This window comes from Syngnathoides biaculeatus, chromosome 13, assembly GCF_019802595.1.
Source record: "Syngnathoides biaculeatus isolate LvHL_M chromosome 13, ASM1980259v1, whole genome shotgun sequence".
Classification (NCBI taxonomy): Eukaryota; Metazoa; Chordata; class Actinopteri; order Syngnathiformes; family Syngnathidae; genus Syngnathoides; species Syngnathoides biaculeatus.
Genome location: NC_084652.1, coordinates 11,081,490 through 11,644,902, shown reverse-complemented (window position 1 = coordinate 11,644,902; position 563,413 = coordinate 11,081,490). Strand labels below are relative to the sequence as shown.

Below are 563,413 nucleotides of genomic sequence, written 5' to 3'. Positions count from 1 at the left end.
CATTTTTCAAGATGTGCACTTTTTCTTTCTGTGAGGATAATGTTAATCTGGAATACAGTCTACACCAGTGTTTCTGAACCTTTATCCAGCCAAGGAATTTTGCATCTTAACTTTTTTCCTGTCTGGCAACAGGGTTAGACACAGGTTAACCGTGCGTTTTGCCATCTACAGGAGTGGAAAAGTATTTAATTGTTCTGCCCGTCACTGTATGCCATGAGCATAGAGAGATGAACAAAGAAACGTTATTCGCAGGAAATAATTTCTAATCAAATTTAGTAAAATCGGATAACCTCCCACAGCACATCTGATGATCTGTCATGGCACACTAAGGCAGTGGTAGGTAATCAGTAGTTAGGGAGAAATGTGATTTTCTATCAAGAATCAGGACATTTCTCAGTGATCCCCAAAATTCGAGTGTACCTTTCATTTGGGATTTAGTTCTCTACAATTTCACCTCTTTGCAAAGTTAAGTACAGAAGGATATTTAATAATAGAGAGGGTTGGCAAAGGTTAGTACTGGAGTATGTTTAGTTAATTTTTATCTTCAATAAGTCAGGCACAGGTCAGTAGGGTCACTGAAAACCTGAGCTATTAACTCATTTTTAAAATTGTTACACGTCTATGACAGTCCCAAAGTCCGTGCATCAGAGTTAGTCTTCCGTCAAGGACGTCAGGTTTTCCTGTTGTCTGCAAACCAGCCGCAGCTCATGAAACATTTAACAATGCCCCCGCTGTGAAGTGCTGTGATAGCGGCTTTGTGATGTTTGCAGAGGCTTTGCTAGTAGCACGTTGCCAAATACTCAAAGCCAACAAGGTCAAACAATGTCTACTTGAGTAAACCACCTGACTTGGTATTGAGGAAAGGTTTCGAGCACAACATGAAGAAAAGAAACAACAAAGCCATCATTAATGGCACAACGTTGACATAACCAAGAACTGGAGGTACCTCTAAATTTGATGGGAAAAAAACTAAAAGTTCAGGGAACCTGCCAAGCTCCCAACCCCCGTGAATGAATGCCAGTCTGACGTAGAGACGTAGTCTCTCTGGTGTGTCCCGGCTTGTCCCAAGGGCCTCCTCAGTGAGTGATATAACCTTCAGGCTTCTGATAGCATAAAAAATGTCATCAGGTGTCTGCTAAAAGGCAAAACAAATGTCAGGGAAAGCCTGCTAGAACATCTGGACTTTATTTCGGGTTAATCAGAGGCAGTTTAAATGGTAGCAGGTGTTGCCATTTAATGTATTTGAATGTGATTACTAATTCTGAGCGCATCCTCATTTGTGAACGTCATTAGTCTATTTTTACTTGCCCTTTAAAGAGGGGACTAAAATGGTAATTGCACATAAGTAAATAAGTGGCCAACATTTTATCTTTTTTTCCTAGGAGGAAAACCTCCATCTTGAGTTGCTGCTGCTTGGTGTTCATAAAATCTCTACAAATGATTGTCATCATTCAACTTTATAGAAAGCATACATGTTTCTGCGCAGGAAGTTACTGTTGGAAATTGCAAAAATCAGTCCAAAAATGGTCTTTGATCCCTTGTTTCTGAATCGTTAGTTGTTACTCTTTATCACAAAATCGTGAACTTGATATAATTTGCGTGGTGCTGTGAAAGACTGATTCAAGTCCGGCCTCTCCTGTGTAGAATTTACATGTTCTTCCCACGCCAGCCAACCGGTGCTCTAAGATGTGAATGCAAAACTGTCAAAGAAAAGCCTACTAGAACATCAGAATTTTATTTGGAGCCATAAATCAGAGGCACTTTCAATGGTGTGTCACTTGTTTGAAGGTTATGTTTATTGTGAGCACAACCACATCCAAACCTCTAAGAGGGTTTGCAAACTTCAATCCATCCATTTCCTTAGCCGCTTATCCTCACGAGGGTCGTGGGGAGTGTTGGACCCCATCCCAGCTATCAACGGGCACGAGGCGGGGTACACCCTGAACTGGTTGCCAGCCAATCGCAGGGCACATCGAGACAAACATCCACACTCACAATCACACCTTGAGGCAATTTAGTGTCCAATTAATATTGCAGTACAGTAGTGCAGTACAGGTTAAAGGTCACCGTAAAGGTGGAAAATGTTTTGAAATGATTTATCTTGGTTTCATATTGTCGCACCACAAAAACTTGGTGTTTAAACTGCTACGTGCAGACTTTTCATGTCCGATGTATCTGTCAATAGTGAGCCATGTTTTACGAGGGATCGGACTTAGAGTTGTTTACACGGACGCCGTGATGACACCATTACAATTTGGTCGGGTAATTATTGTATAGCCGTAGTGCACACAATGGAGGAGCAAGCAGTGTGGTGTGTGTTTCTAGGTGATATTAAAGGTGATATTTACATGTCAGCCCCTATCTGTGTGGAGCTATAGACAATTAGCCACATTCAGACTTAAAAGGTTGCAAAAGGGCAATAATACCTCGGTACGGTTTTCTGCACACCCCAGCATTTCTTTTGTTTTTTTACCTTGCTTATTCATCATATGCTGAAATCAATTTTTCATCACAACACTATTTTGTCCTTTTATTTAATGTCACGATACAAATACATACTGTTTGTTTTCACAGAACAAAATCACAGCGTGATGCACGCACACAAACACAAACCATTTCTTGCCTGCAGTCGTGTGTGAATGAGGGAAATGAAAAGTCGGAGGTCAGAGTATAAGTCACGCATGTAAGAGCACCGTAAAATGCAGTTTCAGTCAGGAATGCTTGAGTAGGTATTTGATATAGAAAAAAATAAAATGAGGGGTTGGGGATGGACAACATTAAGCCACCTTAGTTCATTTTGCTTGATCATTGGGTGAGAAGAAAAGTGCTTACATTTTTCAAGATTATACCTGCACCTATAATTGTATTTTTTAAAATTATTTTCTGCATTACAGACAGAAATGGGTGTGCCAAAGATGAGATCCTTTTTGAGAGTTTTGAGAATTTTATGCAGAAAACAGCTATTTGTAACATTAAGGAATAGAATGAACCCTAGCCTGTATTCACATAATCATAAATTCACGTAGAAATTTTCCTTGATGAACCTATAGTCTCCTATTCACAGAAAAAAACATCTACTCTGACCGAAGCGATGTCTAATGTAAACATGCGACTTTGGCGCCATCTTATGTCATCTTGGTGGTAAGGAACCTCTGAAGTAAGGGGAGGATTTTCATTTTGTCAGGCCACAATATTTCTAATAGGATAAGTACTTTGTTGCTGTCTTGTGGTATTTATAGGCAATTACCTTTATGTGTGGGTCAATCGCTCACAGATTTTTACTGTTGGCATCACTTATGTAATGCCACAAGATCGCGTGAAACCTTGCTTGAAAGGTTCAAGCTGTTTAATGGCACTCCCAGTTGAAGTTTACTGTCAAACTAAAAATTAAAAAATGGCACAGTGTATTTAAAACAAACAGCTTTAAGTTTGCTTAGCTGAATGCCAACAATGCAAAATGCCTCAGACTAACTACTGAATAACATCTGGCACGGTGTTACAACTGATATTTGAACATAGAAGTTGGAGCAACATACATAGATGGATAATAACTATACTCACAGGCATGTATTCTATGCCTTCTGAGAAGAATGACGATTACTTCATCTTACTGAGGCACGGTGTACTCTCATTGTACGGTATTTTATCAGTACAGTATCTGTATTATACTGCCCCAAGGTGCACAAATGTGTCAAAAACTGTTGTTAATTATGTACAGTTTATTTAATTATGCCACTGTGTTTTTACTGAGATTGGCTGGCGACCAGTAAAGGGTATATCCTGCCTCCAGCCCAAAGTCAGTTTGGATAGACGCCAGGAGACCCTTGTGAGGATAAGCGGTTCAAGGAATGGATTGTTTTTTAATAACGTATTATTGTATAGGGGGTTATTTTTATTTTACTTTTTTGTGGGAGGCTAAAACAGATTTGCGGGAGTGTCATTCATTTCAATGGGGAAAGATGATTTAAGACATGAATAGCAAGCAAGTTGACGGTGCAAATTAAAGTCGTATTTCAAAGAATCACTCCATGTCGACGCAATACATCCTGAATCAGTGACTAAAATCTTTGTTTGCCGGAGGGAAATTATATTAACATTTCATATTTGTGGTTTACAACTTTAGAAGATTAATATGGGAAATTATTAAAAGTAAATACCATTCAACGAGTGGACTACCACTATTTGCAGCAGGGCTCAATCCCTATCGCTTGCAGAAAGCAGAGGTTTACTGTAGTCTCTTTAAAATAAAGCCATTTAATTACATATTGTCTTTGTTTAATACGACCAAGCTGGTGGGAGCTCCCTCCACTCTCCTCCCCCTCAGAGCATGGGTGAAAAAGTTTTGCATTGGGACGGACACCCGGCGCAGAAGCTCCTTGAGTCCAGTGCGATATTCCTGGCGGATGAGGCAGTAAAGGACTGGGTTGAGGCAGCTGTTCGCCTGGGCCAGGCACACAGTCAGCGGGAAGGCATAAGCCTGCGTGTTGTAGAAGGCCATGCTGAAGGGCACCAGGTCAAACTTGATCAACACGCCCCACAGGGTCAAAGCCTGGTTGGGCAGCCAGCAGATGAAGAAAGACAGAACTACGATAGTGATGGAGCGGGTGATTTTGGAGCGGCGCCGGTGGCGACCTCGCTCGCATTCGGACCTCTCCGTGACGCTACCGCCTATCACGCTGCCCACCACGCGCTGGCTCAGGACGAATCTCAGGAGGAGGAGGTAGCACACTGTAATGATTATCAAAGGAAAGACAAATCCTAAAAGCACTTTTTGCATTTGATAGAGGCCGAGGAGTACTTGAGGATCCAAGTGACCGGAATCTGATTCGGAGAACCTCACAAGGCAGAGCTCGTCGTCGGCAGACACCTGTGAACGCAAAACGTTGTAGGTGATCGAAATCTGAAATAATAGAAATACCGGTTTCCACCAAAAACTACATTTTCATCTATATCTGCAGTGTCTCGCATTTCCAACATCAAAACATTTGAGGACCCTGAGTAAAGGATTTTTTTTTTTTTTTTTTTTTTTTTTAAGTCATTCCTAACCATTGTCCCACACCTTTGGTTGCAAATGTTTAAATTTTCAGTTGGAAACTTTCATCCATTCACTTTCTTCCCCTTATCCGGGGTCGTGTTGCGAGGTCAGCAGCCTGAGAAGAGAAGCCCAGAATTGCTTCTCCAAAGCCGCTCCGTCCAGCTCTTCCAAGGGGGATACAAATGTGTTCCCAGGCCATCTGAAGGACATAGTCCCCTTTAGCATGTCCCGGGTCTTCCCCGGGGCCGCCTCCAGTCGGACGTGCCAGATAACACCTCACCAGGGAGGCATCCTGGGGGCATCCTACTCAGTAGCCCAGGCCACCTCATGTGGCTCCTCTTGATGCAGAAGAGCAGCGGCTTGACTCTGAGCTGCAACCCTAAGTCAAGAGCTTTCCCTTTCAGCTCTCTTCTTTTACCACGACAGACCGATGCGGCTTACGCATCCCTGCAGATGCCACTTGATGTCTTGCTCTATTTTCCCTCGCTCTTGAGCAAGACCCAAACATGCTTGAACTCTTACACGTGGAGCAGGATTTCACTCCCGATCGTAAGACGGCACTCCACTTTTTTCCAACTAAACTCCATCGCCTCAGATTTGGAGTTGCTGATTCTCAGGTACAATTAACCTGTGTATCCACCTATTGCCATTCACACAACACAATTGTGTTCAATTTAACAGTAAATTTATTTTCACATCATTTTTACATATGTAATTTAGTAGATCTCAGATTTTATAGTTTTTACTTCATCAGTAATTCTACTTTTGCGAGTCTTTACTCCACAAGTATCTATACTCGTACTTAAAGGGGAATTCCACTGGTTTGCATTAGCAATGTATCCAGTAGGTCATGTAATATGTACTCTATTTAGTTAAATCCTCTCTCATTTAATAGTGTTTTGAGAAGATTTTTATCGACAATTACGAATTTTCAGGGGCGCTGCCATTTTCGCAAGTCACATGACCTACGTGCGCGGTTGTGACGTGTTACGTGCCGCAAGAAATGCTCGATTACATGGGACACCATTATGCCCAGCGCTGATTTCTCGGATTTATCCTCATCTGATGAAGAAAACGGAGGAATACTTCCATACACAACCGTGAGCGGCTCCACCGCTCGGTTGATCGGGAAGACGGAGGAATACCTCCCTACACATCCGTGAGCAGCACCGAGCCCTCTGAGCGAGCTTCGGGGCTCGCTCGCCGTGGAGACGTGAGCTCGCTTCCCGAGCCCCGGAGCTCCCTCGCCAGGGAGCAAGGTCATGGCTCCCCCAAGCCCCGGAGCTGTGCCGCTCACGGCTGTGCATGGAAGTATTCCTCCGTCTTCCCGATCAACCAATACTGGTATTTCTTCATTAGATGAGGATAACTCCGAGAAGTCAGCACTGGGCATAATGGTGTCTCATGTAATCGAGCCTTTGTTTCAGCATGTAACACGTCACATCCGCGCACAGAGGCCATGTGACTCGCGAAAATAGCAGCGCCCCTGAAAATTCACAATTGTCGATAAAAATCTTCTCAAAAACTATTAAATGAGAGAGGATTTAACATCACATTGTTAAAATAGAGTATATATTACGTGACCTATTGGATACATTGTTAATGCAAACCAGTGAAATTCCACTTTAAGTACACAACGTGACTACATTGGAGGTCAACAAACCTGAACAGTGGTGGAGTAGATGGAATGAGGCAGCGTGGCCACCAGCGAAATCACCCAAATAGCCAAACTTGCCCATTTCGCCCGAACAGCTGCCATCTTCGGAGAGGCAATCTTCAATGAGGTGACCAGGGAGTGGTAGCGGGTCACACTCATGGCGGTGAGGAAGAACACGCTGGCGTACATATTCATGGTGGTGACCGAGCTCACAATCTTACACATGACCCTGCCAAAAGGCCAGCGGAAGTCCAACACGGTGTCCACAGCCCAGAAGGGCAAAGTGAGGACAAACTGGAGGTCAGTGAGCGCCAAGCTCATCACGAAACAGTCGATGGAGGAGTAGTGGTGACCTCGGCGACGGAAGTGAAGCAAGAAGATTGCCAGAAGGTTGCCCACGAGTCCCAAGACACACACCAACAAGTAGATCAGAGCGATGAAGACTCGCACCTAAAGTACAAACCAAAACGTTTATGTAAAAAAAACAAAAACAACAATCATGTATTTATAATGATCAAACTGTCATGTAGCAAACATTTATTTTTATCGTGGCACCTTCAAATACAGCACAAGTTTAATTCATTTAGAAATGAAAGAATTAGACAGATTTGTGCAGATTGGCCAGTTGGTTACTTCAGTGTGAGCGTCTGAGGTGAGCTGTGGCCTGGAGGTCCCAGAATCAAGATGGCAGACACCACTGAAAATGGCTGAGAACAACCAAGCAAATATCCAGTGTGGCGTCCAGCTCGAGACTGATAAACAGGTGATGGTCGTTTACAATAACAGTGACATATACTGAATTTATAATTCCATGCGTACTTGTGGTGAAAAAGTAAGAGCTCGGATGCAGTCAGTGAATGGAGCAATTGTTGCCTATTTCCTCGTCTTTGTGGCTGTGCTTTTTTTTTTTTTTTTTTTTAAAAAAAAACTGCAGCATGTGTGTAAATACATACAGTAATAGTATATTATATGATGAGCCACAAAACCAGAGTTGCTGTTTTTCCATTCCATAATCCATCATATGTTTACACATATCTCTCAAATCAAATGATACTAATCTTGCTATGTTTTGTCAGGTCACAATCTGTAACTGGTTTTGATCTGGATCCAAACCAGATGGAGCATTTTGGCAATGATAGCAATAAGCCGATTTAGCTCCAAATGTTACATTTTTTTCGGTTTAATTTAAAGAACTTACCACTGTGTTGGCAGTCTCCCCATGCAGATCCACAGAGGGTTCCTGGGAGAGGATCTGGAGCCAGCAGTTGAGGGACAGGTTTAAGGCAGCCAGATTGGACCCTGCTCCGCTGGGGTTGACCAGTTTGGAGAGTTCACGCTCATCTTCCTCTCCCCCACAAGCGCTCAACGCACCAATAGGTGCTGATGCGGCGGCGCTGCTGTTGCTTTGCATGACTTGATCGGTGAGAGACTTTTAACGCCACTTGGCACCCACCATCTCCTCTTGAGCAAGCTTAATTTCCAAAGTGTGTTCCAGTGGGAAAGAAAAGGTCTCCATAGTCCTTGGCATATGTGTAGCGAGTCATTTCTGACTTATTTCATCAATGAGGGCAAATATGTAGCTACTCGGTGACAGCCTAAATCGGAGCATTCACAACTGTTCCAGTCACCTCCTCTCTTGTCAAGTGATGCTCACACCTTTCAAGCCTTTTATAATCACTCACTTTCCGCTTTCGGTCATGAGGGGGCGCCAAGGCACATTTCACATGAGAAACGTTCACCGCCTTGCCACCAAACAAAAATAAAGTACCGGCAGATACACGCAGGTCAATTATGTACCTTCTGGCATACAATGGAAGAACATAAGATTATTATTGCTTTAACAGTACTCATAGTCACAATGAGTAATATTTGTGCAATACTAATTAGCTGAGAGTGCAATCAAGAGTATATATCACACGGTCCCCAGGTGACCATGGTGGGCACACTAGGAAGGGCAGCACAATGACCATTTAATTGATGCAGAGTGACAAAAACTTGAATTATTTTAATTCTATTTCATATAGTCACATTGCAAAAACCTTCGATTAATTGAAACCATATTGTCAATAGGTGTGTGTGTGTGTGTGTGTGTGTGTGTGTGTGTGTGTCTGTCTGTCTGTCTGTCTGTGTGTGTGTGTGTGTGTGTCTGTGTCTGTGTCTGTATATGCGGTGAGATTGACTGGCGAATAGTCCCGGGTGAGCAATGCCTCCTACCACACGTCAGCTGCGATAGGCTCCAGGTCACCCTTTCAGCTAATGAGGACAAGTGGTATAGAGCTCGTGCACCAACATCACTGAAATCACGGGACTGTCCATATTGCCGGTCAAACAAAGCATTCTCCAATGCGAAGTCCGTTGAGAGGAAACAGAAATACTGTCATGATCCTGCCTTCCAGCCCTGGCTGGGCGTGGCCAGCACCCCGGCGCTGATTAGGAGGCGCACATTTCCACCTCATCCTGACTGATTTACCCCGGTATTTATAGGACCCAGGGGACGACTGGTCTTCGCCAGATCGTTGCCTCGCATGCCTCGTTTCCGCACTTCCGTACTCCTGACGACAACCTCCCATGTACCGACCAACGCCTGTATCCCGACCTACCCTGTAAGCCTGCTGTTACTGATCCTGCTGCTTGTTTGGACTGACTCCCTGGTATTGTCATGGTCCTGCCGGTCAAGCACTGGCTGTGCGGGTTCCCGGCCGCGCTGATTAAGAGGCGCACACCTGCGCCTCATGCTGGCTGATTGGCCCCGGTGTATATAGGACCCCGGGGACGACTGGTCCTTCGCCAGATCGTTGCAACTCATGCCCCGTTCCTGCACTCCCGTATCTCTGATTGTGAACCCGTGTGTGTCGACCTCCGCCTGTTCTTAAACCGACCCCGTAAGCCTGACTCCTTTGACACTTCTGCATTCTTTGATCGATCTCCCGTGTACTGACTCCTGCCTGCCCGCGGACCTGCTATCTACGCCCAACGTCCTGACTACCACTGCTGCACCTGACTGTCTGCCTGATCCCCGACCTTGGAACAATAAACATTTTTCCCGAATTATCTCTGCATCTCCCGAGTCCTGCATTTGGGTCCTCCCTCCATCTCGATGGATCGTGACAGGTAACTGACTCTTGAACGAATAAAGGCTTATTCCTCACTGCTTACCTGTCACCTGAGTCGTGCATCTGGATCTGCCCTCGAGTCTCGTTCTTGACAAATGCATCTTATAGCACGACGCCCGGAGTTTTGCCCGATACGGTTAAACATTTAGAAGGTGATAAATGAGGGACACTTGGCGTAGAGGACCCATATTTAATGCCAAAGTTGATTTTTTATTTTTTTTTCTCCCCCTGCCGATAAGAAAGTGAACTGTTAACCCGCTTGTCTTGGACAACAGGATCTACACATATAGCTGGTGAGTAAGTCGTTGATCTATACAGAAGATTTTGAAAGCGTATAAAAGTCTGGACGCATACAAATAGTTCGTTGCTGGATCTTTTCTCAAAATCAAGAATAAATCCAACATAGTGATGGAGCCACTCAGATTTTTTCAATACACAAATAATGTTTAAGTAAATGACCCCTGGTTTTACACAAATTCGCATTCATTAACTATGATTGGAGGGGGAAGACAGCGATTCAGCTCCTCTGTACACAAAAGCTTGTTGTGGCCACACATTAAACTTTGGTAAAGCTCTCCATGACAGATTTTTTTTTTTTTTTTTAAATATGCATTGTTTTCAAATGAGTCCAATGCGTAATTAAAGAAGAAAATAAACCACTGGGATAGGCTTCAAGCATCTCTGCAACAGACAGTTTATTTTCTTTTTTTAAATATGCATTGTTCTCCAATGAGTCCAATGCATATTTAAAAAAAAAAAAAAAACGTCTGTCAGGGAGAGGCCTACCGACGTTTAACCGCAACACGCTTCCATGTACAGTGGCAACTACTTCCTGTCCTTTTTATTTATCTATTTTTTTTACGCATTGTTCTCAAATGAGTCCACTTAGCATTATAAATACTTATTGGGAATTTGAGATTGAGAAGAATAATTCCTACCTGAGGTGAAGTGATCGCTACACAGTTGTGTGTATTTGGTTCGGCACCAACAATCACGTTTAATTGCCGAAATCCATCAGTATTTTCTTGTCTATTCAGCCGATATTCCATAGAATGATCTCTTTGCATATCTGTCTCATCTGTTGTAATAACCAACAGCACAATATGTCTCGGGCATTGTGTATATTCTGCTCCGGTTCAATGTGTCCCACATTGTCGAGCAGCTCCTTTTACCGGCAATATGGCGCCGTGAAAATTGTGACGTCATGTGCACGAGCTCTATAGAAAATTAATGAATGAAGGAGCACTGCATTGTATCAACAGTATTCACAGTTCCTTGATGATTTGCATCAACTAAACTAATCCAATCTAAAATGTTTGCCTTTGAAAACATGATCATGCTGTGTTTTGATTGACACTGTCGAGTTAGTTTGCAGGGGCTACATCGGGTCACCAAAGTATTCAAAACGAGGCTGTGCAATTCTCCACAAACACACAACCATAATGGAACATTATTATCTTTGTAAAGGCTGAGTTGTTTTTATTCTGCTTTTGCACTTAGTCTGACCAAAATTATGCAGGTTAGCTAATGTTGTTTTGAATGTTATTTATTTATTTATATCTATATTTACTTATTTGTTTTTGCATTATATTTAAAAGGAGGATAGCAACATCACATGCTTTCTGCTTCTTGTAAGCCACCAGTTCTCAAGCTTAGTGTGTGACATACAGTCTAAAAAAATACTTAGCACTCCATGTATCAGCGTCATGACAAGCGTTAAAATACGTTTGTGTAGTAGGCTTTATCCCTAAAAAGTAAATGGAGTATTACTGAAAGCTTCCGTAGTATTATGCTCTTTAAATGTTTATACTGCACTTAAATATGGAGGAAAAAATGATTTAAACAATGATCTTAATTGTAAGTTAAAAATTGTACCTAAATAGATGTTTGAAAAAAAAGAATTCTAAAATATTAAATGTAACTGGATGTTGAATACAACTAAAATGTACCTAAAAATATATTGCATTATACACATTTTTGACATTTACAGTGATTCGACGAATCACGAGAAAAAGCTCACGTGCAATTCTATATACATGTTCCACACTTTAAGAATGATTGCTTTAAGCGAAATAAGTGGTCATTTTTTTTCCTCATAAGATTGCATTCTTTATTCACCCATGGTGGCATTATGTCCAAACATCATTTACGTATAATTATGCACATGATGTAAAAGCAGATTTTGCAGGGTGGTATTTTAGAACGGCATTCTTCGTACGACAAGGTTTTGTAACGCCTGTGCGAAATGACGCACATCAGACGATATTTAAAAAAAAAAAAAAGAGAGAGCAAGGGAGAGAGACGTGGATGTTGACCATTTGCATTTCTTGCAAGGCAATGTTATGTTTTTAATTCCCAGAGTCGATGCACCGCCATGTCCGAGGGAAGAGCTTGCATGGACACAGGTGTCAATTTCCTCCTGAACTTGTTCATGTTGCTTTGATGTAAAGCTTTTTTTTTTTCAATTTGTTTTCCTTGGAATAAGCACTGACCCCAATGGAAAGGCATTTAGATACTGTGAAGCTGCTCATTTGTATTATTCAGAAGCATTCCAAAGCATTTCAGTATAATATTGACCTAATTTTCTGTCTTGCACTACTGATTTGAGAATGCATTCCCCTAATGTCACCCCCTTTCTCTATAAATAAGCCAAAATATGAACGAAAATAACACAGAAGTTAGTAGGCTGTTTTGGTTTCTGTCTGTGAATGGCTGCACACATATTACTTTCATTATGACGGAAAATGGCTGAAATTGCTTCTTACCTCACTCACGCGCTAATTACATTGCTCAGCACCGACGACATTTGGTGAGTTTTAATCCAATGCCGTGAAAGATGCTTTTTATTCATACTGTGAATGACCTTCACATGTATTAAACTTAGTAGAAGGTGGGGGGAAAAAATAATGCGTTGTTGACTCAAGCGTACTTTTATATTATGGGTTTCAATCAATTTAAATTGAATGCAAAAATTTAAAAAAAGAAACTTGAAATGCAGGTTTTAATACTAGTGTCTGCGCTCTCACGGTTCAAATTATTGTGCCTTGGTGTTGAAGGGAAAAGTAATGGTGAATGGGTTATTTTAAAAGAAGAGCTACCGAAGAATGATTTGGAGATGGAAAAGAATATCAGGTTGAGTAATTAGTCTGAAACTTAAAATTGAAGGTGTTATTTAATAATGTTTATTAGCGGCTCTGCTCCACAGGTCTGATGCGACCTAGAGGTGAAAGACAAATTTTGGATGGAGCTAGACAAAGTACTTCTGAGCATCTCAGCCAAAGAAAGAGAGAGAGTCATGATTGGCACAGATTGGACATGTTGGTGAAGGAAACGGGGTGATGAAGAAGTGACGGGTAAGTATGACATCCAGGAAAGTAACCGAGAATGTCAAATGGTGGTAGACTTTGGAAAAATAGATGAAAATGCCTGGAGTAAAAACTTTCTTCCAAAAGAAGCAGGAACATAGGGGGGCCAATTGCATCAGTTGACACAGGAATTTGACTTGGCATCCAGCACTTAACACAAAACTAGACAGAAAAACGTGTATAGCCATACTAAGACATGCTATTTTATAACTCCGTATAAAAAGGAGGGTAATAAAAGTTAAATGTCCAGTTAAATTCCAGTTAAGACTCCTCCAGGAAGAAGAGAAGCAGCCTTTGGGAAAAAGCTATTCTGATGCCGTGTGCTGCCTGGCCTGATGACATGGTAACGTCTACCCGAGGGGATCAGCTGAAAGATGTTGCTTACAGAATGAGATTTTACTGATCCTCGTCCTGACCCTCCCCTCATACAGGTTGTCATGCTGCCCCTGCCTCTCTGCTCTCTCCACTGCACTTTGCAGCCAGTTCTTTGCAAGGGCGGATTGTGATCCAAGCCCCACCGTGACGGATGAAAAAAAGAAGGCTTTCCAGAGTTTTCGTAGCTGTCTCAAGAAAAACAATCCCTTGTGCGCCCTCTTGATTATAAATAAGGGTCCTGTTAATTTGAATGACGCCACACCCCTGGCAGCAAAGTTTTTGAGGGTTAAGCATCGTAGAGGCGAGGGGGATCGCCACAGGTCTATCGGCATTTCCGGTACCTTTTTGGGGTTCCAGATTATATTTGACACACCTCACAACCAGATGAGATGAGATTAGGCTAAATAAAAGAGAATATATGTGCATAAATGAGGGGGGAGGAAGGGGAAGAGTGAGACTAGAGGGAGACTATATAGCAACGGAGAAGGACTTTAAATACTTTGGGTCAACAGTCTAAAGCTAAAATGTCCCTTATTTGGCCCGCCACATCCTTTTATGTGGCCCGTGAAACCAAGTCATGTGCATCAACTCCTGTGCTTCTTGGTAAAATCTATAACACAAATGTAATTGTCATACGCAACACGTAATGTTAAAATATTGTAAGCATTTTTGGTTACTAGTCTCCTTTTTTTTTTTTTTTTTTTACAGTAACTAAACAACCTAGTATCCTTGATTTTTTTTATTTCAGAGTTGGTTATTCATTTACAGTATTTGTAGTGTATATGCAATAATATGAGGCAATTAAGCTTTTATATGGTTTCACAGTCGTAATGGGCCTCTGAGAGAAATCGTAACTTCAACGTGGACCCCGACAAAATTGAGTTTGGCTCCGGTGGACTCGAGAACAATGGTGAGTGTTGATCCGAGCAGGTTTGAACTGGTGAAAGGAGTCTGAATGGAAAAGCATTGCACTGTTAATGCTAAAACTATTAATAATTTTACACAGCCTTACAATAATATTAAATCTTTTTAAATATTTTTTTTAGGAATAAACCTACATCTGCTTTTTGATTAATACTATTTTAAAGGTGGAAGGACGGCCCTGTAATCCTGGGTTCAAATCCGGCCTCCTTGTGTGGTGCTCGCTTGTCGTCCCTGTGCCTGTTTTTTCTCTGGTTACTCCACTTTTTACCCACTTTCCCAAAACACCCATGGCAGGTTAGTTAAAGACTCTAAATTGTACGTAGGCATGAATGTGTGTGTGAACGATTGTCTACAAGGGGCCTTCGATTGGCTGGCAACCAGTCCAGGTTGTAGCCCACACCTCCCCTGAAATCATCTTAGATAGGTGTCAACTCACCTGCAACCTTGGTGAGTATAAGCACCTCAGACGATGCCTGGATGGTTGTTTTAAAGGTCTACACTTACGCTACTGCATGTTAATCTTAATCATAATGGTAGGACTTGGAGAGCTGGGTATTTTGGGAGGTGGTACTTGGTATACAAAACTTTGAGAATCTCTGCTGCAGTACATACAGTTATGGAGAAATGAAAAGACTGTAAAATGATTATTTCTTTTATGCTTTAGAAAATGAATGTTTTTGCTTTATTCTATGAACTACTGCTTTCATACATCCATTTTCCATACAGCTTATCATCATGAGGGTCGCAGGCGTGCTGGAGCCACGCCCATCTGAAAAAAAAAATGTGAAAAAAGGTGCTGCAGTTTTTTTTAAATATTCATAATCTTCCTAGGAGTGCCTCTTTTAAACCATTCCAAAAGCCTTGTAAATAACTCATCTGGATGTTCACCAACAATCTACATTTAATGTAGATGAGAAAATGATCTAAAATGGGTCATAGTGCACAAAACGGGCAGTCCTGTATCATCACAACAATACATAGCAACTGTTCCCAAGCAGCACAAGAGTAACACCTGACCTCTATCAACTTGAACATGTTATTTGCATGTTACGACAACCACTTGATGAGTCCTCTTTCCTGCCCATCGAGAAATTTAATCAGACTCATTTGGATGCTACGCCTGAACGCCTTTGCTGTGTATTTCTTCCCGAGGGTCGGCAGACAGCAGTTGTCGTTGCTCGGCCTGTGATCACGGCGCTGGGATCCTGGCAGCTCCGGCGTCGGGCAGCCTTTTCAAAAGCTCCTCTGCTACACCTCTGAGGGCCACCATGCCCCTGGAGGACGACAAGGGAGGACGCGTCGAAGCAACCTCTTTCACTTCGGTGACCGACTGCAGAGAGCGTGACGGCACTGAGGGACATAAACACAGGGGAGGTACGTGATGTTTTTTTCAGTGTTTGGAGATTGGAGAAGGGAACATCCGGGCCAGTTTTTTTCTGGCCCAAGCAAGAGGTGAAATGACATCCATTTACAAACTAAATTCTAACATTTGTTCCATGAAATTCTTTTTATTCCCAATGGTCTGTTCTAGTCATTGTATAGTGTTCTGCCTGGCTTCACTGCTTCCAATACATATTGTTTGGATTTTTTTGTCCAATACCTAGATGAGAAAGACACAGCGACACTTACAGGCTGAAAGAAAAGCTGGAAAAAGTGGCTAAAATTAGCATAATCATAAGTAGCAAATAATAAAACAAATAAAAGAATGACTCGAGAAATAATTGACACAAAACATGCACTTTAAACGCTATCTACACCCTCCCATCATGTTTTGCAGTGCTCCTAGCATGCTTTGTGGCACCAAAGACCTTCTTAGTGCTGCAAAGCATGCTGGGAGGATGTAAATTGTAGTTAAGAGGTGGATCAAGTCCACACTGAAGGTCCAGGTACCAAATATACGACCCTGCCTCATACATACACACACCTGATGTCTCAGTGTACGCTCCTTGGCTTGCTTGACTGTAGGGATCCGGCGTCATATTTGAGGAAATAATGAGAGAGAAGGAAAGGAGCAAAACCTGCAGACAAGAGGAGAGAGAGGAATGGCAGTTACAAAGTTATGTACAGCATACACAACCTTTTACCCAACATGCGGCCCAAGGTGCTTCACAAATATCTCATGTGATCAAGATCTAAAAGATAAACACAACGGCGCACCATGGGCAATGCTCGTTCAATCATGTGCCTTGGCATTGGCACTCAGCGCGTCTATTATTTAAATATTGCCGAGAGAGCGATGAAGACAAATTAATGTAGAGTGCGGTTTAACTCACCAGGAGGCAGGTCCCTCTTTGTGTGTTTTTGTTGGAGCTGTTTGGGAGGAGCGCTTGGAGCTGGCTCAGCTGCTCCAGCAAAGCGCTGTTGTGCAAAGACACACAAGACTGTGACATTTACCAAGCTGGACGACAAGCGGCCAAAGAAAAGATATCTTTCTTTCTTCGTGAAGAGTGAAAATAATTTTTCTTGTCCACGTTTTTTTTTTTTTTTTTTTTTTTATGTCAGACAAACTTGGTATTTCAACCCTACGTGCAGACATTTTATATCCACTGTATATGTTGATTATGGTCAAATGTCATGTCCAAGAGTTCATCTCATAAACATTGAACTTCATCCTCTTACTTGTTTGTCTCCTCCAGTCTGTGGATCTTCCTCTGCAGCTGGAGGTTGTGAGCACTGCATGCAGACATCCTAGGGAAGGAGAAGGGAAACGCAGATAATAATGAGGGAAAAAGGTATCGAAAATCTCAAGATAGGAGAGTGCATTGTCTTCCCCTTTTTTCCTCCCTTGCCAATATGCTTGAGTGTTATCTCTCTGTCTTCCAATGACTCCAGTCCTCGGGCCCTTCTTTCTTTCTGCTTCTGCCTCTATTGTTTCTCTTCATCACTATGAGTCACCCACCATTATGGCCCTCTGACTGAGCTGACTCATGGCTAATAACAGCACCCTGGCAATAGTCTTTGCCCGTGGGTCTATAAATTACCAAAACCACCCCAAAAAAAAATTCAGACATTGCAATAGGGAAAGTGTGAAGTCTTATCTGCCATCATGTTTTCATTCAAATATAAAATTAAGATCTTCAAATGGATGACGTGACATTTTTGTTAATGTGTTATCATACCATATCCAATTTTGACATTTTCACTAGGGGCGGTCCTCACTTTTGTTGCCAGCCACATTGACTGATTAGTTGATAGCTGGGCTATCCTTGTGAGGATAAGTTGCTCATAAAATGGATGGATGGATGTTTCGCATTGTAGCAGAGTGTCATTTCCCAAGAAAATATATAATAAAATGTACATAAAACAGGAAGCGTATACTCACTTTTGTGAGACAGTATAAATACACTGCAATACAGAGTATTCCATTAGTGATTGTACCAAAACAAAGGACAACATCCAGCTGGGCTCTCTTTGTCTGTGACCAATTACCGTATTGCTGTGCATCTACCGATAAATGAACTAAGCTAGTTAATGGCGAAACTGCGTAGGAGGCCAGGAATGGAGTGAGTGATTGGCAGCAGCAGCCATTTCAAACAATGGAACATGATGGTGATGATGATGATGATGTTGAAGGCCCAGGCCTGTCAACGCGTGGGAGGATGGTAGCAACCATCGGGCTTTAGCGTGTGCCAAAGGTTAGCTGTATAGATAGAGGACATTTACAGTACTTCGTGCATGCCCGCGTGGTGTGACATGATGCATTTACACATCTGACATGCATTGACACTTCATTGTCCATTTTCCCAAGTGGAGGGCGGGGGGTTACCAAGCATGAGGGGAGAGCATACATGATAAAGTACTGTTTACTGCTCTCTCTCTCTCTCTCTCTTTCTCTCTCTCCCTCTCTTTCCCTCTCTCTCTCTTTCTCCACATAATGCATTTTTCCTCATTTAATTTATTACCTTAATATTAAACCAAGCGACTTAATTATTGAACAAGGTGTTTTTTTAAATTGAGGGAATTGCTTCTTTTGTGACTGAAATAATTGTTTGTTTTTCTCAGTGTTCCATTCACATTAATTCTACCACATTCACTTTCAGTTAGCTGACGTGCTTGAATCCAATATTGTGGGGTTCTTCTTCAGGTCAAAGTGCATTTTTCTCTGCTTTGTTCTCTGATTTGGGATGGCTTCTGTTTACACTTTTGAAATTCTTTTCATATGCACAATTTTTGACTCTCATTTGGTATTAACAAATGTGTTTATGATAAATCATCATTTATATGTATGAAAGGGTTTGGGTATGCCAGACTGCTTTGGGTGTGACTTTTGTGAGTTTTTTTTTTTGTTGTTGCTTGAGAGGATTTTTGTTGCATGTGAGTTTTTGTGAGAGTGAGTTTTTTATGAGTCTATTTCTTGTGAGACATTGGAGACGATTTTATTGCTGTGAGGGTTATTTTTTTGTATGTACAGTTTTTTTTTTTTTTTTTTTTTTTTTTCCGGAGAGGATTTTTGTTGCATGTGAGTTTTTTCTGTGTGTGTGTGTGTGTGTGTGTGTGTGTGTGTGTGTGTGTGTGTGTGTGTGTGTGTGTGTGTGTGTGTGTGTGTAAATGTCCTATGTATTTTGGTCTGTATAAGAGATTTCTTTATGTGTGAGAGTGTTTTGGTTATATGTGATTTTTGTGAGGGACATACTGGTACCTTTCTTCCAGACTATCCACATATTCCCTCTTTTTTTTCCGGCTCTCTTGAGCTGAGCGCTTGTTGCGTATCTTCCGACGGATCTTCTTCAAAACACGCTCCTCACACTTGTGATGAAACACAGAAAAAAACTCGTTTTAGCTAACAGCAGAGGATACTTATGTGGCGTGCCTCGTTCACCTTAGACAGAGGCAGTTCGCTGGGCAAGTTTATGCCTTCTTTTGCCAGAAGTTTCTTCTCATCCTCATTAAGAACAAGCTCTTGTAGAGGATGCTGTGGAATTATCTGTAATACAGTATTGAGATAGACAAAATGCATATTAAATGTAATGTGTTAAGAGGGTGGCTCACCTTAAGACTGCACAAGATTTAACCACCCTTCCTCATTTTATATCCAGTATAGGTGCACACACCCTTAAGTGGCACTCAATGAAAGGAATATACAGTGGTACTGCTACTTACCAACGTCTCTAGTAATGAAAAATTTACGAAACACTTCTTCGGTGAAATATTGTCTGTAGTTGTGAAGAGAAATTCATTCGTGAACATCCTGCATCTTCCTCGCATCCCCTTGGCTAGGAGTGAAGGCAATCCTTACCCATGATGCTTTTCGTTTCCCTTGGACACTCGCCTGTCACCGAATCACACTAGTGCTGTCGCACGGTGTCACACAAGTACGTTTTTGTGAGTTTTTCATTGGTGTTTTTTATTGATATTTCTTCACCATGGGCCCCAAGAAGCTTTTGTGGGATTAAGTTGTGCGCATGCATATAATCGTACTTATGTTTTCTCTCAGCTATCAAACATTTGCCTCTTCCTCCGTTCCCCACAATACCTTTTGCTTCTCAGTCACCCTTCTCTTTGAATAGTTGCCCAGCCCCAAAGTGAACTGAACATCATTTTTATTATTCTTTACAAAATGTACTTTGAATGCTTATTTTTGGCGGGGGGCTTGGAACGGAGTAGGCTATTTACATGTAAAAAGCACTTCTACTTACAAAAAATTTCCGTTACGAAACGACTTCCGCGAGAAATTAATTTCATATGTAGAGGTACCATTTTGATAGGATTTCAGGCCTAGAAAATTACTGGAATAAAATTCAATATTTTTCCCCCTTTTATGTTATTGTTGTGATTATTTTACTACTGTATAATCATTCGGTTTTTCTATAGGGTCACATACATTCACCTGGCTTTCGTGCAGGCTGCGTGTGGGTTCAGTTCACACTGGATGGTTGATTTGAATACAAGTTATTTTTTGGAGATACAAACTGTAGTTCAGTGATTTCGTAGGGTTTTTTTTTGGTTTGATAGTGACAGTTAAGAGTGAACAATTCTCCAACAAAGAGACTTCATACTGTGTACTGTTTACTGTCAAACTAACAAACAATACAAAACACCATTCATGAGATATCAAATATCATTAGTTTTGCAGTGTTTATAACTGATAACTAAACACAAATTGTGGTGCAACACGTATAGAAAGACAATATAGTGATATTATTATTGATTTTCCTTTTTCTTTGCAAGTATTATTGCGTCAAATGTGAAACTCTTCTTTGCGTGGCTGAGCTGCGCACACTAGAAAGAGCAGCACAGTGTCCATTAATTGAACCAAAAATTGTACCAATAAAAGTTTGATTGTTTCCATTCTATTGGACTGTTGTAACTGTATGTAAATACACAATTGTAGTGTTTTTTGTTTTTTTTTGTTCTTAAAAACCATTACTTTCTGTGTGCATTAGATACAGATGTGCAGAATGACAACAAATACACTTGAAATGTTTCTTGTCTTACTTTCTTTCCCAGATTGGATAAGAGCAGGTCCTTCACTGTAAGCGCCTGACTGGAAGACGTTGTGGAACTTTGATTTGATGTGAGGTAGTACGCCATTCCCAGCTTCTCTTGGAGGCCATCAGACTCCCAGCCTTTAAATACCCAAGAAGTTAAGTCACCATTCATAAGATTTTTTTATTTAAAAAATCAAGTGTCATTCCCAAGAATCAAAAGAAATTCAAATAATATACCTGAGCTTCAGAAATTTACTCTAAACACATTACTCTATAGCAAACGTCATGACAAGTTACCACAAAATTGTAACCCAGCTTGTAACATAAATACCAAGCAAATTGTAGTTTCTGTCAAATAGTTTGGTGACAGCAAATTGTAGTTTCTGTCAAATAGTTTGGTGACAGCAAATTGTAATCTTTCTTTCTTTTACATGGCGTCATCGCTTTTAAATTGAAAATGAAATCTTACCCAGATCAATGGAAACATCAGACGTCATTTGATTTTCATGTTTCCAGGGTGGAAGCTGCACGGATGTGAGGTGAGGCAGTCCCGCGTCCAAGGCTGGAAATGAAGCATATGAAGCCACTTGGAGGCCGCCGGCCAAGTCGGGTGTGTCGCTATCTGGGGTGAGCGGGGACCACAGGGGAGATGCCGGAGCTGAGGAAGACTCACTCCCGGCTAGCAGAGAGTCCAAAAAGTCCTTTGGACCTTTTTCGTCTGGGCTCAGCGCCTGCGGAAAAGGGTATGTGCAGTATATATAAAGATAAAAGTGGTGCCTTGACATACAAGTTCAATACATTCCGTCACTACATCTCAAATCCTTCCATCCATTGTTTGAGCCACTTATCCTCACGAGGATCATGGGAGTGCTGGAGCCAATCCCAGCTGTCATCTGGCAGAAGGCTGGGTACCGCACTGAACTGTTGCCAGCCAATCGCAGGGCGCTCATCTCAAATCATCTCTCCTCATTAAAATTAATGAAAAAATCATGAATTTTTACCAACCTCCCAAAATATTCCAAAACACACTGTGGTATTCTACACACAAAAAAGAGTAAAGAGTAGATAATTAATGAAACGCTTTCTGCATCATGATTTCATGCTGCAGTGCCCATGAATGATGTGCTCCTTCTGGTGTGCATGTAGTATTATACATAGCCACAAAACAAGTACTAGACAGTAAGTCTAGAACTATGCCTTCTATTTTTTTGTAATCCCCTTTATTTTAGCCTTACCAGCCCCCTACAAATAAGAGGACTTAACATCCAGTTCATGAACTCGTGATAGAGCCACATGAGAACAAGTACATGAAGCGGTGCCTTGATTATACTCCTGCGAGAGTGCTCATGTTCGGGGCCACGCTGCAAAACGACCAGTGTACCTACGTCATACATGGTGATGGGCCACGGTGGGTTGCCATGGCAGCTGCTGGTTTCATCTTTGGTCCTGAAGAGCAGGTCAATGAGATCCATAACTTTCAGGCTTTCACCTGAAAAGAGGAACATTAGAGCCACCATCTTTCCAAGTACACTGTAATTACGTTTTGGACGAAACAATTGGTAATGAATGGTTTGGCCACTGGACAAAGACACTCCAGGTTTTTTGTTTTTTTTTTTTAAATTCACTCCTCTAGACCAGGGTTCTCAAACTGGGGTTCGCACACTCTCAGGTGTCCCCAAGCTGTAGTTTGGGGGTCTGCAAAATAATTTTGAATCAAGTATTTTGTTGTATCATTTAAAATCATGCATAATTACATTCGGTGATCGAAGCGGCAATAAAAGAAACATAATAAACCAATTACTCCTCCCTTCATTAGCTTTGGGACTATAAAAACTCCGATATGAATGTGACGGATCACCGCATAAATTTTACAACCCTGCGTGAATGAAGTCAGGTTTCTTTTTTTTTTTTTTGTAGAGCAAAAGGCAGTTCTATTATTACAAAATAAAGTTCTATTTTTTGGGGGAACAAAATGCATTTATTTATATAATTATGGGATTTTTTTCTTTAAGGATCTTGACATATTTTCCAGAATAAACAGTTTAATATTAGGAGAATAAATTATAATTTTTGAAAGTCGCTTAAATAAAACTTGAATAAAAATGTGATTTTCTTCCCTCATCAAATTTTGACTTTATCATTAGATTTTGGAAAAATACAACTATATCAGACATTATAAGATTATGAATTTTTACCTTAAAATTATACTTATATTATATTATATAATATTACCGCAAAATATCTCTGTTTTTTAACGATATAACTTGTTTCCATATTTTAATCTTTTATGCTCATTGCCTTACAACTTTTTTTTCCCTCAAAATACAGATTTATTATCATAATATTGTGACTTTTTTTCTCAGAAATAGCATACTCTTTAATTCCTATGCCATTTAGGGCTACTTTGCATGTAGTGGTTTATGAAGAGGTTTCTTGTCACCCCCGTAAAGGGTCTGTGGACTCGAACGGTTTGAGAACTCACTGGCCTGGACTTGCTTAATGCAAACTCCTGTTATGAGTACTTTTAATCAGTATATTTAATATTTGATGCTTAAGATCCCAGCATTTGTTACAAATGTGTTTGAATGGGAAGGAGGTTGCTAAAAGGCACTGCGAATACATGAAGAGAATAGCATATCATATGTGGATAAATAATTTTTTCAAGCAATTCAGCTACTGCAATGATTAAAGGTAAGAAATGTAAATTATTTTCAAGTAAGAAAGTAATAAGTAGTACAAAAAAACAAACAAACGGTGGAATGGTGGATCAGCTGTCCACACAATTCTGAGGTGCTGGGTTCGATCCCACACCCAGCTGTGTGGAGTTTGCATTTTCTCCCCCGTGCTTGCGTGGGTTTTCTCTGGGCACTCCGGTTTCCTCTCACATCCCAAAAGCATGCACCATCAATTGGATACTCTAAATTGCCCCTAGGTGTGATTGTGAGTGTAGCTGTTTGTCTCGATGTGCCCTGCGATTGGCTGGCTAACAGTTCAGGGTATACCCTGCCTCCTGCCCGTTGACACCTGGGAAAGGCTCCAGCACTCCCCGCAACCCTTGTGATTATAAGTGGCAAAGAAAATGGATGGATGGATGGATGGATCAATACAAACTAGAAAAAATTCCATTAAATAGTCAAAATGTTGAAATACTGTTTCGTATGTACTTACTGCTCTCCGCCAAAAACAGCCAAAAACAGCCAAAAACGTCTTCGTCTTCCCCTTGGGCTAAAAGCAAGAGAATGCGACCTCGTCCAGGGCCGGTGTTTTTAATCCGACAACTTGATGAAATGTCAGTGAAAGCGCGTAGCAGCAATCAAAACACTCAACCCGATCAATACTGTGTCTTGAGCATATGAGGCGAACTTCTAAGTATGATTCAGAGGACAAAGTTGAAGTTCCATATCACTCATTCCCCAAGCCAGCTGATCAGCGTCCAATCCAATGATTAGAGGACAGCTCAGTGAGCCAATCGCAACGAATCGGACAAAAAGATCAGTCAAGGCAGGTGTTAAGTTCTGCATGTGGTTTCACATTCATTCGGGGTTTTTTTTTTGGCCTATGTGTACTGTTTATCTCAATCAGTGATTGTTCAAACTTTGTACACCAAATACCACCTAAAAGAATTTGTAGTTCTCAAAGTACTACCATAATGATAATGTCAGTGTACGACAGTATTAGGCCCAAGTGTTTATCCCAAAATGGCACAGAGGTTTTATTCCTATAAAGTATATTTAATGTTTTATTTTGTATCATTATGCACAGTTGTTGTGATTCAATATAGGAAAATAAGAAACTCCTGATTTCATTGGAATAATAAAAAAAAAGATTACATACAAAAGTCAAATTAAATTTAACTGTATTCAACAAATGTACGGTACTGGATATGATAATAACTATAATAATAACAATAAATGATCTTAAACCAAGGCGGAACGGTGAATCATCTGGTAAAGTGTTGGCCTCAACGTTCTGAGGTCCCAGGTTCAATCCCAGACCCGCATGTGTGGAGTTTGCATGTTCTCCCCCATGCCTGTTTGGGTTTTCTCCGGGCTCTCCGGTTTCCTCCCACATTCCAAAAACATGCAACATTAATTGGACACTCTAAAATTGCCCCTAGGTGTGATTGTGAGTGCGGCTCTTTGTCTTGATGTGCCCTGCGATTCGCTGGCAGCCAGTTCAGGATGTACCCCGCCTTCTGCCTGTAAACAGCTGGGATAGGCTCCAGCACTCCCCGCGACCCTTGTGAGGTTAAGCGGCTAGGAAAATGGATGGATGGATATTAAACCCCAATAACAGTATTCAGTGTTTGGACATTTGATTCAGTAAAAAAAAAAAAAATTGTTTGTAGTACTGGCCACTTTTGATTGATGCCGTCAGAGCGATAGATTATTGTTTCGTTTCTTTTGGGGGTGGCAGTATGTGTAACTACATCATCAGTCTTAGTAGTGTACTGCAGTTAATTATTCATCTGAAGCGACAACGTAGCCTACAGGGCACAAATAGGGTTTTGCAGAGCTTGTTTCTATCGGAGAGAGTTAAGTCGTCTCACAGTCTGTGTGGTCTACGACTGTTGGCCACGTTCTGTTAAGATTACACCCAAATTATACCCATGTACAGTACTCCCATTTACAGTGAATGTTAGATTTTCTACTCAGCCCATCAGTTTTGTTTTCCATGTTTATGCCTGCGTATCCTCTCTCAGTCAGAGTGAACACACCGTGTGTCATCTTTCCTTATCTTTACTGCCATAATAAAGGCCATCTGTCTCGGGTTTGTATTAAGGATAAACCCAATTAAGGGTGGAATTACATAAGATGTTCAGGAACATATTCACTTGCAAAGATGTATAATCTTCTTTTGAGCGTGACAAACAGGAGGGTCGAGGCGTTTCTAAGCATTAATTATCATCTGCAGCGCATTTCACTTGAAGAGCATTAGTTGAATGCATCATATTTTTTTACCACATTGTTACCTTTGACGCAGTGTTCATTCGATCTATCAAAGAAATTATTAGGCTCTTGTGTTGGGAATGGATTACCGTAATTCCCGGCCTACAGAGTGCACCTGGTTATAAGTCTCACCTAGTATATTTGTAAAGAAAATACCATTTGGTACATACATACGCCACAGCTGTGTAAAAGCCACAAGTGCCCACATTGAAACCCACATTGAAACGCGAGATATTTACACAGAAAGACGGTACACAGAGAGTTTCACGCCAACGCTAGCGCCACCACGTTAACAGGGCCGGTTAAAAAAAAAAAAAAGCATACAAGTAAAAATCACTGAAACACGGCAGTAACAGGGCCAGACCGGTAAAAGTCACTTCTTCGGCACATATATTGCACCGGTCTCACTCTTACCTTTTCCGGTCGAGGGCCCCCTTGTGGCCGTCAGAAAAAAATGTACAAATTAGCCGCACTACCGCATAAACCGCAGGGTTGAAAGTGTGTGAAAAAAGTCTCGGCTTATTGGCCGGAAATTACGGTATTTTGGAAATGTAGATGGTTACCCTGTTGAAAATAGTAAGTAATAGTAATGTAAATATTTCAATTACTTTCTCAGATGTGCTAACCAGCCATCCGCAGTGACGCTCCCTTGGAGATTATTATTTTAAAATTAATCACATATTTGTTCTTTGGACAAATGATAAACTACATTAAAAAAACATGACAAGTGTAAATACATAATATATAATGTGTTTGCTGCAATATAAAAAAATCATTTGGAAAACAACAGTACCATACAATGTTGACCTAATGACAAATGTCTGTGCACAATTGAGACAATATCTCTTAATATGCCAATCCAGATAAATGTATGATCCATAAAGAGAGTTCTATTGTCATCAAGTTAAAACTGTTCAAACGTTATTTTCTGTTTTTAAAAAGTTTACACCTTTAGAAATGTCAAAAAAATATAGTTGAGGTGGTGCTTCAGTGTCACATTTGGAAAAATGTCATGTTTTGAGCCCTTGACACGATGTTACATGATCACAAGCGTCGGCTGTAGGAAATCATGCAAAAAAAGTTCTGTGCTTTTGCATTTTTCAAATTTAACTAAAATTGTAACTGTGGAAATTTTCAAAGTTTAGTTTGTTTAGTTTCAAATTTACATAATTTCTCCCACTAATGGCATAAATTATGCAATTATGATTACTGGCATAATGTTTTGATTCAAATATGAAATGGCAAAATTGTATTTTGCTATATTATCACTTAACAGTTATTCTCACTTTTTTTCCCTTTCATACGAAGTACTACTTCCAAAAAAAAAAAAGAAAGAAAAATCTGGCTTCATGTACATACCATAACAACCAAAATTCAAATTCAGTTAACATAGTAAGCTCAAGTGCCCATTAACTATGAGGTATAGTTTTTATTCATTATTAAAGATTATATTTATTATTTTTTACAAGATTATAACCCACACCCATGAGTTTGAACACTAAGACATATTGAATAGTTTTTTTTCAACATTAATATTTTCTGCTGTGTAAAATTACATTGCTAGAAAGAATTGACCCAAAGTCTTTGATTTATGACATTTCACAGCTCATGTGAGTCCAAATGGAAAGTATACACACTATTTTTTATTGAGAACTCATGGTGAAAAATAAAATAATGTGAAAATAACAACAACAACAACATGGAGTTCATAAACTAAAACTCATTACATAAAACTGCCCACTCTATGAGCTGTATTTGATATCATTCCGTCTACCGGGCACTCGTAAATATTTTGGCTTGGATTGAAAATCCATTTATTTGCATCCATTTATTATCAATGCAGTAATAATCATAATAAGTAAGCATGGCTGTGCTATCTTTATTGCGTCGCTATCTGTGGTGCAGTGTCTCAAAGTACACGCAGATATGACCTGACCAGGACATGTCAAGACCATCTCTCAATAGCAAGAATAACACAGATAACTGATGTTGTGCTGTACACGCAATCTGCGTGCGTGTATTTTACATCTCCCTTTAAAGGTTAAAGTTGAACATAGAACACACACATACAGCATTTGCTGGACAAGGAGGTGTAAAACAAGAAAGTATCTTTATACATATACAAACATCATCACCGCATAAGTGGTTATCACCAATGGCCATAAAATGCATGTTGTCTGCTTCTATCAATGAGTAATAAGCGATGTGAGCCAAATCATCGCTTTCTGTCCCGACACCGTGGTGGAAATGTACAGTGATGAGGGGAGTTGAAACTAAAGCATAACTTGATGAGGGTATTATTTGGACGCTTTCGAATCAATTCAAAAAATCACTTCTCTCATCCAGGGCGGCACGGTGGATCAGCTGGTAAAGCGTTGGCCTCAGAGTTCTGAGGTCCCGGGTTCAATCCCGGACCCTCCTGTGTGGAGTTTGCATGTTCTACCCATGCCAGCGTGGATTTTCTCCGGACACTCCGGTTTCCTCCCATATCCCAAAAACATTGGACGCTCTAAATTGCCCGTAGGTGTGATTGTGAGTGCGGCTGTTTGTCTCCATGTGACCTCCGATTGGCTGGTGTACCCATGCCTCCTGCCCGTTGACAGCTGGGATAGGCTCCAGCTCTCCCCGTGACCCCCGTGAGGATAAGCGGCGGAGAAAATGAATGAATGGATGGATGGAGTTAAAAGGTCAAGGAATGATTAAATGTTTGCCAAATACACAAAAAGAACATCAGGTGAAGTTGCTGCCACCTACCATCACAGTCTCCTAAATGCCAAGTGGTGTTTCCATATTCGATATCCTGTTGAAAAGGGAGCCTGCAATCAGACAAATCACACGTTAGCATCCATGGATGGACTTCTCTCATCCAAGCAGCAGTGAGTTTAATCTAAATTGCCTATTCGATGATGATAATTAGACAAATAATACTCCAGAAGACTCATTATAGTAAGAAGTGTCACATAATTTACTTCTTGCAGTGAGCTTGGCAATGAATGCAGTATTACAAATCTTAATGCTTATTAATGTGTTTGGCGGCCTTCACTTTTCTTGCCGGTTTAAACTGTCATGGTCATAGTACTCGTATTTCTTTTTTCACGATCATTGCAGTGTGCCTTCCCAAATTGCTTGAATGCCATTTATTGTTATCATAGGAAACTGTTCAATGAAATTGGATTTTGGAAACTAATTGGTATTTCTTTTTACACGATGCCAGTGAAGTCACGATATACACTTCCTTTTCCCTCGCGTGTAGATGTGTGCTGCTGCGGCATTTGCTAACCTGAGCAAGGTCACGCACATCGTGCAAGTGATTCTTTTGAAAGGTCACTCAGGGGTCAGGCAAACATTGCTCTCCAAATAAAAATAATCACACAGGGCCTATCAGTACTAGGGGTTAGTTTGTCTGATTGATAGTTATGAGATTCGGGGTTTGAATCTCTGAAGAGCATTGACTGTTGGGAATAGATGTGTGGTGGGCTGGCAAGATGTTAAATTCAGCAACGACATCAACATTTTTCCACCTTGTGATCGGTTGGTCAGAGCAAAAGTTGTTTATTTCATTCACAATTCAAGTTTAAACACAAAACGAAAGGAATTACACTTAAACTCTCATAATTATGAACATCCACTAGCTTAATGCTAACAACAATGTAAGATACCATAAACGGGCTAATGAAACTAGCATCCGTTTGGCTCGATTTATATAACCCTTCATGCAATGGCTATTTGAACAAAAATGGCGCATTAGCATGTAGACTGACAACAACAATAAAACTCACAGACATGTATTCTTTATCCTGTGCAGAAAAGACAACTAATATGACTGTGGCTGAGCTGTGAAACTTATACTGTATAATACTCCCCCCTCGTGGGTATACCAGAGGGAACAAAGTTTCAATGAGCATTGAACCATGCAATCATCATGTACAAACTATTGAATTATTTTTCATTAATTAATTTAATTAATTGCATTTCCATTTATTTCAATGATGTTTTGACATTTAAAAATAAAAATATTTGAGGGGTATGCACCTTTTGTGACTACAGTAAACTTTCATGTCTTTGAGTTCAGTGTTGGCTCGATGTTTAGATTCAGCGCACATAACTTTGCACATGGTGCCAAATAATAATCATCATAAATGTTGCCTGTGGAGGAGCACAGCAGCGCCCTCTGCTGCTCGAGCGCCTCACCGCAGCTTGGCTGAACTGCGGCGTCCCTGCACGCACTTTCCCAACGCGGCATTCCGCAGCAATATCGCGACGAAGACGTACAAATTGCCAAAATGGTGAGTCCGTGTCGAGCCGCGGTGACTTGAACGCACTGGTGAATCTGTCGTGGCTAATGACTGCTTCGATGAAAAAATATATAAGCATTACGTATTTGCTGTATGGACGCAACAAGCGTCTATAGAGCCCGTTAAGCGTGTGTATTTACGGATGTCCGTCTGTGTAAGTGCGTGTGTGGGTGCATACATTCCTTTGCGTGATGCGATGTGCGCCCGTGTGTCCGATCCAGTGATTAAAAAAAAACAGACAAACATAAAAAGCGTACTAGGCTGTATCCCCGGCCTACTTTCCAGACTGACGTCCATAGCGAAGCATTATTATTATGCTCTACAGCTTAGCGTCATATGCAATAAACACGTTATTACTAAACTGAATCCTCCGATCGCACCGTGCATCAATAACAAAATGTAATTCAAATTAGACGGTTGCGTAAATGCAGGAAGTAGGTAATGCTGACACTCAAGTGCAAGTGCTGCGCATTTAGTTTTCCCCCGGTGAATGAGATTTTATTCACAGCTAGCATCTTTCAGTACTGTGGACTTGCATCTCGGGAATCCTGCCCTCCTTTGTCAATGAGTTTTTACTGACGCTATTCTTTTAATCTTGTGTTTCGAATCGTCCTCGTGAGTGTCAAACTCATGCCTGGGGTGCCAGATATGAGCCCCGCCACCTCATTGTAAGCGGCCCCCAAAGCCATATTTTGTTCATTTTTTCCATGTTTTTTACTAAAGGGCTAACCTATACATGCAATACTGAAAAAGGTAATGTAGTACGGTCTCGTCAAAATGTACTCACAAATGTATGTAGGTTACCTGTACTTGTGCAATCCAGTGGAGGAGCATGAAGAATTTCTCCTGTCAGAGTAATTTTAAATGTGCTTTTCACTGTTAAAGGGGAAATCCACTGGTTTGCATTAACAATGTATCCACTAGGTCATGTAATATGTACTCTATTTTGACAACGTGATGTTAAATCAATCCTCTCTCATTTAATAGTGTTTTGAGAAGATTTTCATTGACAAATGTGAATTTTCAGGGTATTCCTCCGTCTTCCCGATCAATCGATACTGCTATTTCTTCATCAGATGAGGATAAATCCGAAAAATCAACGCTGGGCATAAATGGTGTCCCATGTAATCGGGCCTTTGTTGCGGGACGTACCGCGTCACATCCGCGCACGTAGGTCATGTGAGTCGCGAAAATGGCAGCGCCCCTGAAAATTTGTAATTGTCGATAAAAATCTTCTCAAAACACTCTTAGATGAGAGGGGATTTAATACGACATTTGTCCCCTTTAAACAAGCTTACAATTATATAGGATGAGTGTAATATACTTTGTTTATAAATGTATTTTTGAGACTTGCCACAACAGTATGTCAGTAACATCTACAATGCCCACAACAAGAGTAAGTAAACATTCAAAGAGGTTTCTGTATACTGGGGGGGGGGGGGGTAGAGATTAGTGCTGACCTTAGACATCTGACTTTCATAACCTATGTTTTTCTCTATTTTGTTGTTCTGTTTATGTATAATGGATAAAATTGGATACATTTAAGGCTTGGTGTCGTCAGATTTGTTGCAAATATTTTTCAAATAATTTCCAAGTCTGGTCAGACAGCAGCACTCTGCAGTCACCAAATGAAGGTGCAATATTTGTCGTAGTTGTCGTTGCCAGCCTGATAGATTCAGTTTCCAAATTACTTTCTTTTTATAACTCGGCTTGCAACAGCAGCAGAACTAGTGGACGTGAATTAAGAGATCCGAAAAGGAAATGCCCTTCCATTTGAACCATATGTAAGCATGTGTCGCTATCCTACCAGGTCAACTTCACCGTGGACCAGATCCGAGCCATCATGGACAAGAAGTCCAACATCAGGAACATGTCCGTGATCGCCCACGTGGACCACGGCAAGTCCACGCTGACCGACTCACTGGTGTCCAAGGCCGGCATCATCGCGTCGTCCCGGGCCGGAGAGACTCGTTTCACGGACACGCGCAAAGACGAGCAAGAGCGTTGCATCACCATCAAATCGACGTACGTGCCTCAAGTTCCTGAAGCACATGCGACACTATTCCACTATTCCCCCCGCTAAATCATGGTACACCTACCACAGCTAAGTTACAACACAGATTTTTTTAATATATGGGTCATATCTATAAATCCCCACTATGTGGCTGAAAGCGGCTTATGATATGAAAAATTTAACTGGGGCACCCCGGAGATGGTGGGGTTCTGGAGCCTATCCCAGCTAACTTCAGGGGAGAGGGGGACTACAGACTAAACTGGTCAACAGTCAGTCACAGGCCACATGTGGACTCAGACAACGTTTGCACTCACATTCACGCCATCACTGAGTGGGAACTGAACCCACAGCCTGCAGAAAATTCAGACAATCTACCACTACAAAATCACTGACTTCTTAAAATGTATCAAAAAAAAAAATGTTATCAATTACTCAGATCTGAAAAAGTGTTTCATGATACAGTCTATTATTTGTGGGGTATTTTTGTTTTGACAAGAGAGCAAAAACTCGAGATGCGGGCGATGTTTGGTGATGGTAAAAACTCACTTCACACCTAGTCGTAGTTTTAACAGATGCCTGTCAACAATTATTCTGAAAAGAGGTTGACAGATTTTTACTGCTCCTCCCAGAGTAAGTTTTGGACTAACAGACAAACTCTCAAACTAATGATAAAACAAATACAATTACATATGCTCTATATTTTAAAGGACCACAAAGATTCACCTTAGAATTTAAAAAACAAATAAACAATGCAAAGCAATTTACAGGGGCGAATAAATAGCATCAGTGTTGCAGTTATAATGGTTAACCCTTTAAGAAATATTTGAAAACAAACATGGAGCAACACATCTAGATGAATAATATAACAATACGCACGGGGCTATATTCTTTATCCTCTGTGAAGAACCATTGACATTACTGTGGCTTACTGAGTATTTGTTAACCATCTCCATGCATACTACACTGCCTCAAGTGGCCAAGGTGTGCACATCAGAAGGAGCAGCCAATGTCCATTGAATCGAAGCCAAAAAAAAAAAAGTAGTGAAAACTTTTAAAGAATTAAAAAGAATTAAAAGTTTTCACCACTTTGTAATGGATTCTGTCATTTCCTTATTTTTAAATTAAGCTTTTCTCTTAATGCAACACTGTATACGTTTTCTGTCCTTGCAGGGCCATCTCCATGTACTATGAGCTCGCCGAGAAAGACTTGGCCTTCATTAAGCAGTGCAAAGATGGAAATGGCTTCCTCATCAACCTCATCGATTCACCAGGTCATGTTGACTTCTCCTCTGAGGTCACGGCGGCGCTCAGGGTGACCGACGGAGCCCTCGTGGTGGTGGACTGTGTCTCCGGTAGTCTCCTTCATACAACCTCCTCCACACGTGGATCTTCTCCACTTGGGCTCACGTCTCGGTTTCTTCTCTCAGGGGTGTGCGTGCAGACTGAGACTGTACTGCGGCAGGCCATCGCTGAGCGCATCAAGCCGGTTCTGATGATGAACAAGATGGACCGGGCCTTGCTAGAGCTACAGCTGGAGACGGAGGACCTCTTCAGGACCTTCCAGCGCATCATAGAGAACGTCAATGTCATAATTTCCACCTACGGAGAGGATGAGGGCGGACCCATGGGGAACATCCTGGTAGGGAACCTAAGCAACTCTTACACATAAAAAAAAAAAAAAATAAAGAATTATTTAAAAACAATAAACCTTTGTGTTCTCAGATTGACCCTGTTATCGGCACAGTAGGCTTCGGCTCCGGTCTGCATGGCTGGGCTTTCACACTGAAGCAGTTTGCTGAGATGTACGTAGCCAAATTTGTTGCAAAGGGCTCAGAAGCTCAGATGAGTCCAGCAGAAAGGTGTAAGAAAGTCGAAGACATGATGAAGAAACTGTGGGGAGAGAGGTACAACATCTTCGATAAAACAATTTGAATATGTGACAGGAAGCACGGTGGCCTAGTGCTTAACACCACTGATTATGTGTAATAATTCACGGGCCACTTGCAGATATGTTGATCCAAGTACCGGCAAGTTCACCAAGACTGCCACAGGTCCTGATGGGCAGAAATATCCTCGCTCTTTTTGCCAGTTTATTTTGGACCCCATCTTCAAGGTAAACAGCTGCCATTTGAAATCCTTCTCAAGAGGCTCATTCGCTGGATGAAATGAAGACTTGACGCTCAAACCGCATATGCAATTGCCTCCATCAGGTGTTTGACGCCATCATGAATTTTAAGAAGGACGAGACGGCCAAACTCATTGAGAAGCTGGATATCAAGCTGGACTCTGAGGACAAAGAAAAGGATGGGAAAGCGCTGCTGAAGGCGGTGATGCGTCGCTGGCTGCCAGCTGGGGAGGCCCTGCTCCAAATGATCACCATCCACCTGCCCTCCCCAGTCACCGCTCAGAAATACCGCTGTGAGCTGCTCTACGAGGGCCCGGGTGATGATGAAGCCGCCATGGGTAAGTGGGAGTGCTCGCCTCGGTTGTCAAGGTACATGGCGGTTTGAAAAAACTGAGTAGTGGGTGAGCCCTGCAACTTTTCCCTCTGTGAGAACATTTCAAAGTGTGGCTTCCAAAAATTCAAGTTCAAGTAGTGCGGTCCTAACCCTAACCATAACCCTTGAATTGGTTACCGCAGACAACTAGCTTACTAGCATGGCTAACCAGTTTATTTCCGCTCTGCTTTACTTCACACAGCAGAGAAGGGAAGAAAAGTTGATAACTCATTTTCTGAGAATTTAGTACTTTTGTCTCCCATATTTTGATTTCATTTAGAAAATGTCAATTGTGGCGGCATAGTGGATCAGCTGGATAGCGTTGACCTCACAATTCTGAAGTCCCGGGTTCGATCCCGGACCCGCCTGTGTGGAGTTTGCATGTTCTCCCCGTGCCTGCGTGGGTTTCCTCACACATCCCAAAAACATGCAACATGAATCGGACACTCTAAATTGCCCCGAGGTGTGATTGTGAGTGCGGCTGTTTGTGTCTCCGTGCCCTGTGATTGGCTGCCAACCAATTCACGGTGTAGCCCGCCTACTGCCCGTTGACAGCTGGCATAGGGTCCAGCACTCCCTGCGACCCTTGTGAGGATATGCGACTAAAAAAATGGATGGATGGATGGAAAATGTCAATTCTTTATTTACGTTTTTATTTTATTATTTACTTATTGTGGCGGACTTTCAATGGAAATAAAGTTGCTATTCAACCAAACATTTCAAAATAATACAACTTGGAGTTGTCATTACAATATCGTGAAATCAAAATATGTTTGGTCTCGGTTATCCTGTCAGAATCTAGAACAAGATCTTAGTTAGTAGGTATGCTCTGTAGTGTAAGTGTAAGTTGAAATACTTGAAAAAAAAAAAGGGATAATTCAACTCTAAAACTAAAAAAATAAATAAATACGGACTGAATACTGATGTGACGTCCAGACACCTTTAAATCGTAACTAAATAATTTGTACTTTGTTACTTCTTAATACTAATCTCTTCTGACAGTTTTATCGTTTTATCACAGGCATTAAGAACTGCGATCCCAAAGCTCCTCTGATGATGTACATTTCCAAGATGGTCCCGACCAGTGACAAAGGTCGCTTTTACGCATTTGGCCGCGTCTTTTCTGGATGTGTGTCCACGGGCCAGAAGGTGCGCATCATGGGGCCAAACTTCACTCCTGGCAAGAAAGAAGACCTCTATATCAAACCCATCCAAAGGTAAGCGGGCTTATTTCAGACATTGGTTACAAAATGGTGACACATTTTCTTGACGTGACCGTAACGTTGTTATCCAGGACGATCCTGATGATGGGCAGATATGTGGAGCCTATCGAAGATGTTCCATGTGGCAACATTGTCGGTCTTGTTGGAGTCGACCAGTTCCTGGTGAAGACGGGGACCATCACCACTTTTGAACAAGTACTATTTGCTTCAATCCGGTTTTCCAATTTTTTTAGGGGGGGGGGGGGGGGGGGGGCGATGTAATTGGAAACCAAAAGTAATTTTATTGATTTGGTTGGGAGCGTCGTCCATGGTGGATGACTTAGCACAACTGCCTCACAACTGCAAGGTTGTGGGTACAAATCCAGGATCTTCCCTTGCTTGCATGGGTTCTCGATCGGCACTCTGGTATCCAGACATGCATTGTCGGATAATTGAAGACTCTACATTGTCCATTCGTGTGATTGTGAGTGTAAATACTTGTTTGCCTATACTGTGTGTTCCCGGCAACTGGCTTGCGACAGGTTTAGGGTGTATCCCACCTTTCCAGAACACCCACAACCCTAGTGAGCATAAGCAGTACAGAGAATGGATGGGATTAATCAATTCTTTTTTTTTATGTATGTGGGTGGGGCTCTGGAAATCTCTGGGCTCAACAACAGGCCTTTGTTTGCTTTATGGTAAGTCCACCTTTGTGAGGCAAAGTACTGTCTGCCTCTGCGATTTTATGCCATCAGCAAAACAAAATATGCAACACAAAAGTATTAACTACATTAGCCTGACTATGAAATATTACAGTCCATGTATTTGAAAAGACAATTCTGCATTTTTTTACTCTGATGTGACAATTTTAGATACAAAAAAAAGATCAATATAAAGCATGGACCAGAGAACTAAAATTTAAAACAATTTTATTTTATTATTATACGCGTATTTTCTCCTCTTCACGCACGTCCCAAGTCTACAGGTATTTCACCCGTTAATTATTGTGAGGTCAGTGACTGTGTGCTTCTATAGGCCCACAACATGAGGGTGATGAAGTTCAGCGTCAGTCCTGTTGTCAGAGTTGCCGTGGAGGCCAAGAACCCGGCCGACTTGCCCAAGCTGGTGGAGGGCCTGAAGCGCCTGGCCAAGTCCGACCCCATGGTGCAGTGCATCATCGAAGAGTCCGGGGAGCACATCATCGCGGGAGCGGGCGAGCTCCATCTGGAGATATGCCTGAAGGACTTGGAGGAGGACCACGCCTGCATTCCACTGAAAGTAAGGAATCAGATGAGATCGTGGTAGGATAGTCCAATGCCCAGCATTTGACGGTGAAAGGTTTTTATCCACGTGATACTTTGTTCCCCTCTTATTGCAGAAATCAGACCCAGTTGTGTCTTATAGAGAGACGGTGACCGAGGAATCTGACCAGATGTGTCTGTCCAAGTCTCCCAACAAGCACAATCGTCTCTTCATGAAGTCTCGTCCCTTCCCAGACGGCTTGGCCGAAGACATCGAGAAGGGGGACGTCACGGCTCGTCAGGAGCTCAAAGCTCGTGCGCGTTACTTGGCCGACAAGTACGAGTGGGAGGTGACCGAAGCCAGGAAGATCTGGTGCTTTGGTCCCGATGGAACCGGGCCCAACTTGCTCATAGACGTGACAAAGGGGGTCCAGTACCTCAACGAGATTAAGGACAGCGTTGTGGCCGGTTTCCAGTGGGCCACTAAAGAGGTGTCCGTCACTCAATTTAAAACCATTCAATCAATTAATCCGTGTATTTCAAAGTTTTCCACTATGTCGCAGTTCACAGTTTGCACCCCTGCTGAATCGTAAATTTCCTAGAGATCGTGTTTTCTTTTATGCGTTTTAAAAATACAGCCTCATCCTGCACTTGCGATCTGCTACTAGCGGAGTCACCGACTCCAGGGATGCCAAATTTCCATTTTTGCTGTGGGGCAAATTGTTAGTAAGGTTTCCCTCAGAGAACTGATCTGTGAAACCATAAACCATAATTTCCGGCCTATAAGCCGCGACTTTTTTTGCACCCTCTCAACCCATGCGGTTAATTTGTGCATTGTTTTCTTACGGCCGCAAGGGGGCACTCTAGCGGAAAAGGTAAGACTGAGACCGGTGGAATATATGTGCCGAGGAAGTGACTTTTACCGGTCCGGCCCTGTTAGCGCTGCGCTAGCGTGTTACTGCCGTGTCTCAGTGATTTTTACCAGTATGGTTTTTTTTAACCGGCCGTGTTAGCGTGGCGCTAGCGTTAGCGTTAAACTCTCTGTGTACCGTTTTTCTTTGTAAATATCTCGTGTTTCAATGTGGACACTTGCGGCTTTTACACAGCTACGGCGTACGTTTGTACCAAATGGTATTTCCTTTACAAATGTAGTGGGTGAGGCTTATAACCATAGGCCGGGAATTACAGTAAATTTTTGATCACCTTGTCGTAATATTCAGTGGGTGCTGGTCACGGATCATATTATAATTAATGTATTACAATATGAATCTTTGTGGTTCGGCCCAGTCCCTAGTCCTCCAGGTCTACTGTATATATATTTATCCTTTGTGAACAACAACTAGTATTACAGTAGCTTCTCCATGTATATCTGTATTAAGCTCAGGTGCCATAGTGGATGTCTAGTTAGCGCTTCTACCTCACAGTTCTGAGGAACGGGGTTCAAATCCGGCCCCACCTGTGCAGAGTTTGCATGTTCAATTCACGACTGCCCTTTCTCCAGGGTGCACTGTGCGAGGAGAACATGCGCGCCGTCCGTTTTGACATTCACGACGTGACGCTGCACGCCGACGCCATCCACCGGGGCGGAGGACAGATCATTCCCACGGCTCGCAGGGTCCTGTACGCCTGCCAGCTCACCGCTCAGCCTCGGCTCATGGAACCAGTGTACCTGGTGGAGATTCAGGTGGGAATGCGTTCTGGAGGGTTTCCTTCACAAATATTCAGCTGTCTGATGGGGAACTTGTATTTTGCAGAATTTGGGCTTAATTCATAAGGTAAAACTCTGGGGTGCAGGGAGCTACAAAATTAGAGAAGAAATGAAGACTTAAATTTACGTAATTTCATTGAACAAACATTACAGATAAGGTTGTAAATGTCACTGTTTGATGCTGTAATTTTTCAATTCAGTGCCCTGAAGCTGTGGTCGGGGGGATCTACGGTGTTCTGAATAGGAAACGAGGTCATGTCTTTGAGGAATCTCAAGTGATGGGAACTCCCATGTTTGTGGTGAAAGCCTACCTGCCTGTCAATGAATCCTTCGGTAAGTCTTTTAGTTGAAATTTGGAAATCACCACTGGATGGATTTGTAGCCATTTCTCGGTGGGTCTGTCACATATAACAAGATAAATGAATTTTTGTAGTGTGTATGAGAGCGTTGCAGTCGTGTTGAGGGGTAACAGCCCATCTTTATTAAATCAGGAGTAGCATTTCTATTTTTGGTAGCTAAAACGTGAATTGTCCTTTCCTTCAAGGGTTCACCGCTGACCTGCGTAGTAACACTGGGGGCCAGGCCTTTCCACAATGTGTGTTTGACCACTGGCAAATTCTCCAGGGTGACCCGAGAGACCCCACCAGCAAACCCGCAGAAGTCGTTGCTGAAATTAGGAAGCGGAAAGGTCTCAAGGAGGGCATCCCCCCACTGGACAATTACCTGGACAAATTGTAACAAGTGAACCCTGAATTTACATTAATGTCCAAATCTTATCACTAAATCTTAACCTTGTGGGCACTTTAATAATCTTTGCACTGGCTTATAAGTTTGCACAACGGGTTCAAGTGAAAGTCTCCGCTTTAAAAAAATATAAGAAGGTTATGTGAGTGTCGTAGGCTAATTGGGGGAATCATGCTCACCTTTTAATTTCACAACAGTACACCAAGTGCCTAGGCCAAAGGTTCTGGGGAAAATTGGGAGTAAAGCTGTTGGGTGATCAATTCCTTAATTTCTTTTTTTTTTTAAACATCCCCGTCACTCCATTTCAGCTGACACAACAGCACCTCTATAAGTAGCGGCGATCCTGCTGCAATAATGCACTAAGCAAGCGAGAACGTTTCAGGATTGGTCGACATTAAACTTCAATGATCATAATGAATTAAACATTTTGACTGCAGATGAAGTGGCTTTTCCTTTTTTTTTTTCATTATTTCTTCAATCGTTGGGTAAAGCACGACTGTCAAGTTCCGTCATTCTCTACTGATGTACACTTTATTTCCTCTTATTCACATTAGATATATTAATGGCCTGATTGTAAAAATCCACACTGTAATTGCCAAATATTCTTCAAATCAATCAATTATAGAATTGACAGCATTTATAGAGAGAAAACCTGAAATACTTTGTGAAAATAGGCGGCAAAACCTTAACGTGATAACTTTTGCACAAATAACTTTAATGAGCTGATATCAAAGCAGGGCTCTAGTACACACTGAACATCACAGAAGCAGTTTGTGTCATTGACAAATTATCATGTCCGATATATTGCTTCTTTAAAGTATTTCGGCAATTATTATTTTATTAACGTGATCCAAAGATCGATTTCTGAAAGCCTTTGGTTTCCCCAAAGGCGGCACCTTCTGTTCAACTTTGCACCGAAGTCTACTGAATATAGGATCGGGACAAAAAAAATGCAAATCAATCTTTTTAACTGATATTATTATACAGAGCAACTTTGTGGGAGCTGAGGTTTGTACAACAATTAAACAAACACTGACCTGGGTGCACATATTTACATCAAAGTTAAAAGGAAAAAAATATATACACATATCAAGAAGAGTTAATGTGCATCTGTTAAACAACCCAAAATGCAAAGGCCAAAAAAAGGTCTTTTAGAAATAGGCATCTAACAAGCAAAGACACAAGTACTGAAGTGACTAAAACTTGCTTATTGTGTGGTACTGTTATAGTTCAGAATATGCCAAGTATCCATAAAGCCTTTAAAATGTGAAGATGGATGCGACAGGTACCTGCTGCCGTGTACGCAAGTTGTGAAATGCTGGTTGAACTAACTTGGCTAACATTCAGTGTCAAGCTGTTTTGTGTTGGCAACCCACAGCAAGGATAATCTACGCCTTCTCGTTATTTTGTTTCGTTTTGGAGTCGTCGACTGTCATCGTTTTCAGACACACCGAACGAGCGGATCTCTAAGGACAAACTGCACAAATTAATGGGACGTTTTGCCTCGTGGCTATTTGTCTTCCAATGTGGCCATCGGCAGCGCACCAAATGGAGGGGACAGCATTATGACACGTGAGCCCCGAGACATAGACCCCCCCACCCCACCCACCCACCTATCCCCATGGCGCTGTTTCCGGGCTGTCGCATTTGATGGAGCATCACCACAAAACTGGAAGGTGACCGACTATGTGTAGAAGATGACCTCGGGAATCTGTCCGTCCTCTACTGAAGTACCGTTGTTGTTCCCCGCCGCGTAGCAGAAGGTGAAGCACGTCTTGGTGCCAGTAGTTGATGACTCATGTGTTATCTTTCGCATTCCCTTCGTCCCGTAATGAGAGTCCGGGCCCTGTGGGAGAAACGCAGAGAGGAGGGGTGACTAACCATTGCCGGAACAGATACTATATAGCAATAGAGTTGATTATACATTCTGCTGATCAATTTTCAGACTTGCAATTGAATGTAAGCAGAAGTGACACCACACTTTTTGACTTACACCCACCTCATGTTATCAAATGAACACTTTTTTTTTGTTTCTTTTAGGCCACTCAACGTCATTTTAAGGAAACATCGGGCTGTTCTTTCACGTGTTCCAGATATTAAGCTAAATAATGCTTCATCAGCAAGGTGTTTACTGTTACCAGTGTAGACAAGAGTTCCATAACTGAAATTTTCAACCCTAATCAATATGCAACAGGTTATCGTTCCACGTGTCCCTGCGGATAATGAGCTCGATAACACTTCAAGTATTTAGTGGGACCAGCAGAGACAATAATAACCCCATAACTGAAATCCTAAACCCCAATATTGCCATGTTTTTCAAAATATGCTTTTGGTATAGTCACAGACTACAAATCTATTTTTTTTGCAGCTCTCATAGTATTAAAAATTTAAGGGTCAATACTTGAAATGTTTCAGTAACGCAAAGAAACTCCATGCCCTAAACTAAACGTGTCAAACTCATGGCTCGGGGGCAAGATTCAGCCCACCACATAACTTTATGTGACCCGCGAAGGCAAATCATGTGTCAACTTCCATGATTTTTGTTAAAATATGTACCAAAATTTCAAACTTCTACATCTTAAATGATAACATTGAGAGATTGCAAGCATTTTGTGTTACCAAACATCGACAGTGGTTAAAGAACCCATTTGTGATTCCAAAACTAGTCCATAAATTTCATGTGTAAATATGAGTCATCCATCCATTTTCTTTGCCGCTTATCCTCACGATGGTCGCAGGGAGTGCTGGAGCCTATCCCAGCTGTCAACCGGCAGGAGGCGGGGTACACCCTGAACTGGTTGCCAGCCAATTCCAGAGCACATCAAGACAAACAGCCACACTCACAATCACACCGAGGGGCAATTTAGAGTGTCCAAATTGCATGTTTTTGGGATGTGGGAGGAAACCGGATTGCCCGGAGAAAATCCACGCAGGCACGGGGAGAACATGCAAACTCTTGTAGTGGAAATCTAGCCCACAACAAAAATCCCTGTTCAAACCTTGAGCGTAGCACAGGCAGTGTAGTTCACATTGGGCAGTATCTCCACTGGTTCTTTGAACATGACTCGGAAGGTGTTGGCCGACCCGTCGCAGCTGAAACCAGTTTCATTCTGTCCCAGTACGGTGTTACTGTCTGTATGAATAATCTGCACATACAGAAGGGAGATGCCGACGCGTCAATGTCAAAATGGCTGAACATGGCAAAACCTCTGGCCCGTACCTGAATGTTGACTTGGTAGTCCGTCGGTCCGTGTATTGAGCCGTACAGGCCGAATCCCACCACAAATATCCTTCGGTTTACTGAGAATCTATAAACATTTAAAAGATGTACAGCTGTACCTTGACTTACAAGTTTAATTTGCTCCGTCACCAAGCTCATTACTCAAATGACAGTGTTCCCCGCATATTCAAAAATTGCATATTTTTGCAATCCCCGATTCGGTGCATCTGAGGTGCCGCACAAAAACAAAAATGGAGACCATTTCAATAGCTGGTGCCTCACCGTATGCGGTCACTTGTCCCGCTGTAGCCCCAGCGACTCTCCACCTGTCCAAACCGCGTGATGCTGCACTCCTTCCCTCGGAGGCAGCAGCGAGGCCGATCGATGAAGTCTACGCGGGGCTTAGGGTTCACTGTGAAGTGGAGGAAAAGACTCACCACTTCCCTGTCAGTCAGTATACTGGACTGGGCCGGACCTGATGATGACGAAAACAGAAGAATCTATGGATTCTTTTAAGAATTCAAGGCAGGTTTGCTGCATTTCTGCTGACCTGCAGCAAATTCTTCAATAGTCATGAGAGGGAAGCGGATGAGCGTGAGGGCTTTGCCCAGCACTTTGCGCTTGTTCTCCGGGGTGGGCTGCAGCTGCTGCCTGTGGGCCTCCGCCTCCGCCCAACGCACTGCCGCGCCAAACAATCGCACCTCGCGCACGCCTAAAGTGTCCCTCTCCAACACAGCGACCAGCGTATCTAAAAGCGGAGCCAGAGTGACGTAAAGAATCATCAGATGCGACGCGGTTTTAGCTTTGAGTGAGCGGGACCGCATACCGAGGTCAATGTCGGTGAAGCCCTCGGCGGCGAGAGCATCTCCGGTGTTCTTATCGATATTTTCCAGACACAGGCTGGCAAGTTGAGGCTCGTCAAATAAACGTGCCTGAAACCAAAATAGTCCAAAGATAAGGTCCACCTGCACACCTTTTTTCTATTGCCGGTCACAACTATGGAATGAAACTACGTGAGCAGTTGTGTGTGTATTTTTACATCAACTTGTCTAACCTGCGTGAGCAGCATGAAAGCATTGTCCGCTCTCAGGTTCTTCTTGAGGAACTCCACACAGTGGGCCTCCAGGGCTGGCACAGCGTACTTTTTGGCAGTATAGAGCGTGGTCATCACGGTCTCGGGCCCGATCTGAACTTCGTCCGAGTACAGAAACCTGCACACGGTCAAAGTGTACCCGTGAGTAGTCTCAACCAACAGATTTTATAGGCGCTAAACCTAACACAGAGATGTACAATAAAATATGAAATACATAATAATCATCCACTTACCTTTCATGGGTGATGTAAAAACTCAATTCCAATTAAATATGGATTTATTCATCCGCTCAAACATAAATAAATAAAAGTGCTTTGATGGAATAGTTATTTCCTTTGCTAAATTCAAATGATCTGTCAAGCTCACTTTACAAGTATTTTCTGCACCAGTGCTGGAAACAATTTTTTCTCTCTTTTTTTTTTTTTTTTTGCTTAATAATGTTATCCTGAATACATTTAAGTAAATATCATAATAAACGATATTAGCAAACTGTTGTGGCTTGTCAGCGCCAAAATGGCTTTTCATCACTGAACTTCTCAACTCAAACTTTAATATTTGTTTCTTAAAATTGTATTACTTTATTCCCAACTGTATATTCTCTCTATTCGTAGGATGCCTCACGGATGCCCATCTTACTGTATGCATGTGTTGAGATTTTTTTTGCAGCCAATTAAGATTAGATGTCAATATAATCTGCTTCGTGCCTTCAAAATCAGTCACGCTGGCCAATGTAACTTCAAATATATTAACAATGTGACTGGTTTTAATAATTAACTCTGAGCCCAGGCCATTAAGAGTGGGCCGGTGCATTGGCTTTTGTGAAGTCAGTAAACATTCCAGGTGAAACATCAAAAGGGACATTTAGTCTTGAATTTTGGGTTAAGTGAGTTAGTCTGTGTGGAGCGCTTAGGCAGGACTTATAGCCGATAGCAGCTCTTGTAACTATGTGCATTCTTTTACCAATCATGAGAAAAAGTAAAGCATACTTAAGTCCATGAGAAACAGTCATCCTTGACCACATATGACGGTAATACAGTATTGATTGCGCCCCACGTGAACAAGGAAACTGGAGAAAGAACATCAGAATCAAGAAGTAGGATAAGATGGTACCTTGACAGGTTGAAGAGTTGACAGAATAGTAAAATATTGTAGTAAAAAGGAGCAAGCAGACAGCAACCATTGCAGCAAAACTACTATGCAAGTCTATTTGCAGCGGTCTTATTTGTGTTTGTAAAAATGACGCCAGGTTGTAGGCTGCCACCCTGGTGGTACAAGCACCTCCCCCTGCCCTAAACATTAAGACGTGCACACCATCGTCGGTGTCACTGGTCGCTCTTACTTCAGCAGCGCTAAAAAAGCGGCTGGTTCCACGTCAGGGAGCTCGATTTCCGTTGATGTCGTCGCCATTCCCCCGTTGAACATGGCATCAAACACGGCGCTTCCAACGGCCAGGACAAACCTAAACAATGCGAGTAATAAGCAGCCAATTCGGTTAGAACGTGCCACCGTGAATGTTTAGACAGTGAAAAATCATTTGACCTGTGCGCGGGTATCCTCTGAACGCCCATTCCTTTGCCCACCAAGAAGTGGACGTCGCTGAGTACTTCGTTGTTGAACAGAAAAGCAAACCTCTCCTTCACGGTGCTCTTTGTCGCTTGCCAGTTGTACACCGGCTCTCGGTATACCAGCACGGACGCGGCAGCCGGAGTGGCGGCGGGCGCCGCCGCCGGGGTAGCGTTCGACGCCGCGATTGTCGCCATGTTGGACGCCGGGGCTGCCATGGCCCCATCGGCGGCCGCACCCGGCGCAGTCGGAGGGTGAAGGGAGCCCTGGGGGGTCGGTGGCGCTCCGGAGGTCACAACTTCGTTGCCGTCTACACCGCCAGGCCCCAGCTGCGGGTTGGAACGCCGAGCGGCACTTTGAGCCCCGCCTGCCGAAGTCAGCGCTCCGCCATTGGAAGCCGGCATAGAGAAAACGCTGTTGCTCGGTTGGCTGTTTCCCAGAGGACCCGGGCCGGCGAAGTTGAGGCACGGAGGCCTGCCACTGTTCTCTCCGGTAGCCATCTTACATGTAGCATAGGCGTAAACAACACGCTTCTTCCCCTCCTTAATTTGTAGTAGTATTAACTTCATAAGGGTACGACAGCGCCCCCTACCACTCGCGTTCCAACTTCAACGGGTCCACACTTCTTTTCTTTTTTTTTCATTTTGTGACTATTTTTTAAAGGGACGGCCTGAAATCAAAACAAAATATCTTTCTTCTAATTTTAAATGGAGCGTTGGTGCAGCACTGAACCCTTCGGGCCAATTTTTGGGGAAATTAGTTAATTTTTTTGAAGCATCAGTAACAGTGACCTCTCCTGGTGAAAAGCAAGGCTGCGGTTGATTTAGAACCTGAATTAGACTGAATGGTAAATTTTATTTACAAATGAAAATTGATTTACGTGATTCTTCTATTATTGATTAGAGAGTGCTGAGAGAAAATATCCTAGTTTGGTTGTGTCCGTGTGATTATGGCAGATGTTCCTTATGTGGGATGATGAACAATGATTTTATGGAGGTATGTTATTTATTTCTATACTTCTCGGATATAGTCACTTCCGTTTTAGAGGAGAATTTCTCTAAAATTTGGAAAAAAATATATAACAATAGATATATATGAGTAATAAAAGCAGTGGTTGTTTTGAATTGGAGTTCAGGGTTTGAAGCACAATGGTAGGTAGGAAATCATACGGAGAGAGAAAAAAAAGAACAGCAACGATTACAGGGCAATCGTTGGTGATGTCAGTTTTGAACTGAGTTAAAGTTGACTTTTGTTTTAAACACTGCAAACTCCTTTAATCTGTAATATTCGCAAATGTGGCAATTCTCATATGAGGACATTTTATGTACTTGCAGCATTTAGTATTCGTTCAAATTTGGCAGACTTGTTATCAATACTCTGTCTCTTTTCTATTTTCACTTAAAAGGGAAATAAAATAGAAATAAAACCAGCACATTTTTCTCAACACTTTGGTCTACGCTGCTATTGCATTTAAGTGTTGCCCTTGATAGCGCTGGTGCTCGGAGAAGTGTATTTTTATTCTTATTGTTTTTATAATGTGATTGCTTGACTGCTTGCGATCGTGCCCCTCTTCCTGCCACTCGTGCCAGTGACGTCACAGCGGTGAGAGGAGCCGTCCTGCCGCCGAAACAAGATGGCTGTGCGGGCGGGAGGAGCAATGCAGGGGAGCTACCAAAGTGGATGCAGGGTCTCACCCCTGTGCCGAGCAGCACACGACAGCCGCGCGTAGCGAGCGAGGAGCTCATTCGAGAAACCACGTCGTTGTTTCCCTCCCCGTCTCCAAATCTGGCTTTTAAGTGGTGAGACGGAGTGAGACTACAAATCTCTGTTCGGTTCGGGCAGGTAGCGGCGGTTCAACGGAGGACAGCCGGGAATCCTCACGCCACGCAACGGAGATGTCCCTACTATGCGTGGGAGGTAAGGGTCAAATGTTCTCAATTTTTAACCTTTTTTTTTTTTTTGGTTTTTCTTTATTATTGTTTTTTTTTTTGTACTGCACCAAGCCGTTTCATGACTATCCTGCTGATTTGATAAAAGAGCACCGTTGTCACTCAGGTTTTCTTTGACCCACGGTTGATGGTTGTCGTGGGGGCAAGGTGACAGTCTGAACCGGTCGTCGAAGTACTAAAAGGTCCAGTTCGCCGAGCGAACGTGTTTTAGAACCTTCGTGCTAGTAATGTTACTGATGCGGTTGTTTACAGAGAGTGTGTGTGCGCCTTCCACTCTGCTCATTCATGCGTGGGCAGGCGGGTGAGCCGGACGTGGAAAAGCCCCCCTCCCCTTCCTTGCCGTTGCCGCGTTGCTACTGCCGCCTCCCTCCTTGTGTCGCTCGATTGTAGTCGTGAGGGAATACTCGCCTGATGCGCGTCACTTCTCAACGTTTCCCCCTCCTGAGGCGATGCGTCATCTCATCCCACCACCCCAAAAAAAAAAAAAACCAAACACCTGATGCTGGTGTGTCTCACACAGCCGTGATTAAGCCCTTGTTGCAATGGGCTGTTCAAAGAAAAAGGGTGGGTAGCATCCATCTGCTTTATGCCCCCCCCCCCCACACGCACTCTCATTTGTAACACCACTCCCCGTTGAAGTTTGCTTGCAAACTAAACATAAAATTAAGAGGAATGTACTGTGGATCAGCTGGGAAAGCGTTGGCCTCACAGTTCTGAGGACCCCGGTTCGACCCCAGCCCCGCATGTGTGGCGTTTCCATGTTCTCCCGGTGTCTGCGTGGGTTTTCTCCGTGCACTCCAGTTTCCTCCCACGTCCCAAAAACATGCAACACTAATTGGACACTCTAAATTGCCCCTAGGTGCGATTGTGAGTGTGGATGTTTATCTCTATGTGGCCTGCGATTGGCTGGCAACCAATTCATTTTGTACCCCGCTTCCTGCCCGTTCACAGCTGGGATAGGCTCCTGCACTCCCCGCGTATCCTAGTGAGGATAAGTGGCAAAGAAAATGGATGGATGGATTGATGGAATGCAAATGCAAGAAGTTTGAAAATAGAATGATGGGTTCTGGTGAAATATTTTTTTAAGGAAAAAAATGTCAGTTTTCGGAAACATTTGCTTTTTTTTATCACCTATAGAAATGTAGTTTCGAAAACGGTTTAATTTGATTTATATTGTCGACAACGAGTATTTTCATCGAGCCTTTGGTTTTGTGTGCCAACCTCTCACTCCGATTGTCTGACAAGTTTCATTTAAAAGTATCCAAAAATAAGATGACGGTCCAGAATTGCTAGCATTCAACGTGTCAAAATTTGTGTGGCATTTCATACAGCGTCACTGTATCTAAAAACTAAAATAGCACAAATGTAACATTTTCCTTCAGAAGGTCAGTGGGATACGTTGTGTACTTTTGAAATCAATTTTTGTCAACCTGTATGTTAGGACTTTGGAGCTATTTGAAATATTTCACTTTCATGTTCTTTTTCTTTTTTACTAGATTTTGAACATTTGTAGACTAACTATATCTCAACACTTCCTGGCATATATTCTTTATCGTTAGCAGAAAAAAAATCTATTATTGCACTGGACTGCGTGACAGAGAGTAGTTGTGATTTTTAAAAATTTCTTTAAATGAGATAACAGTATTATACTGGCCTGGATGGGCACAGCAAAAGGAGCAGCACAATTACTGTAATTGAATTGAACCATTAAATTATGAGGTACAAACTGTTTCTTTACCTCACTATTTGATCTAAATACTGTACATGAGGAGCCATCTTAAAAAGTGTCCTAACTTACGACTTGTTGGCTATTTGACTATGAACGGTTGTCTTTCTCCATATATGCCACGTGATTGACTGTCGAACAGTCCAATGTGTGGTCTGCCGTTCAGCCGATGCCAGCTAGAATAGGCCGGATGGAAAATAGATGAATAGACGGATTGATGAATCACCAGAAATGTTTCCTATTCATTGTCAGCCGACATGCACGTCTCCCCACTCTAAATGTGAGTAATGACTGTCGTGTGTCAGAGCTCACGGCCCGTGTCGTAAATGTAATGGTGGGCAAGGGGAGGCAAAGGGGCTTCAAAGTCACCTCTTATGCGTCATTGTTGATGCCAGCCCACCTCATCTCATTCTACCAGGACCGCCCACTGACTGTGCCTGCACTGAGTCAGTCACGGGTGTCGTTAAAGCCCTCCGACTTATCCATTCATAAAGGCCGGCTGCGGCTCCTGTCAGAGCTGGAGACTACGAGACTTGGCAGAGAGCCTCGCTTCTGTTCCTCTTATATCATTCATGCTTACCTGACTGGAGCTATTTCTGGCCTCCACAGTACTTGCACTTCTTCAAGAGGCCACGTTTCTTTGCCGTATCTGTCGACAAATCAGAAAGCAGTCGGAGAGATGGATTATGGTTGAAAACACCCACTTGTTTTTAGGCCTCTCCTTATTTTGTAAAGCGCTTCTGATTGAGGCTCTAATCAGTCACTAGTTCTCAGGCATGACTATCACATGTGCCAATAAATCCATCACTAATCTACATTAACTCAATATATTTTTACGTTTTATTGAGTTTGTTCTCTGATCCGAAACCTGCGACTCCCTATTTTACATTCCTCACCAGTCCATAGTTTGTGTCTGTCGACTTGGCACCCTGCTCAATTCTCAGATGTCAAAGTTTGCTGCGTCAGGTATTGAATGAGTGAAAGCCCTGCAAATAAAAATGGGGCCCCATGCAAATACATGCTTGGGGCCTCCATTTCTTAAGGGTCCACTGTCATGAAATGTGTGATTTGTAGTATGTTATTAATGATAAAACGGCAGCCGGTATGGATCCATCCAGATTTTGACCATGAATTTGACATATATGGCTTTTTGTAACTCCCACCATGAAAATCCTCTCGAGGGATTTGTTTTTGAGAAGAAGCGGGAAGTGACGTACAGGGCAGTAGCGCACTCAAGCGGTCTAGTCTGTTTATACTAGATTTACCTGCTGGAAGGTAGCTCGTTGTTCCTTCGTGTTAGCCAAAATGCCGGCTCGTTGTATTGCTGGATATTGCTCGAACACTCAGGAGAATGGATTCGCTCTTCATACTTTTCCAAAAGACCCGGTTCGTCGTGAAAAATAGATTGCACAGGTGCAAAGGATGAGAGCTTAGTGGGTTCCAAATGGCCAGTAGGTGTGTCTTCAGCTACAAAAAAAAAACAAACCAAAAAAAACAAACAAACAAACAATAGTTGGGGGGGGGGTCATAATCTCTAACTAAGTGGTGGGACAGAGCCCGAACCGGCCTCGTGGATCGCCACCGGCCTTGTCGACAAGGTTGAGCCAGCCTTGTGGATTGCCGCCAGCCTTGTCAACACTGCTTCGGTCGGGGTGGCTCGTCGCGGCACCGGGCCGTGGTGGCTCATCTCCGCCGCGGAGGTGGCTCGGACGGGGAGGCGGTTTGGCCGCGCCGCGTCGTCCTCCCTCGCGAGCGGAATTTTTTTCATCACCACCGCGGAGGGGGATCAAGTGTGGAGGCAGTTAGGCCATGCCGTTGTCGTTGCTTGCGGCCGCTGGCGCCGTTGTTCATCGCCCATGCAGAGGTGGATCAAGCGGGGACGTCGTTTGGCCGTGATCTGCATATTGTCTAAATATCACTCAAAACAATAGGGTAATATTGCCCCTTCACTCGGTTGTGAGATATTCTCTTCTTCGAAAAGAGCTTCCATGTCAGAAGCGGCGTATTCGTCTCCCATAGTAGGTGGCACAGCGTGTTTTCAATGGCGAATGTCCCAGCGTGATGTCACTGACAGAGGATGCAGCCAATATGGCGACCACTTGAATGTGGAATGAGACTTCCGCAACGTTGCGCATGGATGACCCGCTCTCCGCTCATATTTATTTTTTCATTGAATTGAAAAATGTTATATGTATTTTTCATTACAATATCTATTTTAGAATGTTTATAGGCATGACACTTGGGCTTTAAAGAAGATTTTCTAAGATGATGTAAAAAAATGAGACGCCCATAAAATACAATGTGCATTATGCTGCCATCCCCACGCCTCAATGTTAGAATGGTGTTCGTTGGTGATGAGTTGTCGTCATTTGAGCAGGGGTGTGTGGACTTTTTATATCTGCTACGTGGTCACAGCTTTGACTGTGGTTTCAGTGCAGTCCTTTGTATGAGTTGGCTGTTGTGTTCTCTGCTTGCACACGTGTGACAAAATACTGCAGATGGGATCTTGAAGACATTTCATGTGACAAACCAACCCTGTCAGAGATTTGTCATCGTGAGCAGTAGCTGAGTTTTAGCCTTTCACGTTTGAAAATCCAATTTCAGTTTGTATTGACCGTCCTCTTTATGCAGTGATATATTTTTACTTTACTTTCTGATAACCAACAGAGTAGAACTTGAAAGTCAAAAGCAATCCATGTTGTGATGTTTGTTGACTTCCGAGTTGTTCTCATTTCAAAACAGTATGGAATATAATGTAATGTGAATACCACTTCAGGGTGTGCCTCCCCCTCCACAGTTAGCCAGGATAGGTTCAAAGTCACAGTGATGAGGAAAAGTGGTATAAAAAATGGATGGATGAACCTCTCAAGAAAAATGTTTTAAATCCAACATTTAACATATGTGCCGTACCAATGTAATGAGAATCTAACTACTATATAGTAGTGGTGAACAGAAATGTGTTTGCATTAAGATAATGTCATGCAGTGGCGTCTTTTCATGAAATTAAAGCCCAAGTGTCATCCCTATAAGGAGGTTACTTTCGGCTTGTCCCTTTCGGGGTCGCCACAGCATGTCATCTCAGATGAACGCACATATATGTTTGGCACAATTTTTACGCTGGATGCCCTTCCTGACGCAACCCTTCTCAGGGAGTGGAGGCCTCAGTGGGATACAAACCCACAACCCCTGGTTTACCAAACCAGTGCTCTAACCACTGAGCTACTGGGCCTCAAGTGGCATCCCTATAAACATTCTAAAATAGATATTGTAATGAAAAATACATATAACATTATTCACTTCAATGTCTATACGAAAAAAATAAATGTGAGCGGAGAGCGCGTCATCTATGTGCAAAGTTGCAGAAGTGTCATTCTACGATATCCAAGTGATCGCCATATTGGCTGCGTCCTCCATCTGTGACGTCACCTGGACATTCGCCAATGAAATCACGCGGTGCACCCTAACTATGGGAGACAAACAGGCCCCTTCTGACACGGAAGCTCTTTTCGAAAAGGAGAAGACCACACAACCGAGTGATGTTACCGGGGCAATATTACACTGTTTCGAGGCCTCGGGTCAATATTACACTATTGTTTCGAGCCATATTCAGATGATATGCGATCACGGCCAAACCGCATCCCTGTCCGATCCAGTTCCGCGGCGGAAATAAGCCATCGCGGCTCATCGCAGCCGGCCGGGGTGGCTTATGACGGAACCAAGCCGTGCTGCTTTAGGGGGTTGATCACAGAAGCCGCAGTACTGAGCAATACAGTCGAGCCGGGGCGCTTTGTCCGCGCACGCGGCTGAGTGAGGCATTCTCGGCTGGGTTCTTCAGAGCCGCCCCTGTCCGCAAAGCCCGACACGCAGCCTTTGCAGAAGCCGTGACCGTCAAACGCAGGGCCTCAGCCGGTGTGGCTGATTTTTGGCGCCGTGGTGGCATATAATGGAGCCGAGCCGTGCTGCTTTTAGGGGTATGTACAAAGCCGCCGCAGTACTTGATGAACAGCCCTTTAATAAAACTGTCAGGAGGGAGCCTAAGAAGACTTACAATTTATATGTTAGGCATGTATGGGTGTGCAAGTGTTTACATGTATTTAAATAGTGCTTAGAAAATTTATTACAACACCATTCATAAACATGAGAAACCTACAAATATTTTTAGCTTAATAGCATAATTATCATTTTAACTTTCCCAAATCAAACTTAAATAAGTAAATTTAAAAAAATAAATAAAGCTTACTTTCACAAAATAGTTTTTTTTTCTTCTTCTTGTTTTCTCAAAATGTTGTACTGCGCTCAGCTGCGATGCCATTTGGCTAACAATATACAGTTTGAGCGCTTGTGATTTTACCATGTGGAACAAGAATGAGGAATGAGAAAAAAAATACTAGTACTAGTACTAAAAAAATTGCCCAAAAAGCAGGATTTTTTTTTTTTTTTTGGTGTGTGACAGCAATATGCTTCCGTAGGAATCTGAGAATTAGCCTTTTTTTTTGGGACCCAAATTTGCACCCACTCACTGGGTTTCTTTGAGAAATCACAAATGATTCATGCATGTTTTTAAAAAAAAAAGAAGAGGAGGAATGCTATAGCTATAATCCACATCTTCAAAAAATTATGTGCTTCACTATTCAATTTTTTAAATAAAATAGTACATTTGAAAATTAATTAATAATAATACTTAAATTGTCTTTTGTTTAAAAAAATGTAATTTCAGCTAAAGAGCTGTTACATGTTGGTATACTAACCTTTACAGAAACAAAAAAAAATTATGTCATCTTACTGACGTCACAGCATTGCACACAACACAAAAAGAACCTTGCTGACTCAGGACGATTTTACATAAACATTTAATTTTTGGGGGGCTGTGGTTGCTATGGTGACAGGTAGTGATATGGCAGGGCTCCATGAGAGAAGGTAATATTGTTGTTCACAGCACGTATCCCTAGAAGTAAAGGTTTTAGTTCATCACACTCGCCTTGAATGTCGTCTGTACGCGTGCATTTACGTGCATGATGATGAAAGTGGTGCGGAAAGCTTGCAGCACGAGTGCGGTGGAAAGCAGCATAAAAATAGTGGAGCATTAAAAATGTATGCATGTGCTTGGTACAAAGCTGGCAAAACGGAGCTGCAGCCAGGGCCGCTACTAGAAAAGTAAAAGTCTCCCAACATGTTTGACGAATATATGTTTCATCATAATATTTGATGGTACATATCCCGCCGCCTCTGTGTGTTTGGTAAAACACTGCTACATGGCTTCCTTTCAATACACAATGCTGGAGGTAATCTACTACAAACTGCATGGTATTTTTTCTTTTCCCGTGTCACATTGACAAGGTGCAAATGGTTTCTGACTTTTTTTTTTTTTCCCCCACTTCACTACCAATGTGTGGATGACTATTCACACACACACGGCACACGCACACTCATGCACACACTTGAACTCTATCTGCCTAGTTGTAGTTTTGTTTTTGGCTTCCCCAAAACAGTTTAGCCAAAGAAATACCAAACTGTCCTAAATAAGAACTTGGAGTAGTTGGTAACGCTCTTGCATCCTGTGTTTTTTATGTAAATTCCATAACATTAGCAATGTGACAAGTACTGTTTGGACTGGCTACCTCAACCTGAGTACAAGTCAGCGAGTCATTTCAAAATCAAATGATGTTTTCTGGAGAAACTAAGTTTCTTGTGTGGGGAATTATAAAATCATATCACCGATAGAAATTTTGGATAGTATTTGCCTTCAAATCAGAGTAGAATTATATTACTGTTACTCAAGGAACCCCTTTCTTTGATTGGTTGACGTGTTTTAGTAAAAAAGGTCCAACATAAGCTTGTATGGGCTCCAAACTCCAAGTTGACACATCAAAATTACCGTGGCATTTCAATCGCCGTCACTTGTCTTAAAACATCCGCTTGAATGAAATGTTATTCATGAGTGTGGGCAGTAGAATAAGTTGTGTACTTTAGTAATCACTACATTTTCCTGAATGTATTGCTGAAGAATTTGAGAGGTGCTTGAAGTGCTCATTCCTCATTTTTGTCTTTTTCCTCATTTTTATTTAGAAAATCCCACAAAGGTGACCACTTGCAGTGAAGAAAATAAGTATTTTAACACCCTGCTATATTGCACACAAATAAATAGTTTAAAAAAATCATATATTGTGATTTCTGGTTGATTATCTTTCTCACAGTGGACATGCACCTACGATGAAAATTTCAGACCCCTCCATGATTTCTAAGTGGGAGAACTCGTAATATAGCAGGGTGTTCAAATACTTGTTTTCTTCACTGTATGTTGCTAATAAGAGAAGTTGCATGTTTTTTTCCCAAATGAAAACATATGGCATTGCTTTTTATGATCGTGTCCCTCTGTGTGTTTCCACAGTGAAGAAAGCCAAGCTGGATGGACCCCAAGGTAAGTCATCAGGTCGAGCACCTGCAGAGGGATTGGCTGCTGCGCAATATGGCAGAACTGCTACAATCTGCTGTGTGTCTATTCGGTCATAATGTTACAATGTTTTCTTTCTGACAGAGAAGTTCAACACCTATGTGACTCTTAAGGTACAAAATGTGAAGAGCACAACCATCGCTGTCAGGGGCAACCTGCCCAGCTGGGAGCAAGACTTCATGTTGTGAGTTCGTTTTCACTTCAAGACTTCCTGTTTTCTCATTTTTTTTCAGCTAATGTCAGTCTCCTTCAGTTGTTTTTTTTTCCCTCTCTGACTTCCATCTTTCCTTTTCTCATCCTTTTAACTCCTCCATCCCAGGTGTCATTCATTTGTGGGTGGAAGATAAATCTTTTCCCCTCCACATACTTCACCGCCTTATTGTTTCCCTTGCCACTTTCCTTCCCTCATCTTTGTTCTCAATCTTGCCTCTCACCCAATACTTCTTCCCTTTCCCAAAGTTACTTCTTCTAGACACAGCTTCTTGATCTTCATCTGCTCTGCAACCTCATCCTCATCCCGCTCCCCGTCCTCCAGGTTCTTTCCGCACATTTTTGACATCCTTTTAAATTAAATTTGTGGTTGTACCTCAACAACAATCAGAATAATTTAAATCAGTAAAATATTGCAAAACGTGGTTCAGTGTAGCGTTGACATCACAGCACATGTGTGATGGATGGTGAGAACCATTTACTGTAATACGTGGGCTGCAGCAAACGGCCTGCCCGCCGAGTCCTGTGCATTAGTATTACTGGCTGCTCGGAGGCGTTGAGCTTTGTGCTTGGCTTTGTATCATCAAAGTTCTTTTATGTAATGTTTGGATAGCAGAGATGCACTCGACTGTCCTTCAAACTGACTTGAAGTGACCCCCTCCCCTCGATGGACACTGGCCCTATGTCTTAATTAAAGTGCCACCTATCTTCCTCCAAGCGTGAGATAGCATCGCCTTCTCCACTGACTACATCGTGGTCCTTCCTGCCTTCATTTATCACCTTCTTTTTCGTCTCTCCCGCCACTTATGAATGCCATATTTCACAATTAGATTTAGGTTTGCACCCACTTCGCCATTTTTTTTGTTTCTCTGAATCAAGGTACCATCATTTGAAGTAATTGCCCTCATCACTCCCTGCTTCTCTCCCACTGCAGTGAAATCAACCGCTTAGACCTTGGCCTAACTGTAGAAGTGTGGAACAAAGGGTTAATCTGGGATACTATGGTCGGCACCGTGTGGATTCCCCTTCACAGCATCAGGCAGTCAAATGAGGTTGGCCGCCAACTACCTCACTCCAACAATATTGTTGATGATCACTGTTTACCTTATTGTGTATGCTTTGCTTTGGTTGTTTTTTTTGGTATTCATTATTCAGCGCCTTCTCTTTCTCCACAAAGGAGGGCCCAGGTGAGTGGCTCACATTGGACTCTCAGGTCATCATGACTGACAACGAGATCTGCGGCACCAAAGATCCCACCCTCCACCTGGTCCTGCTCGACACGCGGTTTGAGCTTCCACTTGGTAAGTGCATTACGTCTACCATTGTATGCACTGTAATTGGCCTGGAGGAACTTCCATTAGATGCGAGATGTGGGGACTATATGACTGCAACTGTAGTGACTCAGATCATAGCTGAACATATAAATAACGATACTGTGAATCACAAAGTGTTATCATGCTTGCAACGAGTTATCATCATGACCTACTTTTCACTGTCAGATGCGAGACTGTGTCGATCAGTGTCAGGGGGCATATGTGTCCCTTCCCTCCCGTCGAGCACACTGTGTTCCTTTTAGCATTGATTAGGTGTTATTTTCCTACTGTTTCCCCTTCCTCCAGTCGATATTGAACATCTGATTCCTTCTTTTACAGAGATGCCCAGTTTATAGGTTCTACTGGGCTTGTAAAATTCCATCGTTCCTTTATTCTGTTGAAGCAAATGGCTTGTTGCAGCTTGACCACATAAGACAAAAAAAAAAAAGACCAACGCTGCTATTTTTAGGTTTGATGAGGTAGTGGAAGCTCCAACTCACTTTTCTCACCTGAATGTGTTTTTGTCTTTTAGACATCCCAGAGGAGGAGGCCAGGTACTGGGCTAAAAAACTTGAGCAACTTAATGCAATGAGGGACCAAGATGTAAGAATTTACCTAGTTTACCATACCAACAATCTCACACGTTTGTGTTCCGAAAGCATGGCAACATGATTAGTCGGGGCTATAATTGTTTTACTTATCATTTGTCTCAGTACTCATTCCAAGAAGAACAGGAACGACCACTCCAGGTTCCAAGCACACAGTGCTGTAAGTGACTGTTCATTATTTGTGCCATTTCTCACTGTTAAACAAGAGAATTATGGGCTTGGCTGCAGATGTGATTAGATTGCTTTGGTGGACATTATGTACAACCGCACGTGGGTTGTTGTGTGGTGAAGTGCAAACAGTCAGCATCACCGCAGCGTAAGGGATCAATAGCAAGATCAGGTGTCCGGAGGCAAGGTCCTGCTCTACTTCCACCGTCGTCTCAGTCTGTTTAATCTGCTGAGCCGACAGTCTGCAGCTGGCGGGAATATTTCCAGTGCCATTGCTCATTCTTTGCCAGAGAAAGCAAGGATGGCTGCTTTTGTCGGGATAACTTTGGAATTTCTAAATGGCTCCAACAGTGTTCTCTTTCATTACAGGTAATTGGAGTTTATGGGGAGACCAACAGAGTGAGTGTGCATGCATTATATGGAGCACTCTTTTACACACACAGACGCCACATGTAGTACTCACATCTTCAATCAAACAATGAGTGAAATGTGCTTAAATTCAAGTTTTCAGAATAGGGACATTGCGGAAACTCAGCTTGAGTTTGACTTGACATATCTATAAATGTATTAGACTGTAAAGAAACAAAAAGACAAGCTGGCCCTTTCTTCATACCCTTGTTGTTTTCATAAAGCGCTTCCTCAACACTTTCTTACAAAATGAACACATCTGAACCAAAAATGTCAAACACTTGAAATTCCAGACACACAGACAAAAATCTTATACGCAGTAGCAAGGTTTGTTTTCCAAGAGAAACCCAACAGAAGAGGTGAGATGAAAAATGGAAACATGCAACATGGACATTGCAAAATTTAATCCGTCTTCATCTTCCGTTCCGCTTATCCTCACTAGGGTTGTGGGCATGCAGAACCTTATCCCATCTATTTTGGGGCAAGAGGCCTGGTACATGCTGGACTGGTCGCCAGCCAATCACAGGGCACATAATCAAACAACCATTTGCACTCACCTTCGCACCTACGGACAATTTACAGTCCTCAATATACCTACCCTGAATGCTTATGAGATCTGGGAGGAAACAGGAGTACCCGGAAAAAACCCACGCAGGCATGGGGACAAGTTGCAAATTCCACTTATTTGAGGCTGGGTTTTGAACCCCAGACCTCAAAACTGTGAGGCAGACGTGATAACCATTTCCAAATTTCTCTCTTAAAATATTGTCACAAACAGTCTTGCAATTTGCTATTGTGCCTCCTATTGGATGCGTCTCCAACATCGCTTCTGGTCCCCAGTTTGTCAGTCGCCATGAAAAGGAATAAGAAAGGAGATTCACATTTGATAAGATGAGGAGAGAGCTAGAGAGAGAGACATGAGTGATAGTTGAAGGGAGCCTGAACAAAAGCGCTTCTTGTCTTAAAATAGTTTTGTGCCCAGACAGCGAAAGATGTTCTGCTTTTGCCTTCTTCAGTATTCGAGAGGCTGATTTACAATGATGAATTATTATTAGATACAGTACTCACTTTTGACCAGATCAGCACTATTCAAGTCCCTCATCACTTCCTTAATGATTCTCATGCTTCAATGTGAGCAGGAATTGATTATGCTCAGTTGCAAAGCAAAACGAAAGTGTTCATTTTCATCCCGAGGCAAGGTTGCCTAAATCTGAATCAATTTCTGCACTCTTTTTGTATGGATATACTTTTCGTCAATTAATTGTCCTTTTTTTTTTACCTGTCCCACATTTTCCAGTTATAATTCTTCCATCATGTCATTTTCTGTGCCTGTAGACGATGACCAAGACAGTGCTGTGGATGACAGGGACAGCGACTATCGCAGCGAAACCAGTAACAGCATCCCGCCTCCATACTACAGCACATCTCAGCCCAATGCCTCTGTCCACCAGTACCCAATCAGCCACCAGCACCATAACTCCAAAGGTGTCTCGTACCCTCACTCGACCAACAGTCATGATGTTGACTACCATCATCGGCGGACTGTTAGGTGTGTACCTTTCCTCATTGGGTTGAGTCAAGTTGTTTTGATCTAGCCCCTAATCACAAAATAGGGCTGTAAAACCAACATCTTAGAAAAATTAATGACATCCCATGGTTTATTCCTGTATCCAAACAAAGAAAGATTCTGAGAAAGCTCATTTGATGGTGAGGGGGGAGTAAGAGACCTTGAGAAAGGTCACAGATGGAGGAATCCTCTTCAGGATAACAACGTTGCAAAGGATGCCAAGTGGGTGACATTAATCGCAGGATATGATGTTATAGAGTGTTAGTTTAAACAGTATGAGAGTCCGTGTGGGGAAATGAAGCGCTACAGGTAGACCTTATCAGGTCTTGTCCTGATGCAGAATCGTCCACATCCACAGTCTCACTTCAAACTGATGTTTATTTACATTTCACAGAACATAAAGTTTATATTCCGACAATATCAGCTTGATTCAAATTCCCATTAAACTTGCAATGAAAAGATGCATTTTCGCAAAACCCAACAAATATGGCTCTATTATGATTATCATTTTGACAGTTGCATAGTTCAACTAATTGCCGCTGTCGTAGACATCGCGATGAACACATCAAATCAAATTGTTATGCTCCTGAATGAGTTCTGCTACTGAAAATAGTCAATGAATTTCTGCCATCCGCTATGTGCCTTTGAGAGCCTTCAGTGGGTCAAGCAGACTAAATGTGATTTGTCTTTCATTATTGTTTAGGCCCCTGTTACATTTCTCACAGCTTATTGACATATCTTGCTCAGACTGGGAGTGAAACTGTGCAGCCCTACGCCTCTCTCTTTATGAATAATTCAAAATGCAATCTAGTGGTCAATATTGCACAAAGATTAGCTGCTCGCGTGAGTGTATTGGACAGGGCAACCCTGGCACATTGTTTTTCATTCCTCCTCCGCTACTTGGTCTCATTGTTCACTCTTCCCTTCCTGTCTTTCCTCTTTCATTTTCTTTCTCACCCCACTCGAACTCCTTTATTCACTTTTTATTCTCCCCATTCTTCCTCATGAAAATAATCTCTTGTTTTTGTTGTGTTTCTAGAAACAAGATGTTCTTATGTTTGTCATCTCTCTTGAGGCCCATCAGCTCACTGTTCCGGTCTATTTCCTGCCTACAGTGTATATAGTGAATTCTCTCCTCACTCTTTTTTTCCCTTTTTTTTTTTTTTAGTCCCACAGGAAGCTATGCATCATCTGCAGAATTGAGTCGATGCAGCAGTCAGCTGAGTGAGGAGGACTATGGTGGTGAATATGGAGAGAGGGACCCTTACGACGAGAATGACTCTTACCATTCCTGCCACTCCTCAGTCAGCTACAGTAAAGGTTCCCCAGACTGGGACCCTGATGAGACCCAAGGGGCGTACAGTGACGAGGGTGGCTACAGCAAAGATGGAGGTGAGGAGGCAGCTCTGTATGAAGAAGAAGATGGTGGATTGTATGAGGTAGAAGAGGAGGGCCTATATGAGGATGAGGACCTCATATATGATGATGAAGATTTGTACAATTTAGATGGAAACCTCAGTGAAGATTTGGAACCTCCATTCACGCCCACCCCAACGTCAACTGCCCCACAAGCTCTGGACGTACCAAGTGCTAGACCTCCGCTGGAGAAACAACCCTCAGTACATGAAAAACAGCCCCCTACACAACCTACAAATCAGATAACCAGCAAGGGTCCGCCTGCTTGTGTTGCCCCAGCAGCACAGCCTCCAACTCAACAGACTTCTCAAACATCTAAACAGCCACTCACTCAAACACAAGCACAGACGGCTTCATCTGCCACTTCCTTCTTCTCAATGGCCAAGCCTCTAACAGCCAGAGTCACAGGCCTAGCCTCCACCTTCCTGTCTTCTGTCCCCACTGCCCAACCTGCCCAGTCTTATCCACCACCACCACCAGGCACATCCGAACATCAATCTGCAGCAGCAAACAATCTCCCACCATCCTCCCCAGCCACCTCAGCTGCAACTCAGCCCCCCTCCACGGCGACAGGCCCTTTGTCTGAGCAGATTCCAAATTCAGCTCAGCCTGCATCTCTACTTAATGGTTCTGCCACTCAACAATTGGCTCCAACTGTGGACGAAGATTCACAAGTGGAAGGAGAGTCTTTGTTGGAGGAGGAAAACATACCAGAAGAGGCAAGATTGTCCCCTACACAACCAGAGGAGAATCTCGGCACGGAGAAAAAGGAGTACATTGAAAAAAGCAGACCACCCAGCCCTGAGGAAAAAGAGATGCCACCGGAGAGGTAGGAGAGGCACCCAATATCACATGTACAGAACAGGGTGTCCCAAAAGTCACAATGCACTTCTTTTTTTCTAGTTTTTATCAACGTATCCATTGAAATTAGAGCAGCACTGTAAACTTGCTGGCTGGCACGACGTTTTTCTTTTGCTGAATGCAGCTCACCATCCATTTAATAAGCTTTATACCCATCACACTGCTCCAGTGCATAGTACAATTTATGCTATCCAAGGCAATTTCTCGAAACAGGACCTTATTGATGAACTTAAATTGACATCAAGCCAATTTCAGTGGGCAAGCAATGGGCAAGGGTATGATTCAGTATGCCTACAAAAAGTGCAAAGGCTAAGCTCTCAAATTCTTACATCCGAATGATGCATGAAAGGAAATTTTGCCCTTTGGAACACCTTGTATACTCTATTTCACTATCTTCATCACCAGTGGAAACAACCGCAGAATTATTTACATTACATTATTACATCCAAAATGTCTATTTCAGTCCTCCAGTTATAGAGGAGCTCAAAGAGCCAGTGGATCCAGCAGTCCGAGCCAAAGAGAACTGGCTAAGACTCTACAACAAGGTCTTAGACCAGCTCCGGGAGGTAAGTTTGCAACTCTACAGGGGTGCTCGGTCCAGTCCCTGTGCTATGGTTTGATTTACCTCCGTCTGCAGAGAGCCACAAGTTCAATTAAAAAAATATGAGTTCCAGAGACTCTAAAGATGTCTACTGAGTCTTTGAAATATGCATGTTAAGTATATTATTTATTTATGTGCAAAAAAAGACGGTACATAAAGTCCTGAGGTTCTATTTTGATAGTTTGCCGCTAGAAGTTTGAAAGCATGCATCATGTCTCATATTCTATAAATTAAACATTTTGTTTTTCTCAAAATAAAAATTGGTGACTTGGAAGACTGTAAACCTTTACTTGTTGATAAAACGCTATATCATTGCCTCTCGTAGCTCCCAAGTCTTGCTGCTAAATATTTAGTTTGCCTTATCAGTTTGCACTTGCATTATTCACATATTTTTTGCTATTCATTACTTTTTGTATTGAGTTGTCCACAGAATTAATCACTTGCTTCAATGTTTATGTTGATGTGTTTATGTCATGTGTTTTTCTACACTTGGCCTCCCTTTCTCTGTCTTTTCTTTTTTTTTTGTGTCAGCCCACTTTGTTTTTGTTCCAGTTTCATGTCATTGCCATAGCAAGTTTCGCATGCACCTTTCTCAGCCATCATCGGAGCATGTTCACAGGTAGGTGCAAGCTGATGGTGGCTTGAAAGAATTAAGCCAACTCTGGTTAGATCTAGTAGTTGCAAAAGTCAATTCTTAGGAAGGTCCACGTATTTTCTCTTATGTATTTTGAAAACTCTTGTATTTAGTTGGAAATTAAAAATCACTCACTGAATCACATTTTGTTTTTGTTTTTTTTACAAAATAAGCAAAATTTGTAGGTGCGCTCAATCAATGGATTTTTTTTCAGGCTCGTGTAAATCCTATCTATTGATGTTTTTGTTGATGTAATTCAAAGCATATTAGTAAGGGATATATTCAATTGTCTTTTTTTTCCCTCCCAAAAAATTCTCTTGCTTAAAATTCTTTTTTATTTTTTCAGGCACGAGGAGAAACCTCCAGTTCACTGTGGTTTGGTAAAGGAGGGTGAGTGTCTGATGTATGCTGCAAAACAACACAACATTCCAAACTTTAAGATGAAAACAATCAGTTTATTGGTGTAAATTTTAGTTAAGCTCAAGAGCCACTTGAATAATTGCACACCATCAAGGATATACCGTTATGTTTCGGCAGTATTGAAATACACTTGTAGAAGACCAGGAATCCTGTGTTTTGCCCAAGCCTTATTTCTTTTGGAGTTTTTAGCAAAAATAAGAAATAAGTTGAAGTGAGCTGTTTTGCCAGCGTTTTCCCTAAAGAGCAACGCAGTCAGTTCAATTAATGCGTGTGGCAAGTCAGTGTTGGATAACTTAAACTTTACATTAATATTTATAATTAAAATTAACCTGGTAAGCATCAGCAGAAAAAAAAAATATATGTCTGAATTAAGTCAATTGGTGGAGTGGAGCAAGAATGCACTATATTTAAATTAAATTTTTACAGGGACCTCAGGGGTTGTCTCCACTCTTGTGTTGCAGTTGTGACAAATGTGATGATGGGTCTTCCCTTTTGTACGCAGGATGGGAGGAGCACTCTATAGTATTGACAGCATGCCAGACCTTCGGAAGCGAAAAGCCATTCCTCTTGTCAGGGATCTGGTAAGGTATTTTCACTCACAGATACAGCACATACATTAGTTTGGAGAAATATTTGACTCTGAATCCAAAGTCATTCCCGTACAACTAAACTCAAGATGATTTCTTTCCATGATGACTTTTCTGTGATAGTTCCAACTAAATGAGCACACCTGACTCTTACTTAATTTAAGTCCACCGGTTCTTACATAGTAGAAATTAACATCCAAAACACTACTTGTAGTGCCAGGAATCACAAAATCCATGTTTTTCTGACTTCACACGTTAATCAGTTTTTCTTTTTTTTTTTTTCTTTTAAATTGCCGCTTCGTTACATCAGGCTATGGTAAGAAACCTTCCATCCGTTAAGACTTTCTGAACACTCTGGTAACCCTGAAATAAACCCCTTTTGATATTTTTTCTCAAGTCACTAGTGCAGAATTCTCGGAAGGCCGGAATCACCTCCGCGATGGCTTCCACCACTCTTGGCAATGAAGATTTGGTGGGTTTCTGTGCTCATTTACCTCTTTATCAACTGACATTTGTTTCATTCTTAAAATTTCCCATCCATGTCTTTTGCAGAAAAGTCACGTTTATAAGAAAACCTTGCAGGCTCTGATCTACCCCATCTCCTCTACTACACCGCACAATTTTGAAGTGTGGACAGCCACGACCCCCACCTACTGCTACGAATGTGAAGGCTTGTTGTGGGGCATCGCCCGACAAGGAATGCGCTGCTCCGAGTGTGGTGTCAAATGTCACGACAAGTGCCAAGATTTGCTGAATGCCGACTGTCTGCAGAGTAAGTTGGTAGTTCGCGCCTCATGAGCAAAAAACGCACGCTCTCAAAACCACAAGATTCTGTATTACTTCACTGCCTCTATAGGGGCTGCAGAGAAAAGTTCCAAGCACGGAGCGGAGGACCGAACCCAGAACATCATCATGGTCCTGAAGGACCGCATGAAGATCAGAGAGAGGAACAAACCAGAGATTTTTGAGCAAATCCAGGAAGTGTTTGCCCTTGACAAATCAACACACGCTACCCAAATGAAGCAGATCAAGCAAAGTGTGCTCGACGGGACATCTAAATGGTCAGCAAAGATCAGCATCACTGGTGAGATGAAATACAAATCACAATATTGGTTTCCATTTTAAATACATTTCATCTGTAAGCGTCTGTGTTATCTCTTGCACTCTTTTCCACAGTGGTATGTGCCCAGGGACTCCAGGCTAAAGACAAGACTGGTTCCAGTGATCCATACGTGACTGTCCAGGTGGGAAAGACCAAAAAAAGAACCAAGACCATCTATGGCAACCTCAACCCAGTATGGGAAGAGAACTTCCACTTGTGAGTCACATTACGGCCATTTTCAATGCTGCCATATTCATATTTCTGGTCAATCAGTCGTGTTTTCTTCAGATAAATGTTTTTAGCATCAACATGCTTATTCCTGCAGCGCTTTACAAATATGTTTTATGTTCGCTGACGATATCTTTGGCTCGTCCAGCGAGTGCCACAACTCTTCCGATCGCATCAAGGTTCGAGTGTGGGATGAGGATGATGACATCAAGTCTCGTGTGAAGCAGAGGTTCAAACGTGAGAGCGACGACTTCCTCGGTCAAACCATCATCGAAGTCCGCACGCTGAGTGGCGAAATGGACGTGTGGTATAACCTCGGTGAGTTTCCATGCCGAAATAAAGGGCAGTCAGAGGACGGTAATGTTGTTATGCATGAAACGTAGATAAGAAGCATGATCCAGATAAGTGAACGCTTGATGGGTTGCTGACAGAAGAGTCAACTAACGAAGTTTGTGCTCTGTATCCAACTTGCATCTGACAGACAAGAGGACAGATAAATCTGCTGTGTCAGGAGCCATCCGAATGCACATAAGTGTGGAGATTAAAGGAGAGGAAACTGTGGCTCCTTATCATGTCCAATACACATGTCTTCATGAGGTCAGGCATAATTTGTATTTGGACATTATCATAAATATGACATCAATGTGGTATTTATGTACATACTATCTAATCCACCCCACTGGATACGTAGAGTAGCTATCTTGCCCAGCCACACTGAGAAGATGTGTTTAACTGCATTAAGCAAATGGCAAAACAGCACACTAAATGCTCTTCTAACCGCTGAATACTACAGTAAAACTGCACATTTCAGAGTGGCAATTTATTGTGGACAGCGTGAGGCAGATCTGTGAAATAATCCTGCTGTCTAAACGGCATTTTTATATGCCACACCTGTGAAGCGAATAGATTATTTTGGCAAAGGATAAGTGCTCCCTAACATAGATATAGACAGATTTATGAACAATAATCTCTGTCTCTCTCTTTCTTGCCCTCTTTCTCTCGCTCTCTCACTCATTGTCTTGGAAATTCACTTTAGAATGCTAAGTAAGCATTTTTTGTATTCCAAATATTATCCTGTATCATTTTATATCCTGAAATGTTGTTGTCGTTTTGTTCTCTGAGAAATCGCACTGACACATTGCTTTTGGTTGTGTGGGTTCTAATTTTAGCACCCCCGTGAGTTAAAAATGGTTCATTGCCTGATAAAGGACTAATCACAGTAATTGTCAGTCACTTTCACTTTCTGAGATCCTGAGTTATGAGTACATTTATTTTTAGAGAAATTAAAGGCAAAGGCAGAAATATTCTGTACTGTATTAAAATCTTAATTGCATCCAGTTTTGTATTGTATTGTATTGAGCTGAACTCAAGCTGTATCACACTGATAGTAGGAATAGAGAAATTCTAAAGGGAGGTTTGTTGGACTGCCTGACCCCCATCCAAGGTATCTGAACACCCCTTTATTGTATCTGCGTTTAGCATCTGTTCCAGTACACCACTGAGGAACAGAATGGTGGCATAGTCAAGATCCCTGATGCCAAAGGAGATGATGCCTGGAAGGTGTATTTTGAGGAGACTGCTCAGGAGATAGTGGACGAGTTTGCTATGCGTTATGGCGTGGAGTCCATCTACCAGGCGATGACGTCAGTGCCACACGTCATCCGACCTGATCAAGTCAAAATAATAATTTGATGCGGAAAGCTGCATCATTCAGTTGCTAAATGGTTGTTTTTGCCCCTTTAAAAAAACAGCCACTTCGCCTGCTTGTCATCGAAATATATGTGCCCCGGAGTGCCCGCTGTTATGAGCACCTTGCTTGCCAACATCAACGCTTACTACGCTCATACCACCCAGTCGTCCAACAATGTTTCCGCCTCAGACAGATTTGCTGCTTCCAACTTTGGTGTAAGTGTATATGTTGTCTCTGTTTGAAAGCTTTCCAAACTACAATTCCCAGTTGTTGGGATGATCTAATAAACAAATATAAAAACTACTGCGTGACTGCAAAAACAAATAAAATGTGGCCCAGCCCACTTCAGCAAACACTCACTTTGCTGAGCTTGTTCTGATAGGAATCGACAACGTTAAATGACTTTAATGCCACTGACAGCTGTGGTGTATTTCTTTGCTGTTTTGTCATTCACATTTTTTTAGAAGGAGAGGTTTGTCAAGTTACTTGATCAGCTGCACAACTCCCTGAGGATTGACCTCTCCATGTACCGGGTACTGAATTCTGTCTACTTTTTTATTTGTGCCGTGTTGGAAAATGTAATTCTTCAGTACAGATATTCACTGGACAATACTTTATAGAATGCAAATGTAAATTTCTTACCTTATTCTACTCTAACCTTAAAAATAATTGTGATTGATCCTGTGTAATAATATTAAATATTTTAATCATAAAATGTCTTGTGAGTTTATATGAGTTGTAGTTGTTGAATTGAACAATTGGAATACTTTTCTGTGACATTCTAAAGTACTGATCCTGTATTTCCCTGCGCAGTGATGGAAGTCTTGAAGTGTTTTTTTTTAGACACAAGAAAGCCAATAACAAGTGAAATATCTCTTCCCATTTGTTTGCAAATATTCCTTCAGAACAATTTTCCTGCCAGTAGTCCGGAAAGACTCCAAGATCTCAAGTCTACTGTGGACCTGCTGACCAGCATCACATTCTTCAGGATGAAGGTACGAATGAATGCAATGTGAAGGAAAAAGTAAAAATTTCTTTGGTATTTACTTGATGCAAGCCCCAAAGAATCAACAAGACATGCATGCAAATTTCAAGGCATTTCTGTCAAGAAGCCTGAGGGTGATCCTGAGAATCCGCTTCCATTATCATATCCAAACGGAAGCTGTTAGTGAGAGAACCAAACACATTGAAGAAATTAGGTAACATTAGGTAAAAATGTTTGGATGTTTCATTGTGGGTACTGTATTCCACCAAAGCTCTCACGCTGGCTGTGACTATGTGTGTGTCTGACTGAATTTTTCAATTTTTTCGGTTTGTGTTTTTAGGTCCAGGAACTTCAAAGCCCCCCCAGAGCGAGCCAGGTTGTGAAGGACTGCGTCAAAGCCTGCCTCAATTCCACCTACGAGTACATTTTCAACAACTGTCACGACCTCTACAATAGAGAATATCAGACGGATCCTGTAAGTTTGTGCACATGAAAGTAGAGCATGTCTTTCATCTTTTAATATGTTAAAACTATGTTTGAGAGGAAAATAAATGCCCTGCTGTTTTCTAAAGCAAAGATGTGACATTTCCTGTCCCCAGTCAAAGGCGCTTCCTCCAGATGAGCAGGGACCCAGTGTCAAGAACCTGGACTTCTGGTCCAAACTCATCACCCTCATTGTGTCCATTATAGAGGAGGATAAAAACTCCTACACTCCTTGCCTTAATCAGTGAGTCTCTTTTGCATGTGTTGACATTTTCCTCGTGGCTCAGAAAATAGTGTCCATTTAAAACATTCTCACGGTATACAATATACAGCAATAGTTTTCAACCTTTTTACACCAAATACCACCTCGCAAAGTAGACATTGAACATTTAAACTGCAGTTACATTTCTGAAACTAATAACTGTTTAATTATGTAAATAATGATTTGGTTCAGTTTTTAAATAAAACAGTACTTTACATAAAAGTTAAATACAACTGAAATATACTCAACAGGTGTTTTGTTCTGGTTTAGATACAAAATGTAATACATTGCAACATTGTGCACAATCTTTGGGCACCGAAGGCTATACCGATAGTGAGGGCATAAAAACAAAATGTCCGATACATCGGCCGATTACTGAAATAAACAACTTAAACAGGATACATACTTTGCAAGGACAGGTGTGTACTTCCTAATTACTTCCTAATTGAGCCTACCGATTTATCGGTTTCGCTCTAGATATTATTCTGTATGAATTGATGGATTTAGTGTGAGCAGCGTGTTTCTTCTTCTAGGTTTCCACAGGAACTCAATGTGGGCAAGATCAGTGCTGAGGTCATGTGGAACATGTTTGCACAAGACATGAAATACGCCATGGAAGGTTAGCAGGGATGGAAGGGACATTTTTGTGCCTGGAAAAAAATGTCAAGCTTTTTCCCCTTCAATATTTTTGTCTTTGTATTTAGAACACGAAAAGCACCGTCTGTGTAAGAGTGCAGATTATATGAACTTACACTTCAAGGTGAAGTGGCTTTACAACGAGTACTGCAAGGAACTACCCACATTTCAGAAACATGTACCAGAATATCCAGCGTAAGTATTTTTACACAGGCACCTATTTTTAGCATGAAACAAAGAATCATCTTTTTTCCCTTTCTGTTCTACTTCCACTTCAGATGGTTTGAGCCATTCGTCATCATGTGGCTAGATGAAAATGAGGAAGTATCCAGAGATTTTCTCCACGGAGCTCTGGAGAGGGACAAAAAAGACGGCGTAAGCATCGCCCACCCCCCAAAAAAAGAAAAAAATAATATTATACAAAGACTGCACACCTCATGAACAAAAAAAAAAAGTCAGAAAAATTTGTAGAATCCAACAGCAGGCTATAGATGTTTGCAAAAAAATTGGACATTTTTTAATAGTCAGCGATAAAATGATAAAGTTAAGTATTCATGCATGTCTCAAGGAAATTGTAAGTATTTTACACCTGACTCAGCACATTGGAGGCTTGAGTTGAAGACCCCGCGGCGATCAATAATGATTCGGCACGCCGTACCTGATGCAAATAGGGAAAAGAAAAGGCACATGTTGATGCACACACACAAACAGGGGGGAAAAAAAACCCACAGATCAGCTCCATTTCACACTACAGATCATACGGCAAAAAAAAGCCGATACAAAGCAGCTGAAGATTGTTCTATCTCATATGTCAGGAATCCTTTGGGTCTAATTATTGTCACCTGAGGCAGTTTCTGCTTTAGCGTGTCAGCGAAAATGCAATCCGTGGCCCCGTCACAGACCGTACCTTAGCAGTGAGCAATTCGAGGCTATGACGGGACTGTTATATGAGGGCCCTGCCCCCCCACCATGACCTTCTGATAATCTCTTAGATCGAGGCCACGTGCAGCAAAGGGGAGAAGGAAGGATGAGAGAGAGAGAAAAGCTCACTGAAGGGTCGCTTTAATTGGGTCATGTTAAGTGCTCATGCTTTCCTCTTGTTGTGCAGTTCCAGGTGACTTCAGAGCACGCTTTGTTCTCCTGCTCTGTAGTAGATGTGTTCTCTCAGCTCAATCAGAGCTTCGAAATCATCCGCAAACTGGAGTGTCCCGACCCTCAGATTGTTGGCAACTACATGAAGAGATTCGCCAAGGTGACCTTCGCCTTTCAGCACTATCCTGTCACCAGACATTCTGCGTCACATGACCTTTTTCTACCAATTGATTGTATTTCTCTTTCTTAGACCATTGGCAATGTCCTGCTGTCTTACGCTGACATCATAGCGAAGGAATTTCCAAATCATGTGAAGAAGGAGAAGGTGGTAAGTGTCAAAACGGACACTCACTTGGGTCGACACATCTATACAACTGTACCGCTCTGCAATGATGGTGATAGCTTGCGGTCGCTTCATGGCCAATCACGTGATTTGGCAACACAAAAACATCACCGAATTCAACAGATGGTGGAGTCACGGAGCAAACTACCGGCAGTGCCTCAGGCGTGTGCAATATGCAAGTCTATCCTCAAATGTACTGTAATCAAAGGACAAGTGCTACGCAAGCTCTTCTGAAAAAACACCCGATCACGCTAGCTGACGAGCAGCTTTAAATCTTTACGCCAGCCCTCAACAAATTCATCAAACTCCCTTCTGTAGCCATGAAACACAGGCAATATAATGTAGTGTCTGGTTACACAATGAAATGGAGACAAGCTGTAGTCGATCAATAACCTCTTTATTGTAAAAATCAACAGATAAGGTTGCCATAGATAGCATCCAACTTACCTTTCTCTCAACCATCAGCATTCATCCCGCAGACAGAGCCTCGCAATTGTTTTCCTTCTACTTGCCCCACACCCAAACTCACTCATCCAATCTCAAGTAGCAAACACCTTCATGGTTGCATACACTGTAGGAACTTGTAAAACCTTTGCAACAATCCACATTACACAACAGCATGTTTGCTATGATACATTACTGCAAAATATTCTCCTGCAATTTTTAAAATATATTGTATTCAGTAGCAACCCTGTAGTTGTGAGCGAGCGAGTGATTGACATGGCCACTTTTGCGGTGCTTCAAAGTGAATTAAAATAGTGTAATTAGCTGAATGTTGTATAATCTGAGGCAAAGCGGGTGGCACTCCCAGAGCGACCAGAGCCTCAGCAGGAGATTAGTTAGTGGAAAACTCTGCAGCTTTTCCTGCCTCACCAACTGTTCCCGCAAGAACTACTGTAGACTGATTACAGCCAAATGCTGGCAGCGGGTAGATGAAAAGAAGTGTGAAACTGAAAACGTGCGTGGAATGATTTATTCTCCGTTTTTCATCCGCAGCCATGTATCATCATCAACAACATCCAGCAGCTTCGAGTTCAGCTAGAGAAGATGTTTGAGGCGATGGGAGGCAAAGATGTGAGAAGCAGCCTGATTCACATTTCTATTTTGATAATAGTACAGGTATAGCGTCTATTTATTCATTGTGTTCATATTTTTCTAGCTTAATGTGGAGGCAAGTGACTTCCTGAAAGAACTGCAAAACAAACTGAACAGCGTCATGGATGACCTCAGTCGCATCTTTGCTGTCAGGTTGGTGTGGCTCATCGATCTTAGTACTGCACTTATTGATTTTCAGGTGTCTGTACTTGACTGGAGTATTTGTTTTCCTGATACATTTTTGCTTTTATTCCTTACATTTGAAAACAGATCCTTATGTCTATTCACAGAATTTTCAAAAATAAGGTTGTTTGCATTTTTCAACCTTGGGAGATGATGTAACAATGAAAGATAAAGACTTACCCTAATTTCTCGTGTATAATACACATTTTTCCAATTAATAATCGAGGGTGCATATTATACATCGGTGTAAGAAAAATAACTCATTGTTAGTCATGAGCTGAATGCAGCCCTATGGGGGCACAAACCAGTGCAATCTGTAGGCCGGTCCCAAGCCCGGATAAATGCAGAGGGTTGCGTCAGGAAGGGCATCCGGCGTAAAAACTGTGCCAAACAAATATGAGCGTTCATCTAAAGAATCCCATACCGGATCGGTCGTGGCCCGGGTTAACAACGCCCGCCCCCGGCACTGCTAACCTGCAGGGCGTCGGTGGAAATTCAGCTACTGTGGGTCGAAGACAAAGAAGAGGAGGAAACCGGATCCAGCGTCAGAAGTAAAAGAGGAATGCACAGAGCCTACAACTGAGTGTAGGGACTTTGAATGTTGGGACTATGACAGGAAAAGCTCAGGAGTTGGTTGACATGATGATTAGGAGAAAGGTTGATATTCTGTGCATCCAAGAGAGCAGGTGGAAAGGTAGTAAGGCTAGAAGTTTGGGAGCAGGGTTTAAATTATTCTACCACGGAGTAGATGGGAAGAGAAATGGAGTAGGGGCTATTTTAAAGGAAGAGCTGGCTAAGAATGTCTTGGAGGTGAAAAGAGTATCAGATCGAGTGATGAGACTAAAATTTGAAATTGAGGGTGTTATGTATAATGTGGTTAGCGGCTATGCACCACAGGTAGGATGTGACCTAGAGTTGAAAGAGAAATTCTGGAAGGAACTAGATGAAGTAGTTCTGAGCATCCCAGACAGCGAGAGAGTTGTGATTGGTGCAGATTGTAATGGACATATTGGTAAAGGAAACAGGGGCGATGAAGAAGTGATGGGTAAGTACGGCATCCAGGAAAGGAACTTTGAAGGGCAGATGGTGGTGGACTTTGCAAAAAGGATGGAGATGGCTGTAGTGAACACTTATTTCCAGAAGAGGGAGGAACATATAGTGACCTACAAGAGCGGAGGTAGAACCACGCAGGTAGATTATATTTTGTGCAGACGATGTAATCTGAAGGAGGTTACTGACTGTAAAGTAGTGGTAGGGGAGAGTGTAGCTCGACAGCATAGGATGGTAGTATGTAGGATGATTCTGGTGGTGGGTAGGAAGATTAAGAAGACAAAGGTAGAGCAGAGAACCATGTGGTGGAAGCTGAGAAAGGAAGAATGTTGTGCGGCCTTCCGGAAAGAGGTGAGACAGGCTCTCGATGGACAACCGAAGCTCCCGGAAGACTGGACGACGACAGCCAAGGTGATCAGAGAGACAGGCAGGAGAGTACTTGGTGTGTCATCTGGTAGGAAAGGGGAGAAGGAGACTTGGTGGTGGAACCCCAAAATACAGGGAGTCATACAAGGAAAGAGATTAGCGAAGAAGAAGTGGGATACTGAGAGGACTGAGGAGAGGCGAAAGGAGTACATCGAGATGCGACGTAGGGCAAAGGTAGAGGTGGCAAAGGCTAAACAAGAGGCAGATGAAGACATGTACACCAGGTTGGACACGAAAGAAGGAGAAAAGGATCTCTACAGGTTGGCCAGACAGAGGGATAGAGATGGGAAGGATGTGCAGCAGGTCAGGGTGATTAAGGATAGAGATGGAAATGTGTTGACTGGTGTCGGTAGTGTACTAAATAGATGGAAAGAATACTTTGAGAAGTTGATGAATGAAGAAAATGAGAGAGAAGGAAGAGTTGAAGAGGCAAGAGTGAAGGACCAGGAAGTGGAAATGATTACTAAGGGGGAAGTCAGAAAGGCATTACAAAGGATGAAAAATGGGAAGGCAGTTGGTCCTGATGACATACCGGTAGAGGTATGGAAGCAATTTGGAGAGATGGCTGTGGAGTTTTTCACCAACTTATTCAACAGAATACTAGCGGGCGAAAAGATGCCTGAAGAATGGAGGAAAAGTGTTCCCATTTTTAAGAACAAAGGGGATGTTCAGAGCTGTGGGAACTATAGAGCAATAAAGTTGATGAGCCACACAATGAAGTTATGGGAAAGAGTAGTGGAGGGTAGACTCAGGACAGAAGTAAGTATCTGCGAGCAACAGTATGGTTTCATGCCTAGAAAGAGTACCACAGATGCATTATTTGCCTTGAGGATGCTCGTGGAAAAGTACAGAGAAGGTCAGAAGGAGCTACATTGTGTCTTTGTGGATCTAGAGAAAGCCTATGACAGAGTACCAAGAGAGGAACTGTGGTACTGCATGCGTAAGTCTGGTGTGGCAGAGAAGTATGTTAAAATAGTACAGGACATGTAGGATGGCAGCAGAACAATGGTGAGGTGTGCCTTAGGTGTGACAGAGGAATTTAAGGTGGAGGTGGGACTGCATCAGGGATTCTGTTCCTTCCTGTTTGCAGTGGTAATGGATAGGCTGACAGATGAGGTTAGACTGGATTCCCCTTGGACCATGATGTTCGCAGATGATATTGTGATCTGCAGTGAAAGCAGGGAGCAGGCGGAGGAACAGTTAGAAAGATGGAGGCATGCACTGGAAAGGAGAGGAATGAGGATTACCCAAAGTAAAACAGAATATATGTGCGCGAATGAGAGGGGCGGAGGAGGAAGAGTCAAGCTCCAGGGAGAAGTGATAGCGAAGGTAGATGACTTCAAATACTTGGGGTCAATAATACAGAGCAATGGTGAGTGTGGAAAGGAAGTGAAGAAAAGGGTCCAAGCGTTGAGGAACAGTTGGCGGGAGGTATCTGGTGTTCTATGTGGAAAAAATAGTATCCGCCAGGATGAAGGGCAAAGTTTATAAAACAGTGGTGAGGTGAGTGGTCCATGATGTACGGATTAGAGACAGTGGCACTGAAGAAACAACAGGAATCTGAACTGGAGGTGGCAGAAATGAAGATGTTGAGGTTCTCGCTCGGAGTGACCAGGTTGGATAGGATTAGAAATGAGCTCATTCGAGGGACAGCCAAAGCTGGATGTTTTGGAGACAAGATTCGAGAGAGCAGACTTCGATGGTTTGGACATGTTCAGAGGCGAGAGAGTGAGTATATTGGTAGAAGGATGCTGAGGATGGAGCTCCCAGGCAAAAGAGCGAGAGGAAGACCAAAGAGAAGGTTTATGGATGTGGTGAGGGAAGACATGAGGGCAGTTGGGGTTAGAGAGGAAGATGCAGGAGATAGGCTAAGATGGCAAAAGATGACACGCTGTGGCGACCCCTAACGGGACAAGCCGAAAGGAAAAGAAGAAGAAGAAGTTAGTCATGAGCTGGCAAAAATCAACGCAACAATCTTCCCTGCTACGACCTCTTAATGATACTACATTGTATAGACATACTTATACCGAGGGCTGTTTGATGTAACATGCAACCGAATTTAGCCTCTTAGTGAACTAGACAGCAGAAACACTCACCTGAAAATTTGTGATATAATTTTTTACACGCGTGTAATTAGAATTCATAAAAGTAACTGCTTCCATTGATAGAGGCATCAGTATTATTAGTGCATGCGCAAAGAATAAAGGAAGCATTTTCTGATTTTGTTTCCTGCCAGCGCAAAGGCAAGCAATTTCTGCATTATTTCAAAGGACTTTAAAAGCTCTCCTAAAATACAAATTACTATTTGGACAATATTTAAATTTTAGAGCACAGATACTAACAATTCTGGGATGCTTCTTGTACAAAGAAAGGAAAATTCTGCCGAGCGTGCCATTTTGTGGGTGCGTATTATACTTGAAGGGTAGTATACACAAGTACATTTCTAGGTCAGAACGTCTACGTTTACCAGTATTTTATACACAATGTGAGTGTGAGCACTTTTGCCACCACTCTTGATTCTCAACAGCCGCAGGTAGCTTGGCCCTAATAGTTGGTATCAATGTGTTCTTTGCTCGCTGCAGTTTCCAGCCCCAAATTGAGGACAACGTCAGACAGATGGGGGACATCTTGGCACAGGTCAAAGGTCAGACTGTGCCAGCCAATGGCAGTGTAGTTCAGGAAGCAGACAATGTTCTGCAACCCATCATGGACTTTCTGGACAGCAAGTGAGTCAGACTGGTTGTCAAACCTTAAAATGTTTTGTTAGTGTATATTCATGGCGTTGCGATCCTAACAGGAAGTTCTTTTCCGCTTTAGCCTTTCGCTGTTTGCCAAAATCTGCGAGAAGACCGTTTTGAAGAGAGTGCTGAAGGAGCTGTGGAAACTAGTGATGAACACAATGGAGAAAACCATTGTGCTTCCAACACTTACTGACCAGACGGTGTGTGTGTGTGTGTGTGATCGTCACCTCTTTTACTTCTCAACAGCGGAACTTCCAAAGTTAAACACAAACTACTCTCTGACCAAATGGAACCAAGCGGTTGTCATTTGAAAATATTTGCAGAACATTTTCTCCATTAGCCACAAATAGAGAGGGAACAGAAAGTTTTCAGTGTTGATGTCAAGGGCCGTTTTTCTAGAAATTGCTCGGAATCATCTTGAAACTTTATCCACCATTGTAATTCTCCATACAACACAGTTGAAGAAGGGAAGTACAAATAAACTGTGTAAATATTGTGGTTGCAAAAGTGTGCACACCCTATGACAACTGTGATGTGGCTGTGGTCAGAATTACCAAATTAAATTCAAGCTCATTTCAAATGAGAGACAGCACACACCTGACACAATTGAGTGCATCTGATTAATTTCAGATGTTCGACATTGTTTAGCTTTTTTTTAAGGTATTACGGTAAAATTGACAGGTATTTGTAACTGGTCATAATTCCCTCTACCTTGTCTAAGGCCCCACTTCCAGATGAAGAAAAACAGCCGCAAAATGTGCTCCACTGTTTTTTGGGCATGAGCAGTGTTGTGTTTACCTTTGGAATTATGGTCTAGGTTTCATCAGCCCCAAACACATTCCAAGTTACCCTTAAGCAGGATAGTTGAACCCCACCACCCCCAATTTTCTCTTGGCACTGGAAAGCAATCATTACTCTGTATGTACAGTGCGTGCTGTCTGAAAATAAACTTCCTTCTTGCATCCTTTATACGTTCCATATTTTTAAGCATAAAGTCACTTCTCGTTTGTCTGCCTTTTCATCCCAGGGCACTCAGATAATCTTCAATGCAGCGAAGGAATTGGGCCAACTGTCAAAGCTGAAGGTAATAAAGTTACAGTGCATCCAAACAAAGCGGCCGACAGTTGAAGCGCCGTAACGCTCGTCTTCTTGCAGGAGCACATGGGCCGAGAAGAGGCCAAAGCGCTAACTCCAAAGCAGTGTGCAGTCATCGAGCTGGCCTTAGACACCATTAAGGTGTAGTACTTTGTACGACTAACTAATAATTCCAAGACACAAAGTCTAAAAACGATTGTTCTTTCTTTTTCACAGCAATACTTCCATGCCGGTGGGGTGGGCCTGAAGAAAACCTTCTTGGAGAAGAGTCCAGACCTTGCATCCCTGCGTTACGCCTTGTCACTGTATACGCAGGCCACGGATAAACTGATCAGGAAGTTTGTCCTTTCCCAGCATGCTCAGGGTACAACACACAAAGTCAGAAACTGCACTCATACATCAATGACATAACGATAGATTCAAAGGGCACCGCTGATCGAGTTCATTCAATTAATTAGGGAATAATATGGGATTAAAAAAAGAATAACTCCCATTCTGTATTTGAGGTAATGTTAGTGAGTTATTAGCACTGTGTATCGATTGGAAAATATTTAGCAAAAGAGCAACTGAATGGGGAAACAACACTTTACACAGAAATTTGACATGCCACTGTCATATTATCTTGTCCCGCGAACAAACTTTTGTCTGAAGTTCAACTGTGTCCCCTCAGTTCACGGAGGCAAAGGGATCCGCTACACGGCAAATGAAGACACGCCGCCAGAGAAACGTATGCGCCACTGCCCGATTGGCTGAAATGTGATGTCATTGTGAACTGTCCACACTTTGTATAAAGTGGAAAGAGTCTCAAAAGGGTATCTGGCTGTCTTTGCAGCATCGGGGGTGGATGCAGTCGGAGAAGTGGTCATGCACGTGGACATTCTACCTCAGCCGAACGGCGAGCACAAGATCAGCATCAAAGGTAGACGGCAGCTTGTCGCGTTTTTAGATGAAAATTGTCGCAAATCGTTGCACTTTTGTGGGCCGGCTGTAATTGACGTTCTCGCTCCAGTGGTAGTTGCCAACGACCTGAAATGGAGGGCGCAAGGTTTCCGCCCTTTCGTGGAGGTCTACATCATTGGCCCTCACCTCAGTGACAAGAAAAGAAAGTTTGCCACCAAATCCAAGAACAACAGCTGGTCCCCGAAATTCAATGAGAGCTTCCAGTAGTGAGTATCGTCCTTCTTCTTCTTTCCCTTTTGGCTTGTCCTTTTAGGGGTCGCCACAGCGGGTCATCATTTTCCATATAAGCTAATCTCGTGCATCCTCCTCTGTCCCCATGTCCTCCCTCACCACATCCTTCAACCTTTTCTTTGGTCTTCCTCTTGCTCGTTTGCCTCGCAGCTCCATCTTCAGCACCCTTCTACCAACATACTCACACTCTCGCCTCTGAACATGTCCAAACCAACAAAGTCTGCTCTTTCCAACCTTGTCTCCAAAACATCCAACTTTGGTTGACCCCAAGTATTTGAAGTCATCCACCCTCGCTATCTCTTCTCCCTGGAGCTTCACTCCTCCTCCTCCAACCCTCACATTATGCTCATATACACAGGCACATATAGTGAGTATGGTCCTGATGGCTTAAAAAAAAAAAATGTTGGGATTGCCTTTTTCTTTTCTTTGGATTGAGTATTCCCAAAGCTCTCCTGTCGATCTCATCTATCCTCTGTTATTCGCTGAAAAAGTCAGCTTTGCTGTTTTTGTGCTTGTCCAAACCCCGGTTTTTTATGCTTTGGCGCCATCATATGGCATCTCTGTGTTAAGGAACTGTTGCGGAGGAGAAAGATTCATGTAGATATTTTCTGTTAAGTAATGCTTTGCTACCCTCTTCTGGCATCTATTGGGAATTAGTTTTTTTTTTGGGGGGGGGTATATTGATTTTACAATTCAATAATTCCTTTAATTCAAATTCCTTTAGATTTTGTTCTTACAACAGAGAAAAATCATCTGGTTGACGATTTGTTCTAATTCTAATTGATATTTTGCTTCTTGTTTCTAGCTCGCTGGGCACCGAGGTGGGTCCAGAGAGTTACGAGCTGCACGTGTGCGTGAAGGACTACTGCTTCGCCCGCGAGGACCGCACGGTGGGCATGGCCGTGCTGCAGGTGAAGGACATCGCCAACAAGGGCGGCGTCACCTGCTGGCTCCCGCTGGGGCGCCGGGTCCACATGGATGAGACGGGCCTGACGGTGCTGCGCATCCTGTCGCAGCGCAACAACGACGACGTGGCCAAAGAGTTCGTCAAGCTCAAGTCGGACCAGCGCTCGGCCGAGGAGGGCCGGAGCTGAGGGGACGCGGGCGCGGGGGGGGGTCCACCACGTGCGGTACACAAGCACACGCATCCCCAAACGCTCGGCTGTAAATACCTTCGCCTGCATTTCGGCAACATTGAGGGCAGAATATCTTTCTACAAGTTTATTTCTTTTGGACATATTTTGACTCTTAGCTTCAGGTTAGCTACACATTAAGCTAGCATCTCACCTTTTCTACAGCCCACACGTAGATGTGAAAAGTTGGAGGATGACCACTTTTGCACTTTTTGCCTCCCTGTATGGATATTCAGGAGAGTGTCGCTCCGCTGAGTTCGTCTGTGTGTATCTGCGTTCTTCCTCCGCATCCGCTCGTTTCGTGTCAAGTGGATCTCCGGCACAGATCTGAGATCAGCGCCGTGTCATATCAGGGGTGTCCAAACAATAAACATAAATATGAAAATGTAAAGCATTTATTCCGCATCCTCTCCTTCCAGCTTACGTTCAACATACTAGTTCTGTCTTTGTCCTCAACAGTAATACAATTCGGAACACGAGTAGAATGATTGGGATGTATAAATAAAATGACAAGTAATTTTTTTCGCACTTCTACCTTCCACTAGTATACTTCAAGTACATGTTGCTAGTGAGGCACAAGTAGTAGTGGCGTTTTTGGTACTACTAGCTGTTTCCATGAGGATCTCTATACTAGTAGGCCCAAAATGTCACTGCAAGTGGGGGAAGAAATGTTAGTAGTAAGACCAAAAAAAATGACCACATATTAGTAACATAATGCTGTCATATTAGACACTAATAGTGTTTTATATTATTGGAGCAAGGCACATCATTTATTTTAGATGAGAAGGCTCTCCTATGTATAAAAATGCCAAAATGTGGACACACAGTTTACTAATGTATCTTCTGCCATCTCATCAGCGATCTTCGGGCAGGAGGCGTGGTACACCCCAAAGTGGTTGCCAGCAAATCACAGGACACATAGAGTAGAAGCAAACAAGCATTCGCACTCACAATCACACCAACGGGCAATTTAGAGTTTCCAATGAATGTGATCATGAATAATGTTTCATTTTGTTGGAAGACTATGCGAAATATGGCCCACAAGCCATACTTTGGACACCCCTGCTATGATTTGAAGAGAACACCACTGTCCTGAGATCAGCGTCCACTAAGTCCACCTTCACCTGTCGCGTGTTGTCGTTAATGAACGCCTCGCATGTTGAACCCCTCCTACCGAAACTGTGATTATCCTGCTGTAATCATGGCAACCCCTCACCTCCAATATTTCACCCCCCCCCCCCTTCCTTTGAGATTTGACTCCATCTCCATGTTGCAGCCAGTCATGTGTTGTAAAACACAACATGGAGCACAGCACAGCACTGTACCGTTGTACCTTGACTTACGAGTTATTCACTTTCCTAGTTTTTCGAGATCCAAGCAGTTGCTTGGCTGAATTTTTTTCATTTTATGTGCGCTTTGTTGGCGACAACGAATACAACAATATCCGCCCACCATCAGTCTATGTGGTTTTCTCAAAGTGAGTCTTGTTTTGTGCTCACATTTTTTCTTCACGTATTTTTGAGAGCTGAGAGGAAGAAGCAAGTAAAGTTCAATTGAATTCAATTGTGAAATGATGGAAAAAACATTAATAGGATGTATTTGTGGTACTTTTATTGACATAATTGCCTTGTTGCTTAAGTCAGTTTTTGTTTTCAGAAAACAGGAATAAAAACAAATTCAAGGAACAAAAAAAGTTACCTCGATCCAACCTTTGGCCTGGGTGAGAAGAATCCACACAGACGTAAGAAGAAAACTGCAAAATTAGGATTTTTTTTTTTTTTTTTTTTTTTTTAGCTGATGTTGTGACAGCAAATTAAAAACGATTTGACCAATTTGTGGTTAAATTCAGACTGAAGAAGATTAAACTCGGTGAATGAAGGTGAAACCAAAGGAAAAACGTGTAGCGATTAAGGGGAGAAAAATGTTGATTTATTTAAAATGTATTTTATCATGTTATTACTATATTTTTTCAAGGGTACACTACAATGTTTTTTTTCTTATTTGTGTACAAAGTACTTTTGGGAGGGGGGTTGGAACGGATTAATGGCATTTCCATCCATTTCAATGGGGATGAATAGTTTGAGACAAGAATGTTTTGCGTTTCAAGCGTGATCACGGGCTAAATTCAACACGTAAGTCAAGGTAACGCGGTACTTCCAAAAGGGCTACAAGACCTCCCTCCCCACCCCTCCCCACCTCGCACCCTGCCGTAAAAACGTGCCCGCTGTGCAGTCGAGTTTATATGTGCACAAAAAGTAAAAGGTTCTGCGAGCGTGAGCAATAGGAACGAGCCGTTAACCAATCAGTCCGCACCAGAACCGAATCATCGCCATCTTATTTTTGCTTCTGTGTAAACGTGTTGAAGGAGGAATGTGTTTGTGTCCTTCATCGACTATTTGCCTTGAGGAGGACCCAATTTGCACAAACCTGAGCACTCATTTGATTTTTTTTTTTTTTATTGAAAGAATTAAAGCCATTGGAGTCGCCGCCAAGCATTTATGATTCAATCTTTTATGTTGACTGCAAAAAAAAGAAGGGAAAGGGTGGTCTGACGTCCGCCCCCGTCGTCCCCATCGTCCTTTGTGTTGTCCGACGATGTCATTGATTGTGACCAAACACTGCTGGCCCATCACACGTTTCGACTCGATACGATAATAATGAGTGTTATTCATCTCCAAGAGATTCATCTTTTTGATGTTTTCTGGATACAGGGTTTCCCTAACTTTTTCTTTTGTCTGTTTTTGAAGATAAAGATTAAAACTAGAACAGCAATAAATTGCAACTAAAACTATTTTGCAGTAAAGTGAACTTATAATTTATAAAAACAAAGTAAGTTAAATCAATGCCTGAAAAATGTGACAAAAATATTTAAAAAAGGAAATTGTTTGAATAGGGATGTCTTAAAACAATGTAAAGATGTACAAAAGCTTTGGTTTAAAAAAAAAAAAAAAAGGAAAATAAGCTACCTTAGTCCAAACATTTAAAGTCCCCATAAAGTGAAATCTCATTGAAAAGTGTTTTGAATTACAGTAAGGCCTCGGTTCTCGAACTTCCCGTTTTCAAACAAATCGGAATTTTTTTTTTTTTGCTTCTGTTTTCGAACGAAAATTGGTACTCGAACGCCCCCAGGAAAACCCGAAAATAACATATTGCGCACGGCCAGACCAGCTGACCCACGACGTGCTTTTGTTGTGAATACCCACACCCCCAAAAAATCGCGGAAATAACATAATGCAGCCAGTGCAAGCAGATGGCCCGCCCACAACGCGTTGTGACACTGTCAATTCGAACGCCCCGAAAAAGGAAAAGAAAAACGGCAATGACATAACGCGCGTAGCGCAACCAGCGCACTTTTGTTATTCTGTATAACGCAGCCTCAGACGTGTCCAGGTAGTGACTGTTGTTTTTCTTCTTTTTTTCTTCTGACCGAGGACCGTATTAACCCCCAATCATGGCTCCAAAGAAATCAAATTGCTCGTGTAAAGTTATTCTGCACTTTTGTTCATAAAAAGAGTTTACAAGGCTGGGGGCCGAGTCGCAACAGATACGGCAATGCACTCCCAGCCGAGCGTACTCTACTATTAAAGCATACATTTTAAGAAAAAAATGAACATATTTCTTAAATTATTTTATTATATAAAGTATTTAAACTATACATGCATTTCTGCTTTGCAGTTTATTATCAGGAAAAGCTAAAAAAAAATGCTTTAAAAAGGCCAGTTTTTTAGGCATGGAACGCATGAATTTATTTTTCATTCATTGTAATGGGAGACATTGATCCGGTTTTCGAACAAATCACTTCTCAAACCGTTTTCTGGAACGGATTGTGGTCAAAAACCGAGGCATCACTGTACTTTAAAAAAATAGTATTGAAAATGAGACTTCAAAATCGGGAAAAATCAAGCCATGGTCATGGCTCTGGAACTCCACGGGTGTGTCCGCTGATTCCGTTGGACCCATGCCCAACTGTCAATCAGATACCGCTCCAACAACCTGGAAAAGTGGGTGATACGTTCTCGTATCTTCCTCATGCCTTACGCATCCCTGCATGTTTGAGGTGTGAAAACTTGAAAACAAATTTGATGAAAAACAGTTTAATACCATATCACCACATTTGCACATGTTCACGATTTATCGTCAAACGTACAATGTGGCAAGAAACAAATCTCCAAATTCACGTTACAGTATAGTACGTATTGCTACCCCTCCCATGAATATAAATGTGTGTATATATTTCCTGTACGTAAACCAACGATAAAGAACACAATAAACTGATGAAAAGGCCTTTTCCTTCTGGATAAGCAATAAAACAAAATATAAAAATGGCCTATGGACCCATTTTGGGCCCCAACCCTAAGTTTGGGAAACCCTGATCGCGAACTCATAATCAGTGTCCAGGTTCAATTTTGCATACACAAACATATGCAATGACGTATATAAACAATTCAAAATATCACTTCAAGTTGCAATCTGTACAGAACCCCCCCAAAAAAAACCAACATGGCGTCACGCGTAAGCCACCCAAAATCTCTGCTCAAGCACAAAGGGCCACGTCACATGACACACACACACACACACACACACGCATGCGTGCACGCAGACATGACAGCCGCCCCCGTGAATAGAAAACACAAATGCATGACGGGAATTGAATGTGCCACGTTTTGGGATCGTTTTCCAGTCCATTCGTCCATCAAAAAGTCTTATTTGCCGTGTGACGACCAATCAATTACCCGCGTGTTTGGTTGTCATCCAGGCTTGTGAATATGCCCTCTGTAACCAATACGAATGTAGTGTGAACACAGAATTCGCATGAGAGGATTATTTTCTACCGAGGATGTTTCTAATTGCTTTCCTATCATAATCGATTGTTCCGGAACGGGAATGGAGCCTGACTGATCTGCTTCCTATTAAAAAGGACATTTGTGTCACGATCGGACTCTCTTGGTGTTCTCTTTTGTTTTTCTCGCATCGTTAAAAGCAGGCAACACGCTTAAAAAAAATAATAATAATCTTAAGCAAACCAGTCTGCAAGATACTACGGAAAAAAAACGTACTTGTTTTTCTCATTGTAATGAGGAACTTACTTATTACAATGAGAAAAACAAGTACGTTTTTTTTTTTTTTTCAATACATTTTTTTCCCCCCAATGTTCCTTTCGTGGCTCCGTAAGATACGATGGACATATTGGGGGGACTAGTTTCTCATTACAATGAGAAACCAGTTGTTTTTTTTTTTTTTCAATATCCCTTTAGGGGCTCCGTAGCAAGAAGGGGGTAAAAAAAAAAAAAAAAATGCGCAGGTTTTTCCAAACCAGCAGTAGAACTTGAGTAAAATTCACACGGTGGTCCCAATTTGTGACATTTTCAATGTTTATTTTTTTTAGCATTTAAATGTTTACAATGTATTTATCTCCCTGTTTACGTCTTCCGCAGAGGTTGAAAACCTAATGTGTATTTCGACAAAGGAGGGTAAAGTACGGGTGTCTATTTTTAAAAGTATCGAGTAAAGGTAAAAAGTTGTCATAAAACTAAGTAAAGATACATGAGAAAAACAAGTCCAGAAATGAAATACTACAACTTCCAAGTAAACATAAGTGAAACATCCATTCGTAGTAATTGTAACGTTCTGCAGCGGCATGACCACAAGTGACCAGTTCGGACCCGACATCCAAGGACCGTTGCTAAACAAAGTCTTGTCAAGAGAATTGGTCCAACATTCCTGCGTCTAATGTGTGGGGTTGTACCTGCCGAAGGAGGGTCAGCCAGTTATGTAATAAAAACCGGGGGGAGGGGTCACTTACTGTACTTACAAGTGAGCTAAGGGCAATCCGTTTCTACACTGACACCACACCCTCCAGAACCAGGCCTCAGTTCTCATGTAAATATCCCAGAAAGTGAGGTTCTGAGAGACACTTTGGAAAACAAGCCCCGAAGCATCTGCATGTGAATGTTACCGTAATTTCCGGCCTTTCAGCCGCGACGTTTTTCCCACACTTTCAATCCTGCGGTGATGCAACTAATTTTTGCATTTTTTTTTCCAACGGCCACAAGGGAGCGCTCGGGCAGAAAAGGTAACTGGTGGAATGTATGTGCTGAGGAAGTGACTTTTACCAGTCAGCGCTGCGCTAGCGTGTTACTGCTGTGTCTCAGTGATTTTTACGAGTTTTTTGTTTTTGTTTTAACCGGCCCTGTTCGCGCGGTGCTAGCGTTAGCGCGGCACCAGTGTTAGTGCTAGTGTAAAACTGTGTACCGTCTTTCCTTGTAAATATCTCGTGTCTTGATTTGGGCACTTGTGGCTTTTTACACAGCTGTGGTGTATGTGTGTACCAAATTTCCTTTACAACTGTACTGGGTGAGGCTTATAACTGATGGATGTGACATAGAAGTCACTGATGGTGTAGTGGTACACACACCTGCCTTTGGTGCGGGATGGATTCCCGCTCAGTGATGGTGTCGATATCTGCCCTGCGACTGACTGGCGACCAGTTCAGGGTGTAGTCCACCTTTTACCCGAAGCTAGGTGGGATAGGCTCCGGCCGGCTCTTCCGTGACCCTCGTGAGGATAAGCGGCTTGGCTAATGGACGGATTTGACACGTGTGGATAAACAAAAATCTAAATAATTTCTGGGGTGATTCATGGAAAGCCTGAAAATTTTACCATTTCCATGTAAATCACCAAGATGTAATTGTCGCAGACACACTTTAAATCTCTTCAAAATGACAAACGATGAGTTAGTATTTTTTTCTCCCTGTGACCTTTGTGAGGATAAGCGGCGAACACAATGGATGGATAAAATTCATTCCAGCTCACACGTTTATATCAGATACTTTGGTGAATGTGGTAGCGCTATCTAGTGGACTATGACCCCATTGCATCCAAAAGGAAATGGGGGGGGGGCACATGTGTGACTATATATAAAGTAATAAATGATCTAGTATCAAAGCTTTTCAATTCTACTCTTTCAGTTCAAGCCAACTGATGACTAAAACACTACTAACCTCACTCAAGCCACGATTAAAGAAACATCAGTACACTAACTTTTCAAAAACGAGTGTAATCACACCACCACAAATATTGAAATATTGGTTTAAATGTATTTCTGCTGAAGGTACACATCCATCAGCACTTCCACACACAGAAAAAAAAATCCACAAACGCAAAAAAAAGACGACACAAGTTGTCATTTTACAGTAAAAAAATGAAACCAAAAACCAAAGACTTTATTAAAGAAGCATAAAAAATAAAACTCTTGATACATTCCTCATAACCGTCAAACCAGGTCAAATCATATCACGATACAATTTTTCCCGGCTCGCGGTTAAAAGGTCCATAAACTTTCAAATAAAATATATTTCAATTTTAAAATTTTCTTCAATAATTTTCTCATTTTGTTATAAATTGCCTATATGTAGTACACAGAAAAGAATGAAAATTAAAAAATGAAAATAAAAATAAATCTTAATAAACGGTCACATTATTGTCTGGGATATTTAAGTAAGCAAATCAATTGTAAAAATAAAATGTGTAAAAAGTTTTTTTTTAAATCTTAAAAATGAGCTAATGACATGCAGATGGTTAACTTACAAGTAACGATACAGGTTCTCGTTTTCAAAGAAGCCATTTTGCTCACAAAAACGAGACGCCGGTGATTGTTCCAATATTTACACACACAGGTACTTCTGCTGACATGGTTTTACATTTTGGTTCAGCGTACAAAAGAGAATTCAAGCAAAACAAAACAAAAAAATAGGCGAGTTGAGGGGGCAGGCGGGAGCTTGCGCGGAGTCCCCCCTGGCTCCGCGCCCTGCCCCCTTTGTTGGCGAGGCTTCTCTTTACATCCCACCCTTTAACCAGAAAAAAAAAGGTCAGAGGTCAGGCTAGCATGCCTCAGGAAACCCTGTTTTCAAACCTTGAAGTGAGAAAATGGGGGAAGGGGAACACATTGGGTCTAAAAAAATAAAAATCAGCAGTCAATCTGAAAAAACTTGTACCTTTTTTTTTTTTTTCTCCCCCCAAACAATGAAAGTACTGTACATTAAGCCTCACATTCTCTCATTGGCCACCTGGACTCAACAACATTAACAACAACACGTTTAAATTTCCTGCTTTAAAGAAGGGCCGTCAGGGTCCCGAACGCGCTTCCTTCTCGCAGCCCCGCTTCGTTAAATCCCACCTGACAAAATCCAGTCTAAAATCGAGCGAAACATTCTGCTGTTTGCTGGGATTAGAACAGAAATTGCGTGTGGAAGCCCTGGATGATCGCCGCTAGCTGCCGTAAAGGATGGTCCATTCTTCCTACTGGGTGAGCCAGAAAAAATGTAAAAAAAAAAAAAAAAAAAAAAAAAAAAAAACAGGAAGCCCTTAAAGAATCGCTCGTCATCAGAAGTGAGTTCGTCATGGCTTCTTCGCGTCTTGAGCACATTTTGTGGACAAATGTTACGAACGCTTGAAAAAAAGGGAGGCAGTTACTGCAAACTCACGGCGAAGTAAAACGAGAGAAAAATCAAAAAGGACGATGCGCGGGCGTCCATGTTGCGCAATCGCGCAACGGATGCGGAGTGCCGGCGCAGCTTTTGCTGCCAGATTGGGGTGGTGGAAGACCGGAATGAGAATGCTAAGAGCTGTTTGGGTTGTTTTGTTTTGTTCGGGTTTCGATGGGACAGGCAGACGGGGGGGGGGGGGGGGTAATCGTGGTTGAGTTGGGGAGGTTGGGGGGGAACAGTGCACGGAAAATACTTCAATTCACCCTTTGTGTGTGTGTTTTTTTGTATGGAAGGAACTCCGCTTAAACAAGACGTCCCTGTTCATGGGTGACGTCACAAAAGTCTCACAGGAACATGCGCGCACTCACCGTTATACATGAAAACCGTACACACAAGCACGCTTTGACACTCCTCTCGCAGTGATACACAAAACAGACAGCAGTGCACTCTCGCATACTCCTCTCACTCTCACAGGAACACACACAATCACAAAGAATGCTGACATTCATACACAGTAACAGTGACACACACACTCCCATACACTCTTCTCAGAAAACATATACGCGCCAAAACAGCATCTGGAAAAACTCAAGTGCGGTGAATACTATACGTATACACGGTCATACTTCCAACACACTCTCAGGGGCAACAACAAAAGCCTTGAACGGCAACACACCGGCAAACGCACTCGCAGGAAAAGACACACGGGGCACTCGCTCTCGCACAAAGAGTCGGAAAACGCTGAAGGAGCCGATGGAAGCCAAACGAACAGGATGTGGGCGGAGGGGGGGGGGGGGGCGTGTGTGGGTGGGGGAGGGCAGGGATGTGGATCGGCTCCTGCCTTGGAGACTGGGGGGGGGGCGGGGCTGGAGCAGTCACACACACACACATACACACACTCACACACACACACACGTATAGAGATATAAACACAAAGGTGGGATATCGCGGTTTGTGCGGAGGATTGTCAAATGTTTGACGGGCTCCACAAACAAGAGACGATGTGCTCACTTCTACAGACATTTGGCATCGCTTGATGGCTACTTTCGGTCTTTGAGGCCACAACAGAGGAGGAGGAGGAGGAGGCGAAGGCGGTGGGTGACAACACGCCGTGCGCAACCACACAATAGGATTAATATCGCAGGTGTCAAACTCGAGGCCTCGGGGCTGGATCGGGAAAATCCTTTGCGTCCGCTACGTATTTCTTGTCAAACTGAATTTAGCCTTCGCTTTCAAAGAGAAATTGCAATTGTTTTTTTTTTGCAACTAAAACCCCTTTTGAAGAGGGTGACCGCTTCTGATTTCAAAATGTATCCGTCAATTTATTGCATATGAGACAATTACTGTATACGGCTCTTAATAAATAAGAGACCAACTGCAAAATTCAATTTCTCTAATTTTACTACTTATCGACGTTTGAGCAAAATTAGAATTACTCTATATACTACTGACACAACCCCAAATTTTCATATACAAGTAAAAGATGTATTGGAGGAACATGAAAAAAGTTCTAAATACCCCAAAAATGGTAAAGCTTTTTTTTTTGTAGGTCTCTTATCCTCCCCAGAACTATACATTTTCATAACGATAATGGGGCCCGTGACAAAAAAAAACAAAAACATTTGAATAAAGAGTTTGACACCCCGGATTAATGCCGCGAGGAAGGGCGGAGGGACAAAGAGAAAGCGAGAAAGCGGGTGGGGGGGTCACGTAGAGATGCAAGTAGAAAAGTGCAGGCCTCGTCGGACAACTTCATGGAAAAATATCTGCTGAGTACAAAAAGGAGCCAAAAGCAAAGACTGAAGAGATGCGAGGGGTTCAAAATGAAGGCCTGAAGAGAGATAAGACACTAGTTTCCCCACAAAGAGACCGTCTCCAAATAAATCTATAGCGTCATTATTATTATTGTTATTATTCATCAGCAGCATCATTGTCTTTAGAAATGCTGGATTATTATTATTATTATTATGGTCCACTGTGTGTTCAAGGGTATTAGTGTAAATCCTTCCTCCCCCCAAGCTATGCCCGTGCCCGCGCTTCACGCGCCCACCGCCATTAGGAGAAGATGCGGATGCACTGCGTGGTGGGCGTGTGGCACACGGGGCACTCGGGCTCGGCGGACTGGCAGATCTGCCCGGCGCACTCCATGCAAAAGAGGTTGTGGCCGCAGGGCACCAGGGCGGCGGTCACCTCGCTCTCGAAGCACACGAAGCAGTCCCTGCTGGCACCGGGCCCCGCGCCCACCAGGCCCACCGCGCCGGGGCCCGGCCCGCCTTTCAGCCGGCTGAGCATCCCGGAGCTGAGACCCACGCCGCCCTCCGAGTCGGTAGGGGAGCCGCCGGGTAGCGAGGACGCCGAGCAGGAGGAGTAACCGGTGGACGAGCCGCCCGAGCTGGAGCTGGAGCCCCCCGAGAAGGAGCCGGAGCCGGAACCCGAGCCCCCCGCGCTGCCGGACTGCAGCCAGGAGAGCGTGCTCAGGGGGTCGCTCTGGGCGCGACGGGCCAGCGGGTGCTCCAGGGGGCCGGCGCCCGCGTCCTGAGGCAATGTCGGCGACAGCCGCGGCGTAATGGGGCCGCCGCTCAGGCCGCTGCTGTTGCGACGAAGAGGCGGCTGCGGATGCGAGGGGCCGCCCGACTTGTTGCCGCCGTTGACGAAGGGGGCCCAGATGTTGGAAGCGCTGAATTCAAAGCCCAGTTCGTCTGAGGAGGGAAGCGGAGTGGAGTCGCCGCCGAAAGTGAACCCGCCCCCAGCGCTACTTGAACCCGTGCTGAAGGGGCTGGTGGGGCTGGCCCCGTCGTTGCCCTTGCGGCCCCCGCCGTACCCTTCGGAGCTCATCCCACCGTTGTGCGCGTGGTAGGAGACAGAGGAGGACATCTTGCGGGTTACGGACATGGGGATGGCGGCAAGCGGCGGAGAGGGCGGGGGCGGCGGCGGTGCGGAATGGTGGTTGGTGGCCCGGGACCACAGGGACGCCCCCAGGCCGCTGCTGAGGGCGCCCAGGCCCTCCAGGCTGACATCCGTGCCGTTTGTGTGGAAGTCGTTGTCCCCCTGGAGGTCGACGAAGGTTCCGGTTCTCAGCGTGATGTGGGTCTCAATTTCCTCCCTGGCTCGGTCCACGTTCTCGGGCATGCCGGTCACCTCAAACACGGGGTCCTTCTCTCGACTGGGCGTCACGATGTACGTGTGGGTCTGCTGCTGGATGCGCTTGATGGTGGCTCCTTTGGGGCCCACAACTAGACCCACCACTCTGTAGGGCACCCGCACCTGGATCAGAACCAACACAAACATTCCAGAAGTGAGCACGGGCGTGAACTTCATTTATAAAGTATTTGCACACAGAGGACTCACATTGAAATAAATGGAAATGCCAACCATCTGTTCAAACTTCAAAATTCCCATTTTTTTTTTTTTTTTGTATGGTATTGCTTTTAAATCTAGCCATCCATTTTCTTCACCACTTATCCTCACGAGTGTCGCGGGGAGTGCTGGAGCCTATCCCAGCTGTCAATGACAAACAGCCACACTCACATTAGAAATTAGAGTGTTCTATTAATGTGGCATGTTCTTGGGATGTGGGAAGAAATCGGAGTGCCCGGAGGAAACCACGCAGGCACGGGGAGAACATGCAAACTCCACACAGGTGAGGCTGGGATCGAACCCAGGTCCTCAGAACTGTGAGGCCAAGGCTTTACCAGCTTATCCACTGTACCACTCTGTTTCGAAATCGCATTCTCTAATTCTGTACTGTAAAAATCCATTCATCCATTTTCTAAGCCGGTTATTGGGACGTGTGAGTACAGAAGCCTATCCCAGCTCACTTTGGAGGATAAGCGGACTACTCCCTGAACTGGTCGCCAGTCCGTCGCAGGGCTCATATAGACACCATCGGTGAGGGGGAAGTGAACCCATGTTTTCCCCCCAAAAAAACTCAAGGATGTGCACCACGACACCATCAGTGACTCTAAGAGCACACAGTAAAGACATTTGTAATGTAAAGAAATGAATTATTTTAGGCTTTTTTTTTTTTTTTTTTTGCTTTAGTTCAATGGACATTGGTCTGCTCCTTCTGGTGTTTGCATTTTGGCCACCTGGGGGAGTGTAACTAGAGTCTCAGATCCTCTGTAAGCCACTGTGATATTAGTCGTTCTTTGAAATTGATAAAGAATATGTGCGAGTATGATAGTTTCTGTCTCCAGGATTTGCTCCATCGTTAGGGTTTGAATATATTTTGCTTAAAGCGGGGGTGTCAAACTCATTTTTCTTGCGCGCCACATTGTTGTTCCAGTTTCCCTCAGAAGGCTGTTATGACCGTGAAACAAAAATATTTAATCATCTCATCATATTTACATCATAAATTTATGAACAAGTTTTGGAATCAGAAATCAAGGGTTACGTGTTTACCAACTATTCACATTTGGTAACACAAAAATGCTTGCAATATCTCAACTTTATCATTTATGACATGTGACAATTTTAAATTTTGGTACATATTTTTACAAGAACCATGGAAATTGACACTCCAGATTGGGGTTTGCGGGCCACATAAAATCATGTGGCGTGCCACATCTGGCCCCCAGGCCTTGAGTTTGACACCGGTGGCTTAAAGGGTTATAACACCTCAACAATGACTATTCCCATTATGAGTTAGCAATAAGATCGCAGTTATGTGGTTTTAAACACCATAAAGAGCTAATATATCACATTTTTAGGTCCTTGTGAGAGAGGCGCAAGTTGTGCAAAAAAAGTATTGAAGCACGGCAACGTTGAACATGTTCATTCAATATTGTAAAGACGGTCAAATTAAGTTCTCTCATAAAGGGTCAGACTGCCTTTCCAAGTCATCCCCCAAAAAACACAACGTAAACATTTTAGTCTTACTGAAATGCCCTCCCTAAACAAAATGTATTAATACCTTTTTTTTTTTTAAAATGTCAGCTAAAGAGGCAGCTCTTATATTGAATTACAGAAAAAAATACATTTTAGGGACAACACACGACCAAGTTCTGTCATATTTAGTTGTTTCACTTTTATGTGAAGGACATGAAGCAAAAGGCAGTTAGCTGTACCTGAATGGTTGTTTGTCCAGGGAGGTGCGGTGGTCCAGGAAGCGAGCCCCCTCCTCCTCCGCTCCCCCCTCCTCCCCCGGAGCCTCCCGCTTTGCAACGGGACGCCCGGATCATGGAGAAGTGCTCGGCTGCAGAAACGATCTCCCGCTTGGCCATCTCCACGTCCTCCCTGCGTCCCGTCACGATGAACACGGGCTCCTCGCCACGGACGGGCGTCTTTATGTAAGTGTTGGTCTTGGCCCGCAAGGCTTTGATCTTACAACCTGGATGCCGAAAAAAGAAATGCACACGCTCATCAGTTGTGTGTGTGCAACTGAAACAAAACGAAAGATGGCAAGTTTTTTTTGTACGCTGGCTACACGTCTGCAGATGCTTAAGTGGCCACTAGGGGTAGTGCAAGATGAAATTGTTATTATTATCATTATCATAATGCAGCGGACTTAATGAGTTTAATACATTCCATGACCAAGCTTGTAACTCAATGTAATCACATAAAATCAATTTTCACCATTGAAATGAAATTGTTTTAACCCATTCAACCCCTCAAAACCACAGCTATTTTTTTAACTCATTCAATACCAGCCATTTTAAGACGACGAATAAAATATTGTGATCTGCGGCTATAGTGACTTGACACCCACTAAACGAAAGATTAGACCTACTCTCTAACAGAAAATTATTTTTTTTGTGAAAAGATGCATCCAAAATACACTTTGTCATTAATTTTTTTAATTTTGTGAGAGGTAAACTTTACCACAAATAACAATAAAGGCAGTTTTGACATCAAAATACTTTATTTACAAATAAAACACAAACGATTTACAATTTCCAACTGAAGTCTGCAATGGGAACTGAACTGTGTGCATGTGTCTACTATGAATATGTATTTATTTTATACGGTATGCAATAGAACAGGTGCCTTTGTGCAAGGCACACAACACACACTACACTAACTTGTGGCCTCAGCCACGCTTCCCTTGCTGCAGCCAGGCGGGTTTCACATATTTCTGTTTGTGTTTAGTTTTCCATCAAGCTGACTTGGTGGGTCACTTTTGATAAGGTGCCCAAATTTGTGGCCATTTCCTCTTCCACATGATGATGAGCCAAACGTGATGCGTCTCCCGCAACCAATCGCATCACCTCTGCTAGTGGGTCAGTCATCTGCAATTTATAGAAATATACGTGATTACCACAAAAAAGTTTGCTATAGTGTTATAGAGTGGAGGTTTGCTCTCACTCATAGAAATTCACATTTTCAATGTATATATGATTATTAGGTAATTGTTCAAGCTATGAGATAGCACTTACTTCCTCATGCGGGATGGTCTGGTTCTCCGGTACTGCCAGTAGAATCAGACAGTATCCAATAAATCAGATGAATCCGGATTGAGCTCCGACTACCTTGTATTATTCTCGTCGTTGTCGGAATGATCAGCAGGCCCGTGTGAAACGGAGAGTGAGCTTCGTGAAGAATGTGGCCGACCGGGAGGAACTCGAACCTTGCTCATTATCGTTTTTTTTTTTTTTTTTGTACTCATCTAATCTTCGTCGATGATGACAATTTCTTCCCAAAACACTCCTCGATTGTCAATTGTCCTTGTTTTTCCATGTTCTTGACTTTCCATTACCTTTGTTTTCAATGCTGCCACCCCCGCCCACCCCAGGTCCTTTTCGGCCCTTCCTTCCTGGGCTCTTAGCAAATGCCCTCCTGCCATCTAATGTCTGTTTTTAATCTGCATTAAAATTACTCTCAAGACAAATCCCTTGGTGATGAGTTACATCAGCAACTTCTGTCTATGGTCCGAGAAAAAAAAAAAAATTACGTGTTTGGGATACTATGAGCTTTTTTTTTTTTTTAAAGTTCGTAGAACTAAACCTTCGGTATTAAATGAGTTAATAAAGAAAAATAGTGTTACATTGGAAACAATCAAATATGAAAAAGTGGATTCATAATGTGCAGTTACTGCAAATACTGTATGTAATATTTCTATGTTAGATGTCTGGCGCAGTAAGTGACATCATGAGCTGGAGTCGGGGTTGCCCCTTATAGTTTGGTGTGTGTTGTCTGCTCCTTGCGAATGCGCTCATTTCATAATTTTGAATTTGACTTTTTGTACCGATTGTGGCTCTCCTTGCTCACATGCAAGCATTGCAGTAGCTTAAGTGTTCCCCTTTTCCACCACTTCATTCCACCAAAGGTGTACCAGAATTCTGGTTTTGACTAAGTTTGGTTCGCAGTACAAAGCTTGAAAAAAAAAATAGAAAATGAGACTGAGAGAGAGAATAAGCAGCCATGCGATGGTTTGCACTGATGTCATATTAATCACTGAAATACCAACCAGTTCACCCTTTTCATTTTTATATCTGGAATGCTCTGGCCAATGTGGGTCACGGAGCATGTGACTCAAAAAAAAACAAAAGGCCCAATGCATTGAAATAATGGAGAGGTCATTCAGCCAGCAACAGTCGAGTGTGTAAAGTGATTCAATGCAAGAGCTGGACCAAGACAATACAGCACCCAGGAAGAAAAAATAATAACCAGTTTTACATTACATCACTGATGTTTTTAGGATTGGTTAAAACTGTACCAGATTACATACAAATGTAAAAAAAAAGTATATATTTTTAAATGGCACTTAATTTTCTAGTACATATGTGGAAACATTTGAGCTTATGAGCCACATAGGATTTTTCACAAAGGTACTATGTAAAATAGTTTAATGAAAAAAAGTAATCATTCACTGTTCAATCATTTTTATATATTCAGTGTTTTAACAAGTAACTAAAAAATTCATCCACCCATTTTCTTTGCCGCATATCCTCACGAGGATCACAGGGAGTGCTGTAGCCTATCCCAGCTATCCACGGGCAGGAGGCAGGGTACACCCTGAACTGGTTACCAGCCAATCGCAGGGCACATTGAGACAAACAGCCACACTCACAATCACACCTCGGGCCAATTTAGAGTGTCCAATTAATGTTGCATGTTTTTGGGACGTGGGAGGAAACCGGAGTACCCGGAGAAAACCCACACAGGCACGGGGAGAACATGCAAACTCCACACAGGTGCATCCGGGATTGAACCCAGGATCTCAGAACTGTGAGGCCAACCCTTTACCAGCTCATCACCATGCCGCTAGTGCCACTACTAGTCGGCAATTACAACTTAATGTCACCTACTGACCTGCACTAGTATCACTACTCGTAAGACTCTCTTTGTATTAAAGCATTGTATTTTCTCAATACATATGACAAAGGGTGTACCTGGAAGGTACATGGACCTTATTAGGTTAGTTTTCAAAACATATTAAAAAAAAATGCTCCAAGTGGTGTTAGTAGTGCAACACAACTAGTTTACTAGTAAGGATCAAGTGTGTCGAAGACAAAAGTGCCACTTAGTGAAAAAAAACAATACAACTAAGACAGTCATTCTACCAGTGTGCCCTTGCCACAACAAAGAGTGTACTAGTACATAGACCGGAAGCTGGGCATCAGATGAACGCTGCAAGAGCTTTCCCTATTTAGACACCGCAGTCAGATACATAATGTTCTTTTCGGATTTAACATTTTACAGGGACATTCCGAACGCAAAAAAAATTGCGGCTGTTGCAGCCTCGGGTGCGCTGTGCCTTTAAATGATGACGCTCCATCCGGGCGGCCAATAGGAGGCGCGGAGTGTGATGTCATTGTGGGAAGCCGAAAGCATGGCTTTTTCAAACAAAGAGAACAATGCTGGAAACGCCGCCGCGGCTGCGACGTGCTAGGCGGCGGCGGAAAAAAAAAAGCGCCAGCCGCTATCGAGTAGGCGCGACGGGAACAAAGGAGGCGAGAAATCGCGCGAGGAAGCGGGGGAGACGTGGCGAGCCGGGCGGCGTCGGTGTGACGGACGGACGGGCGGCGCGAGCCGGAGCTTTTGGGTGCAGGGCGTAACACCGCCCAGTGCCGTGTTTGCGAGACCGTCTGGCCCGTTTCTGACCCCCAAAAAGCGCACAATCAGACAATAACACGGCGTGTAGGCATACATTGAAGTAGCGGCTTCCACTCGCTTCTCACTCGGGTCGCTTTCTCGGTTCAAGATGCATTCAAAGGGCGTTTAGCGCCATTCCCTTTGTTTGGTGCAGGCTGCAAGACATGTCCAGACTGCTTTGTCTGACCCCGTCTCACCCCTCCCCCTACCGCGCTACCTGTCAAACTATTGTCCCCCCCCCCCAAAAAAAAAAAAAAAACCCAATGTGAAAAGCAAACACTTGATGTAGCAACTTCGACATTTTAAAAGCTGGAACGACGGCTTTGTTACGTTTATGTGTTTACATGCAGAGCAAAGCGGAACCGGGAGGCAAAAGTTGTCAGCTACCGAGCACCCAAACAAAGAACCGCCGGGTCCCCCCCCCCCCCCTCACGACAAAAACAACCCCGCAAAAAGGCTCACCTTGCCTCCCCACGATCTCCGCCACATGCTCCGAGCTGGGCACGGGAACGCACTCGGTCATGTTGACGCTTCTCTTTCGGTTGCACAGGACGGAGGAGCTTTGTTCCCCGTGGAGCATCGGGTGCGAACCGCCGCCGGCCATGTGGTAGCCGACCGAACCGTAGTACTCCGGGGAAGGGGAGCAGGAGGTCGGCGAGTCCCGGGACACTTGGAGGTCCGCGTAGCCCTCCGAGCCGGGCGCCTGGGTCCCGTCCAGGGTGTCGACCAGCCCGCCTCCGCCTCCACAGTCCACCTTCTCCAGAGCCATGAGTGACAGCTGGTCCAGGGCGAAGCGGAGCACCTCTTGGTGGCCCTCGTCCCGGGACTCCTGGTCCGTTTCTCGGGGCAGAGCGACCCCATTGTGCTGGCTGCTGATCACCACGTCGTGGTCCATTATGTCCGGGTGGAATAAAGGGCTAGGCATAGTCTCTCCGTGGCTATCACATCAGATCACGGATGCCTGCTTGTCGTTAGTGAGCTGGGAAATAAGAACAAATAAAATGAATTCAACGAAAGCTCGGGGAAAAATAGAGATGTTTCGAGGTGGGTGTCAGCTTTTAGGGCGCCTTGCTTTGTCTTGTTGTGACTGACAACTCCAAGCATCCAGCTTTGTCGGGATAAAGGAAGCGTGCTTCCCTTGAAACAACAACAAAATGCGTGTACTCCGCTACCCACGCAAACACAACAAGACGATACGTGTCGCGGCTTACTTTAATATCACAACAAAAACACGAAAAGGCCGACGAAAAGTGTCAGAAGTGCTGTTGTTAGCTCCGGCTAGCCACAGTTAGCAGGGTAGCTCGTCCACACTCAGTCACGTTGCCGACCCCTTTGTTTGGGAGCTAAGCTAGCTCCACTGTGGAACTCCTCAAAAAAAAAAAAAAAAAAACAGACACACACGCGGATGGTCACACTTTGATTCCTAAATGCACGCACGGTGCCCGAACTTACTTTCTCCTCACTTTGTCGACTCGCTCTCCCCACGTTTCGCGGCCACCTCGTTCCTTCAAGAACAAATGAGAAAGTAAGCCGGGAAGAAGAAGAAGAGGAGGAAGGAGGAGGGAGGAGCAGCCTTCTTTCGAGAGCTAACGCGTTAGCCGCCTAGCACGCTACAACTGGGGGTGAGGGGCGTTCAAAGATGCGAGTTGCCCCCTAAAAATATAAACACAAAACGGCAAAGGATGCCCCTTGCTGTGTCTGTGTGAGTATTCCTGAGAGTGTCTTCATGGTCCGGGAAACTCCGGTCCCCGAAACCGTGTTGACTCTTTGGGAGGGGGGAGGGGAAAAAAAAAAAAAAACAAAGTGGGATTGGGAAGCTCCGTGACCCCGTTCGCTCTCTCCGACGCAGCCCGCTCTTGTGGCTCTCTCCGCCGCCTTTGTCTCGCCAAGCGCACGCCGCTCGCTCGCTCGCTCCGACGGCACTGACGTCAGCCGCGACATAACAATGGGTTCAAAGGCCACATGCGGCGATGGTGGAGAGGAGCGTCCACGCAAAGCCACGGCTGCTGTCATTGCCATTGTGTCAGTCGCTTGGAGCGCCGTCCCTTGATTTTTGTTTTCGTTCATAAACAAGCGTATTTTTGTTGTGTTATGTTTTGATCATTCAAAGGCACGCCTGAAAAATATTTACCTACCGAGTATTTATTCGACATCCTTGAAATCCAGCGATGAGTTCACTAGTTTGGTCTTTTGTCCTCACAGATACTAGTAGTTGTTTTACATCACTGATGTTTTTTTAATTATTGGTTCAACCTGTACCAAATTACATTCAAATGTAAAAAAAAAAAAATGTATATATTTTTAAATGGCATCGAATTTTTTAGTGCATAAGTGGAAAAACTTGGGCTGATGAGCCAAATCGGATTTTTCAAAAAGGTAGTATGTAAAATAGTTTAATAAGAAAAAAAAAGTAATCACTCACTGTTCAATCATATTTATGTTATAGTGTAGCATAATAGTATTATATATAGTTTTATATATTAGGGAACACTATTATCGTAAAATTTCTAGCAATTTTTTGCCACTACTTAGGTTACTAGTATGCAATTAAATCGTAGTCGTGCTGCACTACAATTACATAGCCCACTAAAAGGCCGTAGCAGTTGTCGCAATAATACCACTGAGACAGTCATTCTTGAATTGGACTTGTTTTACTACAGACAACAAAGAGTGTACTAGTACCTAGACCGAAAGCTGGTTATTAAATAAATGCTCAAACGAGTGTTGCTTGTAATGCACTGTAGTTTCCTAATTATGTTTAATTGTTGACTCATCGACCAAAATATCACATAAAGATGGTTTTCTTTCATGGAAATTTGTTAAATACCCTTGATGTGCATGTACCGGGATGATCTTTGTCCTAGTCACGCAAGACACTAGTAGTAGCAAAGGGTGTACTAGTCGAATGACCATCTTACCGTTTTTTTTTTTCATGTGGGTTAAGTGCAGCAGTCTTTTACTAATTACATACGAGTAGGCCAATAGCAGTACCAGGTGCACATAGTTGTTAACTAGTGTAGTTTTAGTAACATGTAGCCTTCCTACTAGTACGCCCATTATCTGATTGGTGAGGACAGAGAGCACAGAAGATTGATAATCCGAATATCAGGATATTGAATAATGCTCAATAGGCTTTCCATGTTGCTTTTTTCATTGCACTTGATCCAACAACCATAAATACAATGTGTGTTGCAGTGTATTAAATCTATTATGAATTATGAATAAAGGGGAACAAATGTTTTTAGAAGACTAGGGAGACAGAAAGGTCCGTTAATCCACCATGTTGCCTTTGCACAGTTACACCTACAGTAAATGGGACTTGAATGCTGCTGTGAGATAAAAAGATAGCCAGATTGCACAGATCAATATGAATCCATCCATCCAATGTCTATAATGCATTATCCTCATTAGGGTTAGAAGTGGCGCCTACTTCGAGTGAGAGGCAGCGTACATCCTGGACTGGTCGCTAGCCAATCACATAGCAAATATTGATAACCATTCTCACTCTTGTACACACACACACACACACACCTATGGACAATTTTGTCAACCTAAAGTGCGTTTCGGGAAAGTGGGAGGAATACCTTCACGAGGCCCACACAAGCACAGGGAAAACATGTAAACTCCAGGGAGGAAAACCAGAACTCTAAATCAATCAAATGTGTTCAGTGTAAAAAAAAAAAAGATCCATTTATTAAACAATATATTGAATCATGTACAGTAGTTAAGTATCAGTGTTTCTTTCAATATAGCTTGCCATTATAAAACATGACCTACAGTTATTGTAAACAAAGAATATTTTAAAACCGAACTATATTATCTTTCTGAGCATAATGTAAAATTTTAGAGTACAGCATGCGTGCAGAAAATTCTGCATTTTTTTTTCTCAGCTTCCGACCATAAACGTCACTCAGTGTGAGATTGGGGGAATAAAAATGTGTTCTTCACAAACAGACCGGCATTTACAATTCTCATACATCCCGGTTTGAGCCAGTTTAGCAGCTCTTAACGCAACCTCGGATGAATCGTGTGCAGCACCCAACATCTGCTAAACATTGATGGAGATAAAAGCTGAAACGTAGAGCACCTTTCTCAGTTTTTACAAAACAAACAAACAAAAAAAAAACAGTTTTAGTTTGAATATTTAGCTCTGCTTAAAGTTTCATTTTAGTTGAACAAGTAACAAACACAAAATCCCCAGGATAGCTGATGACTTCAGTTCAAGTTGTGGTAAACGACGTAAGGAAAAAAAAAAAAAAAAAAAAAAAAAAAAAAAATCAGTCAGCACTGCTGGAATCATCACAGCCATTTTGTGTACCTTGGCTATAACTCCTCCTTTTCCACCCGCTCAGCCCCCTTCTCCTTCACCTCCTCCCCCTCCTCCTCCTCCTTTTCTTCATCATCTTCCACCGTGCTGAGCGCCGCATCCACAGCGGCGTCCTCGACATGAGCCAACATATCCGCCATGAGAGCTTCCTCGAGCCGCCTCCTCACGCTCTGTACGAGGTCCTCCTGCTTCCTGAAGGACATGACGGGGAACTCAATTACGATTTAAAATGAGGATCACATGTCAAATATGGAACTTAATGTGTTCATGTTGAATGGAAATTTCCAAAAATTGCCTTTTATGAGTACAAATATATTTATTTAGGAATATAGTGGAACCTCATGTTGAAAAATGTTATAACATTCCCAATTACACACATTTTTTTTGGGGGGGAAAATGTTTTATATTTGCTTATAACTGCTGTGTTTTGTTTTTACACATTTATTATTTTTTTATTAGGGAAAAAAATATAAGTCTGGAACCAATACTTCCAAAAATTGTTGTATATAAAAAAAAAAAAATAAAAAAAATCTGGCAACACAGCGGGCCTAGTGGTTCACACGTCTGCCTCAAAGTTCTGAGGTTTAGAGCTCGGCTCCGGCCATCTTGTGCGCAGTTTGCATTTTCTCCCTTGGCTTGCGTGCGTTTTCCAGCCACCAAAAACCACCACTATTTTTTCTTTTTGTTCCGTACTTTAAACGCATAAAAGCGGGACTGTAATGTATAAAATCATAAGGCCTGAGAATGCAAAGAAATAAACAGTTTTATAAACCATAATGACAGCACATTGGGACAAGCTGTAAGTCACAAGAACAACAGTAGTTTAACGTGTGTGCCTTTAAAGGGGCATGGAATAATGAGCCCAGTCAATAAAAATGGCCGGTTAGACCAGCCGCACACAGTCTAACGTGACTATACTGCATGTACGGCGTTCTGCAACTACTGTACTTTTCACGGATGGACAACCCTTGGCCACTAGTTTTACCGTGATATTAAAAGGTGTGCCAATCAAAATTGCAATGTCTAATCACATGAATGTTCATAACAACAACATGAGTTTTGGGGGTACAAAGCGAGATCTGGCCAGTCGGTGACAAGCTGTGCAAATAAAGCATATGCTGTATGCATATATGGCGTTTTACAATCATAAAAGATGTTGTAAATTTTATACGGTATTTGTATAAAAGACTGTCTTATTAATCATTTCAAACCGCTGCTATTTTGCACAATTGCAAAAAAAAAAAACAAAACGGTACCAGTATTACCACATTACTAGTAACCTTTTACAGCTCAGTGACAGTTTTTATGACTCAACTGTCAGTCTGTTGTCGCACTCGAGCAGCTCCAACTACCAGAGCCACATTCCTTGTGTGTTTTTGACATACTTGGCAAATAAAGACGAATGTGATTCTGAAGTGCACTAATAGTTCAAATTTTGGATAAAAACGTAACGCAAAAGAAAATGAGGGGGCTGTGTGAAAGTTTGGTGCCGTGTTCACCGTTTAACAACTGTGCTCAAGAAATGGACCAACAATTCTTCTTTCCCTATTTCTTATTAACAGCCCAAGAAGTATTTTTATGGGTCACAAGGTCACCTGATATCTTCATCTGTCACCACAAACGCCTTGCAAAGAGGCTGCGTCGTGTTCAGCCACACCCCCGGGTTTTTCTCCACGGCCGCCGTGAGTTGGCCAGTGACAGGGGCGGGGCTTGTGTGGAGGGCACTGGCGATGGCCGACAGCAGCGTTTTGTCAGAACTCGCAGGCCCCACACCTGAGGACGAGGAAAAAAAGACAGACACGCAGCTTGTTAGAAAAGTGTCACACATTGTACGAGTTTGCCCCCAAAATGTGGTTACCTTGTAGGCCTTTGGGAAGATCCATGGTTTTCACCAGCTCCTCTGCAATGTCAAAGGCACTTAACCCACTCAGCTTCCTCTCCCAGAACAACTGTGAGTCAAACCACAAACTTGTTACATATGACGAAATAATAGCGCATTATCATTCACTTTTGAGTTTATTGCAGAGGATATGTTCCAAACCCATCCACGATGTGGGAAAATCGGTGTTATAGCGAGAATATATATTGTTATAAAATATTACCCCAAAGCACGTTTTAAACACTTTTTAACATACTTAAAACCTTTCATGAGACTTAAAATTAATCCTTTGGGCCTACTCTCAAGAAATTGGAAATGTTTAACGTCCCAACGAGGAAAAGAAGCGAAGACTCTCACTCCAAATAAGATGGAAAATAGTTTGTAAACCCCCCAGTTAAACTCCACAATAAAACAACAGACATAATCATGGTATAGTTACACACCGTAACTAATATATATATATTATCAAGCAAAAGCTTATTAGCTTAATGTTAACGTATAATGTGAAATGCCATAGACAGGCTAATTTATATGAGCCTATAGTAGCTCGGGGGGTTTACTAACTTTTGTGAAGAGCTATAGCTTGGGTTCAAATTAATGCTACCATTTAATACAGGTTTCTGACATCGGCACAAACTTTATGCATTAAAAATTAAATGCAGTACTATCACAAAAAGGATAAATGGAGGCCCCATAGCTCAGTGGGTAGAGCGTTGGTTTGGTAAACCAGGGGTCGGGAGTTCATATCCCACTGGGTATACCGAGAGGGGTTGGGTCAGGAAGGGAATCCAGGATTTAAAAAAAAAAAAAAACAAAAAAAAAAAACTGTCCCAAGCAAATATGAGCACCAGCCGAAAGAAACTTGCTTACAAAACACGTAAATAACAATATGCCATACTCTATTTCTTACACCATTCCTAGGAAATCACAATGTCCCATCGCTGCTGAGGTTATTTGAGAACAGGCCAGTGGGCTACGCGTGTGGTCCTTAGTGGCTACCTGATACTCACAGGGAAAGAACCCTGTTGGTCACCACAGCTGTAGATGTTACGGTAATGCTAAACCATCACTAAAGCACCACTTCAACACACACACAGAGCAGAAATGTATACAGGCATAACACCATAAACATTGCTATATTGCATTAAAAGAAGTATCCAATTAGCAACCTAAGATAGCGCCAATGAATCACGGCTAGATTGTAGCATCACTTTCTCCCCACAATGAAATTAGGGATCAAAATGAGAGATGTTGCTGTCCTCTGCCTCTCACCTGTTTTGGTTGTTCCACAGCTCTCTGAGGGTCTGTTTTCACCTTGTTGCTAGGGTGATTTGTTACTTTGGTCACGGGCTGCTTGAAGATGGAGGCCGTCTGTCGAACTGGCAATGTTGTGTTCAAGTCTGGTTTGGTCTTTTGAAAGAACACAACAGCATTATAGAGAGTTAAATGCAGACACGGACAGGGAACATGAAAAAAAAAAAAAAGAGTTCAGATTTGCAGTTTTTTTTATTGTTAGGACTGTGACTGATGACGACAAATGTTTATGAATGGAGCACCCTTACGACCACTTATGACCGTGTCGTAACTCGCTAAATACATTGTCGCCACAAAGATTATCTAAAGAATAGAAACCGTTTTTACAAAAGGCAGTTACTGTATTTGTAAGTTGGATGTTAAACGGCTAACTAGAAAAGCCAGACAACGCTACACTCTCATTCTGACATCTAAGTCCATACACACACAAAGTATCAAATACATCAGAATGTGGGGACCCCCAAGTGGGAAAATATAATAAGAGCACCTCACATGAACATTGTATTTAATAATGCAAAATATTTTTTGTCCGATTACTCAATGGCATAATTGGTAGAATACCATCCATCCATCCATTATCCAAGCCGCTTATCCCCACAAGGGTCGTCACGGGAGAGTTGGAGCCAATCCCAGCTAGCTTCGGGGGAAAGGCGGACTACACCCCGAACTGGACGGCAGTCAGTCGTATGACCTATATCAACACCATCACTGAGCGGGACTCAATCCCACGCTGCCCGCACCATAGTCAAGCGTGTGTACCACAACACCTTAGTGACTCATATCATATTGATGATATGATTTAAAAAATATTCGATAGCTGCACCCACAGTTGTTGAGGAAGTTTGATGCGCCACCTAGTGGCGAAGAGGCTGTCTCATATGTCAGATAAAGCAAACTAGCGACCGCTTATACTGGTCAAAGCCACGAGTCAAGGTCCGCGTTATTTTAATTACTACGAATTGAAAAAACGGAATAATTTAGTCGCGTTTTGACAAGTACAAAGTAACTTCAAGTAGGTGTCACTAAAACTGTGCACTGCATTGATGCATTAATAAACAAATCCATGAATGGGAACAATACATTAAAAAAAAAATCTGGACAGTGTTACCATGGTAATTGAGTGTTAACTGCAGTGCAGGGAAAAATCAATAATAAAATCATGTTACCGCTCAGCACTTGCCAACATGAGCGCAGTTGGCCAGCAGAAGTGTCAAAACAGCCTCATTAAATTCTTCCCTGTGATAAAACAATAACTGACTGTCGTGGCTAGAGTACATTATATGTAAAATACTAGATAGATAGATAGATAGATACCTTTCATAGGGACCGTAAAGTGTTTTTTTTTTTTTTTTTTACCGGACAGCACACTTGTGAGTGCTTTTTTTTTTTTGGGGGGGGGGACGGGACGACTGTGTTGCGTTCATACTTTCTCTTTTTTTGACACGGAAAGAGGCTCGTTTCTCTTTCGTTGACATGAAAAGAGACTTAAAAGTGCGTAAGCCGTTAGAGGTGGTTTTCTGTGGTTAGTTTGTTGTCGTCACAATAACCACACAACTTGAAGCGTGGCAGACGTCATCAATTCTGCAGTGTCGGTGTGCAAACGAGCTTGACACGTGTGACGATCTGGAAGGTTTATTCTAATTTGTGTTGTAACGGGGCAGTCCAGTTAAGCAGTTTACTCAATCTAAGAGTGGCAAATGAACATCTGGGAAAATATTAGCCTACAGGAGTAAATGGGTCTAAAAATTAATCTGTTGATTCCTAAACTGTGCTTTAGCAGGTAATGACAATTCTGTCCAATCATGAAGTAACCGTCAAAACAACATCTGTGTTGTTCTGTTTATTGTCACCCTGATTTGATGGTTGACATCATGGTACTTGTGCCCACTCCGCTGGACTTTAGTCAGAACTAAATGTGCAGGACGAGACTGGCTGGGGTCTTCGGTGTGAAAGTTGCCTGCCGGACCTCGCACCGTCTGTGGCTTGCCGAGGACGCGTCTGACCGGTACACTGGAGAGGAAACGGACACAAACAAAAGTGAGTACAGAGACAACGACACAAGGCTGTACGGCTTAACCATCGGAGATGATCGTCCCCAGTTTTGATTGGCACCACCAGGGAAGTCTTAATGTAACAGCATGTTAATTATTGTGGTAGTAGTTTTCAGGGGAAGAACAATTGGAGAAACAAGATATAAACAGAAGAGAAAATGGACAGATGGAAGCTATTCCCCATCCCCGGGGTTATTTAAGGTGAACTGTTCAATGCTGTCGGCTTGACTGGTGCGTGGCAAATGCATTGTGTCTCGAGCCAGCCCAAAAACCACAAGCTTCTGGCGTTGAAGAATTCTCCTTCTATTTTAAGATTTTAGTGATTACTTTTAAGCCTGTATGGGCCTGGCTCCGAGTTACCTAAGCAAACTGCTCACCGCTTATGAGCTGCCTCAGATCCGTGGGTGAGGGCCTTGTGGTTGTTCCAAAGTTGAGGTTTAAAAATGAAAGATTCTCCCTCCCGTTCTCCATCAGGACACCAAAACTTTGTTACCGCCTGCCTGAGGAGATAGAGCTCGTGCACCTAAAGTATGTCACTGAAGTCACGTGACTGGCCATATTGACGGTGTAGCAAAGCATTCTTCTACGCTAAATCGGTTGGAGACGGCACAAAAATATGTCTTATAACACGACGCCCAGAGTTTTGTCCGATAACGTTAAACATTTAGAAGGTGATAATAAATGAAGGTACGTGGAAAAATAAGAGACACTTGGCATAGAGGACCCATATTTAATGCCAAAGTCGATGTTTTCGCCGATGAGAAATTGGACTGCTAACCCGCTTCCGCTTGTCTTGGACAACTGGATCTACACATGGATCTGGTGATTAAGTCGTCGAGATTTACACGGAAGAGGCTGAAGCGCAGAAAAGTCTGGACGCATACAAATACTTCGTTGCTGGATCTGTTCTCATTCAATAACAAATCCCAAACAGTGATGGAGCCACTAATTTTTTTCAATACAAATACCAATATTTAAATAAAGGAACCCTGGTTTTACACAAACTCGCATTCATTAACTATGATTGGGAAAAAAAAAGACGCCGGGTTGACGGCTCGTGAACACAGAAATGTGTTGCGGCCACAGGTTAAACTTCGGTAAACCTCTCCGTGACAGACGTTTTTTTTTTAATTATGTATTTTTCTCAAATGAGTCCAATGCGTATTTGAAAAAAGAAGAACCACTCGGATAGGCTTCAGCCCCCGTACACGGCAGCGTATTGCGGCCACACGTTAACGTACGTAAACATCACTGTGACCGACGGTTTATTTTCTTTTTTTTTAAATACACATTGGACTCATTTGAGAACAATGCATATTAAAAAAAAGTGTCAGGGAGAGGTTTACCGAAGTTTAATATGTGACCGCAAAACCGTTCCACATATGTTGGAGACGACGGCGTGTCTTTTTTATTTTTTTCAACACATTGTTCTCAAATGAGACAACTTGGCATTATAAGAACTTCTTGGAAATTTGAGGTTGAGAATAATTCCTACCTGAAATAAAGTGATCGCTACACAGTCGTGTGTATTTGGTTGGGCACCATCCATCACGTTTAATTGCCAAAATCCATGGACCTTTACTCCTCTTTTCAGCTGGTATTCCATAGAATGATCTATTTGAATATCTTTCTGGCCTGTTGTAACAACCAACAGCACAACAAGTCTCGGTCATTGTGAATATTCTGCTCCGGTTCATTGTCCCCCACACTGTCGAGCAGCTCTCTTTGACCAGCAATATGGCGCCGTGAAAATGGTGACGTCAAGTGCACAAGCTCTATAAACTATGCAAAATCTATAACATTTGTTAAATAACTACTTTTACAGATTGGCTTTTATGTGATGTTGATGATGGAGAATGTAATCACTGCTATAAATTCCGTTGGAAACACGAAAAGAGCAGGTGGTTCGACGTCAAAAACATATCACGACCCACGTAAATCTGTCAATATATTTTTGGGGAAGCGGTACCCGCCGGGAAGCCACTCTGTGCGCTGACTGAACAGATCTGCACGTTCTTTGAAAATGTCCTCCCCGTGGAGCGGACAGCTCTTCAAATCCTCCAATACAGCAAAGATAAGCCGTGGCGCATGCATTTTAAGTTTTCACTTCTGGTTGTCCTGTCACAACTGCACTGAAAAAAATAAATAAATAAATTTACAGTTACATGGTTAAAATATGCTACACTGATGTCATTTTCCTTATTTTCCTCCAAATTAATGAATATATTTAAGTTTAACATTTAACCTCATGTGCAGCTAATGTACTGTACATGTTCAAATTATTTATTTTAATTTAATTAATGTAATTGGTCAAAGGGCATTTTTTTCAGTGCGCCTTTTATAACTTAATAATTTAAATTGTCTACAAAATTACCCAGATAAATCAAATTAGTAGAGGAGAGGGAAGATGTGCGGTTTGAAAATGCTGGTCACTGTGATCTTACTGCATTCTTTTTGTATTTTCACAAGGTTTTGTGCGTACGCATGCACGTAAATCCGAGTTCCTATACGAAAATCCAACTTGATGACCCCGATAAGTTTACGTGGGAATGTTACAACACACATTTGACGCACGGTTAAAACATGGCACTCACTTCCTGTTGTTGGGTATTTGCATTGGTCAATCGCTTTTATATGACAGATGGTGTGTGTGTGTGTATATACACTTGTGATTGTGTCATTTTATTTTATGCTGAGAGGTCACCATTATTTCAGAAGTGGTGTTGTGCGTCCTAAGTAAGCCAACTTTTATAAACATTTTGTCACATTGAACTGCTCCTCCATTATATTTGTGTGTTTTGAGCACAATGAGGAAAAATGCAAATGAATAAAATCAACCTATTTCACTTATTTTGAATTTAAATTGAATTGCTTGCTTTTATCCATAAACAAATAATGACATTGAAATTCACGTCAAATCAGCCCATTTACATTGCATCCAGCCACTACCGTGATTCTTAGATAGGTGATATATGCAAAGAACAAATGCTTTTATATTGTATTATGAAAGTTAGAAACAACTAACCCAGGGGATTTATGCATGCTTTTCTTATGATAAAGCACTTAGTAAACATGTTTTTCTTAAAAAACGGTACAACATTAATTTACACTGTAAATGACAGTGTGTGAGTACTTTCACCACCTGATGAGTAAAGTCACAGCCAAATATCAGGTAGGCAGTATCATTATGTGTCAGCTCTTTCACACATAAAAAAAATACCATCTATATGTAGGCTTTGCCATGACAGTTGCGTGGAGATGTCAATCCAACACACGATCACGCCCACACCACCGTTCATCAAGTGAAAGCGTCGCAATGGCTGCTCGTGTTGATCATCTTGACTGAAAAAAAAACGTTTCTGGGACGACAAAACCGCTAACCTGTCACAATTTACTTTCGAAAAAAACGCGTACCTATGCACATATCATCAGTGGAGTTTTTGGAGCGTGCAAATCGCAAGAATCTCACAGTAATTAAGACTATAAAAAAAAAAAAAAACAAACACGTGGCTCGAAAATGGGACGAGCCAGCTTCGCGCCGTGATCCAAATGTCTAAGCGTATTTGTACCTGAAGGCCGAAAAAGACATTCTCAACTTTGGGTTTTGTTCCAAGCAGCCCCCCCTTCCACTCCCCCACACACACACACCAGTCAAGCGTGTGTAAACAATGAAACTTAGCTAGCTAATCAAGCTAGCGGCGATGGCACGTCGCCCAGAGTACCGTGACACTAAAAAAATGTGCCAAGTAATGTTAATAAAGCGACCATCTGTTAAGAAACAGGATTTAGTTGGACCGAAAAGAGGAATCTGGAGGAATAGCACACTTGAAAGGACGCATGGACGCAGACGAGAGCGCATTTCCTGTCGAACAAACTTTCATTGTAAAAAGTCCCTCCGGTGAAGAAACGGCCAATTCCTACCTTTTCCGTTCCATACTCTCAAACGTCCCCGTTCCGCGTGGAGTGGAAGCCGGCTCTTAAAAAAAAAAAATAATAATAAAAAAAGTGGCAAATGTTAAGTAAATTCTACACTCTCGCTGTCATGAATTTGCGCCGCGAGATTTGTTGATCGATCACCATTCCAGTCAAGGACCTTTACCAGCAAAGATCACTCCGCCCAGCAAGTCACCTCCCTCGATTGTACTCTAATTCATCCGCGGGACTCGCTTGAACTAGTGCGGAAGTGACCGTGGTGATTATGGGGAAAAAAGTGGGTTCGCAAACTGGGGAATTCCTGGAGGTCCACGAACCGGATCTTGGGTATCTGCATACAGACATGTTTTTTTTATGCATAAGTGGGTTCTCACACTTTGACACCAAGTGCCACTTACAAACTACAGAACTTTGTTTTCAAAATACAGTACGACCCCTTTTCCAAAATTTATCATGTTTAAATCTAACCAAATACTTGTTAGAAACAAAACACTTCTGTTTAATGCAAATGGTTTGCACTTTAAAGTTAAATACAACTGAAAAGTACTGAACTTTGACCCCATTGTAACATGCAGTTGGCACCTTTAATTCTTTTACATACTCCTCGTGAGCTTGCATACATTACAGTATTCATACCACATTTTGAGAATCATTGTGTAAAATATACTGTACATTAGTGACATGTCACATGAAGGTGATATCCTGGATTCCTGAATGAAGTTTTTTTTTTTAGGGTTAGGGTATTATTACAGGAACTGATTTTTTTTCCAAGAACAAAATCCATATTTTTCTCAGAATCGGACTAGAGAGGAAAATATTACTCACTGGGGGAAAATACATGTAAAATTGCAATTTTACATCCTCTCCTTATTCTTGTAAAGATTACCACTTATATTTCTCAAAAGAATATAACTATTCTCATGATACCTTTTTTTCCAAAAAGAAAAAAAAAAAAAAAGGTAACACTATGAAAGGGTAACTTTAATTGCGATGACATTTAGGGGTCCCCGTGGTTTGGCATAAAGATTATGCGGGGATCCTTTCGAACCTCTGGTGTCATGGGTAAGTTAAAAACTGTCAAAGAAACAAATGTTAAATGTTATAAAGGTATTTTTATAGTCTAAACATTACAATTACCATGCAGCACAGAGATTTAAGGTGAAAAAAAACCGCACTGCCATCTCATCACTTATACTGAGAATCAATGTGAAATCGACACAGAATAGTAAGTGAATCATTTCAAGTGCACAAATGATATCCAACATCCTTTTTATTTGCTCCTCTTTCTTCAAAAACACTTTGGCTTGAGGGGCACCTCAACATATGCGGACATCAAAATAAATAGCTGTAGTGAAACAGAGTAAGGGGAGGGGAAAAAAAAGTTCATATTCTTCCCACTGATGTTTTCCAAGTTGAAGTGGAACTGCTGGACCCAAGTGCATTACTACAGACGACGATGATGGTGGTGGTGGCGGTCGTTTTTAGAGCAGCAGGATGAAGAGTGCAGGCTGTGATGGCAGGCCGTTTAATGCAATGCAATGCAAAATCGTAGCTACAGCAGTCCTTGTTTAAGATTTGCGGAAAATCCATCCAGAAACTGTCCACAAAAAAAAAAAAAAATAATAATAATAATATCTCAACATGGATGTCACAATCAATAAATCTTAAAACATTTCCCTTTGCCTGGTGTCTTCAGTGATATTGGTGAATCCACTACAATGTCTTAAGTAAGTTCAGACAAAAGTACTTTATTTTAATCAATGTTCAGTTCACTAACAAACACTCAAGAGGAACCAGGCTGTGGTAAACACTAAGGCATAAGGATAATAGCACTAAGTGGTAAAAACCACTGCCCCGAGTTTATCACATGGCAAGGAGGTAAAAGCTTAGAAAAGAATTGCGATCTAACCCTCAGCCTCTTGACCTATCGCGGCCGAGCTAAGCATCATTGGTGAGGTCATAAAACTCACTTTCCCTTTGATAATAACAACCCGTCAGGTAAGATGCTTGTGTTTCACCATCATGTCTCAGGACTTACCTTGAAAACAAAAATCATCGTGTACTGTAACGGACAAAAAGATGAAAAGCCAGTGTGACAGCACGAGAAGAAATCGTTGACGAGAAGGAAAGTAACATTAGTTTGGCAGCGGATATGGGTACGTTAGCTACTGTCACTCTACTCAACCCTGACTGCTCCCTTGAAGGTGTATAGTCATTAAAATACTACAATAATAATATTAATAATAATAACATGCATGGTCGGGTAATTGAAAACTCTAAAAAGCCTGTAAGTGTGACTGTGAGTGCAAATAGTTTGTTTTTATGTGCTCAGCAATTGACTGGCGACCAGTTCAGGATGTAACCTAACCTTTTGCCCAGACTCCAGCTTGCCCAAAACCCCCAGTACGGAAAATGGATGGCATGGACAATAATCACAATAGCAATATTAATAAACGAGAAATGGGGTAGGGGACACCCAGAAATGGTCATCAGCCAATTGCAGGAGACATATAAACAAATACTCACGCACACAGTCACAGATACAGGCAATTTTTAGAGTCTGCAATCAACGTACAATGCATCTTTTTGGATATGAAACCATAGTGCATCCCTTTTCTTCGCCGCTTATCCTCACGAGGGTCGCGGGGGAGTGCTGGAGCTTATCGCAGCTGTCAACGGGCAGGAGGCGGGGTACACCCTGAACTGGTTGCCAGCCAATCGCAGGGCACATAGAGGCAAACAGCCACACTCACGATCACACCTAAAGGCAATTTCAGTGTGTCCAATTAATGTTGCATGTTTTTGGAATGTAGGAGGAAACCGGAGTGCCGAGAGAAAACCCACGCAGGCACGGGGAGAACAGCCAAACTCCACACAGGCGGGTCCAAGAGGGAACCCGGGACCTCAGAACTGTGAGGTGGATGTGCTAACCGGTTGTTCACCATTCCTGACATACATATTTTAAACGAAATTATACAGTAATTAAAATTAGACACCGCTGGTGTGGGGATGAAAACTCTGTTACGCTTTTCACAAATTGATACAAGTGAGTAATGATACTTTTACAACTGACTGACCAATTTCAAATGTTGGAAATGGCTTGCTCTCTTTGACAATGCAATGCTAATGGCTCAAAAAACATATTTTTGTTGTTTGCTGAAAATGAATTGAATGCAAATGCCATTCATCTGTTTCTGTAACCATAACGTTTCTTTAATGAGGAAAATGCTTAAGGTGAAAATGTCGCCATTCAAAACACGGCAAAAAGAAGTCTTACCTCCTGCTCGCTTGTACTGCCCACACTACACTTACTACAATAAAAAAAAAATTAAAATAAAATAACTATGTTTCATATTTTATTTTTACTTATACAACTTGATCTGATGTTTTTCGAACTATATGGTGCAACAGATCCTGGCATAATCCCCTGATGTAAACAAACTACCAAAAAAGAAAAAAAGAAAATTATCTCCAAAACTACACCCCACCCACTTTTAATACAAAATCTAGGTATGGATAGGTTTCAAATTATGCCATCTTGTGTGTCACAGAGGTCAGAGAACACAGGTGATCGGTGAAGTGTGAAGTTTTTTCCCATCGTTAATTTATCCGATTAGTCTAAGGACTGTGGTGACGTCGTTGGAAAGCTATCCGTTGAAGGTTTTCAGTGCTCACCTCCTCTTCTTTTCCTTCCAGCTCGTCCCCTGATTGCCACTATTCGTCCTTTTTGAACTTGCCGTTGATGTAGGGAACGTAGTCCAAAACGACTCGCCAGTCTGTGAAGTGGACCACAGCTACGCCGCCCACTGTGCCCCATACAGCCAGTGTGGGAATCCTTGAAAGGCAACAATGAACACTTTTATATAGCTGTGACAAATATTTAAAAAAAAAAAAAAAAAAATCCAATAATGTGCTCAAGTATCTACTATATATAGACTGAAAGATTGGGCTTTTTCTCATGTAAAATATGTTCAGGCTGAATGAAGAGTGGTTAGTATTGACCTAAATATAAACTATACTGAATATATTTATAAAGTACGGTGCAATCCCTGAATATTTGTTAGCTGTATCAACTTTGTATTTTGTTTGTAATGTATCCCAAAAAAGTAAAAACTAAACTATGCCGCATTCCCCAACCTAAGATTCATCACTCACCGGATTGATTAACCATAACAATAGCACATGACAGTAACAAATATACATATTCAGAATATAAAATAAGCCTCAAAATAATTTGCTTCCCTGACATTTCTAGACATCAATGACCTCAGATTTAGGCTAACTGCTAACGGCAGGCTAGTGATTCAACGAGCTTCCGTCATCTTAACGCTGACATTTCTTTTTTTCCCAATCAAAACTCAAATTAAAATACAGAACCTTACCACGACTTAGCCATGGAGACATATCTCTGACCAACTACTTTACTCAACATCGTTGGGTGACCTCTTGTGTTCTCGCACACGGAGGCACAGTTAGCGCGGAGCAAGTTCCGTTTAAGGTGAGTGAGTCTCTGCGCATGCGTTGTGACCTTGGGATTCAAATTTTAAAAAGTTATTCCTGCCCTCTAGCGGACAAACGCAATATGGTGGAGAAGGGTCTGTCAATATGGAAGTAGATCCACATTTCAACGGCCTGTAGTCACTGATCTAAAAAAAAAAAATAATAATAATAATTTAAAAAAAAAAAAGACTGGATAGCGCATACACATCGAGCGGTATGTCGATTGGTTGAAGCCAGTTGGCCCCCATCTTGGTACTCCCAAAAGGAGTTCAGGACATGGTTTACAGATCGGATCACGGCGGGGTTTTTCCTCAAAGTTTGGCAATTAAAACTGGTCATGTGAGTTTGACATTTCTTTAAGTTCTGTTAACACGAAAAATTCTCATTTCGACATTGTAAGCCCAAAAACTCTAAATGCAAAGGAAAGACATCTAACACTGTGACTACCAAGAAACCTTCCATATTACCATGGGCCCGATTTCCGTTACATGTTAACTTTTCCCAAAATACGCGATGAAGCACTATCATCATAACATAGCAAAAAACTAAGCTCTTTTTGTCATAAAAACATTACATTTTAAGTCAATCAGTTTGATATATTTTTGGAAATAAGGACTTGCAATGGGGAAATAAATGTTAAACGCATTATTTGTTGTCTCTGCGACGTCCAACTTCAGACAGAAAATTTAAACTTGAAAATCAAATTCATTTTGCAGAGTTCTTTATTCTGAAAGTCATCAAAAATTTTCACAGAAAATGTGTTTTCTTGCTTATCCACTGATGAAGTTTGGGAAAATATTTACCTCGCTTTTTGGCGAAAAACCGTCGGCAAATAACGGTGAAGCACAGAGTGAACAACAACAACCGTAAACAAAACTTTGTTCAAGTGAATTAAGATCCTCAGAAAATGCAAAAAGCATTTACACACAAACTTTAACAATGTCAAAGTAAATCTTTCTAACTTACCTGTGGAAAGTTTTCTCACTGCCACGAAACTGGCGGTTAATGCACAGGATGGCATGGTTGTTTTGGGAGAAGCAAGATGGCGGATGGTGACTTCAGTTTTGGTGGCCAATGCATGTCTTTTTTTTGTAGTAGAAGAAGGGTAACGTTGGAGAGCTATTTTTTTTTTTTTTTTTTTAGGATGGGACATTTTCAACATCTGAATGTGTACATAAGAATTTACTCAAAGGTGTTCTTATGGGATTATGCATACTCACATATCATAATAACTCACTTTAAATTGTACAGTGTATAATCAGGCGCATCCAATAAGTTTAGTGTTGATGGGAAATGTCTACTAGAACAGTTTAACTTTCTTTGGGGTGAACCACATGCACGAATTCGATTCCCAGCGAACGTGCTAGAATGTGATTGGTTAGTTCAGCGCACAGCCACGTTATCTCGGTTGCTCATACTATCCATTTATTTTCCAAGCTGCTTATCCTTACAAGGGTCGCAGGAGTGCTGGAGCCAATCCCAGCTAACTTTGGGCGAAAGGCAGACAACACCCTGAACCGGTCGCCAGACAAGTGCATGCGCACACACACACACAATGTAAGGCGTTTTCTTGGTCAGTCTTAGGAGTCAATGAGTGACAGTGCGGTCTGGTATTAAAAATGGCACATTTATTACTACATTACTGTTATATACACAACAGTTCTCAATATCTACTTTATATATAAAAATAGGAAACTGGAGGCACTTTGAGGACAAAGCCTACATAGATATTGCCCTCAAGTATTTCTGAAGACAAGGAGCTGTAGCAAGTCATTTGTTGTGGATGACAGTTTTCTAGCAAAGAATATCATGTTTTTCATACTTGAACGTGGTAGAAAAATCCTTTACATAAAGACAAGTCTATTTTTGTGCATTATCAGAACAATTCTTTTTTTTTTTCTGAATGAAAATAAAGTTACAGGCTATTCCATCAGTGAGTAATTTGCAAATGAGACGTAAAGGCAAAGCAAAATGTTGTTTTCCAGCTGATGTATCATACAGCTGTAGATACGTATCAATGTACATGACAGTCCAGGACATAGTCATATTCAAATATAAATCAGTAAACAAAAGGTTTAAGTAGGATTCAGTGTCAGAGTTACCACATCAATAAATTCTTGTTGATGGTCTTGGACTCGTCAATCTAAGCAAGGTTTCAGTCATATGCAAGTAACAGAAGTCATCAGGCACTGGTGAGTCCCAGTCATCAAAATGCCCAAAGTCAGGAAAATGACTAAGGCCGAGCTTGATGCATTCGTTTTGATGAATTGCATTACAATGAAGCTGAAGAACAAATCAAAATATATATTGTGGCTCCAACTTAATCAAATTACATCCTTAATATGAAGACAGAACGAGTTATTGTGACACTTTAAAATGAACTGGTGCAAACAAAAATAATCCAAGTAAAAATGTCAGGTTTGCGCACAACCGAAAGGAAAAAAATATATAATCATCACAACATGTGACAATACGGCCAGAATTTGTCATTTCTAACATTTCCAAGCACCTGGCACAACACAAAACAAAACACCTCACTTTGTTCCCGGAATCTAAAACGTCCATTTAAAAAAATACAGAAAAAACAAGAGCATTCCAAATGGGAAAACAAAAAAAACAAACAAACAAAGCCTTAACATCTTACAAACAACAAAACACTGACCTGTTCTACAAAAGGAAGATCATTACACAGGTTTTGAAGTTGTTCAAAATGCAAAAAAAAAATACAATAAAAAAAAAAAAGCTCAATACAGAGCAACAAAGTCAAACAATCGAGTAAATAGTCAAGAGGGTAATATTACAACTCAACATATCTTTCAATACTCGCTTTCTTCCCACTACACAACCTTTTTTAGGAGATGAGCTTGTCAATGGAAGCAGTCAACGAACTGGAAATAAGGTGTGCTCTGATTGGTCCAATCACAGAGTACAGCTAGAGACTTCCAAAACTGGCATTCAAATGGTCCCTAAGTAACCACTTATCATCTGCTCTACATGTGCTATATTAAAAAAAAAGAATACAGTAGTGATTTGTGATACGAGTTGAATTTGTTCAGTGGCCAAGCTTGTGACTCAAAACACTAATATTTCAAATCAGCTTTCCCCATTGAAATGAATGGAAATCCCATTAAGGCATTCCAGCCAACCCACAAAAAAATGTAATGTTTTTTTAATAAGGAAAATAGCCATCCATGTGTTATAGAAACAATAACATTAAATAGAATTTAAAGAATTATAGTTTGTACATCATAATTTAATGCTTCACTCTAATTCATGGGGGGGGGGGGGGTGAGTATTATACAGTCATTCCAACAAACGGAGTCAGCACTATTCTCAATGACTCGATAAACTTCAATAATATTGTTTTTTTTCCCCAAAGGATAAAGAATATATGTGTTGTGATACTGTCTACATAAGCCACTCCACTGTGTGTTTGAATATGTGGTGTCCCAGTGTCCCGAGCTTTTGGACAATAGGAAAATGATATATAGAGATGTTTCTGCAGTTCTTTCAACTGCTCCCCACTCAGAATGAAATAGACCTCAAGATCGTGATCGACGCATTAGGCACCCCTGATCTATGCTAATCGATAGCAAGTCAAGGGTGTTTTCTAATTTATGTTAATATTAAACTCGCAGAGACGATCTTAAGGGAAAGTAATTTGCTGATTTTAAATTGTTTACTATCTGCAAAACTGCTCCTTATGGTTTTAATTCCATCATAAAGCGAACATAACTTTGTACTCCGAATGCTAAACAAAAAAAAAGGGTCCGCATGACAGCTAATATCGCTTAAATTAATCAAAAGGAGGTCACTCGTATCCAAAGGGACTGCTGTATTTTTGTTTGCAAAAAAAAAAACTAAAGACTACCCGTCTGATTCAAGTGCAATGACTTTTAAAAAGAACAGTAACAAATGAAAAGACGTTGCAGGTTCATTCTGCTCAAATAATAAAAAGTGTCCTCTTGTGACTGGACCAAGCAGGATGCCCGCTCACACCATATTTGAACATACAAGCGACAAGCGTGTAGGCAACGCAATGACATCTAGATGCTGTATTTCTATGGAAGCCCCGCATATGGACTCAATTATGTCTGTAGTCTTTCCCAAGTGGTGGCACACCCTCTGGCAGTCTTTCAATTCCACTTGCATGACAGTGACAGGTAGGATCCACAGTTTAAGAGGTGAAAAATATCACATGCCATATTTGCCGTATTACCGCACCGGTCAGGGAAAGAAATGTAGAAAAAAAGAAGACAAGAACCAAGCCCTGACTATTCAGTCAATCTATCGTAAAATGCATCTAAGACCACCTTTATAAGTGGGAATGCCACATATTATAATAATACGAATCCTGGCTTTGCTCACAGGAGAAAAGGACTATTTGATCCGAACAAGTTTGCTCCCAACATGTAAAGGATTTTTTTTTTTTTTAGAATGTCTTGATCATAATAATGTTCCGGCCTCAGTGTCCTTGAGTCAAATCATGTAATTTTGGGTACACGTTTCATTCTATCCAGGTGTGCTTGTTACGTGTGTTTGTCACTGTGGCCCCGTTCTGACAGTGATGAGGCGTGGGCCTTCCAAAAACCAGATGGAGGTGCGTTAAGGCCACGTGTTCAAACATCTGCTTGTTAACAGGAGCTGGAAAAGAAATAGATATTGTGAAATACATTAGGCAAATTTGTACAAGCACAATGTAATAATATTACACTGGTACCTTGACTCATGAGATCAATTTAATTCGGGACTCAATTTACCCATATAAGAAAGCAATCTTCCTCATTGAAATGAATTTAAATGCCATTAACCCATCTTGTAATCACATCTCCTCAACTTCATACTTATAAGTAAAGGCAGAATGTTTATATTTATATTTTAACTCCTTTATATCCAAACAAGCAGTAAAAGGCACCAGGCTACTACCAATTTGGTCACTTAGCAACAAGTAGTAAATATGGACACGCTTGTGCCGTCCTGCGTCCACTCCCGTGATGATTATCATAAAGAGTGTCAAGTGAAAAGGGCTTAAGTCTTTTCCATGCTCCTTTTGAGTGTTTTCCATCCATCCATGTTCTTCGCTGCTTATGCTCACTAGGGTCGCGGGGCGTGCTGGAGTCGTTCCCAGCTGTCAATGGGCACGAGGCGGGGTACACCCTGAACTGGTTGCCAGCCAATCGCTGGGGACATTGAGACAAACAGCCGCACTCCCAATCACACCTAGGGGCAATTTCGAGTGTCCAATTAATGTTGGATGTTTTTGGGATGTGGAAAGAAACCGGAGTGCCCGGAGGAAACCCACGCAGGCACGGGGAGAAGATGCAAACTCCACACAGGCGGGTCTGGGATTGAACCCAGGACCTCAGAACTGTGAGGCCAACGGTTTACCAGGTGCGCCACTGTTCCACCCTTTTGAGAGTTTTTAATTTTGTATTTAACTTTGTTGTGTTCAATAAACAGCTGTAAGCAAATCCACGGCTGTCTCTCAATTTTGTTTCCACTTCAATTGAGCAACGTTATATCTGCAGATTTTAGCTCAAAAATCCCCCACCACGAAATAATTCAACCAAGCGCTGGCTTGTAAAACCCACAAGTTGGGGTACTTGCAAGTCAAGGCACCACTGCAATCAGCAAATTGGGCAACCCGGAGAACAAACCTTGGAATTACATATGGCTTATAGGGTTGTGTCCATCACCTCCGAGACCTCCGCCCATCTGCATCTGGGGGTCCATGCCCGACACTTTCTCCTCCTCTCTTCTCTTGAGGCAGGCGGCCTTTGGGTTGAGATTACGCTCTTTACAAAAGGCAAATAAACATCGATTAGGGCACCCTTGATTAAAAAAAAAAAAAAAAAAAAAAAAGAGTTCTGACTCCTCACAAGTGGAGCTGAAGAGAGGAATGAGAAGGTGATACGCAACAGGAAAACAAGGAGACAGGAAAACAATAAGTAGGATGAGAAGAAAGCAGATATCTATCCTTCCTCATATATTCTCCCTTTCTCCTCCTTACTGGTCCAGTTAATAGAGGCGTGAAAAGAGAAAGTGGTGTTACACAGAGGCTGAGCATAACCTTTAAGAGGAAATGTTCCCAGGCTCTCATAATATGCTCAGCTGTCTGTCTGGAAAAGACCGGTCACATCAGACTGGACTGGCTGACCTACCTCGCACCTGCTTCTCCAGGCCCAGTATGACTTGGACGGCCTGCTGCAGGATGACAAGCTTGGTCTGGGCCTTGTCGCTCTGCAGGTGAACCTGACACATCCTGCCCAGCTCTCTGAAGGCTTCATTTATGTCGCGCACCCGCACCCGCTCCCTAGCGTTGTTAGCTAGGCGCCGCTCACGCTCCCTCTCCTCCTTCTCTTCGGCCGTCAGGTTCTCATCGGTCACTGTAACAACGCTGCAGCCGAGAGGAAAGCGGTTGATGGGGCTGGTTAACAAACCCGAATCACAACCTCGCTTGACCTACGCTCATGTTTGTATTATTAAAGATGCAGTGACGTGACGTCGCTGGGGGGGCATTCATTGCTTGGTCATTCTAAATGCTCAAAACTCCTGCCTGAAAGGGAGATGAAGAAAAAACCCAGTGGAGTGGGCCGGGCCAGAGAGCAGAAAGTGGATGTGTCTTTCTACATGTGCGTTTTTAAAGGCCATGTCCGACTTGCCATTTAAAAATCCACGAACAAATATAACTGGAAGGGTCACTGAGGTCCAGGATGGAAGTTGAGGGCTATTACAACTTCCCAGCGGAGGGACAGAAGATATGAGGAGGGTGGGAGAAGTAAAGCTCTCTGCCGACTACAGCGCATAAAAGAAAAGAGAGCGGAGGCATGATGATAAATACATCAAAAGTCGATGTATTTATCAGGGAGAGGTGAAGAAGAATAGGTCACGTTGCGATCTGTAAAAATAAGCTGGAGGACTGATATGTGGATGGAGAAAGTGAATTCAAACACAAAAGCAGTATAATAAGCGTGGTTATATTGCAAGGACATGCGGCACACCAAGGTTAAGGGAGGTTAATACGTACATAAAGAACACACAACATGTCCGGCTTATGTGCTTTTTTTTTAATACCTTTAATGATACATTTGTAAATAAGCCAGTATGCCAGTTGTAAAAAGCCAAAGTATCAAATGCGTTAATTAACTAGTAAGGTGAGAGAGGTGCAGAGGCATGGAAGAATGTTCAAAGGATATAATAAACAGGGGGGCAAATGTAAGACAAGGCGACATGTACTACTTCACAACAAACACACATATCCAGTATGTGCTACCACAAGAGAACCAGAACCAGAGAATGGGAGTGGTTTAAAAACATTCACATAGCTTCATTTCCTCATTCTATGTTCTCGCTTTGGAGGTGATTAAGAATGGACTGCAATGTGTACGATGCTTAAATGTTAACTGATGTAATTTATGGGATGAATGAACAGTATTATTGACTGCAACTAAGTGAGTCTAAAAGGAGCATGAAGCCATGTGAGAGTTTAACTTGTCAAGAGGACCTTCCCCTCCTCCTTCTTCCTCCCTCCCTGGACACCCACTGACCTCGGACTTGCTGCTCCAGGTTGAGTATAACGTTAACGGCCTGTTGGAGCACGTTCAATTTAGTCTGCGGTTTCTCATAGTTCAGATGGAGCTGACACATGCGGCCCAGCTCCTTAAAGGCCTCATTGATGTCCCGCACGCGAAGCCGCTCGCGGGCATTGTTTGCCATCCTCCGCACTTTCTCCCGCCCAGCTTTAATCTCCACTGGTAGATCTTCATCTTCGTCCTCATCAATCAGACTTGTCAATGGCAGATGAGGAGGGAAGGAAACAACATTGTGGGCACAGTTCGAGTAGGCATAAACCTTGCTACGCTTAAATTTAGCTTTATGACAATCATAAACATTGCTATAAGAGCTATTACATACGTAAAGTACTAATTCTTGCTTTGAACATACTGTAATGTCCTGTATATTACATGTGATTTGCCAGAATCATACATAACATGTCATACTACAGCAGACTGCAGTTTTTAAGAGTTTACTACAAACGGTGCGCATCCTCTCCACCAAAGCAGTGAGTCCCATTTATTGTGCAGTGAGAAATCGTATGTGTACCGTGGGAAATGATCCATCCGTCCATCCATCCATCCATCCATCTATTCATCCTCCATAACCGCTCATTTTCATGATGGTCCATCACATGCTAGAACCTATCCGAGCTGACTGTACACCCTGAACTAGCTGCCAATGTCACTAAATTTGACCCAAAATGTAATTAATACAAATAATATATCTTTGTTCAACAGTATTTGCCAGCAATGTTTAATGACAGGTGAATGAAAAACTTATCCAATTACAACCACTACTACTATTTATTAGGGATGTACAATTTCAACATTATCAGTTCCAATCACAAATCGATATTGTAGCCAATTAGAAAATTCTTTGTTATTTTCTACAAAACAATTAAATCGCCGCCTGCACTTAAAAAAATGGTACCGTGTTATTTTTTTATGTCAGAATACCTTGGTACGGCACTGGTTTCAGTACTTGGTGCAACACTCCTAGGAACCACACAAATTCCTTGTGGTTCATGAAAGCGACTCGCCTATAATAAATACTGGACTTCAACTATGTCCGTGACCAAGCACTCTAGTGTGGCAAGTTTGGTTGGAATGTGAAACTTTGAAAAATATTCAGTTTTTTTATACATACATTATTTTGGAGGTGGCATGGAGGATTATTGGTGAGCACATCTGTCTCACAGTTCTGACATCCCGGGTTTAAATCTGGCCTCCCTGTGCAGAGTTTGGATGTTCTCCCCATGCCTGCCTTCTCTAGGTACTCTGGTTTCCTCCCACATTCCCAAAACATGAATGGTTAGTCGATTGAGGAATCTAAATTGCCTGTAGGTGTAAATGTGAGTACAAATGGTTGTTTGTCTATATATACTCTGCGATTGGCTGGTAACCAGTTCAGGGTGTAGGATCCAGTACAGCAGCAATCTTGCACTTTACTAGGCCTTCTTGGCCACAAAAAATGCAAAACAGTCTTTCTTTACTGTACAGTAATGCAAGTCTATATGGCTTCTAAATAATAAAATAAATGTAACGGATAATTGGCTATACTGGAGGACCCCCTCCCCCATCTCTATTAGTCCGTTATACAGAGGTTCCACTGTATGCATGCATCCACTTATTTTTTAATTTTTTTTGGGTGGTGTGGAGTGAGATGCTTTCTAATGGAAAATATGTGCTTGGGCTCAATAAAGGTTGGAAAACACTGCTCTGGTTTATCTAAATTCATACAAAGTAGAGCAAAATATGAATCATTATGAATAGAAGTTTGGAAATATTTTCTGACGAAACCACAATAATCTGCTTTAGAACCTGTATTGTCAATAAATGTCATACTATAAAAAAGGCACCTTGTTTGAAGAGCCTTCAGCTCTTTGTTCTCATCCTCTGACTTGTCAGTCATGGAGCAGTTTTCATCCTCCTCCCTAGTCTCTCGTTTGATGTCACTGGAACGATTAAGGCTGCTCACCATACCTACAGTCAAAAAATACAGGAATAAAAGGTATACTTTACTTGATCTCTGTGACAGCACAGCAACCATAAAATGGAGAAAGACTCACTTGTGAAACCTTCAGGCTGTGAGCCCTGCAAGGTAGATGAACTGTGATGCCCAAGTCCTCCATTAGAGGGCAGGCCAGCAGAGTCTTCATGGTGACTGGAGCCCTTTAAGACCCAATAATAAAGGATGTTAATCTGTGTTTCAAGAAGAAATGTTCTTTTGAGGCTCTGTTTATGAATCTCACCATTCCAGGCAGGCGACTGGTGAGTCCAAGCGCTGTGCTGCTAAAAGCTGAAGATAAGCCCAAGCCAGATGCCAGCAGACTCTGCATCTCAGCCAGTCCAGGTCCTCCTTGTCCACTAGCGTGTCGCTGAAGAACATGAATAGCTTCGTCCAGGCGGTCCTCCAGTTTATTAGACTGCAGAGGTAAGGGAGGACAAATGTGAGAGGAGATTATAATGAAGTGCGATGACATCTTCTGTACCCCTTTCCTCACTCGGGTCATGGGCATGCTCACGCTTATTCGAGCTACCTCCGGATGAGTCAGGGTACACCTTGAACTGGTTCCCTGCCAATCGTAAGCCACAAAGAAACTAACAAACATTCATACTCACACTCATACCTACAGACAATTTAGAGTCATCAATTAACCTTACCCTGCAAGTTTTTTGGATATCTTAGGAAACCGGAGTACCCGTAGAAAACCAACGCCGGCACGGTGAGAACATGCAAACTCTACACAGGTGGGGTCGGGATTTTAACCCCAGTCCTCAGAAATGTGAGGCAGATGTGCAAACCAGTCGACAACTGCTGATGGCATAATCCCCATATATCTCTGCAAAAAACCTTATAACGTTAGACTGGAGCATTTTAGCCCCAATACTGGCCTGATTAGCTTTCGCAGACAATTTCCCAGATTGGGGCCGAAATATTTTGTCAGGAAGGACAAAACTTGTTGAAGTGTGATCTAATTCACAAGGAACGATTTGGCGCTACGACTCCAAAATAAAGTCTAGCATGTCTGATTTTTTTACATCTTCTGTGTAGTGTGACATATCAAAGACAATGCACACTTTGACGTCGATTAATAGGATTGCGTATCGTGACCGGTGCACCGCCTCCCGTGCTTGCCATTGACACCATGATTCCATGCCGTTGTCAACATTTTTTCACGAGCACGAATCAATGTTTACCGACACTTTACAGCATATTTTGACAGAACACTGGCATGTTTACCTACAAATATTAGGGCTAGCACTAGCTTCTTAGGCTATGTAATCATCTTGTTGCCTGCTTGTGAGTCGCATCGTATTTAAAGTATGTTAACATACCTCAAGTAATCCTTGAGTGAAAGTTCTTCACATGAGCACCACTGATGAAAACCACACATTTTTCCTCATTTTGTTCTTTTCCCCCACAAATAGAGTACATTGGTGTGGCACATTATTGTTGTCCTTCCCATGGTAACGAGTGTATCCGGTCGCATTGACTGGTGACACTTTTTCTGGTCCCGCATCGCCGACAGTGTTTGATTTGACTAGATAAAAGTCAGTCAGTGTGATGTTGTGTAGTGTTGCCACTGTCTGCCCGGGATACAGCAAGATTTTGTGCAAGTAGTAGACCAAGTTTGTCTTGGGGTCTGATCCAGGCACTAAGCAGTAGGTCACATAAAGATAGAAACACAATCATTTTGAAGGCCTCACCATGCCGTGTATCCCACCATGAAAGTTAGGTGAGGGAGTAGCCTGTCCAGATGACCTTGTCCACTGGGAGATAGCTCCTGTGGAGAAATGAAATTTTTATTGAAGTAAAAATACTCATCAAGCAACTCTGCTATAGATTCTCATTAGATAGCTACTTGTTTTATGAAATGATATGCTCTCAAATTTAGAGAGGAAAATCAAACTTGTTAAATATTTTATTAAGTATTAACATTTTCCTCTTTCATCTTGTGCCACTCACAGTATTTAATTTGTTTGACGTCACTCCTGGACCAAATGTAAATAGGGGAATGACCTCTCACTCTTTTTATTCTTATTGTACTTTCCCTTCCTCTCTCATAAGTTATATTTGGATGGTGAGCTTGCCTAAGAGATCATTTGAAGATTAAGTTCTTATGTTGTGCCGTGTTTGGAAAAATAAGCCCCCGTCTGCGCTATAACTTCCCCCACTTTTAAATTCCCCCAAATTATATTTTGAACAGTTGATTCTACAAACAAGAGTTTACAAATCTTATGATGAATTGCAGCCATTTCTTTAACGCTGTTTATAGTAATTCAGAAAATGTCTCACTGACCTGATGCAGCCTGAGGAGAGCCGGAGGGTGTTGATGGGGATGAAGAGTAGCCATTACTGTTTGGGTCTGAAGGATAAATCTGTACACATATATGTTTTCTTTCAGTATGATGAAATGCAACCAAAGATGACCAATAATGAATTGCAATTTGAGAAAGCTTTAACTTCAACTTGTATCTTTGCACAACTTACAGAAGCAAGTGCTTTTCCAATTTCATCACCAGAACTTCCAGGTACTGTTCCCCGATTGGCTTAAGAGGAGGGCAAAAGTTTTTCCTGATCAATACATTCTCTGAGTGCCAGGTTTCCATCCAATGTAACAGTGTCATAAAGGACACTTTTCACAAAGCTTTAGGTTATTATGAGTTTTATCCATAATAGTATTAGTACCAGAAAGAGGGGATGTGTGATTGGGGATTCCGTAGCTGTTTGAGCCAGAGTGGAAGCCAGCAGGATGGGTCCCGTTCACCTCACTGCCATGCAAGGGGTAGTTTTGTGGTGAGAGGGGCAACGGTTGCCGTTTCTGGGAAGCAAAAGAACCAAAGAATTTCAACAGATCAAGCAGAGAAGTATCTCAAATGCAAAAGAGATATAAAAAAAAATATATATATATATAGAGGAAGAAGTCCAAATAGACTGTGATGGCTCACCAGTCTGTCTTGGGGGTTGATAGCAGTAAAGGGACCATGTTGGCTCAGATGGGTGGAGTTACCCAGCATGGAAGGATAACCAGGTTGAACCATCGACCCAGCAGAACCCCATGAATCGGAAGGCGGGTGGAGGCCTTCTGTCAGGGGGCACAGAGAGACAGAGGAGGGAGAGGGGGTAGGGGAGGCACAAGAGGGGTGAGGGATAACCAGCCACAGGAGATGAAAAGACAATAAAAACCACATATGAGACATGTCACATTAAGGTGATGACTTCATCCAACCGTGATGCACCATGCACATGTCAAAGCACCTTGAGTCACCCACCCCATTAGGATGGGGTCCTCTGTTACTTCTTGAATAGACAGTATGTTTATAGACTATGTAGTTTGGCAAACATTTTGGCCACACACACTTTTTGTTACTTAGACAGTGAACAATTAGAGCTTGCTGTGCCACTCTTGATTGAACTAACCTTGCATGGAGAATGGGGGCGTGTAAATGCCTCCTGCTTTGGAAGCAGAGTATGTAGCATTGTCCCTGTTAAAATCCTCGGCTGAGGCACAAACCTAAAAACAATCAACAAAGTCAGAACAGGGAAATTTTAACACAGCATATCAGGTGATGGTGAAACTCTTCTATAGCACCTGGGGAGGGGTGATTCGGTGCTTTCCTTCTAAATAAGTCCATAGCGCCACAAAGAAATTGTTGATAGCAACAGAAATAATACCTTGACTGTTTGAGTTCAGTACTTGATTACAACGGGTTATACTCTCTGTCTCTCTGCTATCACAGCTTTTATGTATCACATTGTCCAAAAGAAACAGTCTGAGAATGGTTTGGATGTTTAACACACACCACCCACAGAAAAGAAGCTGCGGTTGGAAGTTATACCGAGTCAAAAGAATTAAGTTACTGACAGTGTTCTCAATCAAAATGACTGTTGATGCAAGCCAAACTGAACTCCAACTGGACTGGAGTTTTCTTCTGTAATTTGATTAAGCAGGAAGCAAAAGGAGAGGAAAAGGAGGGTAGTGTAGAAGAGGGAAGGAGAGATGCACTCCTAATTACTGAACCATCTGTCGAATCCTGGATGCCGGCCAACTCCACTGGCAGCTGGGATGGAGGGGTGGGGGAGGGAGAGAGAGAGAAAGGGAAGAGCTGTTGTTCGTGGTGGCAAGTGGAAGGGGCTGCGGGGTTTGAGGCCACGGAGGGGGGTGTGTGTGGGGGGAACAGAGAAGGGGAGGAAATCAGGCGATCACAGAGGGAGACTGGGAGGGAAAAATGAGTTTGAGTTTCCCTTAGAAATGTGTCTGGCGGAGGGGAGGAAATGTGGTCACAAAGTAGAAGGGCCCAAAAGTATGGCACACTATAAATACACTACAAATGAGCGACTGGCTCAATGAGTGGCTTTTCCCCTCTTTTCCTTCTTTAAATGACTGGTGCAGATACGCAGCTGTGCAAGCTGAATATACTGCATTGCTGCATTTGGACAGTTTCGCAAGCCGCAGAGATGCTAAATGGAACATGAAAAGGCACGGATCTGAGAACACGGACTCCCATGGATTGACTGAGATACAATTCTGGATGTTAGTACGTACCGAGGAGGGCAGGCCGCGGGGCACCTTCCGGATCTTTTTTGGCTGGGCTTCTGACGGAAATAAAACAGACAGAGAGGCACATATAGCGTCAAACAATACAAGCTGTCACGTGAACTATGAGAAACAATGACTATAAAGTCACATACACTGTAGATTCTTTTAATTTATCCAGGCCTTATTTTATTTGCAAATCCCTCTGACATTTGACTACCTTTTGAAAAGGAAAAGCATTTTCAATGTTTTTGACTTATTCCCACCCATAAATTGTACACTAAGGCAAGTTTGCTTTGAGATGTTAGATGTTTTCAGTGCATCTAGAGAACCTGTGATATTCTTTGTTTATATATATTTTAGGAATATGAAAATAATGGTAACTTCAACTAATTCGCACCTAATTAAAATAACATTTTCAATATCTGATGTGACTAATCACCCGGAGCACCTGCGGTGTCTTTCTTTACTTGTGAAAACAGAAGTGAGAGGTTACTTGTGCTTTAAAAACATTAAGAGGAGAAGTGATGATACAGAGGCACTTCAAGTGAAATTAGGATACTGAAACTCTTTGTGATGTGATGAAAGTTGTCATCTCCCTGACATGTGACACATTATACTTGAAAAAAGTCTTTTCAAGTCTTACCGATGGGGTCTTGTGCGGGTCGTCTCCGAGGGTTGTTGCCTTCATACGAGGGATAAAACTGGGAGGTGGTCTTCAAACCAGAGGGGGACAGGGCATCAGGACTTGGCATGGCTATCTCACTGGGCAGAAACCCCGGCTACAATGGATGAGATCATGTATAGCAAAAAAAGGTTCATGTAGATTATAAAATGGATGAATTATTTCTTAAAGTGCGACAAGAAAGGTTTCCTCGCACAACTTCCAGCATTTGTCTCTCTAACGGATTTACCTGTGTTGCAAATGGTGAGTATGGGGCTCTCTCAGCCTTCCCTGTTGGAAGAAGAGAAAATGAAATTAGGCCATGGGAGTGAAAAGAAGGCATTAATGTCAACATTAAATCCAAGTCTGGTGACTGCCATGGCTGCCTATGAACGCCTCGCATCTGCTGAATGGATTGTGTATGATGTGTGGTATTTAACACTGCGGAGAGCAAAACAAAAACAAATTGAGCCGTTATAAATGGTTCGGGGGCAACTGTGCCTGTTTCCCCCCCTTCCCTGACAGTTAAACAGTGGAGAGCTATAGGCCAATGTAATCCCAAGGGAGAGCCTTGTTTTTGGATGGGTGCCCTTTATAACCCCAACACCCTATTCGACCCCACAAACACGCCCACATTCATATTGAACACACAGCCTCTCTGATTATCTTGCCGCCTTCATCGATCACCACCTGAGCATGAATATGGTGTTCCCTTAAGTGTTGCATGTGTGTGAATGGCAGACAAACATGGAATGTATCCATAAAGATGTGCATTACAGCGACTGTGTATAATGTGAGGGGAAAATGTCCAGTTATTGTTGTGGGGGGTGAAAACAGCTGCATGCCGGTGCTTCTTTAGCTGTTACATTCAATTCACACTTACCAGCAATCCCTGTACCAAACACTGTCCCAGGTGAAACGCCAGCTTGGTCATTGTAAACAGCTTCTTCTCCGAAACACTATAGGGATGGACAGTGCAAACTTTAGATGCAATATTTTTAAAAATCAACCACAAATGCACAGTCACCGGCTACCACAACAGATTCCACTTGACTTTTCTCACATTCCAATACTCAAGCAGATGCAAATTCAATCTAGGTCTACCTAATGCGAAAGCTGATCAAATAAATTTGAACTAAATCACAATAATGAGCATGGGAACCGAATTATTACTGTGCACTATTACTATCCTATGATATAGCCCATCTATAAGTAGTTGACATAACTTACCATCTGGTGTCCTTCTAGTGCAAATTACTCACAGGAGACTGTTATGTAGTAAATCAGCCAGCATAGTCAAATCATCTCAACACCAAAAAAAAAACTCATCCATATTCTAAATTATATTTACAACACATGGCTACTCAGTCAGTGTTTTTGACATTTGACTATTTTTGACTAAATTATAACTACTTTTTGGGCCAGTCAGATACCTTGACAAAGTATTAAGAAAAAAGAGAGCCTCTAAAATGTTTATTTATTTTTTATCAAAAGAATCCCAACATGATACATAATTTTTCATATTGCTTTTAGTGTAAGTGTGGTTAAAATCAAGTAAACTAATCAATACCAGTGCTCCTAGGCTCTTTTACATGATACCACACAGCCAAAATATTACAATGTGTAGTATAAACCCAAGGTATTGCTATTACATTTGGCAATAGCTTTGTACCTGAAGATGGCATCATTTCGTGACTGTGTAAAAATCACGAAATTTACAAAATCTCATCTTTTTGACACTCAATAGCAATCAGACGAATTTTACATGCTCTCCCCCTACTTCTGATTAGGCTTTCCACGATCATGATTTTTGGGGCTGATCATCGATCACCGATTAAAAAAAAAAGATCACTGATCCCTTTACAAGATGGAGCAATGAGTCTCTTTAAATGACAGTGTTCATTTATGGGATATACACGTGTACCTAATTGCTCAAAAAATATAGATTTACAGCAAACAATGTATTTTGTATGTGTTCATCTATTTATGCCAGTGAGGCATAGTGACAAATTTGATTATTTTATGATTTTCTATTAGATGGCAGTAAGTACACACAGCAATTAATGTATCTACCTTTTGTGACATTTTTGTTTGTTGTTGTGCCATGAGATTTTTCAACTGTAAAGTTTGTGCCTTTGCTCCTTCACTGTTCTGGTCAATCAGTATGTTTATGCACAACCATGAGCTGTAGCACTATCTTGCTAGGCTACGTAACGTTTTGTTGCCTGCTTGCGGGCTGTATCGTATTAAAAGTAAGTATATACCTCAAGCAAGCCTTATATGAACATCCTGTCCTGAGCACTGGTGATCACTAACATACATTTTTTCCCCCCATTTTCTTCTTATAATAAAGTTGCCGCAATCCACGCATGTTGTCGTCGCCATAGTAACAAGTTGTATTAGATTTGACAAGATAAAGCCTAATGATGGTTAAAAAAAAGGGATGCGGCGGTATAAGAATACAAGATTTTGTTGCAGTAGTCTAACATAGTCCAATCGTGAACGAGCATATTTGTCTTGTAGTTTGATCCCGATCCACGTGCTGTCTCTCTGCCATCTCGTCTCCCCCATGCTGCAGTCAATTATTTTAAGTTAAGTTTTTAATAACTTTACTGGCCATCAATTATTTACAGTTCTACGTCAAAAGAATCGAGAAAGTCCAAAAAAACTCACTATTGTATTCAAATATAGTGTGCATGATGGCGACGCAGAGTAAATGACTTTTGCGAATCCGATCAATGACCTAATTGATGTGATTGCCGAATTATGGCAATAGAGCTGATCAACCAATAAGCATGAAATGCTCATGATCGCCCAATACTGATCTCACTGATCAGATCAGTGTAAAATGCACTTCCGATAACCTAATTGTTTCAGAGAAATATTTGATCTATGACAGTATTCATTTTTGACTTGGTGGTATGAATTTTCAGTTAAACATCTTACAAGATGACCTACAGTATCTTCAAGTAAAGCCAAATGCCTTAAAAAAAACAAAAATGTCCAACTGCACTTCTCATATTTTTTTCATATGTGTGATGTGAGTTAATGTTTTTTATTAAACTACTCAGACCTGAACTCGGGCGTAAATTCGTGTTTCTGAACAGTAAAAAAGTTTTATGGAGAAGAACTGCAGTCTCAGCATCAAAACAATTAATGAACATTTCTTCAGGCAAACCTAGAAAGTGCAAATTGGTAATTGATCAGGATCAACCCAGTAAGTAAAGTTTGCTCGTACCCTCCCCTGGCTGAACGATGATGGACTGTTCTGCTCTCCTGATCCCCAAGGACTGGACCCGTTCCTCTCATCAATGCCTGGAATATAGAGCATCAGGTTAAGAACCGACCACTACGTACTGTTACAAGCACAATTATGAAAGGCATCCTGTCTTTGCTACATGCTGCAATACGTCCATTTATAAAGGATGGTGATCTGCTTTTAAAGAGATTACTGAAGCTGCTGAAACCTTTACTGGAAAGATCATTGTTAGAGACAGACAGCGTGGAGACAGTGTGATAACATGCAAAATAGCTGTATGGAGTTTAACAACATCCATCTTTCTATTTCCAAAGCCGCTCATCCTCACAAGGTTTGCAGGAATGCTGAAGCCTATCCCAGCTAACATTGGGCGAAAGGCGGACTACACCCAAACTGGATGCCGGTCAGTCACACGGCACATATCGACAGCATCACTGAGGGGGGAATCGATCCCACGCTGCCTACACCAAAGCCGGGCGTGTATACCACTACACCATCAGTGACCTAGTTCAACAACAAACACCAAATATGAGAGTCCCAGAATGAATTGCTTTTTCTTCACAGACCCGACCCACGTCTTAATGTTTTCCCGACAACAGCCAATAATAGTCTACTGAGGTCGAAATCTTATATATGTGACACATGTTATGTCTGAACAGAACACTCTGGCATTCAAAGATAAATGTGTTTGAAACGACTGATTTCAGAGGTTGGTCCCTGCTCGTCCTATTTGATTCAATCTCTTCTTGAACTACAAGGTAGAATCTCTTGGGGAAAGCGCAACCTTAATTGTGGACTGATTTGCATAATTGTGCATATTAATGAAGCTTAACTCAATGAATATTCATATTTTTGTTTTGTTGTCTAATTAAAAAGCGGAGCGCGATGATGATGGGGGGTGTGGAGGCGGTCTAGAATCATGACAGGATCAGCAGTATAACAGAATGATGGGTCCACAGTGCTGAGGGCTGCTGTGACAACAGTGATCTATACACACACACACACACACACACACACACACACACACACACACACACACACACACACACACACACACACACACACACACACACACACACACACAACACCAGTGTTATAAATGAGGACAGGGAATGTGTCTTTTCTATAGCTGACTGTGATTTAAGATATTACGCGACATTCAAGAAAAAGATTGTAGTTCTGTTGTAACTTGATGATACTAAAGGTTCACTATAATGGAGATAAAAAGCTAGACAAGGTAAACCATCCAGAATTAACAAGTTAAATATAGGGAAATATAGGTAAATATAGGCACAATCTTCATCTAGTATACAAAGGTACTGTCAAGGTTGAAAGAAAACTGAATACAAAATAGAATCATTTTTCTGGACTCAATGAATTGTCATTGTTGTGGTGAGAGTGATGTTTACTTGGAGACATTTTTGTCATGCCGACTGAACTCATTTAGATTGAAACTCTCTGGTCAACTGTTTACATCTGACGAGATCTATCCCGATCAGGTATATATATGTGCACTATATTTAATTGGAAGAGGCACGTGATGTGCGCACTTCGGCGTGAATGTCACATCATTTACCAAGCTGGAGGTCCATCTATTCACCACAGTAGTTGGGATTGTTTTTATATTGAGAAAGAAGGAAGGATTAAAAAAAAAAAGATCTTCGCATATGGGCTCTACAGGGAGAAGCCATAATTATGCCATGCATAAACAATAACATCACCGCACATTTACGCCGAGACGAAGCATCCCCAGGAAGAGCTTTTCCCAGCTTTACTCTGAATAAACGTATATGTGGTGAACATGTACTTCTGATCGATTTAGCAAAAGCCATATTCCACCCCTGTGAAATTAAATGAGATTCCATTCAGATTTGGCCTGTTTATTCTGATTGAGATGTTTAGAGGGAGAACAGAATGCTCCATATAAATGAGGCAAGTCTTACAGCTCGGTATTCTTTATATCAGACCCAGGGGATCTATTTTACAGAGTAAAGAAAAACAGTCTAGTAGAGAAACAATAAATGAAATTACAGTAACAACAGTGGTTTAAAACAAAAAAAAAAAAAAAAAAAGCTGACCTTATTCTTCAATATTTAAGAGGCATTAAAAAAATACTGTTATCATTTACCATGATAGTTTTGGGGAAAATATATTGTCCTATTTTTTTTTTAATGTGACAGGCCTAACCTGAAGTATGATTCGATATTATTGTGATCCTGAATGCTCAATATCAGCCCTTAGTCCAACCCAAACAACAGATCTCCTTATCTCCCAGTACCTCTCGAGAAGATAGTCTGGTCATTACGCCACATAGCTTCGTTGGGTAGAACAACTACGTGACCAGTAATATAAGTGTCCTGTGATTGACGGTCGACGGAACCAGAGTGTACCCCGCATTTCGCCCTAGGAGGGCTGCGATGGGTTCAGATCCTGAACAGGATAGGCCGTAGAAAAAATTTGATGATTGATGCTGATTTAGCAAATTGGTCTCTGCCAATGCATAGGATCTTGTTTGTATTTAAATTACTATTCTTTTACTGTGAGTTTTGCTTGTTCAAAATATAGTGTCATTATTTTTGTGAGGACTAATAAATGGATAATCATCTATTAATTTTTCAGTCAGAAGCTACATTCACATTGCTTGGTCTATATTAGTTATCCCCGATTTCAGTCTCGGTGCCGACAATCTACCTTTGTATAGTAGCAGTTCTCATTAACTGTCCAACTGTTGCGGATATTGTACACACTATGACCAAATGAGTGATTGTTTTTGAGAATCTTTTGTAATTAAGGGTTACGGAATCTACAGATACAGATATGAAGACTAGATACTAGGGTTGGGAACAATAAAATTATTTATTTATGTTTGTAAAGGCGAGAGATACGATTGTATCAGTAGCAGACTACACTATCGATGCAAAAACCAGCAGGAATCCTTAAATACATCGGTTGTAGGGCTGTGGACCGGATATCGTGAGGCGAGGAATCGGTTGCCTGAGAGTTTATGGCTTTCACCTTGTAAAACAAGCGTGAGAGGTCTAGCACTGTGCTCTGCAGGTAATGTTAAGTTTACAACAAAAATCAGCAGTGGTAGATACTAAAGACACTAGTAGTTGAACTAATTTTTTTCTGTAGCGTCAATTTCAGCATCATATAGTAGTTATTACTATTTCAACATTCAGTAGTTAAAAGTGCTTTTGTGGTCAGAGTGATAGCAAAGTAGCATTCCCCCAGGAGTTGTAAACATGGAACGGAACGTCATGTTTATGTAGCTTATCTTAAGTCTACCGTCGACGCCGGGGCCGCCGTCGAAATGTGCGCAACACATTGTAAACATTCAGACCCCAGAATAAGGGCTTAAGTGTAGAGTACACTTTTCACACAGTCTATCTGGAGATCAACCAACTATAAATAGCTAATTAGTAACTCAATTAATAAATGTTTCAGGATGAAAAAATAGAATAGCAAAGAGCTACAAATTAAGAAAGGACTCGCTTGAAAACCATAAGTGAATTGGAAACTGCGTAAGTCAACTACAATGAACGGCTTAAGGTCAAAACGATATTAGTATATGAAATATTTACAATACCAGAAACGTTATTTGCGTTTGCACTATTTTCCATCATACAGTGCTGAGTTTTGAGATTTACACAATGATAGCTCTCAAAATTACAGTGTTTCCTTGTTGTTTGTTTGTTTTCTAAATCAATTTAGCTTCGTTAACAGATTCTAGCTGTTTTTTTCCATTTTAATTTATTTCATTATGTAAAAGAATGCAATATTTGAATAAAAAGAAGCAGACAGAGGAATAAATATACTTTTTTCTCCGGCAGCATGGTGAGCGACTGGTTAGCATATCTGCCTCACATTTCTGAGGGCATGGGTTCAAATCCGACCTCCCCCGTGTGGAATTTGCTTGTTCCCCCCATGACTGCGTGGGTTTTCTCGTGATACTCCGGTTTCTTTCCACATTCCAAAGACATGCATGTTAGGTTCATTGAAAAATATAAATTGCCCGTAGGTGTGAACGTGACTGTCAGTAGTTGTTTGTAAACGTATCCTGCGATTGGCTGGCGACCAGTTCAGGGTGTACTTTGCCTTGGTACCCAGGGTCAGTTGGGATAGGCTTCTGTTTGACTGTGACCCGAGAGAGGATAAGCGGTACGGAAAATGGATAGATTGATGTTCTGGCCCTTCTAACAGGAAATATTTACATTTCACATTTTAATAATATACATTTTCAGCACAATTGTAAGACATTATCAAGTATTGGTACTCGGTATCACTGAGTACTGAAATGCGAATACCAGTACATGGTCTGAAAAAAGTGGTATCTGTGCAAGTGAAAATATACTTTCTAGGGACATAGATGAGTTTTCATTCGGATGCCAAGTGAGAAAATTGCAAGAGGCCGCGACTATCAATTGAACTGCAAAGAAAAATGGACAATGATGAGTAACATAAGGCCTTTTTTTACATCAATGCTGAACTCCTCCAAGCATGCAACACCCCTTCAGGCACGGCTAGTCTATAATTACACAGGAAGAGATATTAAACAGCCAACCAGGCTGACTCATTGGCTTCAGGAGTACAACTCAGCCATACATTGACCAGACTTGCAGACATGTTTTCGTCTTAACAGGAACATTGCCACAGGCACTTGTACTTCAATGTGTCTACACACACCTTCTTCCTTCCCGCTGCAAAGTGAGTCACACAGACACAAACCATGAAGTCATATCCATGTCAAATCTCAAGAGAGTTAAGGCTGTTAATGAAATACTGAACAATGTTCAGTAACGCAGGCCTTGTTGTTTTAACCCATGAGTCACCAGAGAGTTCTCAATCAGCTCCGTGTACTACTCCCCCACATGTATCTACTGTATCTCGTTTGTTTTGTATCGGCAGGAGTTAGACATTTTAAATTCAGTATGTACTCTGAACTGACAATACCCAATCTGTGAAGTATCCGCAGACACACGTTTAAATTTAAACTCATAGAACAATTCACACTTCTGCATTTCGGTCTCATAAAGAGTCTAAAAATATATTCCAATGTTCTCAGTTTCCAGAGAGCAAAAAATGAAAGTGTACTGGAATTACTTTAACTGGGTGGTTACTCAAATAGGACGACAAGGCAAGAAATTCACATCGTGGTTTGGGGTTTCTAACTGAAGTCACAGCCACAAAAGTTGAACCTCCACACACCCTAAACATAAACATGGTGGCCATATGTAAGAAAATGTGAAAGACTTTCCAGTTATACTTCACTCATAGGTCAAACATGACTGTGAAATATTATTCTGAAATGATTTCTGTGTAACTCCATCAGTACTGCATGTTTGTAACGGTACATCAAACATGATTAAGTTGTAAACAGCAGTTTCGGTTTCAGCAATACATGAACAACCACTAGATGCTAAATGCGATGTATTACTCTTGTTGTTAAGAACTTAAAAAGACAAAACTAATAATTCTGTCTGAATAGCTACTGCATGACACCCTTGGTTGTGTCAACATAGGAAAGTCTCATTAGAACAGAACCATTTGTAAAGACCAAAATTGCAGAGTTTGTGCGTTATGATAAACAACTGAATGAAAAACATTTGTTTTGTGAAAACATTGAACACCATTGTAATAAAAGCTAAATAGCTAATATTGTGGAAAACTGACACATTTAGGATGGTGTGCTATTGTCATGTCATGGGAGAAATGGATTGCTAACATGCCTATTTCTTGTACGCTGTGAGCGCGCAAAATGCTAGGGACCATGATGTGAATAGAGTACAACCTCCCACCCTCTAAAACTAGGCAGGCGCTCTATTTCTAAAAGGTAGGCTTTACTGGATCAGGATTTATATCTACAATAAATTTATCTTTGTTCATCTATTTATGCCAATGAAACAGAGTGACAGACAGATAAAAATGAATTGTCTTCTATTAGATGGCAGGAAGTACGTACAGCAATCAAAGTATCCACGTTTTGTGACATTTTTGTTTGTTTGGTGTGCCGTGAGATTTTCCCATTGTTAAATATGTGCCTTGGCTCCATCAAGATTGGAATTTACTGCTCTCGTCAGATCATGTATTCCACTCAGGTGAAACCAATATTACATGAGAGAAATAATGGGTGCCGAGTTACTGTAATTGAATTGCTCCATTGTTATTAAATTATTTCACAAACTTATAGAATGATTTGACAGAATGCCTGTAATTTTGCGTACAAACGTTAGTGCTACCACTAGCTTCCTAGGCTACATAAGGTTTTTGTTGCCTGCTTGAGAGCAGCATTGTATTAAAACTACATGAACATACTGTACCTCAAGAAAGCCTCAAAAGAATGTCCACGACCGAACACCGATGACCACCAGCGCACATTTTCCCCCCTATTTTCTTCTTCTAACACAGTTGACGTGATCCACTCGTGTTGTCGTCCCCACGATAATGACTCTATGTGGTTGCGTTTGACTTGACAAGCTAGAGCCCATTGATCGTAAATGTGGGATGCGGTGGTCTCAGAATACAAGATTTTATTGTAGTAGGCTGACAAAGTCATATTGTGAAAGAGCAAATGTGTCTTGTTGTCTGATCTGGCCATTATGTGTTGCCTGTCCCATAACACTGACGTGTTTTTTTAATAACTTTATTTGTGGTCAGATATTTACAGCCCTATGTCAAAAGACATGTGATAAGGCTAAAAATAAACAAACTTTGGAGTCAAATATACTGTACAGCATAGGTATCAAACTCAAGGCCCGGGGGCCAAATCCAGCCCACCAGATGATTTTATGTGGCCCGAAAAGGCAAATCATACGTGTCAAACTCCATGATTCTTGTTCAAAGCTGGAACCAAAATTTCAAATTGCAATCTCAATAATGATAACAGTGATGTATTGTAAGCATCTTTTGTGTTCCCAAACAACAATAGTTGAAAAACACATTCCCCTTGATTTCTGATCCCAAACCTAGTTCAGAAATTCCATGTGGAGATATGATAAGGCTGTCAAAGATTTTTATGGTTTCACAGTCATAACGGCCCGATGAGGGAAACCGGAACTCCAATGTGGCTCATGACAAAAACGAGTTTGACACCCCTGCTGTACAGGATGAATATGTGGTGTAACTGACATAAAATCTGCAAATTATGAAATTAAAGCCAATCAGCATGAAATGCTTATTATTGGCCAATACCGATCAGGGCGATCAGATCGGTGTAAAGTCTACTAAAACATGTATTCAGAATTATGAATAATAGTAACAATAACAGACTTAAATACAGGAAACTTAGATGATTTTGTTAAAATGTATTTCACTTATGGTAAGTTGAAAACAAATTCACTTAAAAATGAATTACAACTGAACTGTACTTAATTGTACTGTACTGAATTACAGAAGAAAAGTTTTAATGACACACAGTTACACAGTTTAATTCAATGATTTTCTGTGTACGGCTAGCGACAGCCATGCCACACTTAAGAGAATAACTGCCATGGTAAAAGGGAACAATTTGATCGTGTCAAACTGTGTAGCAGTGTCTAAAACAAAAAGTTTATTGACTCGTTATGTTTACAACAGACTAATCTAGTAAAACCGATATCGTTTTTCTTTGTACTGTTAAAATAAAAACTTTTAAGTCCAGACGACAATGTTGTTGTGGCCCTGTAAAACAATGATAAAAACAATGTAATATAAATGCAAGACCTGTAGTAGGCTATGTGATGTCCCTTAAAAATGTTTTTCAGCAGCCAACCATGTTCACAGTTTACCTTAAAAATGCTATTTTAAAATCTTCTAACATTTTGAACCCAAAAATGTGTTCTTTTGTAAACAAATGGCCAAAACATAGAAGAAAACCCCGACAAGTAGGCTGCAAGACAACACAATGCAATGTTTTTCCCAGAATCAGCAGAGGTGATTAAATGGCCAGTTCCCATCAACCCCCACACCTCCTTTGCCGTTGTGTCTTTCTGGATTGAATGGCAACAGCTGACAAGGTGATTGAAAGGACAAATGTACACTTTGGATGAAGAAATGCAGTGAAAATGACACAGGATGTACATCAAGTAAAATAATGTGGCAATCTTGTTGGGCTTCTATCAAATAATATGCAGTGTAGAAAGATCGACGTGACATTGAGAACAAGAAATCTGTTTTGGTCACATGAACTCCACAGCAGCAAGTTTAGATAGTTTGCTATGTTACAAGCCAATAAAGCCATTTCCACCGTAGCAAGCATAAAGTTACGTCAACTCGACTGAGATTTAGGTGCTTTCCATCTCAGTAACAATCGTGAAAAGAAAGCTTTTTTGTTGATGTCAAAAGATTATTCTCCCCAAAAAAAACACAAAAGGAATGTTATCACTAAAACTGATAGGATTGCGCACACTAAAATAAATTAATTCTGGACTTACCTGAGCCCCCAAACTGACTGCTGGCCAGTCTGACTGTTGCCCTATTCTTGCCATTTGAAACTGGAAGTTCGAACATCTGAAATTATAAATATGAACATGTAAACACCATTATAAATACCATAAATATCAAACTTGGATTGTGGAAAGCTTAAAATGAAGCAATGCAAACAGCACTGTTTAACCAAAAAGTCCAATCAAGTAAACTTAGCAATGCTTCAAATTTAAACAACCAAACTGACCAATCCCTGAAGACCTAACCATAGTCCAACATCAAACTATATTTTTATCCTAGTGTTAATATATGTCGCGAGACGTCTCACCGCGCTAAAATCCAGCAAGTCGCTGAGCTCCTTGTCTGTCCCCACTGTCGTCATTCTCGGCTGCTGTTCACTTGCCCTTTCAGTCTGCAAGCCACTGCAGTCAGAGGGGAAAGAAAAGATGAGGCCCAACAATCAAACAATCAGATCATAAATAGGTTTGAAAAATACAACTACACGCTGATTCAGTTTTCTTGTCATGGCTCTTTAAGCAGGCTGAGCTTCACGTTATCTTTCCGATCATGGCACAATCCACTACATGATCAGAAATAATTAATATTCAAAGAACACACTCTTGCCTCCCACTATCACGCGATTAATTGGGGCAAATCTAACAAGAGTGTAGCAGAAACCCATTCAATTTATTATATTTCACAAAACAAGGTAAGCAAAACTCCTTCAAGCATATACCAGACGGTGCAACTTGTCTTTTGCGAAACAAAGGCATTCTCTCGGTTAATCTCTAACCTTGGTCAGTGTATCTTTGCATTTGCAAATGACATTGCATCCTATATATAGGGAACTAAACAGTTACAGCAATATTTATGATCATATCTTGAGCCATCTCCTACAAACCCTTTACTGTGTCACACAACATCAAATCTGAGATTTCATCATCCTGTGTCTGTGATAGCGACAAAGGCTGATAAACAGTCACACTGGCAGGTATGAACTACGATAAGGGTGTTATGAGAATCAGTTGTTTCAATCACAGCAAGAACTTATTTTTCCCCAAACAATGACTAAAACATGGTGGCATACAGATAGGGAATGTTTAGCACACAGGTGTCAAACTCAAGGCCCGAGGGCTAGATCTGGCCAGCCGCATGATTTTATGTGGCCCGCGAAGGCATATCATGTGTCAATTTCCATGATTTGTGTTCAAATCTGTACCAAAATTTCAAATTGTCATATCATAAATGATAACGTTGACATATCGCGAGCATTTGTGTTACTAAACATCATCAATAGTTGAAAAACCCATTACCATGTCTTTTTATGGCTTGCATGTGATCCAGCAAAAACCAGTTGAGGATAAGCGGATCTATACATTTATGGACCTGATAAGCACTGCTAACCTGAGGAACATTACAGGTCTTGGCTTTTTCATATGGTAATTCAAATTTGACATGTTCTTTTCAATTTTCTTTGAAAACATTTCCAACCGTTACTTATTTGTACATTGAATCGATAGAAACACTCTTTGTTGTTTAATTGTCAATAGATTTTAGATATGGACCGGCAATATATAACTAAGTTACACTTGCAAACAGGTACAATAAGAGCTGGAGCAAATGTTGTGCCTTGACAAAGACAATCATGTTCAGTTTTAATTTACAATCTGGTTAGTAATTTAACAATAGGATTATGGGATTAGTTATATCTTGCAGTCTTGTAATAACATTGCATTACTGTAAACTGAGAGCTGTTTCTAATAGATTGGTCGGTTCATCCAAATGCCACAACAACCACAATAATAACCATTTTGCTAAATTTAGATTCACATCTTAAGTCACAGGTGTCAAACTGAAATTCCGGGGGCCGGATCTGGCCCGCCGCATGATTTTATGTGGCCGTGAAGGCACATCTTGCGTATCAACTCCCATGATTTTTGTTCAAATCTGTACCAAATTGTCATATCATAAATGATCATGTTGAGATATTGCAAGCATTTGTCTGTTACCAAACATCATCAATAGTTGAAAAACCCATTACCCTTGATTTCGGATTTCAAAACTAGTTCATAAATTTAATGTGTAAATACGATGAGGCGAAACATTTTCATGGTTTCAAAGTCATAACGGCCCTCTGAGGGAATCTGTAGTTACAGTGTGGCCTGCGAGAAAAATGACAACCCCCTGGTTTAACACATTTTCCTCACAGTTTTGATGACCCTTGTTCAAATCCGGCCTCACTTGTCTGGAGTTTGCATGCTCTCCCCGCGGCGGTGTGGGTTTTCTACAGGTACTCCGGTTTCCTTGCACATTCCGAATAAATCCATGGTAGGTTAACTGATGACTCTCAATCGCTTGTAAGCGAGTATGTGTGTGTGAATGACTGTCTATATGTGCCCTCCGATTGGCTGGCAACGAGTCATCTGAGATGGACGCCAGCATGCTCGCGGCGCTAGTAAGGATAGGCAGTACGGAAAATGGATATATGCATGAGTAGATGATGCTCTGGCTTATGATCACTGTTGACCGAAACTTGTTCAAGAGTATAAGTCAAAGCCTTAGTAATAATAAAAACATTTGAATGTTTTTTATTGGGCAAGAATTTTTATTTACATGCGAGCAGTCACCATACTAAAATCAGGAAATTACACCACTAGTGCATGAATCAGCTTTTAAAATGAAACGATGTAGGCCACGAAGGAAGGATTAGGGCTACACTGAAAAAGTTATTTTGTTTTTTTTGTTTATGTGCCAAAACAAAAGAAGAATAAAAGACAGGATAATTTGGAAAAGAATCACAAAAATCAAATTATACTATTAGACACATATGCTTTGTATAGGATAAGAACTGTTCAAGAGCTTGTCAAGCAGTCAATTTAGTACAGTAGTGCCTTAACTTACAAGTTTCATTCAGCCTGTGACCATGGTCATAGCTCAAAACAGGTATCTCAGATAATCGTCCTCTATTGATATGAATTGATATAGTATTCATTTTAGCGCCTGTGTCCCTTATTCAAATATTTGTATCTTAAAGTGTTATTAACGCCACCACAGACGTGTTATTAGTTAGCCTCTCTATGGAATTTTACAATGTATGTTAGCATTGAGCCCCTGCACATTAAAAGTTAAAAATAATAATAACATACTGAAAAAAAAAATAAAGGACATAATCTTTGACAAAGGATAATGGGGAAAAATCAATTGCATTACCGAATTTCAATCATGTGCAATCAATGTACAGGTTCAATGATATAAATTCAAAGGATAAATTTTTTGAGTGCATAACAGCCATTCTTAACCTATTGTCACAATATAAATTAAAATTTGTGGTATGGGGGTTCTTACATCTTCGAATCCGGGTAACCGTAATCCACAAAGTTTGAACGGAGGAAACTGGACTCTTCTTGTTTGTTGAATTTCTTTCTGTGTTTTGGTGTTTACAGTAAATGCTGAAATGTGATTTAGAGAACTACCAGGATGCTATGTGGCTAACGTTACATATCGTATGACATATTGGACACGCTTACATAGGGATTTTGACATCCATTGCTTAAAATATTTTTTTTTTCTCGTGATAGAAGGAATTTAATATGGAAACATGAGAACTTTCTTTAAAAACTCATAACATGATAACTGTTCTCATAACATTACAACTTTTTATAAAACTATTTTTAGAAGACACGGGCACAGCTAAACCAAAGGCATTTGAAATACAGGACGGCCCCTTTGTCAATGCCGTGTTTATTCTTTAATTTGTAAAAATAGTCCGTTTATTTGATTATATTTAGTTAACAAAAATAAAGACCTATCAATGGTTTCAGATAAATCTGGTGGTAGAGCGAGAGGAAGACCAAAGAAAAGGTTGATGATGTTGTGAGGGAAGACATAAAGACTGTGGGTGTGAGAGCGGAAGATGCATGAGATAAGCTTAGATGGAAAAAGATGACGTGCTGTGGCGACCCCTAACGGGACAAGCCGAAAGGAAAAGAAGAAGATTTCTCTTTATTGTTTTAAATCCTTCTAGTCATGTAAAGCACACTAATATATTTTGTGTATAAAAATGCTTTGCTGTGCTAATTCAGACTTTGAAGGTATGATAATAATTTCAAAGTTTTCTAAAGGAGCAATGCATACAATGGTCATTTTCAAACTCTGTGTACATAACAAATATACATCTTTGGTTGACATCGTCTAGTGTTGGAGCTTCTTCTAGTAGCCATGTCCAATAGATGATGTATGCTCTATATTATACTGTAACGATTGTCAAAGTGTATAATACTGTCTAATTTTATAGTCATACAAAATAAAACCAATGTGGCAACTATCACTAATCTAGATGCATGTATCGATAGCTAGAGTATATTTAGTCTGTGAGGGAAATTAGATGATCAAAGCACCAATAATCACATTAACTGCAAAAGAGAACCAATCAATAAAGTAAAATAAACAAATGTTCCTCCTTTAAGAGGAATTCGTGGACATTTAAGTTGCATCCAAGCAGAAATAAACAAGAGTAAAATTGAAGGTGCTACTTGCTGCTCTGTGGTAATAATTATTGTCCAATTATGTTCCAACTATAAGTATTGGGGATGCAATTCATCCATGTTCAATAAAAGAAGGGATGTGCAAGTACCAATACTAGATATTGGCCAGATACTGCTGTTATTTCAAGGTACCGATACGTTAGGCAAAAAAAAAAAATAATAATCAGAGATTGAGTAAATCGTCCTTGCCAGTATTGACAGTTTGACACATTGGTGAATCATCATGCGCATCAGAGAGAAGGAAATGTTCATCCATCCATCAATCCATCCATCCATCAATTTTTCTGAATCGCTTATCCTGACTCCGACTGCAGGTGTGCTGACGCCAATCTCAGCTGATTTCAGGGAATAGGCGGGGTACATCCTGAATTGGTCGCCAGCCACTCGGAGGGCACAAATAGACAACCATTTGCACACACTTTTGCACCTACTGTACAGACAATTTAGAGTCTGCAGTCAGCCAACCATACATGTTTTGGGATTGTAGGATGAAATTGGAGTAGCTGGAGGAAAACCTACGCAGACACGAGGAGAACATGCAAACTCTACACGAGGGAGGCCGGATTTTAACCCACGTCCTCAGAACTGTGATGCACACTAGTCGTCCGCAGCGCCACTAGAAGGAAGTCTTTGTTCACAATTAATTGTCTTTATGGTATTTTAAATTAAGTGTAGTAAAAAGGACTATTGGTATCAGTAGTAAGTATCCATGAGGACTCAAGTGTAAATATTTGCACTGGTTTGAAAAAAAAAGAGGTATTTGTCATCGCTAACTAAGTTTGTATTTAATAACTTTGATTGTGTGTTAAAAGATTGTATTATTGCATTAAATTAAAGAAAATCCTACGCATTGTTAAATAAGTGTTTTCAACAATATTTGGTCAGTTGTAACAATAGTGTTAAATTTGAGATGAACATATAGCATGTTCAATCAATTTTTTTGGACATTAAAAAACATTTCATCAAAATTACAAGGCGCCATGTCATAATTAAGAATTGGTACTCATTATTAGGGAATACTTACTTATAATCTGTCCGGGGAAAAAAGTGCTATTGTGCATTCCTAGTATATTAACAACTAGTATAAGAGAGAAGTAGAATAATGACAGTAATGTATAATTACTTACAGTTATGACACGCCCAGTATGAAGCATATGAAAAACCTGTTAATGTGCAGAGTATGTATGCTCGGTATTGCACATTTAAGTCATTACTAATCAGTAAGTACATTATGGATTTGTATCAACAGTGTGCAATGAGTACTATCCAATTACGTCAAGTCCAAAGGCAAATTAGAGAATATTTGAGAGTCTTCTGTGGTCTGAGGTCAAAATGGGGGAGTTAGTCCCTCTTAACAAATGGAAGTTGCTTACGCTCGAGAACCCCCACACCAGATTGCCCACCGAAGTTCGCAAGGGACAAGTGTACCCCACCCCCCACAACAACAGACACGAGCAGCTAATGTGTTGACATCATTTGCACGGTATATGTTCCTATACGACGTCTATATCGTGAACATTTCCAAACACCCCACCGAGTAAAGTACTGTAGTCCAAACCTGTTGCCTTCCTGGCCCCGACTGCGCACAGCGAGGGAACTCGACACAAAGAGCCGGTCGGCAAAGTTTCAACACTGTTTCTAAACCTGGCAAATACACGAATTTTAACACACGTCTGGAAAAAGTATTCTACGGCATATAAGAGGTGTATTAATGGAATTTTAAGGTACTATTTTACTGGCGTTACGCGACATACTAGTAAGAGACATCAATGTAAATGGTAAAGGAAGGGGGGGGTGCTAACTCGACATGCTAATACGCTGTAACGTTGAGCCTTCTCAACTCAAACAAAGACTTTTCTTGAAACGTCACACGAACATATTGGTGGTTTAAACGCCAAAAGCACGTAAAACAGACCTTTTGCTTTCCCTGTGGAAAATGCAACTTGGGTTGGGTGGGGAGGGGGGGGGATGCGCTTCAAACTTATCAATTCTTACGACAGCACAGTGACAGCCAAGTCTTGTTGAACCCCCCCCCCCCCCCCCCAGACGTGTTAGGAGAATGTTTAAGCAGACATCTTTACCTTGGCTCAATTTTGCAGCATCCAACAAAGAAAAATAAAGCCCCGGATAAGAGAAAACACAAAGTTATGGACTGGATCCCCCCCACCTCCTCCACCCGCCCCCTCCGTGCTCCTCCGGACTACGGGCTTGAGGAAGATGAGGAAAGCCAAGCTTGAAATAGTCCGCCGCCTCGCTTTGCTGTCCTCGTCACGAAACCGAAAAGGCGTCTCTGACACGAACCATAACTCAAGAATGACTGGCTCGCTCTTAATATCATTGAAATTGCAGCGAGTTCATTTTCCAAGTCGACATTTTAACAGCCTCCACATTGTCGCTTCCAACGATATATCCCTCCGCGGCACGGCCCACAGGAGGACATTGACGCATCCACAAACATCGGCGGTGTCCAATTTCATCCAAAACGAAGAAACCGCACAAAACGAGTTCACTTAGATGCGTATTAACGCTAAAATGATCATAAATTCCGGACACTACGTCTAATTTCTTCTCGGGAGGACGAACGGGAGGTGTGGAACTGGCAAATCGCGGGGATCTATGTCGAGGGGCGGATGAGGCGAAGAGCCCATAGCGTGGACCAGTGCAGAAGATGGAATGATAATATCGGAGAAGGCGACCAATTGGATGCGGCCAAATTTGATTGACAGGCGGGACGCCCAAATATGTTTCAACGTCAACCTCCGGCCAAATGTTTTTTTTTTTTTTTTGCCTGCAGGTTGCCAGCCAGCGCGATCATTTCTCAGCTCTCAAACTGTGCCTGAACGGAAAGTAAGCACTTTGAACATTTAGTCGCTTAGCTTGGCACCCATGTACTAGTACGCTCTTTCTCCGCACTAGTAAGACATTTAATCGAACTAATAGAACGATTGTTTTACCTGAATTGTTATTTTTTTCCCCTACTTCTAGTTGTACTTCTGACCTACTGTAGTCCGCAACTAAATCTTCAACGTAAACTACTGTACTGGGTTGCACTACTAACAACCGTTTGAGCATTTTTCTAATAGGCTATGCACAGTATCATGTAATTGTTCTACGAGTTGACTACCTGTGCGCTACCAGCATGTAATGCTGCACAGATGTCAACTAGTGTGCAGGTTTGCTTCACGGGTGATGTGTAGTCGTCTTAATAGTTGACAATTGCGAGCAAATAGTACAACTAGTGGCATTATACACTTTTAATAGTTAACATGTAATGCCTCTCCAGTAGGACGAGTAGCACACAAATATGTCAATGAGCGCACGGTTTTGACTCTCTAGTAACATGTTGACCTGTTAGACAATGGACCTAAATCACTCGTACAATAATAGCCAATCAGATAGCCGCATTGTTTTAACCCCTGGCTTGACACGCCACCTCTTGCCATATTGTCCCCCAAGCAATGCTGGTTGTCAGTAGCGTGCGCTTGGAAAAATTAACGTTACGAAGAAAATGGTCCTCAGATGCGCTTGGGGAACATGCAATTCTGACGAAAGCTATCCTGCTAGGTTACAAGGGGCCCCGGTTGATTCATTTTCCAAAGCCTAAAAGACATTTGACCAAGTGTCTACGATGGATTAAGGCTCAGGGAAGAGCGCATGTACAACTAAATGGAAAAATTATCAACAAACACACGGCTGTATGTTCAAAGGTAAGTGAGGGAGAAGTATCTTCTCCGAGTTTTATTGAATTTTTATCAGTGCTTTGTACATTGCAGGAGAACAACTTTCACTTTGAGGGGGTACCACTGACCTGCTGAATGAAGTGTGTAATGTTTTATCCCAAAGAGTTGGGCTAGTGATACGTAAATGCACGATGTCATGCAAGAGAAATGTCTATTTGCCTATTTGGATCACATCAGACTTTTACGACAGAGCACTGGTTTCCATTACGAGCCAAGTCAAATGAATACACCCACTCACTTATAAAGACTACAATGATATTACTCGTGATCTTTCCATGTAAAAAGTACTCACCCTGCTTTACGTGCGGGGTACGATTCCACTATTTTATCCTGTTGGATTTTAATATGAAGTCTGTGAGGCGTCAAACTTTTTTGCATCGATTGCCAACGTTTCGCTGTAACTCTGACATTGCGTCCTGGTCCGTCCAAAATCTTAATTCCATGTATATATCCTTGCGTGAAATATTTGAGACCTCTCTGTAGAACTCTCTTGGACGAGTCTGACGCATTTGGCAAAAAACATACCCCAATATTATCTGGAATATGCGATAGATAATCGACTTCAAACGTGTTCTGTTCAATCGCCATTTTGGAAGCTTGTGGGACATGGCTAAAGGGGCAGAGCTTAAGATCGCCATCGGAAAAGTCCATTGTAGCTGACCTCTCGCTTCACTAGATGTACATAGTTTTGCATCACTAGTAAGATATCCTTTTCAATTACAACTGTGTACTATTAGTATTACTCGTGAATAAATTATACTGGTTGAGATCCAACGCTTCAACAGTGGCACGAGTGCTGCACCAATGTCAACTAGTTCAGTTTTGCCTTAGTAATAATGTAATTGTCCTAGTAGTTGATAACTAAGTGCGACTAGTCCTCATGACGTTACAGTCTGACTAGTTAACATCTAGCAGATGTCAACTATTATAGCTTTGCCTCATTAGTAACATGAAGTTGTACAGTGTGTAAAAATGTCACATATTAAAGACTATTACTAGTAATACATGTAATGTAGTCATTACACTGTATTAAGATATGTAACAATGTGATACAAACGTTTTTAAAAAAAGCATGTGGAGTAAAAACAAGTCTGAATTGTAATACTGGTGAAAATGTTTCCATTCCCTATGGGGTGGGAGCAGCAGCCATTCTTTTAAAGTCTTTACAGGCCAATATGGACACCACATGCAGAACCACCCCCCCCAACCCCCCCCCCAACCAATCGGCAAACTACATGATGATAATGAACACCAGAGGTGACAAAAAGTACTAACACTCTGTACCAAAGTAGATGTACAGATACTTGCGCAAAAAGAGATGAAGTTGCATACTCCTATTGTCATTTCTTTTTTCTCGTTTTGTTATTTTAAGCCCAGTTTTTGCAGTGGAGGAACATTGTATGATATTGTACTATACGCCAACATATAGTAATAACCTAATGAAATAATGGAAAGAGTTTGTGCATCATCACGATGTGCGTGGAGCGAGAAGATCGATGTGCACCTCGTGTCACCATTTGTTATGTGACTCGAGAAAAGCGAAAACCTTGACTGGTTTGCGGCGAAGCGACCGCAACATCTGTGCTGGCCTTTTACGAGAAAACTCAGCCATCCACACGCTAACACAACACACACACACATGCTCAGCACTTGTTGCACACCTGTAAGACATTAATTGTGGTTCTACACTGAAGGTTTTTATTTTTTCAAACTGAAAGAATTTCATAAATAAGTACATGAAGCAGCCGTGCACACAAGTGGTCCTCTTAAAGGCACAGTTGGTGCATTTAAATGCATAGAGAGAATAAGGGGAATAGACTCACCCTTAGACATGTTTTCACCAGGGATTTGACACGAGCCGGCTCGACCTCAGTACGACAAAATGTGTCTCATGTCACAGATTCTCAACGCAGCTCCGACAGCGCACTTGGGGGAAACACAGAGAGGGTGCGTTTGCATCTGAGGTGACGCTATCGGCACGCTACACGGACATCAAACGACACTTGGTTTGCTGCCTTTCACAAACTAGGACAAATGATCTGTTGTAGATTGCGGTGGGGGAGACACGCAGGCACATACGTCGCAAAAAAAAAAAAAAAAAAAATCTATATTTAGAGTGGAACTCCATTTTCCTAACACCGCACTCCACCCACGGGTTTCGCATTCACGGACTCATCTTCTTACACAACCACCATAAATTTGGAAATGGGTTACCCCCGTGCAGCTACCCACGCATCAGGTACAGTATGGTAACCAAGGGCATCCTGTTATGACTTGTGGTTTCCTGTTTCCTGTGGAAAAGAAGAAGAAAAAAAATACAGGAGTGCTGTGTTTTACAATTCAATCGTGAAACAATCTTGTCTTTTGCCGTTTTTGATGAGATCTTTGCAAAGACAGAGAGGCAGAGAGAAACTTGCAGTTTTCTTCGCACTGCTCCGAGACTCTTGACGAGCACAGAAGAACAAAATGCACAAACTAAAATGGAGGGGGGGGGGGGGGGGTCAGGGAAGAAAGGCCTATTCACTGTTATCTTGACCTTGGGAGAAAAGGGAGGGTGGTAGAGCCACCGAGACAGGATGAGGCAAATGAAGGGGGGAAATGAAGACGCAAGGTACATTTGAAAAAGTCACACAAGAACAGAGAACTATTGAAGTCGTAAAAAGTACACAGAAACTGTGGAATGATATTATAAAAGAATACAGACAAGATTTGTTTCCATAACAGCTGTCTTAACGCACACACAATTTGCATACACAGTGAGGAAAATAAGTATTTGAACACCCTGCTATAAGCAAAGCAAATTTATGTGCATAGCACATTTGATTCACGAGGTAACTGAATGTGCTTTACATGATGAAAGGCATTTGAAAACAAACCGCTGTCGCTGAGAAAAATGGAGTTTCAGATCCCTCCAAAGATTTTCTATTGGGTTTAGGTCAGGTCTGGCCAGACTCAGCCACGACCCATCTTCAATGCTCTGATTGAGGGAAAGAGGTTGTTCCCCAAAATCTTACAATGCATGGCTGCGGTCATCCACTCCTTAATACAGTGCAGTCTTCCTGTCCCATGTGCAGAAAAACACCCCAAAGCCTGATGGTGGAATTCTGACCCTCAAAGACCTGTTAGTCCGCCTTTAAAAGTCCACCTCCACTCCAAGTATTATCCTGCATCAGATGCACTTGTGTGAGGTCGTTAGGTGCATAAAGACACCTGTCCACCCCATACAATCAATAAGACTCAAACTTGTAACATGGCCAAAACCAAAGAGCTGTCCAAAGACACCAGAGACAAAATTGTACAACTCCACACGGCTGGAAAAGGCTACGGAGAAATTGCCAAGCAGGTTTGTGAAAAAAGGTACACTGTTGGAGCATAGACAGAGGAGTCATGGGAGAAAAGTTTGTGGTCAGATGAGACCAAAATTGAACTTTTGGGTCATAATTCCACTAACCCTGTTTGGAGGAAGACGGATGATGAGTTCCATCCCAAGAACACCATCCCTACTGTGAAGCATGGGGGTGGTAATGTCATGCTTTGGGGGTGTTTTTGTGCATATGGGACAGGACGACTGCACTGTATGAAGGAGAGGATGACCCCAGCCATGTATTGTGAGATTTTGGGGGAACAACCTCTTTCCCTCAGTCAGAGCATTGAAGATGGGTCGTGGTTGGGTCTTTCAACATGAAAATGACATGAAGCACACAGCCAGGAAAACCAAGGAGTGGCTCCCTAAGAAGCATATCGAGGTTCTGGCGTGGCCTAGCAAGTCTCCAGACCGAAACCCAACAGCAAATCTTTGGAGGAAGGTGAAACTCTGTGTTTCTCAGTGACAGCCAAGAATCCTGTCTGATCAAGAGAAGATCTGTGTGGAGGAGCGGGCCAAAATCCCTCCTGCAGTGTGTGCAAACCTGGTGAACAACTACAGGAAACATCTGACCTCTGTAATTGCAAACAAAGGCTACTGTACCAAATATTAACATTGCTTTTCTTAGGTGTTCAAATACTTATTTGCAAGTGTATCACACAAATCAATCGTTAAAAAAAATCATACCTTGTGATTTCTGGATTTTTCTTTTTAGATTATCCCTCTCACAGTGGACATGCACCTACGATGAAAATTTCAGACCCCTCTCTTTATTTCTAAGTGGGAGAGACTTGCAATATAGCAGGGTGTTCAAATACTTATTTTCTTCAGTGTACAAGAGCATTCGTAAAATTATACTACTAATACTCATACTACTACTACAACTACTACCACTGGTACTTGCAACCCTGATATGGGAATGACCAACTCCCGCGTTATCCATTCTGCGCAATGTTTTTATTCCACATTGTCTGATTCTGCACAAAGCCTCCAAATGCCAAGGGATGAACCCAAGAGCAATAACAGCAATGGGCATGTGGTCATGTGTGAATTTGAGGCCCCGTGTTTGTGTGAACAGCATGAAAAAGAAGCTCATGTGAGCTACACAAACCTCCCGCCAGGGTACCTGAGCATCCCTCACCACAGGGGTCAGCAACATCGCTCCTAATGAGCAGCTCCACCTTCCCGTGGCGCCTCGAGTTTTTTTTTATTGTCAATGCGTACTCGCTTAATTGTCTTGGCGCAAAACCATAACAGGCCTCTCTTGTATACGTTTCCAACAAAGAATGTTTTAGGAATCATTTCACGACTTGTGTTGTTTGTTTTGTTGAGACAAAATATTCTGTTGTGGTGAGTGGGGAAAATAACGGGAACTGCATCCTCTTGTTCTTTTTGTTTTTTTTCTTTTTTAGCTTATCATCAGCCTGCCCCCCTCCCTGTCGTTTGCAATTCATTAGCAATCAAAGAGCCACTGACGAGAGCCCAATCTTAATTACCCTCCCATTTGCATATTTGCATATTAATGAATGCAGACGAAGCTGTTTTTCTGCTGCAGTAGTCTACCCCCCCCCTCCCCAACCCCACCTCCCTTTGCGTCAACATTGCTCAGATAGCCGCCACACTGCAACACTGTGCGTCTTTGTTGCGGCTCAAGGCCTCCTTTTTTGTGTGTCTGAGAAATTTCTTGTCATTACTTTGAGTGTGGAGCAAGTGGTTAGACCATTGGCCTCACAGTTCTGAGGTTCGGGGTTCAAATCCCAGCCCTGCCTGTGTGGGGTTTGCATGTTCTACTCATGTTTGGGTGGAACTTTGGCTTCTTCCCTCCCAAAACTTGCATTTTCAGTTCATCAATTCATTATCAGACACAACACTGTTGTTACCATAACAACAAGAGGTTTGCCCTGAGTCTGAAAAAAGCAAACTCTGCTTCATCATCAAATTCTACTATTTATTCGCCAGTTAGAGTGAGGATCTGTTAATGTGGCAAATACCTCACCGCTACCGCATCCATAACTTCACAAAACAATCTCGCCGTTTATCAGAAATTAACATGATGTCCCTTTCGGCCTTGGCATGATATCATGTTTGTGTCACACAAAAACAGTGGATCTTCATCCAGCCTAGCTGCCAAGTCACATTACAAAAATCTCATCGCTCTGCTCCAGACAAAGATGTCACAAAAAAAGTACTGTATATGTACTGGAATAATGTTATTCCTGTCTCAGTTTATTAACACATTTACTTATAGAGTGAAATCTGGGCTTACATTTAGTTGAACACAGTGTTTATTCTGATGTCAATGGCAAAAAAGTGGACGCACAAGTTTGTGGTACCTTCTACCATCCAGTGGACGAGCATTAAATTGTTCTGAGTGATGAACAGAGATAAGCAAAAAGATGAACAAATGTTTAGATACAATATTTGTTGTGAACAAAGAGAAATTGGATACTTTCTTGCGGGACACCTGGTGGTTTTTCACAGCTCATTGGTTGGGAATTACTTTCAAAACATTATTTACGTGTGGTATTGGGTGTATTTTGGTTGTTGTTGTTATTGATTTACTTTGTTGGGGATCAGTGACAATATGGCTAAAGGTCCAGAAGCTATTGGCACAGAATAGCATGTGTTGTCATTTTTATGCTGCACAAGAACTATTGTCAGTGTTCCTCTACTTTGCATCCCTGGAAGAGGAAGAAAAATTAGACTGTTGTGCATTTTGTGTTTTCTAACTATAATGTCAAAGGTTCGCTGTAGGAAACAGGATACCAAATATTTTAGTTTATTTTTGCCTCTTAATAAGCAAGGACTGTCTTACACATTACAACGACGTTCATGTTTTGAATAATAAAATGGAAAGACAAATGTTATGATGCAATCGAAGGCATTTTGTTCAATGTTTAATTACAAAAATATATTTGAGCTTTCTCTTAGGTGGCAGGTAAACCCTTCCTCATAATGATGAAGTGGAAATGATGGCTACACGCTGCCCCCTTCAGTCTGCACATTGGTAATGCAGCTGTAACGCGCAAAATCCACCGAAAAACGACTATTTCCCCGGTGCTTCCACAGTAAAAACCGAAGGCCAAAACGCAGGCATTATAAGCAACAAATAAAATAAAATAAAAACGGAATCCCCACACCATACAAGACTTCCATGCACATTTTTATGTGTTAAAGACAATGGAGTGTGAACAACTTTGGAGCAAAACCATTTTCGAGCGGTAATACCGATAGGAAATTTAATTGTCAGCAGAGGGCGCTGTTTCATCACTCTTACCTGTCTTTTCCTTGCAGGGTTGCAGGCAAGGGCATTTCCTTGGAATCCAACAACTTTGAAAGGAAAACAAAAGGAGAAAATCGTTACAATCATTTGTACATATTTGACAATATTTCAATACATCCCTTGAAACGAAGACTCCAAACTAATTTGGCAAGGCCATTTTACGTCTCAATGTTTCATTGTCTTAGTTACGCAACGTTATATTCGTGTAGTCTACTACATTGCCGGTCAGGAGGAGACATATATTTCTGTTAATCACCGTTCATATATTGTTGTACAACAAAGACAGCAATGTACCTTTGAATAGGTTTGGTTTCACTGATGAGATCGGGAAATTTGCAGTTTCTCGTGTCTGGGAGCAAGATACTAAAAATAGCAGCTACGATGCTGAATGAACCAAAAATGATATAAGGGAGTATGTTGCTGTAAATCCCTGGAAATGAAACAAACAAACAAAAAAGCACACCATTCTTTTACGATGAATAACATATAATTTGAGGATAACCAACATGAAGCCTCATTTTATCTACTCAGTGATTTTTTTTTTAACCGTTCATATTTGGTTGTGTTGTCAAAGCCCTCTTCTCTTTGGTGTGTCGAATTTGGAAGACATTTATTTTTACTCTACGGGACTTGCAGTGTGGTACGTGTCACCAGTCAAACAAAGATTGTCCTGTTAATAACACACCTTCTTCTTAATTGTAGATCATAAAACAAATGTTGCCATTTATTTAAATCTCTTGTTTCTGGGGTGGTTTTGCCCAATTCAGGGACGTATTCAAGTTTTGTATGTACTCTTGTTATTATTTTTGGACAATACAGTACAAGGGAACTGAAAGTGACACTCGCCTATGTAGATGACATAAGGGGAGATGATGGTGCCCAAGCGTCCAGCTGTGGACAAAACTCCCAAGCCTGTGTTCCTGACCACGGTGGGGTACAGCTCGGTGAAAAATACGTAGATAAAACTGTAAGCCACAGACACACCCAGCTTCCCTAAAATAACCAAAACCTGAAATGTGGCATCCATGTCTGTAAAAGAAAAACAGAGGAACAAACAACAGCGGGTTTTCAAACAATATTGTACGGTAGAAAGCATTATCAGCATTAATCTGAAACACAAACCCTCCGGGACAAGTTTAACCACGAGGAGCGTTATTCCAGAGAATACCAGCGTGAAGAACAACAGCGTGGGCCGCGGAACTCTGTTGATCAAGAACCAAGTGGAAACATTTGCCACCGCTTCAGTGGCTGCCGAAACGAGGGAGTTAAGGTAAATGTTTCCTTTCAGGTTACTTGTATTGAGAGAGAGCCCAAAAAACATCATGGTGATCGTCCACCTGCAGAAATACACAGGCAAGACAGGGCGAGGATAGAAGGCACCATTTGACAAATGCGATACTTTACAGAAATATGCCTACGCACTGACTAGCCACAACTTTATAGCCACAGGCTCCCTGTTCATTTTAGCATTCAGTAAAGATTTTAATAGTGCCCTACAGTGCTGGTTCTATCAAACATTGCACCATCACAATCATGTTCACTTAAGACAGGGGTGTCAAACTGATTTTTCTCGCAGGACACATTGTAGTTACAAATTCCCTCAGAGAGCCGTTATGACTTGAAACCATGAAAATCATTCGCCTCATCATATTTACTCATGAAATTTATGAGCTAGTTTTTGGAATCAGAAATCAAGGGTAATGGGTTTTTCAACTATTGATGATGTTTGGTAACAGACTAATGCTTGCGATATCTCAACGTTATCATTTATGATATGACCAATTGGTACAGATTTGAACAAAAATCATGGGAGTTGATACACATGATGTACCTTCGCCGGCCACATAAAATCATGCGGTGGGCCAGATCCGGCCCCCGGGCTTTCAGTTTGACATCTGTGACTTAAGATATGAATCTAAATTTAGCAAAATAGTTATTATTGTGGTTGTTGTGGCATTTGGATGAACCGACCAATCTATTAGAAACAGCTCTCAGTTTACAGTAATGCAATGTTATTACAAGACTGCAAGATATAACTAATCTCATAATCCTATTGTTAAATTACTAACCATATTGTAAATTAAAATTGAACATGATTGTCTTTGTCATGGCACAACATTTGCTCCAGCTCTTATAGTACCTGTTTGCAAGTGTAACTTAGTTATATATTGCCGGTCCATATCTAAAATCTATTGACAATTAAACAACAAAGAGTGCTTCTATCGATTCTTTGTACAAATAAGAAACGGTTGGAAATGTTTTCAAACAAAATTGAAATGGACATGTCAATTTTGAATTACCATATGAAAAAGCCAAGACCTGTAATGTTCCTCAGGTTAGCAGTGCTTATCAGGTCCATAAATGTATAGATCCGCTTATCCTCAACTGGTTTTTGCTGGATCACATGCAAGCCATAAAAAGACACAAAGTAGTCATTTTGCATATGGAGCAATATCTCATGATCAAATTCAAAGGTGCCCATTTCCTGCCTATTTCATACAGAATAAAAAATTGTACACACTACCAATACCAAGCCTTCAGAAGGCTTAAATATGATGCCTGGTGCCGGGATTCTGTTCATTTTGGCAGCTTGCCGCACGATCGCGTCAGCCTCCTTCACTCGCCCTCTCTGTAAAAGCCAGCGAGGTGACTCCGGAATCAGCCTGGAGGTGATTGAAAACATCATTTTGCATAATTAAGTCGCAGAACTGGAATGAATTCATACAGGTTTTTTTTAGTCGCAGCACAAACGGTACTGGTACAGCTCAAAAAATTTGAAAAAGCTATACAAGTCTATTTAGTTCAATATTTATATACATTTACATTCATGAAACATTTGGGAAAATACAGAAAAGATTCCCACCTATAAAAAAAATACTTTCATTGTGTCTTCATTGTTTATTATGTAATATTCTAGTTTCCTGAGATGGTATGTTTAGGGTTTTTCATTTACCTGTAAACCTTAATCATCAAAATTATAAATATAAAACAATTTGGAAATATAGTATTTCACTAAGTGTGTGTACAGTAGATGTAGACGTAAAAGTCTTCTTCGTTTATGTCTATCGCCTCTGTGGCCAAGTCGTGCGTACAGTAGATGTAGACGTAAAAGTCTTCTTCGTTTATGTCTATCGCCTCTGTGGCCAAGTCGCACACAATGCGAGGTGCTGCATTTAATTACTGTAAATATATTGCCCAAAGTGTTTAATTCTTTACACAACATTGAATTACACTCTCACAATTTTTAATTACAATATTAAAACAGTACATAACGCCATGTTTTTTTTCTTTTTCGGGGAGAAGGCTGCAACAGAATAATGGGGTTTCCATTCGTTTCAGTTGGGAAGGATAATTAGGGATACAAATGTTTTGATAAAAAGAGTGAGAAACTATCTCAAGGGATCACCATACAATAATTTAACATCACTATTGTTATTATTATTATTGTTAGTAGTAGTAGTAGTAGGATTGTGCTTGTATTGTGTGCTGATGTTTGGATACTTAATATTGTCCTTCCTACCTCCAAGTAGCGATGTAGAGAAGGCCTGGGACAGCGCTAGCAACCAGCAAAAGCCTCCAGCCTCGAATGAAGTAGGCAAAGAGTGGCAACAGGGCATAGCCGATGCTAAAAGTAAGAGTAAGGCCCAGTGTAGAGAAACGTAATCTGGCAGACTCACACAGCATCTCAGACCCTAACAAAGATAGAAAGATGGAACGTAAGTACCGGACAATTCCTATTATCCACTTCCGTGACCCTTATCATCCATCCATCCATCCATCCATCCATCCATCCATCCATTTTCTTAGCTGCTTATCCTCACGAGGGTCGCCGGTAGTGCTGGAGCCTATCCCCGCATTCAACGGGCAGGAGGCAGGGGACACCCTAAACTGGTTGCCAGCCAATTGCAGGGCACATCGAGACAAACAGCCGCACTCACAATTACACTTAGGGGCAATTTAGAGTGTCCTATTAATGTTGCATATTTTTGGGATGTGGGACAAAACCCAAGTGCCCGGAGAAAACTCACGCAGGCACGGGGAGAAGATGCAAACTCCACACAGGTGAGAACGGTGAGGCCAATGCTTTACAGCTGCTCCACCGTGCCGCTCCCTCATGATACATCATGCTCAAATTTAAATGTAGGTCAGCGCTTCTGATAGAGCAAAGAAGGCTAAAGAACCCCTCGATGACCCAGCACTCAGAGAAACGAACTGGATGTTGTGCACACCACAGATGCCTCGTCTTACCCAGAACCAGTGATGCCATGTAGGTGGAAGAATGGCCCACTCCTCTCAGGCAGTTAAAAGTGCAGAACATGAGCCAGTTGACAGAGGTGGCCTGGATCAAGGCGATGACGGACTGTAAGCCAATGGCGAAAAAAAGCACTCGCTTTCTCCCAAACCTGTTCACAATGTCAACAAACATGATCACAACATAATCAATCAAATCTCATCAAAAGCCTTTATTATCATTATACAGACAACAACACAACAAGCGCTTCTCCACAAGGTGCTTGAACTAATAAAATCAAATCAAATAAAATAAAATAGGAGAGCATCTTAAATATGAGGTAACAAGGCACAGTTATTCCTAAAAGTACTTTAAAATAAATAAATACCGTAATTTCCAGCCTATAAACCGTAGCTTTTTTCACACGCTTTCAACCCTGCGTCTTAAGCGGCAAATTTGTGCATTTTTTTTCTAACGACCCCAAGGGGGCACTCAAGTGGAAAAGGTAAGAGTGAGATCGGTGGAATATATGTGCCGAGGAAGTAACTTTTACCAGTCCGGCCCTGTTAGCGCTTGCATGTTACTGCCATGTCTCAGTGATTTTTACCAGTGTTTTTTTTTTTTTTTTGAGACTTGGCCTGCCGCAGCGGCGCTAATGTTAATGTGATGACGCTACCGTTAGTGCGGCAATGCTAGCATTAGCGTGGCGGCGCTAGAGTTAGCGTTAGACTCTGTCTACCGTCTTTGTAAATATCTCATGTTTCAATGTCAGTTTCAATGTGGCCACTTTCAGGTTTTACACGGCTGCGGCCCATGTATGTCCCAAATGGTATTTCCTTTACAAATGTACTGGGTAGGGCTTATAACCAGGTGTGCTCTGTAGGCCGGGAATTATGGTGCATAAATGAAGTTCAGGGTGTACGCCGCCTCCTGCCCGATGACAGCTGGGATGGGCGGTGGCACTCCCGTGACCCTCGTGAGGATAAGCGGCTAAGAAAATGGATGGATGAATAGAACATTCATACGAACCTCTCCAGCCTCCGCATGCTTCCGGGTCAAGTTTAAATTGATACCATCGTACCGTGACACCCACATCTGAAGGTGCTAAGTATTAGCTTCAGGTTTCAAGCACTTCCCCAATCTGATCCATAACTAACGGACTGAAAGTAAAAACTATTTTCACGAATCATATCACAAAATCTAAGCATTGTACTATTTATTCATTTATGCCTTACAATGGTTAAATGAACTGAAGTACAATTTATTGTAACTAATAAATTGTTGCTGTCCATAAAAAGAGTCCAAACAGTGACATGTCGTGTATACTTTCAATCTATGTATTGTCTATCATCTTACTGTCTTGTCAATTCACTGCACAACTTGAAATGAGGATTGTTTGACCAGCAACCAATTAGCTAAATGGTGACGTTAGCGTAGCTGGATTGCGTCTGCAGTTTCGCAGTGATGGAACAAGAGATACATTTTCTAGTTGGAGTGTCTCTTTTTTTTTTTTTTTCCAGCTGCATGTTGTCATTCTCCTTTTCATCATTTGCTCAAAACCTCAATTCAAATGGGATCATATTATAATCTCCACCCTTCACGTTGCATTTTCAAGAACCGCAAATAGGTTGAGGTGATCGCATTTTAGCACAAATGGGCGAGGTACGTCGGAAAAGTTTCAGGCCTAGTGTTACTAAAGATATTGTGTACGTCAAACCGAAACTAAAAATTTCGCTTCAATGTGAGCCAGATGATCAACCAGCACATCCACAAAGAAATCCTGCAGTGTTTACTTCATTCTCGAAGAGGAGGGCATCTAGGACGTAAATAAGCTTAATGATTTATACCCATTGCAAGATGAACAAAAGTTAGTTCAATTTTAACTTGCGATTTGAGCGACTTGCCGGTCTGAGAGTTGACCACCGAAGAGGGATCCAAGCAGGACTCCGGCAAAGTACGCAGAAGTAGAGAAGGGAACCTTCCATGCATTTTCACACACCAGCTCCCACTGCAAATCACAGGATAACAAGGTGGTAAATGTACCTGTTGACAAATTATTACTAATTTGCTTCGGTTTTTAATCAACAGCTGCCTGCGGTACCTTGCTCTGCTTTTGTTTGCTCATTTCACAGCCAGGTGGGAGCAGACCAGCAATGGTTTTTTTTTAATCTTACTTTTTTATTTTTATTTACTGGAAGTGAACATTCTTCCAGGGTGGCACGGCTGGAAAGTGTTGGCCTCACAGTTCTGAGGACCCGGGTTCAATCCCGGCCTCACCTGTGTGGAGTTTGCATGTTCTCCCCGTGCCTGCGTGGGTTTTCTCCGGCCACTCCTGTTTCCTCCCATATCCCGAAAACATGCAACATTAATTGGACACTCTAAATTCCCCCAAGGTGTGATTGTCAGTACGGCTGTTTGTCTCTACGTGCCCTGTGATTGGCTGACAACCAGTTTGGGGTGTTCCCCGCTTCCTGGCCATTGACAGCTGGGATAGGCTCCAACACTCCCACGACCCTTGTGAGGATAAGCGGCAAAGAAGATGGATGGATCGTTATTCTGCCATAAATTCAACAAAGCTCCCGAATCCCAAGCTAATAGGTCAGCACAAGATGATGGGGTTGTGCTGGTGACTCGCTCGAACTGTGCCCGGGAATCAACCTGGATGGTCACACTTCCCGTGTCTTATAGGTTGATCTTCCTCAGGTGTGGTGGATTCTTAAACATTAAATTAGAAATATACATGGAGACTGAGAGGGGTGATTTTTACAGATTTTACCACCAGCACCACTACTCTGGGTCATACTGACCATTTTAACAAATATGATACACGTCATTTGATTGAAAAAAAAAAAACAACAAGATTTTTTTGGGTTGGGAAGAGGGTGTGTGTAGTTATTAATGAACAGTAACATTTCAGTTTGCTTTGAGATTTGTAAGCAGATATCAGACAGGCACTTAACCACGCCTCCTGAAGTGACGTCACGCCACGTGCGCTGACGTAAGACAAACAGTAAAAAGGGCAAATACAATACAATACATTCTGAACTGAGACAGACTCTATGCTTCTGATTTCATTCAAATCAACGATATATTATAGATTCTAAATACAATATATTCTTAACTGAGAACGACGCCATGCTTCTGATTTCATTCAATCATTCACACGTAGCAATGTTATGCTAGCGGAGAATGTCTCATTCATTTATACGAGACGTGTATTAAAAATCAAATTTAGGGCATATCTTCGTGCAAACACAGCCTGGTTAACTTTCGGGCGCGAGCCAGCAAGAAATCGATATGTTTGTGCAGTCCGATCATCGCTAAATATCGCTCAACAAAGAATAAGTGTGTCAATCGTTCACACGTAGCGGTGTTATGCTAGCGGAGAACGTCTCATTCATTTATACGAGACGTGTATTAAAAATCAAATTTAGGGCATATCTTCGTGCAAACACAGTCTGGTTAAGCTTCGGCCGCGAGCCAGCAAGAAATCAATATGTTTGTGCAGTCCGATCATCGCTAAATATCGCTCAACAAAAAACGAGTGTGTCAATCGTTCACACTCAGCAGTGTTATGCTAGCTAAGAACTTCGAATTCATTTATACGAGGCATGTATTGAAAATCAAATATAGGGCATACCTTCGTGCAAACATGTGTTCCGGTTGATATTAGATGGATTTAGTTGATGATGCGGTCTTCCACAAAGTTTGATCCATCGAAGGCATTTTTCGTACTGGGTCTTTGGTTTTGGAAAGGGTACGAATCGAACTCCACCAACTAGCCTTTCAGGATACCTGTTGTCACTATTACAAAGTCCGTGACTCCACCTCATAACCATAGTTTTTGTTAAATAACCCAAATACGCGATAAAACGCTAACTAAACCTATACTGGACCATGCAATGTTGTCTGAGAAAATGGCGGGAGCAAAAACGGGCTTTGGTTTATGCAGATCTCTGGCCTCTGATTGGTCAGTGACGCGGATTGCGCAATATCCACGGAGGGGTCAATTGAAATACATGAGCAACGCAAAAGAGACACTTTGAACTCTTTGCTAACTTGACGGCCCCGTGCACGCATATATTTAGATGATATATGATGCATTGTAATATATTTGCATGATGCATTGCGCGTCGGCTGTTCACTTACCTCAGACACGATGGTGTACCTCTCGGTGCTGAAGAGCCATCCATCCACGCATCGATCCGTGCCGTTGCTCGGTTCGACTGCCTCGCTCCAGTTGGTGCCCACTTTGTTCCGATGACAGCTGTCGGCTCCAGCCCAGTTGAAAGAATCCACGCCGTGCGGGTCGAGTTGCGAAGAGTTTCCCCAAGTCCTGCAGAAGTGAGCCGGCGTGTCCGCGATGAAGACAGACAGCACTCCCATGTAGCCGCACGGGATTGCCGATAAACTCAACAACGCCATCATTAGAATTTGGAAGCGGCCAAATACTCCCAGAAAGGCTGTGGCGCCGTCGAAATCATGGCACGTTTCATCCGACATTTTCAAACTCGATTTAAAAAAAAAAAAAAAAAGACAAACAGCCAGAAGGAGCTCCAGGCAGTTACAACACTTGCATGAGTTCAACTTACCACCATCCCCGCCCCACCTCCAACCTACATACGACAATACAGACACCAAACACTTATACAGTATATTGACATTTGCGTTCCAGCATGACAACGATAACCCTTTCACAATCATAATACAAATTTGAAATGAGGATAGGTCAAAAACCTCTAGAATTCAACATTGAAAAGCATTTCGGTCGTCTCTGCTGGTTGGGTGATTTATTTGAGAGCTGTCAAAATATACAAGCCGGATGAAGGTTGGAGAAAAAATAGATAGGTACGCTTTTAAAACTAAAGCTCAAATGACATGTCGCCCACAAGGAACCAGAATCAGAATCAGCTTTGTTGTGCAAAGGGAGCAGTTTAAAGTGACTAATCGTGCGATAGTCTACAAAATATATTAAGAATACTTATACTGATTGTTCCAGCAGGATGTGAGTGTGTGTCCCAACAATGGCACAAGACAAAAAATATTAGGCTTGCTGATCAAGAATTTCATGACTTTAATGCCAGAGGGGAAAAACTGTTCGAATGCCTGCTGGTTTTGACTTGCAAAGATCTGTTGCGCTTTCCCAACAGAGGCACCTGGCAGAGTCAAATATTATTTTTGGCAATGAAAAACAAAGCAACTGTGCAATTTTTTGGGGAGCATGTAAGACATCCTCGATAAACTTTTCCAGAAAACCCATTAAGTTTTAACTTAGTGTTTTTGCGTTATACAGTATATATATATATTTTAAAAGTAAAATAGAGTGCTATTTTTGTTATTAAAACCTATTACAGTGTAGTTGTGAGTGTATTTTTGTTGGGTTGGTATGAGTTAATGGCATATCCATGCAATTGAATTGGGAAAGATGATTTCAGTGATTTTGAATTATCCGGCGTGGTCTAACTGAATTCATTAAAATACACTTCAAAACCGCATGAGTCACACTGATAACAATCTAAGTGGACACACAAACAGAAATATTGTACTGTAACTTCCGTCACTAAACTATTGCACAACTACCACAAGATGGTGCTATAAGTATGGTGAAATAGACGACGTGCACATTTTATTTTTTAGAAGGCTGTCAGAGACCCTTTGAGACATTTCACATGGGTTAAAAATCGATGCTAAAGTCTGAAAATACCACAAAAAGCCAAAATTAATCAGTACAGCTGTGGTCAAATATGCCCAAGTCTGATGTTTTATCTACATACACTGTTATGTATTGCAAATATGTACTACTGTATTTCGAAATATGCTGTATTATTTTGAAGCACAGCTTTAATGTTGAAACATGTCCATTCTTAGTTAACTATATAATACTACAAAAGTCTAGTGTAGAAAATCTGTGTGTGTGTGTGTATGTGTGTGTGTGTGTGTGGTGGGGGGATAGAACACCAAATTGGACACTTCTTTTAAAATAAGGAAATCCTTAGTTTCTTAAAATTTTCATCCTACTTCATAAATTCAAAGTGGAAATGTGTTTGCTTGTCAATTTAGAATCAAAATATATATATATTTTTTTACATATGCATAAGACCCTTCGAAGACCAATTCCCAACTAATTTCTATACAAGCATTTTTTGATTGTGTGTAATATTCGAATTTTCTCAAGATCGTGAACTTGAAGTTTTCATTTGTTTTAAGATATAATCCAAATCAAACTTTTCACTCCGTATAATGAAGCATTACAATGTATGACATAAGTTTTGGTGTTTCAACTGAGCTAATGAATTTTTTTTTTTTTTTTTACTACATTCGCATTTATTGAGATGCACCTGAAGGTATCAATTGAGTCCACCCATAGTGGTCTTTATTTCTAATGGCATTCTGTAGAGATGTCTAATTGTAATCCATCCATCCAACACTCCATCCTTGTTAGTCGCTTATCCTCACAAGGGTCGTGGGGAGTGCTGGACCTTATCCCAGCTGTGAATGGGCAGATGGCAGGATACACCCTGAGCTGGTTGCCAGCCAATCACAGGGCACATAGAGACAATCACAGTCCAGTAGAGTCTCCAGTTCATGTTCCATGTTCTTGGGATGTGGGAGGAAACCGGAGTGCCCGGAGGAAATCCACACAGGCACGGGGAGAACATGCAAACTCCAGGCGGGTCCGGGATCGAACCCGGGACCTCAGAACTGTGAGCCCAACGCTTTCCAGCTGCTCCACCGTGCATCCTCCAGTGCATAAATCCGTAGCATATTTGCAGCAAGATGGAGTGGCGTGAAATGAAAAAGTAAAATGAAAAATATAGAAAGAAAATCTAAATATTTATGAATGAATTTGAACTGGGTGGTGTAGCATCATTGCTCCGTACAACATCAATGACCTTTCTTCTCTTGATCCCCAATCCTTGACTGCGTTGTTTAGGTCGATCGGTAACCATGGCAACCCCCTCCGGCCAGCACGTGGCAAAGTCCTCCGACCTCTAACCCTTGGCCCGGGGGTCAGGAAACCGGGTCACAGGGTCAGCACTTGCGTGAAGGCAGTAAAAGCACTTCAGTGATTGGCTATCATTTGCCCTTTCCATACCCTCATCTATGTAATTGGCATAGTGAACAACTGGGCCCTTTGCACATTCTTAGCGCCACCTTAACCTGTTTACACTGGATGGAGTGGAGCACATTGGCTGCCCGAGTGCGGTATTGGGGAGCCCGATTTGTGCCCGAGATCTGCTTTTGTCACCTTCATCGCCGCCGCTCCACCAATCAGGGAGGAGAATCCAACCGCGCAAAATCAACTGATGGAGTGTCATGTTCCTTCTGGATGATTACAGTCATTTAAATGGCAGGGTGACAGTGAGGAAGGCGTCACCCCCCCCCCCCCCCGCGTGAGGGGCACTTGGGCCTCACCCCTAGCGTGCTTTCTCCCCCCCCCCCAATGATCAATGCTTCCTCCGCCAGCGACTTGTCAATATCGCTACATTAATTTGAGGGACTGTGTGGCGGAAAAGACAATAGGTGGGGGCGGGGCTCCGGGAGCAAGCAGGTAAAAGGAGGCGGTGGGTGGTGGTGTTGGTGGGGTGAAGTGGGGGTGGGGGGGTGGATAGTGGCACATGGGAGACAAGGACATGGGAAGGAGAGAGGCAGGATGGCGAGAAATGAGAGGAACATGAGGTAATGGAGGAGAAGCAAACAAAGAGGCCGTCGTTCCAGTCATTTACCTTTTTAACACCGATTTCGCCAGTTCTGATTCCTTCCAGTAGATATTTTGTAGATTTACAACATCGAGGTTAGCCATCAATTCTCCCATCGGGCTGAGATTTGCGACACGAGAAGTTCCACCGTTGGCTCTCCACAGATGGGCCAGTTCAATGAATCTGTGCCATTTGCATCCTCATGAAATAAAACCTGCAAATGCGGGATAAAAGTAACTGAGAAATATATTTTCATTAAGACAAGTGATCCTAGTGCATATTTAAGAAATACAATTTAAATGATTAATTTATGCTACCTTAGACAGTGGAAAAATAGCATCTTTTGCCTGTCCCCATTTCTCAAAATGAGACTTTACCATTAAAACTAATAATTTCTTCTTTTTAAAAAAACACATTTGTATTACTCCTAATCTCAACAGTACTTTACTTTCTTAATAAAGAAGAAAATCAAGAAATGTATACATTTACAAGTCAAGTCCCTGGGATTTCTTCTAACACATTAACGTAAAGCCACAAAAAAATTGGAATATTCCACTAGCCATACGGTCCACAGGAATTTGCATTATTCTGAGAAGTAAAAAGATTCACACATTAATTTTTTTGTTTATTAGCTGATAGTGGTTTTTCCACAGAGGATAAAGAATATATGCCAGTAAATATTCTCTTATTGATTGCATACATGTGTTGCTCCACCTTGTGTGTTCACATATCTTTTGCTTAAAGTGTTGTAAACCTCAGCTATTTTTTTCCCTCCAATATTTGTGAGTACTGGCAAAACTATGTGGCATTTCCACGAGTATTTTGAACAGGAAAAATACTGTACATGTATTATATATGTACCATCAAATCAACATAAGTTTAAGTCAATCAATGAATTCAAAGCTACGTTAATGGAAGAAATATTACAAGGCTCTTGCTACTGTGTACGCCCCACCTAATGTGGCCAAAGACTTCCTGCTGGCGGTAATAAAAATGATAAGGTGTCCAATAACTATTTCCTCTTCTGTCATTCTGGCGTCTTTGCTTTGGGCTCTTGTGATATTTTTTTCCGGGGGTCACATGACCTTTCACCTCCCATTGCACCCCCGCTGAGCCGGCCCCGCGCGGATTACACAGGGGAGCGACTAAAAGTGTCCCCGCGGACATGCGCGCCATTGCCGGCCGGACGGCAACATTTATTCGCCTAGCAAAACAGCATCTGCCTGGTTAAATAAATGAGGCCGTGCGTGTATTTACAATAATGTGTAAAAGATTTAGGACTCAATTATTTTTTAATGAACCTTTTCAGAGCAGTTATTCTGACATTGTAAATAATATATTTCTTTATGTATCGGTTAGGGGTGTGCATTTTTCTTATAATATTTAAATTGCAGGCTGCTCGCCGAAGGCCTTCAGCAGGATAAATGGAAGAAAATGGATGGAATGGCTTCTGCTGTTGCCCCCCCCCCCTTAGAATTTCCACTCTACAAATGATCCATTAAAACTAATCGCTAACTTTACCCCTTCTGTTAATAGATTTGCATTTGCAAAGGTCTTTACAGAGTTGGCAGCGCTCTAACACAAGTTTGTCTCAATAAACTCAAAAATGCATTATTTCACTACTTTAATTTATGAAGTAAAACTCCTAAATTCCCAAATTCAGATGAAAGTGGATTTTTGCGTTAGATTTGGGGGTCGAGGAGCCTCTTGTATAGATTTTGTGCACCAGCTGGACCTAGCACTTACCAAATCTACCAAATGCTGATTAAAAAACCCTGAAGTCGTTGTGTTTGATAGGCCAGCAAGTTCCCCAGGCCTAAACCCCATAGAGAATCCATGGAACATTACCAATAAAGAGGAAGCAGAGAGATGCCAGACCAGACAAAAGCAGTCAAAACACGCAGAGTTTCCATCCCACCGTAGTGATGTCACAGAGTGATTGCCCCCATCCGTGAATGAACAAACTTTTCAGAAGGCCAACATTTTTAAATCAAAAATCATTTTGATATAAGAATCATTTTTCTCCATATCCCTGCGATTGGCTGGCTAACCAGTTCAGTGTGTACCCCGCCTCTTCCCCGATGGTAGGCTCCAGCAATCCCGCGACCCTCGTGAGGATAAGTGGCTCAGAAAATGAATGAATAAATCTTTGTGTCATTATTGATGTCTACTTTGCTTATGCAATTTTATGTCGTAATGATGGCGTTCCTAGAAGAGCTATTGTATTTTTGTGGGGGCAGTACATGGTATAAAAAAAAAAAATCGAGAACCACTGATCTACGGTACATAAAATAACAAATGATACCATATGTTTTACACAATATTGAAGTTATACTTTACACAGTGCTTTAAACTACAAATCTACTCGTAGCATAAGCCTTTTACACACAAGTGTAGGTAGTGCTTGGCTAGCACTTGTGTGCAAAACGCTCACCTTTTGCTCAAAGACTTAATTGCTAAACATTTTAAAAGTCCTCGGGCTCAACTATCGAGTGAGCCTTGCTTGAGTGAATATTTCAGCCTACAGGAACTCTTGGAAGTAATGGTCTGCTAGCTAACTTCAACTGCATTGGACTCAATAGTTCCTACACATTCCAAAGATTTTTTTGGAGGCCAATGTTGCGGGAGTAGGGGGGAAGGGGGGCGGTTGGGGCGGCTGGCTCACACTTTCAAAACTTCGTTAAAACTGAGGAACATCTGGAACATTTATAAATTGCACCGGTGGATACACTTGCGGATACATTGTGTGTATTTCCAGTACGCGCTCCAGATTTCCCAGCCCTCCTGCGATCTAATGGGTTATTTGTCATCCGCAGAGTAAAGGATTTTTAAAAGTCAAGCCAGGCCCCACTCCCTCTCTATCCTTGCTCGCCCCACCACCCCCACACCCCCTCCCGCCCCCTCGTTCCCACTACCCCCCCTGACACTTGCAATGGGAGATCGATGGCTTATTGATCAACTCTCTCTATCGCCAACCCACCAGACTAATCACCTTAACACCAGCGTGGCTCTCTCTCGCTCTCCCTTCCCTGTTGCTCACAAGCACAACTTTTAAAGTAACCGAACGTTGAACGTACATGCCTTCGTCTCCTTCGTGTCGTCAGAATTTGGCAAACTCACTCTAATGTGGCCCCGGTGACTGGTAAAATGAGAAAAGTGTAAACCTGGCAAGCGCCGCTTCATCTATTCCTCATTTCTCTCAACAAAACCTTCTCTGTCTTCATCTTTCTCTGTCTGTCTTTGTTCGAGGCTTAAAATCAATCGAGTGTATGAAAGTGGTATATTTCTCACATTTTCACTTCCATCCATCTATCCGGTGTACATGTGGGTTAGAGTATTAAGTACAGGTACAACACGAAGCCCTGATGATTATTTGAGATTTTTAAAAAAAATGTTAGTGAAGAGTTCATGTGTAAAGAAAATATTCCGATAACGCATAGAGTACTTCCTTGTGAGGTATTAAGAATACTACTTTCTTGACGTATGAGCACATGCTTGTAACTCTTATCACTTTTTCCACATTGAAATGAATGGAAATTCCATTCACCAACTAAAACCACCCATCCATTTTCTTTGTCGCTTATCCCTACATAGGGAGGAGGAGTACACCCTGAACTGGTTGCCAGCCAATCGCAGGGCAAATGGAGACAGACAACAGTCGCACTCACAATTACACTTAGGGGTAATTTGGAGTGTCCAATTAATGTTGCATGTTTTTGGGATCTGGGGGGAAACTGGCGTGCCCGGAGGAAACCCACGCAGGCACGGGAAGAACATGCAAACTCCACACAGGTGGGGTCGGAATCCAACCCGGGTCCTCAGAACCATGAGGCTAACGCTTTACCAGCTGAGCCCCAACTAAAACCCCAGCCCAACAATGTTGAATGTGTTTTTTAATTATCGATCACTGGGGCACAGTATAGTACAGACAGAGAGACACACACCAAAAAGGGTGTAATCCAGCACCAATATTAGCCATTGTTCATGCCTGTTAACGTTGGTATATTGTCTGTCTATATGTGCTGCTTCACCGTTTGCGTGCAAATTGCCATTACTTGAAGGGTGTGAGATTCATTAGCCCATCTATGGCGTCTTGCATTGTTCACATTAAGCAAATAGACATTAATAAGGAAAGGTTCTATGGTTGTTCTTGTTGTTATTTTTTTAAATACACCTCTCATGTTCTTTGTTTTATGTTTTTCATTTGTTAATTCTTCCGCTCTAAACTGCTCGGTCTGTGTTGTTGTTGTTGGATTTGGAGCAGGCCAACGATGTCCAACGCGTCCCTTCAAGCTTTATTGCAGCCTATGTCTCATAATCTGTTGCTTTGGCTCTGTACGGGCAAGATAAGAGTTTTCTCCTCCCAAGGCTTTACCTGCTCCGAGTGCTCAAATGAAAAAAAAAAAAAAACGTAATCCCCAGGAGGAGAATCAAAGCGAACCTTTGGATATGAAATGATTGAAGACGATGTTATGCGGTTGTACGTGCAATGGAAACAAACGGACGTGTGTGTTCATTTGGCATGTTGATTCTAACACAAGATGAAATTGCATTTAAAAAAAACGAAGGCGCTTGAATGAATAACTTTCCAGTTAGTTAAGCGCAGAGGCAATATTGCGTCGCCGTACTTAAACACACGCAGCAATTGATTGACCGTTCGGGCTCAGTACGTCTTTTCATCTGTTACTAAGCAACCGCGCCTGAGAGGCTGCGGATTCAAGCACAAGTTTTATTCCTGCGCAGGTTCGGTTGGTAAACGGACAGGCGATTAATAAAAATGTCATCATAATGTGGCGAAATGTCAAACGAAGCAAGGAGGATCAGAATCTGAGACCGTCACAACACTTTTGACACTTGATATGAGTCTTTTTTGGGGGTGGGGGGGGGGTGAATTCCATGATCAGTCAGTCACTAAATCTGAAAGTAATATTTGACGACTCCGTCACGTCACCTGTTGGGTGAATATCTTCCTTCCGGTATTTCAAAACTGGCGTTTAAGAAATCTGGCAATGCTTTATTTACATTGCCGAGTGAGGTACACATTTTCTCAACCATAGTAGATTTATGTCTAATATCTACATTTTATGTAAACCTGAACTCTGTGGTTCATTTTGGAGAGCACACATATCGATAAAAAGCTAAAAACCAACATTTGCTTCTTAAGGTTATTTTTAAAAAAATATATATATAAAACTTTTGCATTAATTTTTTTTTATCTGATAGATTTTAAAATGCCAATCAGAGTTTGACCCTCAGATTTTGTGAATACCATTAAGAGGCTCTGATTAAAAATAACTCAAAGAAACAACCTCAAACATATTTGGAATAAACAGAGTTTATATCACAAATTCGGTAATATTGCAATACTTTGAGAAATGACGGAAATTTGATTTCTAGATAATTGTTTCTTTCATTTCTATTTTAGTTTCATAACTTCACGGACACGCCGTTGAAAGGTTTAGAAGTCAATTAATCAGTTCAATGACTTTTGCATCTTTTAAAAATTGATCTGATTTACAGCCCAGATTTATTGATCAAATATGGAAGATCTATTTAATCCTTGGCATTTAATACTTACATCTCACCCGTGATTTTGAGACTGAGGTTGTGCATAATGAGGTCAACTCTGCATCTGTTGTCCGCAAAAATAAACACATTTTGCTCCTCGATACTGTTTAATATTTTATATGCGTTTCCAAATTCAATTAAGTTTATTCCAAAATAACACCCCATATACTATGGCATCGAAAAATGAACATTTAGAACTATGTATTTAGGGTATATTTAAAGGAAAAGGACATGGATGTATGATTTTAGAAAAAAGAAAGTGGTTTTAGTCAAATAAGCGAAAGAAAAGAAAAGTGTACATTTTTCTTGGGTCGCTTTGCTGTTGCTTCTTACTTCCCATCAGCCACTTCGACGTAGACAAACAGCAAGCCACGACCATGACCAATTATCATTATCAATTTTTAGTTCGTTAGACATCAAAACACGCTGCGTGACACTTACTTTATCCGGCGTGTTTCTGTCGTCTCGTTGGCAAAGAATCAAGTTGCAGACACACACGCACAAATGGGAAAAGAAAAAGAAAAGAAAGGGGTTAAAACGTTTCTGTATTTAGGAAAGCACGCCGAGTGAGAGTGAAGTGATCGATGATCGATACATCGAACTTTGCGATCAATCCCGCAACTGGGGAACAAACAGCTTAACCACGGAGCTTGATCATATCCGAGAAGAACGCGCTTATTGTTTGTGCTCTCTTTTGCAAGCGTCTCATCACGTCCTAATTAAATTCGCAGCCAGAAATGCAGAAAGAATGTCAAGCTTTGCTCATGAGAGGCCTCATCTGGAGATATTCGAAAAGTATCTGTAATTATTTTTTAAATAACTTGTTAGGCGCTTTATAATTGGCGAGAATTTATGCGTCCTCAATTTGTAATTTCAAATATATTTGGAACTTTAACATTTTAATTGTATTCATAGTAGGCCAGGCTTTTTTTTATTAAAAAAAAATAACCTAAATAACTGTTTTAACAGTGATTCTAACTTGAATTTACCGGCAATATTTTTGCAGGATCGAAAGACATTTTAAACATTTTAGTGATATTTGAGAGAATATTACTCACACACGCTTACACACAGTGTAGTATTTTATTCTCTGTTCGTTTTTTGACGGTCAATGAAGCCTTTAAAAAATTTTATTGAGGCAACTAATCCTATTTTAATAGTTTAACTTGATTGGATGTAAAGACTGGTTTATTCACGTACTAAATTTGTATTTAAAGTGTTAAAATTGCTCCCAAGAAATAATGCACGACAGCCTCCAATTAAGTCGACCTGCGTTAGATCGAAGGAGGCTTTAGTTTATGAAATGGTGGCGTTTTATTTGATCTTTTTTTTTGTGTTACGTTTTTCATTCACGGATGTTCACCGGGAAATTTTGACATTTGGGATTAAAACGGGATGAGAATATTTAACGGAAAATAGTGCGAATTAGGCACCGAAAAATATAATTAATCAAATTGATTACATATTACGGACGTCCATGTCGTGTTTGAACCAATTCTGCAAATCCAACTTCCTCAGGTGAAGTTGGCAAAACCGGAATGATGTGCAGCGTTCCTGCTCGATCCCAACTTTGTGACCTCTACACCACCCCCACCCCTTACAAGCACACCACCTTCGTCATTAATCTCTGTCAGTCAATATTTCGATCAGCTTTATCACAAAGCGTAGAAATGCAAAACCATACAGTCTGTGGGAAAACAGCAAGAAAAAGTTTATCCGCAAAATAATTGTGCGCAAAAAAAAAAAAAAAATCCAGAAAGTAACATCGATTTTGTTTGATTTCTTTTACAATATATTATTAATTTTTGATTGTCCCTGGAAAGCTTCGAGAAAAATACGCGAAGAGCCCAAATTCCGCAGCCTGCGCAATAAATCATGACTGGAGGCCATGTTATCCGAGGACATAATTCAGCCCTTTCTTTTTAACGAATATGACAAATACGACACAAATATCGAACAAATGTTTAGCAGTTTATATTTCTAAAATTTGGAACAATAGTGTAAATGTGTTTTATGCGTTGAATAGACCTTCTGAGATTGACCTTAGAATTGATATAGAGATGACATAGTCAGAGATGTTTCCCACCCCTGCACTAAATGATCCTAAAACCTCTTCACTTGTACGAAATCCGCCGTGACGAATTTTATTTCCACGCAATTTCAGGCAGAGTGGGGGCTCAATGTGCCCGCGTGCCCGCCGATGCGCGTCCACGCCTCTCAACCACTCGCAGATGGGAGCGCTGTTGGATCAGAGATGAGATATAACCGCGCACACCCCCACCGCACGCTTAAAGCCTCACGACGCTGCCAGGACGCGCCACACCTGCGTGCGTGGGAACAGCACAAGTTCTCCACGCCCGAATTGGAGCGATCGAAGGGTTCTAATCGATGGATCGGCGTCCACGTGTTCTGGTAATTTTATCAGTCCGGGACGGCGAGGAGGCTTAGGGAAGAGCGAGAGACTCGGGCGAGGGTGGGGAGGGAGACTCGGAGGGGGAACAGATGGAGCTCACCATGGAAAACCTCCACAGCATCTCCTCGCACTCCCAGGTGGGGAACCTGATGAGCTCGCGGCCGTCGCCTTCCCCCAGCGCCGCTTCCCGGAATCTGGTGTCGCACGCCCCCGGCGCGCGCTCCGCGATGGTCTCCGGCATGACTTCTATCCTGGAGAGCTCCAGCGGAGACTACCGGCCCGATCCATCTTCGTTGTCGGGACACCTGCACCCGTCCATCAGCATGTGCGAGAACGCGATGAGTCTGAGCAACACGTACACGACCCTTGCCCCGCTGCAGCATTTACCTCCCATCTCCACCGTGTCAGAGAAGTTTCACCATCCGCATTCGCACCACCACGCCGCGGCCCACCAGCGCCTCTCCTCCGGGAACGTCAGCGGCAGCTTCACGCTGATGCGGGACGACCACCGCGGGCTGGCCCCCATGGGCAATCTGTACAATCACTATCCCAAAGAAATGTCTGGCATGGGCCACGGCTCGCTGTCCCCGCTGCCCAGCGGCCTGGGCTCTTTGCACAACCCCCAGCAGCCGCTCTCCTCCTACGGCCCGAGCGCGCACCTTTCCGCCGAAGCGAAGATGCTTTCCCCGGTGTCGGGGTTCGAGTCTCACGCCTCCATGCTGTCCAGGAGCGAGCAGGAGCACCTGGCGAGGAGCTTAGGGGGCCACGGGCACGGCATGATCTCCAACCTGAACGGCATGCACCACCACCCGCACGGCCACCTCCATTCGCAGCCCGGCGGCGCGGTGATGCTGGGGGATCGGGAAAGGCACGGCCACGGTAGCGGGCAGGCGGGCGCTGGCTCGGGCATCCAGGCAGAGGAAATCAACACCAAAGAAGTGGCCCAGAGAATAACGGCAGAATTGAAGCGATACTCCATCCCGCAGGCCATATTCGCCCAAAGGATCCTAAGCCGATCCCAGGGGACGCTCTCGGACCTGCTCAGGAACCCGAAACCCTGGAGTAAGCTTAAATCGGGCCGGGAGACGTTCAGGAGAATGTGGAAGTGGCTGCAAGAGCCGGAGTTCCAGCGGATGTCTGCTCTGAGGCTGGCCGGTAAGCGAGCGTCATTTTATCGCTATTACATCACGGAATTGATCCGAACTTGTGAAAGGGCACACTCAACTTGCACGGGCCTCACATTTCAGCACCATGGACAGTTGATGCAGCCAATACAAAGGCCGGTCTTCAGCACTAAAGCCCCCCACAGCAGGGTTTCCCAAACTTTATTAAGTCAAACTACATCTTTTATATCCCTAAAACACGCATGCGACACGCACCACCCGAGAAAATTTTTACAAAAAGTGGATTTAGAAGTTAGGATCTTCTGCTAACTCGTGGTTATGCTTGTCACACTAAGCCGCTAGCATGGATAGGGGAACAAAGATATACATCATTTTTGGTGAATAAAGAATTTTCACACCATGTAAGGGAAATTGTGGCACAATGGCTGGGAATTTCCGACCTATAATTTATGCAACATTGTTCAGCACCAAAACACCATAAATCCACCGTCCACAGTTATTACTATTATTTTCGGAACCATTTCCAGACTGTAAATAATAGATTGCGGGCTTGCCGGCCAACTTTGTGAGGGAGAAAGCGGGGGCTGACCCCAGGCTGCCTGATCAATACACCAGTTCCCACTCTCCCTTTTAAATGTGGCACGCGGATCGATACGTGTATTGGGAGCTGAAAGACGCAGTGACCACAAGTTGCATGCGACTTTCCATTGAGCAGTCCGTTGTCAAGTCTCTAAAATTAGAACACAAGAAAGATGTGAAAAGTGGGCGCTATGAGTGCGTTTAACACTATTTTGAGAATTAAAATGCTTATTGCAGCTTTTAACGAGAATTGATCATATTTGGTGTAAACCATTTCGCTACTAGCTGTCAAAATAGCTTGTGTGATATCTAAAATCACGTAAACATCTGTTGTTTTCTAGTGTGAACGTGTCAATCACAACATAGGGTAAGAAATGTAAAAAATTACAAATAGCCTATCCCACACAATAATAACGCTCACTTTTGATTGGGACTCTAAGTTAGGGATTCATTTGACAATATGCTTATTTTTGAATGCTGATCTGCATCATAATAGAGAGACGTGACTAATATTTTGGTGAGTAACATGAGCGTGAGAAAGTATTTGGATCACTTGTAAGACTGCAAATTATAAGCACATTAAAAAAAGTTAAATGAAAACCTCTGTCAGTGTCAATCAAAACTGTGCATATTTGCAAAATAATGTTTGATATAACTTTGGGTATACTTATTTTTTGCAAGCGGTCATAATGTTGTGGTTGGTTAGTGTTGATCAAGTGATCTGCTGTCCTATAAGAGATCAGGGCTGCTGTGGGAAATTGTCCAATTTCACTCAAATCATTGATTCATGACAAATACATCTTTGTCCGTTTATCAATGCTAGCAACGTGTCGCGGCAGGCGGAAAAATGAAATCCTCTTCAGTTCAATAAATCTGCACTGCTGCCATTCACACAACAGAATGGCTTGTGTTCAACTGAGCAGACTCCAATTGAAATCATCGCGATTTCATTTAGTTGTTAAACATTTTGTGATATTTCAGTTAGGCGGTGCGGTGTAGGATGCTTCTAATGGTTCTAACAGAGGTGGAGAAACACAGCGGCAGACACTGGGGAAGCTTCATTTACACGGAAATCCATCACAAGTTGCATGACAACAACAGTAGACGGATCATTTCCCCCCCAATTTTACACAAAACCCAGCTAACGGGGACAGTGCCGGAATTGTTAAATTGACACAGAACAAAAATGTGACAAAAGTGTGAGGTGCTAAACGTTGCTACGAGTGAGGTTAATATAGAACAGCGAGATGAACAGCAGAATTTCCAGGTATTGGAATGGATGGCTAGATAAATGGGGATTATCAGACGAGGTTCTGAGTGTCATTAATGGGGTAACTCCGTCCTTTTTCTGTTTGCCTGGCTTTGCACATTGGAGATCAATAATTCTGTTTCCCTGTCAGCCCTCCCCCTTTCTATATATTTCCCCTCCATGTGCTGCAGCATGACAGAAACGTCAACGGTTCTGGCTAACCCGCTAACAGGCAGTCAAGGTTTTTTTTTTTTGTAGCTTGAATACAGTAGATCAGACAGAAAATGTGGAAGGTGAAAGATAGCTAAAATAAACAAAGCCTTGCGCTCATTCTAATGGAGCTCCTACTTGCCTATCATCAGATAATCATCTCAATTCATTTCACAGACCAAGACCATGAGTGGGATGCAGCTTCAGAGAGTTTTTAGGTGTTGAAATGATGCGGAATATAAGCCCTGCACATACAGCATGGGGGCTATGAGCTGCCATTGATTGAGTGAAGGCATCCAGGTCCGCGCTTTGTGTGAACAGCCTGATAGAGGCAGGCTAGTGAAAGGATCAATAGCGACCTTAATAATTGATAAGTATGAGGGAGACGGAGGCCTGGGGTGGGGGGTGATGGGGTGAGGGGGGTGGGAAGGCAGAAAGTGGCGGCGAAAGCTGCTTGTAACAGCATCTTGTAGGTAAGCAAAGTCAAATCTGTGGTCAACGTTCCCATCTCACGGCACGCTCGCACAAAAAGGGCGCTGTAAGTGGCTTCGGGAGTACACCCGTCAACATCCTCTGCCGGAAAATGCTAGAAAAAGGCAATGGGTGGGCAAATTGTGCCAAAGAGTAATGTTTGATACTTGATCGCAAATGGGCCTTCCAAAGGGCATTCGTATTCAGAGTGAACTGTGCTTTCTTGTCCATGTCAGCAAATCGTCATACGTATGATGTCATTTGATTTGAAGTCTCGCTTTATGACCTTTGCAATATACAGCACGTCTTTATGGAGGCATGCATGAGTGTGTGTGTCTGCGCCATACATTGTTTAGGCTCATCTGACTCGCTCTGAATCGCTATCGATTTCCTCTCTTCTGCTCTCCTTCCCTCCTTCCCTTGTTTCCTCCTCTTCGTTTCACGTCTGGCTCTGGACCAGCGCATAGCATAATTCCTTTGCCCTGCACCCTTATTTCCTCCCCGCTCTCACTCCTAAAACACACGTGTGGCATAATTATCACCATGTGGGAGTGCAAGGGAGATCTTTGCAAAGTTTTAGATAGCAAAAGACCCCCCTCCCCTGCACCTTCATCAAATATTCACAATTATCTTTCATGACGTACAGAGCATATAATTCCCCCCCCCCCTCCCCCTATTCCTGATTGAATGGCCACCAGGCCACACTGAGATCAATCTCATAATTATGACATAAATTTAATTTGTGTGCAAGATTTAATGAGGTTCGTGAGTTGAAATATATGCAGCAAATGGAAGCACGGCGCTTCAATTTACGTGCTTTAGAGTTGTCCTTTTGATTTACTTCTAATTTGGAAAGCCATAAAATCACACAACACACCAACAGTAAAGTCTGGTTGTAAAACGTCTAATGGCTTTATCTCTTAAAATTGCAGGATTAAAACAGTCTCTGTATGCAGTAATTTTGAAACTACAGCATGTGCTTGAAATTGGAGGTTGAGAAATTATATATTTTAGCTAAACCCTTTTGAATGATTTCATTTAGTTATTTAATATCATACATCCTGCTGTGGAACAGGTGTTAAAAGGTTAAATTAGTTTAAAGCACATTTGTGCAAATAATTTGATTACAAAGGTATAAACCAAAGGTACGAAAACAAATCTAATACAGGTATCACGTTCATTTGTTGTCATATCTTTTTTAACTTCACGTTTTTTTCCGTGGTTATGTTTGCCCTTAAGAAAATCAAACAAAGTTGAAAAGAAAAATAGGAGTCACTCGGGTGAAATTGGGCGTTTTATCTTAATTCGTATTGAAGGAAACGCTAAAGACAAACGGAGAAGGCATAAAAAACAAAAGCCAATAGGACCGTTTACAAGCCATTCAAATGCTTCCCATCGCTTGTCCCGACAAGACAACGCGCGCTTTCAATTGACAACTAAAGGAAATGTTTCAAATAATCCGATCCTGATCAATTGCGGGCGTCCTGCAGCATGCGCGCGCGCGTGCGTACGGGCGCGCAGGCAGGTAGGCAGTCAGGGCCGCTGCATGCGTGCGAGAGGGTTGCTGCACCATTCTGTCCTGGGCAATGAGAGAGCCTATAATCTGATCAATACATTCAATAAGCGTACATCTTGAGAGGTGTGACACACAGTGATTGACAAAACTGTTTCTCGCCTTACAGTAGTCCGTCCAGGACGGGAGAGGGCCCGTCTCGCCGCACACAAAGCCCGATCTCATCCCCCCGTCCAGGGGTCGACTAGCAGCAGCACGGTGCGGTTAGTTCACCGTCTGCACCCCCCACCCCCAACAACCCCACCCGTCCTCATTTCTCTCTCTCTCTCTCTCTCTCTCTCTCTCTCTCTCTCTCTCGCACACACACACGCACACACACACACACACAAATGAGTAATAACATTTTTGCTGCAATTGGCAAATTCGCCTCAATTGATTTTCTTATGATTTGCTGTTCCTTTATACCTCCCATAAATATTAGACTTGATTTATTGATTTTTAAGTGGGCTTCATTTAATAACGTGGAAAGTTTAATATGTACTTGATTGCCTTCAAAAGAAATACCTAAAAACTGGAATTGCACCTTTATGAAGATGATAATCCTCTTTCTATTGTTTAGAATACTTTCAACAAACATAGTTTGCAGCGTTGTTGAATAGTGCAGAGTGAGGGGTGTTTCTAAAAGACCGGTTACCCCAAAATGATCACAAGTCAGTTTTTACAAACTGTTTAATTGATTAAAATTTCTTGCCAAATATTTTTTTAAATGTAAGAAATTTATTCTCTTTATCACTAGTTTGTACCGTACACTGAATATGCCCAATATGGTTTCGTGAAATGTAAATTTGGATCCCAGCGAGGGAACATATTTTATTTTTTTTAAATTATAGGAAACACATTTGTAATTTGTGTCTCAAACTGAAGAAGTTTGGGAAACACTGCCTAATCATTAATATACTTTGATATATTAATGTATTGCAGGGCGGCACGGTGGGACAACTGGTTAGAGTGTCAGACTCACAGTTCTGAGGATTGGGGTTCTAATCCCGTGTCTCCCCTGTGTGGAGTTTGCCTGTCCTCCCCGCACCTGTGTGTGTTTTCTCCGTCTACTCTGGTTTCCTCCTACCTCCCTAAAAACATGAGACTCTAAATTGCCCATAGGTGTGATTATGAGTGCAGCAGTTGTCTATCTCTGTGTGCCCTGCAATTGGCTGGCAACCAGTTCAGGGTGTACCCTGCTTCCTGTCCGTTGACGGCTGGCATAGGCTCCAGCACACCCCGCGGCCCTTATGAGGATAAGCGGCAAAGAAAATGGATGGATGGATGTGCCTAATAAAGTGTCCAGTCCAATCACAATAATGATGCAAGTGTGCAGCTTCCCTGGCTAAACGATAACATGAGTGGCAAACTAAAGGAATTCGACACCTGCCAAACGGCTCTTGACTGCACCTTCCGATCACCATCCTCATTCTCCAACACTATCACGAGTGCACAAACTCTGAAACGATGAAGCGCAGAATAGGAGCTAATGACTTAATCTTTGTCTTAAACCGGCATCTGCGATGAAGTGGCCGTTGTTGACATATGAAATGAGGCGAAAGCCACTCGAGACCTCAGAGTGTGGCCGCTTGTCCCTTCAGAAAGGCCCATTTGATAATGAGGGACCTAAAGATAGCTCTGGCGCTTTTCTTCTTGTCTCGAGAGAGGCCAATTTAATGAGATACTCCCTCTTTTACTTCCCTGTGGTCCCATTCATTGCTGCGGTGCGAAGCGTTCAGGGGCACCGTTTGAAATGGACCTATTGATTATCTGAAATATGTATTGACCACACTCAGACCTTTGCAAAGCAGGATGGCGGCACCATTGTACTCTAAGACAGTGGTCCCCAACCTAAAGCGGCAAACAATAAACGCAATCCATGACTGTATATTTTGTCTGAACTTATCTTATATTATACATTATATACAATGGTGAATAAATAACAGATTTTACCAGTATCTACAATCAGTGGGAGCCCCGATGTTCCCATTTGAAGGTGGACGCAGACAAATAAACCCAAAGCCAGTTGCCACATTAAGCAAAGTGAACTGTGAAGATGAATGACCCGTAGAGATAAAAATGCTTGCTATTTTCATCAGAAACGCTGCTTTTGATTAGTTGAAAGGTCTTTTTTTTTTTTTCAACAAAGTTTGTTTTTAGTCATTTTAGCTCTGTTACTACAGTATTTGGCCATGAAGAAAGAGTGATGTGTGGGAATGACATGGTCAATCTAAAATAGCCTATAGATTTATAGTTGGTATCAAACATTTACACAACCCTGCTGGGAACCAGGCTTTTGTGAAAATAAGAGCAGGACAAATCATTTCTAGACCCACCCAACACCCATTAATGTGACCTATAACCCGTCGAACTCAATAATAATAAAAAAAAAAATCATAATTGGGGATGTGGCTGTGTCCAGAATTAACCAAGAACATTCAAACTCATGTTAAATGGGAGTCAGCACAGTTGATACCATTTCAAGTGCCTCTAAGTAAAGATAAGTGGTTCGAGTAGACTTTTCCACACTAATGGTTGAAAAGTTTTGAAATAGTGATCAAGATAAAGTCTTTGGATGCACAGTGCGTAGAAAAGGTCTACACCACCCTGTTCAAATACCAAGTTTGGGCACAAACGAGACCAAAGTAAATTAATGTAACCTATAATGGGAGACAGCACACTGCTGTCACCATTCAAAATGCCTTTGATGAAACCAAAATTCCCAACGTTTTATTTTCTTTCTAGAATAAGCCCAAAGGTTTTGTGTGAACACTGATTGCGGTTTGGGACTATTCATAAACACCTTCACCTTGACAAAAGCCCCAAGTTGTGAGGTTTTCATTAACATTTACACCTTATTGGCGTAAAACCTTTTGAATGGTTTCTGTTGGTGTCATTAAAACAAAAAAAAACAAAACAAAAAAAATATATATATCTCAGCAAATCGAACAAGGGTGTGTAGACTTTTTATATCCACTGTTTATACGTGATTTTTCTTCTTTTTTTTACTGAATGATCCGACCTGTTTAATAAGTGGTCCGGAACCCCAGCTCCAAGCCACTCCCGATGCATTTGAACGTCGGGGAAACAGAGCAGTGTTGGCATTGCGAAATGGCCGGGAGGCCAACTCGTTGGAAAACAGGCATTACATATTAAATTATCACTATATTAGCACTAGCCTTCAGTCATTACATTAGGGGGTATTGAGTTTATTTCGAGATAGCACTTAGAGAGCCTGGAGGAGATACTGGCTTGGCTGTACCTGAACCAATTGAATAAACGTTCCATGAAATGGTTTCGGATCAATCAATATGGGGGGCTATCAATCTGAGGGCAAATTAAAACAATTGAGGAAAAAAAAAAACGATAACGGGGAGCTGGACAGAGACGTGCACGTACAACGAGTATTTTGCGATGATGCTTGGCTTGCAGTAACAAACACGTTGAGAAATGAGGATCCAAACACACGCATGCTCACGCAGTCACGCATGCATACACATGTGCACGTTCATATTGATCACCCCCCCACCCCCACCCCTCACAGTCAAATCTGTTTACTGTTGTTGTCTAAACCTGCTGTAAAGTCATCAATCATGTGCATGCACCACCTCCACTCTCCGGCCAGCCTCGCTGCCTTTCTTCTTCCAGCTCCTCATCCCTTTTGCCTTTCCTGCATTTTAGCCACACACGCGCACACAACAAAACATTAATGTTATGATGATTATTTTTAAGAGAGACATTTTTGGCTTTTCCGAGACGACCTCTTTGTTCTTCGACTGATAACCAATTTCTTCTCCATTTGTCACAAAGCGCGCTCCCGAGTTATATACCACGGTCACACGCGCGCGCGCCACACACACACACACACACACACACACACACACACACACACACACACACACACACACGCACACACACACACACACACACACATGGATCGATGGCGATCGATCGGGTGGGGAAGGGAGCCCTGATTACTGGACCACGTGTTCGGGAGAAAACCGCGGAAAATCGATCATTGCAGCTTTTTAGGGCAGCAGAACAGAACAGACTCCTTCCAGCGTTCACAGCCAGAACCGAGCCCGTGCACTGACGGTGCATCTACGCACGGCGGCCCGCGTCTTTGTCAGCATTTCACAGCGCAGCGCCTCCAATTCCAGCAACCGCACAAATAGCCGCAATCAAGGCGATTTATTCACGCGTGACCCCACCGCCTCCTCGAGATAGTTTGGGAAGGTAAAAGAAGATAAAGAGCACAATGCCAAAGTATTTCATCTTCACTTCACGATTCAGTTGGATCAAATTGGATTAGCAAGAAACATCCCAATTTTGGGGAAATATTTGGTAAAAGGATTATTTTGAACAGTTCCTGAACGCACCACCTGAAGTAATTTTGAAACTGCAGAATTTTCTGAGGCAAGGAATCATTCTTAATCTGTTTTATTTGTAGAATTTATACTAACAAAGATAACATTTTCTGTATTAGTTCAATTATGACAATATGTTTATTATTTTACATGTTTACATATAAATGATATACCCACTGCTTACACTGTGTGCCACCATGCGTACTGAAAAATTTGTCCTCAGGGAAGTGAGCCAAAACTGCCCACAAAAAAAATATGGTCCCTCTTAGGCCTGCACACTCATTTAAATTTTTGATTAGGAAGTCCCATAATCAATGATTGGTTGGGTTTCAGGTAGATTTCTCCAGGCCCTCTGTCGATGATTGAATTTTGGATAGAAAAAAAAAAATCCTTCAGCACCCCCCACCACCACTGAAATAATGATCTAATCACAATTTATTCACAAATCTCTCTACTTGGAACATTTTTACTCTGAAAAACTGAAGGGTCAACATAGAACCCAAAGGCAGTTCCTTATCTAGTACGCATATGGTAACTACTTTTGTTTCAAAATAGTACAAAATGAGATACTAACCAATCACTTCTGCAGTCTGTGAGCCACTCAAGAATTCCATGTTTGCATCTAGAATCGTGGGTCCTATATGGTGGAATGGACCCCAAAAGAAACCCAATGGTGTACAATGGTGCTATATGAAACCAAGAGTGCAACATAGAACTTATGAAGTATCTTTGCTTTTTAATATCAGCTATTAGTATGCTTTTGAAATAACAAACTTGCCCTTTGTGGGACTGACATAGGTTACCGTATTATTCTTTTGTATGAGCGACAATTGCCTTCTGTCATCTTGTTTCAGTTCACTTTTCCGCCTGTCATTACATTATTTGGCATAGATAGATGATCAAAGAGATATTACTTGTAGTTAATAAATAATTTTGAATTTAATGATGTGGTTGGGAATTTCTGTTCTAGGCTGTACCAAAACTTGCCACTGGCCAAAGTGCCGACCACATCAATTTTGTGGACATGGAATCGTGTGGCTTACAGCTTCCATACTAACTGCGGCAACAATTATATTTCATCTGGGGCAAAGCAAAGGACTCCATTTGAGATGTTGATTTATTCGAGCGGATAACAACAATCGGGATGTATTCAAAACGCAATATGAACATGGTCATTTATGTTAACAAATGTCCCATTGCCATATGACTGTGTTGCCATTTCATGTTTTGTTGTCATTGAGCATTAAAATTTGTGTCCTGGAGTTCATGCGTAAAAACTCAATTTGAGAGGGATTAAAATGAAGCTGTGTTTTTTCTTGTTTTTGGCTCATTTCTTGTCCTCCCTTTGTGTCTCCAGCATGTAAACGCAAGGAGGAAGACCGAGGACGAGAGCGCAACCAGGTGCCAAAGAAGCAGCGGCTGGTCTTCACAGACCTGCAGCGTCGTACCTTGGTAGCCATCTTCCGAGAGAACCGCCGTCCCTCCAAGGAGATGCAGCTCACCATCTCCCAACAGCTAGGCCTGGAGCTCTCCACCGTCTCCAATTTCTTCATGAACTCACGCCGTCGCTGTCCAGATCGGTGGGACGTGGAGGAGCACGGTCATGGGGCGCACGCCCACATCCACGCTGCTCACAGACACGCCAATGCCAACTCCTCGCCGGTCCACCCTGGTACCCCCTCAGTCAGCACTTTCTCCAAGGCTTGAGGGAGAGAGCTTGAACACAATCACGGAGGACGGAGCGGGTATATAGTGAGCTACAGGGTGTGTGGTTCATTTTTTTTTTTTAAAGATCTTATTCATCTGCTCAAACTGCTTATGAGAAGATGAATGAGATATATTTTATTCTGAATGTTACTATCAGGGGTGAACTCTTCATATACCAAAGATATAAGCCCTCAAATAACTGCGCGTGGCTGAAAAAAAAAAACATACACACTGTGGTTGAGTCTTGGATAAAGGGGATTTGAAGTAAAGCCAAGGCCTTGAGAATGAAAGGGTTGATCTGCTTTAGGTTTGGTGCTGGTTTGCTTTTCTTTTTTCCAACAAGAGCCACAAGATGTTCCTCACAATCAGACAGCAGATGTGCCTGCTGGGCCGCAATCCGCAGTAACTCATTTCACTAACACACAAAGGACAGCGTGTGTGCGCCCAGTGGGCCCTTTCACCTGCTCACCCCTCGCCTCCACCATTCTCTGCAACACTGCACGCGTGCAACATCTTTCGTGTGCCCTCTGCCACAGTCGGCCCAGAATAACACTGCCACCTGCTGTCAATTTTAACCACATCTTCTCACGTTTGCGGTCTGTGCAGTCGGAGCCTCTATTTTGCCCCAAAACACAAACCAAAGATGAAACTTTAATGCATTATGCACTAGCGTCACTCAGCAAAAGACACAAACACATGGATGTGAACAACCGTATTTCCTCAAATCGTGGTCAGGGGCATTTATTTACTCAAATGTAGACAGTACAAGAGTCATTGGGGTTAAAATGTTTACTTCATTCGTACAATAAATTAAGATTTCAATCATACTATTTTTTGTACCATTGTTCCAGTGCAAAAAAAGCAAAAATTTGAGTTTATGGTATTTTTTTTTAGTGAAAACAACTTACTGTACTTATTTTAAGAGAGTTTAGACCCCCACCCAAAATCTGCAGCAAGACAAAAAGGCTTGTTTTAAAACAGAGCAGTAAAAAAATTCCCACAGCCCGGGACCAGTCCGCAGCCCGGTCTTCTTTTTTGCCAGGCTTGTCCCGTTTGGGGTCACCACAGCGTGTCATCTTTTTCCATCTTAACCTATCTCGTGCATCCTCTCCTAACACCCATTGTCCTTATGTCCTCCCTCACAATATCCATCCCCCTTTTCTTTGGTCTTCCTCTCGCTCTTTTGCCTGGTAGCTCCATCCTCAGCACCCTTCTACCAACATACTCTCTTGCTTCTGGACATGTCCAAACCATCTAAGTCTGCTCTCTCTAACCCTCGTCTCCAAAACATCCAACTTTGGCTGTCCCTCTAATGAGCTCATTTCTAATCCTATCCAACCTGCTCACTCCGAGCGAGAACCTCAACATCTTCATTTCTGCTACCTCCAGTTCGGCTTCCTGCTGTTTCTTCAGTGCCACTGTCTCTAATCCGTACATCATGGCCGGTCTCACCACTGTTTTATAAACTTTGCCCTTCATCCTAGCGCACACTCTTCTGTCACATAGAACACTTGACACCTTCCGCCAACTGTTCCATCCCGCTTGAACCCATTTTTTCACTTCCTTACCACACTCACCATTGCTCTGTATTGTTGACCCCAAGTATTGGAAGTCGTCCATCCTCGCTATCTTTTCTCCCTGGAGCTTCACTCTTCCTTCTCCACCCCTCTCAATCATGCACATATATTCTGTTTAACTTCGGCTAATCTTCATTCCTCTCCTTTCCAGGGTGTACCTCCATCTTTGTAATTGTTCCTGTTCCCTGCTTTCACTGTAGATCACAATATCATCTGCGAACATCATGGTCCAAGGGGATTCCAGTCTAACCTCATTTGTCAGCCTATCCATTACTACCGCAAACAGGAAGGGGCTCAGCGCGGATCCCTGATGCACCTTAAATTCTTCTGACACACCTACAGCACATCTCACCGCTGTTCTGCTGCCCTTACACATCTCCGCAGCCCAGTGATTGTGGGAAAACTGTCTTAAGTGATTCTCACTGTTGCTTACAACCTGATTTACATAGATACTAATGAAATGAAATTTCAAAATGTAATATAGCAGTGATTTGTATACATGTTAGAGCTGAGGACACGATTGGAGGAAATACGGTAAACACTCTGATCCTTTGATACACACTTAAACGTTCATCTCGGTTCTTAGGCTCTATAGTCCCAAGGCTGTAGCCACCAAAGAGGTTATTTTCAGGTTATGTAAGGAGAACAATCAAAAAAGGGACTCCCTCACGGGTCGTGGTCACCTGCACACGGAGCGAGCTCTGCTCTGTTCTAGTGGCCAAAGACGGAGGTCAAATGTCACAATATAGGATCCTGAGTGCCAATGATGTTTGCCTCTTTATGATAATCAGCGAACAGATGCAGCTCGTTCTTTGCGGTGCGTCCGGCCCGTGTCATCACAACCATCCCACTGCAAGCACTAATGGCCATGTCGCCTAATCCATACCTCAAAAAAAAACAAAAAACAAAAACGCCAATGTGATTTATGAAGTATCTAAATGTAAATAATCTTTTAAATTTTATTGTGTCTTATCTAGTCTGTCTACTTGCTACAGTCCCTGTGGTTGTCTTCCTTTCTCTTTTCCCTCCCTAATACTGATGCGGGTAAAACTAGTACCATAGACACATGGTTTCCTCTTTCATAACTATTGTGCTATGTTGTGCTGATACTTAAATGTACAAAAAGCACCTTGTTGAAAAAATAAATGAAAAAAATTAACGTCATAGACTGATCCTATGCACAGACAAGGAAGGAATACCACATGTGACTGTGCAATTTTGTGAATATAATGTAGATGGACTTTCTGGAAGTGAAGGACCTCTTCATTGATCTCTGGACTTTGACTCCTTTGAATTGGACTGTATTCCTGCATTCCTCTGCTGATTTATTGATTTGTTTGCGGGCGGGGGGGGGGGGGGGGGGGCACAATCAGTAGCATTTTTTGTGTGTGTGTGTGTATTTCTTATCCATGTAAACGGACAAAGCCACTAGTCGTGTCGTATCTTCTAGCGGGAGATAATCATACTAGAGAGGAGACTGGCAGAAAAACGGCGCAGAAGGGGAGGCTCATTATCAGACGGCGATTTCATTCCATTCTCTGCCATTAATTGGGCTCGGGTTGTTACATACAAAAGAGAATTTGAACAGAGCCCCTGTTAGAGGTGTTATTTCAGGACTTTTTTTTTTTTTTTTTTAAATAAAGGTGCTGGTGCAGTTAAGATATTCCAAAAGGAGGTGACAGTTATGTATGAAGCTACCTCACAGAATGGAGTGGACTGGACTGTGATTTTGCCGTTAACACCAAAGATACTTCAAGCCTGCCTTGTTTGCGCTGGACCTAGCATGCACACATACACACACATCTATATCTTAAATTAGGCGCACACCACATACATTTTCAGAGAGCAGTCATGCCGCATGACAAACACACAAATGCGATGCAGGAAGAGTTGAGTGCCTTTTCCTTTCAACCAGGAGTTGGACTGCTTTACACTCATGCACAGGCATGCTAAGGGGGGAAATGATTAGCTGACCAATGGACTAGTTGACTTGACTACACCGCATTGATATTTGAAGCTCAAAGTTGATTAGTCGCTAATAACGTGTTTTTGGCACATCGTCTTCCACCAGCCACTTTAGAGAGGACTTTTGACTTGCCATCTGCTGTCATCACCAGACTCTTGATGCTTTGCAGGGCAGCGAAATGCCTGGCCAACAAGGCGACCCAATCTTCAAATGTCTGCGCAGGTCCAAGAGAAATTTAAATGGCAGTTAGCTTAGCTAGCTTTAGCTATTCAGATCGCATTTAGTCTTAATATATTTCAAGTAGCGAGACCGCAAATCTGACGACTCCAAAAACCAGCGCTCATATTGGTGATGAAAAGGTTTGCTGGTTTTGAAACCACGACTTCCACAAGTATTGTCACGACAGTTATGTCGCTGTACAACACAAGTGTCCTAACATTTGTGGCAGTAAAATACAGTGTAAAGTCTTCAATACTACAAGCATGTGGAAATATCTGACCATAAACAAGGTCAGTAGCATGGTTAATTTGAAAATATGAAAATCCACCATCAAATACAATAAAAGCACAAGTAAAATAGAAACAGTAGACATTATTATTATTTTTTGGCCTGGCTATAATGTCACGTCTTAAGACATGCTATCTACGATATGGAACAGAAGTTGAGATAAGATGGCTCGTCGAAGAGAAACATTTGCACAGGTCCAACTAATTACTACTAATGCATTCAAAATAATGGTGAGGTTTTTTTTTTTTTTTTTTTAAACGATGAAAAAAAAAATCTCTGCTGGTCTGGGGAAACCCGTGTAAACGTGAAACTGGGCTGTGGCGCAAAAAATGGTTGGGGACCGCTGTCCTGCATTGAAATGACATCATCGATTAATCGACTTCGACCTGACTGTAATTACATTATAGCCAGCAACAATACATCTTTATTCGTTCAACCCCGAAGAGACACACACACGTGAAGGTACGGCAATGTACCATGAAAGTATCATGAAGCCACTTTTGTTCTTCATACGCTAATATTTTGCAGAGTGTGTCTTTCACTTTTATGGAGGGATTAGATGAGCTCACGCTTAACACATACACACTAATATTACCAGAGATATTTTTGTGTAATTCGCAATCTGAGTGTAGATGTGTATGACTCTGTCTGTTTACAATTCCCAGTAGTTCCTGCTATGTGAAATATAGCCTTGTAATTACTGATCCAAAGAGGAACGATTAGTCTTTCCTTTGGCTCGGCTTAATCTATCACTCTTCACTGGTCCCTCCATCTAGGGTAGTATCACACTTTGGCAGGAACGTGCAGACAATTCATCTTGATATACCTCAAATCGTTACTGCATCTCCGTGTTTGGCAATGACGGTGATGCTACAGTAGCAGCAAATGATATTTTGTATGACTTTTTCCTGAAGGAGTGAGTAAAGTGTAAAGCATTTCATGCTTTTGACCTTTTAAGTTAATTATTGTGTACATTTGCACGCTGTGCTATTTAAGAAGAAAAAAAGTTAAGACAAAGTCAGGATCATAAAATAAAAGATAAAATTAAGAAAATGATTAACAAAAAAATAGACTTTGTTCTGTTTGGCTCACTTTGTGTTTGAAGTCATCTATATGTGTTAAAGTGATTCCCACATTAAAAAAAACAGACAAAAAAACACACAAAACACATCTGTCACAACGGGTGGGACAAGCAATTCTTTATGCATGGATATTGTATTAATGTATTTTTAAACTGCAGCATTAAATGTACCTCAAATGGCAGCGGATGGGAGGTTTAGGGGAACAGGCAGAGGAAAAAAGACTGGGTTTGGTTTCCAAGTACATTCCTTTATGAGTGTCTTTTTATGTGGTGTTTATGTATTTGTATAAATTGTGTATTTGTATGCACACCAGCGTCAGTCCCGTGTCTTTTCCCAGACTGTTTGTCCGTTGTTAACCTCCCTATGTGTGAAAAAAAAAAAAAAAAACAACACATATTTCAGAATGTTATTTATTCATTTTTTAAATCATGCAGGTAAAAGAGCGGGCTTGTGTTGTGTGAGTTTCTTTTGTTCTGCTGTATTTCAGCTAACCTGTATTTAATCTCCCGGTTCAAGTCGATGGGCCGGTGGTGGTTTGTCCGCTTTAGAAGCCGGCCGAATAGTAAACAAACAGATCGCCGGGCTGCTGCTGAAAGGCGCTTTCTTTCAGTGCATCAAAATGGCGTCAGTTGTTTTCCCTTCAAAGCTATGGAAGCCCCTGCGTCGATGTTCCCTCCCTCTCCCGCAGCCGATCAATCAATCAGAACCAAGTGTCTTTGTGATGGTAGGAGACAATCAATTTCAAATAGAGCAAAGAGACAAAAAAAGATGGAGGGAGAGAGTGATGGAGGAGGAGGGCAGTGACACTGGACAGGAGCGATGCAAAGGCAAAAAAAAGGACAGCTCTCAGAGAGATGTGTGTGTATGTTTGTGTGTGTTCACCTTTGACCTATGGAGAGTGACCTTTTCGGTGGGAGGCACCCAGGACCCTCTCCGGTGTTGTGAAAGGAGCCGGGCTCTGACATGTTAAGCGGACATCTAATCGAAGATGTTGATCAAATGCCTGCACTCGCATGCAAAGATACACACGAGTGAACACACAAATGGCGCTCACCCAAAGACCACTCTTCTTATCTTCATCGCTCCAAGGAAGAAAAAAAAAAGAAAAGTCACATTTGTCTGCCTTCACAAATAATACAACAATGAAAACGTAAGGGCAAATTGTATGTTGAGACTGACAAAGAAAATAAAGATTCAACCGATTAGTAGACCTGCGTGTGTCGTTTGTGGAGATGGGATTCCAAATGAGGTGCTCTGCTCCCATCTGGTGGACAAAAAATATATATACCTCCTACCTACAACGCACTGCAGGGCATCCACTCATTCACCTTTCTGTGCATCTGCTTATGGCACTCTGGTGCTGTAAGCTCAGTGGCCACATTCCTCTGACAACATCGAATTTGAAGCCTTGCAGTGGTAGAGTACTGTTGATTAATGTGTCAGATGTCATCTTGATCTCATGATAAGTTCTGTGACTTCTGTTTATGGGTTGTTTTCACGTGACGTCACCCGTTGGGCTGCCTCGATCGGTGGCCATTTTCGATCCAATGAGCTCCCGTTACTCATACATAGGCAAGATGGACGACATGTTATGTTTCTAACTGCATTTATTGAAGATGTGACCGACAGCACATCAAGCCCAGACTGACTATTAGGTTACCTGGCATACACACGTCACGGGACTCAGGACTGCGTCTTTTACTTGTGTACCAGAAGAAGAAGAACACGCTGACTAGTAACTCTGGAAAAAGCTTCAGCGAATTGGCGAGAGTTGTCAAAAAAAAAGTCAGAAGAAGGCTCTCTGTTGGTTAGCACGTCCTCTCTTGTCCCGAGCACAAACAGTAACCGAGAGTATTCCATAGACTTCCACACTGGGTACATGTTAGATAGAGAAGTTAAATGGCGGCGTGCGGTGGTGTGTGGCTAATTGAGCAAAAAAATGTGACAATGAAAACAACCCATAGTTTCTTCCCTAGAGGGAAATTTCCCTAGCCTGTTGCCAAGTGCTTGATTGGGTGGGGTCGTGTTGGTTTTCCCATACGCACTATAATGTATGATGAATGTGGTTCTTGACCTGCTCAATGTTTAACATGCACTGCGAAAACTTACATCTGGATTAGACTGTACTGCACTTGACAAATAAAATGAGCTTGGCGTCACAATAAAAATATTAAATTAACAAAATAAAACAATTGCAGTATGCTGTCCAATACTCAATGCACTGAGGAACTTATACAAACATAGCCTTAAAAGACAAAACAAATAGTTAAATAGATAATAAAATTTAGAGATGGATTTTTTTCAGGGCCAATAAAGATTATTAGTAGTCAAGGAGGGTGATAACTGACATGAACCAGATATTAATTTGCTACAAAAGCTAGGAAAAATTATGAAAATTTTAAAAGGTTTTTAGTTTTACCCCAAATTTCATTATGACTAAAATGTTAATATTTCACTTAATCATTGATTTTTTTTTTAAATCAGATATTGGATTAAAAAAATGGCACCTGCTCTATCCCTGAATAAAAACAAAGTAAAACCAGACCCCAGAGTATAAAATGATAATGAGACCACAATGTTGAAATGTGAACAGCAAAATGAAGAGGACTGTTTAATAAAATTACTAACTGAACCAAGAATGTACTGGTCCATTCATGTCATGAATTCTGTCTTTCACCTTGTGGTTTAAAAAAAAACAAAAAAAAAAAAAACAAAACATTGAAAATAACATTCAATAGTAGGACTTCCAAACATAAAGGCACATTAAGTTCGCATCTAAAAGTTATTTAGTGCCTTTGTTGGAATTTCACCACATAGAGCGATGTCCATTACATTTTGTACAGTTTACATAAATACAGTTTATGAGGAAGGAACTCACCTGTTGCAACTTTTATTGTCTCCGTGGAACGCTTCGCCATATTTTCCTATCATTTCCCACCTTAAAAATCAACATCTCGGTCAAGAACTCTTCTGAACTCTAGCTCTAACTCTGTGCTCTGGTTACGCTTCTCACATCAAATTTAACTTACATATTACTACTACAGCCTTTTCCGAAACTTCAAATGACGCGAGTTAACTAGTAGCAAACCGGTTATCACGGTCAAAACTAGTGAGCTTAAGTTAGCAAGCTAGCCAAGCCGTTTGCGTGTTCTAGTTTGGCTTCATAGTGTGGCGCTACATTATGCTCTTTGTTCACTTTAATGGTTTATTTGTAAAGTAAAGAGAAACCAACTATAATCGTGTGGAAAACTCTATTTTTGCCGATTATATGGAACTTGGGCTACTGTTGCGGTTGACACGTTTATATGACGTTACCCTCACTCTTCTTTGAGGGATGACCGTTGATTTGTAAAGCAGCACCATCTAGCGTTGAGACTAAGAAGTACAACGCGTGGAAACTAGCGTGTTTGTTCCAAAGTGAGCGTATTTAATTTTACTTTCAGGTACGGAAAATCGTACATACTACATAGTCATACACTGTGAAAAACCTAACCCAGTTTAATACTTTATGATAACTATCTACTGTCTGTTTTAGTCTTACTTTTAATTCCGCATGCTTATACTGTATTGTTGTTTAGATTGTGGATACGGTTGGAACTGATGTAATTCAATGTTTCTACTTGTTTTAAGGTCTAATTTTCTTTCCACTTCAATTGAACTATGAAGTGGAGTACATGAAGAGAAGATTTGATGAGAATTCCTTTAGTAATTGATGTTATTTTGCCCTGTGTTCTAAATTCCTAACGAGGTGATGAGAAGAGTCAAAGACACACATTTGACAATGTCACATCATGCCTTTATGACAAAAATAACATACCCCATACTTTACAAGACAGACAGTATATAAAACATGATGAAATAAAAAAAAAAGTAGTCTTATTTTTATTGGCAATTTTACATTATTGTATTTTCCTTCCCATTGAGACCGAGCAGCCATGGGACGGAGCAAAACATGCGTGATCCCAGGAGAAAAGAAGCACTAATTACAGCAAATTCTATATTTTAGCACAGTATACCCCATTTCACTATAGCTACACTATTTACAGTCAACAGTCATTTTCCTCTGTCAGACATGGCAACAGTCTACAGATTTGATGACAGCATTTATGGCTAATAAATCTACTCTGTACATTCTTCACACCCAAGGATTTACACACTTTAATACAAAGTTTTTTTTTATTTTATTTTATAGCTGGATGCTCAGAGAATCCACATATATGGTTAATAACAGTCTCCTTTGTATGTTTTAATGATCGGCCGTTTTGAGTCAGCATGTTTGTGTTTGTGTGCTGCTAGGTACGTATTTCCGGGAAGTAAGAACAATATTAGTAATAGTGAGGGGAAAAAAATGGAAAGAGCATTCCGAAGAATTCAATGATGTGAAGAGAACCCGGATTAAATGTCATTTTTTTTTTATTTTAGCGTTCCAACAAATGCACAATTCCATCAGTATTGAATGTGTTCAAAAGGGAATATTAAAATGCTCCAGCTTTTTATTAATGCATTTTAAAAGGTAATGTATGAACCGAGGAATGAGCGTCAAGCAGGTCTCTTTACGACTCCCACTCCTTCAGAGAAATTGTTCCGGTGACAAGGTTCAAGTCGGATCCATGAATGTAATGCCATTGATAATCTGGTGCTCAGACAGCATTGATCAGTCCCACCATTCTGCTTGGAATATCAATCACTTATCTACAGTTGTACACCCCTGCTAGAACATAGCCAGCCTACTGTCATCCCGCGCCAATAGTAACATTTAAATAGTCTAACCTCTGCACATAAAAAGTCTACACACCCCTGTTCAAATGCCAGGTTTTTGTGAGCTATACATAGTTTTAAAAAATGAGACCAAGATAAATACTTTCTGAATGTTTCCACACCATGTGACCTATAACCAGTAAAACTCATAATACTGTATACATATATATGCACACGTATTTGTCAACCTGTCCTGGTCAACTGCATGGTCATGCAGAGTGGTGGATTTGTATGGATTTTATTCTAGAACAGCTTGGGTGTATAACAGGGGAGTTTGAAATGTCCCGTTTTTTAAAATGTTTTTGCACGTGTTTTTAATATTGGGATGTATATTGAAAATAGGCATGCTGGGTGACCGATTAGAGTGTCTGCCACACATTTCAAATCCCCGCCCTGCCTGTGTGGAGTTTGTACGTTCTCCCCGTGCCTGCGTGGGTTTTCTCCAGGCACTGCATTTTCCACCCACAACATACATTAATTGGAGACTCTAAATTGCCCGTAGGTGTGATTGTGAGTGCAAATGGTTGTTTGCATTTGTGTGTGCTGCAATTGGCTGGCAACCATGAGCAACACAGACGTGTGGTGTTGTACTTACATAGTAAATCCTATCGTCTGCCTTTGGAAATTCAATAGTTAATAAACAAATGTTAGGTATGTTAATTAACAGGTGTTCAGAATTGTTGTGATCGCACACTAAGGAAGGCTGGGCTTGGCTCCCTCCATCCAAAACCATAAACAAATAAATATATTCTTTACGAAATTTACTTACTCTTTTTGAAATATATATTCTTTTGGGTTGCACAGTTTATTGGTCACATCCATCCATCCATCCGTCCATTTCTTTTGGCGCTTATGCTCACGAGGGTCGTGGAGAGTGTCGAAGCCTATCCCAGCTGTCAACTCGCAGGAGGGGGGGTACAACCTGAACTGGTTGCCAGCCAATCGTAGGACACATCGAGACAAACAGCCGCACTTAGAATTACACCTAGGGGCAATTTAGAGTGTCCAATTAATGTTGCATATTTTTGGGATGTGGGAGGAAACCGGAGAGGAAACCCACGCAGGCACGGGGAGAACATTCAAACTCCACACAAGCGGGTCCAGGATTGAACCCGGGACATCAGAACTGTGTGGCCAACGCTTTTACCAGCTGCTTATTGGTCACAAATGGTGGAAAAGATTTTGAAATTATTCATCCTAGTCTAACCAAAGTCTGCTGCGTAGACGTTTTACATCCACTGTGCATAATCATCCCTATGGCCAGCAACATTGGCACCCGTGGGTGCCCACCAGATGCAGGGAGAAGACTGATGACTGTAAAAAAATGCATGGATTTGAAAACAAGTCGTTTTTCTCTTCACACCAAATGCTGTGGGAAATTATACTGCAGGAAGAGAGGAAAATAGGAAAAAGAACAGTGTCTTTTGATTTAGCGGAGGCTTGTATGAACATCATTTGAGCGCTGACAGGTTGATGATTAGAGCAATCAATATTCGTCTCCTCATAACTATTTGTTACCTAGAAACCAAAAGCTGTTACCTCGCAGGATCTTAGCAGCATCCCACACTCTTGCTGTTACTCTCAGTGACCACTTGGGGTTAGCACAGCACTGTAGTGCCACTGCAGAATGGATTCAGTCATCAGAGCTTGGCCTCACAAATTTGAATATCTGTTAACAATTACAATCGTTTGCATCAGGTGTCTATTCCCACTACGGGTCGTATTTCTGTGTAAACGATGACCTCCGCTCTCTCCCCAGCGCCGAGCTCTTAGAGGTCTGTTTTGGAAATGTGACTAATAGGTTAAGTAATCACCAAATCAGCTTCTCCGTCATCCTATTAATGCTCCCTTCAGCTATGCTCATGCAACTCAAGTCTAATCCTATCAAAATAGCAGCTGTGGGAGCTGGAGTGGGAAATGCAGTCATTTCGAGGCGGGAGATGCTTGGAACGACTGAAGGCCAAAGCCTGACAGACAATGTCCCAAAGGTGGTGGTGGTCAACTCTTGTATTTAGCATTAGAATATTTTAAATGCAGATTCTTTTGATATTTATTGAGTGTTAAAAAACAGAAACATGACAGATACAAGTGCTAAGTTTTCCTGTGTGTGTGTGTCGGGCGTTTGTCTTATTCTGGTCTGCATTTTTGAAGCGTTCCCTACTGGAACATATCCTAATAGCGAGACTGCCGCCGCTGTAAATGGAGCGTCTCGACAACGATAAAGCAACCCCAGGCAAGGGCGAACGGGAGGAGGGAAATGGGGAGGTGGGGGGCGGGGGTATTGCTCAGCCTACTTTCTGAAAAATCACAACGGAGGAGATGAATCGAGCGATGGACTGAGGCGATGACTTTGGCTTGAAAGCTACTCGATGGTTACGGAGGGAATGCTTCAAACGTGTCAATTAAAATGCTTCGCAAAGAGGTGCAGGCAAATGAAGCTGAAGAGTAGGTACAAGTGCTTTCCAACCTTGACTAAAAATGTCAACGTCCAATAAAACATATACATACGCCGTGGGTTCCACAGCCAGAGAAATATCCCAACGCAGAGCTGGGCAGGAAAGCCCCAGTGATGTTACTGTAGGAGAGGGCAAGAATTGTTTTGTTTTTTAGGGAACCTGGGTCACCCCTTCCATTTTTTTAAAACTTCACCCATCTAGCAACACCTTTGATCACATCCCAAAGAGCCACAGTTCCTAACACGACGACACTTGACTCAACAACCACACAGAACACGTGTCTACTACCACACAACCACTGGTCCAGCTTAATACTGTGAACTGGAGAAGAAGGGCGCCGACAAGGAAGGTGCCAAAATGTCCAGGGAGGGTGGGGGGTGTCAAAGAGGAGAGGACAGAGAAGGAAGATAACAATAGAATGCACCCTTAACTACTCTTACATTTTGACTGGTGTGCACACAATAACACCGTCGCTGCTCACTACGGACATTCCTGATGTCTTCTAAACCTACTGTAATTTCCACTGGGGAATACAGATGACTAGAAACACGAGTGGCTTCACCGAGGGAGAGGAAGCTACCATGGTGGGGGAGCTCTGTTCTTAACATCGTGTCTGGTTCCGAAAAGTTAATCTTCTGTCCTTCATTAGTCTTATTCGCAGGACTTTGTTATTAATTGGAGCATAAGTGACAGTGTGAGACAACCTTTAAATAGCCACGAGATATTTATATTATTGTACTGTATATTGTGGAGAAGAGAAAGTGCAATAAAAGGAAATAAAAGTTTATGCTGAAGATTTAGTGTTACGTACAATTTCATGATTTGTGGAGATGTGGGCTTTTATAATTGCAATTTGCTATTTACAAATATTTTCAATTCAGGTCAGTGTTGAATAATAACAAAAGTCTTTGTAAGCACTTCAAGAAGGGGCTCTAATTTATAAAGCGTAGACTTGTGTTGAAAGCCACAAAATGGAGGGATGCATAGTATTTGATTTAATCCTATGCTAAAAGGGGAGTTTGCAATAAAGAAAAATAATTTTGATCATATGAGTTAAAACTGCCAGTGTGACCTAACAGTAGTAGTAGTAAGTAAAAGAGGGGTGAACAAAAATCAGCCATTTCTGGGTCCTTCCTTTCTCTCAAATTTGATTTGCAAGAAACCACTGTGCCTGAGGAAAAACAGCCAATCAGAAACAGAAGGCGTGACTGACAAGGTATCAATCAAATGTGCACTTCTGGGAACATTCATGGCTAGTGCACCCCTGCAGCCTCGCGCTGTCTTGTTCCCTTGGGCTTCTGGAGCTCGCTGAAACCACAAGCCCAAGAATAATACATCCACTTCCGAAAAATAGAAAAATGTCAATTGCGCATTTGCAGGGCATACAACGAGCAAACAGAAACAGAGGGAAGGGACCTCAGGCAGCTCAGAGGATTCAGAAGCGACAACATTTCTGCTCACCAGGTAAGGTGATCACCTCAGATTTTTTTCCGTTGTACATTCCTAAAAATAAAGCTTAAAATTGATAATTGTGTTTTAGTAACATTAAATTACAGTAACACAAGTCATGTTATCATGTTACAAACATAGCAGGTAACATGGGCTTGCTTACAGTGTTGTTAGCTTAGTATTGCAAGCACTGCTATTTTGTTTATGCTAAACATGGATTGTCTGTGACTATTTATTACGATTTATTTCTTCATAATCGCTTGCCAATATGAATGCCCTTGTTTGAGTGGCGTGCTCGTGCACGTTAGCGCCGTGTGAGACTTTGGGGGGGTGTGAGGAAGTAGTTTAGTGAGGCTTCTGTACATTTGCTTGCTAGCGTTTTAAACAACCCAAACCTCTTTAAGGTAGAATGGCTAAACTCAAAGCCATACAGGAGGAGTCATTTACATTTTTATAATATGTCGTCTCTTGTACAATATTCAGTAATAAAAATACTTAAGTGTCATCTAATATGGCTTTTTGAGGCCTGTGATTGATAGCCAAGAGCACAGTTTTTCCTTTGCCTGAAGTTAGCTGCGAGAGGCTCCTGCCCCCGCCACCTAAAACAGAATAACTAGTATAAATAAATGGATGGATTATAAAATTGTTCAGGCCAATTTCATCGTAACTACCTGTTGAGAACAGAACGGACCCACATGGTGCAGCGGGGATATTTTAAAGGGTTCACAGTGAGTGTCACAGATGACGAGAGACGAGGAAATCAAAAACTGGAGGACGAACAACATGGCAGCTCCGTTAAAAAAAGCTGCTTGCAAAACCACAGTACGACTCTCTACTGCACAATGCAGATGTTGTGGGCAGGGTTAACACTACTTCATTTACATTTGTATCCGCAGTCTCCAGCCAGGGACCCCTCCCAAAAGGAGGACCCAGTGGGGGTGTTTGGGGTGGGAAGGGGGGGGGGTAAGTAGGGGGGATGCACTGGGCTAGGGGAGGCATAGGCATTTACACACGGGCCATCACAGAGACAGACAAAGAGCAGTCAGAGTTTTGCGGTGTGGTTGTGTTCCTACTACAGTGGCTATAAAAAGTCTACACACCCCTTTGTCAAATTTCAGGTTTCTCAAAACCTTTTCCACCTTTGATGTGTCCTACAATCTGTACAACCAACACACTGAAATGTTCTAGAAAGGAGAAGACAAAATGCAACAGAGATAATGCGATTGTACAAATGCTCACACCCTCTCATAACCGGAGACATGCCTGTGTTCACGTTCATGTTGAGTGGGTGGTGAGCAGGGCTGTTTTTGCCCCAGAAAGAACTTATGGAATCACGGTCAAAGTTTAACATTTGAAAGCTAATGTGTTCATTTTGTCACGCTTACCCCGAGCCCAAATAAGTGAAAAAAAACGGGAGATAGCTGTCACATGTTATTTAACAGCCATTACTTGCTAGAAATTCCTGCCGCTCTGACAATGCCTACAGCCTTCCTGACCGATTTTCTTCTTACTCCTCCTTTCAAATTTGTTTCTTTCAATTGAGTCGTAGCAGTTATAAGTCACTTTAATGGCATAAAAACTTTTAAGATTGACCTTGGCCTCATTTTTCACATCACAACAACCTGGCATTTTGAACAAAGGTGTTTAGACTTTTTATTCCAGCTGAATGTGGTCTTAATGGATGAATGGAAGAGTTTGTTAATTGTCACACTAATTAAAGTTGGTTTGCTGCATGTGCTTGAAACAATCCCAATTACCACGTGTCAGTTTCTTCACACATTGATAAACGTGCATCAATCAGCATTCACCCGGGTATACCCACTACATCTATGTTTTTTTCCTGAGAGAACTTCTACCATCCATATGCTGAAAGGTGTACATATGACTTGTGTGAGGACGAGTGTGCATGTTTCAACGTGTTGGACTGCTACGTTCCCTCTGTCTGCCTCTGAGTATAGGTGCCAACCATCCAGGCTGCTCCCCCCTGGCAGCGTTTGGAAGGTCAGATGTCCACCAATGCAGCAGAGAGCTGGGACGAAGGCCGGGGGAAAAACGTCACTGCTCGCCTGTCGATTGCAGGTCACGGGTTTAGCTTTTAATGCTGCGGACAGGAGGAAGATGACCTCTTCCGTCCTTTCAACTTGACCCAGAAAACCCCCGTGTGGCAAATAACCCAGTCCCAGTGTTCTCTCTTGCATTGATTGTATTGGTTGCCATGGTGTTCCGTGTTCAGCAGGCTTGACTTTAAACCAAACCGCATCGACGCGGGACACCATGGCAACTCTTGGCCAGTGTGCTCGTCCCAAACTCACACAGCTACTGTCGCGAAACTTTCCAATAATGACCAAATCCCATTTTTTTTTTCAATCTGTTGTTTATATCAGTTCATAGTCTATATACATTAATCATAGATCATAATGTAAAATAGATAAGTCCTAACATTGGAAGTCAGGGTTGACAACATACAAGTACGCCTCAATCTGCAGGCACCCTTTTGTTAAAGGGAAAATATAGTCTATAAATGTCTTTTTTAAATTACCCAACTGCAAAGGCGCAGCAATGAGAAATTTAAATGAACATCGAAGTCACTTTTTCAATTCTCCCATTAGTGAAACCAGAAAAAAAGACTACTCTTCTTCCATAGCCCAGCCAATTTTACAACTCCTGTAATTGATACAAAGCATGAATGATGCACAGCTCTTTCAGTTTAGTATCTTCTTACTGCATGCTTTTAAATGGGATTATTTCTTTACATATCAAATCCAATGGAGTGATGGCTCCTGTTTTAATGTTGTTAGTGTTAAAAGAAGCCATTAACCACAGACTAATAGTTATTCCATTTTGTGCATTTCAATAGCTGTGTGTGTTTGCGCGCGTCAAACACGTTTTAGTAACGTGCTCATGCCTCCCCCGAGGGACCCCTGGCTGCGTTGTTTCATATCATTTTCATGTTAAACTTCCTGGTCCCTCCCGAAGAGCTCCCGGTCGCGGGCTCGGATTTGCGGAAAGAGTACTCCACCGTGAAGTTATTCTTACGTTGGCCGCGTCCCCGACTCCACACGAACAACAGCAAGAAACAGAAAAGGACCACCCCCAGGAAGGTGATGCAACCCATTGCTGTGGAGACCAGGATGGTTGTCAAGTCCAAGGTAAATTTGAGAAACACCCGAGTGCTGTTCAGATTTGTGTCATTGAAGAACTCGCCGCTGTACAGTGAGCGATTGAAGAAAAAGGCTGAGGCAGCATCTTGCGGCTGGCTGCGTACTGTGAGCGTAGCGAAGTAGGTGTCATTGCCCCCAGCGTTACTGGCGATGCAGATATATGTTCCGCTGTCAGTAAGCTGAGCGTAGCGGATCTCCAAGGTGCCACTCGGGAGAACGGTGACGCGGCCCGAGCTTTTGGCAGTGATCCGTCGACGCTGAGGGGAAATCCAGATGATAGCGGGTGCTGGTTCTCCTTCGGCACGGCAGAGGAAATTCACGGGCTGGCCCTCACGAGCTGTCACCTGGAATAAGAGGCGGGAAAGCGGCATATTGACAAGTGTTTAAGAAAGCAATACGCATCAGCGTTCCAAATAAAAACCTGCTACACTTGTGTTTATCCAATTACAGTGTTGAACCGCATATTCGCAATTTGGTACTCGCAGATTATTTTTGTGGGAACCTTGCTACTTACTTGCTGAAAAACTCAAATATTTGCCCAAAGCTCCGTCTAGTATAAAAGTATTGCTTTGTTGCAATCTTATGGTAGCTTGAGGGCAAGGAACAATGTTGACGAGACGGGAGGAGCTTGCAAACTCCACATAGGAAGGACGGAACCAGGATTGGAACCTCTACCCTTAGAACTGAGAGGAAGATGTGCTCTCCCCTCGTCCAGTAGTGTACATTTGTGGCCTGAATTCAGTAGCATGCAGCAGGTTTTTGACTCCTCTATGTGCACCAATTCAACCAAACAAATGAACGCAAACACTATAGATCCTTAATACTTGGTTACCTGCTGAAGCTTGCGGTTGCGAATTTTAGGTTTCTGGCACGTAAAATGATCAAAGAGTGCGGAATCGGTGAAGCTACTCAGGCTGACGCCTTGCACCTCCACAGGCCCTGCACAAATTGGCACTCTGCCGTCAAAGTTGAGGGTCTTGCGCCTTTGCAGGATCCACAACAGACGGCAGTCACACATGAGAGGGTTCCCATCCACTCTGAGTGTCTCCAGACTGTTAACAGAGTGGAAGGAACCCTCCTCCAAAGTCTGCAGGTCGTTTGAGGAGAAGTTGAGGACCCGAAGCTGACGAAGTCCTCCGAGGGCGTGGGGCTCCACCGCCATCAACCCTGTGCTGACCATGATGAGTTCCTTCAACCTCAGCAAGTCTTTGAAGGCCCAAGGCTCCAGTGCTGTGATGGGGTTGTAGGAAAGGTTGAGGTGGGTTAGATGTACCATGTTTTTGAAAGAACCGGAGGGGACAGAGGAGAGGTTGGTGTTTGTAATGGAGAGCCAGTGGAGATCAAGACCCTGGAAACTGAGAGGTGAAATGTACTCCAGGTATGGCCAGTGGTTGATGTCGAGACCTCTCAAGTTTGAGAGCTTTCTGAAATTCTGGTCCTCAAGAGCCATGATGCTGAGGTGATGAAGGCGGAGGGTGACCAGGCTGCGCAGGTAGGACAGGGTCTGGCCTGAGATGGAGGTCAGGTTGCAGCGAGCTATGGTGAGATCTTCCAGTCCCAGCAACCCCGAAAACGCCTGTGAATTTGGTGAACAAAAGATTGAATGATCACTCCAACAGTCACTTAACGATCCTTTGTAAAGAAAAAAAAAAGGGTTTTAATAATTGCGAATGTCAAACATTTTGTTTTTGGAAACGTGAGAGACCACACACGAAAATAAATGGTACTGTATATGTTATTGCTTTCAGAGCAGGGGTGTCCAAAGTTTTTGCTCCAAGGGCCATATAAAGAAAATTCAACATTTTTATTTATTAAAACAATTTATTAAGACCAATTTGTCAAGCAATAATATCTTTATATTATAGTTACTTTGGAAAAACTTCTGTTTCAAAGCTTTCTGTTGAAGTTCATAAGGCAAAGAGTGTGGATTTCAGGATTTTGGGGCCCCGTATCCCACACGAATAGATCAGCCCCTGCTCTGGGCAGTAGACTGATCAAAAAAATCACAACCTATATTGAAAGTTAAACAAAAACCCTGATACGTTGATCATCCATTCATGAAATCACGGGCTTATGCTTGCTCCCTGACTGGTTATCATTTCTTTTCACGCAATAATCAGGGCAGCGGTAGTCAGTGATGTACCTGAACGAGTTTAATGAACGAAACAATGAACTGGAAACTGTTTTTTTGACGCCAGAATGAGCACATTTGAAATTGTGCTCAGGCAGAAATGAACTACTTCATATTTTTGTGGGGTATTTGGAAAATGCTACAGCACCCAATTCATTAATTTTTTGACATTTTTTTTTTTTTGTATCTTCAACAACCTATTATTGTTCTCACACAATGCCAAGTGAGGGAATCGTCATCTGTTTCAATCAATCATGCAATTTGCAATGCTGATGATTACCTTGTGGGAAATATAAACCAGATCATTGTCTCCCACTTCCAGGTGTTTTAGACTCTTCAGGTCCTGGAAGGTGTAGTCCAACAGAATCACAATCTTGTTCTCACTCAGGTCAAGGCTGGTCAGATTGCCAAGTTTGGCAAAGGCCCCCATGGGCACTAACTTCAGTTGGTTGCTCCTTAACTTCAGAACTTTGAGATTGGGCAGACTTGCGAAGGAGTTGGGCTCTAATGTGGCGATGAGGTTTTCACTGAAATCCACCTCCTCCAGCCGGGGGTACGGCGCCAGATCACCGGCTTGCACCCATCGGAGTCGGTTCCTGCTGAGATCCAGGAGTTGTGTCTCGGTGGGGATGCCTTCAGGGATGTTGGTGAGCCGCCGCCGCTGACACGACACCGACCTCAGCTGAGCCGAACACTCGCAGCGTGGCGGACAGGCCTGGCTACTTCCTGGCAGAGTCAAAGTTAAGACGGCAACCAGAGAAGCAACCAGGACCGCCCGCCACATCTTCGGCCATGGCACTAAGGCACGCCCACCAGGGCCAGGTGAGCCAATCATGGCCCTGGTTCTGGGACTCCTCGCCTATTGCAGGCAGGGTCACTTGCACCTGCGAGAGAAGCAGAGGGAAGATAGGAAGCCAGAGTAAAATATGTGAAGAGTGAGTAAAGATACTCTTGAGAGGGTTTGTGAAAAAGAAAGATGATGCCTATCGCCTACTATCTTGAAGCCTCATAAAAATTACATCCACTCGGCAGTAAATTATCCATGCTTCTTGCAGATTAAGTAATATTGTGCCGAAAGCCGGGGAGATTTGCTGCATATCATGACACGGCTTTAAAATACTACTGACAAGCTCCCATCGGGTACGTGGAGCCGTTTAAGATATTTAAGATAATTTGTCATTTCACTAATTCATCTATGGTCTTTGATGGGGAACTGGGACACTGGGAGCCAATGCAAAAAGACTTCTTGGAGCCGCATAATTTATGCATGTACGCATGCATCTCCTCCGCTCTCCTTGTTTCACTGAGACCGTCTGTTCCATTTTGACAAACACAATAAATTTATCATCACCGTGCGTAAACAAAGACGAGAACTGCTGCTGTCATGCGATGCCTAAAAGAAATGTGGTCTGCGTGAGCCGTGAGAAGTACTTTGAGTCACTGACTCAAGTCATATTAGGCTATTGGTCAGGTGTGTGTGATGAGGCATTTGTGCGTAGGATGAGGCCTTTTGCTGGCCATGGATTGGAAATCATTTTATTTATTCTTGCACAGATATGAGATGAATCACTTGTTTGAACGTTCCTTTGGGCAACCTGTCGTCCCTCCCACACACTGTTTTTTATTTTTTTCATTTTTTTACATGGAGACAGTCACTATTGGCCATTAGATCTTGAGTAAGTCAATGTCTTTCCACTTCGGGAAGTTGCTCGATGACAACCTCAAAATTTCATGTTTTCTAAATTTACTTTTACTTAGTGGCACTTGGTATATACGATATATAGTCAGTATAAATTTGGCCTACAGAATAGATTTGGACTCTTCTGAACAATCGCAATAACACTTGTTGTTGACATTATTGTTTCTGCCTTTGTGTGGAAATGGCTTTGTGTACATCTGAACACAGAACTGGAAGCACAAAAATAAAAGGTGCATCCATGTCAAATACCCACGGACTCACCGTGCTTTACTACAGAAGATATGCTAGGCGCTAAGATAACTTACTCTGTGTCAGCACTCGCAAGAAGCTGTGGCTGGCTGGTGCCACTCCTTTAAATCACTAATCCTTGCCTCCATGGAGGCAAATACACTTGACTTCTAACGAGTGTCATTGCGAAAGGACGAGAAGGGGTGAGAAAAGCAAAGCTGACTGCTGGTGTAGAGTACCAAAACACCACAAAAGGATAAGTGCCTAAATATAGATGCTACTGTATACTTTAAACAGAAGTTTGTCTGGAATTACGTTACATTGGAGAGTAATCAACTATGAATAACAAATTACCATTAAATTATTAAGTGCCGAGCAAGAAAAACAACACACAAACGATGTGAAGGGATTCAATTTGCACTGTGATGAGAATTTTTGGCCGTATTACCCAACCGTACCATCATCAGAAATCGGGGGTCCAGTAGTTACAGTGTGTCTCTGAAGTTACAATCTAGACTAATGCTGTCCAAAGTCATTATTTTTTTTTTTTTTGGGTGGAGGAAAGGTAATCAGCCCAGGCATATGTCCGTGTCCATTTTAAGAGCCTCTTATACTTAAAAGGGTTGTGGGAGTGCCAGAACCAATCTTAGCTAATACATGGGCACCCGGAACTGGTCGCCAGTCAGTTGCAGGGCACATATCGACACTCTCACTGAGCGGCAGTTGATCTTACGCTGACAACATGGACATCATACAGATGTTCTTTCCTTTTTGTTAGTAGTGTAATAATTCTAAGGAAATTACAACTGCAAATAGCAAAAACTGCTAATTTTAACTCCACTTTCTTCTTCATGTCAAGACCTGATTCATTAAATAATTCAAGTTATAAACGTATTCATAAATACAGTTTCCTCTTTGTTGCTCATCGTGGGGAGGAGCAAATCTATTCTACAGTGCAGTGGCCTCGAAGTGCAAAACAATATCCAGTAATAATAATTTCTACAGGTGGAACGGCGGAACATACTGATAAGTGGGTTGCACTCACAGTACTGAAGACCAGGGTTCGAGTCCCAGCCCTCTCCATGTGGATTTTGCATGTCCTCCCTGTCCCTGCGTGGGTTTTCTCCGGGCACTCCGGTTTCCTCTCACTCCCCCAAAAATGCATCAATTGGAGACTCTAAATTGCCCCTTGGTGTGATTGTGAGTGCGATTGTTCTGTGTCTCTATGTGCCCTGCGAATGGCTGGCAACCAGTTCAGGCTGTACCCTTCCTCCTGCCCGTTGACAGCTGGGATGGGCTCCACCACTCCTGCAACCCCCGTGAGGATAAGCGGCTAAGCAAATGAATGGATAATTACTACAGAAACAATAGGGGACCTGCAGTTTCCTGCTCCGTACTATAAGCACATTTTGTGTTTCGTGAAATGTTAAGTGTTTCGCAATTTGTTACATTGTTTTGCACCTCAAGGCCACCATACTATAGAGATGCTTGGCCACTGGTACTGCAAACCAAGGAAAAAAGAAACAACCCAACAAAACAAACTATGTCTTGTCCTCTGCAGCCTGCAAAAAGCTGTAATGTAGTTATTTTCATTAAAATAAATGAATCTAATATATATATATATATATATATATATATGAGAAAGAAGAGAGTGCTTCTTAAATGTATGTAAACACTTGTCATAAAAATAAGATCAGCATCATATGGTGGTTTAGTGCAGACTTTCAATTTCTCTCACTGTTTACCATTTTGAAAAGGAATGAGGAATTTCAAAGTGAATTCACCACAATTATGTGCCAGCTCACTGGCCTTCGCTGAAACATAAGATACGGATCAAGAAAATAGTCAAATCGTTTCCCCCATCTTTCTCTTCTTATCTTGACACAAGATACATGTTGCATCTGCATGAATGGCAAAAAAAAAAAAAAAAAAAAAAAAAAACACAAAAATCTTGTTCTTGTGAAGAATGCTTTAAATAATGGAGATGAAATGCAAAGCTCTCAGACTAGCAGTGAATCCCATAGGTCTTGTACATGCCTTAGGATGTAAATGTTCCTCAATTTTATAAAGACCACAGCACACACACATCTCGAAGATCTGGCCCAAATGTGGCCGTTTTCCATTTTTTGCTGGGGGACAAAACAATGGGCGGCTTTGCAGACTCCCGCTCAACTGACCCAGTTCCCAGCGACGACTCAGCCTCACGCTGTCAGGCAGCAACAACTCACCATGACCATAACGACACAACAGCAAACCTCTGCTTTTGCTTGGAACAGAGCCCGCGAGATAGCTCATAAACAAACACACTTTTCTATGGTGATGTACTGAATCCTAAATGGCTGTGCGCAATCTGCATCATTTCTTTGGCAGTGAAATCCTCATTTGCATTAAAACCCCAGCCTCATGGACTATCAAAAGTACTTTGTTCCCTAACATTTATTTAGACTTTACACCTAGCTGATCGGTTTGATCGGTATTACCTGATAACTAGCATTTTATGCTGATAGGGTGATGGGCTTTCATGTCATAATTCTCCGATCTGATCAATGATTTATTGATCGGTTCTGCACAAGACATTTAACTCCACTTTTGTGTCGCGCTGAATGCAAAAGCTAGTTTATTTTAAACCTCGTCACGTGTCTATGTGTTGTCTTTGCGTTACTCCATTATTATTTTGTATGCCTCAATATCCTAAAACACACAGTGAGAGCAGCTGAGAAGATTATCGGTGTCTCTCTCCCCTCCCTTCTGGACATTTATAGCACCCGGCTCACCTGCAAGGCCACCAGGATGGCAGGGGACCCCACTCACTCAGCCCACTGCTTCTTCAAATTGCTGCCATCAGGGAGGAGACTGCAGAGTCTTCGGGCCAAAATCAGCAGGCTCAAAGACTGTTTCTTCCACCAGGCAGTCAGGATGCTCACCTCCCTCTCAGTTTTGCCCTCATTATTATTATCCCACGCTGGCACCCACCACCACTGATTGTAGACCAGAAATGAAGCTCATGCACAAACCGCACTTTAAGCATGTTATTCGCCTTGCCCTTGAGGCACTGTATACATTACCCAACTGATTATTCTGCTCCACTGTTGAGAAATGTTGTTACATACTTGGCCATTAAATCTGATTCTGATTGACTCTCATAATGTCAATACCACAGATCTATGTATGGAATTGCAGTTCTTGATAAATTAGCCACATTGACCATATTGGTTATATTTTCTATAGTATAAGGCACAATGCACATATTTGAGACAGACTAGTGTATTTGTATTTTATTCATTTCTTTTTAAGTATTTATTCTATTGTAGCCCTGCAGGTGTGAGAGGAATGCTATTTCAGGTATGTTGTATGTTACATCTGTATAACACGTCTGACAATAAAGGTACTTGAACTTGTATAAACAGTATAGAGCTTGTGCACGTGACGTCGCCATTTTCACGGTGCCCTATTGCCGGTTAATAAGAGCTGCTCGACAGTGTGTGGGACATTGAACCGGAGCAGAATATACACAATGCCCAAGACTTCTTGGGCTGTTGGTTGTTACAACAGACGAGACAGATATGCAAAGAGATCATTCTATGGAATACCAGCTGAAAAGACCAGAAAATATTAATGGATTTCTGGAATTAAACGTGATGGATGGTGCCCAACCAAATATACACGACTGTGTAGCGATCACTTCATTTCAGATGGGAATTATTCTTCTCAATCTCAAATTCCCAAGAATTATTTATAACGCCAAGTTGGCTCATCTGAGAACAAACTTAAAAAAAAAAAACACAGGGAGTTGTCTCCAACATAAATGGAAACGTGTTGCACCCACACGTTAAACTTTGGTAAGCCTCTCCCTGACAAAGGTTCTTTTTTTTTTTAAATATGTATTGTTCTCAAATGAGTCCAATGCGTATTTTAAAAAAGAAAATAAACCGTCGGTCACAGTGATGTTTACGTACGTTAACGTCTGGCTGCAACATGCTTCCGTGTACGGGGGCTGAAGCCAGCTCGGGGTTTATTTTCTTTTTTCAAATATGCATTGAACTCATTTGAGAACAATTCACATTTAAAAAAAAAAACATCTGTCACAGAGACATTTACTGAAGTTTAACGATTTGTGTACAGAGGAGTCGACTTGCTGTCTTTTTTTTTTCCCAACCATAGTTAATGAATATGTGTGTTTCTTTCAGCTTGTCCCTTTCAGGGTCACCACAGCATATCAACAAAGATGAACGCATATATATGTTTGGCACAATTTTTACGCCGGATGCCCTTCCTGACGCAACCCTTCTCAGGGAGTGGAGGCAGTGGGATACAAACCCACAACCCCTGGTTTACTAAACCAGCGCTCTAACCACTGTGCTACGGGGCCTCTATAGTTAATGAATATGAATTTATGTAAAACCAGGGGTCATTTATTTATTTATTGGCATTTGTATTGAAAAAATCAGAGTGGCTCTATCACTCTGTGGGATTTATTATTGATTGAGAACAGATCCAGCAACAAAGTATTTGTATGCATCCAGACTTTTCTGCGCTTCAGCCTCTTCCGTGTAAAACTCAACGACTTACTCACCAGAACCATGTGTAGATCCGGTTGTCCAAGACAAGCGGAAGCTTGTTAAAAGTCCACTTTCTTATCGGTGAATACATCGACTTCGGCATTAAATATGGGTCCTCTATGCAAAGTGCCTCTCATTTTTGCACATACCTTCATTTATTATCACCTTCTAAATGTTTAATGGTATCGGACAAAACTCTGGGCGTCGTGCTGTAAGACGTATTTTTGTGCCGTCTCCAACCGACTTAGCATTAAAGAATGGTTTGCTTGACCGTCAATATGGCCAGTCACGTGACTTCGGTGACATAGGTGCACGAGCTCTATAGGGTTCATTTGTGCACATGTACTAGGCTTTAAAGCTATGTGATGGATGTCTCCAAAGGCCCCGAAGCATTATCGTAGCGATAAGTAGCAGTCACACCATGAATCGGCGAGGTGACATTGATAAAAACAAGGTCCTTACTGCTGGAGTCAAGGACAGACTGGGATACTGAATACGCACACACACACACATGCACACACATTTTGTCACGCACGATGACCCAGAGTAGTGCACTCATCACCAAGTGAACAAAAGAACAAGTACACACTTTTCCTTCACTTTGAATAGAGAGTCAGACTATTTACATCTTATTTGTTATGTTTTCATCCATAGAGGATGTAAAAAGTAACAAACTCATCTTGACAAAATATGCAAAAGATAAAGATATCACTTGTTAGAAAAATAAACATGAAAGTTTAAGTACAATAACAAAATATTTCAATGTCTTTCTTTCCCACCATTACAGACTGTGAAATAATCATCTTGAAATCAGTGGATTACAATCCCAGAAAGTAAATGTGGCAGATGGTGCTAAGGGCCAGACCACTCTCCAGTGAGCACAAAATAAGGAATAATGGCAATAAAATGAACTAATTTATACCTAGTCATGAACAAATTTCGGATGACAGTATTTTTGCTCAAACCTAAATCAGGCTGTGCAGGAGGAAAAAAAAAATTATGGCAGCAGCCGGAATAGTTATTCAAAATGCTGCGGGGGAATATATAAGACTGCTGTCTGCCTAATCTATTGTGTATGTGTGTGTGTGTGTGTGTGTGTGTGTGTGTGTGTGTGAGAGAGCATAAATAGGTCACCCATGTTCACGAGTATTCTTTATATGTGGCCAGCACAGCGATCCTTAGAGATCATGTACTTCAGCTTTTATGTCCCTCTCACACAAACACTTTTAAAGTTACATCCGATATCGCTCACATTATTCTTTTTGAAGGCGGGCGACCTGGTTGTCGGTTAAAGCCAATTCCAATTAAGTTGGGACGTTGTGTAAAACGTAAATAAAAACAGAATACAACGATTTGCAAATCCTTTTCAACCACTACTTAGTTGGATACACTACGAAGAGTGTTTTACATAATGTTAGATACGTAATGTTCAAACTGCTAAACTTTTTAGATTTTTTTTTTTTTTGCAATAGTCAGTCATTTTGAATTTGATACCTGCAACAGGTTCCAAAAGAGCTGGGACAGGGACACGTTTACCACTGTGTTACATCACCTTTCTTTTTCGCCACACTCAATAAGTGTTTCAGAACAGAGTGCACTAATTGTAGAGGTTTTGCATGTGGTATTCTTTCTTATTCTAGCTTGATGTACAACTTCAGCAGTTCAAATGTCTGGGGTCTCTGTTGTCATATTTTGTACGTCACAATACACCGTACATTTGCAACTAGATATAGGTCATGACTGCTGGGAGGTCGCTCGGTCTGGTACTCGCACTCTTTTATTAAAAGCTATGCTCCTGTAACCCATTCATAATATTGCTTGGTATTGTCTTGCTGTAATATGCAAGGATGTCCCTGAAAAAGACACTGCTTGAATGGCAGCATATGGTGCTCTAAAATCTGAATATGTACTGTATGTAGCTTTCAGCATTAATTGGGCTGTCACAGCTGTGTAATTTATGTGTGCCGCCAGCATGGACGTGCCCTCAAATCATCACAGGCACTGCCTTTTAAACCTTGCACTGATGACAATGCGAATTTTTAATGTACAGCTTTTGCTTTGCATAGTAGAGTTTTAACTTGCATTTGTAGGTGTAGCGACAAAGTGTGTTAGCCAATAATGGTTTTCTGATGTGTTCCTAAGCCCATGTGGATATATCCTTTACAAAGTGAGACCAGTGTTTAATGAAGTGTAGCCTGAGGGATCAAAATTCAGAGGCATTCAATGTTGGTTTCTGTCCTTGAACCTCACGTGGAGGTATTTTGCCCGATTCTTTGAATCTTTTGATGACCACCACAGAGGATTCCATTCCATTCAATTTCCAATACTGCTTATCCTGATTAGGGTCACGGGGCGCAGGAGCTGATCCCAGCTGACTTCAGGTGAAAGGCGGACTACACCCTGAACTGGTTGCCAGTCATTCGCAGGCCACATATCGACACCATCATTGAGTGGGAACTGAACCAACGCTGCCTGCACCAAAATCAGCCGTGTGTACCGCTACACCATTAGTGACATACCGTAGATGATGAAGTCACTAAATTCCTTGCAGTTGTACAATGAGAAATGTTTTTAAACTTCTGGACTAGTTACTCATGCATTTATTCAAAAGGACATGAACCTCGCCGCATCCTTGTGAACAACTGAGCCTTTATGGGATGACACTCCGCTGTTTCCAAGTAATCCGTTTACTCGTTTGTTTATTTATTTATTTTTTTTTATCTCCAACAAAATGCTTTTTTGCAAATCTATTAGCACATTAAGATTTCAATTAATCGTTCTGGCAGATATAGTTAAGTTGCCGTTGTGTGAATTCTCATGGTTGTTTGTACAACTAATGAAAAAAAACATATTTGTGCAATCATCTGCTTTACGATCAAAATGATAAAGATTTTTACCATCAAGCCTCACCTTCAGTGCACGGTGTTGCATCGGCAAACAGCAGCCACGCATGGCCGTAGCCTCTGATAACGTCTCTTTACGGCCAACGAGGCTGTTAAAGTTCCCCACCAGTAAGACAATCAATAAAAAGTGCTACCTGATGTTATACAGCCCACATGTGGCTATTTTGTAACAACAACAGCTGCTAGTTAGAACAGGGTCTACGAGTGTCATGAATACAAATGTAACAAAAATACACTTTGGGCCCAGAAGTATTTGGGCAATGACAGAACTTCAGGATTTTGCGTTTATATTCCACCACAATGGATTTAAAATAAATCTGCCACGGTGGGATTGAAGTGTCCATTTCCTGGTTTAATTTATGAGCCTCATAAAAATATGGCATTTACTATGCCATTTAGCAATTGCAGTCATTGCATAAAAGGCTTAAATTTCAAAACTGGAAATGCCAAGTTGTGATGAATATAAAATTAAGGATGTACTTGAATCGTGTTGACTGGTTGATTTTCTGCAAACCCATCCATCATCCAAGACGATCACACAAACTCTTGTCACAGTTAAAATACTTAAATGAGTATTTCACAAGCTTTATCGAGTCAAGGCCAATATTTTAAACTTCAAAAAGCTCACAGGACACATACTTGAGTTTTGATTTAATGTGTGAGTTTTTTTCTCTGTGATCACTCTTGAATTTCAATACACTTGGTTCTCAAATCATGTTTCCCCATTTAAATTCATGGATATATCATTAATCCATTCCAGCCTCACAATTACCACCTCACCCTTATTTTTTTTTTTTTAAGCATTCTAGATTATGATACTAAAAAGTTTTAAAAACAATTTGAATACAGCTGGGTTAGTTGTACCTTCTCCCATCTAGTGGATGAGCATTTAATAATTTTGTCTATCCCCATACGTCACTGGCATAGACAGATGAACAAAGATAGATTATCTGCTATGAAAGAATCAGTGGTGATTTGACTTGTCTTTTAAGGCCACTTAAAAAAAACAAAAAAACTCCAAAGACACAAATCTCGACTTAAAACAAATCACATAGCTGCAACGTGGCCAATGCCACATTTACTTCATTTGCTTCAGGCATGTGGATACAGCCTTATATAGTTAACTAGTGTAGCCCTGAAGTTGAACACACAGATGCATGTAGGTGTCTAAACTGAAAATATATTCTCCACAGAACAATGCGTCCAATGCCCGTGCCTGAGAAGCTGCATGGATGTTCATGGCAGATGAAGTGGGTTAAGTTGTACAAAAGTCATTCAACACATCATGGTGGATGATTAACGAGCACTAGCCAGTTAATTACCAGCTTACTAGCTGGCTAGTAGAAGCATATGTTCCCAGCCAGCAAGCTTGGATTTACCATTTTACATCACCAAGACCGCTGCAGAAACACCCCAGGCTAAAATAGGGCAAGGGATCTTGGTTAAAGTAAGCCATTTTAAACTAGAAAGAAGCGGTTTAACCAGTTTTTCTGGAGGAAAAAGTTGTGGCCAAAATGCACCAGCCAAAATTGCGTCACCTTTCTGGTTACGGTACAAAATCAGCAACGTCAAAAACCTGTATAAGATGCATGATAGGTTGATTGAAGACTCCAAATTGCCCATAAGTGTGAATGAGAGTGCGAATGCTTGTTTGTTTCTATGCGCCCTGTGATCGGCTGGCGACCAGTTCCTGCCGTACCTCACTTCTCGCCTGAAGATAGCTGGTTTAGGCTCCACCATGCTTGTGACCCTAGTGAGAATAAGCAGTGCAGAAAATGGATGGATGGATTTGTCATTTGTTGGACAGTGGTGTATTATTTACTGAATAGTACAAGGTGTAACAATTTGACTGTGATTTGCTAGTCATTTATTAATGTCAGCGCGAATAGCGAATGGGGATTTCGAGAGCGAGTCTGAGTCCTAATAATTTGTAGTAAATAAATAATATTCAGCCCAATTAAGTGAACATTGATAATTTCCCTGTCACTACATTTGCCACAGCACAGTGGTTGGGAATCAATGCTGTAAAACAACATGCAAGCAAAGTACGCCCAATCGTGGTTGTGATGAGGGTGTATCATAACATCCCATCTATATGTTTCAGTTGCGTCTTTGGCCCGTTTGCGCACTACGTGTGAGACTCACAACGCACGGCTCCATCCTCTGGGGATGGATCATGCCTCTGCTTGATGGCTGCGTGCACACACGTAGGTCGACATCTCATGAACAAGGAAGCTTATGACTCAGGCGAAATCTTGCCGCACTGCACCCCTCCATCACTACCCCCACGACTAGTGAGCCCTCAAATCTATCGCTTATCTGAGGTGAAATGCATCCACAGCTAATCAGAATCAAGGACGGCTTCACTGGTTTTACAAGCATTACGACCCACTTGGAAGTTCTTATAATAAGGTAACGGGTTAAAAAGGATAAACAATATATTACTTTGAGTACCGCTATATTATATGTGTTGCTCCACCATTTGTCTTCAAATATCTGTTGCTTAAAGGATTAGGACACCGCGACACCGACGCAGTCCCATGTTACTATGTGCAGGTAATTGCTTTACAACGCAGTATACCTCCTTCCAGAGCGTTGTAACAAAAGTGCTGCAGAGAAAAAAAAACATCTTGGATGTCTTGGTGTTGCGTTATTGTGCTCCCACTCAGCGCTGGCTTTGCTGGTTTGTTTACTGGCTAGCGTGTCTGTGTGTGTGCGTGCATGTGTAAGTGTGTGGAGGCGAGTGTTTGTATGCGTTTGTTTGTGCATGCTCCCTTTGGAATAGAACCGCCTACTTGTCAAAACTAGGAACATCATCCTTTCTTTGCATGTCATCATTATGTTACTTGCAATAAACACTGATGGGGGAAAAAAAACAAAAATACATTGTGATTTCAAAACCAAATGCGTTAAATGAATCATTTCAGCGACACGCATCAAAAAAATGCAACATGTAGGTCTACACATTCTGATGTCTTGACATCTGAGAGGAGTCAGTCAATCCCACGCAGTGGGAACGGCTTTATTAAAAGAGAAAACAAAACACCGCAGGAGCGAGCGCGTTATTAAAAGTCGTGTTTGTTCTCTTCAAAAGTAGAGAAGCCAATTTGAATATAACTTCCCATCTGTTGCTTTGCCCTGACAATCTAGCGCTTACGGGCCCGAAACACACAATCAACTGACAGACATGGGAATAACATGTGTGTGCTGACAAGCTGCTCTGCTCTTTATGAGAAGACAACAATGGACCTTTGATTAGACAAATGAGGTGCGCACCCCCCAAAAAAACTCACGGGCACACACACACACACACACACACACACACACACACACACACACACACCACACACACACACACACACACAAAACTCTTTTACTCATCGTCTTTCATGTACTGAAAACCCTTTCACATTCACCAAGAAACCTCTCACGCAAACAAATCAGTCATATACAAAAAACTGACACCCACCGAAACATTGTCACTTCCATCAAAAACTCATACTCACAATAAAACCTCTCAGTGATACAAAAAACATTAACGCACACACACAAAAAAAAAACCCCTTCTCGCAATTACCCCAAACGCTCACATACACCAAATATATATATAATGCACCAGGCGGCACGGTGACCTGTGTGGAGTTTCCATGTTCTCCCTGTGTCTGCGTGGGTTTTCTCCAGGCACTCCGGTTTTCTCCCACATCCCAAAAAAATGCGACATTAATTGGACACTCTAAATTGCCCTTAGGTGTGATTGTGAGTGCGGCTGTTTGTCTCTATGTGCCCTGCGATTGGCTTGCAACCAGTTCAGGATGTACCCGCCTCCTACCCATTGACAGCTGGGATAGGTTCCAACACTCCCCGCAACCATTGTGAGGATAAGCGGCGAAAATGGATGGATGGAGATAATGCACCAAATAAAGTGTATCCCACACATCAAAAAACCTCCCACAATCCATCAAAACCATCACATTCACCAAGATCTTCTCTTCTTCTTCTTTTCCTTTCGGTTTGTCCCGTTGCCCTTCCTGACGCAAGCCCTCTGCATTTAGCTGGGGAAAGAAGCTTACAGCACCTGGTATTCCCAGGCGATCTCCCATCCAAGTACTAACCAGAGCCAAACCCGCTTAGCTTCCGAGATCTGACGAGATCGGGCGTTCTCAGGGTAGCGTGGCCGTAAGCCCCAAGATCTTCTCACTCACTCAATAATCCTCTCACCCATTACCAAAAAGAAAAAATTGCACCACATAAAAACACATTTATTTGTACATTTTCCAGCCATCCATTCATTATCTGACCCACTTATCCTCACGAGGGTCGTAGGAGAGCTGGCGGATATCTTTGGGCAGGAGGTGGGATACACCCTAAATTGGTTGCCAGCCAATAACAGGGCACATAAAAACAACTATTCACACTCACAATCACACCTATGGTCAATTTAGATTAACCAATTTTTGCATGTTTTTCGGATGTGGGAGAAAATCGGAGTGCCCGGAGAAAACCCACGCAGCCACGAGGAGAGGACACAAACTCCACACAGGCAAGGCCGGGATTTGAATCCCTCACAACTGTGAGACAGACGCTCTAACCAGCCATGCCACCGTGTTGCCTTGTAAATTGTTTGAAATGAAAAGGTCTTCATCAGTATTGATTTGGTTGTTATATAATTTGAGGTATCCCTGAAGCAAAACATATTAGCATCAAAGTCTCTGTTCTGCTTAACATTTACTTTCATTAAAAAAAAAAAAAAAAACACATTATTGTCAGAAAGCTGTGTTTTGGGTGAAGCCAACTCAAGATATTTGTATGGGGTTTCCTAAAAAAAAAAAAAAAAAAAAAGACATACTGTATTCGCCAGCCAGTGAATTTAGCATATTAGATAGTAGGCCACGGATGTAACCATATGTTCTCTCCTCGGGTGTTAGGGCTTTCGGTTCGCAATAGACCGTCGAAGACTGCAATTCTCAGCTTGAATCCGCACACGCTATCTCTACCAAGTGACATCACACTTTCCCATCCTAATGAAGTCATGTGACCTGAAGGTCCATGTCTCATACCGTTCATAAATCTCCGGGGCAGCGGTCTCTTCGGCTTACTCGGCAGACATTAGTGGCATGCCGTGAGCTAAAAAGGGGAGCAGATTAGTTTACTAAAGTCACCCACACATTATCACTAAAATTAGGTCAGTTTTAATGTCGGGCATGTATTTACTTATGTCACAGACGCCTCACATGAGCTTTGCAAATGGCTTGCCAAGGATGGAGGAGTCAAAAGTCAATCACAGAAAACCCTCAACAATTAGACGAAAATTGGATAACGACAATAAAAATAGATCTGAAACTGATTTAGGAGCTTTGCCGATGCAATTGCAATGTTGCTCACACTGATGCGTTCACTGTGTTGCATAAATTTCGATCTTGGTGTGTGCGCCATACTGTTTTACGAAATGACGAAGGACCCGTTCCATGGTTCACCAGCTGGGCCTCATGCCAACGGGTAGGCACAATTCATACCAGGCATTAAATCTGCGACATGCACAACTGAAGCCAAATTGTTCCCGCGCTCGCACGAAAATCGATTAACAGGACGGGTATATTGTGGAAAACGATTTAGTGTAGTAATTGTTTATCTTGGGGTGACATTAGGACACATTCAAATCATTATCGAACTGTTGCTGGGAGTGAAGAGTTATTAAACAAAGGCAGACGAACTTTATTTATAAAGTCCAATATTTAATCAAAAGTGACCCATCAGAGAAGAGATTTAAAAAATGTTAACTCAAGCAGACAGCAATCATTTTGAGTGACATATAATATGACATGCATTGAATTAGTCTCACCCTTGGGATATCATTGGCCTTATTACTGGTGTGGATTGAGATGGCACGTTAATTATGTAGCTCAAGTGTCTGAAAATCTTGGTCGCTACCAGAGAAAAATAATGACGGGTTCTATTCAACAACTATACTGGGGGTTTGTTAGCAAAAACCCATGGAATTCTCTGCTTTGATGGTTTTTATAGTATACTTTCTTCATGTTGTAACCCAGATAAAAAAAAATTGCTATAGTTAAAAGCTAAAATAAATAGAGTAGCAATTAGGTTATAGGTTTTTTTTTATACAAGGTGGGGGAATATTTGTAAGTGTAATAAGTGTGTGCTGAATTAATTTTCCTTTTGAGGCATTTGTATTTAAACGTGTTTTATTAATTTGTGAAAAGAAATACTTCTGTTTGTCATTTTATTACTGCAACCAGTGTTTAAGAAGGACAGGAAGTGACGTGCTGAGGAGAGAGAGAGAGTAAAAGAAAGCGGGATGGGGTGAGAAGTACTTGTGGTTGTTTGAAGAAAAAAAAAGTTAAGGGCGGACATTTATCAACATTGATCAATGTGTTCGAGAAGGACTGTTGACAGATCAATTGTGATAGTGTGTCGTTTGAGTGGACTACTCAGATCACGCCGTAAAGTGGTGGAGTTACCAGCTAATATAGAGGCTAGGTGGACGCATGGAACTTTGCAAGCTAATGCCAGCTAGCGAGGCCTCTTTTGGACCACGAGGAAGAAGACGAGGACACTAGTGACAAGCCAACGCTATCGAGGCCTGAATTGGCGCACAAGGGAAAAGTGTCGCAACGGATCAGACCGTCAGGACTTGGATGAGGCCGGACAATTGAACAAAACCCTTGACTTTCTTCATTCCTGCTGTTTGAAATACTGCAGGGACACTGCGTCTTGAATTTCTTTTGTTTTGCCGGCTCTGTTCATATTTGTTTGAGCCCTTACATTAGCTTAGGTTAGCTTAGCTTAGCTCATGTGTGCATTGTGTACTGGTTATGTTGACTTTGTTATTTGAATGTTGTTTTGTAAACAAATTTGATTTTCCAACCTTTATTTTGTTATTAAATGTGGCCTCACAGTTATGAGGACCCGGGTTCGATCCCCGCACCGACTGTGTGGAATTTGCGTGTTCTCCCTGTGCCTGCGTGGGTTTTCTCCGGGCAAATTTCCATCCCAAAACAACATGAATTGGACACTCTAAATTGGCCCTAGGTGTGATTGTGAGTGCGGCTGTTTGTCTCTATATGCCCTGCGATTGGCTGGCAACCAGTGCAGGGTGTACCCCGCCCCCTGCCCATTGACAGCTGGGATAAGCTCCAGCACTCCCCGCGACCCTTGTGAGGATAAGCGGCTAAGAAAATGGATGGATGTACACACTTTTAGTTACATAACCAGGTCTATTATTTGACTATCTGCAAGACAGTTGAAAAAAGTGGCGAGTTTATTTGGTAGTTTGGTTATTTAAATTTGGATAACCTTAACTCATAAGGGGAAATATTTTGTCAGAGACCTTTTGAGAGGGAATAAGTGCACAAGTAAAGAGTAAAGTTGTAAAAGAAGTTTAGAATAATTCTCATTGTGTTATTTGATTAGTTCCTTATTTAGATTGAGGAAAGAACTCAGGTTAGCCACCCCTCATCAAAGTATTATATACTTGAGAGGAGCTACAATGTAATGTACATACACGAGGAGAAGGAGAGCCACAGTCATTGATGCATTTTGAAACCACAGTAATTCACCATTTATCGACTTCAGCTATCTAATTGATCTATTCCAACACAATAAGCACTGGAGCAAATGAAAATATCACCAATCAACATGGCAGCCGTAACCCCAACAATAAAAAGGTTCGACTGCGCCAAACATTTCAATATCAGTTCATGTTCTATATTTTTATTTTGATCAGAGCCGTTAAATAGATAAAAAAGAAGCGTTTGGCCTCATTTTGATGTCAGTTGTGGAGCAGGATGATAGATGAGGTGTCTCGCAAAAAAAAAGTGAAAACCCCTGCCATCCTGGTTATGATTACAGATGTTGAAGGAGGTTATGAATCGAGGCCATTTCCTGTCTGGAGGCTAATGAGGGTCCCGATAACAAAACGGAGCGGCCATCCCAGAGGGCGATGATTGGGAAGGGAAATCACGTTCCGACACAGATTGTGATGATAGCCGAGGTGCCCCTGTGAAGATATTCTCCACCCCCAAATAGACGCTTCACCTGAAAGGCAACGGCCCCGTTATGACCTTGTGCAAATGTGTGTATATTTTGACATTCTCCTCTCGAATCGGAACAATAGAATTAAATCGATATTCTTGCTCATTAGACATGTGAAAATAAGAAGTCCGGTAACACCTCGATATGGCACAAGTGATAAAAATGAGCGCGTTTGTGTAACATGAAACATTATGCAAACATCTGCCTGTCAGCTTATGCAAACGAGAGAGTGTGACGAGTCATTAATGATGGACGAAGGTCAGAGCTATTCCGCAGTTTGACAATTTAATGATGCAAATTAAGCCTGACCCTCATTCCGCTGCCATGGGAAGGACCTAAAAATCCTGCTGTTGCTCAATAACCGACAGAAGCTTCCAGCAAGACTCCAACTGAGATTATTTTCCCCCCCGAGATAGATCTTCCATTCACTGCAGCACAAGACGCTACAGATGAAATGGGCAGAATACAAAGAAAGAAGGGACACGTATTTGATTGGATTTGCTTGACTAGTATAGATATTTCAAAGTAGTCATGTGGCAAGTAAACCGTACTGAGCTGTGGGGAGACGGGAGGGGGGGGGGGGAGGCAGTGCGAGAGCTTTCATGGCCTTTGAAGAGCGGAACGGTGCCGGATTCACAAAGCAAGAATTTGTGACGACGGTGTTCATTTGGCTTTGACCCAATTGCATAGAAGAAGAGGGTTGCTGAAAACATTTCCTTTAATATAAACAGAAGACCAGGCTGTGTAGAATCAAACTTCCATGAGAAGAGATTTGAAATGCGCAGGTAGCACCGTGAGCACGAGATACGCATGCATGGGAGAGAGAGATGTCATAAGCAGGGTAATTGCACTTCTTCACGGATAATCGTGACCCTGTTAGCCGGGCTGCTTATTGGCTGCCCCATTCTCTGATTTTACCCACGCGGCCAATGGGAGATGTCGCTAACCGCTTGAGGTATGGGCATGAAGGGCTGGGATGACAAGAAAGGAAAGACAGACACTCAGCGGTAAGGGTTGGGGAAAAAAATAAGAAAAAAAGAAGGATGATGACGTAGGGTGGGGAAGTGGAAGGTGGCGAGGAGAGATGAATCCCTATGTACTGAGGAAACAAAGGTCGCAGCTTTGTTGTTTTGCAACATCATTGGATGTGAAAAGGGTTGGGTGAAAAATTTGGCATTTTATACTCATTACAAGCAGAGATGTTAGTTAAAAAAAGAGGTTAAAAGCTTAAAAAAACTTTTTGTGGACAGTATCTGTCTGTATGTAGACAAAAATGGCGTTAAAAGGTTGAAAGGGGTGGAAAATACAAGGCCTGAGGGTTAACATTTGCGTCGACAATCAAGATGGATCAATCAGCACAAATTTAAAGGGGAATTCTAGTGCTTCGCATGAACAATGTATCCACTAGGTCCTGTAATATGTACTCTATTTTGACAATGTGATGTTAAATCCTCTCTCATTTAATAGTGTTTCGAGAAGATTATTATCGACAATTATGAATTTTCAGAGGCGCTGCCATTTTTGCGAGTCACATGATCTACTTGGGCATATGTGACGTGTAGCGTGCCGTTCCAAACGCTGCATTACATGGGACGCCATTATGCCCGGCGCTGATTTCTTGGAATTATCCTCATCTGATGAAGAAATAGCAGTATCGATTGATCGGGAAGACGGAGGAATACTTCCATACAGATTTGAACCCGTGGCTGTAATGTTGAATATTTGGATGGTTCTTCGGGCGGAATGACCCGGAGTCTGACTACTCAGAGGCCTACGAGCAACATAAGTGCGTAAACAAAGGCCCCCGGGAGCTCTGGGCCAGCAGCCGCGGATGGTTCTTCGGACGGGAATGACGCAGAGTCTGATGAGCGAGCTCTGGCAGCGGGCCGCGAGCCGAGCTTTCATGTGGCGGAGGCCTACAGCCGAGCTTCATGGTGGTGGAGGCCTTTAGCCTAGGTTCGGCGTCCGGGGCTAGCGGGGCTTACACGTCACATCCATGCGTGTATGTCAAGTGACTCGCGAAAATGGCAGCGCCCCTGAAAATTCACAATTGTCGATACAAATTTTCTCAAATCACTATTAAATGAGATAGGATTTAACATCACATTGGCAAAATAGAGTACATACTCCATGACCTATTGGGTACATTGTTCATGTGAAGCACTGGAATTCCTCTTTAAGGACACGTGTTTAGGTATGTTACAATGTTCCCACAACAATTGCCAGCTTTAGACAAAACTGTGTTTAATAAGATGGTCCTTCAAAGGACACCTGCAGGACATCAGCTTTCCTCAACCCACTTCTCACCAAAGATCCCAGAGGAGGACCCACAAACGCTGCACAAACATGCACACACAAACCCAGACAAGCGAGTAGTGCGAGTGCTTTGTAAACACAGCAGAGCGGGATGGTGAAGAGAAACGGATTAATGACAAGGAGGAGAAGGCAGTGGGGGCTCTCAAGGGAGGAAGTTTTGAGAAAGGTCAGGAAATCAGTTGAGTAAATAAAAGATGCTGGAGGACCCGGGAAGTAAATGAAAAAAAAAAGATAAGATGGGTAAAATGGAAAGATTAAGAGGAGGAGGATGGAAGAGAGGGTGGCGAGAGCTCAGGGCAATAAATGGCAGGACTGCTATTGGAAGGACTGAATTTGTGACTGGTGATGTTGTTATCACGGTTATAAAGTACAGCGAAATGTGACTGAAGTAATTAGCTAATCCGTGTCCACAATTTTAAGATATCGGCAGTAACATTAGAGGCTAATTTCACTTCCCTAGGACTGTACTGACTTTTAAAGCTTTGACCAATTCTCAGTTATTATTTCAAGTCAGAATCATTTATGGGGATTTAGTACTGGATCTCAGAGTTTTGCAGTTGTACTTGATGGCGTGTCTGATAATGATGATGATCTATAAATCAGAATGCTGTTAATCTAAATATTGTTTGTACTCTACCATTTGAAAGTTTGGGCTCACTTACAAAAATCAGTTTTTTTCAACATAGACATCAAATAATAAAATACATTCCAGGCATAATGTAGTGCTTTTCTTTTTTCTGTTTTTTAAAGGACATTTCTAAGTGATTCTCAAACATCTAAAAGGTAGTTTATGTATGTACAATTATTCAGGGGGGCGGCACAGTGGATCAGCTGGAAAGTGGTGGCCTCACAGTTCTGAGGTCCCGGGTTCAATCCTGGCCCCACCTGTGTGGAGTTTGCATGATCTCCCCGTGCCTGCGTTGGTTTTCTTTTCTAACTCTCACACATCCCAAAAAACATGTAACATTAATTGGACACTTTAAATTACCCCTAGGTGTGACTGTAAGTGTGGCTGTTTGTCTCTATGCGCAATGCGATTGGCTTGCAACCAATTCAGGGTGTACCCTGCCTCCTGCCCGTTGGCAGCTAGGATAGGCTCCAGCACTCCCGCAACCCTCGTGAGGATAAGCGGCCAAGAAAATGGATGGACGGAATTATTCTGGGACTTAGTAGTACTTTGTCTGTTTTCCCATCCATCTACCGTATTGTCCGCACTATAAGGCGCACCTAAAAGCCTTTAATTTTCTCAAAAGCCGACGGTGTGCCTTATAATCCGGTGTGCCTTATATATGGATCAATATTGAGCCTTTAGCAGTTCCATCTAATGGATGCATAATGTAACCCCAGCCTCTACTGTAGCGTCTATTCTATGCGCCTTATAATGCTGTGCGCCTTATAGTGCAGAAAATACGATATTTTCTGAATTGCTTTTTCTCTCTGGGGTAGCAGGAGTGCTGGCATCTAAATTAGCTGACTTTGGGTAAAAGAGGGGTACATCATAAAATGGTCGCTATAGAAAACCAATGCAGGCATGGAGAGAACATCCAACTCCACACAGGGAGGGTGGATTTGAACGTGTAACCTCCAAACTGTGAGGCAGATGTCCTAACCAGTTGGACACCAGGTCGATTGAACTTTTTTTGTAAATTTAACCCTTTACCCCAGAACTCCTCAGTTCTAGATTGTGAGATTGCTCATTGCAGATGCTTTTCCAGGTCAGGCCTTTCCTACCTTAAATTAAGTCTTAAGTAAAATGCTTTATTGGGTTGAGATCAATTCACTGACATACTGTATCCACTGAAGAATCTTCACAGAAAGGTCTGTTGTTATTTGAAGTTCATTTAAATCAAAAATTGTTTAAATAAAACACCTTGTCATGAACATCGAATAAGTTTTACTCAAATATATATATTTTTTAGAGTAATAACATACTTTTTCCAACACTCTATCTTCAATCCGTCTGAACACCAGAAGGCACAATTTAAAATGAGTACGTCAAGCAGATGGAAGACACAGAAGACATGAGATGAAGAAGAACATATAGTCATAGGGTGGCAGGTTGCCATGTTGTCTTAACTACCAAATTCTGTTTGTACAATTAAATACAAAACCGCTTCTGGGAATAAAATAAAAATGCAAGAGGACAACTGAAGTGATGATTTTCACACCATTGCTTGATTCTCATTAGTTGACACACAATGGCATTGTAAAACTGAACATTCATCCATCCATTTTTTTGATATCTCTGACCCTTTCCGGGTCACGGGGGAGCTGTAGTCTGTACCAGTAGGACTGATCACCAGTCAATTACAGCGTACGTATAGACAACCATTCATACTCTAAATGTTAGAGAAGTCTGCATCCTTTGCAAAATTGTCACCAAAAAAACAATTCCCTCATTGCCAGATTACTAGCAGCTCTCATTGCTCAGTGACTGTTACGACAATGTCGTTAAGTCTCAATTGACTTTATGTCCTTGTTCATCTTCTATATCATTCTAGAGCAGCTCCAACTACCAGAGACAAATTCCTTGTATACTTCTAACATACTTGGTAAATAAAGATGATTCTGATATTGATAGACAATTTAGACTAGTTTTCAATTACGCTCACAAACATGTTTTTGGAATGTACCAATAGAAAAATGACCTAAACTCGGTGAAAACATGCAACCTCCACGCCGAAAGACCAGAGTTAAAATTCCAATCCTGAATTTGAGAGCTGTGAGGCTGACGTGCCCACCACGAGGGTGACGCGCTGCCCCCTAAATGCAAACTGTCAGAGGACAACATTGCTGGAGCCTTGATTACGGTAATGATAACAGACAGTGACATTTATCCTCTGGTGTAGCCTCTGCTCTGTAAGAATCCGAGCTGGTGCAGACAAGAATACTTTGCAGCTGATTTATCAAATGGCTTTACCCTAAAAAAGTGTGCATAAAGGGAGTGAAGGCAGACGAGCTTCCCTGGGAGAATATTTGAACAGCGGGGTCCTCGAGTTCTGGGCGGAATTAGCGGGGTTCTGCTATTGAAGACACAAAGCAACGATGGAAGTTCTCCCCAGGGTACTGCCAATAAAAATTCAAGGGCTCTCGTCCCCTCTCATTTTTGTTCCCGCTAATGCTCATCGCGCTTGCTTTTCGCCTCTTAGCGAGGTCACGGCTGAAAAGTTTCAATGATGCCCCAGGAGGTGGGGAATAATCATCCAAGTGTGCATCTGCGTCTTTTTGTTTGTGTATCTAGCCTTATGATTTCTCTATGTGCATACAGTGCTCTTCGTGGCGTTATGCAAGAGAAAACCATGTATGGGGAAATTGGCCAATGACCGCTTAGTGACCTGACACCCCTCCCCCCACACTGAGTCAGATTCTTTGCTAGTCCATGACTCTCCTGTGCAATTTATTTATACCTCTTACAATCTACTGTACCTCTATTTATGGCATTGCAGGTGCAGTGGACCGCCACAACTAAATTGTAGGGAGGTCAGACTTGAAATGTAAAGAAAAATACACTACTCAAAAGTAGGCAATATTGGGCTTTTAAAAGCAGATGTCTATTGACGTTTTAATTTTGTCATCGTTTTCAGTTAGTGCTTTGTGATTGTTGCTCACTTTCTAGTGCTCCAATAGTTTAAGAAAGTCTTTGGCACAAACCAACGGTGCTCGGGCGGACCCAAATGCAGGACTCCAAGACGAGGACATGAAATTGAATGGGTTTTATTACAAATGAAAGTTGTGCATGACATCACAGTCCAAGAAGGCAGGATCCAAAACACAAGAAACAATGTCCGATAACTATGAGTCAACTAAAGAGCATAACAAAAATGTGACTGGACTATAATGGCAGAGTGCCGGAGTAACCCTGGATGCGGGAAAGCATGCTCAACGAACTGGAAACTGCCAGTGACAAAACTCCAACTTAAGTACACGGTCTAATCACAGTGCCTCATGTGAAGCAGCTGTGACCGGCGACAGGTGTCATAGACGAAACCGCTCAGAGCGGTGGCCAGGCCACGCCCTTCTTGGCCGTGGTCCAGCCTTGCACATGACAGTCTTGTTTATCTGTTCTTATTTAATTGTCCGCTTTGGGGTCCAATATTGACCCTATTCGTACCGTAACATGCACATGGGCATTCAAAAGTTTAGCGACAGTAAAGTTGACCTGTTAAGGTTCTATTGCACACGTCAGACCCACCACCTCGACAACTACTATGGTTACCAGGTCACCGACTGGCAACCATTATCCCTGTACCGTGATGGTGTTTGGGGAGGTGCATTACAATTTGGGAGACTGGTGGTAGTGAGGTGAGACGGGCACCAAGACCCACAATGGTCACCCCCATCCAGGCCAAATCAGCTCTCGAAAACATGTGCGAATGTATGTGGTGCATTAAAATCCGTGGGAGGTACGGAATGGCGGCCCGGCACTGCCCACCTCGCAAAGCCGGGGGGGTTTATGATTTAGTAAAAACGGGAGGAGCGGAAGTGCAGAGAAGTGGGGGGCGACCAGACCGAAGACCGGTACAGATGTGGCAGGAACCGGCCCAGTATCCGCCCCATCATGCCTCGTGCCATGCCAATGGGGTCCCTGAACTGGATGTGGATGTGCCCAATATCTGAAATATGTATGGTGAGAATAATAAAAATGTGTTGTGTGTGTGTGAACTAAGAGGCTAGACTCCTCCAGGACCAGCCTGGCCTGACCGATGGGAAGACAATATAAAAAAAAAAAAGGTGGGGGCGGACCCTTCCTGCCCCACAGCTAAGCTCTCCAGCCTGAAAGATTTTTTGCAAGGATATTAAATTATGGAACTTACTTCATTTTCACTTGTTCCAGGTAGTATTCTCTACCCCCCCCCCCAAAAAAAAAAAAAATCCAAAACAGTAAGACAAGTATTCATAATTAGTTTGATGGTTACAATAAATTGATGAAAATGTTCAAATCTGTCGGCTGCCTGTTCCGTGCTCAAAGCTGTTCAGTAGAAATCGGCAAAACAGCATCTATAATCACCATGACAACCTCTGGGATTTGTACTGGGAGAAGCGCAACCCTTTAAAGAAACAACAAGGAGAGAGCAGACACAAGCACATCGCACATAGATGAAAACATACGTAGATATCCCAAATATAGAGATGGAAAAGAGCAAGAAAAGGAAGGAAACTAGCTTCGTCTTTTCCCGCCTGCTCTTTATGGAGTCCGTCCCAAGGACAAGACAATGAAAAATCTGTTCTATCTTCACGTGATGGCGAGTGAGCCGGTGGCTGGAACTATCCAAAGTAAGAGTACAGAGCGCAAGCGACAATTGAAAATAGCCTGAATGGAGTGTCTCCAAAATAATTCCATTTCCTCCCCCCGATCCTAATTTTCAACCACAGTGGCTGAATTATTCATTGTGGACCAATGACATGCAGGCAAGAGGACAGAGAGTCATTGCTCTATTTTGATTCACATAATAAATTCATGAATCGATGTTGAAATGGAGGAAAGAACGATAGCGGCGGGAGCGGAGGCGAAAGCTCCTCCGGTCAGGTTGGCGGCGCTCATGAAATTTTTCTCACAACATGAAAGCGGATGCGAAAGGTCGGGTTAGCGCGGAGGTGAGCAGACTGTTTGCCAAGGAAACCCAAAGTTCAGTGAGACCAGAGCTTCTGAATAGTTCACAGAAGACTTGAGATGGAATCAATAGCTGAGAAGAAACAAGTCGCAAATGGCTACAGTCCTGTCTAAATAAACAACTGTCACTTTATGTCCTCCATTTTACCTTGCAGGTGAAGTCTGTGAAATTCTCTCCAATTGCTACAGGACAATAAGTCCTTATCCAATTCTAAACTGGAAACAAATGAGAGGTCAAAACGGCGTACATACATGATTCAAAGACGTGTTTTAGAAATGAGGGTGTCAACCAAGACTAGGATTATTTCCGTTGAAAGAGGCAGCTAACCTTTAAGCGCCACACGATCTCAAACAGGTACTGGGTTGCATTTAGCTCGTGACTCAACAATTGGCTTCTTTATTCTATTTGACACATAGAAAGGACAAAGCGACACATATGTGCTCGCCTTCCCAAGGGATCTCCACATGGTTCCAGTTCTGCAGGGAAGGTGACACATACGTGTGCTTGTGTGTGTGTGTTGGGTGGGGGGGGAATCCGATGGTGAACAGTCCCCAGGCTTCGGCAAGACTGTTTGTGTAGCAGCGAGGCAGAAGTAATGTCTGAATCTGCGCTCCCTCAGAGCAAAGTGTGTGTGTGTGTGTGTGTGTATGTTGTGTGTCTGTGCAGAATACGGGCCATTGCTAAAGGACATCACAGAAAATCTGGCCATCCACATTGACCCAAAAATAGGAGCATTCTAAAAGCTTTCTTTTGGGGGGAAAAAAGACTCCAAAAACAATTGTAAAAAAAAAAAAAAAAAAATGTTGTAATTTGACAATGTGATTGGAATCACAACTATTTCTTACGCTTAAAAACCTACCTATGTCAAATTGAAGGCTTTGGGCCATATCTGGATCACCACCAATATTTTTGTGGCCTATTTAGGGTATTTCCCTCCAGAAATCCATTCTTAACACAAACTAAACAATAATAGGCTATAGTAGTGCCTTCAAACATAAATAAATCATCTACAAAATCTCCTAGCAACAACTAATACAACTTACAAGTTATTTACAAAAGTTATGAACATTTTTGCCATGTTTGTTTTGAAGACTATTAAACTGCCCCCTTGGCCAAGTCATGCACACCAGAAGGATGCACAGACTATTTACTATTGTTATTATATTTACTATTGTTACCATGATATTTAATTACGTGAGGAATGTGTTTCTATGAGCACAGTATTATAGAAAGGCATTTTTATTGTTTAAAAGAAAAAACATTAACAAACGTTTTTTTTTGTTTTTTTTTTGGGGGGGAGGCTGGAACATATTACTGGGCTTTCCATTCATTTAATAAGGAAAGATTATTTGAGAAGGCAGCACGGTGGCACAGCTGCAAAGCGTGGGCTTCATAGTTCTGGTTCTATCCTGGACCCACCTGTGTGGAGTTTGCACGTTCTCCCCGTGCTTGCGTGGGTTTTCTCTGAGAATTTTGGTTTCCTCCCACATCCCAAAAACATGCAACATTAATTGGAGACCCTAAATTGCCCCAAGGTGTGATTGTGAGTGTGGCTGGTTGTCCCCATGTGCCCTGTGATTGGCTGGCAACCAGTTCAGGGTGTACCCTGGTTTCTGCCCGTTGATGGCTGGGATTGGCTTCAGCACTCCCCGTGACCCTTGTGAGGATAAGCAGCTAAGAAAATGGATGGATGGATGGATGGATGGATATGACAAAAAAACAACACATTTAAATAAAGTGTAACATTATGTAATTAGTTGGACCCCAAAGCAGAAACTCAAAAAAAAAAATGCAAAGCGAAATATAAAACACTGCTATTGAGGAGGTAATATACAAAGTACAAATGAACAACCCTTATGAGGATAAGCGGTTAAGAAAATGGATGGATGGATTTGAGATACAATTGTTTTGAGTGATGAGTGAAGTTCAACTTGCATCAAACTCACCACTGTATTTATATGTCCTAAAGCAAGGGTGCCCACAATTTTCTGTCTTAATATCTACTTTTCAAGCAGCAATCTACCGATGGGGGTCGTAACGATGATGGCGGGGGCGCATCACAGCATTATAACTGTGTAGAAAGCGAGAGACAGATGGTATAAAGGAAGCTACCTTGCTAGAATCCGCCTTTATGTTGTGGCCGCACCTGAATGAAGCGACAAGATGGATGAAGTCCTTTTTTGTTTTGGCACGCGTTTCCGATCGACGATAACTGCATCAAAGATCGACTGGTAGATCACGATCAACCCGTTGGGCAACCCTACCCTAACTTTTTCTTTCTAATATACCTACAATATATTTGTTTACGCATTGACATGTTGATTTCATCTGTGGGCAGCGGTAAGAACAAAATATCTACTTCACGCATTAAAATCCAATTCGCCAGGTTCGAAGACTCCATCACAGCGTTCAGCTGAGGCCTCTTCTCGGCATGTTTTGTTTTTTGTCTTAGGTCTGAACAAAGCAGAGGGATCAGAGGAGAAATCAATAGCAAAACAGCATCCATTAACGGACTCCATATGGATCCCAAAGCTGTTCATCTACTGAGAATCACACATCAAAGTGCGAAAGAGAAGAGTGAGGGATGTGAGACTGAATGACCCGATGTGAGTAAAAAACACGCTCGTCGGACAGAAACACACACAAACACGTACATGCACACAAAGTGCACACGCGTACACAGCAGTGCACTTGTCCAGAAGTCATACGGTTAATGAATAATGTTCCCATACTGCCCTAAGGTTTGGCTGTACAGATGGCACTCGATAGATTAGCTAACACCCCCCCCACCCCCCCCATATCCCCCATATACAGCACATACTAAAGGCCAAGGAATTGTTCACCTTCACCTTCCTTAAAGCAGATATTTTTGGGATCAACATGCAAATGAACTGTTATAGTCCAATTAGTGTTCTGAATTGTCTTTATAGTGAGGATAAAGATGAACTACTACATTGACCTTGAAGTCCCTGTAACGTGAATTCAGATTTTTTTTTTTTCTAAAGACATCACAGATGTTTGGAAATAAAAATATGTGCAATGACTGAGATTTATGGAGTGCTAAATTGTGGAGTACAGTAGTCAAACAGTTTTTCCCCATTTATGTGTTTCCTGATTTAAATAATAGATTGAACACAATTGATGCAACACAGAGGTGGGTGGAGTACCCAAATATCACTAATTATGATTTTTAATCATCATCAATATTATGTTACTTCAGAATTATATGACTCAATTAAAAGTAAAACGTAGTCCCCAATATAATTGAAAGAGTTAAACTAGTGAGAAAAAGACAAATACTGCGCAACTTGTGAGTAACTTCTGATTTAGTTTTAAATCAGAGAATGAATGCCAAATAAAATTTAAAAATAACTAAATCAAACATGAATGAGCAAATTAAAATATTACTGAACTTATTCTGAAATGGAAATTCTTTATAAAATGAATCCTTGTAGAATAACAAATTAAAGCAAATCCAGCTCCAAGAAATGGCCTTACATGATTTCTACTCGATAGACACCACAATACTGTAGGCTCACTAGGCAGACTACAAAAATAGAAAAAAGGCAGTAGTGGATATAAAAAGTACGCACACCCCTGTTGAAATGCCAGGTTTTTGTGCTTTAAAAGAATTTCGACTTCGATAAATCATTTTAAAACAATTTCCCCCACAATTAATGTGGCGAAGAATGTGTACAACTCAACTGATTGATGTTTGGGTCTTTTTGGAATAGGAGGTGAAAAAAACAATTCACTTGCTGCCTTCTTGGCCACGTCATCAATGCAAAAGAATAGTTCTGTTTTAACTGTTTTCTTACCTGTTAACATTTCAATAAAATGAATACAATTAAATCTGATTGCATGCGGATGCTCTCCCTCTTATAACCGGCATGTGCTTTTGTTCTGGAATGACAGATCACATTCAAACTCGTGGTCAACCGGAGTCCACACACAGCTGCTACCGTTTCAGTTTTGAAGCACCCAAAACCAATAACACATGCACAGAGCCTTACAGATACATTATATGCTTGAGCCACTGGAATGACTGAAGAAGCACACAGAGAGAGAGAGAGAGAGAGAACGAGAGAGATAGAGATGTTTGAGAGAGAGTGAGACAGAGAGAGAGAGAGAGAGAGAGAGAGAGAGAGTTTAATTGTATTTAATTATGTCATTGCTATTTTTTTGGGGGGGGAGGTGGAATATACTAATGGCATTTCCATTTATTTCAGTGGAGAAAGATGATGTGAGGTTGATGTGTTTTGAGTTATGAGCGTGGTCACAGAATAAATTCAACTTGTAGTCCAAAGGATCACTGTACTTATTATTTTTTTTAATACTTCAAATTTGGCAGGGTTGTTAACACTTGTCTGTGGGGAGTCAAATTTTTCTTTTTTTTTTTTGCACTTTAGATCAGTCGTCTCAAACTCAGTTCAACTCGGGGGCCGCTGTAGGCACATTCTAGCTGAGGCTGGACCGCAGCCTCGGCGCACATACACGCAATTTAAATGCGAAATTAAACAAAAAAAAGTCTTTTTAATTTTTTTTTTTTTTTTTAAGCACAAAAGATAAGCAAGGAAGCTGGTGTAAACAAGTTGTGTGCAAAACTACTCATGGAAATCTCCACGGCAACACCACTGTAACTATCACTCAATGAAAAATGTTCCTCTGCTTACATCAAGCCTGGTCGCCATCACGCACCCAACCCCCCCCCCCCCCCCCCGAGAGCCAAAACCCCACCGGGATTGGTCGATTCGTCAGCTCCGCACACAACAGTGTAAAAGTGCCATTCATATAAAATGTCAGGGTCACACTATCATTTAACTTTCATAGTAAGGTGGGGGCCACAAAATATCATGTCGGGGGCCACAAAGGGGCTGCGGGCCGCGAGTTCGAGACCCCTGCTTTAGATGGTCTTGAAGTTGGCTATCAAGGAAGTCGAACACATTCTGACATTGCATTTGTGTCTTACTCTCTGTGCTACATTTTTTTGCAGACCACAGCAGCAAAGTATGTCATGAAAAAATAAAAAATAAACATCCACAAACTCAACACTCCAGAGAAGTGTAGTTGATGAACAAATGCCAAACTTGTGTCAGTGCGAAAATGTTTTGGAGAAAGGCCAAATGCCGTTGCTGTAGTTACATCTCGTTACGTTCACTTTTAATCATCAGAAGCGCACAGAGAGAGGCGCTGCTTCAGTGTCGGCGTCACATCAAAGACTACGCCATTCCCGGTTCCACAATAGCAGCAGGACGAGGCATGTGTTACAGACACTCGGCTCCCAAAACGGCATCCATCTAATTAATAATTCTGTTTCATGTGTGAAAGGCGCGATAATAGAATTTCTGAATGGGTCGCTGATACATTACTTGGGAAATTTGGATTGCATGTCGGAATGAAAAGGGAGGCTTGCAATACATTTCAAGGTCAGCTTGAAGGTCAATAAACTGCCCTGGCGCTCGGTGTCCATGGCGACAGCAAAACTAGACTTGCCACGACTTTATGATAATAATTGTACGACAAAAGCAATAGCAGCTTGTACATTGGTACCTGGGCCTTCGGTGGAGACTTACTAAACTTCTTCTTCTTCTTTTCCTTTCGGCTTGTCCCATTAGGGGTTGTGTCATCTTTTTCCATCTAAGCCCATTTCGTGCATCCTCCTCTCTTACACCCACTGTCCTCCTGTCCTCCCTCACAACATCCATCAACCTTTTCTTTGGGCTTCCTCTCGCTCTTTTGCCTGGCAGCTCCATCCTCATCCCCCTTCTACCAACATACTCACTCTCTTGCCTCTAGACATGTCCAAACCATCAAAGTCTGCTCTCTCTAAACTTGTCTACAAAACATCCAACTTTTGCTGTCCCTCAAATGAGCTCATTTCTAATCCTATCCAACCTGCTCACTTCGAGCGAGAACGTCATCATCTTCATTTCTGCTTCCAGTTGTTTCTTCAGTGCCACCGTCGCTAATCGATACATTATGGCTGACTTCACAACTGTTTTATAAACTTTGCCCTTCATCCTAGACTCTTCTGTCACATAGAACACCAGACACCTTCCGCCAACTGTTCCACCTTGCTTGGACCCGTTTCTTCACGTTTCTGTAGACTTACTAAACTAGGGAAGTCAATTAATGCCACCGGGATTTGAATTTGAAATGTATTGAGATCACATTTTCAATAGCTTATTTCAGTGTAACTTTTCAATGTTAACAATTCAACTGGCTACAATTCTTCTTCTTTTCCTTTCGGCTTGTCCCGTTAGGAGCCGCCACAGCGTGTCATCTTCGATGAATGCACATTTGTTTGGCACAGTTTTACGCCCGATGCCCTTCCTGACGCAACTCCTCTGCATTTAGCCCGGGAGAGAAGCTTACAGCACCTGGTATTCTCAGGCGGTCTCCCATCCAAGGAGTAGACAACGAGACTTAGTCAAATGATGTCACATACTAAGAAAGCGTAACTGGATTGGATGGCTGTTTGGTTCTGACCTGAAGAAACCCTCCCTGGTGGCACAGACGGTGAATTTCGGACAGTGAATTTCAGACAGCGAATTGTAGCTGGTTGAATTGTTAACATTGAAAAGTTAAACTGAAATACAACTATTGAAAATGTGATCACAATACATTTCAAATTCAAATCCAGGTGGCACTAATTTGCTTCCATACTAAACTTACTCCACTTCTTAATACTGTCAATACCGTGGCCCAACTTTAGAAACCATCAATACTATACCACAATGAAATACAACAGGCGACAGGCAAAAATCATGTGGAGTAGCAGAGACTCAGCATTTATGAAAAACATGACCAAAAAAAAAAAAAAAACAAGTTCCATGAATAAAATACCTCATACTCAACCGGAGATGCTGAGTGTTAAATGTTTTTGGATGTGCAGGTTTTTGCTAGTAGAACTTGGCTGCAACAAGTTCTGATTAATCATTTAGAGGACAAAAAAATACCGAAGTTGTAGTGGGCCAGTGAAGGCCCTGAATAATAATAATAATGAGAAGTGTTCATGGTAGCCCCCCTCCCCCTTCCTTCCCCACCTCAGAGCGCCGCACTCCCCAGTTTGAAAACCACTGGGTTAACCTAAACCACAATTTTCTGGTTCAGTATTGAGATTAGCCCCCGCCAGTGTTGACATAATAAATGGAGCGGACAAACCTTTGCACACAGTCTCTCCCTCCGGGCAAGATAGTACATTTAAAAGAAAGCATCAATCTTTATAGAATTTAATTTGAGTGTTTATGCTAATGAATTCAAAGTCCTAGACGGGAGAAACTTTCCTATCAGGCCCACGCAGACGCGAGGGAGGAGAAAAGTGAAGTAGCTAGACTGGCTGAGAACCTGGAGACCCGGGGTCACATCTGAAAAAATGCAAGCGTAAAGGAAATTAAAGTAAGCAAAGTGGAAAGGGCAGAGGCCGCCAAACACCGCAGTGCGGAGCGCAGTCTATTGTGCCAAAGAAAATGAAATCAAGAAAAACATAGAAGGGGTGAGGAGGTAGGTTACACCAACAAAGTGAATGTTTCCTCCTGCTCTGGTCTTATGATGACACTTGAAAGCGAGGATAAACGTATTGTTTATTCATGTGCCCTTTACGTCACATTATGTGACAACATCACAGAATACACACACATAAAAAAATGAGCTAACATTCATGCGGTTACATACATCGAAAGTGGATGGAACACACCGGCATGCCCGAGATGTGCCAAATGACACAGGAAAAAAGATCATACAATCCGATTCAGTTATTGACCTCTGAAGCAAGCACAAGGTCGCGTGCAGCGAATTGCGCTGCGGTTCATTTTGTACGGACGGGAGGCGCGCGGGTGTTGCTACGGTCTTTATCTCGCCACACACGACAATCGCCAGCTCCTCGGCGCGTCCGCCGCTCAAGGTCAAACTCTGTCATACACGCACGGATGCACAGGCACATCCCTGGCTCGAGAGCTCCTTCATCACGTCCTTTCATCCTCTGTCATCTTGCCAATCAAACACTTACTCAAAGACTTACTTACACAGCCCTTCATTTTCCTCAAGTAGATACGCTTCCTTCCGAAAGCCACAGCTTTCTGGACTTCATAACACTGAAGACGACGAATAGAAATGTGTCATCATCCTGGATTGTTTGTCTATGTGCTGTTTGTTTTTTTGTTATTTTTAGAGGCCTGGTTGGATGGCTGGGCAGAACCTCCCATGTACATCGGTTTTCCACGATTATCAAATGAGTTCTTAAGCGACAACCAAACGGGAGATAGACACTGGAATATTTTTCCACTAGTTGACCCTGAAAAATGTACTGTTGTTTATTTGCTTGTTGCTTCGCCATGTTGTCATTCTAGCTTTTTCTTTCCTGATTTGCAACAAAGTACGTGTGTCGTATCTGTTTTTCTGCGCATTATGCTTGCTAAACTGGAGTAGTTTAAATACTACATTACTGTGGTTTTCAGTACTTTGCCTTTCTAAACTTGCGAGGTGAAGATACAGTTCTTACAAATGAACTTTCTTGATTTTTCTAAGGTAGTCAAACTTCTATTGTGGTGCTGTCCATGTACCGTAATTTCCGGCCTATAAACTGCGACTTTTTTCCACACGCATTCAACCCTGTGGTTTATGCGGTGATCCGGCTAATTTGTGCATTTTTTCTAACGGCTGCAAGGGGGCACTCGAGCGGAAAAGGTAAGCGTGAGACCGAATATATGTGCCAAGGGATTGACTTATATCGGTCCGGCCCTGTTAGTGCTGCGCTAGCGTGTTACTGCCGTGTCTCAGTGATTTTTACAAGTATGTTTTTTTTTAAACCGGTAGCGCGACGGCATTCGCGCAAGCGTTAGCGCGATGGCACTACTGTTAAACTCTCTGTGTACTCTTTCTTTGTAAATATCTCGTTCTTCAATGTCGGTTTCAATGTGGGTACTTGCGGCTTTTACACGGCTGCGGCATATGTATGTACCAAATGGTATTTCCTTTACAAATGGGCTCGGTCAGGCTTATAACCAGGTGCGCTCTGTAGCCTGGGAATTACGGTACTTCAGTTGTCTATTCCTAATTACTTTTGTTTACCGTGTTCTTTTTTTACAGATTTTTTTTAATTTAGAATTTCATTGTTACTCACGCTTTTATGGACCCTTGCTTCAGTAAAACACAATACTATTGCTCCAATGTGGTTCTCTCCTTTGGCATCCAATATTTAGCGTGATAAAACTTTGATTATATTTTTATCGGATTGTTGTATAAAAGCAAATTTTAAGAAAAAAAGGAGATTTGCATTTGCAAGTCATCCACAATCTGGACTTGTTTTTTTGCTTTGTGTTACAAACCAAATTTGAATTACAGGCAAACTGAATTTTTATTAAAATAATCTCTTGGATCCAGAAGTGGATCATTCCTTTTAGCTCTATTTACGGTCCCAAATAATTGTTGAATTTCAATTTCAATCAAATAAACTAAAGTTTCCAAGCCTCTACACACTTAGCAACAGTTTTATCAACTTTATTTTTGCATTTTCATAATATATATATTGCCAACAATCTAAATAACAATCTCTGATGAATTACCAATACATCGTTAAAGAAATCTGGACTGATATATCAAAAAACTGTAGCTGTAAACTACAAAAGACAGAGAGACAATCCCTGGCCGAGGAAAACAATAGTCTTGGGTGAGTTTTTTTTTTTTACTATTCTTTGTCCCAAGGAAAATAAAAGCTTCCAGATAAGCCGAGAACACTCAGATGAGAAGATAAAAAACACATAACGCTGTCTTCCTTGGGAATTGGAAGTTGTCCTGCATCACCATAAGGCTTAAAAAACGGCAGGCTCAAGCGAAGCAAAGTGGCTCATCCGTTCCCCAAATCGGAAAAGAACAGCGATCGCCACTCACATGCGGGGGGGGGACATAGTGCCCATGCCAGAAAGCGGCACTTGCTAAAGATGTGCACTCACTTTTAAGGTGAATTGTTGCAGTTTTACAAGAGCCCACTTCCATCTCGGCTCAATGACTTAGGGAGCGCCTCAAAATTGAAATTCTTCCCGATTCTTATACATCACTATTCATCATAAAATCCCACTGGTGGCAGTCGTCGTGCAAAACAAAATACACCATAAATCTTCAAGTCGTGTACTAGACGAGCACCACCACAGGCCTCAGTGACATTTCACGTCGCGTTGTCCAAGGTCAACACAAGCAGACTTTCAAATGTTTATCACGGCCAGCGATGGCTTTAATGTTGCACATCTTCTTTTGATTGGGAAATATTAAAATATGTACAAGGCAGCATCATAGATATTAATCTTATGTTGCTTATCATATCAAAGGCTGTACCAGGGATGATCTGTATTTTGCTTTCTGATTAGCAATGTTATTAATGTGTAACAAGTCATACTATTTTTTTTTTTAAGGGAGACAGCATAAGGTTTTTATTAATAACCTGGTATTCTGTTTTTGGTTTCACTATGTGCCTGCACAACAAAAGGTCACTAATGCCTGTGAAATCCCACGTAAGCGAGACATTCGCAGTGACAAGTAAAAGCTGTTAAAGCTAACCTTTAATATCTTTGTTAAAGCAGAATTTTTTGGTACAGCTATAGGCAGGAGTGTGGGTAAGGTACACATGCGTGAGTTATCCGTAAATTCAAGTCTTAACCTTCAAGTTTCAAGGAAGTCCCAAGTTACTGTGGGGGTCGGGGGAAAAAATGCAGAGCCAAATCAAGTTAAGTCCTTAAATAAATTTAAAACAAGCTGCATACAGCTCATACACTATTGTGCAGTCAAAATACAACTTTTCTTTCAAAAACAAAATATTCAGTCTTTTCAACTCATGAAGTTCTGGTCTAAGTCAAGTGGAACTCAAGTCTTTTATAAACTTTAGCCAAGCAAGTCCAGAGTCCTTAAATTGCCGACTGAAGACCGACTCTCCAGCTCTTGCTCTGTACTATTGGATTTCAGATTGTGCAGATGTACGTAATGAAGTGTCCAGTGAGTGTACATTAAATCCTAGCACGTCGGCCTCCTCCTTATTGACTCGATAATCGGATTTTATTTCATCGCCAACCCTGCTGTTCCATTCTCTCTTCTCTCTTTAGCCCATTATCCTTGAGATAGTAAAAGAACACATCCAGTCTAATCGTGAGTATTTAGTAGATAGACGAGGAGGGTGTGCATGTTTGCAATTAGGGGCATATGCAAGAAAAGATAAGCATAGGAACTAAGTCATAAAGACAAGCTAGCAAGACCGTGTGACAAGCATCTCTTCCTTCCAAAATTCTGCATATACTAGTCAGGCGGGGGGTGGCATACTTATCAACTCTGCTTTTTTGGGGTGGAGGGGGTTGTAGCTGTTGTTTTGACTTCACTGTGAGGGGGGTGGGGTGGCGGGGGACTGGGAATATTGACAACGTTACAAGTGCAAAGAATTTAGTGAGGAAAAAGGAAATAATGAGCGATTAGAAGCACTGCTTGTTCAGCAGCTATTTCATAGTTTCATATACGTTCAGGATTTTGTATGCGATGAAACCTGAAGCAGTTGACGCATACCGGCCGACTCCGGGGTTGCTCTTCACTCGGGTCCAATGTCAGAAAATTAACGCCCATTCTTTGGTCTGGTGATTAAAAAGAGTGCAGCGATACAGTGAAAAGGCAGAGGTGCAAGTAATTGCTTGGCAAGACAGTGAAAGGGGAGATCAGGAATGGAGGAAGAGAAGTGACAGTTTATAATTGGAAGCACAGACGGAAAGAAGAAGATTGGGGGGAAAAAGTATTCTCACCAGGAAAGGACTCACACACGTACAAACCTGTTGTCTTGAGTCACAACGCGACACCACATGTGCCTATGAGGTGCTGTCGCGGACCGCTAAAACGCTCTCATTCGCACGATTGAAACACTCTCCTACACCACTAAAACTTCATCCATCCATCCATCCATTTTCTTAGGCACACAAGATCCTCACAAAGGTTGCGGGCAACGTTCCCTCTAATTTTTGGCGAGTCTGAGCAAACACGCTAAGCCCGTGAGCGCTCCCTTTGACCACTGTGAGCAACATTAGGCGGATGCACTGTGGTCAGATCGGTGTTATCCATTGAAGTTACATGCCTCATTCAAAGATTCTGATTGCAGCATTTACATTACCAGAAAATGTTAAGAACAATTTCATTTGTTTTTGGAAACTTCCAAAGAAAATGTCAACAAACAAAAAAATACATCACTAACTAAACCAAGCCAACTATGAACTGTAAGTTTGAAACGTCGCCTCCAACTTTGTTTCATTTATTTATTTTTAACCCACAATAATATCCCCATTTGTTTTCTTTGTGTAAAACTGAATTATTGGTTGCAGAATGTCTTTAGCAATGCATATTGAAAGCTGAATGATGCTACTAACCAGTTTTAAGGTAATGTTATGAGGTCTCCTATTTTTAAAATACAGAATTAGCTTTTTGTGCACTGCATTGTCTGTGCTGTCATCCTCCATTACAATTTTAACATTACACACCATCTCATCCTGTACTTTCTACTTTGGCTTCAGACCAGACCTTTTTAACTCAAAAAAGAGAAAATCTTATTATTAATTATTCACATAGTCCAACATTCATTAAAGCAACAGCATTTCTTTTTTTTTTTTCACTTTTGCCATTATTGAGAGGAAACATAAGCAGCATGTCTAACTCGTCTTTGCTCTACGTCGCCCTGACTGTGTTTCTCACTAAAGCACCAGTGGTGGGCGGTGTTTGTAGTTATGAGTGTACCCCTTTAAGAGCGGGAGGTGGGCGGTGTCACGTAAACAAGGACGTTCAGTGTTTGGCATAGTGTGGCCGAGCAGCAGCTTGTTAGAGACTGTGTGCTGCCGTGTTTAAAAAAACAAAAAAGTCAGGCTGTGGTTCACTGCGCTGGATCGGTTTTCATGTGAGCTGAGTGTGCGCTACAAGTGTGCAATTGCGCAGGTGCGCAGCTTAGAGGGAACATTGGTCGCAGGGAGGGCTGGAGCCTATCCCAGCTGTCAACGAGGAGGAGGCAGGGCACACACTGAACTGGTTGCCAGCCAATTGCAGGGCACATGGAGACAGAAAAACAGTCGTACTCACAATCACACCTAGGAGCAATTTAGAGGGTCCAATTAATGTTGCATGTTTTTCGGATGCGGAAGGAAACCGGAGTCCCCGGAGAAAACCCACGCAGGCACGAGGAGAACATGCAAACTCCACACAGGCATTTATTGGATTTAAAATGTTCATTCGGATCGCCCGCATTGCAAATATGGAAGCCTTTTCATATACATTACTTGAATGCTCTCTGAAACACGATTGAAATGTTTTTACACATTCTGAAAGTCGCTCATAAAATACACTCAAATACACTTCATTCATGTGTATGACAGTATTTCAGTAATGTATATAAAGGTGTTTACAAGAGCATTTCACTCGTGGGTTTAAAGGGTCATTTTAAATTATATATGCACGTAGCCTTGCATGTCATGTTACCACACATGGCATCCAAATGCATACCACTGCTACGTGAATCTACACATGTCTCGCAGTACACAAGTCCCAACGACGCGCCTTCAACTCCAGTCGCACAAGTTATGCGGTTTGGTAACTACAGTAATGTCAATAGTCATATCGAGATGGCCGCATTAACATATCGTTAAATAAAGCATCAGTGAGGGGAGGTTCATTTACACACAGTAAATCACTAAGGTGTATATATCGTAAGTAATTGCCAAATAGTATTACATGATCATGCTGGAAGTAACTAAGTCACACGGTGTACAAAGTCCAGCACATTCCGCTGACCCTTCGCATGATCTAATTGTGTTAGACAATCTATATTAAGCAAAGGCACAGATTTTAATTGGGGGGTGGGGGAGGACCTCACGGCACACAACCTAAAAAAATGGAAAATGGTACAAAAAGTGGGTACACGGGTTAGACTAATTAGTGTCGGCCATCTAGTGGAAGAGCATTGAATTGTTATGCCTGTCAATATATGTTGCTAGATAGTTGGACGAAGATACAGTTTTAGTAATAAATCATTTTGGGACCAGTGAAGTGAAATGACATCATTTTCCACAGCATACCTGAAATTCTCTCTAGTAGTCTGGTTGGGAATCAATGTTCTAGTAACACAATTAAAAGCAGCAGAAATGTTATAATGTAGCATTATTTTTCAAAATTAAAAGTAAGGAGTCAAAGGTTTAATGCACTGGTGTCAAACACAAGGCCCGGGGGCCAGATCCGGCCCGCCACATGATTTTATGTGGCCCGCAAAAGCCAAATCTAGAGTGTCAATTTCAATTATTCTTGTAAAAATTTGTACAAAAATTTGAAATTGTCATGCATCACAAATGATAAAGTTGATATATTACAAGCATTTTTGGGCTACCAAACATGCATAGTTGAAAAACGTGTTACGCTTGATTTTTTTTTAATTCCAAAAGTAGATCATAAATTGATGATCTAAATACGATGAGCCGATTAAATATTTGTATTGTTTCACAGTCATAACGGCCCTCTGAGACAAAACGGAACCACAATGTGGCCCGCGACAAAAATGAGTTTTACACACCCCTGGTTTAATGTATTTATTTGAATTGTAATTAAATTAGAATGTCACGATTGGCTGGCAAGCAGTTCAGCGTGTATTTCGCCTCGTCCCCGAAGATAGCGAGGACAGGCTCTGGCACTCCTGCAACCCTTGTGAGGATAAGTGGCTCAGATAAATTAGAATGTTACAAATCATTTTCAGATCACACTAATACTAACCAAGCTTTGCTTTGCATGAAAGAAGAAATCTAAGATTTAGACTGCAGCCCATTTGTTTAACTGCTTAGCATGGATGAATTTACCTCCAGCAAGAGTCATTAAAATTACTGCAATTGAGAGCTTCTTCTTGAGTACTGATTATTGCGGCGGGCTACGCGTTTTATACACTCATGTGACATAACAAATTACCTTTAATTGTATGTTGCTATTAATTAATGAATTTCCTCAATCGCAGTACACGTTAATGATTAATAATTATTTATCAAAATAGGAAGCAGATAACTATTAACTTTATTATGACACAAGGGTGCAAATGATCAACTCACAACATTCCTAGGAAATCACAATGTAGCATCACCGGCGAGCTATTTTTAGAATAGGCCTGCAGGCTACTTAATGTAGTCCATGATGGTGACACCTGACCTACAGTATATAAATATAATCTCTCTTCCCCCCCCCCCCCCACCTACACTTCAATGTTTATGGCACACGGGAAAAACTTTGGGCATCCCTGATTTAAGGTAAAGTCCGGAGCTATGTCAGAATAGATAGTTGTCAGCCTTGAAGAAGCGTGCGTGCTCTCTTTCACACACACGCACGCACACACACTTGCGATCCCTGTCAAATTGGGTTTTTGTTACCATCTTCAGCTAAACAAGAGGCTCTAAATATTAGGCTCACTGCCCAGTACGATGCAGTGCAGTTGTGCAACAACAAGAACAGTCAACAATAACCATGTACGTTTTGTGTACGTGTGTGCATGTTCATACCCAGGACTGAACACTGATCCTTGATGCCTCCTCATCTGCCCAGCTGCGCGCGTCTACGAATGTATTTTCTGCCGTCCGTCTCTCTTGGCTACCGAAATGCCGTCGCACGTGCAGAGTTCCTCAGGTCCCCAACCCCTCAGCGTCCCCCCCTTTCACTCTGGGAGTCTGGCATCGGCACCTGCCACTCACACCTCCTCTCTCTCTCTCTCTCTCTCTCTTCCCCCCCGAAACCTCCTTCAATCCTTCCCTCTGGCAGGATCGTCTTCACACACTCACTCTTGCTTGGTTATCTTGTCCGCAGAATGAATCAGTGAGGGAAATGACAGCGTTCACGAGGGTGATGAGGGAGGTGGTTGAGATGTGTCCTCTCCTCGGAGGGTGTCCATAGGTCAAGGTGCCTTCCAGCTCCTCCTTCAGCTCAGGTCTGAGCTTGTCAGAGAGGATGTGGCGGTAGCCTCTACCCGCTTCGGTATGAGTCTCTCTCCCGTTTAGTATGCTTTTCATCGTCCCCCTCCCTTTCTGTCCTCTCTCTCTCTCTCTCTCTCTCTCTCTCTCTCTCTCTTTATCTCAAACCCCACTGCCTGCCTTCATCCTTTCAGTCACTGCCTATCTGCTGCTGCTTCTCTGACTGTTCGGACTCACAAATTACACAGTTGTATGGTTGAGGGAGGCCCTTCAAATAATCGGTCTGGAGGAAAACACAGACTGATTAGAGGGATGGGGGAAGAGAAAAAAGGGAGAGTGATTTTTTTTTCAACTGACTTCATTTCATTTCAGGGTAATATGGATTATCAGTGCATTTTTCATCATGACAATACAGTAGTAGTAACATTTTGGCAGTGGAAAAGGGAAAAGTTCCCTTCGAGTCAAGTTCATAAATGCAAACAATTACATCAACACAAGTGCATGAGAAGATAAGGAAATGCTCAAGTTCCAAAAGAAACCACCTCGTCAGCGAAGTGTGGTGGTGGGGATGTATGACTGCCAATTGAAGTGCTTCCTTTGTACTTATTGATTATGTAAGTGCTTATAAAAGCAGTGGGATGAATAGTGTGTTTCAGCCAATGTTATGTGCTTCGATTCAATCGATTGCTTCAGAACTCGTTGGACGGCGCTTTGCAGTACAGATGGACGATGACCCGAAGCATACTGCGCAAACAACACAAGAAGTTTTTTTTTGAAGCAATGACATGCTATACAATGGACAAGTCAATCACCTGACCTCAATACAATTGAGCATGTATTTCAGGTACTGAAGACAAAATTGAAGGGAAAATGCTCCAAGAACAAGCCAAAAGTCCCAATATTTATGAGCCAGACTGGATGTAGATCAGCCTATGACAGAGTACCAAGAGAGGAACTGTGGTACTGCATGCACAAGTCTGGTGTGGCGGAGAAATATGTGAGAATAGCGGTGAGATGTGCTGTAGGTGTGTCAGAAGAATTTAAGGTGGAGGTGGGACAACATCAGGGATCCGCGCTGAGCCCCTTTTTGTTTACAGTATTAATGGATAGGCTGACAGATGAGGTTAGACTGGAATCCCCTTGGACCATGATGTTTGCAGATGATATTATGATCTGCAGTGAAAGCATGGAGCAGGTGGAGGAACAATAAGAAAGATGGAGGTACGCACTGGAAAGGACAGGAATGAAGATTAGACGTAGTAAAACAGAATATATGTGAGTGAATAAGAGGTGTGGAGGAGGAAGAGTGAAGCTCCAGGGAGAAGAGATAGCGAGGGTGGGCAACTTCAAATACTTGGCGTCAACAATACAGAACAATGGTGAGTGTGGTAAGGAAGTGAAGAAACGGGTACAAGTGGGATGGAACTGCTGGCGGAAGGTGTCTGGTGTTTTACGTGACAGAAGAGTCTCCGCTAGGATGAAGGGGAACGTTTATAAAACAGTGGTGAGGGTGGCCATGATGTACAGATTACAGACGGTGGCTTTGAAGAAACTACAGGAAGCTGAACTGGAGGTGGCAGAAATGAAGATGTTGAGGTTCTCGCTCGGAGTGACCAGGTTGGATAGGATTAGAAATGAGCTCATTAGAGGGACTGCAAAAGTTGGATGTTTTGGAGACAAGGTTCGAGAGAGCAGACTTAGATGGTTTGGACATGTTCAGAGTCGAGAGAGTGAGTATATTGGTAGAAGGGTCCTGAGAATGGAGCTGCCAGGCAAAAGAGTGAGAGGAAGACCAAAGAAAAAGCTTGATGCATGTTGTGAGGGAGGACATGAGGACAGTGGGTGTTAGAGAAGCGGATGCACGAGATAGGCTTAGATGGAAAAAGATGACACGTGTGGTGACCCCTAATGGGACAAGCCGAAAGGACAAGAAGAAGAAGATATCAAATGAAGCTCAATTACAAAAATACATACATGCAGGCATGTGAAGAGAACTGTCAGAGTGATGGACTAGTAGGGTTAGTGCCTTGCTCAAAGACAAGACAACAAGAGCAGAGACAGTACTCAGGAAGCAGCATTTCTCTAACCACTAGTTGCCATTTTACATCTGTTCGCAGCGGGACTTGAACCGTGACCACCTGGTTGCAAAAAACAAGCGCTTGCAGACAAGCTCCCGTCCCCCTTTATGCAGTTTCACTTGGCCTCATTTTCGAATAAGACGTTCAGTGCCACCTCCCCGAGCTTCAAGCACAGTCAAAGTACACGGTGTTCAGAAAGTCACTGCACTTATATTTTTATTAACAGACATGTAACTTTTTTATTCCACACTGAAACATTGTTTCAACAGCAACATCTGTTTATGAAAAATATAAGTGCACACTGACTTTCTGGGCACTCATATATTGTGATAAGTGTGGTTATATGAATATGCCACAATTTATTGCAAGCATTCATGAAGTCCCCACCTCCCTAAAATAATAAATTCATAAGTTTCCCAATATGGTGTTTGAGACTGTGGAAAAAAAAAAACAGCCATGAATAACGAAGAGAGAAGTAGGTGGGGGGAATAGACATCTATATTATTCCTTTTGTTACCTTGTCAGCCTTAATCAGCTCACAGCAGGCACACGCGCATGTGGCCGCAAGAACACCACAAGCCTTTTTTTCTGTCCCTGTGGTCAGTGAAAAGTTAATGGCAGGAAAGGACAAGTCAGTAGTGACCCCGAGGTCACGTCATAGCATGTGTCAGCAAGTCAGGAAGAGCTGGAAAGAGGCCAAGTCCTCCAAGGCTCAAAATCCAAAAACTCAGAAGCAGTTTGACCCTGCCACCTATGCTGCATGTAAAACACGGCAAATCACGTCGGAATGCGTCTTGCATTTATTGCAAAGTCTCCGTGGAGACCATATTCAACAAAGACGTTTCAATTTACAGTGGTGCCTTGAGGTAAAAGTTGAATTCATTCCCTGCTCATGCCAATAACTCAAAGGTCTTTTCTCAAATCATCTCTCCCCATTGGAAATAATGAAAATATCAATTTCATTTCATCCTAAAAAAGTGCGGGTACTAGACTGACCTGGCTGCAGTCAAGACATATTTTTCACTGTCCAGCACTCGTATCTCAAATCTTTGCTCACAACTCAAGATAAAAAAACAAAATGAAAAAAAAACATCTAAAGTACCACAGTATATAAAGTGTATTTTCCCTGACTATCATTTGTCAGTTGTTCTACCGAATTGCTAAAATGTTTTTTAAAAGAAAAAGAGACTCGCGTGTTATTGATCTGGAATCAATTGTCTAATTAAGTAAGAAGTAAATGTCTAAAAAGTTTAGAACAATAGGAATTAAAAGGTGTTTGTTGATCTTGGCCCACTTCTGTGGGATCAATGACTCTCACTAAAGAACTTAGCGACAGAAAAGCACACTGAAACTATTGTAATAAACGGAGAAGAAAAGTGTTTTAGAAGATACAGAAAAAAAGGATAAAAGTTGAACTTGATTAAAACAATTGAGAATTTTTAGTTTTTAATACCTCCTAACAAAACAGTAGTATTTTCCACAGAGCCAACTGTACATCCATTGATTTTTGTTTCCCATTGCAAGTTCACGGAGAGAGCACGCAAACTCCCCACAGGGGTGGACAGATTTGAACCCAGACCCTCAGAACTATGAGGCAGAATGACTAAACAGTTGTCCACCAAGCTGCCATCATAGGAAGCTTACGAGGTTAAAAAAAAAAAAAAAAATAGGTAAGGAGAGAATGAGCAGGTAACATTGAATATTGATTAAATGTGGATGAATGAAGCAAAAGAATGGGTATCGCAAATGTTTTACTTCTTTTGTGGGGTATGGGCAAAGGGGCAGGTGCTTAAGCACCACCCAGTGGCAATATGTGCACATGCTTGCTATACATACAGCGGGAAGTAACAATGATTGGTTGAGACCCGAGGATAGACACAAAGAGGAACAATCAGCACATGGAATATTTACACCAAAATCTAACCAGGAAATAACATACCGTAATTCCCGGCCTACAGAGCGCACCCGGTTATAAGCCTCGCCCTGTACATTTGTAAAGGAAACACCATTTGGTACATACATAGGCCGCAACCGTGTAAAAGCCGCAAGTGCCCACATTGGAACCCACATTGAAACACGAGATATTTACAAAGTAAAACGGTACACAGAGTTTAACGCTAACGTCTCCGTGCTAATGCTAGCGCCTCCACGCTAACGCTAGCGCCACGCTAACAGGGCCTGTTAAAAAAAAAATATTGCTAAAAATCACTGAGAAATGGCAGTAACACGCTAGCGCAGCACTAACAGGGCCGGACCGGTAAAAGTCACTTCCTCGGCAATTATATTCCACCGTTCTCACTCTTACCTTTGCTGCTCGAGTGCCCCCTTGCGGCCGTTTGAAAAAAAATCCACAAATTAGCCGTATCACCACACAACCTGCAGGGTTGAATGCGTGCGAAAAAAGTCGCGGCTTATAGGCCAGAAATTACGGTATATCATGTACCAATTTTTAACATTTTAACCCATTTAAAAAAAAAAAAAGCCAATGTCGCCACACACAGGCATGTGATTTAACTGAATAAAAAAAGACTGAAAAATAGCCGGGGGTCTGTGGGCTCCAACCATGATCAAAGGATGATTAAAGAATGATCAATTTTAACATGGAGGTTTTAGAAATTGTATCATGAACGAAATATATCTAGTACATCTATAGATAAATGCTATTCTATTTTCAAAATGTACACAATATGATCGTTCATTATTTAGGTGCATAACTTTACCCCCAAAAAATTACAAATTCAAATACAAATTCAACTAACTACTAGAAGCGAAACTAAATTTAATTCAGATTTGCGTGATGGCATGCAAGCGTGCTTTCATCACGTATATATTGTATCAATTCAAAAACATTTTAATTCTTGTTTTTGTACATGATTGAAACGCATGAATTTGACAACAATTATTAACAGCTTCTGCATTTGTCTGCATGACTATTATATTCCGCATATACAGTACGATGTGCTATATAATCTACCCAGTGCTGTATATTTGTTCACAGCATGTTTGCCCTTGTGTATTTCAGCTACTGGTATGTAAAGCACTTTGTAAGTCCTCTCTGTGGAAAGTGCTGCATCAATCAAATATCCTTAGTTTGTCAGGGTCATGATATAATTCCCAATGTAAAGACTTTTATACTATTGGCGTCCATGTTGCAGCCAAGTGACTTTGTGAAAGCTCCACCGATGGGAGGGCATTCATCGCGTTGACATTTAGAGCAGAAAAGGATGACATTTGACTTTGCGACTTTATGCGGTGGTATGTGTACTCATGTAAAAATATCAAATGGCTGGGGCATATCACCTGATCTGTCTAAAGTGGAAAATATGTATCATTAAAAATGGCAGGATATTTTTTAAAAAAATAATAAAGATGGTGCCGTTTATTGCATTAACTATAGTGTCAAATTCAAGAAAGCATTTGCAATAGATTGAGAATAGTGTATGTCATTACTTTCCAGGGTTTTATTTATGTCACAGGAATGATTCATGCACGTACTTACTATTCCTTGTCACCTTATACTTAAGCACCACCAGATATGCAAATGAATTCCACCAGGCAGGCAACTGCTCGGGAGTGAAACAGGAAATTTGATTTGAGCGCTCATATCTCACTTGCTCTCAACGGCGGTGTCATACAACTAATCACGGGCCTTGTTCGTTACTGTTGTGTTTGACAACTTCTCCACATTTTCCCGTTCAACAGGCAAACGCTCAGGAGCCAAGCGGACTTACGCAGCGGCCGCTGTCAACGCTCACAAAAATGCCACACCTGTCACTGGATAAAATTGATGAATACGGGTGGGTGCAAAAGCAGTTTCTGTTTTAAATTGTTTTTTTAAAAAATGCTACATGATGTCACAATTTGAATGGCATACTATTAAGGACAATTCATGTGCTGTTATTGATGTCTTATAGACGTTACGGTTAACTCAAGCACTCTTTACTATGATCCATTTCTCTGCATCCTTTTCTATAGAATTTACACATAAGCATCAGTGGGGCAATATCATAGAGACAAAATAAATAATGAAGAACTCCATACAACTTTCATGCCCGACGCACAATGAGCGACGTCACCAAACTGACTGTACTGTTCGACCGTATGTGTGAGATTCTGTTAAATAGTTTTCATACACGGCCAACTGTCGGTACTTAGTTTTTCTGCAATCCAAAATTTCAATCGCAAATTATTTTTTTATATATACAGTAAATAATGTGACTTGACGTGAGGGTGCAACAAAAAAGATGGAGTGGAAATGACAGCGCAGAAATTACACATTTTACTAAGAAGTGGGTAGAGGTCTGGCACTTGTCTTATGTAATGTATAATTATGTATAATTACAAAAACAACAAACAAACAAAATTAATGTGCCCAATAAAGTGCCTGACGGAAAATATACATGCAGAACAAAGCACCCACTAAAGCTGTCACTATCTAATCTTTTTAGAATTGCTATCTCCTATTGATTATTGCTCGAATAGCATGCCCGCGACTCTAGTGAGGATAAGCAGTACAGAAAATGGATGGATGGATAATCGAATAGTAATGACCCCCGGCCCCGGAAAGAAAAAAAAAATCATGTAAGATATTACTATTTATGAATAATTGACTCGTACCTTTAAACTACATATGCTGGTATTGAGTGTATGGTATAAATTCAGTGCACTGAATTTGAGACAAAATGCTTAATGCTAAACAGCTAGTTAGCAATAGCGATTTTCATTTTAGATCAGAAAAAAAACATTAAAAAAACAACAACCACTCAGCTCACTCATAAATCATACCTAGATTACACATCTAACAGTGTCTTGTAAATCACTTACAGATGCTTCTCTGTCATTTTTGACTAAATTTATCAGTCCATTTGTCTTCAATAAATGTCCGTATGAAACAAAGGTTCCACCGCCACAACTATGTTTCCGCACGGAACTTTTATTTTGATTTTTCGGTCCCGCAGAGATTCGAGGCAGAAATTTTGTGTCGACCTATTTTTTAAGTCAACAGCCAAGTTATTGGATTCCACACCCCCTAGCGCTAGCATCCATGAACACAGCAAATGAGCAATAATGGGGAAATACTCACATTGCCTCCATTGTACTTCCTGGGATCTCTTAGTCGGATATCTTCGAAATCGAGACAGTCTGCAATGATAAAATAAATTAAAAAAAATTAAAAACACAGCCACTGCCACATGTAAACACTTTCCCGAGGACCCCTTAGCAACCAAACAAGGTACCAGACATGAATAAACAAAGTTCAGAAACTTCCAAGCACCATTAATACTGTAAAAAAAATAATAATAAAAAAAAAAGACAGGTTAGTGCATACACATCGAGCGGTGTCGATTGGTTGAAGCCATTGGCTGCCATCTTGGTACTCCCAAAATGTGTGGAGGACATGGTCTACAGGTTGATTATGGCGGGGTTTTTCTCACTTTGGCATGTAGAACTAAAGCTGGTCGTGTGAGCTTGACATTTTTTCAGTTCTGGTAATATGAAGGAGTTTTAATTTGACTTGGTAAGCCAAAATAGGCTAAGTGCAAAGGAAAGACATTTAACACCATCACTACCAAGGCCCAAATTCCGTGACATGTTAACTTTTTCCAAAACACGCTGTGAAGCACTATCATCATCACATAGCAAAAAACTAAGCATTTTTGTCATAAAAACATTCAATTTTAAGTCAATCAGTTCGATATATTTTTGAAATAAGGACTCGTAATTGGAAAATATATGCTAAACGCATTGTTCATTTGTTGTCTCTGCGACGTCCTATTTCAGACAGAAAATGTAAACTTGAAAATCAAATTCAATTTGCAGAGTTCTGTATGATGAAATTCATCAAAAATTTCACAGAATTTTTTTTTTTCTTGCTTATCAACTGATTAAGTTTGGAAAAATATTTACATCGCTTTTTCGCGAAAAACCGTCGGCCTACAAAGGTGAAGCAGAGAACAGTGAACAACAACAACCGTGAACAAAACTTTGTTCAACTGAATTAAGCTCATCAGAAAATTAAAAAAAAACTTTACAGACAAACTTTAACAGTGTCAAAGTAAATCTTTCTAACGTACCTGTGGAATGTTTTCTCGCAGCCACGAAACTGGCGATTAACGCACAGGTCACCATGGTTGTTTTGGGAGTAGCAAGATGGCGGATGGCGACTTCAGTTTTGGTGGCCAATGAGCCATCCAGTCTTCTTTTTTTTTTTTTTAGATGAGTGCAGCAATAATAGCGCCTGTTCCAAAGAGTTAATCTTTTTTTCCCCACTGGCTGTACTGCGAAACATAATAAAAATATTGTAGAATCATGTCATATAAGTAGCACCCTTCATGACATCAAAATTATGTTTCTTTTCAATTTCAGCCTAGAAGGTTGACAGAAGTTACTTCTTACGGTTTTAAACTACCATGTATGTTTTTGGAATGTGAACATGAATTTCCAAATAGGTACGCCAGGGCCTGGATTTGAACCCATGACCTCTGAAGTAAGAGGCTTATGTGCTAAACAGTTGTCCATAAATTGGACAGTATTTACAATTTCACACCTGTGGTTGCAAAGCAAGAGGTGCCTAACTGTACAAGTGCCGTCAATAAATTAGTGGCAACTGTTTAGGGGAACGCAAAGATATAATTATTTTCCATGGATGACAACAAATGTACACACAGGTTAGTATTTCTGCCATGTAATGGAAGAACATTTAATTGCTTTGCATGTCACTATAGGTCCTTGGCATAGATAAACAAAGATTTATTAGCTGTAGTACATAGATCATAAATATCAGACCAGTTAAGTGAAATTGTGCAATTAATATCAAGCCCCAGTGTCATAGATCACACAGAGAAAATGCGGCATTGTAGCTCACAGCCAATAGAGGGCCCTTTTTCAAATCTGGTTCATTTCTATCACGGGCGTTATTTGTCAGGGCATTCACATGCAATTTTGCATTGAAATTGCAATTCCGAGATGCCTTGGCTGCAGATAAACTGACTCTACCCGGGCAGTGCAGTTTTTCCGCCACTCTCTCTCTCCGAGATTACCGTGAGCTGTCAAGTAGCACATTTGTTTTCCACGGAACCCACACTCAATGTGTTTTGATGAAAAGAACTTTTTGTCCTCTCCTGTTTGTTCTTTCTCTCGTCCCCCCCATCTTCCGGACTCCTCTACTTGCCGCGCTAGATCACAGACAACACATTCATTAGCTGCGATGGTAGCGAGGACTGAAATAACACTTAGCTGTGATGCTAACTATGATGGCAATTAAGCAATGTTATCTTTTTGTGTGTGTGTGTGTGTGTGTGTGTGTGAGTTTGCGTGTGCAAGGAAGTGACTGCCTTATCATTGGAAACAGACCGGGACGTGAGCAGGGTGGTGAGCAGGAGGGGAATGGACTGGAAGGGTGGCGGCGTAGTGGGGTGGGGGCTGGGATAAGGTTGGAGAAAAGCAACAGTGAAATTGAAGGATAAGGAAAGAAATAGGCAGGCGCAAGAACCCACAGATGGGAAAACGCACGACAGACACGTGGAGGATATCAAAAAGGGATAATGTGCTATAAATGAGGAGGGTGCAGAATAAAAGACACAAAGGAGCCGAGTTGGAGGGGACATGGGAGCAAGTGGGACGTGATGCGGGTGGAAAGTGGAAGCGAAGATGGCGGTGGGAGGAAGGGAATTGCGGTGGTGGCGGGGGGTAAGATTGTATAATTTTTTTTCGGGGGGGGGGGGGGGATTGATGTAGTGTTTTACCATATCTGCCACACAGTTGTGAGGTGCCATCCTGTTTCTTTATGGATTTTTAGCTGCACCTACTATAATGACTTCCCACGTGGGAAAAGGGAGCCGCAGATACCAAATCACTTTCAGCTGGTAATTAAAGCGGGGGACCGATAAACACAGTGAGCTGTCGGCCACAGCTCACGCCCAGACACTCACGCAGACTCACCATCATCACTTGCAAACCCGTCAGACCCCGCCTCTTAAAGGAACCACCTTGTTCAAAGATACAACACCTGTCCTGTATTATTTTCAAAAATGTTCCACACATCCGTTTTCTTCTGGAGCCTATCCCAGGGGTACACCCTGAAGTGGTTGCCAGCCAATAGCAGGGCATATGGAGACAAACAGACGCACTCACAATCACACCCAGTTAAAATTTAGAGTGGCCAATAAATGTTGCATGTTTTTGGGATGTGGTAGGAAACCGGAGTGCCTGGAGCAGGGGTGTCAAACTCATTTTTCTCGCGGGCCACGTTGCAGTTTGGGTTTCCCTCAGAGGGCCATTTTGACTGTGAAACAATAAAAAATGTCTCATCATGTTTACTTAATCAATTTATGAACCAGAGTCCAAATCAGAAATCAAGGGTCACATATATTTCAAATATTCATGTTTGGTAACACAAAAATGCTTGTAATATCTCAACTTGATCATTTATGATTTATGACAATTTGAAATTTTGGTACAGATTTTTTACATGAATCATGGAAATGTAAACTCTGGATTTGGCTTCGCGGGCCACATAAAATCATGCGATGGGCCGGATCCGGCCCCCAAGCCTTGAGTTTGACACCCGTGGCCTAAAGGAAACCCACCCAGGGACGGGGAGAACACGCAAACTCCACACAGGCGGGACCGAGATCGAACTTGGGTCCTCAGAACTGTGAGGCCAACACTTTATCAGCGGATCCACCATGCCGCCCCTGTTTTAAAAAATGTTCTGATATAATTCATTTTTTTCCATATGATTGTTTTTTTTTAATTCAAATATGGTTACAATGTGTTTGGAAAGTGTGTGGGAAAGGTAATACTATTCTAAAATATTACAGTCTTTCTTTTATTAGGGGGTTGAATGAAATAAATGGATGAATAATCATGCAAATGCGTTGCAGGTTGTCGTCCGCCATTGCAGTGTTGATCAATGTTCAGCACCTCTGACATAATTAATATTAAATACTGACAATGACATGATTTCTTGAAATGAAGGATTTGATTCTTTGAGCGGTCAGCAAGGATTCTGGAAGCTGCTCTTTTTATGTACAATTTCTACTTTTGGTTGCATAATGTTCAGGGTGAATGTCTGAACACACTGGATAAATGTGCAGAGTTGAAGCAGCCGTGTTGACAAAATTTGTGCAGCCACGCTGCATACGCGGGGAGCGCGACTCGTGCTTTTCTGGCGTGTCTCAGCTGCATTTCTCAGCTGTGTTTACAAAGTCTCACCCTCACCCGCATTTTTTTTTTTTTTTTTTTGCTGAATGTGAAAAAAAATACACAGTATTGACTTAAAACCAGCGTCTCTCACTTCACTTTTAATGTCTACGTCTCTTGAATTTGAGAAGAAATGTATCAAATAGCATTTTTCCTCCTCCTCTCTCTGAACCAAATCTCAAAAGAATACTTAGCTACTTTATGAATATTTTAGGATAGCTTCCACAGGACAAAACCACAAATTGATACATTTGTGAACAACACACAAACAGGCATTGGTTTGCTGTAACCTCCAATACATCGTCATAATTAATTTGGTCATAAGAGGGCAGCTTTTACGGTTAAGTGAGGACCCCACAAACAAGTTCACGGATGTTAGTGTGCTATTCAGGTTCAGCTATTGCAGAATATGCCAGCAGTCATGAATTATATGTATTTTTTAGTAGCACGTGGGTGTAGTGGTGAGCACATTTGCCTCACAGCACTGAGGTTCAGGGTTTGACACTTCACAGGTGCTTTGGCTTCCTCCCAAATTCCCAAAATACACATCTTGTGTAAAATGAAGACTGACTGTAGGTGGGCAAGTGACTGCAGTGGTTTTTTTTGTTTTTTTGTCTATATGTGCCCGTAACTCAATGGTTAGAGCACTGGTTTGGTAAACAAGGGGTTGTGGGTGGGCCTCCACTCCCTGACAAGGGTTGCGTCAGGAAGGGCGTAAAAATTGTGCCAAACATATATGTGCGTTCATCTGAGATGACACGCTGTGGCGACCCCTAAAGGGACAAGCTGAAAGAAACTTACTTTCATGTGCCCTGTGATTGGCTTGCGAAAAGTCCAGTGTGTACCTTAAATTTTAAAAAATGGATGGATATAAATGCAATATACATTGTGTATAATGTCAAACATCGGTGGCCATGGGTATCTCTTACTGAATTATTTTTATACTGTCCCATTTTCTCAAAATAAACAAAAACAGCTGTTATTTCTCCCTGCAGACAGAGGCGACATCGCCTCTGCGGCAACAGTTTTGCCACACCAGCCGACAGCCTCGGGCTCTTAAGAACTGGATGTGAATGTTCAGACTCGGTTGTGTTTTTTTTTCAGCTGTGTTCTACCAGAGAGAAAAGGACGTTATCATCAATTTGCCCTCCCATTATGCTGCAGCAAAGGAGTGGGTTGAAGGTACTCCAACCACACGTTGCCTCACTCAGATGCGCAGTGGGCAGCCATCACTGCGTGTGTGTGTGCGCGCATTCAGAAATAAATCAGATCCAAAGAACCAGGTGAATAGTGGAGAGATGAAAAAGATGGTCAAACTTTTAGAAGCTTCTCAGGAAAATAGACAAAACTAGCGATTCTCAAAGTATGGTACAAATATCGTGAGTGATGCGCGGGCTCCCTCAAATGGTACGTGAAAGTATCACTCAATTAAATGTTCAAACTGTGCATCATGGGACAGTGGATTTAACTCCTTTGCACACCCACCAAAGTTGCGTGTTTTTTGTGGTTTTCAAACATTTATGTAGGAACATTTTTATTGAACTTATGTGCAGTAAATTTTTGTTGACTCATAATTCATATAGCTATTTTCTTTGTTCTGTACATGTAAGTGGAGTACGAATGTTCAAATTGTGCGTACTGTTTTGTTAATCGTGTCATGCCAATGTAATTTTTAAAATCTCTTTTCAAGCAATCTTTTTTTTTTAAAAAAGAATTCTAACATTATAGAGGCAAGTCCAAATTAAGAGTTGCACATCTTTCGTGTTGTTACTAGACTACTACACTGTAGTATCATGTTGTGCCGCAACATGCTGGGCAGCACTGAAGTCTTCTGGGAGACGTGCACGGTAATTAACAGCTAGAAGAAGAGGCAGAGAAGGTCCTGAACTACATAGTGTCCACTGCGTAGAAAGAATACATTATCTGCTTTGGACTATTGTTGAATGTGTTAAAGTCGACAAAATTTAAAGGCTTATAATTTATATGTCATCTGTGTACAATTCCACTCGCTGATAAATCCTTTATGGTCTAACGGTTTTGCTGAACATTTTGAGATAGACCATGTGTGTCATGTGTCATTATCCAAGGCGCTTATCCTCACAAGGGTTGCGGGAAAGCTGGAGCCTATCCCAACTAGCTTCGGGCGAAAGGCGGACTACAGCCTGAACTGTTCGCCAGTCAGTCGCAGGGCAGATATTGGCAATTTAGAGTCTCCAATTGATGCATTTTTGGGGGTGTGGGAGGCAACCGGAGTGCCTGGAGGAAACGCATGCAAAGCTAAACCCGACCCCAACACCCTGAACTGGTTGGCAGCCAATGTCAGGGCACATCGAGACAAACAGCCACACTCACAACCACACCTCGGGGCAATTTAGAGTGTCCAATTAATGTTGCATGCTTTTGGGATGTGGGAGGAAACCGGCGTGCCCGGAGGAAACCCACGCAGGCACGGGGAGAACATGCAAACTCCACACAGACAGGTCTGGGATTGAACCCGGGACCTCAGAACTGCGAGGCTAACGCTTTATAACCGCCCCACTGTTTCGACGGGTGTAAAACCATTAAATGTCTTTTGATATGGTCTCTTTTATAAATGTTCACCTGTTGCAAGCGGGTATGCGCTCTAAAATGATAAGGATGGACCTGTCTTGTATATAAAAACAAAAAAAGTGAACCCTGCAAGGTGAATGGATGTGTAAATTGGAAGATATGGAGATACGACAGCAAAGAAGCATACAGATCAATACACGCGTGACTGGAGAGCAATAAGGTAGATGGAAAGAGAATTGGGGGCACGTGAGGAAGGGAGAATAGTGGCGAAAAGGTGACAGCCGAAAGGAGGAGGAGCGACAGGAAGGATGAGAGCGGTTGTGATGAACATGCCTGGCCCGTACGTTGAGGTGAGAGAAACCGCTATCTGTCCTCGGGGAGGGGGGGCTCTCTTGGAGGAAGGACGAGGATGTGGAGGCGGTTTGCAACGTTTACTGACACAAGCACTGAGCGTGTGTTCTTTGTCGACAGCGAGCAGCCACCAAATCGCCTTACGTAAGAGTGATCAAAACATGACGGGAGCGTGGCAAGCTTCACTTTGACAGAGAACGGTATCAGGTGTGACAACGCTTACGCATATATTTTTTGTCGTTACTATGGCACCCGAGTTATGACATAGGGAGTCAAATTTTGGCCACAATAGAGATCGAGCGTGCGCACAAGTTGCTCATTTTTGGCCACCAAATACTACATTGAAATTATTATGATATAAAGTGATATTTGTCACATTATAGCATCATACTGAAACTTTTTAAAAACATTTTCTTCTGCGCTATTCCTATTTCATGGCCACACATTAGTAATCCATATGCAGGTTATATCTTCTGTACATTGTGCCCAGAAAAACTTCATAAAAACACAAGTATAGGTACAAGTATAAGTACCAAACTAAAATATATATATTGGTGCCTTGTGATAACCCGCGAGTTTAATTTGTTCCATGACTGCGCTTGGAGTTCAAAGCTCTCTTATGTAATTTACAGAAGCATACATATATCTTTAAATATAATTTTGAAAAAATGTAAGTTTTTGTCACACTGCATCATTTGAATGGCCATTGTAATGGTACATCTGTTGTGACCACCTTGGTCACTATATAATACTTCCATCCATCCATTTTCTTAGCCACTTATCCTCACAAGGGTCGCAGGGTGTGCTGGAACCTATCCCAGCTGTCACTGGGCAGGAGGCGGGGTACACCCTGAACTGGTTTCCAGCCAATTGCAGGGCACATCGAGACAAACGCCCGCACTCACAATTACACCTAGGGGCAATTTAGCGTGTCCAATTAATGTTGCATGTTTTGTGGATGTGGGAGGAAACCAGAGTGGCTAGAAAAAACCTTTGCAGGCACCGGGAGAACATGCAAACTCCACATAGGCGGGGCTGGGATCGAACCCGGGACCTCAGAACTGTGAGGTCAACGCTTTCTCGCTGAGTCACTGTGCCGCCCAATATAATACAGACAGATTGAAATACTGTCCAATGAGACAATCTCAACTCCTCCCATCTTATTGGTACGGCACTAATATTAGTCATTCTTTGCAGTGGATAAAGAATCTATAAGTGAACTATTTTTGTCACACTGCATCACCGAAATTACTGCCATATTGTGCTCCTCTTTCCGGTGTTGCAAGACAGACAAGCAGATGTACTGTTCATAAAAACATCTCAGTTCCTCTGAGCTCAACAGTATAGCACAAATATTAGTCTGGTTGATTAATTATTCCAGAGGTGTGTCCCAGGACTTGTTTCCATACAGTCAACTGGATGATGCGCACGAAAGCCACCACGGAGCAAACAGATTCCTGCGGGGAGCACTGACAGTGGTGGGCACAGTGTATGGAAGATGCAAGTATTTCAGGCCAAAAACAGAAGCATGATAGACAGACGGAGCGGACGATCAGACCATCTGGGTCACCATCCCAAATAAGAAGTCCCTCGTCTCCCAAAAAGTGAGGCACATACCTCCAACGTCTGTCTGGTACCCAGCTTAAGAGAGGATGAAGGGGATAAATGAGGTAGCTCAAGGGAATGTCACCTCACTAGCTATAGCTTAAAAGCTCATTTACATCTGTTTCACAATCACACACGGCTAATCGGGACCTTTGAGGGCCCAAATACCAAACCGCCTAACCAACCCACCCCTGTCTGCTTTTATTCTTTGAGCCAGAGACCAGCGGGCTCCCAGGACGACGAGTTTGGAAATGATTGTTTGTCTGACTCGGAAGCCTTTTGGAGCATAAAAGCGTGGCAGCTGTAAGACAAGCATGAATAGAACGAGCTTTGTGGTTTGATACCCAGATGGAGGCTTTAACACAGAGTGAGAGAATCAAATACATTTTTTCACTTTTATATCACGAGCCCATCCTGCACTGTTGATTTACCGTCGCTTTTGCTTTCAGTCTGAGTACACTCTATGTGTACCACATAATGTGATGTTGCTTCTAGCATATCCGTGACGGAATACCTGTATACACAAAATATACTGTATGTACATAAGCCACTTACATACATAAGCCACATATTCTCATTAGAGGTGGGAAAAAAATTTAAACAAGGTACAGTATGTATTGCACCATATCTTTGTTGCTGTGAATGTAAATGTAGTGACATGCATTATGTAGAGCAGCAAGGAAACTTTAAAACAAGGTTACCGATATTATATATAATTAATCTGAATGTGGCAATAAAAAATAAGTCATAGATAGATGGGTATTGTGTAAATTAACCAAGTACTGCAGAGGAAGGACTCACTTGTGCAGACATTTTGGAAATAAGCAGCAAACAAATGGTTTACTTGGTTCTTTAATTTCTCTCCGGAATTTCAGAGGTACAACTATTTGTGCACAGACAATGAAAAATGTTAACTCAACATAATATGGATATGTCAGGATAATACATGGAGTGGAGGTGGACTCTTAAAGGCAGACTCGCACATCTTTGAGGGTCAGAATTCTAGCTAATAGGCAGGTGTTCAAATACTTCTTTGCAGCTGTATCACACAAATAAATCGTTCAAGAAAATCATACATTGTGATTTCTGGATTTTTCTTTTTAGATTATCTCTCTCACAGTGGACATGCACCTACAATGAAAATTTCAGACCCCTCCATGATTTCTAAGTGGGAGAACTTGCATTATGGCAGGGTGTTCAAATACTTATTTTCTTCACTGTAAATGTTCATCAGATTTTTGAATTATGCCTACTTTTCAATTTTAACACAGACTCCAATAATCTGAAGGCCTGCAGCAAGATAAGAGTGCATGCATTGGTGCTTTCTTTCTTTCACTCACACACACACATTCAAAATGAAATCAGTTAATTGCATTTTGAATTAGGAAAAGAACTTTACTCCAAAATAAAAGCTTTACTATCAAATTCAGAGCTCGCCCGAGGGCCCCACAGAGAGGAGTGCGGCAGTGCGCACTCTGATGTGTGTAAAACTGTCAAGAAGGTAATTTATCTGGCGCCTTCCTCTCATCTACACTCGCTTCTTTATCTCAAAGACACGGTACTTATTCCAGAAACGATGTCATAGTAATTGGATTGTCAATGTGTCAACATCCCCTGCTGGGATCAAATTTGCAGGTTTTTTTTTTTTTTTTGGGGGGGGGGACATTTGAAAATCAACTATTTGGCATGCTGAAAAGTTTATATTACAGTGTCAATATATGGCAGGAAAATTGTTAAATTATCCAGGTATCTTTTGCAGTACCACTGACTACAGAGATACCTAAACAATGTGTGTACCGTCAAAGATCATTGTGGGGTGGGGTGGGGGATGGGCGGGGGGATTGATGCCCACACTGACCCATTTGCCTGCCCGGGCAAAATTTTGTAACGACAAATGACGGCTTGTATCTCAAAGAACTCTTACACTAAGTCGGGTAACTTGCATCTCAAGACACCACTTTACAGTAGAAGCTATGTTTTTACTGCATACCATCCATCCATTTTCTTTGCCGCTTATCCTCACAAGGGTCACGGAGAGTGGTGAAGCCTATCCCAGCTGTCAACGGGCAGGATGCAGGGTACACCCTGAACTGGTTGCCGGCCAATCGCAGGGCACATTGAGTCAAACAGTCGCACTCACAATCACACCTAGGGGCAATTTAGAGTGTCCAATTAATGTTGCATGTTTTGGGGATGTGGGAGGAAACCGGAATGCCTGAAGGAAACCCACACAAGCACGGGGAGAACATGCAAACTCCGCACAGGTGGGTCCGGGATTGAACATCGACAACTTCACATTATAATGAAATAACGATTAAACGTGTTTTTTAGTAGCATGTCTTCGATAGACAATATTCATAAAGCGAACTCTGTTTATTTGTGCAAAAATGCAAATAAACAATGAATGTAAAAGAGCATTGTGCAATGAGCTGACAAATGTGTGTTGAGGGAAGAGCACATCTGTGCCATTTTTGCCCCTACCCCCCCCCCCCCCCCACCTAAATTGTTTATCATTGTGTGATTGCTTTCTATTCAGTTTTCCAATATGAGTCCAGAGCGTGCGCTCCGATTTGCATTGCAGCCCTTCTGTTTCTGGCACTGATTTGTATTTATGGAGATGGTCATCCTGTGAAACAATCGAGTGATTGGTGTACAGTTGCCCCATCTCGCCTTTTTTCAAAGGACATTATCATATTTCATGAAGCCAACCTCATTGGACGGGAAGCAAGGCAATTCTTTTGTACTTGTGAACAGACGGGCATAAGTTATGGAATTTTATGTCCATGTTTATCGCTCTTTTCTTTTGTCCTCCGCCCAATAGACGGGACTTTAGTCTGAAGATCAGTCTTTTGCGTCTCATTTCAAAGCCGTAAATTGAATGTAAAGTAGATATATTTAAAGCAGTTGTAGGAAGTGTACAGAAGTAGATTTCTTAGTGTTTGTACTTCACTTAAGTATTAATTTTTCTGTCGCCATTTTTATTTTACTCTCTACATTTGAAAACATACCTTTGCTTTCTACTCTTTAGTATTCATTTTTTCAACCTTTGCCAATGTTGACAAGAAATCAAATGTAAATAAAAAGAGGTGAAATCAACCATGGTTGAGTTCTTAATTGATCAAAACAAAAGCTAATGGAGCTCAAATAGTATTGTTGTAAGTTGTTATGATTTAGCATTTATTGTTTCTTGGTTCATAACATAGGAAAGTTGATAAAAGTGAGAAACTATTTTGTGTGCAGTTTCTTTTCATTGCTCAAGTTATAAAAAGGTACGTTGTATGTAATTGACAGTAACGAAAAGTATTTTGACTTTTGAGTACACGTGAGTACATTTTTAGTCTTTCCTTTTTGTAAGCAGTTTTATTTTATTGCTCAATTCACAAAAATAGTTATTGTATATAACAATGAAACTTCACATTTACTTTCATGTGTGCTTAAATGTCGATTCATTAAAAAGACTTTAAATTGCCCATAGGTGTGAATGGGATTGTGTATGTTTGTATGTTTCAATGTGACCTGCGATTGGCTTGGACAACATCCCGAGCTGGGATAGGCTCCAGCATACCAGAGACCCTAGTGAGGATAAGCAGAACGGAATATGAATGTGTGTGCTTTTATAGATTTCAATCTGTTCTTTTTTTTTTTAACTTTTACTGAAAGAGTGGTCGCGGCACGGTGGGTCAGCTTGAACGTTTCGATCCTGGCCCCCCCTGTGCGGAGTTTGCATGTTCTCCCAGTGCTGCATGGGTTTTCTGCGGGAACTCCGGTTTCCTCCCACGTCCCAAAAAACATGCAACATTAATCGGACACTCTAAATTGCCCATAGGTGTGATTGTGAGTGCGGCTGTTTGGCTCTACGTGTCCGGCGATTGACTGCCAACCAGTTCAGGGCATACCCCGCCTCCTGCCCGTTGACAGCTGGGATAGGCTCAATCAGTCCCTGTGACCCTTGTGAGGATAAGCAGCTGAGAAAATGGATGGATGGATGGATGGATGGATGGATGAAAGAGTTGAATCAGTAATTTTAAAAATTTCTTCTTTTATTTTACACTAGGTATTGTACTTCTAAGTACAGAGACTGAGTATTTTTCCCACCAGATGTCAGCAGTGTGGTCGATACTGTACTCCGCGATGAGTGCCTGTGCCCGTGTGTGACGAGCTCTCCGTTGATCCACGGAAATGGGATGTGACATACAACGAGCCAGAGGTCACAGCTCCGGCTAATATTGGCTGCTCCACATATTAGGTGTTGTTTTCTCTCCTCACGTGACAAGGCACATCTGAGCCCACCTGCGGCTCGACTCACCTTGCTCCCTGTTATTGTGAAATTTCATTTTTTTTTCATCACACAGCCGAGTTCATTTAGACCAAAGAGTGTGTGCGTGTGTGTGCGCGCCTGAGTTTGTTGTGAGGGCCAGGGGAGAATCTAATTGTAGCTTGAGGGGAGAAAAGTAAAAGAATAACAGACCTTTTGGGTGTGAGTATAGAAGCGTCATTTCTTTTTAACAATCAAAGCCCAAAGTGTGACGCCCTAACTTTAAAGACAAAACAATAACCCCACACACCCCGTGCGAGGCATGGAAGCACTTTCTTCTCAATTTTTCTTTTATTTGTTCGCTCTTATGATTCAATAAAAGAAAATTATTTGCGGGGTTGCAGGGACAAGGCGTTTGTATCGCAATAAGATAGAAGGTCTCTATGGCTCAGCTGAACATGCAATAACGGCGTTATTGTGCAGATTTTGTTTCCTGGAGAGGAGTTGATTGAAATGTCCTAATTAGGGCAATGGGTGGAGCCTATCCCAGTCGACTTTGGGAGAGAGGCAGAGTCATCTGGGTACACCCTGTATTGCCTGCCTGCCATTCAAAGGGTACATATAGATAAACGTCCATTAAAAAAAAAAAATTGAAAAAAACATGAAAACTAATTCAGCATCTACTTCCTTGTTGGACAGCGCCATACTAATTGTGGTACTGTATGTGGTTCTTAATTGCGGCGAGGCACATATTTCAGACGAGAAAATTCTTAAGCCATACCACCAAACAAAAACGGCACAAAAGGTAAGTACAGTGGTGCCTAGACAAATGGGTCACGTAATATATAAGTTTATCAAGGGACGACCCTTCACTCGGACAATTTTTTTGCTTTGACTTGCAAGCAAAAATGTAAGATAAGAGCGCTGTATGGTGGCAATGAACTAAACTGCAAGATTGAAAAGTGGCTTCAAGATGTACCTGTTGTACCTGTTAAAGTAACCATAACTACTACGCATGTACTTTAAATAACCTCGTAATTTTACTGAAGACAATCTGCTTGGCTTAATCCACAGGTGTCAAACTCAAGGCACGGGGACCATATCTGGGGCCCCACGTGATTTTATGTGGCCTGCGAAGGTAAATCATGCTTGTCAACTTTCGTGATTCTTGTTATCAAGACCATCAAAATTTCAAATGATCATCAAGGGACAATGTTGGGGTATTGCAAGCATTTTTGTGTTGGCAAACATGAACAACAGCTGAAAAAAAAAAAAAACATTACCCTTGCGTTGACTCCAAAAATAGTTCATATATTTTGTGTGAAAATATAATGAGACAAACATTTTTATGTTTTCAGAGCCGTAACAGCCCTCTGAGGGAAGCCTTACCTTCAATGTGGCCTGCGACAAAAATGAGTTTAACACCCCTGGAATGTTGACAAAAAAAATGCAACACACCATAGACAGTCTACTAAATACCAATGTGTGCCAGTGTTTAGGAATGGTTATTTGAATACAAACGGTGGAGCAACACACTGGCACAGACAATATAGCAACACTCACGGCCACACTTTCTTTATCCTCTGCAAATAACAAATATGACTGAGCTTAAAGTAGTTGTGACCGTTTCATAAAGTACAATACTGAGTTATTCTGTTTTAGGAATTGCAACAGGTGAATTGTGCCATTTGTCAGTGGAAGTGCATTTAATTGTCAGGCCCAATATATCACTAGCTAGGAACAAAGATACCTGATTTGATGTAAATAATAATTTTCAGGCCAAATCAGGGAAATTGGATCAACTGCCGCAGCAAACACGATTTTCCCAAGCCGCATACTAATGCGGCGAGGAACCGCGATGAGCACGATGCTTCTGCTCTGCTGTGATTGACCCTGAAAAACCTGCTCAACGGCGCTGCGTTAGAAAGTGCCGCTGAAGGAAGTTTTCTCAATTCACTTATTCCTCCCACACGTTCCCCGACTAAGCCAGGATTTCAACGCCTCTACTGTTGCCCCCAATGAACCGTTCCTACTTCACAAAAAAAAAAAAAAAAAAACACCACAGCTGAAAATTGAGCCTTATCCGTCTGGCTGTTATGGGCACATTTTGTCTCTAAAACATTACGAGACATTTGCAGTAATTGAATCAGCTCAGTCAATGGCGATACACTTTCCCGCCTCCTTTCCCCTCTCACGGTGTGACATCTGCGTGAGGGCATGAGACCCCCCCCCCATCCCTCCCCCGGGCACAGCATTCCCAACTCCCCCGAGAGTGTTTCATACGCGCACATTGCATTGCAAATATCCTCCAGTCTGAACGAGGGGAGGTATTAATCCTAAATGGAGGAGGATTGACAAGCGAGTGGGTGAAAGTGAAGGGGAAATGGAGGCTTTGGCAGGAATACAGCATGAAATTGTTTGCATTTGCTGACGTGATGGCCGGCAAATGGAAAGAGAGGAGAATGGGGGGGGGGGGCAGGAGAATGTCAAAGCTCTCAGTGCAGTTAACGCCTGGAAAAACACATCTTGTTTATGTTCACCTACGCATATGCACTCTATGACTTAGACACGAGCACTGATTTCTTGACATCTTGGGCTAAACATGGAGGAACTGAGAGAACCACACAAAACAAAAAGTATGACTAGCACTTGAGTTGCTTCACATAACCAGTCATCATCTGGTGTCACCTCCATTTTCCTCAAATCATAATTGCAGACCACGCCAGAAATAGCTTTCTCTTTATAGTACTTTTGGTAAAGGAGTGTGTTCATTAATTATTATGTATTTTACAACCTGTTTTTGCACTAGAGTGTCCAAGTTAAGAATGTTCTAAAATTCGATTTATGAGGGCTTAACCTGACTGTAACAGTGACTTGATGAATTAGATTCATCCAGGTTATTCCCAAAGAGAGAATCTTTTTTCAATTCTGTAGAAATTGGAGGTGGACGAGCTGCCAAAAGGGGATTGATGTTCAACCCTTGAGGTTTCGGCGTATGGATTGCAGCAGCAGGCTGTGCGTTCACCACTTGGGCCTTTCGTGAATACCACCGCTATAAAACTGCATTTGAAGAAACCATCAATATAATACAAATATGCAATATTACAGCATGCAATCGGGAGACGTCTATCGTCTGGACCAGTTCAGAATCAATATTTACATAACAACGAGACAAGGGCGGCACGGTGGATCACCCGGAAAGAGGACCCAGTTTCAATCCCGGCCCTCCCTGTGTGGAGTTTGGATGTTCTCTCCGTGTCTGCGTGGGTTTTCTCCTGGGACTCCGGTTTCCTCCCACATCCCAAAAACATCAATTGGAGACTCTAAATTGCCCCTAGGTGTGATTGTGAGTGTGACTGTTTGTCTCGATGTGCCCTGCGATTGGCTGGCAACTAGTTCAGGGTGTACCCCGCCTCCTGCCCGTTGACAGTTGGGATAGGCTCCAGCACTCCCTGTGTCTCTTGTGAGGATAATTGGCTAAAAAAATGAATGGATGGATGTGACAAAACACAACACATTTAAATAAATTGTAACTTTATGTAACTAGTTGGACCCCAAAGTAGAAAACACTGCTATTGAGGAGGTAATATACAAAGTACAAATGAAAAGACTAATAACATAAAGTGCTCCTTAACAAGAACAAAAAATAGCAATCCGCAAAGTTAAAAAGAAAAAAGCTCCAAGAAGGACCATCGCAAAGAGGAATACCACGAAAATGCCAAGACATCCAGTGAGAATACAACGACACAAAATCCAACATGGCATCAAGGTCAAGTGCACCACAGCAAACAGCAACGTTCAATCTGGCACCTTCCCGGTGTGGCCGGTGGGCAAGCGATTGGCGCTGATTACCAGTTGGTTTCCTTCTCGCTCAACTCTCTTCTGTGCCACCAGCAGAAACAAAACAAAACAAAAGAAAACAAAACATCAAGAACAACAAAAACAACAGCAACATATGGAAGAACTAACTGAACAAACAAGCCACGAGTCAAAAATGGATCATGATTCAAATACATTCATACAGAGGAGCCTTGAGTTTAAACTGGTGGTAGTTAAACAATCGTGTCTCAAATCATCTTTACCCATTGAAATGAATGGAAACGCCATTCATCCATTCCAGCCCTCCCCAGCAAAATGATTTTTTTTTAATAAGGAAAATCCTACTTATAATATATATATATATATATATATTGTACTTTATAAACACATAGAGTATAGTAATAACATTCTCAAATAGAATATAATATTAATGTTATTGCGGCTTTTTCTGCTGTGTGCCACTTGGCCATCGGGGAAAGTATAATGCAGTCATGGAGACACCATCGAGGAAGAGTTTCACTCAAGTACTGTAAGTAACTGAGTGAGCTGTAATAATACTAGTCGTTTTTTAGAGAGGATAAAAAATATATACTCCTGTTTGTATTGTTATATTGTCTACATGTGTTCATGCCCCATTTGTGTTCAAATCCCTGTTGAACATACACTAGGCAATTAAAATCTAACATCCCTATACCACATATTGGAAGCACTGATGCAAAGAAAACATCCATCCATCCATCCATCCATCCATTTTCTTAGCCGCTTTTCCTCACAAGGGTCACTGGAGTGCCGGAGCAAAGAAAACAAAATAAATAAATAAATGAACGATACAAAATCCATAGAACAGACTGTTAGAAATTTATCATTACAAAGTGGTACCTCTTACTTACGAAATGAATTCGTTCCGGAAGTCGTTTGTAACGTAAATCTTTCGTACGTAGAAGCGCTTTTTGCATATAAATAGCCGAATTTTTCATTACTGGAGATTTTCATAAGTAGAGGTAGCACTGTATTTAAATTGAAGTTCTAAATGTAGGTCAGTGTTTTCATTTGCGCCTCGTTCTTTCTATGACAACAAGCAGCTGTTGAAGTTTTGTCACATTGTCCTGCGTGAGCGCTGAGCTGCACTAATGCGAGTGTGTCCCGCCAGGGTGCAAAAACTGCTACACTCTAAAAGAAGGTGTCATCCTCCTTATAGTGCCCGTGTAGGCAGTGTGTCAGCACAAGGGAGCTTGCAAGTGTGTGCACGGAGTGGAGGAAGAACTATGTGTGCAGTGATGCGGGGTCCATTCTTTGCCCACGCAGGACATCTGATAATAAGCCAATCACAGGTTCTGATGGAGACGGAAGAATGATAAGAGCAGCATCCCGCCCTGCAGGGAACGAGGCTGAGGTAAGGGGCTTGGTAATAGATGGTGTGTGCTGATGCAGGCCGGGTTTCTGGTGCAGGCCACTGAACACCTGAGACTGAGATGGAGGCAGCCTAGCAGGCCCCAGATGAATGATTGTCTCCCGCCTGCCAAAGTGATTGCATGATAGACGTTCACCAATAAATCACATCTTGCAGAAAGTAGCTTTGCCCCCCGGCTCTGTTTACAATCACGGTGGAACGGCAATTATGGTTTGATATATTAAGAAATTAACAAGTGCTTGGTCAAGCCTTGTGCCATTTAAATCATAAAAAAAACATTGATAAAAGAGGCTCATTGCCCTCTAATTGCTGCGCCCCGACTGCACAAGGAAAATAAATGGAAATGTTATTCGGAAATGTTATTTGAGGTTTGGCACGGAGACATGTGCTCGTTGCACGATTGTAGTCGAGACGGACTGACTACGAGGAGGCAGACATTGCTCAGTCTTATCATCAAGTGCAGGTCCGCATACGGGGCAGCAAAATATGTACAACTAGGCAGTTATTGTGTTACAGTAAAACAGTGGCGCGCTGTGCATTTGGTACACGAGCCTTCAATGGGGACTTAATCCACCCCTTAATACGACCACAATCTAAATCCTAGAAATCATTGATTATATATGAAAACTACAAAAAAAAAAAACAGCAAACCATTTTACGTCATAAGATGCTGTATGGAATAAGTTGCCAACAGAGGTGAGGTCAGCCCCAAATGTGAATGTTTTTAAATCCAGGTTGATAACTCTTCTTTTTTCTCATGCTTTTTAGAATATATCCACTTTTTGATCATATTTATATTATCATATTTTAATTGCCTTTTTTAAATATTTTGTTCGTCATTTTTATTGATTTTATCCCATTTTAAATGTTTTATCTCTTTGTTTTCAAATGATTTTAATCATGTAAAGCACATTGAGTTACCTCGTGTATGAAATGCGCTATACAAATAAATTTGCTTCCCTTTGCTTTATGCTGAATATTAAATGTATTTACAAGATGTGGAAATGGCAGCTGATGTTTTCTTCTGGTGAATGACTTTACGCTGGCTGACCAAGGACAAACACACAACAAAGAGAAGTGCGACAAAAGGGAAAGAATAAGCAGCTGGGAATAAATTGATACAATTTTATGGAACAAATAATCAGAATGTAGACATACAATATGTGCGCAGTGTACACGATATATACGATGGACGGTATGAATTTGCCCTACTGCATGGATTTGGAGTCGACCAGCCAATGGCAATAATCATTGAATCTGCTTTTCTGTCAAAATGTGTTAACTTAATTTTTTTATGCCATACCACCCTAAACCTAAATGTAGTTTGTAAACGACGGTAAGTGCTTATAATAGCGCTTAGACCAGCAAAGAAGGTCTTGCTGTCCCCGATGTCACACCACTGCAGTAGGCAAATATTATTTTGTGCTTCACAAATCTTGTCGCGACATCTCTGAATTGAGTAATGGTTTTTGAGTATTTCTATTGTAGCGTTATTTGCCTTGTTTTCCATGAATAATAAAGACGCAACTCAGAGCTCGGAAATTTTTTTTTAGAAAAACATCATAATGCATTGCGTTTCTAGATTATCTATGAAGGCATTACAGAGACACAATCACGCAAAAAGCCCCTGGGGAATAAATCAAGGTGACTGCAGTGAATTGTCCTCGTTCCCGCACCCTTTTGCACATTCAAGAAAATATACTCAGGCGAATAGGAAAGTAATTTTATTCCGACGAATGCCTTTATGTTTCTTGTAGGCACTGGTCCAGTGATTTATGTATAGAATATGTTGTCACAACATGCAAATGGGCTGAGGCATACACAATCTACATAATATGCACTCAGCAAGCAGGCAATAAGAAATCATCATCGGGAGCTGGCGACCGGACAGAAGGCATAACAATCATATATGTGAACCTGCATGACAAATCAGAATGCTTTTTTTTTTTTTTTTGTCCGAGTGCTTGCAGTGCCGAGATAAACAAACACACCATTTGTCGCTCTGTGTGTGTGTTGTGGGGTTGCGGGTGCTCGTGTTCATTCTCGGACAATTTGAGCCTACAAGAGACCGGAAGCAACGCTCACTTTAGGAATAGTATGAATACTGCTAATACCCCGCCATACTGTCTTTTCATCTAACTGTACAGTACTTCTTTTCACTAGCCATAAATACTGTAGATAGGGAGAACAACAGTGAACCTTCACGGTAAAACCATTCAATACATACATCTATTTTATTTGCCTTATCCTCAATGGCCGACTACTATCTACTTTAAGAATGGCCACTTTGAGTCTACTGCATTTTTGCCTCACTTGTAGTATTTCTACACTCACGAAACAGGAGCTATTCCATCCATCCATCCATCCATTTTCTTTGACGCCTATCCTCACAAGGGTAACAGGGAGTGCTGGAGCCTATCCCAGCTGTCAGTGGGCAGGAGGCGGGGGACACCCTGAACTGGTTGCCAACCAATTGCAGGGCACATCGAGACAAACAGACGCACTCACAATCACACCTAGGGGCAATTTAGAGTGTCCAATTACCGTTGATTGTTTTTGGAATGTGGGAGTGCCGCCACAGGAGCTATTATTACTTTTTATTATTGCGATGATAATGTCTGGGAGGTTCGAGTTCAGTTACTTACATAACAAGTACTCGCAAATACTGAGTACCGATACTTGATATTGGCTTTACAATTATGATGAACATGTGTTTTAGTTTAACCAAATAATGGTCAAAAACACAAAGTTTTTCTTGAACATGTCTTAAGTTTCACTCGAACATTTTTTTTTGACCAATATCTCTTAACATCCATCTGTATGTTTTTCTAACAGTCTTGCCCTATTTTACCTGAATATCGCCTGTAATGCAAGGCACTTCAGTTATGTGGTGTCTCAGTCTGAACACTAGGGGGCAGTATGTGAAAAAAAAAATAAAAGCTTAATAAGAATGTAGAGCAGGGGCTGAGAACCTTTTCGATTGAGAGAGCCGTAAATGTCAAGTATTTTAAAATGTAATTTCAAAAGAGCCTTACAATATTTTAAAAACGAAATACAAGTATATGTGCACATTTATCTAAGACCAACACTTTTAGAGTACGATAAGTCTCTGAATTCTTTTGAATAACATGTGACGCTGTTGCTAACCAACGATGACAAAAGAACTTCTTCCCATTCATGCGACTTCTGGTGCTTCATACGTCGTTAGTTTCAGCTTCACGCAGGCGTCGAGACTTCCATCCATTAAGCGGGAACGTAGTTCAATTTGATTTGCCATCATGATGGTACGATGGCGAATAGGTCTTGCCGACAAAGGCGTGTCTTTTATTCGTTTGATCATCTTGTCTTTATGCGAAGTTGTTGAAATGTTTATTGGCAACATCCGAGTACGAATGCTTTGCCGTACCCCTCATCTGTGAATTTAGACACACAGCAGAATCGTCTCTCTCCACAAAGGCTGTCAATTCTTATTAAAACCTTCTGTACTCCTCATATTTTTTTTTTTTTTTTGGAGCGAACCTTTGCCAAATAAAAAGCGTTTCCATAATTAGTTGCTCCAAACGATCAGCGTTTAACCCTTTTGCACCTGCGCGCATTGACTTCCACTGCAAACTACGGCAAGCCCACTAGGACAAACTTTCTCTGCATCATTTGCGTTGCGTGCATGATAGTAATCACCTGCACGGTGTGTTGTAATGAGCGCTGTGCGAGCCATATGGAACCATCAAAAGCGCCAGGTGTGGCTCGCGAGCCAGAGGTTCCCGACCACTGTAGATTGTGGAGTCTGGTGAATGGAAACAAGTAGGAATATGAATGCCATGCCACTTCTGTATGTTAATCACAAAATGCCACTAATTATAAAGTACATCTTACAGAATGGTATATCGGTGAGTACTAGCAGTCTATTTTTAGGAATACGAATAAAATCCAGAAGTACAGTATAAACACTGCTACCCTAATGGTGCATCCCTAATTTTGTCTAAATATCATCTTGTTTAGGTGAATGGATAAAGAATGCATGAATATGAGCAATGTATTTGTAGATCGTGCCATGCATTCTCTACACTACTGCAAACTACCCAAAACCAGCACATGAAGATAAAACATTTGATTTTATACCTCTCTGTCAGTTTCAGTCAAAAGTCAGCATTATCCATCCATCCATTATCCAAGCCCCTTATCCTCACAAGGGATGAGCTTATCCCAGCTGGCTTCGGGCATAAAGTGGACTAGCCCCTGAACTGGTCGGCAGTCAGTCGCAGGGCAGATATCGACACTATCACTGAGCGGGAATCGATCCCATGGGCCCACACCAAAGTCAGGCGTGTGTACCACTACACAATCAGTGACTCCAAGTCAGCATTATTGTATTTATAATCGCAAAAATGGCACAGATCTTCTGTTGATTCGTAATACTGTAAACACAAGCGTGTCTGTTGAATGCACACTGCTCTGTTTGTGTTTTGGAACAATCTCGCCTCACTGTGGGGCTCCGTGAGTCACTGTGTTGAAAACGACACCGATCAAGGACATAAATTAGTTGACTTGAAATAAAAAAAAAGAACCGAGGTGCACACAGTGTGCTCGCTGCCTTTCTTGCCAAGGCACCGTGAAAGATTCCCAGCTTGTTCCTGCTTTGGAATAAGACATGAAAGGGTCGTACGTGAAAGCCGAGAAATTTGTGTTTCTAGAGCAGTGATTTCCAACCTTTATAAAGCCCAGGCACATATTTTACAATTGAAAAATCCCATGGCACACCAACAAAAGTAAATGTCACCAAAAATGGATCGATTTCTTACTGTATGTACTTCCTCCCATCTAATAGAAGAGGATTTTTTTGTTCTGTCATTGTGCCTCACCGGCATACATAGATGAATAAAGATACATTATTTTAGTTTTTGATACTAACAAAGAGTTCAACTTTTTTGTGGTGAGTCTGTGTAACCGACAACTGCAAAAGCTGAATCTTCGCATTTGCAGTACCGCTCCTATCAGTGTCAGCTGAGGGGAATGTGGGAAAGATTACGTGGAGAGTGACGAGAGTGACGCTTCTCATCATGAAGAAAATGCAAGGGTAAGATTTTATATATTAATCCTCAAAAAGGGATTTGAAAGACTTATCTAGCTCAGGAATGTGAGGATTTTCTCAAATTTACACTTGTTAGGCGATGATAAGCATTAACATTCCAAATCTTTGGAGTACGTGGATGTGGAGGGAAAAGTCGATTGAAGAGTGCAGTACGGTGCCAGTAAACTAAACACATCTCACCTCACAGCAAGCAGGAGTTCGGCTAATAGTTGACAATTCTTAAAAAAAAAAAAAAAAAAAAAAATTTTCAAGATTTTTAATGCCACTACCAGGTGACGTTAACTATCCAACTACACATAAAGAGAATTACACATTGGTTATTTTCAACCAACCGCAAGTACGCTAGCCTAATGCTAACGCATATTGGGAAATGCCATGGATAGGTTAACAAATAATATCTACTGTATGTGGTGGTCTCTAAGTATTGCATATTTAAACTCAATCAGTGCATTGACACATGTAGAGGGAAAATATAACAATACTCAAAGGTACATAATATTCGTCAGCTGTGAATCAAATGACTAATATTACAGTGGCTTACTGAGGTAATATGAAACACAGCATGGTGGCCAAGTTGCAATTTTCTACATTTTATGTATGTTATTCCTACCGTACATATCTTCCTAAACTGCAATTTATAGCGTACTATTCTTCAGATTTTTTTTGGGGTGTGTTTTAAATGATGACCGATGCCACGGAACGAATCAAACTTCTATCTCAAGACAACACTGACTGTACTGCAATACTGTAAGTGCTGCATTATGCTTATGAATCCAGATCTTTTCTTTCTTCCTTTTTCGTGTGACGCAGCTCTCGAAGTAGATGCCCGTGTACAATATGCAGCATGCGGGGGCGCAACAAGGTCTAATAAATGATGTGATTGGTTGCAGGGGCCGTTTGGAAATGGGTCTGGCAGAGAGTCAGCGAGGAGGTCTTAAGTGGAGAGAAGAGGAGGAATGGAGCGTGCGTGCGTCTCGTCCTTTGCCGCTTTGATGGATTTTGCAAGCACGTATCCACTCGCCCGAGCTGGAGTGCGCAGCTGTCATGGCTGCCCCGCCAAACAAGGAGACAGACCGAAGGGGGTTCCTTTTGACGGAGGCCAAGACTCGAGTCTCTAGTGCCAGTGCACACAGCTTTGATTATGTAAGTGGGAGATGAAAGAGGAGGTGGAGAAAACAAATGAAAGAAGGCAAACGGAGTGACAAACAGCCCGGTGGGCGGAAAGATGTGGACAGAAAAGGAAGTTGGGGAGAGGAGTCTGACTCATTCCCTCAGTTCTTGCTGCGGGAATTAGTTGAGAGCCGTGTAGGGCAAAGCTTGCAACCCCTGAAAGCAAAATTTTCCTCCTGAGATGTGGAAGACAGAAAAAACATCATTTTCATCGTCAACATTTTTTTATTCCTGTTCATTCTCACTGGCTTAGCTCAATAAACAAAGTTGGATTATTTGTGGTTAAGATCTACAATTTTCCGCAGCACAGAGGTCGGGACCTACTGGGCTAATCAACCTTTGAGTTTCAACCGGTCAAGCAGGGCTGGTTTGGAGCGCAAGATTCCATGCAAGCTGAAGTCTTCCGTGATGCAAGGCACATGTTTCGCCACGTTATATAGCCCAAAAAAAAAAGTATATTAAGTCTGCTGTCTTTCTTTCTTGGTTTATTCGTTTTATTTTGGCTGAAATACTTTACCAAAATTGGAATGTTTCAGTTACTTTAATTACTTACAGGAAGTGGCACAACTGTTTGTAGGCTGTGCGTTTGTTACCTGGGCTTCCAGTGGGAATTTATCACAGTTAAGCCACGTTTTAAAGGCACGACTATCTCTTTATTTGGTTGTTTACAATCTTAAACAAAAATCAATTGCATTAATTTCAGGGTCAATTGTCTCTATCGCTACCACTGGTTAGGTGCAAGTTTGGTTTAATATCTTTTTTTTGTTACAAATGAAGTACTGTAATTCCCGGCCTACAGAGTACATTTGTAAAGGAAATACCATTTGGTACATACATATGCGGCAGTAGTGTAAAAGCTGCAATTGCCCACATTGAAACACGACATATTAACAAAGAAAGACGGTACACAGATAGAGTTTAACGGTAGCGCGGTGGTAACGCTAGCGCGGCGCTGACAGCGATGGTAAAAAAAAAAAAAACTTATCGGTAACTGTGACACGGCAGTAACACAGAAGCAACACGTTAGCACAGTGCTAACGCTGACTAACATGGACGGTAAAAGTCACTTCCTCGGCGCATATATTCTGGTCACACTCTTACCTTACCCTTGTGAGGATAAGCGGCGTAGGTTTTTGCGAGTTGGACCCTATGCGTGTTCACGGATCGAGGAAGAGATGACCAATGATTAGACGAGTTAACAGCTCCGCTCCTTATCTGGTGTCATTCATCTCCATGGCAAGACCGGGGCGAGGAGGATGTCACCAGCTGGTTTTCTGCGTACAAAGATCAAGGACAGCCGCCGCGCTGCAAAACACATTTTTGTCTGATTAGCAAATGGACAAAACCTTATTTGTTGTATTTAAGCAAATAATGAAAGTACAATCAATGTAACATAGTCTTCAGTGGCTAAGAAAATGGATGGATGGATAAAATGTTGTTCCCAACTTTGAGGGTTAGAAGAGTTTTGACGCTTCTATCAGATAATGCATTAAATTCATGTTTAGTTGTGAGGTTCTTGGTTCAAATCTTTTCTCCAGCCAGCCTGCCTGCGTGGAGTTTGTATGTATGAGTGCCCTGGTTTACTCACACATTCCAAAAGCACGTGTTTATAGGTTCATAGAAGTTACAAAATTGGATGAATGTGTGTGTAAGTGTTTTTTTTTTTCCTAATTATCTCCTGCAATGGGCTGGTGACCAATCCAGGGTGTACCCAAACTCTCACACATACCTGAGTCGCCAACCTCACCCCCTCAGCTATGTTGAGGAAGAAAATAAATGAAATGGGATGGATGGATGTTGTAATATTTCATGTGCACAAAAGATACCATTGGTGTGTAGTGTCGATGATCCGAGTCGAATGGTTGACAAAAACAAATATAGATTGCTACACTTTTTCCGTTATTTAGATTCGGCGTAGTGACATTTTCAGCGGATCCATACCGCAGGCACAATCTTCAGCCTGGCATGTTCTCCATCTCTAAGTGCTCCTAGAAAGGCCAAGCTGTGTAAGCTGCAGTCAAATAGCTGTAATTATCCTCCATCAGTCGACAACCAGGGGCTGGCTGAAAGGCATGCTCGCGCAAAAACACAGCACGGAGGTGGGGTGGGGGTGTGTGTGGGGGGGGGGGTTGGGCACGTATCAGTTGGAAATAAAAGAAAAGGACTGCGAGTCTCGAAATCAAGCAGCGTGTCATCATAAATGAGATTTTTAAATGAAGCTGATGCAGATGTGAGGTGGAACTATTTCCTCGCTGCCTCATTAAAGCCTCTTGTCAGGCTCCAATGTGAAGTTCCTCCTATAACTGACAGAATGAATGACTACTTTTAAAGATATGACATTTATTTCCTGCATCCCCCTCCCCTGACCCCCACCCCATCGCCTCACTCAGTACAAATGAAAGCGCTATCTGAAATTGATTAGCAGTTTCGCTAATTCATTACGAGTTCCAGGCACAGAACGAGTAATTGATTTTTAGATAACACGCGTGGCTGGGTGCAGTCAGGCGGTTGGCGAGGGCCGGCGAAGCAAATCATATAAAAACCCTGCTTAAATGTGACCAGACCACCTGTGTTTCTGTCTTTTGGTTGTCTTCCAAATTCTGTCCCATGTAGCCGGCTGTCGCTCTTTTGCACGTGGTTTCGCATTGCAACCCGCGGACGTGGCAGAAGCCGGGATGCGTTAAGCACAGCTGGACAGTCTCAAACCAAGAGATGTAATTACTGCACATTATTGTACAGAGGAGGACAGTACTGTATTATGATTGCAGGGCGAGTTATGGCATCATTACAGTGACCTGGGAGTGGTGAGAGAGGAACTGTGAATTGATTTGCAGTTCACTAATCACAAATTCCACAATTTCCAATGTCGTTCAGACAATTGTTTTTTTGTTTTTGTTGTTGTCGTTGCTTGGACTAGATAGCAAAAATATGAGATAGAAGCTCTGTCTATGATGGCAGCAAACTCATCTCTACTCACCTGGCAACAAGCAGCAGTTTGGAAGAAAACTTAAAAAAAAAAAAAAAAAAAAAAAAAAGAAACTGTTAAAATGCTGTTTAATGCAGCCACCAAATGTGTAAACTAAACACAAGACAAGGGGAGTTACACGTTGTAAGGATTTATCTTTTACAAGAATTTCATTGGTTAAAAAAAAAAAAAAAGGTCGCAGACATGTTTGAATGTTTCGTTTTTGACTCACAAAAACTTTGGTCTTTGGTCTTGTTTTAGTCCCAGTGAGTTCTGCTGGGGCAAGTCTAGATCTCGGAAAGTGTGGTTCTGAGTACAACACTAATACTTCACGGGTAAAAATCTTTTGCTGTGAAGTTCGAACCTGGGTTTCCAAGTACAGCGCCGCACTCTGCTGGTGAGTAAAAAAAAAACAGCAATCCTGATTAACTTGCACAGATTTTTATGTAGTACGGTGAAAAAATGCTCTGCAGGTTCAGGTTTTCAATCCCTGTATGGATTTTGCTTTTTTTTTTTTTTCTTCGTGCTTGTGTCACCAAGTACTCTGGCTTCCTCTCACATTCCAAATACATCTACTTCAGGCAGAGGTAGCCAAAGTACTCAAGTGCTATACACTGTGAAGAAGTTTAAAAAAAAAAAATGGTCATATTGGTAAAAACGCTTAGCGTGACTTGACCGTATAGGATATGAGAAAATTTAAACGTCTTCTTGTGATTAATGAGCATGCGTTACTAATAGGGGAACTCTGGGTACGTAGCAGACGCTTACTGGGAAATCCCCCGGTCTCATAGTTCCCCTTCTTTTACACACAGGGAGCTAACATACGTTATAACCTAACCTTAAAACAAAAGTTGATAAAAAAAAAAAAAAGATATTCACTCGGCAACAAGTTGTCAAATAGCACATGTTCCAGGATCGATTGGGATGTTTCTGAATGGCCAAAAATTTACAAAATACACGCCCATGCGCAATAATCACAAGGACACTTTTCAGCACCGGGAGCGCTCAGATCGTCACACCGGACTTGCAAGAAACCACTACATCAGAGGAAAATCCACCAATCAGAGGCAGAAGGCATGACTGTTGAGGTGTCACTTTTCTGCTCGAGAGTTATGTTCATTACCTCTTCTTGATTTTTGATTTCTTGAACATATAAAAAAAAAAATAATCTTCATACCAATGTAATATACATTAATATTCCACTCACGAAAAAGGCGCATTTTCCCTAAAGCTCAATCAAACCATCAATGAATCAAGATCTGACACACAAATTGATGTTACCTGTCTATAGTTTTATATTGTGTCACTTGTGTAGAAAGTACAGATATGTGCTGTAAATATGAGGAGTAAAAATAAAATGTCATTAGTAAAACTACTCAATCACGTAGTATTTTTTGTTTGTTACTTCGTAGGTTAACTGGAAACACTGAATAGTCCATGAAAGTCGATGTGAGTGTAAATAGTCGTTTGTCAATACGTGCCCTGCATTGGGCTGGCAACCTGGTCCAGGGTCCACTTGCCCAATCAGCAACGATGGGCTCCGGTATCCTCTATGACCCATAACGACGAGCGCTTTGGAAAATGAGTGGATGGCTGTACTGTAGTGTGATTTTCTTGGTGGTCCACGGCCTCCTCTCTCCCGCTCAGCCAGGCCCCAGCGTTGTGATTTGCCGGCCGCGCGGCACACGGTGATGTCAACACGGCGTCTGTCGACGCCTCTCGCTCGACTCGCCGTGCTTTCTATTTTTTGTTTTTTGTGTTCTCCTGCACCTGTTCCTGGCCGTCAGAGCCGTTCACATTGTGCCGCCTCCTCTCCGGAGGAACAACAACCCTGCGACAAAGGTCCCCCAACGCAGCTCTGGGACCCCCGGATGTCGGGTCAGGTAGGTCTTTCCTTCACTGCGGGTCAAAGGTTAGACCTCAACATTCTATGATAGGACCGGTTTGTCTTCTTTTGTGTTACGTGGATCCGTCGTGCGGGGATTTTTCCTCGCATCTATTTATAGTGGTGCTAGGACATTAACTCAGTGTCATGAAATGTCAAAAGGACCTCGCAGCATTTTAATGTAAATGTGAAGGTCGGCGGAGAATTTTATTTTCACGCAAATTGGAAATCTGGACATTGCGATTCTGTGATTTCAATTTAGTAAGACGATGCACTTAGAGCCAAATACAATACAAATACTTGGTTACTACGTAGATTTATCAGGTATCGGACACTACTTAAAGTACAGGGTGTGTTAACATTTGCCGCCAATTGTAAACATTATGGTCAAAATGGAAAAATGTTGACAAAACTGTACAGCTATCAAAAAAAAAAAAAAAATCCACAAGGTATGTTTTCCTAAAGGCTATTTTTATTTTGACATGTTCAATCCCTTTGTGCCATTTTTGTCACAGGAAAGGCATGGAGGAAAGCTATGAGACATTTGAAGAGGAGTTAGGGCCACCAGGAGAAGATCCTCCTCCGCAGAAGCCTGTTCGACAGACCCGGCAACCAGGTGGTGACGCACGCAAACAGCTGCACGCACATGCACAAAATCTGTGATGTCTGCACATGCAGTAAAATATGTCTCCAGTCGTGGCTATAAAGCATTGTATATTATAAAAGCAATTATAAATACCTATACAAGCAACTGAAACACGATCCCTTGTCTAATACGACATGGTGATAATGCGTCCAAGTTGTCCTACAGAGACGCTTCGTGCATGATTCATTCCGCTTCTCCGACAGGAACAATTAGCCTAAATCTCACGGAACGTTTCTCTGAAGGAGCCCGGAAAAGCAGAGAACATGCACTTTTAGTAGCAAGGCTTTTTTTGTGCACTAGATTATGAAATACTATTTTTGCGAGTGTGATCCCTAATGGATCTAACCTTTTAAAAGGCAAGGCAAGGTTTTCTGATGGGAGATCATTTGTGCCTGGAACAGATTAAATGCATTTATATGATTTACTTTGGGGGGAGGGGGGAATGCTTTACATCTTGACGTCGACCAGCATCATAAAATTTTGAAAATGTCACTATAAAAGGATAAATAAATAAAAATATAATCCTCCCAGCATCTCCAAAAATGTGGTACAATGAAGTGTAATTACAATAAAATAATTCCAATGAGCACACATCCATTCATCCATTTTCTTAGCCGCTTATCCTCACAAGGGTTGCAGGAGTGCTGGAGCCCATCCCAGCTGTGAACAGGCAGGAGGCGGGGTACACCCTGAACTGTTTGCCAGCCAATCGCAGGGCACATCGAGACAAACAGCCGCACTCACAATCACACCTAGGGGCAATTTACAGTGTCCAATTAATGTTGCATGTTTTTGGGATGTGGGAGGAAATAGGAGTGCCCGGAGGAAACCCACGCAGGCACGGGAAGAACATGCAAACTCCACACAGGCAGGGACGGGATTGAGCCCGGGTCCTCAGAACTGTGAGGCCAACGCTTTGCTAGCTGATCCACCATGCTGCTCCAATGAGCACCTGATAGTTAGTTAAATAGCTGTTTTGATGCTCGTTATTGCTATTCTTTTCTGATTTTACACATTATGTATACCCAACATCTTAACATTGATAAATGATCAACAAACGTGATGTTTTGTATATCAGTATTTGACAGAATTGCTTTGAATGGACTTACTTTGCCTGCCTGAAATGAATCCTGTTTTGTTTGTGGTTGTAGAAATGTACGTAAGCAGGAAAGTTAGAGAGGTAAGTAGATAACCATTTTGCTATACATACATATGTATGTTTGTCTTTTTTTCCTTATTACACAATATGTATTATATTATAACTGCGGTAGGAAATGTCTGCAGTTCCTCCGCCACCAAAAGTAGAACCAAAGACTTTGCACATGGACCCAAGAGCTCCCAGGAAATGTGAGTCTTTGTGGTATTTCTTCTCGAACTGACATTATTAAAACTAATGTCTCTCTCCCTTTTTCTTTTTTTTTTTTAACTTCAGTTCCTGTCCAAAAAGCCTTGTCCATGCAAAATTTGAGCCAGATTGAGACACCTTGGGAAAACGTCACGCTCAACCGCTGTCTGTTTGTTGCCATTACCATCCTGGTGCTCACCTCGGGGTGCCAGAGACTTCACGGTGAGCGCAGCAGATGGAACTTGAGGACAAGTTTGTGTGCCGGCTGCGACTGAATGCTGTCTTTACAACGCTAACAGAAACGCTGCGTGGTCGAGGGGCAGCAGAGGAAGAGGATGAGGAGGTTGAATTGATCGTGAGACATCCGACCACGTTACGACACAGAGGCAAACCACCGCAGGTAAAATCAAATTACCGGTAGACATTCTATGCTGGCCTACACTCTAGAAGAAGAATTATGCCACATTTATAATACAACCTACCGGTAAATTTGAATATTTGTTCCGTAGAACTGATTTCATTTATTCCCTAAAGTCTGTACCACTCACTTGGTCATGTTTCTCTTGGCTGCACTGCTCCCAGTATGTGATTTAATTTTTTTTTTTTTTTTTTTTTGGTCCAATCAAATTTCAAATTGCCTCCATGTGATGCTGTATCATTATAATCTGCCCAGGCTCTCAAGAATTAATAATACTTGTCCAGGTAACTGAAACTACACAGTGAACAGGGATAGCGAAAATAAGTATAGAAATTCAGACCTCACACTTAAAAGGATTAAAACTGCTTCCACAAGATGCAAAACATAACATGCAGCTCCTCAGTTCACTTCAACATAGACCCTTGGCACCATGATGCCACACGATGGCGGTTGCAAAACAATCACACAAAGATTTACAACTCACTTCAACATTGTTAATTGCTTCCAAAATAGCCCAAGAAAGAGGCAACGCCGTATAAGAAGCTCCTAGATTCACCTAAACATAGTTTATTTGGACCTAAATACTACATGATGGTGGTGAAGTCCTACATGAACCTCAAATCCCTTCCAACATACAGTGGTGCCTCGGTCCTCGACCGCAATCCGTTCCTGAATGCCAGTTGAAAAGAGAAAGGTTTGAAAACCTAAGCGTGTTTCCCCATTACAATTTTTTTCAGGGGTGCTTTTGAAAGCACAATAACAAATCGTTGTGGGTCAGCTGGTCAGGGCGTTCGAATATCAATTTTCGTTCGAAAACCAAAGCAGAAAAAATCTCGAAATTTTCATTTGAAAACCGATTTGCACAAAAACAGAGATGTTCGAAAACCGAGGTACCACTGTACTTGCCATTAAGAAGCCACAACAGCAACAAAGGACTACACAAAGCTCTTCAACTTACTTCAACATAGTTCCTTCCCATCAGGAATACCACATGACTGTGCCAAAACAATACTTTTAAGGGTTTTGTGAATAGATGATCTTTTCACTGGGTCACAAAGGATAGGTTAAAAAAAAAAAAGAATCTGCGACTGGGTGGATTTGCTCATCCCCAACTGCGGATATGTTTTCACTGCACAACAGGACGGTTTCTTTAAGATTTCAAAGTCACATGACTACAAGGTAAACGGTCACCTCAGGCTATTTTGTATCCTCCGGTTGGTATATTAGAGAACAGCCAAGTCCAACCTCCAAAACATGTTTGTGGTGTTCTAAGAATTTACATATCTGGTGAGTTAAAAAAAAAAAAGTTGTCATGTATATATATAGATATATATATTCTGAACACCAGATGTACACAGAAGAGTTGCATGTCCACACTCATATCATAGTGGTGGTTTTAAAAAGTGGTTTAAATCATTTGTGCCATCTAATGTTAAAAGCACCCTTTTTTGTGTTTTTAGCCCGAGACAACACTGTGGGAAGTTTTGTTTTGGTGGCTGCCGGACCTTAACGATGAGGATGATGGAAAAAGGAAAAGAGGAGCACCAAACCAGAGCTTGAGGGGTCTCAGAAACAGGCCAGTGCCAGACAAAAAACTCACGAAGCAGAGAGAAGGGACGCTCCAGACGAGGAGAGCCAAGAAAGCCCGAGAACAGCATGCTAAAGACAAGAAAAAGAAGGAAATACTAAAGACGCCTGACAAAGCAGAGGACGAAAAGCTGGAAAACGAGCCGCTGGTATCAAACATAATGAGAGAGAATAAGGAAACGAAGAAAAAAATTCAAAAAGAACAGTTTTAGCATAACTGAAAATAACTTACAGGTTTGTGTATGACATCGCCACCAACCAATCAACTTGCATCCACATCTGTCAATACAGCTAGAGAAGTAATTTGAATTAAAAAAAAAAAAAAAAGATGTCCTCCTTGAGTTCTTGTTTTTTTGTGAAACATTACATGTCATGCTTAAATAGTACATTATTTTTCCGTTTTGAATTCAGTGGCATTCACCTTTAACACTTAAAACTCCAAAGTGGATGTCAAAGGACATTTTTTAAAGAAATTTAAATACAAATGCGCTCGTGGCAATGACAAATACGGATATGTAACTATTAAGTCACAGATGTTGCCACTTTAAATATTACAACCCATTACTTTATGTATTTCAGAATAGTTATGATAACTGACAAATGAGCTCCATATTTGATTTTTGTTTTTCAACTTTCATGCAAAAACATTCAGACCACGATAATGGCATTCTGCAATCTTCCCAATTCATATTATCACATGTACCGTATTTTGGGAAAATACGACATACATACCAAACTTTTTGTTTTCAAGAATATTTAATTACAAAATCTTAAAAATGAATTTGTTTCAGACATCTCCAATCACACCAGATGGAGACAAAAAAAGAGAAGAAAAATAAAACAGTTTGAAGACAATTACTTGTTACCCATTTAAATAGCCTCAGGGGGCGGTGGCCTCATTGGCATTGGTGGCATGGGCATCTGAGGTGGCATTTGAGGCGTACCGGCGGCGCCAGGGGGAAGGATCAACCCACCCGGAGGTGGGGGCAAGGACTCGTTTTGTGGGCGAGGCGCACTCATGAGAGGTGGAGGACGCTTCATACCAGCCGGAGGAGGTGGACCGGTGGGTGGTATGAGAGCTTTTTCCATTTTGAAGTGGAACTGAAGGAAGAACTGAGGGGAGGAAATACAAAGTTTGGACCACACACGCACGCACCTTTGCACTTATCAAAGACTAACATCATCTAATTGGTACCTGTTTTGTTTCTCGATTCCAGTGTGTCCAGAAGCGGCTCTCTGCTTTGTCAATTTCTCTACTGGGAACCTAAAATTAAAAATTACGTTGGGAGAGAAAATAAAATTGGGACCATAATTTCCGGCCTATAAGCCACGACTTTTTAACACGCTTTCAACCCTGCAGCTCATTCGGTGCTGCGGCTAATTTGTGCATTTTTTCTAACAGCCACAAGGGGGCACTCGAGTGGAAAAGGTAAGAGTGAGACTAGTGGAATATATGTGCTGAGGAAGTGACTTTTACCGATATGATTTTCTTTAACTGGCCCCGTTAGCGTTAGCACCACGCAAGCATGTTGCTGCTGTGCTACTGCTGCGTCTGAGTGATTTAACCGGCCCTGTTAGTGCTGTGCTACCGTGTTGCTACTGTGTAGCTGTCACGGGTGTTTTTTTGTTTTTTTTAAAAACAAGTACTGTCTTTCTTTGTAAATACCTCATATTTCAATGTGGATTTCAATGTGGGCACTTGCGTCTTTTATGCAGGTGCGGCTCATGTACTATGTACCAAATGGTATTTCCTTTACAAATGTACTGGGTGAGGCTTATAATCAGGTGCGCTCTGTAGGCCGGAAATTACGGTAATTAGTTGTCACCTTAAATGCAATTGTCTCATAAGGTTCTGCAGCCAGCAGCAGGTACTGCCAACGGCGGTCAGGGGGCTCGATGCGCTGTTCGTACGCAGACATGAACCGGTGCCTGGGCCCGATGCCTTCGGCCACTTCTGGGTAGTCAATCTGAAGGTCAAAGAAATCAAATTAAATGTTACTTATATATTTCTGTTAGGTTCATTTTCATTTCAATTCAGACCAACCTGGAAAAGTAAAGACTGCTGCCCAGTTTCTGGATCCCTCTGCTTGGTCACTAAGAAAGACATGAAGGACATTCACCACAATCAGAAAAACTCAGAAAAAGGATTCTGCACTGACACACACACACTGCTCACAAACAGTTGGGCATTTGGGCATTAGTCTGAAATGTCACCATAATCCTAAAATACTCTATTACCTTTACAGGTGAACTTCAGTTGAACTCTAAACTTTTGAGGGCGTTTTTGATTTGTCACAAAATTTTACCCAAAAGTCAAATATTCCACACTTCTTGTGAGCAGTGTATAATCACATTGCTGTCCTCTACCTTTATATCCAGGCCGCCCAATTTTCACAAACTTCCTGACCTCGACCTTCACTTTAGCTGGAGCTGGCTGAGCAGGTGCTTCTTTGGCCTCTTTGGCAGCTCGCCGCGCTCTGAAAACAAACAAAGCAAAATGTTTTGACCGGATGACAGCAAAGTGGGAATTGATTGAGTGGATTTTTATTAACCTTATCACAAGACTGCCACCACTGTTCACATATCAAATGACAAGTACTTACAGATTGGTCTGATGTTTCTTTCCTTGTGTATGGGCTAAGTAGCTGCCCTGTAATGAACGAGAGCACATAGTTAATATTGTACTTGAACCTCACGGACTACGCACATAATCTCATTGTAACCTCGTTGTTGTGAAGTGTCAGGCAAAGCTTGCACTCGTACGATCCTAAATGATTCTTCATGAAGTAGGGATCTTTATTGATGTCAATGGTCTCCAGAGCCAGCTGGCGTAACCGCTCTCTTCTGTCCCGATTACTCTCCGAGGAGGACGCCACCCCTCCGCTGCCCGTCTTCCCTCCAGCTCGATGTTGGAAATCCATTTTTGCGAGATGATTGACAGAAACTCGCAGCTGCTTGCAGGCAAACGCCCAGTTGATCCAAAACTGAGAAGCTACTCCTTTTTTCCCCTTTCTTGTATAGGTTACCTAAGTGGGATAATAGGCAGCTCACGTTATAAATGTGAATATAATATGAAATATGAACAACTTAAACAACACACACACTACAAAATATGATCCCAACCAAGTTTACTATCATCTCATCAAATCATTGTTAAAAATATTTTGCTTACCGATGATTTGATTTACGGACAAAACGCACATGCACAGTCTCTCCTAATTTCCACGAACAACCCGGGCTAACAACCCAAACTCCTCCCCAACATACGAAGCTATAATCTCATTCAAGATGCATCATTTCAACAAAATTCCTTGAGACCAACAGTTCATATTCAGACAGGGATTGGACGCCAACTCGTGGCATCCAAGTGTTATAATTAACAGCGAATCGGGGGATAGGTTCTAAAAATGTTTCTATCAGTAATAAACCGCGAATGGACGGGGATTACGAATCACCCCATTTTGAATGGTGCGCCAAATCCTTACAATTCTGAATTCTCACAACGCGGTCATGTTTTTTCCTTTTACATTCTATTACTCATACAAAAACAAATAGGTGACAGGATGACAACAATCCGACCTGCTGTTGTGCGTTATCTTGCCGGTAATTACTGAATGAAATGTGGCAACGCTAATTTACGCTACAGAGTTAGCTACATCGAACCGTAACAAAACTACGTCAGATGGGCACAATTGAATCGAAAGAAAAAGAATAAGTGATATAACTTAAATTATGCAACACTTAAATGTGTGATAAATGTATATTACGTACCGTTCTATTTATTTAAGAAAGTTATCAACAATTCGCTCGCAGAGATCACGCTAACAACGAATGCAGTCACTGCGCATGCCCAGGTCATCTATTCTTCTTTGTCATCATTGTGCACTTGCTTCATTGTGATTCTAGCGCCATCTTTAGGTCGGGAGATGCACAAGGCAAAATTCAATGCGTTTTGACCAAAATGTGATATCAAATTACTTTTAATGTTTAACTTGACTCCATCAACCAGCCATAGAGTAAGTGTTTAATTATGGTGTAAATGTTGACTGGTTTTAAAAACCCACTTAGGAGTTGTGAGCCTGTCATTTCTTATCTCTTAGAATGTGAAAGAGAAAAGATGGTTCATGAAAAATAAAACACAAACAAAAAAAAAGAAAAAAGAAATAACGCCACTGCTCAAATTCTTACTAAAACGAAGAAACTAAAATCTATACTCTGGCTTAAAGTGCGTGGGGGAAAAAACGAAGCCTGGAAAGGTCTTGGTGATACGTATATCCAAGATTTTTCCATATCAGACCTAGACTCCTGATGCATATTCAATGTTTCCAGAAACAGAACTAAACAAAGTAAACAGAAGTCCGGTTTCTTCAACTGTGGAAAAAACTCCATGAACAAACCGACAAGGCATTTAACGCCGACCTTCTTTACTGCTACTTTTTCACAAGTAGGCCAATTTCTCCTTATCACCATCTTGCTTTTGTTCGGTGATAGTTTGTTGTGATAATTTATGTGTTGTCATCTTACTGTTTTGTTATTTTTAATTCATAAAGCATCATTGGTTTATTTGGCTGGGGGTTGAGATGTCACGCTTTGGCGACCCCTAACGGGACAAGCCGAAAGAAACGTACTTATCTTTATTTTGAATACTGTATTTCCGTCTTTTTCGTGGGAATGATTCTTTTCCCAGTGGAAATCACTCTGTTGCTTTCCAAAACACGCAAGAACATGACATGATAGCAAAAACATCAATCTAATTTTGCATGGTGCTCTATAAATAAACTAAGCACTTTTATCTATATTACTTCAATTCTATCTAACCTTATTTAACGATAATACGTTGTGTATTGTATTTAGCGGATGTTTGCTGTGACCGATACTATACTACTACACTACTTTGACCCTTCCCTACTTCCGTACAATGAACCCGGAGAGGAGTGCGTTTTGCTTTGACGGGTAAAACTCGGATACATTTTTTTTTTACGTTTAAAGAAATGACTAGCATCACTCCGTCACAACCAGTAAATCACACCTAACGACAGAGAGACTTGTTCAACAACACCAGTCAATGTTTTTGACGACGCCATTGAATACCGTCGTTGTGGGAAATGACCGGGGCGGTAGTGCATTTCCAGCGGTCGTGTTAAAATTCCAAACTTTTACGGTCAGTGATGCGTTTTAACGAGAAGGAGATGGTGCGCTTGAGCCGACAGCCGTCAGAAATGGTCGCCGAACTGGGCATGCGAGGACCAAAGAAAGGAGATGGTAACCTATTCATCTAGTTGGTCGTTTCCAAGTCCAGCACGGGAAGCAGCGAGTTAGGCTAGCATAGCACAAGCCACAAAACAGCTTCCTGTGTGTGAGTTTCACCTTGGCTCCTTTTTTTCTGTTGCAGTTGTCAAGAGGAGGCTAGTGAAACTCGTTGTTAACTTCCTCTTCTATTTTAAGACTGATGAGGAAGAAGTGAGTATAACTACGGGTACTGCTGTCTGTACTGTTTAGAAACAAGCTTAATAAAATGAAAAATAAAACCTCCTTTTTTGTTATAGCCTATTGGAGCTCTGCTGTTGGAGCAGTGTCGGGTGGAGAAGGAGGACAGCCTAACCTTCTCCATTGGTGAGTGGAAGTAGATATTTTGATGTCTCTGTGTCATAATGCAGTGTTTACCAATATGTATTGTGACAAGGCATATTTTCCATCCTTTCATTTTCTATATTGCTTATCTTTACTCCGGTTGCTGGTGAGCTGTAGCATATATCAGATGGTTTTTATTTTATAGCCTCGGCACAAAAAAAACCACACACACACACACTCATACTAAACAACAATTCAGTCTTAAATGACCATAAAGCCTATTTTTATATATAGAAGGACCAGTAAACTAACGTGAAAGCACAGGGAGAATACACAAACCCCTAATATTAGAATTGGAAGGTTGGTGTGCTAACAGTTTGTCCACTGTGCAGCTGGCATATATTGAACATTAGAAAAATCTCACAAAATACCCTACCCTTATATCGTATTTAAACTCTGAGGTTTGTTTTTTTTTTAAATCAAAGAATTCTTTCAAAGTAGCCTTGCTTTAAGCGGTTTGTCACTCCTAGATGGATCCAATCTAGACTCCTAGATTACTGTAAAACTGACTCAGAAAACAAATGAGAATGAAACATTGACTTTTACAACACCAAAATATTCAACCAAACCATACTGGCGGATCCATCCATCCATTTTCTTTGCCGCTAATCCTCACAAGGGTCACGGGAGTGCTGGAGCCTATCCCAGCTGTCAACGGGCAGGAGGCGGGGTACACCCTGAACCGGTTGCCAGCCAATCGCAGAGCACATAGAGACAAACAGTTGCACTCACAATCACACCTCTGAGTGTCCAATTAATGTTTCATGTTTTTGGGATGTGGGAGGAAACCGAAGTGGCTGTAGAAAACTCACGCAGGCACGGGAAGAACATGCAAACTCCACACAGGTGGGGCCGGGATCAAACCCGGGTCCTCAAAACGGTGAGGCCAATGCTTTACCAGCTGATCCACCGTACCGCCTATACAGGAGGATAAAAAAGTTAAATCTACCATCTGACACTGAGGTAGTGAGAATTTCAGTGTTCTCACTCTCACTATATGTCACAATTTGTTGTAAAATAATATTTTTTAGACCAGTTAAGTGGAATTGTCTCTACCACAGAATGATTGACTCCCTTTGCTGGAAATATGTTTTTGCCTGCAGCCTTTCTGGAAGACGCGGAGAGGAAATACCTTTTTGAGTGTGACACTGAGGAGCAGTGTGGGAAGTGGATGGACTCCATCGTCGGTGCTAGGTAAGAGTGATTCGTTTGGGCATAAAATCAGCAATGTGTCGAAATTAAAGTCCGTCATCTTGAATATTTAAGTCATAGAAAGCTTGTGTGCTCGCTTCAGGGCAAAGATATATTGCAACTGTTTTATGGCACTAATTGTTGGACACTGGAATAAAAAAAAAGAACGTAATTTGAATGGGAAAAAGTTATTTAACTAGAATAAATTTGTATTTATTTTTAAAATTATTTAATGGTGAAACTATTAGCGAATAGTCCTTTCGAGCCTTTCAGTCATTTTCTAGAGCCTGTCAGTCATTCTTTACTTGAGTTCACTGTGGCGATGGTACTCCTCTGTTGTTTGTGTTAAGACGGAACTAGATTGTTAAAGCTCAGATCCTCAACTGCATTTTTTTTTTCTGACAATGCATCTTTTTGTTGTTGTTGGTTTTTTTTTTTTTTTTTGGCTGAAAGTCAACACGCATTTCTCATCTCTTGCAGCTATGAGTTCATGAGGCAGAATCTGATATTCTACAGAACTGAGATCCACAGGCTCACAGGAAAAGTAACTACTTTTTGTGTATAAATACTGTCAACGTGTAGCCGAATTGGACAATCTGGTTTATTTGATTTCATTAAAGATGTTTGTATAGTAGCGGCATGGTGGATCAGCTTGTAAAGCATTAGCCTCACAGTTCTGAGCTCCCGGGTTCAATCCCGGACCCGCCTGTGTGGAGTTTTCATGTTCTTCCCGTACATGCATGTGTTTTCTCCAGGCACTCCGGATTCATCCCACTTCACCCAAAAACATGCAGCATTAATTGGACACTCTAAATTGCCCCTAGGTGTGATTGTGAGTGCGGCTGTTTGTGTCTCGGTGTCCTGTGATTGGCTGCCAACCAATTCTGGGTGTACCCCGCCTACTGCCCGTTGACAGCTGGGATAGGCTCCAGCACACCCCCCGCGACCCTTGTGAGGATAAGCAGCAAAGAAAATGGATGGATGGATGTTCAAATAGCCAATCTCTAGGACCTTGTTCAGTTCAAAGTTGTAAATCTATCCGTTAGAGTGAATGATATCCAGTGGAACCTCGGTTTTCACGTTTTTCAGTTATAGATGATTTTTTTGGGGGGAAAAAATGTTATTGTGGTTTTTGTACATCTGCTTGGTTTATGTACAACCCCCCCCCCCCCCATCCCCAACCTCCCTCATCCTATTTTTCACAAGTTGTGTTTCAACGGTTCGACAGAGTGCCAGAAATATTCCACATTACTCTCTGGCAACATCTGCACAACGCAACCTGTCAAAAGTCAGACCTTCAAAATAAAGCACACGTCATAGTAACACAGTTTCACCATGCATTTTTGCTCCAAGTGTTAACTTACTTATCAAGTAACTTTTAATGAACACAATTAGTGTTGCCCCAACTTGTCCAAGTGTTGCTGAGTGGACCAAAAAGGTTGATTAACTTGAATAGTTAATAAAAGCTCGATTGGTGGAATACACCTCGCCGTCTGTTGAAAGCTTTCCACACCGTCCGTCTTTTGATCGTGAAAGCCAAGCTTCTCTAATCTTCCATGCCAAAACTCAAATGAGCTCATGCCTATTTCTTTGCTGCATCCACAGGATCCATTGGAGCAGTACGGCATATCAGACGAAGCCCGCTTTCAAGTTACTAATGGCCTACAACTTGCACCCGGAGATGCCTCATCAATGTAGACCACCATTGTGTCTGTTGTTATTTTTATTTTAATTTTTCAGTTCATCTTGCCACTCCAACAGCACCATCAGCCTGAACTGCAAAACAAAGGCATTACTGTAAGCACTTAAAAGTGTCTTCACACTTTTTTTTTTCAATTTTTAATTTTTTTCCCACCAGTTGAAAATTGAACATAGGATTTAAACAGTGTTTAAGTCTCGCTTGCTCGGGCCATCAGATCTGAGTTTAGGTTCTCAGTGCCAGTTTCTGTCATCACAAGGTTTTTTCTTTTTCATTTTATCGTTAATATTCCGTGATTTTTAAATAATGTGGATGTTGTGAGTCTCCCGGCAATATTTGACTCCCGAATGCGAGAATCAGTCAGGACAATAGGAACAATGCATGCAGCGCAACATTTTAGATAAATGGCTTGGTTAAACTAAGATTTACCAATGGGATTTAAACTGCTGAGTTGAGCCACAATTTAAACATATATTGTATATATTAGCTAGGGAAAATGTATTTTTTTTTTCTCCTTGAGTTTTTTTTTTTTAATTTTGTCTTTTCTAAACTACTTGGCTTGTTAAGTTACTTTTGCACATTCTACTGTACTTTACTTGGTCTAGAGAGTTTATGTTTCTAGAATGTACTTGAATTAACTTTTAATTTTCTATTGCACTGTTATTCACATTTCTTTGGTTAAGGTGGACCATGGTATGGTTTTTGACTTCCTCTTGGTTTTGTATGTCGCTACAGTGCTGAACCATGTTCCATGTCAACACAATTCTATAGTTTGCAATATGGTCAATATTCCATACACATCTGTTTTATGAGTGTACAGTATGCTTCACATGCTTTCCCAGTGTTGTTTTCTTCATTTTGAGAGAGTATTTGTTCAACTGTATTTTTTTTAAAATAAAAGATTTTTTTTTTTTAATATTTAATGTTCTTAGTAGATAAGTGAATCTAATACTTATAGGTCAGATAAGTGTTAAGCTGTTCACTGCGATTGGCCGGGAGCCAGTTCAGGGTGGACCTCACCTCCTGCCTGTTGACAGCTGGGATAGATGTGCCCCTTGTGAGGATAAGCAGCTAAGAAAATGGATCGGTGGATGGATGGATGTCTTAAGCATTTAGTATGCAAGAAGTGTCATGATTTATTGGAGTTAGTTGTTGGGGATAAGGGCTCTACTGGCCATACTATCAGAAGACATTTATTTCATGAACCAGCAGTCTATTCATTTCACTCAGCTGCACTGCTTTGAGTACGTCTGAGTGTTATATTAGTAATATAGTCATGCATATACATTTTCAATGTGACTATTTTTAGTCAATAAAATTTTGAATTTGCCTCACAGGGCCAGCTGACTATCCCACAGTACGTATCAGCATTAGTCTCTTCTGATTGGTCAGTGACTACGAAAACATATTTAGTAATCATATCAAATGACTACGTTATATTTTATTTAAAATCCTTAAATATATATTCGATATTGATTCTGGACTGCTCCAAGTTATGGATGTTGCATAGTTTTATGCTATAATGCGTTTTTGTATAATATTGATTAATGAACAGTACGATAGTGGCTTGAGTTGGGCACGTCCACATTGAAGTCGAGGCACCAAATGTGCAAAATGGACAAAGTCTGGTTGGCGTTTAGAGTTTAAATCCTTATCGTGATAAATATGAATTACGGTGAAAAGGTAATATACATAAGGAGTAAAGCAAAAGCCTTACATTACCCTTACTTACTTACTTACCCTTACATTTTCTTTTGTGAAAGAAGTCAAAATGGCGCTGATACTATAACGCTGTTATTTCTATTTTAAGGACGCATGTTTTTCGTGACGTTCCAACTCCATTTCCCCCAGCCCCCCCAAAAAAAATGAAAACTTTGAAAATATTTTTTTCTTGCAGGAGTCGCACCAAGAGACACGTTTCCTTAGCAACGGAAAATGCGAAATTCAAAAATCGTGACGTCGCATTTTCCCGTGATCCTCAGCGACATCGGCTCCAGCGCTTAGCGAAACAAGCCCGATCCCTTTCTCTGAAGAAAATTATCCACTACATCAACCAAAATAACTTGCTGCATAAGAGCTTTGTCAACGGTAACAGTGCCGAGCGTGGGGTTGGAGGATTTTTTTTCTCCCCCCCGGGAACGGTGAGTGTACATACGAATGTGTCTTGTAAACAATGTTGCTTGCCCAAGTTCCTCGACAGCTTAGGTCGCCTAGGATGGCTAGCAGTAGCCACCTTTCATTAGCATTACCACTGGAAAGATTGTTTGAACATTCGCATTATGTTGACAGATGAGACGTCTGACATGTACGATTACTTCCGCTTGAATTGGGTGAAAACGAATACTGTACATTTATTTTTTTTCGTTCCCTTATGCATGACTGAAAGCAGAAATTTTGAATTTGATCTTCCTGTGTGTTTCTGAAGCTAATGTGTGTGAAAGATGTCTTTTATTGGGTGTTTATGTGAGTTGTTTCTGGAAAAAAAAAACCAAAAAAAAAAACCAGTTCTTTCCGAATGCGTTATTCGCAACAACACAACGATTGCAGTGTACTCTTGTTTCTTTCCAACACTTTTGAAATAATGGACGTTCTTCCTAAGGGGTGGATAAAAACGTAATCAAAATTAGTGTGACACATAACATTTTGTAAAGAGGTGTCTGAGCATGCTTCTTAACTTAGTACTGACAAGACAATAAAAATACCATTGAAATTATAACCTAGAAATTATTAGCTCACCATAATAATAATGAAATAATGTTTTGCCACTAACATTGTAAACATTTAAATACTAGTTCCGTGCCTAAATATAGGAATATATAAAATTACTTAAATAATTCAAATATATTCACCATGAAAGTAAAAAAAAAAGACTAATAAAATGTTTGAAAATAAATGTTTCTAAATAATGAATTGCAAATGTACTTGGATGCTAAATACAATCAAATTGTACTCAGTAAATCTACTGTAATAGATTAAAAGTTGAAGCCGGTGTATATTTATGCATAATTTGAACATTCAATACAGTGATTCTTGTACTTCTCACTAGGGGGAGCCTGTGTCCCACTGGTGACAATACTCTTACCACAATATGATAACTGGTTTACATTATCCATGAATAGCGACCCAGACACTATTTTCTGTTCTAACTACTATATCAGTAACAAAATCTATTCGATTTGGCGACTCTAATTAACAATGGATCGCAAGTATTGATTATTAACCCAAGGACTGGTGTAGAGATAAAGAACCTGATTTACTATCTAATTCAATGTTTCCTAACCTTTTTTAACTTTGGTACCCATTTTACATCACGAAATTCACGCAGGACACCACAAAACAAAATTGTCTTAAAAAGTATGAGTACTGAAATAATTATGGATGTTAAATTTATTTATTTATTGCATCCCAGTTGAGTCACTTGATTTTGAGTATCAGCGGAGACCGAGGCCAATCTGATACTTTGGCAATGCATTTTTGAGTTTATGTACAATCAAAATAATACAGTTACAAACGTTTGCTTTTTTTTACATTTACTTCTGTATTTTCTGCAGGATTAATATGAAAGGGATGAAAAGTTTAAATGTTTTTTTTAAATCTGACCCATTTATTGAAAAAAATAATTGATAGGTTATTTAGTTATTCAAGTAATCGCTATTTACAGCCCTAATTACTATATACTAGGGGTGTCAAACTCATATTTGTCATGGGCCACATTTTATCTACGGTTTTCCTCAGAGGGCTCTTATGACTGCGAAACCATAAACATTTTTGACTCCCTCATCATATTTTCATCTGAAATTTATGAACCAGTTTTGGAATTAGAACTCAAGAGTAATGGGTTTTTCAACTCTTGTTGTTTTGTAACACAAAAACGCTTGTAATATCTCAATTTTATCATTTATATGATGTGACCATTTGAAATTTTGATAGGGATTTTAACTTAAATCTTGGAAGTTGATACGAATGATTTGCCTTCGAGGGCCACATAAAATCATGCGGCTGGCCGGATCTGGCCCCTGGGCCTTGAGTTTGAGACCGGTGCTACATACGTACTTGACACTGCTCTACTCTGAAAACGAGCATCAAGCACGCTGGTTAAGAATCACTGTTTATTAACTGGAGCTACAAGAGAAACTGAGAGATATGGATTGTATTATGATTGGATTAATCGATAACCTGTTTTCAGGCGTTATGGATCAGGACTATGAGTCCAGGCTTCTTAGGCAAATCAACATCCACAATGCGAATGCCAGCCCAGTGGTAAGTACGACATACACAATATTGACTTGGATGTGACATGTAATGGTTTTACTTGTACATCCTGGTGGTAGCCCCACCCAAAGACTTCTGTAAAGCAGCAAATCACTTTAGCCTGGTGGACAGCGTGCATTACTGCACACAATTGATGGCATCACTAAAGAAGACCATAACGTCTTAAGTGGTTTTCTTTTGTGGCTTTTAATGTCTATTGGTTTTTACGCCTTGGACAAATGCACCATCTGGAAATCCATCTGAAATGGCATTTCTGTGCCTCATAATCAACGTGACAAGCTGAGACTCACCACCTCATCTTTATCCTCTATTCAAAAGATGTGGTGTGCTTAAATGTAAAATGATGTAACGTCACCATCTACAGCAGGGGTGCTCAAAGCGTCGATCGCCATCGACTGGTCGACGGCGTCCCAAAAAAAAAAAAAAAGACGTCAGTCAATGTACCCTCTAAACTGCGCGTCTGCGCAATTGTGCACCGCTGATGCAGTCTCTTTGCAGATATTATGCAAGCAAAAAAACTAAATTAAAAATCCAATGCAAATTGGAAGTACAACATACAGCTGTTCATTTTGTGGCATTTTGCAATGTGATTCAATGAGTGAGGGATGACTGGTTGTTACATCCATTGGCACAATTCACATCCGTACTGTAAAAAATGAACAGAAGAAGCCACTGGTTTCTTTTCGGCAGCCCACGGAACTTTCTCTAACAATGACCGCTGCTCCACCACACTCCCTTTTTCATAGTTTACCCCCCGCTCTTAAAGACGTACACTTATAATTACAAATGTTACAGTACTTACGTAGACCATCAATGTGTTTTTATAATTACAGCGTCCACCGCCGCTGCTTTAGTGAGCAACACAGTCCGGCCATCGTAGAACAAAGACGAGCTAGACATGCTGCTTATGTTTACTTTCGATGTTAATGTAGAAAATTAGAAAAGAAATGCTGTTGTTTTACGATGGAATGACTGTCAGAGTATGTGAATAATCGAACAAAAAGTGGTTAAACTGGACGAGATTTTGTCTTTTCTGAGTGGGAAAGGTCTGGTCTGAAGCCAAAGTAGAAAGTGCAGGATGAGATGGAGTGTCATTTTAAAATTCCACCTTGGCACAGCCTGATCCAGAATGAAAGCACAGACAATACAGTGCACAAAAACCTAATTCTGTATTTTAGATATAGGAGGCAACATAACATTAACCTTAACGGTTTGGGAGCATGTCTCTCGGCTTGCTCGGGATCCCCTCTTAAGAGCTGCAGGAGGTGGCTGGGGAGAGGGAAGTCTGGGCTTCGCTGCTAAAGCTAATACCCAAACACACACACACACACAACCTGACCGCGGATAAGCTGAAGAAAATGGATGGATGTAACTCCAGTCAAATACAACTGAACTGTATTTGGCCACTGATTTCTTTTTTTTCCTCATACCACCAACGAGAACTTGCGTATCACACCATGAGAATCACTGCCTGTGGTCATAATTGGTCTTCTCTCCTGTACAGAAATCTCCTGGCGCCCTTCGCGCTCTTTCACCAGCCAGCTCCCCGCTGTCGTCCCCGAGCAAGCACGGCGATCGCTTCATTCCTTCGCGAGCCGGCGCCAACTGGAGCGTCAACTTCCACCGCATCAATGTGAGTTTGCAGCAACACCTGCAAAGTGGCACCTGTCAGCTCAATCAATCTTTGTTGATTCCCCGAAGTGATGGTTAATGCTCTGCTAAATCAAGTGTGCGGTCTCGGTTGACGGCGCTAACGTGTTATTTGTTGCTGCGGCGTAGGAAATCGAAAAGTCGCACAATCAAAACAGGAAAACGAAAGATGGCACAGCAGACAGCAACAAAGGTAAAGTTTTCTTATTCCTTTTTGGACTGGCAACACAGTTCCAGTATAGCTTATTTATGTTTTAATTTTTTTCTATTTGAGTTTGTATCATGTTTTTGAAATAAAAAGTTAACACATATAAGCATAGTTGAAGGTTTGAACTTAATTTTTTTGGGGCTTATCAAACTCTTAAGTCAAGGTACCGTTGCACTCCCAAAATAAAGACAAAGCTCATTCTACTATCGCTTTATGAGCCTTGAGCTTTTCATAAGCTCACCGTTTGAGTGCAGATAGTCAAATACATAGTGTGTCACTACTAATGCAGTCAGCGCTCGACAGCATTTCTTCTTTTTTTTATTTAGCCTGAAGACCGACTGCTATCTGTGCTCATTTCCACACAGTCAAACGTAATCATTTGACTCCCTCTTGTTTGTCCTGCTTACATAAACCGAGTGCGTTCTCGGTATTCTGCAGAGTTGTGAGAAAAGCGGCAAACCGTGGAGGATTTTGAGGGAATTAATTTCATCGGTCTGATTGCACCTTGTATGCTTACAGCGGACGGTCTCGCTTACTCCGCGCTGCTGAAGAACGAGCTTCTGGGAGCCGGTATCGACAAAGTCCAGGACCCCCAGTCTGAGGATCGCCGTCTTCAGCCATCCACTCCCACCAGAAGGAGCCTTTTTAAAGTGAAATATCTCATCCTGTTAATCAACATTTTCTTTTGAAACACTTCTGAGCAGAACTGCTCCTTGTGTTTTGTAGTATTCTTTGAGTACTAAGAGGTTTCTCGAAGAAGATGGAAACGCAGTCTCTCCTTATTCTTTATCACCCGTCAGTAGCAACAGGTAACTATCTCCGTGACACCCCCCCCCCCCCCCCCCCTCTTTCTCTTGAAGCTTCAGTGGTTTAGGATCACACTCACTTAAGCAATCTGTTGCGCTTTGCAGCCAGAAACTACTCCGGTCACCGCGGAAACCCATGCGCAAGATATCCAAAATACCTTTCAAAGTTCTTGATGCTCCAGAGCTTCAGGATGACTTCTACCTCAACCTGGTGGACTGGTCCTCACTCAATGTGCTCAGTGTGGGACTGGGCACGTGTGTGTACCTGTGGAGTGCCTGCACCAGTCAGGTGTGTGTCATCAGTCTCTGAAAAAGAGATTTTCGCTATGTATATGCACATAGGGTTTATTAAATCTATTAAGAAGCACAACTATATTTTATCCAATAACTCAATTATTCATTGGAATTTTTTGCGTAATACCCAAATGCTAAAATAATCTATAGGTGCACCCCCTTCAGCTAGGGACTAAAAATGTAGATCGCAAAGCACCAATGCAATACAGTTAAACACATTACCGGGGGAAAAAAAGATCTCTATCCAGTACTTAAATCATATACAGAGACCTGAATTATTACTTCTTACCTGCACAATCGGATGAAGCGGCTTAATTAGAAAAAAATCCTAATCACCTATTGTCGCATTAACTCTTGTCCCAAAAAGAGCCCAATGACAAAAAGAGGGAGCATCTTCATTGTCAAAATGGGCCTAAACAGAACTTGCATATGGGGTTCAATGTTTATATGCCTTGTGTTTCTCCTTGTGTCCGTCTTTTTAGGTGACGCGTTTGTGCGACCTTTCTGTAGAAGGAGACTCTGTTACATCGGTGGGCTGGTCAGAAAGGGTTGGTTTTTCCATCAAATCTCTGATAATTCTTCTGGTACAAGCAAGGTGGTGGATATTAGGAATGTTGTCTTTAAACTTCAAGCATAATCAATCAATTGTTAAACAATTCAATCCATTTAGGCAACGTAGAATGTGTATCCCAGATAATTGCATCGAATTGTTCAGCTCTCAGGCGTATTTGGGCTTGTTTCTAATTTTAAGGGCAACCTCGTCGCTGTGGGGACTCATAAAGGGTACGTTCAAATCTGGGATTCCGCCGCGGGGAAGAAGCTCTCTGCACTCGAGGGACACACGGCCAGAGTGGGTGAGTTGAAAGGCCGAGCGAAGGAAGCTGTGGTGATTTCAGGATGGGGAAAAAAATGAACGCAGGGGGTTCTTAGCTTATGATGGTACCAACAGACACTGCCGTGAAATTTCTCAATTTTTTTACTTCAATAAAACGTGAATAGCAGTCAGGGAGATCCCAAGTAAACATAAATGCAATCTTTAACTACATTTTTTCCTTATTCATAGCGACCCGCCCTCTGTGGGGAAAAGTAATTGCCCTCCTTGTTAAATCATGAATTGACTCTGTAGCGTTCAGTTGTATTTCCCATCATTTATTTTTAATGCCAATGTAAGATGAGCATGAAATAAGATTAAAGTTACCTGTAGTTTACTCAACTTTATTTATATACAGTAGCACTGACAACAAGTGTAGCTGGAACAAATTGGATAATCCGACTGTGATGTACCAACTTATTGGCTACGTCACCGCTGTAAGAATAGAACTCGGTCATAAACCAAGGACCCGTCCCCCCCATGTACCTTCGATCATTTCATTGGTTTTCATTGTCTCATCTTCTCTTCGTACCCTCGCTAGGTGCCTTGGCGTGGAACGCTGACCAGCTATCGTCCGGCAGCCGCGATCGGGTTATCCTGCAGCGGGACATCAGAGCCCCGCCTCTCCAGTCGGAACGCCGGCTGCAGGGACACCGACAGGAAGTGTGCGGGCTGAAGTGGAGCACGGACCATCAGCTCTTAGCGTCTGGCGGCAACGATAACAAGGTATACAGGAAATGTATTTGCATAGTTCAAGCTAGGGTGTCAAGTTTCGACGCGGTGCCGGTTCTGATGGTGAAGCCACATAACAATCATTTCACTAAGGGTGTGATGGTTCCCCAAAAATCTGATTAAAATAGAGATAGTCCCACTCACACTGGGTAGAGTAACTTAGAAAAATGTGTATTCAAAATCCAGAAGTACAAAAAGACTTATTTAACGACATGTAAATTGAAACAATTTCAGTCTTTTCTTTTTTAGGAAGTGCAGCAACATTGTTAGCATTTATGCTAACATGTGTTTTAGTGTGTATCTAAGGTACCATATGATAGCGCACACGCGGCAATGAGGAACAATTGCATTTCACATCCATAAGCAGAAAAAGCTTACATTTTCCCACAGGGTCATAACTGATGATGTACACGCTCACGGTGTCACATCAAAACTAAAATTTGCACAACAAACAGAATTGCATAAGTAGTAAATAACAAAATAATGACTCAAAACATGCACTTTAAACGCTATTTACATCCTCTCCAACCTCCTTACTGCCGCAAAGCATGCTGGGAGCGTTTTAATATTAAGTTATGAGCTCGGCCACGAAAAGAATAAACTCATAAGTCGATGTAGCACTATAAATGTATTTATCAAGGCCCTCCTAATGTTGGCAGTTGCTTGTGTGGAACCATTCGAGCGTCCTCCCAATGCAGCAGTACACCGAGCACTTGGCGGCAGTCAAGGCCATCGCCTGGTCCCCCCACCAGCACGGCCTGCTGGCCTCCGGCGGGGGCACCGCCGACCGCTGCATCCGCTTCTGGAACACTCTGACGGGCCAGCCCCTGTACTGCACCGACACGGGCTCCCAGGTGTGCAACCTGGCTTGGTCCAAGCACACCAACGAACTGGTGAGTCTGCAAAAGTACTTACACTCTGTATTTAAGTAGAAATAAAGATACTTGTGTGAAAAAATACATTGGCTATGCGATTGGCTGGTAACCAGTTCAGAGTAAACTGCGCCTCCTGCCCCAAGATAGTTGGGATGGGGTCCAGCACTCCTGCGACCCTTGTGAGGATAAGCAGCTCAGAAAATGGATGGATGGATGGATGTTTTTGAACAACATTTAACTGCATAAGAAATACTAAAATAAAACACTTTCATCACAATTGCAAGATGGGAAAAAAAAACTCCTTTACTCCCAAAAATAGTACAACCTGAATATTACTTGCATGCAAAAGTCAGTTATATACAATACTCAGAAGACGCCAATACAGTATTGGTACTGGTACCAATTGTCCAATAGAGTATGAACTGATACCACATCACCACCTGACATTTGGCTTTGTAAAACTTGTATGTGGAATGTCTAAAATTGAAAAGTCATCACAAGAATAATGTATTACAGTTACCTGGAAAATATACTGAAGTACAGTAACAAAGTGCTTGTACTTTACTTCCCAACACTGCTCGCCCTCAAAACTTGAAACATGATGGTCCTTACTGCATTTGGCTCAAACATGCTCTTTGTTTTGCGTTTCAGGTCAGCACACACGGTTACTCGCAGAACCAGATCCTGGTGTGGAAGTACCCCTCCCTCACTCAGGTGGCCAAACTTACAGGGCACTCCTACAGAGTTCTCTACCTGGTCAGTATTTACAAATGTCTGAAAAACATGAACGCGCCCATAAATGAGTAAGTATAATGCCGACTTGTGTGCAGGCCATGTCCCCCGACGGAGAGGCCATCGTGACGGGGGCCGGAGATGAAACGCTCCGCTTCTGGAATGTCTTTAGCAAGATGAGATCCACTAAGGTACTCATGTTTTTTGTTGTTGCTTATTTTGATTTACATGGGTGTTCAATCTCACTTCATTTGAAGGACCACGTTCATCCCAATTTTATTTCTCCTGGGCCTGAGCAAAGTATTTATGGCCTTATTATCTACACATAATGACAATTCCAATTGTTTCCCTTTGGGTTGGTGCAAATGCCGTAATTCCAGGCCTACAAAGCGCACCTGGTTGTAAGCCTCACCCAGTAGATTTGTAAAGGAAACACCATTTGGTACACACATACGCCACAGCTTTGTAAAAGTCGCAAGTGCCCACATTGAAATACGAGATATTTACAAAGAAAAATGGTACACAGAAAGTTTAACACTAATGCTAGCGCCTCCACGCTGACGCTAATGGTAGCACCACACTAACAGAGCCGGTTAAAAAAAGAAAACATACCGGTAAAAATTGTTGCGACATGGCAGTAACAGGCTGGCGCAGCGCTAACTGGGCCGGACCGGTAAAAGTCCCTTCCTCGGCACATATATTCCACCAGTTTCATTCTTACCTTTTACGCTCGAGTGCCCCCTTGCGGCCGTTAGAAAAAACGCACAAATTAGCCGCATCACCACAAAAACCGCAGGGTTGAAACCATGTGAAAAAAGTCGCGGCTTGTAGGCCGGAAATTGCAGTAATTGCAATTACATTTGAAAAATAATTACATTTATTGGTCATAATTTCATTTGTAATTACATGAGCAAACTGAATTTTACGTGTTATCATTTAGACGTGGGACTTGGAGATCAAAGTGGCTCTACATCCTGCTTATGTTTTATTAAAACTATCATATTAACAGATCTACAAATCATGTTATATTTACATGAATTTCTGAATTTACGTTGAAACCTCCACAGACTCGACACACCGCTCGAACAAAAGTGGCAGCTATGCAGAAAGAGCAATGTTGTTCCCAAGCCCTGTAAATGTATACTTAAAAATACGGACAAGTTGTCAGTACATGACAAAGCAGAGATTCCACCAAATCAAACTCTTTTGAAATCAAGCTGTTGACTGACATTTTGCAATATCCAGTTTCTTAAATTATTTCTATAGTCGGCATTCATTTTACTAAAAATGTATTCTTCACAGGGCAAAGGTGGCATGGCATTTTTATATGAAAAGTAGGCTTACTTTGCTCGAGCTTTGTTCAAGTGCATCAACATCAGATGTCAAATCCTGAGTAGCAAGCCAATTTCAGACTGTCAAAGAAGAGGGAAGTGCTTCACAACAATATGCCTGTGAGAAGCACATGCAGTGATAGTTTGTGGCTTTTTCGCCAGCATACGCGACCACGGTGGACCCTCTGCGCCGTTTGCAGGGGATTTGAACCAAGTTGGCCGCAAAGAGCTAAAATTCGGAAATAATTTGGCAGTCCTTTGCAATCGCCGTGGGGAAAAAGAAATTGGAAAAACAAATCAAACCACGAATAAGTAGGTGCATCGGGTCAGAAAAACAAAATGTGGATGAGGCGGCGTTTGGGGAGTATCTTTTTTTTTTTTTTTTACCCCACAAGAAAATCAGTAATTAGGTAAATCTACAAATGCCAAAAATCGTATATGCTGTGGTTCTCTGCATATTTAAAGAATAAAAAAAATAGACCTGTGATTAGCAAAATGTGGTCCCACTAGGAGTAAGCCGGCTCCCTCTGTCTGGTGGTTTGGAAAGGAAGTACTCAATTCAAGAGTTTATATCCATCCATCCATTTTCTTAGCCACTTATCCTCACAAGGTTCACGGGGAGTGCTGGAGCCTATCCCAGCTATCAACGGGCAGGAGGCGGGCTACAGCCTGAACTGGTTGCCAGCCAATCGCAGTGCCCGAGGCCACCCACGCGGACAACATGCAAACTCCACACAGGCGGGTCCGGAATTGAACCCGGGACCTCAGAACTGAGGGGCCCACGCTTTACCAGCTGATCCACAGTGCCGCATTTAAATGTTTATCCTGCTTTAAAAATATATATTCAGTACAGGGCTTTTATAAAATTGATTTTAAAACAGTTCAGTTTTATTTCACTTTCAAGTAAAGTCCAGCTGAATTGAATCTTTTACAATGTTTATTTTCACAAATACTGTTTGAAAACTTTTGTTTTAAGTAGTGTTTATTTAAATGCGCTTTTTTATATTCCTACATTTAAGTAAACTGTTTTAGTTTTAAACCGTGGATAGTTGTATAATGGTGGCACGGTGGTTCAGCGGGTAAAGTGTTGGCCTCACAGTTCTGAGGTCCCAGGTTCAATCCCGACCCCGCCTGTGTGGAGATTGCATGTTCTCCCAAAACACATGCAACATTAATTGGACACTCTAAATTGTCCCGAGGTGTGATTGTGAGTGCGGCTGTTTATCTTAATGTGCCCTGAAATTGACTGGCAACCAGTTCAGGGTGTCCCCCGCCTCCTGCCCGTTGACAGCTCAGATAGGCTCCAGCACTCCCCGTGACCCTCGTGAGGATAAGCAGCAAAGAAAGTTGATGGATGGATAGCTTTTATAGTTTCTGGGTGTGTTTTTAATTTTGTTCTTGATCTTTTGAGTATATTTTGACCCACCCACCCCTGTCCTCCTTTCAGGAGTCCGTGTCAGTCCTCAACCTGTTCACCAGGATCCGGTAGTGAGCGCACTCAGCACTACTGCGGAGGAGAAATGGGAAAATGTTTTGCATGCATCATGTTCTGACGTTAAGTATTTGACATCAGTTTTCTGCAGACTATTATACAATCCCCGCAGCCTCACGTAGTATTCAATGATCACGGAACACAAGACCCAATTGTGCATAACTGCAAAATATTCAGTTTGTCCTTTTTAATTTTTTTTTTAAATTGTTTAATAATTTATTTTTGGTAATTTTTTTTATGTACCTGTACAGCATTTTTTTAGTATATGATTACTTTTGTGTTTGTCGTATAATTGTGAAATTGCAAATTTTGGTTAAATCTGTGGAATTTGGGTTTGCCTTCAGGGGGTTTGGGTTTGCAAATATAGGAGCGAGTCTTGCATTAATTAATCGTGCCAAAACAAAACGAGTGTGTGTTGTTTGAGAAAGCACAAAAGTGAGAAAGTTAAGCCTCACCATCCACCAGAAAGTTTAAACAGGCTCATTAACAACAACAATTAAAGCCTTACAATGTAAACAATTAGCTCCACGTTAAAAAATACTCTGCTTTGTTCATTTTATGACGTTCGACTTGTGATATTTACGTGCAGGCGCTTGTTTTGCGTTTGTGCTTCCGCGGGACCGCTTCCATATGTATCATCCGCAAACCTCCCCTCCCGCATTTTGACTGGACTGTTTGATTGCCGAGTCAACGAGCGTGCCACATTTACAATAATTGCTATTTATTTGTGTTGTGTTATGAAGTTCTTGTACAGTAACGGCATGCTTGGTTCAGTTAACACGAGTGGAGAAAAGCAGTTTGATGCCACTTGAACGTCAGCGTACTTATTCGCAACTTGACTTACACTTTGAATGTTCAATAACGTCTATTTCTGTACTCAGGTAATGGGCAATTAAAAACGTCATATCTTGTACAATTCTCCCCCTGGTGTTTTATCTTTTTATATTCTGTGGATGAATTCATTTTTGCATTTGGGGTGTGGATTAATTAACAGGTTTTTTTTATTCTTCCTTTGGCGCTCTCTTTTTCTAATAACCTCTGAGGTTTGCACTCTATAGGACGTTCTGGTTGTTGCGGACAAAAAATAATATAAATTGCAGTCGAATTCAGTAATTTCAATGCTGTTGTAACCTTAACCTTAACCTTAAAACTAATTGAAAAACAAACGAAAAAATATTGACCAGAATGTATGTTAATAATGGTATAAAAAGTAGCATGGGCTCTAATTGACCACCAGAGGGCGCCGTCGTGATATCCAATTGAGGGTTGGACTTCTTTTTCCAGCCCCTTTACGATCAACCCTAACCAAGTTACCTACAAGGTGAAACTCGGGTTAAACACTTGCCAGAAGACGTCAGTCCCATATCGTAGATGGTCTTTATCTCAAGCCGTGAGGGTGGCTAGACGTTTATTCTCTATACGGGCCTCATTAGTTCCAGCCATAAAGATGTGAACGGCTACGAAACATCCCAAGGCCTCACTTTGTCCCCCCTGTAGACTGCAAATTGACATTTAATTTTTATAAAGCGTGACTAATGACCAACACCACAACTCTCTCAAAAATCGCCACTTTGAGTCAGGTTTCCCCTTTTTTTCTTTTAGATTCATTTTCAATCTCTTGAGTATTGATAAGTGGCAGCAAGGTGGAGATCAGCTGGAAAGTGTTGGCCTCGCAGCTATGAGGACCCGGGTTCAATCCCGGACCCGCTTGTGTCGAGTTTGTATGTTCTCCCCGTGCCTCCGTGGGTTTTCTCCGGGCACTCTGGTTTCCTCCCACATTCCATAAACATGCAACATTAATTGGACACTCTAAATTGCCCCTAGGTGTGATTGTGAGTGCGGCTGTTTGTCTCGATGTGCCCTGCGATTGGCTGGCAACCAGTTCAGGGTGTACCCTGCCTCCTGCCCGTTGACAGCTGGGATAGGCTCCAGCACTCCCTCGTGAGGATAAGTGGCAAAGAAAATGGATTGATGGATGGAGTATTGATGACTATATATACATATAGACTATATGAATGTATTCATATTTTGCATCTTCAAATGATATGTTCGTATACATGATGTGTACAGTATATGGCCAGCATGGTGGATGTGTGTGAATGGTTGTTCATCCTTCCCTCACACAAATGTCAGTGCACCTCTAACATTTCAGAAAAACAGTATTGTTCCCGATTTTGACATTTTCACAAAGGGGCGTACTCACTTTTGTTAATGTACACTATTATATAAGCAGGAAACTGATGCTTTTATTTTGTAGCCAAGTGCGTTATTTTCAATGTTGTCCCGTTAAGTATCCATCCATTTTCTTATCTGCTTATCCTCACGAGGGTCGCGGGAGTGCTGGAGCCTATCCCACCTGTCAACGGGGCAGGAGGCAGGGTGGTACACATGCACATCGAGACAAACAGCCGCACTCACAATCACACCTCGGGGCAATTTAGAATGTCCAATTATTGTTGCATGTGGGAGGAAACCGGAGTACCCGGAGAAAACCCACGCAGGCACGGGGAGAACATGCAAACTCCACACAAGCGAAGCTGGGATCAAACCCGGGTCCTCAGAACTGTGAGGCCAACGGCTGAGCCACCGTTCCTCCTTCCACTGTATCTCTTTTTTTTTTGGGGGGGGGGGGATACATATCAACAACTGAGATAATGTGTTTGTACTAGTGCGCACACCCTCCCATAACTGGGCCCGTGATCGTGTTCAGTATTAACCAATCACAAATCATAAATTAGAGTCAGCACACAGCTGCCACCAATTAAAGTGCTTCTGATAGTGCCAAATCAAGCTCAGATGTTCTGGTAGGCTTTTTGTAATATTTTTTTTGTGGTAACACCGACTGCTCATTGGAACTCTTCAAGGCCCCAGTAAAATGTTACATTTTCATTCGAAGGCTGAGTAAAGTGTGACAGTGATGACACCCAATTTTCTTTTGCCAAAAATCAATCATGTCGTCGCTATTTAAGATGGTACAGAATTTAAAAATGATAATGAAGGCGCGTTTCTCCATTTCAGGGCCAATTATAACGTCACCTAAGTAAGACGTCTTGCCCATTGTAACGATCAAACAAATGCCCTCTGTCGTCTTTTGCTCTTGGCGGTGGGTTGATGTTCGCATTAAATACAGAAAGCTGTGAGGGTGGGGGTCGGGGTTCGGGGGTTGGAGGGGGGGGGGGGATCACTGCTAAGCATAATCCTACCTCCTGATGTTTCTATCAAGAGGTACAGAGTGTGATGTTCGTTATCCAACTAAAACCCGGCAGCATCCTCCAGGTTCCTCCCTTAAGCCTGACTCTCGAGCCTCATTGTTAACTAGCTCCCAGGGCCGTATCAAAGGAACAAGGGTTTTGTAATAAATAATAGCCACAGCCACCCAGGCCTTTTCTTTTTTCCCCAATGCGCAGAATAGAGCGCAGAGAAGGTCCCTCGTGTGCCTTATTTACAAATACACTCTCACCCCAGAAGCACCTTGTATTCATCCGAAGGGGGTTGGGGCGGGGGTGTTTGCGCCACAGCCTCCACACCATGTGATGAGCCTCCTATCACGCAGCAGATGTCACAGATGATTTAAATGTCTCTCTGTAATCACACAAAGGACAGGAAAAGATTACAGACAAGAAGTCGTTGATATTCATGAGTTGAAATTTTATCACCAGAGGTCTCGAATGCAACACACAAATCACGTCCACTTCATGTTGCCGCACAAAAAATAAAAAAAAGTCTGATTTTTGGGGGTCCTCAAGAGGTATCAAACTCGTTTTTTTCAAGGGCCCCATCTTCATTCTGGTTATGATTTTTAACAGTGGCAGCTTGCTTGCAAGTTTTTTGGAGATGTGAGTTTTGTTTTTTCATTGATTTTTGAACATTTGAGAAACAAGCGCTGCACTGTGGCAGTCAACTCGGCTCACCTCACTTAAAAAAAAAAGCAGCAGTTCATCAGAAAGTGCAAAAAAAAAATCTTCAAAAAGAGGCTTTGATCTGTCAAGTGCGTTTCCCATTTTGAGTGTAAAAAGCAGTTTGTGAATTCAAACCAACTTCAAAACTGTGGCCTTAAGTCCATTGTCTTCATGGTAGCACGGTGGGAAAAGTCATAGTTGGGCTAACTTAATAGGATCTATAGTATGTGGCGATGTTATAATGTATTATGGAACTGATATTTCAACACAAACGGTGAAGAAACACATGCAGACAGACAATATAACAATTCACGCAGGCATATACATTCTTTATTATCTGCAAACAAAAAACTGAAAAAAGAGCAGCACAGTGGTGGAGCTGTAGTGCTTTGGCCTCACAGTTCTGACGACCGGAGTTCAAATCCCGACCCCGCCTGTGGTGATTTTCCATGATCTCCCCATACCTGCCTGGGTTATCTCCAGGCACTCCGTTTTCCACCCATATCCCAAAAACATGCGTTAATTGGAGTCTCTAAATTTCGCCAAGGTGTGATTGTGAGTGCAAATGTTGTCTGTTTCCATGTGCCCTGCGATTGGCTGGCAACCAGTTCAGGGTGTAACCTGCCTCCTGCCCGATGACTGCTGGGACTGGCTTCAGCACTCGCGCAACCCTTGTGAGGGTAAGCGGCTCGGAAAATGGTTGGATGGAACTGCAAAATATACAGTACTGCAGATTACAGTTAGAGTGAAACTCTTCATTTGTCTGGAGGAATTTGTTTATACTGCCGCCCGGTGGCCAAGTCGCAGACACCAGAAAGAGCTAGAATAAATGAATCATAATGCACAAACTGCTTAATGCTTTTCTGAAGTACAATATTATTGAGATTTCTTATTATAAAATTAAAAAAAACGGGAAAAAATGTTTTTGGCGAGGCTGGAACACTGCCAAGAACCTCTGGTACGGGGGCGGACCCAAATGCAGGACTTCGAGGCAGAGGCATAATGTTCAATGTGGTTTATTCCAGAAACTCGGTCATACATGGTGTAGCAGTCCGACAAGGCAGAGGCACAGAAACGCTAGGCTAGGCGGGATCCAAAAGACACACAGCAAGGTCCAACGACTATGGGGCAAACTATCAAACTCAACAGGACAGGATCAAACAAAAGGACAAAGAATCACTGTGACGAGGGTTACTCTAACTTATGCGTAGAAGCGGAGAGTCCCACAGGCAGTGAATGCAACTCACTAACGCAAGGCAACTAACTGTTTAATCACAGTCCGAATGTGAAACAGATGTGACCGGTGACAGGTGTCACCGCCCAGGGCAGTGGCCTGGCCACGCCCCTCTTGGCAGTGGCCAAGCCTTGCTCATGACAAACACATGATTAGCATTTACATTTGCTTCAACTAAATATGATTTCCCATAGCGTGGTCACAGAACAAATTAAACTTCTCAAGGCGCCACTGGGAATGTATGCTAAACTCGTGTTATTACATATAGATTACAGTTCCCCAAGTCATTTTTAATTTACTATCACGATATCATTTTTTGCCCCAAAAAACTTGAACAGAATTTACCCAACAATTTATTGTTATATACTGCAGGAAATCATAACTGCGGCATGCACATTTTTAAGTATATGCTAAAACTATTATTGTATTTATTTACATTTATTATTAAGAAGGAATTTGTTTGGGTGGGGCAATATTTATGTATGTTGAAGTGGGGGGAAAAAAAACAATTTCTGTACAAGTTTGGTCCTGCCAAACTGAAGACAGGACACCCCTTGAGCAAGAAACATGGAGTATTCTATGTATTAGTATATTTTGTGAGGACAGTATGTATTTGAGCATCTTTCATTTGGGTGGAAGTGGAACATATGAAAGTCAAAGATGATTGAAATAGCTTTCTGGAATCACAAAAGGAGGGAAAAAAGATTACGAAGCAGAAGTTGTTGATATTCATGAGTTCAGAAGGGCCTTGAATGCTGAACACAAAGCTTGTCCTTTGCATAGAACCACACAAAATAGATCCGCACTGTTGGGTCGCTTCGGTGTAAAACGTGAATGCTTTTACGCCGCCGCATTAGTTGTGATTTGAGGCTTTTTAAGTACACAAAATCCAAATGTGTAAAATGAGCTTTGAAATAAGATCTTTGCTGGATTGGGATTGGCAGCGGAATCGAGCTGCTTTGCACTTCACACGCAAATACGAAATATTTTATATTGCAAGCTGGAACCTCGGAATTGCGAGGCAGACGTGTTCACCGCTAACCTCTGCGCTGACGACATTGAAATAACAAAATTGTCGGCCTACTTATCCAGACAATCGGTGACCCAATAGAAAAGCCGAAACTTGAGGAAGCCTGATCTATTATTATAATACAGCATTTTATCATACATTATGGTCATTATTTCCTGTACTGCTTAGCTGTGGTTCAGTGCCTCAATTTTAACTTCCATCATCCTTTTTCTATTGTGTTTGTCCTCGTTCGGGTTTCTGATGAGATGCAGCCTTTTCCAGGTGACTTTTGAGTGAGGCGCGCTCTGGATTGGTCACTCGCCAATCATGAGCACATATTGGATAGACAAAGCAAGAAATTTGAGGCATCCCTTCTTCACTTGTGTTACTCGCTAACAAACAAGCTAATAGATGTTACAAAACGTCAGTTGTTCGTTTACATTCAAACTTCCGCTCAACTAAGACATTGGCAATGTGAAGGGGATATTTATTACTATCCATCCATCCATTTTCTTAGTTGCTTATCCTCACAAGGGTCACGGGGAGTGCTGGAGTTTAACCCAGCTGTCAAGGGGCAGGTGGCGGGTTACACCGTGAACTGGTCACCAGCCAATCGCAAGGCACATCGAGACAAACAGCCGCACTCACAATCACACCTAGGGGCAATTTAGAGTGTTCAATTAATGTTGTATGTTTTTTGGGATGTGGGAGGATACCGGAGTGCCCGGAGAAAACCCACGCAGGCATGGGGAGAACATGCAAACTCCACACAGGCGGGTCCAAGATTGAACCCGGGACCTCAGAACTGTGAGGCCAATGCTTTCCAGCTGCTTCACCATGCTGCCTATTCATCACTAATTTTTTATCATTTTTATTTTTATTGTGAACCATTGTACAGGGGGAACAGTCTTCCCTGTTCTTCATGTAACAATACACATCTTAAAATTAATCTTAATGGACAAAATAGACTTTTTCCAATTTACTTAAAAACACCACACAGGAAGGCCAGACCCCAGATTCGAACCCAGAACCTCATAACATGCCTCTTACTGATACTTATAAAACATATATGTATGCTACATGATAAGACACATATTAGTGCTGTATAATGCATCCTGTTTTGCCTCCGTAAAAATTATTAGTCAATCGCGAATGAGCAAGATTTATGTATAAAAGCCTCTTTTTTTTCATTGCCCGTGATCTGGGTAATCATAATGTAATTTGCCTCGGTTCGGGCCGCACCCTCAACAGGTCTTATTTTATAAAAAATAAATAAATAAATAATAAATAAATAAAAATAAATAAAAAATCCCAGTAGTGCAGACGTCAGTCGACGTGACCCCGCCCCCTTTCTTGTCTTCTGGCGGCAGACATATAAAAACACAGCCAACCATCCATCTCGCTGCAGCCTCCCCAGTAACACCACCGTGGTCGCCTCACATGTTGTCCAGCATTTCCTCTCTCCACCCCCCACCCCCCATAAAAGAACGAAAAAAGAAAGAAGAGAAATGAAAAAGGAAGCCAGCAGAAGGAGATCAAATGAAGCCTCAGTCCGCTCATCCAGATGTTACATCATGTCAGAAACGGTGAGTCTTCTCCTTTGCCTCGTTTCTCATGAAAATTGTTGATCTTTTATTGATTTCATTTTATGGCGAAGTATCCTTTCTCAACGTTGCATTGAAGCGTTGAAGCAATCCAATCCTGAAAAGCAGAGCAGCAGATCAAATGTCAAGCGATGGGTGAAATGTTTATCATCACGTCGTCAGCTTGACGAGATCTAACACAAAAAAATTTGAAAAAAAAAAAAAAAAAAGAGAAAAATCCAGGTGAGCGCCGACATATACTATGGCGCGTATCATCGCTGAGAGTTTATTTTAATATTCATTTTTTAATCCCTGTGAGAAAACTTCCGTGCAGCAACAGGTGGCTTCTTTTTTCTTTTTTTTTTTACACGAGAAGGACGCGGAGGGAAAAAGTAGGGCGTCATTCAGCACCGACACAGTGGACAGCTCCCAATCAACGCGGCTTCTTTTCCTTTTCAACCTTTATTTATTTATAATTTTTGATTTTCATGTTTGCATATTGACACGGCCGAGTGGTGCTTGAACAGCACCTGCACGTATATGAATGTTTTTCTTTTTTAGTGACATGTGTGTCCTTCGACACTTGATAATGGAAAGGCTCCCTTATTCCCTGCTCACAGTAAAGTGTGCCCGGGTTCCCATCCCCCCCCCCCACTCTACTCCCCCACCCCCACCCCGCTTCCTCCTCTTCCACCGACTCCCAGTCTTGTTGCATAGCTACCAGGCAGCTCAGAAACATACTGGATATGCAGGGCAATCTGTTTCTCCGCTCGGGAGGGAACATGCTCTATAACCTCCATGTTTGCCACCTGGTTGTAAATGCTTGTTGTTGTTTATTCCTCCTTCTCCTCCTCCACCTCCTCCTCCCTCTCTTTCTTTGGGCCTCCTTCTTCCGAGAGCGACAGAAAGGTTGGCATTAGAACAACAAAGGAAGGATGGAATGTCAGGACGCTTCACAGAGAAATTAGTTTTCAGTCACATGCTTCTGATGTCAGGCTCTGATGCACAATCAATTGTGGAATATTTCACACAGGTACAACACGGTATTTAATACTTGTGCTTTTCCTTTCTCCCCCTTTTATGTCCTGGATACCTCTTTATTTTTAAATTCTGAGTGTTGAAATTATAGAGCATTCACTGGTCAGGCTCCTCCATGCTTGGTGGATTTGGTGTCATTTTGTTGTCTTGTTTAGGTCACTACGCTCTGTTGACTGCCTTTTACTCTGTAAATGTAAATAAAACAATATAGTCAGTATAGTCTTGTTTCTTCAGTTTCTTGTTAATTTTTAATGCCTGGTACAACTACAGCAATTTTTTTTGCGACAAATACAACGATGACAAGGGAAGTAGCTCATGACAGTTTGAGCTGACACTAAGCCCCTCTCTGTTGTTTTCTTGATAATAACCAAAATCATATGTAATGATGCAATATTCTTCATGCAATATACCTTTAGTTTTACCATGCAGTTTTTAAAAGGAATTTAAAAAAAAAGTTGAACAAGGATGTGCCAATTTTTTTCATGACTGTAAATATCATACTTGATTTAAAAAAAGCAATTAAAATCATTTGATTTGATTGTTTTTGTTTTATTTTTTTATGCATTTCCTTGTGTTCAATGTAAAATATAATTCTTAAAATTTTATATATAAGTCATCCATAAACATCCGTATGATTGGCATTTAAAAATATATGAAAACACAAGGGCTTCTGTGGAGAAGCAGGTGATAAGATAAAAAAAATATATATACCCTATAATAATACATTATACAAGTCATGGATAGGTTAAAAAATAATGAATAAATGAGAAATATGTCTCAAAGTTCTGCAAATATGTGCCAAAAAATATTAATATGTGACAGTTTCCGCACAAAAAAATAAACATGTACGACCAGTGTATATATAAATGCATGACTAGGTACTTATTTGAAAAAAGAAGTCACAAAATGGACTCTGCAAAAATGGTTGTTCTCAATTTACTTTGTTTTTTCTCCCTTTAAATGGAAAATGTTGCGATTGTGTACCTTATACGTGCATATAAAACTTATTTATTGACTTCCTTTTCCTTCCAGAGCACAAGCAGAGGAGGAAAAATGAGGACGTGTCGCTGAGTGCTGAGTGGAAGACTAGTGATTTTGTTGCGATGCTCATCAAAAGAACAACAAGTCCCAGTCTGCCTCTCAGCGCAAGCACAAAACTCTTCGGTCTCAACTCACAAGCAGCTCACATTTCACGCCTCATCTCCTATTTATTTATCACGCCCCCCCCCCCTTTTTTTTTTACGCTCCAGTAACACCCCCCACCCCTGTATGGGTCTTAATGGCTGGAGACGATTGACTGCATCATCCAAACTGACAGACATACACACGAAAAAAAAAGATTGATTCTATTTTAAGACACTGCAGTTTGCACCCAAGTCCCAATAATATTTCGCATATGTATTTTTATGACTACTGTATTATCGACCATAATAAAGCCATGTGCAAATCTCTGAAGTGCGTCTCATTCTTAGAAGAACAACCTGACTGATTTTTAAGACCTCGTTGAACTTGTTTGCGCTATAGTTGCTGTCCGATGAAAAGATTTTTGCAATATATATATTTTTGTCTTGTTCATTTTTGAATCCCCAAACATTTAAACAGTAAAACATTCATAAAAACCTAAGTTAAAGCAATAGCTTCCAAAAAAAAAAAAAAGCAATAGGTTGTAGACTTCCCCGGTCTTATTAATACTTTACAAGAATACATGCATCCATTTTCTTTGTCGCTTATCCTCAAGAGGGTCACGGGGAGTGCTGGAGCCTATTCCGGTTGTCAACGGGCAGGAGGCAGGGTACACCCTGAACTGGTTGCCAACCAATCGCAGGGCACTTAGAGATATAAAACAGTCACGGTCACACCTAGGGGCAATTTAGAGTGTCCAATTAACATTGCAAACGCCACACAGGCGGGGCCGGGATTGAACCGGGGTCCTCAGAACTGTGAGGCCAACGCTTAACCAACCGATCCACCGTGCCGCCACTTTACAGTAATATCACAAGTAATCAAGTTGATAAAATAATCATCTCATCTCAATATATTCACAAATATACATAGTGTGAAATGTGCGCCTGTTTAGTTGAACACAAAGCTATTATGTCATATATAATTGGCAACAGATGGATAAACAGGAAAATTGCATCTTCTTCCGTCTCGAAGACAAACAGTTAATCATTTTTCCTGCCACCGTACGTCGCCGCCATTGATAGATGAACAAAGACACGTCATTTGGTGTAAATCGATACAAATTCTCACCGTGACGTGTGGATACAGAGGTAAATTGTTGCTTCTAAAAACATTTAATTGTCGTGCCTGTCACTATATAACACATGGCTGGCATAAATCGATGAACAAAAAAGACACACCTGTAGTAAACGATCATTATCGGCCCAATTAAGAGAATGAACAATTTCCGACCAAATGGACAGAAAGTTCAAAATTGAGCTGCTAAATCAATATAGAAAAGAATGTGTGTGAAACGGGACATTGTGTAAAATCTAAATAAAAACAGAATATGGTGATTTGCAAATCAATCCACCCCTTCCAATTTCCACACTACTTATCCTCATTAGGGTCACAGGTGTGCTGGAGCCTATCTAAGCTCTCTGGGAGAGAGGCAGGGTAGACCCTGAAATGGTCACCAACCAGACCCAGGGCATTTGCACCTCCATGCAATTTAGAGTCTTATTTTTACCTACCATACATGTTTTTTGGGTTTGGGAGAAAACCAAAGTACCTGGAGAAAACCCACACAGGAAACCGATGTCAACAAGTGGCGCCGGGATCGGAAGTAAATAAAAAAGCATCCACGAAAGACTCAATCCTTGACAAGCCAGGATGGAGCGAGGTTCAGTGCCAACATGAAAGGAACTTGCACATCTGTGAAGGCACCATAAATGCTGAAAGGTACACCCAGGTACAGCAGGTGCTGCCATCCAAGCAATGTCTTTTTACAGGACATGCCTGCCTATTTCAGCAAGGCAATGCCAAGCTATATTATGCATGTTACAAGAATGCAGCTTTGTAATAAAAAAAACAACAACATTTTTATTTATCTCTTGACTGGCATGCCTGCGATCCAGACTTATCTCCTATTAATAATGTGTGGCACATTACAAAGTGCAAAATATGGCAACAGAGACCCCAAACTGTTGAGCAACTTAAGTTCTCCATCGAGCAAGAATGGGAAACAATTCGGCTGAGAAAATGTAAAAAAATTGCGTCTTTAGTTCCAAAACGCTGACTTAGTGTCAAAAGAGCTTTAAATGAAAACAAACAAACAAACAAAAAACATTTTACAGTCATTAAATTTATCATTAGACTCTTTGGGGGGGGAAAAGGATCAGTTTAAACATTAAATGTCTTTTTTTTTTAAATTGTGTATTAAAATGAGTAATGGGTCCATTTTTTTTTTTTTTTTTTACATAATGTTGCAACTTCACTGGAGTAGCGTTTGTACATTGGTATTTGAGGCTTCCCAAGTCAGGCTTTTCTGTTGGGTCGAAATAAAGTAGGGCAACCATTTTGTGATGAATATCTTTCTCACACACATTTTTCATAGCGTCTTGTCTTTTGTGTGTTTTAATCATTAGCTTATTTACCCCATAGTATATGTTGATGTTATGGCGCTACATGATATATTTCCCTATGTTTGGGTCCTGGGGATTGTAATATGCTGCCATAATTGCCTGTCTTTCAACACATGTATGAATGATTACAGTATAATATTAATCAAAGTGAGTACTGAGTGCTAATAAAACATTAGCAGCACCTGAACTTTTAAAGCCTGGTAGTGTAAGTTATGTGAACCCGTTGTATCAGAATTAGATAGAATTATAAGGGTGCCTTGAGATAAAAGTTGAATTTGTTCGGTAACCACGCTTGTAAGTCAAAGCACTCATAGCTCAAATCATCTTTTGGCATAAAAATTAAAGGGAATGCTACTAATCTTTTCTAGGATTCCCTCGTTTTTTGGGGGGATAAGGAAAACACTCTGTACACGTTTCACGGTGTAAAAAAAGATGAGCAAATGGAATGTAAATAATTAAATAGTTTGTGCATCATGATTTAGTGCCTCATTCCAATTTGTTGCACTTCTCTTTCTGGTGGGCCTGGCTTGGCCACCGGGCTGTGGCATAATACAGTCATACAGACAAATAAGGAATTTTTTGTGATCTAGTGAGCTTCCATAATATTAGTCAATTTTCACGGACGATAAAGAATATATGAGTATTGTGAGATCGTTGGTCTACATGTGTTGCAGCAGCATTGGGTCATATGTGTCTAGTGGCACCACTGAATTAGCACGTTGTAACATCTATGTATTTGATTTATATATCAATCCATCCATCCATTTTCTTCGCCGCTTAGCCGCACAAGGGTTAGCTAGCTGTCATCGGGCAGGGGGCAGGGTACACCCTGAACTGGTTGCCAGCCAATCGCAGGGTACATCGAGACAAACAGCCACACTCACAATCACACCTCGGGGCAATCTAGAGTGCTGTTGCATGTTTTTGGGATGTGGGAGCAAACCGGAGTGCCCGGAGAAAACCCACGCAGCACGGGGAGAACATGCAAACTTCACACAGGCGGGGCTGGGATCGAACCCGGGACCTCAGAACTGTGAGGCCAACGCTTTCCAGCTGATTCACCGTGCTGCCCTTTGATTTATATATTCAAGATTTATATTTTGGATGTCTTTTGGACACCTCGGACTGGTTTCCAGACAATCACAGGGCACAGACAGACAAACAACCATTCACACCTACGGTCAATTAAGAGCTCTCTATTAATCCAACATGCATGTTTTTGGAATGTTGGATGTCAAAAAACCCCACACAGATTCAAACATAAGTCCTCTTAACTGTGAGGCAAACATAGAAACTGGCAAAAAATAATTAGATATGTCATATAGTAGATAATCTGATACAAGCAATGTATAGTAGCAAATGACTATGGCAAGCTAGGCTGAGGAGCGTACGTTGAAGCTGTCAATAAAAACGTGAAAAAAAATGGCTTTTTATTCAGCTGTTACCAGGATACCCGCATGAGTGACCTGATACCCACCCCCCATTCCCACCACCCCACCCCTTTGGCATACATACATTCTGTTGGAACAGAAAAGTCAAGCCCGGCTCATTAGCAACGTGTTACACCTTTACATGATTTTCAAGAGCTCTACATAAAGTAAAGACCATTTTGATTTGTCCACATAGTATATGAGTGAGATTGCCATAAACGGACAGTATGTATAGATTAAATAAACAAGCGCTGGTGTTTATTTTCAGAAAAACTTGCTACGTTTTAATTAAAAACAAACCATGGCTCCATCTCATTCAAGATTCACCATCTCAGTCTCTGGATTGGGGACATGTTGATTTTTTTTTTTTAAATACATAAAACCAGTGACTGGCTTATGTTGCTAAGCAACACAAAAGAGTCAAGCACATCAGTTCATTGTCCAATAAGAATGACTGGTAAGTTTCAAGGTTTTTTACGGCAATCATCTACTATCAACTGAAAAAAAAAACCCAACATGCATAAAAAGTTCAGTTGTGAGTGTCTGACAAAAACCTTTGAAAAAGAACACATTTAGTGTGTTTTGTAACGAAGCAAAAGGACTTTTACCACACACAAGAGGCCCTCGACTTTAGTATTTCTCTACTACGAGGAAGACATTTCTTACCTAAATAGAAAAAAACAAAAATTTTAAAGTGTTCAAGAGGACAGACAACACTAAACATTTGTCTAAAATATATAAACATCTATAAAGTGGTGCCTTGACAGGATAAACCTGCAATGAGCGCACTCTATGGCGGCAATTTACAGTTTCATTTACAGTACAAACAATGACAACTACACAATGTGTATTTAAAACAAGCACATATATTTGCCTTAAATCCGCGAGCATCCATAATGAGAAAGACCAGAGACGGGCTAGTGAGAGCCTTTTAAGAAAAGGATATTTTCACACAAATGGTGCAGCAAAGCATGTAGAAAGACAATTTTGCAATATTCACAGGCCTGCTCGCTCGGTCCAATTCATACACTCTGGGGTGGATACCGGGCGCTGGCTGATATGAGGGGGTCCTCACCCTCAGCGGTGCAGACACAGTAAGTCCAGGTCACTTCTGAAGGTTACTGTGTATGCGAGACAGAGGCCGAATCGCTTGCATGTGTCCACAGACACTCACCTCTGGAACATATCCGCTAGGTGTCAGGTGCCGTCTCACTTACCCGCTTCGACTTGCGAGCAAAAATATTAATACTAGCTTTTTATCTGGAAAATGCCACTTAAACAAGCATGCATCCGAAACGCGATCACTTGGGGTGTAATGCCACATATACAGTCATCTCCCATAATTGTGAATACGTTACATAACTGTATTTAGCAAATTGTGTAACACAATCAAACCCTATTCACAAGGCTCGTCCATAAGTTTAGCTAAAACATATTTTTGTCTAAAAATATGTGCAATGGCATTTTATGCTCATTTTTTTTTTTTTACGACAAACTTACCTTTTGCCTTTCACACACTAAGACATTTTAGGGAATACGAGCAAATGTTTAACATCAGACTCATTTTTAATTACTTAACAGGATTTGGGCCTGACCAATAGAAGCCCTCCCCTCACTTCAACATAGTTCCTTGGGACCAAGAAGCCACAGGGTGGCACTAAAGCACTACTTTTATATTAGGCAGTATTGATTTGGGTTGGGACAGCACGGTGGATCAGCGGGTAAAGCATTGGGTTCACAGTTCTGTTCGATCCCGGACCCGCCTGTGTGGAGTTTGCATGTTCTCCCCGTAGGTTTCCTCCGGACACTCCGGTTTCTTCCCATATCCCAAAAACATGCAACATTAATTGGACACTCTAAATTGCTGATAGGTGTGACTGTGAGTGCGGCTGTTTGTCCCGATGTGCCCTGCGATTGGCTGGCAACCAGTTCAGGGTGCCCCCCGCCTCCTGCCCGTTGACAGCTGGGATAGGCTCCAGCACTCCCCGTGACCCTTGTGAGGATAAGCGTTAAAGAAAATGGAAGAATGGATAGATGATTGGGGTTGATCCCAATATGTTGGTGCACGCTTAAAAAATGTATTGGATATCTTTTTTGCAGTACAGAATTGCACATTTTGAAACGGACTACAAAGGACCAAACTACACATATATTGCATTTAGCAAACCGAAGTCATATTCAATCATTTTTCAGTATTCCTGTCTTCTGTCCCACTGAGGATTGCAATATTACATCGATACTAAATGGACTGGAGTGACATTTAGCGCAGACAATCACAATCTAGAGAGGATGAAACCGGATTCCATTGTTGATCTTTAAAAGCCTTTTCTTTCTGCTCCTCCGTGCGACTGATATTTGTGTTTTCAGACGGACGCCTGCACGTATATTAGATGGACATAGTGGTAATATCACAGTTGATTCTGGAATGGTAGATTGTCCTCCCAAAACATGGTGGACCAAGTCCCCATCACAGTCTGGATCATTTCGGTTTGAAACCAAGCTCTCCTCCCAAAAACCTGCATGCTAGATGTTAATTGAAGAATCGTTGTCTGTAGGTCCCCTGCGATCGACTGGCAAGCAGTCCAAGATGTACCCAAGCTCTCCCAAACGTGAACATGAAAACTAGTAAAAAGTGGGTAGGTTTCCAATCATAAAAAAAATATACATTAGTAACTTGTGAAAGAATCACATTGAAGGAAAACCGATTTTCAAACATGTTTGATTAGATTCATAAAAACGATTCAATTAAATATGTACAGAACAATATTTCAAGGTACAATTAATATTTTGAGGCCATATTGCACAAATTAGCTTCAGCAAATAGTGTCGGCTTTGAAATGAAAAACATCGGTCGCTAAATTGAACGTAAATATGCGTGGAACACAAACACCGTCGAAGCAACTGAACAAACATTAGTAGATCTGATATATTATTAAAGTAGAAAACTTGCAGTTTACACAATAGAACAAAAATATAATACACCGTTGTTGTTTTCTCCTTTTTTTTTTTTATCTGGAATAAATCTGTGACACAATCAATATCAATACAATTCAACTGAAATAGTTTGAGTTCACTGTGATGGACAAATCGTCACATCACTGAAAAGAGTCGGACTTTTGATGGTCACATTACCCGGTAAAGCACGTAAAGCACAACAGGACAGCCAGATATATTTCGTATGAAGTACGATTACAATGCGTGAAGATGTAAGAGAGCAGATTATTTTAAATTACTGGATGTCTTCACACACAAGAAAAAAATAAAATAAAATAAAATCAAACGAATATAAAGTTGAATTTTGCACGCTATTAGAAGAAGTTAACAGCTCCGTCACCGGCTGGGCTGTACAACTGGTTTATTTACATTGAAGATAACCTAATCATTGCTAAATCATTTTCAAAATTGATAACGCGAATGATGTGAGGCCAGGAAATTAAAGGTTATCGCCCTCGGCAGCGTTTCCTTCCAGCTTGAGGGCGGTTGAGGGCGGGGTGAGTCGCTAACACTTTAAACGGTAACGACCGGCTGAGTCAAAGACGGCTGGGACAGTCAGTACTAGTCCTAGGTGGTTTTAACCAGATCGTAGACGTGGATGTGGACGTCGTCGTCGTATTTGATGTAGTACACCGTGGGCTTGGCGGGGACCTGGTAGATGACCAGGCCCGTCCTCTTCAGGCCGTTATCCGTGACGTACTCCACCTGTTTACCCACGAGGCTCTCCGGCTCCTCCCCCGGCTTCCTGTCGGCCGGAAGCAGGTGTTTGTTCTCTGCGGAGGAAGACGAGATCATGAATGAATCAACTCGAGCATTTAGGAGCGCAAATATCTGCGGCCTGTGGATGGCAGTAATGTCGTGGCGAAATTGGAAAACATATTATAAGAACATCAGGCCCAGGCGGTTCAAAATTTGGTTATTTGAACAACTTGTTCACGCCCAACCACCAGTTCAATTATTAACCCTCCGTTAGCTAACTGACCGTTAAATATGCATTATTCAAAAAAAGGATCGTTCCTTGACAATCCCTCATTCTGTTGACTTCCGGTTTAGCGAAACATTGTGAGCAACTTTCCTGCATGAATAAACAACCATAAACGTATTATTGTTTTGTACATTGTCTGCTTGTCTACAGGAATGATTATGGGGTGTCTACGGTGATAATAATAGATATCATACTGAGATGAAATTCACTGAATGTACTGAGGCGGAACAGTGGAGATCAGCTGGTAAAGCATTGGCCTCGCAGTTCTGAGGATCCGTGTTCAATCCCTCTTATATGGAGTTTGCATGTTCTCCCTGTACCCGTGTGGGTTTTCTATGGGCAGTCCGGTTTCCTCCCACATCCCAAAAACATGCAACATTAATTGGACACTCTAAATTGCCCCTAGGTGTGATTGTGAGTGCGGCTGTTTGTCTCCATCTGCCCTGCGATTGGCTGGCAACCGGTTCAGGGTGTCCCCCGCCTCCTGCTCGTTGTCAGCTGGCATAGGCTCCAGCACTCACCGCGACCCTTGTGAGGATATGAGGCGAAGTAAATGGATGGCTGGATGTATGAGTGTACTGATATTAACATTCCAAAAATGTACAACTCTGTTTCGTACCTAAGATTGAATACAGATAAGGGGAATCACCTACAACTACTTCAGACTTTATGGAATATTCATTGGATTTATGCTTCATATCAAGCAATAGTTATCATAACACGTTTATTTTGATCAGCATTGTTTGAAAAACAAACTCATCTCTTTACTCAGCATTATTCTTTGCTATGACTTCTCCAGATATTTATGTAAAATGCATCATCAATGTTGATCCAGTGAACACAATTTTTTTTTTTTTAAAGAAATTCACAGCTGATATTTTACCAGTGTTATGAATGAAATATGATTGTGTCATTAGTTCTTAGTGAAAAACTGACTTCATTGTGGGACATAAATCACCCATCCATTCATTTTTTTAGCCAATTATCCTCACAAGAGACACAGGGAGTGCTGGAGTCTATCCCAACTGTCAACGGGCAGGAGGCGGGGTACACCCTTAACTGGTCGCCAGCCAATCGCAGGGCACATCGATTCAAACAGCCAGACTCACAATCATATCTAGGGGCAATTTAGAGTGTCCAATTCATGTTGCATGTTTTTGGGATCTGGGATGAAACCGGAGTGCCGAGAGAAAACCCACAAAGGCACGGGGAGAACACGCAAACTCCACACAGGCGGGGCCGGGATCGAACCCGGGACCTCAGAACTGTGAGGCCAACGTTATATCTTTTTTATCTAATTGAATCAAATTTTAGGCTGTTATTCCAGTTAGCGTGAACAAGGAAAAATAGACATTTTATGGGCCCTTCATACAGAAACAATATTTATGTACGCCCAATATTTGTTTGACTTTATTATGCAAGAGCGTCCAAAGAGATCATAGTCATATCTTGTTTATTGAAAAATCTATGAAATCTAAGTTATTTTCCCAACTTTTAATGTCCCATGTCTTGACATGATACACACCAAGTTTTTTTGTGTGAATATTTATCCACGAACACAAATGAGAGTTAACAACACTGTTAAAATGTTAGCGGCAGCCCAGGGGTGTGTTAACTTTAACGTCACCTTACCAGCCTGTTGGAGGACAAGATAGCAGTATCGTTTAAGTCAACTGTCGGTAAAGTCTACTGAAAATTATAACCGAGTTTTTAAGAACCGGGCCCAAATGGTTGCACGTACACAGAGTACGCTACCTGATTCAGGGAGAACACGTAAATCGCCGTCCTTGTAATCGTCCCAAAGCTGGTACATGTAGAGCACGGGGTCCTTCTCATAGGTGATGTAATACCAGTGGGTCATGATGGGGGCCCGGGACAGCACCATGCCCCGCCATTCGTTTTTCTCACCGTCCTCCTTTTCAAACAGATGTTCCACTGCCCGTCCGACCAGTTCCTCCGCCCCGGGGGGCACCTTGATCTTATTATTCACTGCGGAAAAGGACACGACACCTTAATGAGCCTGCTAACCTGGAAACTGTTCAGACGCACGGCTTGGCTGACAAAGCACGAACAAGCATCAGCTCGTTTTACGCCGCAACGCGCACGAGGTAACAAAAACCGAGAGTAGCAGTCAGTGGGAGACAGAATCTTAATCATAGGAGAACAAAAGTGCAAAGGACTTTTTGGGTGATTTTCTCCAGTCTTACAAAAACGAGGCAGGAGATGTCATCAGGTGATCGGTGCTGTAGTGTAATGAATGACATTAAAAATACAAGTCCAGAATCTTTTTTTCCTGTTACCTTGAGGCGCAACATAAAATCTGTCAAAATCAAAAAGCAAAATGTCAATGTGAACTAATACATTTTCATACATGCATTTTTTTTAAATTTCAGTACCAGTACAATGCTTTTGAGAACCCCACTGTAAAATGTCATCTACATCTTTCCACAATAATATAGGTTTTTAATTTAATAACAACAAGCAGAACCCTAAAACACTAATAAAATGTGATACATGACAGGTCATACCATTTCAGACTGTGGGGATGGGGGGGATCTTTCCATTGTGTCTTGAGCTATCAAATGTTATTCTATAAAAAAAAAAGGCTACCAATCATCCCATTGATTAATTATGTCGAAATTGATGTACATGACAAGACAGAGCAGCCTGGCTCCATTCTGATTCCCGATGAAAGTTTACGTTGACCAACATGGCAAAAGGTGTATTTCACCCGTGAAACCAAAAAAAAAAAAAATTCTATTCAGATTCAGCCTGTTTGTGCCGATTGAGGTGTTCATAGTGAGGACATGGAGTCATCGGGTTAAGATGGTCTCAACCTAAGACCTTTTGACTTTACAACGCCTGTCCCCCGTCCGCCATTTTGTCTGGCTAATGCTTGTCCGTGTCCTTTTTCGACATTATTGCCCGAAATAAGAAAGCTGTGTCTTTTAGCAATGCTTCTGCAGCCGTAAGAAACTTCTTTACCATGGAAACGAAGCTCAAGATCATAAAAAGATTGGAGAATGAAGAGACACCATCACCACCAAGGTTTCAATCGGTCGACCGTGGTGACAATTATGAAAAAGAAAGCCCGTATTTTAGCGCTTGTTAAGGGTTCCGTTCCTGTTGGATCCAATGATCACAAAACAAGGTTCTTTGATACTTGTCGAGATGGAGAAGATTGAGGACCAGGTTCCTTCGCAATAGCTAAGAGCAGCATCCCCTTCTTCTTCTCCATCCACCACTCAGCAGTCATGCTAAGTACATTGTCTTGTTTATTTCAATCTATTTGTTTTTTATACAAAGTATTTTGACGTAAATTCTGACTTTTATGGTGGAATCGGACTTAAGTTGAAATTCGAGTTAAGTCGCTACTGTAGCAACGGATCTCAGTCGTAGACCGAGGACTCCCTGCATTTTCATTCCATTTGGGCTTTTAAACCAATTTTAAACGGAACTGAAGGCTCCTTGTAAACCCCCTAGTATAAAACCGTGTATGACAACAGTACATAGTATTTGCCTTTCATTTAGCATATACACGGACTGGGAAGGTAGTCCTACACCCTGTGAGAAAGGGACGCAACAAGTACTAAATCAGGACAAAACAGGGGGGATTTAATCATGACACTCACCGACTTTCTCAGCCAACACTTGCAGGGTGGACACGCGACTATCTTTGAACAGCTCGATGCCGTAGACGCAGTCAAAGCCGTCGTATTTGACCATGTACAGGGAGCTGTTGACGGTCAGCCGCTCCAGAACCGTGCCCTTCCATTTGGTCACGTTGCCCTTCTCCCTCCAGTTGTGCTGGATTCTGCGGCCCAGTAGGTTGTCTGGGTCGGGGCTCAGGGTGGATGCCGAGCTCTCGCTTAACTCTTCGCTGCTGCGCTTCCTGTCGGAACACGATCGGGTCGAATGTTTAGGATTTCGCTTATGTTTGGCATTGTTATTACGACATTCTTTGTTTTGCATCAAAAACACCCCGTCTACTCTGTAGTGCCTGTTTTTATTTGGGTCACGAATAACCTGGTTACACCCATGACTGGTCACCAACTAATCACACAACACTTGTGGATGACAATTACACCCACGGAGAATTTCTGCAATGATTCGTGGATGTGCCAACCACAAATTCAAAAAAATCCCAAGTTACATTAAATAAATAAAAAACCATTGAGGTTTGGTAAAAAGTGTAGCTAACCCAAATTGTGTGTGGACACAAACATTCTGTAGCACATTTGTGTGTTGTGCCTTTAAATGACATGGCCACCATGCACAGCAGCTATCCTTTTTTTTTTTTTTTTTTAGCAGATCTCACATTCCCCAAAAAAATGTACGTCTTAATAGGACAACTATTTGCACTTTTCACCTTTGTGGGAGCCGTACAAACAGCTACAAAAAAACAAAGACACCAAAGTGAAATATGTGACAGGCAGAATGAATGATGTTTACACAGTGTGAAAGAAAACACAATTGAGCATTCTAAGTGACTGTCTGGAAGCATAAATCATGAATTCAAGCAATATTCCCCCCGCCCCACTATACTAGAGTGCCGAAGTTTATAAATCATACTTGTAACTGAAGTCATTGCTCACAAGTCAAGGTGGGAAAAGACGTGGTCCAAACACTGAGATAAAACAATCATCCTGCTTCCATGAAAGACTACAAAAATGAAATATTTACTGCTGAGGCAAACATTAGAAGGAATTGGACAATTTTCCATTAAACAATATCTCTAATCAATCACTGAAGTAGTTATTGACTAATGAATTTATTGTGACACCTCTACTGTAAATTGTTCTTGGGTGAAAATGTGAAGATGAATGCTTTTGTTTGTTTTTCAAAATGAGTGCAGATTAAAACTATAGAATCATTCAGCATCAAAAAGCTTTTTAAAATTGCTGGGTGATATTACCTGCCCCGTTTCTTTGACATGTTTCCATAAAGTCCCACAACCCTGCAAGCCACAAAAGACATTAGTGACATTTGTTAGTGATCATGACACAAAGTGCTGGCAGTTTATACCCCACTAACCTGATGTGACACCTAGGGCTGTACAATGTTGGGGTTTTCACTGCTGTTTTACTGTTGCACATGTAAACATATTTTAATAGGCGAATACTGTAATGTAAACCAGAATGGTAACTGGTCTGCACACATGCAATTTAGCAAGCAGTCCGGATGTAAACATTAACCGGGAAAAGCTAACTGCTAATGCTAACCATCGTAGCTCACTGCTTATTCTCACGGGTTACACAATTTGTACATAATACACAAAGTCTGTCCTGCAAATAAATGTCTAACTTTTCCACGGCTAACGTTAGCCGGCTAAATTAAATGTCGACGTGTCGACAGGAATGAGTAGCATTATGGAAACGAGACAATGTGGAGAAAAACGTCATTGCATATGACGTCTTTAATTATTGAACAGAGTAAGCAATCAGAAAAAAAAAACAATTGGAATGTCGCGCCCACATTTCCACAAGTCAGCGGACTAAACAAAAGGAAAACCAACGCCATGTAAATGGTGATTTTCTTCCCAGACTCCAGCTACAATTTTAAAAAGGGAAAACAAAGGCATGTGGTCAAGAATTCATTCATATGTTGAACCTACTCGACGGGTTTCTCAGGTATGAGATGGTAGAATAAGATGTTTGCCTTACCCGATCAATATTTTCACGTGTTTTTCTTTGAAGAGCAGATTCCACCACCTAATGTAGGCTAAATAAGGAAACTGTTTAAAAAACTACAAGCCCCAGAATGCCCCTACAGGCGCAGACGCAGTGCATTCGGTGATATGACGCAAAATGACGTGCGACAGCATTTCCCTGGTTTTGCTTGGTACGTCTTGTTTCTCAGAAAACGAACTAAATTTTTTCAAGTACAATACCTTGTGCCCCCCCCCCACACACACACACATGAAGTAGCTGGTTCCCGTTCAATTGCCATTATTAATACAATATATCTGCGGTATAGTCATTTTTTTACGTAACTCAAATGGCATTCAACCACACATTTCTCAATATAGTTAGCTGATTATGTAGGCTTGAATGCACTTTCGCTAATGTTTTGTTTTGTCATGGTTTGGATTCCCCCCAAATTTTTTTTTAGCACATTACATAGATTGAATAACATTTCTCCCACTAGATGTCACCCTGAACACATTTCCAGAAGAGAGGAAAGGAAAGAAAACACCCCCCCCCCCAAAAAAAAAAAACCCCGAGTTGATGTATTGAGTGGTGAGGTGAGTAAATGCATCACAGAGCAGCCTTGGGTGCTTATTTAGCAGCAACATTTGTCGGAGAACAAGGTCAATTACTATTTGTTTTTTCCAGTAATTAATCACAAAACATCCAGCAGTAAATAGAAAAGATTCGTTGAATTGTAGGAATCAGTGGTTTCCAAATCTTTTACACCACATACTACCTCATAACAGTTAACCTATTTCAATGCAGTAACATATAAGGGCAGTGTTCATCAACAATAAAACCGATGTGTTAGTCCTAAAAGGTATATTTAATAGGATTGCAATCGACTGTAACATTACAGACAGGTTGAACATCAAAACTGTGCTTAAATCTATGAAAATAAAACCGTCACTAAATAATGACTGAATCAAATGTTGTACCTAAATAAATGGTTTAAAATAATCACTCCTTCAAGATTATAGGCAAATCTACGCTAAGAAAAAAGAGAAATGCAAATGAATTGCACCTAAGTGGTGGTGTTAATGACTCAAAAAAGAGGAAAAAGTGTCCATTAGATGACATTTCCTTGTAGAAGACCGAAGGCCTGTGTTTTGAAACATTTTGATCTGCTATTTTTCAGTTGAATTGCCTACAGATGCAATTGCTGTAAGGTGTGAGTCAGTGTTGTTTGACTGCAAAGCTGAAAGACTTTGTGAGCACGCCAGTGTTCTATCGACACAAAGCTGTCTACTGTCCAAGGTTACCTCCTCTTGTGCTTGTTGTCAGAGCTACAGAAAAGACCTTAACTCCCTTGTCTGTTCTCCACGGGAATGAAGCAGCAAACCCCAACCATCTTTGTCTCCTACCGAGTGGACACATGATCAACAAAAGTGAAACACCCACAGCCACTGAGAGATGCCATTTTTCTCTTGCAGTCAGAGAGTTTTCATTCCAGAATTTTAAAGTCGACCCAAGGTTAGTGTGCCTACATATGTGTCCATTGATTAGGTATCTCTATTATTAGCCACGGGCCCAATGTGAATGGAAGTATGATACTTTCACAGGGATGAGGTGTCATTGCTGCAACACGTACAGTATTTCTAGACGCTAATCCAATTCTAGTTAGTTTTGTGTTAATGTTCATGTGTGGAATATTTGTTTGTGCAACAAATTGTGTCTATGTCTCGTTATAGTATAGTATAGTGCTACATAATAGTAAATAGTATTGTATACTTTTTCTAGACTTCAGCAACATTTGAACACAAATGGTGGCGCAGCACATACAACCAGACAATAAAAACAATATTCACAGGCTCATTATCTTTACCTTCTTTAAACATTAATATTAGTGCAAGTTACTGTGAAGTTGTGACCGTCGTCTCTGTTATTCTGTATGTCTGTATTGTACTGCACCAAGGTGGCCAAAGACCACACACCAGAAGGAGCACGTCACAATTACAGTATAGTATTACATAATAGTATATAGTATAGCCGGTAAAGTGTTGGACTCACAGTTCTGAGGACCCGTGTTTGATCTTCAAACATTTTTCATCCACCCCTCCATTTTCTTTGCCCTCTGACTAAGGCTATCCTCTAATAAGAAATAGCACCGTTCTAAAGGGGCAGTCAGGCATTATAAATATGCTATCTTCAAAATTAAGTCATCAGTGGTTTTTGTGAGGCTAGCATATATGGTTACGCCTTTTAAGAGCCCAATCAAATGTTCCTGTTCTTCTGCATAAATTATTATATTCCTAAATTCATTATCCATATTTATTTATCTATTTATATAATTGTTTGTTTGTTTATTTGTTTACTTTTGAAGACCAGTTTATGCAGCACATTTGTTTTTGTCTGGCTGGACAAGTTCAGAACCATCGTGCTTGTCGCAACAGCCCTCTTACTTCCTGGTTTTAACATTTTATAGCCTAAAAATATTCCACCAGATGATGCTGCTCCGTCAAACCACAGTTAATACTACTAGTGTATTTGCTGAATTCAAGTTACTGCACAATAATGTTGGGTCCGGTATGAGATCTACACACAAGTACCTGTAAGTTTTTAAATATTCTCCAGTAACAAATGTTTAATATGTATAAATAATTGAATAATTTCACCCCCCAAAAATGCTTATTGGACAACTAAAACACTAAACCTCTCTGATATTATTATACACCATGTAAAACCTTACCTGTCATAAAAAGATTAATAACTGCATGTGAGGCCACACATTGAAATACTTTAAGATTCAATATTTTAACCACCAAAACCTTTATTTTGAAAGCATGTGTGGATTTTCTATATAATATTTTCTTTATAATACAGTCATAATATAGTTTCATCATGACTACCTGGCTTTATTGATTGTTTGGATAAATCACAGAGTTCTATTGCCTTAAGTAGGTTACATATAATTTTTGTATTTTAACCCACCATTAGAAGAAAGTCATCAAAGGCCTGATTATGGGATGTTTGTGAAAGATTATCCCGAGTCATTATCCTGTGGAGTGGGGTGTGTTCAGAATGATTTTTCCATATGATCCGCTTGCAAAACCATCTTGGCCGTCAATCATGAATGTTGACTCTGTTCTATCTTTGCTTGTGGTCACGGACATGCAGATTTTTTTTTCTCGCCATGTGTGCAGTCTGTCATATTTAAAAAAAATCAGTTCAGGTGTACAAAATTGCTATTTGTGTACTTTGCTTTAGGAAGTGTCCATTTTCATTTGGGCCACTGTACCAACTGATATGTATGAAGTAATGCGTGAGTCTGATGTTGACTGTGAAGTAGCAGTGCAGAGATTGTGATGAGTTTTTAAAAAAATTGAAATTCAGTATTTGAGCTATCCGATGAGTCCATTCAGCCTTTTTGTCCTCTCAAAATGTTTTTGTCCTCAACTATTATATACTTTGATCTACCTGTGTTTGACATGCAGTTTGTTACCTTGTTACTGATTAACGATTATTCCAAATTGTCCTGTCTCTGGCCAAAATTTGTCTAATGACTATGATTGATTTTTCACCTTCTCCCATATTCGCAATTTTTTGTTTGTCACCCAATGGCATGTAGTTTGTTAGTTTCTTACTTATTTGTATACATATTAAGTTAGTTTAAATATTAGTACACACGGGTAAAACCCAAATCTGAAACTGAGCACATCCATCCATCCATCCATCCATCCATCCATCCATCCATTTTCTTTGCCGCTTATCCTCACAAGGGTCGCGAGGAGTGCTGGAGCCTATCCCAGCTGTCAACGGGCAGGAGGCCGGGTACACCGTGAACTGGTTGCCAGCCAATCGCAGGGCACATTGAGACACACAGCCGCACTCCAAATCACACCTAGGGGCAATTTAGAGTGTCCAATTAATGTTGCATATTTTTGGAATGTGGGAGGAAACCAGAGTGCCCGGAGAAAACCCACGCAGGCACAGGGAGAACATGCAAACTCCACACAGGCGGGACTGGGAACGAACCTGCGTCCTCAGAACTGTGAGGCCAATGCTTTACCAGCATTACCACCATGCTACCGCTTTATTTTCATCACTGTTCAAATATTTCAGGAAGGGAGTATATTTTAGTGCTGTTTGTCTGCCTTGTGTGCTGATGGCAGGGTGCGCCGAGGACACACTTGCGCGTCTTAGTGTGAGGATTTTGGATGAGGAAGAGATGGAAGGAGAAAGAGTGATGGTTTGCAACTTCCAGTGATTCAGCAATTTCAGAGATGAATTTTGTAAATAATCCCCTCTGTCCTCCCTTCTCGCCTCCGCACCCTTCACTCCTTATCCCCGTTGACCTTTTCACACTCTACCACCAACCCTCGCACCCAATAATCATTCAAGTCTCATTACTTAATTGCTTTTGTACACATATATAACATCTCATCATTGTAATGACTCTCATTTTTCTGGCAGACTATTTAGAAACATCACATGCGCATCGATTGAGGTGGGAAATATAATCGGGTCAAATGGAGAAAATAAACTATTCATCACATTGTGCGGGTTTGTGGCGGGATCTTCACTTGAATGCCCATTACTGACTGACTGGCCTCATGTGTTTAGTGCAGAGAGAGACGTCAGATGCACTGTGGTGGACAGAAATAGACTGTAGTGGGATATGTGAGCAGAGGAGAGGGGAGATGGGAGAGGGGAGAGGGGAGAGGGCCTAGCTATCCTGCCATCCGAGATAATGCAGACTCTTCTGCATGGTGAGGTGGGGAATTAGCACCAGGAGAGACAATGGGCTGCATTGCACTAGGTCCTTGCATTGTGTGCATCTATTCTCAGTCACGGGCTAAGTCACTTCTGTAAAATAGATGTCACTAATTTGGACTGTCTTGATGATCATGATGACGGTATTTGTATGAACTTGTGTGCATTCTAGTTTTCTCCAGTAATCTTCCTTCCCTGTTTGCAGCAGTTCCTTACAGATGGTCAAACAGGTTACTGTTTCATGTCGTACTGGGATATTTTTGGTCAATACTGACCCCATTTCTTTTCTCAAAGAAATAATTCTAACTGGTGCCACTTGAAATTGTTTTAGCATTCTCTCTCTTCTCTCTCTCTCTCTCTCTCTATCTCTCTCTCCCTCTCTCTCTCTCTCCATATCTGTCTCTTCTGTCTTAGATACAAAGATACATAATAAAACAGTCTTATTATAAGTGGTGAAGTATTTGCACACATACTATTAAATGTGTTTTTCATTTTCATTCTTTTCAGTGCATCACATTCATTTCTTTCACCCCCCCCCATCCTACCCCAGTCACTGTACTTCATTTTTGCATGTTCCACACTGTGCTCTACTAACTACAGTGTGATTGTAATAAGTGGTAGAATGATACGTACTAAATAATTTTGTACATGGTTTTACTATCCACAACTTATTTGATAAAAATTAGTCATTTTGATCACATGTATTCGACAGTGAAAAAAATAAGTATTTGAACACCCTGCTATATTGCAAATTCTCCCACTTAAAAATAATGGAGGGGTCTGAAATTTTCATCGTAGGTGCATATCAACTATGAGAGAGATAATCTAAAAAGAAAAATCCAGAAATCACAATGTATGATTTTTTTAACGATTTATTTGTGTGATACAGCTGCAAATAAGTATTTGAACACCTGTCTATCAGCGAGAATTCTGACCCTCAAAGACCTATTAGTCTGCCTTTAAAAGTCCACCTCCACTCCATGTACGATCCTGAATCAGATGCTCCTGTGTGAGGTCGTTAGCTGCATAAAGACACCTGTTCACCTCATAAAATCATTAAGACTCAAACTTTTAAAATGGCCAAGACCAAAGAGCTGTCGAGGGACACCACAGACAAGATTGTACAACTCCACACGGCTGGAAAGGGCTATGGAGATATTGCCAAGGAGCTTGGTGAAGAAAGGTCCACTATTGGAACAAACATGACGGTCAATCTCAATCGGAGTGGAGTGCAATGCAAGATATCACCTCGTGGGGTCTCAATGATCCTTAGAAAGGTGAGGAATCAGACAGGACTACACGGCAGGACTTGGTCAATGTCCTGAAAAGAGCTGGGACCACCATTTCCTAGGTGACTGTTGGAAATACACTAGGACGTCATGGTTTAAGATCATGCATGGCACGGAAGGTTCCCCTGCTTAAACCAGCACATATCAAGGTTCTGGCGTGGCCAATTGAAGGCCTTTGGAGGGAGCTGAAACTCTGTGTTTCACAGCGTCAGCCCAGAAACCTGTCTGATCTCGGGAGGATCTGTGTGGGGGAGTGGGCCAATATCCCTCTTGCAGTGTGTGCAAACCTGGTGAACAACTACAGGAAGTGTTTGACCTCTGGAATTGCAAACAAAGGCTACTGGACAAAATATTAACATTGGTTTTCTCAGGTGTTCAAATACTTATTTGCAGCTGTATCACACAAATAAATGGTTAAAAAATCATGGATTGTGATTTCTGGATTTTTTTTTTTTTTTTAGATTATCTTTCTCACAGAGGACATCCACCTACGATGAAAATTTTAGACCCCTCCATGATGTGGGAGAACTTGCAATAAAGCAGGGTGTTCAAAATACTTATTTTCTTCACTGTATTTCCATATCATATTGAACATTTTATCGTACATCCTGTCCTTATGTTGTAACTGCCCCTCTTACAAACCTTATGACCTGCTTTTTTGTCTTTCTTCAATTTATAGCAGTGCCTTAACAGTAGTAAAACAGTACCTTTTTAATCTCGTAGGGATTTGGAGCATTTAATCCTCGATTTACTATCGTGACTTCACCAGATCACTCAAGTAGCCAATAAACACTTCCACCTTTAAGTGTACTACATTATTCATAGGATTAGGAATCAAGAGTAATAGGATATGCCAATATAAACTGCTGATGTGACGCAATTACACAATTCTTCCTCCCTGTAGCCCCGTTTGAGCAATTTTCAGTCAATCCGTCGACACAAGCACAACTTTACATAAGCATTTAAACAATTCAACACCTCCTCTCATGTACAATGGACGTTTTATTTTTATAAACACATGGTAGTCTCTACAACTGAGTCATGCAACTGTTCTAGGCATTAAATAGGGGGGGTGGCGGATGAAGAAAAGTTCACATTGATGGATTTTATCCAGGAGTTCACATTTCTTTAAGTGAAAAAGAAAAACTACAACTGCAGAGAGAGAGAGCGAGAGATGTGGTTATGAGGAATTGTGGGAACTCCTTGTAAAATGATGGATGCTGCGGGTTTTTTCCTCGGATTCCCCAGACAATGAAACTGTCACTACTTTTCTGCACGTCGCACCTAGAAACAGCACAATGACGCATCCCTGTACGTCGTCATCAATCTTCTCCAAGGCCACTTAAACTCACTCCTACAGGTTAGATTTATGTAAAGAGAGCTCATTCCAGTATTACATTAAAGTAGTGAGTTGAGGTCAGTCATTTTTGACCACATAAATGTCAGCAAAGTCTGTAATTTTCAAGAAATGTATTTTATGTTTTTTGGTTCTTTTGCTGCATAACGTTTTTAAGTAACTACACTATATTGCCAAACATATTTGCTCACCTATCCAAATAATTGGAATCAGGTGTTCTAATCACTTCCATGATGACAGATGTATATAATTAAGCACCTTGGGATGCAAACTGTTTTTACAAATATTTGCGAAAGAACGGGTCACTCTCAGGAGGTCAGTGATTTCTAGCGTGGAGCTGTGTGATACGATGCCACCTGTACAACAAGATATTTCCTCGCTCATAAATATTCCACAGTTGACTCTGAGCTGTATTTTAAGAATGTGGAAGCATTTGTTAACGACAACAACTCAGCGACAAAGCACATAAACTGACTGAGTGGGATCAGTGGAGGCTGAGGCCCATTGTGCAAGAGGTCGGCCACCTTCTGCCTGATCACTCACAAGAATCAATCGAATTTCATGTGGCCTTCAGATTACCACGAGAACAGGGCGCAGAGTGCTTCATGGAACGGCGTTCCATGTCCGAGCAGCTGCATCCACGGACATAGATCACCAAGTGCAATACAAAGCATCAGATGCAGTGGTGTAAAGCAAACCATCACTGGACTTGAGAGCAGTGGAGACTGACTGAATCACGCTTCTCCATCTGGCACTCTAATAGATGAGTGTGGGTTTGGCGGTTGCCAGGAAAACAGTACTTGTTTGACTGCACTGTCTCAAGTGTAAAGTTTGGTGCTGTGGGGATTACTGTATGTTGTGAAGTTGTTTTTCAGGAGCTGGGTTTGGCCCCGTGGTTTCACAGAAAGGAACTCTGAATGTTTCAGTATACCGAGAGATTTTGGACAATTCCTTGCTCCCGACTTTATGGGAACAGTTTGGATTTGGCCCCTTGCTCTGCCTACATGACTGTGCACCAGTGCACAAATCAAGGTCCACAAAGACATGGTGTGGATGAACTTGACTGGCTTGCACAGAGTCCTGACTTCAACCCAATACACCACCTTTGGAATGAATTAGAGCGGAGATTGAAAGTCAGGGCTTCTCATCCAGCATCAGTGTGTGACCTCACAAATGGTCAAAAATTCCAGTAGAAACACTCCTATACCTTGTAGATGTCCTTCGCAGAAGAGTTGAAGCTATTATAGCTACAAAGGGTCCACCAAAGTCATATTGAACTCTGTGGATTAGGAATCACTTAAATTCAGATGTGAGTCAAGGCAGGTGAGAGTATATTTTTGGCAGTATGGTGTAACATTTAGATAAATATCATTTAGTTTTCATTTTTAGCCCTCAAAATTACAGCTTTTTGTGCACAGTGTTTGCAGTACATGTATATTATCAGTACAGTGCTACCTTTTTCCCTTGAATTGCGAATCATACAGTATTTCTACAGCCAATCGAGGATTCTTCCACTACTTAAATTTAAATGAAATTCTTCTCCATGGTCAGCAGAGTGCATCTTCCCTTTTGAAAATGACATTTGCGCTTTTATTTGCTCCACGGAAGTGCAGTAAATCATTAAATGCATAAAACAAGAATATTACATGAAAGTGCTCCCCTTGTCCAAAAATTGATAACTGCTGTCGTCTGGTAGAAATGAAAAATACCTAACGTTTGAGTGTTGAGTCTATAGATGTAACCCATTATACTGTGAGTCAGTCCAATAAATTGCTGCAACATTCAGCTTGTCTCATCACCTGTGACCACCATGAGTCACTCACATGATTCAGGTTTGTCATGATTTTTGCACTGGATGTTCTTTTTGTCAGAACCCAACTATTAAAAAAATATGTACCCAATATGGCCAGGAATTGAACTCACACTGTCTGTATGAAACATAGTACCGTAATTTTCGGCCTACAGAGCGCACCTGTTTATAGGCCTCACCCAGTACATTTATAAAGGAAATACCATTTGGTACATACGTAAGCCGCACCTGTGTAAAAGCCGCAATTTCCCACATTGAAACACAAGACATTTACAAAGAAAGACGGTACACAGAAAGAGTTTTCAAAGTTTTAATACCTAAGTTTAGCTTAACATAGCAACAGCACGGTAGCATGAACAGGGCGGGTTAAAAAAAAAAAAAAAAAAAACAGCCAAGGCAGCTATACAGTAGCAACACGGTAGGACAGCACTAACAGGGCCGGTTAAAAAACAAAATACCTAAAACACTGAGACGTGGCAGTAACACAGCAGCAATGCGCTGGCACGGCACTAACGCAAACGCGGTGCTTACGCTAGCACAGCACTAATGCTAACAAGGTGCTAACGCTAGCGCGGCGCGAACAGGGCCAGTTAAAAAAAAATAACTGGTAAAAATCACTGAGACAGTGCAGTAACACAGCAGCAACAGGCTCGCGCTAACAGGGCCTGTTAATCAAAACATACTGGTAAAAGTCACTTCCTCTGCACACATATTCCACCAGGGTCACTCTTACCTTTTCCGCTCGAGTGCCCCCTTCCGGCTGTTAAAATAAAATGCACAAATTAGCTGCATCACCGCATAAGCTGCAAGGGTTGAAAGCATGTGAATAAAGTTGTGGCTAATGGTCCAAAAATTACATAGCAAGTGCCACTACACTCCCTGTGCATCCAGTAACTGAAAAGGGAGGCGAAAATGTAGATTTCATGGGTTCCAACTGGCCAAAATTTAAAATTTGATGTAGAGTATTTTATTGGTATAATTAAAGAGTTGGGGTTTGAAATGATAAAATTAGACAAAAATCATGCCAAGAAAAAAGGGTCTCTCTCTATATAGCAGTTTCAGAAGACTGTGGACACAATTACATGTTCAAAAATTCACCAAATGAATACGGATGTTAGAATGTGTTTATTTATCAATTCTCCTCAGCATTATCGAGGTGCCCTTGAGCAAGAGTTTGAAACGAATCATGTTTATGCAGAAATGTGATGTTGGAAAAAAGAAAAACTCGGGGTTGCAGAGGTTAAGGTTTAGTGAGATGTAATAAGTGTGGGAATTAGTTTGTCAATGTTAACGTCCGCCATGTGAAGGGGCCACAGTTACTGGGTGTGCGTGTGTGCCTGAATGTGTTAGTGTGTCCGCTCTGATGAATAGCCACTGTGTCACAGAGTATAGACCTTGACAGAGCAGAACAGATGAGATGAGTCAGAAGCCAAAGCTTTGTCCTGGCTCTCGTCACTTCACTGGGCGGCCAGGAGCAAATATTATCAGTGGATGATGGAGAGAAATTAGTAGGCGGGGGGCCTTTGCTTCCTGTTTTATGACAATTCCATTTGAAAAACCACCTGGGAGATTAACTGTGCTGCAACAGTTCTTGCGAATGCTTTGTAAATGTGTATGTAGGAAACCATTTTTCTTTGCGTTCTGCTGTGTACATCAGAACTTGTTTGGTTGTTTTTTTTCTCTTCTTCTATGCTATCGGCAAATGGCTTTGTGGACATTTCTAGGTCATCAGTAATAGGAAATGTTTAACAGAAAAGATGTGTGGGGACCAGCAACTAACAGAAAGCCCTGCAGACTCCCCTTTAAAAAAAAAATGAATTGTCTGCGCTTCTATATGTAGCTCGTACCACATTCAGATATCCAACATGAGTGGGGAAAAAAACAGGATTTGTCCATATTCTCATTTAGTGTGAATTTACATTTGTTTAGGTTTGCAAACATGGATGCAGGAAAATATTTTAGTGATGTTAAAAGAATGAACTAAAATGTATTTTGCTCATATTTACCCAAATTTTGCCATATCCATCAAATAAATGTCTTCTGTTGGGAGTGTAAGGCGTGAAAAAAAAAGTTGCACAGGTGCAGGACATTTAAAATGTAGTAATGTATATTCCATCCATCCATTTTCTTAGCCGCTTATCCTCACAATGGTCGCAGGAGTGCTGCAGCCTATCCCAGTTGTCAACGGGCAGGAGGAAGGGTACACCCTGAACTGGTTGCCAGCTAATCACAGGGCACATGGAGACAGACAACAGCTGCACTTGCAATCACCCCTACGAGTAATAGAGAGTGTCCAATTAATGTTGCATTTTTTTGGGGATGTGGGAGGAAACCGGAGTGCCTGGAGAAAACCCACGCAGGCACGGGGAGAACATTCAAACTCCACACAGGCAGGTCCGGGTTCGAACTCGGGGCCTCAGAACTATGAGCCCAACACTTCCCAGCTGAACCATCATGCTGCCTAATAATATATATTGTATATTGAATTGACGTCCATGAATGTGAATATAATCAGTTCAGGGTGTACCCTGCCTCAAAGTCAGCTGAGATATAGGCTCCAATTCCCCCTTGACCCGAATGAAGATGAGTAGCAAAATGGGGGACTTGACTTACAAGACTTATCTCCCATCAGACCTATGTTGTAAAATTTGGGATTTGGGATTTTGCTTGGCTAAAACTTGTGAATGACTCGACTTTGACTATGTATGAGACTCAACTTGTTTTTTTACTTGAACTGCATGACTCATTTTATCTGTTTACATTTCAAACGAATTCTTTTCGAAGAAGTGTACCACTTGTTTTTGAAAGAAAAGTTTTTTTCCAAGTACCTAGCGCAAACCTGGCAACTCACCAGTAAGTAGGCTATGATGCAAAGTGCAGAGGCCACCTCATAAAGCAAGTATCATGGAGGGAGCTCAAAAGATGATTGGATTCAAGGATTATTTTTTTGATCAAATTGTGAAGAAGAGAACCACAACATGCAGGATTTGCACATCGATAAAAAATCACAAAGACAGGTAAGCTACATTAACTTCCCATTTTAGCTAACCAATAGCTGCTCAAACATTAAATAAGATCACTGAGGGTTATTTTAATTGATTATTTATGCAACTAGCTGACTGGTTAGCACAGTTCTGAAGACTTGGGTTCAAATCCTGGCCCCGCCTGTGTGGAGTTTGCATATTCTCCTTGTAAGGTTCCCGTTTCTCCTGGTACTCTGGTTTCCTCCCACATCCCAAAAACATGCAGGGTAGTTTTCATGAAAGACTCTAAATGGCCCGTCCGTGTTAATGTATGTGCAAATTTGTTTATATGTGTTCTGCAACTGGCTGGCGACCTGTTCAGGGTGTGTCCCGCTCCACGCTCGAAGATAGCTGTGATAGGCTACGGCACGCTAGTGACCCTAGTGAGGATAAGCTGAACGGAAGATGAATGACTGAATTATGCAATTGGGATCAATGAAGTCAACGACGTAATCAAAAATAAGGAGACTGATTTTGAAACCATGAGAAAAGTATGTGAGATATTTTAAAACAGATAATAAACGCAAGTGAAGATACTAAGTCTAAAACAGCTAATATGGAAAATGTATATTATGACTAAGCAATATTGTATGACTTTGACTTTTGAATAACAGTACTTTTACTTAACCCAGGTAATCACTTGAGTCAACTTGGCTGGCTTGATTTTTTTCCCACAGTATGTATTTCTTTCGGATTGTCCCGTTAGGGGTCGCCACACCGTGTCATCTTTTTCTATTTAAGCCTATCTCCTTGTGAATAAAATCATCTTCCTTTCTTCTTTTCACTCATTTATGCATTACTTGTCGTAAAAAAATCATTCTATAGTCTCACAAGAACAAGCCCTGCAATATGTTAAGCAATTCTGGCAAAGTGAGCATCCGCTCCTCTATAAATGGGCCATTGCACGCTTGATTAATTTACATATTGCCATGATCTTTAAGACATCATTGTGTCCTTAGACAGAGACTTCATTGATCTGTCACAATAGTGTCCCCCTTTTTTTGTCAAAATGAACAGTAAAATGACGTTAAACAACCTCCGGGGCCATGATATGATGATTTTTAACCAGATGACACGGTGAGGTGCTGCGTTACTGCCCACTATCTCTCCTACTGTTTGTTTTTCTCTTCGACCATTTCAGCCTGACGAACTGCTCACTTCCTCCGTAGTCTGCTACACTGTCCAGTAACTGTGATGCTTCTGCTGAGGCCCGCGGCTGCTGGATGACTGACTCTCTCTCCCCCACTTCCTCTGTCTATTCACTGACTCATTCACAGTCCCAGCGCTTTAACCAAACGCTAATCCTGATTTCAAATTTGAGATAAGATCCCAGGACGTTTGTCAGCTGCATAGACACATGGGGGTTCAGCAGGAGGTTAATATACAGTGCAGAGCACAACTACAATACTGTATAGCATTGCCAACAACAGTGAATATATATAAAGAAATTGCTTATTCGTTCAAACTAGAAGTGGCAAAAGGTGGTGGCTGGTGGAGTTTTCACCAGGTGGGGTGCGTTCACAATCCTTACTGGTTTTAGAGTTTGTTAGCTTTAGCACTAGCAATCAGGCTAAATGCCCAGTCTCACAGGCTAGCGGCTAGCGCCACTGTCAAAGAATGACATCTATGGAACATTAACACCTTAAAGTGCCACTGTCATGAAATGCATGATTTTTAGTACGTTATTAATGGGAAAAAAAAGGCAGCCGGAATGGACCCATCTGTTTTTTCACCACACAACATGATTTTGACATATATGACTTTTTGTAACTCCCACCATGAAAATCCTCTCGAGGGATTTGTTTTGGAGAAGAAGCAGGAAGTGATGTTATGAGCAGACGCCCACTCAGGCAGTCTCGTGTGTTTATACTAGTATTACCTGCTGCAAGGTAGCTCGTTGTTCCTTTGTGTTAGCCAAAATTCCAGCTCGTTCTATTGCTTGATATTGCTCAAACACTCGGGAGGATGGATTAATTCTTTATATTTTTCAAAAAGTATACATACACGTGTACATATGACAGTAGTGCTAAACATGTCAATGTGCGCGTCGGATGGCTTCTGCGTGGGGCTACCCAGCAAAGACTTCCGCGTCGGCCCTGATGTGGAGATGGGTTGGCCGCGGCGTCGTCGTTGCTCGCAGGCGGTGTTGATTTCTTCACTGCCGTGCAGAGGTAGATCGGGCAGGGAGGTGTTGTGACCGTATGCAGGTTGGCCGTGATCCATATATCATCTAAACATACCTCAAAACGATGGGGTAATATTGCCCCAGTCACTTCACTCGGTTGTGAGATGTTCTCTTCTTCAAAAAGAGCTTCCATGTTAGAAGGGGCGTGTTCGTCTCCCATAGTAGGTGGCGCAGCGTGTTTTCAATGGCGAGTGTCCCAGTGTGACGTCACGGACAGAGGATGCAGCCAATATGGCGACCACTTGGGCTTTAAAAACAACTTAACATTAAGTATGTTTCACACTAAACAACAGTCTTTACTAGCATTTTCATCATAATTACAATATTTTATAATTACCTTTAAATAAGAGTAATTGTGACGTCTTCTGTCATCCCTATTGCTAAGTGCGACCACAGCAAGTCATTATGGTCGATATTGCAGCAGACTTTCACAAGGTTAACTCAACTGAAGATTCACATTTATTATTTTTAAGTTCATTGAATTCAACAAAGTGCTGAGGGTATACAGTCAGGAAGAATGATGCACCCTGCCTTGGTGCGAACTGTTGCATTGAAGCAGAGCAACTGCTCATATCAAACTTTTATGAAGCTAAATGGGTAAAGATTTGTGTGCTCCAAACTTGATGTGCATCATTAATCAGACAATTGACCCCTCCGTACAGGGCACTTAACCACGCCTCCTGAAGTGACGTCACACCACGTGCGCTCACGTAAGACAAACAGTAAAAATGGCAAATACAATACAAGACATTCTGAACTGAGAGAGACGCCATGCTTCTGATTTCATTCAATCATTCACACGTAGCAATGTTATGCTAGCGGACAATGTCTCATTCATTTATACGAGACGTGTATTAAAAATCAAATTTAGGGCATATCTTCGTGCAAACACAGTCTGGTTAAGCTTCGGCCGCGAGCCAGCAAGAAATCAATAAGTTTGTGCAGTCCGATCATCGGTAAATATCGCTCAACAAAGAATAAGTGTGTCAATCGTTCACACGCAGCAGTGTTATGCTAGCGAAGAACTTCGAATTGCTTTATACAAGACATGTATTGAAAATCAAATATAAGGCATACCTTCGTGCAAACATGTGTTCCGGTTGATATTAGATGGATTTAGTTGATGATGCGGTCTTCCACAAAGTTTGATCCATCGAAGGCATTTTTCGTACTGGGTCTTCGGTTTTGGAAAGGGTACGAATCGAACTCCACCAACTAGCCTTTCAGGATACCTGTCGTCACTATTACAAAGTTCGTGACTCCACCTCTTAACCATATTTTTTGTTAAATAACCCAAATACGCGATAAAACGCTAACTAAACCTATAGTGGACCATGCAATGTTGTCAGAGAAAATGGCGGGAGCAAAAACGGGCTTTGGTCTATGCAGATCTCTGGCCTCTGATTGGTCAGTGACGCGGATTGCGCAATATCCACGAAGGGGTCAATTCACAAGTGAAACCATTTTAAGTTAAATGCGTTTTAAGTAGGCGGCACGGTGGAGCAGCTGGAAAGTGTTGGCCTCACAGTTCTGAGGACCTGGGTTCAATCCCAGCCCTCCCTCTGTGGAGTTTGCATGTTTTCCCTGTGCCTGCGTGGGTTTTCTCCAGGTACTCCAGTTTCCTCCCACATCCCAAAAAACATTAATTGGGCACTCTAAATTGCCCCAAGGTGTGATTGTGAGTGCGGCTGTTTGTCTCAATGTGCCCTGCAATTGGATGGCAACCAGTTCAGGGTCTACCCCGCCTCCTGCCCATTGACAGCTGGGCTGAGGCTCCAGCACTCCCTGAGATCCTTGTGAGGATAAGCGGCAATGAAAATGGATGGATGGATGTGTTTCAAGAGTATAGGAGCGGTTCTTTTTAGACTTACTCTCACAAAAACTAAATAAAATTACACGGTCTCTATATCATGGGTGTGTCTGAACCATAACAGAATGAACAGAGCCCACTGAAATAAAAATGTGTCTCAATTACTCGCAAATTGACTTAATCATTGTGAAATTTGGGCCCGTTTGCTTGGACACAAAGCTGTTCTTGTGTTGCATGAATGGCAACAGGTGTCAAGTTAATTGTACCTTCTGTCATCCAATGGGAGAGCATTTAATTGGCCTGCAATCTCACATTGTGTTGCTTGCATGGATAGATGGGGGAAAAAAGATGTGTTGGTTGTATAAAGCAATTATTTTGGACTAAATAATTGAACTTGGATAATTTCCCGTGGCACATCCCGTGATGATCTCTCACGATATAGGAATAGTGGAGAAGTTAAATGTACACCACTTGTTGTGTTTTTGCAAACTCCTACTTCAGCTTTAGCATTTGATTGAGGTAATAATAGCTGCACGCATTCTCGCCAAGAGATAAGTAATAATCTCTCATCTCCTGTATCCACTCAGGATGGTTAAAAAAAACACATTAAGATGTTGTTGAAGCCCTGTGCAGTAATAGAGATGGGAGAGTGGGAGGGTGGGACAGACTAAATAAACAAATGGCCCTGTGGAGGTAAAAACCTATGGAGGTGGTGCAGGAGATGCTGATATGATTAATTGAAGTACGACGGCCAGGGACACAGCAGAGAGCCGCCACTGCAGAGAGAACAAGGTATAGAGGACAACCATCGGTTGTGTACAATGTCAAATTGGATACGCTACCTACTTAGCGGGTTGCCAACTTTATGTGTGGAGGAACATTCTGTCACAGCAGTCACTTATTTGTTTCCTCACTGAATAACAATGACACGGATGGATGGATGGATGGATGGACGGACGGACGGACGGACGGATGGATGGATGGATGGATGGATGGATGGATACATAGACTCAAATGTTGCTGGATGAATTGCACAACTGATCAACTCACTGCAGTTGAGCTTCACTGCATGGAGCCGATACTGACCAGTTTAACTCTAATATTACTGATTTACCAGCCATGAACCACACCGTATGTCCATGGAGAGGGGCCTAAGGCAGAGCTGTGCAATGCATGTGTTGCACTGCATGAGGCAAATAGTGCTCGCAACACATACTGACTGGTATTCTGAATCCCCAGTAGCTCCATGAGACTGTGAAACAACGTTTTAGGCCTTCTATTGCGGGCAGCCAAAGGCACAGCTATGCAATAAACGTGTTGTCTAATCAGTACATTGACATGCCACACCTGTGAAGTGGAAGATTATTTCGGCCAAGATAATGTGCTTACCAACACAGATTTCGTCATTTATGAACAATATTTGAGGGAAATAACGGCCAATGCAAGTGTAGATTTTGTATTTTTATTCAGTGGAGATAGATGGATAGAACGTCAGCATAGCAGAAGAATGAGAGAGCGAGAGCGAGCATGAGTCACGTCACGGCAAAACTATTTCAACGCACTGCGGATGGCCTCGCCCACATTTGTAGCAACACAATGTTGAGCTCGGTGTTAAAACACCTCACCTTGCATGTAATTTTAATCTTCCTGTCTCTGTGTGCATAATCACTGACGATCCAGACGCCTTTGTGTGTGTGTGTGTGTGTGTGTGTGTGTGTGTGTGTGTGTGTGTGTGTGTGTGCGTCTGTTTAAAGGAAATAGACATTGAAAGAATGGGTGGGTGCTGCTCCCAGGCTGCTAGAAGAGTGTGTCCTTGGACTGCCCTCATCTCTGACGCACACACACCCACCCACCCTTTCACGCACAAGAACACACATACACACTTATACACACACACCACGGCCACCGGTTCATTTGCTCTCTCTTCACATAAGCAAAATAAAAGACTAGGCCCTGCATATAAACACTCAATCTGAGGTATGGATATAGGGAAAAATATATTGTGCTGATTATATTAATGTGCGTTTGCATTCACACATGCACACGTAGAGAAAGCCTTTAGACTGAGCTCAGACATCTCATCAGGGATGCAGCGGAGCTCCTGTCTGCAGAGAGCGATCTCATCTGATGTGGGGTGCAATGAGGGTGGAGGCACCGGCGGCTGATTTACAAGGTTGAGGTGTGCGCGCCGTTTGCCTGTCATGTTTGCAGTATCTTTGAGGAAATGCACAAAAACACAACGACAATGCATCATTATGCCAATGCGCTCATGTTTTTATTGCACAACAACGTAATCGTCTTTTTACGAACGCTTAAACAACATTGCCACTGACTGACAGACCAGCTTATTGAGAGAGACCAGGGTGTAGCAGAGGTGGTGGACATGACAGCCTTTTTTGGATGCGAGCAAACTCGGCCACACTCGGAGCTGCTTTGAGCCGGTGTTGTTTGTAGACATAAACTTAAACACAGCTGGAGTTGAGAAACACTTTTTTTTTTCCAAGCAGATGGTTGTAGACTAAGCACCTCCCGCAGAGGGAGACAACAGTTTTCTTGCGTCACATAGTCTGTGCTATATTCTACATGTTGCTGGTAAAGTATCTCTGGTTACAGAGCCAAGAGCTATGGAATGCGACTTGCATGTGCTCGAGTCCTTTGCAGCAGATTTACACGATTTTGTTCTTATACAGTAGTGCCTTGTATTTTGAGATATGAGCCATCATTCAACCGTTATTTGTTTTCACTTGTGAGCACAGGCTCATCACACTTCACACTAAGCAGTAGTTTAGCAAATAGTGAACAACTATCCATCCATCCATCCATCCATTTATCCATCCATCCATCCATCAATCTTCTGAGCCACTTATGCTCACAAGGGTCACGGGTAGTGAACGACTAATCCCCCAAAAACGCTCTAAACTGTATTTAATGATGTCATTACTCTGTTTTCATGGAGTACAATATTGTGGAAAGCTACTTTTCCTCAGGGCGGCATGGTGGATCAGCAACAGTTCTGAGGTCCCGGGTTCAATCCCAGACCTCCCTGTGTGGAGTTTGAATGTTTTCCCCATGCCCGTGTGGGTTTTCTGCGGGCACACTGGTTTCCTCCCACATTCCAAAAACATGCAACATTAATTGGATACTCTAAATTGCCCCTAGGTGTGAGTGCGGATGTTTGTCTCTATGAGCCCTGCGATTGGCTGGCAACCAGTTCAGCGTGTACCCCGCCTCCTGCCCGTTGACAGCTGGGATAGGCTCCAGCACTCCCCACAACCCTTGTGAGGATAAGCAGCGAAGAAAATGGATGGTTATTTTTCCTCCTTGAAATATACATGACCAAGTTTATTTTGGGCGGAGGGTGTTTTTTTTTTTTTTGTTGTTGGCTGGAATGGTTTTAATGACATTTTATACGGAAAAAAATTTGAGATTGAACTGTTTTTGAGTCACGAGCGTGGTCACGGAACGGATTAGCCCATATCTCAAGGCACCACTGTAATCAAGTGTGTAAAAACTGCCCGGCTTTTGCTTGTATATTTCAATCTCTCCCTAAATAGAATCGTACAGTATTCTCAAGTGGGACCAACAATATGAAAGGAAAAGGCACGGGAAGACACACGCACAAACTCAAGCACACAATACAGTGAGTCCCGAAGCAGAAAGAAAGCTTAGGTCAGCTAAGCAGGCTACAGTAGCTACGCCACAAAAGTTTGAACTGCTAAATGAAGTCATTGTACAGTGGTTGGTACTCGACAATGTCTACATTTGAAGGTCCCACTTAGAATCACTGGATAAAAAAAGAGCATGCACTCAGCTATTATGTGTCAAAGTAACCCAATTAGTACACAGGTTTGTGTGTTGTTTTCTTTTTTTTTTTTTTCATCAGCGTGCAATCAACATCAGTGTTTAAAAAGCGAAAAAAAATTGCAGCAATTTTCCAGCATGTGCCTACTTTATCTCTATTGTGCAGGCATCTCCACTTGCATTATTGTCATTGCAATTTGGTCATTAAGCTAGCGTCTGGACTGTTAATATCCACCAGTAGCCTGTCAGAGCAATTCCCTCTCACTGTATAAAATAGTTCTTGTACAGCAGGTTGTGGTAAAAACACAACAATGTGCCCCACGTCTCTGTTTATACTATATATACACAGAACCTAAAAGTACAGAATACAGCGCGCAATGGTGTTGGAAGGCTCAAACCAACAAAAATGTGCAATATTGTGATTTCCCATACCAGGGAAAATAATAAATACTGACATTGTCATTTTTAAGTTAGCAATACTAGTCTTCAGCTGTTTTTTTCCTCTCTTTTCTTTACATATATTGCAAGTTTAAAAAAAAACATTTGCATTTTTACAGGCACATACATACCACAAAAATAGACTGTGGAAACTAGATATACTAGGCACAAGGTATATACAGTCCATGTGCATGGGGGCACATTGTAAAAACAAACACTATAAAGACAAATCAAACGACAAATAAAATCAAGACCCTGATTTGCTAATGCATCAACACCAAGGCATTCAGTAGTCTTTGATGCGCTGTGTCAGAAATATATGAGAGGTTCTCATCCCACCTGACAGTAAGGTCCAGAAGCAGCACTCGGAACCACCCCCCCCCCCCCCCCCCGCCAAGTTGGGGCAGGAGTGGGGATGGACACAGTTATACGACACTATCAGACCCAAAGCGTGTATTTGCTTGCCCATATCGGTCAAGGGTTCTAGTTCTGGGATGTCATCCTTTCCAAGGGAGTGAGTTTTGTACTAGTTACTGAATGGATGCAATGGAATAGTGTCTGATATTGCCTGAAACATTAGCTCTTTAGCTCTCCAACCGTCTTTGCTCTCACTGACTGTGGACCCTTTCAATTCATATCAGCACAGTCCTGATAGCAGCTTAATAGGGCAAACTCTGGTATTAGCATAACAGGAACAGGGAAGAGGACCAATTGATCACACCGGAACAGCAGTGAGGAACACAAAAAAAAAGCTACGGACTCAAACTGACTCGATTCATTCACAATCGTATTGGCCTTTCGGCATGTACTGTACCTTTCCCATAGGAAAAAAAAGCAATAGAAGGTTGCTGATGAATGCGGGCCACATCAATGTGACCCACTATGACAAAGGTTTAGTGCATGTTAGTCACTGAACACAACGTGAAGATGTCCGACATTAAAAAAATAACATTTTTCAAGCTATGAGATGAAGCCCTTAGATAAAAAATAAAAACAAAAACAATCACCTACACCTTGTTTTAAGGGTTCTCAAGACGTGGTTAAAACCTGTCAACATCACACGGTGAAGTACTGCGGCACCAATTTCAGGGTTGGTTACTCGGATGGGGCAATTTTTAAACGAAAGGCGTCGCATGGTTCAATCAGCGCGTTGATTATGGGGAGAATAGACAAGTGTACGTCAATCAATGGCCCACTTGCACTGCAGCAATCAATACATATCTTTCTCTAGAAAGAAAGCAAACCTGAGTGATAAGTCCATCGCATCAGTTTTTCTAGTTAGACTCAGGATCAATGCTAATGGGGGTGGGGGGGTGGAAAAGGCGTTGTTTGTGGAACACACTAAATCAGCTGCCGAACAAAATGGAATTGAATCCACTTTTCTCCGACTTAACCACATAATTGGTCCAGGAGAAGTCATGGAACCATTTTGGGAGAATGGAGCATTGATTTTCATTTTGATTACAAGGTTGTGGTGCAACACAAGGAGCTTGTTAACAGAACCTCCTCCTCCTCCTCCTCATTGCTCTTGTTTGACCTCACTAAATTGATTGTAGTTTTTTTAAAGATTGTTTGACGTGGTGATGGGGTGTTGGTGGTAGTATACGGGACAAACACAACAACCTGGAGAGGCGTCACCAAGATTTCTTAAAAACACACAGCAACAACGTACAGCAACCTCCTTGCATCATAAAAGCCTATTCAAATGATCATCCCTTTATTTACATGGCAGTTCGTATCTGATTAGCTATCGTCCTCTACGTATGGCATACATTCGGTAAGAGAAGAACGTGACTATTTTGAGAAGAATTAGAACCAAACTTATTCTTCGGATTGGAATACTCATTTTGAACCAAAATGTTGAGACATTCATTGTAGTTTGGGGACATTTGCGGTCAATTGAGTTCCAGCTGGAGCAGTTATTTTTCAAGGCGTTGCCATGTTTTACTCCAATGCCCCCGCATGGACAAGCGAACTCACTAGGATGAGGTTTAAAGTGACAACAACGTGTGATTCGTATTGTTGCTCAATAACTTTTTTTTTTTCTGTTGTTGAATTGTTTTTTTCTTCCTAAAATGAAACCGCACAGCCTCCAATCCCTTCAAATATTTTTGGTTAAGGTAACAACATGGTCACTGGATTACAATAGCTCAAGTGAAGCCACAACAGCTGCTGGATTCTTTAAAATTTCACGTTAAAAATAAGAAAGAAAGAGAACGAAATCACTTTCCTGTACAGCTTACGTTTAGATATCTATATTCATGTATACATATATATTTATATATATAGGCGGGGTAGAGTATTGCAGAATTATATTGCATGTGTTAATCAATAAACCTAGACAAACACAAGCAAATATACAATATGGGATGTTCTCCGATGTCTCCTTTCGATAAAGTTGGAATTATTTAAGCGCCTTTGCCTCCAGGCTTACAATCAGAATGCGGAGCAATACGTCAGACCGCTTGGCAGATGTTTCACGAGAAGTGGTCAGCAATGCTTCCTGCATGCTAAACTAATTAGCCCTGACGAAGCAGAGTGAGTGTGTGTGAGAGAGAGAGGGAGCGCGAGCGTGTGTCCGTTCTCCAAAAACAAAAGCTCAAAACATACCAACAAATTCACGCACACAGACGTACACCCACGAATATACACACTCACAAATCAAATATATGGCTTCTAACATTGAATCAAGGCAGTTAAATAAATGGCATTTTCTTCTAGGTTTCTTTTTTTTTTTAGTTGATACAGACACAACCAGACTTTGTGTTCAAGCTCAACTTTGGTTTGGATAGATACAATGAATATAATATTCCTCCGTACACTTTTTTTTTTTTTTTTTATCAAATATTTACACTTTGATGTAAGATCGACCAGCGGTCTACAACATTTTTTTTCCCCACTACTACAGTATTTGAAACAAAATGAAGAGCTATGTGTTATTCTGCTACGACGGTTTACACGGAAATGAAAATACACTTCAAACTCTTAAACATTTAAAATGTCATTGTCATTTGACCTCAAGTCCCTGATTTTCATGTTTTCGTCCAGCTCCTGCTAGATTGCATTGCATGGATTCTACACAGTATGCAAATGTTACATTAATCATACCTTTCTAAATATCTTGACAATAAAGACAATGTTTATACAGTAGGTGTTTGGAAGCAGAGTGTAAGGGGTGATACTAAGAATAAAGGTGCTGGAACAGTAGACTAGACCAGTTCATCCTCATGTAATACTGGTTTCATTGTATAGACTTCTCCTCGCTCAAAGTCCCAAGACATTGAGACATGTTGCAGCCCCGATGACTAGTGGCACCAGCAACAGCCGAATAGTAATTGGGATTACTGAGGCTGACCCAAAACAAACAGATTCACCTACAAAAAAGGCCTCTTTCCTGAAATGGACCAGGGTCACAAGTTGGAAGACAGCCGGGATCTGGCAGAGTCTAGCTCTGGAAGGCTGACAATTGAATCTTTCTTGGGAACGCCAGAGTCTGGAGGTCCTGATCCAGCAGCCCCTGCTCCTGCCCCCGTTGCAGCAAGTCCACTGGGAGGAGTTATGGAGGCAAAGGCTACCCTCTGTTGTGTGCCTCCTGATCTCCCCACCCCAGAGGGCCCAGGTACGTTAGGGTGTGGGGGTCCAATGGAGGTATTGGAGGTGCGGGTCGAGGGAGGAGGACTGGGGACCGCAGATGCAGCTTGTGGCCCTCCCTCCTGGGGGAGTGAAGGCTGGGAGGCAGACAGTGCACGGGTATCCTGGCTCAAGCTCCCTGTGTGAAGCGAGTGGGTGCTCTTGTGTGAGGCAGGCCTCTGCTGGGTCTGTGTGGGACTGGATACATGGTGCTGTACTAAAGACAACTGGGACCCTGAGGGGCCCACGCTGGCCATGTACTGGAAAGTCCGTCCAGAAGTGGCTAAGGGGCTTTGGACGGGCGGGCTGGAGATTGCGGATCCAAATACCCCTCCGAATGTCTGGGGGGGTTGTGACTGAAGAGGAGACATGGAAACTGGGCTTTGTAAGTTCTGCATCACCTGAAACCTTCGCACCATACGAGGAGATTGTAAAGTCCCTGGGCCCACTAGCGGACTTGCCATTTGAGGGCAGAAGCTCATGGCGACAGCCTGCTGGAGGGTGGCAATAGCAGAACCGGTCTGGGACTGGCCAGGGGGAGCAAAGATTCCACCAATGGAGGGAGTCATCGACATTGCCCGTGGCCTCTGCAGGTCCACCAGTTTCACCATCTCACGGTCGTATTTGACGATCTCTTGGATCATCTCGTTCTCGCGGTTGTTAAAAACACCAGAATTGAGATCGTGCTGAACCTTGTGCATCAGGATGGAATTCTTTTTACCTAAAGAAGGTAAAAATAAATCATTATTTGTGTTGGAATCATTTATTCCCAACAGTGTATTCTTGACATTTCCTAATATTTCTCTTGGTTGCACTGCTTCCACAATTTCATTTCATTCACCATTTCAGCCTCTCTCTGTTGCCATGTCAGTCTAATCTACCGAAGGTCATCAGAATGAATATTGATTGACTGATCAAAAGGGCTGTATCGTTTACCGATCAGATTTCAAATTGGTTGGTTGATAAAAGCAAAACTGCAAACCATGTTTTTGACATTCTGCGAACATCAACTTTTTTATGCCAACAAAGACTGCCAGTGAATAGTAGATAGACTTGGTCATGAACATACTTAAAAGTAACACTGTTAAGGTGTACTTTTTCAGAAAATGTAGACACTGTAAGAAACAATGTCATTTTGGGATAGAATTGTTAGATTTGTATAACTGCGACATCACATAATGTTGGTATTAAGTGGCTTAAGGTAAATCCCCACTGAAAATCCATGGAGCAGACGAATCGATCATGGATTGACTGACTTAGAACTAACTCTTGTAGAAACTGAAATAATCTGGTCTCATTTAATACTTGCTTGATCAAATATTAACTTCATCAATATGAAAGGTGAGTCTGTTTATTGACCGTAAAGTTATTGTTTTTTGTATGAATGGCACCAGCTGGAGACACAGGATAATTGTACCTAGTAGTAGGACAGTATTTACTGTAATTCTGCATGGCACAATACATCACTGTCTTGGATAAATAGACAGAGAACCATCAATTTAGTGAAAACAATTGCTGAGGAAGTTCCAACTTACTGAACATATTCCATTTCCTGTGCTTTAAAGGGGAAATCCACTGGTTTGCATTAACAATGTATCCAACACGCCATGTAATATGTACTCTATTTTGACAATGTGATGTTAAATCCTCTCTCATTTAATAGTGTTTTGAGAAGATTTTTATCTCAATTACAAATTTTCAGGGGCGCTGCCATATTCGCGAGTCACATGACCTACGCGCGCAGATGTGACGTATACCGTGCCGCAACAAAGGCTCGATTACATGGAACAGCCGTGAGCGGTGACCTGTGAATGGAAGTATTCCTCCGTCTTCCCGATCAACCGATACTGCTATTTCTTCATCAGATGAGGATAAATCCGAGAAATCAGCCCCTTGGCATAAATGGTGTCCCATGTAATCGAGCCTTTGTTGCGGCACGGTATACGTCACATCTGCGCACGTAGGTCATGTTACTCACAAAAATGGCACCACCCCTGAAAATTCGTAATTGTCGATAAAAATCTTCTCAAAACACTATTAAATAAGAGAGGATTTAGCATCACATTGTCAAAATAGAGTACATATTACATGACCTAGGGGATACATTGTTAATGCAAACCAGTGGATTTCCCCTTCAAGTCTCCTGAGTGGAGTAACAATTTGGTTGTTTTGTTACTGTGTTGTGTATGTTTTTATTCTCTTGGTGAGATGCCTTGTAAAATAGCGATTGATCATGAAAAAAAAGATGTTTTCATCCCTCTTTCTTACCTATACGATCCAAACGATCAATAGCCACCGTCTCAAAGGCTCGTCTCATCATGGGATATTCTTCCAGTACCTCGTTGAAGTGGTCGACAGATAGAGAGTAGAGTCGACAGTACGTCTCTGCTCGGACGCTGGCCGTCCGTCGACCCCTCGTCAACAGACAGATCTCTGAAACATTATGATGAAGTTTAAAAAAAATTGCCTTGTAACACACGTTGAAAAGACAGCTATTTTGTGTCACCTCCAAAATATGAGCCATCAGAGAGTTTCATAGCGAGTGTGCCTTTAGTGATGACACTGCACACGCCGTGCTGGATGAAGTACATTTTCTTTCCAATGGTGCCCTCCCGTATGATGTAATCATGTGGCTGAAATACCTCAAAGTGCAGTTTAGTCAACATAGCCGTGACAAAATTTGGCTCTGCGTTGGCAAAAAGGGGCATGGAGGCCACCAGCTTGCGACAATTGAAGTTGACAATTTCCTGAAGGAGGAACAATGAGCAAGATATGATGTGTTCAAAGATGAGAACACAGACATAAATACAGAAATTGTGCAATTTGTGCGTTTCACCTCTCGGAGCGGCTCGCTGAGCTCTCCCAGAATGCTCTCCTCATCAAACATCTTGCCTTGGTATCTGTGCTCGTAATAGTCGTGGATCTTCTGACGGAAGTCGGCAGGCAGTTTGTGGAAGGACATGTACTGCTCCACTTGTTTGTACTGTAGGAGGGAGCAGATTGGACAAAGTCAGTACAGCATTCTGTACTATTCCCCTGGACACTTTATTCGGTGACCAGATTCATGAGACCCAATAAAAGAACCCTCGCAAAGATTCCTAGTTCTTTGAACTTTGTTAAAATATAGGTATTCCATTCTGTTGTTTATAACTTTTTTTGGGGAGAAAATATAAAGGGAGCTCTTGTTGTTGTCTCTCTCATATCTATATCCAGACTATCGCACAACTTGTCACTTTAAACTCCATACACTCCTTAAATGTTGACAAACTTTGCACGATTGTCATTGCACTGGACTATCACTCTAAAGGGCCTTCTAATTGCTTGAAATACTACAAGACTGCATCCTTGCACAACTTTGCACGACTGTGAGCTCTTCTAAGGAAAGAAAAGTTCCTTGTCAGTTGACTATCTATTGTCCTTCGTTCTTGTTAGTTCAGCTGTTCTGTTCTTCGTACTCAACATGTATGTCTTACTAAGATGGCACCAACCAATGGAGACGAATTCCTTGTGTGTTGTTACATACTTGGCCAATAAAGCTGTTTCTGATTCTGATTTACTGTAAGACAAAGTAAGATGTCTTTGTTCTGGGAGGAGAGGGTGCCAATCGCATGAGCCAGATGATAACTGTCTGTTCATGTGTTGTAGAAATACACATACATGCTGTTTGACAACCCAATCTGTATGTCTAAAATCAGCCATTCCACAGAATACCATCAACTCATGTCAGACAATTGTTCTGCTCGAATACACACATGAAAAAGAGAACATATCCAGCTATCAATATTTAAGAGTGCAGGTCCTCAATTGGGTTGTGGGTGAACTGGGACTTATTACAGAGGTGGGGCACACACTGGAAAGTTCGCACATGAATCGCACTGCATATAACCAGTCACACTTACATTCACACCAAAGATGATCTAGAGTGTTCAATTAATCAAACATGGATTGTTTTTGGAATGCAGCAGCTGAAATTCGAACGGCAAACCTCACAGTCAGGCAACCATCCTCACCACTATTACACCATGCTGCATCTTATTATTCTGTTGTATGTAAGCATTAATTGTAAACTGTATCATCTGTCATTTAATGATTCATTTTCAGCCTCTCACTATATTGTATCTCACTGACATAGATCGATGATGGAGACCAAAATGCATTATTTGTCTTCTTCTTCTGTCCTGTTAGGGGTTGCCACAGTGTGTCATCTTAGATGAAGGCGTATTTGTTTGGCACAGTTTTTACGCTGGATACCCTTTCCGACGCAACCCCTCTGCATTTAGCCGGAGAGAGAAGCTTACAGCAACTGGTATTCCCAGGCGGTCTCCCATCCAAGTACTAACCAGGGCCAAACCGCTTAAATTCCGAGATCTGATGAGATCGGGCGTTCTCAGGGTAGCATGGATGTAAGCTCAGAATGCATCGTTTAGATTACATGACTAATCATTTTTGCAACAATTCGGTAAAATTGCCGAATTTCCTCCTGAGGGTTTCTCACGGAACACTAGTGGGCCGCGACACCCTGTTTGGGAACCACTGGTGATGATAAGAACTGCGTAATGGTGTTTTTATATGATATCAGAAATGGGGCGTCATCAACGGAGACAAGTCTTCATTCCCTGAAAACTACAGTGTGATGGACTTTTCATAGATTTTTTTTTTTTGGGGGGGGGCTATTATTTAGTGAAAAACTCATCTCTTTTCTCTCTTGGTGCCAGCACACTATGGTGAAGTGAGTTGAGGAGCTCCATTTAGACAAAAATAGTGCTTTGCTTCCATCTTGTGGCATCCATATTCAAAGATGAATGTTTTTAGGGGCAGTCAATCCCTCACAGATTTTTGTGGTACGGAACTCGGTCCCTGTGCTTTGCAAATAGTAGCCTCCATAAAAGCCTAATAAATCAGTTCAAAAATTTCTCCACCCTTAATGTGACCTGTACAACTCAAAATGAATTTAAAATGTATATATTTTAAAGAGAGGCACAAATGAATAACTGAAATATCACATACCAAACTCCTATTGTAACTGCATTTATCCCCCCGTGAAAAGAAGGGCTTCGCTGTATACGGCCAGGTTGCTAACAGATGATAAATGAAGAACTTTAGATTAGACGGGCTGTATAGTTGAACCCTGCTCAAATGCAGCGTTTCCTAAGACCACAGCCAGCTCAAAGCTGTTTAAAACATTAAACAAGGGGCTGTGTGACAACTCAACGTACTGGCACATTCTGTGTAGCATTTAGAGACCGAGAAGGTCATCCACCTCTTTATCCAATCTGTACTAAAACACCGTCACAATATACGCATACTAATATGCCACATATTTAAACTACATAATACCTCTCTCTGGCAGTGGCAATCACAACCGAGCATTATCACCATTATAAAGACAGAATTGATGTCATTATATTGCACAAGCCTGAATATGTATAAATATATATATATATATATATATATATATATATATATATATATATATATATATATATATATACACACACACACACACATTTCTATACATGTATTCTATATTTCTATATATCTTCCATTCTACATATTTTATAAATTATAGTCACGTGTAATACATAAAAAAAGAATTCAAATGCACATGACACTAATGACACTGGGCTATCATTTATTTGTGGCCTGTAAATTGGATCATCGGTGCGGGAATGCTGTGCTGTGACATACTCTATGATTAGCCCCGTGGTCCTAATCAGCATTGTGTGAAATGCTCCAGCAACGCCTCTAATGCAGTGTTCACTTACATTTCCTCTACTGTAAATATTATGTGCTTCAGCTCAGGAGCGCCGCTTCACTTTAACATTGATTGCTCCCACTTCATATGGATTGTGCAGAAATTATACAGCTCTTCTTATGACTACTCTCTCAGTTTCGTGGACCAGAGAGGAGCAACAAATGCATCACAGTTGGGTGATGACAACAGCCTTTGATGCACAGCTATTAGTACACACTGAACTTCATCACTGATGTCTGAGCCAGAAATAAAACAGACGTAAGGGGGCATAATTTATTCATTTGATTATTTATTTAGCCCTCCTGGAGCTGTCACCGTATCGTGGTGAATGTTTGTGTGTCTCAATGATCCTAGGGGTTACAGTGAAGAAAATAAGTATTTCAACACCCTGCTATATCGCAAGTTCTCCCACATATAAATCATGGAGGGTTCTGAAATTTTCATCGTAGGTGCATGTCCACTGTGAGAGAGAATCTAAAAAGAAAAATCCAGAAATCTCAATATATGATTTTTTTTAATGATGAATTTGTGTGATACAGCTCCAAATAAGTATTTGAACACCTTCGCTTCTTCCATTTTCTACTGATTGCTCCAACAGTGGACCTTTTTTCACCAAGCTGCTTGGCAATTTCTCCATAGCCCTTTCCAGCCGTGTGGAGTTGTGCAATGTTGTCTCTGGTGTCTTTGGACAGCTCTTTGGTTTTGGCCATGTTACGGGTTTGAGTCTTACTGATTGTATGGGGTGAACAGGTGTCTTTATGCAGCTAACGACCTCACACAGGTGCATCTGATTCGGGATAATACATGGAGTGGAGGTGGACTTTTGAAGGCGGACTAACAGTCTTTGAGGGTCAGAATTCTATCTTGTAGAGAGGTGTTCAAATACTTATTTGCAGCTGTATCACACAAATAAATTGTTAAAAAAAAATCATACATTGGGATTTCTGGATTTTTCTTTTTAGATGATCCCTCTCACAGTGGACATGCACCTACGAAGAAAATTTCAGAACCCTCCATGATATCTAAGTGGGTGAACTTGCAATATAGCAGGGTGTTCAAATACTTACTTTCTTCACTGTAAGTTGTCTAGGGCTTCAAGCCCCTGGTATGGTGACCCGTAACAAAGTGGTCCTAGGTAAGGGACCAGACAAAGCATGCTCAAAGATCTCTTATGCTGAGCACAAATATTGGACCTTGATTTCCCTCTGGGGCCAGACCAAGAGGTGGGGCTTGAAGGCGAGCACATGGTGGCCGGGCCTGCACCCATGGGGTCTGGCCGGTCACAGCCTGAACGGGTATTGTGGGTTGCCCTTCCCTTGGGCTCACCACCTGTGGGAGGGGCCAGAGAGGTCAGGTGCAAAGTGAGCTGGGTGGTAGCCAAAGGCGGGGACCTTGGCGATCCCATCCTCAGTTACAGAAACTGGCTCTCGGGATGTGGAATGTCACATCTCTGCAAGGGAAGGAGCCAGAGCTGGTGTGTCCGGTTAAATTTATACTCTTTCATCTTGTTCTATTGGTTCATTGTTCCTTGTCCCCACTGGGTGTGTCCCCCATCCCATCCCACAAATAAGAAGACAATTTCACTGTTGTAACGTTACTTGTGGTGAAATATCCAGACTATTTTTCCTTTGTGGTTTGCACCCCTATTCTCCTTGTACCTTCCCTCCCTCTGTCTGTCCCATAGAACTATTTTTCTGTCTGGCTGCATTTTTAAGAAACGTCAGAATAATTTAAAAAATTGAAAATAAGCAGAGGGAGTATTTCAAACTCCTCTCCTGCTTAGCAAAACGGTTCCAGCAGAGCAGAAGGCATACAAATCCACCATTCTGGATGGCCATGCAGCTGAACAGGACAGGTTTACAAAAGAAAACACCGCCCCACATTCAGCAGGTTATTGGTTCAAATGGCGTGTTTGAGCCTTTCATACTGTAGATGAGAAGTGCTGATTAGGAGCAAAATTGAGTTGTCAAGAAGTGCACGGGAGAACCCAACGCTCTGCTTGAACAGCTGCTGATCCACATATGAACCCTTTTTGATGCATTTCAAAGTGCATGTGGGGAGAGAAGGAGGACACTAATTGGTAAATATGGGATTTATACAGCAGTGGATATTATCAGAAGCGCTGACCTACATTTACAACCCAAATTATAATGTTTGTTCTTTGAATTTGTATTAATTTATTTCCAACGGTCTGCTTCTTTTGACTGTACTGCTTCCAATAGGTCTAGGTATATGTTGGATTTTTTTTATTTTTTGTCTAATCAGATAAGTCTTTATGTATTGGTCTGTTAATCTATTCATAGGAGGCACTTCAGTCTCATTAGTGCTGGTCCATATAATAAATTACATTAACAATTAATGTGAGTTTCTACAGTGAAGCGGTTTTAAATTTCATCCTCGCAGTGCCAACTGGCTGGCTCTCGATGTCAGCATTTCCCCTCTTCTGATTGGTTGGTCTGAGCAAGACTTTGAGTAACGAAGTAGTGATGTGCATAGATGAATTTATTTATTTAATAATCAGGTTAAGTATGATGCCTTTCATTTTTAGGTTTTGTCATGTTATATACAAGTATTTATTCTAAACTGCTCTAGATGGTGTTCGTGGCACAGTTGCATGCTGTGATAATTGCGTTTTTGTATATTATCAATGGTTTCTAGAATTGTGACATGATAGTGGTGGTATTAAGAGGTGAATTGAATCAGATAGGTCTCCACATTTCACTTTATTGGCAGTTTTTGATAAATGGACAGAGTGTACAAAAAAACAAGAAGTTTCACAGAGGACACGGAGCAAGCAATTAACTGGTGCGTCACAGTGGCCGTGAGGGGACTGAGAAACAGCCAAATGAGAGAAAATGACATCCATTTGCTGTCACTTGCATGACGTATGTAGCAGCACAACTCTCCGCTGACATTTTGTCATACAAACCACCAACTCATTGCAATTTCTCATTTGTCATTCAGTGACCAATAGAACTAGGATCTCTTTTCCTTTCCTCTTCCTGCACTTTCATTTCACAACTGCTCTCCATTGGAAATTCTAATTCAGGCTCATCCCAAACGGCCATAAGGATGTATAATTCATTCACTTTATTCCTGCCTAAATCTCCTCATTATCTTATGAAGCGCATTCGCCAAAGAGAGGGACATCAGATAGATAGTAAGTCGGAGCTTGTCTTGTCTGACTTCCATTCACCAAAGTACTTGTGGGGAGGAACAACATTCTGTGGGGTCTCGCCCTCTACAAAGCCTCTTTAAATTAAACAACCAAAGGAAACATACTAGTTTGAACATCATACATAAATTCTACTGCAGTATTTTTTTTAAAAAGTAATAATCCATACAAGGTAGCACGGTGGATCAGCTGGAAAGCGTTGGACTCGCAGTTCTGAGGACTCGGGTTCAATCCCAGCCCTCCCTGTTTGGAATTTGCATGTTCTCCCCGTGCCTGCGTGGGTTTTCTCTGGGCACTCTGGTTTCCTCTCACATCCCAAAAACATGCAAAATTAATTGGACACTCTAAATTGCCCCTAGGTGTGATTGAAAGTGCGGCTGTTTGTCTCTATGTGCCCTGCGATTGGCTGGCAACCAGTTCAGTGTGTACCCTGCCTCCTGCCCATTGACAGCTGGGATAGGCTCCAGCGCTCCCGCGACCCTTGTGAGGATAAGCAGCGAAGAAAATGGATGGATGGATAATTTGCACAACTACTTTATAAAAAGACACGAGTGTAGAGCTGTGTTTGACTAAAGACGTCTGCAAGGTCAGCCTGCTTCAGTATGATTGGAGTGATCAGTGACAGGCTGTCTGGTTGGCAGAAGACTGAGAGCACTGTTGTGACAGACGCATGGAGACAGAGGCGAGGCACAGGAAGAAAACGTTGTTGCTTCCCGTCATCAGCTGCATTATGCCAACTAGCTCAGACTGCACAGCTTCTGCACAGCGTCTCGCTTATACTGGGGATTGTGAGGAGTGGGTCCAGTAACACGAGAGAAGAGCAATTCAAGATTAATCACAACACTGAGGGGATAGTCACTGCATTTCCAATGCATTAAAATGTCACTCGGAAGATTTGCTACAAAAGGTCTCCAATGTTGTGTAGATTTCTTATTTTAGCGATGCTATTATGTCCATGTATAATTATTACTCGGAATTAGAATCCAAGAAGAAAATACAATTATTCCTTTGATCCCTTTTTTTTGCACTGCTTTCCTCATTTGACTCTCGGCCGATGACTGACTTTGGGCAAAAGGAGTGATACACCTTGGACTGCTCGCTAAGCAGTCGCAAGTTCTCCCTGTCCTATATTTCCTGTCAAAGCAAATGGTGAGAAAAGGGCATTCAACCAGCAAAACAACTAGTCAAAACAAAACCATAAAACAAGACTTTACCCAAGATACTGTATGACTAATATCATCATTCCCTCCATTATATGAACATATCTAAAATCAACATTTCCAAAAACCTTGCCGCAAAGCCAATTGTTTGCCAGGTTAAAACAAGCACCCAAGTGTTTCAAGCAAAGTCTTTCTGTACTTGGCGATTTGATGGAGAATTCAAGCAATATTTCCTTTTAAAATTATTTTCAGGAAAACATTTGTCTTTACATTCACACGTTTTATACATTGTCACTTATTTTTTAACTCATGGGTAAGGATACAGTTGTCATTAAATTGAAGACTGTTAAATAGCAATAATTTTTCACATCATCTATGGACCAAACACTACTTTTACGGTGCATATGTTTTACACACACAAAACTGATAACATGCCGTTCTATGTCTGAAATCGATACACATACGCACACACACACACTCACACACTGTTGAAGCCAGAAGTTTACATACACTATGAAAAAGACATTTCATTGTTTGTTTGAAGTCAAATCAGATTAAACCTCTCCTGTTTCAGGTCAGTAAGGATTACCAAAATTATTTAATTTTGTTAAATGCCACAATAATGAGAGAGAAATTTTCTTGCATGACTTGGGTCAAACGCTGTGGGTAACCTTCCCCAAGCCTCTGACAGTACTCTGCTGGAATCCTAGCCCATTTATCTTCCCACAAATCGCACTGGTTGAATTCCAAGTTGTCCTAATTGCACAACAATCATGCAACACGATTTAATTTGTCCAGGATCACATATACTATCGGCATCATAAAAGTTTTAACTTAAAATTCCTATCATACAGTTATAAAGAGAAGTTAACCACTGAATCAGTGTTTCACAAAATTTATGGAGCCGATGCCCATTAGAAAAATCTTACAGAACACCATCAAACTAAATTGTCACTCTGTTCTTTTCATATCTTTAAAATTAAACTACTTGTGAAGTTAAAATCAAATAAAGTTAAAATCAAAATACCATGTAAATTTGACACCCCACAGAGAAGACTGCTGTTAACATTTCTGCTAAACTTGAATGATAAACTCAATCACCAAGTAATTAAAATGAGGATTCATAATGCTGAAAAATGAAGTCGTAGTCTCTGTTCCCTGGTCCAATGGGCACATCTTCTTAATGTGCTGAGACCACGCCCCGCTCATTTGTAAACTGACAATCAAATAAGACTTGAAAATGGATGTCACTTTGTCTAACACTGTTCACATGGAAACATAATGCACTGTGTGTATTATGAAATTAATTTGTTCCAGAAGTTGTTTCATTCCGTGAATTTTTAGTAAGTCGAAGCGCTTTTTACATGTAAATAGACTCATCCGTTCCAAGCCAGCTCAGTTTCATTTCGAAGTTGTTTATCCTGTTCAAGAAGAGTAGAGTACATACTGTGGTCATGTGCCCAAGAACAGACCCATCCATCCATCCATCCATCCATCCATCCATCCATCCATTTTCCACTACCTATCCGAGGTTGCGTCGTGGTTTGCTGGGCCAGTAGCTTTAGAAGGGATGCCCTCTGAGGACTCCAAAAAGAGTGGGTAAATGATCTTTGGTACATAGGCACAAACAACAGTCAGGACCCATCCCCCCACCTGAAGGCAGAGGAGGCTCCCCTCTCATCCACTGGGGTGAACCCCAATGTATAGGCGCCAAGGTGGGAGGCAACAAATGGACCCACAAAGTGGAAGAGGGTACAACCTCTCTTGAGTGGTCAGGTACCAGAGCCCAAGCCGTGTGTGGAGGCAAGCCCGACTATATCAGAACCTCTCGACCTCACACACCAGCTCAGGCTCCTTCCCGGCTAGACAGGTAACATTCCACATCCCTAGACACAGCTTCTGTAAATGGGGATCAGATCACCAAGGTCTCTGCCTTCGGCTACTGCCCATTTTATTCTGCACCCGACTGCTATGGACCCCTCCACTGGTGGTGACCCCATATGAGAAGAGGGACCACATTACCGTCTCAGGCTGTGGCTATCCAGGCCCCATGTGTGCAGGCCCAGCCACCAAGCACTCGCCCTTGACCCCCAGCTCTAGGGCTCCCTCCAGAGGGGGGACCCAGTGACCCGCGTCTAGACAAGGGAAACTTCAATCCATTCAAGTTTTTCATCATTGCGGTCTTTTCCCTTTACTTTGTCTGGTCCCTCACCTAGGACCTGTTTGCCATGGGTTGCCATACCAAAGCCATGAAGTCCCAGACAACTTAGCTCCTAAAATCACTGGGACCCACAAACCTCTCCGTAATGGTATCCTTTCTGTACAGACTTGCTGAGTGCAGGATGTGACCAAGTAAGTCAGTTCAAAATACGTCTTTTGCCTTTTAAAGGGCTACAAACATTTCGCAAAACCCTCAAATTAACACTGAAGAAATGCAATGCAGAACTCGCATCCATGTGGGACTGATTTTGTCTCATCTCCAACTCAACCAGAATACAAATACAAATAAAATGCCGGCCACAAATAAAACGCTGACGCAAACAAGATAAACAATGTAAAATAGCCCAGGCACATTTTAGCATCTTGGAGTGCACAAGGATTTCTTGTGACAACAAGGCCTCTTAGTCTCCCACAGGTTACCCCCACATCCCCCTCCTCCAAGCTGCTTCCATGTAGCAGCCAACATGCAGTACAGCACTGCATCTCTCAAGGACACCACCACCAAAGAAAAAGAGGAAAGAGAGAGAGGAAGCGAGAGAGAGAGAGCAGAAGATGGAGACAGAGCGATTGAGAGCAAGAGAGAGAGAACTAAAGGGCAAATAAAGAAAAAGATCAGTTGCAGCGCTTTGAGCAATGCAGGGTGGATGAGAGAGCATTGAAAAGAGGAAGAGTAGACATTAAAGAGAGGAAATAAAGACGGGTGTTTGAAATTACTCCCTATTTACTATATAATGCACTGTATGACTGCCATTTATAGTTATTTCATGAAATACTCTCCTTAAAACAATATGGTGTTTTTTTTTTCATTTGTTCAACATTTATTACAGATGGTGGACCGGTCATTAATGTGGTTTATCTTGATTATGAAATAGCAATGATGTATTCAACATTCTAAAATTGTGTGTGAAGACTTTTTTTCATGTGACTGATAAGGTTGGGCATCGTTTTAATTTGAGCCATTCCGATCCTGATTATGATTCTTCATTTCAAAGAATTTCCTCTAAGCCATCCAGAAATCGTACTTCATGGCCCTCACCAAACTCCTCGCATGTCTGAGTGTTTGCCCCAGTGACCACAAAATCTCCATTACGCTTCACCAGTCGGTACCAGTTAGATGCCTCTGGAGTCCCACAGGCCAAACAGGCCCGATAGGACTATTTTTTAATCTTCATGGCATGCCTCACCGCTGGTGTCCACATTTGAGTTTGGAGATTGCCACCACGACAGGTACTGACAACCTTACGGCCACAGCTCCGGTCGGCCACCTTGGAGGCCCGGAACTTGGTTAAATCGGACTCAATGTCTCCCGTCACCCCTAAGACATAAGTGAAGTTCTGTCGGAGGTACCAAATGAAACTACTTCTAACACGGGATTCTGCCAGAGATTTCGGCAGACCCTCGCAATAAGTTTGGGCCTCCCTGGTCGGACCGGCATCTTCCCCCCGCATCGGGGACAACTAACCACAAGATGGTGATTGGTTGACAGTTCTGCCCCTCTCTTAACCGGAGTGTCTAAGTTGTGCGGCCGTAGGTTCGATGGCACAACCACAAAGTTGATCATCGAACTACGACTTAGGATGTCCTGATGCCAAGTGCACATATGGACACTCTCATGCTTGAATGTGGTGTTTGTGGTGAGCACAGAACTCCAATAACAGAACAACAAGCTGGTTCTGATCGAGAGGTACCGTTCCTCCCAATCACTTTTCCAGGTCTCAGTTTCTTCACCTGCATGAACATTGAAGTCCTCCAATCAGAACAGTGGAGTCCCCAGTGGGAGCTCTCTCCAGCACCTGCTCGAAGGACTCCAAAAAGGTGGGTACTTGGTGCATAGGCACAAACAACAGTTAGAACCAGTCCCCCCAAACAGAGGTGGAGGGAGGCTACCCTCTTGTCCACTGGGGTAAACGCCAATGCACAGGTGTCGACCAGGGGGAAATATGTACACCCACACCTGTTTGGTGCCCCCCACCGTGGGCAGTTCCAGACCAGAAGAGAGTCCAACGCCTCTCAAGAGGACTGGTACCAGAGCCCAAGCAGTATGTGTGGAGGTGAACCAGACTATATTTAATTTGAACTTCTCAACCTCACACACCAGCTCTGGTTTGTTTTTTTTTTTTTCACAACAGTTTATTGCCATTTCCATTCATTTCAATAGGGAAAGGTGTTTTGAGATCTGATTCTTTTGAGTTGAGATTATCATGGAATAGATTAAATTCATATCACAAGGCACCACTGAATAGTGATTGAGTAGGGAATCTGTGAATGAATCCGATTCACTCATTCCTTAACTCCCACATCATTTCATCAGGATTTTTTGCCAACCGCATTGTGCAATATATAAAAATCCCTATGGAGTGATCAGCCAATGACTGAAGGATTTTTCAAGACAGCCAGCGAGGCAGCCATGTTTCCCTACGTCACCTTCAAGATGACATTGGCAGGAGACACAGGTCTGCTGCCTCATCAATTCTACAGCTGCCCAAGGGGGACATCATATCACACACGCTCCTGCCCCCCACCCCTCTGTCTCTCTTCCACATCATCACATTAGCACGCCCGGCCACACAAGCCCCGCCCCTGGGCGATGTGCGGCCTCTACCTGGCTGAACACACCCGGGGTCTCTGATTGGCTGCTGGGTGCAAGCAGCGCTCCCTCACTTGGAGAAACTCTGCTTAGAAACAGAGATGCTGCTTTGTTTCCTGCACAGGCCACTGCTGCAGCTCGGATCGCTCCATCCTCATTCACAATGTGTCTGATCACAAAGACACACACTGATCAAAATAAAGTGGTAGCTTGACTTTGGAGTTGAAGTCATTCCATGATCAAACTACTATGGCTAACCAGTTGTCCTCATTGGAATTAAGTAACATGTCTAATTACATTCCAGACCACAAAAGAAATTGCAATTTTTGTTTTTTAATAGCAGTGTATTTATTAGAGGTGCAAAGATTAATTCACAACAAGCGAATGGGTGTTATTGTTAGTTGGATCCCTACACTGTATTGTATAAAATATTAAAACGAGATACAAAGTGATTGCAATGGAATGAACTTGTTTTATAAAGGTACTACAGTACCTCAAAAAGCCTCAACTGTCAAACAAGATGTTTTTTTGCACTGGTGAGAATCAAAGTAGTCTAGATTATTTAATGTTTGTTTGTTATTTGGAACAAGTGGTAAGATGTTGTGTGATAATAAAATATGTGGCAAAAGAAAATGGATGGGTGGATGTACCTAATGCTGTGTCTGGGGACTGCATCCAAGCAGTCCTGTTTGCCATTGCTATTTATAGTTTGCCACGTGTGTGTGTGTCATTATACATGGAGTGTAAAAATTGTTGAACTGGAGAGGACAATTTAAAGTACAGTGAAATCGTTTTAATATCTTGTCTATTTAAAGTTGGACTTCAGAAACAATGAAGTTCTTTTACTGGCCTACCTTTTCTTGATATTGGCGTCTGGAGGAGTCCAGGGATTGGATGAGAGCTGTGGCGTGGCCAATAAAGACAGCGTAGCAAGTTGCTCCCACGATCATACTTAGCATGGTGAGCCAGATATCCGACAAACTTTCAGGGGCTTGGCGGCCGTATCCGATGCACAGCATGTGGCTCATTGCCTTGAACACGGCGAAAGAGTACAGCTCAGACCAAGTATCATTCTGTCAAAAGAAAAAGAGAGGGACAATCAAATAGTTAAATGTTTTGTTTAAATAAAAAGGCGTGTTTAGAAGCAGAGCAGCGGAACGGTATTGGGAGAGCAGGGTTACAAAAAAGAACTCAAGGGACGGTGATGCAATACAAAGACAGAGAAGGGGAACGGAGACCATCGGGGGAATTCTTCCAGGCCTCATCAGCTGAGCAAAGAGGCTAGAAAATACCAGTAATTTCCTCAGAGAAAAATGATAATGAGAGCTTGTTAAATACATCCAATCAGAGCAGCCTGCATGACACTGACTCTGGTAATCAGCTATTTGTTTCGATATTCAGACAGTAGCAAAATGTTATTTGACTTAAACGACACAATGGTGCCTTGAGTTAAGAGCTGAATTCATCCCGTGACTATGCTTATATTGTAAATCATCTTTCCCCATTGAAATGTATGGAAATGCCATTACTTCATTCCAGCACCCCACCTCCTGCCAAAAAAAAAATTAAAGCACTTTATGATATTGTACTTCATCAAAACAGGGTAATAACATTATTGAATAGAATATACATTTTTAAACAGGATGGACAAACATGCCAAACGTGTTTAATAGCTGCCTGGTGTTCACTTTGCATCCGTAGAAGCCCTGACCAAATCTGAGGGACCCCAGAAGAGCGTGACAAGCTGGTAGGGAACGTACTGCCGTCCATGGTAAATCATGAGCCAAAATGTACTGCCCCTCACAGTCTACCACAGATACTGTGAGAGACTGTGAGAAAACTAGGCAAGAGTTGAGTTCTTTGTGAATAAAACAGCCAAAACTCCATGCCAAACAGGGGTGCTGTAGCCGCCAGGAAGACAATGTAGATTTATCCTTCCAGCAGTCACCTAAAGAACAAATGCAAACAATAGAAAAGGAATAACATTGTTACAGGCCTGCAGCATCGAGCACCTCTCCTTCATTGAAAAATCCAAAAATAAACACAGCTCCACCAAGCGGGCTGAGGCTAAATAGTGGATCTGGGAACAGAAAGAGAAACAGTGGAGTGCAACAGATTGAATAATAGATGAACAACGAGCACTTTGATTCTGAAATAGCTCAGTCAAAAGAGAGGAGGGAGTCTCAACAGTTCTCCCAAGAGGGTTCAGTTTGGGAACTATCATTATTTGTGCTTGAAAATCAACGTCTCCGTCAGCTGCACATCGACTTCTTGACGAGCCTAATATGCCTTTTTGTCAACTCTCTGGCTACTGTATTGATTGGAACATGCACACTACACTAGTAATGAGATCCAAAATTAAGGCTTATCTTAGAAAAGGCCATTTTTTAATAATCACCTTGTATAACATTGTGAGATTGTAGTGGTGTTGCTCATGTTGTGACTGGTGAAAGTATGCTTCGATACAATTTTACATCCTGACTGACAATAAAGAGGTCAACTATGGTCACCTGCTTCCAGAAGTGGAGCATTTAGCAACTAGCTCCTGAGTTGGTACAGTTCTAAATTCCACCAAAGATTTAAAAAAAATTGAAAAATACACTCATTAAGGCGTGACAGTAGATGATGATAAATATGTCTCTAGTCCTATTTTGTGACTCTAATTTGATACACAAGAATCCACCGTGCCGGTTAAAAACCAACCAATCAGACAGAAGGCGAGCTTTATGAGGTGTCAATAATTTGTCGTCCACTCACGGGCATACTCATCTCAGACACAACCCTGTGGCCTTGCAAAAAATAAAACTTGAAAGAGATAACATTTAGTGTGTAGTAATACTTAATTATGAACTAGATACATTTCTGAGGTTGGAAGGTAAGAGGTCAGTGCGAGACCACGAGGTGTGGCTGCAAGTGGACAACAAACAACTGACACCTCATAAATCGTGCTTTCTGTCTCTGACTGGTTGTTTTTCCTTGGGCACAGTTTCAATTTAAATGTACAAGATGGGGCAAGACATCTGTTTTTTTTTTTTTCTTTTTGCGCATCATATTTATCATGTATTTGCTATCAATTCAAAATGACTGTCTCAACAAATCTGACAAATTGATTTTTGGGTGGGGCAGGGGGAAAATTCCATACCCTTTAAATTCCTTTCTTCCATGAAGTATATGAATATCCATTCATCCATTTTCTGAGACATTTATCCTCACAAGGGTCGCAGGAGTGCTGGAGTCAATCTCAGCTGTTAATGGGCAGTAGGCGGGGTACACTCTGAACTGGTTGCTAGCCAATTACAGGGCACATGGAGACAGGCAACAGTTGCACTCACAATCACCCCTAGGGGCAGTTTAGAGTGTCCAATTAATGTTGCATGTTTTTGGGATGTGGGAGGAAACCAGACTACCCGGAGAAAAGCCATACAGGCAAAGGGAGAACATGCAAACTCCACATAGGTGGGTCCGGGATTTGAACCCCAGTCCTCTGAACTATGAGGCCAACGCTTTACAGCTGCGCCACCGTGCCACACAATTTATAAATATTTAGATTCAATTAAAATAGACTTGTCGCCATGGCAACACTTGTGATGTTGACATTTCCTGGTCACGCCTCCCTAACAGTGTTTGAATTGACAAGATAAAGCCCAGTGATAGTAAAAAACAGGACACGATGGTATCGGAATGCACGTCGTGTAGTATTGCCACTGTCTGACTGAGATAGGACAAGAAATTATGGCAGTTGTATGACATCGTGCAATCGGGAAAAACCAAATTTGTCTTGTAGCGTGATCCACAGATAAGGGTCTCTCCACACAAACTTTGAAGTAGTGAAGCTTGAAGAACTTTTGTGTGATGAAAGACGACAAATGGGAAGAAGCAGACGAGTGAAAATGGCCAAATGGTCAAATGACCAAATGTCCAGTGGCTGATTAGTTGAACAAATATCAGAAGATAATCTACACACGTGATAAAGCTCTTGGCCCGACCATGCCACGCACTCATCAGCTCAATTTACAGTGGTTTATCTGGCTTTCATGTGACTGGCGTTCTCTTTTTGAGACTTTTCTTCCACTCCTTGTCAGTGCGTGAGGTCTTAACTCTGCGGTCAGTTCTATGAAATATAATCGTGTGCAGTAGGGAAGCTGAGGGAGGGCAAGGTCAACTCAAGCACATTTTATGAGATAAAAGGAAAATGTGACTGCAGCCTGGTACCAAAGTTGATTCAAACTTGATATACATTACTGTGAAAAAATGTGAGGCCACCAATACCTCCTTCAGCTGTCATTTTCAGAGTCAAATTAGTATTTAGTGGGACAGCTACAATTGGCAGAATGATGCAGAAATACAAAACCAATTTCCCAAAAACTTTGTCAAAGGGAAAGCATGTTCAATCTTGACAATACGAACAAAAATGTAGATTCAGACATTTAGTTTGCATTATTAAGGCTGAAAAGAAGCTGTCTCATGCAAGAATCATAATTGTCCCGTGTCCTCCGTGAACCAGGAAGAAGATTGCTAACTAACGGCCTACTGAGTGGCAATAAAATTATACGGTGCCGTGAAAAATCCTCATCAAACCAATTTTAGTAGCCTACAAAGCGAACCCAAGTAAATATAAAATGTAATTTCTAAATTCATGTTTTATTTGTTCAGGAAAAACATCCCAACCCTTCTGTGTGTGTGTAAAAATAATATAACTGGCCCTGAAAAGTATGTTTCAGATCTTGTCCTGCTGCATAACCCAAGAGCGCTTGAGCTTGAGGGCATGAACTGATGGCAGAAAATTCAGCTGCAGGATTGTCTAGTTTACAGCAAAATTCATTCGACCATTAATCACAGCACGCTGTCCAGGTGTTGAAGTAAAAAGCAGCCCCAGACAAGCACACTTCCACCATTATGATTCTGCTGAATCAGCATTATGAAATGCTGTTTCATTTTTATGGCAGATGTAACAGGCTATACACGTTCAATAAAGTTCAACGATTTGGTCGATGATATCAGTATTCGGCTGAAGGTGAGCATTTTATGCTGATCGACTGCTTGGAATTATTGCCAAAATTTGCTGATAGATGTAGAATATTTCAATAAAGGTCTTTCAGAACATGACGCATTTATTCACATTACAGTTCCTTTGCAAATGTGAGGTAGTGTGTTCTCTTTTTCACCATCTGTGATAAATGTTGAGAAAATCAAATCAATTTTTGATGCAAAATGAATACACAAGTTATCCCCATTCCTTCCAACCATCCATCCATTTTCTTTGCTGCTTATCCTCATGAGGGTCGTGGGAGTGCTCGAGCCTATCTCAGCTGTCAATGGGCAGGAAGCTGGGTACACCCTGAACTGGTCGCCAGCCAATCGCAGGGCACATAGAAACAAACAGCTGCACTCACAATCACACCTAGGGTCAATTTAGAGTGTCCAATTAATGTTCCTTCCAACCATCCCTCCTTATTCTGAATGTTTTCTTTATGAATAGTTCCAATGAACGTATAACTTTTTGTTTTTCAGTTAAAAAACTTTCCCAAAAAAATCTAGTATTATCTTTGGTGATTACAGCACATCTTTTTTAATGTCCCTAGATAAGAGAGGATCGCGCCAAAGAAGTATGTTGAAGTGAGAATTCTTGACTGAGAGACAGTCTTTGCCTATCGGGAGGAACTAAATTTAGAGCATCTCTTCAGAGCATGCGTATGTTTTTGCTCTGCTACACTGACATTTCCGGAGCATCTTTATAAGTCATATAATGTGGGACCTATATTTTTTTCAGTATTTGTGGGGATTGACTATACAGTACACACCACTATGAAGAACCTCAGCTGTGTACTCTACTAATACAGCAAGGCGCCGTCACGACATTTACCTTTTTAAATAAACCGTGCGATGGACATGGCTACTGAGAGCTTCACCAAATTCGAACCAAAATGAATGGATTAAAGTTCTGGTACATTATGAAAACAGCCTCGGTCCCTGAGGTGTTTCAAGTTCTGCTGAATCCAATTACTGGTTGGCAGATGTCAACCACCATTACACAATGTTCTCAACGGGTCCTGCTTGAGGGCCCCCCTTGCTACCGAAGCCACTGTAAGGGTGTGAACTTTGATGGACGGCTTGGCTGCAACACAATGGCTAATGTTACAAGTTGTCAGCCACTCAATAGGGGGGTGGTCTCAGGTGGCTCGAGGCGGACTGCGCCACGCCAGAGCAGCTCTTTACTTTTAGAGTGACAGGTCTCTCGCTGTCTCTGATTGTAGAACGGGAGAGAGCGATGGACGAGCCAGTGTCCTGTCATTCAGAAATCACACCACAACTTCAAAATGGAACCAAAACAGAGCAAATTCATCCTTAATTAATCCATGTACTGAAAGTTTTTTAAGGTCGTCTATGTATGTTGCTTGGGTTTTAACATCACAGATGTGCATAGTTTGTGATAACCTTTCTGACCCTGTACCATTCCTGTAAAGTGTAAAAAAGTTTGACATGTCTGATGACCACTCTCAGCTATTGTTTGTTTTGTTATAGCTCTAAGTGTCGTAGTATTTCTTTTTCCAGCTACTATCGTCAAACATATATAATATATTTGCAGGGAATAAAATCTCTGGTTTACTTCACAGGGTCATTAAGTGTGCTTTATTGTTCTGTTTTCATTAACAAGTTGGCTAAATCCCAATTGAATTTCCTTAACTACAACTAAAAGAAATCTCCTATCAACACAAACACACAAGATCTTGTTTTATTGTCTCATTAACTCCCTACTATGTGTAGCAATAAAAACAAGGATGAGACCAATCCCTCAAAGCCAAAATCGAGAGGCAATTACACGGTAAAAAACATTGAGCCTGTCGTTGAAAAAAGAACAAATCTGTCTAAAAGTGCATTTGGCCATGTGCCTGTGGTGTCCCCACACTCGGTAAAAGGCCGACAGACAGATGTATACACGACCAGCTTTTATCTCTCAAAGATGCATAGCAACAAAGAAGCCAGCTGTCCAGCCATATTCACCCTCAACCCTCCTTCCTCTCTTTTATCTTTTCTGTCGTCACCCCATCACGTTGAAGCACCGGGAGGAAATCTCACACCCATGCTGAAATCTCTGTAGATCTGAACTGCGAACAACAACATTTCATGGAGCAATAATAGCATCGTTGCAACCAGTTGCGGTAGTAGTGGTTCACAGAACAGTGTGGGTTTTTGTTTTGATCTACACTATATTGTCTCAACTTTTACCATTACTTCTTCTTCTTTTCCTTTCGGCTTGTCCAGTTAGGGGTCGCCACATCTTAGATGAACACATATTTGTTTGGCACAGTTTTACGCCAGATGCCCTTCCTGACGCAACCCCTCTGCATTTAGCCGGGGAGAGAAGCTTACAGCACCTGGTATTCCCAAGTGGTCTCCCATCCAAGTACTAACCAGTGCCAAACCTGCTTAGCTTCCGAGATCTGACTAGATCGGGCGTTCTCAGGGTAGCATGGCCGTAACCTACTTTTACCATTACCTCAACCTCAATTCTGTTTTTGTTTTCTTGCATCAGTCGTTACGCAGCGCAATTGCAAGTTACTTTGTCCCATTTCTATCACTATAACATGCAGATACCGAGACGCCTACCTTCAAACGTTGCATCTTCCCTGGATGCCACATTTTATGGAACAGCCTGGTGGTCTTCTTTAAATTCCCAAGCAAGGAAATAACGCTGCAGACAAGCCTGTAGCCCACCCGTCAGCCATTAGGCGCCACAAATGCTTGTTAAGTCATGAGATAGCTGATTGTTGGCTGACAACACATAGCCATTAATGTCTAAACAGCTGGAAACAAAAGTGACTACAACCCTTGGTGAAAATGTCCAAATTGGGACCAATTAGTGTCTTAAGGTCTCAGGTGTGAATGGGGAGCAGCTGTGTTAAATTTGGCGATATCGCACTCCCACTGGTCACCGGACGTTCACTATTTACCAGTACAATAATTTCTAGTCATGTTGTAATGGATAGGCTGACAGATGAGGTTAGACTGGAATCCCCTTGGACCATGATGTTCACAGAGGATATTGTGATCTGCAGTGAGCACAGGGAACAGGTGGAGGAACAATTAGAAAGATGGAGGCATGCACTGGAAAGGAGAGGATTGAAGATTAGTCGAAGTAAAACAGAATATATGTGCGTGAATGAGAAAGGTGGAGGGGGAAGAGTGAGGCTACAGGGAGAAGAGATAGCGAGGGTGGACGACTTCAAATACTTGCGGTCAATAATACAGAGCAATGGAGAGTGTGGTAAGGAAGTGAAGAAACGGGTCCAAGCAGTTGGCGCAAGGTGTCTGGTGTTCTATGTGACAGATGAAGGGCAAAGTTTATAAAACAGTGGTGAGGCTGGCCATGATGTACAGATTACAGACGGTGGCTTTGAAGAAACAACAGGAAGCAGAACTGGAGGTAGCAGAAATGAAGATGTTGAAGTTCTTGATCGGAGTGAGCAGGTTGAGCTCATTAGAGGGACAGCCAAAGTTGGATGTTTTGTAGACAAGTTTAGAGAGAGCAGACTTCGATGGTTTGGACATATCTAGAGGCAAGAGAGTGAGTATGTTGGTAGAAGGGTGCTGAGGATGGAGCTGTCAGGCAAAAGAGCGAGAGGAAGACCAAGAAAAGGTTGATGGATGTTGTGAGGGAGGACATGAGGACTGTGGGTGTTAAGAGAGGAAGATGCACGAGAAAAAATGGAAAAAGATGACACAACCCCTAACGGGACAAGCCGAAAGGAAAAGAAGAAGAAGAAGTTATGTTCCTTACCTCCATTTTGTTGAGGGACACCCAACAGTCAGAGGGGAAGTCCTGCAGCATTGGAACCAGGAACTGGAGGCAGCCGTCCCAGTGACACAGCAGCAGCATCATGCCAATCAGGTTGATGATCCGCATCACAGCACTGGCCAGGTCGTAGGTCATATGGAAGATCTGGAGTGTGGCAGCGACATCACGAAGTTAAGAGAAAAATCCATCCTATTGTACGAATGCTTTTTCCCCCCACTCAGTTATCACCGCAAATACCGTAGCTAACTGTCAACTCCTCGAATTCCAATTTCACACAGACTCTCCTTCAGATTACAGAGAGTTTGATAAATGAGTGGGGATGACAAGCTCCCATCAGTCCCCATCACACAGCAGGGAGCGGGCAAGGCGCATGACATCACTGAGCGCTCTCGAATACGTACGCTTCAGTCCAGTCACACACACACACACTCACGCAAGCCTACGGGTACAGACACACATGCCGTCGTCGACACTGTACGCACACATGATGGACAGGGACCATCAGGATCCTTAACCACTGATAGTCTGTGTCATCTTAGATGTCAATCACGCCATGGATGGCCACTCGTCTTAAATATTGAAAGACTAGATTTGAAAAAGTAACATAGTTGTACCCACACTTCACATTTAAACTTGAAAACACACTTTTTAAGACATTACAAACACATCACGAAAAACAAATTGCAATAATAAGATGTATAGAAGATACAAAACAGTACATATTTTAATTTTTATTTTGTCTATGTACAGTACATGTCGCTTTATGGGATAGGGCTTGCGGGGTTGTGACATCAGTAAATCTGCATGTGAATGTCCGGATGTGAGCTGTGGCTGACAGCAGCTCCTGCATGAATGCATTTTACTGTTCTACCCTCTCGCCCTCTCCTGGCTGGGAGCAGCACATTGTCCACAAAATTTAAGCAAACAATGTGGCAAAAATGTTGGTTCTTTACATTTGATTTATTTATGTCGTTTATACAGCACAATGTTATAGAATTCTATTTTTCTTCCAAAAAAAAAACATAAACAATTATGTTGGGGGGGTCCAAGAAAGGATAATAGTATTTCCATTCCTTTCAATAAAAAAGAACGATCAACTGTGATATAGCAGGGGAACTGCTGTTTTATGATTATTGATATCTAACAAGTGTTCTAAATCAAATTTATCGGGAGAACACTCAACATGCACCTCACGCAAAGGAGGAATCTAAAAATAGGTCAGTTGAACAGAGGAAGAAGTGATACTTTCTGATGAAGAAGAATGGGGATGAGCTCTTGCATGGTGTGTGCTCAACTTCCTAAATGGCGGTTTAACCTTTACAGCATTTGTAGGTCTGTTGTGTTTATTTTTAACTAGAAGAGCAACTCTACTGCATCATATGTGAGCGATGGAGCAGAGCTACAAGGTCCCAAATGAAATAAGTGATGTGACTTCCGAGATGGGGAGGGGAGGTGACACTCACTCAGCCCCTCATCTCCTCGCTCATTCTCCATGTATTCCAAGTACCACATCCCATCATGCATCACAGTGTGTGTGAGTGAGCGTGTGTCTGTGTCTGTGTGTGTCTATCACATCATATCTTTAAAAATCCAATTATCCAAAGGTCAAGTGAGCAGTGGAGGCCAGCCGCACTGCTCAGCACTGCAAAATGCCAACACCACGCTGCCAATAGCGGCGTAAATGCAAAGTCGAAGGATCTCATGACATTGCCGGACCTCCTCTCCTTGGAGTCTGTTCGGAGCGTGCAGCATACAAGTGCACGCTTTGGGGAGTAACGCAAGCTGAGGCCCAAGTCTGTCACGCAACTGCCTTTTTAACCTACTCTGACTGCTTTTAAAACAAATAATTAGTGACGTGCAGCGGAAGGCATTCATGACGCCTTTCGACTTCAAAGTTCTGATTTCAAAACAATTCATTCTTCTAGAATCACTAGGATTCGGGGATGGCCTCAATCCTATCCTAGCTAACTTTGGGAGAGAGGCATAGCACACCCTGAATTGGTCGCCAGCCAATCACAGGGCACAGAGAGACAATCAAGTATTCACACTCACATTCATGGCCAAGAACAAATTTGAGTCTTTATTTAACCTACCGGCAGCACAGTGGATCAGCTGGTAAAGCGTTGGATGGATGGATGGATGGATGGATGGATGGATGGATGGATGGATGGATGGATGGATGGATGGATGGATTTAACCTACCATGCATGTTTTGGGAATGTGGAAGGAAACCGGAGTGCCGGAGAAAAACCATGCAGCCACTTGGAGAGCATAAAAACTCCACACAAGAAAGCCAGAACCCAGATGTGCTAACCAGTCGGCCATCTTGCTGCCCAGTATGATACTCAAATATATATAAATGTACTGTACTGGAAAATCTGCTCCTCTCTCTGCAGTCCAACAAAAAAATATTGGTTCTTCACAGAAGATAAAGAATATATGCCTGTACATTTGTCGCTGCACTGTTTGTGTGTAGCTATCCATTGTTTAATTTATAACAACCCCGCCACATACTGTTAGCCCGTGTTTCTATGGGATTTTCTTGTTGTATCGTAACATTAAAGTAGGGGGGGCTTTGTGTTTAATTGAACAGCAACCTTCACTTGAGAGTGGAAACAACTTGAAGCCTCTTTAAATGTTATCTGGCAAACTGCTGCTTGTTAAGTGATTGAGTCACTTGCTACCATATGGAACTTGTATCTCAACTTTGGCTCGCAGGTCAAAACAAAAAAAAAATCGTTAGTTCAACAGTTCGTTTCTTGAAAAAAAATGTAAGTATTGTCTCTTGTATCGCAACACAGCTGTATTTCAAAATGAAATTTCTACAATGTATAAAACTAAAATTACACTGCAATGGATGAGTATTTAATGCTTAAATGGAGATGGCGGTAGCGGCAGGAAAATGAGTTCGGCACTTCTCAGTTGAACGATATTGTCTGTTCCTTGCACCTCGAGTGTTTTCATTCATTTTCATTTCATTTCTTTGTTTGGTTGTTTTATCCCATTCAGTCAAATCTTGAAAGGGGATTGGGGACTGGCTATTTTTTTTTTCCGCCCATGTCACCTCAGTCAATGTTTGAACTAACGTCTCTTCCATGCTGCTTGTGAGCATTTTCATTTTGTATTCTATTAGCCTAAGAGCATAATGACCTCAGTCATTTCAATTTAGTCACAATTCCATTAACAAAAATACCAAGGCCCTTGCGAAATATGGTGATTTTTCTTTATGTCTTTGTAAATTTTCTGTTACGAAGGTAATACTAAGTGGTTAAATCTAGGCAACTACACTTTTTCTTGGGTGTTATTTCGCAAACAAAAAGTCACTACACTTTTCCTCTGCAGTATCTCTCGGTGGTAGCACCACAAACTTGACTTTTCCGGAATATTTTTAGCTAATCTTGAAATTGTATCAGTTTTGATGCATTTCATTATGGCGATTGTCCCGCATGTAATGGTAGTTGACCTCCCTGTTACTTCTCCACGTTATTCCCATTCTGCCCAGTATGCTCTTTCAGCGCTGCCTTAATTGATTAACTGTGTTTGCAATGATAATAGGCTGCTTAGTACACTGTCTGATGCTGCCTGTGGGACTTCCAGGTCAGACAGTGAGACAAAGGTGGGTGGGCGCAGCGAGGAATGGGGTGGGGTTTGCATGACAACAACAGTAATTAGAATACAAAATTTGTTAAGGCTCAAAACATCCTGCTGACATTATGCAGCTTGCAACATGATGTCGCAAGGTGAGGGCATAATATCCAACCCCAAGGCGCGCAGATTGTTGGGTACAAGCCAAGTAATCTGTGACCTTTTGCTGGTGACGAAATTGGGGGTTTGTTCACCCTATGTGCCAGAAGTTAATCAAATTTTTTTTAATCCTTCAGAAAAAAATGAGAACTTACCTCTTCCCATTGGTGTATGTAGCGTATTAATCTAGAGAGCCTCAACAGCCGCAGAAGGCTCAGGATCTTGGTGAAACGGACGATCCTCAGGGCTCGAGCGGTCTTGTACACTTCAGAATCAATCCCTTTCTCCACTATGAGGAATATGTAATCCACAGGGATGGATGAGATGAAGTCTACTATGAACCACGTTTTTAGGTACTTTTTCTTAATGGTTTCAGGGTCCAAAATGATGTCTGAATTGTCCTCGATGATGATTCCCGTGCGGAAATTGAGCACTAGGTCCATGAGGAAGAAAGTGTCCGAGACCACGTTGAAAATGATCCAGGGCGTGGTGGTCTCCTCTTTGAAGAAGGTGATGCCTACGGGGATGATTATCAGGTTGCCCACCATAAACAGCAGCATTGTGAAATCCCAGTAGAACCTAAAGTGGCCATGAAATGTGCGTATTTGGGGTAGAGCGGGAGGGAAAAGTGGGGTGTGGAAAAAGCATACAAAACCAGTCAGATAAAACCACGCTGTTGCTGCAAAAACACGATTTAGAGATTTTTTTTTTATGTCATCTAATTACAAATAATGTTTGTTAATCTATCTATGCCAGAAGTTTATACTGACTCACAGATCTATTAAACTTCCACATCCCCCATCCATACCTAATCAATATTTCAGTATGTACACTAAACCCCCGTTTACCACAGGGGGATACTTTGCGCAACACCTGCAATATAAGTGAAAATATGTAAATACACAATTTTATATCTAGTTGCCTGCAATACAGTAATAACACAATTATGATAATCAAATTTCATATAATAGAATGTAAACATTTTGTCCACTATAATTCCATGCATAAATTCATTGGAAATTGTATTTTTGATGTAAGGATTTTGGCCACCGGTGAGCAGTGTAATACATACAGGTACTGTATACTGCACGTAGATTTGTAGCTGAAACGGAATTAGACCGTTGCAACTGAATTACAGTAACATTAGTCATTTATCAAAGAGGATAAAGAATATATGCCTGTGAATATTGTTGTATATGTCTTCATGAGTTTTTGCCATTTGTGTTGAAATATTAGGTGCTTAAAGATTCATAACCACTGCAGTATTAATGCCAATTATTATTATCATTAGCCTGTCCACAGTGTGTGTTTTATGTACCTTGGGCGCAGTAAATGTTTTAGCACAATCGCTACAACTTCTACTGTTGTTGGAAATAAGACAAATTATACACAATATCCTAAGAATTGCACAACGGTGGAGTCCACATGGCCACCCATGACTTCCACGCTCGTGGTGAAGTAGTAGGTCCGGGCAGAGGAATGAAATTCAATGAGGTTTGGGCCTCCATCACAGCTGTCTCTGCAGGACAGGTGCAGCGCTGAGTCACCGTCCTGCAACTTATGCAACAATCTACGACTCCTGTGCTCCATCGCAACGGTAATAAGCACCTGGTGATCACGTCCGACTTTGGATATTCACCACGCACGCATTAGCATAACAATGAGAGGAAGGGCAGCTGCGGTTTGACTCTGCGTGGGAGCCGAGGTCTCTCTAAGGTGGCCTGTGGTTCTCAGCTATGTTTAACTCAAGTTTGAGCCCGTAAGTGGTGCAGCGAGTGTTATGTGATACAAATGGGCCAGACGTTAATGGCGAGTTGGAGGGTGGTTCGAGGAGGGGGAGCTGTCCGCTTTTAGCGGAGCTGAAAGCTACACAAAACCAAGACGAGACATTCCCTTACCCACCCCGGTGCGATTCAGCTTCTGGTGGGTCAAGTAGAATCAACCAGACTGATCAAGTTATCGCCCTTTTGTTGTAGGTGTTGCGCTTACATAATGTTTATCGTCATTGCTAGCGTGTGTCGGAGCCCCAGTAAACAACAAGGCATGATCCGGGCTGATATGTCTCCAGCGAGCAGGCTTTTGGCTCAAGGTGACATTCCATTACTGCGAGCATGTGCGCGCGCGCGCGCTCGCACATGTCCTCTGTGTTCCCAGCTTTGTTTTTGGAAGGCATGTACTATAGGATACGAAAGGGCCACTCGATGTGTTAAACGATTGCATTTCGCGGTGGAGCGATGCCCTCTGTGTTGCGGTGCAATGCCAAAGAGTGGCCGCTGTGTTAGCAGGCCATCCCAGACGTGCCATTGTACAAATAGACCACAAGGGTTTTTTTAGTTTACAGAGGCAAGTCTCTGAAAGTCCATTTTGACTGACAACAGGTTGTTTGCGTGGGATTCGTGCAAGGCGGCGTGTGTGCCAAGGAGCGTTTTAATAAGAGGGAGTCGAGGCAGAGGAAATCAGTGGCTGTAGTAAGCATGTGGTTTCCCACTATGAAGTTGTAGAGGACAATGAGGACCCCCACACGCACCGAGGCTCTTACTCGTGTCCTACCTGAAATCACTGTAAGGGTGGATAATCCAATTCCCGGCCGATTTGACTCTCTCCTGCTCTCGCTCCACAGCCTTTTGGCTGCCGTACATGCGTAAGGAGAATTTGTTGACTCCCGGCTGCAGCATACTACTGAACTGCCGCTGCATGAAGCTGGCCTGGCTGCCTCGGGCTTCTGCATCCTCGGCGGCTACAATCGAGGGTCCGTCCTCCGGCTTCTGGAAAGTGACAGAGTTCCTGGGCTGCGGGGTCTGGCCCGGCCCGTGCAGGGACGACGAGGCTTTCCGGCTGGGTGCGTTGGAGAATGACACCTTGGGGTCCTTTTTCTCGGGCACGGGAGTAGCGCCCTCGCCTGCGTGCCCCCCGGCGAGGGACCCGCCTGGCGTGATGGAGCCGTCCATGCTGGCGCTGGTCGAGTTACACGCTCCGCGCTTGGCGCTCCCTCCGTCTTCGGCCCTCGCCGACCCGCCGCCGGTCTGCTTCTCCTGCTTGGAGATGATCGAGCGAAGGCTCCCGGTACCCGAGTCCCTCCTGCATTCTCCGTTTTTGTTGCATTTCATGCTGGAAATGGGAGCGACGCTGTTGCGACCTGCATCACCCGTTGCCGCGTCCGCGGCGTCTCTCACGACGGCCGGTTCCGAGTCCGACGCCTCCGCTCCAGATGCTTTGCTGCTCTGGCCGTGGCGGGCAGCATCGCCCGGATGAGGTCCGCGGGTCTCCGTGGCTCCGGAGGCAGCAGTGGGCCGCGAGGATGCGGGAGCGTCCTCTGCGTGAGCAAGGCAGGGCTCCTTGGTGCTGGAGTGCCTTCTGGAAGCCGAGGACGCGGCTCCCCCTTCTGGCGTAAAGTTTTTCATCCCGGTACTGCCCCCCTCATCCTCCACACAAACCCGAATGCGGTAGGTAACGTGGGTCACTCCACTGGAGGACATTTTCTGCCCCCCCCCCCACCCCCACAATGAACTTTCATAAACAGATACAGAAATGAATAAATGCATACATAAACAAAAATGCGGTTGTGTTATCCAATAAAATATAAAACTGTAGCTTTATAGTTAAAAGGTTTCTGAAATATGACTTAAAATTCAAAATACCTCTTCTGCATATCTTAAAACGGAATTTTCCCCTTCTGACAAAACGTTCATATAAAAATTTCTATATTTAAAAAAACAGAAGAGGGGACTTATACTGTAGGTCTACCCATGCATCACAAGATCCATTTAATGACTGCTGAGTCATGTAGCCCACTTTTCTCCCCTTTCTCTCACTCAACGTTTCTCAAACTTTTTACACCAAGTAAGACCCCCAAAATATTATTTAGCTCTTCAAGTACCATTATAATCACCAACATTGTACTGTAGCAGTCTTTTATTCCCAATAAGAATATTTAATATTTTTTTAGCCAGAGTAACATTATGCACACTTCTAACATAAAAACTGCACTTAAACATAGCAGGGGAATTAAACGGCACTCAATAATTCATTTAAAATGTATTGCACAACAAATTGTGTTGGAAATGTTATATATTTCATATGTATCAAATATTAGTTCGATTAGTTCTACCTTCAATTTTCACAGACTTTGTTCTTCGAGCTCTCCCGGTCATGCTGTTTGTAACACTTGTCCCTAGATGCCATTCATCCATTTTCTTAGCCGCTTATCCTCACAAGGGTGATGCGGAGTGCTGGAGCCTATCCCAGCTGTCAACGGGCAGGAGGCGGGGTACACCTCGAACTGGTTGCCAGCCAATCGCAGGGCACCTTGTCCCGAGATGCTTTATCATTATTTTGTTCTACTGGCTCCATGTGTATAAAACTTTGTACAGCTGGACATAGACAATTGTTTTGTTTTGTCTTTCTCACTTTAATATAACGAAGGGACTTTTAGTCTGGACTTCAGTCAGGGGTGACAATTTAAAAAGACTTGTACTTTTTCCTCTCTTTGCAAAGACATACACGTATAGACACATACTTAGATGTATAAAAACAAACCTTTCTTAAAACTTTCATGAAAATGTATTTATTGTAAAGTTAAATACAACTGAACTTCACAAATGCACAGTGGATTGAAAAACATTTAAGTCGCTGTAACATTTTAAAGGATTTCATCATATAATTTGATAATATTCTCCCATACCACAAAAGCACCCGTTACATACATACCAGCCTTTGCAAATCACAGCTTGGCATGGCCCTAATGACTCAGTTCCCATTACCTGTAGTACTAGTATGATCAAACATACATTATTTGTACCAGCTAGTAGTACTAATATGGAAAAAATGCCTTACTATTGCTACTAGTGGATATGATAGTACTACCACCAGGGTCCAAGAGCCTACTAGTACATGACACGTTCCTACTAGTTGTGCCAAGTAGTGTTGTTACTAGTTTAGAAATGTACTGCTAGGGTGTAACTGCGTATTAATAAGCCAAATCTGGCTAAGCAGTGGAATAAAATGTTAAGAATGTTAAAAACTGTTGACAGTCATTCTTTTAGCGCACTTAATTGTCTTAATTGTGGGGACCCTAACCCATACTGAAGACCTGTGGTCCTTGAGCTGGATATCAAATTAATGTTTAAACTGCTTTCCATTGGTCATGACTTTGTGCAAACTATATCTTCTTGTTTACTTTCACAGCATTTCGAAGATGCCTTTAATTAAGCACTCAAGCCGCATTTGATGTCATTACCTGAATTAGCTTAAGCTCCTCTTTACCAGTTGAATTCATCCAATGGCGCACTCTCCCTTGTTCACCCAAATGTGGGAAATGACCCAAAGCGACACCCGTATAGAATTGTGCATGCATGTATATTGTCTGTTTGAATTCAGTTTTTTTTTGGCAACATTTTTTAGAGGATGTTGACACCTTGTTCTGTATTACAAGGGTGATTTCAATAACAATGTCCCTGCATGTTCCGCTTTGACACATAAAGACTGTTTAGTCCCCTCTAGTGGTCGAATACAGGGAGCACCATTACTGCAGTCAAAGTAATTAACATGACTTGCAGTCTGAGCACTTCAAATTGGGTTTATACGAGACCATATTTAGTGAAAATCCTTATTACAGTGGAAACTTGAGATAAGAAATGTATTCCAAGATCATGCTCATAACTCAAAACGTGTAACTCTAATCATTTTATCCTATTGAAATGAATAGAAATGTCAGTAATCCGTTCCAGACCCCGAAAGAAAAACAACAAAAAATGTTGCAATGTGTAATTTAATGAGGAAAAACTCCGTAATATTGTATTTCTGAAAAAATCTAGTAGGGACAGTATTACATAGAATTAAAAACAGTATTTGTCACATTGCATCAATTGAATGGCAATTGATCTCAATCTGGTGCACCCGCCTTGGCCACCTGAGGGCAGTAAAAGCCAGATGGACGGATGTACTGTTCAATGAGACAATCAGCTCCTTTTCAGATCATCAGTACAACACAATTATTAATTATTCACAGATGATCAACTATATTTGACTGAGTACTGTTATATTGTCTGTGTACTTGTGTTGCTAAGCAGTTTGCATTCAGTCCTTTGCTTGAAGGGTTAGAGCACCGCAACATAGATAGCATTAGAATTAAGATGGCGGACTGAAAGGAAATGTTTATCCTGACAATACTTTTCTATTGGGAGTGCAGCTTGAAGTGTTAGCGAGGTAGCGAGAGCGTTAATGGTGCACCTGAAAGCTGAAGGTAGCTGCAATGACCTAGATACTATATGGCACATTTCACATTCTCGGTAAAGTCATTTGTCAAAATAAAAGGCTTATTTTAAGATGAATAGCATTCTCATTGAGGCTCAGGCCAAAACAAAAAGCTTAACTAGTACAAGTGAAAGGACAATTCATCACAAATGACCTTGAGATTTCAAAATATGGATTTTACTCACCCAAAATAAAGTTACTGGTGATAGTCGATACTATTTACCAGTCTAAAAAGTTGTGAGCCTTTTACTGCATGTAGTCTAACATGTTACTGGAGTTTTAACTGAATGAATCTTGCAAAATGTTTTCTTAATGACTTTATTGTGATTGTAAAAACCTAAAATCACTAAAAATATAATTAATTGACACTTTTGGCTAGTTTCACAGAGGTAAGAAGATTCAATTATTTATTTGTTTTGTTTTACATGCCCTACTAGTGGTGGCATAAGACCAATACATAAAAAGGGTTTGAGCCCCCCACCCCTTTCCTCACTCATTAGTTAAAAATAACTGCATCATAAATTCATCTAATGAACACCAAAATTCCACCACACAGACTGGACCTGTTCAGGAAAAGCACCCTACAAAAATGCTTAAGAGGGGAAAAAAAAAGAAATCAATCGTTCAACTGATGTCTCGTGAAAATACTAAACAGTGCAAAATTAAAAACGGGGAAATGTGCAAATAAATAAATCAGTCAGAAGCATACACGAGCTCTGATTCATATGCTGTACATTGGCTCAGCGTTGTTCCGATAACTTGACGCCTACACATCTGCACCACTACAGGCAACGTTACAAAAAGAGAACGATGACTTTTAAATAGAAAAAACGTGTCCCCAACGTCGCGGCAGAGCCTACTTATACGATTGTTGCAGTTCCGGTGGATCCGTCAGGGCGCTTTGAAGGCGAATGTCCCCAATTACTGCAACAGCAGCGGCAAGACGAAGAGGATCCAGCGGCCAGTCAGCAAAAGTGGAGGAATGATTAGTAATAAGATGTCAACTTACGTCTCCGTAAGAGTAAAGACTAGCAGCTGTGCTTGTGTCCGCCGTGGAGAAGACTCCTTAAGAGCGTGAAGTTTGGGTGATAAGGAGAATCTATGAGTTGCTAGAAGCATTCTCATTGCTTGGCGAGTTGGAAGAGGACGAGGACGAGGAGGAGGGAGAGAAGTTCATCCCTGATAAACCTGGTGGGTTTGTGGCTGTGTTCTGGCCATTCAGACTCTTCCTGCACACGGGGCATGTATCATGCTATGGAGGAAGAGAAGCAAGCCAAACGTCACACGTTATGCAACTGAAAGCAAGCCCATTTTGCTGTACAGTGGACCCCCGCATACTTGTGGCATCCTCTTTTTTTTCCCCCCCTGTGTGTTTCATCTTTTTGGGAGGGGTAACAACTTGCCGACCAGGCCCGGTTCCCATCCCCCACTGTACTAGCTGTCTAATTGCTTTACACAGTTGGGCAAGATAATATTTAGTCAGCGAGCAATTGTGTAGGTCCTTCTTCTACTTTCCCTTCGGCTTGTCCCGTTAGGGGTTGCCACAGCGTGTCATCTTTTTCCAACTAAGGCTATCTCGTGCATCTTTCTCTCTAACACCCACTGTCCTCATGTCCTCCCTCACAACATCCATCAACCTTTTTTTTTGGTCTTCCTCTCACTCTTTTGCCTGGCAGCTCCATCCTCATCCCCCTTCTACCAATATACTCACTCTCTCGCCTCTGGACATGTCCATACCGTCGAAGTCTGCTCTCTCTAACCTTGTCTCCAAAACGTCCAACTTTGGCTGTCCCTCTCATGAGCTCATTTCTAATCCTATCCCACCTGTTCACTCCGAGCGAGAATCTCATCATCTTCATTTCTCCACCCTACTGTTGTTTTGTCAGTGCCACCGTCTCCGTGAGGTGCCTGTAATTTCCTGAGTTGCATCCAAAGAACACCATACCTACTGTGAAGCATGGGGGTGGAAACATCGTGCTTTTGGACTGCGTTTCTGCAAGGGGACCTGGACGACTGATCCGTGTAAAGGAAAGAATGAATAGAAGCAAGTAACGGAAGAATTTTGAGTGAAAACCTCCTTCCATCAACAACGGCATTGAAGATGAAACATAGCTGGGTTTTTTTTTTAAAATGACAATAAAACCAAACACACCATCTGGGCAATGTAGGAGTGGCTTTGCAAGAAGTGTTTGAAGGTCCCGGAGTGGCCTAGCTAGTCTCCAGATCTCCCATAAAAATCTCTGGAGGGAGTTGAAAGTCTGCGTTGTCCAGCGACCGCCCCAAATCATCTAACTTCCTAGTTCATCGCTCTTTTGTTTACATGCTAACTCCTCCCACTAGGTATTCCGCCGAGGAGATAAGGAATATGAGATAGAAATGTTTGGGGAACTCAGACAATCATTCGTCGACGGCGTTACTTCATGCAAACTTCAAGAAAAGATGACGTCACAACAAATGAGAACAGCTAGCTGCTCGCACTTCAAATTGTAACAGTGGCGATGGGTGCTGGCGCTGAAAATGGACCTTTCCGACTTGTCAATCACTCGTACAATAATAGCCAATCAGATCGGTGCATTGTCTTAACCCCTGGCATTACACGCCCCATGGAGTATCCAGTAAATAAAAGTGCAGTACCTGCTCAAGCCAGGGGACTATGCAGTCGTTGTGAAACAAATGATTACACGGCAGCTGTCTGACGCTTTCCTCGACGCCGTAATCTTCTTTGCACACGGGACACTCTAAACCTGCGCCTGCACAAATAAAACAACAACAACTCATTATATTTGGGAGAGGTTTCAGCACAACTATGCACTACCGAAAAATTGTGTGCCATATTTTAAAAGGTTTTAAAACTTACCCACATGTTCTTCTGTGATGGAGACTGTGGGTAAACTTTTTATCCTCTCTCTATCTGCTGGAGGGGGACCCGTGTTTTCAAACTGGTTGAGTAGCTACAAGCGAGACAGGCCAGAATTGAAATTAAGCAGCCATACTTGTAGCACTTCATCATATGTGCTTCTACTTATGAGTTTAATTTAAATGACCGCACACTAAACTCAAATCATCTTTCCCCATTGAAATGTATGGAAATGCCACAAATCCATTCCAGCACCACACAAAAAAACACCAGCAAAAATGTTTTTAGCGTCTTTTTTGTTTGTTAGAAAAATATCACGCCACAGGATTGTACTTTCCAAAAACACAGAGCAGTAACATTATTAAGTAGAATGTAAATAATTACCGGGAGTCCATTTTTAATGCCCAATTCCATTGATATTGTGCTCCTTCTGGTAAGCGCGCTTGGCCTGCCAGGGTGCAGTATAATTCATATTACATAAAGAGTTTCACAACCAAGGGACTCAGTACGCTGCAGGAATATTAGTTGTATTTCAGAGATGATAAAGAATATACTCTATGCCTGCATGTAATGTTATATTGTCGGTAGGCTTGTATTGCTGCCCCATTTGTATTCATTTATCCATTAGTGAAACGATTATCACTACCGCAGCATCAACGCTAGTTTTGCTAGCCCTGGGTGGCATTTTGCATTGTGTGTTAGCATTAAAATATCAGAATTTTGTAAATTATATGGATTGGTTGAATACAGAACGTGTGGTTCTCTTTATGTTTAACCCTCAACTGGGAATGGCAATATTTTTGAACTTGACCTCTTTTTGGAAGAATTGTTCGCTTTCTTCTACTTGCTAAGAGGTTCGCTGCCACCATTTAGCACTCATAACTCAAATTTTACTCACAAATCAACTAAGAAAAAGAAAATAAATCTGCCAAGTGATGGTCACAACTTGTTAGTCAGGTCACTCTTAAGTCAAGATACCACTTTTTCCCCCAAATATTACCCCAGTAAATCTGTTCCCCAATTAGTTGCCAGGTCCGTGATAAACAAATGCCTCCATCAAACAGGTGTCATTAGTGTCAAGAAAACAAGTTTAATTATTTTATTTCATGGATGCTATTTTTCCTACAGTAAAATTAAAAACTAATGAGCACATTTCATATTTACTGCTAACTCCCTTGTTAACCAAAACAGCAGGACCCACTGACACAAATATGCTCCCCGATCGAGACTTACTAATGAACATAGAGCGAAAGATGCTTGTAATACCTGTGTTATGATGGCATCCAGTCCATTGGCTCCCCACGCATAGTCCATTGGGTTGGAATGAAGTACACCCCTGCAAAAGTTAGTAACCAGTTAATAAAAATAAAAAAAGAAGGGAAAAGTAGTCACTCACCATGGTCCCATTCCAAGATTTGGCATGGCTGTTGGTGCTATGATCCCATTAACAAGCTGCTGGATAATCCTGTTTTAAAAAAAATTAAAAATTTAAATATACAAACTTGAGGGTGACATTTACCTTGTAGCAAAAATATTGTTTACATGAGCACTTATTGTTAACTACAACTAAAATATCATCACATTGTCGTTATCATTGTTGTACAGTCACATAATTGTGTCACAACAACTAATGATTAATTGACAACTACTCGGTTATCAAATATATTGACAACTATTTGGAGAATCAATTAATAATCACATAGAGAGTATGTTTAACTTATAATTGTCCAAATCCTTGGAACCTTCAGCCTCTTTACAGGAAATATTTGGTGATTTTTTTTTCAACAAACGAATACTCAATATTTTGGCCTTTTTTCTCACGTTATGGACCAAACTAGTAATTGAATCATAATAAATGTCTGAATTCCATGGACTATCAATTTGAAAGAATGTCTCTATTTTTTAATAAAACAATGATCATTAAAAAATATTTTCATCCGATCCAGCAATTAATTGAAAATAACAATCAACAGATTAATCCAGCCATCCATTTTGTTAACTAGGGTCGTGGGAGTGCCGGTGCCTATCCGAGCTCTCTTGGTGCGAGCCGTGGGGTACACCTTGAACTGGTTGCCAACCAGTCGCAGGATACGTATAAACAAACAACCATTCGCACCAACGGGCAATTTAGAGTCCTCAATCAACCTACCACGCATATTTTTGCGATGTGGGAGGAAACTGGAGTATCCAGAGAAAACCCACACAAGCAGAGCGAGAACACGCAAAGTCCACACAGGCGAGCTGGAATTTGAACTCCGGTCCTCAAAACTGTGAGGCAGATGTGCTAACCAGTATTCCACCGTTCCTCCGTGACATATTAATGGATTATCAAAATAATTGTTAGCTGCAGGCATGCACAGTAGACTTGAATAATAATCATTCACCCCTCTAAGGTGGGAACTCCTTCATGGCGTGTACCCTGCCGCTGAGCCGCATGTCGACCCCGCGGTTGCTGCGCACCGTATCGTTGCTGCGAAGCCATTTCTTGTTCCCGCTGGATTTCAGCCTCTCTGTTATCTTCTGTGGGAAGCCACGTTCGGAGTTCAAAGTTTTCATTGAAAATCCCCAGAGTGAATGGACTGTACCCAGAAGGGAAGGTGAACAAGTGCTGGTGATTTGTGGTCGGCTGGAAAGTAGAGAAATCGGACCGTGTCACCTGAGGGTTGAAGCGCGCAAAATTCCCAAACTGATGGCTTCAACTGACCTGAACGGGCGTCTGCGTTGGATCAGTTGTGGAGGATGTAGAAGGGGAGCTATCGTCGCTTCTGTATGAAAAGACCGAAACGCATTAAATACTCCTACAGAGCGACGCCATTTCAGGATTTTGCCTCATACCTTCTGTCATCTGGCAATTCCTCAATAAATCCAGAATCACAGCGTGGACAGGTGAAGTCCTTTAGATATTAACACAAATATGAATGGCACATTAATAAAATACTCCTAATAATGCTAAAATACTATAAAAAGGCCACTAAGGGATCAGAACGTTGCAGAAGAATATTTAGAAGAATATATATACATTTACAACTAGTTGTTTCAAAAAACTCAAGGGTGACATTTACCTTGTAGCAAAAATAATGTCTACATGAGCACTTATAGTTAAGTACAACCAAACTGCTCGCCTCTTAACTGGAATACATAACAGGAAGCACATAGTTTCTATTCTGGCCTCCGATGCTCTTTAGAATTTAATATTCTTTTGTTTGTTTACAAATCACTTGATGGTAGTGCCCTGCTGGACTGCTCTGAGGTGTCTCACTTTTAACATAATCAAGACAGAGTATATGAAATATGAACTCTAAAATAGCTGAAAGTGATCCATGCTTGATCCATGATTCTTGAAAACCGCCAAAACAGCAGCCTCTAATACATGATGCCGGGGGCACACCTTTTTGTTTTCTTATAAGTACGGTACGCAGAAAATGTCAGTAATGATTGACAGAAAACAAACATAAGAAAATCTAACACACTACTAATAATACAATCCCGACAACAGTTGTTGAACAGTCAACATAGGAGATCAAACATACATGTACTGTTATTTTAGTGACACAGATGAAACCATGATAACAACTATGTGGGAAAATGTATTTATGAAATTTCATTGTTGTTTTAACAGTGTCATTGTATTCCTTGCTCAATACGTTTGTTCGTGTTGCGTCCCTTGGGTCCATTTAAGATTTTCAGGTCAGATTAAGACAAATAACACTACTAATAACAGTCGATTCCATTCCAACAAATACTACAGAGTATTACATACAGGACGCTTTATTCCTCGCATGGGAATTGAACGATGGTAACCTTTTGGGCCATACATAGGCCGTCACAGTTCAGTGGTAAGAGCCACAAATGTATCCCTATAAAAGACTGGCATATTTGTTTGGTTTTTTTTTAGGCGATTTTAATGTGAACGTATTGATTTACCAAGTTGATCAACTACAACTGCAGACTTGCCAGTTAACGAGCGGGGGTGATCGATCAGTCGCGACGTAACTAGCTGTTCCACCACACCACCCCAACCCGAACCTCACCATCTGACCATTCGTCAAGTCAACACATAACTACTGCGTTCTTTTGTTGTTGTTGTGTTTTTGCCTTACCGGTAAACGCGGGCTTATCTCTGCTGAACACCGGTGGCAGAAAAACCGGCAGGACGGTAGGGAAGCCTCAGCCATTTCTCCGCCGGGGTGAACGAACAGCCGAGCAGGCGTTTAGCAAACGATCGCGAGAACGGGCTCGCGAACGTAACTGCGCGGACTTGACCTTTTGACAGGCGAAGAATTAGCGAGGAAGACGAGCGCTAAAGAACCAACTAGCGCACGTACTGCCATTTACTATGAAAACTGACGACATGGCGCAATGCATTCTGGGATTGATAGCAAAATAGCCAGTGGCGTCGGCGATAAAACGTAAGAGGGAAGCACACATCCGGTTCCCAAAATAATACTTCGCATCTTCATGTCAAATTTAGTCAAATGTAAAAAAAAAAAAAGACGGAATCTCAGGCGGCAAGTAACAGGAATATTTTTTAAACAAATAATAATAATAATAATAATAATAGAGGAACTCGTCCACTCACCAGGACATCATAAATAATTTCCAAAATGATTTTCTATTGTCCACTACTGAGCCATCTTGTACAATATCTCAATTGCAGCCAGTGTAGTTATGTTCATACTTTTAAAACGCGTATAATTTAATTGTAAATCAATTTCGTAGACTACTGTAATTCAGCTAAAATTCCCAATTCATATATGTATATATATTATAGCTACATCAAGATAGCATGATTTCCTTAAATAATTTTCGTTGTCAATTGTCATCCGAACAGATTTATCACATATTTCTTAAAATCAGGTATTGTGTTTGTTAAACCTTAAAACGCGTACCTGGCAAAGGTAAATAGACGTGGTACCGTTAGTGTTTTTATTCCGGTAATAAAAATCACACCGGAAGTAGTTCTCTTGTTTACGATTGGGAGCTTCATTCACTTCACTCCAAAATTCGCAAGCAAAGTAATCTCAGTAGTCTTGCCACAACATTGGCCTATTGTCTATATACGTCGTTTGCAAAATTCAATTATTTTCCTGCCACGAAAATGGAATCCCGTGATGCAGGTACATTCCTTCTGTTGTCATGAAATATCGCATGTTTTACTGCAGTTCCAGGGAATCGTTCGTGTTAGCCTTTCGGCGTCAGCTAACATCATGTAGCCGAAAGCAACTACATTATTGGCCAATGTAACTAGCATGCTACCAGCTATAGCGGGCTAGCGTAATTGTTAGCCCCGTTATCGTTTGTAATTTATGAAGTGAAGGAGAGCCTCGAGGTTCAGCAACCAAAAGGGTTTACATCGCAATTTGCTTCCGAATCCGCGATGTAATCGAAAGATTACGATTGCCTTAAACTAACAACATTGCACAATGTCTATGATATGTAGTTATACATTTACTACTTCATTTACTAATTTAACAGTATGAGTCCTAAGTGTATGATCTTGTAAAACTTGAAAAATGTCTTTGTCTTTTGTCTTTTTTTATTATTTACACTTGCAAGCCACCGTAGAATCCCTACCTTTGGTGATGTGCTGACTAGTTTGTCCAGTTATTCAACTGAAAAAATACTGCCTGACGAAACAAAGTATTTGGAAATTCTGTAAATGATTAACAATCCCGCTTCTCTCTCCTCTGATGTTCCTTTAGGGAAGAAAAACAAGGATCTACAGAAACACAAGATGAACATGAATATTATCCGCCAAGAGCAACTGATAGCTGAGAAAAAGAAGGAAATTGAGGCCAAATTGGCAGAGCAAGGAAAGATTAACGCACAAACTCCAAACAAATGTCTCCCTTCCAGGTAAATAGTTGACATTCTCATCTAATATTCCTGCAATGATTATGCTTTTCACTTATATCAAGGTGAAGTGTTACATGTCTGTTCCATTGTACTGAGTTCCTGTCCTGTGATCCCTCTAGTTCTCCCCCTGCGCAAGGACCCTCCTCCAACAAGTTTTTAAACGATGGCAGCTTCTTACAGCAGTTCATGATGATGCAGAAGCAGAAACCTAACAATGTTTCTGGTAAGTACCGCAAGCTGTAAAGTATTCCGATATAAATGTTTTCAGTTGATGATTTTGGGTTGATTGATTTTTGTTATTCGTATAATTAATAAGGTTATAATAAATATCAGCTTTTTTTCCATGTAACACGCTAACACCTTATGTTATGCATTAAACATCCATCCATCCATTTTCTTTGCCGCTTATGCTCACGAGGGTCGTGGGGAGTGCTGGAGCCTATCCCAGCTGTCAACAGGCAGGAGGCGGGATACACCCCAAACTGGTTGTCAGCCAATTGCCGGGCACATCGAGACGCACTCACAATCACACTGACGAGGCAATTTAGAGTGTCCAGTTTTGTTGCACATTTTTGGGATGTGCGAGGAAACCAGAGTGCCCGCAGAAAATCCACAGAGGCAGAGGGAGAACATGCAAACTCCACACAGGCGGGGCCAGGATTGAACCCGGGTCCTCAGAACTGTGAGGCCAACGCGTTACCAGCTGATCCACCGTGCCGCCTATGCATTAAACATCCATCCATCAATCCATCTTCTTAGCCATTTATCCTCACAAGGGTCGCGGGGGTGCTGGAGTCTATCCCAGATGTCAACAGGCAGGAGGCAGGGTACACCCTGAACTGGTTGCCAGCCGATCGCAGGGCACATGGAGACAACCAGCCACGCTCACAATCACACCTAGGGGCAATTTAGAGCATCCAATTAATGTTGCATGTTTTTGGGATGTGGGAGGAAACCGGAGTGCCCGGAGGAAACCCACGCGGGCACGGGGAGAACATGCAAACTCCACACAGGCGGGGCAGGGATCGAACCCGGGTCCTCAGAACTGTGAGGCCAACGCTTTCCATCTGAGTCACCGTGGCGCCCCGTTTTGTAGAATATGTGCAATAGAATTAGTTAAACATCATTTATATTAAGTTGGCTATAGGTGACATTATTGCTATCCAAACATTTTCCTGTTGATTTTAATGGATGGTGACATTTTAATTATGTAAAATCACTTTTTTATCCGATTACGAGATTAGTCAAGGGAATAATCAGGATGATAATAATGAGTTCTAAAAATATTTGATAGCTGCAGGCCTACTGCTCAGCCAAAAACTGTTGCTGTGCTTTTTTTTTTTTGGTTCAATTAATTTCCATTTTGCGTTTCATGTTTTCTCTAGGTTCCTCCAGTGACGCCAAAAGTCCATCATTATCGTCAGGAGGAAACGCGTCGCAAAAAAAAAACATATTCGTCGGCAAGCGGCCTGGCGTGGGCAGCATGCTGAGCCAGTTTAAGAGCTATTCACAGTCGAAGAAGAGTCCAGTCCTCAGCCAGAGGCCAAGTGTGTTTTGTTCCCCGGATGACGAGGATGAGGAAGAAGAGATTGATTTGACAGAACTCTTAAATATGAAAGGTAAATGAAGACCTCTTGTGTTTTTCAGTGTAGCCCTGGACAACAAAATGGCTTGGACATTTCTGTTCATCCCCCGTCTGCTCCGAGGGCACACTTGGATTACGACTGACATTTTGTCACAGGTGACCTAAGAGTAAATGTACTGATAGCCTGCTTAAAGTTTCTCCCCCAGAGGACCCAGACACCAGGCTCATTATCAACAAGATGGCCTCTTTTGTGGCAGAGGGGGGACCCGAGTTGGAGAGGAGGGCCAAGGAGGACTACAAGGACGATCCTGTTTTCTCGTAAGTTCCGAGGGACAACTTTGCTCCTCTAGGTTTATTGAACTCGTGAAATATTGTAATCCCCCTGCGTTTTCAATCTTTTTAGATTTTTGTATAATAGAAACAGTATGGAGCATCTCTACTACAAAAAGAAAGTTGCGGAATTGCGAAGGAATGCTCCAACGCCTGAGAGCACGTCCATTAATGGTAAGGTGATATCTTCGCTCAGCCGTGATTTCTCATTATTAGAAACTCAAATATATACACTAGGAAGGGGTAAAATCATATTCATAAGTTTGGTCTTGAAGGTCTACATTATCATACACAATGCTCTTCATTACACTGCCTTGACTTTTTTTTTTGAGTTACCGGCTGTTGCTCATCAGATCTGTGCGTGTGTGTTGTTTTGAGTTGCAAGCAAAAATTTGACTTACAAGTGCCAAATATTGGGAGCAAATTTGACAATAATAAGATTTTAAGAGCAATTACAAAAAAAAAATGCTTTATGATGTTTGAGCTCTAAGCCGATTCCCTGTTACAGTTCAAACGTAAGATAGTCACTATGTATTCAACGAACAACAAATAATGTAACCATTAATTCCAACACACAATGCAAAATGCCATAGGGGGGCTAACAAAACTACCTTTGTCAATGTAGCAGTAGTTATAACCCTATAAACAACAGCGAATTTGAACATTAAAAGTGTAATAACATGTATAGAGACAACGTAACAATACTCACACACACACACACATTCCTTCATTTTCTGTACAGCTTATCCTCACCAGGGCCGCAACTGGTCGCCAGCCAATCTCTATATATATTATTTGTCCTTTATTAAAAGTGACAACTATTACTGCATCTTAATGAATTAGTCAGTAAAACTTTTCTTCCTGTATTTTAAATATTTGGATCACACTGGCCCCACATACACCGGAAAGAGTAACACAATGCCCATTGAATGATCAGGAGGCACAAACATTATTTGTTAAAAAGAGAAAAATGAGACAGACGTATTCAAGAAAAGATTGTTTTGATTCATTTTTTTATCTTAGTGGTTGTTATCTTAGTACCTCCCCAGAATCGAATACTCAATTTTTAACGTTATACATCATTCCCATCAATCCGAAATAGCCTACGGACAGACAATCTCAACATTTTAACATTCCCCGCCCTTCCTTCATTTTGTTTAATGAAGCATATTTGTGTTTATTTTTTTCTTTCAACTATAATGTAATTTTAGACACGAAAAGCATTTCCAGGTATAAATCTCACAAATTGTAGGTTAATATAAGGTATTCGTTGTCATTGAAACAAAAGTGCTTCAACAACTCACCAGTGCTGTCCTCGTTGCTCCTCCTTCCTCTTTTTTTTTTATCCCCCATTAGCTCTAGACTGGTGTGATGTATGATGCCAGTTGAGTATGGTACAGTAGTTGCGTGTCATTTGAGCCCCAGTACTGATAGACTGCTTAAAGTCTCCCCCTCAGTGGATGCGGAAACCCAGGAAGTGGCCGAGCAGCTGGCCAAGTTTGTGGCTGAGGGTGGCCCAGAGGTGGAAAGCATCGCTATCGAGCGTAACCGCAACAACCCTACTTTCAGGTCTGTTTCTTTCAAATCCACATTTACATGAACCCGCTTGATGTTTATTTGTCTTTAACCAGGGATGTCATTTAATCCCTCCAGTTTTTTATTTAATCACCAACACCCAGCCAACCGTTACTACAAAGACAAGCTACGAGAGTATCGTGCCGCCGCTTCCCGGAGTTCTTCACCTCCAACACCGGAGCCCAGGACGGAGCTGCAGAGACCAGCTCCCGTACCACAACCGCAGATGTCATTCTCCCCGGCATTTCAGTCACACGGTCAGGTGGACGATACACCACCACCCGTCAAACGCAAGAGGAAGAGTAGATGGGGGTCTGAAAATGACAAAGTGGAGCTTCCCATTCCTTCGATTGTCATCCCCGAAGATATTAATGTAACAGATCCAAATGTGCCATCACTCTCTGGTACTTTACATGCATGTTCAGTATATAGCACAAACACTTATAAATATGGTAGATCTTGGGTTTTTGTGATTTATCTGTTACAAAAGATGTAAAACCGAATTGTAAAAAAAACTGTAGCAAAATCTTCCCTAAGAAATAATGCAGATCCTGTTCATTTGCTCCAAATATGCAGAATTACTAGGAAAATACGTATTATAGAGAATAACTATACTCATACAGAAAAGTATGTGTTCAATTTCATTTACGTGTTTTTAAAAAATTAAAAGCTTTAACTGTTTAAAGCCCGTCAGAGAAGTCAGACGATTATGGATGAGTCTGAAGTGTATCCTTGTATTTAATGTAGTTGTGTCTCGTCTATTTTAGCTCACGATCTTCAAGGTCTTGGTTATAAGAAGGGGAAGCCTGCTGGTCTGGTTGGTGTCACTGAACTGTCAGAAGACCAGAAGAAGCAGCTCAAAGAGCAACAAGAGGTACTTAGTTTTTCATACACACGAGTTGAGCAGGGGGGAAACACTTTTAACTCCCAACTCCGCAAAGACATCACTCCTGTTGTCCATCCAATGCATTTAAATACTATTACCATAATTTCCGACCTATAAGCTGCAACTTTTTTCACACGCTTTCAACCCTGCGGCTTATGCGATGATGTGGCTAATTTGTGCATTTTTTTTCTAACGGCCGCAAGGGGGCACTCGAGCGGAAAAGGTAAGAATGAGACTGGTGGAATATATCCGCCGAGGAAGTGACTTTTACCGGTCCGGCCCTGTTAGTGCTGCGCTAGTGTGTTACTGCCATGTGTCAGTGAATTTTACCAGTATATATTTTTTTAATCGGCCCTGCTAGCGTTAAACTCTGTGTACCGTCATTCTTTGTAAATATCTCGTGTTTCAATGTGGGCACTTGCGGATTTTACACGGCTGCGGCCTATGTATGTACCAAATGGTATTTCCTTTACAAATCTCCCGGGTGAGGCTTATAACCATGTGTGCTCCGTAGGCCGGGAATTACGGTAATTGTTTTTTTTTTTCCCTCCACACATTGTAGATGCAAGAGATGTTTGACATGATCATGAAGCACAAGCGGGCGATGGCCGAGATGCAGGTAATGTGGGAAAAGGCCATCAAAGACCATCAGCACGAGTACGACAGTGACGAAGAGGTGGACCAGGAGGCCGGCACCTGGGAGCATCGGCTCCGAAAAATGGAAATGGAGAAGACACGAGGTCAGGATGACAGTAATTAGGAGGCATTTTGAAAACTAGCATTTAATTTATGTAACGTTATGAATCATATCAATTCGTATGCTGTTGTGATTTCCTCAGAGTGGGCAGAATCTCTGACAGACATGGGCAAAGGGAAACACTTCATAGGAGACTTCCTGCCCCCTGAGGAGCTCGAGAAGTTTATGGAGACTTTTAAAGCACTCAAGGTCAACTTTTGTTGGAATCGTCTTTGGATAAACGAGGAAGAATGTTGCCGTTTTTAAACTTTCTACGTTGCTGACAGTAACTAGGCACAGCTACGCCTCGAAAAAATATTTTAGAATTTGAATTCCACTGCAACATATCCTTAGAGGTATTATTTCATATCGGCAGCAGTGGGATAATGGTTACTTGCAGGGTTGAAATTATTTCTTTTATAATTTGCTTGCAAAAATTAAGTGGAAGCCAAATCTCCATCTCGAAGCATTGCAATTTTCCACGGTTGCTAATGTTACTGCAGACTCGTGGACCACTCCATGCAGTGATAACTTAGCACAATGGCAGCGAGTCGGGGAAAGCCTGCATATAAAACAGACCGTGTGAGTGTACTTCTGTGTGTGTGTGTGTGTGTGTGTGTGTGTGTGTGTGTTGTGTGTGTGTGTGTGTGTGTGTTTTTGTGTGCATGATTATGTTTCATAAAACCAGTTAATATCTTTATGTTCTATTGTTTTTTTTTTTTACAAATAGATTTTGCAATACAGTGGTGCCTCGGTTCTTGACCACAATCCGTTCCAGAAAACGGTTCCAGAAGTGATTTGTTCGAAAACCGAATCCTTGTTTCCCATTCCAATGAATGGAAAAATAATGTGTTCCAAGCCTAAAAAAAAAAAAGGGTTTTTAAAGCATTATGTTATTTCCAGGTATTTTTGGCAGAGTGGGAATTCACAACAAATCGCGTCGTGGGTCAGCTGGTCTGGCCGCGGGCAATATGTTATTTCTGGGTTTTGTCGGAGGCGTTCGAGTACCGATTTTCGTTCGAAAACAAGTAAAAAAATCTTGAAATTTTCGTTCGAAAACCGATTTGTTCGAAAACGGGGACGTTCGAGAAACGACGCTTTACTGTATACCATATAACGATTGTTAAATTCACTTGTCTTTTGTCAACGCTTCTTCTCGTTTGTTCTTTTTGTCTTTTATGTGAGGACAAAAAGCAACAATGGCATTCATGCACAACTTCTACACACTTGCAGGAAGGGAGGGATCCAGATTACTCTGAATACAAAGAGTTTAAATTGACAGTGGAGAATCTCGGTTTCCGTATGCTGATGAAGATGGGCTGGAAGGAAGGGGAAGGCCTCGGCAGTGAGGGACAGGGTATCAAGGCCCCTGTCAACAAGTGCGTATTCTTCTGTAGAGTCGTGTGTGCTTTTATCTCACCCATTTGATTAGTTATATCAGGTTACATCAGCCTGTCATGCAGTGCAGAAACCCAAGTATTGATTGTCACAGTCCATTTTATTAGGTACAGTGAATTCATTGAGTGTGTGTGTGGAACAGTTTGACACTAGTTACGTAGTGGGAAAACCTTCCTGTGACAAAGAAAAATTGCAAGATACTTGGTTGGATAGAGTGATTGTTTACGCATGTTTATTTTCCCGCCAAACTCATTCCTTTTTATGGCCAAGAATAGGATAAACATCATCTTGCGATACAGTGTCTCTGCTAAATAAAGTTGATTTCCTTTGGGGATTTTAAAATACCCCAAAAAAAGAACTACTTTTCATGTTGTAGTAAACAGGGCAAGGCACTGGCTTTAGTGAAGCGTTACTTTTTTTTTTAATCTCTTACTGGTGTTTATAAAGACACTTCTGACATTATCTAATCCTTCCTCGGCTCTGAGAAACAGACTTTAAAGTGCCTTTGTGATCCTTTGCAGGGGAACTACGGCAACGAACGGAGCAGGGTTCGGTGTCGAGCGTCCAGCTGAGCTGGCAAAAAGCGATGATGAGTATGACGCTTTTAGAAAGAGGATGATGCTTGCCTACCGTTTTAGGCCGAATCCACTGGTAACCTAATGTCTTCTTTCTATACTGTAACACCATGAATGTGTACCAATGTCTGTAGGTACTCATCTCTGAATGTAATCAAATGTTTTGTTTTCACAGAATAATCCACGGAGACCCTATTACTGACAGAAGACAGCTTCTTACGGACAAGGGGGGTGGGGGGGCTGCCATTCAGATCACTTGTAAAATATTATTTTATTGCACAATTGAAATAATAATTCTTAGGTTTGTGTCATGTTTGGATATCCCAACTACTTCTGTATCACAATGAAATTACTGTTTCACCAAAAATAATTAAAAACCTACAGTACATACATATCTGTGTCTCGTTTCCCACATTTATTTCATGTTCGGTGACACTGCAGTTTCAAAGGCTTGCTTTTATTTCCTCATTTTTGGCTGCTTGAATATTTTTTTTTTTTCAGTAAAACCATACTACAATCTGCAGGAGTCTGAGATGCCTGATATCATATGTGTACTTTTATTAAGTAAGGACTAAGGTGTTTTGTTTGTCCAGGCGTTTACACGCGTATGTAAATTATTATCAACAAGATTAATGTCCCTGGTTCTGAACAGGAGGGGCGGCTGTTTGGAGGAGCCTCGTGGTGAGGAAGGTGACAGATTAAAGTGAAATCAGACCTTTACGATGCCATTCTCAAGGGGGGTTACTCGGGATAATTATAACTCTTGAAACCCCGAGCCAAGCAAAAGTGACTCTTGAATCGGCCAAGGCATCAGTAAGAGGCCACTTGAGACTTACTGTCTAAGGCTAACAAATGCCTCGCATAGAGCAACAGTGGAAAAAGAAACAAACCTTCCCACTACACGGTTAATGGGTTTTTTTTTTTCCAAGTGATGAATGAATTTAGCGCGTATTTTGCGTTCCGCCACAGAAGAGACGTGCGCGTCCTGAATGTTTCCGGGAGAGTGATTTTTTTTTTTAGAAAACTGTTTTGTCCGCGCGTTTGTTTGTCGCTCCTGGACTTGGCAAACTTTGATTTGACGCAGTAACGCGCTCACTGTCAGTGCGAGTTGACCTGAGTTTCTGGGGGGGGGTTGAGGTAAACAAGATGGCGACAACTTGACTAGCAAGAGTAAAACGAAGAGTCCGGAAAGAAAAGAACTGATATGCAACTTGGTTTGAATCACACCACTGTTATTCTGAAAACGGACATAAGAGAAGCAGATAAAAGGCTGCAACGGAACAAAGATTCACACGTGTTTTAGGTGAGTTTTCCTCATCGCAGGAGTTGGCGATGAGCTAGCTGTTAGCTTGCATGAGCTGGATTTATCTGGATGCTTCCCCCCCGGTGCAAATTGCTGTTGTCCTCTTGAGGGCATGATGTGGGTCTGCTCTAATTTAGGATAAAGCTTGACACAGTGACTCTTTTTTTTCTCTCCCCCAACATCACTGGTAAATAAAAAAAGCGCTCGGCTTGCGTTTGTAAATGTCAATGATGGCTAGCTCGTGCTGCATATCACCGCTAGCTTCACTTGTGTGACGACGTTTTCACGCATCCCAAATAACGCTCGCTTTTTGCACTCCGTAGGAATGTATTTGTTGGGAAAGTTTGCGAACAGGTTATATGTTTTACGAATGCGTGGTGACAAAGGTGCAGCATTGTCAAAAGTACAGTACGGCAAGCTAGTTCATTCAACCAGATGTGCGACGTTAGCATTCTGGCTAGCTCATAGTTGTACCTGAGCGTGTATTGTCACTGCGGCATCATATCCATTTTGCTTTAAATGCTCTAACTATAGCATATCATTATTACTATTATTTTGCGCAAACCGATTTTCTCATTGGGAACTCGAATAACGGTCCTTCCGATGTTATGATTTGCTCCCAATGGTGATAACTTTTTTGTTGTCTCTTTAATTTTTATGAAGTTTTATCAACAACTTTATAACATACTAAAGATTCAACACACGCAAAAGAAAACAAACACAAGAGGAGTTCACAGGGTAACAAAAATCCTGGGTGTCAGCAGAGTTCACTGCTTTTTTTTTATATTTGCTTTTCTCACTTTTGGTTTAGTTGTGGTCCTTGCATTTTTATGCCTTGTGTTAATTTTTCCCTTTCGAAAGATTTCTTCAATTGTGGCTATTCACTATTCCTTTAATGGAATGGATACCATCCCAGAGTTCCGTTTTACTGTTCGTGTTGTCAACGAATGTTAGCATGTTAGAATGTTCAAAACCACTTTTTTTTTTTTTTTTTTTCAGACTAATACTTGTACAGGTACTCACTAATACCGATTACTGATACCGCTTACCACTGGTGTTTTTGATACATACATTTTTAATGAACACAATTAATCCACTATGCTGAGCATCCCATGACAAAACCTGGAAAACAAATTAGTTGACTTCTTCTGTGTGCTATGTCAACAAGTATTATTACGATTTGATTACATGGTTTAGCCCGCGTGCTAGGTTAACCAGGACTCTAAATTGTCCATAGGTGCGATTGTGAATGGGAATGCTTGTTTGTTTCTATGTTCCCTGTCATTGGCTGGCAACCATTTCAGAGTTTACCCCACATCCTGCCCAAAGTAGACTGGGATCGGCTCCAGTACTGCTTTGACCCTTGTGAGGATAAGCGTCTCAGAAAATGGATGGATGGTTAAAATGTTGCATTCTTTATAACTGCTGTCTTTGGACAAAGGCTAAATACATGAATGCAATTTAAGCAATGTAAAGGAAGCAATCAAAGCAAAGCAAGTAGCAAAATATTGTAATCTTTGGTGACTCTGTGTTGACGCATTGTGTTGAAGAAAGGGATTCGTGTTTAAAGGTCCTAGAGCAGCTTTTTTCACAGCCCCCTTTGCTGTTCACCTGAATTGGGAGAAAGTGCTTGGACTCTTTTTGCCAAATACAGAAGTAGTTTTCACATATAGTAAACAAAGTTCTTTCATTTTGGCACACGTTGAATGTGTTGATGTGACAAATCGCTGCAGTGTAGCATCAATTAATGGCAAGAAGGATTTACTCTATTTCAAATTGTTTGGGACCTTAATTATCAGTTTACCTTGAGAATTGGTGGTATTTGCAACATTTACAGGTACCTTATACCATTGTATAAGGCTATATAAGCCCAATACCTTTACCTCGTATCAGTACTCATCCATCACCACTATCAATGTTACGTGAACTAAATAGCCATCCCTTTCAAGAAGTAGTATCCTAAAAGTTTCATAGATGCATAAGGGCTCAATGTAATGGTCACAATACCCGATGCATCTTCCAGAACCCAACCACATTTGCACATTTCCAAAATATATATGGTCTAGAATACATTGACTTCCCCACTTTCACACCAACATCTTTGATGGATCTGTTGCTGTTTGTTTAAATTTCAACTTTTCTTCTGTGCCAATTCCTTCCACCTTCCGAGAGCAGGTGGTTCCACATATTTAACCAATCTACAGTGCCGTGATAAAGTATTGTCCCCCTTCTCGAATTCTTTTTTTTTCACCACTTTGTTTCAGATCATCTAACAAATGTAAATATTAGACAAAGCCCAAGTGAACTGAAAATGCTGTATTTAAATGATGTCATTTATCAAGAAAAAAAAGCCCCCTAAAACCTTAGAAATGGTTGGGTCATCCTCAGCAGCAGGAACTAACATCAAGCAATCCGTTTTTCACATCTCTGTGGAGATATTTTGCCCCCCTCCTTGCAGAATTGTTTGAATTTAGCAAAAAGGGAGGGTTTTTATCATTTATAAGGCCGTAACAACCCAAAAGCTCTTTATATGCTGTAATTATTATTTAAATAACTGCTCTCTTCACCAAAAAAATCCCCAATGGGATAACTTTAGTTCATCACATTGTATTTTCATTAATGGTTTCATTGACCCTTGTTTCCAGGCATCCAGAACCACGGTGGCATGGAGGACACCTGAGGCTCGGCGGAGCACACTTTTGGACGGCTTGGTCTTCCTACAGAAGCCCAGCTGACACCGCTGCATCAAATTAGCAGTGGAAGCGTGTTTGGATGAAGTCCAAGTGTACTTGCTTTTGTGCCCCGAGGCAGCATGGTTCCTTGACAGAAATGTTGCGCTACATTGCCTTAAGCCAGGGCTTGTTGTCCCTACATAAGGCTGAATTCTATTAAATCCACAGAGCTGAGGGTAGGAAGAAAAAAAAATTGTTGAAGTCAATTTGTCTCAAACAAAAGGCACAACATGAAACACTAAGACAGTCGACATTTTCACCTTGTGCAGCTTTTGATTTAAAAGAACAATCATGTTTACAAATCTGGACTGATCCCTTCCCAGCCTAATTTCCCCCTTGCACACGTTCAGTATTTATCATTATTACCTCTTATTTTCGGGCCAAACGGTTCAGATTGGATTTGACTCCGGCACCAAGAAGATTTGTACTTTGTACGGGAGACTCACTCTGTGAATCAGTCATGAGTATCGGGGAGGTACATCACCTGAACTACCTGAATGAAAATGAACTGATGGAGATGGACACGTTCATTCACCGCATCGACTCCACCGAGGTGATTTATCAGCCACGCAGGAAGAGAGCAAAGTTGATCGGAAAGTATTTGATGGGAGACCTGCTGGGAGAAGGATCGTATGGCAAAGTGAAAGAGATGCTGGACTCTGAAACCCTCTGCCGCAGAGCTGTCAAGATACTGAAAAAGAAGAAGCTGAGGAGGATTCCCAATGGAGAAGCCAATGTGAAAAAGTGAGTGTTCTCACTTGTTTTTGTTTAACATCATGCTCAAATAATGTATCTACATAATCGTAACTTCTGCAACTGAAACAATTGATTAACTTGAATAGCATCAGTTCACTCACAAGTCTCAGCTATTGCAGCTAATGTTACGTCACATTGTAGAGACTTGAATACCAGTGTGTGCAGTTTTGTGTCAAGTTGAGTCCGTAGTTGTGATTCTGACATGGTAACTGATTCCGATCTGTTTTTTACCACCGTTTCAACTCTGGTAACAGTCCGCCAGAGCATCAGTCACTATGGGTTTAAACTGTGTACAGTACTTTAGTTCTGTCTCAAGGGAGGAATATTGTGCGAGTTTATTGTATATTAAAAGATCATGGCCGATTTTACCAACTTCACTGTTGGTATGTTGTTTTTATGGCGATGTGCAGAGCAATTTCTCCTCCAAATGTGGTTTGCATTACGGCATCCAAACTGTTCCATTTTGCTCTCATCTGACCAACCGATCATAAAATGTGTCTCTACTCACACATTTGCAATGAGATCTTTTTGTAAGCCATCAATTAGGACGGAAATGGTTGATATTTATTTTCACTGACAAGGGGCTGGATTGCTGTTTGAGAGATTCATAAAATGTAGGTGTCAGCTCAGCTTTCCGTGCCTTTTTGGACCTCTTTCTTCATATGTTCCATAGTTTTTCCCTGTGTCAATTCACATTTTGACACAAATTAATTTCCGAGTTGATTTGTTCAACTTTACATGTATAGATTAGTTAGGCTGTTCCAAATATCTGGTCAAATGTTCAGGTCAATAGCACCTTTGTGCGTATATTTAGCGAGAAAAAGGATGTTAAGTACTTATTTCATCTGCTTTTATCTGTCTTTTTGCCCTCTGATTCAGCGTTTTGGAATTTCTGTTTTTCTTGCTGAATATCAGAGGATTTAATCACACCACACGTCATTAAATATGACTGCAGTCTGGGCTAATTATAGAGGAAGCACTAGGGAGCAGTCACACGAGTTCACGAAGGGAAGAAAGTCTTCAAGATGGTGTGTTTAAAGAGCGCAAACAGTACATCTGCTCTATTTGGTGAAGGTCTTACGCAGGATCCTTGAGCCTGTCGAGGCCTGTGAATCAGAATAAGAATCCACTTTATTGAACAAGTATGTCAACAACACAGAAGGAATTTGTCCCCGGTAGTTGGAGCTGCCCTATTACGACATACGTTGACTATGACAGCAGTCAGTTAGTCAATTGACAGAGAACATTTTTTTTTCTTTATTCACAGTTGTGCAAAGGATGCAGTCTTCTTGCATTTAGAGCGATAGTCCAGTGCAATTACCATTGTGCAAAGGGTGGCAAGACTTCAAGGAGTGTATGCAGTTTAAAGTGAGTTCTCATGCAATAGCCTGGGGCCCTGTCGATTATGCATATTTTGCAGATACCCCTCAGTCGATTGTTCAAGTGGTCCAGGTGCTGCTCAGGTACTACAGGGTAGTTATGGTAAACATTAGCTGTGCAGATGGTCAGACTACCCCAGTGAGTTCACGAATAATCTATAATATATAAAACGAATTGGCAGCATGTTGCACTTGAATTTTATGTTAGCTGTTGATGAATTTGATGATGCAAGAGTCAAGAAGTTGTTGGAGTTTCTGCTAGTTTTTGTTTGCATTGTTCGGAAGCGGCTACCTGAGGGAAGGACCTGGAAGATTTGGTGGCCATAATGTGGAGGGCCCAATAGGATCCTGCCTGCTCTTGTCCTAGTTCGTGTGGCGTGCAAGTCGTCAAGGGTGGATAGAGTAGTGCCAACAATCCATTCAGCAGTTTTGGTTGTCTATTGAAGTGGGCGTTTGTCTTGCAATGCCATTTCTATGACAAAGTTCTGGGAAAGACACGCCTTTGTTGGGAATGATCACCCCACACAAATTATACGCGCACTTTCTACGAGATGAACACCATGTCAATCACCTCTTTATCAGACATGCCTTCAGAATCAGCTCTGCCTAAAGGCCTCTTCATACTCGGGCATCCGGTGAAATTGAATTTATTTTAATTCAAATAAAAGGAGAGTTCTGTTATGCATGTGAATAAACGAGTCAGTGTTTTTACGTGTGCCCCACTTGTTAAAGTGAATACCTGCACATTGGTATTCTGGCATTTATCCATTTTCAGGGTTGTTTTTGTTTGGTTTTTTGGAGGTTTGGTATTTGCTTAAAATCTTGTTCGCTTTTTGTGCTCAGGCCAAATCAATCAATATATTACTATGAGACCATCTGTTAGAATTATGTTTTTTAAGTTGGATTCATTGCTTTTAAGTCTGAGATGTTTTGTTATGTCGGCAGTCCTTGAATGTACCTCATACACTCTCAAAAGTGAAAAGGAATATATTTATTCCTCTTCCAATGCAGCTACTAATACTATTGGTAATTGCCCATTTTTACGTCTGACATTACAATTCAGCTGTATTCCCTGACTTATTATTTTGTGTGCATGTGTGTGTGTGTGTGTGTAAATGCCATAGGTTGAATGTAATGACTTGATACTATTTGTGTGAAGTGTCACTGCACATAGTTTGCCCATGTATGACTTCATGTCGGTTTGTGCCAGCATGGTACTTAGCATGTAGTACTAGTACGGTAGCTATTACTGTAGGTGACCTTAATGTGTAGGTGGTTTGTTTGTTTTGCATAATTTCACTGCCAGATGTTTTGAGATGTCCCCACATTGCCAGTCATCTTAAATCATTGTGGGTGATTTTTCAAGACCCACAGAATAGTCTGTTCTGTGACTATGTAGGCACCAAACCTACCAAAACTAAGTATTCTCCTCTTTCACCAGAAAAATGTTTGTCTTCTTGACTCACTGCATGGCTCAAATTTAACGCCAGTGGCTTTCATTTTTTTTAAGTGTAGGTGCTTTGTGGTCTTCTCCATTTGAAGTGCTTTGCTGCCATCTTATGGCATCTATATGCAATTAACAACCCCCTTCTAGGGAGGTGTCAATTATTTGCAGATTTTCCACTACAGTACTGTATTTGCAGGACCTATCCCCAGGATGAGTGGGGGTTCACTGTATTAATAACCCTCACAGTTTAGTGATGAAAGTTGAGCTTACCTGGGGCTTTGACTTGGTGTTTTTGTTTTTTTTTTTTTTGTAAAAATATATTGTAAGAACCTAAATGTTCATCTAAAACCTTTTAACTAATCATTTCCACCTTTTTTATTACTTCCAGAGAGATTCAGCTGCTAAGAAGACTCCAACACAAGAATGTGATTCAGTTGGTGGATGTTCTTTACAATGAAGAGAAGGAGAAAATATATCCTTGTCCTCTTGATCACTTTTTAAGGGGTTGGGGAGTGTTTTTCTTTTGTAAACATCTTACTTCAATTACTAAAAGCTAGGTGAAAGATACACAGGGATTGCTGTTCATTAAGTACACATGCATGTTTAGCATAAATGGATACAAAATGTATCTTAGACAAAGGTAGTTACCAAAATATTCCAAAGAAAGGCGCCGTTGTGCACCACCGTAGTTTACAACCACAATTATAAACGTGTCTTTAATTAGGGCTGCACAATATAGGAATTTTTTTTTTTGCGGTATGTATCGTGATATGAATTGATACAGGATCAGTTTTGGGAATGTTCTGTTTATCACTTGAAAAATGAACTAGGCCGGTTTATAATTCAAAATCGTTTAAAAAAAAAAAAAAAAAAAAAAGAATCTGGTCCAAAAACAAGCTAGTTCATAGTTTGTCTCCTCCCCCCATAGCTTGCTGTTGACGGGCCATTACCCTCAAAATCCCGGCATTTCGTTTCCCCACTGTTGCTACACACTTGCAGCCAGCTGCAGCTTTCACTCTTTAATCTCCAAACATGAGGGAAAACGTTTTGGTTGAATGGTGTTTTTCAAATGACACGTGCATCATGATGCCGATGCTCAAACAAAATATTGTGCAGCCCTGTTTTTAATGTAGTAATGGTGACAATGTCTTAGCATTTAACTTTTAAAACATATTTGACCTCGGCTTTTATATTAGTGTTAAACATACTGTGGATGTTTACCTAATGTTGACCAGTGATTGTATTGCTTGGATTTTTGAATGGCCTTGACTTGTGACATACGTATATGGTGATGGAGTATTGTGTGTGCGGGATGCAAGAAATGCTGGACAGTGTCCTGGAAAAAAGGTTTCCTATATTTCAAGCTCACGGGTACGGGTTGTCGTTTCTCTCGCTCTTCTCACCCCCATTTTTTTTTTCTGTATTTCTACTATTTTTAGACTCATCCTCTCTGCAACAATAGCTCCAGGCCCTAAATTTAGATCCTGAACTGCTGCGCTTGTACATTTCAAATAACTGCCGGATGATTGCATGAATGTGTAATCACTTCTCTCAAAATGCAAACATTCTTAAGTGAGGAACCCAAATCTGTCAGCCTTCTTTGATTGTTGGCTAGCACACTTGCTCACACACCTTTTTGTTTCTGCAGGTATTTTTGCCAACTGTTAGATGGCCTTGAATATTTGCACAGCAAGGGAATTGTTCACAAAGATATTAAACCAGGCAATCTGCTGTTGACCACAGATGGAGCACTTAAAATCTCTGACCTAGGAGTAGCAGAAGTAAGCTCACCCGTCTAAATCTGTTTCATTTTGTGAAACAAGAAAGGAAGTGTACAAAATGGACATTGGCGGAGTGTGTGTTGAGGTTTGCTTTGCTTCACATTTGTGTCCAGGCCCTGCACCAATTTGCAGAGGACGACACGTGTCGCACCAGTCAGGGCTCTCCGGCCTTTCAGCCTCCGGAGATAGCCAACGGCCTGGACACCTTTTCAGGTTTTAAAGTGGACATTTGGTCAGCTGGAGTAACACTGTGAGTAGTCACAGGTTTTATCACCCTTGTACACTGTTTACACAACTATTTGTCCTCTTATTTTTATTAGATATCCCCCCCCCAAAAAAAAATATATATATATATATATAAATATATATATATATATATATATATATACACATACACACACAACACTTTATTTTTCTTAACCAACTAACAGGAAGGGATGCGCATGTAGTGACAAATAGAAAGCTTAAAAGTGAATAACATTTGGGCTGTAACAATAAAATAACTTTTAGTTTGGTTACAAAAAAAGTCGTAATCATTTTTCTATACAAATTGTTTCTGCAGACTCAAATAAGTTTGTGCAATGGCGGCAAACCAGAAAGAAAGACTACATAAATGATATACTCAAAGTTTGGGATCATTTCACACTCCCAAAAAAGAAGAGAGTGCAATATGGCTACTGCAATGCAGAACTACCAGATATAACAGGGCATCTATGCTGACCATTACCAAGTCTAAATTTTGCTAATTCAGTATAGGATTCTAGCCTACCACTGCTAGTTAGAACATATTATACTGTGTCCAAAAGCAGCCAGTTCACTTTCGATTGCTTTGTGGAATAGATGTAAAATGAACACTTATCAAGCTACCGTAATTTCCGGCCTATAAGCTGCGATGTTTTTCACACGCTTTCAACCCTGCGGTTTATGCAGTGATTCGGCTAATTTGCGCATTTTTCTAACGGCCGCAAGGGGGCACTCAAGCGGAAAAGGTAAGAGTGAGACTGGTGGAATATATGTGCCGAGGAAGTGACTTTTACCGGTCCGGCCCTGTTAGCGCTGCGCTAGCACGTTACCGCCATGTCTCACTGATTTTTACCGGTATGTTTTTTTTTTTTTTTTTTCAACCGGCCCTGTTAGCGCGGCGCGAGCGTTAGCGCGGTGGCACTAGCGTTAAACTCCCTGTGTACCGTCTTTTTTTGTAAATATCTCGTATTTCAATGTGGGCACTTGGGGCTTTTACACGGCTGCGGACCATGTATGTACCAAATGGTATTTACTTTACAAATGTACTGGCTGAGGCTTAGAACCAGGTGTGCTCTGTAGGCCGGGAATTACGCTAATTCTTACAAGAGTTGCTATGCCCATAACTGAAGGGCATTACTCAACACGCAGACACGCCACATCCACACTGTCATTCGCTGACCCCCATGTCATTCACCAGGCCAGGCCCCACCTTCTCAAGCCATTCACAGCACAGTCACAGATATTGTAGTGTGGAACGTGAGTGTGCAACAATAATACCTGTACCTCATTTGCACATATTGACGTTTAATAATGAAAGTTAATTCTCCAATTTCTTGATTCATCACTGGGGTGATCAGTATTATAAGTGAACCATAAAATATTTGATAGGTGAAGGCCCATATTGGTGTAGTAAAAAGCCATTCAAAGATATCGCAATGATTCCCATGATCTTTCCTCCATTCAGATACAACATTACTACAAGTCTTTATCCGTTTGAGGGGGACAACATCTATAAGCTATTCGAGAACATTGGAAAAGGAGAATTTACGATTCCCGAAGAGTGCGGACCCCTCCTTTCAGACCTGCTACGAGGTGAGTAGTGTTGTCTAGCTGATGTTCTCTGTGGGGTTTCAAGTCCAAGTGGTTTATTCACTGTTGTGGCTCTGTATCCTCCTACTAATAGCTATCACAGTCGCAAAATGTCATTCCATACAATAAAAGTGAAAGATTGCAGAACGCGCGAACAGATAGCTACAATTTAAAAAAAAAAAAATACAATTTAAAAAAAAAAAAAAAAAAAACGCTGCAGTGACGCACACTGCTGTCTTTTATCAGTGTGTCCAGCTGGTGGTGCTGTGACATTTATAGTCATTGGGTCTTTTCCCTCCCACAGCTAGAAATCCCTTCAGCTGCTGACGTAGTTTCTATTGATCTGGAGCCAGCAGCAGAATACTAAGCACTCCACCAGGCTGCTGCAAAGCCCCTTGTTAAAACAAAACAAGTCAAGAGTCTTTTATGGTGAACCTCGTATCGGCTTTATGTCAGCGCAGGCTAACTGCCTGTGAAATCCTGGGGGGGGGAACGCTGGCAAGGCTGAGGTGAAGACATGAGAGGTGGAGACATGAGGCTGAATCTGTGTGTTTCCTCATGTTAAATAATACTGCGCCCCGTCTGCAGCTTTTCTTTTTATGGAAATGTTCCCCCATTCATGAATCCCTCCGTGTGAGAGTTTTAATACTGCATTTGAAATGGCATGAGGTGTTCCATTTACTTTTTTTTCTCAATGGCTGTTGAATTTACAGCTCAAAAACTGATAAGGGGGGGGGTGTAACTGTAATGGTGTCATAACTCCTCAGACTTCCACCGCTCAGCGTGTGACGTCTGTGTCTGATGATGCATCACATCAGAGATAGCTGGCCTGTAAATATTACATTGTCTAAAATAATCCCAGCACTATGATCAGCACTGTTGGGAGATCGTTACATTATTATTAGGTCTGTGTCTGCAACACATCACTGGTGTCTCATCATACTGACATTTTACTTTTCCCACATCCAGCCCACATGATAAGGAGCAAAAATGTATTTTGTCAGTCACAGTGGACTACTGTTTTCCTTAATAATATCTCAGATGGATTCTTTCACTGTTAAATTCAAAAATAAACTACCATCATTGTAAACATGCTCAGTGACAATCTTAAGTGGAAAATCTTCCACATATACAAAAGGTCCTTGTTTATCGCCAGGTTCTTAAAGCAGATACATAACCTAAATTTGTTAGTCTGAATGCACCATAGTCACTTGTGACTGGTTTAGTCCTTTCTGACATGCAGAACTCTGTACTTCAGCCTTGGTCACTTGGAGTCCCACTCTGCACCACTGTCTTATGGGTTTCCACAAGTTTGAATTTTAAGACCCCTGCTGTTTTGTTTACATTTTCTCCCATGGGATTCCATCCAAATAATTGACTAGATTTCTTTTCATTGTTGTGTGAGTGATACATTCATCCATCCATTACCCTAGTCGCTTATCCTCACAAGGGTCAGGGGAGCGCTGGAGCCCATCCCAGCTAGCTTCGGGCGTTGATAGATTCATGTCCCACTAAAGAAAATGGATGCACTCTCCTTTAAGCCACTTTTGTTGTGCCTTGAGGCCATAAAAGAATACATGGCATTGAAAACAGTGTTATGATGTTATGGTGTTTGATCCCACTTGTCCTTGTAAGTAACCCCTCACCCCTCCAACACACTGTCAAAAGCCACAAAGTCTTGAACTTAGGTTTTAAACTGGACTAATTTAAAATTAGATTGATAAATAGGTGCTGGGTTTCTTTTGTCTTGGGCAGCCAGCGAAAGTAAAGTCTATTCTTTCACAGCAGAATTTTGAAACAGTAATAATGCCTTTGTTACATCTCAGCTGGATTACTGTAATGCACTTTATTTCAGTCAGCCAATCCTCCCTCAAACGTCTCCTGTTGGCTTAAAATGATGCTGCTTGCCTACTTATTAGAGTACGTAGGAGGGAGCACATCGCTCCAATTCTGGCCTCTATTCACTGACTTCCTGTGCTTTTTGGTATATTTTAAGGTTGTTGGTTTTTTTTTTTAAATCTTTTAAATGGTGTTGTCCCACCTCACCTGCAACCCCCTCCAAAAGTATTGGAATGGCAAGGTGAATTCCTTTTTGTTTTTTTTTTATATAACAAAGACATTTGTGATTTAGATGAAAAGATGAATATTAGCCAAAGGTTTAGAGTTCCAGCTTTTATTTTATTATTATTATTTTATGAAATTTCTATCTAGATGTGTTAAACTACTCAGGGCAGAGCACCTTTTGTTTGAAGCTTTCGACTCTCAAGTCAGCAAATACAATATTGGAATGTAACTTGTGTGTTTTTGTACTTGCTCATGTGTTACCTTTTAGATTGATTGCTTAAACTTCAGATTTGTGCTTGTTTTTGGCTTTAGGTTTCACCTGTGAAAACCACATTTGCTTTTCAGCAAACATGAAGTGCAGAGAGCTTTCCATGGGAGAAAAGCTGTTTTAAAGCTGAGAAGAGAGGGAAAATGGGTCAGAACTATTGCACAAACATTGGGCTTAGCCAATATAACAATTTGGAATGTCCTGAAAAAGAAAACTACTTGTGTACTGAGCAACAGACATAGAACAGGTTGGCCAAGGGTATCAACAGCAGTTAACTCAATTAACATTGTGAGAGCTGTGAAGAAACACCCAACGACAGCAGTTAGTAACATCACTCCCAACCTCCACAGGGCAGGGGTGAAGGTATCACAATCTGCTGTTCGAAGAAGACCATGAGAGAAGAAATGTAAAGCCCATACCACAAGATGCAAACAACTCATCGGCAAAACCAATTGGAATGCCACATTGGATTTTGGAAAGAAGTACAGTGGTGCCTCGGTTCTCAAACACAATCCGTTCCAGAAGGCTTGTTGAAAACCAAAGCGCATTTTCCCATTAAAATGAATGGAAAATAAAATGATGCGTTCCAAGCCTAAAAAATGTATTTTTAAAAAGTTTTTTCCGTTTTCTGATAACAAACTGCATAGTAGTAATACATGTATAGTTTAAATAGTTTGTATAATTAAATCATTTAAGAAATGTTTTTGTTTTTTTTTTCCTTAAAATATGTTTTAACAGTAGAGTATGCTAGGCTGGAAGTCCGTTGCCGTATCTGTAGCGACTTGGCCCCAGCCTTGTAAACCTATTTTTATTGACAAAGGTGCAGAATAACTTTAAACAAGCAATATTGAGGGGGGAAAAAAACAAATTGTTTTATATTTTCACAGAAAGCAACATGTACATAAAAAATTAACTTGCAACGAGTGCCGTCTTTTGAGCACCTTCCTGAAGTGGCTCATAACAATGTCATTGAAATTTTGCAGTGCTCTGCAACTTTCTGCTTTGTTTGGGTGATGGAGTTCGACAAAATTATGGATGTCGTTCCACTCAGCGCAGATAATTTTCATATCGGCACTTGAGACATCCTTCCTGCCTTCAGCCTCATCTGATCTCAACTGATGCTCCTTTACAAAAACAAGAAGCAACTCTTCGACTTTCTCCAAGATCTCTGGCCTCTGCTCGGTCAACATGATTGCTCCTTTAGCAACATCACTTGCTTTAAGGGCGTCCTTGTGTTTCAGAATGGTTCTGATCGTCGATTTCGCCTTGCCATAGTTCTTCGATAGCTCAGAAACACGCACACCAGATTCGTGTTTGGCTATCAAATTCTTCCTGAAGTCGACAGTTTTACGCACCACTTTCTTTTTTTCAGCACCAGCAGTTCCACTTGCCTTCTTTGGAGCCATGATCGTGGTTAATGTTCCTCAATTTGAAGAAAAAAAAGTCAACCGGACACGTCCGCTTGCAGAAGAGTGTGCGGGTCAACTGGTTGCATCGCGTTACGTCGTTTCCGGGTTTTTTTGGGGTGCGTTCGAAAGCACAATAACAAATCGTTGTGGGTCAGCAGGTCCGGCGTTCGAATTCCGATTTTTCGTTCGAAAACCAAAGCAAAAAAATCTTGGAATTTTCGTTAGAAAACCGATTTGTACGAAAACAGAGACGTTCGAAAACTGACGTACCACTGTACAGAGTTTTGGAACAAAGTTTTATTAAGGTTAGAAGATTAACCTCTACCAAAGTGGTAGGAAGGCCAAAGTATGATGAAAGAAAGGATCTGCTTAGGATCCAAAACACACAAGCTTATCTGTGAAGCATGGTGGAGCTAATATCATGGCTTGGGCTTGAATGGACGCTTGTGTACATCTCACTAGTCTTCATTGGTGATACAACTCATGGTTGTAGCAGCAGAATCAACTCTGAAGTCTACAAAACCATTTTGTCTGGGTATTTACATTCAAATGCATCCAAACTTTTTGGGAAAAGCTTCATCACGCAAGACAATAATGAGCCAAAAAAGGGGAACCACCACAACAAAGGACTACTTCAAGAGGAGAAAGTGGAAGGTCCTGGACTGGGCAAGTTAATCACTGGACCTTAACCCAATAGAGCATGCATTTTACCTCCTGAAAAGGAGACTGAAAGGAGAGACTCCCAGAAAACAAACAAGAACTGAAAGAGGCTAAATAGGGCAAGTGGCCATTGCCAACTGTATTTTAAAACAACCACACTCTTTTATTCTTGCCCGTTTCCTCTCTTTGTGTCAATTTGCTTCTTACTTGGCAACCCTGCCATGTGTTAATTTTAATAGAAAATAATATAATTGATGCACGTGGCTCTGATGCTTTGCCTTCACTTCTTCTGGCCACCTTGAGGCACTCCCTCCCTCTCCTGCCTTCTTTTTGCAACACCTGTGGACAATTAGCACTCCGTGGTAAGGAGTGATGAGGAATTGTGGGATTGGGTGGGATTTGGGGGGTGGGGTGAGGTCAAGTCTTCTTTAGTTTTATATGCATTTCTTTTTCCACAGCTGCCCATTTCCGTGTGTAAGTAACATGCTGAAGCTTTTCTCGTTTTAGTTTGAGTTGGTAACTATTGGTAGCATACTTTGAGTTATTTCTTTAACATAGGTTGTTTTTTGTTTTTGCTTTTGTTTTAATAGCGTTTTCTTAGGTTAGTTAGGGGCACAGAGTTGGATACGAAAACTTGTGATTTGGGTTGGTCCATATTTGTCCATGTTTCTTTTCCCTTTGGTCTGGGACTCCATTCCTTTTGGCTTGTTTGACTTTATTCCCTTTTGAGGCGAAATAATAATTGTGGCATTTGACCTCACTGGCGTCGTTTTATATGTTGCAATCAAGTAAAGTGCTGCAAACGAGTTAAACTGAAAAAAAGTTAGAAGAGGTCTTCACATATTTGGTGTCTCATCAGTTTTTTTCTGCTATGTGATTTTTCTATGCATTTTTATATGGCAATTCCATAATTTTCACAATATTTTTTTTCTTTCTCTGTTTGCAGGTGCATAGTTTAGCATGTTGATGAGATACGTGTTGATACTTTAGTGTAAATTTCCAAACTGCTAACATGTTGATACTTTTGTGTAAATACAAATATTTTATATATTTTGCTTTTGATATTTCCGCTTTGCTTTGTCTTGTTGCTGTTCTACTGAACTGTGCATTTATTTGCATTTTTTTTTTTTTGTGTCGTCTTTTCTGCCCTTTTGGCAAGTGTCACTTTTTTTTTTTTTAACTTTGACAGCCAATATCTTTACCCAATTTTTCTTCTTAAATAGTGCTTTACTGTTCTTGAATAAGTTTAGCATTGAGGACATTGTAGCTCACCTTGGCTTTGACTGTTGTCATAGACGTCAGTGTCCTTGGGCAAGACGTTGAACCCTCATTTGTGGGGTGAATGTGAGATTTTGTAACACACTTTGGGCACTGTGATGGTGTAGATAGTGGTGTGCAAGTGCAGTCCATTTAACATTAAGTGGCCCATTTTTCGTTCTCAGGAATGCTCGAGTACGACCCAGCGAAGAGATTTTCCATACAAAACATAAGGCAACACAAGTAAGTGGTTTGTCATATAACATATCCCATTATGGATGTTTTTTTTTTTTCACCTGAAGTAGAATTCTTAATACAATCACTAAATGGTCACAGAAGGGTTACATGATTGATATACCTCGACTTCACCGGATGTGTTCCTGCCAGCTGGGTGCGTAAGAAACACCCTCCAACGGAGCTCCCCGTGCCCATACCCGCCAGCGCAGAGAGCCGGGACCCTTGGCGCAGTATGACGGTGGTGCCCTACCTGGAGGATCTCCACGGCTACACTGAAGAGGAGGATGATGAGCTCTATGATGGCGAGGACGAGATCATCTACACTCAGGATTTCACAGTGCCAGGTTTGGAGGCTCTTGAGACACTTTTACGGCCAAGTTTTCCTAACAGTATTCATGCTTCATGTTCTCTAGGTGTCTAAAAACCTAACAAATATAATGAACTAAAATACAGTGGTGCCTTGTCTAATGAGTTTAATTTTCTGTGACCATTATAGCTCAAAAAAAAACTCACTGAAACTATCCTCCTTTAAAAATGGTGCAAAAGTGCATTTTTGGCCAAAAGACTTTGGACTCGAAAACAGGATACTGTGAGGACTCGAGCAAAAATCGCGGTCACAGTGCAGTTGTTTAGAAGGGTCACTGGCCTTGAGGACCCGGTTTCGATACCAGCCCTGCCTGTGGAGTTGGCATGTTTTCTCCGGGCATTCCGGTTTCCTCCACATCCCTAAAAACATGTATTAATTGGGGACTCTAAACTGTACCGAGGTGTGATTGTGAGTGTGGCAGTTTGTCTCTCTGTGCCCTGCGATTGGCTGGCAACCAATTCAGGGTGTACCCTGCCTCTTGCCTGTTGACAGCTGGGATTGGCTCCAGCACTCCCTGTAACCCTCGTGAGGATAAGTGGCAAAAACAAAAAAAATGGATGGATGGATGGATAGATACGTCTTTTTGGCTAATGGACTTTTTTAAGACAAAGTTTTGGTATGTTTTAACACACATTTTAATTTATCTCATTGAATAAAATGGCTGGAAATGGAACTGCAACTGTGGACCTTCTTAGCCACATACAAGGGCATTACAATACCTTAATTTGCTCCGTTTTACCTTCACTGTATATCTGAAGCAGGGGCGTGGTGACTCAGCCGGAAAGCGTTGGCCTCACAGTTCTGAGGTCACGGGTTCTTTCCCGGACCCGCCTGTGTGGAGTTTGCATGTTATACCCGTGCCTCTGTGGGTTTTCCCCGGGCACTCCGGGTTCCTCCCACATCCGAAAACATGCAACATTAATTGGGGACACTAAATTGTCCCTAGGTGTGATTGTGAGTGTGTCTTGTCTGTCTCCATGTGCCCTGCGGTTGGCTGGCAACCAGTTCAGGATGGTTCAGTTCAGCAGGGTTCACCCTGCCTCCTGCCCAATGACAGCTGGGATTGGCTCCAGCACTCCCGTAACCCTCGTGAGGATAAGCGGCTTAGAAAATTGATGGATGGCTGTATATCTGAAGCGGGTTCAGAACGTTGCAAAAAATTCCGTGCGACACTAAATTTCAAAAACTCAAGTTGGCAAACCCGTCTGTCAAATTATCACTGTACTTGTACACAAGCTCCAAGCCGACAGGTGGCAGCATGTCCTTAAGTGGCACTTAATTCTGCGTTGGTAATGAAAATGACCACATCCCGCATTCTCTTGAGAACCCCCCCCCAACTACTTTTTCTCCCTGCAGTATTCACAGCCTATATCAGTTGCTAGGAAACAGCCTGAAATGATAAATGTAGTTCTCTCCTGGCCAGGCATCGAGAAGTGGTGACCCACTTTGGTCCAATTGGAGCTGCAGAATGTGAATCAAGTGATCTATAAATAGTCCAGTAAAGACGCTTCTGGGCTTGTGTGTGAATGGTTTTCCAGAGTTTACCCCCACCTGTGCTGAGCAATACTGAACCTTCAGTACATGCTCGTGATGTGTGAATGATGACGTTTCTCCTGAGCAGACGATCTATGTTACCCCTAATCCTTTCTGTGCTTCCAGTAAAGTTATTCCTTGTTTTGTGTGAGTTTCCTATGTAAATCAGCCATGATTCCTTGGTCCTGACGAGTTCACTTTTTAAACAGTTCTGGGTAGGGCTTAACGATTTATTATTAATAGATGGAAATAATTTCGGACAGTGCGTTTGTGATCAACTAATCCTTGCCTCCGTGGGAGGAAATAAGTTGGTCTTCTAATGCGCACCGTACTCACTAATGGTAGACGAGGAGGAGCTAAGCATGCGACGCACCTAGCAAGAATAGATCACAAGCTAAATCGTGAAGCTAATGTTAAATATTAAGGAAACTCCATAAGGGCTTAGCTGTATAGTACTTTCTAAATATAACTGTTTGGAACTAGATTAGTGGAGAGCAACCTGACCAACAAATTAATAGGCAAATTGTCTAGAGGTAAAATAAAACGGCTACACAGGAAACACACGTGTAAACTCAAAATGAATTAGACTAACGTAGTAAAGTATGAGTGATATAATTTTGTGTATGGACTTAGTAAAGATAAGTCACTATCCGAGGTTCTGAAAATAGATTTCTAGTTTGGCACTCCTTAACCGTATATGAGAAAACTTTCTGAGTGGCTCCGTTCTTTTCCCTTTGTTTTTTTTTCCCCTTCCTTAACATATTTTGGGACTATTTTGTCATAGGATCCTGGATTTATTTTGTTTCATTTTATGTCTACCTTGTATAAATATTGTTTTTAAGTTTTGTTTGATCTCTAGGGATTGTTCGGTTCTACGTTTTAAAAAAAAAAAAAAAAAAAAAAAACAATTGCATTTCAACGGGAGAAATTGATTTGAGATGAGTAAACAGAGTTACAAGCTTGGTCACAAACTACTGTAATTTCTGGCCTGTAACCCACGACTTTTTTCACACTCTTTTAACCCTGCGGTTTATGCGGAGATGCGGCTAATTTTGCATTTTTTCTAACGGCCGCAAGGGGGCATTCGAGCGGGAAAGGTAAGCATTAGACCGGTAGAATATATGTGCCGAGGAAGTGACTTACCGATCTGGCCCTGTTAGCACTACAGTAGTAGTAGTACAAATGTACTGGGCGAGGCTTATAACCAGGTGCGCTCTGTAGGCCGGGAATTACGGTAGTTAAACTCGTAAGAAAGGCACTGATTGCTGTCTCCCATGTTGACGTGTGAAAGTGGACAATAGTGGCAATGTCCCGCCACTGCTGGGTTATGTGCAGGAGGCAAAGGTGGATAAATCCAAGGTCTTGTTACGCTTTCACTTTTGCGGGCGGCATTTGTGTAAAAGAGGCTGGGAGTGATGTCTTTTTTTCTGTTCTAAAGACTGTTCCATCATGTCTTGCTTTTAGGACAAGTGGCTGAAGATCACGAGCTAGAGCTTGCGGATTACAGCCCACCTATGGCCAAGCCCGTTTGCGTTAATGGGACGGAGGCAGGGTCTCTGAACAGCAAGGCTAAAACAGAACGGCGGTCTTCATCCTCATCCAACCCCTCACGCAAAGGGGTTTCCACGGCAAGCAAGATCCGGAAGCTCTCCACCTGCAAGCAGCAGTGACGCCCCCCTTCTCCTCTCCGGTCTCTGTTGTCAGCAGCCCACTTGGTGAGTGTGCACAGTAAATGAAACGCTTGAAAGGAAAGTGGCCGTCAGGATTTTAGGATTTTAAACTGTAAAAATTGAAGATTGGGGAAGAACCTATCTGGCCAGAGCAGGACTAGAGACCAACATTATCATGCAAATGGAGAGTAGTAGGGGATTCGTGGAGTGTAGAGAGGTCGTTAATGATATTGAGTACTATAGTGACACCACAAAACTGCAGATTGGGTTGTGGCTTTCTAGGGGCCATCAAGTGGAAGAGCAGCACAGTCCAGTTTAGTGGCATTTTAATTAATTGACTTTTTTTTTTTTTTTTTTTTTTTTTTTAAATATACCAGTTTGTATGGGATGGGCATAGCCATACTAGATTCTCAGCCATTATGTATGTGTACAGTGTTATGGGAAAAGTTTTAGATGCCAAAAAAATGGCATTAAAGTCCTACTTTATTCCATATAAAGCTTCTCAACTCACTTCAATATAGTTAATTGGCACCAAGATGGTGCCAATGCAGTTGATTGTGGTGGCTAACAACCTAACTGAGCTTTAAAAATGCTCGCTACCAAACTTCTGGATCATGTAATGGGGTCACTAATTGAATTCAGTCCTGTGGCCTGTTTTTCTGTGAAGCAATTTTGATTTGAGCCTAAAATTTCTTGACTGGTGTTTTTTGTTAGCCCTAAACAACAAATGCCAAATTAAGCAGTCTATTTTCATTTTGGGATTTTTGATTGCCTTTTGAAATTGGAAACGCCAACTTTCTTTGAGCACTTTGGGGAAAAAACATTGCAGCTGAAACTCAGTGCCATACATGATAAAAATCATTTTTGTATGAAAATATAATCTTAATACAAACAATTCAGTAACGTCAAAACAGCAGGCCCTGCTGTATCTTTCGACTAAACTCGTATTGGTGAGCCGCTGTTCCGTGAGTGGCCGTTCTCAAGTTTTCATATTTCTAGAGATGATAAATGATACAGGTGACCCAGAGTTTTCAAATCTCTCTTGCATAGTCTAACACGGGCAAACTTTTTGGCTCAGGGTCCACATTGACTTAAAATTTGACAATCGGTCCAACCCAGGACCAGACGCTTGCATATCAAAAGTAAACCAAAAAAAAAAGCATTGTTGTGTTCATACGTAGATTTATTTTATGGGGAACCGTCTTGTTGTTGTTGGTCACCTTTTTTAAGCCAGTGTCGTTTTGTTGTGGCAATACCCAGCACACAACTGAGGTGTTCATCACTCAGCTGAGATCTGTAGGATGTTTTGAGGGAAAGATGAATGCAGAAACGTGCTCCAGAGTGCTCGGGACCTCAGACTGGGGTGAAGGTTTTAGACAAAAGAGCGGCTTCTGGACAACATCATGATTGTCTTTGAGTTTCCCCAACTTGAATCCGATATTAAATTCTCCACATTCAGCTTTAGAGGCGCTGCAAAGAGGAACGAGCGAGAGACTGCCCAAAGATAGTTGTGCCAAGCTTGTGGCATTTTCAAGGACTTGAGGCTGGAATGGACTTTTTCGACTGGTGATCTTAAACTCCGCCCCCTTAGCTACAGTTGCCATGTCCCACAAGCTTCCAAAATGGCAACTGAACAGAACAGTTCTCTATCGCGTATTCCAGATAATATTGCGGTATGTTTTTCACCAAATGAGTCAGAGTTGTCCCAGAGTCCAATCTTGTCCAATTTCAACTATTTCACACAAGGATATGTACACGGAATTAAGACTTTGGACGGAGCAGGACGCAGTGTCAGAGTTACAGTGAAATGTTTGCAATTGATGCAAAAAAAGTTTGACGCCTAACAAACTTAAAATAGGGGAATCGTACTGCGCATGTAAAGAAGGGTGAGTGTGAGTTCGGTTTGATTTTCTATAAGATACTTCTCCCTCACTTACCTTTGAACATACAGCCTTGTTTGTTGATATTGTTCACATTTAGTTGTACGTGCGGTCTTCAGCGACCCTTAATCCATTGTAGACACTTCATCGACTGTGTTTTAAGCTTTGGAAAATGAATCAAGCGGGCCCCTTGTAACCTAGCCGGATATCTTTCATCAGAATTGTACATTCCCCAAGCTCATCTGAGGACCGTTTTCTTCGTAACATTAACTTTTCCAAGCGCACGCAACCGACAACCAGCATTGCTTGGGGGACAATGCGGCTATCTGATTGGCTATTATTGTACGAGTGATTGACAGGTCGGAAAGGTCCATTACTGCCAAAGGTGCATCAGCAAAGTATTGAGGAAATGCTGCGCATACTTACGTACACGTGATATCTTTTTTTATTTTTCAAATACATTTCCATACATTAAAACTTTTTTCACAGTCATAAGAGGTCCCTTTTGAATGAGGCTGTACCATAAAATCTGTGAAAACGGAATACTTTCCTGATGCACTGCACACTCCCAGTAGGGTTTTTTGTCACGGCTGTAGTGTCGCGGAAATGCGTGTTAATCTGTTGAGGCAATGACTCACCCCAAAGTCGACTCGGCTCATCTGTGCAGTGTTTGTTCTTGATGAGGCTTTCCGCGTCACAATGATCCATATTTTTTGTTTTTTTTTTTTCTGGGAAAGTATGTAAATTTCCTCTTTTTCCTCTTCCAGACGGACTTGTCCCCTGTCCTCCCGTCTGCAATGAGCACATTTGCAGTGCGCTGAAGTTGACGCCTCACGTTGCTCCCAACGGACCACCTGCTCCTTGTAGAAATGTGTGTGCGTGTGTGTGTGTGCGCGCGTGCGCGCTCAGGGTAGACTTGCAAAGGGGTGGAAATTTTGCAGTAAATTTCCAGGGAGTTTCTGGTAAACTTCCATGGGAAATTAAAGTTGGGGGATTTTGGAAACTTCCATGGGAATTGAGGGTAATATAATGGAAAGGTATCATGTTTAGGTATGTTTAATTTTTTTTCTCTATCATGAGCAGACATCCAAGCAAAATTCAGCTTTGGAAAAATGTTACAAGATGAAAGCACTTTTTTTTCCAGCAAATTTGCTGGCTATTTTTATTCAGAATTTGGGAGTTATGTTATCAATATAGAATCGGTTTCTTTCACTCAACTGAAGGGCAAAATCTGAATATCTTTTTTTATTTTTGCAGTGCTCATTTTTTCAAGCTCAGTATGGAGCTCCCTGCCCACAAAAGTACTTTATTGCGCCGTTTGTTTTTTTTCCCCCCACTTAAGTGACAATCTAAAGTCACTCATACGTGAAATTTTGGCTCACACAAAGGGGATGGTGGCCCTAACCCCAAAACTTAAAATTGTGATTTAGAGCATTCATTTATTTAGCATAATAATTCAAGGAGTCTTTTTTTTATGTTATTTCGGATAATGAAAAAAAAAATGTACATGCTACTCATCCAGCAGTCTCGATTCGTGGATGAAAATCTATGAAAAAGAAAAAAAAAACCTTAGCAATCACATATTTTAATTGGCTTTGTGACAGTCTGTGAAAACGGATTTTGGCAGATATGGCAGATTATGATGTACAGAAAAATGTAATGGTCAAAAATAAAAGCTATTTGAGCTCATCTCCCAGAGCTGCACATTTTGGGAAAATATATTTTAGCATCATTCTGACAAAAACAGCTAAATTAAACAAGGTAGAGTTTTGTTTTTGTTTTTTAAAAACTCCAACCAGGCATCCTTCCTTGACTTGTTAGTGGAATTGGACTAAACCTTGGATTGTTCAGCCACTGATGGGAAGCGCCAGACGGGATTAGACCGTAGTGAGACGGGTTCTTCGTTTCAGCTAATTGTTGCCGCAGTCGTCATTCAAAATGAAAAAAATGTTTTCTCCCCAGTGTGGGTTCTTGTGTGAACGTGTAAAAGTTCCCCCTGAGTGAGTCTTTGACCACAGCAAAAAGGTTTTCCTCATGTTCTCATGAGTTTAAATGACTGTTGACTTGCTTAAAACCACAAATCAGAATACAATTTGTGTGTGTAAAGATGTTTTACTGTTGAAATACTGCATCAGTAAAATAAAACGAACCTCTCACAACAGTCAAATCCAGTCCTTGGCAACCAGTATTCTGAGAGTCCATCGGGGTTGTCGTAGGAAATTATGCCATTGCTTTTGTCTAAAATTAATCACAAAATATGTGTGCGCAGTCATTGTCTTATAGTGACAGGCAAAACTAATATGTGCTAGTTGACAGAAGGTTCAATGAACGCCCTTTCATTCATGATATTTTCGTGATATTTTCAAAAGCATTGGGTCAGCCATCTTTGACTCGAGTTTGATTTTAAGCGGCATCTCATTCTAAATCTGTAAGGTTTGTGGTGATGGGCTCCCCTTCGCAGCTAGAACAGCTTCAAGTCTTGTGGGAGGACTTTCAACAACCTTTAGGACTGAGTATGGGAATTCCTGTGCACGTCACCACAGTGATGAGTAACGAGAAGGCCCGGCAAAAAAAGGATTTTATCGGGTTGAGGGCAGGACTCTGTGCAGGCCAGTCAACTTCATTCATACCGAGTGCTTTCATTCATGTCCTTATGGACCTTGGTTTGTGAACTGGTACACGGACAGGAAGGGGTAATCCCCCAAATGGTTGTCCAAAATCTCGATGTACCCTGAAGCATTCAGTTCCTTTCACTGGAGCTCAGGGGGTTTATATTTTGGACATTTCGAGCTAACAATTTGGAGATGGCCCCTTCCTGTTCCAACGTGACTGTTCATCAGTGCACAAATCAAGGTTTGTAAAAACAGTTGGATGTGGATGAACTGGAGTGGCCTGCCTGGTCCTGACCTCAAGCTTGTAGAACACCTTTTGGATGAATTCCCATAAACGCACTCATAAACCTTGTGGAAACTTCCCCTGAAAAGTTTAAGATAATAGAACCACAAAAGGTGGCCCAATGTCATATTAAACTATGGCTGACGAATGGGATATCACTGAAAATCATGAGTCAAGGCAGGTACGTGAATTTCTTTGGAGCAATATTCTGTATGAATAGCGGTGTTAGTTGTTTGTGAGCGTACTCAATTTATCATTTCAATATTTGTAAGTTTTGAATTGTTTTTTATTTGCTAGTCTAAAATGGATGCATTGGCATAATAAAGGTAGCAAAACCCTGCTTTACGTCCGGCCGACTTTCCCTATTGGTGAGTGAACAATCCAAAGAGAAGTCAAGACATAATGCCTGACGGGAATTAACATAACTTGGAAAAACTGGGTTTGTTCAGGATTATGATAAAGTATATTTTGCAACCGTCCCTCGGGGCTGGATTACATGCAATTACACACTGGCCTCCCATTTTCTGCAAATGCTGTGAGGCCTGACATCCGACTGGTCAGTTACATAGTCACGGAACAGATTACACATCTGAAGTACAGTGAAGAAAATATATAAGTATTTGACCACCCTGCTATATTGCAAGTTCTCCTACTTAGAAATAAAGAGAGGGGTCTGAAATTTTCATCGTAGGTGCATGTCCACTGTAAGAGAAATCATCTAAAAAGAAAAATCCAGAAATCACAATGTATGATTTTTTTTTTTTTTTTTTAACGATTGATTTGTGTGATATACTTGCAAATAAGTATTTGAACACCTAAGAAAAGCAATGTTAATATTTGGTACAGTAGCCTTTGTTTGCAATTACAGAGGTCAGATGTTTCCTGTAGTTGTTCACCAGGTTTGCACACACTGCAGAAGGGATTTTGGCCCGCTCCTCCACACAGATCTTCTCTTGATCGGACAGGTTTCTGGGCTGTCGCTGAGAAACACGAAGTTTCAGCTCCCTCCAAAGATTTTCAATTAGTTTTAGGTCTGGAGACTGGCTAGGCCATGCCAGAACCTTGATATGCTTCTTACGGAGCCACTCCTTGCTTTTCCTCGGTGTGTGTTTCGGGTCATTGTTATGTTGAAAGACCCGGCCACGAGGAGGTTGTTCCCCAAAATCTCACAATACATGGCCGCCGTCATCCTCTCCTTAATACATTGCAGTCGTCCTGTCCCATGTGCAGGAAAAAAAAAAACCAAAGCATGATGCTCGCACCTCCATGCTTCACAGTAGGGATGGTGTTCTTGTGATGGAACTCAACATCCGTCTTCCTCCAAACACGGTTAGTGGGATTGTGACCAAAAAGTTCAATTTTGGTCTCATCTGACCACAAAACTTCCTCCCATGACTCCTCTGTATCATCCAAATGGTCATTGGCAAACTTAAGACGGGCCTTGACTTGTGCTGGTTGAAGCAGGGGAACCTTTCAAACCATGACGTCTTCGTGTATTACCAAAAGTCACCTTGGAAACGGTGGTGCCAGCTCTTTTCAGGTCATTGACCAAGTCCTGTCGTGTAGTCCTGGGCTGATTCCTGACCTTTCTAAGGATCATTGAGACCCCACGAGGTGATGCCTTGCATGGGGCTCCTCTCCGATTGAGATTGACCGTCATGTTTAGCTTCTTCCATTTTCTAATGATGATGATTTCTAAGTGGGAGAACTTGCATTATAGTAAGGTGTTCAAATACTTATTTTCTTCACTGTAAGGTACCAGTGTAAAGTATTTGAATTTAGGAGTCATCCGTTTATACAATCTAATGATTGTTTAATTTCTTCAAACAATTCTAAATGGCAACTGATAATGTTGCACTTGTCTTACCCCCCCCCCACCAAAAAAAAAAAAATAAAAAAAAAGATGTCCTATGTTCAATTAAAAAGTAAAGTCAGGGTGTGTTGCTGTAAATTCCCATGGAAGGTTTCCAACCTACTGGAAGTTTGTGGGTTCTACCTCTGAGCGTCAGTGAGTAGGAGGCTGAAGCGATTCTCTTTTGTCAGCAAATGCACTCGCCACCGTTGGTCACTTTCCTCTTGCACGTCATCCGTCAACTCCCGACGTCGTCCGCCGCGCCCCCCCCCTCGTGGCACCTTCCCTCACCCCGGAGGGCTCCAAACATCGCACTGCACTTTGACGAAGCCCTCGCTCATCTCGTGTTTCATCTTTGCCGCACTGTAGCAGATGGGCAGAGCAGGGGGGTGGAGTGAGTGAGGAGACTTTTGGTCCACCAGGTCGGGGCAAGGCGGAGGTGGTCTCTGAGGAGAGCAGGGGGGGGGGCCACCGGCGAGACGGCGTCATAACGACTCTTCGATTTGATGGCCACTGTTTTGTTTTGTCTCCACCCCCTCTAACGTATTTGTGGAATCTGTTAAAGTGGCTTTGGACTTCTTGTTTTGACAGAACCTTATTGTGGTTTCCAGGTGCATTGTGAGGGGGGGGGGTATTAAAAAGGAAATGCAAACATGATCAATCATTCTATTTTTAAATGTGTATGAAAAGGTTTTTGAGCATTTTGTAGGATATTCTTTATCCATGTTAAGGCCCGTGGTGTACTACACTTTGTTTTCACGACTAAGACAATTCAGCACACTAGTAGAATGATCCCACCCCCCAGTACTAGTGCCACACTTTTGGCCTACTTGTATGCAATTAATCCTACATACATAAACTACACTAGTAATTTTGTGCCATGTAACTATTGGTGTGACAACGTCCTTGAACTCTTGTCACACACTGGTAGTACCAAAATTCCCTCGAGTGATATTTCACATCACTAGTAATGTCCTACAAGTGTGCTGTGTGAAAAGTAATCCAGCAGCAAAATATTACTAGCGCAGTCATTGTACTCTAGTCCTGCATTGTCTTACGGGTAAGGACAAAGTGCATACCAGTACATCTACGTGGACCTTCAAAGATATCCAATAAATGCTCAAATGGATTGCCATAAATCTGTGACACGATGCTGCTCTTGTACCACCGACATCCAGCATCCAACCTGCATGCTGTACAAAGCTGGGAGAGGAGGACTGATGGACGGACTGATTGTCTTGTGGGGGGAGTTCTGGTTTCCCTTTTAGTTCTGTTTTTCCAATGAATATTTTTTAATTATTTATATAAAAATGTCAAAGTCTGTTTTGTTGAATGTTTTGATTCTGTTTGAGATGTGCACATCCATCACACACCCACACTACGGATCCCCCTGACCCCCCCCCCCTTTTTGTGTCGCAGTACGAAAACTAAAATTCAGTTTTCGTATTGCAGGCAGACACAGTATGCACTAAAGTGCGGGAATATGGTACTGAAACGCTGAAATTCTCTCACAGGCTAGTGAAACAAACCCGAATGATGCTGAATCGCTCTCGCTTAAAAGATTTTGTGCTCTAGTCGTTCTGAGGACTGATGATGAATTTCTGCTTTCTGCACCAGTTAGATGGTCACTTTTGAAACCCTACTGATTTTTTCCCCCTTACACAACTGATATGGTCTTGCCCTAACGAAACATCCATCAATTTACTTTGCTGCCTCCTATCCTCACAAGGGTCACTGGAGTGCTGGAGCCTATCCCAGCTGTCAGTGGGTAGGAGGCAGGGCACACCCTGAACTGGTTGCCAGCCAATCACAGGGCACATCGAGACAAACAGCCGCACTCGCAATCACACCTAGGGGCAATTTAGAGTCTTCAATTAATGTTTCATATTTTTGGGATGTGGGAGGAAACCGGAGTGCCCGGAGAAAGCCCACACAGATACGGGTTGAACATGCAAACTCCACACAGGTGGGGCCGGGATCAAACCCGGGACTTCAGAACTGTGCCGCCTCAGATTTTTCCCATTTTTTTTTTTTTGAGCCACCCACACTTTTAAAAACATCCTCACGGACTGTTTTTGCTCACATCTGGTAAATGGGAACATTTCACACTACTGATTTTTTTGTTTTTGGTCACACTTCTGCACCACATTATCAAAGCATAAACCATAACTGTGATGTTTGCCCCCCCCCCCAACAAAAAGATGAGTTTGACATCCCTGTAGCATATTATTAGTGTATTTCAGTGTGTGCAAATTTCATTTGTACGAGAGTAGTTTCAGTTCTCCGTGCGACATAACCCAAAATGTTATGTCCGTCATATTTAATGCTCGTTTTGCCGCTGACGCGAGCGACTTCCTTCAGTGTTGCATGCCTGCTTACATCTAATCACATTCACATGAGCGCTGTCATCCACAAATCCCCCCCGACACACCCCCACCCGTGCAACGCTGTTGTGTAGTGCTAATCACATCAGGAGGAGCCTCGCATCCCCCCCCCCCCCCCTTATCGTATTTGGAAGCCGGGCCTATCATCAGCCCCCCTCTGGGAGTACATCAGAGAGCAGGTGAGTCACGACTATTTGCTGGAGAGGGAGGGAGGGAGGGGGAGAGTGCTGCACTTCCTACGTCACGGCAAGGTCAAACACAAAAGCTGTGTTTGAAATCACTCCAGTGTGCTCTAGAGTGAGTTTGCCATTTTCTACTGCTTTTACGATATCTTCAAAGGTTTATGTTTTTGTTTCTTTTTAACACCAAGAAGAGCCAACATCCATATAGAAAATGAGGCGGGTTTTATTTCTAAATAGCAAATGCTGAATTTTTCTTATATGCCACCGTAACATGCACATTTGGAACATTACTGCAGTTAGATAAAGGACAGTGGAAAATGGCCGAAAAAATAAATTTTCATTGTAGTACATAGCACATAGTTGAATCAAATAAAGTAAATGATGATGGAAAAAAATGTAAATGTATTGAACCTAAACAAGTACAAGGCTGGGATTCTACAAGAAGAGGGACCGAGTATATTACTGCACACTTTTGAGAATCCCTCTTGCCAGCCGACCACATGACGCGGATATGAAAGTGTTGTCACGTACTAAATGCACAGAAATTCCCTGCAGCGTATTCGACGCTGCCGGCAGCCTCCCTGACCAGTTTTCTTCTCGCCCACGTCACTGTTGTGCCAGATCTTCTCCAATTGATGCCGACTGTCGTCACGATGTGCCATGATATATTTAATACCCTTCACTCGACTGATAATGGAATCTTGTGCAATATGATGTGGCTCCAAAAATGACAGGAAAAGCCTCCTGGAACCTCTGAACTTCATTGGGGGTTTATCAGAGGCACTTTTAGATGGTGGCAGATGCGCGGGGATTCCCATTTGACATGACTTTGAATGCGATTCATTCTGAACCCTGCCGTATCCCGTCATATGTGGGTGTGCACACTTTTGCAACTCAAAGCTCGAGTTATTTTTACTTCTACAAAATAATTTGACAGTTTCTTTTCAATTGTTCTGTGAAGGTTATACGTTAAATTAGAGGTGAAAAACATGTTTTCCTAATTATTTTGCTTGGTCTTATTTTTTGTAACACAAAAAAACCTGCCTTTTGAACAGGGGTGTGTAGATTTTATATATATATAGATATATAGATATATATATCCACGCAGATGTCTCTTTCACAGAATAATGTTGAACAGTAAAAGGCGGCAAACGTTTCTTTAGACAAAAAAAAAGATGTATATTTGGACAAAGGAAGTTGTGCGTCAGATTGTCCTTCAGGGTATTTATCATGGATAATGGATGTAATTTCTGCATGACTCATCCCCCGACTATAAAGCCGCTACTTCAACGTGAGCGCGGCACAGAAGACGAGACGCGCACGCTCACCAGCTAGCAACCTTCCGTGCTGACATGAGTGGCCCCACTCGACGTCATTGACATTCCTGTCACACGTGGGTCTCACGCGCCAATGGCCGCCATGACAAATGACGCGCTACATCTGTCCATGTGGGGGAAGCCATTCGAGACGAGCGACGCCGTTCGGCCGTCGTCCATTTTGGAAGCTGCCTTTCTTCTGTAGGGTCGCAAGTCTTTGGGCGAGAGCCTGGACCGGATGCCGGACAATCGCGGGCCGTGGAAAAATCGAGATCACAGGTGTCAAACTCGAGGGCTGGGGTGCCAAATCTGACTGGTCACCTCATTATACGGGCTCCGTGAAATGAAATGATGTGCATCAAATTTCAACCGTTCATGCATCCGTTTTCCACGGGAGTGCCGGAGCCTAACCCTGCTAACTTCCTGATTATTGTTATAAAATCTGTGCCAACTTTTAATAAATAAACATGAATAAATAATCAATAATAATGCTGAGATATTGCAAATAAAGCCCTTTTTTGTGTGCAGGAACTTAAACAATAGGTGAACGAACCATTATCCTTCACTTCTGCAATCAAAACGAGTTCTCCATAAAATTGCTGCGTATAGTTTAATATGCGTTGAAGACGATGAAACATTTTTCATGATTCAAAGTAACTACGTCCCATTGACGGCAACGCTAACTACAATGCCTACAACAAAAATGAGTTTGACACCACTGATTTTGTCTTCCATGAAATTAAGACGATTTTTTTTCCTGGATACACACTGGATTGGCCCCCAGTCAATCCCACATACAGAAAAACAACTATCCTCACCTATGGACAATTGAGAGTTTCCATTAAAATAACATGCATGGTTTTAGAAGGATGACGATAAGAATATCAATGTTGTTGGGGTTTTTTTTTTTTTTTTTGCATGATTGCCAAATGGTGTGGCGGTTTTGTAGAATATGTGCAATAGAATTCAGGAAATATTCATATTAAATTGGCCATAGATGACATTATTGCTATCCAAACATTTTCCTTTTCACACCTTCATGTCTGTTTTACTTTAGCCATCCATTTTCTTTGCTACTTATCCTCATGAGGGTCGCAGGGAGTGCTGGAGCCTATCCCAGCTGTCAACGGGGTACACCCTGAACTGGTTGCCAGCCAATCGAAGGGCACATACAGATGAACAACCATTCGCACTCACAATCACACCTCGGGGCAATTTAGAGTGTAGAATTAATGTTACATGTTTTTGGGATGTGGGAGGAAACCGGAGTACCCGGAGAAAACCCACGCAAACACGGGGAGAACATGCAAACTCCACACAGGCGGGTCCGGGATCGAACCCGGGTCCTCAGAACTGTGAGGCCAGCGCTTTACCAGCTGATCCACTGTTCCACCTGTTTTACTTCACTTTAGATACATTATACAGTGGTTAACTTATCTTTATAATTGTATGATATTTTTTTTTTTTTTAAAAAGAAAGAAACATTGCCGTACAACAAATGACGTTGATTTAACTTGACTACATTCAAACTGAGGAAGACTTCCATGAATCGTTTCCTTGGTAACGTTTAGGTTTCAATTAATGCAACTGAAATTATACGCTATACGTTTTTTTTTCCTCCCCTCTCCTACAATTGGTTGACTAACAAGTACATATTTCATGACTAAAATAATGACATATAAATCATGACACCCTTTTAAAAACTCATTCGTGGGCAGCGTCCCATTTTTGGGACATCATGATTTTCACGCATTATATCCTTCAGTATATCCAAATATTTAAGTGTTTTAATCCGAAGCCATAATTTGGTATCTAAGAAAACCCGAATACCTTCTCGCGGGCTGCGTCCCATTTTTTGGGGCGAGATTATTAAATGAGTAAAGTTATCATAAAAACGAAAAAGAAGTGTTATTTCCTTGATTGTGGCCTGTCAGGAGACTTTGAGCTCAATAAGGCAAAAAATTGCCACCCTGCCCATGAATGGATTAATGATTTTCTTGTGATTGAATTTAGGAATACAAAAATGAAAAAAATGAGAATGTTTTTATGTTATTCAAATCTGCATTTTGCATCCATCCATCGCGGGCACCTTTCGTATATTTTTACAACCGTATCCACGAACGAGTTGTCCATTTTAAAAGTGTAATTTGGCCTTTGAGCACCAGCGCTGGATTGCGCGGGTCGGTAGCGCAAATGTTTTCAACCAGTCATGAGAATTTAAAAGGTCCACAGCACAATGGCGCCGGCTGAATTGTTTTGGAATTGTCTTTCTCCGCATGGCATTTTATGGCAACGTTTCTTAAAAAAAAAACAAAAATCCATCCAACACTTGACCTGAATTGCCTTCATTGTGCACAAAACACTCTTCGCTGTTGTTAATAAGAGAGAAGTGCAAACGCTGGCAGGGTTTGAAGTGGACCTTTTGCCAAATTCTCCCTCGCATAAACGGAAACAAGAAGGACACTTGCGGAGGATCTTCTGGACTGTTCATGGTAGAAATGGGAACATGGGCGTGCCTTCCTAACAAAGTGCTTTTTGTTGTTGATTTTTTTTTTTTTTTTTTTTAAGTTTAAAACCGTACAGTCTTTCACTTACACATAGTTTCGGACACACATTAATAGCAGTAGTAGTAGTGGTAGTGGTAGTAGTAGTAGTAATAGTAGCATGCGATAAACTTCAAAATATTTCTCTAAAGAGGGAGGCGCTGTGTTATTCTGTGCAATATGTCGAGCAGATAAAAAGGGGTGTCACATGTCACAGCACATGGCATCACAGTGGAAATTAAGGTCTGAGAGGAAATGCCGGCAGAGTCCTTCAGCTAAGTTTATAGTACAGTCTTCCCCCGTTTTAGCGGTTCGTCGCAGATTTTTCTCTTCGTCGCTGAGGGAATCTATGCCCGTGAGGGTTGCGTGCTCCCTTGTCATGTGTCGCCGCTCTGTGTGCGTTTAAGTAGCTGCTGTTTGAAGGTTTATGGTTATGCTAGATGCTAATTTACGCTAGCCCGTCTATGGTGTGTCTCAGTATATGATAGCATCAAGCTAGTGGACTTTTGTTAGATGCATTTATGTGGTTTGGTTGAACATTGTGGTGTCAGTTTTACAGTAAACATCAACTGAGAGAAAGCAACGCGCTTGAAGCAAGCACACGTTGCCTCTAATTTGAAGTCGTGGGATCTGGAGAATGAGAAGAGGTTTTTTTTTTAATAAGTTTGTGTAGTTTCATATGTTTAAATGTTGTTAAGAGTCTGTGGGAGGTTTAGAGCTACAAAAAAAAAAAAAAAAACAACGTTATTTTGTGGTCACTATTGCAGATTTCCAGGTATTGTGGGTGGGTCTGGAACCCCGCAATTAACGGGGTTTTACTGCATTTATGATACGACACACGCAGACTACATCCGGGTTATGGATATGACAGGATTACATTGGACTGCGGTCAGGCGAGGCGGTTTGAGTGGCGGCAACCACGTTTTCGGTTCCTCTCTGGCTGAGCTCGGACCTCCGCAGGCTACTGTAGAGCCTCTCCTCCAGCGCCGCCGTCAGTTTGTCTGTCAGGCTGCTAGACGGAGTGCTGTTGTTGTTCCTGTTTTCGACTCGGGGGTCCATGCCGAGCGTTGGCTGCTGACTGCTTGTGCTTTTAGTGTTGAAAGAAGATTGCTGACCGTCAGTCTGGCCAGTCACAGTCACATTGGCTATAATCTCTGAAGTGGCTCCGTCACCGGACGCATCCGCTGCGCTCTCTTTGGCCGCCTCCTCGCAGGCCGCAATCTCGTTGGCTTCTTCATCCGCTGCGCTCGCGATGCGCGACAGTGTGCTGTGATACCTGGTGTCCAGAGGGTAACTGGCGCTGTTGCCTCTCGGCAGCGGAGTGAACCTCTGCCTCTCCAGAGACGGCGAGTAGCGACCCCCCGATCCGGGGTCGCTGTATTGCTTGTGTCTCTGCCACTGCTTCCGCAGGTGCACCCTCGAGCGATGGCGGGTTCGAAATGGCGAATCCGGCTGGTCAAACCTCGGGTCGTGTCGGAGGAACTCGTTGAAAAGCGCGTCCGTCTTCTCGTCGATGCTGTAGTCGCGGCGGTGTAGGCGAGGTCGGTGAGGACTAGAGGGTTGAGAGGATGGCTTCAACAGCTGAGATGTTACGTGCGACAGGGCTTCTTGTTTCTGAGGATGAAATAATTTGACAAGCGGATATGTTTCTTGGAGCGAGACACTGCCCTTGTGCTTCTCCTCTGTGCTTTCGGTTAAATCCTCTTCCAGCTCCTCCTGGAACAATCTAGTCTCAGTGCTCTCGCACACTGAACCTTTTCTCCCTGAGCTGGTGAAGAACAATCTCCTCTCTGAGGCCGTCTTCCCGCGAGGAGCTGCAGGAGTCCCAAAAATGCGCATCTCCTCGGGCCCCTTGGATGGCGTTTCAATTGAGGCATAGCCACTATCCATCTGAAGGAGCTTGCGGTTACCCACCTCGCCTTCGCCATCAACTCCATTACCTGTCTCGCCGGCCCCACCCGATGCCCCTCTGACGCTACCATCAGCCACCTCCCCTTCCACATCAGGCTCATCGTCCAAGTCTTGGAACAAGCAACTATCCAGGTGTCCACTACGGGCTCCAGCACAACCCAGCGATGACACGCTTTCAGCATCGCTGCGGACGGACTCCCGGTCGGTGCTGCTTTGGTCCGAGGATGCGTATTGCTCGAGGGAGGCTCGCAAGCTCCAGATGTCTCTGTAGAGTGATGGTTGAGCCTCTAAGGTCTCTTGCCGGAGCCCGAAGGAAAGCGAAGAACCTGAATCAGCCCTCGGTCTGCTCTCAATTCCCAACAGCCCTTCTTCTCCTTCATCTATTTCCATCTCACAATTTGGCTTCAGATCAGAATCTGCTGTTTTCCTGGACGAGTCTTCAAACTGAACGACTTTTGCTTCGTGTCGTGACTCAAACAAGTCGTCCTCCTCTAGAGGGTCAGACTCAATCCTGTCACTGTCCATCCTTGTGACTGCATCTGGTTTTAATCCCTCCTCTCCTCCCGGTTCGTTGCCCGAGATGCTCGTTTGTCTCTGCACGGCGGAATCATCTGTTTGCCAAGGTGATTCTTCTTTCCTGCTGCTGACAGCACTGACCTCCACCCCCACGGCCTCCAGATTTAGCCTGGACTCGGTGAAAAAACACGGATTTATGAAAAAATTGCAAATGTTGGGTGGCAGAGGTAGGGGACATGTTTGTTTTACTTCAGTTTGGCATCAACAGTGAATCCAAAATCTTGTATACGACTACAAGCATGGCTTGACTTGGGAATTGTTTGAAAAGTCAAGGCTTACTTTAGACTTATGTGTAACTTGCCCCCACCCCCTTTGCTGTGTGGTATGACAAGTTTACCTGTGGAGGCAGGCAGAGGTGTTTGGACTCATGGAAGGTTGAGGCAGGGACTCAGCAGACAGAGACTGGAGGCCACTGGTCTGGCTGGGAGTTTGCGGGAAAGACCCTGTGGCATCCTTGCAGACAGAAGAGTCATCCTCAGCATGGTCAGTGGTTTCACTTGCTGCTCTCTGTCTCTGGAAGGGTCTTCTCTTTGGGGATCCTGGTGGACCATCCCATAAAACAGTACATGACAACTTTTTCCACACCCCCCCCCCCCAAAAAAAATACCGTTTCAATGATAACACTCCCTCACGAACCTTTGGCATCGAGACTGGCGGCCCGGTGGCTCCTTTCAAATTTCCAACGCTTGAAATAGGGGCCAGCTCCCTCCAGGCTGGTGTGACGCCTCAGTTTTGACAAGAACTGTAGAACCGAAGTCTGGCCGGCAGCGTGGGTGCTCTCTCCCCTGATCACGTGATCAATCTGAGCCTCTGCGCTGCCCCCAAGAGCCTCCAACTGACCGGTGAGATGACAGGATGGAGGGAGGTGATTGGGAATTCAACTTTGTCAAATTGTCACACGGTGACTGATAATGATGAGGCCAGTCAGAGAAGAACCTGTTCAAGTGGCATGAATACATTCTTAACCTCAACATTTAACATAGTCGGTCCAGTGTGCCCAAGCTCCCAAGGGGAAACCACAAAATGCTATAAGCTTGGTCAAAGTTTGTAGAAGTCTTGATTCCACCAATCAGGATTGTTCTGTTTTCTTCAGCTCACTAAAGACTGTATGGTATTGTTTTTAATTGATGTACATGAATACATTTAAACGTTTCAAAATATCCCTCCTAAAAACTCCAAAACATCCCACTTTTCGGTATCCCTTCCTTGGGATGCTGTTCGTAATTGTACCCTTAGGCCCACTTCTGTCCGCTGATTGGTCAAACTGACAATAATCTGCCTTCTTCTGTTTTACAATGAATTACATGAAAGCGCAAAAAGAAAACGCCCATTTAAAGGTTTACCTGACCTGATTTGCACCACAGCATACCATGAACAGAACTGTTCCACCGAGTGGAACCATAAGTCATCCTGACAGACTGACCGACCACTTCCCATGAAGTAATAAGTGGCACTCCCAAATATTTTAAATCCCAAAATACTCTCACAAATTGTTGAAATGCTTACGGTCAGAGAGCCCCTCCTGGCAATCTGGTCCAAGACGACGGAGTGATGTGTATCTCCTGGCAAACCTCCGCTGAGTCTCTGACCCAACCAGTCAGATACTCTTCTCTCTGGTGGCTGGGAGACAAAAGTATATGCAGTATTCTCGTGTACAGCTTTAGTAGGAATATATAGTAGAATGAGCAGCTTGGTTGCACCAAGCAATGTATCCCAATTACCTGGTAGATGGTGAGAGGGAGTTTGGGAGTTGGCACCTCACTGATGTTGACAGAACTGCTCTCGGCTGAGTCACACTCCATGATGGTGAGGATCTTGAGGTCACACGGCGCCGGCGGCAGGTGGAGGTGAGTCAGCCGAGCTTTCTTCAGATGGTGAAAATCCCCCTCGGTCAGAGTGTATCTGAAAGTGCGGGGAGAAATCGTCCAAAATCAGCCATTTCCAACCGCTGGGAAATGGACCCCTACGCATGGCCGCGACTTCAGAAGTTCGGATGGAAAGGTCACATGGCAGAACAGTTTGTTACAAGCGCTGGAATGTCATCCGGGTGAAAAGTAACCTCTGTCTTTAATTGTGTAGTTGGCACATTCAATAGTTTAGTGTTAGTACAAATAGATACCGGTGAATTTAAAAGCTGTTTTTTTTAAATCATGATACTATCTATGAATGAAAAAAATAGTTACCCGGGCCTGTGTAAAATAATAATAATAATAAACTTAATAACTGGTTGGGCCATCATCAGAAACTGAAATTAAGCCTTTTCTACAACTGGCACATTTCAGTGGAGATATTTTGGCCCACTTTTCCTTGCAGAATTGTTTCAATTCAGAATGAAAGGAGACTTTTCAAGCATGAATGGCGTTTTTAAGGTCAGGCCACGGCCAAGTCTGGGCTTTGACTAGCCGACTCCAAAACCTTCATTTTGTTTTTTTCCAGCTATTCAGAAGTTGACCTGTTGCTGTGTTTTGGATTGTTATCCCGCCGCGGAACCCAAGTCCGCCTCATCTTGAGGTCACAACCTGATGGCCGAACAATCTCCTTCAGGATTGTCTGTTAAAGAGCAGAATTCATGGTTCCATCAACCAGAGCAACTTGTCCAGGTCTTGATGGACCTAAGCAGCCCAATTAATAATAACTATAATAGTTACTTTTTGACACAGGCCAGGGTCACTTCAATTTTTTTTTTCTTGAATAAATAAAATCACAATTTAAAAACAGTATTTTAAGTTCACTCGGGTTACATTTCTCTGATATTTATATTTGTTTAATGATCTTGAACATTAAACTGGGGGAAATGGAAAAATGTAAAAATTTGAGAAGGGGGGGGCACTATTTTTTCACAGCACTGTATTTGTAAAAATGAAGTACTGGTACTACTTGTTGTTTACGGTGAAAAATTAGACATCTTTGGAGAATAAATTTGGATTTGAGTAAGGGGGAGATTGTTATTTTGAGGAAAAGTAGCATATTTGTCCATTATCCATCTATCTCAGCGATGTACAGTGACAGGCAGAAAAATTACATACTCTTCTACTAAAGAGAGAACAATGAACCTGTGTATAAATCGGTAGTCCTTCAACAGCTTCTCAACTTGTGTTCATCTTAATAGGCTCAGATTTCTCTCGAAAGATTTTAATTTCAGTCCAGTATTTACTTTTTGTGCCATTTTTATTGGATGCTGTGCTGTCAGAGTCGTCTAAAACACCGAGGTCAATAAAGGTATGGAAACGCTGCCCTAATTAGTCGTACGAAGACCCGACTTGAAGCACACCTGCGCCCTTTGTCCTCCGTCATCCTCTCCTGTTCGTACAGAGCGGATTCGTTGAAGGAGACTCTGCGGCCCGTCAGCCCGGTGGAAACAAATCTTTCCGACTCGCCGTCGTGGCAGCTGGAAGCCGAGAGCGCGTCCGTTTCGTCCAGACGGATGGTGATCTCTGAGTGACACATGAGCGAGGGAGGGGCGAAGACGTGTGTGAATGGAGGGCCTGCGACCTGAGAATAGCGCGGCTCTAACCTTGGGTGGGCTGAGAATCTTCAACGTAAGTCGTGTTTGTCTTCTCAGGGTCATCACTAGCTCTGAAAGAGACACATACTGTATACTTCATTACCGCACAATGCGGCAACTCTGAGTACATTTCCGATACTGTCGCTTTTTTTTTGGATGAAAAGCAGGTACCGGTATTTCCAAATTTGGTGCGTTTTCCCGGGAACTGAAGCTAGGAGTGTGGAGCACCCACCTCGAGTAGCGGCGCCCACCCATGCAGCAGCGGTGGCAAAAGAGCAGCAGCAGGGAGAGCAAAATCAGCGTCCCCCCAGCGAAAACACTCAGCAGCACCAAGAGCAGCACATAATTTTCCACCTGGTCCGTCGACACAGGCACATCCTGGTGGGGAAAACCCAGCGGGAATGCTTTTACTCGTCTGAGACTTTGCATAAGTGCTTCCACTCGATGCTCCTCTGCAGTTTCGATCCCCAAAAAGATGAATACATTCTATTTTGTGCTCGGCGGCGGATCTTGGCAGATCTGCTACACCCACGTGTGCATCCGAGATGATCCATCCGTCCATTTACATCACCGGTACTTCCCTGGTTAGGGCGGCGGGGCGCTGGAGTCTATCCCAGCTGACTTCGAGTAAAAGACGAACTACACCCTGAACTGGTCGCCGGTCAGTTGCAGGGAACATGTAGACACTGACAAATGGTTCACACCGTCACTGAGTGGGAACTGAACCCGCGCTGCCGGCATCAAATTCAGGCGAGTGCACCACTACACCGTCGGCGCCTCGTCATCCAAGATGAAAAGAGAACAAATACTGACACAAACTATTTTTATCATTAAAGCTGATGGTGGGGAGTGCATTGGTTCTGTGGTATACTCAGTTGGTTCATAGCAAAAAGGTTCTGGATTTGAGTCAACAACTGTATCCGTGACAAGCGGTCTATGGAGCCCCCAAGGGCACTGCCCCACCACGTATGGTGGTCACCACATTACTTGAAGTCAAAAATCGCAGGGCAGATACTGCATTTTTTTTAAATGCACCTATGTACAATTTACAGTCTTCAATTAACCTCGCATGCACGTTTGTGGAATGTGGGAGGAAACCGGAGTACCCAGAGAAAACCCACAGACCTGAGGCCGGATTTTAACCCGGGACTTTTAGAACTGTGAGGCAGATGTGCTAACCTGTCATTTGCCGTGACGCCGATAAATGCTGACAGTAGAATAAAAATATGTTATGATAATCTATAGGGCAGTACGCTGTGGTGACCCCTAACGGGACAAGCCCAAAGGAAAAGAAGAAGAAGATAGTTCATGAATAAAGTTGCTCCATTGATCTCGTTTGAGTCATTTCATGACACTTCCGGATTGGGCCCCACAAATCGTTACCCGTTGAGACTCGTGAAACGTTATGTGCAATAGTTCCTCTTCAATGCGGTGTAGCGCTGCGTTCCAGAGCCTTGAGCTGGCTGACATCTTAGCACCTCAAGTCGGGCTCCTTATTATTCACTCGATGCCTGCTGGAATTACTATTTATTTATTTATTTATGTGTTTGTTTGTTTAGTTATTTTGTGAGTTAAGGTTTTATGACTCATAACTGCAATTCTCAAAATAGGTTTGCTAACTTTGCTTTGTAGCTTGCTAGCATGCTAATTTGGTGTGGCACTCACTTAATATAGACATGAGTGACGCCCCCCCCCAAAAAAAGTTTTTTATTTACCTTTAGATGCCACAAGATGATGCCAAAGGACTACTTTTGTCTTAATGAAGCTCCTCAACTCACCAGATTGTTTCCTTGGGACCAAAAATACCAGCAGATGGTGCCAAAGCTACAATATTATTGTTGCTTTGGACCAAGAACAAAAACAGGAAAAGGGTAAGATTTTGAATAACAATGAGATTTTTGAATAACGGTGGATATGTTTGGCACCGCCCCCACCAAAAAAAATAATAATAATAAATGAAATAAAATGAAAAACATGAGTAAATGGCATACTGCTGTGGTTAATAATTAAAAAAGAATTATCTTGTTTTAATGTACTGACAAATTGTCTTACTCAGTTTCAAATCTGGGTCAGCATAGTTGAACACAAAGCTGGCACCTTAATAATTATTGAATGGATTTAGCAAAATTGGATAACTTCTGTCAGCACATCGTTTGTAATCATTGGTCTAGACTCCAAAGGAAGCTGGGACGGGCTCCGGTTTCCGCGACCCAGATCCTGAACGGGATACAAAGTACAAAATGGACGGATGGGTGGGCGGATTTCACACGTTCATTCATCTCGTCTGGTAAAACCGAAGCTCACACGTCAAATTTGATTTCTACGACTGCGTTTGTCCAGCTGCAACCGTACAGTAGTGGAATCTCTTTGTGTCATTAGTCGCTCAGATAAGTGACATATTATTTAATAAGGATTAGAATTAACACAGAGGATGTGCTGCCTCCTCGCAGTGATTCTTATCCCTAGATGGACTCGCACGTACAAAGAGACAAGCGCTGCGTCTGATTAATACTCTGTGCGTCTTGCCAGAGCGAGCCCGGGGACGCTAATCGAAATGTCAGCGAGACCGTTAATTCAATTTCGGAGGGCTTCTCGATGAGTGGGGAAATGAGGGCCTCCGAAGGCTAAAAATGGAAACGGGACCCACATGAGCAATCCCGGCGGCGGGTGAGCCGAGCCGAGCGTCCTGCATCTGTTCTGGAATCGCAACTGGGTTATTGGAGGCGGGAAAGCAACTCTTGACAGCCGCGTGTCAGAAAGTTTAAAGCACAGGTGCCGTCGATTCTCTTTGAATGAGATCAGGCTGTCCTAACGTGAACGTAGTGGGCGGTACTCACGGTCGGGTTCTCAGTCAGAATTGTCAGAGCGGGCGAATCATTGCTCATGGTCCAGGTCAGCGTGGGTGAAGCCTGTGGAGGATGACCCAAGTCAGAGAGCGGCCAACATCGTCTCTCGCGGCCGTTTCACTTCGTTGCTACCAAAATGACATTTCCCACAAATAATGAAGTCTCTGTTCATCCACGAGCAGGCAGAACGTACAAATGACCTGTGTACATCCTTTCACGTCTTGTACATTTGCAAAGAAATGATTTCAGTCTGAGGCTGAACCACAGAAACCCGCGCTGCTTATTTGCATTTTCTTTCTGGATGCCTTCTTATTCATGTTTTGTTTTTTCATGCCAATTATAAGCCACCATCGAGCTCACTCATTGTCCACTGCAAACCGCAGATGTCCACTGTACTATAGAGCAAGTGGTATCAAATACATAATTATTCCAGTACCCTGTGTATCTGGCTCTTATTGTATCGAGAAATCTGTCAAATCCAGAAGTTGTTATGCAACATTTTTCCAGAAACTGTTCCATCTATTATCTGCTTTCTCTGGTACTGGTCATCCACTGTTCTATTATCAGATCTGGTGTATCTGGAATGCGCTGTATCCAAATCCTTCAATACCTAGAACCTAGGCCCTCTTGATTGCTGTAGTACCGGACTGACTCCGCAATATCAAGCCTACTGCGGGGAATCATTTTTTATCCCGAACTCTTTCAAACTCCATTTTGCCGTACACAGTGTTGACGCCTTCGAGTATCTGGCAACAATCACCTATCGAGTGCGAATAGAACATTTGCATCTAGTAATTAGTACGAGAATTTAGTTTTTCAGCGCCAGCGACGCCTCACCTGTATCAGGAAACAGTGTAGATTTGCGATTGCGCGGGCTGCCCATCGCCACGCAGATGGACCAGTGAGCTCCGGATGATTGGATTACAACCATTTTGGAGCGATTATGTCAACACCGTCTGATGAAATAAAATATAAAATCCCCTGCACAGGCAGCTATAAACACTGAGGGCAATTATATAAACTAGCGAGTTGATGTTTTTTCCCGCAACGTTCTTCTAAAGCCGTTATCTCTGATTACAGTCATTCCGAGCTTGACAAATAATTAGAATAAAAGGCTTTCGAGCAATCGCATCTGGACATATTCACATGGATGATTATTTTAGAAGGCGGGGGGGGGGGGGGGGTTAAGACCTTCCTAGTTCCCCCCGAAAATGTTATCTGTTTTTAGCGTGCCACCACGAAGGTAACGGATTGACATCGCTCGCGCAGAAGCTGTCACTTTTGGAAAAGAAAATGCTTATATTGCAGATGTTGTTGTCAAATAATCCGTCTTTAGAAGAAGATTTTCTGTGTTTGTGTGGTGGCGTGAGACACAAAGAGGCAAGAAGCACTCCGAGCACATTGTTATGTACACGTCAAGCCCATCATAGCACACACGCGGTTAAAAATGCTGCACATTCTCCAGCCGTGTGACTCAGACAATACAGTATTTTATGTAATATCTCAGCCATACCTACAGTGCTGTATGTTAGGGACGCACTTGCACAAACGACTACACTTTCTGCTCATTCTGCTTAATGAGTCACAGTCGCGGATAATTTTGTTTTTCTTTTAAAGATCACATCAATTCCTGAACTTGTTAAATAGCGCCACTTTTATTTTGCCAAACACGAAATATGGGAAGAAATGTCATGAAAACATAACTTCTGTCTCAAAAAATAAATAGTATTTATGTCAGAACATAAATACTACAATAGTACATGGAGTAGAATTACGGTAACATACACATTCAGGGATCTCATTTCATTTGGATCCTGCATCTGAGATGGGTAAAAATTTGCGAGGACACATAAATTTGCCATCTTTTGACACACACCTATGGCTTAGTACTAAAGGGATCTAAATACTGAATGGTGTAGCAGAAAAAAAAAAGGATGCGTATAGAGGCCCAGTCGTTTGGGGAAGAAAAAAAACATTCCCAAAGTAATCACACAATGGGTCTCATTGACCAATAAGAGTGAGTGAAGAGGAGTGGTCCGCTGTCTGATTGGCTGCGTGCATACCTGTGTGTAGAAAATTGAGTTCCATGAATAGAATTAATTCCAAAGCATAACGCCACCGTGAAAAAGAGGGAACATTTTGGATTCAAGCCAGATGAACGCAGCCATCCCGCTGACACCAGCGAGTCCAATTTGTGCGAAGTTGCAACAAAGACAACACAATTTCAAATCTCAATATTGTTCTTATCTCAATCTCTTCTAATGCTTGACTTTCACAAAAAAGAATCTTAATTTGTTAAATTATATTAATTTTTTTTGTTATTTTTTAAAAAAAATCTGTCCCCATAAAAGTAAGTTTTTTTGTAAAAAAAAAAAAAAGTTGTAATTTTCAGGGGTAAAGTAATGTGCAAAAAATTAAGCAATCTTATGAAAATACATTTTGAAAGGATTTTCTTATGGGGGGGAAAAAGAATATTTTTCCATTTTAAAATGTGTACTTTTTTTACTATAAATCGGAATTTTGTATTTCTGTACCATTTTTTATTTATTAAATTTTGGGGGGAAGGAAGGGGTGATTTTCCTGAAAAGAAGAAAAGGATACCCTGTGAAAATAATATCATATGGGGGGGGGGGGGGATTTGGTTTTCGTGGAACATTTTGGGAGGTAAAAGGATACATTTTAAATAAATGTATATGTCGGGGGGGGGGGGTCCCCAAAAATCTTACTTAACTATTCACATTTTTCGAGAGTCATACTTGTGCAAAAATAAAATTGTAATATTGAAAAGAAAGTCGTATTTGTGGAAAGAAGTAACAATCGTAAGAAAATAAAGTTTATTTTTTTACGTGAGAGAAAAGTATGTTTTTCTTTTGTTAGAACAAAAAAGGTAGCCATCATATGATCATAAATTGTTTTTATCGATATTTTAATTTCATGGGGGAAAAAGTGTTGCCCTTTTGTTGTCAAACAAAATTGTGTGATTTTTTTCAGGTTTTTTTAAACTTTTTTTTGCTAAAAGACTAAATTTGCTGTTTCTGTCATATTTACGGGAGGAAAAAGTGCTGAGTTTCTCTTGCATAAAAAGCAAAAAAAAAGGTAAAATAATTTTTTAAGTTAAAGATTTTTCTGTAATTTTCTGGAAAAAAGGCAATTTTTTTCAAGAAAAAAATATTACAGTGGAATATTTTTGGGGTGAAAATAGAATGAAAGAGAATACACATGCAGTCTATAAACATGTTAGGACAGACATTTTGTTTTTATTTTTCAGTAAAAGCCATATTTTGGGAGGAAAAAAACAAGCCTCCATCTATGAAAAGAGTAATTTCTGTAACAAAAAAAGAAAAGAATAAATATTGAAAGAAAGAAAATAGATACTTTGGGGCAATTATTATTATTATTATTAGCTAAAAACTCATTTTTGTCCATCTATCTATGCCAGTAACTTATAGTGACACGAGAAACAATGATATTCTGCTTCTTCTTTTTCCATTCAAACAATAAAATTGTTCCAGTACTATCATGTCAGTGCGCCTCCACTTTTTGGGGACTTTTGGGTCCAATTGACGTGCCTTGGCTGAATAAAGGGTGTCAAACATGGCTGCACACCATCTTACAGTGTTTGCAGCAGTTGTGCGTGTAAGTGAGTGGGGTGGGCGCACGCCGCACACCCGACACACACTATCGTATCAAGTGCCTCCGTGGATGTGGGTTGCAGCTTACGTTCTAAGCAGAAGGTGTTGAAGCCGCTTCCTTGACTACACGGAGACCCTCATCCTCCTCATCGTCAGCATCTTGGACTCTCCCGCGTCCCCCATGCCCGCGCTGCTCCCAGCACGCCTGCGTGGCAACAAAATCGCGCTCAGCGCAACGATCCACAACTGCACGGCCGCCAAACATCTTCTTACATAAGCAAACTATCAGCATCAACTCGCCTGCGCCTGCACCAAAATGCTTGTGGTGATGGTGGTGGGGGTCCTCCTCGGCGCGAAGATTCCGGTCCAGCCTGCTGCCCCCGTCTGCATTCTTGAATCAGGGGGAGCTCGGAGATGCGCCGGAGTTATGAATGAAAGGACACACCCACACTACCGCCCGTCCCTGCTTCCGACGCGCCACGTGACCAGCCCTGACGATGCTGTGATGATGATGATGAGAGATGGCGGAGACTTCCCATGCACGCCCCGCCACCCCCCCCCCTCGGCTCCCCCACCCCTCCCCTTCCATCCTCCATTCAAAGCTCCGTGCCATTCATCGTCTTACAATCGATCAATGGACACTCGAGTGTGGCGCCACTAATTCACACGTCTTATTTTATTATTATTATTATTTTTTTTTTTAGGAGTTATTTTTTTATTTTTCTCATTGCGTGGGAGTGATGGACGTCATCATGAAACGACGTTTTTGTAGTCTAACTTTGAACCACACGGTGGTAGCATTGTGCCATCAGATGAGCCGGCCCAAGTCTCCACTCCGGCCCGAAGCAAAAACTGGAGTCTGGGTCCCTTCACTTCATCCATCCATACGTTGTATGAGCCGCTTATCCTCACGAGGATAACGAGGGTGCTGGAACCCTGCAAGCGGGGTACACCCTGAACGGGTTGCCCTGGAGACTGACAACAATCACACCTAGGAACACTGCTTCCCAAATAGCGTGATTGTTGTCCGTCTCCATGGCAACCAGTCCAGGGTGTACCCTGCCTCCTGCCTGATGACAGCTGGGACTGGCTCTAGCACCCCCCGTGACCCTCGTGAGGATAAGCAGCGATGGAAACGGACGGATGCATATATAGACACACACATACTTTTAATCTCAACATAACATGGACACAATAAGTATGACTAAGCCCAAAAGAAATCACACAGGACTCCATCTTTGTGATTATAAAACCAAATGGAAAATCTCGTAAAGGGGAAGCTGCATCATCTTCAACCTCATTTTCAAATGTCGACATTGCTTTTACTGAAACTGAAACACGAGTGCGACAAAACACATACAGAAATGATTATGGATTCTTTTTAACAGCCATTTGGTTGGTGCAAAATTGAAGTGAATAGGTGACAAAATCACAACTGCTACATTTTGTTTAAGACGACAAGCTAACTTTTATTCGATTTTAAAGGATCCCAGATACACCTGTGTACAGTACATTTTCTATGGTTTCATTGAGGTCCAATATTGCTTCATGCTAATATCGTCACAAAGTCAGGTAGAGGTAACCGGTAATGATAAATTCTTGTCGCTGATTAGCTAATATTGTACTTTTATATGTTAGATGATTGGGTGCATACTTTCTCAGAAATAGAACAAAGGTAGATACTAAAAAATATTGTGCTGGGGGGATTTTCCCCACATTTACATCGACATATTATTACATCCCAAGTACTAGAAAAAGTTGGTTTGGTAAAATATGGTATGGTATGGCTTATTTTGACTGTGTCAAAATAATATACCAACTTATTTCAAATTCAATTATTTGGATTCCTTCCAATTGGTAAATCACTTTCAATGCTAAACAAAGGTGGTGAAAAAGCAAAGCGTGGAGAGTCCCTGTCACAGAAAGCAGACACTGAAATCCACATCTTCCTTGGAAAATCTTACTGGTGTTTGTGGTTCAATAACAATAAAACACAGCATTGTAAAAAAAAAAAAAAGAAAACAACAAAATAAATTTAGTAATGTCAAAGAGTGACAGGCTTGATGCAGTTATTGCGAGCAAAGGAGTCGCAACTCAATATTATTCATTTCTATTTTTTGTCTTAACCCTTCTGTTATGTTGTGAGTCAAATTGACCCGTTTAAAAAATTAAATACAGATTTGTATGGCTATGAAGTGTGCAGTGCAGTGCAATCGGCATGTGTAACAAGATTGATCCATCATTTTGCAAATTAGCGAGCTGAATTAAAAAATGAAATACACCAGGGTTACAGTGATGGATTTCTTTCTTTTTTGATAAGTACCCAGGAAAGGGATCGACTGGAATCGCTCAAGATTATCATGTGATAGCAATTATTCATAAGGAGCTCGAAAAGCCCAAGAATCAAATATAATTTGTGCAGAAAACGTTTCAGCCACAAGTACAAATCAGCTTTTGTCCAGAAATTCATGTTCATCCATCCATCCATCCATTTTTTTTAATGCTGTTCCTAAACTGGAGCCCTTCTCAGTTGACTCTGAGCGAGAGTTGCGGAACACCTTGGACCGGTCGCCACTCAATCGCACAGCGCATCTCGACAAACGACCATTCATATTTATATTTCCACATAATAGAGAGTTTACAGTCTTCAGTGAACTTAACGTGCAAATTTGGGAGAACGTAAAAACTGCAGATTTGAACTTGGAACCTCAGAACTGTGAGGCAGACATACTAACCACTTACGCAGCCGTTTACGATTTGTCTTTTAAAAAACTATTTAACTGTTTATAGTTAAAATGCACTGATTACACACCCAAGTATGAAACAGATGGGAAAAAAATTCACCAAAACTCCAAGTAATTTTGAAGATTCTTGAAATATTTTGATGTCTTTTGTGCAATCGTGTTGACAATGTGAACTTTCAAGTACCGAGGTGTTAAATACCAGAGGGTTGGGCACATCTGGGAAGGGGAGGCCGTGGAGAGGTGGGAGGAATGCAAAGGAGAAGCACAGTGTGTGCTTCTGCGTGTGCGTGTGCGTGTGTGTGTGTGTGTGTGTGTGTGTGTGTGTGTGTGTGTGTGTGTGTGTGTGGTGTGTGTGTGTGTGTGTGAAACTTTGCTCCCTGAGCTCTGACGTCAGAATTGCGTCTGTGCATGCTCCGAAGAGCAGGACATCCTGTGGAATTGTTCTTGGCGAGAGCCTGAGAATGTAAAGTAGCCCCGCCATCCTCGCCCCCTCCCTCCTAAGAAGCTACCGCATGCATGTGCACGATGGGCCGCGTGCGTGTGTGGGGGTCGTTCAATGCAAGGCAAATGCCGCAAACATCGCGTGTAGGTGCGCGTATATACGTCACAATTGCAAGGGCATTAATTAACGCAATGTCTCACGGACTTGATGGCGAGGGGGCGAACAAGGAGCCATGGAGGTAGGTGATGTTGGAGCGAGCGAAGAAGTGACGCAGACCGGAAAAAGCGGGGGCGTCGTGGGTGTGCCTATTTTTAGCTGCCGACGAGGAGACGCGCGTTTGCCGCGTTTCTATTCCCTCGCAGGCTCCTCCGCGCATCACGTGACAGGTGCAGCCCCAAAAGCTTCGACTGTGCGCCGAAGCTGGGACATGAATACTAAAGAGGCAAAGGATGAGAGAGGCGTTTTGCGCAATACAAAGGAAACACTCATCTTCTCACGGTCTGGAAAATTCAGAGAAACATCCACCCTCGTTTTCCACACCAGGGGGGTTCTTACCGAACACACTACACAGTGAGATCATATTGCTCTTTTATATCTTGCCCTAAATCGCTCTGACGATTAATGCCAATCTGCCCTTGAGAAGCAATTGTGCTGGAAAATGGAATATGACATAAAGTGCTTTGCCCTCATTTTCCCCCCGATACACCACTTTAACATTTAAGGTCATCAAACAAATGTAAATATCACACGAAGATAACCAAAGTGAACAAAAAAAAAATAAATAAATCACATTTTTGTCCGTTGACAGCTGGGATTGGCTCCAGCATTCCACGTGGCCCTTGTGAGGATAAGCGGTAAAGAAAATGGATAGATGGATATTTCGATATATATATTTATTTATTCAGGGCGGCATGGTGGATCAGCTGGTAAAGTGTTGCCCTCACAGTTCTGAAGTCCCGGGTTCAATCCCGGACCCGCCTGCGTGGGTTTCCTCCGGGAACTCCCGTTTCTCCCCTACGTCCCAAAAATATGTAACATTAATTGGGACACTCTAAATTCCCACTTTAAGTGTGATTGTGAGTGTAGCTGGTTGTCTCTATGTGCCCTGCAATTGGCTGGCACCCAGTTCAGGGTGTACCCCGCCTCCTGCCCGTTGACAGCTGGGATGGGCTCCAGCACTCCCTGCGACCCTTGTGAGGATAAGCGGCAAAGAAAATGGATGGACATATTTATTCAGAAAACATTTTTTTCCATAAAGTCCTGTGTTAAGAAATAACTGCCCCCTTGTTGAAGGTCCCATTTGGGGATTCCATAATTTCACTTCCATAGAGTGACTTTCTCTTACATGGACTAATTTCAAAAGTGTCAATTTAACTTTAAAAAAAATACCCTTATTTTGTCACACGAGTGTCCAGCAAAGGCCCCTCTGACAGCAACTTGTGTTTGACACAGTTTTGTATCCACTTTGTCCATATTGGGTTGAAGACCGGCTTTTGAGGGCACGTTTGTTATTTTGACAGCACTGGCTGGGAGTGGAAAACGAAGCTTTTTGCTCGTGACATAGATCCATCCATCCATTTTCAGAGCCGCTTATCCTCACGAGGGTCGCAGGAGTGCTGGAGGCTCTCCCAGATGTCATCAGGGAGGAGGCGGGGTGCACCCTGAAGTGGTTGCCAACTATTCACATTCGCAATCACACCTTAGGGCAATTTAGAGTCTCCAATTAATGTATGTTGTTGTGATGTAGGAGGAAACCGGAGTGCAAACAGGCAGAGTCCTCAAAAATGTGAGGCAGACGCGCTAACCAATAGCACCACCGTGCCCCCAAGATTAAGTAACTGCCATTTAGCAGTCTGGAAAGGCTTACAAAGTCATTTCTAATACTTTAGACCCTCGACTGGTGATTATCCATAAATGAAGAAAACCTGTCCGGTTTGGTGGCCTCAGCATCGCATCTCTGCTCTTTACAGATGATGTGGTTGGCTTCATCAAGCTGTGATCTCCAGCTCTCACTGGAGCAATTTGCAGCCAAGTATGAAGTGGCTGGGATGAGAATCAGCACCTCCAAATCCGAGACTATGGTCTTCAGTCGGAAAACGGTGGCATGCCCTCTCCGGGTCGGGGATGAAGACTGGAGCAGGAGATCAACAGACGGATCGGTGCAGCGTCTGTAGTGATCCGGACTTTGTATCGGTCCGTTGTGGTAAAGAAGGAGCTAAGTCGAAAGGCGAAGCTCTCAATTTACCAGTCGATCTATGTTCTTACCCTCACCTAAGGGGATGAGCTATGGGTCATGACCGAAAGAACAAGATCCCAGATACAACCGGCCAAAATGAGTTTCCTACGCAGAGTGTCCGGGCTCTCCCTTAGAGATAGGGCGAGAAGCTCGGTCATCCCGGAGGGGCTCAGTGTCGAGCCGCTGCTCCTCCGCATTGAGAGGAGCCAGATGAGGTGGCTGGGGCATCTGATTCGGATGTCTCCCGGACGCCTCCCCGGTGAGGTGTTCCGGGCTTTCCCTCCAGAAAGAGACCCCGAGTACGACCTGGACATGATGGGGAGACTATGTCTCTCAGCTGGCTTAGGAACGCCTCGGGATCCCTCCAGAAGAGCTGGAAGAAGTGGCTGGGGAAAGGGAAGTTTGGGTATCCCTCCTGAAGCTACTTCCCCCATGACCCAACCCGGAAAAGTGGTAGATGGTACAACTTTCAAGGAGTGGCCGTCTGACAAAAATTACTTCATAACCACAGCGACGACTCGTTCAGTAGGTCACAAAGGATAGGATAAATAGCAACCAAACGCAAAACAAACATCTAAATGAGTCCCAAGACTCTAAGAACTGATGAAATCAACTTTTTCAGAGGTGTGTGTCTAGTTACAGCTAGCATCAATGTCACAGCATTTCATAGACAATCATAGCAACAGTCAAACATGCTGGTGGCAGTGTGATGGACTGGGGCTGCTTTCCCACTTAAGGACCTGAATGAGATCCTGTGATCGATGGAATATTCTCTCTGAAGGAGAATGTTCAGCCATAAGTTTGTGACCTGAAGCTGAAGTGCGTTTGGGGTTCTGCAGCAGGACAACAATCCCAAAGACACCACCATGTCCAATTTTGAATTATGAAAAGAAAAATTCCTCCAATGTTGCTGAATTGAAAGAATTATGAAAGGAAGAGTTGGCCAAAGTATTCACAGACTTGCGACTAAATCACTGCCAGTTAAAGAAAACGCTTCATTTTGCTGCTGAAGGTGGTTGAAACATATTTTAATGATTTTTTTTTTGTTACACAGGGCCAGGTAGCTTTGACTACATTTGTTTCCTTAATAAATATAATCACCATTTAAAAACTTTATTGTACGTTTACTGTTTAATGATCTGAAACCCTAAAATGGGGAAACCTTGGAGGGGAAAAATGAGAATTTTAGAATGGGGCAAATCCTTTTGAAAGGCAATACGGTGAGATGGGTGAGTGGTGAGCTCATCTGCCTCACAGTTCTGAAGCTCACAGTTTGAATCTCGGCTGCAGCTTCTTGTGTGGAGTTTGCTTGTGCCTGTGTGGGTTTTTTCAGGGTACTTCAGCTTCCTCCCACAGTCCCAAAACATGCATGTTGGGCTAATTTAAGACTCTAAATTGTCCGTGGGTGTCAATGTGAGCGTGAATGCCCGTTCATCGTGGGACGACTAGATGGACGGATTATGAATGTTAATTTATTAAGGATCATGCTTATATATGTTTTGGCAAAAGATGACAATTGATGCAAGTTATTGCTGGAAAATAATTGTTTCAGGTTTTGGGGGGGATTCAGAAAAGTGAACAAAAAAAATTGCTCTGGCGTTTGTGGAACATACAGATCATCTTGATATGCATAAAATCACTGTTTAGTTTCTCAATTAGCGGTGAGGGGGGAAAATCCAACAAAATCAGGAATAGGATTTACGAGTGAATTCAATGAACTTTTTTTTTAGCACATGGAAATGAAAAAGCAAGACTTGGGGGGGAAAAAATCCCAAATATAAATATTCCATACTGAAACTCTGCGTATACTGCTAATACAAAAAAAAAAAAAAAAAAGAATTGGAAGAAATAATGTAAACCCATTGAGAGCCTTCCCCTTCACTATTACTGAGAGTAAATTATACATTATAAAGTGCAATCCAAAATACACACACAATGCACATAATCACCACAAAAATACTTAAATCACACTTGTCATACATAGGTTTTGGGTGAAAAAAAAGATTTTACTTTAAGGCCATGTCAACCAGCCAACTATTACTTTTATGATTATTATTAGTACTACAGTAATTTTCCAAGCCGCTTATAGGTACTTCATTTGTTTGTGTACTTCATCTAGGCAATGCATTTTGAGAGCATTGTCTGTTTAAAAGTTCTGTAATGTATAAAATAATCTCATTTCCAAAAGGATTGATAATTTACAGTCCGAGTTAATGAAAAGCAAACGAGCTCGAGTGGGCGGGGCTTCGTCGCAAGAAGCCCTTCCTACCGGACGACGCAGGCCGACTTTTATCTCACTCTGATTGGCTGTGAGTTCAAAAGGGCGGGGCTTACCGGAGCCCGTTTTCTACTGTAGTAAAGCGGCTGCAGACCGACACTAGTCAAGATGATTTGTGCTGTAGCTCCACTTTGTCCCCCTACTCCGCTAAATGCTTAAAGGGCTCTTTGAATTCCATTTTGAAGGATTGCATATTTACATACGGTTGTAGAATCGTGATTTTTATTTATTTTTTTCCCTTGAAGTAGGCAGTACTGTATTTGATTTAGATTCTCTACCTGGACTGTTTCGTTCAGAAGGGGCGGCGTCTGTAGCTCAGCTCCAGCATGCGTCTGTTCGTCGGCTGCAGCTCCATCGGCGGCCCGTTGGAGCTCGTCGTCCCCAGAGGAGAGACCCGAGACGGGCTGAGGACTCGCCTCTCTCGTCAACTTGGCGTGCACAAGGACAGAATCGTCCTCCTGCACAAAGACAAGTAAGCGTGCGATACTCTTATACTGCGATCCAGTGGTGGGAAGCAACTAAGTGCATTACAATTTCGTTACAATATTGAGTTGATTTTTCAGGTATCTGTACTTGACTGGAATATTCATTGTTCTGATTACCATATTTAAAAAAAAAAAAAAACAACCTACAAACAGTGTTAAAAAAGTTATAAATGCCACAAGAGGGTGGCAAAGGAAATGAAGGTTCTCAAGTGACTTCAACATAGTTCCAAGATGCAACTCCACGACAACAACTTTTGCCCTGCTAATCATTTTCTATAGAACATTTCTAGTTAATTTCTAAAGAGCTATAGAACTTTAGGACCCAAGTCCTATAGAATTTCCATGTAGAAATCCTATAGAAAATCACAGCCAAAGTTCTATAGAGAAAATTTTAGGAGGGTGATCAGATAAAAACTCACCATCTCTCCAACTTGTGTTGTGGTAGGCAGTTAGCTGCAGGGAAACTCCTGGAGCAGGGAGTAGCCGATGGCAGCAGACTGACCTTACAGGTGCCAGTGGCAGTCGGAGCTGCTTTATTTGTAAGTTAAATGAAAACCACACAGAAAACGTGTCAGCACATTTTCTTTGTGACACTTTGCATCATTTGGGTTAATCATTTTCCTCCGCAGTGTTCTGGTGCCAGGGCCGAGACGATTATGGATGTTTTAGAGCGGCTAGCAGACTGTGAGGTAAAAAATAATAATAATAATAATATTCACTGCAAGTAATGTATTTATCGATCTATGCCAGAGATGTATAGTCACACGGAAGACAATTACATGGTCTTCCACTAGATGGCAGAAGTTACAATGAACCTGTTGCCATTCATAACACGGAATAATCAATCAAACAGGCCCAGATTTCACACAGACGTACTCAGGAAATATTGGGAAACATGACTACAAAAAAAGAAAGCATATGGGAAGTTTTAACAGGAGGTTGCGTTTGTGTGCGTGTGTGTGTGCTACTTCCTGGATACAAGTTTCATCCAGATTGGGTTCAAATTTATTTAGTGCTAATTTGTGCCTACTAATATGCAATTGAACCACAAAAGTAAACTTCTGTGCTGCACAAATAGCCTCCTAGATCCTACGATCCATCTATCCGTCTTTTACCGCTTATCCAAGGTTGAGTCACAGGGCCAGTAGCTTCAGCACGGACGGCCAGACTTCCCTTTCCCCAGCCACTTCATCCAGGTCTTCTGGGGAGATCCCGAGGCATTCCAAGGCCAGCTGAGAGACGTAGTCTCTCTCCAGTGTGTCCTGGGTTGTCCCCAGGGTCTCCGTCTGGTGGGACATGCCCAGAACACCTCACCAGGGAGGTGGCCGGGGAGCCGCTTGTACCTGGGATCTTGTTCTTTTGGTCATGACCCACAGCTCGTGACCATAGGTGAGGGTAGGAACATAGATCGACCGTTAAATAAAGAGCTTCGCCCTTCGACTTAGCTCCTTATTTACCACAACGGACCAATACAAAGGCCGCATAAATGCAGACGCTTCACCGATCTGCCTGTCGATCTCGCATGCCATTCTTCCCTCACTCGTGAACAAGACCGCAGGATACTTGAACTCCTCCACTTGGGGCAGGATCTCATCCTCGATCTGGAGCGGGCACGTCACCCTTTTCCGACTGAGGACCATGGCCTCAGATTTGGAGGTGCTGATTCTCATTCTAGCTGGTTCACACTCCACTGTGAACTGCTCCAGTGAGGGCTGTAAGTCATGGCTTGATGAAGCCAACAGAACAACATCTGCAAAAAACAGAGATGTAATAGTGAGGCCACCAAACCAGACCTCCTCTACACCTCGGCTGCACCTAGAGATTCTGTCTTTAAAAGTTATGCACAGAATCTGTGAAAAGGGGCAGCCTTGTTGGAGTCCAGCTCTTACCGGAAATAAGCCTGGCTTACTGCCGGCAATGCAGACAAAACTTTCACACTGGTCGTACAGGAACCAAACAGCCTATCAGGGGGTTCAGGACCCCATACTCCCGAAGGACCCCCCCGAAAGGACATCATGAGGGGCATGGTCAAACACCTTCTCCAAATCCACAAAACACATGAAGACTGGTTGGGGGAACTCCCATGTACCCTCTTTGGGACCCTGCACAGGGTGTAGAGCTGGTCAAATGTTCCACGGCCAGGATGAAAACTACACTGCTCCTCCTGAAACTGAGATTCGACTTCCTGAGGGACCCTCCTGTCCAGCACCCCTGAATAGACCTTAACAGGGAAGCTGAGGTGTGTAATCCCCCTGTAGTTGAAACAAACCCTCCGGTCCCCCTTCTTAAAAAGGGGGACCACCACCCCAGTCTACCAATTCAGAAGGACCGTCCCCGATTGTCCATGCGATGTTGCAGAGGCGTGTTAACCTGCTCGTCGGACCAAAATGCCCAGTAGTTGTTTTGCCTGACTAGAAACGTAGTTGTCCTACAAGTGTGTAGAAATGTGTTACAGTTGTGGGAAAAAAAAGTTACTCGTAAGATACATTTGTTCTACTACTAGTAGAATGACTGTGCCTTGCTAATAAGGTTTCAATGCAATTCAAAGCATTCCATTTAGTTTTAAGTTTCTGGCTCAATGTGACTTTGCAAGTTTCTCAAACTTTCAACTGTTTCTTTCTCGACAATCACACAGATCAGCAACTTCCTGTCCGGTCGTTCGCCTTTAGCCATTAAACTGGGAATGGGGGCCCACACGATGCACGTGCAGCTCCAGTTGACTCCTCAGGATGTGGCTAAACTGCAGCCGAACAAAGCCTCTGAAGCTATTAGTAGCCCACCCGCAGAGGTCAACCTGGGCCAGTCTGCTTCGAGCCGCCCCCCCACTCACACAACCACCACTTCGGCAGCGTATTCTCCGCCAGCCGCATACTCTGCCAGCTCTATGCAATCTGAGCCCCAAGCTGTTCTTTCGATGGACCGCCGCCGCCGAGCAACAGCGCATCGCTCACGTCCACACGCCGCTCTTTCAATGCCCTCCTTCCGCTCCACTTGCCCACTACCAGCGACGACGCCGGTCTCCTACAACGATGACTCCATTGCGCCATCTCGGAGTCCATTACCAGCCTCCACCTTCAAAGAGGTCGGCCCCGTTGGCTTGGATACGTTGTCCTGTCTTGGATGGAAGAGACTGTTTATAAACCTGTCGTTGATATTTTTCAGTCTTTTCCCTCCTCCGCTGTTGAAGCGATCGAGCAACCAGGCGCAGTGATAGAAAGTTTTGCCAAACATTCTCAAGGAGTATTCTCTGGAACTTTCTCTGGTAAGTCCTGTTTGAAAAAGTGGGAGTTTTTCACTGGAGAAGAAATGTTGAAATGACTGAGTCTTGTGAAAACAAACTAAACAAAAAAAACGAAAAAAAATATATATATATATTTAGCCATCCATCCATCCATCCATTTTATTTGCTGCTTATCCTCACATGGGTTGCGGGGGGTGCTGGAGCCTATCCCAGCTCTCAACGGGCAGAAGGTGGAATACACCCTGAACTGGATGCCAGCCAATCGCAGGGCACTTGGAGATAGACAACAGTCGCACCCACAATCACACCTAGGGACAATTTAAGAGTCTCAAATAAATGTTGCATGGTTTTGGGATATGGAAGGAAACCGGAGAGCTCGGAGAAAACACATGCAGGTACAGGCAGGGCCGGGATTGAACCCGGGACCTCAGAACTGTGAGGCCAACGCTTTCCAGCTATGCCACTGTGCCGCCCCCTTAACTCATGAATTCCATAAAATTACTTTAAATCACATAAATGGTATGGAATGTAAAATCCAATCTAATCCCCCACCAGGCACTTTGGCTCCATGCATTCAGAGCGGCGTCAGCCCTCGAGGCCGCAGCATCGCTATGATTCTGCAGATCCTTAATGACCTCCTCAGAGCTGCCTCACACCACCAGGGGGCTCTGTCGTCCCTTTGTCCAGGTTCTGACGGTCCAATTCAGGAGCGCCACCACAAACAGAGTACCAAGCCCCCCAGGGAGGCTCCAGGTGACCTTGGTTAAATTTGCACTGTCATTAGATTAGGGTTAACCTAAGATTATGTATAAATGTGTAAAAAAAAATATTCTTTGCTATTCTGTGGATTGTAAAGGGAAATATTTTTGCTTTTCTTTTCTCCAGCTGAAGAGGCTCAGCCATTTCTCACAAACTCCCAAGAGAATCAGACTTTGCACTGCAAACTAAAGCACTTGCAGTCTCTAATGGTCAGCCGACGTCAGCACAGGCGAACTCACGACGGTTCCCAAGTTTCACGACCAGGTCACCCCTATCGGCGTCACCATCGTCCCTAATCTCTACGGCAACGAGCCAGATGACTGGACTTGGAGTCGCTTTGGACGTCATCGCTTGTGCGGATGCTACTGTTTATTGAATAATGAAAAGAAATGACTGAGCAAAAAAGTTTGGGTGATTTAATTCCAACATATCGACGTTGATGATCCTTTATAAACATAACTGAGAAGAACAGATTTTCCCAATACAATTAAGATTAAAAACAAACAAACACACAAACAAATGAAAAAAAATGAGTAAGCCTCTTGCTTGGTTAATTTTTTTTTTTTCCACTGCTCACCAGGAAGTGATTATAAAATATATCCAGAGAGACCAACAGAGGCCAAGGAATGTTTGGATTACCATCTTTTGACCCAAATGAGTACAGTAGCGATGAACTGAAATAAGAATTTTGATTTCCAGAGCAAGGAAACACATTCGATCATATTTTCAGGACAGTGTTTGATCTCTATGCAAAGTCTATTTAATAACAGCGATAGCATAGCACGTAGTCTAGAGTGTTCTCTCAAGATATGTATTCTTTTCGGGAAATTAATTTGGAATTGGACAGACTCTTGTTGTCAATTTCATTAAACACTCTGATAAATCAACAAGCTGGAGCCTAAAGTCAAATCCCAAACCTCGGGACTGTGAGGCAGATGTTTGAAACACCTTAACACTGTGCTGCAATGCTTGAGTCCATATTTCCATAAACAGCCATCTCATGTGAAAAGTAATCCAACTAGTTATTTAGATCAATATTTACACATCAGCCACTTTGTGCGGAAAGTAAAATTGAGTTCATAAAGTGCCTTGTGGCTAAAACAATGTTTCCCAACCTTCATTGAGCCAAGATACATCCATCCATCTTCTTAGCTGCTTATCCTCACGAGGAGTGCTCGAGCCTATCCCAGCTGTCAACGGGGAGTAGGCGGGGTCCATCCTGAACTGGTTGCCAGCCAATCACTGGGCACATAAGAGACAAACAGCCGCACTCACAATCACACCTAGGGGCAATTTAGAGTGTCCAGTTAATGTTGCATGTTTCTGGGATGTGCTCAGAGAAAACCAACACAGGCACGGGAGAACATGCACACTCCACACAGGCAGGGCCGGGATCGAGCCCACGACCTCAGAACTATAAGGCCAAGGTTTTACCATCTTATCCCACCGTGCCGCCAGCATGCAGAGCATAAATGAGAAATTCAAAGAAGGCCTTGTCATTTTTTTAACATTCCTAATAGACGAATTGGGTATAACGTGCACATGAAAGGCAGCACAGTGGAGGACCTGTAGAGCATTCCTCAGAGTTCTGAGGACCGGGGTTCAAATCCCAGTTTAGGGTGTACCCTGCCTCCTGACCCATGACAGCCGGCATAGGTTCCGGCACTCCCGTGACCCTCGTAAGGATAAGCGGCTCAGAAAATGGATGGATGGGTTCGCACAAAATAAAAATATAGAGCATTCCATGACATTTGATGAAAACAAGCACACCTTCTCCAGAAACGGTACGGTACATCATGTGAAGTTCCTCGCAAATGTGCGCCCCATTTGTTTACACAGACGTCCAAGTTGCTCATGTGGATGATATTAAAGCCACAAAATACCGTTTTGTGCCCCCTTTATACCTATAACACTGCCCTAACAAATGATTCTTTCCCACAATTTCATGGAGATGACTACTCATGCAGTAATTTGCTTTGTTTTCCGGTAATCTTTTCTGCCCCTCGGCCGTCTCCGCTTATCACAACTGCGCAAGCGTAGATAGACCGCCATTTTGGACCACTGTTTACGCGACTACGTAGATTCGTGTTGCGTTTAGGATTACTCCGTCGATGTAATGTCATCAGAACGTTCCAACATAAACGTAATGAATGCAAAACAAAATGTCGGCCAGTTGTGATCATAAAGTCCATTGTGGATTGAACAAAGGAAAACTTGGATATTGACGACGCTCCCCACGTACACGAACATAGTGAACCTCGTCAACATTTGTCTTATATTACGTTTACACGACTACATAATTCAAACACCGTGTGATTGCTACATTATCGGATTCGTGCAAAACGTCGGAAGCGGCCATTAAAAAAATATATGAATGACGTCACACAATGTCGCCACAAAGCGCCAAAGGAACAACTCTGCTGACCGCAGCCGTCACGTGACACCAAATCGCCTCGTGATACGGTGAAATTCCGGCAAGGAAAAAAGATCCCACGCAATACTAATTTTAAAATCACACATTACCATCAATACAGGAACTTAGTGGCACTGGCATCAAAAAGCAGCGTCTCGTGCATGAAAATTTTAACGAGGGAACATCGTGGAAAGGAGGCGCCGTGTCACGTGATCAGCCCCCATCCGGTCAAAGCGGTGCTCGGAGAGCCCCTCGACAGCAAAAAGCTTTGCGCCCTCCCTCTTCTCTCTCATTCCCTCAGCAGCTCTTCACGTTCTCTCGTGCACTCATCACTCTTGGAAAGGTACTTCACGTATTCATTCTCTTGTACAACTGCGTATACAAAATAATCAACCTGTATCATTCAAACCTTGATTTACATTTTTTTTTATAAAAATCTCAAGTTTGTGTACTAATTTTCTGTTCTCGGGCAGGAAGCTGAAATATTGTAAATCGCTTGTTAGTCGTTGAAATCATGCAGATGTTTGGCTGGGGTAGTCTTTTAAAGCAAAGGCAAATGAATAAGTCTTTAGGTTTTGGACGGAGCTGCCGTGTTTTGGTTGCAAAGCTAACCGTTGGGGGTGAAACAAAGCAAGGCAGCCTGCACCTAAAATGGCGCTGAACGAGAAAAAAATGCTAATCCGAGTTAGCATCAGGCTAGGTCCACGGACCACGTTTTCCCGTCTCTGCACCCTCGTAGTGTTATCCGATAGAAGAACTCGACACTGTCGAACCGTTTTTTTTGTTTTCTTCAACAACTACTAAGTCGAATACTCCAGTAGAACGCAGTTGTTTATTAACGAGCTATTTTTGGACGTATGACCTACTTTTGCTTCTTTGCGTGCCTTCGGAGCCAATCGCGCCGTTTGAAAGGCGCGTTGCGGATTGTAACAGATTTGTTTGTTCCTCCTTTTTATGAAGATGTCGGACGAGGGAAAGTTGTTCGTTGGAGGTTTGAACTTCAGCACGTCCGAGGACGTCTTGATGACTGCCTTCGGCAAATATGGAAACATCGAAAAGGGTACATTTGGCCTTCACACATTATTTTACTACAATTGAGTTTTTTTTCCTCTCCAAGAAAACTCTCAACAAATTTTCACATTCAAAAACAACAACAAAACTTGATTCCTCAAGAAACAAAAAAAAAAAAGATTTGTCAGGCAATTGTTAATTGCAGCTTTCAAAGTTACAAATATTGGGAGTGTTTAGGCTACTATTCGTTAGAAAATTAAATGTTCTACCTTTCTCACTTGATTTCACTCATTATACATTTAAAATTTTAGCATTCAGACCACTGTTCTTCAGTCCCAAAACTACCAGTTTTCTTTTCATTAATGCAAGTTAAAAAAAATATTTTTGACTAACATTCACCCATGAAGTCATTTTACACCTGTACTTCTATGTATTCACATTATTTGAGCTTCATCATCATGGAAATAAAATCTTGACTCTTATACTCTGCTGTATCTCACAATGTACTTTGGTTCACGTTTTTTGCATTTTTATTAAAAAAAAAAAAAGCTCCTACAAAATACCCAACCAAATGAGACGGACAAATTCCTCATCTATCAAGCAATTTGTCACACTCAAACATTCACGGTCTTGGATTTTTCAAATATTTAAAATATTTTGGCTGTTCTCCGTGGTGTAACTCTTCCCGGTTGTCCCACCAGGGAAACATTTAAGTAAATGAAATTCAGTTTCTTGACACATTTCGCTGTCACACTTCCAATTTATTCATCACACTCTTGGAAGTTTCCAACTCATCATAAAAATCCTGAAGTTCTTCAAATCTTTGACATTCCATAATCATCACAACAGAATTTACAAATCCTTTTGTGTTCGCTAGGTTCTGGACCATGCCTGCAATAGGGGGATTCTGGAGTAGTGATCGTGTTTTATTTTTTGACATGCAAATTTTATCTGCGTGAACATCTCCAGACTCTTAATCACCCCAAACTCACAATAGTGTCTACGTTATTGATAAAATCACAATCTGACCTTTTTAAAAACTTAACTTAAATGTACAGCAGTACAGAGTAGTCGTTAATTCCTTGTTTTACTGAATTTTTCTCGTTTTATATAGGGATGCATTTATTTTACCACAAACTTATTGTAGCATGCACTAAAAATCCCACTATGGTGACTTATGTGCAGTATGACTGAAAAAAAAGTACATAATTCACTGAATCTGCAATTGGTGAACCGCAAAATAGCAAGCGAACACTCTGCTAACTCCTACACTTTACATTGGCAATTTTTAATTCCATATTTCGGTTTCTGCTCTCAAGCATGGTTAAAATTTACACAGGATTTACACAAGAGTTTTTTGTGTAATGTCTTGGTTGCCCCCTTATGTTGTGGGTTATTTTTCCAGTGGATGTGATCAGAGACAAAGAGACGGGAAGGTCCCGCGGATTTGGTTTTGTGAAATATGAAAATGTGGACGATGCCAAGGATGCACTGGAGGCCATGAACGGAAAGGTATAGCGCACTTTTAATTTTTTTTTTTTTTTTTTTTTAAATATGGTGAAACTACGGTAATGCGGATTGAGATATATTGAGACAAAATGTCCTCCACAGACTCTGGATGGCCGTTCTATTCGTGTGGATGAAGCAGGAAAAGGTAGTCGCTCCAGGGGCGGTTTCAGCTCCGGCGGCCAACGCGGGAGTGGCGGAGGTCGTTTCGGGAGCTCCAGAGGCAGAGGTGGGGTTGGGCGGGGGTTACGCCGAATTTAAGAGGGTCAAGTGTTTAAAATCAGTTGTGAATGCATGTTTTGTTTCATTCAGGTGGTTACAACTGCGATCGGGGTTACGGCAGCGACAGGGGTTACAACGACAGGGGCTTTGGCGGCGGAGACCGTAGCTTTAGCGGCAGCGGTAACTACAGGAGTGGAGGCTACTCGGGTGGCTACAGAGACAATAGGTATGTACTATCGCAGATACTCTATAGAATGCGGCGGGATCTTGAATGAATACTGCCTGTTCTCTCCCCGCCCCCACCCACAAATGATCACTTTTGTAGTTTCAGTTGAAATTTAGGAGCACAACCTTGGACGTGGTGTGGCGCAAAGATAGTCTAACCCTATCTACCGTAATTCCCGGCCTACAGAGCGCACCTGGTTAAAATCCTCACCCAGTTTATGTGTAAAGGAAATACCATTTGGTACATGCGTAAGCCACACAGCCGTGTAAAAGCCGCAAGTGCCCACATCGAAACGGAAATTGAAACATCAGATATTTACAAAGACAGAGTTTAACGCTAGCGCCGCTGCGGTAGTGCTGCGCTAACAGGGCTGGTTTAAAAATATACTGTATTTCCGCATGATAAGGCGCACCTAAAAGCATTTAATTTTCTCAAAAGCTGATAGTCTGCCTTATATATGGAGCCTTTAGCGCAATTCCGTCTAATGGATCCATAACGTAATTCCAGTCTCTACTATAGGGTCTATTCTTTGCGCTTTTTACATGGAAAACAAACTTAAAATAGCCCATTCGTTGAAGGTGCACCTTATACTGTGGAAAATACGGTACTGGTAAAAATCAGAGACCTGGCAGTAACATGCTAGCGCAGCGCTAACAAGGCCAGACCAGTAGAAGTCTCTTCCTTGGCACAGATATTCCACCAGTCTCACTTACCTTTTCCGCTCGAGTGCCCCCTTGCAGCCATTAGGGAAAGGGGGGGGGGGGGGGGAGCACATATTCACTGCATAAGGTGAAGGGTTGGGGGGGGGGGGGGGGAGTCGCGTCTTTTCAGCCGGAAATTACAATAGTTGAGAATGGGCAACTATTGGCACCTTTTCAAGTGCTGTGAGTAAACTTGGTTTGCACTTCATTACTCTAAATTTGTTGCGTTTGATAGCTGTGGGGTTCAGATTAGAAGATGATGCAGGAATTGATTTTTGAACTCATACTTGGCGAAACCCAAGTGACAGTTAAAAACGCAAATTCTTTGATTGCATTTGACAACGGCAGCACTGTTGTCAGAAGTTTGAATGGTGAATTTGGTAAATTGAGTTAGTAAAAGTTTTGTGTTCTCTCCCAGGGGACAAGGCGGCTACGGCGGCGACCGTTCCAACTCGTACCGCGACGGATACGACAGCTATGGTAGGCATTGATGTTGATTTGAACCTATGTAGACTTATGTTGGGGCTGTAAACACGCTTGGCTGTCGAAATGAGTTTTTATTTTCATGTAACAACTTTTGCCAATTTGCTTTTATTAAGATGAGTCAACTGTTTAGGGACCACACACACACACACACACACACAGCCCCAACATCACATTTGTCTGTTGCACCTTTTGCTGCTGAAAACAAAAGTTGATGCGTTTGGGTAGGCTGCCAAAAAACCCTTTTCTTTTTTTTTTTTTTCCCCCTCAAATCCGCATCGCCCTGCATTGAAACAAGGCTGGCGCACAATAATCAGAGTTGCCTCGCTTCCAGTGAAAATTGAAGGGGGGAAAACATGGGAGCCCCTTTGTGCCAAAACCAAAAAGTGTGGGGAGGGCTTCTGGACTGTGGTGGGTTTGAGTGGGGATGTTGTGACGGAACTTTCAGTGTCTTTACCTGTGTGCCCACTTCTTATCCTCAGCTACAAACGACTAAACATCTCCCTGATTCAAGATCATCACTTGGCTGGCTGTTTTTCAAAGATACGCTCCTCAAGAAAACCCGTCCATGTTGTTTATTGCTGACCTTAGTTCTGTAGTTCTGTTGTCGTAGCTCAAGCATCTTAAGAAAAAAAGAATGTAGCCCTGAGTTTTGGTCATTTCCCCCCCTTTTTTTTTGGTTTTTAAAAGCAAAAATCAGTTATATATAAAAAAAAGTTCTTTGGTTGCCTCGGGGCAGGCTGATGAGGTCAATTCCATGAAGCCCCCCCCTTTGCGGGTCAGACAAAGCCGGTCTGTGGCTTTTCTTTGCTCGGCCGCACATGCTGTGAGGCCCCCCCCCCCCCCGAACGTCCAAGTGTTGCTTGGTTTTGAAAGCTATTTTTTCCCCCCTCCCTTCTTTTTAAGTCAACACTTTTCGAAGGCGCTCGTTTTTTTTTTTGTGTTCTCCTCTTGTGACCTCCCGTCAGGGTTCTAACTCTGAGGAAAGCTCCATTTGCCCAGAAAGAAGGGGAGTTTGGGGGGATTTTTCGGCCAAATTCTTTTTGACAATACTCAACATAGGTTATTTGGCGCTTCCTGTATGTTCAATTTCCACAAAGCGTGAATTCCTTTCAGACTGGTGAACTACAAATCCGAAGTGGCTGGCTGTTCATGAAGTTGCAAATTGCAGCATGCGACAGTCTGTCCCAAGGTATCTTCTGTGCTCTGCTCAACATCTGCATTTTTTTTTTAATGTGCTGTAAAATTGGACTAATCTTGTCAAGTGATCGCAAACAAAAAATGTAACTTCGTTTCCAAAAAGTAAAAAAAACCAACGATCGGGAACAGATTTGTACTTTGTTCTTTGTATGGTCTCATATTTTTATTTTTATTTTTTTTTTTGTCAGTTCGGCTTCATGGAGCCCATTAAACACATTGTGGAAAATATTCTTTTGATTCTTGCCTCAAAAAGTGTCGCATGGGGGGATTAAGTTCAGTTTAATTCTGTTCACATGAAGTAGGGATGCATTTGGATTCTAAATTTTTGAAATAGTCAACTTGGCTGCTAGCAAATCAGAACCTCCAATGAGACAACGAAACCACTCTGCTCCGCCCGACTATTCAAAGACCCGGCGGGCAAGTTTTTGTGCAGGGGTTAAACCTCTAGTGGGAACGTTTAGCTGGTGTTTGGTCATGTTAATGCTTCATTACATTCAAGAGGTCAGCTACTTCCAAATCCTACCCGAGTCCTTGGAGAGTGAAGCGTTGCGCCTACCCCAACAAGTGCTGCTCACAGATGAAAGCTGCTCTCTTGCCTAGGTCATATGTGGAGAGAGAGAGAGTAGGCCAATGCACGTGAGGTAAAAATCTCCTTTTGCTTTGCTCACATCCTTCCGACTCAGTTGTCATGTTGTTTCCATGAATGCCCTCCGAGTTCAGTCGCTCTTTTTCTAGTCCTCTGCCTCACAAGTCGTCCGCAGACATGACACGGCCGCTAAAGCCCTCTTTCCCTCCCGTTTTTTCTTTTTAATACCCGGAGAATTGTTTGTGAAGCTCCTGGAATGTTAAACGCTCCATCAGTTCACCAAAACAAAAAGCACTGGCCTCTCGAGTCATGGATTGTACTGACCGGTCCACTTCAGTTCACTGCATTAGTCTTCTATTTTTTTTTTTTTTTTTCTCCCTGTAACAATCCACAGAAGTATTCTTTAAAAAAAAATGTACTCATGTTCTTGAATATTTACATTTGAATAAGTGGTGAGTTTCGGACCCATGAATAATAGTGTTGCATGCTGTTGTATGTTTTCAATTTTTTATTTTTTTGTTTTGGGACACAATTGTTTCAGTGCAAAGACTTGATATGGTTTCTTTTTCTCCAGGTTAACCTGATGGTTGGACTCGTGGAACCTGTCACAGCTGAAAGATGTTCCGCCTGAGAGGCATCAGTCATTCGGCAATGCCAGCCGGCCAGATGAGGTATTTTTTTGTGTGTTGGGGGGGGGGTCCTACATGCAGTGTTTGATTTGCCAGTAACGCATCTTACATGTTACAAGCAGTTTTGTGTGAGGCACGAGTAGGCTTCAAATTCACAGCTGCTCAAATAAAGTAGATTTAAAAAAAAAAAAAAGTCTGAGTAGCCCCAGCTTGCCAAAGTACTTTGAGTGAACAAAGGCTCAATATTGCAAGTGTTGGGGGAAGGGGGCGAACATTTGCACGAAATGTGCTCAATCAAAACTCTTAACTTTTTTTTTTTTTTTTTTCTCGTACCCTGAAACTTAAATTCTGTAACTTGAGCCGTTCACAGTATGTCTGATGCTACTGGTTCTGGTTCTTTTCCATCTTATTGAATGTCCATACAAAGCAATTTTTTTTATTTCTTTTTTGTGGAGGGGCCATATAGTTATCATTTATTGTTGATGATTCTCTTTTGGTATTTACGTGAACCCTTGTCACACCAGATCCAATAATCTGCATTTTTGTCTTTTCAGGCCCGGTTGACAGCTTGGAGTGAAGCCTGATAAGTTTTGGCTCAGAGTTGATGGTGGAAAACCAGTGAATCTTTTGAAAATGTTTTTGTTTTATTTATGAAATAAACTAAGACTGTCTTATTATTCATGTACAGAGTTTTGCAACAGTTACTATGCTGTGGTATATAAAGCTAGATTTTTGGAGTTTACTGAAATTTTTGGCTAAACCTGAGTCAAACTTTGAAGAAATCTGAGGTTAAATGTGGATAAAACCATAAATTAGTTGACTAGGATGTGTTATTAAAAATGGGTAAACAAGTTCAATTAAAACTACTAAGTGAACAATCTCAAATCTTGAAATTGTGGCAGGTTGATCAATTTTGTCTTAGACTCAAATGTAGCTCACTGACAGTTTATATCAGGAAAAAAATGAAATGGATGAAGCATCTTAAAAAAAAATCGGTGCTACCCATAAGTGGACTAAACTACAAACCTAAAGTGAGTAGAAAATGAATTTCTCCTCACTGGACTAAAATGCTAACTTTGTTTATAGACACTGAATATATGAATCCATCAACATAATACCCAAAAGTACATTAAAGAATGCCACCAAGTCGGGTACAGAAAATGGCTCTTTATTGAACATTTACAAAGCAGATTAAGCCCAGGCTGACCCACATTGCATTGGGAAGGGTGCCAACCTTGGGAGGATTTTACACATACCACAAAAAGCCAAAGCGCTTGTGTAAAAGCTCTTCCCGCGGCCTGAGGTTGAAGAGCTCCTCGGAGAGGGGGGACACCCAGCGATCCGTGTGATAGACGCTCTCGCCCACCTGGGAGAAGACGACCCACGTCAATACTTAGGTAGAGATGGCAAGTCAATTAAGAACATCATTCGCTGCAAAGGTTTCAGGATGGGGACCGGATTATTGCATTGTTAGCGTCAAATTCAAAATGAATCACAATTGTTAAATGGTAGCTCATAGCCACAAGATGCTTGATTATTGCACACCCTTTGAAATTAGAGCAGTGCACACAGGTAACCATGTCAGGTATCTAGAAGCATGGGCAAATGGGATAAGCATAAAAATGAAAACCTGTTTTTTTTTGTACCTTCCACCCTGGAACATCCTTCATGATTATTGCCTCCTCTTCTAAATTTTCCCTCAACATCCGCAAGCTCCTGCCAAAGAATGAGAACAGTCAAGATCTCAAGCCAAAGTGCCTAGTCTTGAATGGTAAACAGTAAAGCCTCGGTTTTCGAACGAAAATTGAGATTTTTTTGCTTCTGTTTTCAGACCAGCTGACCCACGACACGCTTTGTTGTGAATTCCCACGGTGGCGAAAATAAATAAATAGTGCGCGCTGCGCAACCATCGCACTTTTATTCTGTTTAACGCAGCGTCTGTACACAGACATGTCCCAGTCGTGACTGTTGTTTTACTTCTTATGGAGGACTACCGTATTAACACCCAATCATGGCTCCAAAGAAGGAAAGTTGCCCGTGTAAAGTTATTCTGCACTTTTGTTAATTTAAAAAAAAAAAAAAAGTTTACAAGGCTGGGAGCTGAGTCGCTACAGATAGGGCAATGTGCTCCCAGCCCAACGTACTCTACTACTAAAGCATGCATTTTAAGCAAAAAATAGTTATTAAATTATTTTATTATTTAAACTATACATGTATTTCTACTATGCAGTTTATTATCAGGAAAAGCTTAAAAAAAAAAAAAGCTTTAAAAAGCCTTTTACGTTTGGAACGCATTATTTATTTTCCCTTTCATTGTAAAGGCAAACATCAATTCAGTTTTCGAACAAATCACTTCTCGAACCGTTTTGTGGAACGTATTGTGGTCGAGAACCAAAGCATCGCTGTACTTGTGTTTGAAGTAAAGCGTTTTGAGTGGAGGCCTTATTACAAATAACAGAATGGTAAATTCCACTACAATTTATAACAAGTAGAATATACTGCACATCTTCATCTGTATTTAAAACACTGAACATGTTAATAATTTTTCACAATAACACGGTAGGAGCTCCATATGCAACCCTTTAGGTAATTACTTGCAAGTGTGTACATTTTCAAATGATCTCCAACATACCGTGGAGATCACAATGTCCTATCATCTGTGAGCTGTTTTTAGAATAGCACCACATGTTGGTGACCCACAGTTTACAACTGACGAAAAACCCAAATCCACTATTTCCATTCATCAGTTATGTTCAATAAAGGAACTAGGTAGAAATTAGCCTTCTGAAAAACAAAAATCCCAACTGAACAAGCTTCAAACTACTGACACATGTACGTGGATTTCCCCCCTTTGTTACCTGCGGTCATGCTCCGCCTGCATTAACGGCATCATAGCTATCCTGGCTTCCAGCTCCTCAATCTGCAAGCGCCTGCGCGACACAAAACACGCGAGATTAACCTCGACGGACAGACGCAACGCGCGCACAGGTGAATGTTCCTACCTCCGCTCCCGGTTCCACTTGAAAATTTTATAGTAGCCGAACACCATGATGCCGATGCCAATGCCGAACATGCTGTAACCTGTTGAACGAGATTAGAGTTAGCGTCACACTAAATGCCAGTTTGAAGTTTTATTCTCTGTAGTGAATATAGTGTGCGTATGTACATATAATAATAATACAGTAGTGACATCATTATTGAATGTTCTTCCACTAAATGGCAGAATGTACAATTACCCTGCGTAGCCACTACCACACCAATAGAATTATGGCTTTGCTTGTACATTTGTGAGTAAACTGCAGTGGTGGCGGACTTGAGTCACATGACTTGACTCAACCAACCAAAATAAAAATGCAAACCCGATAAAAGGATAATGAACGACGACCATAGCGAAACAGAAAAACAATGACCTTTAACCCAAGCCATGATTTGGTTTTCTTGAGATTTCGTTGGGACTTGGCGATCTTGACCCACCCTCCCCCCCCAACCACAGGAACTTGAGACTTGCTTGAAACGTAGTCGAGATCGGAGACATTTATGATTTGGACCTCCATTTATCCATTCATTCATTTTCTGAACCACTTATCCCCACTACATATGTGATCCCACCTCGGGTAAATTGAAAGTTTATTTCACTAAATACTCTTTTGGTGACAATTATTTGCTTGGTGGGGTTCAATAAGCTTTTCCTGACAAAATGTGCTTTAGCTCAATTTTACTCCTTATTGCCAACACCATGACACAATGTCACGAAAGAATGTACAACTTAGTGTTTCAACCTCAATTCCCATAAAGAATCAAGCCCAACTTTTTTTCCCTTTTACTCCAACATGGCACGAAATCTTTACTCTTCAACGAATAACGTAGGAATGTAGTATCTGTTTCAATTTGTAAGGTAATTTTAAACAAAGCCACCGGTTCCCATCGCCGCTAGCCTTTTAGCATCAGCATTTAGCTGTATGACGCAAGGACAACCCGACGTGGTTGACGAGCTAATTTAGCAAAACGGGGAAGGAAGGCAAGTACCCGAAAGTCCTCTTTTGGGTAGATTTCTCTTGTAGTCGAAGGCGGAATAACCTCCCGGAGGAGGCATGTCCTGCTTCACCTTGGAGCCCGCCATCTTGCCCGGGCCTCCTCCTCCTCCTCTCTCCTCGTATTAGGGGGAAAGAAAAAAAAAAAAAAATTCTGCCACTTCTTCTGTTTGACTGCAGGGAAAGGCACGTAGCACTCGAGCGCCCTCACATGGCGGAACTGAAACGTACACGTGTCTTCATAGATTTGTTTGGATAGAATCAGATTTGTGCTGAAAAAAATACCAAATAAAACATCTTAAAACACAATATATTTAGCAAAAACGAGTCAAAGTTTTTTTTCCCCCAAAAAGAATAATAAACATTTTTGTTATCCATTTTATGCATAGTTTGAAAATGTACACTTCACTGACATAGAGGGGAAAAAAATAATTATAATATACAGCGGATAAAAATTGAATAAAAATTGAACCTAAATAAAAGTTTAAAAAACTTTTTTTCTAAATGATGAAAAAAATGAGTTTTTTTTTGTCCTGGAAAGGCATCCAGCATAATAACTGCCAAATATGTCGTACAGAGACCTGCTTTGGCAACCATTGACGGGCCAAAAGTCGTTTCTTCGTCTTTTATAAAATTGGACTGTGAAAGTTCAATACATTTTAATCATTTAATAAATGTCCTGTGCTGGACAAATAAATAAATAAAATTCTGTTCAAGCATTTATTGAATTCAGCACATCTTTCACATACCTGAATAAGACGCACAAGTAGCACTAGTGGTACACATACCACACTCATAGTAAATCAAAAACTTCAACTGTACCATATTAGCAATAGGACCGTTTCTTTAACCAACCAGATTTGAGCTGGTTCTTCAAGGTCAAGTGTCATCCCTATAAACATTCTAAAACAGATATTGTAATGAAAATACATAGAACATTGTTCACTTCAATGTCTATCCGAAAAAATAAATATGAGCGGAGAGCGCGTCATCCATGCGCAAAATTACGGAAGTGTCATTCGACGTCCAAGTGGTCGCCATATTGGCTGCATCTCCTGTCCGTGACGTCACCCCTGACATTTGCCATTGAAAACACGCTGGGGCACCGACTATGGGAGACGAATACGCCCCTTCAGACACAGAAGCTCTTTTCGAAGAAGAGAACATCACACAACCGAGTGAAGTTGTCAGGGTAATATTACCCGATTGTTTTGAGCCATATTCAGATGATATGCGATCACGGCCAAACCGCCTCCCCGTCCGATCCACTTCCGCGGCGGAGATGAGCCATCGTAGCCCGGCGCCGCGACGAGCCACCCCGGCCGCCGGCCTTGTCGGCAAGGTCGGGCTGGCAGCCGGCCTTGTCGGCCAGGGTGGCTCATTTTCGCCGCCGAGGTGGCTTATCACGGCGCCGAGCCCGACCGCGTTACGGCATTGGTGTCGGCTGCGGCTGAGTGCGCCATTGCGGGCAGCGTTGTTCAGAGCATGAAGCCGTCCGACGTGCACATCGACACATTTAGTACGCCTGTCATACATATGTGGATCTTTTGTTACGTTATGAGAGACCGATTACATGGTCCACCCCAAACTATTATTTTTTTTTAGTAGCTGTATACACACCTACCTGTCATTTGGAACCCACAAAGCTCTCGTCCTTTGCACCCGTGCAATCCATTTTTCACGACGAACCGGGTCTCTCGGAAACTTATGATGGGTAAATCCATTCTCCCGAGTGTTCGAGCAATGTCCAGCAATGCAACAAGCCGGCATTCTGGCTAACACGAAGGAACAATGAGCTACCTTCCCGCAGGTAAAACTTATAGAAACAAACAAGTCCTGCCCTGTACGTCACTTCCTGCTTCTTCTCGGAAAACAAATCCCTCCAGAGGATTTTCATGGGGGGAGTTACAAAAAGCTGTAGTGTATACGTCAAAATCATGTTTTGTGGTGAAAAAACGCATGGGTCCATACTGGTTGCTGTTTTTTTCATTACTAACATACTAAAAATCATCCATTTCATGACACTTGACCTTTAACTTTAGCATTTTTCCATTTTAGTTGGCCAGAGCAAAACGTGTACTTACAACTAGTTTGACTAGGAAAACCTTTGTTGTGATCCTCACGAGGGTCACTGGGAGTGCTGGAGCCTATCCCAGCTGTCAACGATCAGCAGACAGGGTACACCCTGAACTGGTGGACAGCCAATCACTGGGCACATGGAGACAAACAGCCCCACTTACAATCACACCTAGGGGCAATTTAGAGGGTCCAAGTAATGTTGCCTGTTTTTAGGATGAGGGAGGAAACCGGAGCGCGCGGAGAAAACCCACACAGGCACGGGGAAAACATGCAAACTCCACACAGGTGGGTCTGGGATTGAACCCTGGACCTTAGAACTATGAGGCCAACGCTTTACCAATTGATCCACCGTGTTGACCTCAATCTGCACATACTAACATACATACTTCTCGAGGACATGGCACAGTACAAAAATGCATGTATAGTATAGATGGTTTCTATAATTAAGATATTAATAGCGGTGCTGGTATTAAGAGGTGGATTAAGTTGTCAAAGTCTACAATGAGTCTTCGTACCAAACTCAAGGCCTCCCACTAAAAAGAAGTTCAAATTCTAATTTAATTAAATACTGCGCCATGGTCACTTCTTGATGTGCATTGTGTCCACTAACATCATGGCTGCAAAAAGAAAGGATCTTGTTTATAAAAAACAGTCCGTGTTGCCAATTTAGTTGCTGCGTTTAGTGACTTTTCCAACCACTGAAGTGAGTGCAATCGGAAATGGAATTTTCCATTTTAAAAAGGTTTTTGTATAACACAACTACTATTTCAGGCAATTGGTAAAGCGTTGGCCTCACAGTTCTGAGGACCCGGGTTTGATCCCGGACTCGCCTGTGTGGAGTTTGCATGTTCTCCCTGTGCACGTTAAAATGGACGGAGGTGGGTGCCAACTCCCGTTCAACACAATTTTGAATGTAACGGATTAAATCTTAACAGTTGAGGATATGCACACTTTTGCAACTTTGAATTTCCAATCCCCACAAAAGATTTTTTTTTCTCCAATTGAGTTGTACAGGTTATAGGTCACATTAAAATTAAAACTTCGGTCCAACTTTTTTTTTTAATTTTCACAATAACCTGGCATTTGAACAGTTGTGTGTACATTCACTCTACACACAATTTTCCATTGTATCTTTTATTTAGAAGCTAGGAAAAAAGAAAACTAAGTTTTGAACAATTTGAACAATGCAATCTAGGACTGGTAACAGGGAAAATATGCAATGTCGTGAGATGCTTTAGGCTTTAAAAAAAAAAAAAAAAAAAAACACCACACACACACAAAAAATCCCCATAATCGACTTGTGCTTTTTCGGGTTCAGAGTGGGCGATAATTCAGATATTTCAACGGCCAATTATGGATCACGATCTCTGGTTCCACTGTGGACAAATTCAGCTCGTCTGCATTTTCCCAGTGAAGTTATGACACTCAAATCAAAATGATGCTGAAATGAATTTAAAATAAATGACATTACAGCCGAGTTGAGGGTCAACACCATGTATTGTTAGCTAAGGTGCAAAATGAACATTAGGTGTTAAATGTAATCATGCTGTTAAACTCAAGAAGAAGAAAAAAAAACTTGCTTTGTGAAAACCACAAAAAAGTTAAAAAAAAATGACGCCCCCTGCAAAAAAAAAGAACAAATATAATTTACTGTAAATACAAAATAAATCCAACCTTTTAACAAAAGGTATGAATATAATGACACATTTACAACTCTTATCCGGTGTAATTTCCTTGAAGCAGTGGGCATTTTTTCGGGGTGCGCATGATGGCCATTCAAGTCATTTTTTTTTTTTTTAATCTTCACCCGCTGTCAAATCCAAACTATACGAGAGACAGCAAACCTTAAAACTAACAGAAAAGAAGAAAAATCATACAAAATACACGGGAAGGAAACCTTTCTTCACTTTGTAGAAATTGTACTTCCCAAACAGTCCTCCTGGGAGCGCTGTTGACCACGATATGGAAAAAAAAAAAGGTAAGAATGGGGGAGAACTGGCTGAGGGTTGATTGACTGTATTGTATTTTGTTTTCATTTCTATTTCCATGTGTTTGCAGTCTGCGAGATAGAAGAGCGAGAGGGGATCATGTCCAGCAGGTACTCCCTCTGGCGTGCGTCCACGCTGGCTGAGCTCTTGTGCCCACTCAGGCTGGGGTTCACGTACGCCATTGTCACACCTGTGGGGAGGGTCAAAAGAGCAGGTCAGAAGCAGGTCATCAACACTTTGGCAGGGCAAAAAGGCAAAACTATCTTATTTCGAGGCTCTGTCCACCTGTACATGGGGGATTTCTTTATTTCAATGGTCATATTCTCACAGTCTCACCGGTATCACAGTAGAACACGCTTTACCAAATTTGAGTTGCTTCTTAGAGTGCAATAAAATCAACACAAAATTGGAATGATAAAAGACAACAATGCACCTGAATCAAAAATGCACGTTTGTTTCTATAGGACACACACAAAACTAAACTCATTGTTTTGTTATTACTATAAAACACAAAGTAAAATCTACAGAAAATAACTCTCTAACTTAGAAATGATTTTTTTCTTTAAAAAAAAAAACGTACTAGGGTATATACAGAAGATGCATGCATAGAAATACATAATACAGTATAGTGTAGAGGTGCTTTGAGATATGGGTTTAATTTGTTCCTTGAAAACACTCATATATTCCTCATTGAAATAAATGGAAATGCCATTCCTCTGCTCCAGTACCCCCCCCCCCCAGAAAAATATTGTTTGGGGAATGTTCTTTAATAAGAAAATAAATGATTATACCTTTCATATGCCAATGCCATAATTAATATAATGTTTAATCACTTTTCCTCCTTCAATGGGTAACTGTGTTGTTTATTCTGGTGTGTGCACGGGCCACTTCGGGGCAGTACAAGACAGACAGACAGACGAACTGTCGTGGAGACTCAGCTCCTCCATAGTAGTCATTCTTTTCAGAGTATGTATATGTTTGAATATTATTCTATCATATGTCCACATGTTTTACTGCACTGTTTGTGTTCAAATCGATATAAAATTTTCAATGCATCATAGACACTAATCTCCATTTCTTTTAATGCACCACATACACCCATCTCTGGGGGGAAGTTGGTCTTGTGACGGGGATTTGTGTGTATGGAAGTGGAACTGTCTGGAAGCCCTGAACCCCCATTCCACACCACTCGGGGAGGGGCTTGGGGGCACTGATACACAAGGGTAAGCCCAAATAACTGCCAGTCGCGGACTTGGCCGTCATTGTAATGGGGGCAGGTGGGTTTTCACCCGCTTCATGGTGATGCTCCAGAGGCTGGGCCCACTCGGGCTGGGTGTTGGGGATCCCCACTCATGCCACCCTGGCTGCTCCCTGGGTCACCCCCCCCGTTACTCCTTATCGAGCACCTTGTCGGTGGGCGTCTTGTTGTCCTGGGGGTGAGCATGGGGGAATAATGTTGGGATGTGTGTGTGTGGATGAGGGGAGGTGGGTTGGCATTAGGTTTCTGCGCTCCTCTCCGCTTGGCTGGTTGTCGTGCCGCCTCGTTGGGGCTGGTGTCCTGCCTTGGGTCCCTTATTGTGAGACGTGTCCAGTCCACTCGGCTTCTCTCGGATGGACTCCTGGGGTCAGTCCCTCCTCTCAAATAATTGGCTGGGGTCCTGAGCCACCCCGGTGCAGACATATCAATTAAAGGACACTTTTCTCACTCCCCTCTAGTAACTTTGTTCTGTTCAACTGGTCGACTCTTCTCCAAAAATATCCATGATGATAAGAAAGCACTGCAGCAGCTTAAAAACAGCACTGTGATTCACGTGATTCACTTTTTCTGATGTTTGGTTGGTTTGATGTTTGTTTATTGAACAGCATGAAGCCTCTTTCTTGAAGAATATTTACTCATTTTATCTGCTGAACTTGTGAAATGAGATGCGTCACAAGCCAGTACTCGTTCGTATCTCTTGCGCTCACAAGTCGAAGCCAAAAATCGGCAGATTGATGGCTTGTATGTCAAATCCTTGTAAACTGGGTAACGCGTATGTCAAGGCACTGCTGTACCGGCAAATGCTGAACCTGAGTTTGGGAATTTCCGAGGTTTATAAAATTTCCCTAAAATGTAGTTAGTATTTGGTTGAAAAGTCAAATCACCCAGTCAAAAACACCCGTGCTCATGTGGACATGGGCTACATAACATCCCAACAACAACAACACACAGGTACAAAGGAAACAGGAACCCTGGAGAAATGTTGGACCACCAAACGAGGGGACCGTGAGGGCCGTCTGAGGGTTTCTTTGGGCCGGACGGGAGTTTGAAAGAAAGCAGATTTGAGCCACCAGAACGAGGCTGCTGTGAGTCTACCTTTGTTGCTGTTGCTCTGTTTCTTCCATGCAGTGGATGAGGCACTACCCCCGCTCATATTCCTGCTGCCGCCGACTCCGCTGCTGCTCACCTTTGAAATCTGGACAGAGCGCTGGGTCACGTGCTCGTGCTTACCTGGCCGGCTGACCAAGGCGGCGGCTGCCACGGCACTCTGCAGCTGGGAGGAGGAGGAGAAAGAGTGGGGGATGCCCCTGATGCCGCTGTGGGATAGCTGGCCTGGGGTGCTCTAAGATGTGGCGAGAAAAGAGGTGAGAGCTCAGTTAACTGTGGCAAAACCTCAAACTCACACTGACCATCACAAGTAGCAAAAAAAAGTAATCATAGTCTGTACCTAGTAGAAAAACTGATATATGTGTTGAAAAAAAAGACTGGTAAAGGTACAAGCACTGGGTCAACTTCTGTACTTAAGTACATTGCCGGGTCTAGTTTTTTACTTCAGTAAAAGTTAACATCTACTGTCAATTACACGTCTCAAAACAAGATTTCAGGTGAAATTTCAGAATCATCAGCGGGATGGAACAAATACATAGAAAGAATGGAAGAGTCACAGAAAGGCATTGAAGTGGATGTCCATGGAAACCGATTGGCATGGATCAAATGCCTGTTTTGGATTTTGCCATCCCGTTTCAGGCCATCATGGACAAAGCGGTCGCGAGATGACACGTGGGGACACGAAGGGCAATCACGAGCACGACTGTGATTGCCGTAGATGCCAGTGACATGTTCAAATTGTCAAAAAGTTTGCAATAGCAGTCACAGTGCAGATCAGAAACCTGGTGGGTTGTGGTGAGTCTAGACGCATGTAACTAGTCAACCTGGCAATACGTAACAGGGTCGAGGCGGTCCGGCATCTCACATTTGGTGCCTACAACAATTCTAAAGCTTCACCTACAATGTTCATCACGGCCTACCTGTGGATAATGCTTAATGTTGAATCTATGTGTGCGGGTAAACTGTGCAATTTGTATGTATTTAGAGGAGCAGCATATATGTGCACAACTGGGCTGAAACCAGCTCTGGAGCTTCAATTTGAGGCCACAAACTAAAAGTTCCAAAGCTGCCCGACGTTCACGTTTCATCCATTAAAGCCTTAACAGAATGTGACAAACGCGAAGGACCACATCAGAATATGACAGGATTGGAAGGAACAAAGTACCATCCATGATAAACAGTGGGTTAAAATAAAATTGTGTGTGCCTTTGAACCTCTGGGACGTGAATACTGAGGAAAAAAATAGCCCTCATCCCACTACGCACTAACTTTCAGGCACACAAGACGCCAAACATAACCTGAGAGAACAGCAAGTTGTGCCAAAAAGTACTGAAACACTGAAAACTGAAGTTTAGAGAAGGTCAATTTAAGTTCACCTTGCATATAATTTGTAGTTTCATCCTGATATTTCATTGTAATCACACAATACTAGTTTCAATATTTTCTCTCTTTTAATAATTTCCATAATGCTCACACTGAGAAGAATAACAAAAATCATGTTACACTGCATGTTGTTTAAGTGTGAGCTACCATTGACTCGACCTATGCAATCAAAATAAGATGCTCCAATTGCTTTGCTAACCTTGTGAACACCATAACACAAAAAAGCGAAATTCTCAAATGGTAAACTTTAAAAAAAAATTTGGACACTTGTGTTATTTTTTTTTTTTTTTAAGATTCAATGGAGAATCTTTGACAACCACAAATCGTTCTTGGAGTCAACAACATCAAACAATTCTCCTATGACCACAGAATGGGGAATGTTTTGCCTTTATGAATCTGCTGTTGTCATCAATGCTCCCTGATTATTTTATGTCACTGTTGTCCGTTTTTTTCCGCCTTTTAAGACCTCCATAAAATCTCTTTTGACCTCTTTCCATGTACTTTTAAAAAAAAACATATCATGATCCGCAGAGATTAACAAAAATAACGAGCCTATATTTCCCACCACCAAAATTGCACCTTGATGGAGTGGTGGTGGATGACGTTGGCCCCTCGGTGCATGGAGGACCCCCGGGCCTGCTTCAGTTGCTGCGACACCAGCTGCTCCGCCTTCAGCGACGAAGAGGACGACGAGCTGCCGTGAGAGACGGACGAAGACGACTGCTGAATGATACGCTGCTCGATTTCCTGCTCTTCCTGCAGCGCTTTGACGAACGCCGCTTTCAGCCTGTTGGTGTGCTCGGCTTTGAGAGCCTTCTTCTGATTGGATGACATGCAGTCTTCGCAGAGGACGGTGCCGCCTTTGGCCTTGTCCTGCCTCCACCTGCACGTGAAGTCAGTGTTGCACTGGGTGCACATGTTGGGGTCTCTGACGGCGGGCTTGGATGGAGCTACCCCCGTCTTTCCTGAAGGGAGAGATGGAAAGGCCAAAAAGCTCGAGAAACTTTGTTGTATAGTAGACAAGCATCAGAAGCGTTACCCTGACACTAAATATTCCAGTAACGTAGAAATAAAAAAACAAACGAAAAAAAAACCACATTCCAAAATGAATTTCACTTCAACTTTAGATTAAAATGTAAAAGTAAGTTTCTTTCGGCTTGTCCCTTTCGGGGTCGCCACAGCGTGTCATCTCAGATGAACGCACATATGTTTGGCACAATTTTTACGCCGGATGCCCTTCCTGACGCAATATTACAAATTCCGCTGCACGGCATCATCATTCAGGAAAAAAAATAATCTCAATACAAGCATACCTCTGTGAATAGTATCTAGCAGGTTCTGGACTACTTCCTCAAGCCCCACCAGGTAGATGAACTCGTTATTGGCTGCCGAGGGCAGGAAGTTAAACTCCGGTGCGGGGGGCTTTGGAGGTGGGATCTCTAAGAGCGTCTTCTCGAGTTGTTTCCGCAGCGCGAGTTTGGCCGCGGCTTGACGGCTGGCTGGACTATCGTTGGCGCCCACCAGAGATACAACACTGCTTCCTGAGGATGAAACCTTCAAATTTGACGAGCCCTGTGAACGCAACACAACACAGTCACCAAGGTCATCAATAGACGCATAATACAGACAAAGTGAAAAATCTATGCATCCATCCATCTTCTATACTGCTTTGTATACAGTGTCTTGTACACTCTGTTCTTTTTGGCGACAATTGCAGTTTCAAGAAACATGAACTCCATACTTTATTTGTTTTAGGGGGCCACGTAACATGAACTTGAGTTGCGCACACTTGATTTTCTGCTCAGGAGTGAGATACTGACCAGTGAGTTTGCAGTAGTCCCCACTCGGATGAGTCCTGTCTGCACCATGTTTCTCTGACCCTGGCCAGCAGGGGCTGAGGTCCTGGCGCCCAACAGCAGGGGAGGCGGCCCTGAGCCTCCACCTCCGGAGGCTGCCAATTGCTGCTGTTGCTGCTGCTGGCGGAGAGCCTGGATCTGCTGTGGAGACACAGAGATGGGCGAACCAGGACAATGAGAGATGACGACACACATGGGGTGCCACGGGCGAGGTGGTGGACGGAAGAGGGACGTCCACAGCGCCAATGCAAAGGGCACAAAAAGACAGACCGAGCGCGAGCGAGAGAGAAAGAGAGATATGCAAAGAGCAGATGAGTCCTACATTAACAGTTCCGTGAGTTCGTCTTCGAGGGTGATAAAAAGAGAAAGGAGTCTGAGCTAGGACATCCCTGGATGAACATTGACAGTTATTATTCCCACACAGGCAGAATTTTTCATACAGTGCCTGAATTGGGTCTCATTAGATTCTCCAAGTGGTCATTATGTTGTGATTGTTCAGTGCACCTTTACATTATTTGTATGGCAATATTTGAGCTAACAATATTTCCCCACGACTCACCTGTGCTCCTCTGACTAGTGGCGGCATGATGATCTGGGAACCATGTTTGGACGACAGCTGCTGCCCTCCACGCACCAAAGGCGGGGGTATGACTGTGCCTGAACTTCTACCCGTCACAATCTGCTCACAACGACAGAGACGGCCAATTACAAACAGTGAAAGCCAATGTGAAGGTATGGGACACATTATTGTTTAGCTTACCTGCTGTGAGCCTTTGCTGCTGGCAGTGGTCCCGCGTATAAGAGGAGGGGGAGCAGATGAGCTGTACACCCCCGAACCCTGAAAAACGAAAAAGTTATTATTTAGTGGAGTGAACTCGCACAAGATTTCAATTCATACAGTAGCTCGAAGACCTGCTCTATTGCAGATTTTTTTTTTTCAAGCAACATATTTTTTTATGGGTTTTTAATGTATCTAGGCAAGTCTAAATTTAGATCTGCATGCTTTCAGCGAAGTACCACTTTGTGTCACAACATGCCGGGAAGCACTTAGTTGTACTGGAAAAGATGCAGACTAATTAAAGCGCAAGAATGAGGCAGAGGTCTCCAGTTAAACTCCAGTAATAGTCATTCTTCCCACGTAGCAGAGAAAACATACTGTATGCCTGTTGAGTGTTGTTGGACATGTTGCTTGAAGGTCTAAAACTACTGACAAGGCTAATTTCTGTTAGCCCGTCTATGCCGTTATTGCATTGCATTAGTATTCAACTAGCTAACTTTGAAATGATTTGGTTGAAGATTTTAGTGCTTAAAATACGATACTCAATTCTCTGTCTTTGGGTCCAGTAAACAGATTTTACTTCTTATTTGGAGAACTGCATGAGACAGAGTCTGCTTTTCGTTTCCTAAATTTTATATTATATCATTGCGTCTGGCTGCGAATAGGAGGGAGGAAATACCGTATTTTCCCCACTATAAGACGCACCTTCAATGAATGGCCTATTTCAAAACTTTTTCATATATAGGGCGCACCGCTTTATAAGGCGCATCGAATAAACGCTACAGTGGAGGGTGGGGTTACGTTATGCATCCATTAGATGGAGCTGCACTAAAGGCTCAATATTTATCCATATATAAGGCCCACCGGATTATAAGGCGCACTGTCGGCTTTTGAGAAAATCAAAGGCTTCTAGGTGCGCCTAATAGTGCGGAAAATACGGTACCTTCAAAATTGTGTTTTAATAAGCTAAAATGTCTGGAAGTGGTAATACCAAATGTTTTATTAGTTATTTTTACTCTTTCTATATCACAAATTTACACATGTATGGAATGGGTCTGAACGTGTCCTTGTGATAAACTGGGTTCACTGTATTAGTGCACAGGAGTGAGCATCTCTATGGGTTATGTATCTGTATGCTGTACTGGATTCTGACTGGCGCTCACCTTCTGAAGAGTGTCCCTCTGCAACTGGCTCTGTCGGAGTTTCTTCAGCAACACCAGCTTGGCCTCCTCCAGCCTCAGCTCCTCTTTCAGCTGCCTAATGATGCGCTCCCGCTCGGCCGGGCTGCTCTTCTGCACTCGACACACGAAATCAATCACTTACACTACTCGCACGACTGAAGACAAACAACCGTGCCCGGTCATGCATCCTTCATGGACAAAATCCTTCATTCATTTGGAGTCCCTTTCAATTTGATCATCGGTTAAAGCCATGCCGCAACAGCAAATACTTGACGTTGGAGTAAGGTTGGTGAGGCCTGATCTGACTTCTTGTGTCGATGTTTGTAATTCTATTATTGATAGCTTAGTTTTGACATAAACTTCTTCTTTATGATGGCATGCAAAGTATATAATCTCACCATGAGAAGGTCTGTATCCAGCTCCTTCAAGTGGTTCAGACCATTCATAGGTGGACTTGGGGTGTCGTTATCTGACAAGATGATGACATCATCATCATCCTCCTCCTCTTCGGGGGATGGAGGCGTCTTCTCCCTTTTTATACTGTAGGTAAAAAAAAAAAGTTATTGTGGCTATTGATCATGTGACTAGCCCGGACTGGAACAAAGCAGGATTTGAATCATGTGCTAAGCACGCAAATTTAAAAAAATTGAAAAAGAAACAGATCTATAATAACTACATAAACCCAATGGTCAAAACATAGAAATGGCACACTGTAATAAGATCAAATTCAAACCTTTTTCAGCAGTAAAATGTAGTTTTGACTGGCACACTCAAATCAACAATAGTGGTGCCTTGTGATAGGAGTTTAATTTAAACTGTGATGACGCCCGTAACTCAAAACCCTTGTATCTGAAATCATCTTTCGCCACTGAAATGAATGGAAATACCATTCCACTCTAAAAAAGCAATTGAGAATATTGTACTTCATAAAACTTACAGTAATAATTAACTACAGTGTAAAATATTAACTGCTATTGCCATATTTTCTGGATTAATTCAATGGATGTTGTGCAGCTCCTGGTGGCTACCCAGGGGCAGACTAATTCAGACATACAGTAAAGCTATATCTGAAGACTTTCTCAGGAATATTAGTAGTTTTTTCACAAAAGACTATGTGCCAGTGAATACTGTTATTAGTGTGAGTTCACCATGAGTCTGATGCTATCTGGTAGCCTATGGAATGAAAAGCTGTGGTTGTTTGAAATACATTCTTCCATAAATAATTCTGTTTTATGTTTAGCTTTCACCGTAAAGTGAAAAGAAAAAAAAAATGAATAATTTTTCATAATCTGGAAAGCTGCATCTTGACAGGTCAGTTGCGTTACTTCACTGCCACCAAACAGTGCTCGCATCTCGAATTTTCACCCGCAAGTCAAAGCAAATGAATGGGTGAACAACACCTTATATCTCAAAAAACTCAGAAGTTGGGCTCTCGAAACAATTAATCGATGATCAAAATAGTTATCAATTAATGTGATAAATAATTACTAAGGCGTCACAGTGGCTCAGCTGGTAAAAGCGTCGGCCTCACAGTGCTGAGGACTCGGGTTAAGTCCCGGCCCCGCCTGTGTGGAGTTTGCATGTTCTCCCCATGCCTGCGTGGGTTTTCTCCGGCCACTCCGGTTTCCTCTCACATCCCAAAAAACATGCAACATTAATTGGACACTCTAAATTGCCCCGAGGTGCGATTGTGAGCGCGATTGTTGTCTGTCTCCATGTGCCCTGCAATTGGCTGGCAACCAGTTCAGGGTGTACCCTGCCTCCTGCCCGTTGACATCTCCCCACGACCCTCGTGAGGATAATCGGCAGAGAAAATGGATAGATGGATGGATGGATGGATGGATGGATTGGTTACTCAAATTGCTGATGTGCCTCTAAAAGAATTCCCAATATTTGAAAAGACTCACTGGTTGGAATCATCTGACTAATATGGAGAGGGGCAGTTACAACACAAAACCTAAATGATGCCAGGGGACTGATCCATTCCGCTTGCAAGTCCAGACATCTTTCCACAGTGTAACAGTCAGAAGTAAGGTGGGGCTAAGTGGGACATTGAGGTGTGTGAGGCAACACATTTGCCTTAAACACTTGATTGCTTGGTGTCCCCCATAGGCATGAGTGTCAATGGTTGTTTGTCTATATGTGAACTGCAATTGGCAATTGACATCAAGTGTGTACCCCACCTCTGACCCAAAATCAGATGGGATAGACTTCAGCTCACCTCCGACCCTAATGAGGACAAGTGTGATGGAGTGGATTGTTGGGCAGTATAAAGATGAAGTCATTCACGATCATGCACATTCTGTTTAAACGGGCTTTGAGATGGGTGGTGGTGATCCAAAAAGAGCCGAATTCATGTGTGTAATATACATGTAATACAAAGCTAATACAATATGCCATAAATGAGCTGTACAATCGAAAGCTTGTGTTGAATCTGGGATAACATTTTTACAAAGCATAAGTCAGCGCATGAAAATATGAGGCCTGGCTGTCTGAGCCTCCCTCTTTGTGGTCGTGTGTGTGCGTGTGTGATTCCTCGGGGCTTAGCGCCATCATCACTTCCTGTGGATTAATCACTACTTCCAAAGTAGTCACATGACCTCAAAGTCATTATCACGTGACTCCCTTTTCCTCCAGTACGACGCCCCTCCCCTCCCTGCTTCTTCCATGGTGGTAGCCATGGCAACAGCCGGCTGGAACCAGTTTATGACATGGCTTCATTTTGTGTGCGTGGACTTTTTAGGGTTCAGGTGGCGAGTTGTGGGAAAATGGAGGCTGACCAACCGCTAAAGTCAAAAGACCCTCTGAGTACAGTTGCTGCCTCTCCTGTCAAATGTAAATAACAACCAATGCATGAAACTTTAGAAAGTATACTCGTGTCCAATTATAGTTTGATTATGTCATTTTTGCATTAGGCTGAAACAAGCAGCCTCCAATGTCTGACAAACTTCCAGAGGTTGTCACAGGTTGTTTTTCTACTAAATAGTACAACCTGCTTTACACGCCTTGGTTTGGTGTGGTCGATTTTTCACCTCAAATTAGTACTGCAGGAAACACAACATAAAATAACAGTGGAGTTGAACAATGATTTTTTTTTTTTGTATTTACAGTACTTCCGTGTCCGGGAGACTGACGTGCACCAAATTGGAGTTGCAGTCAACCCTCGCCGATTCCCATTTCTAAGTTTCGCATTGTGGAACTAATAAAGGTTATCTTACATGCAAAGTCACCAACCCGTGTTTGCTGTTAATGTTTCCCGAAGGATGACTGAGTTGTGATAACCATCTTTGGTGGCATTTGTTGTGTTAACTTTAGAATACACCTGAATGCGTGTCCTTAAATTTGTGCTGGAGGCCTTGAATGTGGACGGGAGCCTCTTTTTGGATGCACATTAAACACTGGCGTGATAAGTGTTCTGTGAGGGCTCAATAAGTGGCGTTAATTTGTTATGATATGTCAGCCCATTGGGATTGAGAAGTACGCACCTCTGCTAATGTATCCTATTGCAGGGTTATTGCGGGTCGCTACTGGATCACTAAAGTAGCTTTAATACTGAAAAACTTAGTAGTGACACTACGACCATGTTCTGAGACTTAGAATGACTTCCCTTCGGCTGCAGTCCTTCTCAAGATTCAGAACCCACTTTATAATAATTTGGATGGAGAAATTTGACAGGTTCTTCACAAGCTTCAAAGGTGAGAACAGTTTCTTACCCTTTGGAAGTGCTCATGTCCACGGGTTGCTCTCCAGTCTGGACCTCGACTTTGATGGTTGCCTTCACCTCGCCGGCAGCCAACATGCCACCAGACACTTTTGGTTCTGCTGGCTGAAAGCGGTTCATGATATGCAGGTCCTTCTCCGCCTTCAGCTCCTTGCTAGCTCTGTCATTGCATACAGTTTGATTGTTCAAGTTCTCTTGACAAACGGCTTCGTCCTTCACTGGTTGAGATTCCAACAGTAGCGGTAATTGCCTTGGTTCCTCATTTGAGCCAGTCCCAGTCAGACTTTGACCAACCCGTTCTAGTTCTGGGTCAGGTCGTGATGTATTTTCCTTCTGGGATGTGGGTTGTGGTGGCTCCATTTTAGGCTTTTTGCTGTCAGTGTCAGAACCGGAAGGTTCTGTAGTCTGTGGAGGCGCATCCCGCTCCAGTGCCCTCTTCTGGCTGCGTGTCTGGCGGACGGCCTCCTCAGACATCCCCTGTGGATACATCACGAAAAGGATTGGGTTACATGAGTAGATTAGTTGGAGAGTTCAAACAAATCTACGGGGTGGGTCAAACAAGACATGTGGTTCACTCATACCAACATAAAACTATCAAACGAGCTATGGCTCCAGCATACACACTCACGACTAACAGAAATTCATCTTAGCAGAAAATTTATCTGAACTTTCATTTTAATCTTGATCATGGGTCAAAGTTGTACACAGCAAATGTGTAGAACCAGGAATCTTATTTCCACTTTCAAAATAAGATTTTCCTTAATGTATGAGGAGCGTTCTTTCTCACCTACGAGAGGGGAACATCCTGTTTACAAAGCTATTTTTGGTTTCCTTTATTACATACAGAACTGCACAAACCGGTCGGTTCATTAAGTACCCCGTATAATCCATGAGATCCAGTACAGGAGCTGTATTAAAGATTCTGTCCTTGCGGACCATTTGTCTTTGAGAGAAAAAGTTAGAGAGGTGTTCAATTAACAGTGATTCATATGGAGTTATGAGATTTTGAAAACATACATACTGTACATAAAACAGCGCTCAGCATATTTTTACACCACTGCAATCGACTAATTTCAATGAAAATCAGGAAGTGATACCTGGAAAATACCAAAAAAAAAAAGTTCTCTGGCTATAGCAATATATTTATTCATCATAATTGATGTTAATTTGGCATTCCAAGAGCTGAAACAAACAATCAGATCATAAATGCCAGCTAAATTACAAAATATGACCCACTAACTAACCGAGGACCCTTCAGAAATATGGAGATAATTAATGTGGAATCAACAGATATGAGTTTTTCTGCCTCCGTTTAGAAGTTGCTGCTCACCATCTTTTTATTTTATTCACATTTAATCGCTGCTACGATTGTCTGGCGGACAAAACTGACCTTGAGTCATCGGCAGCGAACACAGGGTTACTAAAATGGCCTCCAGACAAAACAAACTGGATTAGTATGACCACATCATCACAAGACATTAAGTTAAATTCCCAAACATTGATTATGCACAACATTTGAGCTGTAAGTGTTCAAAACACTACACTAGGATAGTTAAATGAATTGAAGAAAACTGTCTACAGAAATATTAATCAAAACCTGTGAAGTCTAATGCAATAGCCTAATTTTATTCTGTTTTTTGCCCAACCTTAAAAACTCGACCCAGCTTTTGGTCCAAATTAGATCCGACCCGCCTGGTCTGTTAAACAAAAAAAAGTACCAGATGTGAACACGGTGGAGAAAAACACTTACTTGCTCGGCCACTCACAATTGCACATACACTTGCACACACACACTATCACTGCAACGCCCGTTCCGCGTCTCTCAGGGTCAAATCTGAACCAGAGATTCAAAGAGACATTAGGTCACATGCCCGTGGCTCGATAATGATAATGTGCATCTTCAATCCATATATACAGTACAGTACACTATGCGTGGACTTCTCCATTGAACCAGTAGACTGACAAAAGGATGTAGCCAAGATGCCAGTGGGGAAAAGAGAAATATTGCAATATTCCAGTTAAATTGATTACTGTATTAGCAGTGGACAACAGGACTGTAGAAGGACTGTTACTGCAGGGACTGAGTTCATGTTGCACATTTAAACGCGGCATTAAAAGAATATTAGATAGGTTTGGTACAGGAGTATTGAGCTTTCTGTAGAAGCTTGCCTTTTTCTGATGCAAGATGAGGTCATACAGAATTTGACTACTGTGTACATAGGTTTGAGAAGTACATCCCGGACAAAACAACCCAAGTTCCAACAACCATTGTTCACGAAACTTCAGAACAAGAGTACCAGTGATGGTGAGGGGGAAATTCGTAATGAGCAATACACTCATCACTGGCAGATCACTCGGTGATTAGCATATCTACCTCACAGTTCTAGGTACCCAGGTTCAAATCTGGCCTCACCTGTGTGAGGTTTGCATGCTCTCCCCCGTGCCTGCGTGGGTTTTCTCCTGGTACTCCAGTTTCCTCCCACATCCCCTAAAATGCATACGTTAAGTGAAGACTCTAAATTGCCAATACGTGTGAATTTGAGTGTGAATATTTGTTTGTTTACACCAGGGGGACCAAGACTTTTTTTTTTTTTTTACCCCAAGATCTACTTTTCAAGCAGGCAGCCTCTCATGAGCTACCGAGGCCAGGGGGTGATGCTCCCAAACCGTTTTAAGGTTAATATTATGTTGCCTCCTATATTTAAAATACAGAATTTGCTTGTTGTGTACTGTATTGTCTGTGAGTTCATCCTTGATCAGGCTATGCCAAGGTGGAATTTTAAAATTACACACAATCTCATCCTGCAATTTCTACTTTGGCTTGAGACAAGACCTTTCCCACTCGGAAAAGAGAAAATCACGTCCAGTTTAACCACTTTTTCTTTGATTATTCAAATACTCTGACAGTCATTGCATCTTAAAACAACAGCATTTCTTTTTTAACATTCTCATTAATATCGAAATTAAACATAAGCGTCATGTCTAGCTCGTCTTTGCTCGACGTTGCCCAGACTGTGTTGCTAACTAAAGCAGCGGCGATGGACGCTGTAATTATAAAACACATTGATGGTCTGCGTAAGTAGCAGAACATTTGTAATTATGAGTGTACGTCTTTAAGGGGGGGTGTAAGGTAAACTAGGAAAAGAGTGTGGCGGAGCAGCGGTCGTTGTTAGAGAAAGTTCCGTGTGCTGCCTAAAAGAAACCAGTGGTTTCTTCTTATCATTTTTTTACAGTACGTATGTGAATTGTGCCACATGACTCATCTCTCACTCATTAAATCACATTGCAAAATGCCACAAACTGAATGAAAGCTGTATGTTAAACTTTCAATTTGCATTGGAATATTATTTTTTTGCGTACAACGCAGGATATCTGTGAAGAGACTGCGGTTCACAATTGCGGACGCACACAGTTTAGAGGGAACATTGGCTGACGTCTTTTTGTTTTTTTTTTTTGCACGGCGTCCTGCGATCGACCAAGACTGCCTTGTGATCAGTCGATCACCGCATTGAACAACCCTGGTTTACGCTGTACATGCCCAGCGATTGGCTCGTGAGCATTTCAGATTGTACCCCGCCTCTTGAGAGTTGGTTGTGATAGGTAGGGTATAACATGCCCGCGACTCTAATGAGGATAAGCGTTACTGAAGATGAATGAATAAATAATTCACACTCATTATAACCATCATTAAAAAAAGGTTTCAATTCACCGCCGCCTCTTTCCCCCAAAATGAACATATCATTAAAAACGTGAATGAACATGGGGATTAAAAAAAAAAAAACTACAGTAAACAATCAGGGACTTCCAAATACCGAACAACTAATATCTGGGGGTCCACTATATATTCCACCAGTCAACAGTTTTACAACACCCTAAACTTTCCTTTATTTATGTATTTACTAAGTAGTTCCAGTCCAATGAGCTTGAAATGTTACTGGTGACCTATCAGATATTTAAAAAAACAAAAAGAATGTAAGATTACCCAAAACGGAAAAAGAAAAAGGCACAGGCTCTAGACTCAACCCCCTTCAAGTTGGTTTAGGATGAATGAGACACCAGAGTAAAAAGAAACCAAACTACAAGTGCCAAACATTTTGGGGAACTTCTGCAATTACATCTTGCAAGTAGCAAACTCTATAGTATCTAAAAGTTAGCAGATGAGAATACAATTTAGTTTCATCATACAACGGTATTTTCTTATTTCCATGTTAGTCGTGGCCGCTTCTCCACTTCCCTAAACACAACGCGTCCCTCATGCGTCATCACATTTACGAGCAAATACGCAATTCTTTCCATTTCTACACTTGTATGACAAATGCTGAATGTTACTTTGAATATGAGTTTTGTTTTTTAGTGACTAAGTGCTTCCTATATCTAGAATGATAGCTTGTTGTAGATTAGATGATTAGATAGATAGATAGATAGATAGATAGATAGATAGATAGATAGATAGATAGATAGATAGATAGATAGATAGATAGATAGATAGATAGATAGATAGATAGATAGATAGATAGATAGATAGATAGATAGATAGATAGATAGATAGATAGATAGATAGAAAAAAAATTGTTCATTGTTTAAATTAATTTCGCTAGTATAAGGAGAATCACAATCCAAAATTGATCACCTTCAATTGGAATAAGTCAGTATGCCACCCTGACATCACATTCTGCTTCCAGAACCCTAAACAAGTCCTTATTGCAAGCGACACAAGAGTAGACCCAAACGTGCCAAAGGTTGACATGTTCTGAGTCTGACCAACATGGCATGCAGTGGAAGACGACCTTTGCCCATAGTTCACATAAAAGATAGAGATGCAGACTTGAATCTATTACTTGAAATCTACAGCATAAAACCTCCACTCTTAGCATTGGCATTTATTGCATTCATGCTGAGAATCATATTCATGCATACAAAACAGCGGCTGTCTAGTGTACTGAGGCCCTCTGACTGCCTGGTGATAAGTGACAGCAAGGTTTTGCTGTTGGTATTTTTTTTTTTTTTTCAAGGAAACAAATTAGACTTACAATCATGGCGGTACACATGAAGACCACAGAGGGTAGCTATGATGACATGTCACAATGCAGCCACAATACAGCATAGGGATGAATCGCAACAGCTATGTTTTTGTTTTTTTTTTTTAAATATACAGTATACTCATACATCACTAAAACACACATGACATGACCCTTCCCAGGATTCTGTAGGACACACAAAGCACTTTTCCCGTGAACTGGTTTAAACCAGTTGGTGTGTGCGAGAAGCTGGTTTTAACCCTCCAGGTGCCGGAGCAGACACTCAGCTTCCACAGTGGCAGCCATTATACAGTGTCTGCGTGTGTGTGTGTGTTGCGTGACGGCATGGAGACCGTACTGTAGCAGCGAGACGATGGCGTTACACATAGAGGGAACGCCGCCACGTACCCCACGACCTCAGGCCGACCTGATCTTTCTTACACGGGGTCTGAATGTCTAACGGGTTTCACGTTTCATCTCTGTGGCTTTTTTTTTTTTTTTCAAACACACATTTCCCTTCAGTCCTAGTACACACACACTTTAACATAGATCGCAGCCCCACCGACCCACCCTTGAACATGGCATCACAACCAATGGAAAAACCTCTGAAGACAACTAAATATCAACTAATAAGCCCGTACTGCACTTTCGGTTGCGTGGCGTTGATCTGATAGTGGTGACACGTACTGTACACTGCTCGCATTGCGCCACAGTTTTTAGTCATTTTCTCCATCAGCTCTGACAGCATGTAGTGCAAAGGTCAAATAGCTTTACTGTGTAGCCAAGAAATAAAAGTGAATGTACCACTGAATACATGCTTTTGGATGTGTGCTCCTTCCAAGGTGGAGAGCAAAAATGATCATGAAGCAAGCGAAGTAGAAAATCCCAATATTTAATAGTTAGTAGTGGGGACATTTCTATAAAATTCCTTGCTCAACTAGGGGGAAAGGTGAATTAACTGTAATTGTTAAATTACATTTTTAAGATTCTATGTTAATCTAAAAATTCTCAAAATATTACAGTTATAGGCGGCACAGTGGATCAGTTGCTAAAGCTTTGGCCTCACAGTTCTGAGGTCCCGGGTTCAATCCCGGAGTCGTCTGTGTGGAGTTTGCATGTTCTTCCCGTGCCTGCGTAGGTTTTCTCCGGGCACTCCGGTTTCCTCCTACATCCCAAACCATGCAACATTAATTGGACACTCTAAATTACCCCTAGGTCTGATTGTGAGTGCGGCTGTTTGTCTCGATGTGCCCTGCGATTGGCTGGCAACTAGTTCAGGGTGTACCCCGCCTCCTGCCCGTTGACAGCTGGGATAGGCTGCAACACTCCCCGTAACTCTTGTGAGGATAAGTGGCTAAGAAAAAGGATGGCTATTACAGTTATCTCACTACAATGAGTTGTACAGCACTGCACACAGTACAACCACAAAACAAAAACAAACCAAAACTGACCATTATTTTCGTTATAAATCGATGCAGCTTCTGTATTGGATCTCAAAAGATTCTGCAAATAACCACAGAATGCAATTATAGAGCCTAATTCAGATACATGGTTATCAGCGTTCCGTTTTACTTCAAACTCTCGGATGTCTTCTGGCGAAATCATCTCCAGCTGCACAATGTGACAAAGTGAGGAGCAATCTACTATAACTGCGTTTATAAGACACCAATTAATGTGTTATTTCTGGAGGATTCACATGGAAATACGCCACATGGGGAATGAACACAATCAACAATCCTCCCAAATCCACTTGCGGGATAAAGATCCATTCCAAGGGAATCAGCAGATTGGCTTTTAGCAACACAATCTATGGGCTAAACCACTATCAGGTTGTAGAACAATGCAAGATTATTCTGTCACGGTTTCTGTTGCTGCTTTCAGGAGCTTCTTAAATCCGTTAATCTGTCATTCAATAGCAAACAGATTCACACTGCCGGCCATCCTTCCTGCGTGGCAAACACATTTACAGTATGAGCAGATCATGCTATTTACCCCCCTTGACAGACCCCCTGTCAAAATACTGCGACATATTTTAGTGGTTTAACTTTGATCCAGTAATAGCAGGACACATCCACAATAGTAGATCTTCTCCCTGTATATAAAAGAACTCAAAGTTGATTTGTCAGAACTTCCTACAATTTGACTGCAATTTGGCCCCCGCATGAAACAGTTTTAACTTCCATTGTTGCTTTTTATTTTTAAATGTCATCAAAAGTTGATCAGCATCTCACATCAGATTATGTTCAACCTTAGATGTTCCAGACATGATGAAGTTGTCGTACAACGCCTGCACTCATGCACGGCAGCTTAAAAGGTTGCCTGCAGACGAGCCCTTTCTAGAGAACAGTTCCCGAGTACACAAACACCCTCAATCAGTCTTGTTCGTGATCAGTGTAGCGGCGCTTTCTAGAATGTGGAACACAACAATGCTGCTAAACTTCTGGGTATGTCCTAACTCACTCATTCAGGTAACCCCTGATAATTTTAACTTCACCAGCATACTCACTCAAACCAACGGACTCAAAGTGACAAGGTCAGCAGAGTCCATCGTGACACGTAGCCCAGCGACATGACAAAACCTTCTCCACTCTTCTTTATTTATCGAACCATTCACCAAGGTTGACCACCATTTGTTCGCAGACAATGCCTCAATGATTGTTTATGCTGCTGTTGCCGCATGAAGTGCTCCTTCCATTATCATGCAAAGAGCCAGTAACAGTGCAAAAGTCACAGTAACACCTCCAAGGAGCTGGCCACCCCAAAATACTCAAATGGAAGGCAGATGTCTAACTTAATTACCACACAATAATTAAAATAATTACGGGGTTGTTTCTAATGCATGCTTGACAAACTTAGCACAACAATATTAAACTGGTGATATGATCAATAATGTTTAGTTCTTGGTAAAAGGGGTGGTTTTTTTCCCCCTCACTGCATTAAGCGTGACAAGCTAACATGAAGTGGACAGAAAAACAGACTTTTACATTTACACCGGTCTCATCGTTAGGTACACCTGTATAAACTGCAATGATCCATATGAAAACTGTAACAAAGATTCATTCAATTAATTTAGCTGAGGTCCCCATTTGTGTCCCATGGATCATGCAGGATTTCCAGAGGATGGTAGAGAATTTCACTATTGATTATGGGGGTAACGAACGCCACCAGGAGTGGCAACAAAAGTCACCAAGAAATGGCAGGAGTGGGAAGCCTGACAACAAAATCCATGACGTGAGAAAATAGCATGGATTTCGCGGGATCCTGCCAAATTTGGGATCAGAATAGCGAGACAATGTGATCAATATGTGTGGGAGTGGGAGGGAGTGAGAGTCAAAATCCACATTTCTAAGAAACCCCAAATTTGCGCTTTGCGATTTAATTGTTATAAAGGAGAAGTGATAGGATATAAGCCTATCTGATAATGGATGAGATATTATGACGTAAGACCTCAGTATTTCATCAGAAGTACAAACATTGCCACAGCTGAAGTTAAACAGCAATATCTGCTGTCTCAACAAGAAATGCTCCTTGAGCTTTGTCAACACACCACGAACACGAGTATACTCTCGGAAAAATGAGTTACATAATGGTTTTGTATACGTATTTTTTACTGAAGGTGAACCAGCCGACGTTGATCCGGTACTGTACGATTATATTATGCGACAGCAGTGACATGATTAACGGTGTAATTAACATCCTTGATATTCATCTTAAACGTCCATGTACCAGTATTCACTTTGTCCTCATTAAAAAGACAATTCAGCACGCTAGTAAAACGTCTAGCTTTCTAGTAAACGTATCCACCTCTGTAAATTGCTGCACATTAAGAGGACACCTTCAATCCACTACCACCAGAACTAAACACGACTGTGCAAGAATTAGTGCAGTGTAACTGTCCAAACTATTAGTAGTAGTTGTGAAGCTAGAGATGATGAACATAATTTTACTACTACGGCACGTTTTTGTCTGTAACATATTGTTGTCCTACCAGTATGCCAAAATTGTCCTACCACTAAGGATAAACCACATGCCCTTCAAGTTGGAGATTAAAGATATGGAATAAAAGATCAAATAGCTTTCCATCAATCAGATGGAGGTGATGGATAAATGTTCAATTTGGTTAAATTCCTTTCTACTAAACAGGTCAATATTGATGAATATTCAGGTTGAAATATTTGAAAGAATCCCATGGCATTCATTAATGCACATGGTAGTTATGTTTACTTGGCATAAGGTTTATGGTTGTGGGGGTGACATTGGAAAAATTCACCTCTGGGAGCAAAACTTTACGAAACCCTGGAATAGATGAAACACTTTAACTATGCTGCCAGTAACACTGCCGACTCTGTTTAGGAAGAATCGGGGTGGTAAAAAAAGAAGTTGCTAATTTTGGGGGAAAAAAAAAAGTCTCGAGAGCAGTAGAAGAGTCACTAAAAATAGTGACTAAGTCACTAAATAAACAAAAGTGACTTTTGTAAACCAGCTCCTCACTTTTTGCAGCTTTGTTGGTTGTTGTTAGTCAGCGACTACAGCTTAATATTGAATTTAACTGAATTTGGTGGGATGACCAAATGGTTAGCACCTCCGCCTCACAGTTCTGAGGTTATGGGTTCAAATCTGGGCTCCGGCCTTCCTGTGTGTAGTTTACATTTGCTCCCCTGGGTTTTCTCCAGGCACTCTGTTTTCCTCCAAAATTTAAAAAAAAAAAAACAAAAACATGCACTCATTTATTGCTATTAACTGTAATACAAGTCAAATATTCACTTCAACTTTAAATTGAAGTGCTCTTGTAAACATTTTTTCATCACAACCGCTAATGTGCAACAACTACTCTCATGATTTATTTTGCTATTTATATACATCCGGTAGGTAAACCGCAGATAAAACGTTTAATGCTACGTGTTACATGAACTATATTAAAAACAAACACTGCTCACCCCTCACAGATGAAAGTTTACAACTGTGTGTAAAATTGAAGGTTCCGCAAATAACATCAACCAAGTAAAAAAAAAATTACATTATTTTGCAAGTATATGCATTGTATTTTTAAGTGAAAGTCCTTTCTAATTAAAGATAACAATGAACTGCACGCTCTACAAGAGTGAAATTAATGACAGAACACTAAAACAGATTGCATTTTTTTGGTTTGTGGCAGGTGGATAATTGGGATTTTGGCTTTAATTTCATGAATACGAGGAAGACTCAAAGAGACGCTGTAAATTTTACCTTAAAACTAATTTCAACCAAGCGTCTTTTTTCAGAATTCGAAATGTTCGTTACATGCAGAAATAGAATTATGTTCTCTATAGCACATTCATTAATTTCAGAAATGCAACACTATATTTCTAAACACAGGTGAAAAACAATCTTTTACAGTGTTTATCCTCAATACGGCTCTTTGTTTATTTAAGACACAGGTGTCAAACTCAAGGCCCAGGGGCCAGATCTGGACCGCCGCATGACTTTATGTGGCTCGCGGAGGGAAATCACGTGTATGAACTTCCATGATGTTTTGTTCAAATCCGTACAAACAAAATTCTAATTGTCCTATCATAAATGATAACATTGAGATATTACAAGCACCTTTGTGGTACCAAACATCAATAGTTGGAAAAACCCATTACCCTTGATTTCTGATTCCAAAACTATTTCATAAGTTTCACGTGTAAATATGATGAAGTGGTTAAGGATTTTGATGGTTTCACAGCCATAACGGCACTCTGAGGGAAACTGCAAGTACAATGTGGCCCGGGACGAAAATGAGTTTGACACCCCTGATTTAAGGTTTGTGACCCCTGATCTACTGTATGTCCAGTTCTGGGTGTCTCCCATCTCTTGCCTGAAGACAGCTGCGGTGGCCTCCAGCAAATGCTGGCTGTGGCCCTAATAATAATAATAATCAGAATATAGGACGTGGTTAAGAAGATGGATAGATGAATGCAATTGAATTAAATGGGTCATGACTTTTTTGTTGTTGAAACTTTCAATAAACACTTTCATAGCCACATGTTATTATGTTTAATAGGCATTATTGTGACAAGGTGTGTCATAAAAGTTCCAGTGTTCTTTTCTTTTCGGTGTAGGCTAGACATCAATAAGCAGAATTTGTGGCTGCTTCACCATGACAATGCACCTGCTCACATTACTCTAAGCATCTGACGGTTCCTGTCCGAGACGAATATTTTTCCCCCTCCTCTGTTTCCCAAGTGAGGGCGGGGGGGTCATCAAAGGGACCCATTTTGAAGACAGACAACATCAAGAAAGCCATGACCAGCTGAGAGGAATCCTTCAAGGAGTACATGAAGGCGTTGTAGAGAAGACTGTGAAAGTACGATGGAATCTTGTAGTGGGCGGTGGGGGTTCCTTCGATGGGAGAGAAAACTTGTAGTTTGGATTTAAAATATATCTGCTGTGACACCAGTAATTAAACTTTTATGACACCTAGAAGTGGGGAGTATAAAAATCTCCCTGAGAAATCTAAACCCTGGAATAGATGACACTTCGTGTACGTGTATGGAGTGTGTGCGCGTGTATGACAGGCAGAGAGTGTATGCATGTGTTCAGCTTTAAGAAGAGGAAGACTCCGGTTGTCACAGAGAGAAGTAGGAAGATTAGCTACAAGATAGCAGAACCAATCGTGGCGGCTGCTGTCTTGTCTTAAAAGCGGGACTGCAGCCACCGCCATCCGAACTGCACCTCCACGGTCTAGCCGAGAAAACAAAGTCGGCCCTTTAAAAAACTAAAGCCGGCCCACAGTACATGTGCAACTAGCCGGCTTTTTATTGTTGACACCGCCTCGGAGGAGGTGAGCTCGCGAAGGAGTTAGCTAGCTAACGTTAGCTCCGTGGCACAAACAACAACAAGCAGTCACTTTAGCTCGGATGTTCAAGGCTCACATGAAGCCACCGCGCACACTTCCAGTCAAAGTGATTAAAAAACAAAACAAAACAGTAGTTGTCTGGTAAACAAAACCCCACACGGGAAGAACCGAACCCGAATCGCTGACCTGGCTGCTCTCCCGATGCGGGACAGCCGTCACCTCCACCGAGGGGGCAGGCAACTTTCAAAATCCAAAACCTTTTTTACAAAGTCAAACTTTAGTGTAGCGAACCGGGGGGTGGCGGACTGTTTACCTTTCTGTCCCCCTCCCGAGGGAAACTGGTCAGGTCGCAACTCGGTAATGTGACTGACCGGCCCACAACCGGAGCTCGCCGCCGGCGAGGTAACGTTATAATTGTCGCTTCATTTCCCCACTTGCGCCGAACAAGATCCGGTCCGGTAAGCGGGACGAGCTTCGGAAGGTAAAAACAGATTTTTTTTTTTTTTTTTAAACCAGAGTGGGACCCCCCCCCCCCACCCTCCCTCCCCTTTCCCCGCCGCTCAACCTTTTGCTCGGCGGAGAAGTGTTACTTTTCAACAGCGCATCAGCTTCTTTATCGTCACAGATAGGTGGAGGAAGACCTGGCTCCTCTCGACGACACGGAATAAAAGGCTCCCCTCGATCCACTCACTAAAAACTTCGGCTTCACCCCCCTCCACCACACGCACTACACACAGCCAACTTACTCGGTCGCTTTGTCACCGATGGTCGTCCAAGGAATGTTTAATCTGCTGTTAACCTGGATTAATCGTTGCTTTTTTTGAAATCAAGGGGATATCCTCTTTTTTTCGGCCCTCCCCGCTGCCGCGTCTGTTGCCAAATAATGCGCCTCAACACACACATGGAGCCGCTGCGTCCTCTTTAGTGGGCATGCGCACCTCGGCATACCAGGGCGACGGGATCACATCATGTAAACCGATGACCACCAAGGCCCAAGGTGGGAAGGATGAGCAAAGTCGGGGACTGGGCCCGGGCTCCTCTCCTCGGGGATATCGCCCACGACTGATTGCAGCGGCCACGCTCACACGTGCACGTTACACGACTCACGTCTGCATTTTATACTTAAATCTACCACAAACAATGGGCACTCTGGGGATCAGTGGTGGGAAGTAACAAAATACTCGGTTACTGTATTAGGTAGATTTTCAAAGTATCTCGAAGTTGAGTGTCGTTTGCAGTATTGAGGATTTGGCAGAATGTAGCAGGTGGGCACACAATTAAATTAACAAGAGGAAATTGCCTTTGAACAGTTTCGTGAAGATTTAACAAATAATACAATTTTTTTTTCCAGTGGTGCCTTGAAATGTGAGTTTCATTTGCTCTGTGACCACGCTCGTAACTCAAAACACTCAGATCGTCTTTTCGCATTGAAATTAATGAAATATCTTTAATCTGTTCCAAGGCGGTACGGTGGGATAAACTGGAATGCACTGGCCTCACAGTTCTGGGGTACTGGGTTCGATCCCGGACCCGCCTATATGGAGTTTGCATGTTCTCCCCGTGCCTGTGTGGGTTTTCTCCGGGTGGGCACTCCGGTTTCCTCCCCCATCCCAAAAACATCAACATTAATTGGAGACTAAATTGCCCCTTGGTGTGATCGTGAGTGCGGCTATTTGTCTCCATGTACCCTGTGATTGGCTGGCAACCAGTTCAGGGTGTACCCCGCCTCCTGCCTGTTGACAACTGGGAAAGGCTCCAGCACTCCCCGCGACCCTAGTGAGGATAAGTGGCAAAGAAAATGAATGGAAATACCATTAATCTGTTCCAAGGTGGCACGGTGGATCAGCTGGAAACTGTTGGCCTCAGAGTTCTGAGGACTCAGGTTCGATCCCGGCCTCGCCTGTGTGGAGTTTACATGTTCTCCCCGTGCCTGCGTGGGTTTTCACTGGGCACTCAGGTTTCCTCCCACATCCCAAAAACATGCAACATTAATTGGACACTCTAAATTGGCCTTAGGTGTGATTGAGAGTGCGGGTGTTTGTCTCCATGTGCCCTGCGATTGGCTGGCAACCATTTCAGGGTTTTCCCCGCCTCCTGCCCGTTGACAGTTGGGATAGGCTCCAGCACTCCCCGAGGATGAGGATAAGTGGTTAAGAAAATGGATGGATGGATGGATGGATAATCTGTTCCAAGGTTTCCACAGAATAAACTGATTTTTTTGTATTTTTTAATAAAAAAGCTGGTACTCTATAACTGTGTACTTTTTTAAATATAAAACAAACAATAATGAAATAAAATGGAATTGAAAGATTTAACAATTTGCCCACGTTTTTTGCTTCACTGTAATGGGCATTGTGGTACTCTTTCTGGTGTGTGCACCTGGGCCACCAGGGGGCAGTGTCGTTCATCCATTCATTTTCTTAGCCGCTTAACGACATACAGATATACAACAGTGCTTTCATATAATGATTGTCTTTAACTCACACTTGAGCATTTCTTGTCTTGTAACAGACACAAAGCAACATTTGAGATACGAGTGCACTTAAGAATCCCAATGCTAGATGGACACAAGACACTTCACAACATCTGGAATCTGACTCGCATCAATTCACATCGGTTTCCTTGTCGTGGAAGGACAACATCAATTGGTAGCAGTAATCGGTCAATAGGCACGCGTAAAAAAAACCCAAAATAGATTCAGTCAGAAAGTTGTGTTTTGTGTTTGTATTGTCTCTGCAAAAAATAGTCGTATATATTTGAGTACAACTCTGTCGAGTACAATTTTCCTGAATAAAATGTAAACAATGATTTGGGGTGTTTTGGGGAGCTGGGTGTCTGTTTGTTGTGAGAAGCATGGGGGGTCTGAAATGGATTAATTACATTTCCATTCATCTATCCATTATCTAAGCCACTTATCCTCACAAGGGTTGTTGGGAGTGCTGGAGCCTATCCCAGCTATCTTTGAGCAGGAGGTGGGGTACACCCTGAACCGGTTGCCAGCCAATCGCAGGGCACAGAGAGACAAACAGTCACACAATCATCTCCAGGGGCAATTTAGAGTATCCACTTACTGCATATTTTTGGGATGTGGGGGGAAACCGGAGTGCCTGGAGAAAACCCACGCAAGGTTTGCATGCAAACATGCAAACTCCGCACAGGCGGGGTCAGGATTTTAACACTGGTCCTCAGAACTGTGAGGCCAATGCTCCAACCAGTTTCTCCACCATACCACCTCTGATAGTACATATAACTGCATGCAGTAAAAAATAAATAAATAAATAAATAAATATATCTCTATATATCTATATATATATATATATATATATATATATATATTATATATATATATATATTAATCTTTACTTTTGTGCTTGAGTATATTTCAGTCAACAGTATACATTTTTTTTACTTTTCAGTCAAGGATTTGAAGCCATACTTCTACTTTTACTGTAGTTTTTCTTATAGAAGCAGGTGTACTTTTAGGACGAGTACTTTTTCCACCTCTGCTACTCGGGGTAGAAATGACCTTTCAATATATGGCTTGACACACACAGAACAGAGAGTAAAGTTGTGCAGAAATGACAAAACTGGCTATATTGCTCAACTGACTCAAGAAGCTAGGTTGGATCACCAACCTTTCAAATATGGAAATTATGTAGTGTTTAATGCTCAAGGGTGGAAAACAACTGGACTCTCAAGTTCATTTCACAAGTCTCAATTGTATACACATGACTAGTACACCCCATGTGGTCCTTAATAATATTATTATTTGTTTACCTTGGGGTGTTCAACTAATTTTTTTTTTGCCATGAGCAACTTTTTACAGTAGTTATGGTTTCTCTCAGAGCGCTGTTATGACAGTGAAATGATATTGGGTATGAACTGTTTACGGGTTTGAAAAATGCCACGGTTTTGAAATAACGGGTTAAAAAACCGCTAAAACTTTCCATCAATTGAGTGACTTTTTTTTTTGTATTTTGAGTCATCACTGCAGGCAAATTGATAAAACAGCCCACCCCACTCTTGTTGTTGGTGTGAGCAGTCAGTGAGTTTGATGATTTTTCCTCTTGTTGAAAAAAATCAACTGTTTGGGAATTTTTTGCAGGTAGAGTCTTCGCTCGCTGTATCGCACTTCACTTTTTGCAGGTTCGGTGCATCACGTTTTTTTTAAATGTACTTAGATATCATCTTTCAGCTGTATCGCAGGATTTTGCTGCATTTGTTTATTCCCATGGATGTTTACTACTGACTGACACTAATAAGCACAAGCCAGGAGGAAAGAATGCCTTAAAGACAGAGAACATCCAAAGTTTGCGATTATTTCACATATGATAAAAAAAAAGCTAAATTGCACACTTCCTATTGAAAAGTCCAATAGGCTTTAGTTAAACAACTACACATCATTAGTGTATTTAATATATCTTAGCATCACTAATTCGAACTTCCTACATCCGTAACAGGTGGTTTGGATAGATGAGGGCTTGAAATAGATGCTGGTGCTCTTTTAATCGCATTATTGACCAAATGATGACAAAATGCAGTCAAGACAAGCATATTTTTAGCTGACCTGCCAACAATATCAACTAACGCTTTGCACACAAAATGGTTAAAGTTAAAGCCAGTAAACAGTCAGACATCTTCATTTATCACCCTGTATTTATCTCACAGTTATACCATTGAGATACAAGATGCCATCCTCCAGGAGCATCCTCCTGGCCAAGAAAACACACAGGAAGTTCTCAACTTAAAACAGGGCATGCATAGAGTAATATGGCACATAAAACACAATAACACAATGCGCTTCCAAAGGTGGCCCATTTGAGGTGGCGGTACTCCCAATATGATATGTATTATATTTACACGAACACCACCTGTCATCACTCTTCAACAAATTCACGGTAATGTTAACCCATAAAGCTGCCTTGAAATGAACATTTTCAATGACCTACGAGCGTGTCTACAAATGGTAAAATGAACACGATAGATTGTCTGGCGTAACTGGAAAGACCAAAAAAAGTCAGGGAGCAGTTTTGTTTCAACCAGCCTTCTGGAACGGATTGTGTTCAAGAAATAACATTTGCTGTTGTAATTTTTTTTTTATTTAATCTAGAAAAAAAATCATTTGTTTATTTTCTCTTTACATTTACCAAATCATATTATTACAAATACACAAGAAATTGATGGATAGCTAATTCTGAAATCCGAAGTAAAGGAAAATAATTACTGAAACCATTCAATTTATTTTCAAAAGCGGGTTGATGAATAATATTTGAAAAAACCCCAACTTTCAACGATTTTGAAAGTGAAGGCAATTTGAAATTTTGTCACAGATTCTAGCGAGAAACATGAAGTAGATGCACTTGATTTATTTAGTGGCCCACATCAAATGATATGGCGGCTGGATCTGGCCTATTGTATTCATAACACACAAAGAATGTTGTCAGAAACCAAATTTCCAAAGACAACAAGTATGTGTATTATGTTAAGGTGTCTAATAAAGTGAACTCAGACCTCAAAGTGGGACAAAGAATTAAGCAACAGAAAATGCACCCACATTGCACGTTCTGTGGACAGAGGTGTTCTCTGATCCACTTCAGGTCTCCAGGAACCTTAGGAACTGTATTAACAATTCAAGGTGAAGTCATGGGACATCTTGTGATTTCGCTTTAGTTTTCCTTTAAAATTAGTTCTTTTGGAATGTTGAGCTAAGCAGTGAGTCTCCATGTCACCAATATTTTCCATCAATCATTAATTTGAGGGCATCATTTTGACATGAAAAAAACATTGGCTTTATGCATACACGGGCTCACTCTGGAGAGACCTGGCCTGGGGACTGGGAGTTGGCCAGTTTACGAGACCCAAAAGTAGCCAAAATATTAAAAATATTTGCTGGAGAGGTGCCAATTAGCTTCGGGAACGGCGCCAAAGTCAATACAACTGCTTTCGGACGTACGTTAATTGTGCAGCCACCTCAGGTTCTCAACTAAAACTTTGGTCGCCATTTGTGTGCGCAATATGTTTAGGCAAGGAAAACACTAACAGAGTGTAAACTTGGATTCCTCCACAAGGGATCTACTCAAGGATTATTATTCTTAACATGCAGTATGTTTTAAACTAGTGACCTTCTCTTCTTGGCCTCCTAACTCACAGCTGTGCAAACACACATTAACCTTATAGGACTGGAGGTTCACTAACTTTTTACAGAAAGTAGCAACTAAAAAAACTGTTCCACGAAGCACCAATGTCATGACCTACATTGAGTTACGGTAGCTTCTTCGGGTCCAAAATGTTTATCAAAAACAAGGCAGAGAATTTACTTCTAAAAAGTAGGCCTGTTCTGCCCGTGATTGTTTAGGCATATTTGAAGGAATAAATGAATGAGTGCAGTTTATTGTCATCATACAAAATGTCATGTCATTATCCAAGCCGCCTATCCCCACAAGGGTTGCAGTAAAGCTGGAGCCTGTCCCAGCTGGCTTCAGGCAAAAGGCAGACTACACCCTGAACTGGTTGAAAATCAGTCGCAAGGCAGATATCGACACCATCCCGCTGCCCGCACCAAAGCAAGCGTGTGTACCGCTACACCATCAGCTACTAGCATGATAATTTGTACAATGAAATTGGAGTACCTCGACTGTGTCGGTGCGCATGCAAAGAAAAAGTAAATAAGAATTAAGATAGATGAAATACATACATATAATGGAATGCATTAAAAGAATTGCTGAACATGTTGAAATCAGCGTGGCTTTGAATTAATAGCACGGGTAGAGGAAAGTGTGGTGATGGCTCTCAGAAAAAAACTGTTCTTCAGTCTGTTGGTGGTGGCCCATTGAAAGACCCCTTTTATAACGTCCATCCATCCATCCATCCATCCATCCATCCATCCATCCATTTTCTTAGCTGCTTATCCTCACAAAGGTTGCAGTGAGTTCTGGAGCCTATCCCAGCTGTCAACGGGCAGGAGGTGGGGTACAGCCTCAACTGGTTGCCACCCAATCACAGGGCACATCGAGACAAACAGCCGCACTCACAATCACACCTAGGGGCAATTTAGAGTGTCCAATCAATGTTGTATATTTTTTGGGATGGGGGAGGAAACCGGAGTGCCCGGAGAAAACCCACGCAGGCACGAAGAGAACATGCAAACTCCACACAGGCGGGTTCGGGATTTAACCCAGGTCCTCAGAACTGTGAGGCCAACGCTTTTCTAGCTTCACCACCGTACCGCCCCCTTTTATTACAGTGAAGACAAAACTCATTCTGGCATTTCAGCTCACATATCCCTCTGGTGTATTGCGTCAGGATAATGATGCTATCTCTTGTAGCAATTACAAAGACAGCTTGGGTAACAAAGAAGGACCATTTGTTAAAGACCCCCCCGGCTCCCCCCCAAAAAAAACCAATCAGGAAATCCTATATATTTATGTCAGGTTTCATGGAAAAGTCTGTTCTTTATTGTTATTGATCAAATGATATGAAATTGACCAATGTAAGGCTGAAGTACAGGAGAAACAGCAAGTCACCAACCAGCAGTGACTTAATGGTCGAGACTTGCCCACTTGTGCTTGTGTCAACATCATTCAGTGTGGTCCCTTCAGAATATAATGACTGCGTAGCACTGTGGCCCCATAGAACACTTAAATCTGATGTATCATAGCACTAGGCTGGTGATGATTTACGTTGCTCATCTTCCTTACAAGTAAGTAGTGTTCTGTCTTTAGTTGTCTTCAAATATGATTTATCTCTTCACTGTCTCTCCTTTTTGTTTTTTCCGTCACTCCCCTTTAAAACTTTGTTCTGTCCGGCTGGAAAAAAAAAAAAAAAGAACCACAGGGGTAGCTTAAAAACTCCACTGTGGAACAGCAAAATTGTTCTGGCATAAAAGGGATACAGATCCTTCTTTCTGCTTGGCCTAACAGCTGAACAGGACCAAAAAAAAAAAAAAAAAAGAAGACTGTAATGACTCCGAGTATTGCATAATCTTTGTGTGTCTATGTGAGATATGTGTGTCGTTCAATTTCCTTGGGCAATGTTTGCAGATAAATAAGAACACCGTAATAGCGCCAAGTGCCGACTGGATATTAATCACGTGATAATATCACGATGGCATCTTTCTTGTCTTCTGTTTTATCCAATTTTCCATTATAGCTTCACGGCAACTCAATGTGGTCAACTTGTGGAAGTTAATAAAGGAACAAGGATGTTCATCTTTCCTGGCTCATGAAAAGTAGTTTGACTGACTGTCCCATAACGCTTAACGCTTGGAAGCACAACACATTGAGAGGGAGGTACAGTGAAAAGTCGTCCCATCAGAAGGACACACGCTTCAGCTATGGAGAGCAACGGCTCAGAAAAAGACTGTCAGTGAAAAATGAAGTGATTCTCTTCCTTTATAAGCTGAGATACATTGAAACCACACCCTGCTCAACTGTCAGTTGTCAGTCAAATACTACAGCTACGACTTGCAAACATAGTTGGTACTTCATCCTTGTGACTTGGCATAGTTACTCATTTGAGCCCCCCAAAAAAGTAGCTGGGCTTTTCCACCCATTTTCGGGGTGCAGGTATAGATTTAGAGTAGCAAACAAACGCAGGGAATCGACTCACCATGACAAGAAATATGACATGACGAGAGACAGACGGCTCCTGGCTTATGGTAACACTGAACCTACACAGACTGAACAAAAACGGGGGACTAAATACACACAAACTGATAAAACAACGAGGCACACATGGACAAGACACAAGTAGCTGGATGGAGCTGAGTGGTAGACGCAAGGAGCAGGACTGACGAGAGCAGGTGAAGATGAAAACCTGACTGACAGAACGTCGCAATTGTTCCTGATAACCGCTGACGCCAACAAACGCAATCAAGTTCTCATATCGTGGGGGCCAGGGGCTCATGGCAGACTCCATAGACTCCATTCACCTTGCCCCCCCCAATAAAAAAAAAAAAAACATCAGGAAAACTGAAATGATGAAAAGCTGCTAAATGCTACTGTTTTGTGTTAAGCAAAGCTCTCAGTGATTTTAATCATCTTCGAAAAAGTAGAAAATATAGAGAAACAAATCTCTGCATTGGCAGCACGGTGGGATAAACTGGTAAAGCAATGGCCTCACAGTTCTGAGGTCCCGGGTTCAATCCCGTACCCGCCTGTGTGAAATTTGCATGTTCTCGCCATGCCTGCATGGGTTTCCTCCCGGCACTTCGGTTTCCTCCCACATTCCAAAGACGTATAACATTAATTGGACACTCGAAATTGCCCCTAGGTGTGATTGTGAGTGCGATTGTTTGTGTCTATGTGCCCTGCGATTGGCTGGCAACCAATTGAGAGTGTAAACTGCCTCCTGCCCGTTGACAGCTGGGATAGGCTCCAGCACTCCCCGTGACCCTTGTGGGGATAAGCGGCAAAGAAAATGGATGGATGGAAATATCTTCATTCATTTTACAGGGTCTTTAAAAAAACAGAATCATTCCCACGTTGGCACCACCTGGCTTTTAATTTCATCTTTTCAAAGAGAATGAAGTCATCCACCATCCCAACGTACTGCACATCTGATGTGAGCACAAGAAGTTAGCAATAAGCACTACAGTGCGAGGGTGGCCAGCGCTCTCAAACAGGTGGGGGTCATGTGTTTGAGTGCTTTGTCCTCTTCATTTTGCCATCCTAAGCTTTTCTTTAGATGATGCTGTGTCATCAGATCCGATTGTCTCGCTCCTCTCACTCCACCGCTCCATCTCCTGAGGCCACGCGTTGACTTATTGACCCACGGCTCACTATTACCCCAATCAATTTGGACGGAATCAATGTTTTATCAAGGTAATGATAAAATGCTCTGTTCTCAATCCTATTTTTGGCTTTTTGACATTAACGGGATAAAATCAAACGTACGACATAAATGAGCTCTCGTCTCGTTCTGTCATGCAAGTGACACCGTCAAAGGCACATCTCGATGCCGCATCAACACTTGTTAAAAAAGATGATTTAGTTTTGGGTCGACTGCTTAGTGGTGGCAGATTCTCACCATTACCTGCATCACAATTCTACTGTATATGAGGCAATGACGTGGAACAAGGAACGTGAGAATGTGATGACAAAGTCGACAGACAAAATGAGACACGATGTATTTATGCACGGTGAAATTAGGGCAGACAATGCACAGGTAGGGAGGATGCGTACAGGTGGAGGTGCGCACGAGGGAGGGGGATGACCATACCCGTGACATATTATGACAGTTTCCCAGCATCACCTCAAAGTGTTGCCAAAGCACCAACTGAAAAAACATTAAGTGAATGTTCCCTCAATGCATTATCCAAGATGCTTATCCCCACAAGGGTCACAGGAGAGCTGGAGCCTATCCCAAACTAGCTGAGGGCGAAAGGTGGAATATACCCAGAATTGGTCAGGGCACATATCAACATCATCACTCAGTGGGAATCGATCCCACGCTGCCCGCACCAAAGTCAGGGATGTGTGCCACCTCACCATCAGTGATCTATTATTGACATTTGCAGCCAATTAGGTAGTGGCTTAGTCTGTCAGGACTTTGACAAGTGGGGACGACACACATATAATTTTTTTTTTTTTTTCAAGTGGCTGGTGGGAGATGACTGGAGTGGCAAGAAAAGACAGAAACAAAAACCTAATGAACAAGACAGCGTGGGACACAGGAAAAATTAAACAGGACTAAATATAATCCGGCGGCACGGTGCCTCAGATGGAAAGCGTTGGCCTCACAGTTCTGAGGTCCCGGGTTTAATCCCAGACCCGCCTGTGTGGAGTTTGCATGTTCTCCCTGTGGTCCCGTGGGTTTTCTCCGGGCACTCTGGTTTCCTCCCACATCCCAAAAACATGCAACATTAATTGGACACTCTAAATTGTCCCTAGGTGTGATTGTGAGTGCGGCTCTTTGTCTCTCTGTGCCCTGCGATTGGTTGGCAACCAGTTCAGGGTGTACCCTGCCACCTGCCCATTGACAATGGGGATGGGCTCCAGCACTCTCCGTGACCCTTGTGAGGATAAGCGGCTAAGAAAACGAATGGATGGATAAATATAATCCAAAATAAAACACAGACTTGTTTAGCATTTAAAAGCCCCAACTCCCGGGTACTCTAGGCTTTTCTTCAGCTCATACTAGGGCGTGATACAAGGCGAAAACAATTAGAAACTGTTCAAAATGGCAGTCAATTAACACAAGACCATTACGATAGGCTAACCAGAATATATGAAATTTCTTTGTGGCTAATCAGAGGTACTTTTAAAAGTGGCAGCAGGTGATTGCAGACTCACATTTCACATGAGTTTGAATGCGAATGTTAATCCTAAACACACATCCTATTATAAGAGGGTGTGAACACTTGTGCAACCACATAATTTGAATTAATTATGAAATGTCCTTTTTTTTCAACTGAGTTGTACAGTTGTACATTAACGCTGGAAAAACTTTTGAAATTATCTGTCTCATCATTTGAAAAGGGGTGTGTAGACTTTTTCTTTTAACCCTCTGAATGTGTATAAATGACAGTTTTAGTTCAATGAGCTTCTAGTAATTATCTGCTGACTTATTGTAGGACAACATATTTGATAACTCCTCAAAGACTCCAAACTAACTAAAGATTCTCGTTTTGTTGTAAAAATAATGCTCCTGGATGGACAAAATGGTCTCTAAGGTGTGTAACTTCACAACTTGGAAAACATGTGACATTTCAGAACAAAAGTAATTAAACTAAATTGCTTTGGTAATGACCTCCCTGAAATGTGACTGTTTGTATCCCATGGTGGACATGATAACAGGAAGAACTGGAAATGTAACATTACAATTTCACTGGAGTAAACATACAACATAGAAAGTTGCAGACGTTGCTAAAGCACTCACAAAAAATAAAAAGACCACGGTAAAAGTAAAACTACTGAGTTAACTCTTTTACTTAAATGAGAGAAATGTACAGACTGTGAAATGTACTGAAGTATAAGTAAAAATAGTTTACTATTACAGCATATTCTTTGGGCAACATAGTACAATGAAAATATGCACACAGAGTAGTTTCCTTTTGTTGACTTACTGCTTGTACTGAGAAAAAAAAGAAGCACCTAACATATCGCGTGTTGCTTCGGAAGAGTTAGCTAGCGTTGATTCAACTTTCATGAAACCAAAATAATGTTCCCGCAGTTTTCCTACAGTTGTGAAGTAATAACATCACATAAATCTGTAAAACACATTTTCTCTGACTTTGCCTCGCTCTGTTTGTGTCTAATAAGTTATTATCTGTTGAGTTTGAAAAAAATAACAGCATATTTTGACAAAATAAGGAGTGCATACACATTTTCAAATGCAGGGATGAAATTAAAAATTCACCAGAAAAAGAAATGCAGTTTTCAAGTAAATTACACAAACTTGAAAAATCTTCCCAAGTATTTTTCCCATAATGCACTCATGACCACTGACCTTAAATGAGGTAAGTGAGGCCTGCAGTTCTTCGAATGTTGTTGTGGGGTCTTTTGTGTACTCTTGGCTGAGTCATCGCTGCATTCTTGGGGAAATTCTGGTGTGCTGGCCACTTCTAAGAAGGCTAATCACTGATCTATGTGTTCACCATTTGTGAATAATCGATCTCACTGTGGTTTTCTGGAGTCCTACTGCTTTAGAAATGGCTTTATAACCTTTTCCACACTGATAGATCTCAATTACTTGCGTTCTCATTTGTTTCCGAATTTATTTCGGTCCTAGCGTGATGTTTATTGTGTACTTAATTTTGTCAGGGAGGACGTATTAAAGTGATTTTTTTTTTTCAATTCACAACAGGTGTGGCAGTATCTGGTCTTGGTGTGTCCATAAAAATTAAACACAGGTTTGATAAACCAGAGTAATAATTACACAGGGGGTTGAATGTTTTTTTTTTTTTTTTTTGCACCAGCCCAGGTTGGTTTGGATTTTTTTCTCCTGTTGTATAAACCAGTCAAAAGTGCATTTTGTTTACTTGGTAATTACTTCTCATCATGTTTTGTTGTCAGTTCCAGTTTGCTTAGTCCCAAAATAATCTTTTGTTTTAATCCATTGCATGCAGTCTATCAAAATTAAGAAACGTTATTAAGATGTAATCAAATGGAAATAATTATTTTAATTCATTGAAATAGATTTACTGTTATTACATTTCCAACTGGTTGACCAGTAATTGTATCCAACTGATCGTAATCTTTCCACTACTTTCCAAACGTTGTAAATTAAATTAGGCTTTAGTATTTGTTTAAATGTACATTTATGCCAAGAGGTGGTGCTGTAGTACTGTCGTGGATCCACTAAAGCAGTGCTTTTCCAAAATCTTACTTCGCACTCCATGTCCCATCACCATCACCATAACAACGTTAAAATACAGTAATCTAATAGGCTACATGTACATAATAACCGAGATAGATATTTTATTCCATAAAGGTCTTTTTAAATACAGTAATTATGTAGGTGAAATTTGAAAATTAACACTGGGACAGCGAATTATTCATTTTCCTGTGTGAAAAATAACTCATATGTAGTTGTGAAACTCTTCTTCTTCTCTTGACTAAGGCGCACACATCTTGCACAAACTTTTAAGTTTTTGTATTATGTAATTATGTCATTATTATTTTTTTTTATAATCTCAAATGCCGGAGAATGCTATGTTTCCTATTAAACAACATGCTCCAAGTTTGGTTGTTGATGTTTCTTTTTTTTTTTGGAGAAAGGGGGAAAACATGATTTAGAGGGCAAGTGCTTCGAGTTGCGAGCAAGGTCACAGAATGAATTACACTCGCATATCAAGGCACAACTGTTTACACCAGTGGTTCATCTCGGTCTGGCGCCTTTCACACATGGACACCATGTAGACAACTAAAAGTGGGGGATTTATGAGGTCAAGGAGGCGAGCTGGGAATTTAAAAGGACACTAAAAGCCCGGCTTTTCTGTCCGTGCGCAGGCCAAAATGACCGCCGGCAGCAACATGACGACGTCAACTTAATCCTCATTAAGCGCCGTAACAACGACTGCAGGAAGAGGCTGCGGCAGTCACGATGAACAGCGGCGCACTATTTGGCAGGAAACGGCTCCTCTCGGCTGCGTCCAAGAAAGCCTCAAGCGTCCCAGAAGTTCGAACTCATGACGAACAGTCTCCACCCTCTGGTGACGTGCGGCTCCTGTGCTGTTGTCGACTCGATAAAAGGGCAAGAGGCATGATGATGACGACGATGATGATGATAACCGCATCGCGTGATCAAAAATATGTCACATTTAATTATATTAATAACATTTTTTGATCGATAGTCGTTGGCCTTCATATGGTCAATGGATCTGTGAAATAATTAAACATTTCAATAAGAACGGAATTAATACAAATATTCGTTTATTAGTGTGACTATTTAAAATAAGATCAAATGAGATGAGATAGGATATGTAATATACGACAATGATCCCCAGAGGGGAAATTCAGGTGTGACAGCAGCACATAGATTGTTTCAAGAATAAAAAAATAACAATACAAAAATAGAATCAATATAAGTACACAGTAAGAATCTTCTACCTAATTGTACTACCTTTTTGAATGCTTAAATGGCAAAGGATTTTTATCATAATATTATCATTTATGGCGGTCTCTGCTGGTAACGCGTTGGCCTCACAGTTCTGAGGCCCCGGGTTCGATCCCGACCCCGCCTGTGTGGAGTTTGCATGTTTCCTCCCACATCTCAAAAACATGCAACATTAATCGGACACTCTAAATTGCCCCGAGGTGTGATTGTGAGTGCGGCTGTTTGTCTCCATGTGCCCTGCGATTGGCTGGCATCCAGATCAGGGTGTACCCTTTCTCCTGGCCGTTGACAGCTAGGATAGGCTCCAGCACTCCACGCGACCCTCGTGAGGATAATCAGCAAAGAAAATGGATGGATCTTTATATTTCTTATGCTACTTTTACTGCACTAAAGTATTTAACTAAAATATTTTCTGATCATTCCTCGAAATCAAATTTGAACCTTTAAACCCAAACTGATTATTTAGTCTCTACGGCTGTTTTAACAACATCGTCCATACTATACACCAACAATACAATTGCATTTAACAATTGTCTACAATTACTATATTTTGTATTTCTGTTATTTGCATGAGGGGCCTGCAAGCTTGAAGTCCATAGAGGAATAAACACTGCGGTGTCATCTCAGTCCTCTGTGCCACATACAGTATTTTTTTGTCCCAAAAAATAAGGCACTTGCCTTTAAAAAAAAAAAAAAAATTGAATACCACAGAATACAATCCTGAAAGTCATGAAGTATTTTATTTACTTCACCTGTTGTCCTGCTTTGTCATACATCAAAACCAGAATCCCCTAGGACACTTGACACAAGAACAGTGGTTCAAAGGTCGTATCGGGTGACCTGATAACACAGGTATTGTACAGTGTAATTGAGGAGGCAGCAGAATACCATGGGATCCTGCAGCAGCCACGACCGAAACACTCTCTGGTCTTTCTGAAGCTTATTTCGGGTCTGTTGAATAAAAACTATCCCAGTTATTCTTACATCTGCTGTAATGGCACAGGAAAAATAATTATTTTACATTACTGTATATAAATATGTCCCCCCTCTCTCAAATACTGTACCTATTACCTAAACTGCTGACAGTGCAGTTCATCAACCACTGTGTTGTAAACAATCACACTGAGTTATGTACATTTTCTGTGTATTGTATTGTGTACTGTACCTCTGAAATTGTTAATTAAATATATGCATTCTGTATTTTCGTTCTGGTTTCTAACTTTGTTGTGATTTTTTTTTTTTTTTATTGCAGTGCTTTTTCAGGGCTCATGTATCTTAGCTTCAGTAACTACAGCAGTTAACACCTGACCCAATTTACCCCACTTTGAAATTGAGTTACAGACTTACATTTTTTGTCTAGCTCCCTGTTTTTAACTTGAATGATTTAGTTCACTATTTTTTTAACCACAACAGACAAAAAATACATTAAATGGTAAACAAAAAGCATTTTGATTATATTCTAACGATATATGAGTGAAGTGCACATTACAAAGTGCCTGGTAAATGTACATTTTCAACCCATTCATGTTTAAAATTATTCCATTGCTCCTATAGGAAAAGATATGGAACCATGGAACAACTTGTAGTTTTATGTTTTAACCGAGCCTATAAAGGTGTAGGACCGTTTTGCTCAGACGGTAATTCACTAAAAGGCACCGGCAGAAATTACGCAAAGTACAAGTTTAGCCCAGGCGAGCTGGAGTGCGTAAATTGCGTAAATTGGTCGCGGTGGTTTCATTGATAACATCGAGTGGAAAGCCAGGGCGGTAACGGCGTTGTTGTTTTTGTGTTAAAAACCGACAAAAACAAGCAACGTCATTACGGCCTATATATATGGTTTCAACGAAAAAAGGCAATCATTTTTTAAAAGGACGTTATCAAACTTCATTACATAGCGGGTAATAACTATTGAAAGGAAAATGGCTCTTAGGAGAATTACTCAAGAAACATTTGATGATGCAGTGAGGGAAAACATCGATGAGTTTGACATGGACCCTGAAGAGGCTTTAAGGGAGGCTGTGGAGCAGTTTCAGTCTCAAGGTATTGTTGCCAGAATACAGTAAACATCAGATTACTGATTTGTTGATAGGTATCTCGCATGCATTGCTAAATCATGATATGATTGGGTGACACGGTGGAGTAGCTGCCGGAGGACGTGGGTTCAAATCCCGGCCTTGCATTTGTGGAGTTTGCATGTTGTCCCCATGGCTACCTGAGTTTTATCCGGGCTCTCCAGTTTCCTCCCGCATTACTAAAAGATGTATTAATTGGACACTCTAAATTGCCTCGAGATGTGATTGTGAATGCGACTGTTGTCTGTCTATGTGCCCTGCGATTGGTTGGCAACCAGTTCAGGGTGTCCCCCGCCTCCTGCTTGATGACAGCTGGGATTGGCTCCAGTAATCCCCCGACCCTCTTGAGGATAAGCAGCTCAGAAAATGGATGGATGGCAAGATAGATTGGTTTAAACGGTGCATAGATTCATTTGAATTGCGAGGTTCTTAAATTACATATTGTAAACCTAAAGTTTCCCATTATGTTTCTGATCACCTGTTACTGAGACTCTAATCCCCCCAGATAACTGATGTATCCATGCAGGTGTGGACCTTAGTTGTATTGTAAAAGCTGTACCTGCCGTGGCATCTGACGACAAAAAGCAGGAGCAAACGCATGCGATCTTACAGGTGCGACTTCTACAAACTACTAATGGACAGTAGTGTTTCCTACCTCTTATGTCATATTTCTTTCACCCGCAGGCCCTGGAGTCCCTCTGTAATGCACAAGACTCTCCTGACTGTACAAAAGTTTCCGTTGATATAAAGTGTTTTTCTGAGCAATGTTCACTTGGATTCGCTCAAAGGTACCTGGCGGCCCAGAAAGGCGCATATCCCGTCATCCTCTCCTATTGCCAAAAGAGCTTGGGAGAGCAGGAGGCCTTGTTGGCCGCTCTGTCCGCTTTGGCCGCTCTGACTGATGGACAGCCAGACTTGTTAGATGCAGACGGCAAGCACTTTCTCTTGGATGTTCTCAAAAAGTACCAGGCCGAGTCTTCCGTTACACGAGCTGCCATCTCCGCTGTGCGTCACTGCTGTTTGAAACACGAACAGAACAGACAGGATTTGGTTAAAGCGGGCGTCTTACCTTTCCTGATTAACGCCATCGAACAGCACGGTGGATGTGCCGAGGTGGTCAAGGAAGCTTCTGGAGCTCTCAGGGTTATGACTTTTGATGACGATGTCAGGGTCACGTTCGGGCATGCTCATGAGCACGCCAAGATGATTGTTCTTCAGCACAATGGCCTCAAGGTCTTAATTGAGTCGGCAAAAGGTGAGACCAGATGATCGTTACAGTGTAAATTCAATAATGCTAATAAGGCTTTTCTTTGGAGTTGCACCCAATTTTTCCATTGGAAATAATTGATAAAATTATATCAATCTATTCCTAGGTCAAAAGGCCAAATATAGCCCACCACCTCTAGGATTTTAACGCTCCCACAAATGATCAAGCCGCCAGTGCACTTCGAATCGCTTTATTGAACAAACTAACTCCCAAAAGCACGCGACAATTTGCTGACTCCCACTTCACACACTCAGTCCCAGATATTAGTGTACAATGTGACGATGGCGACTCCAAGTGGACAACAGTAACACTTCACGTGCACGTTTTATTGTTTAACAATGTAGTCTTTTTTTTAATCCAATAACTTCATTAATTGTTAGATTATTATAAAATGCCATAATTACGATGGTGTAGTTCTTTTTCTTTGAACAGATGTCTTTGGAACGTCGGAGAATGTTTCTACAAGTCATATTTTGGATGTCAATGTAATTTCTGCATGTCTTCCTCCCCTCAGCTCACACTGATAAAACGTCCGTTTTGAGTGATCTGTGTGCAACTTTGTCCCGTTTGGCTGTAAGAAACGAGTTCTGCCAAGACATTTGTGACCTAGGTGGATTGAAGCTAATGATGACACTGCTTGCAGACAGCTATGAGTCAGCGGTACGTGAACCACAGGTTATAACTGTCCATAACTCATAAACATAGTCAATGGGCTGTTTTTTTTTTTTTTTTTTTTTTTTTTTTTTGCCCTCACAGGAGTTGGTGCGGCAGGTCCTAAGTGCAATACGAGCCATTGCTGGAAATGATGATGTAAAAGATGCTGTTGTTAAAGCGGGTGGAGTGCAGCTCATTGTCATCGCCCTGAACAGACACATGACAATATCACCTGTAAGCTGTCGCAATCAATATTAAGTGTCACTTCGGAATATGGAAACAAAGTTATTACGTTAATATAGTCAACACATTTTATGTCCTTATTCAGGTGTGTGAGCAGGGCTGTGCATGCCTTTCTGTTCTTGCTTTACGCAAGCCTAACAACTGCAAGGTCATCATGGAGGAAGGAGGGGCTTCAGCATCTGTGCAGGCTATGAAGGCTCATCCAGGTGTTGTTAATGTGCAGGTAAGGTAACCATTTGCCTTTCCATCCACCCTTTTTCTAGTCTGGTAAGTAACATGGCACATATAGACTCACGACCATTCACACTTCATTTATCGTACACTGCATGTTTTCGGAGTACAAAAACAAACCTATGCAAATGTCACATGGAAATGTCTGCCTCTTTACTTACGGGTGGTCATGCTCGTGACTCCAAACACTCACCTCAACCCATCTTTCCACGTAGAAATGAATGAAAATGTAAATGAATTGTTCCAGCATTTCCCCAAAAAGCACTAATAAAAAAATATGCAACACTTTTAATCAGAAAAAATACACACAATCACACCTCGGGGCAATTTAGAGTATCCAATTAATGTTGCATGCTTTTGAGATGTGGGAGGAAACTGGAGTGCCCGGAGAAACCCACGCAGGCACAGTGGGAACATGCAAACTCCACACAGGCGGGGCCGTGATTTGAACCCCGGTCCTCAGAACTGTGAGGCCAACGCTTTTATCAGCTGACCCATCGTGCGGCCAAGCTTATTAATATTTTTGTAATATTAATACAATGTAATGTTAAATTAAAAATGACTTGGACAATTATGCTACTAGGCTAACATCCATCCATGCATTTTCCATCCAGCTTATTCTCACTAGGGTCTCCTATTTCAGCTGACTCTGGGCCAGCTGCGGGGTACACCCTGAATTTGTCGTTAGCCAATCGCAGGGCACACATAGACAAACAACCATTTGCACTCACATTCATACCTATGGACAATTTAGATCAGGGGTGTGAAACTCGTTTCTGTCGCGGGCCACATTGTAGTTAGGGTTTCTGACAGAGGGCCAATATGACTGAAACCATGAAAATCTTTAATTGACCCATCATATTTACACATTAAAATTTATCAGCTATTTTTGGAATCAGAAATCAAGGGTAATGGGTTTTTCAACGATTGTTGATGTTTGGAAACATAAAAATGCTTGCAATATCTTAATATCATCATTTATGATATGACAATTTGAAATTTTGGTCCAGATTTGAACAAAAATCATGGCAGTTGATCCATATGATTTGCCTTTGTGGGCCACATAAAATCATGTGGTGGGCTGCATTTGGCCCCCAGGCCTTGAGTTTTACACCTGTGATTTAGATTCTTCAGTCAACTTACCGTGCATGTTTTTGGAATGTGGGAGGAAACTGGACTACCCAGAGAAAACCCACGCAGAAACGGAGAGAACATGCGAACGGCACTTTGGCGAGGTTGGATTCGACCCCGGGTCCTCAGAATTGTGAGGCAGAACTTTGAAGATGTTAAAAATTTTGTCTGTAGCCTGCTTTATAGGTCCGATTTTTGCAGGATCTCTGTGTAGAAGGCTCACACATCTTTTTTTTTTTTTTTTTTTTTTTTTACCTCATGTAAACAGAAACAGGCATGCATGCTGCTAAGAAACCTGGTGTCACATCAGCCCAAATACAGCCAACCAATTCTGGAGATGGGCGTGGAGGCCCTCATATCGGAAGCGCTTCGGACCCATCAAGACTGCGGCGACGCTGCCAAAGCTGCCCTCAGGGATCTGGGCTGCCAGGTAGAACTCCGAGAGTTGTGGACCGGCAAACGTGGGGGCATCACCAATTGAAGCTGGAGGAGAGTGACAATTTTTTTATTTTTTAACTGCGAGTTATCATGGAATGTTTTCAGTGAAACAAAACGCAATCTGACTGAATGATGAGTATGCTGAGTCAGCAATGTGTTTTAGGGGGCGAAGATTGTTGGGAAGCATTCTAAGGAATGTTCCTGTTCACTTTCCTCTGGGTTCATGCAGTATATGATCTCTGAGTTAGTAATCAGGTGGCTTACTTTAGGTTCAAAGTTACATAGCTTACCTAACTTTATTAAGCCAAGGGACCTATGTTACAGTACAAAAATCTCACAGCACACCAAATAAAAGTGGCACAAAAAGTACATTTACTGAAATCAGGATAATTTGGTATCAATGTACAGTACTCACAAGTAGTACAGTACTCTGTGAATGGTAACAGATGGATACGTAGATGAACGGTGCCCCCTCCCATTTACTGGAATCTAATTACATTTTTATGCATGTCGCAACGTCACTGGCATAGATAAATGAACAAAGCTACATTAAATCTTGGAAATAAAAAAAAATTGGACCATTGAATCAGCACAGTGGTAGGGAACCATACACTAGGCTTATAATAAGTGATTTTAATTATTAGTTTTGACGCTTTAATGGTTAGTTAAGTCTATTGTCAAAATCCATTTAGATGAGTGTTGCTGTTCTTTGCGTTTTATTTGTGGTTGGAGTTTGCTTGATGCATTGGAAATGTGACATGTAAGAGAAACTGAATAAAATCAACCAAATGTTCAAACCTGTACAACTTTCAAATGTTTGAGATCAAACTTTGAAATGTCACACAGAAGTAGGATGCACCTCCAGAAAATCCTGCATTTCTTTGTCTGAAAACACGCAAATACTCAATGCATTACTGAACTTGTGGAGCTACTGTATTAAACAGTTTTTCACCCATTTCTGTTTTCCCAATTATTTTGGGCTCGCTAAAAATGAAGAGCGACATGCTTGGCTCTCTGGCACGAGTCACCCTTCACCCATTACTTTAAAATTTGAACTCCTTGGTTCGTACCAGTTGTTATCCGGCACGATTGTGAGTTACTTCCAGTGATTACTATTAGGCCCATTTCAGTGTGCAGTTAGCTAGCTAGCCTCCGCCTGCACTCCGAAATGCATCTTCCCTGAATGTAACAAGTTACAGAACCAGACGTTATTGTTTAAATTCCGAAGCGTGGAGGTGATGTTGCGGAGGAGCCCACGGCCCGTTTGCCACCCGAGAGGAGGCTGTTCCGTGGAGACCCTTTTGATAACACAATGGGATTTATTCCTGTAACCAGGTTTTAAATGGTTGTGGCGGCTCAAACCTGTAGGAATGTCTGGACATAAAAAAAATAAAATAAAAAAAAAAAGCCCGAGGGTGTACTGTAAATGTTTTTCAGCAGGGTGTGGTTTCTTTCATACAGTACATTCAGTGGGGACATTTTTCAGCAGGGTTTGGTTTTACTCTTACGCCGGACGTCCCCACAGTATTTGACAGCAGAGACAATGGCTTGATATGTTTCTGATTTTGAAGTCTTGTTTTATAGACTTGTGAGTTTTGTAAAAAAAAAAAAAATATATATATATATATATATATATATAAAATAAAAAATCACTTTGAAGGCCTGTTGCCGAAACGCTATTCTCTTCTCTGTGGTGTGTCAAATTCATAAGACACTTAATTTCACTTGAGAGGGACAAGTCCGAGATTGTGCTTTTAGTCGAGTGTAACCTTGCCTGTGGAGGCCTTCTGTTGACGCCCCTCCATCTGACCTATCCTGGTACGCTTCGACCCAGTAAGACTACGTTTCCCATGATGCCTCTGTACTTGCTCAAGTCAAACCTCACGACGGGAGGGGGGAGGGCTGAGACTGTTTGGCTTGTGACAGGAGGAGCAGCAGCGGCAGCGGCAGCATGGACGATGTCAGCCACTCAAAGTCACCACTCTGCGGGTGAATGGTAGAACTACTTACAAGTTAGTGTCCGAATTACGTTATAAAGTTAGCATACGGCCACAGTGACGCATTTGTTGTACAAAAAAAAAAATGAATGCGAGCACTTGTGTAGCAGCGAGCTAACGGCTAGCTTGTGTTATCTAACCCAATGTTCGGCTAACTTTCATGGTTAAAGGTGACTTCGGGGAATATCCAATTTTCGTCTTTAAAAAAACGCAACAAGGGCAACTTTTCCAAAGTATTTGAAGTGGTGCCGGTCTCAAATCAGGTAAGCAACTGATTTGGTTGTTTTATTGTTAGTTCAAGGCAGGTGACTGCATAAGATGATGCTTTAACGTTCCAAAGTTCGTACTGATTTGTTATAATTGTAGGTCTCAGAAACGAGTTCACTACTGTACATAATCTGAATAACATGACCAGGCATCATAAGTACAAATTTATATACATTGAGCAGCTGATGACCACAAATCCCCTTCTAAGAAATTAAAACTTATTAATTTCTCAAAATGTATGTATGTATGTAAAAAGTTCCAGGACTGGTTTCATAAAAGATATAGTATATATATTCAAGTCTAAACTACAAATTTTCCCCCGCAGACTACCCCACCCCCCTGGAGTCCAATGTGCTTTTTCATGATTATCTGCAATGCTTTCATGCACCCCTGCAAAGCTCATTTTATGCTATGTTACAGGCCTATTGATATCATCCACGTGTTTTTGATAACCCCTCTTGAGCTTGGGAAACAAAACATCATGACAGGTCAGGTGATGTATGGGGTGGGAGCTTGTTCTCTCTCGCATGGCAGTGTTCTTCTTGGGCAGGAACTGTCAGATGCTCAGGGACTTTTTAGCAGGCACATTCTCCAGGCACAATTATCCGCCCCTCTTGTCGCTTGAATGTCCAAAGAGGAAAACTTGTAATTTGGGTTGGAGTCCTGGAATATTTTCTGAAACACCTTTACAATAAAATACAAAGTGTAGTTACTTTAAGCAGACCTGAGTAAGTCTTACAAACAAAATCTGTGAGGAGCAGTTGAGTTGAGGATAGTTGTGTTCGTGAGGCGAAAAGGGGCACGTTGGGGTCCAAATATGTCCGAATCTGGATTGAAATGCTTTTATAATGACGGCCGCTGTATGTAGCCAATTTATACACAGGAGCCCCCTTTATTTGCACTCCTGGCTGCCTCTCATTATCTTCTTCTGTTGAGTCAACATAAAATAGCTCTGATACATTTTTAACCAAATTTGCACACTTGGCATAGATTGCGGAGTAACCCAAAATAAAACATTGTATTATAATTTAGTGGGTTTTGTAGCTGAATGTTTTTAATGGAGAGCGGAAGCTGTGCAGATTTTTAGTTCAACAAATTGCATTCCAGGGCCTTGTATTTTTTTCACTTAGGAAATAATACAAATACAACAAAAGGGTAAAATGATTCCCATCAGAAAGCCTTTACTGAATACAAAGGCAATATTTTAAGTTTGATTTTAACGTCATTTAATAATTAAACATACATCTAAACTAATTTCCCTTTGATGACACATAATGGAGTTCAAGGTTTTAAGGAAGCGAAAATTTAAAAAAGAGAAAATTATGTACCCACTGGGACTGAAATGATAAATTGAATAAATTGTATAATTCAATTAAGAAATAAAAGGTGATGCACATTTTCTGGGTCTGAACTTCCCAGTGATCATTTTCACACGCAGAATAATGTTTCTGACTCACACACTATTTCATGTTTATGTGCGATGGTGGCAAGCCAGGAGGAAGGAGTATGTAAAAGAGAAAATATCCAAAGTTTGGATTCATTTCACACTTAAAAAAAAATAAATGCAATGACTGCAGCACGTCTACGATCGCCAACACAAGGTATCAATATTGCTGATTTTCATATAGCACACTGCCACTAGTTAGATTGATCGCAATGCCCCTATAAGTAGTTGTTGCTAAGGCACCAAGCTTTCTGTGCACTTTGAATTGCTTTATTGAACAAATGGGAACAAAATAAACACACAATAAGCATATTCTTACACAAGCTGGTATAGCCACAACTGACGCTCACACATTGGCTAAGGGTTACCCAGTTAACAGTCAGCCGCAAACCGCAGTTCTCTCTACTATGGGTGACCTCCACGTCACTCACCAGGCTGGGCCCCAACTTTTAAAGCCACGCACAAATACACCACCATCTCACATGCATATTTTAATAATCCCAAATTATTATTTTTTTTAATCCGGGATAATCAGTTGAATATTTGATTCTTAAAAATATTCGCTAGCTGAACCCTGACATCCTCACAATTGCATAACATAGAACACCTCCCTCAGTTTTCTAGTTTGATAATTCACTTTGAAATCCGTGTTCTTACATTGTCGTTTTATAGGTTAGAAATTATATAAATGATTGCCTGCTAAAATGATTAGCTCACTACAAGGAAAAATGCAGTCATCGTTGTTGCTCCAGTCAGTGTTTTTCACGGGTCTCTTTCATATTTGCTCATCACTAGCAAGCATGACACAAACTTGTGTTAAAAGTGTAATCCAATACCCTAGCAAGGAAGCGGCATGTTTGTTATTCTCTTGGAGGCAGTGCACCGTACACCCTTTCACCTACAAGTCAACAATGCTGCTCCTGTGGTGATATTTAAGGACACAACTTTCCCTCCGTGTCTTGTCGCTAGGTGGCTAAATGTTACAGGAGCGCAGAATATTAAATATCCTATATAACAATCTAATTGTAATGTTATTTTGGACCCTAATTAATTGTTTGACTAAATTTAATCTTTGTTCCTTCTGACCTCTGCTGTTCAGCTCCCTGAGCCCCCAAGTGGTGCGATTCATGAGTACGCTTCGATACTTCGGTGTTTAGTTCTCGGGCATGGGGAGTGGAGTCCAGGATCAACATGCAGCACTCACCCAGGGAGAAGTGCCGACGCCAGTCTCCCCTCAGTCAGAAGTAAGCTCCGACATAATAAGCGCCTTGATTGACTTCATTTATGGCAATAACTCCGAGCATAAATCCAAGTCAATCAAAGAATGGAAAAGAAGAACAAAAGTTAGATCTGAAACTGCGATATAGATCACATTATGTTGGAAAGAAATGGATTGATAGTTTTAACTTTTTAGTGTTTTAGGGTTGTGTTAACTTTCAATATTATTTGTATATCACTCAAAAATATATAAAAAAAGAATTGTTTTTTCGGGAAAGTTTGAGTCTAAAGGTTGTTTATTGTGGGTTTGTGTGACCTTTCATATGTCCATCCAAAACTGTCACAGATTTATTCACTGGCAAATCAGAGGCCATCAATGATTCTTAGCCAAACTCTTTAATAATCTACAGCAATTCAAACATGATGTAGTTTACGTGCACTCCAGATATAACTGCAAAGTGACTTTTTCTTTTTTTTTTTTTTTTGCACAGGGCCTGAAACAGACTCGCTCCGTCATCAACTCGCTTTTCTCGGGGGCTTTAGCGGGTGCTGTGGCCAAAACAGCTGTTGCTCCGTTGGACCGGACTAAAATTATCTTTCAAGGCAAGATGGATGCTGGGCTGGTCTAAATGTGGTAGCTGCTTGTTATATTTAGACAATGGGGGATTGAGTATCATATATAAAGTAGATGACATTAATTTGTAGCTACAGTGGATATTAAAAGTCCAGACACCCCTGTCCAAAAAATCCTCAATGAATGTGACCTGTAATCTGTACAGCAAACACTGAGATAAAGTGGTACATTTCAAGCATGCTCTGTGCTTGGATTTGAAATTAATTAGTGAGGGTAAGTGAGCTAAAACTTTAATATATTTTTCCCCACTCTCGCTCCCCCATACCTTTTTTGGGTTTGTACACATTTTATATCAACTGTGTGTGTCTCTCCCATTGTTCTCATAAATAATTGAGTTCGAACTATTTGTCTTTTTCAGTGTCTTCAGCAAGATTCTCTGCAAAAGTAAGTGTGAGTCGAGGTATTGACACCACAATGACATTTCTTTCTAGCTAGTCGCACTGAAGTATTTCATCAAGTAGAAAAGCAAACCGGTATCCTTTTTTTGATGTATTTCAGGAGGCCTACAGGTTAATTTACCGCACTTACCTTCAAGATGGGTTCTTCAGTCTGTGGAGGGGCAACTCTGCTACTATGGTGCGAGTCATCCCATATGCTGCCATCCAGTTCTGTGCTCACGAGCAGTATAAAAGCCTCCTGGGAGACTACTACGGCTTTCAGGGGAAGTGAGTGTCAGCCTCAACAGTGCATACGCATATTTTATTTATTAAAACTGCTTAAGACAAAAAGCTTGATGTTTTTGTGTTTGATCAAGGGTCCTCCCACCACTCCCGAGGTTACTGGCTGGATCAATGGCAGGCACCACTGCAGCCATGTTGACGTATCCTCTGGACATGGTGCGAGCTCGAATGGCTGTTACACCAAAAGAAATGTAAGTCCACTTTAAACTTGATGAAACAGTAACTGCGTTTAGTACCAAAGATATTCTGAAAGGTCAACATTACTTTTTTCAGCAAATGATAAATATATATATTAAAAAAAAAGCACAGTGTTTTTTTTTTTTCAACTTTTGTCTCACCTAAACTTGGGCGATAGATTTGTATCGAGTTCGTGCACGTGATGTCACCATTTTCACGGTGCCATATTGCCGGTCAAAAAGAGCTGCTGTGTGTCACAGTGTGGGTGACATTGAACCAGAGCAGAATATTCACAGTGCCCGAGACTTGTTGTGCTGTTGGTTGTTACAACAGACGAAACAGATATTCAAAGAAGTCATTCTGTAGAATACCAGCTGAAAAGACCCGAAAAGATCGATGGATTTTGGCAATTAAACGTGATTGATGGTGCCCAACCAAATGCACAGGACTGTGTAGCGATCACTCAATTTCAGGTAGGTATTATTCTCTATTCAATCTCAAATTCCCACAAAGTATTTGTAATGCTAAGTTGGCTCAATTGAGAAAAATGCGTTACAAAAAAAAAAAAAAAACGACAGACAGTCGTCTCCAACGTCCACAGAAGCGTGTTGTGGGCACATGTTAATCTTCTCCCCAGCAGACTTTTTTTTTTAATTATGCATTGTTCTCAAATGAGCCCAATGCGTATTTAAAAAAAGAAAATAAACCGGCTGTTTTGCAGAGAGGTTTACGTAGGTTAACATGTGGCTGCAACACACTTCCGTATATGGGGGCTGAAGCCTATCCCAGCGCATTTATTTACTTTTTATAAGTACGCATGAGACTCATTTGAGAACAATGCATATTTAAAAAAAGACGTCTGTCACAGAGAGGTTTACCGAAGTTTGTCTGGCCGCAACACGCTTCCGTGTACATTGGAGATGACTCCGTCTTTTTTTTTTTTTTTTTTTTTTTTTTTTTTTAACGCATTGTTCTCAAATGAGCCAACTTGGCATTATAAATACTTCTTGGGAAACGCTACGGAGGATCTGACACGCTTGTCCTCTTCCCCCCCCAATCATAGTTAATGAATGCAAGTTTGTGTAAAACCAGAGGTCATTTATTTAAATATTGGTACTTGTATTGAATACTAGCCGAAAACATCGATGGATTTTGGCAAAGGTTAACGTGTAACCGAACACACTTCTGCGTGCACGAGCCGTCTCGCCATTGAGAACAGATCCAGCAACGAAGTGTTTGTATGCGTCCAGACTTTTATATGCTTTCAAACTTTTCTGTGTAAATCTCGACGACTTACTCACCAGATCCATGTGTAGATCCAGTAGTCCAAAACAAGCGGAAGCAAATTAACAGTCCAATTTCTTATCTGCAAAAACATCGACTTCGGCATTAAATGTGGGTCCTCTTTGCCAAGTGCCTCTCAATTTTCCACGTACCTTCGTTTATTATCACCTTCTAAATGTTTAACGGTATCGGACAAAATTCCGGGCGTCGTGCTATAAGACGTATTTTCGTGTCGTCTCCAATGGACTTAGCATTGAACAATGCTCTGTTTGACCGACAATATGGCCAGTCACGTGATTTCTGTGACGTAGGTGCACGAGCTCTATAGTATTGTGAAAAGGAATTCTGTCCCCACAGATGCAGGTATGAGCTATTTTTTCGTATTTACTCATGTAATGGACACTGATCCTCTAAAGTTTGTCATTGGCAAATAAACAGATGCCAATTCCTAAGCGACACAAGATTTACACAATGCCCTCCGTGTTTAGGTACAGCAACATCCTGCATGTGTTTGTGCGGATCTCCCGTGAAGAGGGACTGAAGACCCTGTATCGAGGTTTTACGCCCACCATACTCGGTGTGGTCCCCTACGCGGGTCTCAGCTTCTTTACCTACGAGACACTGAAAAAGCTTCATGCAGGTACAATTTGTGAACAATGATAACATCTTTCGACAGTCAGCTCAGTCTTCATGTTGTCAGTGTAAACATTGCTTATATGCGATGTTGATGGGGTCTCCTTTGCCGCAGAGAGAAGTGGGCGTCCACACCCCTACACCTATGAAAGGCTAGCCTTCGGGGCCTGTGCCGGCCTCATCGGTCAGTCGGCCTCTTACCCTTTGGACGTGGTACGGCGGCGCATGCAGACAGCAGGGGTCACGGGTCACACTTACGGCACCATCCTGGGCACCATGAGAGAGATTGTGTCCGAGGAGGGTGTCGTCCGTGGACTCTATAAAGGCCTCAGTATGAACTGGGTCAAGGGGCCCATTGCGGTAGGGATCAGCTTCACAACCTTTGACCTCACTCAGATTCTCCTGAGGAAGCTCCACGAGATGGGCTACACATCCCGGTAATGGTGAGAAAACACGGGACTTCTGGAAGTTACAGTTTCACTGGGTATGGGCGAGTGTGTGTTTGGAGTGTGTGTTTTGCGTCAATGGAGGCAAAAGCACACACTCACAATCAGTGGATAATGTGTTCTAACGTGCTTCCTGAAGATGTGACTAAGCTTCTTTACACTTCTGTAAGTGCTCTCGTCATGTGCATCAAAGTGCAATATGGTCTGTGGTTTTTAGCCGTACGTGTGGGCACTAAAGCTAGTGGGACTGCGACCGTAAACATTACATACAAGCCGACGGGCTTCTAGCTACCTTGTCTGTGTAAAGGGACGCCTTCCGATGCAATGCAAACTGACACTTAATCACTGTCCATGTTACGTTCAATATTAAGAGATTAGACCTTAAATAGGGTTTATGTGAAAGATGTAGTAGATAATAAGGTATTTCATGCCCAAAGTGACCTAAACATTCATTTCAGTGTTTGCTTTAATAGATTTATGGTGCAATTCAATATAAATTACATGGTTTGGATTGTCGTAAAAAAATAGGAAAAGTTATGAATTTTGACTGTTGTTTTTCCAAGTCACGGAAATATTGCGTGGATAACATTAATTTAGGATGACTTTTTGCCGCAACACCGTCTTGTCTTTTAACGTGCTCCATGCGGCTTCAAACCTCAGCCAAAAACCATGTACAAGTTTGAATGAGGTGAGTAAAACAATAAAATACAGGCCCATCCAAAAGTATTGCAACAGCAAGGGGGGCTGTATACTTAAGACATTTGGGGTTCATATCATAAGATGAATGAGACAAAAGTTCAGAATTCCAGCTTTTATTTCATGGTATATTTACATGTAGACGTGTTGAACAAGTCAGGACAGACCACCTTTTGTTTGAAGCCACCCACTTTCAAGCGAGCAAAAGTATTGGAACGTGATTGACACGCGTTTCTAGTTTCTCAGGCGTCGCCTTTTAGAATGATTGCTTGTTTTTGGCTTTGAGTTGCACCTGTGAAAACTGCATTTGCAATTAAGCAAACATGAAGACCAGAGAACTGGCTGTGGGAGAAAAGTGAGCCATTTTGAAGCTGAGAGAAGAAGGAAAATTTATCAGAATGATTATATAAATGTTGGGCATAACCAATACAACTATTTGGAATGTCCTGAAAAAGAAAAATGCTTGTTTACTGAGCAACACACCAAACAGGTCGGCCAAGGGAATCAACAGCAGTTGATGACAAAAACATTCTAGGAGCTGTGAAGAAACACTTGAAGATAACGCTCAATGACATCACTGCCACCCTCCACATGGGAGGTGTGAAGTGTCACAAAACACTGTTCGAAGAAGACATGGAGGGAAGAAATATACAGTACATGCCAAAAAACAAGATGCAAACCATTCATCAGAAAAAAATGAAGGCCAAATAGGATTTTGCAAACAAGTATAAATATGAAGCACAAAAGTTTTGGAACAAAGTTTTATGGACTAATGAGACCAAGATTGACTTCTACAAAAGTAATGGAAAGGCCAAATTTTGGAAAAATAAATGATCTGCTTATGATCCAAAGCATACAAGCTCACCTCTGAAGCATGGTTGAGGTAATGTCATGGCCTGGGCTTGCATGGATGCTTCTGGAACTGGCTGAATAGTCTTTGATTGTATAACTCATTATGGTAGTACTACAATAAATTGTAATAATGGCAGTCTGGTGAAGTCAGTGGGTCACAGGCTTGAGGCAGTTATTGCTAATCAGGATTATGTCACCCAAATATTAAATGTTATTCACTTTAAGTTAATTTTATAATGTTTCTCCAAATATTTTTCCTCATTTGAAAAGTAGGTAGCTTCAAACAAAAGGTGGTCTCTCCTGAGTTGCCCAAAACATTTAGATGCACGAGTAAGTATTATGAAATGAAAACGGAAATTCTGAACTTTTGTCTCATACTCATCTTTTGATCCAAAACCCAGATGTCTTCACTATACAACAAAAAAAAAGGACTTAATGTTGCTGTTCCAAGACTTTTGGATGGATTGTCTTTTACCAAGATTGCGACAGTTTGGTTACACTGAAACTAAAACGGTGATCAACTCAAATGCAAAATAACCAGCAAACACTCGTATATGTATTTACACTACAATACAGTTCAGAGCGCTCAATAAATAAGTAAATACATTTTTAAAATGGGTAGATGAGAATAATGTGGCTCTTTTAAAGCAAATAGCCAGAGAAGAGAAAACATTTGAATCATATATTTTTGTTTTTGTTGCATTTTAAGTATGGGCCAACAAAATGAAAAGACGCCAAGGGTTAAGAGTGGCCCCGTTATTTTATCATCAAGTTGTACTGTATCATCTCATATTTTCCGCCATACATTTGTACCTTTAACCATCTGACATTAGCGGTAACGAGAAACAGGAGTTGATGATTTTTTTTTTCTCATTTTATAGAAGTTACAAATCAGTCGAATTATTGTTTCGCATCACATTTTCATTTTTATGTATGTTGTGATTGTTGGCCAGTTTTCGTTCAAGGCAAACTCGGATATACCGAATGTTTGAGTAGACTGAGCAGGAGGGGGCACTCAAGTGTCTTTTAAACATGAGACAATCTTAACATTGCAGCTGGTTAACACCCCTCAAGTATTTATTGCATGACACAACATAGTGAAATGCGACTATATCTGAATAATATATCAACTTAGGAACACAACTTGAATTTATCTTTTTTTGGTAGTCTATAGCTGGGCTTGGGTCCAGAGACCCCTAACAGAAGAATTTCTTCCAGGAATAACCTCATAATCCTAACACCAATTAATTTAACTACCATGATTACCCCTTAATGCAACAGCAATTTTACTAATTTTCCATAGTAAGTTTACGACGCACACTCACATTTTATGTTTGGGGTCCTTAATTTTATGTGCTGATACATCACAATTATCAGAGCTTTTGATTGGCTCAATGCTTAGGTAGTAATTGCTTTATCATGTTTTTTTCCATTGGCTGCCAGTCCTCCTTTGGAGGTATGCAGTCTTTAAAATGTTCTGACATAATAATATCATGCAAGTTATTTTCCGGACCCAGCCAAGCTACACGCCTGACTGCCCCCAGACCGGAGTTTGAGAACCCCTAGTAGAACAAATGAGGATTAATATATGGAAAGGCTTTCAGTTTGTAGTTTCATCTCAGGATCTGCGATCTCACTGAGCATCTCAGTATTGTGTCTCTTAAGTGCCTTGTGAGGAATAGTTACCGTTTCCCTATGAGCTACCTTTTTCAAAAAGATGTTCATTTTCTATTTTTTGATGGTGTCCAGTTTGGAGTTGGTTTCTCAGCACTCTGAGTGAATGTAATTCTTCAGTCCACTTTTTTTCTGCATGGTTTTTGTAACGCCGATTACGTCCTTAGTGGGGGCAGACACACGATCCAGGTTTACAAATCCCGTCTAACCAACTCGTTATGGGAGTGTTTTTTGATGTACGTGACTGAAGGGGTGTCGCCAAGGATTTGGGGGCCCCCGCGACAATGCTGCAAATTGAAAAGATGATTTTCTATGGCCCCTTAAAATTGTCCTCACTTCTTAGTCTACGTTTGCACGATATTCCCAGCGATCACGGCAGTCACGAAATGTAACTGAGCTGTAGGATTTGGGCTATTGTCCAGCATGACAGCTAAATGCTGCTTCACCGTGTTTGCTTTGGACTCTGTGCTCCAGTCCGGGCCTAATCTCTAGATCTCAGAGCCTAACTGGGTTTCTATTCCTTGAGCATTTCTTTCATGTATTCAAGACGTAAACCATTTCTTGATTTATAGACCAGTAGCGTAACCTTAAAGTATATTCAAGAGCTGACTTTGGAATTGGAGTAATATGTTCCGATCGCTTTGTTCTGGTCAGAACCTGAGCTGCAGATATTCTGAATGAGCAGCAGCTGTTTAATGCTCATCGGGGAAATTGCAGTCTAAAAACTAGTACAGTAGTGCCTCGGTTGTCAACCACAGGATTGTGTGAAATGTTTGAAATCCGAAGCGCGTTTTCCCATTTCAATTAATGGAAAATGAAATAAGGTGTTCCAAGCCTAAAAAATGTTTTTTGTTTGTTTTTGTTTTAGATTTTTCCTGATAATAAACTGCATAGTAGAAATACATGTATGGTTTCCATACTTTATATAATTAAATCATTTCAGAAATATATTTCTTTTTTGCTTAAAATGTATGCATTAGTAGTAGATTATGCTAGGCTGGGACTGCATTGCCGTCTCTGTAGCGACTCGGCCCCCAGCCTTGTAAACCTTTTTTTATAAACAAAAGTGCAGAATAACTTTAAGCAAGCAATAATGAGGAGGGGGTGGGGGAACAAAGACAAATTGTTTTTTTTTTTATTTGCGAAGAAAGTAACATGTACAAAAAATTCAACTTGCAACTAGAGGTAGGGTTAATGGAACAAAAGAAAAAAAGCAATGCAAAACGTTCAACTAACTGCTAACTGCTGCTCATTTATGAAAATAAGAAGCAACTTTTCCACTTCCTCCAAAATCTGGTCAGTCAACACGGTTGCTCCTTTAGCAACATCACTGGCTTTGAGGATATCCTTTTGTTTCAGAATGGTGCTGATCGTCGATTTCGCCACGCCGTTCTCCCTCAATAGCTCAGAAACGCACGCACCAGATTCGTATTTGGCTGTCAAATCCTTCTTGAAGTCAACAGTTTTACGCACAACTTTCTTTTTTTTCAGGACCAGCAGTTCCACTTGCCTTCTTTGGAGCCATGATTTGGGGTTAATATTGCTCAATTGGAAGAAAAAAAGTTCCTACCGGGACACGTACGGGTGCAGAGGCTGCGTTATACACGAAGAGCTTCGCGTGTGGGTCAAACGGTTGCGTCGAGCGCGTTATGTCCGGGTTTTTTTCGGGGGTCCGTTCGAATTCACAATAACATCGTCGTGGATAAGTTGGTCGGTGCGTTCGAGTACCGATTTTCGTTCGAAAACGGAAGCCAAAAAAATCTCAAAATTTTTGTTCGAAAATCGATTTGTAACGAAAACCGAGGTACCACTGTACTAAATAGCAAGTCAAGCTGGCCATGGCGTTTGCCCATCCCATCTCCCCTGCGTTACCTCACAACTCCCCCCCGTTTGTGTACAACGGACTGCAACGGAGCTGCCGTGGCTCCCGGGAAGGTGGAAACGTAGCGTTACACGTGATGACTATCAAATAATCTATTTTGATTTCACGGGCAATGACGTCACATCGTTTTTCTGAACTGACATGATGAAATATTCAACATTTTAAAATCAGTGAACCATTTTGATTTCTTGCGTACCTCTGAGTACACTGTATGTATTTGCATGGTGTGCATTGTTTCAAGTGCAGCGTGCGTTCAGAAACCGCTCTGTTAGTTCCTGTGATCGGTGCCATCTGAGTGTTTATGTGTACCTAATCTCGACGCTGCGTTCGGATCGACTGTTTTAAATGTTCATTAAAATTGGTTGTTTACTAAAGTACTGTTGGTATGTTTCCTGTATTACTGAAATGTCCCATGTTACGGGAAAGTGACTTCACCGTTTATTTACAAATTTTTGGGGTTCTGGAGTGCTTGCTCCCTGCTCATCCATTAAGTGTTGTGAGTAATGTTTAAAATTGCCAGTGATGACTTTGGATAAACGGTGTTCCTGCAGAGATGCAGTATGTTTTGTTGGCTGCACAGATTAGCTTTCGCAAACAGTATTAGCTTCTGATAATGATTGCTTGGCCAAGTTCTAGACTTGGGGTAATCGGGCCGTCGTGTTTGCCCATGAGTCAACTGCATTGCACAGCTCTGCACATTAATGAACGCTGTAAGAGGGGTGTTTAAAGTAACTTTTTATTCTTTACCCTGAGGGGCAAAATTCTCTTCCACTTGTAGGTAAAGGTGCAATTATCCTGTGTAACCTGCTGCCATTCATTCAACAGAGAAACTGCTTTTCATTCAACTAAACAGGCACAGATTTATCCCTGAAAATAAATACATTTGTAAGGTACAATTCACCTGGTAAAGCTTTAGCCTCACAGTTCTGAGGTCCAGGGTTCAATCCCAGACCTGCCGCCTATGCGGAGTTTGCATGTTCTCTGCGTGCCTGCGTGGGTTTTTTTTTTTTTTTTTTTTTGTCTTTTTTTCCAAAGTTCAGTGTCAGTGTTGAAACTGCACAAAATCATAATTTTTGATGAGCACGGGGGGCCTCCGAGACTACTCTCTAATTTTGGTCATCATGGCGGTACCTGGAGAGCTAAATATTTTTTTCAGGTGGTGTTCAAAGTTTCAGAACCACTAGACCAACTTATAATTTCAGGCTGCAGGTGCTGAAGTGCACGATTTGCTTGACCATGGATGTAGACCATTGTCGCAGCGGGGGCCAGCATCATGTTATGAATGAATGAATGAGAGTCATTTTAGGGAGGTGATGCCTTGCTTGGCTCATTTGTGGCTGGGCACGACGAAGACATGCGTTGTAATTGCGTAAGAAAGCCGCTAGAGGGTCCTCCAACCGCGAAAATGATTTATAGCGCGTGCAGTTCTACAAATGGTCGCTAGATGGGAGTGTAAGCGCAGTGCTTCGAGCCTTTCCGCCACCCGTCGCCGACTCGACGCTTGAACTTGAACCTTGACCGAGAACGCGTCGCATTTGCGCGACTTTGGAGAAGCACCGGGAACGGCGACCCCTGTAATTTACATTAAACGCTCAATGAAAATGTATTAGTTGAAAGATAGTGTATTTTATCAAGAACAAAAAAGATAATCGGAATTCCAAATGTATTTTATCATGTTTATGTTAAACGCTGACTTTTGACGTTATGTGACAATTTATCAGAACGAATGGGGAATAAAATAAAGCCATAGTGTCTCTGTGTGTGTGGAGGGACTAATTAGGATATGGAGGCCAAGCTGGAGGAGTTAGTGTACCACAGGATGTGGTTGCTATAGATACTTGGCAAGATGCCAGAGGGGAACAGGCACAATTTGCATTTATTCAGATCCACTCTATTCTTGCTCTCTCACATTTGCTCTAGTTTCTCACATTCTGTCACCATTTTTCATTCGCTCTGAAATGATTGGTTCCGAAAGAATCCCGTATTCAATCAAAGAAAAAATATGTATTTATTGTAAACCAAAAAAATAGCTTGAGCCCACTTGTGGTTCATGCAAAACCTTGTAAAGTTGCTCCTACAGGGATATATTTTTCCCCTTCTGAAATGTTATATTTTCTATATATAAATATATATAAATGTATACTTCGTATTTTTGCCAATATGCAAAGCATTAATTCTAGCTGCTATGGATCAATAATTGGGAAAATATGCGGCCCTATTACAAACCTTTTTTGCTCAGTTAGCCAGTTTTAGCTGAAACATATTTGACAGAGCTGTTTTGTGTGACCTACTTATAAAATTTTCTAGAGCTTACCATGTGCCTTGCTGGTATGCATATTTATGTATGATACAAAAATATTAAAATAGATTTCAAACAAATACATTTTATGGATTCCCAAATATTTCTGATATGAGCATTTTTTTTCTGTCCCTGTTTTTGTTTCCTAAATAAATGTTTGTTAGAATTAACTCAATTGACTTGGAAACACCAGTCTTTAATGTCAGTTTTTATTTACGATATATATATATTTCTAGTTTTGGAATTGTGTGAAGTCCTCTCGTCAGATTCAGAGATTTTTTCTAATGTATGCTATCCTTGCCTTTTAAAAATTAATTTAATGCACTTGATTTTTGGTGATGAAATATGAATCAGCACACTGTGACATGTTCAAATCAATGTGATCTTTATTGACCATACACGTGGATTTATACAGGATGTGTAAACAGCATTTAATACAGGAAAAATCAAGAAACTCAATTCTTTAGTAGTGTATAAAAAAAGTACTGGTCAGGATACAATAAAAAAAAATACAATGTCATTTCATTTATTAGCAGTAAAAACACATTGTATGCCAGAACCTGATTATTTGCGGTGTATTTCCAAATGTACTCACAATACATACACATTTGCAGTCTGTATCAAATTACAGGATAACAGTGTTATGGATCCATAACCATAACTGAAGATCCCAGCCATTTTTTGGTGCTGTATTCTGCAACCAAAAAAAAAAAAAAAAAAAAAAAAACAAGGAAGAGTGGACATGAGTGACAGAAACATGAAATAAAAAAACATAGCCAAAATCGTAATTCCTTGACACATTTGACAATGGAATATCATGTGTTTGTGTGCGTGTGTGTGTGCGTGTGAGACCAATCACTACACTGATTCAGCACTTTTGGACTGAAATACCATAAAAACAAATACATAGAAAGCAGTTACAGTAGAGACTCGCACCTCATGACTAGCAATACGTCTGACTTTGAGCCCACATTTTACGTCACCTTTGACCCCCACGAATAGCGTGCCCCGAGGACTCCCAGTCAACAGGGGGAGCCGCCAATCACGCCCGAAGGAAATGACACACCCACTCCCATCCCAGACACGTTTCCACTTTCGCACCGGGTGCAGCACAGCGCGCAAAGACCCGACTAGTAAAGAAGCCTTTTTATTGTTCAGTCACCTTGTATAATAAAACAAATTTTTTTTCACGAGATTCACATGGTAGAAAGGGAGGAAGAGGAGGAATGTAGTTATGGCGGAATATAGTCCCTGGGTGGATGCGATGCTTCAGACGTGGAGCAATTATGAGAGGCCTCGGGGCTCTCCGGAGCTCTTCCACTGCCCACGCTGTCCCGACCAATGCTTAATGTATGCGCTATTGTAGTCCGCAGATAGCAGCTTGCAGACGGTGAAATATTGATAACTCCACTCACTGTCCATTACATTAGGTACACCTACAAAGCCCCATACATGGCAGGGGAGGGGGGGTGTACAATATTTCTGCCCTTGATGTGAGTACAAGGTTTGCACAAAATATTAATTTGTAGTAACAAAATAGGAATAACCTATGCACAAAATACTCATTTGTAGCCATGAACTTGGTATAACATGCACAGGAAATAGATATTTGTGGCCATGTAGTAGGTGTAAATTGCTGAATAAAAGTGTCCTCAAAATACTATACACAGGAAATATTGAATAACATGATTAGAAAATACAAACTTGTGACTATGATGGAGTTGTAACTTGCATGAAGTACTACTTTGTGGCAACTAAATACTGGACATAGGAAATTCTGTATCCTGTGCACACATAATTGCTAATGTTTCGCTATGCAGTACTTGTTGGTGCATACAAAATAATTTGTGGCCACCGAGGAGGTATAGCATGCATATGAAATACTCATTTGTCATTGCTTGCCCAAGTTGTTCATGGCAATGATATGAAAGTTACAATATAGCATTTTGCCTGCACATTCTTGCTGTTTTGCAGCCACAATATAATCTTTGGGTGCACGACGTAACTACTTTGTGGCTAAAAATTGTCGTTTCGTGCCTATGTATAGCGACTACGTCACCACAAATGAGTTTTTTTGTCTGTGTGGAGGTTATATGTATTTTGTGGCCTCAAATTAACATTTTGTGTGCACGTTCTATCTTTATTGTGGCCATTAATTAACAACGGTTCTTGTGGTTGCAATGAAGTAGAGCTGCGCTGAATATTTTATTCTCTATCTTTCACGCAGCCGAATAAGGTAAGTGCAGTATTAGAAACCCCTCTGAGTGCATCGTGGCGTAGTTCCACTTCACTACAAACTCCGAGCGGCTCATACAGAATAATTTACAAGGCGCCGAGAGTGAAAACGCGTAAAGGCGAGATCGTGATGAGATAACGTGAAGGCTGGATGATATAACTGCTCCGAGACAATAAGAATAATGTGAGTGCGAGAAATGCGCACACACACACACACAAATGCACTACAGACAATTTGCAAGCATGACTTATTGTATGCACAGTATGAACATTAAAAAACTTCATACATTTTTGGACGAATTCCTCAGTGAGAGTGTCAATCAAAACACAGCAATATCATTTTTGAAAGGCAGAATATTTTACACAGCTCTTATTAAGGAATTTGTTGTAAGTGTACTTAAAGTGTTGGTCTATTCCTCCTACAACACTCTTTGTCATGTTATTCAGTATTATTATGGTAATAGGAATATTAGTTGGATTACGGTTAAAAATAACTACAATTGGAAGAGTTAGAGTGGCTTCGGGATGTGTGCTAATTCTCTTCTCACACACACACACACACACACACACACACACACACACACACACACACATTTACCGACATAGTGTGCGTACAACAAAGACGTCTTGGCGACCCCCCTCATTATAAATACATGTCATTGGATCACAGCTCGTCTGAATTCCAGAGTCTGCTGCGCTCTAAGTGGCCGTGACTGAGCCCTGAATGGGTGGCCGAGTGACAGCTACACCAATAGAGCCAGCAGTGTGTGCGTGTGTGTGTGTGTGCGTGTGTGTGCATGTGTATGTAAAGGGAATGCCGTGGCGCCCCCTCCTCCACACCCAGCCTATGGGAATGAAATCTTCCCAGCAGGACATGTTCGGTGGCTACTTATACACACACACACACGTAAACAAAGACACTCGATGAGTCAGATGAGTTTTTACAGTGTACATGTACATCCAAATTTAGAGGTCACCTTGTTGCCACATAACCGCTGAGCTTTAGTGGAAGATATGCAGTGCAGTTGAATGCAAAAAAAGAAGAATTAGAGAGGGTCTCAGAACAAACTATACTGGTAATTGTCGTTTCCACAAAGAACTAAGGTGTTGCTGTGTATTCTGTGTGTGCTGCCGCTCCATGTGTGTTCAAGTAAAATTTTGTTTGAAGCTTTGTGAGGAGCATCAATTATAATTTCCGGCGTGTGGCGTTTCACATTGTATGTTAGGATTAAGTTATTGGACTTTTTGCAATAAAATTGTATGGTTTGGTTGAACATGTTGGTGTTTAAATATACAATCCTTAATTTTTTTTGGTTTTGTTTTGTGCAACAGTTTTACAGTAAACTTCGACTGGCAGTGACGACTGACAAAGCTAACGAAGTGAGTCTTGCGACGTTTTTGTCAACCGTTGAAACGCGTCGCGGTGTATGTCTGATGGAAATGTGGGACAGTAACTTTCTTGCTACCTGAATAACAAAGAAGAGCCGGTTCACATAGACTGATGACAATGTGTGTATGCGTGTGTATTTGCGCGTGTGTCTTAAAAGATGTCACACTATCTCATTTTGCAGGCAAAAAGTGTCTCGGTCCCAGTGGAAGCATAAACCAGGCCACAGCATCGTTCTTTTCTTTGCTGTCAGCCTCTCTCCTCATTCGTGTTCCCTTGCTTTTATTTCTGCGGGTAAACCAAAATTCTCCCTTTTCCTTTCCCACTTTTACTCCAAGCTTGAAACCCCAGAGATACTGTAGGACCAGTACTCAACTTGGAGTCGGTCCGTATCTATGTTGCATCGTATTCCATATGATAGAAGACATACTGTATTTGTAGCACACTATATCTGACAATTACAAGACTTGTACGGATCCTATGATCACAGCCAACTCCCCCCCCAACAAAAAAAATGATCACTGCAACTAGCAACTCATGATCATAGTCTTCAAACTGGTTCTAATGCCATGTTTTTGACAAAATTAAGGCTAAGATTATTTAGATTTTCTTTTTTAAACAGTGTAGCGCATTTTCCGTCATATTTTTAGGAGATTTTGTTGTACTCCAGTGAAACTAATTTTGAATGTTTTTGGCTATAATTCCAAAAATTATATTTGGCAGCAAACCCAACACCAGTCATCACCAAAAGAAGTGAAGCGTGATGGTTGCTTGTTGCTTGTTGTTTTTCTTCGGATGAAAATTGTACCTCAAAAATGGTGGGAGGAATTATGAACATTTTGGAAAACGCTGTCAGTATAAGAATAAATATGAAGCCCACAAGCTTTAAATAGAATTTAAAAAAAACAGTCAGGCAAAGACAACTACAACAGTTGAAAACTAATTGGGGTTAATTTATTACCACTTTATTACTACTTTGTTACCAATACATCATGGATCACCTCAATTGTAAGAGGGTGTGCACACTTGTTCAACCATCTTTTTTAGTTTATTTTTACTTCATTTCTCCTTTTTAAATTGTACACATCATGGGTCACATTAAAGTTGGATTTTTTTCATGTGGCATTGTTTTATACCACAAAAAGCTGGCATCTGAACAGGGGTGTGTAAACTTTTCACAGCTACAAAGAGCAATTGTCTTTTGTTCCAGGCTGGAAATAAAAGTGTTTTCAGAATTTATGAATTTTCCAGAACAACTGCATAATTTAGCGACAGCCAATATTCCGGCGTTCCGAGGCTGTATTAAAAATTCTCAGCAGTGATAATTATTTTCTTTGATTGACACTTTCAGGGAGGTATTAATACAACAATGTGTGGTTCGCAACAGTCTAGAAGTGTACTACATTTTACTGAGAGCTTTGTAATATTGCATTGTTAGACACCTCTCAGATTGATGTAGTACGCTCCAAACTGCAACCGTAATGTTCAGTTTTACACTATACCTAATGAAGTGGCTACTGGATCTCCTGGATTCATTGGATTCATGGGTGGAAGTTATTCTGACTTTTTTCGTTTTTATATGAACAATAATGTGGACTTGTTCCAAGTGCCATTAAAATAAATGTGCACTACGGGAATATAACCATCTAATGGCGACCTGAGAATGACGCGCTGTCCGAAATGTGTGCTTTTGCCAAAGATCTTAGCCAGAGGGGAACCTTTGGAACCTCCAAAAGAGGAACACAATGAGGGAAAATAGTGAAATGGTGAATAATGCGAGGGAAAACGAGAGAACGAGGGACAAAGAATGATGTGAGCCTTTAAAAAAAAAAAAAAGTGTCAATGCCGAGCCTCCTTTAGGCATGAGTGAAAAACAATGAGACCCCGCGGTGTGCGAATGGTCGTGGAAATGCGCAGACAAACACGCAGACGCGCACGCCACCCCACTGGGCCCGAGCCGGTGGCAGCGAGACCGCTCTGTGGTTCCATTGAGGGAGGGGGTCCCTTTCTGTCGAGCTAATGAAGCCTGCAGCCACAAGCGTAAAGAGAGCACAGAGGTGTAGCCCCCCCCCCAACCCCCCACCTGCGATCCTTCATCTATTCACGCACTTGCTTCTTACAGCATCCACCGCGAACGAACACACCCCCGTACACGTGTCCAACTTTACTTGACGGCTCCATTTTAAACATTTGACTTCACTTTTTGACAGTATGTCATTTTACCCCACAATTTACACCATTATGCACGTTATACATTCAATTCTTATTGCCTTTAAAAAAAAAAAAAAAAACAACTACAAACGTACATATGTTTACATGTCGAGTATGTACACCCGCCTCGCGGTTATCTGCATGAATGGCAGGTCAAAGGTCACGACTCACCACCCTTGTGGCCTTTTTGGTTATAGTAGCTACCTCGCTGTACCAAGCCAAATACTTACGGAGAACTTGAAGAGCAAATATAAAAAGTGAAACTATGTCACTATTCCTGGGTGGGAGCAAATTCTTGTGCCCATATCGCATTTTAAATAAACCGAATGTTTCCTCTTAAACCCGTTTGTTGTAAAAAATTCAGCGAAAAGAACAACAAGGCGAAATTATGAATCTATAAAATGGTAATGAAGCTTATGGCCACAAATGAAAGAACTCACAATCCCATCTGATTTCATCTCACACCGCACAGTTATTTAAATTCTCATAGAGTATCAGTGATTTCCAAATTGTAGTACTAGTACACAAGAATCACTGAAAACTGTGCATAATGTATGATGTTCTATTATATTTATGTTATGTGGCTTCCACTTGTGTAAAATCCAGCCCAGTGCGTTTTCTAAGTACGTACAAGTCAGTTGTCTTTAACTTACATTTGCACACAATGTTTTCAAACATTTATTGAGATATTTATTGAACTTCTATGTGCAATACCTGTACATTTAAACAGAACCACAGTCAATCTTTTCACTATATTTAAGTGCAGGAATGAGGGAAATGAAGCAAATATTACTACTTCTTCCTAATAAAACATCTGTCTCATTTTTCATAAACACATAGGCCTACAAGGCGACTTCATTTTAAATACTGCTGGTCACGATGTCGAATAGTAAAAGGCTCGGAATAGTTCCAGGTGGCACTTGGTGGAAAAAGGTTTTAGAAGCGCTGCATTTTTGTTTACAATATATAAATCATTTAAAGATATTTTAAAAGGCAGGGTGATACTTTAATGGAACCAGCCAACTTTTCACTTTCCTTTTATATTCCCCCTTTTGGCTCTCGTGTGTGTGGTTTTTTTTTTCCCCAAATACAGCTCAACACGGACAACGCTCACTTCCGGCATGAGCGCGTACGTTCAATTCCAGTGACGTCACATCTCTGTGTAACCCGTGCATGTCTATAACGCATCGACATGACTCCCCCTCTCGAAGAAGCCAGAGCGGACTAACAATAGACGGCGCTGCTTATCAAACGGGTCGGGGGGGGCTCTTCATTAGCATGCCGCGAGGCCCCAGACCGCGAGCAGGGAACCAGACAACCTCTTCAACCGGTCGTGACCCTTGAACTCTAGGGTCTTCATTCACCTGCTCTACGTCTCACCCGCGGCCGGCCCGCCCTGTTTCTCTTCTTTTCTGTTCCGCCGGCGTTTCCCACGCTCTCCCAGTCTAGCTCAGCCTCAACGCGGCGGCGTTTAGCCGAGACTTCTTTTGTGTCTCGCTGTCTGACACTTGACATCCCGCCGTATTGACTGCGCGCTACCATGAATATATCCTTTAAGTTAATCGATTTTATTTTTATGGATCTTCTCACAGCGCGGACTCACAAAGAGCTTTATGTGATTAAAATACAGTCGCTTTAAGATGTTATGAGGTTAAATATGGGTGCTGCCTGATAGAGCGGACAATGACAGGGTGGACATTTTTAGCTAGCGTTAGCATTTTAGCTTCACTTGGCAAACGATTCATTTAGCGCACTGTACTTCAAATTTATGATATTTTACTTTGACAGGGTGGACATGTAGAGCTTGGTAATATTCAACCACCCACATAACATTTGAAAATTATGATTATTTTGTAACTTGGCACCTTTTCGCAGCTTCCACTGAAGCCTCCACTGAAGAAAAATAAAATGCTGGTAAAAATGTCACTGAAAGCACCAAGTAAATGTGTTTATATGATCATGAAAATAGAATACATTTGATCAAAATGAAACTGGGGGGGGGGCTTTTTGTATTGTTTAACCACTTATTACGGACTCTTTAATTAGCAGAGTAGTGTGTGGAACATGCCAAAATATTGTACGTCCAATGTGGAAAAAAATTATATAAAATGAAGGTAACCCATTTTGAAAGACTTAGTAAGTTTACAAAAGTTGGTCACTCAAATATGACATCAATTTCATTGCTTCATTTCATTGCTACCCCTCGCCCTTCCATCACATCCCCTTTGTGTTTCTGTATTTTATTTATGTATGACAGTATGTAATGTCAGTCTTCTACCCACAATCCTCCCCCCCAACCTGATTATTCTCCATTTTCAAGCACACGAAGGGGAAACCCGTGACAACCTTTCCCTTCCTCTTCCTGATGGCTAACAATTGGTCGAAAGCACCCCAGCCACGTTCCCATTGGACGACACCCCGGTGATGCTGCCAGCGTGAGCCTAGGAGGGGTTTTATTTTGAGAGCGTCTTCCTCCTCTCTCCTGGATGATTAAAAAAAAAATCTCTGGTGCCTTGCAGCATATGGACGCCCTTTGCCGCTCTATGCAAATGAGCGAGATGCAGACGCATGTTCACAAATGCAGACAAATGACCCCCCCCCACTCCCAATCCGTCCTCTCATTAATGGTCTACTAAAACCAGACACCCTCCCACGCTCCTCAAATAATAACCTCTCCACTAAGCTCCCCCCCATTTTGTCTTTCACACCCCCACACCAGTTTACTCTCCCTCTCAAACCAGACACCCCCAAAATGTACCCCCCCCCCCACACACACACATACACACACCTCCGCTCTCGCTCGCCTGCCACCACCAGACATGCGATTCGCGTGACCGCCATTTTGCTTCAAAACTGTACCGCGCAGCAGCTGCCATGACGGGCGAATGCAAATCGGAGCGACCCCCGCCGTGTGAATTAATGAGCCTGGAAATGCAAATTGTCCAATCAAATGTCAACATTTTCTTATCATTCTCACGGCTTTCTAGTTTGCAATTCAACTTCCCGCCATGCTTCCGAGCTACAATTTCCCCCGAATTCCGTCTTGTCTGTACGTTTTCGCGCACAAGTCCCCCACCCCAACCTTGCAAAATCAGCCAGTTCACTGCCATGGTAACCAGACAGGCATGTGCATGAAAATGAGTCTAGCGTGGTCTATGTGCCTGGAACCTTTCTTAATTAATGTGCGTGCTTGTCTGAGCCCCCCTCTGCTTGTTCATTATTTTCACCTATGCACGAAAAAATGAAAACAAACAAAACAAATCTTCACTGAGATGCGAAGACATTGAAGTATTTGTCGTTTTTCTGGAAACATCTACGTTGCTCATTCTCAAATTGGGACGCACATTCCCTCTAGTGGTAAATTACTGAATAGTGTGCATAATGTTACAGTACCCTCAGCTGCTTCTTCTTTTTTAAAAAAATCCAGTTAAGTACGTTTGCCATGTACAGTTCGATTATATTTAACTTGGCAATACTACAATACTTTTACATTGTATCTTTTACTGGTGTTTGTTTTCAAAGAATTATTTACATTGTAGTTGAATGTAATTCATGTGTAATATTTATGGTGGCGTTCATGGTTAGTGTGACAGTGGGTTACAATTGTTTTATTCTTTTTCAGAATTAGCCTTGTTTTGTATGAACTCATACACTACTATATTTTAATATAGAATTTTTGTTTTGTGGTACTGTACTTGGTGTAAAAACTGGAGAACCGCCGGTCTACATAACGGAGACACAAAAATAGCAAGCAGCGTCAACACCAAATTCCGTCCTTTATTTTACGTCCTCTTATTTTTCTGTTTAATCTTCCAGCAAGCTCTTAATTTGTGTGTGTTTATGCGCGTGTGTGTGTGGGGCTGGAGGGTGGGGTGGGGGGGGTTACGATAGAAAAATGCTTAATCTTCTGTACGCAGTCATTTGCATGTAAACACGCACACCATATGGCACAGTAGGACCGCCGCAGCTCTAATCTCACATCAACCGAAAAGCTATAAAAACAACACGTCTTAAAACAAACACCAACTGCTGTGATTACGTTTAAAAAAAAAACAACAAAAGAAAACAAAAAAAACCCACCTGCCTCCTCCTTGTCGCCGCCGCGCGCTTATCGCAATTATCGGCACGGGCTAGTAACAATTTGGCGGGGTTATGCAAATGAAATTAGCCCGCCGTTTGCATCCGACAAGCGACGAAAGCGAGGCACGGATCAAAGGGGCGAGATGCGCCCGCCATCTTTGGCAGAGGCAAAGTCTGTCGGCCATTTTGTCTGAAGCTGTGCCCATATGGATGGGGGGGGGGGAGCAAACACACACACAGCCATGCGCGGAGATAGAGCGATGACGAAGGCAGCCCTTTGTGGTTGGAGTGCTGCGGCACACAATCTAAAGTTGTGATCTGAGTGGCTCTTTTCATCTGATATATAAATACGGTGGGTTTGTTCCCACATCCCCAAAACATGATGCAGGGTACATTAGTCACGGACTCGAAATTGCCCGTAGGTGTGAATGTGAGTGCGGATGGTTGTTTGTTTCTATGTGGCCTGCTGGCAACTAGTTCGGGGTGTATCCGCTGCCTCTCGGCCCAAAACAGCTGGGATAGGCTCCGGCAAGCCCGCAACGGAGAATGAATGAATGAATGACAGGTAATGTAATTCTTGAGTAAAGAGTTTTGTGGGATTTATTGAAGGTAGTTTGGATAATATTTGATTTTATAAGAGATGATGGTGACTCTCATTAGTGAGTTCCCCGCCAGCTTCTTATTTGCTCATTATTATTATTATGATTATTTTTACAGTATACTGTCTTACTGTGATGCCTTTTCATGGACGAAAGGTGACCCACAGTGGACACAATGAGCACACTCACATGCAGACCCCCTGACGACATACGCAACCCCATCGAGCCCCGCCTATTAAAGGCACCTGTATTTACGCCCCGACATTACAATAGGTGAAGTGTTTACTATATATGTAATGGTTGCAATTACAAAGTGTTTTGGGTTCAAGTTCAAATGTGTTTAAAGTGTGTGGGAGAGGTAAAACTATGGCATAAAAAGTATTTTTGGGATGGTTTGCCCATCTCACAGTTTTTCCAATGCAATTCAATGCAAATTCCAATTTCGATTGGGTGCTTACTCCCTAATGGACAGTTCATCCATCCATCCATCCATCCATTTTCTTAGCCGCTTATCTTCACAAGCTTCGCGGGGAGTGCTGGAGACTATCCCAGCTGCCATCGGGAAGGAGGCAGTTTACACTCTGTACTGGTTTCCAGCCAATTGCAGGGCACATAGAGACAAACAGCTGCACTCACAATCACACCTAGGGGCAACAGCTTTGTATGTGATGTTGTACACCCACCCCACACACACACACACACACACAAAAAAAAGAAATTGCTCGCTCTTCAACTGCCCGTTACTCACTTATTTTTGTTTTTTGTTACACATGCAAGTAGCTCTAAATAATTTCTAACATACGAATATCAGAAGAAATAAATTTGGCCACCAATTTTTACTGGAACTGTAAAGACAATTAAGACGTTTGAAGCAGATGGAACTGTTCAAGCCCTCTACATATTAGAAACGTGGACGATCTCCAGCCCCGCAAAAAAATAGGAATCCCAAAATCAAACATGGAGTCAACAAAGACTAGTGTTTACTTACACAGTATTCTAATAAATTATCTGAAGTTTAATGTAATTGTCAGATGATTCACTGATGTGTCAACCTGCCGTAGAGTTGTGCCAGCTACTGGCGAGGAGGACTTACTCGGTAGATTTTTTTTTTTTCTCCCCACACCCAAAATACATCAATGGGCCATCAAGCTCGAGTAACTTTTCGGTACACCCTATCCGCAATGTACTGTATGTGCTGAGTTACCGGAGCTTTGCCGCGTATGTGAGAGGAAGAGTGGGAACAACTGCACTGTCAGTGGAAAGAGAAGTTCTGAGCGGAACTTGTGAGGGATTTGGGACCAAAGATGACAAATGGGCCACAGTTGAATTTGAGTGTTAGTTTGAAGCCAAGATTCTATTTCAGTAATGCACTTTGAGAGCGGGTGACAGGAGCGATGATTTTGGTGGAAAAGTGGCGCTTAATGTCAACGGCAGGCGGCGGTGCTTGAGTTTATGATGGTGGATAATATGCCTGAGGGTGAGAATTAAGGATGGGAATTGAAAAAGTTTTTTTTTTTTTGCTTGACTGATGATTCCGCTTATCGATTTCTCTAAGTAGTCTTGTTATTGTCTTGGGTTAATGGGTCAGAATAACAAAAGAGCAAGGAAGGGAAAGAAATTTAAAGTTTTCTCGCAAGTGCCGCTCCGTAGCAGTTTCTAAAAAATGTTTTTGTACAATCATGCGGAAGTTTAAATATGTTCTCATTGAATAGGACAGATATTTTGGTTAATATCTGAACTAGTTTCTAAGCAACTTCAATGCAAAAGCGGTACTGTAAAAATTTCAGAAACCGTAGTGATGTATATTGAGAAATTTAGCAAGTAAAAAAATAAAAATCCATATCTAGTGGATTAAAAGATATTTTATAATTTGATGGTAAGATTTTAGGAATTGGATTGCGAAGAAATATCAACTATCAAATGGGAATTGCTAAATTCTTACCAATTCTCATCCCAAGTCAGGATATACAGGAGGGGGACCTAGAATTGAACCCTGGAGGACACCTCGGATACAGTACGATATTTCATTTCCATTCAAATTGAGATTCTAAGAAGTACTCACCACTAGAATGAGAGTTATCTGATCCTCTTCTTTCCTGTTCAGTCCATTTTGCGAGACAAAACAACACACATCATGGACGCAAAAAAGGAGTTTCTGGTTTGAACGCATGCAGTCGTACGGCTCACTACAGACTTAAGAGATACCAAACCAAGAAAAAGTGGGGGGGGGAATCAACAGCTGATGATGGAAAGAAGTCAAAAGTCCCATTCTGGTTTTGAAAGAAGGTGGGGAATACGTCAATCTTTTGCAGGGAAAAAGATGAAGAAAAAGAACTATCCCTCTGGGCTGTGTTTCAGCATTCATTGGAATCAATTGGGTGGGGGTGAGAGATACCCCTCAGCAAAACCACACACAGCCAAGCGGAGACAGGGTCCGGTCCAGCTGAGAGGGGCCGCACAGGGTCCGTCCTTTGGAGGCCCGCGGGCCCCCGAGGCCACAGAGAAGCAGAGGAAACCCTAGTTGGAGGCGAGCATGCTTCCTATTGATTTCTCGCACAGAGGTGCTTTTAGCCTTCGGGGACCTACTCCATCCTTCCCTGCCCACTCACTAGCTTCCCGCTCGGGCTTCGTGGTTTGAGTTGTACCCCTGGATGGAGGTGCGGGCCACAGGAGGAGAGAAGGAAGAGCCCATGGCAATGATGATGAGCTGCACCGGGGTCTCGGAGTTCACTCGTCTACACGCATTCATCCAGCCTCGCAACCACCCACCCGTGTTTCCATCTGGAAAAAAAAAGGAAAAAGAAAGGAGTGTTTTACAAAATCTCACCTTTGGCATTCAGCATCCCTGCGTTCAATGCAAATGCAAATGCAAACAGTAACACTTTGATTAAAAATATGTGGGAAGAAAACGCCAACTTGCTCTTTTGTAACCTGCCCCAAGGCGCCCACCGCTGCTCACAAACAAATAAAAATGGGCTCCGTGTGCTCTTTGAAACGCAGCCTGCTCAGAGCCGAGACATTTGCAACAGGATAGACTACGGCGGAGTAAAGTACTACTTAAAAATCTCTTTAGGAGCTTTTTGTTAATCAGCACATGATATTATATTGAAACATTTTTAAAATAACAACAGCCAAAGGGCAGTAACAAATTTCAAGGAGACAGCTAGCTGGAGGATACCACATAACTTACAATAAAAATTAAAATAACTACATAAATCTGACGATTAGGAGATATTTTTAAATATACAAAAATACATGTAAGATAGTTTTAACCTACAAAGTCCTGCTAAAGCGAATGTAAAAAAATGTCAACAACGAGAAAGTGTTGAAAACAACCCTGCCATATTTGAATAATTAAAGAAAAAAATCATCAAGTGCATACAAAGATGCTTCAAAAGTGTGAAAAGTATCAAGCTGTCGTCTTTTGTCTCAGATGTTGCGGTTCAGCACAGAATGCACTGAAACCAAAATGCGCTCAATTGTCTGTCGAATACCATTACCGCTACGTTGCAAAGAGCATAAATTAGAAATGAACAACAACCAACGTGCTGCTGCAAATGATCCAATTTTACATAATTGGTCCAAAAATGAGACACCAACTTTGTTCATCTCTGTATGACGACAGGGAGAACAAATAAATTCTCTTTCACTAAATGTTCCACCTGTTGTCATTCGTACAACAAAATAATTCCTTTATGCTCAACCAAACAGGCCCACGCTCCACAATGAGTAAATAAATTGAGACAAGCTCATCATCATTTCAAAAAATATATATTTAATTATTTTTATTTTTGTGCCGTGAGATTTTTCAAATGCAAAAAGCGTCCGCCTCGACTCCATAAAGGCCGGGAAAGACTGCTCTAAATCATCTTATTATCTTGATACAATGTCATCTTTTATGACTGTTCTTTTCTATGCACAACAAATTGCAGAACCCTCCTTTTCACCCCCCCCCCCTCCCCGGTCCACCCCCCACCACCCCCACATCCCCGTTTCTGTCAGAACGAGCAGCGAGCATCGCATTGAGCTCAGTGTGGTTTGGCGGAAAATTAATCGGACAATGAAGGTAGTGAGATAAAAGGACTCTGTTGCGGCGCTGTGTTTGCCAATTTGAGTTGGCTGTTATGTGCCTGTTTTCAATAAATTAAAAAAAAGGGGGGGGGGGGCGTCCAGAGTCGGCCCTCCCTGGCCCCGGCCCGAGGAGTGACGTCGGGTGAGATTGGGTGAGCCGTAGGAAGATTCGGACACAATGCCCCCATTGAGCGGGTCCACACATGGGTGTTAACTCGCCATTCCTTCACACACAATAGTCCCCCCCATCTTTCCCCTCCGCAATCCCCCTTACACACACAAGGGCCAAAGCAAGAGACAATGTTGATTCAGGGCAGGCCTCCTCCACCGGGCAAGTAAGAATGGAGACACATTATGAAGATGGGAGGAGGAGGGCGCGGGGGCGGTTGTGTAGGGGATTGGTGGTGCCGTGACCCATGGCTTTGGACTTGACGAACAAAACAGAGATGTGTCCGTGATCACAATCACACGATGGCCTTGAATAATTACACGCTTTCACAAGTTTGGTGGTGGGTGGGGGTGGGGGGGTTTCTGTCCCCGATTCTAACATTTTAATGCTTAGATTAGCTTCTGAGTGGTGGTGTTGCTAATTTGAACATTTGAGGGATTTTGGATTTCGGAGTATACGAGACGTGGTTGGGCCATTTTCGTTCGCTTTGACTTGTGAGCGCAAAGTGTAGCGGCAGTGAACTCAACTCAATGCACTTCTTTCCAAGAAGCGGTTTTGCAGGTACTGGTACTGCAGGACTGGTGGAAAACATTTTTAAAAAGCGACTTCGAGATGTTTATTCTAGCTCCCGGTTGACGTTTGCTCTCAAAATAAGCATCCATCCATTCATTTTCTTTACTGCTTATCCTCACAAGGGTCTCAGGGAGTGCTGGAGCCTATCCCAGGTGTCAACGGGCAGGAACTGGTTGCCAGCCATTCGCAGGGCACATAGAGACAAACAGCTGCACTCACAATCACACCTAGGGGCAATTTAGCGTGTCCAATTAATGTTGCATGTTTTGGGGATGTGGGAGGAAACCGGATTGCCTGGAGTAAACCCTTGCAATCATGGGGAGAACATGCAAACTCCACAAACTAAGCATAAAATAAAGAAAATTACGCAAGTATTTTCAGCAACTGCATACATTAGCCTTTAGCTTGCTAGCTTAATGCCAACACAGTACTAACAAATAATGGGACACTCCTTTGATGTGCTGAAGTCAGCATTAAAAACAATCTGTGTTGCGTGTTGCAACGGATAGATGAACACAAACGACACAGCAACACGTTTAACAAACAATACAACAGTATTCACAGTCATATATTCTTTATTCTCTCCAAATAACAACAGTAGCGCCACATTGAGGAGCTGAGAGCTTGAAACAGTCCTCCAGCTCTGTCTTATACTGCATAACGAAAACATAATGAGTTCTGACAAATTAAGAGAAATGGATTGAATTTCTGGCAATGTGTTACTGCATCGCTGCTCTCAACAACGTCCTTTATATGAGGGGGAAAAGGAGGACAATACTTTATGACTATTGAAGACAGATTGTGATGATGTTTTTGGTTCATCTTGCAATTGTTCACGACATCTGAACAAGATAAAAAAAAAAACTGCGACTTGTATTCTGTACACAGAAAATGTCTGCAAGGGGTAAACAAACCACTCTGACATTGTCAAAGAGGTAAATATTTGCAGGCTGTCTTTAACAAGGAACCGAAACATCATCTATCCATCCATTTTCTTTGCCAACGCTTTACCAGGTGATCCACCGTGCCGCCACTGAAATGTCATTGAAAAAGAAACATTTTGCAGTATGATTTAAGTTAAAACCCCGCATTTCCATGCACGCACTTGTATCTCAAAGCGCATTTCACTGGGGGAGTGATCATTAGGAATACTGTACTAGCGTTTTTTTGAGTTACGAGCACGGTCGCACGAGCATACGACTCGCGCGAGCAGACTGTCAGGTTTGAAACGCTTGAAACGACAGATTGGGCTTCATCCTCACTCTTTAGAGGCTTCGCGTTTGCGGATGAGTGCAGCAATCACATCCTTCGCTGACTTTATAAAACATTGTGAAGCGCACCTCCGAGGACTATTTAACAAGCACTTGCTCCGAGTCGGGTGTTTTGTGTGTGCATCAGCTGAGGTGCAAGACTGCCACAGCATTAACAACCCTTTGCTAATGTACTCTTTTATTTCATATTCAAGACAGGTAAACTCTCTCCTGGTGGGGGGGGAAAAAGGTAGTAATGGAAGGGGAGGCGTATCTCTTTGAAATGTAAAATGAATTTACAGTATGTGTGTGGCTGTGTAGGCGGTGGTGTGTGGGGGGGTTGAGTTTGAGCTCTTTGTATTGATGTAAAAGACTACATGTACTGTATGTACACTGGTAAAACATGAGGGGTGGCAAAATTAGAGGAGAATAGTTCATCAATGGGGGAAAAAGATTGGCAGATAGAGGAGGTAGGTGGGGGGGGGTGTGGATGGGGGGGGGTGCACTTGCAGAACAGGATACCCCAAAATGGAGGGAAAAGAGGAACAAGATGCTGATGCGTGTGTGTGGCCACACAGAGTAGGAGTAACAAATGATGTCGGGCTCGGCTTGTCCGTCCGCATCCTGAGTGACAGTCTACCACCTTGGCGGGAGCATGCGGGCGCAGCAGGCAGCTTGGCTTTCACGCTCCTGAGCAATCTAACCACCTTCCCACCCATTTCCTTCTCCCCGTTTCGTCCGGACCACACCTCAGACTCTCATCTGCCCGCAGCCGCATCAAATCTCGCCCAAATCGCCGCCTCGACTGTCTGCGTTTTTATTATTATGATTTTTTTTTTTTTTTTTTGTCAAAACCTTTTCTTCCTCTCGCTGCTGGTGATCAGTACATATTTCAATATGTGCTGGATGTATTACCACGGAGCAGCACGGTGGCCTAGTACTGTAGTTTCAAAAACTAGGCTTCAAAAACTGCAGGGCAAAAAAAAAGGGAAAGGGAATGAGATTTGAAATATATTACAAACCCCAATTCCAATAGAGTTTAGACCGTCTATAAAATATAAATAAAAACATAACAATGATTTGCGAATCCTTTTCATCCCCTCTTCAATTGAATACGAGATATTTCATGCTCAAAGTGACGAGCCTTAGTTTTTACCGCCAAAAATATTCATTTTGTATTTGATACACACAACAAAAAAGAGGGAAGATAGATAGATAGATAGATAGATAGATAGATAGATAGATAGATAGATAGATAGATAGATAGATAGATAGATAGATAGAGATAGATAGATAGATAGATAGATAGATAGATAGATAGATAGATAGATAGATAGATAGATAGATAGATAGATAGATAGATAGATAGATAGATAGATAGATAGATAGATAGTTGTGACATAAATTGGAGTGATTAAAAAAATAAAAATCATCAATCATCATCACTCCCCAGATAGGCCAACAAAAATATATTATCGGCAGTAAATAATTCACGATAGAATTTTCTGGAGCACACCTGGTGATCGAAAGGCCACCGCAGTTGAGAATCACTAAACACCATGACTTTGTGCTAATAGGTTAGGGGCGTACATTATTTTGCAAATCTGATGAATCACAATGTCTGATTTTCAGGGATAGAAAATTTTCTAATGACATCAGATCAGCGAGTACCAATACCAAGTCCTGGTATCTGGTGAAGACTGCAGATATCAGCCACCAAAAACGATGACATGCAGTATGTCCTCCTTGTCAGTAGTTGGCGCTACGCTGCAGTAGTTTGGAAAATTGGTGAATCATCACATGCATTAGAAAGAAAGAAAGATTTTTGTTCACGTTTATCTGTCAGGCAGCGGGTGAAGCGTTGGCCTCACAGTTCTGAGGTCCCGGGTTCGATCCCGGACTTGCCTGTGTGGAGTTTGCATGTTCTCCCCATGCCTGCGTGGGGTTCCTCCGGTTTCCACCCACATCCCAAAAAAACATGCAACGTTAATTGAACACTCAAAATTGCCCATAGGTGTGATTGTGAGTGTGCCTGTTTGTCTCTATGTGCCCTGCGATTGGCTGGCAACCAGTTCAAGGTGTACCTCGCCTCCTGCCTGTTGACGGCTGGGATAGGCTCCTGCATTCTCCAAGACCCTCGTGAGGATAAGCAGGAAAGAAAATGGATGGATTTATATGTCATTTTGTTGATTGTAATCTTGTGTATCTAAAGTACGAATGATATCAGTATCTGTGACCACTTCTGGTACTGGTATTGGTCTTAATGGGTGCTCAAATTTAACTGGACTTTAAGAATATTTATTAAAAAAATAACTAAAAAATAGCTGGGGTTAAAAAACTTGGATCTCCACTCACAAAAATGTAAAAGTTTATTTTGTTGTGTGTACCCCATAAAGTTTGTCATCATTTTATGGAAAATTGAGTAGTTTGGCTGTGCGGCTCATTAAAAAGCAAACAAATGGAATGAAAGCGCAACCTCCTCGCGGAGGTGATGAATATCATTTTGAAATTTCTCCTAAATTGTCCCTTCATCTGAGGAGCAACATGACCCCACGAATATTTCCCCTCGGGGAAAAAAAAGTGCACAAACAAAACTCAAAAGCTGTGATATTGTGTTCTCCCCGTCGGCGGACAAAAAGCGTCGTCATCTGCATTGCGGCCCGCGGAAACGCTCGTGGCCGCCTCCGTGTGCGCCGCTTCAAAGGTGGCCCAACCCAAAGTGCGCGCCGCTAACAAACCTCATTAAGGCTCCGCGCATCCGCCTCTCGGTGCACGTGACGCCCACAAAGCATCTTTACAGAGCTAATTAGGACGCCTCCCCCCCACCCCCAATTCCATTTGAAACTCATCTGAATAGGAGGAGGGGGGGGTGGATGATAACGAGGAGGACGCACGGGGAAAGGCGAAAGTAACCACAAAAAAAAAAAAAAGAAAGAAAGAAGGAGTGGAATTAAAAGCAGGCGGCTCCGGCGGTCTGAGGCAGAACGAAGTGGCGGCGACACCGTCGTCGGCGCGAGGGTTAGCAATGGGAGGAACGGCCTCTCTTCCTCCAAAAGAGCAGCTGCCGACATTTCGCAAAAAGCTCCTCGGGAAGCTTTTAAACAGCCGTAATGGAAAGAGCAAATCCTCCCTAAATGTGAGGCTGCTTCAAACCTGTGCGATGCTTTTGACCTTGCTTGCTTTTTTTTTTTTTTTTGGGGGGGGGGACCAGGCTAATTGTTTTCAGAGGGGTGGAAATGATGAGTGTCGTCCTCTGTTTCAAATGTCTTTCAGCACCTCCCTTCAAAAAAGGTCGTGTCCAGCCGCTAAACGTTCACTGCATCTTTCTAGAAGTTTCCTCCTTTCCTAGATGTGCTACTGCATGTATATTGTGCTAAGTGTATAGAGACAATCTTTGCAGTGGTGCCAGATTAACTACAAATGACAAAAGCTCTTGGGATGCACTCTGGTAGCGGTAAAAAATTACTATTTTTTTTATAAAATATTTGGTTTTCATTGTGCCGAGTTATGAGAATCACCTTTGCATACAGTTGACTGTGAATCAATTTTTAGATTTTGCAGTTATCCCCCACCTAAAAAAAAAGAGTATTTGTTATATTTGTTGAAACCATACTTATGAGATGATTAAAAAAACGTGCCCTGGACCCTATATTAAAAAAAATGCTAATTTCTAACTGATAAAGTTTAGTGTTAAGGTAACACTCCATCCCAAGTAGGAAGGAAACAAGTCACCATGAGGTCGAGTGCGTGACGACTAACTGACACCTCGTAAGTCAAGCCTTCTGTCACT

The 563,413-nt window shown here is 41.9% G+C and overlaps 28 protein-coding genes, 3 long non-coding RNA genes and 3 pseudogenes across 55 annotated transcripts; 15 read left to right on the top strand and 19 right to left on the bottom strand.

The window, feature by feature from the left end:
* Positions 1-4,258: 4,258 nt before the first annotated feature.
* LOC133510939 (relaxin-3 receptor 1-like) lies at positions 4,259-8,128 on the bottom strand. Its single transcript, XM_061839453.1, has 3 exons — positions 7,891-8,128; positions 6,699-7,142; positions 4,259-4,867 (listed from the first exon to the last, which is right to left on the bottom strand). Exons 1-3 carry the CDS (start codon positions 8,101-8,103, stop codon positions 4,259-4,261), a joined length of 1,266 nt encoding a protein of 421 aa, XP_061695437.1. The 5' UTR covers positions 8,104-8,128.
* A 7,169-nt stretch (positions 8,129-15,297) lies between these two features.
* On the bottom strand, positions 15,298-22,377 carry LOC133510436 (cyclic AMP-responsive element-binding protein 3-like protein 3-A). Its single transcript, XM_061838326.1, has 9 exons — positions 22,283-22,377; positions 21,367-21,628; positions 20,905-21,035; positions 19,289-19,393; positions 19,109-19,215; positions 17,089-17,157; positions 16,743-16,827; positions 16,394-16,487; positions 15,298-15,819 (listed from the first exon to the last, which is right to left on the bottom strand). The coding sequence occupies exons 1-9, from the start codon at positions 22,367-22,369 to the stop codon at positions 15,659-15,661; spliced, it is 1,101 nt and encodes a 366-aa protein (XP_061694310.1). The 5' UTR covers positions 22,370-22,377; the 3' UTR covers positions 15,298-15,658.
* Positions 21,502-39,998, top strand: LOC133510434 (elongation factor 2b). 2 transcript variants are annotated; one of them, XM_061838324.1, is made up of 14 exons: positions 21,502-21,640; positions 31,952-32,166; positions 33,326-33,507; positions 33,583-33,794; positions 33,878-34,059; positions 34,163-34,268; positions 34,366-34,618; positions 35,675-35,870; positions 35,948-36,071; positions 36,891-37,133; positions 37,234-37,587; positions 38,598-38,780; positions 39,005-39,137; positions 39,349-39,998. In XM_061838324.1, the coding sequence occupies exons 2-14, from the start codon at positions 31,985-31,987 to the stop codon at positions 39,540-39,542; spliced, it is 2,544 nt and encodes an 847-aa protein (XP_061694308.1). In that variant the 5' UTR covers positions 21,502-21,640; positions 31,952-31,984; the 3' UTR covers positions 39,543-39,998. The 2 variants fall into 2 exon arrangements, with proteins under 2 accessions (XP_061694308.1, XP_061694307.1); XM_061838323.1 differs by lacking the exon at positions 21,502-21,640 and adding an exon at positions 30,033-30,132.
* Positions 39,999-40,269: 271 nt separating this feature from the next.
* Positions 40,270-46,113, bottom strand: LOC133510435 (BTB/POZ domain-containing protein 2-like). Its single transcript, XM_061838325.1, has 9 exons — positions 45,401-46,113; positions 45,201-45,320; positions 43,823-43,979; positions 43,595-43,700; positions 43,319-43,516; positions 43,051-43,243; positions 42,769-42,856; positions 42,548-42,694; positions 40,270-41,394 (listed from the first exon to the last, which is right to left on the bottom strand). The coding sequence occupies exons 1-9, from the start codon at positions 45,991-45,993 to the stop codon at positions 41,233-41,235; spliced, it is 1,764 nt and encodes a 587-aa protein (XP_061694309.1). The 5' UTR covers positions 45,994-46,113; the 3' UTR covers positions 40,270-41,232.
* A 351-nt stretch (positions 46,114-46,464) lies between these two features.
* LOC133510437 (protein unc-13 homolog A-like) lies at positions 46,465-83,670 on the top strand. The gene is made up of 42 exons (XM_061838327.1): positions 46,465-47,341; positions 55,488-55,517; positions 55,635-55,734; positions 56,695-56,812; positions 56,938-57,061; positions 57,606-57,676; positions 57,787-57,841; positions 58,219-58,248; positions 59,593-59,806; positions 60,993-62,069; positions 62,565-62,667; positions 63,683-63,726; positions 64,259-64,337; positions 64,654-64,659; positions 64,741-64,815; positions 64,896-65,115; positions 65,200-65,427; positions 65,520-65,661; positions 65,822-65,991; positions 66,155-66,270; positions 67,153-67,316; positions 67,425-67,578; positions 67,828-67,896; positions 68,269-68,358; positions 68,689-68,823; positions 68,948-69,075; positions 69,627-69,712; positions 69,798-69,924; positions 70,008-70,104; positions 70,838-70,981; positions 71,072-71,149; positions 72,161-72,238; positions 72,324-72,412; positions 76,501-76,644; positions 76,736-76,859; positions 77,687-77,743; positions 77,815-77,895; positions 77,971-78,118; positions 78,425-78,481; positions 78,587-78,673; positions 78,764-78,920; positions 79,751-83,670. The coding sequence occupies exons 1-42, from the start codon at positions 47,320-47,322 to the stop codon at positions 80,037-80,039; spliced, it is 5,607 nt and encodes a 1,868-aa protein (XP_061694311.1). The 5' UTR covers positions 46,465-47,319; the 3' UTR covers positions 80,040-83,670.
* A 3,553-nt stretch (positions 83,671-87,223) lies between these two features.
* Positions 87,224-101,169, bottom strand: LOC133510797 (RNA-binding protein MEX3B-like). The gene is made up of 4 exons (XM_061839147.1): positions 99,050-101,169; positions 98,060-98,576; positions 93,631-93,893; positions 87,224-91,828 (listed from the first exon to the last, which is right to left on the bottom strand). Exons 2-4 carry the CDS (start codon positions 98,520-98,522, stop codon positions 90,620-90,622), a joined length of 1,935 nt encoding a protein of 644 aa, XP_061695131.1. The 5' UTR covers positions 98,523-98,576; positions 99,050-101,169; the 3' UTR covers positions 87,224-90,619.
* A 99-nt stretch (positions 101,170-101,268) lies between these two features.
* mbd3a (methyl-CpG binding domain protein 3a) lies at positions 101,269-111,384 on the bottom strand. 3 transcript variants are annotated; one of them, XM_061839149.1, is made up of 7 exons: positions 111,268-111,384; positions 111,090-111,144; positions 106,968-107,127; positions 105,076-105,213; positions 103,783-103,873; positions 103,520-103,697; positions 101,269-102,116 (listed from the first exon to the last, which is right to left on the bottom strand). In XM_061839149.1, exons 2-7 carry the CDS (start codon positions 111,101-111,103, stop codon positions 101,921-101,923), a joined length of 777 nt encoding a protein of 258 aa, XP_061695133.1. In that variant the 5' UTR covers positions 111,104-111,144; positions 111,268-111,384; the 3' UTR covers positions 101,269-101,920. The 3 variants fall into 3 exon arrangements, with proteins under 3 accessions (XP_061695133.1, XP_061695134.1, XP_061695132.1); XM_061839150.1 differs by having other exon boundaries at positions 111,246-111,337; XM_061839148.1 differs by lacking the exon at positions 111,268-111,384 and having other exon boundaries at positions 111,090-111,261.
* Positions 111,385-112,326: 942 nt separating this feature from the next.
* Positions 112,327-115,629, bottom strand: LOC133510440 (cytochrome b-c1 complex subunit 10). Its single transcript, XM_061838337.1, has 3 exons — positions 115,484-115,629; positions 114,777-114,936; positions 112,327-112,698 (listed from the first exon to the last, which is right to left on the bottom strand). The coding sequence occupies exons 1-2, from the start codon at positions 115,531-115,533 to the stop codon at positions 114,816-114,818; spliced, it is 171 nt and encodes a 56-aa protein (XP_061694321.1). The 5' UTR covers positions 115,534-115,629; the 3' UTR covers positions 112,327-112,698; positions 114,777-114,815.
* A 1,580-nt stretch (positions 115,630-117,209) lies between these two features.
* tcf3a (transcription factor 3a) lies at positions 117,210-152,811 on the bottom strand. Of its 5 annotated transcripts, none has more exons than XM_061838331.1 (21): positions 152,524-152,811; positions 152,133-152,235; positions 142,354-142,447; positions 142,034-142,109; positions 133,602-133,678; positions 131,247-131,322; positions 130,614-130,654; positions 130,346-130,481; positions 129,709-129,758; positions 128,583-128,676; positions 128,111-128,247; positions 127,851-127,983; positions 127,653-127,711; positions 127,462-127,540; positions 126,869-126,945; positions 125,410-125,583; positions 125,227-125,329; positions 125,017-125,140; positions 123,149-123,387; positions 121,259-121,396; positions 117,210-120,245 (listed from the first exon to the last, which is right to left on the bottom strand). In XM_061838331.1, exons 3-20 carry the CDS (start codon positions 142,405-142,407, stop codon positions 121,266-121,268), a joined length of 1,860 nt encoding a protein of 619 aa, XP_061694315.1. In that variant the 5' UTR covers positions 142,408-142,447; positions 152,133-152,235; positions 152,524-152,811; the 3' UTR covers positions 117,210-120,245; positions 121,259-121,265. The 5 variants fall into 5 exon arrangements, with proteins under 5 accessions (XP_061694315.1, XP_061694316.1, XP_061694313.1 ...); XM_061838332.1 differs by having other exon boundaries at positions 152,647-152,665; XM_061838329.1 differs by having other exon boundaries at positions 152,133-152,811.
* Positions 149,352-152,115, top strand: LOC133510442 (uncharacterized). Its single transcript, XR_009797608.1, has 3 exons — positions 149,352-149,416; positions 150,134-150,276; positions 150,343-152,115. It is a non-coding gene; the product is annotated as an uncharacterized LOC133510442 (long non-coding RNA).
* Positions 152,812-157,181: 4,370 nt separating the features above from the next.
* On the bottom strand, positions 157,182-177,392 carry LOC133510439 (organic cation/carnitine transporter 2-like). Of its 2 annotated transcripts, XM_061838334.1 has the most exons (11): positions 177,256-177,392; positions 176,969-177,173; positions 168,915-169,101; positions 165,337-165,523; positions 163,092-163,195; positions 161,205-161,359; positions 160,477-160,648; positions 159,478-159,619; positions 159,257-159,351; positions 157,803-158,293; positions 157,182-157,386 (listed from the first exon to the last, which is right to left on the bottom strand). In XM_061838334.1, exons 3-11 carry the CDS (start codon positions 169,001-169,003, stop codon positions 157,205-157,207), a joined length of 1,617 nt encoding a protein of 538 aa, XP_061694318.1. In that variant the 5' UTR covers positions 169,004-169,101; positions 176,969-177,173; positions 177,256-177,392; the 3' UTR covers positions 157,182-157,204. The 2 variants fall into 2 exon arrangements, with proteins under 2 accessions (XP_061694318.1, XP_061694319.1); XM_061838335.1 differs by lacking the exon at positions 157,182-157,386 and having other exon boundaries at positions 158,152-158,293; positions 159,276-159,351.
* On the top strand, positions 176,873-188,127 carry onecut3b (one cut homeobox 3b). Its single transcript, XM_061838338.1, has 2 exons — positions 176,873-178,023; positions 187,778-188,127. The coding sequence occupies exons 1-2, from the start codon at positions 176,958-176,960 to the stop codon at positions 188,125-188,127; spliced, it is 1,416 nt and encodes a 471-aa protein (XP_061694322.1). The 5' UTR covers positions 176,873-176,957.
* Positions 188,128-202,202: 14,075 nt separating this feature from the next.
* Positions 202,203-255,852, bottom strand: LOC133511357 (leucine-rich repeat and immunoglobulin-like domain-containing nogo receptor-interacting protein 3). Of its 3 annotated transcripts, none has more exons than XM_061840201.1 (4): positions 255,680-255,852; positions 207,495-208,098; positions 205,916-206,659; positions 202,203-205,427 (listed from the first exon to the last, which is right to left on the bottom strand). In XM_061840201.1, the coding sequence occupies exons 2-4, from the start codon at positions 208,047-208,049 to the stop codon at positions 204,858-204,860; spliced, it is 1,869 nt and encodes a 622-aa protein (XP_061696185.1). In that variant the 5' UTR covers positions 208,050-208,098; positions 255,680-255,852; the 3' UTR covers positions 202,203-204,857. The 3 variants fall into 3 exon arrangements, with proteins under 3 accessions (XP_061696185.1, XP_061696184.1, XP_061696186.1); XM_061840200.1 differs by lacking the exon at positions 255,680-255,852 and adding an exon at positions 248,114-248,246; XM_061840202.1 differs by lacking the exon at positions 255,680-255,852 and adding an exon at positions 216,611-216,656.
* Positions 220,667-220,785, bottom strand: LOC133511564 (5S ribosomal RNA; annotated as a pseudogene).
* A 13,321-nt stretch (positions 255,853-269,173) lies between the features above and the next one.
* Positions 269,174-280,442, top strand: LOC133511054 (uncharacterized). Of its 2 annotated transcripts, XR_009797771.1 has the most exons (6): positions 269,174-269,366; positions 269,636-269,699; positions 273,686-273,773; positions 278,772-278,865; positions 279,537-279,627; positions 279,771-280,442. It is a non-coding gene; the product is annotated as an uncharacterized LOC133511054 (long non-coding RNA). The 2 variants fall into 2 exon arrangements; XR_009797772.1 differs by lacking the exon at positions 279,537-279,627.
* A 4,154-nt stretch (positions 280,443-284,596) lies between these two features.
* On the top strand, positions 284,597-289,208 carry LOC133511015 (uncharacterized). The gene is made up of 8 exons (XM_061839587.1): positions 284,597-284,703; positions 284,803-284,898; positions 285,416-285,516; positions 286,698-286,726; positions 286,818-286,893; positions 286,979-287,113; positions 287,191-287,291; positions 288,770-289,208. The coding sequence occupies exons 1-8, from the start codon at positions 284,597-284,599 to the stop codon at positions 289,106-289,108; spliced, it is 984 nt and encodes a 327-aa protein (XP_061695571.1). The 3' UTR covers positions 289,109-289,208.
* A 426-nt stretch (positions 289,209-289,634) lies between these two features.
* Positions 289,635-294,296, bottom strand: sf3a2 (splicing factor 3a, subunit 2). 3 transcript variants are annotated; one of them, XM_061840188.1, is made up of 8 exons: positions 294,164-294,296; positions 291,620-291,922; positions 291,500-291,546; positions 291,264-291,373; positions 290,941-290,990; positions 290,723-290,863; positions 290,092-290,160; positions 289,635-290,009 (listed from the first exon to the last, which is right to left on the bottom strand). In XM_061840188.1, exons 2-8 carry the CDS (start codon positions 291,815-291,817, stop codon positions 289,767-289,769), a joined length of 858 nt encoding a protein of 285 aa, XP_061696172.1. In that variant the 5' UTR covers positions 291,818-291,922; positions 294,164-294,296; the 3' UTR covers positions 289,635-289,766. The 3 variants fall into 3 exon arrangements, with proteins under 3 accessions (XP_061696172.1, XP_061696173.1, XP_061696171.1); XM_061840189.1 differs by lacking the exon at positions 294,164-294,296 and adding an exon at positions 292,476-292,611; XM_061840187.1 differs by lacking the exon at positions 294,164-294,296 and adding an exon at positions 292,668-292,808 and having other exon boundaries at positions 289,636-290,009.
* Positions 293,792-298,330, top strand: plekhj1 (pleckstrin homology domain containing, family J member 1). Its single transcript, XM_061840190.1, has 6 exons — positions 293,792-294,158; positions 294,289-294,356; positions 294,443-294,509; positions 295,631-295,721; positions 296,199-296,262; positions 297,324-298,330. The coding sequence occupies exons 1-6, from the start codon at positions 294,065-294,067 to the stop codon at positions 297,414-297,416; spliced, it is 477 nt and encodes a 158-aa protein (XP_061696174.1). The 5' UTR covers positions 293,792-294,064; the 3' UTR covers positions 297,417-298,330.
* A 1,039-nt stretch (positions 298,331-299,369) lies between these two features.
* Positions 299,370-311,601, top strand: LOC133511273 (fizzy-related protein homolog). The gene is made up of 14 exons (XM_061840035.1): positions 299,370-299,558; positions 301,604-301,677; positions 303,194-303,322; positions 303,469-303,532; positions 304,067-304,197; positions 304,274-304,356; positions 304,459-304,642; positions 305,130-305,195; positions 305,399-305,501; positions 306,060-306,244; positions 306,910-307,143; positions 307,777-307,881; positions 307,956-308,048; positions 310,636-311,601. Exons 2-14 carry the CDS (start codon positions 301,609-301,611, stop codon positions 310,675-310,677), a joined length of 1,488 nt encoding a protein of 495 aa, XP_061696019.1. The 5' UTR covers positions 299,370-299,558; positions 301,604-301,608; the 3' UTR covers positions 310,678-311,601.
* Positions 311,602-327,162: 15,561 nt separating this feature from the next.
* LOC133511315 (spindlin-Z-like) lies at positions 327,163-334,217 on the bottom strand. 3 transcript variants are annotated; one of them, XM_061840112.1, is made up of 6 exons: positions 334,103-334,214; positions 333,474-333,524; positions 333,355-333,396; positions 332,072-332,331; positions 330,195-330,428; positions 327,163-328,227 (listed from the first exon to the last, which is right to left on the bottom strand). In XM_061840112.1, the coding sequence occupies exons 3-6, from the start codon at positions 333,372-333,374 to the stop codon at positions 328,022-328,024; spliced, it is 720 nt and encodes a 239-aa protein (XP_061696096.1). In that variant the 5' UTR covers positions 333,375-333,396; positions 333,474-333,524; positions 334,103-334,214; the 3' UTR covers positions 327,163-328,021. The 3 variants fall into 3 exon arrangements, with proteins under 3 accessions (XP_061696096.1, XP_061696098.1, XP_061696097.1); XM_061840114.1 differs by lacking the exon at positions 334,103-334,214 and adding an exon at positions 334,054-334,075; XM_061840113.1 differs by lacking the exon at positions 333,474-333,524 and having other exon boundaries at positions 334,103-334,217.
* A 1,066-nt stretch (positions 334,218-335,283) lies between these two features.
* LOC133510548 (uncharacterized) lies at positions 335,284-338,346 on the top strand. The gene is made up of 3 exons (XR_009797640.1): positions 335,284-335,386; positions 335,464-335,602; positions 338,242-338,346. It is a non-coding gene; the product is annotated as an uncharacterized LOC133510548 (long non-coding RNA).
* A 7,876-nt stretch (positions 338,347-346,222) lies between these two features.
* On the top strand, positions 346,223-408,067 carry sugp1 (SURP and G patch domain containing 1). 2 transcript variants are annotated; one of them, XM_061838582.1, is made up of 15 exons: positions 346,223-346,315; positions 386,000-386,133; positions 400,435-400,588; positions 400,708-400,811; positions 401,974-402,207; positions 402,368-402,491; positions 402,577-402,677; positions 403,949-404,072; positions 404,157-404,482; positions 404,846-404,952; positions 405,527-405,704; positions 405,804-405,910; positions 406,934-407,079; positions 407,620-407,749; positions 407,849-408,067. In XM_061838582.1, exons 3-15 carry the CDS (start codon positions 400,467-400,469, stop codon positions 407,873-407,875), a joined length of 1,830 nt encoding a protein of 609 aa, XP_061694566.1. In that variant the 5' UTR covers positions 346,223-346,315; positions 386,000-386,133; positions 400,435-400,466; the 3' UTR covers positions 407,876-408,067. The 2 variants fall into 2 exon arrangements, with proteins under 2 accessions (XP_061694566.1, XP_061694565.1); XM_061838581.1 differs by lacking the exons at positions 346,223-346,315; positions 386,000-386,133 and adding an exon at positions 399,692-399,849.
* Positions 354,941-389,033, bottom strand: LOC133510544 (potassium/sodium hyperpolarization-activated cyclic nucleotide-gated channel 2-like). The gene is made up of 8 exons (XM_061838580.1): positions 388,174-389,033; positions 385,779-386,202; positions 381,862-382,023; positions 373,937-374,155; positions 361,022-361,168; positions 360,692-360,932; positions 360,454-360,618; positions 354,941-358,906 (listed from the first exon to the last, which is right to left on the bottom strand). Exons 1-8 carry the CDS (start codon positions 389,022-389,024, stop codon positions 357,966-357,968), a joined length of 3,150 nt encoding a protein of 1,049 aa, XP_061694564.1. The 5' UTR covers positions 389,025-389,033; the 3' UTR covers positions 354,941-357,965.
* Positions 362,477-362,594, bottom strand: LOC133511606 (5S ribosomal RNA; annotated as a pseudogene).
* LOC133511577 (5S ribosomal RNA) lies at positions 380,447-380,565 on the bottom strand (annotated as a pseudogene).
* LOC133510547 (E3 ubiquitin-protein ligase RNF126-like) lies at positions 390,223-399,116 on the bottom strand. The gene is made up of 9 exons (XM_061838583.1): positions 398,833-399,116; positions 397,568-397,626; positions 397,437-397,497; positions 397,117-397,358; positions 396,129-396,197; positions 395,999-396,068; positions 394,733-394,826; positions 394,510-394,625; positions 390,223-393,127 (listed from the first exon to the last, which is right to left on the bottom strand). The coding sequence occupies exons 1-9, from the start codon at positions 398,905-398,907 to the stop codon at positions 392,975-392,977; spliced, it is 939 nt and encodes a 312-aa protein (XP_061694567.1). The 5' UTR covers positions 398,908-399,116; the 3' UTR covers positions 390,223-392,974.
* A 413-nt stretch (positions 408,068-408,480) lies between the features above and the next one.
* Positions 408,481-436,318, top strand: stk11 (serine/threonine kinase 11). 2 transcript variants are annotated; one of them, XM_061839742.1, is made up of 11 exons: positions 408,481-408,976; positions 411,622-412,452; positions 415,679-415,762; positions 416,572-416,661; positions 416,939-417,071; positions 417,185-417,321; positions 418,780-418,907; positions 424,748-424,805; positions 424,950-425,143; positions 428,164-428,414; positions 431,017-436,318. In XM_061839742.1, the coding sequence occupies exons 2-10, from the start codon at positions 412,169-412,171 to the stop codon at positions 428,367-428,369; spliced, it is 1,314 nt and encodes a 437-aa protein (XP_061695726.1). In that variant the 5' UTR covers positions 408,481-408,976; positions 411,622-412,168; the 3' UTR covers positions 428,370-428,414; positions 431,017-436,318. The 2 variants fall into 2 exon arrangements, with proteins under 2 accessions (XP_061695726.1, XP_061695727.1); XM_061839743.1 differs by lacking the exon at positions 408,481-408,976 and adding an exon at positions 408,981-409,093.
* A 1,466-nt stretch (positions 436,319-437,784) lies between these two features.
* LOC133510430 (voltage-dependent calcium channel beta subunit-associated regulatory protein-like) lies at positions 437,785-461,988 on the bottom strand. The gene is made up of 11 exons (XM_061838313.1): positions 461,870-461,988; positions 453,980-454,096; positions 450,251-450,322; positions 447,646-447,791; positions 447,423-447,484; positions 447,180-447,342; positions 445,630-445,810; positions 445,415-445,528; positions 444,545-444,743; positions 444,246-444,447; positions 437,785-444,017 (listed from the first exon to the last, which is right to left on the bottom strand). Exons 3-11 carry the CDS (start codon positions 450,296-450,298, stop codon positions 442,295-442,297), a joined length of 2,838 nt encoding a protein of 945 aa, XP_061694297.1. The 5' UTR covers positions 450,299-450,322; positions 453,980-454,096; positions 461,870-461,988; the 3' UTR covers positions 437,785-442,294.
* LOC133510431 (midnolin-like) lies at positions 461,918-467,163 on the top strand. The gene is made up of 7 exons (XM_061838314.1): positions 461,918-462,063; positions 462,522-462,615; positions 462,706-462,765; positions 464,712-465,158; positions 465,239-465,338; positions 465,873-466,070; positions 466,203-467,163. Exons 1-7 carry the CDS (start codon positions 461,918-461,920, stop codon positions 466,370-466,372), a joined length of 1,215 nt encoding a protein of 404 aa, XP_061694298.1. The 3' UTR covers positions 466,373-467,163.
* Positions 467,164-468,694: 1,531 nt separating this feature from the next.
* Positions 468,695-475,734, top strand: cirbpa (cold inducible RNA binding protein a). Its single transcript, XM_061838315.1, has 8 exons — positions 468,695-468,832; positions 469,450-469,549; positions 470,906-471,012; positions 471,112-471,235; positions 471,319-471,454; positions 472,574-472,635; positions 473,121-475,095; positions 475,608-475,734. Exons 2-7 carry the CDS (start codon positions 469,450-469,452, stop codon positions 473,132-473,134), a joined length of 543 nt encoding a protein of 180 aa, XP_061694299.1. The 5' UTR covers positions 468,695-468,832; the 3' UTR covers positions 473,135-475,095; positions 475,608-475,734.
* A 466-nt stretch (positions 475,735-476,200) lies between these two features.
* ndufa13 (NADH:ubiquinone oxidoreductase subunit A13) lies at positions 476,201-479,229 on the bottom strand. The gene is made up of 5 exons (XM_061838311.1): positions 479,080-479,229; positions 478,056-478,134; positions 477,912-477,983; positions 476,700-476,769; positions 476,201-476,419 (listed from the first exon to the last, which is right to left on the bottom strand). The coding sequence occupies exons 1-5, from the start codon at positions 479,171-479,173 to the stop codon at positions 476,300-476,302; spliced, it is 435 nt and encodes a 144-aa protein (XP_061694295.1). The 5' UTR covers positions 479,174-479,229; the 3' UTR covers positions 476,201-476,299.
* A 3,370-nt stretch (positions 479,230-482,599) lies between these two features.
* On the bottom strand, positions 482,600-507,325 carry LOC133511200 (transcriptional repressor p66 alpha-like). 4 transcript variants are annotated; one of them, XM_061839899.1, is made up of 12 exons: positions 506,839-506,959; positions 506,587-506,745; positions 494,428-494,912; positions 491,113-491,254; positions 490,697-490,825; positions 489,516-489,593; positions 489,315-489,434; positions 488,720-488,896; positions 488,213-488,471; positions 487,479-487,864; positions 485,505-485,751; positions 482,600-483,341 (listed from the first exon to the last, which is right to left on the bottom strand). In XM_061839899.1, the coding sequence occupies exons 3-12, from the start codon at positions 494,907-494,909 to the stop codon at positions 483,202-483,204; spliced, it is 2,160 nt and encodes a 719-aa protein (XP_061695883.1). In that variant the 5' UTR covers positions 494,910-494,912; positions 506,587-506,745; positions 506,839-506,959; the 3' UTR covers positions 482,600-483,201. The 4 variants fall into 4 exon arrangements, with proteins under 4 accessions (XP_061695883.1, XP_061695885.1, XP_061695882.1 ...); XM_061839901.1 differs by lacking the exons at positions 506,587-506,745; positions 506,839-506,959 and adding an exon at positions 507,020-507,325 and having other exon boundaries at positions 488,720-488,893; XM_061839898.1 differs by lacking the exons at positions 506,587-506,745; positions 506,839-506,959 and adding an exon at positions 507,020-507,323.
* Positions 507,326-522,442: 15,117 nt separating this feature from the next.
* armc6 (armadillo repeat containing 6) lies at positions 522,443-527,662 on the top strand. Its single transcript, XM_061840203.1, has 7 exons — positions 522,443-522,869; positions 523,428-523,513; positions 523,586-524,156; positions 524,683-524,828; positions 524,925-525,056; positions 525,151-525,288; positions 526,696-527,662. The coding sequence occupies exons 1-7, from the start codon at positions 522,749-522,751 to the stop codon at positions 526,906-526,908; spliced, it is 1,407 nt and encodes a 468-aa protein (XP_061696187.1). The 5' UTR covers positions 522,443-522,748; the 3' UTR covers positions 526,909-527,662.
* A 1,050-nt stretch (positions 527,663-528,712) lies between these two features.
* Positions 528,713-541,123, top strand: LOC133511094 (mitochondrial coenzyme A transporter SLC25A42). 5 transcript variants are annotated; one of them, XM_061839708.1, is made up of 9 exons: positions 528,714-528,854; positions 529,033-529,125; positions 531,673-531,817; positions 532,283-532,394; positions 532,784-532,809; positions 532,924-533,090; positions 533,180-533,296; positions 535,055-535,206; positions 535,315-541,123. In XM_061839708.1, the coding sequence occupies exons 3-9, from the start codon at positions 531,740-531,742 to the stop codon at positions 535,638-535,640; spliced, it is 978 nt and encodes a 325-aa protein (XP_061695692.1). In that variant the 5' UTR covers positions 528,714-528,854; positions 529,033-529,125; positions 531,673-531,739; the 3' UTR covers positions 535,641-541,123. The 5 variants fall into 5 exon arrangements, with proteins under 5 accessions (XP_061695693.1, XP_061695692.1, XP_061695690.1 ...); XM_061839706.1 differs by having other exon boundaries at positions 528,714-528,877; XM_061839709.1 differs by lacking the exon at positions 529,033-529,125 and having other exon boundaries at positions 528,713-528,854.
* Positions 541,124-563,413: the final 22,290 nt, after the last annotated feature.

What these genes read in the sequence shown, in the direction of transcription:
- LOC133510939 (XM_061839453.1), bottom strand. Translation starts at nt 8,103, where the DNA reads ATGCAAAGCAACAGCAGCGCCGCCGCATCAGCACCTATTGGTGCGTTG. An exon ending in GGGAGACTGCCAACACAGTG is followed by an intron (nt 7,143 to 7,890) that starts GTAAGTTCTTTA and finishes TTTGTACTTTAG; the next exon opens with GTGCGAGTCTTCATCGCTCT. An exon ending in TCTACTCCACCACTGTTCAG is followed by an intron (nt 4,868 to 6,698) that starts GTTTGTTGACCT and finishes TTGCGTTCACAG; the next exon opens with GTGTCTGCCGACGACGAGCT.
- LOC133510436 (XM_061838326.1), bottom strand. Translation starts at nt 22,369, where the DNA reads ATGGATCTCATTGACCTGCTCTTCAGGACCAAAGATGAAACCAGCAGC. An exon ending in TATCCAATCTGGGAAAGAAA is followed by an intron (nt 19,394 to 20,904) that starts GTAAGACAAGAA and finishes ACTGTATTACAG; the next exon opens with ATAATTCCACAGCATCCTCT. An exon ending in AAAGAGGGACCTGCCTCCTG is followed by an intron (nt 16,488 to 16,742) that starts GTGAGTTAAACC and finishes TCTTGTCTGCAG; the next exon opens with GTTTTGCTCCTTTCCTTCTC.
- LOC133510434 (XM_061838323.1), top strand. An exon ending in TCCAGTGGGCCACTAAAGAG is followed by an intron (nt 37,588 to 38,597) that starts GTGTCCGTCACT and finishes CCCTTTCTCCAG; the next exon opens with GGTGCACTGTGCGAGGAGAA. An exon ending in TGTACCTGGTGGAGATTCAG is followed by an intron (nt 38,781 to 39,004) that starts GTGGGAATGCGT and finishes TTTTCAATTCAG; the next exon opens with TGCCCTGAAGCTGTGGTCGG.
- LOC133510435 (XM_061838325.1), bottom strand. Translation starts at nt 45,993, where the DNA reads ATGAAGTTAATACTACTACAAATTAAGGAGGGGAAGAAGCGTGTTGTT. An exon ending in GCTTTTTTAGCGCTGCTGAA is followed by an intron (nt 43,980 to 45,200) that starts GTAAGAGCGACC and finishes GACCGTGTGCAG; the next exon opens with GTTTCTGTACTCGGACGAAG. An exon ending in TATTGAAGAATTTGCTGCAG is followed by an intron (nt 43,244 to 43,318) that starts GTCAGCAGAAAT and finishes CGTCATCATCAG; the next exon opens with GTCCGGCCCAGTCCAGTATA.
- LOC133510437 (XM_061838327.1), top strand. Translation starts at nt 47,320, where the DNA reads ATGTCCCTACTATGCGTGGGAG. An exon ending in CATCATCGGCGGACTGTTAG is followed by an intron (nt 59,807 to 60,992) that starts GTGTGTACCTTT and finishes TTTTTTTTTTAG; the next exon opens with TCCCACAGGAAGCTATGCAT. An exon ending in CCTTTCCCAGCATGCTCAGG is followed by an intron (nt 78,119 to 78,424) that starts GTACAACACACA and finishes GTGTCCCCTCAG; the next exon opens with TTCACGGAGGCAAAGGGATC.
- LOC133510797 (XM_061839147.1), bottom strand. Translation starts at nt 98,522, where the DNA reads ATGCCTAGCCCTTTATTCCACCCGGACATAATGGACCACGACGTGGTG. An exon ending in GGAGATCGTGGGGAGGCAAG is followed by an intron (nt 93,894 to 98,059) that starts GTGAGCCTTTTT and finishes TTCGGCATCCAG; the next exon opens with GTTGTAAGATCAAAGCCTTG. An exon ending in CTGGACAAACAACCATTCAG is followed by an intron (nt 91,829 to 93,630) that starts GTACAGCTAACT and finishes GTTCTGATCCAG; the next exon opens with GTGCGGGTGCCCTACAGAGT.
- mbd3a (XM_061839149.1), bottom strand. An exon ending in CTGTGGAACAACCAAAACAG is followed by an intron (nt 103,874 to 105,075) that starts GTGAGAGGCAGA and finishes TTTGACTCACAG; the next exon opens with TTGTTCTGGGAGAGGAAGCT. An exon ending in GTGACAGATGAAGATATCAG is followed by an intron (nt 102,117 to 103,519) that starts GTGACCTTGTGA and finishes CATGTCCTTCAG; the next exon opens with GAAGCAGGAGGACCTCGTAC.
- LOC133510440 (XM_061838337.1), bottom strand. Translation starts at nt 115,533, where the DNA reads ATGTTGAGTAAAGTAGTTGGTCAGAGATATGTCTCCATGGCTAAGTCG. An exon ending in GTCTCCATGGCTAAGTCGTG is followed by an intron (nt 114,937 to 115,483) that starts GTAAGGTTCTGT and finishes TTGCCTTTCAAG; the next exon opens with GATTCCCACACTGGCTGTAT.
- tcf3a (XM_061838329.1), bottom strand. Translation starts at nt 142,407, where the DNA reads ATGACGACAGTGGGGACAGACAAGGAGCTCAGCGACTTGCTGGATTTT. An exon ending in GTTTGGTACAGGGATTGCTG is followed by an intron (nt 130,655 to 131,246) that starts GTAAGTGTGAAT and finishes TTCTTCCAACAG; the next exon opens with GGAAGGCTGAGAGAGCCCCA. An exon ending in CCAGTCGCCTGCCTGGAATG is followed by an intron (nt 125,330 to 125,409) that starts GTGAGATTCATA and finishes TGGGTCTTAAAG; the next exon opens with GGCTCCAGTCACCATGAAGA.
- LOC133510439 (XM_061838334.1), bottom strand. Translation starts at nt 169,003, where the DNA reads ATGGGAGAATTGATGGCTAACCTCGATGTTGTAAATCTACAAAATATC. An exon ending in GGTGGTCAACTCTCAGACCG is followed by an intron (nt 161,360 to 163,091) that starts GCAAGTCGCTCA and finishes CATTGTGAACAG; the next exon opens with GTTTGGGAGAAAGCGAGTGC. An exon ending in GGTCTTGGCTTTTTCATATG is followed by an intron (nt 158,294 to 159,256) that starts GTAATTCAAAAT and finishes GTATTTCTGCAG; the next exon opens with GTGGACGATCACCATGATGT.
- onecut3b (XM_061838338.1), top strand. Translation starts at nt 176,958, where the DNA reads ATGGAGCTCACCATGGAAAACCTCCACAGCATCTCCTCGCACTCCCAG. An exon ending in GTCTGCTCTGAGGCTGGCCG is followed by an intron (nt 178,024 to 187,777) that starts GTAAGCGAGCGT and finishes TTGTGTCTCCAG; the next exon opens with CATGTAAACGCAAGGAGGAA.
- LOC133511357 (XM_061840201.1), bottom strand. Translation starts at nt 208,049, where the DNA reads ATGATTGGCTCACCTGGCCCTGGTGGGCGTGCCTTAGTGCCATGGCCG. An exon ending in TGGTTTATATTTCCCACAAG is followed by an intron (nt 206,660 to 207,494) that starts GTAATCATCAGC and finishes CCAAATTCACAG; the next exon opens with GCGTTTTCGGGGTTGCTGGG. An exon ending in GCAACCGCAAGCTTCAGCAG is followed by an intron (nt 205,428 to 205,915) that starts GTAACCAAGTAT and finishes CTCTTATTCCAG; the next exon opens with GTGACAGCTCGTGAGGGCCA.
- LOC133511015 (XM_061839587.1), top strand. Translation starts at nt 284,597, where the DNA reads ATGAGTGGATGGCTGTACTGTAGTGTGATTTTCTTGGTGGTCCACGGC. An exon ending in TAAGCAGGAAAGTTAGAGAG is followed by an intron (nt 286,727 to 286,817) that starts GTAAGTAGATAA and finishes TAACTGCGGTAG; the next exon opens with GAAATGTCTGCAGTTCCTCC. An exon ending in ACAGAGGCAAACCACCGCAG is followed by an intron (nt 287,292 to 288,769) that starts GTAAAATCAAAT and finishes TTGTGTTTTTAG; the next exon opens with CCCGAGACAACACTGTGGGA.
- sf3a2 (XM_061840188.1), bottom strand. Translation starts at nt 291,817, where the DNA reads ATGGATTTCCAACATCGAGCTGGAGGGAAGACGGGCAGCGGAGGGGTG. An exon ending in ATGAGACAATTGCATTTAAG is followed by an intron (nt 290,161 to 290,722) that starts GTGACAACTAAT and finishes TTTTAATTTTAG; the next exon opens with GTTCCCAGTAGAGAAATTGA. An exon ending in GGAATCGAGAAACAAAACAG is followed by an intron (nt 290,010 to 290,091) that starts GTACCAATTAGA and finishes TCCTCCCCTCAG; the next exon opens with TTCTTCCTTCAGTTCCACTT.
- plekhj1 (XM_061840190.1), top strand. Translation starts at nt 294,065, where the DNA reads ATGCGTTTTAACGAGAAGGAGATGGTGCGCTTGAGCCGACAGCCGTCA. An exon ending in GACTCCATCGTCGGTGCTAG is followed by an intron (nt 295,722 to 296,198) that starts GTAAGAGTGATT and finishes CATCTCTTGCAG; the next exon opens with CTATGAGTTCATGAGGCAGA. An exon ending in TCCACAGGCTCACAGGAAAA is followed by an intron (nt 296,263 to 297,323) that starts GTAACTACTTTT and finishes CTGCATCCACAG; the next exon opens with GATCCATTGGAGCAGTACGG.
- LOC133511273 (XM_061840035.1), top strand. Translation starts at nt 301,609, where the DNA reads ATGGATCAGGACTATGAGTCCAGGCTTCTTAGGCAAATCAACATCCAC. An exon ending in TCAACTTCCACCGCATCAAT is followed by an intron (nt 303,323 to 303,468) that starts GTGAGTTTGCAG and finishes GCTGCGGCGTAG; the next exon opens with GAAATCGAAAAGTCGCACAA. An exon ending in CCAAGCACACCAACGAACTG is followed by an intron (nt 307,144 to 307,776) that starts GTGAGTCTGCAA and finishes TTTGCGTTTCAG; the next exon opens with GTCAGCACACACGGTTACTC.
- LOC133511315 (XM_061840113.1), bottom strand. Translation starts at nt 333,374, where the DNA reads ATGTCAAAGAAACGGGGCAG. An exon ending in ATGTCAAAGAAACGGGGCAG is followed by an intron (nt 332,332 to 333,354) that starts GTAATATCACCC and finishes GTGTTCCGACAG; the next exon opens with GAAGCGCAGCAGCGAAGAGT. An exon ending in ACGTGTTCTCCCTGAATCAG is followed by an intron (nt 328,228 to 330,194) that starts GTAGCGTACTCT and finishes CTTCCTCCGCAG; the next exon opens with AGAACAAACACCTGCTTCCG.
- LOC133510544 (XM_061838580.1), bottom strand. Translation starts at nt 389,024, where the DNA reads ATGAAAAACTTTACGCCAGAAGGGGGAGCCGCGTCCTCGGCTTCCAGA. An exon ending in ACATACACCAATGGGAAGAG is followed by an intron (nt 382,024 to 385,778) that starts GTAAGTTCTCAT and finishes GCCACACTCCAG; the next exon opens with ATCTTCCATATGACCTACGA. An exon ending in TGTCCCTCAACAAAATGGAG is followed by an intron (nt 374,156 to 381,861) that starts GTAAGGAACATA and finishes TTCTTTTGACAG; the next exon opens with AATGATACTTGGTCTGAGCT.
- LOC133510547 (XM_061838583.1), bottom strand. Translation starts at nt 398,907, where the DNA reads ATGGCTGAGGCTTCCCTACCGTCCTGCCGGTTTTTCTGCCACCGGTGT. An exon ending in AGATAAGCCCGCGTTTACCG is followed by an intron (nt 397,627 to 398,832) that starts GTAAGGCAAAAA and finishes TAATATCTAAAG; the next exon opens with GACTTCACCTGTCCACGCTG. An exon ending in GGAGTTCCCACCTTAGAGGG is followed by an intron (nt 396,198 to 397,116) that starts GTGAATGATTAT and finishes TTTTTAAAACAG; the next exon opens with GATTATCCAGCAGCTTGTTA.
- sugp1 (XM_061838581.1), top strand. An exon ending in GAAACCTAACAATGTTTCTG is followed by an intron (nt 400,812 to 401,973) that starts GTAAGTACCGCA and finishes TGTTTTCTCTAG; the next exon opens with GTTCCTCCAGTGACGCCAAA. An exon ending in AAGGACGATCCTGTTTTCTC is followed by an intron (nt 402,492 to 402,576) that starts GTAAGTTCCGAG and finishes CAATCTTTTTAG; the next exon opens with ATTTTTGTATAATAGAAACA.
- stk11 (XM_061839742.1), top strand. Translation starts at nt 412,169, where the DNA reads ATGAGTATCGGGGAGGTACATCACCTGAACTACCTGAATGAAAATGAA. An exon ending in CCTATATTTCAAGCTCACGG is followed by an intron (nt 416,662 to 416,938) that starts GTACGGGTTGTC and finishes TTGTTTCTGCAG; the next exon opens with GTATTTTTGCCAACTGTTAG. An exon ending in TCAGGATTTCACAGTGCCAG is followed by an intron (nt 425,144 to 428,163) that starts GTTTGGAGGCTC and finishes TCTTGCTTTTAG; the next exon opens with GACAAGTGGCTGAAGATCAC.
- LOC133510430 (XM_061838313.1), bottom strand. Translation starts at nt 450,298, where the DNA reads ATGAGCAATGATTCGCCCGCTCTGACAATTCTGACTGAGAACCCGACC. An exon ending in GGTGGGCGCCGCTACTCGAG is followed by an intron (nt 447,485 to 447,645) that starts GTGGGTGCTCCA and finishes TGTCTCTTTCAG; the next exon opens with AGCTAGTGATGACCCTGAGA. An exon ending in ACGGAGGACAAAGGGCGCAG is followed by an intron (nt 445,811 to 447,179) that starts GTGTGCTTCAAG and finishes CCGCACTTTCAG; the next exon opens with ATACACTCTGACCGAGGGGG.
- LOC133510431 (XM_061838314.1), top strand. Translation starts at nt 461,918, where the DNA reads ATGCGTCTGTTCGTCGGCTGCAGCTCCATCGGCGGCCCGTTGGAGCTC. An exon ending in AGCGGCTAGCAGACTGTGAG is followed by an intron (nt 462,766 to 464,711) that starts GTAAAAAATAAT and finishes ACAATCACACAG; the next exon opens with ATCAGCAACTTCCTGTCCGG. An exon ending in GCCCCCCAGGGAGGCTCCAG is followed by an intron (nt 466,071 to 466,202) that starts GTGACCTTGGTT and finishes TCTTTTCTCCAG; the next exon opens with CTGAAGAGGCTCAGCCATTT.
- cirbpa (XM_061838315.1), top strand. Translation starts at nt 469,450, where the DNA reads ATGTCGGACGAGGGAAAGTTGTTCGTTGGAGGTTTGAACTTCAGCACG. An exon ending in CGGGAGCTCCAGAGGCAGAG is followed by an intron (nt 471,236 to 471,318) that starts GTGGGGTTGGGC and finishes TGTTTCATTCAG; the next exon opens with GTGGTTACAACTGCGATCGG. An exon ending in GGTGGCTACAGAGACAATAG is followed by an intron (nt 471,455 to 472,573) that starts GTATGTACTATC and finishes GTTCTCTCCCAG; the next exon opens with GGGACAAGGCGGCTACGGCG.
- ndufa13 (XM_061838311.1), bottom strand. Translation starts at nt 479,173, where the DNA reads ATGGCGGGCTCCAAGGTGAAGCAGGACATGCCTCCTCCGGGAGGTTAT. An exon ending in AAGTGGAACCGGGAGCGGAG is followed by an intron (nt 477,984 to 478,055) that starts GTAGGAACATTC and finishes TGTGTCGCGCAG; the next exon opens with GCGCTTGCAGATTGAGGAGC. An exon ending in AGGATGTTCCAGGGTGGAAG is followed by an intron (nt 476,420 to 476,699) that starts GTACAAAAAAAA and finishes GTCTTCTCCCAG; the next exon opens with GTGGGCGAGAGCGTCTATCA.
- LOC133511200 (XM_061839898.1), bottom strand. Translation starts at nt 494,909, where the DNA reads ATGTCTGAGGAGGCCGTCCGCCAGACACGCAGCCAGAAGAGGGCACTG. An exon ending in GCAGCAAAGGCTCACAGCAG is followed by an intron (nt 489,435 to 489,515) that starts GTAAGCTAAACA and finishes CGTTGTGAGCAG; the next exon opens with ATTGTGACGGGTAGAAGTTC. An exon ending in GCTAGATACTATTCACAGAG is followed by an intron (nt 487,865 to 488,212) that starts GTATGCTTGTAT and finishes CTCTCCCTTCAG; the next exon opens with GAAAGACGGGGGTAGCTCCA.
- armc6 (XM_061840203.1), top strand. Translation starts at nt 522,749, where the DNA reads ATGGCTCTTAGGAGAATTACTCAAGAAACATTTGATGATGCAGTGAGG. An exon ending in GACACATGACAATATCACCT is followed by an intron (nt 525,057 to 525,150) that starts GTAAGCTGTCGC and finishes GTCCTTATTCAG; the next exon opens with GTGTGTGAGCAGGGCTGTGC. An exon ending in CAGGTGTTGTTAATGTGCAG is followed by an intron (nt 525,289 to 526,695) that starts GTAAGGTAACCA and finishes TCATGTAAACAG; the next exon opens with AAACAGGCATGCATGCTGCT.
- LOC133511094 (XM_061839709.1), top strand. Translation starts at nt 531,740, where the DNA reads ATGGGGAGTGGAGTCCAGGATCAACATGCAGCACTCACCCAGGGAGAA. An exon ending in GACTAAAATTATCTTTCAAG is followed by an intron (nt 532,395 to 532,783) that starts GCAAGATGGATG and finishes TGTCTTTTTCAG; the next exon opens with TGTCTTCAGCAAGATTCTCT. An exon ending in ACTGAAAAAGCTTCATGCAG is followed by an intron (nt 535,207 to 535,314) that starts GTACAATTTGTG and finishes CCTTTGCCGCAG; the next exon opens with AGAGAAGTGGGCGTCCACAC.